We start from the raw sequence: 559,642 nt of genomic DNA, 5'->3' as shown, positions 1-559,642 counted from the left end.
AAATATTTATATAATTATTAATTACAAACTCTCTTATTTCGTGTTTCATGTTCATAAGATATTTTACCTCTATTTTGAATAAACTCATAAATTAACCCTTCCATAAACTCTTACATAATAGCTTTTTTTTGCAATGAACCTACTACTTCGACACAAAAATAATCAAAATATCATTCATTTATTTTTGTTTCAAGTATTCATAGACCTCCAGTGACGCCTTAGGTGAAGGAACAGGAAGTTATATATTATGTAACGTATGTACGTGTCATATATTATATATCATATATATCACTATAATATTATATCATATATCACTTCCTGTGTAATCCTCTTCCTTCATTGAAATTAGAAAGATTGGCCTGGAAAACAGACAGAAACAAGGAAACGAACAAGGCAATAAAACAGAGAGTCAGGCAAATAAAAACGGGTGTTTTTGTTATGCAATTGTTTGAATAATCCTATGAACTTGTTCCAAAATTCGCTGATTTTCAGGTTTCGAGGGCATATGAAGATTGACTTTCTCTCTTAAGAAAGTGATTAGAATAGCATAGAAGTAGCAGTCTAGGGCTAACTTGTAGGGGTAAAAATTGTGTGCGTGTAACCTTACGCGCGATTGAAGTAAAATAAAAAGTATAGTAATATAAAAAGTAATATAAAATTTAACACTTTTTTTACAGGTCAAGTTATTATCAGGTACCTACTTGATTTTTTATTTTATTATTTATTCCTTAAATGTTCCTGGGACTCCGCCATTTTATTTAATATTTACTATTTCATTTTATATTATATTTAACCTATTGACAGACCATTATGATATTTGCCACTTGCTTGCGTATAAGACAAGAAGCGTGGAGTACCTATATGCCATATACTTACGACCAATCCAAATTATTATTTTTAAATAGCGGAAACTACCGCTAAAATACCCTAAAATATTTACAGATTATTACAAATAGATACTTCCTTCTTTGTGCGTACCCCAGTGATTTGCATTCTTTGTGTAATTAACTGTCTCTTTCTATGTTGTTAAATTCTAAAACGTTAATCTGTGGGAAGAGCTACAGCTGAGATAAGTGAACTTGTTATAGTAACATATTAAGTGATTCTTGCAGTCTCGGCTTGTGGCGGATTCTTCTCACCTCTCAACGAACTTCTTGGAACGTGTCCGAGTCCCTACAAAAAAACAGGCTTCACTTTTAAAGATAAAGAGATATTGGTAGCCTGCTCGAACCTGCCACGGATGCCCGGCAGAAGTGAGTCAAAGTTTCAGACTGTAGGTACTCTGTGATTAAAGCTGAGAGTTTCTAAAGTTTTTAAATAAAAATAATAAATGTTAAGTTAAAATATCATTAAAATAAAAAAATAAAATAGAATTGCGTTAGTAAATTAAGTTATATTTTATATTTAATACATAGTGATAAACCACTTAGACATTGGTAGGTATTTTTGCATCGTTCAATTTCATGTGGGACTGAAGTGTATCGATAATGCAGTCGTATTTATATCAAAATAGCCCCCAACTCAATGTCATGAACATATAATTAAATAATTAATAATTATTTGCGTATTTCTATAAATCCTAATCAGAAGTTTAATTATACCACCCACTTTATAAAATAACTGTAACAATAGTAAAGTGTACCTATTGCTACAAAACAAGTAAATAATAAGCACTGGCAAACAATGCACAATAGTTTTTACTTTCTACACTGTTTGTGCGTCGTCAAACAGTGTCCTTGAAAAATGAGACCTCACTCACGCTTTGGGAACTTTTACTTGGCTAGTAAAAAACTAATATTTAATATGCTTATTGTCCTTAAACACTACAAATGTTTCGAATTATTGAATCTTAGTAAGGACCTACAGTAATGCGATCCCCAGCACGGACCTGTAACCTTTGGAACTTTGAAAAAATATGCGTTTTAAGCTATCAAATAACACTAGGTTCATGAAGGAAAACATCGTGACAAAACCTGCATGCGTTAGAATTCTTCTGCATAAAGTTCTCAATGGCGCGTGATTTTCATCGACGCGCGTGCTTGCGTGGTGGACTAAGATTGAACTAAGTAAGACTTCAAGCACTACTCATTCTGAAAGAAGTTTTGTGCTTTGGTCAGGGTTGATAATGTAAAGTAGGAACTTGTTACCAAATTACTACTAGCATACAGAGCTCTCATTCAGCCATTATTGCATGTATTGTGTCCAAAAACAGTGAAAACGCCCCGCGCACGTCTCACCTCACACCCGCGGAACGTTGCTAGTGCACAAACATTTCCCATTTTCCCCGTTTTATGTTAACCGTTTAGAACATTAGAGGTAAAATTTTTGCACTGTATTAGTTAAATAGATGGAGGGGCGACTTTTAATTCGAAGGAAAATTATTTCACGGGTGTCACGGACCAAAGCTTGTGACATTTTGTTTAAATTGTTATTTTTACACTTCTGTAATATATTTGTTAGAACCTTGAAGTAATTAAGGAACAACCTTAATACATTTATATATTATTAAATAAACCTTTTCCTTAGATTCCAATGGGAATCGAGTTTTATCTCACCAGCCCTGTGATGTACTACACAGGTAGGGGAAAAAATTATATCCCCTGACTATATCCCCGGGTCCACCTGCTAAAACACGGGAATATGGAATAGGAGAAGTTTACCCCCGTTTATTATTACACATATATTATTTAGATATTATTTCCATTTTGAGAGTTTATAAAGCCGTGGGAGAAGGTAAATTTTTATACTTTCCCGAGGATAAAATTATCTCCTTCCCAAGCTGGCCGTGCAGGAACAGATAAACCAAGTAATCTAAATACTTACTTTAATTTTGACTATCAAGATTGTTGTAATAAATTAATTAATATTTTATACTTCGTAATTAATTTTTCCATTTTATTCCTTATAACTAATAATACATTATACCTACTTAGATATCACTGTGCTTATTATCTAGTGCCGGTTTTTCATAGTTTTCAACCTTGATTGTATCCAGTTTGTTCTTCAAGGCAACGACTGCAACAGAATTTTTTTTTTTTTTAAATTTATTATATATATATTTTTGGAAAATGTCCTGTAGCCTTAGTACATAATTTGCTCGCTCGCAATCGAGGAGTCTTTTTATGGAATGAGAATACTTGAACATCGGAGTAAAGTAATAAATAAATAAATATACTACGACAGTACACACATCGCAATCTTGCCCCAAAGTAAGCGTTAGCTTGTGTTATGGGTACTAAGATGACTGATGAATGATATACATAAATACTTATAATATACATATAAACACCCAGACACTGAAAATCATTCATGTTCATCACACAAACATTATCCGGTTGTGGGAATCGAACCCACCGCCTTGGACTCAGAAAGAAGGGTCGCTACCCACTGCGCCATTCGCCAATCGGCCGTCAAAGCGGAAATCGGAAATACAGGATTTTCGACTCTAAAACGAGTGTCTAAGCAGTTCGTATTGCGTTTGGTCGGCGCTGTAGTACATCGATGCCCCAGAAAGTTCATCGAATCATAAGTAGGTAGTTGCGACGTAATTAATGGAACAATTGTCGACGCTGATTGAAACTACTTTACGAGCATTTCTGTGATCTTTCCTTTTAATGTATCCGCAGACAAAAACAGATCGCAACGATTTGATTTGGCTTTAGAGGGACATTATTTACTGTCTCTGAAATTTATCTGTGAAACCGGAACGCTAACGGTTTTTGAGTAATTTGCCATAGTTTTTACTGAAAATCAGATACAGCCAACTTTTTGACGACTTTCCCGGCGCAACGTTGAGCTGAGAATTTAATTAGGAGTTCACGCGTTCGATTCCCGGCAGAGGCATTTCTGAATATTCTCTGGTCTTGTCTGGTGGGAAGTTTTTGGCCGTGGCTAGTTACCACCCTACCGACAAAGACGTGCCGCTAAACGATAAGGTGTTCCGGTATGATGTCGCGCAAAAACCGATGGGGTAAGTCTACCGTACTCCCTGACAGGTTAGCCCGCTACCATCTTAGACTGCACCAAGCACGTAAAATGATTCTGGAAAAGAGCAATCTGCTGAGCTCCTTGCCGGGTCCTTCTGTTTTAAGAAGAAAACTTCTCAAGCAAATTGACTTGACGTTTCAAAAGTGCTTACTTATAAACAATGCCTATTTCAAATTAATTAATTTAGATTTTTTTTGTGTGATTTGTAGTTTTCACAGTTATTATACGGTACCTAAAAAAATAATAAACTAGCGCAACACTATCTTGTCATAAAGATGCCTTTACTAACTTTAAAATTGACTTTGGATAGAATTAATTATTACGTAGGTACTTATAACTTGTTCGATCCGAAACAGATCACCAGCTTCAGAAAGGTTATTACGTTTAAAGTTAGGTATATAGATATTATAACTATATAGATCTTACGTTAATACTATACTTACCATTCCACTTTATGACGCTTCCATTCTTCTCTGAGTAAAAACGTTTCCAGTATTTTAGAATCTCTATGACAGCCAGCGCAGCCAAAGTGACGAACAAACAATAAACTAACACGTCCAACATTGCGATTGTGCTTAATACGAGACGCGGCAGAAACCCGCTCGCCTTGATGACATTTGGGAATCGACTACATATGTACAATGTACATAGCGCTGAATAAAACATATTGTTTATAGTCCAAGAGTTAGTGGAAGATTTTTATTATGCCTGTGCAGTGGCTGAAGAAAGACACGGGTTTCCGTAGTAAATTTGGGAATGTAGTATCGAAGAATAGACAAACATAATACAAGGATTAATGTTATAGGATCTACGGTAGCCTGCTTTATACTATGGGCTTAGTGACATGTGGGCGTTTATAATTTCCTGATGGGACCGGCTTGGTTTAAGTAACATATCAGAGTTCATCTCGCCAACCAACTAGCTAAATGCGATTTATGTAGAGGTCTCTATGACAGCTTTTGCATTTCATTATCAAATGAGCAACTTTTTAATTTGATGGTCTTGTTATCACGTCATATAAAAGACCTGTGTCCAGCAGTGTATACCTATAGTCTGGGGTGGATGTGCCAGTTTCAAACAAAACTAACCCTCTTTTTCACTTCATAACATAAGTATATTAAATACTATTTCAAAAAGCATTAATTACAATTAAGTTTATTAATTATATTCCAAATTGAAAATAATATTGTCTTATTCTTCCAAACATGTTGCTTATTACAAAGGCGGCCGCACGAATAAAGACACTGCCGACGAGCCTTAATAAAATGCAATTGTAGCTGTGATTTGTAGGCTGTGTTGTTTGCCTTTTCCTAGCGTCAATGAAATTGGATATTTTGTCTTAGTTGCCACAAAGTATAGCGAATATAAAAATAAACAGATTATGGCTGTAAATCTTGATATTTACACTGAATGCAGCTAATGGTCAAGAACTGGTGCCTAGTCAACTATAGGGTCAACCAACCTACTTTTTAAAACAATCCAAATGATAAAAGTTCTTTCCAAATTGGTATATGAGATGGGCGTACAAAATAACAACCTTTCAACTGCCAAACTGGGACGTCAAAACGACCCACCAGCTCTCAGGCTTACGGTATGCGATCATACCGGTTTTGAGATTTTATTATCAAAAGAACAGTATTAATTTTATGTAATGAGTCCAGGCAAAATATATTTTTTGCAACTTAACAAGATCAGGTGTACTTATCGATTTATTACGAAACTTTTAAATGTTTATTTTGGAGGTAATTTATTCTTTGATTGCAAGAAATCATATAAGATTAATTCAGTTTTATTTATTATTATATATATGTATATAAAAACAAGATTTATTATAACCCACAAATACTTGAATACATTAAGGTAAAAAGTCCTAAATTGGCCATGGTGTATGTCAAATGTACATATTTTGTGATTATTCGAAATGTGAATGCAATTATTCATTCACATAAGTGTCATCACGATCATTATCATCCAATCACCGGCCTACTACAGGGCACAGGCACTTCGAAAACATTAAACCAAGAAGAACTTTCAGATATGCAGGACGCCTCAAGACGTTTTGCTTCACCGTTAAAGCGACCGATATTTTGTCCATATTAAAGTCGAAAATTGGTTTTTATTTTTATATATAAACGTATTATGTTCTAATGCGGTTATAAATAAACAAAATGAACGGCAGAGCAACGCTTTGGTGTCATCAGAATATGTGACTTATACCATGTAATTCGGTTTGATTGTCATATTCGTTCATTATAAGATACACGTGAATAAACAATGAGTAATAAATTGTTCTCGATAAAATAGCTGAAATAAAACTTAACGTAAACAACGAAACATTATTTTTCATAAAAACACGCAAAACTTAACTTGGTTTCTAGAGGCTTTCTGCTGCTATCTATACCAGTTAGACATTAGATTTGATTTGATTTAGTCGTTAAAATTATACCAAAAACAAGACAAGCCTGAGAGGGAATGCAATAAGGAGGATAAGGACAAGAAAGTGAAATAATAAGCTGGTCATCGATCTTTGCCTACTCCGAAGGGAAAAATTGAAGATAACATTTATTATCAGCTAAAAATATTGTGTGCTTGTATGGTCATCGATCTCTAGGTACCTTTCCAAAAGGCCAAATTGCAAAGACAATAATTCTCTGTTCATATATTTTTAGGTATGTCAAATGTGACAATGACAGTGACATGCTATGACTATTATAGTCGGAAAAATGTAATAGGCCCGTTTTGACATTTGTGCAAGACCATAGAATGTAACTTGGAACGAAACTGAAAGAAACAAAAAAATAAAAATCAATTACATACAGTGTTTTAAAAAATACGTAAATTTTTTTGGGACGTTAAATAATATGAAAGAATATATCGCGAGTATTCTTTTTGCGCTTACTTCATAGTAGCATGCAATTTATAATTGTTGCGAAACGTTCCGAAAACAGTTACGTTCTCAGTCTTTTTTTTTTTTATACTAGAGCTGTAACCATTTTTTTACTGAATATCGAAATTAAATATGGTGTAGTTATCTTTACTGCAAAGAATAAGCTTGGTTCTCAAAATGGGTTCTAAATAATGAGTCTGAGTTGATGTGTCTGACCAAGCGGCACATGACTGAAGCGTCCCCGCGCGCACTGCGCAGTTTTTCGTTCCTCATCTTGTAAAGTTGACTGTGCGCCCGTTTACTATTACGTTAACTATGGCTTTTCTATTTTGGACATTAATTTAAACATAGTGATTTGACTCGATTTTTGTGTTTGTTGTTATATAGTACTAACTCTGTTTCAACATGTTGAAAAGTCGACGTATAATCAACAGCCAGTCACGCGTATTGGTTGTGGAGTTAAAGGAATACTTTGAACGAACGAACACTTTACAATACATAATAATATCAATCAAGTACTGATACAAACTTGAATTGATTTATCGTGAGTATCGAGTACAGAGTCTTATGGTTCCATAACTAGTTACGTCGCGATGACAAATGTCAAAACGGGCCTATTATATTTTTACGACTATAGTATTTTGCTGACTGCTAACTGTTGTTTGTATTTTTCTTTTTGGTAAAAATCATATCTTACTTTTGCTAAAATATTCTTAACCGAAATGGAAAAGGAACTAGACAAAGTTGTGGAAGAAATCATGTCCACTCCCAACGTGGCCGGGTGCTTGGTAGCTGACCACCAAGGACTGTGCCTGGCGTCAAAAGGCACCGCTCACGTAGACTCCGCGGGACTTATCGTAGCTCTTTCAGAGCAGGCGTGTAAAATCGAGCCCAATTTAAAGCCGCCCACTGTATGTCTGGAGACTGACAATAAATTGTGCCTCATTCAAAGACACGGTACGATCACGGGTGCCGTATTTAAGCAGAAAGGTGTAGCGTAAGATATTTTCTCCGAGCGTTAAAGTACCTACTGTATATTAGTTATATTATAGTTTTATTGTTAACAACAGGTCAATCAAGAAGTTTTGAAGGCTTGCTTGAACTGAGCAATTTAAAATGTCCTCGAGTAAGACTAGAAAAGTTGTTTTGTGTGGCTATTTTTTACAGACGAAACGTATGTCTCAACAATTATTGTGTTACCTGACTATTTTAGTTGCCTGTGTAAAGGAGTTGTTTAAACTTTAGCTGCAAAATGAAGGCTCCAGTTGAATAATAAATGTGTTTACAGTGGCACTTTATTTGTGATATTAAGGCTTAGTTACAAAACAAATTGGTGATGCATTTGAAAAATCTGCCCTTTTGTCGCTTAAATGGACTGGACCAGTGGTTGTAGTAACCCTGGTTGGTCTTGTAGAAACATTCAGAATGAGGAAAAGTAATGTTTAGTTGATTTGTAATTTATTTAAGTGAACATTGTTATATTGTCTAGAATTTATTTCTTTGTTAGTATGTTAGCCTGCACCTTGGGGATTTCCCATTTGTATTGTGCATAGTTCTACTCTGTAGTCACAAAATGAACTACAGTGAGATATAATGTTGTTTTAGTCTGTCATTTGTTTACATACTAAATTTATGTGCTTTTTAACTATGAATAAATGTGTTGTCAGTGCAACAAAGTAACAATTAAATGAAGAACTTAACTTTATAAACAGACAGTTTATCCAAGATATTTGGAGAATAAGTTCCTATTCTTGGGGCGGAACATCAACTTCATAATTTACCGATCATCTCCATGCCTTCTCCATCTGAAAAACCTTTGCTGAGTACCTTGTGCCCAGTTGGCACACATACAACCATAAACAAGAATGAATTGGCTAAAATAGTCTAGGTTAAATACCTGTTTTAGTCCAACTTCTGGATTGTACAGTAAAATGTCAGATTTTTTAATGTGTTAATATATATATGGATACCTACTTCAACTTTCATGGAGAAGTATGTAGATCTGTAAAATTGGTTTAAGTTCCTCAGTTTAAAGCCATAAATCCTGTAACATTGCTTTTGCGGATATTGAATATAGTGGATGTAGAAAATAAATGTATTATAAGAACTTTTACACATTTTCTAAAGGTTAAAATGGACAGAAACAAGCACACTTAAGTTAAATACAGGCAACTCTTTAGGGTGATTATGTACCTATTCCTAGTTAAGTACCTTAATCATTAGTATATTAATCTTTTCTACTTAAAATATATCTCTTTTTGTTGCAATAAGTCTTTTTTTTACTTTCATTTTCTAAATAAAGGAAATATTTTTGTGACTTTTAAGACCTCTTATTATTATTATTGTATCAGTATCTCTACGTGATCAAATCAGAAACGAGGGGATCCGTAGAAGAAGCGGAGTTACCGACATAGCTCAGCGTGTTGCAAAGCTGAAGTGGAATTGGGCCGGGCACACCGATGGACATTGGGGTTCCAACTTCCAAGGTGTTCGAATGGCGATCCCGCAAAGGTAAACGTAGTGTTGGTTGGCCCCCAACGAGGTGGACAGAGGTCATCAAGCGAGTCACTGGGAGCCGCTGGAAACAAGCGGCCCAGGACCATGGATTTTGGAACTCTCTACAAAAGACCTATGACCAGCAGTGGACTTCAACCGGTTGAAGTGATGATGATGATGATGATGACGAAATATTACCAGCCCACTAGAGGGCACCAATCTCCTATCATAACGAGAAGGGTATGGGCGAAGTAGTAGCGTCAACCACTTTGTTAGCCATGTGCGGATTGGTGGACTTCATTCACTTCACACCTTTATGGAGAAGTCTCAGACATGCAAGGTTTCATATCAATGTGTACCTTCACTTATTGTTATATTAAACTCAGTGTGGACGTTTTTTTTACTTTAAACTATATATGTTAATATAAAGATTACATATTTGCGTACAAAGAAATAAAAATTCATAGTTTCAATATACACACATTTATTACAGATATGCTTTCCTAAACTTTTAACATTTATTGACAAGAAACAATGCACTAATTAATAGCTACCAACTATTTATAACCATAATATTATATAGACGCAAATTGAAGCTACCTGTAATATAATGATGAACAGTGTTTCCACTAAAAGTTAAAAATTATCGCAACTTTTAACCAAAGTGAGAAGTTATTATGTAACAATGTTCAAACACAATATAAAATAATTGGTCTGACAGTCTAAATCGGTATATAATCATGCAATGATATTGGTAAAAATTTAATTGTAAACAAAACTAAAGTAAACTAACGTCATTCATTTGTGTACAATCAAATTAACACCACTGGCAACCCTGTATATCTAAAATATATTTATTATATAATCAAAACGTTTCAATGATATGACAAATAACCAATCATTTCTACAATAATCATCTTCCAAAATTCAAAAGAATTGATACTTTAATTTAAAAAGGTACATTATTAATATGGTTAAGACCATGGTGAAACTTTATTTTAATAATATTAGGCACTTAAAAGTAACAAAATATGTATTGTAACAGCATAAAATATATACAGAAATTCATGTAAAAGGAATATCTTGATTATTCTTAAAATAATTTTAAATAGTAAAAATAACTATCAAACATAACTAGTACACAAACTAAAACATAAAAGGAAGCACTCAAAACCATTCACGACACAGTGTTACCAGGAAAAAAAATTCTCTATGATTCATAAATAAAGTGAGCGGAGAATGCCAATTCTAAAATGAAGAGAAGTATTATTGGCTGTATGAGCAAAGATTTTAACCTAATTAACATTTACCTAAAGACTAGCGTCTTTTAATAATACTTATTTATCCCTTTTATCATATCATTATGTTACAAAAATATATATAAGTAACAAGTGATATCTCAACAAACTGTTATAATTGGAACAATGTATTTTTAATAAAGGATTACAAATATACAATGACAAGACACAGACACTATTCTAAATATACTCATAAACATACTATAAAAGTTGCATCTTTCGGAAATATATAGCCCTGCAGTTTTACTAAGATTGCGCGCTAGATCTCGCAACGTGTCACAATTATTGCAACTAGAAATTGCCAAAAAGATTAATGGAGGATCTGAAGTTCAGTTTAACCTTTTAAAACGTAATTTATGTGTTCAGTGTTGCTAATGTACATATAATGTGCAGTATATGTGTGAGCGAATTCTTATAGTATATTCTGGGTTTTTTAAAATAGAAAACTGATATTAAATTTAAAGGAATCTTCTCATGGAATGTTTCAATATTATTTACATTTTAAACAAGGAATATAATTCTATTCAAATTAAAAGATTGGTCACATAGTTATTTTTATGTTAGTAATTGTACTAAAAATAATTTAATTGGTTAGAATTGATTTTAATAATAATAATAATAATAATAATAATAATCGAAATGAAAATAACATTTCAATACCCATTATTTAGAATTTAAAAGTCATAAATTGTGATATGAAACATTTTAACAATGATAACACTTTTAAAGATTTTGCGAATTATTTGGTAGCAAAAGTGCCTAAGCTGCTAAATATAGTTCTAAAACTTGCTCAAAATATAATTAAAAAAATAATTTACAATGTTACAAAGCTGTGTTTCTTACTTAACGTCCATTATGTCATTCTATAATTAACTATCTAAAACACTTCTATGCATAATAATATAATCGCATAATATAGGTTACAATAAATTCAAATATTTATAATATTAAATACTAAGCAAACGGTTTATATAAAATGTTGATACCGAATGATTACAAAGTGAGCAACGCAAAAAACATATGAATTTTAGACGCACATACAATTTTACATCGTGGTCAAATGGGGTAATAAAGTGGGCAATCTGAGCCTTATGGTATGTGGCATAAAGTAAATTATTCAAAAACATTTTGGCTGTACTATACCACAATCTGAGCTCGCGTCATCTTTAAACACCAGTTATTTGAATGCACTACAAGTTAGGCCTTGACTTAACTTTATCTGGTGGTAGTGCAGTCTAAGAGGAAAGCGGACAAACCTGTCAGGAATTTTGCAATTATATTAATCCCATACCCGGTTTCGGTATTATGTCGCCTAGAAACCGAGCAGGGGGCTCGGTTTCTAGGCGACATAATACCGAAACTCCTAATCGCTTAGCGACAGTTTTTTGTCAGAAACTAGCCATCGGACCATACCACTGAAAATTCAGAAATTATAGATTTCAAAATCACTCCTGCCCGGATTGACCCCTTATCAGTAAGCATTAGTACAATAATTTCTCGCTCGCATTCGTGGAGTCATTTTCGAGTAAGTAAGTTATTGAACATAGGAGTAAAATGGATCTTATTAGCTCGCGCTTTTGACAGAGCATTCGTTTTGCAAAAATCTGAAGTACGGGATTTGCGACTCAAAAACGTGTGACATTTAGTTAATTTTACTTTGACGGTATATAGTTTGATATGCGAAAACGACTTCTTTATTTCGAGCGAGCAAATCTTGCAGCAGGACCTCCATCTTTTAAGACCACTGCGCTCAGTGGCGTGCACATCATACATGCACAAAAGCATTGGTTAAACAAATGATTTTATATAGCTCGTATTAGAGGGGAATTTTTCTATTTTATGCTATATATTATGCATACCGTGGCCGAAGATCCTGTGCACGCCACTGACTCAAGTCGTTGAGTCGATATGGCGTGCGAAGGCCATGAGCCGGCAGCTTTACATTATCGGCATGTATTCGCTTATTGCGTGATTGAAAGTCACCGCAAGCCGACGACCATCTCGAATCCGAGAGTTTAAGCGAAATCTGTACTTATCGTCCTTCGAGCCGGGTACGTATATTTTAAATAAAAAAATAGCGTAATTTGACTCGCAAAGTGTTATATCTATCAAAATGTTTAGACAATATTGATTATATTACATAAAATGCGGTTTCAAATCTATATCTAGATTCATTGGTCCTACTTACGAGTATTGCTGCCACCTATAGAGTAACGGTAACATGCTACGAATAAAGTATTTCGTATGCACAGAAAGACAAGGGAAAATACCCGAGAACGTCAATATTACGTCGGGCGTTAGTAATATTTCAGATACGAAACATGAAAGATTTGATTTGAATCACCTTGCGTGGCGTCGTGTGGTTTAAGGCTTTCATTACACTTCGTAAACTATAAATTGTTATAGGTATGCTTCATTTTGCTTAAAAAAAATATGAAAATATCATTGGTTGAACAAACTTATGAAACAAAAATAATGCCTCGTTGTCACCGAGTGTATGGCGCCTTTTTAAGCCGGAACCACACTGAAAAAAAGAAACCCGACGCCACTAATGTTGATTAAAAATGCCCAGAAACAAAGACCAGCGCTATTATAAGATTGCCGCACCACGCTTCATATAAGCAGCGGCTTAAAAAAGGAACTAAACAATACCTACGCCTTTACTTAATAAACTTCGTATAGTGCCTGAATAGTTACTAAAGCGGTGATTGATAGCCTTCGTTTGCCTTCTTTTCGGGCGAACCGATCCGATCCCCGGCTGACGAGGGTACTTCAAACTTTTCGGAGTTATGTGCGTTTCTAAGCAATTGATCATTTTGATTTAACGGCGAAGCTTATATATAATTGCGGGAAAAACTGCATACCTGCGAGTTCTCCACTTTGATTTTAAAGGCATTTGAAATCTAGCAATCTGTATTAGGTTACTTTGATTGCCTATTAAAAACCCATGCCTTGTAGTTGATCGGTAATGGGTTAATAACGACGTTACACACAAACGCATCACTCACTGTCTTCAGTAATTGACTGATGAAAGAAGACGGAGCAATGTATACTAAACAACCGCTATACAACGTTTCTTACGATTAAAAGCGACGCCCCATAGTGCGTTCTGTTGCGGCGTCGCAACGCACTGTAGCCACACTTGAGTTGCAACGACGCAATGAGGAATGGAAGCCTTTCTAACATTATAAATGCAAAAATGTGTTTATTTGTTTTCTTCCTTCAAACAACCAATAAATATTTCTTTTTGTATTCCACTACAACAACAAGTTAGTCTTTGACTGCAATCTCACCTCGTGGTAAGTGATCATGCAGTCTAAGATGGTAGCGGGCTAACCTGTTAGGGAGTATGACAGCCATATACCTAATCGGTGAGATTGCAGTCAAGGGCTAGTAGAGGAATTAAAAAAAGTTTATGCAAGGCACTATGAGGCATCGAAGTAACGGAGTACTTTTCATTTAGTAAATGTGGAGGGGAGGTACATCAATAATTTAACATGCAGTTTTGGATCAACAACAAAATAAGTGGTAGGTACCTATTGATAGATATATAAATGTAACATTGAGTATATGTAATTCTAAAATCTACGTCTTACGCTATAGATAAGATACGAGCACAATCTACTGATAAAATAATGACTTTCTATTCAACCAATTATTTTTTAATGTTATCTATTATTTCTTACTTCTCTTATAATGTAATCTTTTTATTACTTAACTGATGATTATTATTTACAAAATAAGACAAGAAAGAAAATATACTACTGTTAAAATAAGTGACTCGATATTTCGATTGTAAGATACACATGTTTTTATATATATACATTTATATTATTACATGTATATATTTATATATGTATATGTATGTGTGTATGTGTATCTTTCAATGTAGCCGTAAAGTGGACATTGTATCTGGACCTTCTCAACTGATTACATTTGATTTGACTACAGAAAGTCTTCGCAGGATCCAAAAAGTCGGTATTGAAAAAAATTCTAATACAATTATTTTGCCATTCTAATCTAGCACGTGCCAGCCTGTCGACGCTGCGAACGGTTCCATGCAGTATGAATATTATTATCTATAACATGACTTAAAATTCGGTGCTATAAGAACAGCCTATAGCTAGTAGGAGCGAAGCGGTGCGACAATATATATAACTGGTTTGGCAAAGTTACTCTGGAGAGATATCTTCAATCGAACACAGCATTCTTAAAAGTTGCTATATACTTTTTTTTTTTGCTGGAGCAGTAAAAACATAACACATTTGGAAAAATCACATAGTACACACATGCGATTTTACATAAATGATTGGATATGTAACAACAACGCGTCCGATATATAATATGAATAATTCAGTACTATCATAAATTAATTAACTTTCTATTTTATAAAATAAATATGATCTTTCAACATTCACACAGGCAATAAAGTTTTGAGGGTACTGAGTCTTTTGAACACTGTTAAGCCGGATTTACATTAATGTCGTGTTGCATTCGTTTTATTGGTAACTAGCTGAATCCGGTCTCGTAACAATGAAATACGTTCTTTTAAACAATATAATATGATATTGTTTTTAACGTATAAAAATTTGCAGTTCTCTCAACGACGCTCTTAATGTGTATCCGGCGTGACGGGTATACATTAAAAATGTTATATTCAGTTTAAAACTAATTTAAACAGTTTCCAAAATGGGCACACAATGTTAAAAATAAACGGAAAAATTCAGCTGTTTTTGTTTAATAACAATTAATATGAAGGAATACTTCTCTATTTAAAAAAAGCAGTCAGCTTCGATCTGCCTTACAGTAAATTATGGAAGGAAAAATCATCATTTTGCAGAGATCATTTGCATGTGCAATAGAGATCAACCAGTATAACTAGATCCGCGAATAAACTAACCACAGAGCATATTCCAATTCCACATTTACATGGTGGAAGAGGATCCAGTGAAGCTGGACCGCTGCTGAATAATAAACCACTACAAGTAGGTCTCCGAAGCAACTCATTTACAAACATGAACCAATAAAACTAGGTCTCCGAACATACTAACCGCGACGCATTAGCGAGGTCTTTATCACTTGGTGACAGGGGGTCCGGTGAAGCTGAAAGGCTGTTCGTTTGTGACGAGGGTGGCGCGCGGCGCCGAGGTCGGCTGGCCCAACCCTGCCTCCAGGTTGGCAGCCGACGTCCTCATGTCATCTACTGACGCCCTGGGGAAGTCGAACATGCACAATAAATACACGAGGTGCTTATATGGCTGAAAGTCTCAAACAGGACATCAGATCTATCAAAATTTCCAATTAAAACTTTCAACATAATGCACGTTTGATAGTATTTTCTTTTTTATTATAGCGATATGATGGTGATATGAAACGATTCAAAAGCGCCGTCTACTAAGCCCACGACAAACTAATGTAGATAATATATTTGATCACCAGCTCAGTCTGACTAAAACAAAATAGCTAGGGCGATTCGCAACTAAAATTTTTCATTGTTTATGCTGCTTGGATTTCTGTAAACTCATATTTCAGAAAAACTTTTAATAGGAATCAACCAAAATGTCATGTCATTTCCGATAGTTCATTAAAAAAAGATATATAATTTCTAATTGAATGTAGCCAATTATTCTAACTTATAACTTTATTTTTGCTTTGTTTTGTTTCACTGATATGATTACGCGAGGAGACTGACTGACTTAGCGATTAAACGGCCACCTCACCCCTTTCAACCTAAAGGAATTCTTCCAAGATGAGGTAAATACTATGAACGCAAACCACGAGGCCTTTTTCAAGTTTGAAGAAGACATGTTGTGCCCTAATGTGGGATTAGTGCAACAATTCGGAGAAGAATGATTTACTTTGACGTGTAATTTAAAAAAAACGCGTTGCACTTATGTATACGCGTTAGAAGTTCTCATCTCTCGCCTTATTCTACATTTGTAGAAAAAACGACACTAACAATAGGAAAAAGGTATTTAATACAATGGAAGTTTTATTATAACTCATTTTCTAGTTTAAATCTCATTATCGTACAACCAAGTTTAACTCATCATTAAAATTTGAGATTTTTGTTTAACTCAATCAATTAAATCACTATGGCTAACTTCAGGGTGTCGGTATTTCGTGACGGTGTGCGCGGGCATCGTCAAAAATTGCTCTCATTCATTCATTCTCATTTATCCCTAACGCACCAAAAGAAGTATAACTTCAAAAAATATATATATAGGTATACAACGTGTAAATGAAAATCGAAATAAAACTTCACAGGCTTTACATGTACATTATGTACTGTCTTTGACACTTATCTGTGAAACCGTTAACCTAATAGTTTATGAGTAAGCCACTTGCATAAGTTTTAACTGAAATAAATCAGAAACGGCCCCTAACATCACATGCAAAATTGAAATCATGTGACTCCTGCCAGTTTATTAGGTACGCGTGGCGTAGCGGAGATGCTATGCGCGTGTCGTTCTTTATCTACATTAGGGTTGTCACTTAGAATGTTTTGAATTCGTTTGTATGGAAATATACATATGCTTCTTTTGATTTAATATTTTTTCTTTATGTAATATAATTAATTATGCATCCATCAATATTATTTGGTAATTCTGTGAGACGTTGTACATTTTCTTTAATCTCCTCCATCTTCATTTCACGTCTCTGATGGAGAAGCCATACTTTACTACGTAGCTGTAGAGTTTAAAGTCAGGAAACTAAACTGTTCTTGAATAATCTGTTGTAATCTTGGCGCACTACTCACAGCACATACTCGTACGAGTTAACAATAAGAGTTAATACTGCATAAGTCTAACATGGTAGCGGGCAAACCCGTCAGGGGTGTGGCAAACCCCACCAACACCCCTAATCGGTTTCAAGATAGCTTCTGTGATAATCAGAAGACTCTAAACTATAGGTAAATAAGTTGCTTAAAAAACCAGATCTAGCGAAATATAAGTAAAAGATAAAAGTTGTGCATTTAAAATAAAATGTGTGTTGCTAAAGAAGTATATAATACAAAATAATTGAGTAGGTACTAAATTATATACAAGCAGAGAAGTGCCCAAAGTTAAAATATAATGTCAAATGATAAACCCGCAATGATAGATTTTACTATTGGAACACTACTTAGCGGCAGAAATTTAAAAAATAGTTGGAAAATCCAAAAGAGCGCGTCTCATAATCTCATTCATTACAATAATATTGAGATTATTTGTAAATAATAATTAAATTACATCTAATTATACGGTGAAAAGTAATAGGCTTCTATTCCTCAAAATACAGAAGCCTATAAAAAAAAAACAACTCGATAAGTGAAGTATTTTGATCGTTATCGTGACCACAAGATACGGGATCCACACATACATACACACGGACGTCCAAGACAGAACTTTTTTAAACAATTTTTTAATTAGTTTAAATAATAAAAAGAGATTTAAAAATATTGTCTATTTATATTCACTTTTAAAAGCAATAAAGAATAAAAAAAGTGACATTTTAAGTCGGAGAATCACTAGGCGTAAACTGACAGTAATACCCACCTCAACGCTTCGCTTATGAGGCGTGCAAAAAGTCAGTTTTCGCAGTAGGATAGCCAAGCAATCCACAAAACACATTGACACAAAACACATACTTGTACTTTGTGGCCGCTGTACCGATTTCCGTGATTTGTTCTGAATCTGACGTTCCATTTTAATAGTACATTGAAATGCGCAGGCAAGAGAGCGAGTAGCGTTAAGTACCATAGCGTGCCAGCAGTGCATGGAAGTTCGCCAAACTACCTTCTAGAATATGATATGAAACAAAATTTTGTGTGTATCCACACGCCGCCGGTTACTCCCCGACATAGTTTGCGAGTAAGAAACTTTTAAGAAATACTCTCCATTTTTTTTCTAACTTGTCTTATAATGTAAACAATCTTTTCATAACTTTTAAAGAAAGAAAGAAAGAAAATACATTCGTGTTAAGTGTTACACTTAAACATAACAAAGAAAGTACCTAAATTTTTTAGTGTAGTATTATTTTATGTAATAAATAAAACAAGTGCGATAAAATAAATAAAAACAAACGAACAGTAGAATTAAATTTTCATCATGTAAGTGTGTTTTTATTACTTTCTTGACATGTTTATATTATAAGACAAGAAAATATAGATTTTATGTAATTTTGATTTTGTGCAATTTTCCGACAGTTGTTTTTGTATCTAGCTGTAAAAAAAAATAGCGACAGACAAGAAAAAAACATCATGCAATAAGCCAAGTCCCCGTGCTTGCGTCACGTATGCTAGTATTGCCTTAGTTGGGGCGCCACACGTCAGGGTCCTCCATGAGGGTGACGGTGTGGTCCTGCGGCGCCGCCATGGGAGCCCCGGGCGGCGTGGTGCCCCCGGCCGCCATCGCCGCCATGTCGTCCCGAGAGCCCCTAGCCCGCAAGCAGTATTATCTCAAACTTGATTAGTACACACAACATAAAGCGCGATATCACACTATGGGCTTTTTAAGTTTTTTAATGCGAATAATCTGATGTTAAAGATTTAAGTTAGGATTTAAGTGTTAAGTGATTACCACCGCCCACGTACATCTGCAGCACCAGATACGCCACCTGTGTTGCCCTCTTATCTCACAATTGAACTTTTTCCGTCTATACAGGATTAATTAAAAAATACCAGAAAGCTCTCGGCCTGTAGTTCTATACATTAAAACTAACAACTTTTGTTCTAATTTTTGTTTTATTCTCTATTTTGTGAAATTTTAAATATTCAATATTCAATATTTTACATAGATACTCTACTAGTTACTACTCTGTAATGTAACATCGGCAACAGCGCGCCAACCACGACTTTATCGTAAGGTCACTGACTCGACTACGCGACGCATGTATTTGGTTTCACAGTGTAATGTCACTGTACAGAAATAACATTTTTTTTTTGTATGAAATAAATTAATACTGAATTTTGAAAAGTCGTAGAACAAAAGTTGATAGTTTTTATGATAGGAACTACAAGCCCGAACGCTTTCTGGTATCTTTTTTTTAACTTTGTATATATGAGCTATGTCAATTTTACAAAAAAGAGAATCATTTATACAAAAAACGACGTACTGTTTCACATTTTGCACTAGTTTTAGAACATTTAAAATAAGCACATAGCCCACAATAACTCAATGTGATCGTAAGTTAGAAAATTTCAATACAGGAAAAACCGACTCCAGGTGTATTAAGAAATGTCAGAGTATAAATGTAATGTAAATACTCCAACATAGAATGTGTAAGTGAAACCAGGACAGCTGATGTTTCACGAAAGAGATACCAGCGAGCTTTCGCGCCCTCGCGTCGCGATCCCCGGCGACGCGGTTACAACCCTTATTTTCACAAAACCTAGGAATCGCCTTAAGAAAAACATCCGGTTTTTCTTTTCTCTTTGGCCAAAGCCTCCCACAAGACAAAGACTAGTGATTTAGGTAATTCCTAGAGAAACAAAACATTTCACGAACTCTTAAGTAAGAAATGACACATTACTGTGGTGTCTAATGTTACAAAACCGATTCGGCGGATCGCAAAGTTTAGGGAACTCGGGAACTGACACTTGACGGATGAAAAAAATATAATTTTTTTTTTTCATATCCTTAAATCCTTACGAAAAATAAAAAATATGACAATACAAACACAAAATACCAGACCTTTCGGCAGAACAATAGACAAGTTGGTTCACGTGAGTATCGATTGTTGAAAGGTATGTCTAGGAAACTTCTTTGATTAGGTGTTACCTTGTCCTTCTCGGTGGCGTGCATAGAGGGTATGCAGAGGTTATGCAGATTGTATAAAATGAAGAAAATCTGCGGTAAGAGTTATAAATACTTAAGGGTAGGCTTTTTATTTCTCTTACAATGCCTATCCTAAGTTTTTTATAACTCGTTCTTAATTTCATATTATCATAATTGACGGCCGACTGGCGCAGTGGGCAGTGACCCTGCTTTCTGAGTCCAAGGCCGTGGGGTCGATTCCCACAATTGGAAAATGTTTGTGTGATGATCATAAGTGTTTTTCAGTGTCTGGGTGTTTATCTGTATATTATAAGTATTTATGTATATTATTCATAAAAATATTCATCAGTCATCTTAGCACCCATAGCACAAGCTACGCTTACTCTGGGGCTAGATGGCGATGTGTGTGTTGTCGTAGTATATTTATTTATTTAGTATATTTATTTATCTGCATACCCCGTGCATACCCTCTATGCACGCCACTGGATTCCCTCGTTAGTGAAAAGTCCACGGTTCATGGTGTGAGCATCCATCAACAAAACACAATACCATGTTAGTAAAAACACAATAAAAGCCAAATTAGAATGAACACTTTCATAAATTCAGCAGGAAATAATGTTACGTACTTCTTTCCAAGCGCCATCATGCCGTATATGATGCCGGTGGCGAAGATCAGCCCGCTGCCGAACCACGTGCTCAGCGCGAAGAAGCATAAGAAGAATGGAGGCAGGGCCAGTCTGAAAATATGAAGATCTTTATAAAAAAGGAAACTTTCTATCCATGCAAGCAGATGTTACGAGTACTTTCCGGAAGTCCTTGATATACAACGTAATAATAAATGGAGTTTTTGAAGGAGAGGAGAAAATTTATTGTAAATGTTGATGTTGGAAAAGAGCAACTACTGAGTTTATTGCCGGCAAGACTCGGTAGAATCTGCTTTCCGAACCGGTGGTACAGACACTACAAACAGACATACCTACTTGTCGTTTCGAAGGTGCTTATAAGTGGACCTATTTTAAATAAATGAATTTTGAATTTCAATATGGATTTTTGCTTGAAAGAATCGGCACGCATCTCAACTTTTCGGAGTTATGTGCATTAATGGCGAAAACATGAGAGTTCTTTATAATATTTTCAAAGGCGTCTAAGTTTTCCAATCCGCACTAGGCTAGCGTGGTAGAATAGAGACTATTTTTTTTTTAAAGTTATTTAGAACACGTGTTTCGTAACAGTACAAGTAGTCGCTGACAACCGCAACAGTAATGTGCGCCATTATTGTTGCGGTTGTCACCTGAAAAACAATATTAAAAAACAACTTATGACCATAGAGAAATATAATAACTACTCTATTCTTACCAACATTTAGAGTGCCAAAAGAAAAATAAAGAAATTATGTCAATTGAATTTGCGTCACCGCCAATCACCGCCAGTCACCGCGATTACGAGTTTTACGATAGTTCGGATGTCGTTATTCAATTTTATCACGGTATGTTCAGTGTTTTTCGGTGCAAATTGAGTGCAACATGATTGAAATGGGCAGCAAATACTCATTTACAATAGTTATTTATCCAAATTATAGTATAATTCTAACCTAAGTAATTATTCCAAAATACTAAAAAAAAACTTGTTTTTGTACTCCTAAAAGTCTATCACAGTCCACTCAGTGGCGTGCACTTGGTTTCTTACCAGGGTATGCACACAGCAAGAAAATGGCATAAAACGGCAAAAATCCTGTCTTATAATAGTTATTTATAAATTGTAGGGTAGGCAGTGCTTTTGTGCATGTATGAAGTGCACGCCGCTGAGTCCATTGCTTTACCTAAGGCCTCTCCTTAAGGGACGGTTTGCCAATAATCACCACCCTGGGCAGACAGGGTGATCGCAGCAATATTGCTAGTAGTAGCCCAGAGATGCTTCAACGGTGTAGGAAATCCTGCATGCCCGACAGTTCTATACAATTTTCTCAAAGGTGTGTGGAGTCCACCAATCCGTCCAGTGGCCAGCGTTGTGGACTACGGCCTAAACTCCTTCTCATTGTAGGAGACCATCTGTAGCGGGCCGGGAATGGTATTTCATGTTTTAGTCATCAATATCAACCCATTACCGGGCACGGCGCACAGGTTTCCTGTCAGAATCAGTAAAGTCTAGGCCGTTATCCTCCACGCTGGCCAAGTGCGGATCTGTACACTTCACACGCCTTTTAAACTTCATGGAGAACCCTCAGCAGGGCACAGGCGGGATATAATAGTATATTGTGTGTGCTAAGTATAATTTGCGTGCGCCAAGTAAACTTGTCGCACTCAAATAACAGTTTAATTTACGAAAAAACTCACGCGTCATTTTAAAATGGGCAAACAGCTCTTTTTCAACCGCAACAGCGAGTACTAAGATACTACTTATCCCGCATGAGTAATAAAAAAATTATATCCCCCGATTATAACCCCTCACAAGGGATATAATTAACGTGTCCACCTGCTAAAGCTCTGGAACATCGAATAGGAGAACTTTACCCCCGTTTATTACTACACATACATTATTTGGATATTATTTCCACATGTGCGCCAGTGCTTTGAGAGTTGATAAAGCTGTGGGAGCAGACAAATCTATATCATCTAGCATCTCATGACCATGCTAGCCGTGCAGGCATGTAGGTAAAACTTGACGTTTCAAAAGTGCTTATAAAGTAGGCCTACTTGAAATAAATGAATATGAATTTTGAATTTGAATTTGAAAACGCATATAGCTCCGAAAACTAAGAATAGCGGTCCGGGTACCGATCTTGATCCCCCTGTTCCGTGGCCCTTACCACTTTGAATGCTGAATAAGAATTAAGGCTTACCCCATATAGAGCGCGGCCTTGTTCCAGTATGGGCGCGATTCCACCTTGTCCGACAGCACCTATAATAATAAAATAAATAAATAAAATAAAATTCATAAATATACTACGACAAAACACACATCGCCATCTGGCCCCAAAGTAAGCGTTGCTTGTGTTATGGGTACTAAGATAGCTGATGAATATTTTTATGAATATAATACTTATTATATACAGATAAACACCCAGACACCGAAGAACATCCATGTTCATCACCAAAACATTTTTCAGTTGTGGGAATCGAACCCACGGCTCAGAAAGCAGGGTCGCTCCCCGTTGAGCCAACCGGCTGTCTAAATGATACTTTACGACTCTACTTTACTTTGTTCCAAATCGTTCGATCGCTCATAGAAATCCAGCCGATTATATTGACCATATAGATGGCCTCCTTTTGTCTATGCAGCGCAACGCGTACGAAAAGGACAGATATATTATTTTTTGTTTATTCTGATTAGTTTCGTAATCGGTTTTCTGATTTAATGCAAATTTTAATAAAGTACCCTGATTCTAAACAAAAATTGGTTTAAAATGTTAAATCAATCGTTTAATACCTATACATAACACAAGCTACGCTTACTTTGGGGCTAGATGACGATGTGTACATTGTCGTAGTATATTAATTAATTTATTTATAAAAAAAAATGGAATAATTTGAGGTTCAACATCAGATCAGAATCCATTGTTAGGATTTAATAAGAGTTGTCAATAATGTGTGCGGATAGGTAGACTTCACACGCCGATGAGAACATTTGAAGAATTTTCAGGCATGCAGGTTTCCTCAAGATGTTTTCCTTCACCGTTCAAAGCATTTGATACTTAAATCGCTTAAGGTAAAACGCACATAACTCCGAAAAGTATGTGGTGCGTGTGCCGGGGCTCGAACTCGGAAAGAAAGCCGAAGCCTGACCCACTACGCCTTCACCGCTCTTTTTTATACACTACTGAGGAAAAGTTTAAACATAGTGTTTATTTTCACATTACTATCAATTATAAATTGCATATTGTAATAGTCGAACTGAGATATTCATTGTAAGGCAAGCAGTGGCGTGCATAGCCCTTGGACCCAGGGTATGCACAAGGTGTTCAGCACAAACATAAAGTAAAATTTATATTTTAGATATGTCGGTTTATATTCAAATTACTTTACGAAAGTTATATTTTTGATTGATTTAATACTATCGTCTATCTACTGCTAATTGAATAAAAGTACATACCCTGATTTACGTCACAAAATTATGACACACCATTCGGCAGCATTTTCTAAGCACACTGAAGATGATAATATTTTTTTCCAACATGTTTTTAGCGTCTTGATGAAAATTATTAATATCACAATATCCTTTATCATTTCAAACTTTACGTATATTGGACAATAAAACAAAAGGAAAGCAAAATAATCGATTGGTGTGTACAAAGCCGCTTAGTCAACAATACCTAGTTTTCGTAAAATTTATTATTACACATACGTTTTACTTTATCACCTATTTTTGTGGATATTTGTAACATTGGTACACACCTTCCTTTGCGAATGATTTCTAATTTTACGATAAAGGGATAGAAATTAAAGTTGTCTCTAAGTACTTTTTCCAGGCACACTGAACCCAAACAAAGACCGCACGAATATGCTTTCATTATAAAATGAATGAATAAACTATAAAATAACGTTAACACATTAAACTATCACTACTCAAACTTTTATAAGTTGCTGTATTTATGCACGTTAACCTTTTATTTATCACCAACGCCATAGAGCATTGTTCGAAGGTAAACAATAATGGCGATTGAATATGCTAATGATATATTGCAATCGAATTTAGTCAAAATATGTCTTTAATTTTTTTGTAAGTAAGGGTACGAACGCTATTTTATTTTGATATGTCAACAATAAATATAAACAATAATTATTGTTAACTTTCTCACTTTCCAATAATTCCTGGAATACTTTTCATAAAAAAATCAAACACGTAATTGATTATCCACTTCCGTAAGCAGTGCTTATAGACACCTATACATAGAGAATTTATGAATGAAACTGTTCACACAAGACCGATGCTAATCTTGTAAGTACAAGCGCACGATTATAACATTACACGACACACACTACTAACTTGCACGCACACATCTAGCAGAACGATTCTTTCTTTGGGCGTGCTTATTTTATTTGATATTTCTATGCAACAGTAGATGGCGTCATATGTCGAGTGATTCATAATAATTGATTTACCCTGCAATCGATAACATGAGATTTAAATGATAATATAGGTATTTTTACGTGTTTTAAAAGGTAAATGTTTAGCATTTACGGTTAAAAATTAAAATACGAAGTAGAAAATTTTATTTTATAAGCTATACCTACGCCTCGCGCGCGCTGGTTGCGCTGTCGCCTGTCTAGCGACAATTGACCTAGAAGTTTGGCCGCTCATTACTAGATGGCGCTTTCATATATTTTTTACTTAGTGTTTTTTTAATTACAAAACTTTAATGGTCCTATCTGAAGGTTCTTTAAGACCCTGAGGGTAGGGTATGCACTGCTTATTTGCATATATGCAATGCACGCCACTGAAGGCAAGCCCGGCATTTCGGCTGCTAACATTACCGCCATTGGGTGTTTTGTAGCAAGTTCCAAATAAGACGGTCTCGTTGCTCCGCTTGTGTCCAGCGGCTTCGTGCATTTCGCTTGATGTCATCCGTCCAGCTCGGCGGGGGTATGGCGTATGGTGGTATGGCGACGCCGCACCGGTAAACGCAGTGTTGCGCGTTGGTAGCAACGCTGCGTTTACCGGTGGGACGTAACCATCCCAGGGATTCTTGGGACCCCAACGTCTATCAGTTCTCGGTGCCACTTTAGCCTCGCGACTCTTTGCGCTATGTCGGTAATTTTGGTCTTCTACGGATCTCCTCATTTATTTTCAATTTAATATAAATTTATCTTCAATACTGTTTTCTTTATCATTATCATTGATGAAAAGATGCGCTAAATTAATTTTAAATTGGTTCAACCAAATACTTAGCTAAAATCTTGCGATTTTGTGTTAAAGTGGGGTTATATTATTGAACACTTCCTGATAGAAGGTTAGGCGTTACTTTGCTACAATAAAGTGGGAGGATGTTAAGACCGTAGTCCACCACGCTGGCCCAGTGCGGATTGGTGGACTTCACACACCTCTGGTAAAACTATGGAGGTTTCTCAGGCATGCATGTTTCCTTCACCGTTGAAGCAAGTGTGCAATACTGGTTGCGTGTGCGTGCGTGCGTGTGTGTGTGTACGTGTGTGTGCGTGAGGGTTTGTGTGTGTGAGTGTGTGTGCTTTAGTGTGTGTGTAAAAATAGTTTTAAATTGCAAGTATGCACCTGCACGTAGTCGATGAAGAAGCAGCAGCACGGCGCCTCGCACACGATCACCAGGAAGCCGGCGAGCATCTGCCAGATGCCGGCGATGAGGCAGCCCACGTTCAGGAAGATGATACCCGTGCAGTTCAGCAGCCCGAGGATTATGGCGACTGGAGGTTCCAAAACAACTACCATTTAGTACAAACTGAGATGGGGATATTTCTTTATAGACTTGATGACAAATTTTGAAAAACTGCCCTAAGATGTCCACAAGTAATAACCATATCGAAAAAATAATTTATTTATGCAGAAATTAAAGGTTTTGTTGATATTTTAGCAAATTTTATTTGCGAAAACGCTCGCTGGGTGTCACGGCCGTACTCGTGAAGCAATAGGTAAATTAGAGCTTTAGCAAGTCCATGTAGCCTTGCTAAACATTATTGTTTTTCGACATTGATAACAAAAAACTTTGAGCAGGTATAATATAAGGCAAGGTCATTTAAAATCATTAATACTCAATTCACAGAAAGCATTATAATTTCATGTAACATATTACATACATATATGTATTTTAGTTAACATAAACAAGTAATACAATAAAGAAAAAGTTTTCAACACTTAAAATAATTCCTACATATTTTACAAAATGTGAATATCTGTGTGAATTTTTGTTGTAGCACTCAGGATTTTGTTTTTCTTCATTTATTTTCAAAGATTTGAATACACCATCTGTATACTAACCGCCTTACAACCATCCTTGTAGATTATAGATATGGAAATTGATAAGAAATTTAGAATGGAATTATTTATCAATTATTTTTCTTTTTCTTCTGGGCATGTAATAAACAATGAAAACCGCGATCCCTTATCACTCATGTTTACATCAAAAGATAAGATTTTTCAGACAACTTTTATCTGTGACATTCATAATACATTAATTAAAAACAGATAAAATAGCACAGTTGTTACAATTTGTAAATAATGTCCTTAGTTCATTTTATTAACCTGGCAAATATTAAAACAAATATTAAACTAATGGGTTTGTATGTTTTTTATTCCACTACAAGTTTAAACCTTGTCTGCAATCTCACCTGGAAGTCAGTGTAGAAGATGGCTAACCTCTTATTAGTACTGCAGTGATATTAAGCTCATACCACCAATCTATGCAGCAGCAGTACACTCAAGGCTTAACTTACTTAAGTTGGTAGCCCCTAGCTAACTTTGAACTTTGATCGAAAATTCGTTAATACAACGAATGAATACACTTTAATAGTACAGCAAAGAAAAAAGAGGTTACGATATACACATAGAGCAAGAGAGTACAATTTGTTGAAACTTTCTTTCTACTAGAGAAAAGTAGCACCACAAAGCTCAAATTCAACTTCAAAATTTATCTTTTCATGTAGGCCCATCACAGGCACTTATGAAGCGTTCATACATATATGTTTACATAATTGTAAGGGGATGGTGATAACTTAAATCTAAAGCTTCGGGGGTTTCAAACGCACCCTGGTTTCAGAAGAGCCCACAACAAACTAAGCCAGGTAAATAGGACTGTACCTCATCTCCCATAATAAAGAGCTGGGATTCAGAGCAAAGAACCTGCTCCAACATGGATAACTTTGCTATTTGTCTACATATTAATCTGTAATGTGGGATCTAAACCTTTTATTGGGAGTAGATTACTATCATTACGGAAATTGAGTAATTAATAACTGAGGAAAGCATGTCTTGGCCAAAAGCAGAAGACCAATTCAAAGATTGAATATCCCATTGATGCCTTTGTTAAGGAATGGCATATTGATAACTTCCCTTCATCTTCACTGATATCAGAGGAGAGAGGTTTTTGTGTGACTTAAACATGCTCTACAGGAAATGTAATACAGATATTTAGTTACTTAAGTTTATATTCATTAATATTATATATTGTATTTTACAAAAGTTTTATTACTTTTACATTATTTATATTATTATTCCCTTTTGCGCCCACGACAAGTTCAAGGTTGACTGGTAGACAGTGCTAAGCATTAATTTTGCATTTTGAAAAGATCTAAACAAAATACCTAACAAATTTTAACCCATCTCGGAACCCAGGACTTAGCGAAAAACACGATCTAAACAAGGCCAGTAGACCAATTTATTTCTATACAAATTAATTAAAGGTTTACTGCAATGGCACCTGATTATGATATCAAAGACAAGGTCTAGTATGGAATATTGCCATTTTTGGATTCAGCCTAAAATACTTATTTTGATTTCTGCCTAAGTTTTATCATATAATATTTCCCATTGAATTGAAGTTATATTTAATATTTATGCATAATAACTTGCTAATTCATAAAGCAGGTGGGGCACTAGCTTCAAGCAATTGTTATTATATATATTAGTTTATTTTATATTTATTAATAATTATATGAATATGTACTTTGATGTATTTGTGTTTACTGTAAACTAGTTTAAGTATTAGTATGAAGTTATTTGCATGTATGTATTTTAATTTTTTTTAACACCAGCAGTCCTTTCTTCTTTTCTTTTTTCCTAATTCTAAGGTTGCCTGGCGAGATTGCTATTAAGCAATTGTGGTATACAAATAAAGAGTAATTTGAACTTAACTTTATACAATTATTTAAGGGTTTTGCCTTAAAATTCTGGCTAATGTCTACAAAAAAAAAATTTTTTTTAATAAAAACCTTAACCAGTCACTAGAAATATGTGATTAACATCTCAGATCCCATTGAGCTAAGTTATATTCTTTAGCAAAAGGTCATGAAAACATACGTCAATGAAAGCTTTAGCTAAGATAGAAGCTTTTTTTTGAGTTCATAACATTAGTTAACTTAACCTTTGAGGATTCCAAAAATGCCTAAGGATATCCTTTTTGATATGACATCTTAGTGTTATATAAAACTAATACTTATTTAAGCAATTCATGCCCTCACTTTTAATCTTAAATAAGCTTTTGTCTTATAATTTCTATTATGTATAAGCTATATTTATTATCAATAAAATTTTAAGTTTTGAGATACAATATGGTCAGCGAGAAAGGTATACAATTAAGAATAATTGATACAAATTACTATAAAATTTCCATTTTTAAAACAAAGTTCATTGTAGCATAACAGTGTGCATTAAAGTTTATTACACACATTTAATAGTTATTATAATGTGGGTTTGGTTCTTTAAGAAATTGTATACAGATTATTTTATTGAAAAGCTTTTTTTTCATAAGATTCCCAATATGTTTGGGTACCAGCTGACCTGATAAGATAAAGACATTTGATAACTATAGCCCATTAACTGCGATGTTTAATGTTACAGTCTAGGTCATTTACTCTTAGAGGGCGTTTGGTAAACAATGAAAAGATACTTACTGAAACTGCCAACTGTCCCCAGCCCTCGACCAGCGTAGCGCATCCACCAAGGGATGTCATCTTTTTGGGCATTCTCGCCCCCCGGGCGCGCCATTAACATCGTTATCTTGTCTGCCAACGACTGTTATAACAATACGCATTTTTATGTACAGTTATAATTAATTAAAAGGGTTTTAAAACCATTAAAAGTAATAAATATCTTACCATTTTCGAAAAATCAATTCACTTCCCTTGTCAGCTGTCAAACTGATAATCACAGACGAGAAACCAACAAGGATTCTTGACACAAATAAAACAGAGAAGGTACAATGACAAAAATTACGTAATTCAATGCGTGAAAACATGTAAATAGAATAAACTTACTTTCAGTTTAAATATTAGGTTTCCAAAATGAAAAGTATGTTTAAAATAATTATTCTGGCTCTAAATATTTATTTATTAATGAAAACAAAAAATCTCTAAAACGAAACGTTTAAACTTTGTAATTTGAAAGTTATTCACGTATCGTAAATCGGAACGCATTTTATGTCGAATGTCCGTCGGGTTTCCTGTCGCGTTCGCCGATTTTTTCTAATTATATGAATAATTACATTACAACTGTGGTGTTTAAATATTTTTTCATTATTAATGTGTGAAATTCTTGATTAGTTCCAAAATGCAACCCACTGCAATGCTTCCGAAACTCTCGGAGACAACTCAAACAATGTAAGAAACTTTGAATTTGAATTTTTTTAGCAATATTGTGATAGATAAACTAACTCATAAGCTCCGAGAAAGTGAAATATATGCAAATCTAATGCCTTTAAAATTTTGAATCATACAAATGATCATAGTAATTGATTATAACCTTCAAACAATTTAGATTGGTATTGTAAGAACTTTGACACATTATTTTTGTTTTATAACTTCAGCGCTAACCCGCTCTAGCTTTTTACGGGTCTCGCTACCAACACCCGGTTCAGATTACCGATTGCTATGGCCTGTAGGTTTTGTATCCTATAGTTCAAAGTTCTGGCTAGAACAAACTTGAAAAAGTTGTAAACAAATCTTTGTTAGCTTCTGAAAGACTAGTTACTAAGTGTAGTAAATAACGCAAGTGCTATATAAAGTCCTAAACTCAGTCACCAAATACTAAAAAACATATTATACCTAAAATTTGAATGCCATTTTTATTATATTGAGTTGAAATATTTTGATGATTTTTTAGTTATTGTATTAATGATTTTGGGTAAATTAAGATTTTTATGTAAACATGTGTGATTTTGAGTAAACATGTACCTACAATGTATGCTAATATAATAATTGTATTGAATTAAATTAAAAGTCAGTGTTGGTGAGAACTACAAAACTTTTTGAAATAAGTATTTTTTAACATATCGCATAACTTTATACTGTACTAGCATTCAATTGATTATATATTAGCCTATGAACTTTCTCAATAAACCGGCTGGATTGTTCTATTGTTAAATGAGTTCATAAATAAAATTATTAATATATATTTAATTTCAATCATTTGAAACATCTACAATGCTGCTTTAATCATGGGAAGTGTGGCAATAAAACTTGCTTTCATGCATGCACATGCTGTGCTCCATTGACATTAAAATGAGTTTTACTTCTTTCAGATCATTCTCGGAGGATGATGAAACATGCAGTTCTGAGGTGTACGCTTCTAATGTGGTTGTAACCACTAACCCCGGCAACCATAACCATGGTAGTTCTAAGATGAAGCTGAAGACAATGGTGGACTACCACTGGCAGCCAAAGTTCTATCCTGGACAACTTTTGGCAATACACATTAGTGGAAACTTTTTGGCTTACAGTATTATAGGTATTTTATGTAGTATAACACTTCAAAACTATAAAACACTTACTATTAGGTTCTGGCAAATATGTATCAAAGTAATTCCATACTCTACTTTCCTTTAATTTATGTATAATGTTTTTTTTTATTTATTTTACTTGCATCCATGCCTTAACATAGTCATGAGGCCCTATCAGGGCATAGCAATAAGAAACAGTTTGACCCTTATAATAAACACAAATACATTATAAGGATACTAATCAGTGTTAGTAGGAATATATATATATATAATATATATATATGTCAGAATTAGTCACTATTAAAGATCGTCAAGTGGATAAATCTATTATAATATTAAATAATTGCTCAGCCAATTGTTAATTCATTAAATTATGTGAGAATTACTGTGATATATCATGAAACTCAATGGAATGATGCGTACCTAGCCTAGCCTTTGAATTCTTGTAAATATCCTAGATTACTCCTGTACCTGCCTTCTAAGATCACACAAAGTCAGTTTACTCATTCTGAAGATCATAAATAAACTTGTGTTTTTCAAAATTTTCAACACATGTTTTATGCTACTCTCATTAAAATCTAGCTTTGTAAGAGGTGGAAATTTTGATTGAAGCTGTTTGGATTTTAATGAAACTTGGTACTAATTTTATTGCAGCCCCAATTGGTGCTAACTCTGGTACTTCTAAAACTCCCAATGGGATGGTGCGAGTGGTTTATAAGCCTAAGCCTGGTGTGGAGCAACGGGCTCTCATCAAGGGCATGAAAGGAGAGGTAACTATGAATAAAAATAATTTTTAATATATAAACAAATATACTAAATCAATCAAAACTAGCCCCAAAAAAAAGTTGCTTGTGTTATGGGTACTAAGATGAGTGATGAATATTTTAATGAATAATAAATATAAATACTTATAGAATAATATAATATAACTTAATATTTGACATTCGATTTAATTTTATGTGCAAAACATATTCTATTTTGTCCTAAACCAGTGATAAACTTAGTTGTAAAAAGTATCCATTTAAAATAGGCAAACTATTTTTGTTTGTTTGCTATTACTTCTTATTGAATATGACTTATTAATTGCTTTTGCGAAGAAACTGTGCGTAAAGCAATGCATTGCAAAAAATATTCTTTGGCAATTGTTGTTCAACAAATCATCATTATCAATCTTAATATAGGTTTAGGTAAGTGCAATTAGAAAACTCTCATACATGTTTCATTATAATGCTTCACTTCACAGTTATAACTGTAGGTGAAAGTTATCAAGTATAATAAAAATCATTTCACTATCATGTAAAAATAATATGTCTAGCAATGATTGATAATAAAAAATAAGTTTTGAGTTTAGATCAACCTTACCTACCTTTAATCAAGGAATTCTTAAAGTAAGGTCAGCGCATAGGTATATTATAATGTCTGCACTTCAAGAATGTTTGTATATTCATCAACAGGTGCAAGACCTCGCATTTGCTCACATTCAAAATCAAGTGGTACTGGCCAGCATAGATGAGATGGGAAACTTCTACATACATGAAATTGAAGTCAACGAAAGTGGTTTCTCGTAAGAACATTTATTATAATTTTTATTTTTTTAATATTTTTTATAATTAGTGTGGTGACCATAAAAATTATAGAGATTCTCATAGTAGCATTACTTACTTAAAAAGTTATCCTAGAGCATTGGCACACAAGTGTAAATAATATCCAAAAAATATATGTGTAATATGTGTGTGCTTTAGCAGGTGGATACGTTAATTATATCCCCTGTCAGGGGATACAATTTTTGTCTCCCACAGGCGCTAGCCCTGATGATAAAGTGTTGACATTGCAGGGTGACCGCGACGGCGGAGGTGCGCGAGGACACGGGCGTGGGGGGGAACACCCACCGCGTAGTGTGGTGCCCCTACATTCCTGACGAAGACGACGCCCCCGACGACGACGTTGCTCGACTTCTGCTCACAACACACGCCAACCAAGGTGACGATCTTCTGCTTGTCTAGGGCTTGATGTCCCAGTGTCCCGCAGACCGTTGCTCATCTCTTCTAACCCCTGGACTTGTCTCGATACTTGGTCGGGATTCCGTTGTACGTAGTGCGGAAGTTGTTTAGATTTCTCATGGTATACAATATGTTTTGCGGGATGGATGCTACTCTTATCCATTACTGCAGGGAAGTGGCAGATGATATGCAGTGGCGTTTCGGCTCTTTGACAGTCTTTATATATCTGTTATAAGCTTTAGCCGTCGAGATAGCCTTCTTGTTGAAGAAGGACTGCACTTTCCTTTAATAAGACTTCACAGACTACTCCAAAAACTTAACTTACCTTGATTGTCCTTGGCAAGGTTATTAAGGTCATTAATTTGATATTTGATTATTGTTATTTATTACTTTTTTTAATAACTTTTAATTTTTAAATGTATAACTTTGGGCTATGCCTGAAATAAAGAGATTGTTATTAATGTAAATACCACACATGTAAACACCAATTTTCATAACTGAAGCCATATTTGCTTAAAATCGTTTGAAATGTATTCGGCAGGGTAAATACGTATCTAACGCCAGGCTTGCAACAGGCGAAAATTCTGCAATAATTGCTGCCAAACGTCACTTTTGTATTTTTGATGTGAAATATAGGCGAGGGTTAGTGTGATTGTTGGCGTGGCGACGCACGCCCACGCTATATGTATTATACGTAGTCCATACGTATTAGTATGTATAGTGTATACACTATTACATATATACTGTATACAGTATCGTTTACTACTTTGCACACGTGAGGATAATCTGTGTTTTACTTAAAAAACAATTTTAAACCATATAATATATCCGTCAGCGATAATACAGGAAGTGAAAGTGTTGTGAAGTTAGCTATACTTAGTCGACATTTAGTAGTTTTTCAAAAAAAAGTTTGACAGTGCATTCCTCTTTCTATTGTCAAAGTCTGCGAGCTAATTCCGGTAATTAAATTGATTCAATTGTACAAAATCTCAGATTTTAATGTTCAGTGAAACTTTATAATGCCTTATAATAAAACTTTCAATGTATTAAGTACCTTTTTCCTATTGTCAGTTTCGTTTTTCTTACAAACGTAGATATAATAAGGGGTAAGATAAAATTTTTGAAAAGATTTTATATCTTGTTGCGCCAAAGAACTACAGCTTCTAACGCGTGTATTTAAGTACTAGCACATTTTTTTTGTATGCATATGCGACGTTTGACAGCAAATTAAAGATTATAAACTAAGATTTTCCTGGTTGATCAACACTCCTTAAATATAGTTCAAAGGTACATACAAAGATATCATCACAATCAGCCTATCTCAGTCTACTGCTGGACTAAGGCCTCTTCATTTGACCGCCATCTCGGTCTATTGCTGGTTAGCTGCATCCAGTTCTTCCCTGCCTTTACAATATCATCCCTCCATTGAGCTGGTGGTCAGCCTATGCTTCTGTGTGCAGTGCGCGGTTGCCAATCCAGAATCACTCAGCTCCACCGCCCGCCCTCCCGTCGACATATGTGGCCCGCCTAGTTCCATTTAAGGGCCGCTGCTCTTTGAAGGATGTCAGTCAATCAATCAATTTTGTATTTTGCTTGAACATGGTACATGCAACATGTTTACATCGGTGTTTATTAAATTTTATAAGTATCACATATCCTGCCAAGATTGGCGTGAAAAAATTATTCGTTTATTATAATATCAATTTTCTACATTAACAAATTACAAGTCACATTTAAATAATTAATTAAAAGTAAAAACACAAAAAAGGAAGGAATGAAAATATCGGATTAAATAAAAAATTAATACTTAATAAATAAAATGAATTCATGAATGTCTACAATTATAATAATTTTCCATTTAGGTAGTCATTGGAATGATAATAAAGTCTATCCAAAAGTTTATCAAATAAAACTGATTTGAAACGTGCAACAGGTAAAAGTTTCAGCAAGTGGTTGTAAATAAGTGCAGCCATACAGTGTGCACTTTTACTGGTCACGGTGAGCTTTTGCATCGGTACACATAACTTAAGTTTATTCCTGTTATTCGGATTTCTTATGTAACTAAAGCTTTTAAATAGATTTGGGTATTTTTTACAAAATAAACTCATTTCATATATATATAGGCTAGGTAAAGACAACACTTTCAGTGATTTTGATCTCTGCGTTGGGAATCCTATCTAATAGAGACAAACCATCATCGCTCTTTCCACTGCACGCTGAGCAACTTTGAGCCGGTGCCGGTGATCACCTTCTTTGTAAGGTTCTATGTCTCTGTTCCATATGTCACAACGATAATATTTTTGGATTTGTCGATATTTCGACTTCGAGTTGCATGGATCGTGGTCACGACTGAAACTATTATCGCGGTACCCGTTGAACAATATTTAAGGAATGTTTGTCGGCAAAGATCGCGAGATGTACGCTTGTCGCAAGGCCGGTAATGTTCGTTGTCGTGCTGCAGCGCGCATGTGGAACGTCCGCGCGGTGGAGGCCGCGTGCGGCGGCGGCGGCTGGGTGTCGGCCGGCGCCGCGCTGCACACGGGCGCGGGGCGCGGCGCGGGCACGCACGGCGGCGCCGTCATGGCGGCCGCCTTCTCGCCCGACGGCACCGCGCTCGCCACCGCCGCCGCCGACGGCTACGTCATGTTCGCGCAGGTACCGCCCGCAGCCTCGACACTGGCCCCGAACAGCGATGAAGCGGTGCGAAACGTCTATCATCATTTGACGGCCGATTGGCGCAGTTTGCAGCGACCTTACTTTCTGAGCCGAAGCAGAGTTCCCACAACTGGAAAATGTTTGTGTGATGAGCATCAATGTTTGCCAGTGTCTGGGTGTTTATATGTATATTCTAATTATTTATGTATATTATTCATAAAGATATTCATCAGTCATCTTAGTACCCATAACACAAGCTTCGCTTACTTTGGGGCTAGGTGGCGATGTGTGTATTGTCGTAGTATATAAATATTTATTTATTTATTATTTATTATCATCAATCCATTACCGGCGCACTACGGGGCACGGTTCTACTCTTACATTTTTTATTTTATTTTATTTATTTATTTCAAACAAGCACATAAAAAGTAAGCCAAAGAATACAGATAAAATCTGTGATTTCCACACCAGGGAATCCTGGTGTGGAAATCACAGATTTTATCGTCGTCGTGTCGGTCGTGGAAATCACCAGAATGAGAAGGCTTTGGGCCGTAGTCTACCACGCTGGCCAAGTGCGGATTGGTAGACTTCACACGCCCTTGAGATCTCAACCCTTCTAATTATGGAATCATAAACTTATTATAAAACGATATTTCTATAATATTTTCTATGTGCCTTTTAGTGGTACTTCTTGGGGCAAGGGGGTGAAACAACGACGATTGTAAAACCCCGCTGTTTTACAATCGTCGCGAAAATTAGTTGGCAAAAATAATAAAGACCGTGTGCTCCTTAATACGGCCAAGACAGTTTAGTAGGCTCAGAGATCCAAATATCCACTCGACCAACCAAACAGCTTAGTAGGCTCAAAGACCCGAATATCCACTCGACCAACAAGACAGTTTAGGCTCAGATACCCAATATCCACTCGACCAACAATACAGTTTAGGCTCCGATACCCAATATCCACTCGACCAACAAGACAGTTTAGGCTCAGATACCCAATATCCACTCGACCAACAAGACAGTTAAGGCTCAGATACCCAATATCCACTCGACCAACAAGACCGTTTAGTAGGCTCAGAGACCCGAATATCCACTCGACCAACAAGACAGTTTAGTAAGCTCAGAGACCGAACCCCTCGGTCTGCATATCCCGAGCACTAGTTGGGTGTAATAACAAGGTGCGCGTCCTGCAGGTGTACATGAACAACGAGAGCAGCCCGCGTTGCCTGCACAAGTGGCAGCCGCACGACGGCAAGCCGCTTAGCAGCTTGTTTTTCCTCGATAACCACAAGAACTACCTGACCGAGTGAGTATCGTTGCGCCACTAATGCCAGTTTTCACTATACTTAGGAAACTCTTAAATCGGATGCCTAATGATTTGGGTGATGCGAAGAGAAAACAAAAACGTTTCACCAACTCTTAGGTTAGGTTAGGTAGGTCTTTCTTTAATCTATAAAAATGAAAAATAAGATGAGACAAAATACCACCACGTGGCAAGAATCATAGTAAAATAGTGAGCAATAAGTACATTTGAATTAAATACTCATTCAATTTGCACATGCACGTTTTATAGTATTAATATATTTCTTATCCAAATCAATACCAAATCAATTCGTATTCAAATATTTGTGGGTTATAGTAAACCTTAAACCTTAACCTTCTGATATTTAAAGAACGTAAACTTTGTCTTTAACGCGAGGTAAATATAGTTTGAAAGTTATCAACCAAGATTTAACATTGACACGGCGGCATGCAGTGCAAAGCACGTTCCGACAAAAATACTTCCTACTTAAAATCAGAAATCTATCATCAGATTTCCATCGGAGAAAAAGTCGCGGGCATGCTCGAGTCGTTTTATAAAGGTTAACGTTTTATTTTACATATTGGATATAAGCAGGCGTTACTTTGCTTAATTCCATGATATATTGCGAAAATTTTGCTCAATTTGCTACACTACGCGAAAAGCAAGTGATTTATAATTCTTCAATCTTTATATTCCACACCAAACATATCTTCTGCAATGTACCCTCTACCTGCGTAGAGCAGGTTTCGCTCAGACACCGGAGCATCTTCAGATGTTGAATCTACAATGGGCAATTGTTAAGTTCATTTTCGTAAGAGGCTTTGTTTCCAATTATCCTGGCTAGGTCCTGGCTATGTATGACAGTATTAAGTATTCATTTATAATTTTACCCTCAAGTTTTTTTTTTTTACATAATTTCTGATCGTTTCGTCCGTGCCGTTGTTTGTAGTTTTAATATAACCTACATGAACTAAGTTGTAAATATTCTCATTGGCTGAAATTGTAATTTCTTTTGGGAAAAATAAACGTCTTTAACCACATTTAAATGACGAGTGTTCAGTTCCAGCGTGCAGTTCTGGAAGTTCGCGGTGACGGGCGCGGAGAACAACACCTCCATCAAGATCTGGTCGTGCAAGTCGTGGAGCTGCCTGCAGAGCGTGAGTTTCCAGGCCGCGCCGGGCGCCGCCTGCCTCGGCATGAACGCCATGCTGGACTCCAGCGCCAACTACCTGCTGCTGTCCGACTTCAGCGCCAGGTACGCACCTCATTCCGCAGAATTGGGAATCTACAGAAACCGTGTGCACGACTGGTATTGAAGCATCAAAAACCGCTCCACTTTAGTACAGTTTAAAATTCAAAAAATTCAAACGTCATTTATTTCAAGTAGGCCTAATACGAGCACTTCTGAAACGTCAAGTCTGTCCGTGTGACTCTACCACCGGTTCGGAAGGCAGATTCTACCGAGAAGAAGCCGGCAAGAAACTCGGCAGTTGCTCTTTTCCAACATCAAAAATTTACATTTTAACATTCATTTTTCTATCTTGTGAGAGATGAAAGCGGAGCCGGATGCTTCCAAGCAACCTTGTCATTAAGAAACTCATCAATTGTATAATAACCTCGCTGTAATAAATGTGTTTTAACACATTGTTTAAACTTATGCATTGGTAGGTCCAAAATTACCTTAGGAATCATATTATAAAAGCGTATACTCAATCCCACAAATGACTTCCGCACTTTTCGCAGACGATATGCAGATGTCACTAATTTATGACCATTTCTTGTAAGTCGTCTGTTTATACACAGTTTAGAGTTCGTCACTTCATACCATTTAGCAGTTGACAGCAATCATTTTACCTCTAATGTTCTAAACGCTTGCCACATTCTGCGGGTGTAGAGTCGCGCGCGCGTTTTCACTGTTTTTGGACCCAATGCACTGCATACAACTGCAAGATTCAGTATGTCTTAATTCTTAGCCTCATTTCTTATTGTCTTCATTTTAGGTAGTGACGTGAAGGCGCCATAATGATAACACTTTGAAAGCATATCGTTGAATAAAATGTAAAATAGTAAAATACACTATATCACATTTTTTTCAACGATATGATAGAAGTATATTTTAAAAATTACATTGTTTTTTGTACCTGATTATAATATTGCTAACTTTGGTCAAGACTATGAATTGAAATGAATTGGTATTCCGACAGCAGCGACTAATTAAATCAAGCGTTAACTTTTGGCTTCTTTGAAGATATAAATAAAAACTCTATATAAAATAAGATAAGAACATAACAATATAATAAAATAAGAACTCGGATGGGCAGCGTTTGGAAAACTTCGTGACATCTTTTCGTTCAATAATGTCCCTCAAGAACAACAAGCGTGTTGCCAGCGATGACTGACAGCTCTGAAACGTATTCGCTTACTATGGGCCTCAAAAAAAAGTCACAAAGCTTCTCCATTCTGTTTTCTGTAAGCTCATTTTCGCCAACTTCTGGAAACGATTTTGCAACTCTTCATGTCTTGTCAGAACATCTTCAAATCTGAGTAACTGACCGCCCTGTTTTCGCTTGCCGTCCTTGAATTCTGAATAGAAGATGCGTTTTTATAAATCTATTTAAAGTTCGACGGTATGGTGTCGTAAACCTATTGAAAACTTTGGACCTCGTGGGAGGTCACGGTATTTGGCATAACGCAAGCAGTTCGATAATATTTTCGGTTCCAGGAGCCTGTACGTACTGGGCATGGCTCGAGACGGCGAGGACTCGATGGCCTACTGCAAGAGTATATCGCAGTTCTTGCTGCGGTACCCCGTGCTGAGCTTCTGCATTGTCGATGCTGGTGAGTGCTCAAGCTGCCTCCTGACCTAACATTTATTACAACAATATTTCTTGCCAGCTTTATATAACACCCACCAAGCTGCATTGGAAGAGCGAGGTGGGTCTATGATCTAAATCCGTGTCCTTTAAAAGAAGAATAATTTGAATCAGGAGTGCTCTAAGATATTTTGGGCAAGTGTGCTCCTTAGGCTGCACCATAACTTATCATCGCCTGATTATAGCCGCCAAGCGTTGGTCTATAGTTAAAAAAATTGGTTGCCTGTAAAGTCGGTATACGGGCGAAAGTTTTACGTGACAACGACTTTGAGTGGTAAAATAATTTTAATGTGAATATTCATTCGTATAGTAGGAAGAAGGATGAAATAATAGTAACAATTTAAAACATTAATTTATACAAAGAATTATATTTAAAACATTAATTTATACAAAGAATCTCGCACTGAATTTCATATTAACAAAATTTTATTTTTACCTTTACACATACATACGTATTTATATACAAATATACGTACAATAACTTGCAATACATTTGCGTACAATGAAACAGCGTTGACTACAAAGGGACGCGTGCCTTTCACTTTTTATGTCTGTCTCTCTCGCTCTTAGGCGGGCTAACCATGCCCGAGTGGAAGGGACGCGTGCCTCTCACTCGCTCTCATTCTGAGCGCATAACGTGAGCGGAGCGTAACGCAGTTTCTTGAAGTGTCACCCGGCAAACCAATTTATAAGACGTTGTCACGTCAAAATAAAAGCAAAAGAGGACACATGCAGATTTGTCTTAATAAATTTCCGCTTGTTTGCTCACAGACTAGCAAGGTGTCGCAAATGACGGAAAAGTCGTCGAGGATATTATCATCATTAGAATGTACGAGTATATGTTAATTTTCATAATTCTGTCAACAGAAGAGCAACAGGGCAAGTGTGAGTCGAGCTGCAACGACCCCTTCCACAGGAACGGCTCTGGCGGAGAAGCGGACTCCCCCGATGACTTTGACCTAAACAATGTGAGCCGATGATATTTACTTCCTATTCTATAACTTATCAATCACCTTCGTTTTGTTATATTGTACATTGTATCCCTGTATACAACGTGTGACCGAATTACGAAATAATGTTGAAGGGTGCATAAGTATATTTCTTAAGAATTCAAACTATAAATATATTAAATCAAAAGAAGCATACAATTTTTTCCATACATTGTAATTTAAAACATTTTAAATGTTTACTTATGACAACACTATTGAGGATACAAGACCGACACGTGCTTAGTACCTACGCTACGCGTCGCGTACCTATTAAATTGACAGGAGTAATTTAATTCTTATTTAGCATGTGATGTTAGGGCTGTATCTGATTACTTTGAGTAAAAACTATGGCAATGGTTTACTCGAAAATTATCATCGTTTCGTTTACAACGTCGTAACAGGTAAGTCTTGGAGACAGTAGATAATGGACGTCTATAGCCTCTGAAGTATTATTTCGGTTTTCATTTACACGTTGTATTCCAATAAAAATATAAAAATCATCTAGAGTTTATAACGGGAAGCGTTCTTCACTTATTAGCTTTTCACGGGAAGCAAACCGTACAAATAAGAATAATGCCTTCTTTTTTATCACATAAACCAATGAAGTTTCCACAACTCAGTTATACATAAACGATAACTTTAACCAAGAATTGCTTAGGAATCAATCACGTAAGCTTAAATTAAATAAAAAAAAATAAAAAAAAACAAAACTTAAAGAGCTTATAATATTTATTTTGCCATAATTATTTTCCTAAAAGTGCAAATTTTGACGTGAAAAATGTCCGTCTCACTATATTTGTTATTGAAAGTATTGCACTCGCAAAAAAAATATATTTGCCGAATACCTCATCTTCCATCTAGCTCACGGAAAGGGAGGTTTACATCTAGCATTTAACATACGACATGCAAAATCAATAGAATTTAGGAGAAAAATTTAGTTCTGAATTTTTTTTCTCTTCACCCTATTTTCTCACCGTGTACGCCATACCAACAAATTTCATCTCCACCATCGATCTCCAACCGGCTCATTCCCGTTTCAATGCATTAAATACCTTTATTCTATCGTTAGTGTCGTTTTCTTTACAAACGAAGACAAATAAAATTTTTGAAAAGATTTTTATCTCGTTACGCCAAAGAAGTATAAATTCTAACGCGTGTACTTAAGTACGCACACGTTTGATAAACATTACAAAATGCGGCCCGGGCCAAGACGGCACGGCACAAAGGCGGCCGTATGTAAGTGAATGGATTCTGCCAACAGGAGGACGGCAACGGCTCGGCGGGCGGCGGCGGCGCTCGCGTGCGCGTGCGCCTGTACATCGTGCACCCCACCAACCTGCAGGAGGCCGAGCTGGTGTACGAGCCGCCCGCGCCGGCCGACCGCGTCCTGCCGCTGCACGGTAACAGTTCACCCGCAGACGTCCACTTGTTTCCAGCGGCTCCCAGCGACACGTCTTCTGTCCACCTCGTTGGGTTCTACCCACAGTTTGGATTTGTTTTTTTGAAGCCTCGAAGGTACTCAACTTATACGTGGCAGAAAACATAGTTGCCGGGCGGGCGTTCCACATCCTAGCAGTAGGCATCAGAAACGAAAATTGATGGTGATTCATCCCCGTGCCAAGTTAACATGCGCCAGAACTCTTTCCGGTCGTGTGGGATCTGTCCGTCCCATAGGACTATGAGAGTGAAGGGACGCAGGGGGATGATTACGTACACACTTGTGCACTCTAATTTCTCCCGCGTAGTTGGTAAATCTCTCTTAAGATTGACAATACTGGCCGAAATCTGTCGGGGAAAACAGACTGTTACTCCCGAGAAATTGTTTTTTTCCTTGAATAACAGGAATTCCTTGCGGAAGGAAACTGGTTGTATATAAAATAATAATTGGTCAGATCTCGAAGAGCTCACGCTGGAGGACGGCGAGGCGGAGGCGCCCGGCGCGCTGCCGTCCAGCATCATACAGCAACAGACTCAGCAGCTCAAGAATCTACTCATGAGATCGCAGGTGATTAAATAAAATACTTGTATTCAAGCTAATATAAAACTTTGGTTCCTTAACTAATTTCAGGGAACAGTAAATTTTCGGGGACCGTAACAATATAAAGATATTCCTTCGGTACATGTCGGAAGGAATCCCGAATAAATAAGTTAATTATTGTGAATATTTCGGTAGCGCGATGCATAATCTTTGTTGCGCCATCAAGTTGGTCGTGGAGGCTGCCACAAGAACTTTAGCAAAATAACAAAGCAAAATACATTATAAATTACGCGGTGACAACCACTCTAATAGTGGTAGAGCTAACCAAGAGTAGTAGAGCTTTGCGAGACAGCTCGGTCGTTGAAGTACTACCCACCTTATTTCTGCCGCCAAGGTTTAATTACAATCAGGGCATAATTACAGGCACATTGAGGCTTAAACATCACGCCTCAGGTAGGAACAATAGAAGAACAACAAATAATGTTTCATTGCTTGAATTGGCAGGTCCAAAATGACCTTCGGAACCATGAGATACAATGAACCAACCAAGAGCCAAACTCCCATCCGTTCTGTATCGTAAACCTTGAACGTTTCCTACTATTATTTATTTAGCTAAACAATTTTTACATAGGAGGCCCTTTCTTCTGGCCCTTATTCGTCACAATGTAGTGTTGGCACAAGCAGTCAACTCACTGTCCATTTCTTTCACACCCATATCCTCTTTCACACAATCCATCCATCTCTTCCTTGGTCTTCCTCTGTTTCTTTGTCCTGCCATATAACTATGTAACGTTCTTCTGGTAGCATGATTCCATTCGCATTACATGACCATACCATGCCAACATCAATAAGAGGCCATTGACTCAAGTTTTTAGTATACATTTCAACATATTACCTCAAGCCAAAGAACCTGTGTCAGACCAACAACAAAGTGATCTGTTTTTCTATTACAAGTTCTGTTACCCTAATATTATTGGTATGTTACCAATTCCTTGCAGACGCAACCAGGCAGTTTGATGGGTCCTCGACCGGAGTCACCCTCGTCATTACCACCGCCACTAAACCTGATGACTCCAGATGCTTTCAGGTATTTATAACTTACAAAGGACACCATCTTCACGGAAGCGTTGGATAACCAAGCGGTTAGAGCGTTGGTAATTACGATGACAACAAACAAAACATTAAGATTAAATTAAACCGCCTTTGTTTAAAAGCAAGGAAAAATGCATGCATTCATTTCAAACGTTTTAACTGTAAGTTTTTACTGTAAACCCTCATATCTTACCCCAATAATAACTTATCTATATAAAAGGGAGTAAGAAAAAGAAGAAGCTAGTAAGTGTGAGTCGCTGGCACAATTCTTCGTCTTCTTCTTTCAAATGTCTAATTACAAATGGCGGAAAGAGAAAGCAATGTTTAGTAAGGTAGTAAAAATTAAGTAATTGGGAAAGCTTGTAAGAAAATAAATAGATATTTATAAATAGATACACAAATGGTAAAAGGTGAAGTCAAGGTCAAACCCATGTTCTCGATGACGTGCAAATTTGCGCCCAATCACAAGCGGCGCCGATTGAAACAAGAGCTTCGTGATTGGTTGCAAGTAATACGCAATTTTGCCCGCTAGACTCGTTGCTTAGTCTTTAAATGTAAGGTGAATAAGTACTTACTCGTTTCCCAGTTCGCCGGGCAAGCGTGAAGACGACGACCCGCCTCTGTCTGCTACACCTGACATCTCAAACAAGTCTATACTGTCCGGAGGTAAACTTTTAACTATCTTTTAATCAATGTTTGCTTACAGCTTGTTTTACAACTGACCATATATTTTATACATACAACTTGTAAATGAAAACTTCTTACATTACTCTACGTGCTTTAGAGCTTCATTATTTAACTGTCTGTTTGAAACGCTACTAGTTTTTGAGTAAACCGCTGCCATGCTTTTTACTCAAATAAATCAGATACAGCCCTAACATCACATGCAAAACTAATATCAAGTGACTCCAGTAACTTTATTAGGTACGCGTCGCGTAGCGTGGGTACTATACACGTGTCGGTCTTTTATCTTCAATAGGATTCTCATAAGTAAACACTTAGAATGTTTTGAATTAATTTGTGTGGTAAAATATTTTTTTAATATTTTTACAGGGTGATTCCTTATGAAATATACTTATTCATCCTTAAATATCATTTGCTTGCAGCAATAAGGCCGCCTTTGCATGTCTACATTGTGTACTGTATACTCCTTACTGTTTCTTTTCCTGTATGTTATAAGTGCAATAAAGTGTTTCTTCTTCTTCTTCGCAATTCAGTTACATGTTGTATTATATATTTTAAATTAATATTTTTTGTTTTACTGATAGATAATAGTCATTGCGGTAGACTGGTGGTAGAGTCACTACAAACAGACAGACTTGACGTTACAAAAGTGCTTATATAGGCCTACTTGAAATAAATGAATTTTGTTTTGTTTTTGAATTGAGTAAATTGTCATGTATGCTAAAGAACGACTATATGAAATTCAGCATATATTTGCACGTTAAGTGCCTTTCGCAAATCGAAACACTATACCGTCATACCAAAATTGACCTTATGCCGCTCATGTTAGAATCAAATTATGTATGTCCAAACGTCATGTCTAATGTCTGAAGCATAAGATTTTTTTCGGCCAATTAACTCGTTCTAGCTTATTATACTTCAACGTTAGAGTGTATTAGGATCACAGTGTGGTATGGTTCAGGTTTAAATGAAGAGGTACCCCTTGGTCCGGAGAACAAAGCATCCGGCGGCTCCAGCCCGAGCCGCGAAGTTCAAGAGATCATGGGACACAACGACCAGCCCTTCTTCACAGACATGGTAAGAATGTTCACATCATATACTACACTTCGGGCCTTTATTGTTCTATAATTTCTACCTTATTCACTTAAAAGGCTATCTATAAACTCGTTCTTGACGCAACGCAGTTTATATTGGCTTTATCGAAGAATTTATACCCAATAAATATAAAATCTTATATCTTTAAACAAGCAATTCATGTATATATATAATTGGAATCTCGAAATCGGCTCTAACAGTTTTCATGAAATCTAGTATACCCCTGTATACTATATTTCATGAAAATCGTTTCGGGGGTGATAAATCGATCTAGCTAAGATTAATTTTTAGAAAATGTCATTTTATTTGTGTTTTCCGGTAATAACCGATATGGTGCAGACGAAGTTGCACGGGTCAGCTAGTGAATAAAAATTATAAAATAAATTGTTTGTTGCCAACTTAATACATTAGTTTTGAATTTAATCAGACCACTTTAAACTGCTACTACACTTGTTATCATTATCATCATATCAACCTATTACCATTGCAAACTTTTTTACTATATATAAGTGCTGATACAAGTTAGCTTGTATGAGAAGTAACTGACTTTCGATTCCCCGTACAGGGTACCTTTGCCTTTAATTTACTGCTATCCTTCCGACGTTAGGAAGTAGAAGACGCCACAAAACAGGACACCAGTCAAGAAACAGAGGCAGCGACAGAAACCGTCGCGCCCGTGACAGACAGTCTGGTGCCAACCGGACAATTCTTCAGCGCTGATTTGTTCAACTCACCGGAAAAACCGCCGCCACCCGCCAAACTCACACATGCAAGTCAGTATTCAAATACCGATTATAGTATTTGTGGCTAATGTACTCCGCCATTTTGATTTAGTGGTGACGTAATGGACTTTATTTATTGTTTTGTTTTGACGACTCTTACTACACGTTAGACAGAAACCATTACATTGTTTCATTTCTGAAGATCATAATGAACCGAACCGAAGGAAGTCAACTATTGATAAAGGTCTTAATTTGGCATTTATTTCGGCTATCCATCTTGGGTAGAATATGCAAGGTTTCCTTCTACTGGCCGAACCATCTTGTCGTTAGTAGAATACTTTTTTTTTTAAATATGGACTAGACTAGGACTCTAATCGCAACAGACGATAAGTGTTACTAAGCAGATTTTTCTTGATTTTAAGAATATCGTATTAAACTAAAACTTTTATATTTACAATCTGGATAGCATTCTTTGCTAAGAAAAGGAAGAAATTATAATATAAGACTATTTTATTTACTGGATATCAAATATCCAATAATTCCTTCTTTGACTACTACTTCCCCCATCTTCGTTTTCACCAAGATCTCATAACTCCATCTTTTTCAGACAGCGACACATCCTGGCCAGCAATATCGCTCGCGCAGATAACAGAAGCGAACCAGCGCAAAGCGTCAAGCGAGAAGTCGAGCACGCAGTCGCTTAGTGCGCCGCTGATACCGCTCGTCGTTCCAAGCGCTCCGCCAGTGAGCGATGTCGTCGTAAGCGTGCCCGAGCGATACGTCATAGATGAAGACACCAAGCTACGCTTGCAGTCGCTTGAAGAAAAACTGGATAATCTGACTGGTAAGTTGTTAACTTAGGAACTCTAAATATATCGGAATTAGGAAGAGAATATAGTTCATCTTACAGGTAATAGTCGTAAATATTGTTAATATTACCCGTAAGTGATGCAATTTTTTTAATTCAAGGTCATTTGAACTCTTAAATTGACACTTGATAGATAAGCAAAATATAAATTCGACTCTTTTTATTAACTTTAAAGGAAAATTGAAAAATATGAATTACAAATACCATTACCTTGTGACAAAAACCGTAGACAAGTTAGGTTGTAGCTGCCCCGTGAAAATCGATTTACCTGGTGAAATTAGACGTTACTCAGCCTTGTCCGTTATGAGTGAGAACGGGCGTTAGATATTTTTATTTATTTATTAGCTTTTGAAGGTACACAAATAGTACTATTACACGTAAGAGTAATAGAACTTAGTTATACATAAATGATAACATTAACCACAATTGCTTAGGAATTAAGTACCAAGCGTAATTTAGACAGTAAAATAAAATTTAAAAAAGACGAAAACAAGAAATGCTTATTTTATCATCATCATATAAACCCATTACCGGCCCACAATAGGGCACGAGTCTTCTCTTAGAATGGGATACATCCTGGCCGTAGTCCACCATGCTGAGGAGGGGTTAAAAGCGTAGTCCACCACGATATGGCCCAGCGCGGATTCACACGCCTTTGAGAACGTTATGGAGAACTTTTAGGCATGCAGGTTACCTCACGATGTTTTCCTTCACCTTTGAAGCAAGTGATATTTTAATTCCTTATAACGCACATAACTTAGAAAAGTTAGAGGTGCGTGCTGAGATTCGACCTCAGCCCCACGAAAGCGAAGTCAGACTCCTATCCACTAGGCTATCATCGCTCCAAATCTCCGTAATACTTATTTTGCCATGATTATTTTCCTAAAAGTGCCAATTTTGACGTTGGAAATGTCCGTCTCACTAAATTTGCTGTTGAGAGCATTGCACGCACGAAGGAAAGAGTTATTTGCCGAATACCTTGAACATTCAAGTATGAGTATGTAGTTATTAGAATGTATTTTTTTTTAATATGCACAACCTGCAGTATGTTATCCTTTTGTTTTCCTAATCCTAAAGCAGCCTGGAAGAGATCGCTAAGAAGCGATAAGGCCGCCTTTTGTATACTTCTTCTGTCTGTGTTTTTTTTTATCCTTCTTCTGTATATTTTTATTTGTGTGCAAATAAAGAGTATAAATAAATGAATAAATGGAGGTGACTTCGCCATTGCATATATTTTGCTTGTATTTTTTAAACATTGGCAAAAAGTGCACCCGATTTTAAACATTAAATGATATAAAATAGTTGAATTTCAATTGTAATTTAATTAATTCTAATTTTAATTCATTATTGTTTTTTTATTTATTTGTTTTTTTTTAATCTGAGTGCCTTTTATATAATTTTATTTATGTTAATCTCTCAATTTTGAATATGGGTCCCCGACCTGAAATAAAATAATTTTATTTTATTTTATTATTATTTTATTATTGCAGAGCTGATGACCGCGCAGGCCCGCTCGCTGGCGACAGTGCGCAGCGAGATGCAAGCACCGCGCTCGCTGCTGGACGAGTCGTTGCAGCGCACCGCGGACACCATCGACACCGCTCTCAGCGCCGGGTGCGTACACACCCTGCAACTCCCGAAAGTAGTTCCTTGGGTGTAAATAGTTGCTTTGGTGTAAATTATTGCTCTAACCAGGTTGCTTCTTTAATAGTTTTAAGTGACACTGTGAGATGGTGATAACAAAAAAAAACAACCGGCTAAGTTTTTTGTAGCTTCTTCGTAGACCAGGGTGCGTTGCAGTATCATCATCATCATTTCGACCCATTATCGGCCCACTACAGGGCATGGTCTCCTCCACCGTCGATGCCGGAATTAGTATATGCCTTTTGTAACAGTCTTATAGCGACTGTAGCGCCATCTAGTAGGAAGCATTGCAGTTTCGATCTACTTTTTCAAAGGTCCATATTACAATGAGACACGTTTGAAACAAGAAAAGCAATGTGTCATCTCTTGTTACATCATATTATCATTGGTGTGGAGTATAAGGATTGAAGAAATTATAAATTACACCACACAGATTCTCCTGCTTTTCGCGGAGTATAGCAAATTAAGCTTAATTTTGATAATAATTCATATACAGATAAACACCCAGACACTGAAAAACAATCATGCTCATCACACAAACATTTTCCAGTTGTGGGAATCGAACCCACGGCCATGGACTCAGAAAGCAGGGTCGCTGCCCACTGCGCCATTCGGCCGTCAATGAATTTGGATTTGATTAAAACTGTAGGTGGGAGCGCATCGCGCGCGTGGGCGAGGCTGCGAGCGCTGCGGCGGCGACGGCGGCCGGCAGCGGGGCGGCGCGCGCGCTCGAGCCGCTCGCGCATGCGCTGCAGCACGAGCTGGCCGCCAAGCTGTCCGCCACCGACCGCCTGCTGCGCGACAACATCGACAAGCTGGCCAGCAGCAAGGTGACGGACACGGGACTCCACGCATTTTAAACCGACTCGTCGGGCCATAAAGCTATAACGCGATAAGGATACAGTATAATAACGCTTTTCGCATCCCGATGTTGCTGCCTCGTTCCCTTACTATCCTTATACCATCCTTTGCACTTTAAATGAGGACCTTAAAAATCCGTTTGTCAAGTACTATCCGGTATTGCGTGCAACAATAATTTTAGGTTTTAAGTTAATTAATTTTTTTTACATCTGCATTAGGTTTATTATTATTGTACTTTAAAACTAATCTATTTTATGGGACTATTGCCTGAAAATATAGAATTATTGTTATTTATAATTGTCACAGACATGTGCACGCAATGCAACCCGTTATCGATACTAGCTAGTAGCTACGAACACGGGATCGATGCGTCATCAAACAATTCAAAATTAATTTATTATCATTATCATTATTATTATTAATACTACAATTTATTTATACACCTCAAAGAGAAAAAAAAAACAATGGACCCAACAAGAGGAAACCTAAAAAGTAGGATAAAATAGGCGGCCTTATCGCTTAGTAGCGATCTCTTTAGGATTAGTAAAACCAAGAGAAACCGATTGGTGAGGTGTATTATTATTATATACATACTTGCTAATAATTACACTAATAGTTATCTAGAAAACACACATCAAATAATAATAAAAATAATCATTTATTCATTTCTGTGAATGTCAATATAATATGAAATATTATTTTGTATGTAAAATCGCTGGTAGCCCAACAAATAAAAAGAAAAAAAAATCACAGGTCCTCTGCATTCTTTTACAGTTCATTTCTTAAAACAGTTCTTTTATTTACAGACGATAATGGAGCGTCTTAGTACAGCCATCGCGAAGTCTCTGTCGGAAATGGTGCGGGATTCATTCAGAGAGGCTTTGTTCGAAAGCGTTGTGCCCGTTATGGAAAAGGCGCACGCGCAGATATTCAGACAAATCAACCACGCCTTCCAGAACGGGACCAAAGAATGTGAGTCTCGGTAGAAAATCTCGTTTATTCTCGGGTATGTGTTGTATGTGGCACATGCGAATCTCATATCAAAAACGATTCGGATATCATCGGTCCATTTATTTATTTATTTATATGAGCCGCGCTGATATCGCTGGTGCCATTAATTTATAGACAAACTCCCATGACCATGGGCGTAGTCTAAAAAATGTATGAAATGAGAAACAGACAGACGTACAAAAATGAAAAAAAAATTGTTTTGGCTTGAGTATCGATTATAAAAAATTTTCACAAAACAGCCGCGGAAGATCTGGCCTAAAAAATCACACTGGCCCCTCATAACATTCTGAGATAGGTATATGGCTCTTATTTTATATCAATAAAAAAAATATAGAGTAACACCAAACTGTGACGTCAAAGAAATATAATTGTAATTTTTTTTGTAAGTCCTATTTTAGGCTACATGTAGGGGGACTAGAACTCAATTTTGTGCACTTGTGCATAAAGTATTAAGTTATAATTGCCTTTCTGGCTCTGGGTTCTAGTATTTTCGATCTTTAACTCCCCCTCGCCTTCGAGTCGGGTGACAATCCATCTCGGATAAAATGGATTGTTTAACTCCCTTGTAGCACAATCTACTTTTAAAAAGTTATTTGATTTGCCTTTCAACGATAAAAGTGCTGGGGTGTAAACTATTGCTCTAACAAGGTTGCTTCTTTAATAGTTTATAAGTGACAATGTGAGATTGTGGTAACAAAAAAAAATAGATGACATTTGACAGTGTTCGTTATAGTTCAGTTGCTGGAAATGAGTCAGTGTTTTTCGAGTCGGTTAAAGTTTTGAACATTAAGAACAATTCCGAGTGCAAAGACATTATTAATTTTTAACTTTACATTTTTCACGCAACTATAGTGCAGTATTCAACCGGCTAAGTTTGTTGTGGGCTTCTTCTTAGACCAGGGTGCGTTTGGAACCCTCGGAGCTTTAGTTTAAAGTTGACGAATGTATTTATCGCCTACAACTCACTTCTATGTATTAGAATTACTCCAGTCCAAATAAAAGACCAATCTCAGTATCATACACCAAACATATATTTCATCAATTACGGTAATAACATACTTCTTATATTTTCCATTTTAAACTCATAAGATAATTACTCTTTTACTGTTATAAGCTTCTCCCTATTTCCTTCTCCTCTTTCTTTTTAGAAATATCCCCAAAAAAATCCCAAACGCCCGATGACGCCCCGCGCCGTCTTTTATTTTCTATCATCTTCTTTCCCCGCGTCGCTTTAGTCGCCAGTCCTTCCAACTTTCGTGCCCGTACCGACTTATCCAAGAAGAATACTACTCAAATTTTGTCGAACATGGAAGGATTGATGACTAAGGTCTTTTATAATTTAGAGATACATTTTATGGATTTGCACATCATTTAGTATCGATAATCTAGCTAAGAATGGCATTTTACCTTGACGAAAATGCAAGTGACCTTACATGTGTTATATTTTACATGTAATGTACGCATCAAAAGTATGTGCCTATTTGAATAAAGAAATATTTGACTTTGACTTTGACTTTGACTTTGACTTTGCCTTGAGGAACTAAAATGAAAATGCAACGCAGTCGCGGCGAACACGGAGGCGGCGGCGCGCGCGGCGGCCGAGCGCGGCGGCGCGGCGGCCGCGGCGTCGCTGCGCAGCGCGCTGGAGCGCCACGCCGATGCGCTTGCGCAGGCCGCGCCGCACAACCCGCAGGTGTTCGCCGCTCAGATCAAGGACGTCGTGCACGGGTCAGTGGCCGCGAGGAGGCGCAGTGCCGTGCACTTTATACGAGCACTAAAGCACTGCCTATCCTACTTTTTAATATCTATACTAATACTATAAAGAGGTAACGTTTGTGAGTTCGTGACGTTGTAACGGGTAATCTCTGGATCTACTGAACCGATTTTAAAACTATTTCATCCATAGATAACTATGTTATTGTGGAGTGTCATAGGCTATATGACCCGAAAACTGAATAGAACTTTTTGTGGGAGTAGATTTACAAAGTAAGTCAGACAAAAAACGGTCGATAGAAATCGTTTCTTACGAACGCTGCCGTAACGCTGAGACATATATGATTGAGTTCTATAGAAAAGTTGTAGAGCTTGGTAATGCCTAAACAAAATCCGCGATAGCATATATATAACTATGTATTATATTTATAAATTTAAAATGCATATAAAAGTTTAACCGTAACCGACAGGATTTGAACCTGCGACTCTCGGGCAATAGCGGCCTGAGCGCTTTCACCAATTAACTTCGACGGTTAAAAAATCTTTTAATGAAATAGATTAGTGGTTCTAATATATTGTGAACAGTACCATCAATATAAGGTACAATAATCGCATGTGTCAAAAATAACCTTAATTCACGAACTTCATTTGCATGTAACTCTGAAATCCGGCGAACTAGAGTTTTAATGTTTTTGGTAATGTATTGTAATTATTAAACACTTCAAAATGAGATAAATTCCAAGAAGGCACCTTATAAGTACTATGTGAAACCAAATCCTGTAATACTACATCCGACATTCTCCCTATTATGTCTATGGACGGCCGGCTGGCGCAGTGGGCAGCGACCTTGCTTTCTGAGTCCTTGGCCGTGGGTTCGATTTCCACGACTGGAAAATTTGTGTGATTAACATGATTGTTTTTCAGTTTCTAGGTGTTTATTATAAGTATTTATTTCTATTATATTCATTAAAATATTCAATAGCTATCTTAGTACCCATAACACAAGCTACGCTTACTTTGGGGCTAGATGGCGATGTGTGTATTGTCGTAGTATATTTATTTATTTATCTTTTTCTATCATTTATTGATTTTCATATTTTTTTTTTCATTCTTAACAATGCTTACAAAAATTTAAAAAAAAACCTCCGCTTGCGGGGCTTTTGAATGCCCAAGCAACCGGCGGTCAGGGCTCCAGAGTGAGGAACCTCCTCACAATACGAGCCGTTTCAAGGACTACTGCCTTCTGTATCCGACCCTTGATCCAACAACCGAAATCGAAGCTTTTCGCGAGAAGACCATTGACTGAAACGACGACCGGAACAATAACGGTCGACTCAACATATCATTATTATTATATCATTAGAAATACAGTCCATTTATCAATCTCTAGCAATCTCTATCATTTATCAACACAGCACAATGGACTACACCCCACACATATAGTGTTAATAATATGTCGCTGATGATGCTCTGTAACACTGTCCCGGCTGTGACGCAGGGTGCTGGAGAAGGAGGTGTCGTGGTGGCGCGAGCAAACCCGCGCGGCAGTGCAGCAATCACGCGCGCAGTCGCCCGCACACAACGCGCCCTCCGTGGCAGACAGACAGGTACATCGAAAGTGTATTTTTTTTCTTCATCATCATCATATCAACCCTTACAGCCCCACTACAGGGTACGCGTCACCTCCCAGCGTGCTGGACCACGACCATAACCGCTTGTTAAGGCCGTGGTCCATTGCGGATTGGTGGACTCTCAGGCATGCAGGTTTCCTCACGGTGTGTTATTCAGTGATATTTTAATTACTCTCTTATAAATAATACTGTTTATAGTAATAATAATTCTTACAGCCATATACAAAAAATTATGAAATGGGAAAAAAATCTTAAATAATTATAAAAGAATTACGCGTCGTCATAGTGGTCAATAGGTCACCTCCTCAGCTCTGTGTTGCAGCACCATGACAGTCGGCACTTGCCAAGGGATTCTGCAAAGCAGATTTTCAGTAGGGACTTAAGGTCTAACGTAGTGCTTGTATACTCTTTGGGTGAGATATCGATAAATAACAAAGATAATACAAACACCGTGTATGTTCGGGCCACTGCGTGTACTGAACACTGCAGCGTCAGCAGTTAACGCAATCGTCGAGCCTTCTGGCCATAACTAGGACAGTGCACTTTTGGCTGCCATTCGACGCGTACTCATTATCAATTATTATCATAGGAAATACAGTCCACTTATCAATCTCTAGCAATCTCTATCATTTATCATCACTCCACAAAGGACTACACCCCACCGTGTCCTTTTAACTTAATTTAGCTAAAGAGTGAGAAGTTCTTTTAAGTAACTTCCGGCGGTCATAAGCGATGCTAATTCCGCTTCTGTGGTCGTGCGCAGATGCAGGTGAGCCAGATCCAGTCGCTGATGATGAGCGGCGACGTGAACGGCGCCTTCCAGCTGGCGCTGTCGGCGTCGGACCTCACGCTGGTGGTGGCGGCGTGCCGCGCAGCCGAGCCGGGCCGCGTGTTCGGGCCGCCGTGCCGCCTCAAGCAACACGTGCTGCTGTCGCTGGTGCAACAGCTGGCCGCCGACATGGCCAAGGACACGCACCTCAAGCACAGGTACGTGGCCCTGTACGTGCCGCTGTACGTGCCGCACGATATGGCTGTACGTGCCGCACGATGTGGCTGTACGTGCCGCACGATGTGGCTGTAGGTGATATTCGAAACTTCTGGGGTTACGGTAGGATTAATTTTTGGAGTTAAACTCCTAATTCAAAATTTCTTTATTCATGTAGGCACAGGCACTTATGAAGCGTTTATACATATTTGTTTACAAAATTGTACCGGGATGGTTATAACTTCGTTCGCCAACTTAAATCTAAAGCTACGAGGGTTCCAAACGCGCCCTGGTCTAAGAAGAGCCCACAACAAACTTAGCCGGGTAAATTTTTTTTTTTGTTATCGCCATCTTCCAGTAAATTTAAATTAAGCTATGAAGCTAGAGCAATTCACGCCCAAGCTTTTTTATCGTTTAAATAATCCTTAATATTATAATAGGATTTTTCTGTAAGTTTTACCCTCCTTTTGGCGAGCTATAAAAATCAGATGGAGGGTAAATTTTTTGAGTATGGATATGCGACCAAATTAATATCAACCAACCGAAAGACAGTGTGACAATATTGTATGACTTTTTAATTCGTATGACTTTATTTTTATGATTATTTTACCGCAACGTGTTAATATGTGCCATTAAAGATTAGATTTACAAATTTTTAATCAGGCGGCCGTACTTACTTTCGCTAAATATACTCTGCTTAGATAACAGGACAACGGACGGCTTTTATAAATACATTTTTTAGTGGCTTTTTTAGTAAGATGTAGAATTTTCGCTTATAAATATTTCCAAAACTTTGTAATTTTTTGAGTTATCTATTTTGATATATAAAAAATATACATAATATTTTCTCGTACAAGTTAATATAGTTGCAATTAAGGGGCCTAAACTTCAAGCTACAATAAAAATAAAACAAAAATAGCTCAAGTAAAATTGAATTGCTGCTATTTTCAAAACAGGATTGATACAAAGGTGAGGAGTATGTGATGCATTGTTTATCCGTATTATTTGCTGCCGTATGTTGTTTACAATTAATTTTTATACGTAAAAACACCTGTTTTGACAGACACACAAGTTTTTTTTATTAGTGCATTTGATCTGAATGATCTTTACACTAAATTTTTTCTGTCTTGCCTTGTAGTATAAACAATCTTTTAGTGTAAAGTATGATTTAATAATGTAAAAAATAATTAATATAAATAAAAACAAATCCAACAGCAAGAGATTTTCTTATACGCTATATAGTATTTTTACACTAAAAAGACACAAAAAGTTTGTTTAACACTTCGAAAAAAAATAATTCAAAACTCATTTATTTCAAGTAGGCCTAATATAAGCACTTTTGAAACGTCAAGTATGTCTGTTTGTAGTGACTCTACCACCGGTTCGAAGCAGATTGTACGGAGAAGAAGCCGGCAAGAAACTCAGCAGTTGCTCTTTTCCAACATCGTTTTACAATTCAACAATTTTTGTTCTATCTTGTGTGAGATGAAAGCGGAGCGGCGTGCTTCCAGGCAACCTTGTCATTAAGAAATTCGTCAATAGTATAGTAACCTCGATGTATTAAATGTGTTTTTATACATTCTTTAAACTTATGTAATGGTAAATCTAATATTACTTTCGGTAGGATGTTATCTATATATATAAACTACTTATTTTTTTTTTGTTAATCAAAAAAAAAAAAAAAGATCCGCGTTACGAAGTTCGCCGGGACAGCTAGTAGTGATATATAAGATAATTACTAAGAAAAATTATAATTTGGAGTATCCATATCCTCCGCAGATATTTAGAAGAAGCGATAATGAACCTGGACACGAGCAATCCGATGACCCGCGAGCACCTGCCCGGAGTCGTTCGGGAGCTGCAGAAGCAGATAGTGGCCTTCCTCGGCAACAACTCGGGCCACGCGCTCAGCCGCCAGTTCCGCATGCTGTTGATGGCCACCGAGGCGCTGGTGAAGAGCACCGCCTGACCGCGGCCATTGCCGCCCTGCTGCCGGTGTGCGTGCGCGCACATGGGCGCGTACGCCGACGCGCACGCGCACCTGTGATACAGTGACAGTGACCCTTTGTGACTCGTGATATAAAGAGCTAAGACTGTGTATAATGTAAAGTGACAAGACTGTGTTTTAATGTAAAGTGACTTTATGCCTTATTAACACTATGTTTAGAAGCGAGTGCAATGGTCCAGCGATTACTGTAAATCAATGTATGTTCATCTTCTGTTCCTGGGCCTTTTCCGCACTTGGTTGGTCTGGGACCGTCCGTTGTACGTATTCAATGTATGTTAACAGACACTCTGGTTTAATATGATTTACATTTGACAACCACCCTGGGGTTAGAAGCGGTGATAGCGCATTGGGTAGAAGCTCGACTTCGCTTTCGGGAGAGTCGAGTTCGAATCCCAGCGTACCAGCACGCACTTCTAGCTTTTCTAAGTTATGTACTTCTTCAACGAAAGCAAGAAAGGTGAAAGGTGGAGGGAAACATCGTATAAGGAAACCTGCATACCTGAGAGTTCTACGTAATGTTCTCAAAGGTGTGTGGAGTTCACCAATCGGCACTGGGTCAGCATGGTGGACTAAAACTCTTTTCTTCCATCACATTGGACTAGACCCATGCCCTTTAGTTATGGGTTGATGTGATGATGATGAAGAACCCCATCCCTGGGGGTGAGGTGTATAAGTGGGAGGTCATGGAGGTAATCCTCTGCAGGGGGAATTTTGGAATTTATATTTTCAGAATTTTCTCTGGTTGGTACTGGGCTAGGTAGGTACCACCCACCCTACCTATACAGACCTGCTACCATGCAATTAGGTATTCCATCGTAGTCATTAGAACTAGGGTTTTAATATAACAGGTTAGCCCGCTACCATGTTAGACTCTATCATCACTTACCACCAGATAATATTACAGTCAAGGGCTAACTGTTAGTAAAGTAAAATAAAAAATTTACCATAATTTTGTTACTTATCACTTGTCACATGCATCCGCACTAAACAAAGTGTAAATCAGGCCTTAGTGTAATAGGGACCTGACATTATTAAGCTGTATATACACTGGGGACCTTTTCAGTGAAAATGTTCCTGGACTCTTTGGGTATAATGTTCAAGTAGGAGCTCTTAAAGTCTGATATCCTCAATGTACCGTAACAGTATGATTATGGTGTCTATAGCGACTTCTCTGGTGCAGTGGGAGAGGCTTGCACTTCATGCATACATTAAAGCACTGTCTAACTATCATATTTTTTTGACTATCTCCGCGCTGCGGTGAGCACTGTGGTTTTAAATTGGAGGTCCCGAATTCGATTCCCGGCAGGGGAGGAGGCTGGAAGAGGTGGGAGGCTTCGGCCGCGGCTAGTTACCACCCTACCGACAAAGACGTGCCGCTAAGCCATTAAGCATTCCGGTATGGTGTCGCTTAGAAACCGATTAGGGGTATGGGTCAAAGTCAAAGTCAAAAATATCTTTATTCAAGTACAGGTGGCACTTTTGATGCGTACTTGAGAATTACACGGTAATGAGATGACGGCGATAACCACATTCGTAAACTTTAAACTAAAGCTACGAGGGTTCCAAACACGTCCTGGTCCAAGAAGAAGCCCACAACAAACTTAGCTGGGTGTTTTTCTTTTGTTATCACCATCTCACATTGTCATTTAAAATTATTAGAAGAGCAACCTGGTTAGGGCAATAATTCACACGCAAGCGTCTTTATCGATTACGTAGTCCTTTATACTATAATAGGACTTTTTTATAAGCTTACGTTTAATACAAACTTTGTTCTTTTTAAGAGACATCACATAAGAGGTTAAATAAAACTGCCATACTCCCTAACAGGTTAGCCCGCTACTATCTTAGACTGCATCGTCACTTACTACAGGTGGGATTGCAATCAAGGACTAACTTTTAGTGTAATAAAATAAAAATTAAAAAAATTTATTTGTCAAATGTCTGTGTTAGTGTGTCTGTAATGGATTGATGATGGTGATGAATCTTACACAAACTTTAAACCCCACTTTCCCGAGTGGACCCAAAGTTTCATTTACGACCTTCTATTTAAAGACTGCGCCAGTGAGGTTGCAGACACTTTGTAATTGTGGATATCTTGATTTGCAGAATGTTATAATATGACTAAGCAATTAAAAATGACAATGTACCAGTGACGTGTTTTGTTTTAGAGATACAAAGCGAATTGATATTAGTGATTAGGAGTGATACTGACCTACTAATCAAGCAAATGATGAAAAAAGAAATAAATAAATATACTACGACAATACACACATCGTCATCTAGCCCCAAAGTAAGCGTTAGCTTGAATTATGGGTACTGAGATGACTGATGAATATTTTTATGAATAATATACATAAATACTTGAATATACATATAATAACCCAGACACTGAAAGACATTCATGCTCATCACACAAACATTTTCCAGTTGTGGGAATCGAACCCACGGCCTTGGACTCAGAAATCAGGGTCGCTGCCCACTGCGCCAATCGGCCGACGTAGCCTTCAGTCCTGACAAATGGACATAGTTAAACAAAAACGATGCAAATTAAGTATTAGTATAGTTAGTATAGTTTTGATATAATTGACGGCCGATTGGCGCATTGGGCAGCGACCCTGCTTTCTGATCCAAGGCCGTGTGTTCGATTCCCACAACTGGAAAATGTATGTGTGATGAACATTAATGTTTTTCAGTGTCTGGGTGTTTATATGTATATTATAAGAATTTATGTATATTATTCATGAAAATATTCATCAGTCATCTTACTACCCATAACACAAACTACGCTTCCTTTTGGGCTAGTTTGCGATGTGTGTATTGTCGTCTATATTCATTTATTTATATAGAGCCTGACAAATAAATGTGGCAAAACGTTGCAATAGTTATGCACTTTTGTCGCACTGTCAACACAACCTTATAAGAGTGTTAAAGAAAACCCTAACTATTGCAACGTTATGCCAAATTTATTTGTAAGACCCTAAATAACTTGAGACTTCTTCTTCAATGAGGATCCTTTTTGATTAACTACGTCCAAATGTAATCAAGTATAAAGCAACCGAATGTATTTCCTTCTGTTGGTCTACAAATGTGGTGAGCCAGAGAAGTCAGTCTACAGATGAAAAGTTGTACTGCCTAGTCTATAATATTAAGCTTGTATAAAAACTTTTATATGAGAACTTTGGACCATCAGTGTTAAAAAATAAAGCACTGATACTTCTTTTATGTACCTAAACCATTAAGTAAACGACGTACTATATACTTGAACAATCTAGTTGTAGGAAATCTATGCAATATGGGCACGTGAGTAACAACGGAATCATAGTAAAGCTATAAAACCCAATAAAAAATTCTTAGGCTTATCACAGAGACGAGTGATTAATTTAGATACATTTTCTGATAATTTTTAGTTCTATTTAATAATTTTCATATTTTTTTAAATTCTTTACAATGCTTAATTAAAAAAAACACTATGTTTATAACAAAAAATTATAAAAAAATTACCATTCACCTTCTGCTTGCGGCAGTGGCGTGCATTAAGGGTATGCACAGGGTATGCAGATAATATTCAATGAAGAAAATCTCCAGCACGAGTTATAAAAAACCTAAGGATAGCATTGTAAGAGTTACAAAAAGCCTACCCTTAAGTATTTATAACTTGAAGAAAATGTCCAGCATTTTCTTCATTTTGTATCATTTGCATACCCTCTATGCACGCCACTGGCTTGCGGGGCTTTTGAATGTCCAAGCAACCGGCGGTCAGGGCTCCAGAGTGAGGAACCTCCTCACAATACGCGCTGTTTCTAGGACTACTATTTTTTGTATCCGACCCTTGATCAAACAACCAAGCGAAAGCTTCTTAAGATGTTGGTCGAAGCTTTGCGCGAGAAGACCATTGACTGAAAAGACGATCGGAATAATAAAGGTCGACTCAACACTCCACATGGCGGTAATCTCGTGAGCAAGGTCCAAGTATTTAGATACTTTTTCCTTTTCAGCTTTCACAAGATTATCGTCATGTGGAATAGTAATGTCAACAATTATTGCACGGCGCACTGATCGATCAACTAGCACTATATCAGGTCTATTAGCTGTAATATACCTGTCATTAATAATCGTTAGATCCCAGTAGAGCAATGCACTGATATTTTCAAGAACTGATGCCGGGTCATTATTTTATTATTATGAAAAAAACTATGATAGTTCAATAATGTTATGGTCTAAGAAAGCTCACATAAAATTTACCTGGGTATTATTTTTATTATCATTTGACAATGACATTATATCGTTTTTTTTCTACGATTTGTACAGCCGTTCACTACACTGAAAAAGATTTTAAGATTTATGTATTTCGACATGTACAAATACAGATTTAATTTAGTAGTGCTACCCTTGTCCCACTCTTCTACTTACTAGCAGCCGATGGGATCACTCCCCGGGAGGGGGTGTTCATAAAATACGTGAGATGTTTAAGGGGGGGAGGTGGTCGAGTCAAATCTCATCTAATCTTACGTTGGGGTTCTCGGCAAATATCACGCAATTCTTTTTTGATTAAAAAAAAAATATATATATACTATTTTGGTCTATTGGTCAATAACAATACAACGCGTTTACGTAAGAAACCTTCATTTTGAAAAATCTTATGTTAGATTGGATTGATTTTATTCAACCCGTCCCGGGTTCTCACGACATCTCACAGGGGGGGTCAAACAATTTAAAAATCACTTAATTTATAAAGCCAATCGCATCACCTTGCTTGGCGACATTTCTAGTACATAGTACATTATTGAGTAAACCGGAACTTGTGTTTATCATTCGCATGTGATTCGCGGAAATGATGGTAGTAGAAAATATTAAATTATGAGCATAGCTCGGTCAATTATTATTATTATAATTATTTTAGTTTTTTTTTTAAATTAATATAGCATTAAAAAACAACGACACTTAATTTTTATTTCTTTGACATTTTTATCAAAACTTGTATAGTGCTTTAATTAAAATTTAATACATTTATTTTTATTTATTAATTTACATACATAGGGACTTAGGGAGATTGCAGTTTCCCAATTAGTTTCCCCAGGCTACACGTATTAACAAAAAAAACAAAACTACAAACACAAATTACTTTTTGCAGCATTAATTCGATTTGCTTTGTGAGCTGAAGCGGTGATAATGAAGATATTTTAGACAGCGGACATTTTTGCTAAGGGTTACGAAAGACCCGGCGTGTGTTTCTTAACGAACAGTGACCAAATCCGAAGTGTTAATAATCGATAACGATACCTAGCTCACCAAGCAGCATTGAAGCATGGCGGGTCTTTATTCTATATCCTTCTTGAATGATCTTGTTCAGATATGTATTCAGTATTATGGGAGTGAACCTGCGTGCTGCTATGGGACGTTAGTAAATGAAGATTTTAGAGGATGTAGCCTAAGGCCCACTATGCTGTTTCAGTGATGGTTGGCGGGTGTAATATTCCGTCCTGAAGAAGCACTGACAGCCACTGACCATGATTTCTCTAGATAGATTATTAAGCCAGTTTAAAGTTTACAACGGAAAAATATAACGTATGTACAAAAAAGTCTTACTAATGTGCTGTAGGTATATATTATACCTCAGTGATTATAAGTGAAGTTTCATGTAATCATATGGGTCGGAAACCCGAATTTTGAAATAACCGAGACAAAATTTTGAGATATAATATGATTTAAAAAAAAAAAAAGTACATGGAGGTAGCAAGACAGCAGGTTTACGCTAGTTGACTAACAACTGCTGACAGCATAACGTGATATCCGAGCGCAAGTATACGCATAAAGCAATATTTTTACGATCGCTCCGTGACTGCAACATAACATTTCTTATCGTCCCAGGGCCATTATGATATCGTATGTAGCGACTCAAATTAAATTGCACTGAACGCATGAGGAAAATACTTATTACTTTTAATGTCGACTAAATAAATTTGTTACTTTCCAATGGAGCAATTTATCAATTTTGGTTTGTTTTTTTTTTTGCCAAAAAAACATAGATAGGTTTTTTAATTTATTCTAAATAATGCTGCGTAACCGTCCCATTGGGAAGGGAAGTACTATCGCCTTTAGTCTAGAACGGCTAACCTGGGCAGGACACAGAGAACATATCCCCCTATTATATCCACGGTCAAGGGATAAAATTTTACTATCCGCCTGCCAAAACACGGTAACTGAGAAAAGGAGAAGTTTTAATGTTACACTTATATTAATTTGGATGTGATTTCCACCCGGCGCCCATGCTAAAAACTGGGCGAAAATTAATATTTCGTACTTTCCTCGTGGACATAAAATGTCCCCTGCCCGTGCTAAGCTGTGAACTGTTATAATATATTGATTAATTGATTAATTAAAAACGCGTAAAAACTATACTAGGGTCCAAAACACTGATTTAGGTACCCTCTAACCAACCCTAGCAGATAAGCGCGCTGCCGTTTTAATCGTGAGACATGTGAGAATATTTCTCAATAAAAGAGATTAAAAAATAAAGACTAAGTATGTATAAATAATAGTTTTTTATTGACTATCTAATTACCTATAAATCGTTTACGTTACTACAGAAATATACGTACCTCTAATGTAAATAAAAGTATATTTGATTTGTAACTTGTTTTTTAATTCGTCAATACATCTTCGTCCCATTATTAGAGTAGTAGAGGTTTTTGTGACAGAGCTCGTCCGGGGAAGTACTATCGCCATGCTTATTTCTGCCGCTAAGCAGCATTGTTGCAATGCTGTGTTCCGGCCTGAAGGGCGTGGTTGCCGGTGTAATTACAGGCACATAAAGATAGAACAGATTAGAATAGAAAAGACTAGACCAGACCATAATAGAACAGAACAGAATAGAATATAATAGAATAGAACAGAATAGAAAAAACAAAAGGAAAGGACAGAACAGAAAAGAATAGAAAAGAACAAAATAGAACAGAATACAATAGAATAGTCTAGACCAGACCAGAATATAACAGAACCGAATAGAATGTAACGGAACAGAATAAAATAAAAATAACAGAATAGACTAGATCAGACCAGAACAAAATAAAATAAATCAGAAGAGAACATAACAGACCAGAATAGAATAGACTAGACCAGACATTAATAGAAAAGAACATAACATAACAGTCACGAAAAAAACACTGAATCCGTGTGTCACGTCTGCTCCGAAACATTTTTTTAACTAGTCAGAACCTCGAGATGATATAGAAGATGCTATTTTTTAACTAAGTAGTCATAACCTCAGAATAATTAGGAACATTTAAGTTAAGTATTAAAGTCACTTTAAACACATTAAAATTAAGTAAAATCCACAAACTACATAATAGTTAAGGAATTTAAGAATAAAACCTTGTAGCAATGAAAATTAACGCAGCTTTGAGGCATTTTAGACTGCCAATGTTAGTTGAATACGTTTAAGTATTGTTATCACATAATAAGGTAATTATGTAAAGACGTTCTTCATATCGCTATATTGAAAACTACAACGAATACGAAAATACCGGTTAGATTGACCGATAGTAAAAAAATCTGAGTAAGATAGCGTCAAAAATCAGATTTGGCCAAATGTTGATTAACGACGTTATAGCTTGAGGAGTGCAGAATAAATAAATAAAAATAAATATACTACGACAATACACACCTCGCCATCTAGCCCTAAAATAAGCATAGCTTGTGTTATGGGTACTAAGATGACTGATGAATAATCATATGAATAATATACATAAACACCCAGACACTGAAAATCATTAATGCTCATCACACAAACATTCTCCAGTTGTGGGAATCGAACCCACAGCCTTGGCTCAGAAAGCAGGGTCGCTGCCCACTGCGCCAATCGGCCGTCATAGATTCAGATTGTAGTATTATACAACTTTAGTAGTGGTGGTTCATTCCATTTAACAGATGACAGTAATTATTTTACCTCTGATGTTCTTAACATTTATCATAAAAGGGGGAAAATGAGAAAGAGTTTGCGAGCTAGGAACTTTCCGCGGGTTCAAAGACTGACGAACGCGGGGCATTTTCATTGATTCGGGCACAATTCTTGCAATAATGGTTAAATAAGGATTCTGTATGATTATAATTCATGAATTCTGTATGAATATTAAAGTATTCATGACAATCAAAGAATTTTCCTGAATTGGAACGCAGAGAGTTGATCGTGCGTTTCTAAATGAATTTTTTGATATTTATAGTCAATCAATTCGAGCTTTTTCAAGACACTATGGCATTGTTTAAGGTAAACCGATGGTAATTATATTATATATAGGATTAAAGCTTATTGAGGGTAGGCACGTAAAAACCTAAGTAGGAAATCACTCGATGACTTTTGGTCATAGCATTGGTTTATTCCATTTTGTAAAACTAGGAACAAAAAATGCATTTCTGTATATCAGAAACTAAATTGCGCAAATCCAAATCTACCGGAGATATAAGGAACGATTTAAAGTTTGTGAAATGTGCCGACGATGACGACTCGTGGACCGGATACGATACACTGCTGGACAGTTTGTATAAATCTCACAGGAACATCTTGGATTTGAAAGGAAATAATCATAAGTTAAGAGGTAAATTACTTTTGTTTACATGATAAGATATGAAACTGGACTGAACTGAACGACATGGTCAGATCCCGGGGCACAAAAAATATTGTTTCATACTACCTTTTTTTTAAAAAAAAATGCCTCAATATCCCAGGTATACTTACCCATCCAATTCAAATTCGAATTCATTTATTTGCTTAAAACATGACAAAATATTATACATGTTTAGTCGCAGACATGAAAAATCTTAATTTACTAAACATCACCACTCAATCTTTCTTCTATATATATATATATATAAAAGAGAAAGCTGGACCGATTTCAATGAAACTTTCAGGGAATCTCCGGATTGAGAGTAATCCTGTAAAGTTTGGTGACGATCGGAGCACTCCTATTTTTGAACTGTCAAATACAGCTTTTATTTACTATGATGATATTCTATTGTTGGGTGTAGATAATGATCTTCACCCGCTCGAGAAGAGAATGAATACGGAGAGAAATAAATGATTTAATATATTATGAGACTTAAATTAAAAATTTAATGATGTAAGTTTATTGTTTAAACAAAATAAAGCAAAATCTAGCCCGGCGAAGCGGGCTGGGTACGTTTGTTGTAAAATAAATATATTGAAAGTAATAAAAATTTTAATTATAAGAATGTCTTATGATAGAATTATAAGGTGTATTAGCTGTAAAGCGTGGAGGTAAAGTTAATTAGACCGGAAGTGAATAATTATTTATTATAATGATATCATTACACAGGTATCGTGAGACAGCAGCAGCGCATATTAAATAAAATCAAAGATGATACAAAAATATCTTACAGAAACATAATCGCAAGCGTCTTAGAGGAATCCGAGGAATTTATGAAAACGTAAGAATTATTCAGCAATACCCAATAGTTGGAATAAACGTATGATGTTAAATTTGGGGAAGTAGGTAAGTTACCTATTGCCAAAACTATCTGTCGGATCGCAGGGGAATGGTACACAGATGACTCCTTCATGATCACTGCCTAATTCTGATGGCCGTTTTCACTAAACCTATGAAACGCTTAAAACCGATGCCTAATGATTTTGGGTGATGCGTAGACAAAAAAAACGTTTTACCAACAATTACATGACAACTAACGGCGTTAGGCGCTATCTAAAGCTATGACACCTATTCGGCAGAGCGCAATATTTACGAACTCGTAAACTGACACTTGACAGATTAATATATTTTTTAATCTGTCTAGTGTCAGTTTGGTATTGGATTTTTTTTAATAACCATAATCCATACGAAAAATTAAGAATATGATTATACATAGTACAATGTGCCGATTTGGCACACCTAAAAGCCAAAAAAGCAAAAGAAGCAGAAGAAGAATGAAAATACATATTTACACAAAAAACCATACGCTGTGGCAAGAATCATAGGCAAGTTAGGTTACATGAGTTTCTTAGTGAAAATGGATTTGCAAATTCAAATTCAAAAATTCTTTATTCATGTAGGCCTACCACAGGCACTTATGAAGCGTTCATACATATATGTTTACTTAATTGTAAGGGGATGGTGATAACTTCGTTCGCCAACTTAAACCTAAAGCTACGAAATTTAAATGTACGCCTAGGATTCTTCTTTGACCCGTCAGTAATAAGCTCAATATAATAATGTGTGCCCAGTGCGAGATTTGTAAGGGCAATAATATGTCCTTGACGAGCGTCAATAGAAGCAGGCGTTACTTTGTGGAATTGCTTGATTTAATCTAAGAATAGAAAATTAGCAAGGGAGTTACCAATGCAGCCATTTACGCGTAACAATGCTGCTTGTATGGTATGGAGTATGAATGAATGAATGAATGAATACACTTTTATTGTACACCACATAAAGATATAGAAAAATTATAAATAAAAATTTAACAAAAAGTATACAATTTGGCGGCCTTATCGCTACATAGCGATCTCTTCCAGGCAGCCAAAGGCGTAAAACACAGCTCAAGAAGAGAGGTAGGTGGTGCATATAAATAAACATATATATTTGCATATATACCTATATGTACATATAGTAAATTTACAATTTAATGTATAGATACTAATAGTTAATATATACATATAGAATGAAAATCAATAATACATAAATATATACAATACTGTCAAACCCCAAACAAAACAGAAGAAAGTATAAAGATTGAACAAATTTTAAATTACACCATACAGATTTGCCTGCATTTCGCGGAATCCTATAGCAAATTCTGCTTAATTTTTTATGTACATGAGGATTTCTATACAAAATAAATAGGGTAGGTAGTTAGGTACAAGACGCGAACGTAAAATTACACTATATTCTATACGCGTAAATGTTTGTGTAAGTGTCGTGACTAATTTCCTCAAAAACAAATTGATACCTTTTTTCCAGCATGGATGAGACAGGAGATATATTTGAGGACACAGATAATTCCGAAGTTACCTCAAACAAACAAGCAAGAACCCTTCTCGCAGCCATTGAACCGAAACACTTGAAATCTGAGGACATGAGAGGAAAAAAAGCTCTTAAAAAGACAGCCAAGAGCTTTGACGTAAGTTGAGTAGGCGTGCAATTTGCATCCAAATTTCCTGGAAATCTGTCTCCGGTTTCCGACCAATATCACGAAAAGTTACAGACTGGTGATTGGTCTTACGCATGACGGAAACTTGCAAGCCGTAGCGGACGCAATTTAACCAAATGTTCGTTTTATATTTATTCATGTACAATCGGCACAGGACCGTCGCTTTCGGAATTCCCTACAAAAGTCTAGTAGTGGACGTCAATCTGTTAAAATGATGATGATGATAGATTCATGTAGGTACAATAGACCTAATAAGTTGGTAACGATGCTGTCCAAGATGGGAGCGCCCTAAGCCGAAAGGCTATAGCTTTTTATTAACCCCATTCATAAAAGGGTTTTTGAAGCAGAGTTATACCGAAATGTTTAATATCTTTGCTAGTAAACCCGCATTGGAGAGGAAAGGATGGACTATAATATGTAGAGGATGCTGATTATCTACGTAAACTATCAATTTCAGGAGCGTCAAGACAACATCAACGCAGACAAAGGTCCTGTCATAATTCTGAAGCGGCCGAACAAAACACTGCCACCCGATGTTACAGTACCGAGCTCAAAACGGGACATCGAAGAAAAAGAATTTCCTCAAGAATGGTGGAAAAGTTCTAACAGAGATGATCAGTCCAGAGATACTATGACGCCCAAGCTAAAGTATACTTCTTTACTTATATTTTTATTTGACTCTGCAGGGCTAGCATACAGTGGCGTGCATAGAGGGTATGCACAGGGTATGCAGACGATATAAAATCAAGAAAATCAACAGTCCGAGTTATGAAAAACTTAAGGATAGGCATTGTAAGTTATTAAAAGCCTACCCTTAAGTAGGCTAGGCTAGGCTAACTCATACTGAAGATTTTCTTCATTTTATATCATCTGCATACCCTGTGCATATCCTCTATGCACGCCACTGCTACCACAGGCAGAAGACAAAAATTATATCCTCCGACAAGGGATATAATTAACGTGTCCACCTGCTAAATCACGGGAACATGGAATAGGAGAAGTTTATACACATACATTATTTGGATATTATTTCCACTTGCGCGCCACTACTCTGAGAGTTGATAAAGCTGTGGAAGAAATTTTTATCCTATCCCGGGGAGATAATTGTCTCCTGCTGTTGTGCTGGAAGGATTGAAATACACTGGTAGGTAAACGTATACGTGTATTTATACACAGGTGTTGTATACATTGTACGTATGCTTGTACGTACGTCCAGCCTTTTTTAATAGTAGTAATCGATGGACCAAGCACATGGCCCACCTGATCATAGGTGGAAAACCATAACGTATAAACACACCAACGCTTCGGAGAGCATGCAAGGAACCCGCCCTTAAAGTTCCAGGTGTAGTAATACCGGCAGCCACGCCCGTCAGTCCGGAACACAGCCATGCTACTTTGCGGTGAAAAAAAAGAGTGACAGTAGTCCTTCCCCGGTCAAGCTGTGTCTCAAAAAGCTCTACTATTCATGCTTACTAGCCTAGTAACTTGTGGAGGATTCCGAAAAACGCACACGTGCCGTCGCTATGTGCGGCACGATGCCGAGCCACAGCCGCAGAAAGAGCAGTAACACAAAGACACGTACGTTTGCGTTACTCAATAGGAGACGCTAATGCTGCCACGCTAACGCATACCGTTAATGTTTACCAGTGTACCATATATCAATCCTGAAAAAAAAATACACAGTTCGTCGCAAAGTAGTGTTTCATTTAGGATCAACCCATCATATCCTAAAATCTTTTAAATGTATCATTGACGTAACGTGGAGTCGGTACTGCAGCAGCAAAAACTAGCCATCACGTCAAGGCTTAGATGGCAGCCAGACTAGTACATTGTGGGCAGAACTTCATTCAATTAACCCACCTTTTTCCTTTTTTTCTCTCCAGACCACGAAACTTTAGGTACAGCTTAACCTTATCAGCTCGACCAAGCAGATATGTGAGCCAAAATGAAAAAGTGAGATCCTATTTAATATACATGTTTCACATTTTTTCACTTTATCAACTTCATACAATTTCTACACAGGTCTTTTTTTAAAGAATTAAAGATATCTCGCGACCAATCTCCGAAGATTATACTGCCGCTGCTTCAAGTGGAGTCAAGTCTGTCTAGCAGCCAAGTAGGGCATCTTAGCCTAGATTTTTGCCAAGCAACGCCTATAAGTGGAGAAAAATTCGATCCATACGAAGAAGAACTGAAAGTACCTCCCAGTCCCCCGCAGCCAGTGGATCCCGAAGTATCCGTAATAGATCATCTCGTAAGAAGTTTTGTACTTTTATAAATAAATAAATAGTAAATCTCTGGTGACTTCTTGCTGAGACCTTTCAGATTTTAAAAGAAAATCAAAGGGTTTTGAACATATTGATTTACCCACGAAGTTGTCAGCAATTTTTTGTTTTTATTCCAAATTAGCATAAAACCCCCGGTTTGTTGGCACCCGTGATACCCGAACGTGCGGAGCAACTTCTCGCTTCAAACATATCGAGCGTGAAACACTGGCATCAGATAAAAAAGAAATCAAAATTCAAAGTTCATTTATTTCAATAGGCATTTATTTCAAATTTCATAGGCCAAGTTTATAAGCACTTTTGAAATTTTAAGTAAGTTAACGTAAAAAAATAAAGGATATTGTTAAATATTGCATCAATACAATATTTAACAATATCCTCTATAACGACTTCTTTTCTATTTATAAAAACTACGAAAAATTGTTTATCTTTATTTTGGCTGCCAATATTATTGTCAATAATATGCAAAATATTGTCAATAATATTTATGTGTGTACGCTTAGCCTAATTAAAAACACATCCAGTAGGTACAGTAACTCAAAAGATAAAACACCTCAAATCAGACTCTTCGATAAAAATAAAAACTGTAGGTATCTACCTACTATCTACTGATTTATAGTTGGTTTTATGTTGTTAGTGCGTAGATATATTTTATTTTTTATTTATATCTTGTTATAGATGCAGTCAGCAGTAATCAACAAAAAGATCTCCGAGGGGGACTTCAACGGGTCATTCGAGGAGGCATTATCCTACTGCAACTTGTCGCTGGTGATGGGGGCGTGCAGGGCCGTGGACCCGGCCGCGGTGTTCAACCCGTGCAGTCTGTCCCAGTCCGTGCTGCTGTCGCTGGTGCAGCAGCTGGCGACAGACATGGTGCACGAAACACAGCTTAAATGCAGGTAGGTCTCTAGAGTCCATATCTTGGCGGCTCGACTGTCCTCTCCACACGATTTTAAAGATCCACTAGACACATTTGTGGTCATCCACGATCTAAACTAAGCAATAAAGCATTTTCTTAACGTAGCAAAGGTTTTATTTAAATTCCGAAGCGGCTTAGGTACAAATGGAAAGTTGTTTATAGCAAAAATAAATAAAAACTTAAACGAGAGTAAAATTATAATATTTCTTCGTTCGTCATTGATTTTGAAAAGTATTTGCATTCGACAAAATGAGAATGAGTTCAAGTGAAGACTTGTTTGAGTAAAATACTGTACAGGCCTTCGCCACGACTTGGCATTCAAAACTTTCGCACTAGAAGCGAAATAAATTGCCTTTTCAGTTATCTTATATTTTGGTAAAGATCTTATATGAAAATATTTGGACAGTGGTGCTTTGACCGCAAGGTCGTAACTAGCCACAACTGAAGCCTCAGACCAGACTTTCGTTTTTTTTAATAGTTTCCAAATTGCCCCTGTCGCAAAGAGGAAAGAACTAAAATTAAAGCTTAATAATTACCTAAGCGTTCAGTACCACTGAAACCAATTTTAAAGAGTGCTCTCAAGGGCTTATGAATCCTATAAATCCGCGCATGGCCAGCGTGGTTGACTACGCTTTTCATTCTGAGAAGAGGCCCGGGTAAAGGTTTGTTTCAATGATCATACTTAACTAAAAATATTATTTACAGATATTTAGAAGAAGCTCTGATAAACTTGGACGTATCAGATCAAGTAACACGGGCGCATCTACCATTAGTTGTTGGGGAAGTCCGCAAGCACCTTTCAAAATTTGTTCGCGCCTACCCACACCATGTCGCAAATCGTCGGATATCGCTGATTATTATGGCTGCTGATAATTTGATTAAATAACTTGGTATAAATTTTGTTACTTTTGTTTAAAATGTTACTTACAATAGGTAATAAATAATTATTAAATATAATTAGACTGTATATTTTCAATCCCTTTACTAGCAAAATAAAAAAAAGAACGTCAAATCGAAAGAACGAACGTTCTCAATAATCAAATATAATCATCTAACAAATCTTCTTTTGCCATTGGCCGTAATATTTTATGAGACTACTATACACCAATAGGAAAACTTCTATCAAAACCTACCAAATGTTTCTAATCGAGAACAAACTGCGCAAATGTCAAATAATCATCTGTCAAATTCAGAAGTGTCTAGTCTGTAAAGCATCTGTCGTCATTTTATCCAAAAATACTTTATTTAGCATTGGTAGTTCTAAATTCAAAAGTAATGAATACGTAAGGCATAACAGATAAACGGAGCAGGAATTAAACAAACGTTGTGTTGAAAACGTGAAAGAATCGTGATGTCGATACAGCATTTGTTGACTTTCCTCTTGCTGCTTGCGCCGAATATTTTCCTGTGTGCCTCGGTCCACGGCCACAGGATAGATCACAACGAGCGGGAAGCCGACGGAGCTTACCGGCCGCGAGACAAAGACCATTATAGCGACGTTGAACACAACGTGGAGTTCGATCACGAAGCGATTTTAGGTACGTACTTAACTTATGTTGCGAGTACACGACTTGCCAGTTGCCGCGCTCAGCTTATTGCTGGCTCACGTACAAACTATCGGTCGCTTAGAGGTTTACTACCCGGTCCGCGTCTTAGTCGCAAGTGTTGAAAGGTGTATATTTGGTCACGTTGCTCCGGCGCAAAATGTTGCTTAGTTGTTGATAAGGAATGTGCCAGTGATGTCTATGAAATTCGCACTGCTAGCGCTCGCGCCGCTCTCTCTGGTTGTTACATACTATTTCTCGATAAGTGCGTAAGATATGTTCAAAAATTATTACATTTGTTTAGTATTCCAGTATGATGCGGCATAAGAACCAATTACTAATTTTATATAATCATTCTGTGTGCTTAAATTTCGATCATGTAAGGAGTTTTTAAATAAGTTTATTGCTTTTTATATTGTGACGTTTGATTCCTGTCTCCGATTAAACTGTATAGCAAGTAGCAGTATTTCTATTAATGAAGATATTTTTTATTTACTCATAACTCAATTGTTAAGTTAGTTCTAGTAATTATAAGCATTGTTTAGTTTTACTAGAACTTACTTAATAATTAAGTTATGAGTATATGTTTAGGTTTAATAATCGAATACAGCAACTTATGTTATGTTTAATACACTAAATTAATAATTAAAAAATAGGTAGTGTAAAAGAAGCTGAGGAGTATGACCAACTTAGTCCAGAAGAGTCCCGCAGAAGATTGGAAAAGCTCCTTCATAAAATGGACCTCAACGGAGACCAGTTTATTTGCCGAAAGGAGCTTAAACAGTGGATCTTGAACTCTCTCGTGTAAGTACTGGGCTAATAAAACATTTTTGATGATTTCCCTGGGTGTGTCCACAGCCAAATGCTACAATGAAGCTCCTATTATAGTTTTAAAGTGCATCCAATATTGCAGATCCGGTAGAAATAAGTATTGTTTGCTCTTTAGTTACTGGGCGTATGTTGAAGGTGGTTTTTTTTATTTTTTAAAACCACATTCTAATTATATGCAATAAATACAGTATCATATTATTAAGGAAATTCTTGACCTACCAATGCATACATTTAAAAAATGTGTAAAAAGGCATCTAGTACAGCGAGGTTACTATACATTTGATGAATTCCTCAATGACAAGGTAGAATGGAAACAGCCAGCCTCACTCTCATCTCCCGCAAGATAGCAAAATGATTGTAAATGTTGATGTTGGGAAAGAGCAACTACTGAGTTTCTTGCCGGCTCTTCTCGGTAGAATCTGCTTTCCGAACCGGTGGTTGAGCCATACTTGACGTTTCAAAAGTGCTTATAAAGTAGGCCTACTTGAAATAAATGAATTTGAATTATAATGTTCAACTTATACAACTTAATAATGAACAAAATATCTTTTAATGACTGATATAGTGTTTTTTATACAAACATATATCATTCTATTTCAGAGTATATACAGGAAGTCATCAAAATTCCAATGTTCCATAAAAGGTCTTTTGTGCTCAGATTTACATATCCAGTTGTTAAATGCTTTAATATTTCTTTGTTGCATTGGATAAAAGCAAGCTTAGTCTAGCTTATTTGCATTTGAACATGTGATTCATTCAGAAAGCATTTTCAAGTGTCTGTAGACACAGTGAGTAGCTTTAAATATTTATAGAGCCTAAACATACATGATACAGTGGGGACCTATTATTAGAGGAAAACTTTCTGGTAGATATAGTAATACAGGACTTCTTCCACCATTTTCTTAATACTCTATTATACTATATCTATATTTTCTATTATAAATGTTGTTAACTTGTGTTGATAACAAAATGTATGAGATTATAAATCTCTACTCAAAAGGAGATTGGTGCCTAATTCAAATTGGTATCAAAAATTAAGTTTTTGTTTTATAAAAAAAAAAACCTCTCAAATCCCAATCCTTAACTTCGATGGTTAAAAAATCTTTTAATGAAATAGATTAGTGGTTCTAATATATTGTGAACAGTTCCATCAATAGGTAGGTACAATAATCGCATGTGTCAGAAATAACCTCAATTCACGAACTTCATTTGCATGTAACTCTGAAATCCGGCGAACTCGATTTTTAATGTTTTTGGTAATGTATTGTTATTATTAAACTCTTCAAATTGAGATAAATTCCAAGAAGGCACCTTATAAGTACTATGTGAAACCAAATCCCGTACTACATCTGGCATTCTCTTTTCGTAATGAGTATACAAACACGTTTTCTTTTTATTCGGCTACAAGTTAGCCCTTGAATGCAATCCCATCTGCTGGTAAGTGATGATGCAGTCTAAAATGGTATCAAGCTAACTTGTTATGTGTTTGGCAGTTATAACGCTAAGTCGCTAAGGGGTAGCCAGACCAGACCAGACCAGACAAAGTTTTATATCATTCTTATAGTGACTGCAGCGCCATCTAATAACTACGTTAGTTTGTATAGTATTAACTTATCGTCAGCCGGTAGACCCGTTGAAATTTTATACTGTATTTTTTTACGCTCTGACATTTGAAAATTGCTGTCAGTTGAAGAGTGACAAAGCAATTTCATAATTATTCCGACGTTTTGGTACGTTTATTAATAAGGGCCACAATTAATGTAGCTGGTTGCTATAATAAAAATAACTTGTCATACGTTTCGTTCAGAAACCTTGCTAAGGAGGAAGCGAAGGAACGTATGTTAGAGGCGGACGAAGATCAGGACGGCATCGTGACGTGGGAGGAATACCTGCAGGACACGTTCGGCGTTGAGAACGAGGACTTGGGTGCCGAGGACACTCTCATGGTATGTGAATGACATTTACCATTAATTTTTTGACGACCTCCCTGGCGGTGTTCGCTGTGGTTGTAAATCTGTCTTCGGTTTTATCTCCGGCAGGGGAATTAATAGTTTCAGAATTTCCCTTGGTGTGGTCTGGTGGGAGGCTTGACAAAGACGTGCCGCTAAGTGCCGTAAGCCTTAGAAACCGATTAGTGGTATGGGTGTAAATGTAATATAGTTCAAAAATAGAAAAATCAATAGTAAAATGTAAATAGTTGAATTTGGAAAAGAACAACTGCTGAGTTTCTTGCCCGCGTCTTCTCAGTACAATCTGCCTTCCGGACCGGTGGTGGAAGTCACTACAAACAGACAGACTTGACGTTTCATAAGCGCTTATTTTACTACTTGAATTAAATGAATTTTTAATATCACTAACAGGTTAGCCCGTTACAATGTTAGACAGCATAATCATCGCTGGTGATGACAGGGAATAAAAAACAGGACCTCTTTAACGTTTTATATTTTTTTATTTTGTCTGATACATGATCGTTCATATTGATCCGTGATATCGGCCGTGTCGTTATAATATGAAACGAATCAATTGCTCTCCACTTAAATAAAACAATATTCGTGAATTTTGATAACCATCCTACAGTAGACGCTGCATCTTTAAACGTGAATGTGTGCGGATACGCAAACATCGCACATAGAATCTTGAATAAATAAGCCTTCTGTTCGGCCTAGTCTGGCAGGCGAGACGCTCCAATCGAGCAAAACCGCGCAATCTGATTGAACTTGTCCGTATTTATACGCATTTCAACTCCCATAATAACTGGCCTACTTATGTCAGTTAAGGTTTAAATAAAATCGGCTCGTGTCCATATTATTATTATCTCGATCTTATTTTATTCTTAGACGCTCTGCTCTACGTTAACGTAGATATTCCCAATGCAATTATAGACTTGAATAGAATAGGAAAAACTTTATTGCAACACAACAAGAAAAACACAAGTAAATCAATAATAGCACTTAGTGATAGCGTGCAAAGGCGGCCTTATCTCTTAAAGACAAATTTTAAAGGAAACCTAAGCGTGTGAAGCCGATGAAAAGGTGGAAAGTTAATGGTGCATTAAGGATATAAAAAAAACTTATATTAACGTATATACTATATATGTACAATATTTATGACGGTATAAACGTATATATACAAAAATAATAGGATATATATTTATGCTTTCATAAATTTACACAATACTAAATTACAAAGATAAGTAATAATTTTTTAAGCGATGTTTGAACAGGGGAATTACTCTGGATGACGTATTTTCCAAGGGAGCGAGTTCCACAGTGTTACAGCTTTTACAGTGAATGACTCGTTATAGCGCTGAGAGCCAGTTAAAACTATCTGAAGCTTGCTGTCATTCGTCGACCGGATCTTGACAAGTTAGAATAGGAAAACCGCTCTTTATTTTTACAGCTGGGTGCTGGGATTCGAACTCGGCCCCTCGAAAGTGTAGTCCTACCACTATCACGACTTTTTTTGACTAAACTAAATTACCTTCTGGTTGCCTCGTTGGTGTATTGGTTAGCATGTTTAACTACGGATCGGGTTCGAACCCCAGGTCGGGCCAATTAGTTTTATCTGAAAATTTGTTAGCTATTGCTGTTTTTTTGATCGACAATTTTCATTAGGTATTTTAATGACAATTTTCAGTCTCCATAATTAAAATATAAAAAACATCTTCATCGTCATCCGAAGGCTGATTGGCGCAGCAGTTTTTCAGTGTCTGGGTGTTTATCTGTATTTTATAAGTATTTATGCATATTATTCATAAAATTATAACCGATAGACGTGCATTCCATCCTTTCTCCGAACTATGTATATTAAAAACAAACTTATAATTAAAAACATACTTGTTTTTAATATTGTCATTTTGTTATATCTATAGATGCTGCAAGAGGAGATGATGTGGAAGGTGGCGGACGAGGATGGCGACGGAAAACTCAATTTTGTAGAATTTTCGGTAAGTTTTAGTAATAGTGGCTGATAGTGCGGGGAACCTAAGAACAGGGGTCGTAATTAAGCGAATATAAAGGTAAATAAAAGGTAACGTAATTACTGAATATGGCTTACTAAAATACTAAGTGAGCGAATGTATTGGGGTGACTACAAATCTTGGAAACGATCACTATTATAATTATAATTCTTTATTTGGTAACTATGACCCATCTACACTATTATATAACAGAATAATTAAAAATAGTTATAATCAAAAACCAAATCAAAAAATCAACTATTAAATCATGTTCTTGGTCATAGAAATCATAATTTCAATAGAAAAAATATTAAAATAATAGTTAACAGTTTAATTAACATTAAAACCAAATAAATTCTTTTAAAAAAATTATAATTTACTAACGGTTGCCCGCGACTTCGTCTGCGTTTGATTTTGTTTTTTGATGTGGGATTAAATTTAGTTGTAGATCTAAAATAAAATTTAAGTATTCAGTATCGCTAAGCCTTAAATGAGGGGTTTGCTGCTGTCCGCTGAGGAGTTCTGTCCTCTATCTCCAACCACAGTTTGGGCAAAATTTAACACATATCATAACCTCTATAGTACAAAAATAATTATTTAAATCGGTTATAATTTGCCGGAGTTATGCTGTAAAATCGTCAAACACCTTCATCCCCTATCTAATCTAAAGTATCCTATACTACTTCCAACTGCCAAGAATATGTGTACAAAGTTTCATGAGGATCCGTTAAGCAGGTTTTGACGTGTGTATTGTCGTAGGCTATAAATTTATTTACTTCGTCGATACTGAGTTTAACACTCGACAACGAGTCGATTGCGAGCAGGGCTTGTACTAAGGCTACAGGAGACGTGAGAGTGGTTACACGTGCGCGTGCTCGGCAGGTGTTCACGAACCCGGAGGAGCACGTGGCGATGCATCCCCTGCTCGTGAACCAGACCATGCGCGAGAAGGACTCCAACAACGACAGCGTGCTCGACTTCAGCGAGTACCTCGGCGACAGGGGTATGAACTAATACACTATTGGCTAGAAGCAGGCGTTACTTTGCGGAATTCCATGCTATATCTTGTAATCAAACTTAATTTGCTATAGGTACCTTTTTTATAAAAAAGTTAAAAAAAAAGGTATAAAAGACACATTTGGCGAATTTTTCACTTAACAATTATACATTGTAAAGTCAACATCTGAGGATGCTCAGGTTTCGGAGCGAAACGTGCGTGGAGGGAACATTGCCGAAGAAGAGAAGAGAATAAATTATAAATACACTACACTACACCATACAGATTCTCCTGCTTTCGCGGAGTATAGTAAATTAAGCTTGATTTTCATGAACTGATATACTTTTTATCAGGACATGTTTTCTCGAGATAAATCGAAATTTCTGTACTGGCCACTGGCCTTTCGACGACCTCCTTGTCGCAGCGGTGAGCGCAGTTGATTCATATGGGAGGTCCCGAGTTGGATCCCCGGCCGATTTGTCCGTACTAATTAATTGATAATAAATAAATAATGTTCTGAGAGCTTTGGCCAGTTCTGATTTTTTTTAGTTTAAGTTTAGTATACTATAATTATTGACAATGCTTACTCCGTGTACCAGGCGTGCAGCAGGACAAGGAGTGGGTGATGTCGGAGCGGGAGAAGTTCGAGCACGAGATGGACCTTAACAAAGATGGCGTGCTGGACTTGGATGAGGTGCATCGGTGGGTCATACCCGATAACGAGTGAGTTACGGATGATTGCCCTTATTATACCTTTTTATTTTGCAAACGTGCTCAGAAATTCGAGCATTATTTTAAAGATAAATCGTAATTGCTGTACAGGTCAAATACATGCCAGCAGCGACCGGCAAAAGTTGTATGCAAATCCATATCTGTAGCGGTTTAGCAGCCAAATACATTACATAGTAAACTTATATATGTGTCGCGTAATTTAAAAATGGAAACATCCTTTGAAACATGACTATGAAGGAGATTACTTATCAAAAATTTTATTTAAATTTCATCAAACCTGTCGTGTAATTTAAAAATGGAACGACCCATTATTCTGAAACATGAAAACCAAGGAGATTACTTATTAAAGGTTTTATTTAAATTTTATTCGTATCTGTCGTGTAATTTAAAAATGGAACGATCCTTTATTCCGAAACATGACAACCAAGGAGATTACTTATCAAAGGTTTCATTTAAGGCTCAACTCACACTGGCGCAGAGTCGAAGCGACGCGACGCGTCATGTTTTGCACGGTGACGCGCGCCTTCGCGAGGCGACGCGCGTCTTCGCGTTCTCCGCTTACTTTTTGCCAGGCATTTTTCCTACAATTTTTATCACTGTAGGTTTTCGCCTTGACGTTAAACAGACAATCATACTTCTGTACTAAATAAATTAATTTTTCATCTTCGTCCATTGTCGTCGTAGTTCAGCACTGTCGTCCGTCCGTTGTGGTCGGCGTCTGACGCGTCACTGCGCCTGAGTACGCGCGGCGACTCGCGAATCCGCTCGACTCCAGCCGAGCGTCGGAGCGCGAATGCGCGCGTCAACGCGCGTCGACGCGCGCTTCCATATTTACATAGCACAAATTTGTACTTAAATAGTAGAACAATAAAGGTGAATATGCTTTAGGCGGAGAAATATGACGCGTCGCGTCGCTTCGACTCTGCGCCAGTGTGAGTTGAGCCTTAATTTTATTCGTATCTGTCGTGTAATTTAAAAATGGAACGATCCTTTATTCCGAAACATGACAACCAAGGAGATTACTTATCAAAGGTTTTATTTAAATTTAGTCGTATCTGTCGTGTAATTTAAAAATGGAACGATCCTTTATTCCGAAACATGACAACCAAGGAGATTACTTATCAAAGTTTTTATTTAAATTTAGTCGTATCTGTCGTGTAATTTAAAAATGGAACGATCCTTTACTCCGTAACATGAAAACCAAGGAAATTACTTATCAAAGTTTTTATTAAAATTTCGAACTGACTTGCAAATAGGAAGCTGTTTATTGAAAAAAAGAACAAATTAACACTCGGCTTCGCGTCTGCCCGCACTAACACCTTCGTCCATCAATGCTTCTTTTGCTGGCCGCTGCACTTATTTTATTTATAATGATGATTTTATTTATATGTTTATTGTTAATTAAACTGTAAACTATTATTAGACCTTATGAGAAAACTAAAGTATTATACAAACAAAAGTAAGTCACATTACGGCCCACTTCATGAAGCGGTGATAGCCCAGTGGGTAGGACTTTGACTTCACTTACGGGGAGCCAAGTTCGAATCCCACGCACCTCTAACTTTTCTAAGTTATGTGCGTTTTAAGTAATTAAAATATCACTTGCCTCATCGGGGAAGGAAAACATCGTGACGAAACCTGCATGCCTGAGAGTTCTCCATAATGTACTCAGATAAATGACGACCTCCCTGGCTCAAAAGTGTGCGCTGTGAATTTAAGTAGGAGGTCCCAGGTTAGATTCCCAGCAGGGGCCATTTGGGAATTTATAATTTCTGACTTTTTCTGGTCTGGTCTTGTCTGGTGGCTAGTTAGTTTTACGGTGCAATGTCGCGCACAAACCGATTGGGGGTATGAGGTATGACTACCATAATTCCTAACAGGTTAGCCCGCTACCATCTTAGACTGCATACTAACTTACCACCTGGTGAGACTGCAGTGAAAGGCTAGCTTGTAGTGGAATAAAACAAATGTTACCAACAATATGTTTTCTCGCATTCAGTAATCGTGTGACTGTTGTTTCGTTTTATTTTAGTATTTAATAATTGCTTTTAATTCAGGCCAAATACCCATAAGGCAAAAATGACAAAAATTAAAACTTAAAATAATGTGAAGATAAGCAAATATGTACGGACTAGGATGTTAAATCATATAATACATCAACAATATTAAAAATTCAGATTTAAATAAATAACAAACTACAATTAACAATTTCATAAATGCGCAGAAACCTGACTAGTCGACAAGGCTAGAAGTGCCAAGAACCTATAAAATGTGTTATATTTTTGTTTCAACAAAGAGTTTTGTATGTTGTCTCCGCAGCGAGATAGCAGAGGAAGAGGTGGAGCACTTGTTCGCGCTGGCGGACGACGACCACGACGACTTGCTCTCGTACGAGGAGGTGCTCCGCCACCACGATGTGTTCGTGGGCAGCCAGGCCACCGACTACGGCCACGACTTCGTCCGCTTCAAGGACGAGCTGTGAGCGGCGCCCGGCGGACGAACCTGACATCTTTTTTCCCTCGTGGGGATCTCGGATCACGGGGAGATGCAGCTATGTCGGACTCTTACCGACTTAAACCCCATGTACCCAGTGGCGTGCACTTGGTTACTTACCAGGGTATGCATACAGCAGGAAAAATTGCATAAAACGGCAAAAATCCTATGCGAGACATAAATATCAATTTAAGGGTGTGCAGTGCTTTTGTGCATGTATGAAGTGCACGCCACTGCATGTACCCACTCGTCGGTACTGATTGGGTCACGGGACCACTTTGATACACAATCGCCACCCAGCCAGCAAAACCTGCCCCCTAACCCAATTAGAATAACAAATAAAGAAAGAAATTTTATATTTAACTAGCTGTCCCGGCGAATTTCGTACCGCGGATAATTTTTCTTTTTATGAATGTTATATTTTAATACTTATTCTTCTATTCCGGTCTAAGAGGAATCCAAAAAATCAAATATCATAAAAATTGGTCCAGCCGTTCTTGAGTTATAAATGGTGTAACTAACACAACTTGCTTTTATATATAAAGATAACAGACTTTGCTCTCTTACTCTCTTTCTCTTACACAAAAGTACTCTGTGTGAACTGACCCTAAAAGCTACCTAAACGTTAAATGCCTGTAAATCTATAAAAATTAATTTGGTTTCGCCACATTTTTCAGTACTCAAATCATTAGTCAATATCTGTTATAACTTTTGACATTAATCATTAATTTCAATCAATAAAGTAAGAAACTCTTCGGGTTTATAGTTTGTTTGCATGCAATTTGTATATCCATTCATTCTATATTATGAAAATTAAGCTTCATTGGCTATACTCCGCGAAAAACAGGAGAATTTGTATGGCGTAATTTGTCATTTCTTCAATCTTTATACTCCACACCAAACAGTTCTTCGGCAATGTACCCTCTACGCAGGTTTCCCTCCGAAACCGCAGCATCTTCAGGAGACTTTTACAAAGGACATGAATGAACATTTTCGACTTAACAATTATTCATTGTAAAGTCAACATGTACAAGAGGATGTATGGTGTGGAGTATAAGGATTGAAGAAATTATAAATTACGCCATACAGATTCTGCTTTACGCGGAGTATAGCAAATTAAGCTTAAATTTCATAATATAGAATAAGTGGATATACAAAATGCATGCAAACAACTATAAACCCCGAAGAGTTTCTTACCTAAACCACTTGTATGGATTGTTTTCTTAAAGTATGAGAACATTTTGGAATCTTGCAAAGTTGCATCAATTTAAAAAAAAACTATGAACACGTTCATAGTTTTTTTTACATCAATATGAGTGCAATTCGACTGAAGGTTATTATACCTAATGATTTCATTTTCATAATACCTAATGATTTAGGCGAATGTCTATAATAGACTTAAACGACTAAGACACCGGGAGGTATCTTTGCATCGTCCGAGTCCATGTAGGACTGCGGTGCATCGATAATGCAGTCGTATTTATATCAAAATACCCACCAACTCAATGTCTGTCAAAGTTTAATTGTTTACCCAGTTTATAAATTTACTGTAACAATAGGAAAAAAACGTTTCACCAACTCTTAGGTGATACTTGTGAACGGTCGATAGTGAAAACTGGCATGAGTAACACATTAACCTGTTCGGTTATAACACAAGTTACTTTGTCGTTATGCCCGATAAGTATCATATTATTGGTACTAAATAAATTCATAACGATTTAAGTTTCACGTCTCACGTTTATTTTATTTAATTATCACGATGTTTACATAAAATAAGAGTGAAGCTGTTATAGCGCAGTGGGAGCTCGACTTCACTTTCGAGGGGCTGAGTTCGAATCCCAGCACGCACCTTTAACTTTTCTGAGTTATGTGCGTTTTAAGTAATTGAAAATATCACTTGCTTGGATGATGAAGGAAAACATCCTGAGGAAACCTGCATGCCTGAGAGTTTGGAACGCCTTTGGGAACATTACATAATGTGTGTGAAGTCCACCAATCCGCACTGGGCCAGCGTGGTGGACTACGGCCTCAACCCCTTCTTCTCATTGTGATGGGCCGATATGATGATGATGACGATATTACCTATATGACTATAGAAACAAGATAATTTTTTTAACAAAACAAAACCGACTATTATTAATTCTAATACCAACAATTTTTTTTTTGTATGAATGAATATTGGAAACTATGTGCTGCAAGCTTTCAATCGCGAAAAAATGCAATTACGACTAACTTTGAGTATACGATACAACAATAGAAACTGTGGGTGAACCACGATATACCGAACACGTCTGCGTAATACGTCTTTATTTAGCTGTATTTTTGAAGAGTTCTGTAGTCGGAAACAAGAGTTTCCGACTACAGAACTCTTCAAAAATACATAATAATGATGAAGACATCAGATGTATATGGAATTGAAATGAAAAAATAAGTTCCTTTCGAATTAAAAAGCAATTTGCAAGGGGGTGTATATAAAGAAAAGTCGGTTAAAAACATTGCTTTAGATAGGTAAATAGAATAGTGCAAATCCACAATTTATTTTCATATACCGTTTACCAAATCCCATCTCCGAAAACTAGCGCCTATTATACGTATTTGTTCGAAATACTATGAGTTATCTAAAAAGATACCTGGCATCGATATCTCTCATCGATATATCTGGAAAAAACTCACCGAACACTCATCGGTGAGTTAAATTTTTTGCCAAATTAAGTTTACATGACGCTTATCAGTCCATGTTTGTGTGTGTGCTATATTTAAAAACGTGTAATATGCATGTTGTCAGTGCTCTTACTTAAGTTTTTATTGCAGATAAAGAAAAAAAATCAAAAGGTAAATAAATATATATGCGCAAAGGCAGCTCTGTCGCTTGAAGCTATCTCCTCCAGACAACCTTTGGTTGATGAAGTTTTTAGGTTTGAATGCAACAATGTTTTGGTCAGATTTTTCATTAAAACAAATGTTAGTCAAGCATACAATATTTTATTCTGATTCACCCAATTCTCGAGACAGGTTAGGCCTATTTAACATCATGCTACCACGTTTAGAAGGCGATCAAACACAGTAAAGCGCGAACGGGCGGGCGAAGCGACGCGGTTGGTCGGTCACAATTCGCTACGTTTAGTAGAAGTTCACAACAATTCACTAAACAAACAAAATATTTGTTTATTCATTCATTTGTGTGTACGAAATGTATTAGATAGATTAGCATTTGAAATAGAGTTATGATTTATGTAAGTGTTGTCTCCTATTATTTTTATTATTTATTAATTTTGTTACGTGTTCCTCTTACGGTAGTTAAAAATTATCCATAAATAATTATGGATAAAACAGTGCATTAAGAAACATCCTTCTGCGAGATACACCGCGGCGGTGCAATTATTAAATATTGTACTGAACTACTTGAGAGCGGCTATGTTAGACTGGTTAACTCGACGTGTGTAGGGTAACTCCTAAGTTTTTAACTTTAAAAAACCCCAGGCAAATTTATATCTAATATTAAGTTAGTGTTATTAGCTTTATCGGCATTTTAGTTTAATTTAGTGTAATATAATTATATAAATATTTTGAAAAATGGCCATTTACGCCCACCTGCAATGTCTTAAATATAAAGGTGGATTCACGTTACGCCACGCCACGAACGGTTATCTGTAGGTTTGTCTGTTGAACTTTATTTGTAACCTCATCAAAAACCTTGCAGTAATTAAGAACAGTGATGGTTGTACCAATGTGTGTAACAAACTTAGTCTTTAGGGTCCGAGTCTGTGCCTTGAGGCAAGAAGAGTCGAGGCGCATTGAAGTGCCAATCGAAAATTTGCAGGGCATATTGACATCTATTAAAATATACTTTGCCTAGCAGCGAAAACTACTAAGCGATATTAGATATTCCTTCTCTCTTCATGTTTCTATTTTTTCTTGTATACAGGATAATTTGATTTTCGGATTTTTTTTTTTTATTATGTCCGAGCATAAAATAAGCAAATCATGGCTACTCGTAATAGGTATCAACTTAATAAATAATAGCCCACTACCATCTTAGGCTCCATCATCACTTACCACCAGGTGAGATTGCAGTCATGGGCTAACTTGTAGTGGATTAAAAAAAAATACATCGCAATGTGTGGCATGCATAGGTAAGTAATGGGTTTTTTCAATTTTAATTGTTTAAGTTATTTTATGGAATTACCGCTGCGACGATAGGACCGAGTGCGAGAACGTTGAACGCAAGTTAACAGCTGAGAGCTATTGTAGGGTGCCCATAATTATCTTTTCCAGGAACTAATCTTTTGTAACTGTTAATTTCTGTATCGTTAAGTAAAACATAAAAATATAAGTTCATAAATTTGGTTCATGTACCTATGACATTAAAATATCCGCACTGAAAAAATAAATATCCTGTATATAAAATATACAAATAAAAGACTGATAATAATCTATATCTAGCAAAGAAAAAGAGCTTTGTGATGTCGATTTTTTGGTTAAATCTTCCGACTCTCAGCTATCCGCATGCCCCGACTCAAGTTGACTTCTACTCATGCATGTATGAAGTGGAATCACCTTTATTATTTGAATGAATGTTGAGATGGTATTTATTTATAAGATATCAAAAGTATTAAATGCAAAAATTCATGTTATACATGCAACTGAGAGAGTTTATTTTTAAATGACAAAAATAAACGCTATCGTTATGTGAGTATAAATGATTTTGTAACGTTATTGTGAAAAGAAACTCCTCCCGCATCCGTTGTTTATAAAATGAATGATTTACTATGAAATGTTATTTAACAAACAACATTGGATTTTCCTAGTCAAATAAAGCTATATTTACTATTGATGTTGTTTTTAATGCATTAATTGCCACCCTTAAAATAAACGCAAACAGCTAAAAAAAAATCGCAGCTATACCTATAACGTCCAAGTGTATAGGGGTGAAAAATTTATCATCATTTATCTTTTACTTAGTGTTTTACCTTTTCGTAAACGATGTTGTACCATCCTTTGGGAATGTTTCTTGTTAATAAATTTTATTATTATTATTATTATTCTGAGCATCGGACTTGTACAAGTGGAAATGATATCCAAATAATACATGGTTAAATGAAAAACCAGATATCTCTCGGCTAGTTCCTATCATTAAATAGCAACTTCTGTCCTACGACTTATCAAAATTATGTATTAATTTATTTCATACAAAAGAATTAATAAATCATGTTATTTCTGTAATGCGACATTACTCTGTGAAACCAAATACATGCGTCACTTAGGGGGGTCAGTGACCGCACGATAGTCGTGGTTGGCGCGCGGTTGCCGATTTTACATTACAGATTAGTAAAAAGTTAAGTAATCTCTGTAAAATTCGAAGAAAAATTGATGAACAAAAGTTGTTAGTTTTAATGTAAACAACTATAGGCCGAGAACTTCCTGTTATTTCTTATTTAACCCTGTGTACGTGTAATAATAAACTTCTCCTATTCTCTGTCAACGTGCTTTGGACACGTTAATATATATCCCTATAGGGTGATATCATTTATGCCTTTCAATTTGGCGGGCTTTTATTGGTTGTACTGCAAGTGTATATATTTGTGTGCAGTTTCTTTACGTTGTCTATTTAAACTAAGTTTAACGATTACTATTATTTGTTAAAAAATAGCTCGTTTAATCTAATCCAAAATTCTCTGTTATATTTAGTATTGCTATTCCCGCTAGTCCCTGTTTTTAATAAGAAAAGATGTACTATACAACGTGTAACGGAATCACGAAATACTGTTGAAGGGTGCATAATTATATTTCATAAGGAATCATCCGGAAAAAAATCATAATCAAAAGAAAAAGAAAGCACATTTATTTTCCATGCAACGTAATTTAAAAAATAGTTTTACTTATAACAACCGATGTTATTGACGATAATAGACAGACACGTGCATAGTACCTACGCCACGTGACTCGTACCTAACAAAGAGACCAGGAGTCACTTGATTTTAATTTTGCATGTGATGTTAGGGCTGTATATGATTCCTTTCAGCAAAAACTATGGCAATAGTTTACTCAAAAAATATTAGCGTTTCTTTTCACAGATAGCTTAATTTGCTATAATCCGCGAAAAGCAGGAGAATCTGTAATAATCTATAGTTTAAAATTGCATCAATCCTTATATTCGACGATTTTACAATGAAATATTGTAAAGTCAACATCTCCTCAGCATGCTCCAGTTTCGGAGTGAAACGTGCGTAGAGGGTACATTGCCAAAGGTCTGTTTGGTGTGGAGTATAATGAAAATTAAATTATAAATTACACCATAGATTCTCCTGCTTTTCGCGGAGTATAGAAAATTAAGCTTAATTTTCATGGTAAATAATGTGCCTCTGAAGTATTATATCGGTTTTCATTTAGACGTTGTACCTATATATTATTTGATCTGAAGATAACATTGATAGTACTAATTGTACTTTCAATAAGTAGTTTGCTAATGAGGTAGGACTATTCATCACAGTGAACTTCTCTTTCCTGGGTCGGTCACATCAATAGGCTATTAACGTCTCACTGCTGTGCTCAGGACCCTAATAGGAGAGATGGTTTTAAAGCATAGACACGCCAAGCTGCTCCAATGCAGATTTGCCAGCTACTATTGCATAAAATACGCAGTGACAGCCATATAATGAGCTGTGTTTATACTAAAGGCAAAATGTATTTGATGATATAAATATAATAATTTACATGAACAAACAAAATTTTTATATTTTTACAGAGAGACACGTGTCAAATCAAGTTATTATAATGATAGATTAATCAAGTTTGTTTTTTTTAGGTTTCTTTTAGACGGAAACTAAAATATGGGTAAATGGAAATTATAATCAATTCTCCAAATATAGTTTTCGTGACGCTGTGTCCCAGTTACCGCATTTCGAAATGTAAAAAAACCCTGTCACGAATATCTTGTTATTTTCTAATCTTTTAAGCAATTAAATATCACTTGCTTTAAAAGTGAAAGAAAACATCGTGAAGAAACAATGACTGAGTTCTCCACAATATTCCCAAAATAATTGTGAATACCAATCCATACGTGGCCTATGTGGTGGACTACTACGGCCTTAACCCTTGTCATGGCGACTCGTAATAAGACGGTAATGAGTTGATATTTTCCAATGCAAACTAGAAGGGGAGTCATAATGCTACTGTAGACAAATAAAAAAAAATCATCAACACAATATCATTTACAATATTTTTTTATTCAATATAATAATCTTAATAAATCCAAAATATTTACACAATACAAAAACATACTATATGACCTTTATCAATGCCCTCTCTTGCTGTTGAATGTTTTACTTTACTTCATGATTACAAGAACAGAGTCGGATTTAACTTCTACGCTATTCTATACTGCAAATCTAGATACTAACAGCTTCCATAAAAAAAAAACAGTACCCTATAGGCAATTTTTTCTTACTCCTCATAATCTAAACCTTTTGTTATTTGTAGAAAATAACGTTTTAGATAATAATAAAAATACACCTACTCCAATTAAATCTCTTTCTATTTATTATACTTTTATTATTGTTGACATTTTCTTTACAATAAAAAGTAAGAAAAAATTGAGTATAGAATGAAATTTGAACGCTTGCCGTCGTTATCGTCTCCGCATATCGAAGTACTGTGACGTTAAAGTAAAATGAACCTAATTAACCTTGTTTTGAAACTTAATTTCCTCAACCCCTTTACAGCCAGCGGTCTTAGCGGAACGATTTGCAAAACATCATCCATAGCTACTCCACTTAAGATTTAAACGATCATTAGGTGGATTTAACGTTGCTGTCAGTGTTTCGATTCTCGAAAACGACCGTGCGAACGCTGGACTTATCTCGTACTAAGGGGTACAGTATGGAAAACTGGCCGCCTTGTTGGGCAGTGGGCTAAAATGTACAATCAGCTTTATACAGCACAATGTCCATAGCACATAGCATCAAGCCATTAGACGATGAAAAGAATAAATGAAAAAAGAGCCCCAAGAATCCTGTCTTATACTCTCATTATGCACCAAGGAAACTTGTTAATTTTTAACCCTTAGCATGTGTCCAAATCGCTTTCGAGTTTCTAAAAACATTTCGAATAGTTTTTTTATAATGGAGCAGGTACGCGCTTTATTCATTTATTATCTTTAACAAATAGACATCCTTCAAAAGCTTAAATTTTATTGCACATTTTTAAAGATACATTTATCTCAGTAAAAAATTTGAAAAATACAACACCTTTATGCCAATAATTAATAACATAGCTACCATTACATATATACGATAAAGAAGACATCAAAACTGACAGTAAGTTTCGTATGTACAAAGTAGGGCAGGGAATTTCTGACATTAAACTATTATTAAATTGCGATACATGTCTTACAATCACTTACGCAATAGAGAAATTGTGTACCTACAACCAAATTAGCGAGCGTATGAAGTGTCAAAATGCACTTAAGAGCGTAGTAACAATTTCAGTGTCATAAAGAGTTAATAGGACCCCCCCGTCTTAAATTTTTGAAACAGTGAAACTTAACGTAAGCGTCCAAATATGACAGTTAGTGGCCGCCATATTGACTTTTGTATCCATACGGTTCTAATTAACAAACATTATAAAATGTAAATTCAAACAAATTTTTGGACACATATATTTTGGTGTTGACTCAATTGTACACGCAATAGTAGACTATGTGATTATTTATTATTGATAAAAAAAAACAGCACTGCTTGAATGCCGCCCTAATGTTGCCAGAAAAAAAAATACCACCTGATTTTAAAATATACTAATACTGCCACAAACAACTAGAAACAGAGACATAGAAATGAAAACTATGGTATTCAAAAAAATTAATACTTTAATTTTACTTTAAAAACCAGATAAATGTTGATAGCAAATTTTCACGAAATTGCAAATTGTGGTTACGTTTTAGAAAAAAGGGCCAAGATATAAATTTCTCATTACATTAAATACAACAGCTATCGACAATAAAGCCTGAGAGAAGAGCTTTTTCCGAAAAAAATACTTAGTAATTCTTGACACAGTAAAAAGCCTATGCCCATATTAAAGATGTTTGTTTTAGTTCTGTAATATATTATGTGAAGTATCAGAATCAAACTAACTGCAGCGTTTCTACTAGAGATATGAAGCCGAATCAAACGGTATTAACCTTACATCAAAATGTACTTACTAATAAAACGCACACAACATTAATCCCCACGTGACCAAACGATTGTACATTTTGCGAGACTAGAATCGTCCTGATTCTGTCATAGTAATAAAATGTGACATTTACCTGAATTTTGACACGTAATACATTTAAAAATGACATCGGGAATCCGGCATTTTTTCGTAAAACACTAAGTACATTGTTGATGTAGTTTGAAATAAAAGGGTCGAAGCAAAACCTTATTCGGAATGCATTTTCTACGAAACGTTTAAAAAAAATCTTATTAACTGCCAGATATATTTAACCGTAGACGGAGAAACCTATAACTTATTAAAATATAATTCTGCATTCCTATTACCATCCTATTAAAAAAAATTACAGGCTATATAACTCCTGTTGTTGTTTTTCCTGCACATGCTTGTTATAATATTGGGTCAATCTAAGCTGTAGAATAAATGGTCGCAAAGTTATACTCTAACTTATCACACTGCTTTACTTACAAGTCTCTAAATTGACAGTGGCCATGTTCGCGCAGAAAAGGCTATTATAAACTGCGATTCTAAACCTTCCATAATTTAGCAGTGGCTTGCATATCAATTTGGACCAGGGTAAGCATAACTAAACTATTGTAAAAAAACCCTGTCACGAATATCTTGTTATTTTCTAATCTTTTAAGCAATTAAATATCACTTGCTTTAAAAGTGAAAGAAAACATCGTGAAGAAACAATGACTGAGTTCTCCACAATATTCCCAAAATAATTGTGAATACCAATCCATACGTGGCCTATGTGGTGGACTACTACGGCCTTAACCCTTGTCATGGCGACTCGTAATAAGACGGTAATGAGTTGATATTTTCCAATGCAAACTAGAAGGGGAGTCATAATGCTACTGTAGACAAATAAAAAAAAATCATCAACACAATATCATTTACAATATTTTTTTATTCAATATAATAATCTTAATAAATCCAAAATATTTACACAATACAAAAACATACTATATGACCTTTATCAATGCCCTCTCTTGCTGTTGAATGTTTTACTTTACTTCATGATTACAAGAACAGAGTCGGATTTAACTTCTACGCTATTCTATACTGCAAATCTAGATACTAACAGCTTCCATAAAAAAAAAACAGTACCCTATAGGCAATTTTTTCTTACTCCTCATAATCTAAACCTTTTGTTATTTGTAGAAAATAACGTTTTAGATAATAATAAAAATACACCTACTCCAATTAAATCTCTTTCTATTTATTATACTTTTATTATTGTTGACATTTTCTTTACAATAAAAAGTAAGAAAAAATTGAGTATAGAATGAAATTTGAACGCTTGCCGTCGTTATCGTCTCCGCATATCGAAGTACTGTGACGTTAAAGTAAAATGAACCTAATTAACCTTGTTTTGAAACTTAATTTCCTCAACCCCTTTACAGCCAGCGGTCTTAGCGGAACGATTTGCAAAACATCATCCATAGCTACTCCACTTAAGATTTAAACGATCATTAGGTGGATTTAACGTTGCTGTCAGTGTTTCGATTCTCGAAAACGACCGTGCGAACGCTGGACTTATCTCGTACTAAGGGGTACAGTATGGAAAACTGGCCGCCTTGTTGGGCAGTGGGCTAAAATGTACAATCAGCTTTATACAGCACAATGTCCATAGCACATAGCATCAAGCCATTAGACGATGAAAAGAATAAATGAAAAAAGAGCCCCAAGAATCCTGTCTTATACTCTCATTATGCACCAAGGAAACTTGTTAATTTTTAACCCTTAGCATGTGTCCAAATCGCTTTCGAGTTTCTAAAAACATTTCGAATAGTTTTTTTATAATGGAGCAGGTACGCGCTTTATTCATTTATTATCTTTAACAAATAGACATCCTTCAAAAGCTTAAATTTTATTGCACATTTTTAAAGATACATTTATCTCAGTAAAAAATTTGAAAAATACAACACCTTTATGCCAATAATTAATAACATAGCTACCATTACATATATACGATAAAGAAGACATCAAAACTGACAGTAAGTTTCGTATGTACAAAGTAGGGCAGGGAATTTCTGACATTAAACTATTATTAAATTGCGATACATGTCTTACAATCACTTACGCAATAGAGAAATTGTGTACCTACAACCAAATTAGCGAGCGTATGAAGTGTCAAAATGCACTTAAGAGCGTAGTAACAATTTCAGTGTCATAAAGAGTTAATAGGACCCCCCCGTCTTAAATTTTTGAAACAGTGAAACTTAACGTAAGCGTCCAAATATGACAGTTAGTGGCCGCCATATTGACTTTTGTATCCATACGGTTCTAATTAACAAACATTATAAAATGTAAATTCAAACAAATTTTTGGACACATATATTTTGGTGTTGACTCAATTGTACACGCAATAGTAGACTATGTGATTATTTATTATTGATAAAAAAAAACAGCACTGCTTGAATGCCGCCCTAATGTTGCCAGAAAAAAAAATACCACCTGATTTTAAAATATACTAATACTGCCACAAACAACTAGAAACAGAGACATAGAAATGAAAACTATGGTATTCAAAAAAATTAATACTTTAATTTTACTTTAAAAACCAGATAAATGTTGATAGCAAATTTTCACGAAATTGCAAATTGTGGTTACGTTTTAGAAAAAAGGGCCAAGATATAAATTTCTCATTACATTAAATACAACAGCTATCGACAATAAAGCCTGAGAGAAGAGCTTTTTCCGAAAAAAATACTTAGTAATTCTTGACACAGTAAAAAGCCTATGCCCATATTAAAGATGTTTGTTTTAGTTCTGTAATATATTATGTGAAGTATCAGAATCAAACTAACTGCAGCGTTTCTACTAGAGATATGAAGCCGAATCAAACGGTATTAACCTTACATCAAAATGTACTTACTAATAAAACGCACACAACATTAATCCCCACGTGACCAAACGATTGTACATTTTGCGAGACTAGAATCGTCCTGATTCTGTCATAGTAATAAAATGTGACATTTACCTGAATTTTGACACGTAATACATTTAAAAATGACATCGGGAATCCGGCATTTTTTCGTAAAACACTAAGTACATTGTTGATGTAGTTTGAAATAAAAGGGTCGAAGCAAAACCTTATTCGGAATGCATTTTCTACGAAACGTTTAAAAAAAATCTTATTAACTGCCAGATATATTTAACCGTAGACGGAGAAACCTATAACTTATTAAAATATAATTCTGCATTCCTATTACCATCCTATTAAAAAAAATTACAGGCTATATAACTCCTGTTGTTGTTTTTCCTGCACATGCTTGTTATAATATTGGGTCAATCTAAGCTGTAGAATAAATGGTCGCAAAGTTATACTCTAACTTATCACACTGCTTTACTTACAAGTCTCTAAATTGACAGTGGCCATGTTCGCGCAGAAAAGGCTATTATAAACTGCGATTCTAAACCTTCCATAATTTAGCAGTGGCTTGCATATCAATTTGGACCAGGGTAAGCATAAAGCAGTAAAAAGGCATAAACTGGTTAGGCAGCGATTTTATGCATGTATGAAGTGAACGCCACTGTAGTTTAGTGCATAATTAGTATCGATTTGTTTATGTCTAAGGCAAGGCCAGCAATAAACGATAAACAATGTTTATGCAGAACAAAAATGCAGCATAAATCCGTTAAAACCCGTTGTTAACATTGTTTTATGTTACTTGGCGTGAAAGAAAGATACACTTTTCTTCGGTAGCTCTCTATAGCTATAGAATATAACGATGCAAATTCGATTTAAAAAGCTGCAATAGTTCGAAACTAAATTTGTGAAATCTAAAACATTATTTTTTGACCTATGAAGTTACTTTCGTTCAGAAACTAGTGTAAAGTCGTAATTTACGAGTTATGTTTTAGAGCAGTTATCTCATAGTTTTTAAGCTATAGGTTTTTCCGTCTACCTACGTTAACAAAACATACATACATGTAGATAATCTCTTCTATTGTATTTGTTTTTTTTTTATTTTAAATGAATTTATATAATTTACACAGATTATAAATATACATAATATTGATTATTTATTACTAAAAGTAGGATTTGTCCACTGAATTATTAAGCGTTATTTAAAACTGACTAAATGAGCAAGATTTTATGTAAAGTTTGTATGTAGGTATGTGCACAGATTAAAGTAAGATGATGGCTATGACGAGGCGCAAATAAACGAAACTCATTCAGTTTTCTTCCTTCAATGTTTAAGAATGTCGAAAGCGCGACCAAGTCCTGAGTTAGGAGTTTTTTTTTAAGAAATGGCATTACAAGCCATTCATAGAAATAGGACTGTGGTCAAAATCCAGTGAAGATTTTGTTCACTTTAAAACCTTAAGGTTCTTAATTTGCTGTAATGATTGTTCGCTTCTTAAATTTTCCACCTATATGTATGTTACATTTGAAGTAAATTTTGATACCTTCTGCTCCAACGTTACAAACGGACGGCAAACAATAAAATGGCGGCATCAGAACATTACTTTTAACTGTAATGATTTAAAGTACGGGGTACCCAAATTCGTTTAGGTACATCTAAATCCTAACTATATTGACAGCTGTCAAATCCATACTCTTCAACAGATAACAGTGGATCGAGGATACTTTAAAATCTCTCTGTTTTGTTAAGAATTAATGCAGAGTCGAATTTTCATTCATTATTTTGCAATGTGTAAAGTAGATTAGTAGCCCGTAGCTCACTAAAGCAGTGCCAATGAGTGAAGGATAAAGAATACAAACATTTTTCAACGTTAATTGCGTGAAAAGGAAAAGAACACCAGTATTCTTACACCAGCACGGCTAGAATGGGCAGGAGACAATTATCTCCCCGGGAAAATGATAAAAATGTATCTTCTCCCACAGCTTCATCAACTCTCAGAGCACTGGCACAAAAGTGGAAATAATATATATGTAATAATAAACGGGGGTAAAGTTCTCCTTAACCATGTGCCCGTGTTGTAGCAGGTGGACACGAGGGGATATAATTTTTGCCTCCTGCCCGTGGTAGCCCGCAGGGGGCAAATATGAAGATTTTACCGCGTGGAAGTTACCTACGGATTATATGGTATCAAAAAGCGGCATCTGGTGCCAAGCCCGTTTCCCAGTATTTTAACTAGATGGCGCTATTCGGGTACCATATAAATAGTAGGTAACATGGTACCCAGTACTCTGCACTCAACAGTTTGTTTATATTCTTGCCAAATTATCATCGAAACCTTTATATACAGTATCCGTTGAAAGTTGAAACTGTGCAGTACTAAGATGCGGCGTAAATTGCGTTTAATACGCATAGTGGTACTACCATAGTTCCCGCCAACTGTATCAACTCACTTGGCGTAAAACAACGGAACGATTCAACCTTATGGTCACACTTTCCTACAACGATTTCACGACTAAGGGTGCTATCTAGCTTTTATTTATTTCATACATCTGGATAAAAGTCCCTTACAGGAGATTTTACTTAGTTAAGTATATAAAGCACTGATGTATTGCATTTCTAAACATATTATCACAATTAATATTGTGTTTTTTTTACATTACATATTACCGATTTTTATTAGTCCTTACAAACTTTTAGTCCTTTTTTTACATTAGACAGCGATTTAATTTACCCAACCGTAAAAACTATATTATGTATAATAATTATGTTATATTAACAACTAAATATTACTTTACTACAATGTTAGAACAATATAATTATGTATTGATGATTTTTTCGTTTTTTTTTTTTTTTAATTTACATCTTGTACAAACAATTTTTAAATGCAATTTACACGAGTTCGAGTTGTAACATTCAAGAAAACTAGTACAGTTTGAAAGTATAGGTGTTTCTACAGAAAAAGTGGCACATTTTAATAAGCAACAGTGATCTATTAAATTATGCGATCGAATCAGAAGATCCATTGAACCAACGTAAGTGGCAAATGCCGGAGCATATAGAGAACCGATGGACGCGGAAGATGGAATAGACCCATTCATTCCCCAATATATGCTATCCAAGAGTTAAATGAAACCGCTGGAACCGTTTTAAAATAAAATGAAAAATATTATTATAATAAATATAATTTCTTTATATTACAACAAACAATTTGAATCGTACAATCTTAGTCATTCAGCTACAGAAGTTGCTGATTTCTTTATTGCAATACGTTTAGACAGAATTTAAACACAAGAATATTAATGAAATTATGTATTCTTTCTATGGTTAATTTTTCATACAACTCCATTCTTTTGAACAACCCTGGGTTATATAAGGTTGTTTTTCAATATCATTTGTTTTGCATATATTATATGTGTATATGATATTGTGATGTATATATCACTAACGTTTGTAGGTAAATTAAATAAAACGTATTCTTATTAATGATTTGCAGTATTATTTAATTTCACAGTTTATTTGATTTACCTTAAAAATGTTAACAATATTGAAACAATACTGCTTCAAGCGATGGTAATAAAATTTTTCTTACCACTAATCTGTCATCAATATGAGGTTATAGGAAGTTCTGCCCTCATACTACCTTAGCTTAATGTAGTGTTATTTTAAGGTTGCTGTTGTTTTGTTACATTAAATTTGACAGTTTATTGGACATACCATGACGTCCTAGAATAAAGATTATAATTCGGGAACAAAACCTCAACAATATTAGAATGATTACTGCTTGAAGCGACGCTAGTAAGGCCCACTAATCTGTCAACGGAACAATTTAACTCTTTTTTTTTTACCACTAGTTTCTCAACAGAATGAGGTTATAAAAAGAATAACTGCCGGATCACGAATCTGCCCCACTGTCGAAAACCCATATAAAACACGCCCAATAGACCGTTTCTTTACATAAAAAGCAATGCAATGCAATGGAAATTATAATCTGAAGTGTTCTTAAGCTAAGGAAAAAACAACGCCGATCGCCTATATAACTTGATACAAATAAAATTTTAAAAGTATACATATATTTAATATTTATATTCTTTACTCGTTACATAATGATACGGGCACATACGCATCACGCCACCCTACGCCACGCGTGTTGCACCTTTTGCAATCTTAGTATTTTTGTATGCCCAAAAACACATTAACGCTCATAAACACGTTAAATCGATAAAGTGTTATTGGGGAGACAAAGTTTCGATCGCGTGGCGTCGCATTGGTACGAGTGGCGTGCTGCGGATGTGTTACCGCCTTTACAGTTACAAATAGATTCATGTAATCCTAGGTATCGCATTATTATTAGCATGTATTTGTTTACACCTCGCCGGCGCGCCCCTCACTAATGGACACTACACTAAGTTTATAAGGGCGGAAACATACTTCTAACACGCCAATCTACCTAATGACGCGTTCAAATAAATCCTAGTATTCCCAAAAGAATCACACTTGGTATACCAGAGGCGACGTGTGCAGTATTTGTTAAATATTCTGGAATACAAATAGTTATGATTTGACTCAACACATGGCATTTTGACGCGTGGCGTGTTATAAATGTGCCGGGGTCTTGAGCGTAACATCACATTAGGGCTCTTTAATTTAACATTGACTTCATTAACAAGAAATATAGCTCAGTGGCGTGCATAGAGGTTATCCACAGAGTATGCAGATGATATAAAATCAAGAAAATCTCCAGTTCAAGTTATAAAAAACTTAAGGATAGGCATTGTAAGAGTTATTAAAAGCCTACCCGGAAGTATTTATAACTCTTACTGAAGATTTTCTTCATTTTATATCATCTGCATACCCTGAGCATACCCTCTATGCACGCCACTGATATAGCTCCCTTATGTGATGTTATGGTCAAAAATAACAATCACAAATTTTATATAAAACATTAATACAATTAAAAGATAAAGCTTCAATATATTACAAATAATATATTATAAAACGCAGGCCAAAATATAGAGCTATTTTTATCCGCAAAAATTATACAACAAAAAGAAGAAGTATTTAAAAATTTACGACGTCCAATTTAACTGATTATACGAAATATTTTAGTAAAATCATCACTTTAAACATATAGATTACCGTCCTATCCTCGTATTTTATACTAGAAATTGTAAAAAAATAAATAAAAAATATTTTATTGAAACAATATTTGATTATACAATCGAAATCTAACGATTTTCAACATTTATATTATAATTTAGATCCAATGTACAGCATTGGAACAATTGGCCAATATACCAACGCACTTATCGCATATTGGTTACACCAATATTGATATTACCGTGAGGCCACCTTAGGGTCTTATCACACTGGCGATATAAGAGTGCGTTTCGAGTTAGTTGACTTTTAAACATTCTTGCCTAGGGAAAAATACAAAAAGAAAACGACTATGCATTCGTGTCACTAGATAATTATCTTTACTCGTATTTTTTATACTATAACGATAGACGAGATAATGCGGAGACATAATTTTCTCGTGGTATGTATGCTAGCAACTACAGGACGAGTTAAACCCTTTTATCGTGCGTTTAAACTTAACGAATTTAGCTAACATCGTAATCTCATTGAGTGAATGCGATGGAATAAAAACTATAAACACGCACCATAATTACAGGGTTGTTATCTAATAGTTAAAACTTTGACTTTGAAATATTAATCACTCACTCGCTCATTACAATAGAGTTTTTATGGGTAATTTACACTTAGGTACAACTAGTTACATTTCTGTGGCGTAACTAGAGCACCAAGCAAGGTTTAAGGAGGTTTGGGTTACATAAATCTAAAAAAAAATTAAAGTTGTCAATCAATCAAGTCGATTATTACTAAACACTTGCACTACATTCACTGGAATGCTAAATATTAAGGCTCTTAAGCTTTAAATGGGCTACAACAAAATACTGAACTGGAATATTTGGGCACAAGAAACCTCTTAAATTTGTAAATGCATAAAGCACAATGCAAGCGTGGAACCTTTTTTAAGTATATTCCACGCAAACCAAAAAAATCTTGGCTTATTTGTTATAAAACTTAAGCATTTGATTTAGAATTTTTCAATATGCTTATAGTTATTATAATGTGTAGAACAAATTTAGTTAAAAAAAAATTTGGTTCACTTCTTTTCCTGCATAAAGAACGCGCGTTCATAAGGACACGCTCGCAAATCGCCAGTGTGTTATGACCCTTACAAACGAAAATTGGCGAAGTTATTTGAGCCAATGTACGTGTAGCAAATAGCAGCACCAACATTCGATTGTACATTGGTAAGCGACCGTGGGGCCAATGTCGGTGCGCCGGGAGAGGATGTCTGTGTTTGTATAGTATCTATTAGTAATAGGACGCGGTCGTCGTCGGCGATAATTCTTTATAAATAGCCTACCTCAGCCCCCGCGCGCTCCCTCGCCCTGTTGCGATATAATCTGGAAATTAAAAAAAAATCTGTTATAAATAAATGAAGTTTTTTTTTTTTAGCAGGAATGGCACAGGTCTCCTCTTGGAATGAGGTGGGTTATGGACACCACGCTGGCCAAGTGCAGATTGGTAGACGTTACGAACCCTTGACAGAACGTAACGTTATGGAGAACTCTCAGGCATGCAGTTTTCCTAACGATGTTTGACTGCACTAAATTCAAATTCAAAATTAAAAAATCTTTTATTCATGTAGACCTTGTCACAGGCACTTATAATAAATAATAATAATAAATATACTACGACAATAAACACACATCGCCATCTAGCCCCAAAGTAAGCGTAGCTTGTGTTATGGTTTTTTTTTTATGAATATAATACACATAAATACTTATAATATACAGATAAACACGCAGACATTGAAAAACATTCATGTTTATCACATAAACATTTTCCATTTGTGGGAATCTAACCCACGACCTTGGACTCAGAAAGCAGGGTGGCTGCCCACTGCGCCACTCGGCCGTCTAAACTTATGAAGCTGTTTTTGTGTTAAATTAACCCTAGAGTGGGCGAGCTATGAGCATTTTGCCGCCCTCACTAAAATAACATAAAACAATTGCCCGTTTTGCGCCGGAGTGCACGCATTTTGAAAGATGCCCTTACTTTCGTTCGAATCGCGTGGAAGCTATCAGATGCGAGTTGTCACTAGAAGAAAAGGTTTTTAGCATCAAGTGACATAAAATTTTCAATTTAAACATTGCAAATTATAAAATACACAATTTTTACTCCTGCGACCATTGTTAGGCCGTAGCACATCCTGTATGTGTTTTTAACAATACGTTAAAAGAGTTCAATTAAAATGTTTTCTAAAATCTTTTATTATATACATTAAAAAAAAAAAACTTTGTTGATTAATATGATATAACTATGCTTATTAGTATTTAACTGATTCTTGACAAAAACAATAAGCGCGTTCGAAGCGGCAAAATGCTCCCCACGACCACTCTAGGGTGAAGAACGCACAAATTCAGTTGCGTTTGTACAAGATTAGATCGCTCACTATCGAAGAGTTATCTTCGCATTTTACACTAAAAGTGGGCTAATGTCCACTCGTTTTAGATTCATAAACCCCTCACTTCCTTTACAAAGTTCTGCCAACGAATTTTATCAGAAGAACTGTATGCAAATTTGAAGTTTAAAACAATTAAAATAAGACCCATTTTACTATGATATTCAAGTATTTTGTAACTCGAAAACGGCTCCTCGATTGCGAGTAAATCTTGTACTAAAGGTATTGAAAAGTAAGAGCTGCCAGCACGGTTAGCATGGTCAGGAGACAATTATTTCCTCGGGGAAAGGATAAAAATTGATCTACTCCCACAGCAGTATCAACTCTCAGACCATTGGCGGACGAGTGGAAATAATATCCAAATAATATATGTGTTATAATCACCGAGGGTAAACTTCTCCTATTCCATGTTTCCGTGCTTTAGCAGGTGGACACGTTAATTATATACCTTGTGAGGGGATATAATTCTTGTCTTCTGCCTGTTCTAGCACCGCTTGGATCTAACTCGGTCACCCCGAAAGCTGTGGCGTGCATTGGGTTTCTTACCAGGGTATGAATACACACTTTTGCGAAGAAATTGGGTTTCTTACCAGGGTATGTATACACACTTTTGCGAAGAAGTTATCTCGCAGAAGGAGGCCGGAGCGGATGCGTGCTTGCCCTGGGAGGCGGCGGGTAGTTATTGGGCTAGCTACCCGTCCCTATGTGAGTCTCCCTACTGTCTGAGGGGGGTCAAGCTGTCCTGATCCCCTCCTCCTTAGCGTAGTAGCCCTGGCAATCGGTTGGGGTTGTTGGTCCAATATAGCCAACGAGAGGGACATACCGTGGTGAACGAGTCCCACATAACCTCTGTCTTGCCCAAAAGGACAGAGGTAGCCATAAAACTTTTCCACCACGACAAAAAAAAAGGTTATGCATACACCAGGAAAATTGCATAAAACGGCAAAAATTGTCCTCCTATTCGATTTATATGTGAATGTGAGGGCAGGCAGTGGTTTAGTGTACGGCGCGCACGCACCTGCTCGTATCACTTGCAGCAGGAGGAGCCGCGCGGCGCGTCCGCGTCGTTGAGGCGCCGCGCGCCCGCCGCCGCGCCGCCGCCCGCGCTCTCGCTCTTTGGTAACTTGTTCGCTGCGACACAGACAGACATGCATAACGCCACCACGTCTCTTTATCACTACACTACTACCCATAGATATCCAAATTATTTCAAAAGAAATTGCGAATATAATACGTATAAATTCGTCAGATATCCCAACAAGCTGCAAAACGATTCAATAGTAAATATATGAAATGCTATTTTGAAAACGTGAATCTTAATATGTTTAAGAATAAATTAAGTAAAATTCTTCTCGAAAAATGTTTTAAAAATTTAATTGAAATTAATTTACATCATAATAACATTTTTCGAGAAGCATTTTACGTAATTTATTCTTAAACATATTAAGGGTGCCTTTCCACCAGAGATGTGCTATGCAGCTATGCTCTGAAGATGTGAAATCTACGCTACGAAAATATGTGACTGTTTCCACCGATACTAAGCTATGTAGCTGTGCGAGGAAGATGCGCTATGAAAATGCGCCGCCGCAAAGTAGCTGCGCGAGAAAGAGGCGCAGCTCGAGCCATGAGATGTATCGATAGTAGAGAAGTGGCATGTCTACTTTCAGCGACAAACGCGGGCATACTGTAGGTACTCTGCTCTGCACATAGCTACACCACTCGCAACGGTCCATAGCAGGCATCCGTAGCACGCATCTTTCCATATAAAAACATATCTTAGTTGAATCCGTTTCCACCAGGGCTAAGCTATGTGCACCAATGAATATGATTGGTGGATATCAAACGCATCCATAGCAACGTAGCATAGCACATGTCTGGTAGAAAAGCAGCCTAAGATTCATGTTTTCAAAATCGGTTGGTATTATATTATATATTTTTACAGCCATACCGCAAGCACATTTCATATATGCACTATTGCTCCGTTTTGCAGCTTGAACTGAATAATTTTAAATATAAATTATGGAACACTTATTTATTTATTATTTATTTATTTATTTATAAAGGACAACCAACAGTAGATACATTAAGACTTGCTTTTTTTTTTGGAATGAGTCACAGTAAATGTTCAACTATTTACAGGTTATCACAGCATGCATTAAAATGTAAAAAAGTCATTCTTATAAATTATTTACAATTAATTATTAGTCAGTTAATATTTGGTTATTCATTTATTTATTTATTTTAAGCTATTATCGCAGTTTTTTCGTAGGACCATCCTGTTTGAACTCGATTGATTCTACAATGAAATTTTTTGTGAAGTAGTCTAGTCGACAAGTTGAAAATGGTACAAAATTGAGATACTGCTCTTAAAATTATGTGCGATAGCTCATTGGATCCGCAATGACGCCTGGAAAAATGTGCCGAAAGCGTTTATTATATTACATTACATTCTTTAAAATATATAAATTTGTACCATGGGCTTACAAACTAGTAAAGAATTATGAATGAAAAATAGCTGTAAATAGTTTTTTTTTGTTTTTTTTTTCTAATATGTTATTTCATAACGGGAATTCTTTCAACTCAGATACCAGCAACAGACAGAATACCAGCGTTGTGGGCACATTAGTATCCGGAACATTAAGCTGAGTCAGAACCTTTTTATTGGCACGACACATCATTGACTTAACCTATTAAAATTAGGTAAACAATTTAAAGTTACTCCGTAAGTCTGTTTGTGTTGTTCTGGTAAATAAACAAATTCTACTCTATTCTATTCTAAAATATTGACGTTAAAAAATAGCAAATGGTTTATCTCGATAACTTTTGCAGTGGCGGTAGATTCACTATTAAATATATTATCAAAAATGTATTTTCCTTCACTCATGCGTGTGTTGCTTGCGTGATGGAGTGCTTAACTACTCTCGCAGTGGTCCTTGCGTGTCTGCGATAAACTTAGGCCAATTCCCCGATAGCTAAGTAATGTTGTAGACTTTCATAGTTATTAACGCTAAGTTGGTTTAAAAAAGTGGCAAAATCTTTGCTATAGAATTCATTTATAGGAACTATTATTTAAGTACTTTAAAGTACACAATAATCCGGAAGGAAATAAATCTAACTATCATAGCTAAGCCACAATAAAAGCTTTATGATGTGGCCAATATATCTTTACAGCCCGTCAATATACCGTTAACGATCATAGGTCTTGACTACCCTAACTGCAGAGACCGACAGCTAGTAATACGTCGTTGACTATCATAGGTCTTGGCGGCCAAGTCGGGTACAACTAATCGATAGCTAGGAGCGTTGACGTCCAAGGTTATCTTGTCGACCGATAAGCAAGTATTTTGTTTATAAAAATAAATTGTAGGATCAAGCATGTAGCCTACCTGATGGTAAGTCGAAACAATTGCCTTTAAATAGCAACACTTCGCAGAGTATGCAAGAAATACGTTCTACGAAGTATCGCACTGTGTCCATGAATCTGAGCGACACCACGTTACTCAGGCCTGAACGTTACCACGTTTAGGTGTTAAAGATCATTGGTCTTGGCGACCAAGTTAAGTGATAACGACTTAAAGACACCGGGAGGTATCTTTGCATGGTTCGAGTCCATGTAGGACTGAAGTGTTTCGATAATGCAGTCGTATTTATATCAAAATACCCACCATCTCAATGTCATAAACATTAGTTAGTTTATTTAAAACTGTCTATCGACTAATTATTAATTACTACTACTAGATGTGCCCTGCGGCTTCGCCCGCGTAATATTTGGAGGCAGCGTACTGCTTCATAGTCTACACCTATAGTCATATATGAGATTTTGATTTTTTTTTATCTTACGTAATTTTTTTTTTTCAATAAAAAGTATGCTTTTTAATTTCTAATACCTCCAAGAATATGAATAAAGTTTCATGAAGATCGTTTCAGTAGTTTTCGCGTGAAAGCGTAACAAACAAACTTACATTCACATTTATAATATTAATTAGGTTAGGGTATTTGTAAAATCCTAATCATTTTGTTAAAATATCTGGCAAATATAATTTATAGTCATCAAAAGTTTGGCTATTTACCCACTTTATAAAATTACTGTAACATAAGTCACCGAGAGTATTATATAAAATATATAATACTTTTAAATTATATTATTTGATAGCATATCCATTGTTTTTAAGCGTCGCTCTGTCAGTGCCTACCGTCCAAACGTCACGTCTGGCTTCACGGAAGATCAGCGCTGTGTCTTTAACAGGCACTGCAAACATGCTGAGTGAAGACCATTTTGGGATCACACCGTTCCTATAATTGTTGTGTAGACCGTTCCTATTAAGTTGTATTTGAATTCTATTGTGTTTATATATATATTTTTTTTTTTTATTAACGATAGGCCAGCGTTTGACGACAATCATGCCCGTTAGAAAGCAATGATGAGGTCTAGGTTGGAGCACGCTTGCCTAGAAAAAGCCTATTCACTCTAGCCTTGAAGGTACTTAAATTATACGTGGCAGGAAACACAGTTACCGGGAGGGCGTTCCACATCTTAGCGGCACGTATCAGAAACGTGGATAAAAAACGTTTCGTGCGTGTTGATGGGATATCAACCACATAAGGATGCCACCGCTCTCGGTGTCTCGCTGTTCTGTGGTAAAACGGGGAAGGGGGAACAAGATTGTGAAGTTCCTGAGCACACTCACCGAAGTATATCCGGTAAAAAACCGATAAACAGGCAACATTGCGTCGGTGCTGGAGACTATGTATAGTTCTTGTGTGCGTGTGTATGTCACTAAACTCCTCCTAGACGGCTGGACCGATTTAAATTATTTTTTTGGTATACGTTTGGGTGGCAACCTGGATGGTTTAGATTCACAAATTAGCCCGACAGATGGCGCTGGGGTCCGCTAGTATCCGAATAAAGTTTTCTATCTTTCTTTCGATAACTTGGCGTACAAGTTGCTCCAACTCACCGATAGCTAGGAATATGTCGTTAACGTTCATTGCCGTTTTGGCGCTGGTCTCCATGAAGAGCAGGCCGTTTTCATCTGCGTACGCTTGCGCCTCCTCGAACTCGACCATGCGCTTGGCGGCCAAGTCGCTCTTGTTGCCCGCTAGGGCGATCACGATGGACGGGGATGCCTGCCTCTGGAGCTCCTTCACCCAGTTCTTTGCACGGCCGAATGTGTCCTGGAACATAATGGGACTCATAAGTGCCAGCCCTAAACAATTAATGCAACAAGAGCTGTTTAAAAAGGAATCGAAAATATGTATCCGTCGATGGCACCGTGGCTTAGTTGGCAAAGCATTCAGATCGCGATTGCCAGAGATCCGGCTTCAAAACTTGCTGGTAAAGAAATGGTAAAAGACAGTAGGTTAATAAAAATTGTCCCTCATTCCGGCCTTAGTTAGCAACCAATGAAATCGAATTTTGGCATACAATTAATTAATTGGACGGAAAGTAACAGAGGCTAATTATTACCCCACTAAAACAAACCGTTCGCACGCGATTTGTAAAAAACGCAGAAGAATAATTGCGGGCAACAGTTACCCATTCATAAATGGCAAATTCAAAAAGTATCAAAGGATTTTCGAGAAACTGCCAAACGTACGCAAGGTACATCTGCAATCTTGAGAAGAACGAAGTTGTGGGGCGCCCAAAACTGGGCGTTAGCTTTTTCTTTTTAATATAAATAATAATAAATAAATATACTATGACAATACACACATCGCCATCTAGCCCCAAAGTAAGCTTAGCTTGTGTTATGGGTACTGAGATAGCTGATGAATATTTTTTTATGAATATAATACACACAAATACTTATAATATTCAGATATACACCCAGACACTGAAAAACATTCATGTTCATCACACAAACATTTTCCAGTTGTGGGAATCGAACCCACGACCTTGGACTCAGAAAGCATTGTCGCTGCCCACTGCGCCACTCGGCCGTCAAGATTTGTATTACTTATTTTAAATTGATTGCACGGGATTTTTTATTTATTTTATTAAGGTTTTCTAGCGATAGGTCTTTGTAATGTTTATTACATTTTTGGAAACGCACAGTGTATTTTAAAATCATATAAAACTAGAACATAAATTTTCCGCATATAAGAACTATTTATCTTGTATAGCATGAACCCTGTGCCATAGCGGCCTGTTATGGCGTATCTAGCCTGTCTCCTTCTCAGTTTTGTTAACCTTTTTTGGAAAATCTGCCTCAATTGCCTTCAATAATAGGAGCTTTTTTTTTAATTACAGATACACATTATAACAACTCATAGAGATTAGGGGGAAATAAAAATAGAGTATCTTTCCGATACAGTAAGCGTTTGCGCAGCAGAAACGATAGGGAAAAAAAATAGATACAAGAGTTATTGATCTATAGAGCGGGCTTTACCCTTGCAAGAATGTATGAACTATCGGCGAATGTATTCAGTTGCAGATAACATATCAATGTCGGTCTGTCTGTTCAATATAAAAACAACGCAGTCATAATAGTAAACATTTAATAAGTTTTATTGCACTAATTTGCTGTCTCCAATGTATAATGGTTAACATGTTCAAGCATGGATCTGGTAGTCTCAGGTTCCATGCACGAGCTGCAATTTTGGGCAAGAAAGAAAGAAATAATGCTTCAAACCTGAACGCCGCTAAGCCCTTGGAAAAACCCTTGGCTTTAGAAAATTGTCGTTATACATTCGTTTATTTTTTTTAACCCCCCCCCTCAACTGAAATCTCTTGCTAGTATGTGATGATGCAGTCTAAGATGGTATCTGGCTAACCCTAATCAATTTCTACGCGAAATCGCACCGGAACGTTAAATCGCACAGCGTAACGTCTTTGTTTATAGGGTGGTAACTAGCCACGGCCGAAGCCTAGACAACACCAGACCAGAGAAAATTCAGAAGCAATATTTTGAACAGTCGCTTTTATTAGCAGGGCATTGGAGGTTTCACATGAAAAAAACCTATAAGACATTATTCCAGTTGAAATAGTGCCCAGTACATTAACGCGAATCGATGGCAGTTTACACCAGCGGCAGTCGTACGCGGTGTTTATTGCGGCCCAGTCGGTTCGCCGCCCTTGAACTCGCGAAGACTTATGCGTGTCGGTAATACGATTGTGCGGCTGCCGCCCGCCACCCGCGCCTGCCGGGGGCGGCGACCAAAATACTATCGCTTATCGCTTCAATTACACTGTTACTGGAAAAAGAGAAATACTTCGCCCGGATTTGTCTGGTGGCTTATTACCTAGGGGATGGGGTGTGCCTAGCGGTGCCGCGTAGAAACCGAGGTGTGGGGTCAATATAACTGCCATACCCCTAATATATTGGTTGCCGGCCTCATTTGATTTCCATGCAACTACAAGTTGGTTGTTTGCAATCTCCTCTGGTAAGTGCAGTCTAAGAAGGTAGCGGGCTAATATCAGGGGCGTGCACTTCATACATGCACAAAAGCACTGCCTACCCTAAAATTTATATATAACTCGTATAAGAGGAGGATTTTTGCCGTTTTATGAAATTTTTCTGCTGTATGCTTACCCTGGAAAGAAGCCCAGTACACGCCACTAGCTAATGTATATATTTTTTTTTTATTTGTACACCACAAAAAGAAAAGAAAAAACAATAAACACGGCAAGACGATTGGCGCAGTTTGCAGCGATCCTGCTTTCTGAGTCCAAGACCGTGGGTTCGATTCCCGCAACTGGAAAATGTTTGTGTGATGAACATGAATGTTTTTCAGTGTCTGGGTGTTTATATGTCAATTATAAGTATTTATGTATATTATTTATAAAATTATTCATCACTTATCGTAGTACTCATAACACAAGTTACGCTTACTTTAACTACTACTACATGGCGATGAGTGTATTATATTTGTTTATTATTAACCTTCCTCTTAGTTGTATCATTCTATCTATTTAAAAAAAAAACCGCATCTAAATCCGTAGCGTAGTTTTAAAGATTTAAGCATACAGGGACAGACAGACAGCGCACGGCGACTTTGTTTTTTACTATGCAGTGAAGATTCTATGGATTAACCATGAGCTAACAAGTAACCGAACCGTCGCGCATGACAGATCCAAGTGCCGCGGAGACCCCACAAATACTACACGGACAGAATGCGATGTAATGACAAATTGTACTGTAAATCAAATACCTCCAACAATTACCGACAAACGAGTGAAGGTCATGGGCGATGTACCTTAAGGGCCCATACACAAGACGATCTGTGCTTATATCATCATGATCCGCGGCCACTATATTAACTACAGACTGCTGGGCACTGGCCTCGTCTCTCACAGGAAAGACGAGTTTTAGAGCATAGACCCACAACGTTGTTCCAATGCGGGTTGGAGGGCTTTAACGACTAATACCACAATTAAGTGAAAATAATCGGGCTTAACGTGCTCTCCGAGGCACGGGGCCTGGTGCCGAAGATTCTTTAAAATAAAAAAACACATCACTATTACTTTATTCAAGAATGTAAGTTTCGTCCGATCTCCAATGAATTTTATTAGGAACACTGAAAATGGCAATGAATTTAATAAAATATTGAAAAAATACCTCATAGAGCAATGCTTTTATTCTATAAATGATTTTTTTTATTTTGAGCACCCCAATTAAAACGGTTGCCCTACTATACGATGTCTTACTTATGCTTTTAAAATTCAAACAAAATGGCTGCGCCCAAACTGGGTGTACGTTCGTTACATTATATAATTAGATTTATTTTAAATGTAACATTATGTATTGTGCTAAATAAATTTAAATTTAAATTTCTTTTAAGAAAAATCAATCTAGTCCAAAATCTTCAGATGACTTACTAAATCTATAATGCTGTTACTTATCCACAGAAAAGATTAGGGTAAAGATAGAAATAATTAATTTCGAGCGTACTGTCGAACAGACCATTGGCCGAGTGAAAAGATTGGATAGAAGCAGGCGTAACTTTGCGGAAATCCATGATGTATTATGAAAATTAAGCTTAATTTACTACGCGAAAAGCACGAGAATATGTATGGTGTAATTTATAATTTTTTCAATCCTTATAGATCTTCAGCAATGTACCCTATACGCACGTTTCGCTCCGAAACCGAGCATCCTCAGGAGGTGTAGACTTTACATTGTTAAGATTAATTGTAAATTCATTGAGCGAAAAGACGCGATCGAGCGTCTCGTGTATGGGGGCCTTTCCGCTTCCGAGCTCAATAGATAGCAACAGAGCGTATTTTACCTACACCAGCAAAATCTGTTGTAGTTTGCCAAAGCTAAACAGAGTTGTGAAGCTAGGGTGGTAAATTAGTGGGGCACATAGCTCCAATGGACATATTTTTGAACCCCGCTAGGTGGCGGGTTCGATTCCCGGCAAGGACAAATTTTTTCTGCTCTGGTCAGGTGGGAGGCTCTGGCTGTGGCTAGTTAAATAAATATAAATAAATAAATATACTACGACAATAGACACATCGCCAACTAGTCCCAAAGTAAGCGTAGCTTGTGTTATGGGTACTAAGATAACTGATCAAATAACTTTACGAATAATATACCAACATAAATACTTATATACATTCATGTTCATAACACAAAAAAAATCCAGTTGTGGGAACCTAATCCACGGCCTTGGACTCTGAAACCAGGGTCGCTGCCAACTCCTCCACCGTCAAAGTTATCACCCTACCGACAAAGACGTGCCAACCGATTAGGGGTATGGGTTTAATGTAACAAGCATACCCTCAACAGGTTAGCACGTTACCATTTTAGACCTCCACTTAGCAGCAGGTGAGATTGCAGTCAAGGGGTAAATTAAAAAAAAAAAAGATTGTAAGGATGTTACATGTTTGTCCTTGCCATAACAACTCTTAAGTCGATATCTCAGTAGTACAATTGACGTACTCGCTGTTTAAGTAGCGCGTGTAGTGACGTCACGTGGCATTACTGTCATAAGTAGGATTATTACGCAGCCGAGAATACTTATTGCTTTAGTTATAAGAATTCGCAGAAGCTGCGATAGCCTAGTGGTTACGGCTTCGGCTTCGCTTTCGGGGGAACACAGTTCGAATCGCGGCACGCACCACTAACTTTTCAGAGTTATGTCCGTATTTAGCAATTGAATATCACTTTTTATTTTTATAGGTATACTTGACGTAGCAAGCATATGTCCCACCGCAGAGCAAAACACTTGCAAAGAATATTGGATAGAAGCAGGCGTTACTTTGCGGAAATCCATGATATATTATCAAAATCAAGCTTAGATAGATAAGGTGGGGGTCAGAAAGGTATAAAAGGCGAAACATTTGGCGAATTTTTCACTTAACAATTATTCATTGTAAAGTCAACATCTCCTGAGGATGCTCCGGTTTCGGAGCGAAACGTGCGTAGAGGGTATATTGCCGAAGATCTGTTTGGTGTGGAGTATAAGGATTGAAGAAATTATAAATTACACCACACAAATTCTCCTGCTTTTCGCGGAGTATAGCAAATTAAGCTTAATTTTGATAACTTGCAAAGAAAGCAAGAACACGTCCTGCGATGTAGCGCCCTGTGTCCATCAACCTGAGACGTAAGGTGTACCAGGCTCTTCAGACACTCTCGCGGAAACCCTTTTTTATAATTCCAGTACAAATAAACTCTAGACTGCAATCTGACCTGGTGGTAAGTTATGATGCAGTCTAAAATGGTAGCGGGCTTACCTGTTAGGGAGCATAGCGGTTACATTTAGCTCTAATCGGTTTCTACGCGACACCGTACCGGAGCGCTAAATCGCTAAGCGGGCACGTCTTTGACGATGGGGTGGTAACTAGGCACTGCCGAAGCCTGCTCTCACCAGGGAGGCAAAAACTTAAACGCTGCTTAGCGGCAGAAATAAGTATGGCGATAGTAACTCCCCGGGCGAGCTCAGAAACAAAAAAAAAGAGTTTTTCGAGGTCAGGATGTGCACTCCCAATTAGGTACCTAACTCCAATCTGTTAGTGAAATTTTCTTTAGCAGAAAACCCCAATACCAAAAATTTTTGGGCCTGACATCAGAATCGAACTTAAGACCTCGTAATCCGCAGCCGAAAATTCTAGCGACGCCTTGAACTAGAAGCATTCATACATCCAGTTGTAATGTGCAACATACAACAGGCCGTTTGGTTTATCTTCCATTTGCTGACAGCTTGTTTAGACAGGTGTAAATAATAATGTTCAAATATTAAATTATAAGGTAATTTATTCGCTACATCTTTGCCTTGTTTTTTTTTGTATTGTCTTTCTCACTCGCACCCTATCTATATCTCTGTTCCGGTTTTTTTTGCGATGCTGCCATCATTGAAGGACGTAAAGAGTGCTCTGTTTAAACTTAATATTAGGTAAAAATAATTACTTGATTAGTGTTGTACCCTGAACTAAAACCTATGAAATTCCTTTCAAATTACGTATCGCTTATAGCAATATTGCTTTGGCCAGTGGTTGGCATGTTAAACTACGGATCACGAGGTTGTAGGTTCGAACCCCAGGTCGGCCAAACAGTCGTTAGTGATTGTGTTTTTTCTGTTTAAGTATTTTCAGTATAAGCTTGGAGTTATATAATTGCCGGTGTCAACGAGCTAGGATATTTGCGTCGTAGAACCCGCATTTGGAAATTGGCGTCGTAAGCGTCGAGTCGATGTCAACCACGAGTTAGGAAATTTGCGTCGTAAAACCCGCGTTTGGAAATTGGCGTCGTAAGAGTCGGTGTCAACCACGAGTCAAATCTCATCTAATCTTAAGTTGGAGAGAGGGGGATCTCGGCAAATATCACGCAATTTTTTTCTGATAGAAACAAAAAACTGATAGAAAAAAAACTATGCTATTTTTGTCCATTTAATCCAGATTGTACATGCTTAAGATTTGATCTTACTCGTCTTAACTAGTCGTAAATAAAAGCACGAACCTATTTTTTTTTTCTTTTTACAATAACAATCCAACGCGTTTACGTAAGAAACCCACATTTTGAAAAAAACACCTCACGTAATTTATGGACGCCCCCTTAGTGGAAACGGGCATAAATGTTCAATGAAAATCATTATAGATTCTTATACAAACATCAATGCAATAACACGTAACATTTGAATACCGTTTTGCCCTCGACCGCTAAACGTGTTGAAGCATGATGCACGAACGCGTTACACAAAGGGTTAGATAATCGAATTTTTGATTATCGAGTCAACTGCCGACCCTACGAGTGTACTCGAGTTAAGTGCAAACTTCTTATGGTAGAAAATCAGAACACAATTTATTTAAAAAATAAAAAAAACGTTCAAAATAATCTACTATAAAAAAAAAATACAAAATGAACATTAAGCGGTGATAGTCTAGTGGTTAAGGCTTCGGCTTTCCTTTCGTGAAGACAGAGTCCGAGCCCCGGCACGCACTAGTAACTTTTCGGAGTTACGTGCGTTTTTAATATAAGCTATTTCGTTCTCAAGGGCGTGTGAAGTCCACCAATCCGCATCTGGCCCGCTAGGTAAACTACAGCCAAAACCCTTCTCATTCTGAGAAGAGCCCCGTGCCACAGGAGCCACTACCGGGTTGTGGGCCTGTAATTTGGTTGTTGATGATATAAAAAGTAAAAGTAAAATATTTAAATGAACCTCCCATAGAAGCTAGATACACAGAACTGACGTTACATTAACTCTAGTTTCAACATCAGTCCATTCGTTTCAGAGCTACAATGCTACAGACAGACAAACAGATACACATGTTACAATAACACTTTGCGATAGTGGTTATAAAGAAAACTATAAATTCACAATGCAATAGGTTGCAGACAGGCAATAAAGCCGAATTTTTGGAATTCTTTTAGGAGATTCATATTATTTTCGCATTCGTTATAGACTCATTACCGGCCCACTACAGAGCACGGGTCTCATCTCAGAATTATATGAACTCTCATCTCAGATGTTTGAACTGCTGTCCACCACGCTGGCCCACCACCTAAGACCACTCAAGCACGCAGGTTCACTCACAATGACTTTCTTCAACGTCAAAGCAGGTGATATTTAATTGCTTAAAACGCACATAACTCCAAAGTTAGAAGCCGGTGGACTAAATCTTATCCAGGGCAATAACCGCTACTTTTTCGCTTTATAGTGTTTTTTTTTCGTTCGAATTTAACCAAGATAAATGGGTACAACGCAGTACATGTATGTTTAGGTCATAAAGTCTTTTATGAGCTTAACATATTTTCTGGCCCTAATTTATAAGCGACAGCAATTTCGCAATCAAATACAGATTGAGTTTTATGTCATAACATCAACTCACTACCGGGCACGGGTCTCCTCCCACAATGAGAAGGGGTTAAAGCCGTAGTCCACAACGCTGGCCCAGTGCGGATTGGTGGACTTCACATACCTTTTAGAACATTATATAGAACTCTCAGGCATGCAGGTTTCCTGGTGATATTTGAATTACTTAAAACGCACAGCACTTAGAAAAGTTAGACGTGCGTGCTGGGATTCGAACTGGGCCCCCCAAAAGTGAAGTCGGGCTCCCACCCACTGGGCTACCACCGCTTACAGCACTTGTAGTGAGTTTTATGTATCTGTATCTATTTATAGATATATAGATAAAAGCGGTTAATTCAGCTAACCCGCAGATAAGACACTACTCGCATAAATTGTATAATTTAAAATCAAAGGTCACAGAAATATCGGAGTCTAATGTACCGCTATAAATAAAATAATGGTCCGCAATAAAAAAAACGACTCGATTGAGATTTTACGGCTAAAATCGAAGTCCACTCCTCCACGCTGCGAAGAACTTAATTTGCGAGAAACTTGTTGTTCTCGCAACTCGTTGCCTGGAATCTTTTTTTTTTATTAACTATATGCCAGAGCTAAGCGACAATCATGCCGGTTAGAAAGCAATGATGAGGTCTAGATTGGAGCACGCTTGCCTAGAAAAAGCCTATTCAATCTTAATTTGAAGGTACTCAACTTATACGTGGCAGGAAACACAGTTGCCGGGAGGGCGTTCCACATCCTAGCGGTACGTATCAGAAACGTGGATAACAAAACGTTTCGTGCGATTTGATGGAATATCAACCACATAAGGATGCCACCGTTCACGGTGTCAAACGGTCGACTGGTCTAGTGGTTAGCACGCTTAGCTACAGATCACAAGGATCTGGGTTCAAATCCCGTGTCGAGTCAAAAATTGTTGGGTTTTCTAGTTTTACCAGCCCGCAGTTAGAAAATTGGCGGTGTAAACCCCCGTGCCACAAAGAGCACGTTAAGCCTTCGGGGCCCGGTTACTACTACTACTGCTACTTTTGGCTGGTGGGAGGCTTTGGCCGTGGTTAGTTACCACCCTACCGACAAAGACGGCACTCACTAACCGATTTGACGGCCGACTGGCCCAGTGGGCAGCGACCCTGCTTTCTGAGTCCACGCCGAGGGTTCAATTCCCACAACTGTTAAATGTTTGTGTGATGAGCATGAATGTTTTTCAGTGTCTGGGTATTTATATGTATATTATAAGTATTTATTTATATACATAAAATTATTCATAAAAAATATTCATCAGTCATCTTAGTTACCACACAAGTTACGCTTACTTTGGGGCGAGGTGGCGATGTGTGTATTGTCATAGTATATTTATCTATTTATTATTTATTTATTAAGTGTTCTAAGATGTCGCGTAGGAACCGATTAACGGTGTGACTACTATACTGCAATATAGTGGAGTTAAAAATATATATTGAATATTAAAACCTTGACTGAAAGCTCACCATATGTAATGAAATGATGATGCGGTCTAAAATATAGTCAAAGTCAAATTCAAATATTTCTTTATTTAAATAGGCACATGGATGGCACTTTTGATACGCTGATTACATACAAAATGTGAACATTGCAGTGAGTAGTGATGGCAATAACTACATTCGTAAACTTAAAACTAAAGCTACGAGGGTTCCAAACGCGCCCTGAGAAGAAGCCCGGAACAAACTTACCCGGGTGTTCTTTTTGTTATCACCATCTCACATTGTCCGTGTGAGTGCCCACTGATTATGAATTATTAAATTTTCCTGGCCGTACTGTAGTAACCAGGGTAAATCTATGTTTTTTTAAAGTTTTATTTTAAGGTGCCACGTTAGAATTTTCCCACCAGACCAGACCAGAGAACACATAGAAATTACTAATTCCCAAATTGCCTCCGTCGGCGATCAAACCAGAGACCTTCCAGTTATAAAAGCACCGCAATCATCACTGCGCCATGGAACTTGACCAATTCTTTTGGGAGTTGACGGGGTTTCTAACGACTGTTATCACGTATGGGTGTTAATAAGCCGACGACCATGGCGTTATACGTATTAGTGATAATAAAACGACGACCTGATGGAATTGTTCCTCTTTAAAAGTTCTGCGCGACAGAGCGGACGAAGTCGCGAGTTAATAAATTTATAAATTACTAGCGGTCCGCTAGTCTTAATATATATAAATCTCCTGTCACGATGTTTGTCCGCGATGGACTCCTAAACTACTTAACCGATTTAAAATTAAATTTGCTCACCGTGAGCGGTCTGGTCCAACTTAAGAGATAGGATAGCTTAGATCTTTAATTATAGTCACAATTTTATTTTATTGCAAAATTATTTGTCTATAATTAATTGGCAGTCACATGTTATATATATACTACTATACTCATTTAAAGCTTAGCGATACTAAATACTTTAAAAACAAAATCAAACGCAGACGAAGTCGCGGGCAACAGCTAGTAATTTATAAATTTATTAACACGGCTTCGATCGCTCAAGGGAATTGCACATATTAATGTAATGATATTAAAGAGAGGTTATCGGACACTAACATGAAACACGGTTTCGACCGGCGGCGTGGAGGCATCAACTTGCAAATCCATATTAGTTGTATATACCGTAAATGTCAATGAAAACCGAAATTATTCTTCACAGGCTTTAGAGTTACAGTATGTACTATCTCTGAGACTTATCTGTGAAACTGAAAACCTAATAGTTTTTGAGTAAACCACTGCCATAGTTTTTACGGAAATAAATCAGATACATCACATGCAAAGTTAAAATCATGTGACTCCACCATGGGCAGACAGCTTTGAAATTTAGTATAGATGTTAGACAAGTACTTTCTATACCGATCTCTCAAAAAGTTCCCGTGGTAGAGTTCAATATTGTTAACGAGCGAAGCTTTAGACCCAATTCTGTAGTCCACGAAGACGAAGTCGCGGGCAGAAGCTAGTTGTTTCACAATGAGATGTGTCTGTTTCTTACCTATGATCAGCCCAACCGCTGAATCAATCTTTAATCTCAAATCTAATTTTATCTCGTTAAGTCCGCTAATACGAAAGATTAACACTGAATTTTCTATAAAAACAAAAATAAAGCCGACTTAGTAGCGGGAAATATTTAGTTTCGCCAATTTTAAATTATATACTTTCTGTTTATATAATTTAAAATTAGCATGACTCATCTCGCGATAATGTCATTGTTTTTCTCAGGTTACAATGGATTTGTACGGCATGAACTCTGTCATTCATATCTGTAGCCTTAGTACCTTGCTCGCAATCGAAAAGTTCTTTTAGAATGTTTAACGCTGTATCGTCAAAGTAAAATGGACGTTATACCACTTTTTTAGAGTCGCAAATCCTGTACATCTGATTTTGGTTACAAACGGTTCAAAAACTAGACTAAACTAGACTAGACTAAACTAGTAGCTATAGAATTTGAGATTTAATCCTATGCAAATAAAATCCATTTTACTCCGATGTCCAAGTATTTCCATACTCGAAAACGACTCCTCTATTGCGAGTGAGCGAATCTTGTACTAAGGCAAATGAGCCTAGGTGATACTTTTAAGTTATCTCTCATGAACAATCGTCCAATATAGTGACTTTAATTTTTTTATATTCCACTACAAGTGAACCTCTAACTGCAATCTAACCACGTCGGAAGTGACGATGCAGTCTAAGAGGAAAGCGGGCTAACCGTTAGAATAAACACATTTGCTTACGGAAAAGTCCTATTATAGTATGAAGGACTACGTAATCGATAAAAAAGCTTGGGTGTGATTTATTGCTCGAACCTGGTTGCTTCAATAATTATAAACACAAGGTGAGATGTTGATAACAAAAAAGAAGAACCGGCTAAGTTTTTGTGGCCTTCTTAGATTAGGGCGCGTTTGGAACCCTCGTAGCTTTGGTTAAGTTCACGAATATGGTTATCGCCGTCATCTCACTACCGTGTACACATTTCTCTTAAAACGCACCATAAGTGACATCTATGGGCCTACTTGAATAAAGATATTTTGACTTTGACATTGACTCATATCCCTAAAGTTAGTAGGTGAATACCTATTTAGTTTAAAAAAAAAGGCAAAATTTACCTGATTAGTGATGTCGTAAACTACGATGGCTGCTTGCGCCCCTCTGTAGTACATGGGCGCTAAACTGTGATACCTGCAAACATACATTATTAAGTAACAAGCTGCGCCCTGCGGTTTTACCCGCGATAAATAAGTCCGTAAATGGTATTACAATTACGTGTGGTACAGACTAATCTGTCGTGTGTAAACACGAAAGCGTGGAAAGAAGGACGTGTTTTCGTGTAAAAATACAAATATTCCTGTGTTCAATAGGAATTTGCTGTTACCACTTTGGAAATGTTTGGCCACTTGGGAATTAGATGTTATTCCAGGACTAAAGTTACTCTAATTTTATTTTCTAGTTCAAAGGTTGCCTGGCAGAGATCACTTAAGCGATAAGGCCGCCTTTTGTATTCTACTTCTTTCTATATGATTCTGTTTTTATTATATTTTGTATATGTTAATGTTGTGGTATACAAATAAAGAGTTTAATAATAATAATAAAGTTAGTTATTATGTTTGACAACCCATTAAAGTTAAGCCTACGTAAGTCATGCAAATTAATGGGTACATATTGATAGATTGCCAAATACTCTATTTTTGTTAATAAAAAAATCTTAATTAAGCGTTATTATATATATAATATGATAAACAGTTTTTAACTATAGATAGAGATAACTCTCTAGAAAGTTTAGCGTACAAGATAATTCTGTCTACCATTTTGTCTTCCTATTTATATTAAATAAGACGAGATAATTGGTCGAGTAATTTCAACGTGGCTCGCGTTATAAACTGGATCTGTGGCTACGTTGCTGCGTAAAAGAACGACGTACCAACCGATACATAGTTGCTTTCATAATAATAAGTAAGGCTCAATAATAAAGAAGTAGAACCTATAGAAATATTATTTAAACACGTGACGTTCAAAGTCGCAGCACGAATAGTTTGACCGTGATTCACTTAGCACTGGTTCACACTGAATCGCACAATACATAACCGTTAGCTAAAGTACATCGGGGAGGTAAAGTTTGAAAGATTGTAAATAGCGGGTAATCTCCGGATCTAATGAATTGATTGTGAAATTTATTTTATCAATAGAATTCTAGCTTATTCAAATTCAAATTCAAATTCATTTATTTCAAGTAGGCCTACTTTATAAGCACTTTTGAAACGTCAAGTATGCATGTTTGTGTGACTCTACCACCGGTTCGGAAAGCAGATTCTACCGAGAAGAGCCGGTAAGAAACTCAGTAGTTGCTCTTTTCCAACATCAACATTTACAATCATTTTGCTATCTTGCGGGAGATGAGAGCGAGGCTGGCTGCTTCCATTCTACCTTGTCATTGAGGAATTCATCAAATGTATAGTAACCTCGCTGTACTAGATGCGTTTTTACACATTTTTTAAATGTATGCATTGGTAGGTCAAGAATTACTTAGGAATCATGTTGTAAAAGCGTATACTCAACCCCACAAAGGAGTTCTGCACCTTTTGCAGACGATATGCAGATATCACTAATTTATGACCGTTTCTTTCTATTGATTAGCTTGTTGTATTCACGACCAATGATTGTCGACGGCGCAGGGTGTAACGGTAAAACTCTTAAGAGTTTATGTTTTACACCTTTTAAATGTTATACTTTTTTTTTGTATTTTTCGATGAAATTAAAAAAAAAAAACTATATTTACTTAGGTTTATATTTTTACGCTCAGGTTGCCTTTAAAAGGATAGCTTTTAGTGATAAGGCCGCCTTTGCACCTTAGCACTAAGTACTATTACTTTTTTCTTATTGCGTTGTGCTGCAATAAAGTTTTTCTATTCTATTCTATTCTATATTATTTGCATCACCTACCTCTCGTCTTGAGCACTGTTTTACGACATCGGTTGCATCGAAAAAATCGCTATGTAGCGGCTGCCTAATTGTATACATCGTGTAAACTGTTTTTTTTTATAATTATTCCTGTATTTTTATGTGGTGAACAATAAAGTGTATTCAATCATTATTTGCGAGTACCCTGAGACACGGGTTTTATAAAACTTGGGTACTTGAGTCGACCTTGTACGCATCTAGAGATAGCACTAATGTGAACCAAGCTTTAGGCGACACGTACACGTACCACTAATAATCAAAGTGCAATAGCTATGTAAGCCACCGTAACCTACGCACGCCTTAGGATAGTAACATGACCGGATTCGTTTGATTGTAGTACATTGCAATTTGTATTTATTTACTTTTCTTTTTTCGATGACCGCTAGGAGTTGTCGGATTCAGTTTAAGTATATACAACGCGTAAATGAAGGCCGAAATAATACTTCGGAGGCTTCAGAGGTGCATTATGCACTGTCTCTGAGACATATCTGTGAAACCGAAAACCTAATTGTTTTTGAGTAAGCCACTGCCGTAGTTTTTACTGAAAGTAATCAGATACAGCCCTAAAGCCACATGCAAAATTAAAATCATGTCTCCTGTCACTCTATTAGTTACGCGTCGCGTAGCGTTGGTACTATGCCCGTGTCGGTCTTTTATCTTCTATAGGGTTGTCACAAGTAAACACTTAGATTGAATTCGTTTGTATGGAAAAATAAATATAATTCTTTGGATTTAATATTTTTACAGGGTGGTCCTTATAAAATATACTTATGCATCCTTAAATATTATTTCGCAATTCGGTTACACGTTGTATATTTTTTAAGCGCATATCTTCATTCGGAGAAAATATCAGAAAATCTTATACAAATATATACAGCTAAAGAGTTTGTTTATTATGAAAATAAAGCTAGTTTGGTGGTTGATTGTTTGTTAACTCAGGAATTACAGGTTTTTTTCATTGTTGCATAGCCCATTTATCGAACGAGGCTATAGGCTATATATCATAACACTAAGACCAAAAGGAGCATAACACCAATGGAGCATGTTTCAAAATCGGGGCTTTTTTTCCTTTTTTTTGAGGATCCGCTTCGTGCGCTGCGTAACCAATTAAAATTTCGATAAAATCATTTACGACAACGTTGCTACCCTTTAAAAGTTCTAAAAAAAGTCCGAGACAGCAATTGCAGCATAGCTTTTGACAAAGTTGCTTGGAAGCATCCGGCTCCGCTTTCATAGTTATGAAAGAGGTTCTTGCCGGTTTCTACTCCATAGAATCTGCCTTCCGGACCGGTAGAGTCACTACAAACCGAAATACTTGACGTTTCGAATGTACTTATATTAGGCCAACTTGGAATAAATTAATTTAGATTTTTTTTTAGGTTGACCTATACGCGTATGAACCGCTAGTTAAAAAATATAAAGACTCACCTTTCTTGCCCCGCCGTGTCCCATATTTCAAACTTTACAGTGGTGTCGTCGAGGCAGAGGGTCTGCGTGAGGAAGGCGGCCCCGATGGTGCTCTCCTGGTACTCGTGGAACTGGCCCTTGACGAAGCGCAGCACGAGTGACGACTTGCCCACCGCGGACTCGCCCAGCAGCACCAGCTTGAACTGGCACACTTTCGTCTGTGGGGCACCGTTCGGCCTCTGAGCCGCGGCATTTCTGTTTGTTGCCATGTCCTGCAAACAATATAACTGGTTAATCCAAGGGTGATTTTGATCCACATCTAATGCGACCTTACAGTACTACTACTCATTTTGTATGGCTATTCGAATATATAACAAGTTGCCAGAATCCATGAAAGGAATGAATCTTCCTATATTTAAGAGAAAATTGCATGAGAAGTGCTTTTACTCAATTAATGAATTTTTTGACTTTACTTAATGTTATTATTTTCGACAAATTTAGCATGCATGTATTATCAACAATATAATGGATAGATATTATTCAAGGATGACTTTTTTAATTTCATTAAAATATACTTGTATTTTGACTTAACGGCTTATTTCCATTTCATTAGATGATTTTTACTATCGATATTATAATTTATATATTTTTGCGTTCAAATTGTGGTTGTAATTTCTTTTTTAATGTTTTCTTTTTATGTTTTTATTTGATATAATAAGTAATATACAGTAAGTTGTACGCCAAATTAATAATACACTATTTCAACAACAAAAGCTAAATTTGTAACATCTGATTATCTACGTGTATTTATGCAATAAATCTAATTATTATTATCAGTCATGTGACTCCTAACACTTTATTAGATACGCGTAGCGTAGGTACTATGCACGTGTCGGTCTTGTGTCTTCAATAGGGTTGTTATAAGAAAACACTTAGAATTCGTTTGTATGGAAAAATAAATAGGTATGCTTCTTTTAATTTAATATTTTGATTTCTTATGAAATATACTAATACATCCTTCAATTTTATTTGGTAATTTGGTTACACGTTGTATATACTCTTCGGTTATCGCATCACGGGCTCTTGCAGCTGAACGAAACGCATTCATCGAAGCAAGATAGCAACATTCCAATTACGCTAGAAAGAGGGACGCCGTCAAAACGAGACAATATTTAAATTAACTGAATTTTCTTCGGAAATTTTCTCAATTCAAATCACATTACCACAGAGTGTGAGTTCAGTAAAATCCCTTCAGTGAAACATTACAAAGCCTTATGAACGTAATGACGTACTTTACCGATGTAGCATTTTTATTTCCAAAAAAAAAAATGTGTATAAGTTAATTTTTTTACGCCGAATATATAATACTTGACCATAACAACCAACTTGAGAATTTAAATGCAAAAAAATACTCTGCATCACAGGAAACTTATTTCTACAACAAAACATTTGAATACCACAAGGTGATGTCAAAAAAAAATATACCCGGCTATGTTTGTGGGCTCTTCTTAGAACAGAGAACTTTGGAAGATTTGGAACCCTTGTAGCTTTAGGTTTAAGTTGGTGAACGAAGTTATCACCATCCCATTAATTATGTTAACATATATGTATGAACATTACAAACAACAACAAAAAAGAAAATTTGAATTTTTGAATTTGAAGAATGAACAGTCAATCTAACATCTTTCAGCTAGTGGAAGAAAAACAGAACATTTCAATTGCTTAAATTAAAAAAAAATAACATTATTTGTTTATTTAACTTTCTAGCATAGTTTTTGTAGTAAATAATGTCACCCATTTATAACAATTAGCAGGCTCTGTCAAAGATTTCATGGCAATATATTAATGATAATACAAATGAATGTAGGTCAAGTTTAACCTTTTTAAAGGCATTTTAAGAAAGAAATGATATTTGAGACTAGTTTCACAGATAACAAGGTTTCCAAGCTGTTCATGAAATTATTAATATTACTAAGTTGGCAAGATTTTTCATCTGTTTCTGCCTCTAAAGTTTGTTAATTAAGGTACACGGGTACAGGTAGGTGCAATTAAGTGATCCACTGATGGGAATTCACCTCCTGTGTCATAACTTAGAGCCACAGCAAATAGTACCTATTAAATATATGCATAAATTTGATTCTTACCCATAGGTAGACTGGAACCATATATGAGATACCAAATCTCTTTTTCATAAGGATTACTAAAAATTTAATAGAAGAATTGATAAGAAATATCTGTATAGAAAATACTACTGTTTATACTACTGTTTATCTGTTTTCAGAGAACACCTTACAGTATACTGTAAGGTATTCTCTGAAAACAGTAGAGATTAACAAGTATATTATGGAGGTAATAAATTTTATCATTAAAATCTATTGTAGTTGTTATGCTAAACAAAGAAATCACATGACCTTGTTACTTGTATGATTTGTCTAAATTCCTTGCCACTGGAGTAGGTAACTTTGATTCTCATTATTACTAAAAAAAAACTTGATGGGAAACCTAACGTGCTACAAATTCACATTATATCAGTTTAATTTGGATAGCATACAATAAACAAAAAATGCATTGGTTTCATTTCATTAATCTGTTACATATCATGTTTCACAAGATTCTGGACTTGATTCCCTGGATGGGTCATAAATAGTAAAGACATTTTCATTAATAGTATAATATTAGTGTTGTCTCAGAGAGCATGTAAACTTTATTATATTATGTTAACATCGTAATAATAGTGTTATCTCTGTGGTACAAAAAAAAACCCTAACTAAATTAATCCACCCAATCCCACAATGTGTATTCACTTACATTTTGTCAACTGTCACATACAGTTAAACTCACAAAGTTGGAAATAGGATGGCCTTTTCTTTTGTTTCATTATAAATTCTAAGTCAAATATTCAAGGATACCTATGTCTGAATATAGAGGTTTATCACTACTATGTCTGTTTTGGTTTACCTACCCTTGTTTTAAGACAAATAAATGAATTTATCTGGTATTAAGTTGGGTACAACCTCTGCCTGAAATATTTTTGGAGTTATGATGTTTTATGTCAATGTGTGAAATATGAAAATGGTTGTTATTCCTACTATTTATTAATAATTTTGTGTATTTTGAGAGATACATAAGCAGGGAAAATTTAAACAATAAATCATTATTAGATTATAGCTGTCAAAGTTTAGCACCTAAGGTGACTCGTAAAATATGAAAATCATTGGTAGTTGACACAAATCTATTATCTAGGTTTCAAAAGAGTGCCATCCTCTATCTACCGTTTACTTTTCAAAGCTAACTATACTGGAAACTGGAACTATATTCTGAACTGTATATTTGATTTAGAGATTTGACTAGCACTAAATTATTACTAATGCCCACTTACCGATTTTCCTCTAGAATAGTTCAACCCACTTTTATTAATGATATGGAATTTATATTGTTTCCTACAAATTTCAAAAGCATTGACACAATACATTTGGTTTCAAATAGGTAGATTGGTCCATGATTTCAGGACACAATTGTCACAAATGTGTTTGTTATCCTATGATAATAGATTAAAAATGTTATTATGATAAAACTTACCATTTATCAGGCCACACAAATACAGTTAGACACCATAAATGACACGTAAGCCGTATATCCCGAAACGCCCATCAAAACATGACGATTTCAGGGTATTCAAAGTAAACAACACTGAACTCGCGTAACAAAACAAATGATAGAAAATAAAACTCCCAACAAAAACAAGGACTGTTATCTCTAATCGCGTATCTTAAGAATCACAAAGAAAGACGAACAATGGATTTCTATCGGTGATCATTTGACGCAGTTGCGGAACGGGGCAGTCAGTTTTCCACAAAACTGACGGACGTCGTCGAAATCGCTGTCTCCTGCTGATGACTAACCGTACCAGCCCGTATCAATCATTTCCTTCGACCTATCGCGACTCCACGAATCAGCTGTGCTTCTCAACACAGACACCCACAAACCAACCACACCAACTTTCTAGCAAACGAACTAGACCAACACAAATACTCGGCGTAATACTGCAGTATTCAGTAACTCGTTCATACTAAACATTATTTGATAAAATGACGCATTTACTAGATTAAAAGGACATGAAAGACGTACCCTCCCAGTTATTAAATCGCCGTTGTACACTTTTTAGTGGGCGACTGTTCCTCGCAAGGTCGCCGTGATTCCGATAATATCATTAATTACACACTTTCAAAGGATGAAATCATTAATTTAAATGCTAAGCTGGAAAATCTAGCACAGAAATGCGAAATGACCACGAACAAACATGGAAGCGAGAGAGCAAGCACGACAATTCACAAGAATGTTGTCTATGGTTAAACTTTCTTTACAGCTTTTATTTGTACATTTTAAATTATAATGTCAAATTAAAAATTAATTAATATCGTATTTCTAAAAAGTAAAAACTACTTTTTAATGTTTGATAATTTAAATACAAATTTAAAGTAAAGGCAAGTTTTAGCGTTCATCAATGTTTAACACATACACTATCAATATAATACAGTAAACCAAACAACTATTAGAATAAAAGAAACACTGAATGAACAGTAAAACATTTTAATTAAGAAAAATAATTTTATTCATGAAAACAATTATTAATGTTATTCTTGTAAATGTAATGGAACGTTTTTGTCTATGATTTGTTCTTCTATCATACCAATGTCAAATTGACGTTAACATTAGATGTCTATAAATTAAAAAAAAACGCAAATACGAGTTATACGATGAAGAAATGGCTCAAAGTTAAGCCAAATCTAAGGTGTAAAGGTACATATTCTTAGTTTATAACTTCACAGTTTCGTTAAAAAACATAAACATAAGGATTTTATATATGTGACAGTATAACTCTCTTTATGTAGTCTCAAAAAACTAGAATCCAGATCCACTAAATAATAAAAAATAGCATAACATCTGTGACTGACATATATTGTTTGACAAGCTGTGCCCTGTCAAGTGTTACAGTCATAGATAATAGATTTTGGTAATCTTACCCTATATGAGTATATTTGACTACAACTAGGTAGGGTAGTATATACCCTATATGAGAATGTTTACTCCTACTAATGTAACTTCCACCAAAACCTCCTACCGGCAAACAGTTTTCCGCTCTCCTCGTCCCCGAGCTCCTCTAGCAAAGGGCTACGATAAAAAAGCTGTTCAGACTATTGTCGGTGATTACTCCTCATCCCTTCCTAATGGATGCGCTCTCAACAACAATGTTGAGAACCCTCCCTCCCAAGGTAAAATGCTTGAGTTTATCTCCGAATTTCTACTTAGTATTGTCGCTCCATGTAGTGAAATTCCCTTACCGCCCAACGTTGCCAAAAACTTAAGCCAACTTTTTAAACTACTCCAAAATGGGCCCAATAACCCTGCTACAGTGGAACTGTAAAAGTTTACGTCCCAAGAAACATGAGTTAATCTCTCTGATTAACCTTCATAATCCCACCATTCTTGCCATCTCGGAGACATGGTTGAGGCCTGGTTCACGATTACGGGTGCCGGGCTTCTCCTGTTTGAGGGATGACAGGAGTGATGGGTATGCAGGCAGTGCTGTATTTCTACGGCACTCCCTCCCCTACACCCAAATCGCTCTTCCTTCCCACAGTCAACAGATCAATGCTGTTGCTGTCCGTACCCTAGACATATCTTTTGTATCTCTGTATATTCCTCATCCCTCATCTTCTATTATTCCCGAATTACAAGCAATCTTGTCGTCCCTTCCCAGCCCTATCATAGCCATGGGTGATTTTAACACCCACCACACGATGTGGGGGTGCCATGCTAGTGACGGGTTTTCTCCATTGCTGATTGATTTACTTGATGATGTCAGTCTTTGCATCCTCAATGACGGTTCTCCTACTCGAAGGGTATACCCCAATCAGAACCCTAAATCAGCGGTTGATCTCACCCTATGTTCGGCTAACCTAGCATCGCGCCTGACTTGGAACGTGCTACAGTCAACCTGTGGCAGTGATCATTTTCCTATAATTGTTACATTAAATAATAAATCCTTACCTACCCCTAACTATGATCCCCTTTTAAAGTATAAACTTAAAAAAGCAAATTGGGAAGATTATGCCCTATCCGTTGATTGCATTGTAGACACTCTGCCCGATTTGGAAAGTGATGGAAACATTCTGGTATGCTATGATCTCTTTTTAAAATCTCTTATATCTTCGGCCGATTCCCATATTCCAAAAAAACACCCTGTGAAAAATCCGCTGCTTTCCTCTCCTTGGTGGGATGATGAATGCAGCGATTTATTTGGTAAAAGATCTGCTGCAGAAGAATTATACTCAGCCTGCATGACTCAGGATAACTTTAATAGTTACCAAAAACTAGATGCTAAAATTAAAAGATTAGTCTTCAAAAAGAAAAGAGCAAGTTGGACGCAGTTCTGTGAATCGCTTAGCCCTCGTTCACCCTCCACCATTGTGTGGGAAAATATGAGGAGATTCCGTCGCTCCCTGAGCCACGTTGATCCTTCCTCAAATAATCCTTCTGACTGGCTTAACAACTTTGCAGACAAATTAGCTCCACCTTATGTTCCCTATGTGGACTCATTTCTAACTACTACGCCAGCTCCAGCTACGGATGAAATGGATGCCCCCTTTTCCTTTTCTGAGCTTCAAATTGCTCTCAATGGTCTAAAAGATACAGCTCCAGGGGAAGATGGCGTTCCATATTCTTTCCTGGCTAACTTAAATGACAAAGCTAAAATTTATTACCTCAAAATAATCAATAAATGTTTGGAAACTGGTTCTATCCCAAACTCCTGGAAATCTCAAATTGTTATTCCTATCCTTAAACCTTATAAAAATCCCCTTAATTCAAATTCATATAGACCCATAGCTTTGTCATCTACTTTAGCTAAAGTTACAGAACATCTCCTTAAAAACCGACTGGAATGGTTAATGGAAAGTAGAAATATTCTCCCCTCCTCCCAATTTGGATTTCGGAAGGGTATGAGTACAACAGACAGTCTCAGTGTATTAACAACAGATATTAGATTAGCCTTTACAAAAGGAGAGTACCTTGTGGGTGCTTTTCTTGATATTGCTTCTGCATATGATAATGTCCTACTTCCGGTGCTCAGGCAGAAACTACTTAAGCTGAGTGTTCCCTCGAGGATGGTTCATTTCATATGTAATCTGCTGTTTTGCAGATATGTTCTGGTAAAGCATCAGAATAATTCTCTTCCCCCCAGATTAATCTGGAAAGGCCTCCCTCAAGGCTCTGTTCTCAGTCCTCTGCTCTATAGCATATATACCCACGACCTGGAATTGTCTGTTTCTAGTTTTTGTACCATTTTACAATATGCTGATGATATTGTCCTCTATCACAGCTCAGGCAGTATAGAGGAAGTATCCTGTCGTATCAATTCTGCTTTGTATTATCTAGGCCAGTGGCTGTCTGACCATGGCTTGTCCCTATCAGTGGGCAAATGTCAGGCAGTGGTATTTACAAGGAAGAGATACCTCCCGAACCTCAACATCTCATTTGAAGGTCAAGCAATCAATCTTGCAGTTAAAGCTAAATTTTTAGGTGTTTATTTAGACACACGACTGAATGGAATTGCTCATTCTGAACACATTATCAAAAAATGTGAAAAAGGCATCAATGTACTACGAGCAATAGCGGGAGTTTGGTGGGGTGCTCACCCCTATACTTTAAAATTATTATATAATGCCTTAGTACGTAGCCACATGGATTACTGTATGTTTGTTTTAGAGCCTTTTAATAAATCAGCTGCTGAAAAGTTAAATAAAATTCAGTATAGATGCCTTAGAATTATTCTAGGTGCAATGAAATCCTCCCCCACTAATGCTTTGCAGGTAGAATGCGTTGACCCTCCTCTATCCATCCGTCGACAATATCTATGTGACCGCTTTATCAGCAAGATGTTACAGCTGTCATCCCATCCTCTTTGGCACCGACTAAGCCAACTATCACACGCACCTTGCTCCCGTAACTCGTCTTCCTACTTGCTAGATAGTTTCCTAAAGTATACCAGCCTTCCTAATCCCCTGACATCTTTCACAATCAACCCACTATATTCAACCCCATTTAAAGCATTAATATACAACCCTTCCATCATCACAGATCTAGGTCTGAGTAAAGGATCCCCAGATACCAATATCAAACTACAAAAGCATATTAGTCAAAATTGGTCAAATCATCTTATTATATATACTGATGCTTCAAAGCTGTCTCCAGAAGGTTGTGTCGGTGCTGCATGTTGGGTTCCTGTTTACAGAATTGTTTTAAAATTTAAATGCCCTCCCGAGTCTTCTGTGTTTACCGGAGAGGCCATTGCTCTTTTGGAAGCAATCCTGTTTGCACTGTCCCATAACGTACAACAGACGGTTATTCTGACTGACTCTTTAAGCTGTTTAATGTCTATTAAAGAAAACCCCTTTCGCAGCAAATCACGATTTCCCATTATCTTAAAAATCCGGAAGGCTCTGCTCTCTTGCAATCAAAAAGGACTATTCATCTTACTGGTTTGGATTCCAAGCCACTCAGGTATTCCAGGAAACGAGACTGCTGACTCATGTGCCAAAACAGCTGTTGAGTCAGGTTCTCTAGATCATTTTAAAAATTCATCGCAGGACCTATGTACTCTTGCCAAAACATATATGGAAACAGCCTGGAAAATTTTCTGGAATGATTCCAAATTGGTTAAGGGTAAGTTTTACGCTACCATCCAACAAAACATACCAAGACAACCCTGGTTTTGTCACTCTCGGAGTACAAATCGCTGGACTTCATCCACAATTTCCCGATTGCGTCTTGGTCATGCTAGCACACCTGTACATTTGGCCAAACTCCGGATAAGGGACAACTCCATCTGTGAGTGTGGCTTGGATGAGGGCACTATAACTCATATTATTTTTAACTGTCCCAAACTTACCTATCCCCTCTATGACGTTCTTCCTCCCAAAGTCCCCCGTCCTTTGAGTGTTAAATGTTTTTTAATGTTTGTTTTCAGTCCTTATTGTAGATTTTTATGTAAATATATAGTAAGTAATAAAATTAAAGTATAATGTACAAAAAATATCCGTGTTAGATATATATGCATGTGTTGTCTGTGCTGCCTTAGGTTAAAGAGCTAACTAGCTAATAACAACTATTTCTTGGTACAAATTCAAAATTAACTTTTCATTAGTTTCACCGATCAATCTCCTTCGTGCCTTCTTCATCTACAAGACATTGGCGAAATACCTTGTGCCCAGTTGGCACAGACAAAAGCCATAAACAAGAATTGAATTGAATGAGTATATTAATATTATCTATAATCTGCGCAGGTTGCAAGCAACAAACGTGTTTTTGAGTTGATTTTAATCACAATTTTATGAATTTAGTTCTGAAATCTCAATTGAAGACAAGCATTTAAGGTATCTAATTAGAAATGAAAATAACAAGATACAAGAAAGTACAGAAGTATCTCAAATTTTACTACAACAACTTTGGTTTCCACCAACCCTACCAAGTGTTGATTGACGGAACCTTCTGCTTTTCAGCTTTTAAAGTGAGTTTTTTTTTTTTACAGACACTTAGTTTGGGTTACTGCTCGTGTTCTTTCTGCAGGAAAATAAATAGTACATCTTTCAAATTGCTTCCAAATGGATAGCAAGTATCGCCGTAACGGACGTTTAATAGACATTGTGGATGAGGAATGGAAAGCCGAAAAGTTGCCTGATGAAGACATCCAGGTGCCATTGGAAGAGTTGCCAGACCCCGAGGCGGATAACGCCGATTCGCACTTGACTCTTAAAGAGCAGAGCATGCGCTGGCAGGAAAACTTCCCAGAACCAGCGAGCAGTAATCAAAACTAGGTACTTTTAGTGTAAGTTATTGACTTGCCCTATCAATGAAGAAGTTTTTTGTGAGACTGAGATAACAATAAGAGTACCTGGTGAAAATTGTTGTGGGCTTATTTTCAAACAAAGAAATAACATTTGCATTTCTTGTTATTATCTCTTGCTATGTTTTAGTTTTAAGTTATTACTATAGACCCAAAAAATATTTATACATGCCTGGGAGGTGTATTTAAAAAAAGATTCTCAATAAGTTCAAAGTTTATATAAAACGTAAGCTTACAGAAAATCCTATTATAATATTAAGGATTACTTAAACGATAAAAAAGCTTGGGTGTGAATTGCTCTAGCTTCATAGCTTAATATAAATTTACTCGAAGGTGGTGATGACAAAAAAAAAAATACCCGGCTAAGTTTGTTGTGGGCTCTTCTTAGACCAGGACGCGTATGGGACCCTCGTAGCTTTAGATTTAAGTTGGAACGAAATTATCACCGTCCCCTTACAATTATGTAAACAAATATGTATGAACGCTTCATAAGTGCCTGTGATAGGCCTACATGAACAAAGAAATTTTGTTTTTTTTTAAATACAATTCAAAAATTTCTGTAAGGGGGCTTCATACAAGTTAAAGAAGGGTTATCTCAAAACAGATTGGACTACCATTAATTTGCACACTTCTTAAAAACCTTAAGGCAGAACCTGCATGCCAGTTTGTTGAGAACGTACAATTTCATGATAATTTATTTTTACTTTCTTACAGGAACACATAGCAATTAGAGAGCAACTTACAAAGTATCTAACTGGAAATGTAAAACTACTTACAACAAGATGTATTATAAAGGAGACAGAAAAAATTGCAAAAAAGACCCATGGTGCTTTAACTATATTAAAACAATTTGGCATTCATGAATGTAACCATAAAGAACCTGTGTCTGGCTCCCAATGTATATTATCTATGGTAGGTAAGAAAAATGACAAACACTATATTCTGGCGACACAGGACAGGGATTTGCAAGATAAAATGCGCTCAAAACCTGGTGTTCCACTGCTTTACCTACATAATAAATCTCCTACCCTTGAAAAACCTTCAGAAACTAGTTACACTAAAGCTGGCCAAACATTAGAAGCAAATACATTCATGTTTATTAGTCAAAATCAGAATGAGGCTTTGAAAACCATGAAAAAAACACTTGGTGTTGAAGAAAAGGAAGAAGCTAATAAAGCATTACCCAAAAAGAGAAAACACAAAAACCCAAATCCCTTGTCCTGTAAAAAGAAAAAGAAAAAATCTGGCTTAAAACAAGATGAGAAAAGAGATAAAGTTATTGATGGTAGAGTGAGAAAAAGGAAAAAATCAAAACACAAAAATGGTGTGCCGCAAACTTTTATTCAGCTATAAATTTATTATGTAATTTAATGAAGTTTCATTTTAACAAAATAAATTTCTTAGGGAAAAATATCTACAGGTTCCCCTTTCCTAATTTGATGTTGGTAGCCTTAAATATATTGGTAGCTCAATTATTTATTTTTAAATGGCCATGATAGCTTAAGTCGATGTACACCAAACGTAAGGATATGCACAAGCGGTAAGTTCTTAATGTAATTTGTATGAAAGTGTGACAATATGTCATAGCACTCTTCAGGTTCAAATACCTCTTGGCCATCTAGTGAATCCTGAAAACATTTTTTTTAAACAACAACAGATATTTGTTATGCAAGGCTGCTGTTGTTATGGCGGGAGTGTTTTTGAGCATTAACCCACAACACTGCTTTAATGTAGGTTGGCAGGCTTTAACGATTATTATCATCATCATCATCATAATACCAAGCCATTGCCAGCCCACTACAGGGCACGGGTCTCCTCCCACAATGAGATGGGGTTAAGGCAGTAGTCCACGCTGGCCCAGTGTAGATTGTTTGACTCTACACACCTTTGAAAACATTATGGAGAACTCTCAGGCATGCAGTTTTCTTTCACCAATAAATACCTTAGAAAAGTTAGATGTGCTGGGATTCGAACTCTGCTCCCCGAAGTGAAGTCGAAGTCCTTACCACTGTGCTATCACCACTTTAAGGTATGACAACTTTAAGGTAAACAGACATACAAAAGTATGTAGTGATAATAAACTAGTGGTTAAGTCCGACCCCCTACATGCACCTGTTACTTTTTGGAGTTACGTGCGTTTTTTAATTTAAAAAATTTAATTTTCACTTGCTAAATCAGTGAAAGAAAATATCGTGAGGAAACCTGCATGCCTAAGAGTTCAACATAACATCCTCAAAGCAGTGGCGTGCACAGAGTTTTCGACCAGGATATGCAGGTAGCTGGCATAAAATGGAAAAATTCCCCTCCAATAAGTTTTTTAAAATTAATTTGGGTATGCAGTGCTTTTGTGCAAGTATGAAGTGCACGCCACTGCTTCAAAGGCGTGTGAAGTCTTCCAACCAGAACTTAGCCAGCGTGGTACTACAGCCTAACCATTCTTACGGTAATGGGTTGATGATTTTGAGACCGTACATCCCGATACTATATACGATTCTACAATAAACTACCCATTGACATCTTGGAGAATTCTCTTAAAAAGTTCAAAGTTTGTATTAAACGTAAGCTTATAGAGAAGTCCTATTATAGTATAAAGGACTACGTAATCGATAAAAAAGCTTGGGTGTGAGTTATTGCTCTAACCAGGTTGCTCTTCTAATAATTTTAAATGATTAAATTGACATTGTAAGATTGTGATAACGAAAAAAACCAGACCTCGTAAGAGCCTCGTAGCTTTAGTTTTAAGTTTATGAATGTGTTTATCGCCATCATCTCACTACCGTGTAATTCTTATGTAAGCAACAAAAGTGCCACCTATGGGCCTACTTGAATAAAGATATTTTTTACTTTGACTTTGATACCTTGAAATTTGTGACCCAACCAGGAAATCGCACCTCTGACTTTGTGATCTGACGTCGAATATTCTAGACTAACGAGACAGTAAGCTGACAAGTATTGAGGTTTAGAACTTAGTTTGAAAAGTTAAACCTACATAATATAGCTACATAACAACATATTACATAGTTTACAGAAACGATACCTCGATTGTATGTTTTATCATGAGACGTTTAAAGTAGTGCCAGAGAGCTGTGGGCGATATCCAATAGTACCACTTAAAGTGTAAGTGGGCACATAAATATATAGACAGCAGGCAAGCCAGTTTGAATTTATTAAATTCCCTCATCGCAGCATAGCCAATGGTTTCCATGAGAAGAATAATGAGGAAATGTTTTTCAGATAAATGATAATTCGCCACTATGTTCTTTCTCACAAGGATTTCAGCTGGGGAACAAGAAAGAATGCTGACTGGAATATTTTCCTTGATGCATAATTTGGTCGATGCCTATTCATGTGTATTGAACCTTGCCCTGATATTTATCCCTAGCTGTTGCCCGCGGCTTCGTCTGCCCTTTTTTGGTTTTTCATAAATTCCGCGGGAACCGTACCTACATTTTTTCTGGGATAAAAAGTTGCCTATATGTTTATCTAGGGTATAATAATTTATCTTCCAAATTGGTTCAGTACTTTTTGCATAAGAAAGTAACAAACATCCATCTATCCTTACAAACTTTCGCATTATAGTAGGATATGCCCGATTTGACCTTGTTGACGTCCTTCGCATCATATCATGATCGCGTATCAAGTTGATCGGACTGGACAAATTAAACATATTTGGACATGGCTTTACACGAAGACTATTAAATTATGTGGGAGAAGTTGTAAGTGGCGTAGTAATTTGAGAATAGTTATGATTGGACTCAATTTTTTCATATGGTGATATGCGTTATAGTGATATAGTAGCGTGCAAAAATTGCGTCCAATGTGTGAACATGACCAAAAAGTGCTTGACATGTTTTTTTTTGCCCGGTTAATGTAATTTGATTGATTGATTTGCGAACTACTTTGACGATTCTTGAGTTAGGGTACCTACTCTATTAAAGTATAAGGTACAACCTAGCTGTTTCTTAAATCCAATATAATCGTTTTCTTTGTCCAAAGCAGCGATCATTTTCACCACATCGTCCTCTTCTATCAAGGAGTCTAATAAGAGACGGGGTTTCTCCTCCTTTCCTGGCTTTTTGAAAGGAGGTGCTTCGTTCTCTTTCAGTGAGTGAAAATACGAGGGTGCGGATATCTGCTCTTTGAGTGTGGCCCCCGAAGGTTTCTGTAGTTGCACTATTGGCACGGATACCGCTTTTATATGACACATTACTATCTCCTCTTCGGAGCCATATTCAATACTCGTGTGGCTCATTTTAAAAATACGAAGATTATAAAGACAATTTAATGTAATATATAAGATCAATGAATAAATAAATTTTTGATTCCTTTCAATTAAAAGACGATTTCAGTCACTTTAATGTCATTTCGAAAAAGACAATCAACGTGTATCTCAAAAAATGACATATAATTATGACAGTGTCTTCCGAGATTACAAAATAAGTGCCTTGATCTCATTAAAGTCTGGTAAGCTTTTTCGCAAACCCCCATAACACAATCCCGACTATGCCCTTGTGCGATGTAATCACATATATTGTTCTGTATTTTGTAGATTCCCGTATTGCGATAATAAAAACAATAATTTTCTTCTGCACAATTCACCCATTATTGCAGGCAGTGCATTGTGTCCAAAAACTTAAAAACGGCCCGCGTCTCTCTTCGCATGAATGTTGCTAGCTCACAAACTTTTCCCATTTTCCCCATCTTATGGAAAGATTTTAGAACATTAGGGGTAAAAAAATTACAATCAACAGCTAAATGGTGTTACGACTAACCGCCTGTTCGAGAAACCATTCTAGAGTTGAGTGGTTTTTGATGCTTCAATATTAGTCTTGTACACGATTTCTGTATGTTTTTAATTCTGTGGTCGAATAAATTTGTTTTCATAAATCATCATTATTATTAAAAACAACTCGTATTTTTATTCTTATCCTACGTCGCGGATAATATTGAATCTTCTTTAAACTTGAAGACTAGTTGTTTTGGTTTTAGCATATTATTCATAACCGTCCGCCTGCATAAAGGAAATCCTTTAGGAATATTTTTTAAGTTAGCCTAGTAGCCGACACCTTCAGTTCAAATGGATAAAATTCTTACCCCGATTCTTCTAATCGCCAGTCAGTCTATCCCTGTCTAACCTAACTAAAATCTAATGAAGCAAATTAAAGACATGCGGATAAAAAAAACGTTGTGTAATTCAAAACATTTAGTCCTTATTTCAATTAAATCAGAATGTATTATTTGTACAACTTGAAAAAAACAAATCTTAGGTCTTACAAAAATAACTTGTTTCTACAAACATTGCCGTTTTCGTTCATAATATTTTTCATTTTTATCAGGTGTACCCTCAAAAATTACTTGAGAACTTTCTTTGCGTGCAATATCAAATGTGTCCCAGTAGCGTCCGCCCCTGTTTGCGGAATCTTCTGAACTGTCTGAAGATACAGATGTGTCTGAATCATCACTATCATCACTCAAGTTGTCTTTTTCTTTTCTTTCATCACGTTTATTTTTTTTTTCCTTCTTTAATGTACCTGATTTTGCTTTTTTGGAATTTTTCTCTTTAATTTTATCTTTCTTATATTCTACATGCTTCTGATAGCTAGAATCTTCGCTATCGGAACTACTATCCCTTTTATGGTCTTTTTTGTCTTTCTTTTTCTCTTTTTTCTTACCTTTATGATTCTGAACCTTGTCTTTCTTATTTGATTTTTTACTCTTTTGCCTATCACTTTGTTCATCGTCGCTACTGTCAGAATTTTCTGCATGTCGATCTTTTTTGACTGTCCTTTCGTATCTTTTTCTCTCCGTTCGTCTATTGTCGTCGTCAGAGCTATTTTTATTTCTGTCCCTAACAGCATCGCGTCTATTTTTACGATTATCTTCATCACGATTTGATCTATTGTCTTCCGTTTTAGAGGATTTGTTTCTGGAATCAATAGTATTATATCGGTCTAATGGTGTATCGTTGTTCTGATTTCTCGAACCTCTATTGTATCTGTCCTCATCATTGTTCCTCTTATCGGATTCTTGATATCTTTCATCGTTGTTTCGACTATCCCGATTATTTCTGATTTCTTCACGTTCATATTCTTTATTTCCACTTCTTTCTGTTCTAGAATCTCGATTTTCATACCTCTTGCTTCTTTCATCTTTATTATAACTGTCTTCGTTGTTGCGGCCTTCACGATTATTTTTAAGCTCCTCGCGTTCGTATCCTTTATTACGATCATTTCTTTCTTTCCTAGAATCTCTATTAGCATACCTTTCTGCTTGTTCATGTTCGCGGTCACGGCCGCTTTGTCGATCATCGTTGTCGTTCCTAACATCACTAGCATTGCTGGGTTCATCCCGTTCATATCCCTTATTATTTGCACTTCGTTCTTTCTTAGAATTTCGATCATCATTCTTTTCTGTTCGTTCCATTTCACTTTTACGGCCTTTTTGATGATTATTATTTTCATTTCGAGCAACACGAGAATTACTGGGTTCATCCCGTTCATACCCCTTTTTATTGCCACCTCGTTCTTTCCTAGAATCTCGATCATCATTTCTTCTTTCAGATTGATCAAGATCGCGTTCCCCTCGTTGATCTCTATCGTTAATATCCCTTTCATATCTGTTTCTCACATCGTTGCTGTTATATCTGTCCTCATTTTCGTGTCTCGCTTCACGATTTCTGGAAGGCTCTTCTTGGCGTTCATGTCCTCTGTTATTGCCATTTCTTTCTGTCCTTGAATCCCGATCATCATGCCTTCTGCCCGACTCTTCATTATTCTTTCTTCTATCGCTAGACGGTTGATTTCTGATATCCTTCTCTGTTTCTCTTCGATACTCTTGTGTGTCTTTCCTACGGTTATCTCTTCTGCCTCTATCTTTGTCATTACTATTACCTTCATTACACCTGTCTCTGTCTCCATTATTATTTCTTGTACCTTGCTTATCTCTTGAATAGTTATTGTCATTCCTTTCCCTGTTAGGCCTTGATTCATTTCTTCTCGCGTCTGCGCCATATGTATCATAAAATCCATCGTGTCCCCATCTTTCAACTTTGTCATTTTGCTTGGAAGATTCTTCTATTTCGGGAGTCTTGGTTGTTTTTTTGTCCTTTTTCTTTTTATCATTCTTTTCGTTTTTATCCTTTTCCCTGTTATCGTCTTCTGAATCTGGAAAAATTAAGAAACATGGGGGAAAATAATTATCGATACTTAAAAAATCTTAGTTATACTTATTGCTAGGTTTCCCCACATTTTGTGTTACTGTTATGTAACTAGAACTTTTTATAAGTGTAAGCATCAACATCAGCTGAGAATCTGAGAAATATCTATCTTTCAAAATATATATGCATATACATATATCTTAAAAAATGGCTTAAATGCACAGGTATACAAACTTAGTTTGAGGGGAAAGGAAAATAATCATGTTCAAGACATCTCAAATGTTAGAACTCACCACTAGAACTAGAATCACTAGATGAAGAGCTGTCTGAACTGGAGTCTGAACTTGAGTCACTATCCAATTTGATTTCTGTTATAGCTGCCGGAACATTCTAGAACAATAAAATATCTTTTTCCATATTCGAATTTAATAGGAACCTTACTTTGTAAACATGATAGGGAAGTACTTTACGACACTCTACGACTTGATGGTAGGGAAAAGTGTGAGATATTATATTTATATTTGAGAACTAGAACAACCTGATCATCTACACCAACTTTTTTATTTATAATGTTACCATAAAACGTATTTAAACGCTAATTACTCGTGATGCCCACATGGAATGGATCCAAGAATACTGGCTGCATTTCTACACTGAGCAGCCAGATTGTTTCTTTGCGAAAAAAATGAGCCAGCCCTTCTGCCACCATATGAGGTAACCAACCGCGGTGAAATGTCTAGCAAGACTATGGCCCCAGGGTTATATGGATTCAATTATCTCAGCAACGAAAATATCCAAAATTAAAATATTATTTGGAATCAATCTATAGTTAAATATTTTACTTTCAGTAAATCTTTATAAAAATAAAATAAAAATATTAAATTTTATTTTTTATTTTTATTTTAAATCTTTATAAGCAAATATTACTCTTATTTAAACGGATAATATCATTACAATTTTGAAGAATGAAAAATATTTTGCATTTGGCTCATACTATAGGGTAGATAGGTAAGTAAAACACAGTGCAATCAACTCAGTAAAATTAATTTTCTTTTGAACATATTTACATGCATCAATCTATGCTTTAAATTTTCTTGCAGTTGTGTTGATGTGATATGGAGTTATCTGATTAGTACTGTGGCATACCTTAGGCATTTGTTTTAAATGCTCCCGCAATTCATCAGTCAAACCTCCCAGACCAATTGAAGTGAAGAAATTGATTGAGAATCTAGTATTCTTAGGATTATCCCGTGGGAATATTCCAGAGAAGGCAGTCTGTAGTGTTCTGAAAAAAAAAAGGGTGAACATTAGATTTGCAACCTAAACAGACAGTAGCATATTCATTTGAACCAAAATATTATTAAGAGATGGCTCACGAATTTTATAGTTATTATGTCTTTATGGACAATTTATTACTTTGAAGAAAATCATATCTTTGGATAGAAGCATTACTTTTGTTCCTTATAATGTCTTTATTTTATTATCTCTGGCTTAATATTATCAGATTTACATATTACTAATTAATTTCAAATTTAATACAGGTTATACTAGTTTTACTTGGTCCAAAAGTCTACCGGAGGTGAGGAGACATTCATGAAATACAAGAATAGTCATTTTTCTGTGTATTGTATTAAAATTCTATTTACATTTTGTTTAAAGTACTAAGGTTAATCGCAAGTTTTGTGACATAGCTGTGGCTTTGTTGGACAAAATAACTGTGAACCATCTCCGATTAAAACTTACGGGTCCTGAAGGCGATCATTAAGTTTCTTCAATCCCATGTACTCAGCCAACTCTTGAAACAGTATCTTTATGTAAATTCTACTAGAACTTGTGGTGTCCTCTTCATTAAGCTTAACACATTCAAGTGATTCCCAGCTAATCGAATCAGTAAATAATAGATGAGCAAAAAATTTACTGACATTTCTCAATCTGTTGGTGTCTAGCCTGTGAGCAGTTGAGTATGAATCTTTAAATATTTCTTCAAATGGACTTATGTAAATACGATTGATATTGCAGAAGCGCTGTGCTAAAAGCCCATAGAACTTCTCATACGTCCTTTGTTCAGCGCAGCAATCTAAGAACATATGACATAACTCTATCTCTTGCCCAGGTTTAAGTTGCATCTTCATTAACTTGTGAGCACACTCCTCAAAGTCTAAACTTGAGTTTATAGTCAAGTAGATTGTTCGTCGTAAAGCAACTAAGTTAGTTTCCGTATTATCTATGATTGTAACAGCTTTCTCTTTACCATCTTCATCTTCATCAGATTCTTCACTACCAGAGTCCCCAGAGCCGTCTTCTTCTCCAGATTCAGCATCAGATCCAAGAATTTCATTGCACAAAGCTTTGTACTTTTGTTCATTCTCCTCATATTTATCATCAAATTTAAATACATCTGAAATAATTAATTAAAATGTTTTAGATTGCAGACAAATAATTAGGAATGGCCTATAGATAGTGCTACAATGTTCTACGCAGGATAAGATGGTAACAATTTTTTTACAATGAGTACGGAAGGTTAAGGAAAATGGAATCAAAAAGTTACTTTAGTATGGAATCTTTTACATTATTCTAGGTATTTTGAATCAAGCAAAAAATGTAAAAAGAATTGTCTTTTGTTTCAAATCCCTCAACAAGCACACATAATTTTGCTGTTAAAGAATCATAATTTTTTAATAATTCTTATGTTAAGGATGTCAAAGTATGTTATATAAACTTTATTTTGAAATAAAACTGCTTTAAGTGATGGTAGTCAGCTCCCTGAGTGGTAACCAATGTAATACTGCTTTATGATAGTGTATGAAAAGTTAATAAAATATTTAAAATACATTACACAGATTATTGTAAGTATAGATTGTTTTAAGGCAGAATTATGCTCATTGAGAAAACACTAGTACAACAATGTTAAGTTGATTATTTTATGTTTGTAATTATAAAACAAATAAATCAATTTTACAATTGTTCAGTGTTAATAATAGACCCAGGGCCCAGTTGTTGGGAGTTGCTGTATAGAAATGGCACAAATCCCTACAAAAGACTCATGACCAGCAGTGCACCACCCATGTTTTTGATAATGATAATGAAAATGAAATATAAAAATATTAATACTCAAAATTAAGCAACAATTTGTGGTCTTTCTTGAGTTTAGCAGTTGATATTTTTGAACTATTAAATTATAAATATAAATAGTTAAATACAAACTCAGAATATCCTGTGAGTCTGTAGCATCATCTAACATCAGCAAATGAGTGAACTGCTCCTCCTCCGGCACAAGCTCCAACTCCTCAATAACAGCTGGATGGTCCTTGAAACCATCTTTCCATACTTGAAACATCACTTCAATCATATACTGGACCCTTTTATCTAAGTGCCCTTCATGTAAAATATTCCTTAGCATCTCAAAAATTGCATTTACACCTTTGGAGGAAACCTCGGTCAGCTTCTGGCCACACTCCTTTAAAAAAGCTATAGCAACCTCCACTGAATCATCTGTCGGTGTTTCTACAAGTAATGTTAATAGTTCTAATGCAAGAATTTCATGAGCAACCCTCTGGTTAACTAAATGGGCAATAAAAGATGCAGATGATATACAAATAGGTTTATCATTTCTCTTAAAACCTCTTTTGAACTGTATTACTAGTCTTTTTAGTAACAACTCTCCAATGTTTGGAAATCGAGAGTTGACAGCTGCTACCAGGGCTGCATAAACGTTTGTAAATGTAGGTGATGCGGCCTGAGCCTGAATCACGGATCTACATAACAATCCACGACCTCTCACTATATTCTCTTTTAAAAGCTGTTTGATTATGATGCCAATGTTTCCCACGTTGATTTTGTTAATGTGTCCATGGATAGACTTTTTTAAAGCTTCCCAAGCGAGTCTCTGGTAGGCAGGTGATGATTTGTCAGTAATTTGTGCTTGCATCATTCGAAGTCGAGCTGGTGGAATGTATGCGCCACCGGTCCTTGTGTTAAGCATATCTGTTTCTTTTGGTTTTCTAACCGGAACTACAGACTTAGGTTCGGGATCTCTTGGCTCGCCATCACGTCGTCTACCTTGCTTAACTGGGAAAGGAGATTTTGATCTCGAATGTTTTCTCTTACGTCTAGAGTCCCTATCTCGTGCCTCGTTTGGAGATCGCGAGCTGCGTCGCTTTTTGGATCTTCTTTCTGACCTATAATCTTCATTATCACTGTATTTATCCTTTTTACGTTTACTTTCCTTGTTGGAATCCATTGTTGAACACAATCAAAGCAATGATATAGAAAAGCAAGTTTAGGAAGTAGGTATAACAATATTATTTAATACAGTTTTAGATTTAACTTTGAAATGGTAATTTTTTAATTTCACGTGAAGAAGTTTATGAAAACACTTAACGCATCCATCTTGGCTTAAAATGACAGATAAAAGATAAATGACAAGACAGACCAGTAAATAAATAAATGACATTAAATCTTAAGGTGGAACACAGACAAAGAACGCCACAGATTATATAAAACGTTACAAAAAACTTATTACTAAAATTAATATAACTTTTACGCAAATGTGATAATTTTGATAGCTCGCAAGTAGCGACGAGGTTGTGCTAATTTAGCAGGTAATAATGAATAATCTTTAATTAAATTAATTAAATCTTAAATCTAATCAATTGTTTATTATCGAAATTCAAACTACGTCAGCGAACGAAAAAAGCATAGAAGCATTTCTCGTACTCAAAAATAACGTAACGGAAACTATCCCGTGGTGGGAGGGGCTTATAAACTGTACCGCAAACGAATCTAGTTGACTCGCGACATTCGTGCGTAGTGGCGGCTAAACGAATTGCGTAAAACTAGATTTTAATAATTCAAAATGCCTTCATGTGTTGTGAAATGGTGTCGAAATCATACGGATCATCACCACAAGGATAGTGGAATAACTTTTCACGTGTAAGTACACCGATAACTATACTAAAATCTAAATAATTACAATTACGTATTATCCTTATGGATGGTGTTATGCCATATCTAGTTAACACGTTGGCTGCTGAAAACACAACGTTTGTGTTTTAAAACAACACAAACGTTGTGTTACGTAACGCGTGTGCGGCTCGAACACGCTAGGCGTGTTAAAATAAATGTACCTACAAGGATGCGGCCGAACACGCTGGGCGTGTTTTTCCGGCGTTCTGCGAGTGCGGCAAACACAAACGCTGTGTTGTTTTAAATATACTGCTAGAGCGGCATTAACGCAACAAGTGTGTTATACGTTACCGCAAGTATGTTTTATTAAATATTAGTTAAACATTAACGCAATAACGTTTTATTATATATTAGACAATATACCTACCTACTTAAAATTCGTTGTTTTGTGAGTTATCTACTCATTATACATGAGTGTAGATTTCATAATAAGTCTCATTATAACTATAATAATGTTATAATTACTATAATAAAATAAAACATGTTTTCGACCAAATATTTGAAACAATAGTATAATACCATCAATCACTATAGTCGTAAAAATGTAATAGGCCCGTTTTGACATTTGTGCAAGACCATAGAATGTAAATTGGAACGAAACTGAAAGAAACAAAAAAATAAAAATCAATTACATACAGTGTTTTAAAAAATACGTAAATTTTTTTGGGACGTTAAATAATACGAAAGAATATATCGCGAGTATTCTTTTTGCGCTTACTTCATAGTAGCATGCAATTTATAATTGTTGCGAAACGTTCCGAAAACAGTTACGTTCTCAAGTCTTTTTTTTTTTTATACTAGAGCTGTAACCATTTTTTTACTGAATATCGAAATTAAGTATTGTGTAGTTATTTTTACTGCAACGAATGAGCTTGGTTCTCAAAATGGGTTCTAAATAATGAGTCTGAGTTGATGTATCTGACCAAGCGGCACATGACTGAAGCGTCCCCGCGCGCACTGCGCAGTTTTTCGTTCCTCATCTTGTAAAGTTGACTGTGCGCTCGTTTAAGTTTGATATATATTGTTTACTATTACGTTAACTATGGCTCTTCTATTTTGGACATTAATTTAAACATAGTGATTTGACTCGATTTTTGTGTTTGTTGTTATATAGTACTAACTCTGTTTCAACATGTTGAAAAGTGGACGTATAATCAACAGCCAATCACGCGTATTGGTTGTGAAGTTAAAGGAATACTTTGAACGAACGAACACTTTACAATACATAATAATATCAATCCAGTACTGATACAAACTTGAATTGATTTATCGTGAGTATCGAGTACAGAGTCTTATGGTTCCATAACTAGTTACGTCGCGATGACAAATGTCAAAACGGGCCTATTACATTTTTACGACTATAATAATACCCACCTAGACAATTGCATTGTTTTAAAATATTTTATAGGGACGCGAAATAGATATTGATATCGATATAGGATTGTCGTCGTATATTTTAGCATACTCTTAAATGTTTTTCTGCAATAAAGGTTTCCGCAACATAAGTTTGATGTCTATTTGTATATTTTTTAATATTTGTACACCTGAGTTCGTCTGCACTATTTTCACTGGTATCGGTATCGTCGATAATTTATTTTTCAAATATTGGTTTGCATTCCATTATACCGACAGAAGTACAAAACGATGCATCCGCATCGCACCGCATCCCTATTTTTTTCTTATCGTCTTAATAAACCTTATCGGTGCGGCCAGCGGTACCAATAAACTACTTAGTAATGAGTTACTATTGTTTGGAATTTAAAGTAAATTTAACAATGGTTCTGTATATTTACTGGAGGGATTATTATATTTAAAATGGATATTATTTTAACTACGTAACGCGTGTGCGGCTCGAACACGCTAGGCGTGTTAAAATAAATGTACCTACAAGGATGCGGCCGAACACGCTGGGCGGGTTTTTTCGGGCGTTCTGCGAGTTTTGTAAATTTAAACGCGGCAACGTTTGATGAAAAGTGTATAATCTCCAGGGTACAAGCTATAAAGGCCTTCCTTCATTAAGATCGGTGCAGTAGTTGAGCCGAACATAGGTAACAAACAAACAGACACACTTTCACATTCATAATAATAGAATGTTGTTAATAGAGTGCATTTAGTTTGGAGTAAATCGGCGTTTATTATGACGCTATTTTAATCTAATTTATTTTGCTTTCCTTATTGCATAAAATCATCCAACGATTCCAGAGACTGCCGATTGGTCCTGCGCAGCCGCGGCACTACGTAACTACCGGCCAATCACGCTTGGTCCCGTGTCGTACGACAAATAGAAGAACCTATTAAGAGCTCTTTGCGACTCAAGTTCCTTCTTTTAAAGGGCGTGCGTTTATTGACTAATTGGTACTAGTTTCGAAAGACAATTTCTTAGAAACGCGTCTTCTATGCTTTTTTCGTTCGCTGAACTACGTATAATGGAGAAAGTTGCATTGATGTAAAAATTTTTTCATCGTCCCGGTTAACAGGGACAGTGGGATTTATAGACATATAATTTAAAAAAATAGTTCTCAGGGTGGCTTTCGGGTGTCCCCAGGGCTCAATTTTGGGTCCCTTTTATTTTTGAAAGCAAGTCAAGATTCTTTGCCGTTATTAAAGTCAAAGTCAAAGGTCAGCCACATTCTGCCAAAGGATTCCGAGATTCCGGTACCTAGCAACTTTTTGAAAAAGCACCGACTGAATCTGACAGCTTAGTGGAAGATATTTAACGTATTTTTTTTACAGTCTTAATTGACGGACCAAGCCGATGGCCCACCCGATGGTAAGCGGAAAACCATCGCCAATAAACAGAGCAACACCGCACAGAATATGCAATTTGCACGTCCCGCAACATGTCGCCCTGTGTCCTTCAATTTGTGGCGCAGGTTGTAAGCGTCATGTGCCTGTAACCACACCGGCAACAACCCGCTTCAGACCGGAATACATACCGGGATACTTCCCTGGACAAGCTCCGTCATTTTGTAACTACCAATATGTTGAGCTCTAATACTACTTTTCTTCTACTTGTTCGATCGCGTTAAGTTAATTAGATGGCACCCTTTTGATTTCATACACCTTAAAGTTTTATTATAAAAATCATCGCGGTAAAAATTTGTTTTTACATATCGCGTGGGAACTACGGATTAACTGGGTAAAATGTAGCCGGTTAAGGGTTAAATCTTGCTCCAACCAATCTCCAAATATCAGTCAGTATAATTTTTCAAATCCTACATAGGTACACATACAAACTTTCGCCTTTTATCAAACCCATATCCACTAATCGGTTTTTACGCGACATCGCACCGGAACGCTAAATCGCTTAGCGGTCCTAGCATGTCTTTGACGGTGGGGTGGTAACTAGTCACAGCCGAAGCCTCCACCCAGATTAAAATAGTAATAAAAACAGTTTATTAACTCTTAGTAGATGACAAATCAGAAATAATATCAAGAAAAAGGGGCATAATGTTGGAAATTCCGTTTTAGCTAAATTCCCAGACCTAGCTACCTTTTGGACTTAGTAACTTACCTTTTTTTACCACACGTCGCTATATAGCCCCAAACATTTTTTATACAATAATACATGCAACCTCCTAAATACTCATTTATTTGCAACGCCATCTAGCCAAAGTAAGCGTTAACTTGTGTTCTTACTTTACAGATACACTGCTGCTTTTTTTTTAATATACTATGACAATACACACATCGCCATCTAGCCCCAAAGTAAGCGAAGCTTGTGTTATGGTTACTAACACAGCTAATGAGGGTTTTTTTATGAATATAATACACATAAATACTTATAATATGCAGATAAACATCCAGACTCTGAAAAACATTCATGTTCATCATACAAACATGTTTTCCAGCTGTGGGAATCGAACGGCCTTGGACGTTTGAAGCAGGGTAGCTGCCCACTGCACAAACCGGCTTTGCGTGCCTTGTCGTATTATTATTTATAAATACTACAATTTATAAGCTCACTTGTAACTTAGGTTAGAGTTTGTGTACAACGGAATTAATGGCACCGTTTGGATGGATTGTTTCCTAACGTACGCAACGAGACTACACTAGGTTATTTAAACAAGATTAGAAGTTGCTGGAATGGTAACACCGATAAACGCAGCGTTGGTCGGCCTCCAACACCAGACGACATCCAACGAATTTTTGGGAGACGGTGATAATAGGAACGGTGATAGACGGTGATATGATAGGGCTATTGTTAGCAACACCGCTTTCCGAGTACGAAGAACGATTTCGGCTAGTTTGGCAGTTTGTCTTGAGTAAAAACTAATCGTCGCCTCATAGAAAAAAACAAAACATAAGAGCGGTCTTTTGGGGGCGAGTCTTTTTGCCTTTTAACATACCAAGTATCTCTTGGCACATTCTACACGTTTACGCTGGTCTTCTCCGCCTGGATTCCTAGCCGAACAGACCTTTTCAGACTCCGCTAAAACTATTGTACTAATAATTTTATTTTATAGGTACAACTGACTTTTCTAACAAAGCCAACAAGAGGGATACGCCGTGGCGGTTTTTATTTAGGTTGTACCCCCTTTAGAGGGGGGAGTCCCACATAACCTCCTTCCTGCCCAAGGGTTGGAGGTAGCAATAAAGCTTTTCCAACACGCCAAAAAAAAGGGTATAACGGACTTTGATTTAACACTTTGTTTTGGAACCCTCTACAAAAGTCCAACGTCCAGCACTGGACGTCAATCGGTTCAGGTGATTATGATGGAGATCAAAATAAAAGAAAACACACAACTTATTAGTATTTATGACTTTATTCAATACGACAATGAAACTACAAAAGTTGCCTGCACTTCAAACAGCAATTTCATATTAATATTAATTGATAATGTAATAGATACACAAACATAAAATTAACGTACATCTTAACACCGTAGAAGACAAAGAGTGACTAACATTATTAAAATAAAAGAACATAAAATAAAATTAAAACGTTAGTAATAGGTAATAATATTATCTCGAGACCAGAATGTATCTTTTTGAGAGAACTTATTTAGTTTTGCAATTGATATTAAATTTCTCCGCACTCTCCGTATTAAGATTCTATTAACCGCTGTTTTAGTATGTTATTGGGACTATTTCTTGTTCATTGATGCAGTCTAAGATGGCAACAATTCAACCTGGTAGTATGGCAGTTTATATTAATCCCATACTCCTAACAGATTTCTAAGGTAACTAGTCACAGCCCAAGCTTCCAACTATTAAATAGGTCGAGAAGGTGTGCCAGAAACTGTAATCTTTAGTTCTTAGTAGTTAGCTGAGTTTTCCCAAGACCCCTTTTTCTCACTAAAATTGAGCCATTGACTGCAATCTCACCTAATGGTAAGACAAGTTCTTAACATTTACTGAAATGATTTTGTTATCCAAAAAAGTTACATAACGAGGCTCGAAAAGAAAAAAATTGGCGTCGCTATACATGATTTGTCTCGATCTTTGCTACACAATACTACAATATCCAAGGCAAATTGGTCAGAGGTTTTCACGTCTTCACCGCTATAGTAACAAGCTAGTAACTTACAACTATTTTCCCTTATGTAGCGTTAGTAACATAGTGAAGCAGGCAAGCTCGCCAGTCGCCCCGCCAAGCTAGATGCTATCTCTTAAATATTTACGCCTTTTTAACATACAAGCATCTCTCGGCGCATTCTACACGTTTAAAATAGGTCTGCATTACTGCATTGCGTATCGAATGACGGTTATGTTTATTGACACTTCGAAATCGACTGACGAATCGAATGTGTTTGTAGATTCTTTAGAAAATCGATAAGAAACTACAGTGTACGATACCTATATATATTTACAATGCAAAACGTGCCAAGATATCTTTGATACGTTAAAAAGGCATTGAGTATATACAATTATTATCATAATATCATATCGTCGACGACAAAACAGACTGACATTATTAATTTTAATCGATTTTACGAAAAGAATGTACTATAAAAATTGAGAATTACTTTACCACCACTCGTCTAACCAATCCATTACCTTAAAACTCCTCTTACAAATCCACTAGCCAACCTAAAAAGACCCGCAATTCCGCGATTCTAAAAGATTTAATTGGAATCGATTACAAAATTAGAATAAAACACTTTCGCAGGATGATAATCGATTTTGATTATTAACCCGCTAGAATTGTATTATAATTTGAACCGCAGTATATGCGAGAGATTTTTTTACTCGAATTAACTATTATCACAGCTTAGCAATCGTACAGTTGGGAAACGTTCATACATGATAAACGCACTGTGTTCTGCTTGTACCGCCACCCATAAAATTAAAGTAATGTTTTTTTAAATGTTTATTTTTATTTAAATATTTCACTCCAAATGAAATGACAAGAGTGTAATCTAAAACAGTCACAATACTGTTTGCGTTTCCTTTATTCGCCTCTCGCACGCACTATCGCTGATGAACAAGAGGAAAACAGAAGCGACGCCATTTTATTGCGATTCTTTGTCTATGGTTAACATTGCGTTTGTAAACTGTACACTCGCTAAGCTATGCTACGTAAGTACGTATCGATACAATTTGTGCCTAACTGAATAATCGATACGATATCACTACAGCGAAACATCACAGAAGCAGTTTGTGTCCAACACCATCCCGCGGCCCGGTGCCCCACAGCCAACGCTGACCAAAGCCGAACTGTTAGCGCAAAACACACAGCTCGACATTCAAAGATGACTCCCTAAGTTGCCTGCAGCAATGTTACGTTCTTCAGAGAATTTTAATGATGTTTTATAAAAAAATAATTAAAAGTGAATCCAAAGTTATTCTTAAATCATTCTTAATACAGGGATAAATTTCTATAGTTGTTGGACGACCACAAGTTGTTTTTGAATAGTGTATCTACAATACAAGGTCTAAAGTTCACAATTGAATGCAAAGCTATGCGTCGTACGCCGGCGGTTCGGTCCTAGTCAGAAACGGCCATCATTTTCCTACGTTTAAAAAAATATAAAACGCTATAAAGGCAGTTTTATACGTTACATACATTTAGTGATATTGTCCATGCGCGATACACGAACTTCGAGGCACTTTTGCTACCGACCTAACTATTGTTGTGTGTTGCTTTTGAGATCATAATAAGTGACGTGTACGACTTAAAATTTAAACGTGGACTAGATCTGACCTTAGGCAAATGCATGGCTTTAGCACCACAACACCTTTATGTACTTAAGTCTTTTAATTGATTTTAATTAAGTGCCCCAATCTTTATGATTGCTCTAGTATCATAACTAGAGCAATCATACGGAAAATTAGTCTATTAGCCGCATAAAAGCATGAAGCTAAGCGTTGGCTTAGACGCAGGTTTCCGAAGCACAAAAGCTTAGATAGAGTTTGTAATCCTATAATCAAGGATCTGCATACGCTGCGATACGGGACCCAGCCATTTTTCAGCCCAGTTTTACGATACGTTTTAATAGTTGCCATCGACTGCCATTCTGTACTATACTGTGTTGCGTCGCCTGCGTCTTACCATCCGTTTAGTTTCAACCACGACAAAAACACTTCAGTAATCAAAACGGTCATATTACAACAACGTTGGTAATCATTGTTGCCACCATAAAAATACTGTTGCTATTTTAAACAACAGTGGTTTATCATTGCCACGACGTAACAACATTAGTTATCAATCTTGCCATGATAGAACCCTGTTAGTAATCATGGTTACGATACTACAACATTGGTAATATTTGTGGCCACGACAAAATGGTAATTAGTGGTCACTGAAGACCAGGTATTTGTAGTGCTAAGCTTGCTAAAAACCGAGCAAAGCATCCATCGACTGAACAATACCGAAGCAACCACAATCGACTCGTAAAGAACCTATTCTATCGAAATATTGAAAAGAAAACATTTAAAATTTATGTACTGACAGTCTATAGCGTGTGATGATACTATGAGAGAACTTAAATTTAGATTATACTTCCCTAAAATACTGTTGCGTTATGTTAAACATTAAAAATAATGATATTAGACTATAACTAACGATTAGGAATAATTAATTCCTTTAACCTTCCCTCCCGTAGTAAAAAAATACACTTCAAATGGGGTCCCGCCATGTTGGAAATGTTAGTTCAGCAGTTTTAATTTTAATTATTAATATGCAGCGCGGAACCCCCAAGCCTCAAACGACCTCTAATCTAACTCTTAGTATATTTACTAAAAGTCGGAATTCGCAACACCATATCTGAGACCAATTTCATTTCATCTCTTTTCAACTAATAATAGGCCATGATGTGTGACTTTTAGCGATGTTGCCATTAATTCAAGTGAAAAAAAATAATAAATGTAGATTTCGTAATTATTTTCAAGCTTGAGGGGGATATATCTTCTTTCTCACAAAACCCAAACGCGACATGTAACACTGACATAAGCGTTACCTAATTCTTTATTTAAAGATGTTGATATTTTTGTATCATCGGTGTTTTTTATTTGGCGTCACAACACCCCCTGTCAACCTGCGCCGCACATGGTACAGCCGAACTTAAACCGCCGCAATGTTATAGACGATCCGCAAAATCCTAAAACTATGACCCTACACATTGCAAAATATCAGCTATTGGCAATACTTAAATGCTGTTCTTTTGTTCTTTCAATAAAAACTCCTCCACGATTAGTTGCCTATAGTAAAAGACTACGTGTTTTATCTGAAGTCATTTCTAGAGCAAATCATTTCTCAATATTATTACCACGACATATCAAAATTCACACGGGTAATCACAACACCATCGATAACAATCACCGTTGCCATGATCTAACTATATGTCAGTAAGTATGCCACGTCGCAACAACATTGGTAATCACTGTTGACACTACACAACACAGGTAATTAGTACTGCAAAGACTCATCAACTTTGTTGTTTATTGTTTTATGTCAGTCATCATCGATGCGCCACGAAAAAATAACATTGGTTATTACTGATGCCACGAATATTCATTCGTTCTCATCGGTCGTCCCAACATACACACGCCGCCGTATAGGTAAAAACACTCGCTTTATTTACGCTCGATCATTGTTTATGGCATGGCGACTGTGCGTAGTGGGACATAGACAAGGAGACCTATAGATTTCTTTATGCACATAAAAAACTGAGACTGAGTAAGCTTATTTTCAATTCATCTGAAAATGGTTGGTTATATCGACATTTTAGTACAACTACGAAAATTTCCATCCTCATTCCCAAACATATCTCACATCGCTTCCCTTCGCACTGTTTCGTCTTGTTCCAACAATTTTATTGATGTATTCTGAAATTTGTTTGTGAATATGTGTATTTTACCCATTTTCACAAACAAATCTTCGGGGTTTCTAAACGTTTTTAAGGTGTGTATTTTTACTTGTTTTATTATCTATTTGACAGTAGTCCATAGGCTCCTTCCTCGGTGTAGTCGTGTTCGCTAGTGTTCGGGCGTGCTCGGGCGCGTTCGCTAGTGTTCGGCGGAGCGTGCGGCGCGGCCGGCGCGTGCGGGGGGTGGGGTCTAGCCGGAGGTTGGCGCCTCACTCTCGGCGCGTGCGCTCTTGTTCTGTCGCACCATCTCTGCGCGTCGCTCCTGGAACGTGAAGTTGTTTTATTTATTGATATACTAGCTTCTGCCCGCGACTTCGTCTGCGTGGACTTAAGAATTGGGTCTAAAGCATCGCTCGTTAACAACTTTTAATCTTACCGCGGGAACTATTTGAAAGATCGGTATAGAAAGTACGTGTCCTTTTCCATAGCATAGGTGACATGCATACCAAATTTCAAAGCTAACTGCCTGCGGTTAAGCTCGCAAAAAAATTTCACTTACTTACTAATATTAATAGGGATCAAAGATAGCCTATGTTCTTATCCTACGTTATGTTGACGTTCTCATAGTCGCAAAAAACTTTTTTTTTAACTTTGTACAGGTTCTGAATAGAGCTTATTTTGTAACAAACCTCTTTCTTAACAAAGTCCAACTTCTTTTGTATTTCCTTTTCCCTTTTTTGCTCCGCGGCTGTGAGCTTGGTCTCAATGCTCGTCGTGATCTCCTCCACCTTGGCCGACAACGTGGATCTCACCTCCAGGAGCTTATTGTTCTGTTATGTGATGGTAAACAAAAAAATTGATGCGGGATGATAACAAAAATAACAAAGAGGGTTTTGAGAAACGCATGCGGGGGTTTTACAGCAGGCAGGTCTGGAGCTCTTTTGCCAATAGCTTAATGCGATCCGTGATTACCAGCCCAATACAAGGATGCAGGCTTTACTCTGAAAGCTGGTTTGGAAAGTCAAGTATGTCTGTTGGTTTAATTAATCACCTTTCTAGAAAATTCTATCGAAAGGCGAAAGCCGGCGAGAAACTCAGCAGCTGCTGTTGCTGCTGCAACATATGACCCCTTTCACTTACAATCTTTCGGACGATGGCGCGCCCTTTGACTCCGCTTTTAGCAACATGTTAGGCTATATGCACTTTGGTATCGAGAGCAGTGCGGAAGGGTGATTCCGTATCTCGCGATAGCAATGCGACAGGCGTAAATCTTGCAATCACTGCTGTCGAACGTCACTTTTGTTTATTTATTGTATGGAAAAGTGACGTTTGACAGCAGGGATTGCTAGATTTACACCTGTCGCATTGCTGTCGCGAGATACGTAATCACCCTGCGGATTTGATCCGACTAAAGCAATCGTGCTACGACCTCGAGGTCTTTTTCCTTCCACTATGCCAGTGACCACTATCTTTTCGAGATTGTTTCCGAATGTGGTCGAAGTACTCGAGAATCCTCTGAAGACAGGTTGTAGTCTTTTAGTAATTAGAAAAACCCACACTATGCATTAATAAATTACAATTTAACATTAATGTAACGAGGGAACAACCCGATATGCACTACATATAAGACTATATGCAACGGATTAGTGTAGGATAGTGACAAAAGATGGCACCACTAGTCCTTTACCTCGCACTATTGTTTGTCTCTCGCTAAAAGTATAAGATCGAATACGCCCGGTGTATTCGATGTGTTTCGTTAAGAGCTTAGGTAGCAGGTGCAGTGACTTCTCCGGCACTCCTGAGGCTACACCGAGTATCAAAGCACTCCCAGGTGTTTGCGGCCGACTATCCGGCCGTGCCCCTTTGTGCCCTGATATCGTTTCTCTCATACGACTTTACCCTAGAACTACGGCGTCTCAGTTACTGCAGCAACTCCCCGCTCCTCCGTTACTTAATTTATCTTACGAGAGATGAAAGCGGAGCCGGCTATTTACAAACAACCTTTTTAATATTTAGTGCATCAATTTTATATCTAATTGTCACCTTCCCGTTAGTATGTAAATTTAAACTTTAACAAAATTATTTTCTTTTCTTAGATTTTTTTTTTGAAACTTTTATTATCACTATTACATTAAAAAAATCCTTGTATTGACAATGGCCAGTGCTCATTAGTATGACAGTAATTGGCTGTAGGGAAAAGTGGTTGTATTAACGCTTCTTAACTATCTGTTATAGGAATATATGAATAAAGAATATTTGAATTTAATATTTTGAATTGACTGATATTCAAAAACGACATCGATTGTATGCAATCCTAAACTAAGAGAAGAATTAGTTCTTGAATTTTTTAACGCAGGGTCAACATGCAAGGCGCGTAGAATAGTAAAAACAAATAAGTAACTATTGCTAAATACGAAAAAAATCTATGGGACAATAATAAAAGATATTTTAAGTAATTAATAATAATGATGAATGATATGCTGAATGTAACAACAAACCTTTTTCCGACGATCTCAGCGCAAAGACGTGATCCAGTAGAGACAATTTCACGAAACGAGTTCGTAAACCTTGGGCTTCTTACACGAGACAAAGTTTAAACCAACCAAACTAATTCCAGAAGTGATGATGAAAAACTAGAAGACCTGGCTTTAGTTAGGTAAATTTTAACAGACTTCTATACTATTTTTTACGTCAAAGTACCATCAAGAATCAAAGGTACGTTTTTAAAACCTTAAGGTTTTAAAAACAAGGGAGGCCTCTATGCCTTGCTGGTTATCCTAACTGAGATGATACGAACGACAAGGTAATTTTTGAGTTCATACTTCATTGACAAGATGAATTTACTTTTTATTCAGAATTGAGAGGGCTAAAGAGAGGTCGAGTAGAGGTGCAAACAAAGCCGGAGCGATGTTTTTTTAATCATTCAGCGAAGGGCGCAAGGGTTGTCACGTTTGACTTTTACGTGCGACGAGTGGGGAAAGTAGATTTACATTATATCGTCGTTGACAGCTTCATAAAGAATAACTGACATTGTTAAGCCCTGCGTTAGTACACTGTTACTAATTTTATGGAGGGCCAGTAAAAAAAATAATTTTCGACTATAGAACAAACTCGTGTTTACTACGGTAATTTTGGTCTCCTATGTCTAAAAGTAACTCACAACTAGGGACTCGAACTGTACTTGGTTTAACATTTTTTACTTAAACAGTGATATAAAGAAACACTTTTATAAATTTAAAAGAAACTTTTAAACTATAATTTAAAATTATTAATGATTAGCTTCTGCCCGCGACTTCGTCTGCGTAGACTTCAAAATTGGGTCTAAAGCTTCGCTCGTGCCAAATCCATTCAGCCGTTTTTGCGTAATTGAGTAACAAACATCCATACTTTCACATTTATAATATTAATAGGATAGTAGGATAATACAGTGTATCGTTGGTATATCTAAGAAAAAAAAATACTGTAACAGAATCAAAGTGTTACTATAAAACCTAAATATAACTTAAGAAAACCATATTACCTAGAACATAAAGGTTTACATAAAATGCTTGGATATGAATTGTTTAAACATAGTTATTAGTTTTAAGCGAAATTGTAAGAGGCGGTAACCAATAGTTCTTTTCGTTCTATCGCTTATTACAATTTATTTTTATTCAATTACTTAAAAAATAGTATAGAAGTTTGTTAAAGTTTACCTAACTAAAGCGAGGTCTTCTAGTTTTTCATCATCACTTCTGGATATAGTTATCAGGTACATGCACGTGAGCTTTCATTTTAATTTAACCAACGAAGCACTGAAGAATGCCAAAAGATATTTAGGAACGATTCTGACGATCCTGTGATAGGCCTTTTTTTGAATGAAGAAGTCTGAAGGAGTAGAAATCTAGAACTGCAAGCATAATAACTGGGATACGCTTCGAAGTTACCATATTTAGTGATAATGTGCTTCTGAATCCTGAATGTTGTCACCTAAATACCGGTTTCCCAGGAACCGTCTGCAGCCAATAAGTTTCCGTGATACTCACGTGGTTGCGCAACTTCTCCCTCTGCTCGGCCTCCAGCTGCAGGCGGCGGTCGGCTGCCTGCTGCAACTTATCCTGGATCGAGCTCTCCAGCTGTAAGAACTTCTCCTGGTTGCCCGCTCGCACTTTGCGTACTTGCTCCTCCTGTCAACAAATTAACATCATTGTTCCTATAACCACTGAATCATCATTGTCAGCAGCTGAAGTTTCATTTTTAAGCAAACATTTGTCAGCCATTTCGGAACCATCGTGGGTTCTGATGACTTGCCCAGAAGCGTGGCCTTAGCTCGAAAGGATCGTCTGAGGGTGACCTTTTGTGGACATATAACATAAGTGGACTTATAGAAGATCTATGCATCAATGTGCCAAGCGAAAATGCTTGCGCTGAGGGATATTTCTACACCTAAGAATAGTTCACCGAAGTCCAAAAGTGAGAAAATAGATTCCTGATAACAAAGTTAACGTTTTCAAAGTTAACAAATCTGAAACTAACAAAACCAAAGAAGTAACAAAGTAATCGATGTAGCTCGAAGTCATAGCATGGCTTCAGTTTAGGTCTTTTTCTTCTTGAAATACCTCTACATTATTGGAGGTCAGCAATCAGTATTTTAAATTTCTCTCTGTCCATGGCTGAGCGTAATAGTTTTTGGTCGGCTTTGATTAACAATAGCTACAAAAATGGTTAGGTTCAAAAGCGCAGGAATGAGTTTATAAAGACATAATATTATGCAAAGGAGTACTAACGTGTTCTCGGAGGCGCTCCAGCATCTTCTTGATGTTCTCGTCACGTTTGTCGGCCGCTGTGTTCATTTTGTCCTCGATCGCCTTGTATACTTCAGACGTCTGCTGCTCCAGGGTCAACCTAGTGCACAAGATTTCTTAGTGTTAAAAATTGGTCGTCTGAGTCAGTTAACGGACGATAGTTTTACGTGGGTAGAAGAGAGATAGATGCGTCTTCAGCCCGATAAGCCCTTATGCTTAGGCCAATCGAGCCTCTCTATCGCTTGCTCCGCGCTGTTTCTTCCACGCACGGCAGAACGTGACAATGAGTCATGCTTTTAAAAACCTTTATTTTGATCTACATACGCAAAATAATTTGATTTAGAAAGGATGGGCTTCAAAAGAAAGCTCAGAGTCAATCAGCGGGCGCGGATCCTTTGACGATCGTCCAACAGTAGACGTCAATCGGTTGATGTGATGATGACGACGATAAAAAAGCAGAAACATCTGCAAAATTACCAGAATTATAATTCTGCTGCTGCAAATGATTTGCTGTCTATTGATTCGTTACGCATTTACGCCCTTTATCTCTGGGGATGTTTACTTGATATTCATCATCATTATCAATAGCATATCACACTCCTCTGCTGAACTAAAGGCCTCTCGTAAAGGGAGGGTTTACCCATAATCAACACGCCTATGACGCCACGATGGACGGGTTGGTGATCGCAGTTGAAGGTAGTATTAGCACAGGGTACGATACTGTTCACTGTTATATTCTCTTAGTCGCCTCGTACGACTACCGCGGGAATAGTAAAGGTGGTCACAACTATATGATCTGCTTTCACCACACTAACAAATGGGACTAAACTTACAAAACATCAAAACTGAGAAAGTTTTTAAAATTCGCTATAGTTTAGAATTACCAGAATAAAAATCTGACCTGGTCTTTTCGACGCCTTCAAGATGGTCCTTCAGACGCGCACGCAGCTCATTGATGTACGCCTCACGCTTCTCCTCGTGGGAGTCCATCTTGGCATCGAGCGCCTCCTTTGTCGCCACGATGAAGTTGTTGGTCTGCTCGCTTCGGATGCGCGACGCCTCCTCAATTTTCTGCATTTTCTGCGCAATGGCCGCCATTCTACTAGCCTCAAGACTCTGCAACAGATGATATCTCTGTTACTATTAAAAGATTAAGAAAAAATTTCGCAAACTATATTTATTCGAGTGGGTCCCTGGTTCTAGGTATCGTTTTTTTTAACCAGACCAGCGTTGATAGACCTCTTACAAGGTGGATAGGCAACATCAAGCGCGGCAAAAAGGACAAAATCGTGGAACTCCCTGCTAAAGACCTATGTCGACTTCGGTTGATATAATGATGATGGTGATAAATTTAAGAGGCTAGAATCGCAGGAACTACCTGCCCATATTGTAAGTTTTTCACTAGATGGACGGCTTAACAAACCATTATATGCATAAAATGTACATTTAATGCAGGTGAAACCGCAGAAAACAATAAGTGTATAGTGCGAAGGATAAAGAGTAGAAAGCTGTCCCAAAACGGCAGGGAGTGGACTTTTCATTACACCTTATGTTAGGATGTAACTTTTTATAAGGCCCAAAGAATCCCTTTGTGGGCTTAAAGTAGAAGCATTAGTTTTACGAGCGGCCGCGCGGCCTTTATGAGCTGGGCCGGGATACGTGGCTCCCTCAGCAAGGTTGAAGCTACGCCAGTTGAAATAAAAATATATCGTGTCGTGAGCTCGACGGACGCAAAGCACATAAGTGTTTGTTATTTGGCCTAATTGAATATGTAAGGAGAACTTTGACATTGACCTTTCTTTAACGACCATATATTTGCGCTCCTTCTTCAAGTTCAATTTTGACTATAGTAACTAATACAATCTTATACTTATAGCTGAAGAGTGATTCTTCCAGTGTTGGATAGCCCATTTATCACGGTAGGCTATAATAGATATCATCATAGTTTCAAAATCGGGGGTTTTATTTCCTTTTGAGAGCTTCCGCTGCGTGCGCTGTCGTAAACGGTTAAAGTTTCGAAAAAATTATGCATGACAAAGGTGTTCCCCTTTATAAGTTCTAAAAAAAATCTGCGACAGGTTTGCAGGTTTCCTCACGATGTTTTCCTTTACCGTTGAAGCAAGTGAAATTTTTATTGCTTAGAAGTTCTTCCCACTAGGCTACAACCGCTTCCTCTTTTACCTACGGGATATCTATGAGAAACATTGTATAAGTTAACTTCCCTCAGCCACTGTGATCGTAGCATAATAGTATTTCCTCCTTTCTTCAGATGTTACAAGCTTCTACTGTATGATAGAAGTAGAGACTTTAAATATATTACCCCGATTACATTTCCCGACAAGTGATAAAATTAACATGTCATCCTGCCAAAGAACTGCAACAGGGAATAGAAGTTTACCCCTTCTATTATTAGGTACATGTATATTTAGACCTGTGCGAAAATGCTTAGATATTTTATAAAGCTATGGGAGAAGATAAAATGTTCCCGGGTGGAAAAATGCTACCTGTGCTGTAGTGGCACATTGAAACAGATGATGATTGTACAGTTGGGATGAAACTTACACGTCTCCTCTCCTCGGCTGCCTTCAGTTTTTCCTGGATCTCCTCAACGGACGGCGTCTTCTCGGGGGAGTCAGCGCGGCGGGGCGCCGGAAGTCCCACGGGTTCCGCCAGGATCACCTCGTACGCTAGCCCACCCTTCGACATCTCTTGGCAGCGGATTTCAGTAGCTGTTGACAAAATATTTTTTTATAAGCACAACTTCTTATTATCAACTGTCTATTTAGCAGAAATGTATCCATCGGTGCTACAATTGATTGAGCCAAACGAGGTGTTTGAGCCGAAGTAAAACAAGCGTCCAATCCGCGACCGCTGTGGCGGTCAAAACGACCAATCAAAAGTCTCGCCGGTTTGAGCAAGAGTCTGTGGTTGGTTGCAAGTACGACGCAGGACGCTGCCTGGACGCGTTTATTAGGGCTTGTCCTGGTTATTAAATAGCTTGCAGTCACCGTATTACCTCTTAATTGAGGAACCTAGTAAATTCACAAACATTATCCGCAATTATTATTATATTATAACAATATCAGCCACAAAATTAAATGATATGCGTAACTAAATGAACAATAACTTCGTATACCTACAATTTGTTAGAATGAAACTATTTCTGAGAGAATTTCAATCCCAATGTCATTGAAAGTAATCAGAAGTGGCTGTTCTTGTTTTACGCTTTAAATGTACCTCAGTTACCCTTACAGCGCGAGGTTTATATTAGGGCGAAAAAATGTAAAACTATACCTATCGAATTGAAACGAAAGTATCGCAGTTTTAAGTCGCGTTTAAATAATTGGTACTTTGATAAAAATCGACCCACTAGATGAAACCGATATATCTACACACTAAGTGATAACTAGTAATACATACTATTATTCTTTAACATCACATTTACTCTCCGATTTATTTGTGCAAAGAATGAATCACAAGAGGAGTTTCTCTCAAAGGTATCGTTTGTGACTCTACATTTACGAATAAGTAATTGAAAGCTCCGAATGAATGCTGCAAGTTTCTAGCGTTGGAGTTGCGTTAACTTGAAAACTTTCTATATTGCGGAATAATCCGGTACAATTTGTTAATGTTGAAATGCACAAATAAAATGATTTAAAAAACCATAAACAGATTCATTTAGGGTTGTCGACAGCGTAATTAATTGGAATGAAAATTGAATACATATTTTAACCTCACCAATACACATAAATGCCATTAAGGTACGCAAATGTGGTGCGACGCATTAAATTATGATTACATAGCAATTAACACCCTCGACGCCGCGCCGGGCGACATTAAAGGCCCAAAAACAACGCGACTGTATCACTAGACGGGGAGACGACATAATAATGTAGCCTCTACGAAAGTTATCTCTACGAAATTACCAGACCACTGGGTCCTATAGAAATTAATAAAAAATGTTAATGTGGGCATGAATATTAGATGAGACTACATTTTTCAATAACTTTTAAAATAAATAAATGCACTTTGTTGAAAATAATACGCTTGCGATGTATATTGATGACATTATGTCATCACAGGTATTTATGTGGCGGATTCGAAATGCGAATTCAGGAAGAAAATTAGCCGCGTGGGGGGCAGGCTTGTGTTCTAATGGGAGATTATTTTGAAGTGAGTGTAGCATTGCTGTGAACTCTTTATTTTTCAGGGTAGTCTACAAGTGTTAGTTAGGCATGTTGCTTGAATACCACGATGCACACGAACTTCGACGTTTAGCTACACTTCTTGCAGATATACTCAAGTAATTATTAGATGCTTTGATTGTTGTAATTTCAAAGAAAGATCCAATGCAGTTAATTCAATATTTTCCATTAGATTAGGCTTACTGTATTTAATTTACATTTATTACAAGGTCTACATTTTATTCTACAACTTTTTGTATCAGACAAAAGCGTCATATCCACTCCTAGGGGTGTTCGTTGATGACAAAAGCCATTTAATTAATCCCAGTCTACGTTGCGGAATGCAATTTTAAAAACGTTTGGTAATTACGTTAAAAGGCTCGTAGGAATTAGCATATAAACAAATATTACGATTTAACAAAAGGAAACAAGGACCTATTAATTCCTTTTAAAAGATAAATAAATAAGAAGATTAATCTTAAATGACTCGTTAGGCTAATAAAAAATAACGTCACACAAAACCTCTGACCTGGGGACAAGACGTCTTATTTTGAAAACTCCATACCAATATGCAAGATTAACAATAAGTCTTATGTACTTTAACATCATGATTGACCTGAGGTATTTTTGAACCTGCCAGTAAATAAACAATGCATTGTTTAAAAAATGTGTACAATTCATTTATCACAGCGACGTAACTATACAATTGAGGAATTTCAAAGTTTGCCAAAGTTTGCTTGGAAGCAGACCACTTCGCCTCTCGCAAGACAGAATGATAATGTTTTAAAAGAGCAACTGTTACGTATCTGTCTGTGTGTGTGTGTGTGTGTGTGTGTGTGTGTTCAGGAACTTTATATTCTTGTTCCTCCGGCACCACTATACCACAGAACAAGAAACGCCGTAAACGTAGGCATCCTTATGTTGTTGACATTCAGTCAACACGTACGAAGCGCTTTCCATCTACGTTTCTGATACGGACTGTAGAGTTTTGTACTATAGAGGTATATGTATTTAATTTTGCCCAAACTTTGTGTAGATCTAATGAATGTGGTTGGAGATAGAGGACAGAACTCCTCAGCGGACAGCAGCAAACCCCTCATTTAAGGCTTAGCGATACTGAATACTTTAATTTTTTTTAGAACTAACTAAACTAAATTGAATGCCAATTCAAAAACAAAATCAAACGCAGACGAAGTCGCGGGCAACAGCTAGTATTAAATGAAGACACTGCGTGAAGGGAAGCACTATCCGAAACATTGACAAAAACAAATGAAATTAAAGTTTGTAATAAGAACAGGTTTCTCAGTTTAACCGATTAAAAGAAACGTAACCGAAACCTTATACGAAATGATTCCAATACAATGGTCAATAACCGAACATGGTTTCCGGTTTCTGAACCCTGACCGCAGGTCACCACTCATCATACTGCCTGACTGAAAGAATCAATCTAAACGGGCTTCCACTTATGTTATTTTAAGTACGAACTAGCGGACCCGCGCGACTTCGTCCGCGAATGAGCCGACTTAATAAAAAAATATTCGTATGTTGTCACGGACTGTTTTATAGAACTTTAAGGAAACAACAATTCCGACAATTCCGATATACTTTCTACATACTTCCGTTGTTTGGCGTAACGTTTACCGTTTACGCATAGCACGCATCAGAATCTCTCAAAAAGGATATTTTTTGCCATTTTTTCCCGAGATTCCAATATAAATAAATCCTAGCTAGATCGATTTATCGCCCCCGAAACCCTATACAAAATTTTATGAAAATCGTTGGAGCCGATTCCGAGTATCCAATTTTATATCTATATCTATATTTATCGATAAAACACGAATAAAATGACATTTTCTAAAAATGAATCCTAGCTAGATCAATTTATCGCCCCCCGAAACCCCCTGTATACTAAATTTCATGAAAATCGTTGGAGCCTATTCCGAGATTCCATTTAAATATATACAAGAATTGCTCTTTTAAAGAAAAAAAGACTTAAGTACGAATAACTTACACTAATACTGGACTTCATCGACTTTAAATCGATATAAGTGCTAACTTCTTTGCTTTAGACTAGTATTTCCTCACATCCAGAATTAGTCAACTGGTTGGACAGTATAGGCACTTGTCGGCTTGTCTGCAGATAGATTACTCGACAAGGGGTTTAGGCGGGGTGAGTCTCCCTAAGGGAGTGACTCATGGTAACACTGCACTCGCTTGTACACCTATTCTTGTATATGCATATTGTATATACGTTTTTTATACACAATTGTACGCGAGTAATTTTCCCCGTGGATCGTATTGCTTTCGCGCACTCCACCTACAGTGTGATGAACCCAACCTTTTTCTTTTATTCGAAACAATGGCAGCGTGAACATAAAAGATTAAAAGCGCTTTTAAAAAATAATTTATATGAACAACAATGGTGTTTCCAATAATAATAAAAAAGTTTTAATTTGAAACAGTACACATCATTTGGATTATAAATGATGACTTTTTATAGTCTTACAACGCCCGAAGTGTAGTCTCTAAGCGATCTATCTATCTATATATATGAAAGAGAAAGTGTGTGGGTATGTTCCGTATAGGCTCCGAAACGGCTGGACCGATTTCAATGAAACTTTCCGGGAATCTCCGGATTGACCTGGCGAGTAATCCTAAAGTTTGGTGACGATCGGAGCACTCCTATTTTTGAACTGTCAAATACAACTTTTATTAAAATTTGAATGATGTTAGTTTATTGTTTAAATAAAATAAAGCAAAATCTAGCCCGGCTAAGCAGGCTGGGTACGCTAGTATATTATAAAATCTGTTTTCTAGGTTAACGGCAATGTAATGTTAAAGTATTGTAGCGTTAAATGTTGTATGTAGTGTTAAAATATTAATTACAGTTTTTGTTTTTATTCCACTACAAGTTAGCACATGAATGCAATCTCACCAGCACGGCTAGACTGGTCAGGTGGAGACTGGATAAAAATGTATCTTCTTCCACAGCTTTATCAACTCTCAGAGCATTGGCGCAAAAGTGGAAATGTATATGTGTAATAATAAATTCCCCTATTCCATGTTCTTTTGCTTTAACAGGTGGACACATTTATTACATCCCTTGTCAGGGTAAGGTGGTAAGTGATGATGCAGTCTAAGATGGTAGCGGGCTAACCTGTTATGGGGTATGGCAATCGGTTTCTACGCGACATCGTACCGGAATACTAAATAGCTTAGCGGCACGTCTTCGTCTTAGGCTGATCTTTTTATACAGGAATAATTGGCAGTCCAAGATGAACAATCTGATAGCGAGTTAGAGACGTAGGCTTGTAGAATAGTCCTATTATAGTATAAAGGACTACGTAATAATTATTAAATAGTAAATTATTGCTCTAACCAGGTTGCTCTTCTAATAATTTTAAGATGGTGATAACAAAAAAAAAACACCCGGCTAAGTTTGTTGTGGGCTTCTTCTTAGACCAGGACGCGTTTGAAAGCCTCGTAGCTTTAGTTTTAAGTTTACGAATGTGGTTATCGCCATCATCTCACTACCGTGTAATTCTTATGTACGCATCAAAAGTGCCACCTATGGGCCTACTTGATATTTTTGATTATGACTTTGAGTTAAAAAACATAGTTAAACTTCGTAGGGCAATGCAAGGAACAAGGTCCTACAGAGTGCCGCCCTGCGTACATCAACTTGTAGCGTTAGCGTTAAGCCTCTTTTTCTTCATCGTTTACTTCGTTACTGAAGGTCGTGTCCGGATTCGAGTTCCTTCGTAGCGATTTTTATCACAGCCTTCCATCCTGTTCTATCTTTCGTCTTTTTGATAGCTTCTGTGCAGTGGCGTGCACTTCATACAAGCACAAAAGCACTGCATACCCGAATTATTTTATATCACTCGTATTGGAGGAGAATTTTTCCATTCTATGCCATGTACCTGCTTTATGCATACCCTGGTCAAAAATCATATGCACGCCACTGCTTCTGTGATAGGGAGGCCTGTGAGCGACTTTACCTGGTCAGACCAGCGACTAGGTGAACGGCCACGTGGTCTTTCACCCTCTCTGGTTAAGCCTCACGTCCCTGTCAACCTGCAATGGCAGCAGAAATAAGCGTGGTTGCAGTACCTTTCCGGACGGACCCTGTCACAAATAGCCTTACAACTTATAAAAAAGTAATACTTACTGATAAATTTAACTTTCTTGGGCTGTTTAGTCCTCGGTTTCCCGACCGGTTTCTTGACTGGCGCAGACCTTCGGTGGGCTAAACAACAAATCGAATGAGAGGGGGCTCGCGCACCGGACGATACCGGCGCTCCCTAGAGGATAACACGCCCACTGGCTTGCTTGTAAATTGCGCGAAATGGTACCTCAAACTGCAGTTATTCTAAATTGAGCCGATAATACCGTATCCTAGTATCTATTCGGGAAGTTGTTACACCGAAATCACGGATATATAGCGGTTTTAGCTATCCAAAATTATATTTGAATACAAGAATTGTATAGATATAAAGTGCTTATAAGTATAGCTTTTCGATTAACAACGTTAGATATTGGTATAATACTCTCTTACATAATGTAACAGAAATGTCGCCTTTTTATACTGAATACTTATGAATTCAAATAATATTAAGAGTACCTAGTCTTATTCGAATGTCTTAAAACGTGTATAGACTTTTTCATCATTATCACATCAACCCATTACCGGCCCACGACAGGGCACGGGTCCCCTCCCACGATGAGAAGGCCGTAGTCCACCACGCTGGCCTAGTGCGGATTGGTGGACTCCACACACCTTTGAGAACATTATGTAGAATTCTCAGGCATGCAGGTTTCCTCACGATGTTGTCCTTCACCGTCGTAGCAAGTCATATTTTAATCACTTAAAACGCGTACAACTTAGAAAAGTTAGAGGTGCGTGCTGGGATTCGAACTCGTCCTCCCGAAAGAGAAGTCGAGCTCCTTCCCAATGTGCTATCACCGCTTTTCACTAGTAAATTAACAAAAATATGTCAAAAAAATACCAATATTTGAATGAGAAATCATTTATCACGGACTTTCTTTGCATTTGAAAACACATCGTAAACGCATTGGTCATGGCTGAATATCAGGTGCACTGACAGTAACTTTTTCATAGAGTATAATAGTATTAGCTCAAATATTAGGAACTAATAATATGTAAAGATATTCCAACAAATAATTTTCGTTGGTTTATTGAGAAAGGCTTATTGGACCCCTTTTAATTTATCGGGGGCAGAACCGCTAGCTTCTAGATTTATGCGGCTCTTGTAATCTAGACAATAGATAGTTAAACTGAGCGTGCAATGAACAATGGGAAGAAAAAAATAATGGGGCCGTCTTTCCACACTTGTACGAGAAATGAGGTGACCTTATGTCATTTTTTAAACGTTTTCTAGATATACCATGTGCTGATATAATGACGACTGTTAGCCTATTATTTGTACAAGTACACAATGCAATGCACGTGGTTATTGACCGGGCAGAATAACATAAAAAATGCCCTAACAAAAGCTGTAAAAACATTTTAGAGTAGTCATAGCGTCTATGGATGAAATAAATGATTCGAACGGACTTCCAAAAACAAAAACCAGAAACATCGATAAAAGTGGACGGGCGAGTGTAATAGGTATTAGAAACAAAACTCTCAATCACCATTATTCCCCCTTCAAGCCACGACAATCCAATAGCAATTACGGGCAATTCGGTCAGCTAATGTTTATTCGAGGAGCATTCGGTTTCGTATTAATGACGGAAATCGATACCACGGTTGCGTGACAAAACTGAAAAGTACCTAACAAGAACGCAATACTGAAATGACATACCTACTAATAAAAAAGCTACTGAGGCCAGCAGGAATTACACTGAAAATACCGATAAAATCAATATGAATACCAGTGTAATACCTCTTTGTATTGGCATTGCCAGTATGAAATTTGAGACGGTCTCCGCGTTACCATGATGGCATACTAGATGGCACCACAAATTTCTACATCGCTTTCTCGAAGTTTTCGCAAACTTCCAAAGATAAATGACTGGACCTAGGTCCCCGAGCACGACGTCAGCTGTGAAGAATAACTTCCTGTTACTAAGGTCAAGCAAATCAATATAGCACTCGTAAAACTAAACTGGTAGGCACAATTAGAGTTTAATATTTATTTCGAGTAGAACAATATCTGAACGGTCTAAATGCAGGGTGCAAGCCATGTCCTAGAACATATCATCAGAAGAACTAGAGGTACCGAAATAGTTCAGCGAGTCGCGAAGCTAAACTGGCAATGGGCAGGGCACATAGCTCAGAGAACCGATGGACGCTGCGTTTACACAGGTAAACGAAGCGTTGGTCGGCCCCCAAAGAGGTAGACAGATGACATCAGCTGAGTCGAGATGATGATGAGTCGCTGGGAGCCGCTGGAGGAAAGCGGTCCAGGACCGTTGATTGTGGAACTCCCTACAAAAGACCTATGTCCAGCTGTGGACGCCAATTGTTTAAAATGATGATGATGAGGATTTTCCAACACCGTCAACACATCATAACTTTAGCCTACAAACAGTTCTCCGCCGTTCCGAATGTAACGCCATGGTAATTCGCGGTGTTAAGTTATTATTATTAATTAAAAAGTATTGATAGATATTAATTACTTAAGCCTAAAAAGGACGATGTCTCGATTTATTGTGAAAGCTTTACTATCTATCAGAACTTTTTAACCACTACCACTACCACACCACACTACCACAGGTATACCGCTATTCATAGTAACTAAATCAATGAATCCAAATCCGAAACATAGCAAGTTTGCAAGTATTCTATGGATAGTGTTGGTTAAATCAGATCTAAGTAAACATGTTATTGCAGTATATTTTTGAAGGTACACAAGGTGATTCAATTTCGATTGCAAGAGCTATGCATGAACATCGACGCAATCTATCTGAATAGACAAGAAAAAGGTCAAGTAGATAATTTAACAAAAAGAAGTTATCCAATACGAAAAAACGACAGTTATTTCAGTAATAACGAAAAAACTTATTACAAATGTGTAAAGGTTCACGAGTCCGTAAAGCAATTCTTGGGAGGTAATACAAGGACAAGACGACAGCGCGAGATGAGAGACCTGTACGTGATCGGAATGTCGAATAACTAAAGAATGTTCGAGAAAATACGGATAAAGCCCTACCCTTAAGTAAGTAATATTCAAGACGACTAGCCCACCTAGTTTTGATCGTTGCTTCTAGAAAGTTTTTGGCATCTCAAAAGATTATATAGATTTTGCTGATGAACTATTGTTATTCACAAATATAATTCAGGGTCACATCATTACTATACAGAAAAGGCTGTAGAAAGGTATAAACACCTTTCTCGTAGTCAGCCAAATCGGTTAAGAATAATGGGCAGCGTGGTATAGCCTCTGCAGCATGCTAGTATAGAGATTATCATAGTTGTTTGGAGAATATTGAATGTAAAAATTGACGTAACTACTTTCTCGGTAATCGATAATTATATAATAAACTGTAATTGAATCCTTAGTAGCATATAGATCAAATGTGTTTTTAATAATACAGAAAAATATAGTGAGGGAGCAGGAACCAGAGAAGACGTGTTTATTATATTAAGTAAAGTTGGCTGACAAAAAAAAACTAATTCTGTTCGAATAACGAATGCAGCAGTTCAACCAACCTTACAGGCACACATCGCACAGTTGGTAAGACTAAGGGAGTGATAAAATTAGATATTGAAGTCAATGGCACGTGCGAAAGTGATTCGACAAATATAGAAAACGTGCCCCTACTTGGTAATAAAACAGATGAGACAGCATTCTACTTATGGTTGGGGTAATATTTGTTCATAGAAAGTTAAAAGGTCTCTTTTAGGAAAGCAGACTTATTGCAAGACATTTCGATTTCTTTAAAATCTTTATCTTAATTACGGAGACAGTCGTTTTGTCGATTTCCATGGTATTAGCTCTGAGTGCTTATAAATGTTCAGACAAACAGTGACATGTACTTTAAGCAATCTAAATAAAATAAGAAAGTAAATGATTTATTTATTACAATTAATATGGCAGCGAAATGATTATAAATCAAAGTATGAGAATGAAAGTACAAACTATTGAGAATGTATAACAAAACCCTACGTGATATGACTAACACTAAAATCGAAACACACGTACATGACAATGCAGCTGAAAACTTACGTCACACGGGCCACGACCTCACTAATGCGGACTGATGCTGCCATATTGCGGTTTTTCGCCAAAGGAATCACTAATCCTACTTTACATAACCGCCCGAACATCAGCGATCAATAAAAAGGCTTGAATTGTTATAACGAAATTTTGTATAAGCATTTTTCTGAAAATCTTACGCTCGCTTGCATAGGATATATGCAATAGCACCATACTTTCGATGAATAGAATTTGTTTTAATTGCACTATTTCCATTGCAGTATATAAAAATCTTGACGTTCTTTTCTTAAGAGTATTGGTAAGTCTATATTGGTAAAACTTTGTGCTACTGTAATTTAATTTTAAGTAACAAGTTTTTGTTGATGTTAGTAAAAATCAACTCCCTGCAGTAAGTTGGTTGAGGCTAATAGCAGTAACTACTATCTATTATACTTGAATAAAGAATAGTTAGTTCAACCTATAAAGAAATATTCTCGAATCTGTAGGCAGAAACGGTAGGAGTCATATGACTTCATCACATTTTGATCGTAACATAAAAATGAAAAAAACAAAGTAGAGTAAAAATATTCAGTCTGGGTAAAAACTTTATAAGAATAGGCAATATTGGAAAAGCAGTGATGTAAAATTTTTCGAAGAACTAAGTGAAACAATGTCGGCGACGTAAAAAATGGAGCGGATCGAACATAAATATTTAATGCAGTAGTTACAAATGAAAGGGCAGGCAACCAACCCCTCCGGCGCCACACGATAGGACATGAAAACTGATAATATATTTAAAACAGGCTTTAAAACCCGCGAGGGGGAAACGAAAAGCGAATTTACAACCTTTGGGATTACAAGTGTTACTTGGCGGAGGAGTGTGTTTGAAACTTTGAAGGGGCGCGAATGGAATTGCTTTATAGAAGCTAAGAGCTAAAAGATGATGGTATAAAAAATATTCTACTGAATAAATTTAGTTGGTATAATATTTCTTAAGTATACTAAACATTAATTAATTAAGGCAGAAAAATAATTAGGGACACTAAGTTTCCAACTTAACAAGTTTTAACACATTTGTCGTAGGCTTCTATACTTAGTCGTACGAGAGCACGTTTTGACCCTTGTACCTTTAGATTTAAGTTTATAAATGGATCCATGACTAACCAGAGAACAATGCTATAATCTTTGTTTTAAGGTATAATCTAAATGAGAAATTGGAAGGTTCTGTTGTAATTAATCATTAACAACTTACCGTACTTTTACTCGTACCATAGTGAATGTAACTAAATAAGAGAACGCGAAATTTCTTAATACGAGAATGATTTGCAAGATTATATCCATAAGTTCTAGGGTCAGAAAATGGGAATGTATGTAGTTAACAAAAAGAGACACAAGTTATTACATAGTTAATACAGATCACATAGTCTATGTAAAATAGGTTTCCCTACTATGCGATGCTTTACTTATGTTTTTAAATCCATAAATTATTTAATTTTAAAAAATAGCTGCGCCCAAACTGTGTATACGTTACGTTTACAATTAAATTTATTTCAAATATTGTATTATAAATGTAACATCATGTAATATGCTGAATACATTGAAATTAATATGGGACACTTCATAGTCATGACTAGTTCGTGATAAGCTTGACATGCTAGTCATTACAGTAAAAGTTTATATAAGTACACCACTTCGTTGTCATTCCGGAATCTCAGTTTGACTAACTCTTACAATTCAAGAACAAATTACATTATCGCGTGACACGCAATATATAAAGGCTGCAATGCATCATCGTAACGTATAAACTTACTAAAACAACTGGTTACTTGTTCTATTTTACTGTATTAGAAGGTACAATATAAAAAGCTTTACTAAGAATTAGAAAATGAACAACATGGCTGGCTTTCAACAACTTACATTGATAAAGCATGCATAAGTCACTTCCATGAAATTATGTTAATCATGCTACTTTAGTCGACCTAAAATCAGTAACTAAGTGTTGAACGGTTTCTAGGTCGAGTAAATCTCAAGCCACTAGTTATGACACAATTTCTGTAAATCAAAAAGTCATCAGGTTTAATTAAATAACACAAATAATTTAGGGTAAAAGCAGAAAAAGTAATGGTATAGCTGAACGAGAGCGTAACTAAAGTTATAACATTTAAAATAGGCATGTCTGGAAAGTGTCCTTTGCCAGAAAGCATTATATGACACCCCTAAACCACATACGCAAATTTAATTGGCAATTTGCGAAGGTGACTGTGACCCGTAACCTCGTGGCACATTAGCTGAACATCAGAAGGGGTGCCGAACTTGTTGAGTCAATTAAACTCAGCTCTAATAATCCCACCCTAAACAATTATGTCATCTCCAGCCCCGTAATGTCTCACAAAAGGGTACATGAGCAATTTGTGTACAAACACACTAACCTTTTATGTAAATGGAAATCATTAGTAGGCAATAGGTGTCCTTGAAGGGACGCCAATTAAGGCTTAGCAAATAAAGAATGCATTCATCAATAAATTACTGAAAGGGCTGAGTAACGATTATGCGACGTTTGCGTGTGCGGCACCACAAAGGTCCATTATTTGGGAGGACATAATCGTTTTAGCAAATCGTCGACTTTAGGGGGGCGCAAGTCAGATGTGGGGAAAGGTATCGGTGTCCAACCTGGTTTGTTTAAATTAATTAAGCAATTAATTTAACCACTTCGTAAACCAGTAAACATGACTGAGTTGATTTCAAAGGCTAGCCTATGAAATGGTCGAGTAACAAGAATAGAAAGATGAATTCTATTGCGCAAAATGGTGGACGCATGTAGCCGGTTTAGCAAACAGTACAAAATGGTTGACATTATGCAGTAATGTTTAATCAATATGTCTAGCGATGTCGATACGTAGACAGACGCATAGTCTGTATCTGTAACAAAATTACGAAAAAGTGAAAAATTTTGAAAGAACAACACCAACAATTTTATAAAACATGAGACGTATTTAAATTTACCTTAAAACATAAAATTTTCCTTCTATAAATAAGTAAAGCGATATTTACTAGTTCAACGGAGAATATGACAGATGAAAAATTTGGTTACCGGCATCGGCGCACGACGCAAAAACCGGCCGGTTTTCGCTAAGAGGTTAAGTTGGTTTTGAATTACAAACAGAAAATTGATGATATAAACGCAGATATTGCCTCCTTTATTTCAGTTTGCTACAGATGTTAGATTATGTAGATCTTAACGATATCATACCCAATTGACTGCAATGTAAATTAGGTTTGTAATTTCAATAGTATGTAAAATTTACGTAAGATTTTGGACGATTTTTCTGAATCATTGACAGTTTTATATTTTATATAGAAGGACAAAAGCAGTTAGGGTTACCTTACTTATCAACATATTTAGGATCCTGAAACTTTTTTCAACCAAATTATATCAAAAACCGGTACCATTTTGCTTGAATGAGATGAAAATCGTTATTATATCGTAATAATACACAAGCTTTCGTGGGCGTTTTATCCTCGCTATGAGCATGCCGGCATGGCCGGTAGCAGCGTAGTATCCAGTCAGAGAACTTCTTCGCAGCCGTTCCAACCTGCTGGCAATACTGGCGCGCGGCATGAGTGGCAGAAGCACTGCATCACCGAATCCCGAACTAGTCCTATCAGCATGGTGGTAGCTTGAAATTGACTATCTATCTAACGTGTGACGAAGTCGCTCCCGGCGCGGGCGGACTGCGCGACACTCGTCCGGAAACTGAACCACGCTGGGGGGAGGGTAGTCGGTCGATAGCGGCACTGCGCCCCGCACCCCCGTCCTGCGGACTCACCCCGACCCACCCCAGCCTGCCGTCCCTAACTTGATAACCCCGCGCAAGAAAATAAGCCTACCGAATGGAAAAATAATGTCATCCGCGACTGTATTAGCTTCTTTGAGATTTACGAGACAGCATATCAACTTAATATTCTGACATGTATTTTTTGCCACGATTACGTTATATCCAGATTTCTTGAACAAATACTACACGGTATAGAGCGTATTTTGTTATTTTGTGACTTGTCGGTATTTTGTGACTTGAACAAAGTCAAACTGGCTTTTAACTGAAGCTTCAAATTAAGTACGGGCGTACCTGTTATAAGCGGGGATGGAGATAACACAGTCACACCTACAAACGAAGGGTCCAGGGACAGGTGAGACGAACTAATTTAAGAGCTCAGACTCGTTCGGGTCTCGGTAGGCTTCTCGCTCATAAAAACTCCGAGTGAGGGAGGTCGGGTGGCCGTATAGAGTGAGCAAGGGGGCACCATGCGGCGGTTCCGCCGCCGTCTCGGCGCCGCCACCCGCAGCCAATTAACAGCCAGCAACGCAACGTTGAATTTGTTTCACCACTCGGGATTGCTTCCGATTGATTTCCCGTTACTTCAAATCTATTAGCACTGAATAATTAAGCACCTTCCTTGATCAAGCAAAACACTTGAAAATTACCAACAAACATATTATTCTATGTTCTATTATCGCATACACGCGTCCAACCTATCCTATATATAAGGGGATCAATGGAGATATTTTATTTCGAATCAATCTAAAACCCCATCCAGTCTGTGCCACAGCGATAAGTCGGCGGCGAATCCTGCACGCCTAGCAACAAACTTTTGCAGTTAGAATGTGATAATCGCATTCCTTCAGACTGGCTCAATCTGGCTGGCTAAATTATTATAAACCAACAAAAGAGTTTCAAATCTCAGCAGAATATTCACAATTCTAGTTTGATCGAATGACACAAGTTCGGACAGATTTTCACGTCCAAGAAAAAGTGTAGTTAATAAAGACTAAAACAACCACAGAACACCCGGCCCGATGCCACATCATGACGGGTGTTTATTATGCTATTGGCCTTACAAAGTGGGTTTTTATAGATTGATAAGCTTCGCGTGGATAGAGTTATAATTTAGATTCGTCAATGCAACTTTTCGGTGGGTACACGTGAAATTGAAGAGGTAAATTTACTTCAACTGCATCGGTCGCGATGTCGTAACCTCGTGCACCGGTAACACCGGCCGGCCGGCGCGGCGATCGATCACGGCCAACAACCCCTACGCCGCACCCCCTGCGGTAATAACTGGGAATTCCAGGAGTGAGCTCCACACTCCACTCGACCCTCGAATACACTAAGGAACTGTGGAAATACCACTGACGGCGCCCGACATTCGTGCGCCCCACGACATAATTGATACCTATCGTCGATAATTGTCTATTAGAACTTCACCTTTGCCTGTCCGACGGAAATTTAAGGATTTATCAAGTAGCGATTCTTTATGAGTATAGAAGTTCCAGTATAGCTAAGCTAAAAAAAAAAAACAAAAACGATCACGACCAGGACCAATAAAACTATTATAATTACAGACAAATATACTGTTTCCATTTCAGCTTTAATTAATTACTCGATATTGACGCCAAATATTTTTCAACAAAAAAAGGCAAGATTATTTAATGTTACAAACCACGGGCCGTTTGTATCATAATTCTTGAATTTCAATTTCAACGATATTAAATCAGCAGTCTTTAAAATTTTGGATCTGGAGTATTGGGTGGAATTACAGTTTCGATATCCAGTGAGTTAACTCAAGTAGACGGTGAAATAATTTGTACTTTTGAAATTGATGCTTATCGGAGTACTGAGTATATCTAGTTATGAGTAAGTGTTAATTTGCCATACACCGTGAAAAGCAGGATAATGTGTATGGTGTAATTTATTATTAACTAGCTGTCCCGGCGCACTTCGTACCGCGGATCTTTTTTTTTTTTTTTGATGAATGTTATATTTTAAAACTTATTATTATATTCCGGACTAAGAGAAATCCAAAAAATCAAATATCATAAAAATTGGTCCAGCCGTTCTTGAGTTATAAATGGTGTAACTAACACAACTTCCTTTTATGTATAAAGAAGGTGAGATGTTAACTTTACAATGAACAGTTGTTAAGACTCAGGAGATTTTGACTTAACAACTATTATTCATTGTAAAGTCAACATCTCCTGAGGATGCTTCGGAGGATGTTTCGGAGCGAAACGTGCGTACGTAGGGTACATTGCCAAAGATCTGTTTGGTGGAGTATAAAATTGAAGAAACTACTAATTACACCATACAGGTTCTCCTGTTTTTCGGGGAGTGTAGCAAATTAAGCTTAATTTTCATAAAATATCATGGAATTCCGCAAAGAAGCGCCTGCTTCTATTCAAAGAATGAAAACAATTTAACTGTCTTTCTGTCTCGAAATAACTTCATATTTAATTTTAAGATTTTGTGTACATATTATTTAAACAATAAAATAATTCATGTTTGTTTTCTAAATGTTGGATCCCATAAAATTATTCGAAAGCGTAAAGCAATTTTGACAAACAGGTTACTTTACCTTCACAGACAGGTTAAGAACTATTTTATGACGCGAATAACCGAAATGTTTTTGAGGAAATAGAATTCAAAAATAGTTACATTGGTGCTAAACAGGAAAACTTAAATTATGATACGATTTTAATAATTGAAACTTAAAAAGGTAAAAAGACAAATCTTTCTTTTAACAGATTTATAATACCAATAATTTCATTAAAGCAAAGGTATGGCGCCCAACGTGGGGCCACCAGGATTAATAATTCCTCCTTGCCTCGCTTATTATACTTCAGACTCGCAATATAAAGGCGTAATCATACTTGTAGGACAAAATATGTTGCCTTTTATTAAATCTAAAAATGTAGCACAGCAGCTTTAACTTATTTCTCTTAATACAGCTGTTAGATAATCTTTTGTTGGGGTTTACGCAATCAGCAATTGTTCAATGTTAATACAACAACTTCATAACTTATTATGTCGGGTCAGAACATGCACTATTAATGCAGTCAGTAGAAATCGTTCAAATCAGATCTATTTTTAGTTCTAGTCTGGCTATCATACGTGTACGTGATCAAATCAGAAATCTGGAGACTTTTAGAAGTGCCAGAGTTACAGATATATGCATCACGAATGACAAAGCTAGTGGCAACATTCGGAAAAGATAGCATTTTGGTAGACCCAACAATAACGTTCGATAACTATAGTCAATCTAAACAAAAATCCTCAGGTCAGAGAATAGTAAGTAGAGTCATCGTTATCGACAGAGAAGAGTAGGAAAACACTACTAAATTCAATATGCCATCTGAAGATTTTGGATTAGATTAATTATTGATTTCGGGTGTAAGTGGACAGGAAATGACAATCGCAGGTGGTTACTGAACACGAGCAGTAAAATACCGAAGCGTTGAGAAATTAATACAAAAGACGATGTTGAGCTGTGGACGTCCATCCCAGGTTTGAGATGATCGAGTGAAATAGGAAAGTCCAGATGAAAATAATGACTCATCCGCATGGATATTACCTAATGTATTACTGGTGGTGATAGAGACGTATTTAAGCTCTATCTGTTGTTAACATAAGCCGTAGCAGAACATGATATGTAATGGAGTTTAATTTCTTTATTATAATTGGATTATTGCAACGTTTGATGACCAGCAATTGTAGTGACAAGACTAAAGACGTCAAAGTATTCGAAATGCAAGGTGATGCGATTAGTAAGAATAGCTCATATGTATTAAACGAAGCGCACGGTAGATACAAGGTCATGTTTTTATCTTTTAAATGAATAGGTTCATTAATGAATTAAATAGTGGTAGTTGATACTTTCGTGACTTCATCACAGTGGCAAGTACCGACGCAATTTACCGACGTTTGAATGAAAGAATGAATATACTTTTATTGCACACCACAGAAAGTACATAAAAAAGAATAGTGTAACGATCAACGTATACAATTTTGCTGTTTTATCGTTTCAACGCGATTTCTTCCAGACAACCAATGGCGAAGAAAACACATACAGAAAATAGGTACGTACGTACGTACGGTACGTGGTGCATATATACATTGACCCATAAAAATATATATTTTATTACTTAAATATATATGTATAAATCAATACTGGTAAATAAATACAAATCAATAAATAAGTGACATCATAAATATAATGTATATAATGTAATATTTACTTAAAAATAATCTTATAAATTAAATATGAACCACTGCAAACGAGTAGGTAGTATTTTAAAATAAAAGTTTACTTAAAATACCTTAACATACTACAAATAAGGATTGTAATTCTACAACAAACCGCCAATGATTTTAAAACTATAGATAACTTTTTATTTGTACACCACATCAAGAATATATACAAGAAAAAGAAAGAAGTAGAATACAAAAGGCGTTCTTGTCGCTTAATGGCGATCTCATATAATAATAATATTAATAAAAATCCTTTATTGCCATACACTATTGTTAATACAAGTTTATTAACTAAATGTTTATAAATTAATATTAACAATATGCTTATGCTGTGCATTAGCAACAATGCTCAGCGCTGATTTTCAGTCTGCACCAGTATCAGACTGAGCAAACAACCGCGTCGCCCGTTGCGTTATTACTATAACTAGAGTAAATTTTAATAAAAAATTTAAATAAAAAAAAAAAACTGCTTTAAGCGTTGGACTGATGTCTGTACAATAATAATATGGTTGCAGCCTAAATCGAGTTGGTAACTGTATTCGTCTCCGAAGCGGCAACAAGTTGAGTCACGTGCTAGGCAGCTTCGGCAAAGAATATTAAGGAGCAGCGGCGCGCGTCCGCCTGCGAGACTGTATCGATTTTGCCTTGTTTCAGACATTTCAGGGTTTGTTTGAAGATCGCAATCCGACTACATATCACGATTATAATTCAATCGTTCCTTACGAATATGTTCGCTTTTTACATTCAGTGCGTATTTTTATCTTTGTATCAAGCTCATCCGAAAATTTCCCTGTCTGTATACTGGAATATTATTTAATATAGTCAAAGTTAATTTAGATATTTTTTTATTCGAATATATGGCATTTTTAATGCATGCAGTACATACAAAATGTGTATGTACTTCTATGGTAGTGACCAGTTAGAGGATGTCGATAACTACATTAATAAACTTGAAACTAAAGCAATGAGGGTTCCAAACACGCTCTGGTAGTTTTTCATCTTTTTATACGGTTGCTAGTTTCACTATTGTCGTTTGAGAAGTTCCGTGCTCTATCGCCGAAAATTCTCATAAAATTGGAATTGGGAAAGATAGAGAAATATCACCAAAATTCACGTAGAATTGGAACTCCTTGTGAAAATGATTATTAAATATAAAAGCTTTTTATTATAAGTGCTAGTAAAATAGAAACCTACTTTGGATATCTTATCGCATTCATATAATTACAGTTATGTGGCTTAATATTATATTAGGTACGTGACTTCCAGGTTCAGTATTAAATTTAAAAGATTTATTTAAGTCCCGTCTGGTTGCAGAGAATATGTCCTCGAAGAAACTAGAACGCCGAGCCAAGCGTTACCTTGAGATTAGTTTACCTTTGAAATTCTTTGAAAAATAGAAGGTTCAATAGTTTTAATAGAAACTTTGCAGAGACGTTATTTCATCTGGAGCTCTGGCTAAAGAAATCGGACATACTTAAAGGTTTCAAAAACGCAATTTAAAGTAATTTACCTTTTAAATAGGTAAATAATCAAATTAACTTTTGATTTTATTATTACCAGTTGAAATGAAATCGACGAAATCGACTAAATGCATGGAAATAAAAATGATAATTTTTGTGAAGCAGTTACGACTGTAGAACATTTACGAAAATGTAGAAAAAAAAATGGTTTTATACTCAATTGATACTGACAACAAAAATCGATGTAACAAAACTTTTTTTAAGTAAAACTTCTTAAGGCGCGACTTGGGAGTAACTCAGATTTTTTTCTGACGGAAGTAACGCTTACATCAGATGTCTGTGTAGTTTCCGCTATTTCAAATTAAAATTTGGATTGGTCGTAAATATATGTGATATACTCCACGCTTCTTGACTTATACGCCAGCTAGTGGCAAATGTCATAATCAAGTAGGATTATTTATTTAGGATTGTTTTTTGAAAAAATATACTCGTTTATTTATTACTTTGGTAACGAATAGACTGATCTACCTTCAATTTTTTACTCTCAATTATTCTATTTAACAAATGAAATAGTGAATATTAAATAAAATGGCAAGTCCCAGGAACATTTTACTCTTTCATCAATAAATAATAAAAAAAAAATTTACTTCAATCGCGCGTAAAGGTTACACGCACACATTTTTTTTTTCTTTTAATTATGATGGTAAATTCTCAAAGACCCTTTTTAAGGCGGAACCAATGTGTTTTATTATGACATAATTGCGAGGCAAAAATTACGCATGGATAACAGCAAGGGCTGAAAATTAAATAAGGTCAGAATTTAAATAATTTCAGAAATTCTTATTTCATAATGCCGGCGATTGGCGCAGTGGGCAGCGACCCTGCTTTCAGTGACTGGGTGTTTATCTGTATATTAATAAAAAAAAAAAAAAAAAAAAAGTTAAATAACTTATATAACATAGAAAAAGAGTTTTAACAAGATACTATTTTATGAAGTTAATGATTGAGATTGAGAGATTAACTTATATTTTGTTTTGTGACATTATACTCGTAGGAACAATCCAATGATATAATTTATAATTTTTTTTCATTTATTATGACTTATAAATGTCTTTGTTATAAATATATGTTTTTTTTTTTATTGTGAACAGATCGAAAGTGGAATAATGTTAAGGTTGCATTTTTTTTTTGCACACCTAGTAGGCAGAATGTGTTTGGTTACTATTTAATTATCTATATGAATGTACCACTTTCATGTAATATATTAATTTGAATTAGAAATATATATCAGTCATCTTAGTACCTACCCATAACAAAAGCTACGCTTACTTTGAGGCAAGATGGCGATGTGTGTAATATCGTAGTACATTTAATTATTTATTTATGTATATTAATATTCGTATTGCAGGACATTCTTTAATAACTAAGAGTTTTTAATATTTTCCATTGCTGGCTTTGTTGAAACAACAAGTCTCTCTGTTTGCGGTGAACCATCGGTTTTTTAAGGTGCTAAAAGCTTATAATAGTAACGTATTAAATAAATGCTCTAGTATGTTACGGATATATATAATAATATGACTAGGCAAGTAAAAAGATATAAATATTCTTGGCAAGAAACACAGATAATCTATAATTCAGTGCTATAAAATCTGTCTAATTCATCCACAATATGAGTCCGTAAATCTCGTTAAAGGAACTTTATTTGAAAACACTATAATTGTCAAAGTGTTAAAACACAACAGCATCGAAATACATCCTTTAATTGCAGGGAATTAAAGTCTCAAATTCCTCGTGCCGTGTGGAGAATTGATGGCAACTAGTACGCACAGCTCATGCCAAGTCCCGGGGGTTGTTAATTTATTACAATGATTCACATGTTGTGGAAATTCAGCGCCTTTTTAGTCTTTTTTGCGAATAGGTTCCGTTTCCAAAAGCAATTACCAAGTTAGAGCTTTCAGCTTTGGCGACTCTCTACGACTATGACGTCTAGACTGTGCGTAACTGAAACGGAGTATCGTTTTGTTTCATTCGTACTTTTGGGTGCGTTTCCAGTTTCCATACGGCTCTGCGGAGCATATCGGGTGTTGTGTAGTTGTTGTTGTGGATGTGTGGAGGTGGATCGGATGGCCTGTAGCTGATAATCACCACAAGGATTGTGACAGCGTCACCATTTGGGGAAATCGAGAGCGTCTTATGTCGTTTGTTCAGCTAGTTAGGTCTAAGGAATTCCTGCACTCCCATTGAGTGCTGGCCGTTAAAGAGCTGGCTTGCCGTGCATCGCGACGGAAACCGTAAATAGTAGGTTATACGGGTACGAACCCTCTTTTGGGGTAATTTATTATATTTTATTTGTATTTTTTTTTTAATGTTTTCATTTAATTTATTATTTTTTAGATCTTTTGAAATACTATGCTACTTTTCTTTACGTGTATATTGAGATGGGTTTTACCTGAATAAAACAATTATTATTATTATTATTATTGACTATAACCCACTCGACTGGCTGCTCCTATACAGATGTCAATTTAAATTTTGTACTCATTAGACCATTTTTTGTTCCACGTGTGCTTCTGGAACTAATGATATCGTGTTTTTAGTCTAATTTTAGAGCGTTGGACGCTTGTATTACAGCTTCACACTTTTAGCGCCAAAGTGGCGTAAATTAATTTGACACTAAAACAAAATGTCGGCAGCAAGTTGCGTTAATGGTGGAGTTCAGTTATGTCAGGTCACGGGGCTCGACATCGAAGAAACTTCCAACTAAAATACCTAGTGGATCTGTCTAAAGTCAAAGTCAAAAATATCTTTATTCAAGTAGGCCCATAGGTGGCACTTTTGATGCGTACATAAGAATTACACGGTAGTGAGATGATAACGATAACCACATTCGTAACCTAAAAACTAAAGCTACGAGGGTTCTAAACGCGTCCTGGTCTAAGAATAAGCCCACAACAAACTTAGCCGGGTGTTTTTTTTTTTGTTATCATCATCTCACAATGTCATTTTAAATTATTAGAAGAGCAAACTGGTTAGAGAGAGCAATAATTTACACCCAAGCTTTTTTATCGATTACGTAGTCCTTTATACTATAATAGAACTTTTATATAAGCTTACGTTTAATACAAACTTTGAACTTTGTAAGAGACATCTCCAAGATGTCAATTGGTAGTTTATTGTAGAATTGTATACAAGGTGTCGTCGGGTACTAAGAGTTACTCGGTCTTTACGTATGTTTTACTTAACGAGGTATTTTTGCATCGTTCGAGTCCATGTAGCACTGAAGTGTATCGATAATTTTGGTTGTTAATCAAATATAATTTGAATTACTTCTGGAAAACTATTTATTAATTAAATAATAATTATTAGCGTGTTTGTAAAAAACCTGATCAATTTAATAAAATATCTGGTTATACCCACTTCATAAAATTACTGTAACAATAACTTTTATGACAAGTTGCCTACCAGGTTTCAGTTTTACCATTTGGCTGCGGTTTGGAACACCCAGTTGCAAATAAAAAATATTGGTAGAACTTAGCACTCGTCGGACAAATTTTGTATTAAGCCGATAAATCACCACCGTTTAGTAGATAGTGTCGTTTCAATACAAAGAATTTTACTCGTCTAGTATGAGATATGGGAAAGACGAATATAGAATAACTTTTAAACACAAGTGATGTGTCAGATGGCAGCATACTGTGACGTCATAAATCAGATAACATCCAGACATCGCGGCCCATCTGTTCCGGGAAAAGTTTGCACAGTTTGGCAAAGGAAAGGAATTTCTCTGAACAAATTATTCTTAAGCTGTAATTTGCAAGACTTCTATAACAATGTTATTGTATTAGAGCACTTATTGAAACGGGCACCAAGCTTTGCTGCATGGTAACTGTTTATAAGTGTACCTATAGAAAGAAATGTCTTAAGGTATTTACTCATCTATATCATATCATATGAGATATTGTAAAAGGTAGTTGTGTTCGGAGTATTTCTACCGTGATGAAATAATACATAAGGAAATCCGAATTTAAAGGAACCTTGGCTACCTCGTAGAGGAAGATACAGTTATGGTAGAACATAGGTTCCAGACCACATAAAGTTAATTGCAAGGAGCCGAAACGAGACAGTGGAGTGCGCTCTGACTATAGTTACCACGCGACATGCGGTTGTCACTTTGTTTTTGTCTCCAATTCATTAACGCAATTTTGGTGCTGTAGGTTGTGAGGCTGTAAAAACGAGTGTCCTAAGGAACTAAAATTAGAATGACTTAAAATACTACCCACGTTAAACTTAAAAACGCTTAAATGAATCTGTTATTTGTTTAAGGACAGCCAAATCTGCTAGTAACATCAATCACTAATATAAAGGCTAGTAATAGACGTCAGTGAGAGTGCGGGAATCTCTTAGTGCTCACTAGATGGACAAACTACATTAGCGAGTCGCGGGCGTAAGATACCTTTGCCTGCTATGTTTGCCATGAGTTTCGTATGCACGCAAACTACTTACAACGAGGAGAAAAGTAATGATTTATCTTATTTTACTCTCAACAAAAAAAACTATTATAGTGTAAAAGAATATCTTAGTGACAGTAATACACCTACTTAGTTAACTTTTCTAACTGTATAACAACATTTGTAATTGTATTATTTGCCTAATTAATTTAAAATTACATTATTACTTATTTCTCATTATTGTATTTTTATTCTTTAAATTGTAATGTAATTTATTTTTGACGTGACAACGTCTTATAAATTGGTTTGCCGGGTGACACTTCAAGAAACTGCGTTACGCTCCGCTCACGTTATGCGCTCACAATGAGAGCGAGTGAGAGGCACGCGTCCCTTCCACTCGGGCATGGTTAGCCCGCCTAAGAGCGAGAGAGACAGACATAAAAAGTGAAAGGCACGCGTCCCTTTGTAGTAAACGCTGTTTCATTGTACGCAAATGTATTGCAAGTTATTGTATGTATATTTGTATATAAATACGTTTGTATGTGTAAAGGTAAAAATAAAATTTTGTTAATATGAAATTCAGTGCGAGATTCTTTGTATAAATTAATGTTTTAAATATAATTCTTTGTATAAATAAATGTTTTAAATTGTTACTATTATTTCATCCTTCTTCCTACTATACGAATGAATATTCACATTAAAATTATTTTACCACTCAAAGTCGTTGTCACGTAAAACTTTCGCCCGTATACCGACTTTACGGCAACCAATTTTTATTTTTATAAACATTTGCACACTGTCTGTGACAGTCGATTGTGAAGGGTCTGTTTAATGAAATGTGTTCTTGTTATGTACTACAATTTGGCAAATAAATAAATATTATTAAGCGCTTTTGAGAAGTCAAGTTTGTTTGTTTGTAGTGACTACCCCCGGTTCGTAGAAGCCGGCGAGAAACTCAGCAATTGTTCTTTTCCAAAATAATCTTTGTGACTGAGCTGACTGCTTCTAAGCTACGTAGTCGTAAAGAAATTCATAAATTTTATAGTAAAATGGCTGAAACAAATGTGTTTAACACCCAAACTGCCAAATTTAGGTCGGCTACGGTTTATGAATTAAAAGTCGTTAAAAATATCCTCTGTAGGATCATAATGGGTTTCCTTGAAGGGTTACTTTTGAATTTTTCGCTATAAATGTAAATTCGTGGCACCAATTCAAAATTACAATGGATTTATACGGCATGGCAGGCATGCAAATAATTTGTAAATGAAAATTCTGGAACATCACGTCTCGCTGCGGATGAACTTAACAAATGAATGAGTTTTAATATAAAAATTTACAAAGCTCCTTTCACTATCATAATTAGTGCCGTACATACAACGTATGTATTATTATCTCCCTCTCTTTCTATGGTCGTTTCTTCGTTACCTACTGCTATTACTGTAACTTGATGGTGATAACAAAAAAAACCTGGCTAAGTTTGTTGTGGGCTTTTCTTAGATCATTTCTAAACGAATGCAGTTATCACCATCACCTAACATTAGTGTAACATGTTAACAGTATGAACGCTTCATAAGTGCCTGTGATAAGTTCTACATGAATAGGTAAAACATTTTTGTATTTTAATTTTAATTTACCTTTTTATTAGTGATCGATGGAATTTACAGGTAAAATCCCGTCTGTCGGAGGCCACTTCGGCGATGTTAGAGCATCGCTCGGATTATTATCATTCAGAATAATGAATATACAGTCTCTGCAAAGATACTGTGCTCACACATACTTGTAACTTAATCGCTAACCCTGATACGAAGAAAGTAGGGACTATCGGTGGCGTGCACTTCATACAAGCGTAGAAGCACTGCCTACCTTAAAAAAATTGGTTGTCTGTAAATTCGGCTAACTGACGATAGTTGAACGTGACAACGTCGTAAGAAAATACTGATGTAATGGTTGCATTTTTCAAAAGAAAATTTTAATTTTATTTCTTTGATAGATATTATCGTTGCTATACACAATTGACACCACATTCACTTTTCACTGCACTTCATCTTTGTCGCTCGTTCCGCGCTCTCGCTTGCACTTCAAGCCTTGAATGGAACGCCTCAGAGCGAGGTAACGCCGCATATGTTTTTTCGTGCGTGCAGCCGGCTCCATCGAATTATAAGACGTTGTCACGTCAAAAAGTTCTACTACAACCAATTACGACAATACGATATTTTTCCTTCAGCTTCATAGCAAGTGATGTGATGACAAGACGTAATCTTATGAGCTTGTTTCCAAACAATAAGTTATTTATACTATTCTGTGAGCCGACGGAGCATCATTTCGATTCCGTCTCGATTGTGATATCGAGTGGGGTCGGCTGGGGCGACGTTATAATGACCCCCGCTTTGTACAACATCTTCATTTCCTTTCCATCTATCGTTCGCTTTATTTTACGGTTCACTTCATTGGCTTTGATTGATCGCTATTTCGCCATGTTATTTGTATTTCCCTTCATGATTTTTCGGGGTATCTGGAATTACTTTAGACAGCCGTATGGCGCAGTGGGCGGCAATTCTGCTTCCTGAGTACAAAGCCGTGGGTTAGATTCCCACAACTGGAAATAGTTTGTGTGATGAATATGAATGTTTTTCAGTGTCTGGGTGTTTATCTGTATATAATAAGTATTTATGTACATTATCCATGAAAAATATATACCAGCTCTCTAATTCTCCTAAACTTAGGCTTACTTTGGGGCTAGATGGCGATGTGTGTTTTGTCGCTGTACATTTCGTCTCTTTTTTTATTCCAATACAAGTGAACTCTTGACGTCTCACCGGCACGGCTAGTATGGGCAGGAGACAATTATATCCCCGGGAAAGGATACAACTGTATCTTCTCCCACAGCTTTATAAACCCTCAAAGCACTGGCGGACAAGTGGAAATAATTTCCATAACGGTGGTAAACTTCCACTATTCCATGTTCCCGTGCTTTAGCAGATGTACACGTTAGTAATATCCCTTGTCAGGAGATATAGTTTTTCTGTCCTGCCCTAGCACAGCTTTGCTGATGGTAAATGACGATGCAGTCTCAAGATGGCAGCGGCTTAACCTGTTAGGGACAGTGGCGTGCATAGAGGGTATGCACAGGGTATGCATGCAGACGCTATAAAAAGCATTGTAAGAGTTATAAAAAGCCTACCCTTAAGTATTTATAGCTCATACTAGGGATTTTCTTCATTTTATATCATCTGCATACCCTGTGCACACCCTCTATGCACGCCACTGGTTCGGGAGTATGGGTGTTATATAAAAACAATACCTCTAATCGGTTACAATGCGACCTCGTGAAAAAAACTAGTCACAAGCACCGTGGAATTTGGAATTCCCTGTCCTATGTCTAGCAGTGGAAGTCCATCGGTTGACATGATGATAATAATAGGAAAACTCAAACCAAGATGCGTTGGAAGTACCTACGTCATCAACGTACTTACAAAGGACGTACATTTCACACGTCAATAAATTCGAAACACATGGAACTGGTTCCCGATGCAGATGGTGAATGGTAAAAAAAAAAAACAGTGAGTGCTAGATAAGAGTTTTACACGAAGGGTTCCGTATTACGGTGCGATTGATACTGGAAAGGGTCCGGCCTGGTAAAGGCTTCGGCAGTAACTGCTATCCACTCTACCAACAAAAACTTGCCGCCAAGCGTTTAACCGTTCTCGCAAGAACCGATTACGAGTTTATTTGACCTATATATTATAGGTCAAATATAATAACCACAACCTTACTCATAACCGTGCAGTGAAGCCCAGTGAACTTAAAGCCGTGGTAGCCAGTGGGTAATACTTCGACTTCACTTTCGGGGTGTCGAGTTCAAATCCCAGCACGCACCTCGAACTTCTCCAAGTTATGTGCGAGAACTCTCAGGCATGTTCTTAAAAGTGTGTGGAGTCCACCAATCCGCACTGGGCCAGCATGGTGGACTACTACCTTAGCCCTTTATCATTATCGGACCCGTAGTTACCCTGTGGTGGACCGGTTAAGGGTTGATATATATGATGATGATGATGACGACTTTAGTAGGCATCATCAATGGCTGAGATTGCAATCAAGGGCTAACTTATAAACAAATGTAAATAAATATACTACGACAATACACACAACGCCGTCTAGTAAGCGAAGCTTGTGTTATGGGTACTAAGATAGCTGATGAATATTATACACATAAATACTTATCTCTATATAAAATAGAAAGTGTGTGGGTATGTTCTGTATAGGCTCCGAAACGGCTGGACCGATGTTAATGAAACTTTCAGGGAATCTCCGTATTGACCTGGCGAGTAATCCTGTAAAGTTTGGTGACGATCGGAGCACTCCTATTTTTGAACTGTCAAATACAAGCTTTTATTTACTATGATGATATTCTATTGTTGGGTGTACATGGGTGTGGATAATGATCTTCACCCGCTCGAGAAGAAAATAGAAGAGAATGAATACGGAGAGAAATAAATATTTTAATATATTATGAGACTTAAATTAAAAATTTAATGATGTAAGTTTATTGTTTAAATAAAATAAACCAAAATCTAGCCCGACGAAGCGGGCTGGGTACGCTACTAATATAGAGATGAAAACCCGGACACTGAAAAACTTACATGTTCATCACACAAACATTTTCCAGCTGTGGGAGTCGAACCCAACGCCTTCGACTCAGAAAGCAGGATTGCTGCCCACTGCGCCAACCGGCTGTCGACAACTTGTAATGGAATAATAAAAAAAATTATAATCGGACACCGGAGGCTTAGTGATAGAGTCGGATTGACACCCTTAGTGTACGGAACCCTGAAAACCAACCCTGTAAATGTGGCAACGTCTGGTTCGTGTCTTAACATTTCGTCGCATAGTAATCCATACTTAAGAGGTCGTGTAGCGAAACTACTCGTAATGCCATAAAGAGGGCTCGAACCATTGATATCGACGAGACTGGAGATACATACGAGGAAAAGAACAACTAAAGAGTACCTAGATGTTTTTTTTTAATAAATGAATATTCTTTTATAGCAAGTTTACTCTTTTGTTTCACCCCTATGTTGTCCCAAAAAATATCCTAACATAAAAACTTGCACGAAGCTATTTGTATCTTACTTTTCTATATTGGATAGAACAATTATTCATTGTAAAGTCAACATCTCCTGTGGATGCTCCGGTTTCGGAGCGAAATGTGCGTAGAGGGTATATTGCCAAAGATCTGTTTGGTGTGGAGTATATGGATTGAAGAAATTATAAATTACACCACACAGATTCTCCTGCTTTTCGCGGAGTATAGCAAATTAAGCTTAATTTTGATAATCTAACTTTTCTTATACGCATGGCTGAGGTTAGGTACACCCTTCCGAGTTCTGTGTTTCTTAATTCTTACAACCTGGGTATCTTTAAAACAAGAGTGAATATGCAGCTGCTAGGCAGCGCGTCGCATCTAAGGCCACATTTACACTTTTCATCAGGTGAGATTGCGGTTATTACAGTAAAAGAAGGACACCACATAGCAAGACTAGCATAGGCAGGATTCGAAAATTTTATCCCCCGATTATTTCCACTCACAAATAAACATGTGAAACGAGAAGTATACCAGCGTTTGCATCTGTGTTACTACGTCCTTTCAACTAACTCCTTGCCAAAAGTCAAGTCGATTGGTCAATTAATTACGGCCTAAAATAATGACAGCCACACTACAGCATTTACAATATTACTATGGATTAAAATAGAAATATACATATGTGGCATTAAATAATAACTATGTATTAAGGAGCCAGGCTTCATAGACACTTAAATTAAAAGCTGCTTCCATCAACCTTTCTAAGGTCGTATCTAAAGGCTTCATAATAATTTTAATGTTATCGTATGTGCGTAATACACTTAAAAATTAACTTTAAAGTTTTCTTGACAGCAGCAAAATCTAGTTCAGGGCATTTTGTTTTAGAAGCACAAAACTCAGTAAATGAAATCAAGAACGCAGATAATAAATGATATAGCGTGCATTAACATTGTGATTTTTCTGCGGTAAACTTCAACGCTTGTGTATATCTATCTAGGTTATGCCTAGTTCATATCATTGTTCCGGGGCACGGAAAGCCGTGGAGAATGATACACGCACGGACGGATCGATCAAGGCCAGACGCCTACGTTAGCGCGAATGTCTCCCCGACACACTATATATGCTCTTTCATTCCACTCCTGTAGCCTTAGTACAAGATTTGCTCGCTCGCAATCCAGGAGTCGATTTCGAGCATTTCACTCTGTACCGTCAAAGTAAAATGGACCTAATGTAACTCGGTTTAGAGTAGCACATCCTTTACGTCTGATTTTTAAATTTACAAATGTTCTGTCATCAGCCCGACCTAAAGAATTGTGGGCAAATTTGAGCTTTAACCAATGGAAATCAGAACCATTTTACTCCGAAGTTTAAGTTTTCCATACACAAAAACGACTACGATTTCGAGAATATCTTGTACTAAGGCTACAGACCAGCCCAGCTTAGCTTACTTCTTATTACAGTTTGGACGATTAGATAGTTTGCAGTGCATCCATATCATCTTCATTATCATTTCATTACCGGCCCACTTCAGGGCACGTTTCTCCAATCAGAATGAGAAGGGTTTAGGCCGCAGTCCACCACGCTGGCAAAGTGCGGGTTGGTAGACTGCACACGCCTTTGAGAACGTTATGAATTAACAGGCAAGCAAGTTGCGTAACGATGTTTTTACTAACCGGTAAAGCAAGTCATATTTAATTGCTTAAAACGCACGTAACTCAGGAAAGTTAGTGGTGCATGCTGGGGATCGAAATCGGTTCCCCTTAAAGAAAAGCTACAGTCTTACCGCTTATACGCAAATGAACTACTTTGGAAACTACACTATTTAATAATTCAGTTCTACACTTATTAATTTTTTTTTCAATTTCATTACAATGCAATTCTTTCAACAACAGTGAATCTAAATCCTCTGAATCGCGATGCAGTACAACACGTACAGAGTCTTAGAAGTAACCGATGCTCGCCATTCGGTATGACCAGACTACCGCTTCCAAAGCGCGTAACTATTTAAGAGAACGAGCTATACCGTATTCGAAACTTCTGATACGCAGACAAACTAACCTCTATCATACTAATTTTCTATAGATACTGTGCAAAAATCACGAATTCAGCTTTATGCTCGCATGTAGTATACTACAGCAATGCAACGCCAGTTTCTTTTTAAAAAGATAAGACACTTTGTGAATCCCACTTCTGATGTGAACATCTCTCTGTTGCCCACGTTCTTCGTCCGCATTTATTACCGTATTTTTAGAATTCTTGTGGGAACAGTTTGTTTTCAGCAGGGCTAGCCAAGGCAGGAGACAAAATTGATCCCCCGATTATATCTCCTGATAAGGGATATAAAAACCTGTCCACCTGCTAAAGCACGGGAATATGGAATAGGAGAATTTTACCCCGTTTATACACACCCCGTTTTTACACGTATATTATTTGGAGCGCCAGTGCTCTGAGAGTTGATAAAACTGTGGGAGAAGATATTTTTTTATTCTTTCCCCGGGGATATAGTTGTCTACTGCCCGTGTTAGCCGGATAAAAAGGAGCCCTTGCTTACTCTAAGTCGTTTCTACTAACTCCATACCACAAATCAAGTTTACTTGTTGCTTAGTTAGGGCGTGAATGAAGAACAAGCAAAAATGCACACTTGGGCATATTATAAGTCTGACTAACATAGGATAGTGGTTTATTTTGTTACTAACATTATTTAATATTTATTTTAATAGTTATTTTGTGATTATTTTATGATTGTATTTAATTTGTGGTTTTTTTTTTCATGTCTATTCTTTAATATGTATTAGTGTGATTGAATTGTATTTCTTTCAAATGGTAATTTCAATGCATATGGGCAAGGCATGAAATTAAAACTTATAATTATTAAAATTGTTATATTAATTAGTATTAAAGAGATTAAAATTAGATTCATACATTTACAAATCGGACTGGCCTTATGTATTAATATGTATAAAGGAACTATGCTTCATAAACACATAAATTATAAGATCCGACCTTCCTAAGGTTGTATCTATGATACGGGCACGCTGGAGGTCACGCTCACTGATCCATGGTTTCCTCTCCAAACACACCTTCCCAGCGACCACTGATATGACATGCCTACTGTCACTATATCTAGAGTTGGCATACGTCCCTTTTCGTCCGGGACTGTCCACGTAATTAAAGAAGCGCTGTGATTTAAGAAGAAGGTCCCGGGTTCGATTCCCAGCACAGGCAAATTGGCAATTTATAATTTCTGATTTTTTTCTAGTGGGAGGGTTTGGCCGTGGCTAGTTACCACCCTAACAACAAAGACGTGCTGCTAAGCGATTTAATGTTCCGGTGCGATGTCACCTAGAAAACGATAAGGGGTGTGACTACCACACAAAAAATCCCGTCCCGTATTACTACATGCCCCGGTTTTCTCCCGTATTTCGACAAATGCAACTTAAAAATACGAATGGGCGAAAATTAATTATCAACTATGAACAATGAATAGGTCAATAGCTTAGCATAAAAAAAAAAACAGACAAAACGTTGCATTTCCGTATTTAATCCAAGGCGAGCTGAAATCGATGAGTAACAGAAAGACCTCCGTCTCAAGGATGCAAAACCGAACAAGAGAACAGATATTTTATTGAGCGTTACATAAAAAAAAATGAGAACGAGGCAGTTCAATGACCCCGCGCACATGATACAATGGGATGACTTACTCATTGCGGACGCAAAAAGCGAAGCCTGAATAGACGTAAACATAATGATATGAAAAGTTTTGTGCTGCACACTACCAAACGCTTGCGACTTTCACGTCAGGAATACAGGCTCTTTTTTACACGCTTTTTATTAGCTTCACCTGTATGTTTGTATGTTTGTTTGTAACAGACTTCTTTGGGCGCGATTTTGACCCACTTTGAACGATCAGATTTGATTCAAACTTTGTAGACATATCGAGGACCGATGACAATACTTAGTGTATTGCAATCTGAGAAGATTATTCCAATTTTCAATATAAAAAATAAGATTTTTTAGTATTTTCGAACTATTAATTACAATTACTACAGCGCCATCTAGACCCAAATGTAAAAAAACCTATGGCGTTTCCAACAGACAACTAACAACTTATTACAACAAATTCCACAGAAAACATTAAACTACTAGATGGTAGAGGGCGTTAGCTGTTACATTTGAATGGGCTGTTTTAAATAAGTAATCACGGAATTGATAGTAGATTAGATCAAATAACAGTTTAAAATAAACCAAACTAAAAAGTAGAAAATAAATACTTAATAGTTTAAAAAAAACTAAAAAACACGCTTTTTATAGAAAACCGAACGAAAAAATAGAAAATAAATTTTAATAAATTTAAATGAATAATAGTGTGAATAAAAAAAAATATTTAAAAAAAGCGTGCGAATGCAGTTATCACCATCACCTAATATTAATGGTTACATGTTATGTGAATGAACGCTTCATAAGTGCCTGTGATAAGGTCTATATATGAAGAAATCATTTGCGTTTTTTTTTTTTTAATGTTTTATTGTCTTGGCTAGCTAGCCTTTTATGAGTGTAACAGTTATATTAGACCCATACCCTAATCGGTTGCTACGCGACATCGTACCGAAACGCGAAATCGTTTGGCGGCACGTCTCTGTCGGTAGGGGCGCAACTTGACACGGCAGTATAGCAGCCCACTAGACTGGACCAGAGAATAATAAACTCAAAATTTTCCCCTGCCGGAAATTGAAACCGGGACCTCCACTTCAATCCATAGAGCTTATCACTGCGCCAGTGAGTTCTTCAGTACTTATGTAAAGTTTAAATTTTAAGAGTAGAAAGAGTAGTGTATTAGAAACGTTTGTTTATTAAAATATGGTTTGGTTTTGTATAGCAATTTATGGGTACTTTTTGTGGGCCTTGTTACCAGATACAAATAAATAAAAAACAAACAACCAAATGTAAATAATATGGTTACCAAAAGCTATTACTGCTATTAGAATAAATCGTGATTCACTTCATATAATTAACCATAGTTCAACGTACCTGAAGCTGTGCTGAAATCATCACAAACAGAAAAGAGTATAAACGATGACGTGTCATTTGTTATTTTTATGATTGGTAGATTATGACAGCCACGACACGGCATACTGTATTCCAACTCACTAAACACGACTACAACTGACAGTCCAGTCACTTATTTCGATAGAATAGTTAAAGGAAATACAGAAAAACAACTGTTTTAAAAACCTCTCATTCTCCACATTGACCCATGCCGGCTTTGAACGTGTGCTATTTTAATATTACAAATAAGTATTTAAATTGCATCTGCCATGTTGAGTTATTAATAATAATATTTGGATCATGATTATTAACAAACAGACATTAACAATCTTTATCTTTTTTCTCTTTCTCTACTATAACATATCTTTTCTACAATCCTTTCAAATCACCCTATCTATTGCTGAGAACTGCATTAAAATCAGTTTTTCAGTTTAAAAGACTTAAGCGTAGAAACTACGGAAGCAATGCTATTACATGCGATAGTATTTAAAAATGTTTAAGTCACATTCGCATGTAATAAAAGCGTAATTAATACTTTTTTTGTTTTAAGACCGCCTTTCCACGCTCTATTTTATATTCTAAGTTTCTTACGTATATGTGTTTACTTTGTATAAAATGTGTGTGTGAACAAAAAACAAACAAAAGAAAATTTTACTTGAAGTAAATGATACAATAATTAAACAAAACTTATTCAAAGTCAAGTATATCTTGAAAACTTGAGAAAATATTTTACATTGACCTAAAGTTTTCTCTTCACAGTTGAGGGGTATTTTTATCTTTTTTACTCGCATCAGAAATCAAGCATCAGAACAAGATGGTGGTCGTTCACAAAAGTAATAAAGAGCTATACACACACAACAACAATTTAAAACTCTTATTAACGGACCTATTAGTTTCTTTTTATTTAAATATTTTTTTCGGTTCATTAAAACTACACATTTCTTAACATTTTCTGTAGGGCTAGCAAGTACCTAGCGCACCAAGAGAAAAAAAAGGCTACCAATTATCTCGACTATCGCTATAGAAATAATACCAAACGGGTGGAAATAGTTATCTCTTGGAATGCATCTAGTCCTACTAATCTTCCAATCAATGTATTCGCCGTATAAGTAAGTTCCACATTTTACTATTTGTTCAATTAACAAAAGGAGACAAATTAATAAATAACGATTTCGATAGAATGGTCGGAGAATTTACCGATTTCGATAGAAAAATTGGGTGACTCGCCCAATTTTTTTTCTGTATTTCCTTAGATGTCAATTTCTCAATACTATCCAAAAAAAACACTCACTTCAAGGAGAAGACTTTCTCCAGTTAAGAACATAGATGAACTGAATATGTTTCAATTAGTGCTTTAAATTAGATATGAAAACTAAATTGGATCATAGCCGACATTGAGTCGCCGAAAACCGCAGCGTGGGGTCAACCGGCGACTGAAACCCGATCCGGAAGCCCCAAGAAAGCGGCGCGGTAATACAGTAAGTTTCGCGACGCTTGTTTACACGATGTACATTGTACCGTTAAACCTATTCTTGTTAATTTGATTAATCATTAATGGTATCGCTTTCAACTTTTATGCGCATGCCAGTTTCACGCTCGATTAAGCGTTATGTGATATTCCAGTATAAGATGGAACGTTGAAACCATTAATATTAACGGGCCACAATTTACTCGTTCGCCCATCAATGTTTCTCTTGCTGTTCGCTGCAGTAATGCGAGATATTAAATCTGCGGGATATTAAGAAGCTTATTATACTGATAATGAAACTACATCGCCTAGTGAATTAAATAAATTGTATTGCTGCAATACAAATAAAACGAGTTTGCATGATGCCTGGTGGAACTTTGATAATGCGTAGAAGTCACCTACCTAAAGATAAAGTTGTCCTTAACACGTGTTATCAGGCTGCTTTTTTTTTTTTAGAAGATTACTCACAACCGATTAATAGGCAGATCTCTAAATCACAGACTCGTGATATGCGGCACTTCAATACAGAGCGTATTAAAAATGCCATCGAGCAAAACAGAGGCTCTAAAGTGTTCGCTAGAGATCTGTCTATCGGTCAGAGCCAGTTGATGCGACTGAAGACCAATAATGGTAGTCTTGTCTCTTCCAAACCTGAGATCTTGGGTGAGGTTGAGAACTTTTATGGACAGTTGTACACCACAGTACAGACGCCTGTTGAAGATTTGGCTAAGGATCCTAGAGCCAAATTAACTCGACACTATACCGAAGATATCCCAGACGTCAGCCTATACGAGATTAGTGTGGCTCTCAAGCAGCTTAAAAATGGCAAGGCGCCGGGTGATGACGGAATAACGGCAGAACTCCTGAAGGCAGGTGGAAAACCGATACTGAAAGTCCTTCAGCGATTGTTTGATTCCGTTATTCACCAAGGCACAACGCCAGAGGCATGGCACAGGAGTGTGGTGGTTCTGTTCTTCAAAAAAGGTGATAATACCTTGTTGAAGAATTACAGACCCATCTCGCTGCTGAGTCATATCTACAAGCTGTTTTCGAGAGTCATTACGAATCGTCTCGCTCGTAGGTTTGATGACTTCCAGCCTCCCGAACAAGCCGGTTTCCGTAAGGGCTTTAGTACCATAGACCACATTCATACGCTGCGGCAGGTTATACAGAAGACTGAAGAGTATAACCGGCCACTTTGCTTAGCGTTTGTGGACTATGAAAAAGCCTTTGATTCGGTGGAAACTTGGGCTGTGTTTAGGTCACTGCAGAGATGCCGAATTGACTACCGGTATATCCAAGTGTTGCAGTGTTTGTACAAAAACGCCACTATGTCAGTTCGTATACAGGATCAGACTACGAGACCAATCCAATTGCAGCGAGGCGTGCGACAGGGAGATGTTATCTCCCCGAAACTATTTACCGCTGCGTTGGAGGACGTCTTTAAGCTTCTGGAATGGAACGGACTTGGCATCAACATTAACGGCGAGTACATCACTTAACTTCGGTTTGCCGACGATGTAGTCATAATGGCAGAGACTCTGGGAGACCTAAATACGATGCTCGATGGCCTCAGCAGAGCTTCTCAACAGGTTGGCCTACGAATGAACATGAGCAAGACGAAGATTATGTCTAATGCTCATGTTCCGCTTCAACCAGTAATCGTTGAGAACACTGCACTCGAAATTGTTGACGAATACGTATACCTAGGACACACGATCCAGTTAGGTAGGTCCAATTTCGAGAAGGAGGTGAACCGCCGAATCCAACTCGGATGGGCAGCGTTCGGGAAACTCCGTGCCATCTTTTCGTCAGAAATCCCTCAGTGCCTGAAGACGAAAGTCTTCGAACAGTGCGTGTTGCCAGTGATGACCTATGGCTCTGAAACATGGTCGTTAACTATGGGCCTCATAAGAAGGCTTAGAGTCACTCAGCGGGCGATGGAGAGAGCTATGCTCGGAGTATCTCTACGCGATCGAATCAGAAATGTGGAGATTCGTAGAAGAACCAAAGTTACCGACATAGCTCAACGAGTCGCGAAGCTTAAGTGGCAATGGGCCGGGCACATAGTTCGGAGAAAGGATGGACGTTGGGGTCCCAAGGTGCTGGAATGGCAGCCCCGTACTGGTAAGCGCAGCGTTGGTCGACCCCCAACGAGGTGGACAGACGACATTAAGCGCGTCGCAGGTAGCCGTTGGATCCAAGCGGCTCAGAATCGTGGAACTTGGAACTCCCTACAAAAGACCTATGTCCAGCTGTGGACGTCTATCGGTTGATGTGATGACTCACAACCTATAAACATCGCATCCTCTCCAGAACCATACAATCATTACTTAAATGACTAAATCGAAAAAGGGACCTCTCATGAAACCGAGGAATGCTCGCAAAAACTAGTAATAAAATTGTGATGCAACATTCTATTTTGTTCCTGAATGTAATACGCTTTCAAAACGATCTCAATCATACAACATTATGAGTTGAATTGGGACATCGCCATCCATCATACAAGGCTACCGCGAATACTTCCGCTAAACTTAACCCCTTTCATATTTATAGACTACCCTCAATCGATTTAAACAGGATATTGCACATTTCAAGCATGCTCTTCGATGTAGACAACTTAGTAGCGGGAAGTTTAAGATACATTTCGGTTTGTGTGGAATGCTCTTGTAAAGATATTGCTAGTTCTGAAGTAACTAAAAAGAAGAGACATTTTTAATCTATTCCCAGAGTTCTCAGTGTTATTTTTTTACCTTTATGTAAAGTAGAGGTAGTTTTATAAGTGGATACGTCCCGAGTTTATAAATTGTTGCCTTCGAATAATCTGAATTCGAGCCGCAGATAAGAACAGGTAATTTAAAAAATATATATATCCTGGGCTCATAATGTACCTAATGATCGTCCGCTTCCGAACCTAGTGTGTAACCGAACCTAAATCTCGAGTGTGGAATGTTCAGTTTTACACGCAATTATGCAAATTGTGAAGAGTATAGATAATAAGAGTAAGAGATACATACGACTGGTTTGTATTTACTCTTCACAATTTGCATAATTCGTACAATTGCGAATACAGTAATGCACTTTCCAGTGACCCCAAGCCCATCGTTCCTCCAAGTTGAGAATCTTTGACCGCTAGTTTGATCATGTTAAAGATCTCTCATTATAGCTTTTTTATTGGGTATGTCAATAAATAATTAGTCATAGGTTTAAGACAATTGTGGCTTTTACTAGCTAGAACCATTATCTCTGCATCAAGGTAAACAGGGCCTGAATATGATAAATACTAGATAAAAAACAATCGACTACGATCACGATGATGGTTATCAATAATTATTTATTTATTACTTTAAACACTTAACCTCATAAAGAATAGTAGGATTTTGGATCATTTTTTAGGCGGCGGCTTAGTAATTTTTGGAAAACGTCAGAAGTTGAAAGAAAAATTATCGTATTTACCTAACGTAAGCCCTAGTATGGTGAGATAAAAAAAGAAGGCAACAAGGAATGAAATAAAACGAAGGTAGAGTCCGATGCCCCTAGTAGATTACGCGGCACATGTTCAAGACATGTCGAGTCCTTGGTTCTTGAAACATTCAAGAGACTTTCAGACTTTCGTAAGTGGTAGCCATATTTGAATAGGCCGGGGGCTATTCTAAAGTGCCAGTATACCAAGAGTACCTATCTAATGATTTCTTATAATGTTGATACTTGAAGGACTACAAAATTATATTTTTGATGTACAACTTCTTTAGGAGCGACTAGGGAGTAACTCAGAAATTTTCTGACGGAAGTAACGCTTTCGTCAGACGTCCGCTATTTAAAAATAATAATTTGGATTGGTCGTAAGTGTCAAATATCAAAATCAATTTGCATTCTTTGTTTCCAGATCAATTGTAAATAGCAAAATTTTTTTTTTGGAATATCTCTTAACATACTTGTTTATTTATTACTTTTGTAATAAATAAATTATTAATAAATTTTCTGACGATTGCGCATTCAATATTCAATGACAATGATATATTGACATGTGCTATCTAACCTTAAAATTTCTACCCTACATTATTCTATTTAACAAATGAAAATATTTATAAAATGTGAAAGTGGTATTAATGAATTTTAAATAGAATAGAAAATGAAATAGTGAATATTAAATGAAATGGCGGTGTCCCAGGAACATTTAACTCTTTCATCAATAAATAATAATAAAAGTTTAACTCCAATCGCGCGTAAAGGTTACACGCACATACTTTTTTTTTGCTTTTCTGATCATGATTGCCCGATTTTCTGACTTAAGGTCAGAAATAAGACGATGTAATGATTTTTTGTAAACGATTAATCCAAATATTTTAGAATTATCACAATGACCGGTTCATTTTATCTTATCTATACTAATATTAAAAAGTTGAGGAGTTTGTTTGATTGAACGAGCGAATCTCAGAAACTGGTTCGTATTGGAAAAATCGCTGTTTTAGAGAGTCAATTTATCGAGGAAGGCTATTGACTATAATATTATAACATCACGCTACATTTGATACCACCAACACGAGCAGCATCGATGAAAAATATTGTAAAAAGATGAAAAAGATATGCTTTTGTTCTTGCGATGTGTAAACGGTTAAAGTTACGTCAAAACAAAGAATGACGAAACTGATCCTGTTTAAAAATTTTTAAAGAAAGTCCTCTATTTTTAAGGTTGACTCATACGCGGACGAAGTCGCCCGCGAATTATATTTTATTTTAGGATTAGAAATCTCATCCCTAATAAATTCCACGGTATATTAGCTCGAGTTGATTCCCAATTCCCCCCTCCCCCCACAATTATAAAAACAACTTATTACACCGCATAATAAACAATGAAACCACTAAGCCCCCATTTCAAAGCGGCGTGTCTTGACAAATTGTCTGGCAATTTATCTCGAAAACAAATTATTTGTTCCCCCAGTTCGCAATTACCGTTAGCGGGCACCGCTAGACACTGCGTATTATACGAATCTCTGTACAATATTAATCTGCACTTCAGCTATCTATACTAATATTATAAAGAGGAAAGATTTGATTGTTTGTTTGTTTGCATCGAATAGGCTTCAAAACTACTGAACCGATTTGAAAAATTCTTTACCTGTTGGAAAGCTACACTATCCCCGGGTGGCATAGGCTATATCATATTTTCAAAAAAAATCGGGATACTTAATAAAACTGCGATAATATAACCCAAAATGTAAAAAAATTATCTAAAACTAGCAATAAATAAATAATAAATAAATAAATATATATATTATATTATTTATTAAACTAAATTATTTTTTTATTTACTAAATGAGACAGATTATAGAGTGTTCAAAAATATAAAAATGACATACGGAAACAGACAAAATATAGTAAATATTTTAAAAAGCAAAGTCACTCTGAAACTCTCGTGGAATTTAATCAGAGCAACAAGACTTTTTTGGCAAGACAATGCACAACTTTGCCTGACGGATAAGCGTAGAAGGAATTGGGCTGGAACATCGTATTAGAAAAGTGACGCTTGAGTAACTTTGCCTATTGTCTTATGTTAAAAATACGAAATATTTATGATTATTTTTCCGACCCAAATATCGGCCAATAGAATTGCACCATTCGACGTCACGTGGTACAACCTACATGGTATTATACTGATAATTTTTTGAAAATTTTCTCTGGTAGTTGCTATATATATTTTGCTATATTTATTCATTATGAAATTCTTATTTGTTAACTGTACATTTCGTCTCATGGTGCAATTCTATTGGCCGACATTTGGGACGGAAAAATAATCCCCCGAATACCACACGAGCTTCAAAATTATCGGGTATTTCCCGATAGGTTCGTTGCAAACAAATGAAGGATTCAAGTTTTTCAGGTTTCCTGAAAAACTTGACGACTCTTGTGGTATTATAAGTAAAAGTAATCAATCAGGAGAGATTAATAATTTAATGATTATCAATAATTTGATTATTCATCTTCATCGCATCAGCCCATTGCCGACCCGCTACAGGGCACGGGTCGCCTCCAACAACGAGAAGGGGTTAAAGCCGTAGTCCACCAGGCTGGTAAGGTGCAGATTGGTGGACTCAACACACCTTTGAGAACATTATGTAGGAATTTTAAGACATGCAGGCTTCCTCACGATGTTCCTCACTCATGTTTGTTAACATGTCAACATGTTTGTTTCCTCACTTCACCGTTGACGCAAGTGATATTTTAATCACTTAAAACGCACACTACTTAGAAAAGTTAGAGGTGCGTGCTGGGATTCGAACTCGGCCCCCCGAAAGTGAAGTCCAGCTCCTACCCAATGCGCTATCACCGCTTCACAACTATTCATCTTACAAAGTATAAAACTAACATCACACCTTAATATCAGACGGATCCAGCTAGAATACCTTTGGCGTAATTCTTAAGCATGACGTTTAGGACGAAAGTATTTTAGCAAGCTCCAGACTTCAGACGCCTTTACCTACAAATATTGGGCTTATTATGTTATGATATTATTTCATCGGATTTATGATTATGTACTAAAATTTATACAATTATGTTTTGTTGTTTTGCCGGGGTTTGACCCGAACATAGTAGTGAAGTTAAACAAGAGCTCGTTTTCGGACAGTAGATTTCCCTAGTTGGCCTACTTTAAAAGTTCTACATATAGATCATTTACTTTCTATCTAGGGCCTTTGCGATCATAAAATTCTCGGTTTCACGTTGTCATACAACGTGTTACCGATATGTATATTAATTACATCAGGAGTAACCCTGTAACAATATTAAATCAAAAGAAAAGCATATTTATTTTTCATAGAAACGAATTAAAAACATTCTGTGTTTACTTTTGACAACTCTATCGGGGATAAAAGACCGACACGCGCATAGTACCTACGCTACGCGACGCGTACCCAATCAAGTGGCATGAGTCACTTGATTTTTATTTTGCATATGATGCAAAATTAAAATCTGAGCTGGCTAATGGCTGGAGCCTTCTTTTAAGGGTAGTAGTACTACCCCTGTTTAAGAAGGCAACAAAAAAAGTAAATGATGTGCTTCTAAAGCTTGTGAAGTAATATTTCGGTTTTCATTTCCACGTTGTATAGAAGCAGATAAAGAAAACATGCATGATAGAATACAGCATATCAAATTCCGTGAGGAGGTTTTTGGGGAGTAATAAAATTAGCTCGTACCTATATTTGAAAGGAAAAGCCGAGTTGGTGGATAACCCTCCATAAGGTCGTAAATTCAGCATAGTGGGCAATTTAAGTAGATTTTTATTGTTCTGGGATCCTCGCAACCTAGTGATGTGGATCGTTAAATCCCAAAACAGCTAGAATATTACTTTCTACTTAGATAAATGAAGATTAATAAGGTTAGGCTGAGGGCGAAGTACGTTTTAAAAATATATCACACAAATAAATAAAATCGAAGTGTCTATCTGTTATTCATCTATCTTCTATATATATAAAAGGCAAAGGTGACTGACTGACTGATCTATCAATAGCTGTAACCACTTGACGAATCGGGCTGAAATTTTGCACACAGATAGTAATTATAATGTAGGAAGAATCCGCTAAGAAAGGATTTTTGAAAATTCAAACCCTAAGAGGGTTAAATGGATGACAAAAGTTTACATAAAGCTATTCGCCAGAGTTAAACTGAAACCGGAACTATCACAGGAATTTAGAGCACTCTGCTGATGGAAACCTCAAAATAATGTTAACCCGTATTTTTACCGTGTCATAAGTTTATGCATATTAATAAGCAAACTGTTGACGGAAACATGCAACTTATAAACAAAGAAACTTTTAAAGTAGATAACCTCTGACTAAGATTTAACAATAACTAAGTATTATTAACTTAAGGTATAAATAACAACCTGATAAGTAAGTTATCTGTCTCCCTACCATTATAATTTCCATTTTCATACAACCATTCTTCTTTATACAAAACACATAATTTAACAGCTACAGTTAAGTCTACGATAAGCTGTATAGGCTGCCCGCACACGGTCAATATTATTGTCAATATACAGAATATTGTATAAAGTGGCAGGCAGAAGAAGGCCTGGCCGAAGAAGAATATCATGGCTCAAAAACCTACGACAACGGTTTGGAAAGAGCACGAAATCATTATTTAGAGCAGCCGCGTCCAAAGTAGACCCTAATAATTGCCAACCTTCGTAAGGTGACGGCACCCTAAGACGAAGAAGAAGCAGAATATTGTCAATAACATTAACGTGTGTGAGGCGAGCCTATGGTATGGTTTCTGGAATACATTTGTCTCGCACTATCATAGTCATAGTAAATACAAAGGATAAATGACTTGCCGGATAAAAGCAATCTCATAACAACATCAAAGAGATCGGCGTCTATAAAAACAAATACTTATGTATGACTTATGAGTGACAGATGTACAAATACTTCACTATACTGAAATAAGTAATTGTATGTATCTCTTGAGGATAGAGGTGTTCTGTAGCCTTAGAACAAGATTTACGCTCGCAATCAAGGAGTCGATTTCGAGTATGAAAATACACGAACATTGGATTTAAAAAACACCTTATTTGCATTAATTAAGGCTTAAATTCGCCTACAATTCTTTAGCTCGGCGTTTTGACAGGTGCTTTGTAAAAAAAAATCAGAAAAACAGGATTTGCTACTCTAAAACGTGTGACATACAGATTTTGATATGCGAAAACGACTCGTCGATTGCGGGCGGGCAAATTTGTACTAAGCGGCAAAATTGTACTAAGCCTGTGGTGAAATGAAGGATGGCTCTTTGAACGTGACTATAATGAGGGGGGCGGACAATCATTGTCTAAAAACCTAGGCAGAGCCAGACGATCCCTTTGTTCGCGGCTGAGTATATCCCTTCATTGTTTTTTATTGCGGAAATGTAGTGTTTGCGGATATATATATATATACTAGATTGTACAAGGGACGAACAAAAGACGACCTCTTTCATCGGTGTACTGTTGGCAGGCCTCGTTCACTCCAAGCGTGGGCACGATTTGACTATGAGTACTTTCCCATTCAACGTCGGTCACGTTACGCTTCGTGCATTTTCTTTCAATAATATCAATGAAATTTAAAAACCCCGGACACCATTGCCGGCATTAGAAAAGTTAGAGATGCGTGCTGGGATTCCAACTCGGACCCCCGAAAGTGAAGGCGAGCTCCTACCTAATGCTCACACGGCACGGCGATATCGAATAAAGAATAGCATTTCTATTAATTACGCACCCTAATCGTATCATAAAACAGTTCTCCTTATTACATTAACTGTCTCATACAACGCAAGCCGTAATCAAATTACGAGCGAACTAGAGGGGACATACATCGACCGAAGTTACCTCCCCAGATGATTATTAGCTTCATGTTGTATATCCAATTTGTGGGCGAAATTACAGCTCGGGATTTGGAGTCGGAATATAGATTGTGGTAACTGTGCAGTTTGTGACGGGGTTCACGTTCAAAATAACTTCGCTGGCTCGGTAACCCAAAGAGGATCTTGGTTGCCGTCATCCTTACGACTTAAATACGTGACGTCAATTTGCTCTTTTAAGAAAACTTACTTTTGCTTAAAATAACAACTTCTTCGATTTCTTATTGGACTGGCTTCTGTGCGTGCGTGTTAGTTTTCAGCTTCGAACGCTTGTACGTAGTTTCCGTACTGCTTTAATATATTTACTGTGCTCTAAGTAAGCTTTTCCGACAGTGGCATTTGATTTAGGTTTGTTTTTAACAACTAGCGGAACCGATAGAAGACGTCTTGCCCGGTGTAAAGCAGCGCCACCTACCGGGTCCAATTTTATTTTCAATTCATCCATTGATTCTATTGACGGCCGATTGGCGCAGTTTGCAGCGACCCTGCTTTCTGAGTCCAAGGCCGTGGGTTCGAATCCCACAGCTGGAAAATGTTTGTATGATGAGCATGAATGTTTTTCAGTGTCTGGGTGATCATATGTATATTATAAGTATTTATGTATATTATTACCCATAATACAAGCTACGCTTACTTTGGGGCTGACGTAGTATATAAATTACGTAGTATATAAAATCCAGGAACCTATTGAAATACACACACAAAATTTCATCAAAATCGGTGCAGCTGCGTAAGAGGAATTAGGTGACATACAGAATATTGCTTCCCTGGACTTCTTTAAATATTTCAAGACCTCCATTAGCCAAATCGGTCCAGCCAATCTGGAGTTTAAGTGAGACTAACGAAGAGCATTTCATTTAATATTTATATATATACTAGCTGTTACCCGCGACTTCGTCTGCGTTTGATTTTGTTATTATCGTATTCAGTATCGCTAAGCCTTAAATGAGTACATGTGACTGTCAATTAATTATAGACAAATAATTTGCAATAAAATAAAATTGCGACTATAATGAAATATCTAAGCTATCCTATCTCTTAAGTTGGACCAGACTGCTCACGGTGTGCCAATTTAATTTAAAATCGGTTAAGTAGTTTAGGAGTCCATCGCGGACAAACATCGTGACAGGAGATTTATATATATTAAGATAGATAAGCCAGCGCTTGATGATAATCGTGCCCGTTAGAAAGCAATGATGAGGTCTAGGTTGGAGCACGTTTGCCTAGAAATAGCCTATTCACTCTTGCATTGAAGGTACTCAAGTTATACGTGGCAGGAAACACAGTGCCGGGAGGGCGTCCCACACCCTAGCGGTACGTAGCAGAAACGTGGATAAAGAAACTTTCGTGCGTGTTAGATGGAATATCGACCACATAAGGATGCCACCGCTCACGGTGTCTAGCTGTTACCAGTAGAAGGAATAAGATTGTAAAGTTCCAGAGCACACTCACCAGGTTCATGTTTGTGTCAACCCTAATGAAAGTAACTCAGGTTAGGTTTTATGATTTTTACAGCGTATGATTTTGATATTATTCAATTTATAATTATTGTATTTATATGTTATATATATATATACACACGGCAATACAATAATTATACCTATAATATACTAGCTGTTGCCCGCGACTTCGTCTGCGTTTGATTTTGTTTTTAAAGTATTCAGTATCGTTAAGCCTTAAATGAGTATAGTAGTATATATATGTATAACATGTGACTGTCAATTAATTAAAGACAAATAATTTGCAATAAAATAAAATTTCGACTATAATTAAAGATCTAAGCTATCCTATCTCTTAAGTTGGACCAGACTGCTCACGGTGTGCCAATTTAATTTAAAATCGGTTAAGTAGTTTAGGAGTCCATCGCGGACAAACATCGTGACAGGAGATTTATATATATATATATATAAGTAGTAGTATGTAGTCACATATATAAATAAATATACCTATATATATATATATATATATATAGGTATATTTATTTATATATGTTTTTTCCTTTTACGCATTGGTTGCCTGGAAGAAATCGCTATGTAGCGATAAGGCCACCAAATTGTACTCTCTTGCTATGTATTTATATCTCTGTAACTACTTTTTTTCTTCGGTGTACAATAAAAGTGTATTCATTCATTAATTCATTCCCAGGCCTTTTATATCACCTTAACGAGCAAGGTCATAGATTAAGCGGCGTGGACGGATATAAGTTATCCTGAAATGATACCCATGTAATAGAAACAGCTTGTAGTTTAATCAGCTCAGTAGCAGTCGTTTTGTTCAGGCCAATCAGTTTGAGCGTTGTCAAAGGATTTCTTTTTTTTTTAATTTGAATAGTTGCGTGAGCTCATAAATTTATAAGTACAAAATCCTTCTCGTTCCTACCCTTATAATCGGAATCCCATACATTAAAATTCTAAGTTTCTCAAATGAAAGACCAATAGCGATTTTCTTGTGTCGACCACGGTTGACGAGGATTTGATGCCGTGTGTTTTCAAGTGATTTCCCTCTCATGCTAAAACTAACGTAATATGTTATTAAGCCATTAGGGTCATCAAACTTACATCGTCGCGCCCAACGGTTCGCGAGATGCTGTTAAATTGAGCACTCGTTAACTATACTTTTCAACACGGCCGATGGCCTTGCAGCGATTTTAAACTTGACTGCCTCTACGCTCCAACTAATACAAATACATGTAGAAAATACTATTATTTTGCCTTTTAATGTTATTTTAGGATCCGAAAATTGTAACAAACAAAGCTATTTCTAAAATTAAATAATAACTTGTTAAATAAATATAGATACATTTGGTATATTTATGTATTTAGTTTTATGGCACCTATTTAAGGATTTCCCTATTGAATGGAAAAATAATCTCGTGAAATGCAAAGAAATTACTAAAACCAAAAAGTATGTGTATAGATACATCATTCTTTATTCCTTACTTAATATTTTAAATGCGAACGTGTGTTGTTTGTTTGTCTGTCCTTTCTTCAAACCCTAACTAATGAACCAATCAAAGTGAATATAGTTAGAGAGATAGTAGAAAGGACGCAGATATTTATCTAGTTTTAAGGCACCTATTTAAGGACCTATTACTGAAAATAAAAAGTATATTTAATATTATAAATGCGAACGTGTGTTTGTTGATCCTTCCTAAACCCCTATCTTGGCAACCTATCAACTTAATTTAAGGTATAGAGTAAGATGAAAGTACATAGGCAACTTTTTATCCGGCCGATTGGCGCAATTTGCAGCGACCATGCTTTCTGAATCCAAGGCCGTGGGTTAGATTCCCACTACTGGAAAATGTTTGTGTGATGAGCATGAATGTTTTTCAGTGTCTGGGTGTTTATATGTATATTCTAAGTATTTATACATATTATTCATAAAAATATTCAGTCATCTTAGTACCTATAACACAAGCTTCGCTTACTTTGGGGCTAGATGGCGATGTGAGTATTGTCGTAGTCTATTTATTATTAATTTATTTATCCCAAGAAAACAAACGGCTCCCACGGGATTTGTCAAAACCGTAATAAACGCGGACTATGGACGCAGCAACATCTAGTAATTCATAATTTCTTAGACGCAGTTTAAAAAGTTTAGGCCGTACAAAAAAAAACCTTTCGCGGTCCCAATACCTGCGACGGATTTGTGGGTGTTTGGTGGTACCCAAAGGTCCTCGAATTGTCCACCACTCTCTGTGACATGGGTAAGGGAGCCCGGGGTGCGACTACTTCGGCGGACATCCGCTGGCAAAATGGTGTTCGAATGCAAAAGCATTCCCATAACTTGTGAAATAGAATACTGTGGGGTTCGATACATCAAAATCCAGCATTGCCTGCGAAGGCGGGAGCTACCGCAAATCAACTGCTCTTATAAATAAATTAAAAATATACAATGTAAAGGAGCATTATCTATCGTTGTCATAGTATATTTATCACTGTTTACTTAATATAGATATATATTTATATTATATAAATATTTAATATATTATTTTTATGTATTTTGTATATATAGTATATTCAAATGTTATTGTATTAGTATGTAGAATTTTGTTATTATTTAGATATATTAAATATACTTAGTAGTTATGAAGTATATTGTACCTTTATTTGACCTATACCACAATTAAATCATCTCACTATAGTAGCTGGAAGAGATCTCTTATAGAGATAAGCTTTCCTTTGTACACTTCATGTATCTTATGTTCACAATCACAATTTATGGTACATAAATAATAAATAAATAAAAATAAAAAAAACTATTTGGAAGTCAACTAAGCAACGTGGAATTAAGGTAGAAATAACCGCATGAAATTCTTAAGTTTAAATATTATTTATTCTTAAGAATTTCATGCGGTTATTATACTTATGAGTAAATACTTTAAATTGATTATCAACTAGCAGTTCCTCGCGGCTTCGTCCGAGTAAAGCTTCTGATAATCTCTCTCTAGCTATTCTCAACAGCATCGTCTCACCTGCGTGCGCTATTGCTTCGTTTGCTACCTAATTTAGCTAGGTTATGTTTTTAAAATGTTTTAACATGAGAGTACCCTACTAATATTATAAATGTCAATGTAAGTTTATTTGTTACGCTTTCACGCAAAACTTAAATTACTTAACCGATCGTCATAAAACTTTGTACACATATTCTTGGAAGTGTTAGAAGTAATATAGGATACTTTTTATCCCGACATTAAGCTCGGTTCCTTTGGGAGAGGGTATGAAAGAGCTTGACGATTTTACACCATAACTCAGACAAATTATAACCGATTTTAAATAATTATTTTTGTACTATAGAGGTTAGAATATGTGTTTAATTTTGCCCAAACTGTGGTTGGAGACAGAGAACAGAACTCGTCAGCGCACAGCAGCAAACCCCTCATTTAAGGCTTAGCGATACTGAATATTTAAAATTTTTTTAGGAGACAGAGAACAGAACTCGTCAGCCCACAGCAGCAAACCCCTCATTTCAGGCTTAGCGATACTGAATATTTTAAATTTTTTTAGAACTACAACTAAATTGAATGCCACATCAAAAAACAAAATCAAACGCAGACGAGGTCGCGGGCAACAGTTAGTTTGTTATAAAATCCTGAAACATATAATTTGTAAATTTTCATACAAACATTCATCCCCTATTTGGCAATCAACAAGTGGTCATACAACAACACTACTTAGAATTTAAAAAAGTCTGCTACCTACTTAATATTTTTCTTTGTGTTTTTTTGCAATGCTATCTATCTATCATAAGAAGGTTCAAAGTCACCCAGCGGGCAATGCTATGCTATGGCTATGCTCGGAGTATCTCGGCTTGATCAAATCAGAAATGAGGAGATCCGTAGAAGAGAAGAGAGAGTTACCGACATAGCCCAACGAGTCGCAAAGCTGGAGCCAGCCAGAAGCTATTGCCACTTTAGTAGATGGACGTTGGGGTCCCAAGGTGCTGAAACTGCGGCCCCGCACTGGTCGACCCCCAACGACGTGGACAGACGACCTCAAGCGCGTCGCAGGTAGCCGCTGGACACAAGCGTCACAAAACCGTGGAATTTGGAACTTGCTTCAAAAGACCTTTTTATTTAATTACAAGTCCATTACAATGTCATATAGATAAAATTATTATTATATTTTTTCAAAAAGGAATGTCAATCTGATGTTTACATTTGAAATGGAACCCTGTGAGGGTGCTGCAACCAGATTGAGAGGCGGACTTATTATTGTCAATATTAATATGTCCAGCAGTGGACGTCTATCGGTTGATATAATGGTGATGATGATAAAGCTGATCCATCTATATATCTAAATTAAAGAATTAAATAGGCACGTCTGCCACACACACAGGTCCTATTGACAATGCTACGCATATTGATATTGTCAATAATATTGACTGTCTGCTGTGCGGGCAGCCTTAGAGCACTGTGATAGGAATATGATAAACCCCAGTATACCGCGTTCTGACTCATCGTGTAAGTACAACCTTTGTCTAATAACGCAACGTATCTTTGTTTAAGGTTACTTATTCTAGATAAGGTAGTTTGTAACTGACTACCTACTGTTTACGTGCTAACTTTATTTAGCTTATAATGTGCATTTTAGGAAATTATTCGCATGAGGAAACGACCTAGTATATGATCTTTGTTTAACACACTTCTGTTTTATTCTAAGTCAAGGTAAATTACTTACAACGAAAAAAAACCTTATAATCGTATCAAGTACCTCCTCATTGCTCTAATGCTTAACATCTGCTAAGGTTTAGTCGTTAGCAGTGTCGTGCACTTTATATATAGACAAAAGCACCGCCTACCCCTTTAATAATATTTTATCTCGTATTATGCCATATTCTTGCTTTGTGCCTACCCAGTTCAAAGACGCCAGATACCAGTTAAAATCCCGCCAATTACAGAATTAAGAACGTTAATTTTTTAAACAGGTTATTATAGCATTTATTAAACCTTTTTTGATTAATAAAGAAAAAAAAGCGAGCGATGTAACGCGGTAGGTCGGAGAATATTGTGTATGAATAGCTCAAAAGTTTTATTTGAAAAATGTACTTATCAAAAGTCGCAGGGAACCGCTACTCTAGCTAGTCCAAAGACAAACATGTTAAGCATATTACAGAAGGATTCTAAAAACTTCATATTTTACGTACATAGTTATATTATAGTGGAGTATGTACTAGAAAGGAATTTAAGACTTAAATAAGTAGTTCCTTATTCGGTAAGGAATTCCCTTCCAACTAATTTGCGGGTCGAGTACATTGGGTAAATATGGAAAGTGGGCGCCGATGTACCGCCCACGTCTCGCCTTACTGGGAGCAGCCAGACCAGCTTTCGATGCACTTAAAACCGGCGTGCATTAACACAGACAACACGCAAAAAATCAAGGTCAATCTATGGAGTCTTTGTTTCAGAACCTAAGAGGAACACTTTTTTTATTTTTGTTTTTTTTTCGATTGTTTTTTGTTACTTATATAACTTTTGCTTAGTTTATTATTAAATTAAAACACAAAAATGTGGTCAGTAGATGACTACGCATTTCCGTGGTGTCACCTGGTACAAGGTGCCAACTGATAATCAGCTCTGTATGCTTGGTACATGCAGCACAATGCTGAGGTGGCACCTTTTTTCTTTCTCTCTTTCTTTCTTAAATCACAGCAATAACAAATACTTGTTTTTATTGTTTTACCAGCTGTTCCCCGCGGTTTTGGGTTTTTCATGAATCCTGCGGGAACCGAAAATTTTCCCGGGATAAAAAGCAGCCTATGTGTTAATCCAGAATATAATCTATATCCATTACAAAATTCAGACAAATTGGTTCAGTAGTTTTTGCGTGGAAGAGTAACAAATATCCATCCATCTATCTCACGGTAGGTATTTTAAATACTGTTATTATATAATTCATGAATATCTTATCAGAAGGATTGATATTTTAAGTCACATAAATATGTATTAAAGATTTTCCAAAACCAGTAGCATTTTTTTTTATTCCACTACAAGTTAACCCTTGACTGCAATCTCACCTGGTTGTAAGTGATGATGCAGTCTAAGATGGTAGCGGGCTAACCGGTTAAGGATAATACTAAATCGCTTAGCGGCACGTCTTTGTCGGTAGGGTGGTAACTAGCCAGAATGCGAAGAAGCCGAATCCTCCCACCAGACCAGAGAAAATTCAAAAATTTTATTTTCCCAAATTGTCATTTCCGGGAATCGAACCCGGGACCTCCTACGTCATTTCACAGCGCTCACCGTTGCGCCAGGAAGGTCGTCAACCATTTTTACCACTTTGTTTATTTTGTCCTATCTCAAAGTGTTAAAAGATTATATTCCTAAGCACATACCTACATACATGTATACTTAATTGTCTGATTGTATGAGTGTTAAAAAAACGCTAACAGTATTATTGGTAAACCAAAAAAATGCAGTGTGGGAAGAACAGCACAGCTATTTCGATTGCACCTACTCCAATTTCTAGTTAACGTGTGATACATCTCATTTAATGGATTATTGTAGATAGTATATTGACATCCTACGCTAAGTAACGGCACCTCTCAAGATGTCTGCTTTCGTTTGTCCTTTTATGGAAGAGCTAATAAATAAAAATTAAAATTAATCACTCAAGTTTCACGGAAGAGAGTTCATGAATAAATTATTCCTGGTATAAGTGCCAAAAGCATTTGCTACTAGTCAAACCAATTCGTGTAATTTGTTAGCGACAGCTGTCGCATATTCGTCAAATTATTTTAATGGAGATGATTTTATGGAGTCATGTTGAGTTTTAGAGCAGGTAGTTAAAGGTTGAGGTAGAGGGGTAGTTAAAGAAATAAATAAAATTCTTTATTGGCAAAAAATTTTGCGCTATGTCGTTTGTCTCCACACTAGGTTTAGGCACCTTTATTGAAGAGACCATTGGTTGCATGAGAAAAACAATATCCGGATGACTAGGCGGGAAAAGAATCAAAAGATTATGTGCGGGTAGGCAGTTAAAAAAGTTTGAGGTTATACTTCTTTTGGCGCTTTAGGAAAAAATTATGAGAGTAAATTTTGACTATGCGCGCGCACACCGTCACAAAAAAACGACACCCTGAGCTCAATTCAATTCAATTCTTGTTTATGGCTGAAGTTAGCTATAGTCTATATTTTAGTTTGACTTTAAAAACGTTTTCTTCAGACCTTTAAACTTTGATTTTAAACTATTCAAGTCACGAGTCCATTTAGTGAGCTTTGCCTATTAAATAAAAAAATAATCACGCAATTTGGCCGAGACCGGGACGGACCCATCACAGTCCTCCTTTTACAAAAGCTTGTTCAAAATTGCCAAACGATCGTTCAGAACGGCTCGCATCTCGTTGCACGAGAGCAAAGATCCACTTCGGACCTTTAACACTTGAGACACGATTTTTCGAACCACTAATTATCTTCTCGCTCATTACTTAATCCTGTTAGTATTTCTTAGTAATATTGATAGAAATTAAAAAAAAAACAACGTCGAAACAAGTGGCCAGTAACTGTAAGTGTATACGCAACGAAACGAAAGATGCGCGTTTGTCGACTTGTTCCTCGATTTTTGTACGTTTTTGCACGTGACAAAGGGATCATATAAAGCAGACCCGTAATTTTACGTGTTTTGAACAGGCCTACTGCTAGAGGCAGTCACGAGAGACGTCACGAGAGATCATGTTGTGTAGTTTTAGCATCATCATCATATCAACCCATTACCGGGCCGCTGCAGGGCACGTGTCTCCTCCCTTATCGAAAAGGGGTTAAGGCCATAGTCCACCATGGGCCCAGTGTGGACAAATTTAATTGTTCTTAGGTAGTTTGTAATAGAAGTTAGTAGATCGGATTTGTGATTAGCGTGGACGTGAGGTAACTTTTTCGTCGATGGAATTCGGCAATTCCGGCAATTCCACGTTATTATTACTATATTTGAGAGTTATAATAATTGCACTGTTTCTATTTACTTACTTTAACACACTTTCGTGCCAAAACATTTAATTCCTGCGACACAGAAACTAACACGCGCAACATCTTAACCCAAAGAAATATGCATACTCTGTTTTACTGCAAGTCGTAATTTTTCCTCAGCTCTTAGTGTAGAACCAATGTTTTAAGAATTAATGTCATGAAGAGAGGAAATTTTGCAGCCGGAGTAAATCAGGTTTACTGCTGACTGCGACGACGGAGTCGACCCCTTTATTGAATCAATTACGCTTGGGATTGGAGAGAGAGACAAAAAGTTAAACCGTTAAAACGGTAGTTGCAAGACGTCTCGACCAAGGAAACCAGGTGACGTTGTGCTAATAGCAAAAATTGTATCTCCTAGCTGCACTAAACTGTATCTCCTAGCTAAATTAAAGTGTGATATTTAGCTTATGAACAGGTGTATTAGCGATACGTATTGGATTGGAGTGGTAATAAATAAATTAACTACGACAATACACACCGCTATCTAGCCCCAAAGTAAGCGTATCTTGTGTTATGGGTACGACTGATGAATATTTTTATGGATAATATACATACTTATACAACACCCAGACACTGAAAAACATTCATGCTCATCACACAAACAGTTTCCAGTTGTGGCAAATGAACCTACGGCCATGGACTCAGAAAGCAGGGTCGCTGCCTACTGCGCCAGTCGGCCGACAAGCCTAATAGCCTAGTGGTTAGGACTTCAGCCTATCTTTCGGAGGGACCAAGTTCTTAAGAAATTATAATCTGCGTTCCTTCTTTCGAAGCACAATGTCGTACATGAACGTGCATGCTTCAGAGTCTTCCATAATGTTCTCAAAGGCGTATGAGGTCTACCAATCTGCAATGGGCCAGCGTAGTTAACTACGGCCTGAACTTATCGCATTCGGAGAGGAGATCCGTGCCCTGTAGTGAGTCAATAATTAGTTGATAATGAAAAGTGATAACTACCGTGAATTTTACAGTCGTTTCGTTTCTTAATCTACTTGCCTAGTAGCCTGTGCTTACTTAACTTAATGCTCTAATTATAAAATTGGTGTGAATTTTTTATTTATCCCCGGACAAAAGGTGCTACAAATAAGTTTGACCGTTTTCATTATCTCTCGGTTCCATAGCTTAAAATATCAAAATCGAATCGATCGCGGTTTTTCATTCGTAGAAATATAAAATCGCTATAGTTTTATAAATACTGCAGTTAATGGATTATCAGATTTTCTGATTTACTTACAATAGTTGCACACCAAAAATGCAATATTACGCAATGCAATATTATATAGACGCTGCAACCAGCTCACCATACGTACTATGCAACTCTATAATGACTTATAGTTATGTTTTGTGTTTGAGCTCATAGTTTTGGTCTTGTTAGATTTGTTTTGAGATCATAATATTCCAAAACGCGCGCATTGAAAGTTTATTTTCGTTGTGTTTTTTAATTATATCAGGGACTCCATAAATCCATTATTAAACTTCAAGTAATTGAATAAGGGATGAAAGACAGAGAAAATGATTCGTTATTAATTAGAGGTAAAACAATTTTCTCCTCGTGGATTTTAACGATTTTGCAAACGAACAAAGTTCTGCCGCGAACGGCCCCATTAAACGCCGAGGAAATTGCATTGCCTCCTTTGATTGTATCACAATTATTTAAACTTGAGGGTAGTCTTGAAAGGAATACATTTAAAGTATCTCCCGGAGAAAAGTATTCCTTAAATTTACGACTGACGAAATTTATACCTACCTACATACAAATTAAAACTGTATTTCTATGTATATATATTAAATGGACTGTATAACTTGTTTAATATAATTTGACCATTAATATAACCATTTAATATAACTTGTCTCCTAAACATATAAGATAGGGGATAAGTTATAGTGAATGGACTGTATGAGTAAGTTTACTGACATATTGGAGATCCGAACCGAATTTGTTAACAAACTAGGTACTAGGAAGATTTAAACTTTCTAATAAGTGCATTAATTAAAATAGAAAAAAGAATTACGTATTTTCGCCACCAGTTCGTTTAAAGTTTGTTTTTCGTCTTCTGTTAAAAAATTAGGTTATAAACGAGTTATTTAATAATACAAGTGCTGATAAGTACTGTAACGTATACTGTGAAGTATCATTTTCGATTTCTCTATATTCTTGTTTCCTATTTGCCTACAAATATAAAGTATATAGATCGTTGGGAAGCTGAGACCTCGAGCCCTGCAAAGCATCTCCAAAAAGATGAAGTACGAAGAATAATTTAATTGTATTTGAAATTTGAATCACTTACTTAATTGAATCATAATATCAAAGCAACCTCGTTATTAACGGTCACATTATACTAAGAACGGAACAAACAAAAAAAAAAAGAATAAAGAGCGTTAAGTTGAATAGTGTGTGGGCGCGGATGAACTGCGGATGAGTCAAGCGTGAAACACACTTTAGCTTTGTTCAGATTACCGTACCGTTCTCTGTACACTTATTCCTTACTTATTAATATTTTCGTTTCGCAAAATAATATAATGGAATATTGCCGTGAGCAATGGAATGCTTAGATTCGTCGATTGACCCACCACAGACAATAACGTCAGCACGGCTAGCATGGGCAAGACTATTTTCTCCCCGTGGAAAGGATAGAAATATATATCTTCTCCCACAGCTTTATCAACTCACAGAGCATTGGCGCACAACTGGAAATAATATCCAAATAATATAAGTGCGTGTGTACGGGGTTAAACTTCCATGTACCCGTGCTTTAGTAGCTTTATCAACTCTCAGAGCGCACAAGTGAAAATAATATCCAAATAATATTAATAGCTAGTAATAAACGGGAGTTAACTTCTCCTATTCCTTGTTCCCGTCCATTAGCAGGTGGACACGTTAATTATATCCCCTGCCCTGTCAGGGGATATATCCCGGGGTTATAATTTTTGTCTCCTGCCTGTGCTATGGCCCTGCTGCTAAGTTTGTACTGTTTGTGGGCAAGTTTTCTGCTTAGTCCATCGTCAATTATTATTAATAAAAAAAATTTGCTTCACCTGCTTTAGTAGTCCGTTTGTTTGTTACATATTATGTTTGACTGGACTTACATCGACAAACAATGTCCCCTACCCAAGATAGCGAAAGCGCTATCATGGGCAGGGGACGTTGCTGTGCTTTGGTAGGTATACATAATTTTTTTTTCCCCATGTCAGGGGATATAATTTTTTCTCCAGCCTTATGCTAGCCGTTGTGGTTTGATGGTGGTCGATCGACCAATCGACTCGACCAATACTGCGTTTACCGGTGCGGGGTCGCCATGATCATATGCATTAGTATTATAAATAGTTATAAATGAAAACAAAAGCGAAGATAAACCGAACACTTTTTTCAAATTATTTTTTCCCAATTAATGTGAAAAAAGCTTTTTTATGCCACGAGTTACTTCGTTGGTTCAGTGGATTGCATGCTTGAGCAAGGATCACGGGGTCTCGGATTCGATTACTGGGAGAAATACTTAAATTGTTGAGTTAGGTTAAAGAAAAATTTTAAATAATTTATTAGCAAACAAAAGTACAGCGAGGTTAAAGTTGAACTTTCGACTCTAAATACGTGAATAATTTCTCAAACAAACAATTTCTCTCTATAAATAAAGTTATCTTCGCTCAATATTGGAAGTGTAGAGGTTGAAGTTCAACTTTCGACTTAGAAACTATTGAACAGTCAACAAATTAACGATAAGACCGTTGAAGATTCCACATTACATATATATTCTGAGAGATGACACACGCAAAAACAAACGTCGCGTCGCGACGAACTGATAAATCCAGTTTCATTTAACGGCCGCTCAGGTGACGAATGCGGTATACTTTGACAATACTTTTCTTTATTAGTTTTTTGTATCGAGGAAGGTTTCCGTGGCTAATTGCGACTCCACCGATGCTCGAGTAATTTAGCGCTCCGGTACGATGATGTAGTAGCAGTAGAGCATTTTTGACAGAGCTCGGGGAAGTACTACCCGCCAAGCAGTATTGCACTGTTCCGGTCTGAAGGGCGTGGTTGTACGTATAATTACAGGGACATGAGGCTTATTGTCGATGGTCATTTTTTTTTTTACTAACGATCGGCCAGCGCTTGACGACAATTGGTTCGAGCACGCTTGTCTAGAAGCCTATTCACTCTAGCCTTGAAGGTACTCAAATTATACGTGGCAGGAAACTCAGTTGCCGGGAGGGCGTTCCACATCTTAGCGGTACGTATCAGAAACGTGGTAGAATGGGGAAGCAGGCAGGAGACAATTACCTCCCCGGGAAAAGGATAAAAATGTATATTCTTCCACAGCTTTATCAACTCTCAGACTATTGGCGCACAACTGGAAATAATAGGTATCCAAAAAATTATCCAAATAATAATATATGTGTAATAATAAACGGGGGTAAACTTCTTCCATTCCCGTTCCCGTGCTTTAGCACGTGCATACGTTAATTATATCCCCTGTCAGGGGATATAATCCGGGGACATAATTTTTGTGTTCAGCCTGCTGGTAAGTTTTGCACCGTTTGTGGGCGATTGTTTTCTGCTTAGTCAGTCAATTATTAATCCGATAAACAGATTTAAGTTAACCGACAGAGGGATAATTTATCTATATCTCTACTTCTCTACTAATATTATAAATGTGAATGTAAGTTTGTTTGTTACGCTTTCACGCAAAAACTTCTAAACCGATCATCATGAAACTTTGTACACATATTCTAGAAAGTATTAAAAGTAACTTTTGGGAGAGGAAACGAAAGTGTTTGCCGATTTTACACCATAACGCCGTCAAATGATAACAGATTTAAATAATTACTTTTGTACTTTAGGAGGTTATAATATCTGTTTAATTATGCCCAAATTTCGTGTAGATCTGTGGAATGTGATTGGAGATAGAGGACAGAACTCCTCAGCGGACGGCAGCGAACCCGTCATTTAAGGCTTAGCTATCCTAAACACATAAAGTGATGCCACATTTATAAGGCCATTAGTGCTAGGACTTAATAAAAGTTGTCAGAAATGTTCTTCGTTACCTTTAGCATATGAATAATGCGATTTCGATTCTTCCTTTAACGATTACTATTCTTTGTAAGTGATAGGAGGAGCTGAGACTGATAAGAGAGTTCTTTTTAGATATTGTTTATTATATGAATTGAAAAATTTATTTTTAAAAACTACACCAGTTCTTTTAAACTTTTTTATATAAGAACACACAACTTAAAAATTTCAGTAGAATGATGTGCACCTAAATTGAATGCCACATGTCTTTCGAAAAACAAAAACAAACGCAGACGAAGTCGCGGGCAACAGCTCGTAATAAATAAAACTCCTGATGACCCTTTAAACTTTTCTGCTTTCGTTTTTTTTTGGCAAAGCAAGCTTTCTTCGATTGCGGGCAAGTTTCTGCCATTGGGAATGTACAGGATTACGTTGGTATACTGGTGGGGTTGTAGTAATATTTTTTACATAGGTACCTACATAGCTTAAGTTTACGTTAAGTAAATGCCTCTATCACTGACTAGACTTGAAATAAATATTATACCTAATGTAACCATTGAATTTCTTAAAACTTCCGTTATCAGTGCAGTCGCAAGTGACTATGATTAGGCCAACGTAGATAACGCTTTCACAGATTTATTGTTGTTATTAGCTACTCTCATTTAATCTATAAGATAGTAAAAGTTAACAGACTTGTAGGTACTATAGTTAATTTATTTAATGATAAGCCGGTTCCCAGTCTCAGTTTCTAAATCACGATTGCTTCATTCTAAAAATAGTTTTTTTTTTTTTTTTATGTTTAGGATTTGGTGTAGTCCGAATAAAACTTTATGACTTTTCAAACTTCGTGTGTTTCGATGCGCGGGATTCGATATTCGGTATCTACCTGCGCGAAACTACACTCGTAGCTAACTTCCGCGACGACACAAAGCTTTTCAAAGATTTATTTAGTTTTAAATATTTATAATTGGTGGGCACGTAACTGCCATAGGTACGTAATGAAGCTATGGTGTAGGTTTACCTAACATAGAAGCATTTGGATAGCATCTGGTCCGAAGGCAGACCGGGGAGGAATATATAGCGAGGTTCTATAGCTGGTATTACATGGCAGTAGTTGCATGCACTTCATACACTTACAAAAGCACTGCCTACCGTAATAACTCATGAGATGTGAATTTTTCTATTCGATGACATCTGTCTGCTTAAGCCCTGCTGCGTGCACCAAAGCGTGGCCACACCCTATCGCCCAAGTGTGTTTATTGCTTAGAAATCCCTTTCATTAAAATTGTAGGTAATTTTATATTATAAATACAAGTAGGGTAGGTTCTAAATGAAATAAAAAAATACACCGCGAATACAAATATTATTCTCTGGGGTTCCTAGAGCTCCCGGTGGTCCTACGTTATTTAAAAAAAAACTTATTCTAAAGAACATAACGTGTGATGGAAACAAAACATCAATGGAATTAAAAACAAAGTGCTACGTTCTTCTCGGCTTTTGAGTCTTACGGGATACAGCTGAAATTTATCCAAAAATCTACCGAGAAGTCCTACGAATGTAATAGAAAAATCCGCGTTGATATCACTCCAAGAGGTAGGTTCGGCTTAAAATAAGAGGGTGCGCCTGCGCACCGAAATTAACCGCCTATGGATAGAATTGAATTATTTTTCTTTGAATGCCGTAGGTACATAAATTTACTGAATAAATAATTTTAATAGTAACCGTAGACTGAATCTTTACTTTGAAGTCGTTGCGCGCAATAAACTCAGAATATAAAAATAAAAATAAAATCTACTCACATTTGTTTTCAACCTCCATTGTTGTTCACTTGGTCCTCCAACAAAGAAAATCTGAATTCAAGATGCAGTTGGATGCATTCACGGTCACCGTCCGTTTAGAACAAATGTCAGAAGGATTCTAAAGAGTATTTAATTCGCGCCCGCTTTTAACTTCACTAGTTTCACCGTTGAAACAGTTACAAATTGAATTTGAAATAAACAAACGCAGGTTACGAATCGCGGAAATGCATTGATCTTCAAAACAACAATGTTTATGGTTTTCAAACGGTAATGAACTTTCAGTGACACCGATTGACATACGTCAAAAGAGGGATTGCTATTGGTTAAACTTAAAATTGCCGCTTTGGAATCGATTTGATCGACCGAGGATTTAGCTGCGTTCAAAATATATGTATTGTTTTATATTGTACACATTCTATATTTATATAATTAGTTATTTTAACTGTAAAATGTATATTTCAACGTATAATAAAAGTTAATCACAATAATATTATTTCTGAGATGGAAGATGGGCAGACCAAAGAGAATACAACAACACATCGCCACCTCTCGGTTTAAGCGACAACGTTAAAATAAGCATTAACTTTTTCAGTTCGGAGATGCGATGATAATCAATATCTAAAATAAAAGTAGATACCTAAAATCGCATTAATTTTGCATATAAATAATTTGTAGTGCGTGTCCCTGAACTGCTGGACTTATTTATTTATTTTTTAGATCTATGGACGGTTTCATTGATCAGTGTATGGAGGGTAGAGGTAAGGAGAGTCATCTTATATGGGAGAAAAGTTGAAAAAGTGTCCAGTTGTTGCGCTAAATAACAGTTCAAAAATCCTCCACAATGGCGCTGGTGGATGCACAGGGTATGGTATGAATGTAGCAATCGTAGATGAATTGAAGTATGCCGAGTTAAAATATTTAATGTCATTATCGACTAAAGTAGTTAATTATTGAGAATTTCACCAACTTACGTTGTACAAAATATTGTGGTAAATATAACCTTACAGATTTATTATAACCAAACGTGCGTTTAGAGTGATTTTATTTCGTAAACAGTAAATAGTACGGTATTTATATTTGGCGCTTCTTTTAAGAGTTACCCTGATGCAAATGTGGCGCCTAATTTAATACATTTTGACGACACTTTTTCATATACACAGATGACTCTCCTTACCTCTACCCTCCATAGATCAGTGGTATAATAATTAGCATGCATAGGTGGCGCTGCGATCCCACAGCAGAATTCTGTGTTTTCAGGCTAAGACTTGAATCTTGACCTTATAGGCATGCTTCGTTACGATACTTCTGTGTATCGTAAGATATTTTACTTGGCTTTTTCAACACAAAAGATTTGTTGTTAGGTTGAAGATTGTTAATAAAACCGAAAGGAATTTCTTTCAATGTTTAATAAATTATTATCAATAATATGAATTGTAAACCTTTTTAATGTTAAACATTTATTTGGTAAATAGGCGTACCTAATATAAAACAACTACAGATGAAGAACAAGTACAATGACGATTATTAAAACACTTATTTCTCACCAATATTACAAGTAAGACTACGGTGACATAATTATCTGTATACTATGAAAAGAATGGTTAAGTCCAAAATCAAAGGTTTGAAGAAAACATGATTAATATATTAAGACTTGATCAGCAAAGCCCCCAATAATCTTTTTCAAACAAAGATTCTGGACTAACTTACACTTTACATTGTAGCACTTTACAATACAGTAATATATAAAATACCAGTCCAGTATCAGTAAATGCATATTTAAGTATTCCAATTACATAATAATTTGATTACATACTATTTTATTCATCTTGAATGCATTTAATGCAATTACAGTGGAATGCTCGATTCTGATTTTCCATAAAGCAAACTGGTGAAGGACATTATAAATGATGAATTATTTTTTTAAATAGGTAGGTATGTGTCTTTGATAAATATAGACTTATAAATTGTATAAAAGGGTAGATATATAATTAGTCTTCTCAGGGAATTTTCTAAAGCATGTCATAAAATACAGACAGAAAAATATATAACAATAAGTTAAAATTATACATAAGAAAGCCAAATGTACCTAAAAACTCTATTATACTTTTATAAAAAATACAACAAAATGCTAATGTTACAACTATAGTTTCTTGGCCGCTCAGTAGAAGTTTTCGTTGATTAATTCATTGAATATATTATTATACAATATTAAGTGTTTGTTAATTCCATTAATTTATAACTAAGGTGATGTTTTTAATTATAACTTATAGAATTACTAATGTAATGAAGTTGATACCAATTCAGTTGTATACAAATCCTAGAATTCACATTGTACAAAACAAAGAAAACCTTTTCTTAGGTTACACTGTCTTGCTGTGTTAGGATTTGTGTAGAACTTGATTAGCACCACTATATTTACTTTGTCTTACACAAATAACAATAGATTTTTTTGTCAACATCTAAAATTGTAATGGTTTTAAATTAATATAAATAAGCCTAAAATTAACTATGGGAGAATGTTTTGAGTATTTCAATAATTTAAAAAGGACAATATTTAGAAAATAATGACTATCTTGAAAATATCAAGTCACTGTGATCATTTATGAGAAAATGATAAACAAACTGGGCCTTCTTTTTGTCGATTACTTGCTTATTTATTCGAGACTGGGGTTCTTGAATTAAATTAGGATTGTCTCTTAAAAATATTGCTCCAAAAAGTGTTGATAATGTTTTTGCATCTAAGCCATTTTCTGCACTGTGCTGCAAGGCTTCTTGCAAAAATTCACATAAATAAAGAAAAACATTCTTTCGAAACTCTGGCAACTCCATAACTATTTGTTTGCATTGTAAATAATTAACTGATGCTCGAAGGCAGACTGATTGAAGATTATAAGGAATTATAGGATCAGCTGTACTCTCTAATAGGAGTAGCAATGCCTCAGCTACTGAATGTATACTTCCAGGAATTGGGTCAATAGACCCACTGTCCAACCAATCTCTTATTTGCAATACCTCAGAGTGCAATCCAGGCTGCTCAAACAAATTTGGCTCTTTAAGCCCATGTAGGTAAATGTGGTCAACCAAGAACCATATCTCCTTTGGTATAGAGTAAGTTGACTGATTAGAAATATACTGATCTCTCTTGCTTTCCAGCTCTATAAGTTTTCCTACAGGTACTTCCCTTATTGGCATATTTAAATTAACAAGAACTTCAATGGAACACCCAAAACAGCTTCTTTGGTATGACCCATTAACAGTGATAAATATATCTTTACCACCATATAAGTGTAGGACTAAAATATCGTATAATTTGTCAGTTCCAGCATTCATCTTGCAAGCAGAAGTCTTATTTATAAGCACTTTAAGTTGAATTTCGCATGATTCATCAGCACATATACATTTCTTGTAAGGTTCAACTATGAGCCAGTCTTTGCAGAAATTTGATTCATCAAGTTTCTTTATAAATTCAAATTCCACTGGTAACTTGCCAGTGTTTTTTATTGTTATGGTTCTTACTTGCAACTCCAAATACCTAACAGTTCCAAAATCTATTTCTGTAACATCTACCTTAACTTGCGGTATAAGTTCATTTTCAAGTTTATCCAATTGTTTTATAACTTCCTCATACACTTTCCTGTATTTTTCGTCATCAATTATTTTAATTTCAGAAATGAATGATGCAGACACCGGTTTATGGTCACTTATATTCAATGATGGATGGCTTCTGTATGCTAACTGAATAATGTTATTTCCCTTCCAAAATATTCGATCACACCAGGCTGGTGCACGGTTCTTCTCACTTGAATCCCAGTTATCCGTGCCTGGATCATATTTATAAGTTGGTTTGAAATTTATCTCACCTTCAATATAACCTGCAAATACATTGTTGTTTTTATGCTGTTGTTTTAACTGGTCCCATTCCAGGACAGGGGCAAAGTTATTTTCCTTGACTAAATTCTTAACACCCTGAGGATCCAACTCAGTTATTCGGTAGTTTAGATCACCAATCCAATATATGTGATCATGGTCTTTAATGCCTTTGGCTTGTTGATTTGGCTGCGCAAATCTTGTTCTGTTGCAAATATCTCTGAAATCCTGATTCCGCCTTTCATACTCTTCAACATGAGCAGCCAAATGAGAGTTGACAAAGCAAATGGAAGTGTTGTGCAAGTCAAACCTTATCGATACCCCACCTTTGTTGCCCATCTTCCCCATTATTCCAGTTCCAACTGTATCACAGATAATATTTCGTACATGAGAATAATGCTTTTCCTTAATAAGAATAATAAGCATCATGCCCACCAATCGTACTCTCTCTATTTTAACATACTTTGCCCTTTTATCCACATAATGGACAACAGCATTGTACCACTCTTCTTCTCTAAAAGTCTGGTCAAACAGAAATGTTTCCTTCGATAAGTCCAGCTCTTGGAAACCAACTGCATATATATCAGGGGGTTCTTTGTCCACACACAACCAGTCCTTGAGAGGAATCATAGGTGATTTATCATTGACATTCCATGTGCCACAGAATACTGTAAATTTCTTTGTAAATGTGTAGTCATACTCTTTGTCACACATCTTACGCTTAATTAGACTCTCTCTTATTGCCACAGGGGCTGAGTTTTGGTTGTGTGTCACCTCACTTCTAGGAACTACCAGGCTTTGAACTATAATATCATCTTCGCTTTTCCCATTGTATTTCTTAAGCCATAGAAACTCAGGTTGCATTTCTAATTTGTTTACAGCCTCAATTCCCCTGAACAAATCATCTACAAAATTGTCCACCCGAGTAGTCATTTGAATTTCAAATTTAAATTTATTACTACGAGATTGTAAATTCAGGTACAAAATTGCTTCGGGATCAGATGGTTTGTTGTCGATTTCGCATTTAAAACTATTGTCAATTGGCAGTACTATTTCTATGGATAAGTCGGTGAAGGACTTCGGTGGGTAGCACGATGTAAATAAACAAAAAACAGCTTTCTCATCTCCATACTCCACAATCGCTAAGAGCCTGTCCTTCTTGACCCAGTCTGGGTGGAGCACTTTGGCGTCACATAGGAACGCCGTAACTCTCTCACTCGACAGAAACTTTTCCTGTACCACTAGTTTTATCTCTTCATGATTCATTTTGCGGATATTATTAAATTAATTCGTTTTAATTACTAAAGTCTGACATAACTACATTGCATCGCGCAAATTCTTTTCGCAATTTATTTTGACAAATGTCATATAACTTGACATAAATTAGCTTGACGTTTCGTTTTATTGATTCTTAAACGAATTAATTACATCACAAAGGTTAATTATAAATTTTTGCCTTTACAATTATGGTGAAATATTTTTATAATTCAAAGTGCTGATTTAAATGAAAGCCAGTTTTGATGGTCGAACTCCGAATTTCGATTTCCGACCATTTTTAAACTGTGTAACTGTGAAGTTTGACTTTTCAATCAATGTCATTGTGTGTGACATTTGTCAATTTTTCAGGGAAAATAAATAAATGGTTTGGTTTTCATGTGAACCGTGAAGTGTATCAAAATATTCTTGAAGTTCCTTGAACGAGTAATTTTTTTTGGCTGAATTCACTTACATTTTGAAGCAAAATGGCAGCTACACCTACAGATTGGCAACTGGAATGCACAGAGCTGAAGCAAAGAGGTGCTTACCTGTTACAAACTGGCCAATGGTCTGACTGCAACTTTTTGGTGGGCACAGAACCTAACCAAGTGGTGTTAGCAGGTCATAAGCTAATCCTCGCCATGGCCTCGCCAGTATTCGAAGCTATGTTTTACGGTGGAATGGCGGAACGGAATGAACCGATACCTATTGTTGATGTACAGATAGATGCTTTCAAGGCTCTTTTGGAGTAAGATGCATTGTTTTCCTAATGTTTTGTAATTATATCGGCACTAGTACTGTTAAATCAGCTATAGTTTATAGTAGTTATGCCAATAGAGGATAGGTGTCTGTCATACCTAAGGCTATTGCGAGAATCAAGTTGTATTGAATTGTTTGCTGCTCCCTTGCAATATCATTGGTTCATTTAGAGGCCCTATCTAGTAGCTGTTTCAGAAGTGTTTTACCACAGTCTATTAGCCAAACATGTATATATTACCCAGATGGAAAACAAATATAAGTGTTCTTTACTTTTCAGTATAAATTTATGGCATCCTGCTGTTGTGTGCACTGATAAAATTAGATAAATTTTATTATTAATGGTTTTCTCGAAAATTAGGATAATTTTTTTCATGAAGCTTCCATTAGAAAAATGGCCCCATGAAAGCTTTAAAAGCTAGACTTTTAGTTATTACTAATACTGTATATTTTGTCATTTCTACACTTTATTTCTACACACACAATTACAATTTACATCCTTCTAATTGATACTCTTAAGAACCAAGAGGCATTTTCTTTATAGATTCCTATCAAATTGATTATTTATTGTTGGCAATGGTAATGAAAGTATTTGGAGCTATAAGCCCAAATACCTTTAGAGTCTATAAAACTTGAGAGCCTTGTATGCAGGTTTAAAGAGATTTGTGCATTATATAAAATGTTGGAGTTGCCTGCTGGCAAATAAACTACTGGGTATATGATATATGAATATTTCTACACATTTATGGCACATAAATGAACTGCATCAAAAAGCAATGCATAACAAAAAAAAAAAACCAATTAAAAAAAAATTTAGAACAATGTTTTCATCATCTCAATATATCCTTTTATTTTTCTCACATATTGTGTGGTGCATAATAAAAATTGGTCTGCCATCTTAGTTTTTGAATAGGTATTTGAAAAATTCAACTAATTGCTTTGGGTGTATAACTGGTTTAAATCAAATTATACTTTTTTATTTGACGGCCGATTGGCACAGTTTGCAGCAACCCTGCTTTCTGAGCCCAAGACTGTGGGTTCGATTCCCACTACTGGAAAATGTTTGTGTTACGAGCATGAATGTTTTTCAGTGTCTGGGTGTTTATATTTATATTCTAAGTATTTATGTATATCATTCATAAAAATATTCATCAGTCATCTTAGTAACCATAACACAAGCTATGCAAACTTTTGGGGCTGGATGGCAATGTCTGTATTTTCGTTGTATATTTATTTATTTTATAAAAAAAAAAAATATATAAAATATGACCCACATACAAAGTCAAAGTCACAGTCAAAAATATTTTATTCAAGTAGGCCCATAGGTGGCACTTTTGATGCGTACATAAGAATTACACGGTAGTGAGATGATGGCGATAACCACATTCGTAAACTTAAAACTAAAGCTAAGAGGGTTCCTAACGCGTCCTGGTCTAAGAAGAAGCCCACAACAAACTTAGCCAGGTGTTTTTTTTTTTTGTTATCACCATCTCACTTTGTCATTTTAAATTATTAGAAAAGCAACTTGGTTAGAGCAATAATTTACACCCAAGCTTTTTTATCGTTTACATAGTTCTTTATACTATAATAGGACTTTTCTATAAGCTTACGTTTAATACAAACTTTGAACTTTTTAAGAGACATCTCCAAGATGTCAATTGGTAGTTTATTGTAGAATTGTATGCAATTTCCTTTATTCGAATTATGAATTTTATGTAACCTAGTATATTGCAATGTAAGTTTATTCTTACTTCTAATGTTTAAATTATTGCAGTCACATTTTTTCTTAAATTTAGAAATGTTTTTATGATCGTACATTAAATTTTCAAATATGTACTGACTATACACTGTCATTATTTTTACTTACAAGCATGGCAAGTCAAATAAGAGCTGGTACTAATAAGTTACATGACATTCTCTTTTCAGATATATTTACACAGGCAACATTAACATAAGCTCATTTGATAAGGCCTGCGAACTGTGCTATGGTGCCAAGAAGTATATGTTGCCCCATCTTGTCAAGGAATGCACAAAATATCTCTGGTCAGATCTTTATCCAAGGAACGCTTGCAGGGCTTATGAATTTGCAAGGTTGTTTGAGGAAAATGTCTTGATGGAGAAATGCTTGCAGGTCATTATATTCTCTACTATATTCCTCTATTATTATTATCAGCTTTTAAGTAATCAGTATTAATGTTGACAGAAAGTGTACTATGAAGAAAATGTTGAGATCGAGCACAATTATAATTTTTTTTTTACGTTGTTTAATATATTTTGCATTAACAATATGTTATTAATAGAGATATGTCAAATTGTTGTACAGTTTTGTAAAAGATTTACAGTATTGTAAAAAAATTAAATTGTAATGTATGCACTAATAAATAATATGCTTTTTTCTTTCAGATTATAAGTATGAACACCAAAGAGGTATTAAATGACTGTAGTTTTGAGGATGTGGAAATAAATACAGTTATAACTGTCTTCTCTTTGGATCATCTGAACGTGGATAGTGAACTTGACTTATTTGAAGCAGCAGTAAGGTGAGATTGACTATTCCAAAGAAACAAAGTTTCAAATAGTGAGTCAAATTCTTAATGAAGTTATCATTGAGAGTACTGGAACTAGTTTGTGTGTTGTAACCTTGCTGATATGCTCCTAAGATTATGGCTGGACAGTATTCATTTAAGATCTTTTTTTTTTTTATCAAATAAAACAATCATATTAAAATGATAAGTATAAAAGCACCGAAAAAACCACAGAGGTTTGTCGTCGGTGCATATCTGCAACGATTACCTTAGGTGTTAATTAGATGAACAAACGAACGATAGGAACTAAGTAAGCGTGTACATTTTTAATAGTAGCAAGTACCAAAATAAATAAATGAAAACTATATGAGATACAAAAGAGACAGCTAACTTAACTAAAAAAGCTTCGCCAAAAAGTATCTTTTGAGTTTATGCTTAATGTTTTTAATATTTTACACACTTTACTATTTTTATTATTTCCTTTTGTTTCTTTTAAGTTACAATTAAAGCTACATAATAGATTTAAATTAATATAATTAATTTCAATCTGTTTATGTATGTTCCGGGGGCCAGGGGTTGGTTAACCTTAACACAGATAAAATCTAGCTAGGATAGCCAGTTCGTCAACTCATTATATGTGCAATTTAGATGAAACAAATTTATATTTACATTTTGGATCAACGTTGAAGGTATTGTTTCTTCTAGTCTCTTATAAATCTAACCGTTTGTATTTCTTGGATCAAAAGTAGCCTATGTCTCTGTCCGTCTTTTCATTAACTCTAGATTCAAATATCAAGTTGATTGGTTGCATAGTTAGGGTGTTCAGGAAGGACAGTCCAGAAATGAAGCGGTGATAGCCTTGTAGCTTGACAAGCTTGACTTCACTTGCGGGGTGCTGAGTTTGAATCCCAGCACTCACCTCTAACTTTACTAGGTTATGTGCGTTTTCAGCAATTAAAACACCACTTGTTTCGAGTTTGTTGTGAAGGAAAACATCGTGAGAAAACCTTCATGCCCGAGAGTTCTCCATTATGTTCTCAAAGCTGTGTGGAGTCCGACAAACCGCACTGGGCCAGCGTTGTGGACTACGTCCTTAACGGCTTATCATTGTGGGAGGAGACCGGTGCCCTGTAGTGGGCCATAGGCATTGGTTAGATTACAGTCTAGCACTATGGAATAATGGAATAAAAAATCTTCATTAGTATATTCCTCAACATTGAATTTTCCACAGATACGCAAATACTCTGGAGAGGAGAGCCTCCCTCCTTCCCAATACAGATGACCCATCTCCATTGGAGAAACGAAAAAGCCCAACTCCCTCCACATCGCATGAAAAAGAACAGGTAAATAAATTAATAAATATACTACGACAATACACACATCGCCATCTAGCCCCAAAGTAAGCGTAGCTTGTGTTATGGGTACTGAGATGACTGATGAATATTTTTATGAATAATATACATAAATATTTATAACTAGCTGTTGCCCTTCGTCTGCGTTTGTTTTTGTTTTTCGAAAGACATGTGGCATTCAATTTAGGTTAGGTTTTTAAATCGGTTATCATTTGGCGGCGTTATGGTGTAAAATCGTCAAACACTTTCGTCGCCTCTCCCAAAATAACTGAGCTTAATTTCGGGATAAAAAAAATCCTATATTACTTCTAATACCTTCAGGAATATGTGTACAAAGATTCATGATGATCGGTTTAGTAGTTTTTGCGTGAAAGCGTAACAAACAAACTTACATTCATATTTATAATTTTAGTAGGGATATACAAATAAACATTGAAAAACATTCATGAAAATCACTCAAACATTTTCCACGTGTGGGAGTCGATTCCCACACCTGAAAAAGGCTGTCGGTTCGAAACCACAGCCTCGACTCAGAATAGCAGGGTCGCTGCCCACTGCGCCAATCGGCCTTCATTAAATCGCTTAGCGGCACGTCTTTGTGGGTAGGGTTGTGACTAGCCACGGCCAAAGCCACCAGACCGTCCTAGAGAAAATTCGGATATTATAAATTCCCTCTTAGGTAAATTATCCCTAACTTTGTAGTTCTTTAGTAATTGCCATATTTCTTAAGAAACTTTGTTATATCGTTTGGTGTTCAAATAACTATTCAAAATGAATATCGCGAATCTGATCATCTTAGCTGATTTTATTACGATTTAAGTTGTTTTTTAATTTTATGCGAGGAACCGTAAGGATCTGCATCCCTACGTGGTTGATATACCGCGGACGCGTACGTAGTTTGCGCTTTGCATCCTCGTTTCTGATTCGCACCGCTAGGATCTGGAATGCCCTTCCAGCTTCCATTTTCCCCGGTACCTACGTTTTTTGTACCTTCAAATCAAAAGTGAATAGGCATCTTCTAGGCCTCTTCTCATTGTGGAAGGAAACCCGTGCCCTGTAGTGGGCCGGTAATGCTGATGATAATACCGCTGCTCACAACTATAATAAGTTGTTCAAAGAAGAAACCATTGTTATTAACTTTAGTTGTAAAAACTTTTGGGAACTGTCTGTCTGTCTGTTTAAGTTTAACAATCCTATTATAACGTTAAGGATTACTTCGATAAAAAAGCTTGGGTTTGAATTGCTATTACTTCATAGCGTAATATAAATTTACTGCGAGATGGTGATAACAAAAAAAAAAATTACCCGGTTAAGTTTGTTGTGGGCTTTGCTTAGACCAAGGCGCAAAATTCTACATTCAAATTTAAAATTCATTTATTTCAAGTAGGCTCATATATAAGCACTTTTGAAACGTCAAGTCTGTCTGTGTGTAGTGACTCTACCACCGGTTCGGAAGGCAGATTCTACCGAGAAGAAGCCGGCAAGAAACTCAGCAGTTGCTCTTTTCCAATATCAACAATTTACTTTTTACATTTTAAAATTCAATTTTCTATCTTGTGAGAGATGAAAGCGGAGCCGGGTGCTTTTAAGCAACCTTGTCATTAAGAAATTCATCAATTGTATAATAACCTCGCTGTAATAAATGCGCGTTTGGAAACCTCGTAGCTTTAGGTTTAAGTTGGCGAACGAAGGGGATGGCCTTACAATTATGTAAACATATTATATGTATGAACGCTTCATAAGTGCCTGTGATAGGCCTACATGAATAAAGAAGTTTTTAATTTGAATAAGAGGAACTCTCATAAAGAGATGAGCATCAAGAGAGCTCACGTGGCTCAAAATTCCATGGTCATGTCCGCAGGTGGTGAATGTGGAAAGTAGTGCGGAGAGCAGCCCCGAAGCCGTGATGGAGACCAGCCGGGAGCCCGAGCAAACCACGACCCCCAGCGAGCCTGCCAAGAAGCCTGCCAGCGACAGCAGGGGTAACTCTAACCCCTCATATACAACGTGTTACAGAATTACGAAATAGCATTAAAGGATTCATAAAAATATTTCAAAAGGAATCACCTGTAAAAATATTAAATAAAAAGAAGCATATTTATTATTCCAAATTAACGAATTCAAAACATTCTTAGTGTTTACTTATGACAACCCTATTGAAGATAAAAGACCGACACTCGCATAGTACCAACCCTATGAAATTGGAAAAGAGCAACTGCTGAGTTTCTTGCCGGCTTCTTCTCCGTCGAATCTGCCTTCCGAACTTGGCCTACTTGAAATAAATGAATTTTGAATTTTAAATTTGAATATGCGACGCATACCGTATAATATATTGCATGTGATGTTAGAGCTGTATCTAATTTCTTTGAGCAAAAAATATGGCAGTGGTTTACTCAAAAACTATAAGGTTTTCGGTTTCACAGATAAGTCTCAGAGACAGTGCATAATGTACCTCCCAAGCCTGTGAATTATAATTTCACACACACATCAGAAACCCTTAAAGAAGATAATTTTTGTAGTTTTCTCAATATTACTCATTGATGGTCGTAGCGTGGTCGTGGTAGCTATTTTTCGTAGCGTGATTTTACACAGCCTTAAGCCGATAGTACCAGCACAAAAAAAAAATCCACCCAGACAAACTATAAAGCATTATAATGTAACATATGACCCGTGCCCACTTCATTGGGTGTTAAACATTTTTACTGTATACATATATTGGTAGAATTCACACACACATCGTTTTAGAATAAAAAAAACTGAGGCTTGCAGGTTTTAGTTGTTGGCTTATCATCATCAAATTTAATATTAGAAAAATCGGCTAAAGATAATGGCTGGAAATTGAAATTAACATAATTCCTGCCTTATCGACTGTAGATTAAAAAAAAATTGGACAATCCAAAAGTGCACGACTCATAATGCTTATTTAATTATCAAATATTGAAAAAAAAAAAAAAAACCAAAGTCGTTCAAAATTAGTTGCCGAAAAAACAGCTGTACTAGGAAGGTACTGCACAAGCGCCCCTGGTGGAATAAATGTACATAATATCTATAGATATAGATATATCCACCATGTTAAGTTTACATGGATATATATAGATAGACAGTCTTGCAGTTTTCGTTTTTTATTAATTGCAATTAAACTACACTGAATTAATTAATCATTCGGATTCAGTGACCTACAATCGTCGATTACATTTTTTTTTTTAAATTTAACTCAAATAATGGATTTTTTCACAAGTGTTTTCGGGTTTCACACATGACGGACAAGAATTTTTTTTGACCTATTTTGGTGTTTTTTTCCAATTCTATTGCAGTAAATAAATTTTTTAAAAGTATGGAATTAATCTCCAATAAATTATCTCGACAATAGTATGCAAAATATCTTGATTCCGTGAACTAATAAGGCTATAATAATAAAAATAGCCGCCGAAATGAGGCGAAAAAAATTTTTCGATCGTGAAGCATCAGAGAGTGCTTGAGTCGTGCAATGATATAATAAACAAAAATTTTATTTTGCAAATAAAGAAATGAAATAATCTTATCAAATTAGAATAAAGAGAAAGAAGAGTTTAGGCCGTAGTCCACGCTGGCCAAGTGCGGATTGGTAGACTTCACACACTCTTGAGAACTCTCAGAGTTCTCCATAACGCATGCATGTTTCCTCACGATGTTTTCCTTCGCAAAAAACGCACATAACGGACTGGCGGCCGATTGGCGCAGTTTGCAGTGACCCTGCTTTCTGAGTCCAAGGCCGTGGGTTCGATTCCCACTACTGCATTTTTTTGTGTGATGAGTATGAATGTTTTCCAGTGTCTGGGTGTTTATATGTATGTTCTATGTATTTATGTATATTATTCATAAAAATATTTAACAGTCATCTTAGTAGCCACACAAGCTACGCTTACTTTGGGGCTAGACGGCGATGTGTGTATTGTCGTAGTATATTTATTTATTTATTTATAACTCCAAAAGTCTGTGATACGTGCCAGGGCTCGAACTCTGGCTCCACGAAAGGAAAGCCGAAGCTGTACCAACTGGGCTATGACAGCTTCATGGTTTTGACTCACCGTTATTTATTTCCGGTCCACAGATAACAAAGAAAAAGTGACAATACGCAAAGCGGTGGAGAAGATCCGATTCCTCACACTGTCACCGCAGCAGTTCGCAGCCGGGCCCGCGAGGTCGCCTCTACTGAGCGAGTCGGAAGCTTTCGCGGTTCTGATGAATATATTGTCCTCAGTGACTGATGTCGCGATGCCCGAGGGCTTCTCAATGTGCAGGGAACCGAGGAAACAGCTATTTGGAGGCGGCTCATCCAGTAATGTGAGTCATCGCCAACATTCTCAGTTTATCAGTACCCAAGTAAAACGGGACCGTATTACAATTAATCATCTATTTTATTTATTATTTACTAGCTGTTGCCCGCGACTTCGCCTGCGTTTGATTTTGTATTTTGATGTGGCATTCAATTTACTTGTAGTTCTTAAAAAAAAATTAAATTATTCAGTAAAGATAAGCCTTAAATGAGGGGTTTTCTGCTGTCCGCTGAAGAGTTCTGTTCTCTATCTCCAACCACATTCATCAGATCTACAGAAAGTTTGGTCAAAATTAAATACATATTATATCCTCTATAGTAAAAAATAATTATTTAAATCGGTTATAATTTGTCGGAGTTATAAATTTAGAGTAAAATCGTCAACTTTCATCCCCTCTCCCAAAGGAACCGAGCTTAATGTAGGAATATAAAGTATCCTATATTACTTCTAACACTTCCAAGAATATGTGTAAAAAGTTTCATGAGGATCGGTTAAGTAGTTTTTGCGTGAAAGCGTAACAAACAAACTTACATTGACAATTATAATATTAGTAGGGATAGGGATTAGTAGGGATTATTTAAATTCAAAATTCAAATTCAAAAATGTGTTATTCATGTAGACCTCATTACGGGCACTTATGAAGCGTTCATACATTTAACATGTTACACTAATGTTAGTGATGGTGATAACTGCATTCGTTAACTTAAAACTAAAGCTACGAGGGTTCCAAATGCGCCCTGGTCTAAGAAGAGCCCACAAAAAACTTTTTTTTTTTCGTTATCACCATCTTACAATCTAGTTAATGATGAGCTATGAAGGAAGAGCAATTCACACCCAAGATTTTTTATCCTACATGTAATCCTTAATATTATAATAGAATTTTTCTATAAGCTTACGTTTTATATAAACTAAAACATTAATTATCTTTTAGTTATTTAGAAATAATGTATTTTTAATAACAAAAATATGAGCCTTGATGCCTGAAATAAAAATTATTGTTATTATTATTACTAAAACTCCGCTCTACATCCGTGTCCGTCTGTCAGGATGTACCGTATTGTGTATATCTGTTGTGTGTGTGAAGTGAGACGTGCGCGGGACTTTTTACTGAAACCGCAAGGGGTTAATGGGTTTCTACGCGACATCGCACCGGAACACTAAATCGCTTAGCGGCACGTCATTGTCGGTAGGTTGGTAACGAGCCACGGCCAAAGCTTCCCAAATAAATTCCCAAATTGGTGGTGCCGGTAATCGAACCATTGCGCCAGACATTCGTCAAAAATCTTACTTAATCTTAAAATGTATCTTACTTCTATTGTTATTTCGCTGTGTAGCGATAAGGCCGCCTAATTCGTTAATACACCGTGTAAACTATTATTATTATTATTTAACTCTTTATTTGTACACCACAATGAAGTTAGGAAAATAAAAAAACAAAAGAAATACAAAGACACAAGTAGAATACAAAAGGCGGCCTTATCGCTAAGTAGCGATCTCTGCCAGGCAACCTTGGCAAACTAGTTTTTTTTTATAATTTTTCCTGTATTTTTATGTGGTGTACAATAAAAGTGTATTCATTCATTCATTCATTGTTACTGGAAAAAAAAAACAGTGGTGGCAGTGTTACCGGACGTAGCCGAAGCCTTCTATCAGATGGTTTTGTTTGTGTCTGCAGATGCCGACGTTCACGGTGGACACTCCCAGCCCGGTGACGGTGGACCAGTGCGAGGTGTCCCGCTTGCCGCAGCCCTGTGTGACCACCACCTACCCGCGCCCCACGAGGCAGGAGGGTGAGCTATTTAAATTCAAATTCAAATTCAATATTTCTTCATTCACGTAGTCCTATCACAGGCACTTATGAAGCGTTCATACCTATGTTTACATAATTGTAAGGGGATGGTGATCACTTCGTTCTCCAACTTAAATCAAAAGCTACGAGGGTTCTAAACGCGCCCTGTTCTAAGAAGAGCCCACAACAAATTTAGCCGGGTATTTTTTTTGTTAGCACCATCTGACAGTAAATTCATTTAGCTATGAAGCAAGAGCAATTCACACCCAAGCTTTTTTATCGTTTATCGTTTTTATTTATTTAGTACCAAAAATTAAAAAAAATAACATTAAAAGGACAGGACGTGCACAAGTGCACATTATCTGTAAAGAGATTTCTTCATTCTACAATGTTTCTTGCATATAAAATCTTATTAATTTTATTAATATTCCCGAGGCCCTCGAATGTGAGAAAAATTTAAAAGTAGAGCTGAGTACGTAATTATATAATACATAGACATGCAACGATAAATACCAAATGTTAAATTTGGTTTTTTTTATTATAATGTATAAATAAGTGATATTAAATTAATAATCCAAAATTTTATGAATCATTGTATAATATAATGAATAGTGTTGTGATTCCCGGCCGAGGCGATTTTGGAATTTATAATTGCTGAATTTTCTCTGGTCTGATCTGGAGGGAGGTTTCCGACAAAGACGTGCCGCTAAGCGATTTAGTGTTCCGGTGCGATGTCGCGTAGGAACCGATTAGGGGTATGATACTCCCTAACAGGTTAGCCCTCTACCATCTTAGACGGCATCATCACTTACCACCAGGTAAGATTGCAGTCAAGGGCTAACTTTTAGTGGAATAAAAAAAACAAATATGTTCTACAGTGTAGAACAGTTTGTTTACGGAATTAGCTCTCTTATTCTTAACGTAGTAATACCACAGAAATCTGCATATCGCCTGCGAAAGATACAGAAGTCATTTGTGGGAAAACATAGATTGTTGACACTGGAATCGAATTCATAACAGTTAATTCTATAAAATAGCTTAATTAATATGTCAAAGCATCAGATAATATTTACTAAAAGATAAAAAAGAAAATTATAAAAACATAAAAAAAAACGGCTCGTGAGGGATTTGAACCCCCGACCTCCTCTATTACATATTTAAATGGGTGCTCTAACCGCTAAGCTAACGAGCCGACGATATCGAAGGCCAAAATGTATTACGGTATGTAATCATGACGTCACGTTATGTGTTCGATCAAGGCCACAATAACACAGCTATGGCCCATGGTGTCTTGTTAAATGATATTTTGTATCTTAATATACCGTTCAGTAAATAAAAGTACTGAGAGTAAACAAAAATATGTATATAAGTATTTAGAAAATACAACAAAGCGAAAAATTAAAAAAAAACGAAAAATTTTTCAAAAACTTCAAATGAAAAAATTTAAAATAGAGAATCAAAAGCCGTTTGTGCTACAAGGACAGAAAATGGGTTTTATAACCGAATTAAACACTCTGCTTTCCTTTTTCGATTGCGAGGAACTTTGTTCGATGTCAAAGATTCGATTCCCGGCAGTGGAACCCTAAAGTTTATATATAACTGGTATGGGAGAAGGATTTTTGCTGTTTTATGCAATTTTCCTGCTGTATGCATACCCTGTTAAGAAACCCAGTGCACGCCGCTGATTCCCGGGTCAGAAAAGTTAGTATTTAAGTGAACAGACACACAATGTTTCTCATCAAAAGCCCATTATATTGTAGCTTGGCTTATGATGGGCTATATGATATGATAGTTGTGGAACAAATTTGTCTATTTGGCGTCCGGTGACGGCTCACACATTTTTTTTTTGTGACTGTAATTGAATCTACATAATATAGAACCTCAGATACAAATCGATTTTTTTAAATATATTTTACATAATAAAAAAAGCTATGTCACTCTCTGTCCTTTCACTAACTCTATGCCCAAAAATAAAGTTGTTTGGTTGTTTAGTTAAGGCGTAAAAGAAGAACAAACAAACTAACGAACACACTTAACTTCACACGCATTTTTAAATATTAATAAGGATTTATCTATACTTATAATAAAACTGTAACTGGAAGATTTCTGTACATTTAGTGTATACTATCAAGCATGTATGGTCTAATTTTAATGGAGATCTGATAAATATTGTCGGTGATAAAGGATAACTCTTCACTGATAACAGCAATTCGCAAGGCATATGGGACAACGATCGAATGCATGCGTACCATCCTACTTATATTGTAAATGCAACAGAAATAAAATAATATAAAAATTAAGTTTGATTAAGTATATACCTGCAAATTAATTTTTAAATTATTCAAATTGAACCTAGCTTAAAAGTTGCGACGGGTATAGAACAACACGTTCAGCGAATACGGGCCGCGAATAACATAGTTTGGAAATAAAACTGGATCTGGGATTAGTTACTAGGTTTTTTAAGATAATAAAACGATTTGATGCAGACGTATTCGGGACGGGTCTTGAATTAGAGCAAGCCCAGTTACATATAGGACTAATTTGAGTCATCATATGACTTTATAAGGTAGTTTTTGTTGTGCCGAATGACAAACATGAACTCGTCTTACATAAACTCAATTACACTACTGATTATGGTCTATAGGCAAATTATGATAAGGAATTTCGATTGATAATTAAAGCCGGGCTTTTCGGCTTCTATGGCAGTACCGCCACTGCGCGGGTCAGCTAGTTCTGAATAACACTTTTCAATGTCAAACAACACTTGTACAAAGCTGCATTTTTTTTTTAATTTCCCGTACGTTGGATTATGCAGTTCGTAGGTGACACAGCTAGGTCGGCTTGCAGGTGTCCGCCTGCCGTCGTCCATCCACAACCCCGTGTCGGGCGTGGGCGTGCTGGAGCACATGGAGCGACACGGCGACCAACACAAGATCTACTGCCAGCGCGCCATCGTACAGCACACCGACTGCCTCAACACCAGCGGGCTCGACTGCTCCGTCACCTTCATGGTGGACAAGAACATCTGCCTGCTGGGCGTGCAGGTCAATTCTAGTTCATTTATTTCAAGTAGGCCTACTTTATAAGCACTTTTGAAACGACAAGTATCTATGTTTGTAGTGACTCTACCACCGGTCCGGAAAGCGGATTCTACCGAGAAGAGCCGGCGAGGAACCCAGTTGCTCTTTTCCAACATCAACATTTACAATCGTTTTGCTATCTTGCGGGAGATGAGAGTGAGGCTGGCTGCTTCCATTCTACCTTGTCATTGAGGAATTCATCAAATGTATAGTAACCTCGCTGTAGTAGATGCGTTTTTACACATTTTTTTAATATATGCATTGGTAGGTCAAGAATTTCCTTAGGAATCATGTTGTAAAAGCGTATACTCAACCCCACAAAGGAGTTCTGTACCTTTCGCAGACGATATGCAATTATCACTAATTTATGTCCATTTCTGTTAAGTCGATTGTTAATTTACCTGGTACCTGGGCGACACCGGTGACTGGCGCGACCACAGAATCAAGACCCCTCAACATGCGGATCCCTCGTTCAGTCAATATCACATGCTAACTCACGCATAAGTAGAAAGTAGAAGGAGAAGGCAGTAAAAAAAAAAGCAATGTAGCATAACCGTATCACGACCATCGTGAGCTGGCGCTTATTCAGAGCAAAAGTCGCATAAAAAAAGTCTCTGACACCGTGTCAGACGATAACTGAGTGAGAAAAAAAAAAATTACATGCGGTGTCCAAAAGACAGTGAAAACACCCCGCCCACTTCTCACTTCGCACCCGCGGAATGTTGCTAGCTCTATAATCTTTTCCATTTTCTCTATTTTATGGTAAACGTTTAAAACATTGGTGGTAAAATAATTACTGTAATCTGCTAAATGGTATGGAGTCACTTACAGTCAATAACGTGAAAATTCAATTCATTTTTAAACATATCAAATGCCTTGAAGCGGAAATCCTTTTAATTTCCATATTATAAATAAATAAATGAATATACTACGACAATACACACATCGCCATCTAGCCCCAAAGTTAGCGTAGCTTTGTTTACTAAGATAGCTGTTGAATATTTTTGTGAATATAATACATGAGTATAAATACTTGTAATAAACAGATAAACACCCAGACACTAAAAAACAATAATGTTCACACAAACATTTTCCAGTTGTGGGAATCGAACCCACGGCCTAGAACTCAAAAAGCAGGGTGGCTGCCTACTGCGCCAGTCGGCCGTCATTATGAAATCAGATTAAAAAATCGGTTGTCTGTAAAGTCGTTTTACTGACGATAGTTGAACGTGACAACGTCATAAGAAAATACTAATGGAATGGTTGCATTCTTCAAAAAAAAAAATATTAATTTTTTTTGTTTGATAGATATTTTGTATTGATATAGAGATGAGGTAAATGGAAATCACAATTGAATTTATCAAGTTACATTTTTTGTACGCATAATTACAATTATGTAAATATTTTTTTTACAATGTACATAGTTTTTACAAGTATGAATGTGCGTTGAGCAATTGTTTTACAACTTTTAAACATGTGTGATAATTTCTTACAATTTGTGTTATTCAATATGTGTAATTGACACCACATTCACTTTCCACTGCACTTCATACTTGACGAAAACATGTAAATGTATTATTGTATAGCATCTGTCCACGCGGACGCATCGCTCACTCAAGTAAAAGAGAGACAGATGTCGAACGCTGCCGAACGCGGAGGCGGATTGTGCCTCTTTGTCGCTCGTTCCGCGCTCTCGCTAACCTTAAATGAAACGCCTCAGAGCGAGGTAACGCCGCATGAGTCGTGTTTTTTCGTGCGTGCAGCCGGCTCCATCGAATTAAAAGGCGTTGTCACGAAGTCGCGAAAACACGTGGTGCGTACGTGTTTACGACTTCGAGCGTTGTCGCGGTCCCCAGGTGCCGACGCAGGCGCCGAGCTTGGAGAACGGTGTCACCGCGATCGGCACGGGCTACTCCGAGCTGCTGTACGCACACCTGCTGGACGCGGACGGCGCGCGCCTCACCTACACGCACTACACAAACCGCGTGCCGTACCGCCACCTGCTCGACATCATGTTCAACCGGCCCGTGTACATCCAGCGGAACAAGGTACCGCCGCACGCACTACACCGTTCCGTACGCTATGCAGTGTTTTAACTCTCTCAAATTGAAATATGACGTCAGATGTAATGTGAAAAAACACTTCGTAGCCATGCCTAAGCTATTCCACGTTTATTAATATCGCCCTTATTTAGTACGCTAAGTGTCACACGGGTGCAACCGACGTTTTACATATTCGAAAATTGAACGAGCAGAATCATGAAATAAGTATAAAAGCTCGGAAACTGAAATCTCCTACGGAGAAATTTAATTTTGAGTTTTTTTTACAGATATCTCAAATCGACATTTATGTTAGCTGCAAACAAGATGATAAATGTTTAATAACCTTATATAGATCTTAATATATTTAACAAAAAGGTTTAGTCGGTGACCGCCATTGTATTTATTATACGGAGGTTTTTTAATACTGTCAAGTGAAAACCCCAAACGTCGTTTTATGCATACCGTCAATGCCGCTCAGTCAAAAAAATTTGCGTAAATAAAATCCATATTTTTTTTCTCAACTTACGACTAGTATTACAAACATTTTTGTTAACTGCTGTTAACTTAAAGCTAGAAGGGTTCCAAATTCGACCTGCCTAAGAACAGCCCTCGAATCGCTTAAATCGAAATATTGTTTTTCCATTTCTTAAATATAGTTCAACGGGAAGCGATTCGCCTTAACGACATAGCTGAACGGATCTGTTTTGTTGTACTTTGACTGAACTTACAAAGTTTCACACTCTGTGTTGTTTTATAATATTAAGGATTACATGTGTGATAAAAAAGCTTGGGTATGAATTGCTCTAACTTCATAGCTCAACATTAACTCGACTGTGAGATGGTGATAACAAAAAAAACTTGGTTAAGTTTGTTGTGGGCTCTTCTTAGACCAGGGCGCGTTTGGAACCCTATATTTAAGAAATGTTGATCAACCATGAAAATCTTAGTTTAAAATCTTTAATTGCTTGTCTAGGTGTACAAGGTGGGCATCGTGTTCAACAAGGTGGGCTGGTACCCCATGGGCTCGTGCGCGCAGCAAGTGGCCGCCGAGTCCGTGTTCTTCAACTTCGGCATCGGCCACAGCAGCGACTCCGTGCGCGACGGCCTCATACGCTCCATCATATTCACGTACTAGACAAGCACCAAAGAGACGCGGATCTACGTTCAAAAATTAAACGAAGATGTTTAACTTATTACCGTTTACTCTTTCGATTTAGGTGAGGGAACGTAACTAATTACCCATAGTAAATAACCTTTTTTTTTTTAATTTTTGTATCCCCCTCCACCCTGTGTCTGTGACCAAGACACCCAGTGTCGTGCACTGGGTTTCTTACCATGGTATGCTTACAGCAGGAAAATTGCATCAAATGGCAAAAATCCTCCTCCTATACGAGCTATGTATCAATTTTAGGGTAGGCAGGGATTTTGCGCATGTATGAAGTGCACGCCACTGAAGACACCACCCTCTCCCTCTTATCATAGTAGTAATATTTTTCACATAGTTATTCCCACACCTACTGCGTGACTGCGTGAAGTTTTTTGTATTCCCTCTCTTACTCTCCGGTCCTCCCCCACCTTCTCCGCCCCTTGATGCCCCCTCCGTCCTTCCACCGGTCCAACCGTAGTATACTATGACAAGACTATCCTCCACACTCCACACACCTTTGAAAAGATTATGGAGAACTCTCAGGCATGCAGGTTGCCTCACGACTGAAGCAAGTGATATTGTAATTGCTTAAAACACACATAACTTAGGAAAGTTGATGTGCGTTCTGGGATTCGAACTTGGCCCCCCGAAGGTGAAGTCGAAGCCTACCCACTGGGCTATCACTGCTTAGCGTAATTATTATGTTTTCAAATTATCTTTAGCAACCAGAAAGTTACAAAATAAAAATTGCTTGAAACCGCATGACATTAGATTTTAGCCCCTCCCTCCCCATTCCGAATATGCCCCGTAGTATGAGTGACTCTAAGTTACAAATCGGAAACAATATTGATATGTGTTTGATCTAAATATGCATCTATAACTACAATATTACACCATAGATATACGAATATCTATTTTCCGAACTTTGAGTCAAATTTACATCGATTCAAATTAATTTTGAGATTTTTTTAGATACATATTTTAATAATAAGACATCCCGAGGTTTGTATTAATTACCTAAACTGACAGATTGTTATGAATTGTAGTAATTTTGATATAAATTTTATAATAAATATTTGATATTAGTGGTAGGTCAAAATACTAAAAAGAATAGTTTCCTATTATAAAACTTAACAATGCTACATTAAGCTTGCTGTTTATTGGTTAGAAGTTTTTTTGAATTTTTTTTTAATCTTGCATAATATAAAATAAATATTGAGTTGAATATGCTATATATTTATACTATATATTTGTACGCCACATAAATTTAAGGATGTCAACAAGAGAAGTAGAAATTAAAAAAGAAGGATACTAAGGCGGCCTTATTGTTTAAGTTGTGATACCGCAAAGTAATATGTAAGGTGTATTTTACACCTCACAGATTTGTCTGTGCAGTTTTAATCTGAATTTTTTCTTTGAATTTTGTCTGGTTGTCTTAGATTACACCAAGTAAAGTGTAACGCTCATGTGTGGGATTGCTTGCAGCAATAAGGACGTCTGTGCATGCCATTTTTTTTAATGTATTTCTAATTCTTGTTATTTTGTGTTATCTGTATTGTTTTATGGTTTGCCTGCAATAAAGTGTTTCTCCTTCTTCTCATTTAAAATGAACATAAACTTTAAAAGTTTTTATCAAAGGAAGGGTGTATAGACATTATATAAGCAAGTGCATATCTACACCTTTTTCCAAAAAGAAAGAAATATTGATTTCCACAATGTAACACCTGCTTCTTTCTAATATAAAATAATTGCCTTAAATGATATTATTGAGTGATCATCATTCTTTCAATAATTTACTTAGTTTTAATATTTATCGCGTGAGGTCGAAATCCGATCTATGTTTTTGTGTTTGTAAAGTGACAAAAAAATCCGTTATTTTAACAACTAAAATTGGATGTCAAAAGTTTGCAGACATGTCAATTTAGAGATTTATGTACAAAAAATCAACACTTATATCGTGTTTTGTATCGGGTGTTAATTTTATCTAACCGGCCTTAATTAAAATAAATAAAATACATACATGATTTTTCGTACATATTTATGGCTAATTGTCTCCTCGAACGGTATAAGTTTTACCGAATTATGTAACTATTCCTAAACGAAACTCTATTATATTGATTAAACAAGACTGAACTGAAATACAAGTAAAAGTTCTTATTTATTGTGGTTATCGATTAAGTATCATGACTTCTTCTACAATAATGAGATGTAATTTCAGATAAAACTTTATTTTGTTCTTCAATAGAATTTTAGAGTAGATACGGTCATACAAATTACTGCTATACTACGCTCCCAAGTCTAGGTTACATTACGATTCAAACTTTATGACCTCTGGAACTTCGTGCGTTTCTAACTTCCGCGTATGGAGGGTAGAGGTAAGGAGAGTCATCTGTGTATATGAAAAAGTGTCGTCAAAATGTATTAAATTAGGATGACGCCACATTTGCATCAGGGTAACTCTTAAAAGAAGCGCCAAATATAAATATTGTTAGAGTAGAGGCTTGAAAAATAAACAAGGAAGTATGGAGATACAAGGAAGTAAGGTTATATTTACCACAATATTTTGTACAACGTAAGTTGTTGAAATTCTCAATAATTAACTACTTTAGTCGATAATGACATTAAATTTTTTAACTCCGCATACTTCAACTCATCTACGATTGCTACATTCATACCATACCCTGTGCATCCACCATCCATTGTGGAGGATTTTTGAACTGTTATTTAGCGCAACAACTGGACACTTTTTCAACTTTTCTCCCATATAAGACGACTCTCCTTACCTCTACCCTCCATACTTCCGCGACAACTTAAAGTTTGAAAGCCACTATAAAGGTATGACATTTGAATAGGGTACGTTTTGAGTTAGGTATTGCTGCCAGTAGTGTTGTACACAAATCTATCTCCGAATTAAACTAAATTGACAGGTCTTAGTATAGTGTCGTCTTTTTTATTATCTTCTTAGTTTATTGTTATTAGGTACACAAAACAGGTAATAACTAAAAGTAGATCTAAATATAAGTAATAACAAGTTTTGTTCTAAGCTACAACCCAAAGTATGTGTACACAACTTGGAATTAAATTAAACAAAAAGTAAAGATCAAATTAAAGTTGAAACAAAAAAGAAACACTTAAAAAATAATATAATATATGATTAAGTGGAAGATTATGTGGAATATTGCTTAATAATTTAATTTTTAAAAATATTTATCCTTTCGTTAAAAATGTCAATATTACGATTACTTGATACTAAATCATTATAAAGGCGGCACATGCGAACGATGGGATTGTAAAAGGAAGTATTGTTCTTGTAGACCCTTAGGACAAAGGGTTTAAAATATTTTAATCAGGTATTAACGCGAGTATTTATAGTAATGAGCGAGAATAAGACTGAAGAATCAATTTAGTGGAAATTACAGCTCTATTTTAAATTGGTTTTATTCAAAGCATCACATGTAAAACATTGATATATGATAATAGCCTGAGGTACTAGATACACATATGATTCAACTTATAGGTAGCTTGCGTTATTCAATTTTAATGTTACACCCCGTCAATTTAGTTTAATTTTGAGATTTGTGTGCAACAGAATTGGCGCCATTGTCGACTTTACTTAAAAGGATCACATAATTTTTATATATAATGTTTCAAAAATTATATCACTGCCGCCACATTTTCAAACGAATAGATATGTTGTATTTATCTTTAAATACCAATTTTATGTAATAAAGCACTAAACCGCGCTGGTCCAAAACCAAATAATTTCACCAAAGTTTGTATGAGATTGCTTTAGTTTTGTTTTAGCACCGCCTTTGCACATAGTCGCGTTTGCGTTAGTTTACTTCTTTTTCTTACTCGTGTAGGTGGAATAATCTAAACATTACATAACTTACGTCACGTAACAATGTAATTTTCTTACATTTTCTAGTTTTCCAAAACATTAATAATACTTATTGTTTATGGTCATCTTACTGCCTCTGAAGGAATCCATACGCCCAGATCGACGGAAGCCCTGAAACTCATATCACGAAATCTCGTTATCTGGTTCGCTGTATCTTGTTTTGCTCTGTAATGGTATTCTAGTGTTGATTTATTTTTAAGTGATTTTTAGGACAAGTAAAACTTATTGTATAAAATTGTTTTTGTTTCTTAATTGTACTCCCCTTCTTCATAATCAAAATATATTACTAGGTACCAGTTTCTTGGAAAATTTAATTGTTTTTCTGATTATAGCAAAACATTAACTTTCTTTTTTAATCGTAAAAACATTTTGTGGGTCAGTATTCTTGGTAATCTGTGCCCGGGATCCCTATTAGTCTATCAGTCTCTTTTTGAAATTATTTTGACAGAAAAGCTAACGTTTGCATTCTCATTTAGCAATAGGTAAAATATATTATATAGTCTTTGAAACTAACACTTCCTAAACGAAACTGTCAGTTTGACTTTTGTCATGTTGGAAGTCGGAAATTCTGAGAGGTCCAGTCAGTTGTTTAGATTTGTGTGATCTTTGTTTGCAACATATTTTTTTAATTATTTATGGTGTTTAATTAAGAAATGGACTAATGTAGTTATATTCAGCATCGAGGTAGCAATTCCCTATTTGTTTCGACGTGTAAAGTGCGAAAAATAGATGTTATAAGAGAAGATGTCTCCGAGTCGATGCGATGGGTTACTTGCGAAGGTCGATTTTCCTCTCTACACACTCCAAAACCTCACAAATCGACACGTCCTCGTAGCCGGAGGTGGAGGAGCATCGAACACGGGCGTAGCGAATGGATTCGTAAGTGTTGATATTGATTTTATTTGCAAAACATGAGTGCGTAAGTCAGCAATGTGTATTTCGACACGCGTCAGCAGTTCTGCAATAAACAACTTCCTCCAGTATACGTTTTTATTTACGTAATACTCTAATGTGTCAGCAATCGATTATTTGTTCAGAAAAAATCTATAAATGAACCAAAACAGATTGTGTGAAGGCACCTAATCTCAAAGCAAGAGGAGGCTTGTTATCTGAGACCTCTTACACTGTTCCACCAGGTAGCATAGGAAATTTGAGAATGTTATGGAGATCTCTCAGGCATGCAGATTTGCCTAACAATGTTTTCCTTAATCGTTTAAAGCAACTGATGTTTAAATTGCTTATAATTAAACCGCAAATAACTCTGATAAATTAGTGTGTTAAATTACAAAATGAATTTGGAATTTTGACTGAAATTTACAGAATTTACAAAAATCCACTATTGAACTTTGGCACAATGCCACTTTTGATATAGCTTATGGACCAAATGCCTCTAAAAAGGATTTAAAAAGGGCCTCTTTTAGTTGATTAATACCAAACAGAAATCCATTTGTTACTTCAAGCTTACTTTAGGTCATGCTAAATTATGTGTTGACCTTTTTTGTTTCATAAAAATCTATTTCCCAGTATAATAATCCTACACCCATTTTGCATGCTGTGCTTTTGCCAGTAGACACAGAAATTATAAAAAGCTATTTTTGAATTTCTGGGCCAGTAAAGGTCCCGATTGGCTTGATTTTTCTGACTTTTTTAACAATCATCACTATATTCCAGCCAATTCACAGAAAACCTTAATAATTTATTTACCTTAATTTCCCATGAATCACTCTGTCCATTAGTACATACAGTTAATACTACAAAGAATCCATTAGCTAATTTTTGAGTATATCCTATTCAGACAGCAGATGCAGTGAGGTAATTTGTTTTCATAATATGTAGCAGGTAATTTTGAGAACCTCTTAGCTATTCGCTGGGCTTAGTTTGAAATCTAATTATGTAAGTATATTAATTATTTCCAGGAAATATTTGAACTATCTCACAATGGAACCAGATTTGTTGCGGAAGAGGTTATGCGGTATGAAACAGGGCCTAATGTAGTTATGACATGTTCAATACAAAATGTGCAGAACCGTATATATTTAGCGGCAGGTCAGGAGAGCCATTGTCAGTTATATAAAGTCAATGTAAAGATGGTTGATGTTGCGGAGATGCGGAGAGGGAGTTTTAGAGCGGAGAATGGCTTAGTGCGCCGAAGGCGTACAGTGTCTGAGAATGACAACATATCGAAAATGGAAAAGGAAAAAAGAAATCATACGACAGATAAGAGGATGTCTTTTGAAATACGGCCATGTGATAGTGTGCAAACAGATTTTGCGTAAGTTTATTGTATTTATTGTTAAATTTTATTTTAATAACATACATCATATGTAAACAACATGTTACCGAATTACGAAATATTGTTGCAGGGTGCTTATATATTTCACCCTGAAAAAAAAAAAATTAAATCTAAAGATGCATATTTATTTTAACATACAAACTAATTCACAACATTCGTAACGTGATAAGTGTTTATTTGTAACAACCCTATTGAAGATAAAAGACCGACACGCGCATATTACCTACGCAACGCGACGCCTACCTTTTCAATAGATTAAATAAGTGAAGGTTTTTTTTCTGTGAAAACTATGGCAGTGGTTTACTGAAAAAGTATTAGTGTTTCGGTTTCTCAGATAAGTCTCAGAGACGTAAATACACATGTGCCTCTAAAGACTGAAGCATTATTAGGGTTTTTATTTACATGTTGGATTATCATCATATCAAATCATTTGTATGATGAATAAGTTTATAAGTAACCGTAGTAAAGTAACTAATTTGCGCTGTGATCTTATAAATGGGAGGTTGCCAGTTTTTTTCCTATTCAATTTGATATCTTATTTTTCAAGATCTAGTTTGCTAGGAGGTCTTGTCTGTGTCATATACTGCAGCATTAAAGTGTGTTTTTTTCTTTTTTTTTACCACACTACAAGTTAGCCCTTGACTGCAGTCTCACCTGGTGGTAAGTGACGATGATGTCTAAGATGGTAGCGAGCTAACTTGTTAAGGGCATGACAGTTATATTAAACGCACGTCTCTAATCGGTTTCTAAGCTGTTTTGTACTGGAATTCTTCATCCATTGATATGTAGCAGCTGGTAACCAGCCACGACCGAAGCGACGATTAGACTAACAAATAGTGATAAACACTGTTATCTTTTTCAGATACGATCCTCTGCAAAGGGTGGTAACAATTAGTCATGATGGTAAGCTAATGGCCACCGGTGGTATTGATGGCGTAGTCAGGATGTGGTCGTTCCCTCAAATGCAGCTCTTGTTCCAACTGTATGGACACATCAAAGAGGCAAGTTCTATTTCAAATTGAATATTATAACTATACTTTTTTAGAAAATGGTAAGTGATGATGCAGTCTTAGATGAAAGCGGGCTAGCCTGTTAGGTAGTATGGCAGTTATATTAAACCCATAACTCTAATCGGTTTTTACGCGTCAACGTACCGAAACGCTAAATCGCTTAGCGGCACGTCTTTGTCGGTAAACTCCTCCACTAGACCCGACCAGAGAAACTTCAGAAATTATAAATTCCTAAATTGCTTCTGCCGGGAATCGAACCCGGGACATTCAAATTAAAACCATAGCGCTCACCACTGCGCCAGAGATGGCGTCAAAAGATGTGTGGTTCTATAAAAAGTAAAAGCATTATACGTTATTCCTATTATAACATTAAGGATTATTTAAACGATAAAAAAGCTTAGGTGTGAATTGCTCTAGCTTCATAGCTTAATTTAAATTTACTGGAAGATGGTGATAACAAAAAAATACCCGGCTAAGTTTGTTGTGGGCTCTTCTTAGACCAGGGCGCGTTTGGAACCCTCGTAGCTTTAGATTTAAGTTGGCGAACGAAGTTATCAACATCCCGATAAAATTATGTAAACAAATATGTATGAACGCTTCATAAGTGCCTGTGATAGGCCTACATGAATAAAGAAATTTTGAATTTGAATTTTGAATTTATTGTCCTGATATCTTCTAAATAAAATGCCCGATTAAAATGTATTAAAAAGTATTTTACTGCTACATAAATTCCCTTCATGATAAAAGCTATTTAGTTCAAAATATTAGAGATAAAAAAAAATGCCATCCAATTATGTTATCAAACTAGCCTATAAAATTAATTACGTACGTAAGTTGAGAAAACTATTGGTCATAGGTACATAAAATTATTTACTAAATGATTAAAGCACGCATTATTACATCCAAGATAGTTAGCGAGAAGATATACCTAACTATTATTTTACGGCCGATTGGCGCAGTTTGCAGAAACCCTGCTTTCTGAGCCCAAGGCCGTGGGTTCGATTCCCACTACTGGAAAATGTTTGTGTGATGAGCATGAATGTTTGTCAGTGTCTGGGTGTTTATATGTATATTCTAAGTATTTATGTATATTATTCATAAAAATTAGTACCCATAACACAAGCTACGCTTACTTTGGGGCTAGATGGCGATGTGTGTATTGCCGTCATAAAAAAAAAAATAGATTGCTCTCTTAATCGTCAAGGGTATTTGTATAGCAGTAATATAGAAAATATCAAGAGTTTAAAAAATTCAAGGTTAACACCAAGTTATTTATAAAAACTACAACCGATATATAAAATATACAATAAAAAATACCTATAGAAAATACACCTGAATTGAATGGTTTTTTCTGAATATGTATTTTAGTATCTTCTCTTTTGGCTAATGCCACACATCTCTCAAACAAACTGTTCCTACGGGATGACTACAAACAAAAACAAACTCGGACGGAGTCGCGTACAACAGCTAGTTATTGAATAATGCTCTCAGGAAACGTAGCAGTTGCATTGAAAGCTGTGGTTTTATGTCGACCTTAGCCATGTCCTTACACATAGTATTATTTATTAAAGGTCGCTATTATATCAATACATCTTGTTTTATGGAAACAAATATAACAGGCATATATCAGGTATACTCGTAATATAAGAAATATATCATTATATATAGCAGAAAAATTTGCCTGGTGGGCTTTGGCCGTGGCTAGTTACCACCCTACCGACAAAGTCGTGCCGCTAAGCGATCAAGTGTTCCGGTGCGATGTCGCGTAGAAACAGATTAGGGAGTAATATGACTGCAAAAAAAGTAGAAATAACATTTTTAATGGAAGGAAAAGTGTTGCACCATTTTGAAATCTTGAGTAAATGGGCCATCTTTTGAAATAAGTTGCCAAGTGTAGTATCATACTTTTTTTTTTCAAAATGAAGTGTTAAAGTTAACTGATAAAATTTTTGTAAACCATAACTCAATGAAACTTAATTTATTATACTCAATAAACAGTGTTTTTTACTTTTGTTTGTAGTTTCGATTTATAGCACGGTTATTCTAGATGACGTCACTAAAAAAATCACTGCCCTATTGTGAAATTTGTAACCACGGTACTTAAAAATGCGATCAAGGGTGTCGCTTTTTAATTTTTTTGATAAATTTCTATTACTACTTAACTACAACATGGGTTTTTTTCCTTATTTTTCCCAGAACTGGTATGAGTTGGCCCCTCGGCTGGTACCATTTTATCGTCAAGTTTTGGGACACCCTGTGTATACTACAACAATACACACATCGCCATCTAGTCCCGAAGTACTCGTAACTTGAATTATGGGTAGTAAGATGACTGATGAATATTTTTACTGTAAATAATATACATAATATACTTAGAATAAACATATAAACACCCAGACACTGAAAAACATTCATGCTCATCACACAAACATTTTCCAGTTGTGGGAATCGAACCCACGGACTTAGACTCAGAAAGCAGGGTCGCTACCCAGTGCGCTAGTCGGCCGTCAAATCATTTGTCGTTAGATGAATACAATAGTTAAGCGATTCTTTGTTATTGTCTTGCTTATCGTGAAGGTTATATTGGTTTTAGCTGGACGACCTGGACTTTAGCCCGTGCGACCACGTGCTGGCCAGCATCGCCAAGGACGGCAAGGCGTTGCTGTGGGGCACCAGCGAGCAAGCGCCGCCCGTGCTCAGCCTCACGTGCCAGCCGCCCAACGGCACCAAGTACCTGTTCCGACGCTGCAAGTGAGCCACCTTCCGTCATCACATCCACCCATTACCGGCCCACAAGGCACGGGTCACGGGTCGAAGAGGAGGGGTTAAGGCCAGGTCCACCACGCTGCTTGCCTTAAATCGAGAGTGAATAGGCATCGTCTAGGCAAGCGCGCTCCACCTTAGGCTGCATCATCATTCAGCATCAGGTGTGATTGTAGTCAAGCGCTCGTCTGTAAATATGAAAAAAAAAAAGGTTGGCCCAGTGCGGATTAGTGGACTCCGCACACCTTTGAGAACATAATGTAGAACTCTCAGGCATGCAGGTTACCTCACGATGTTTACTTTCACCGTTGTAGCGAGTTATGTTTTGATTACTTTAAACGCATAAAACTTAGGAAGGTTATAGGTGCGTGCTAGGATTCGAACTCGGTCCCCCGAAAGTGAAGTAGAACTCCTACTTAATGCGCTATCACCGCTTCATTCTATATCTATTTTAGTAATAGTAGCCTTTTGTGACAGAGCTCGTTCGGGATACTATAGCCATGCTTATTTGTGCCGCTAAGCAGCATTGTTGCAATGCTGTGTTCCGGTCTTCAAACAAAGCAGTGCAAAAATGCTGCTTAGCGGCAGCAATAAGCAGGGCGGGATGCATATTGATTTAAGTGACTCCTACTGTACATTACTGTGTCCCGGTCTTAAAACACAGCAGTGCAACAATGCTGGTTAGCAGCAGCAATAAGCAGTGCGGGATGCCTATTGATTTAAGTGACTCCTACTGTACATTACTGTGTCCCGGTCTTAAAACACAGCAGTGCAACAATGCTGGTTAGCAGCAATAAGCAGTGCGGGATGCCTATTGATTTAAGTGACTCCTACTGTACATTACTGTGTCCCGGTCTTAAAACACAGCAGTGCAACAATGCTGGTTAGCAGCAGCAATAAGCAGTGCGGGATGCCTATTGATTTAAGTGACTCCTACTGTACATTACTGTGTCCCGGTCTTAAAACACAGCAGTGCAACAATGCTGCTTAGCGGCAGCAAAAAGCAGTGTGTTAGTACTTCCCCGGATGAGCTCTGTCGCAAAAATCTCTACTACTGATACTGATATTTAAATAGAAAAACATTGGATTTGCAGGTTCGGCGATATAGAAGACTCGGATGGTTTCCGCATGTTCACGATCGCGAACCCGCTTGCTCGCTCGGGCAAGCAGAAGGGGCTGTTGCAGCTGTGGGAGCCCCGCACCGGGCGGCTCGTGCGCTCCGTGCTCAGCGCGGAGTCGCTGTCCGCGCTCGCCGTGCGAGACGACGGCCGCTTCGTGGGCGTTGGCACCATGTTCAGCGGATCCGTCGACATCTACATCGCGTTCAGTTTGCAGGTGAGATCTGACTGCGGCGCCCAGTATTACTATTCTATCATTTATTTATTATACTTTTTTTTTTTTGATTTTCTAAAGATAAATTAAAAAGAAAAATAAAAAACACTATTAAAAATTTATAAAAAAAAAACCACTCCTCCGCTTGCGGTATGAGTTCCCAAGCAACCGGCGGTCAGGGCTTCAGAGTGACAGAGTCCTCACAATACGCGCCGTTTCAAGGACTACTACCCTCTGTATCCAAGCGAAAGCTTCTTAAGATGTTGGTCGAAGCTTTTTGCGAGAATACCATTGACTGAAACGACGCTCGGAACAATAACGGTCGACTCAACACTCCACATGGCGGTTTATCTATTATTATTAATAATGTGTTCCATTAGTTTCATTGGTGTTAAGTAAACAAATGGGCGTGTCCGCAGCGCGTGCTGCACGTGTCGCGCGCGCACGGCATGTTCGTGACGGGCCTGCAGTGGCTGGGCGCGCGAGGCGGCGCGGCGGGCCCGCGCGGGCGCAGCGAGGCCGCGCTGCTGTCCATCTCCGTGGACAACCGGCTCGTCGTGCACACGCTGCCCTACCCCAGTACGTATCCGCGCCGCTACCTGCACTTCATACATGCACAAAAGCTCTGCCTACGCTAAAATTGATATATAACTCGCATATGAGGAGGATTTATGCTATTTGATGCAATATGCCTGCTGTATGTATACCCTGGTAAATAACTCAGTGCACGCCACTGCTACCTGTATACTTTAAATTTGAAATGAGGAGATCCGTAGCAGAATCAGAGTTACCGACATAGCTCAACGAGTCGCGAAGCTCGAGTGGCAAATGAGAATGACACCAACAATACAACATGCACAATACAAACAACACCAATCCTCCCCAAAACGAGTTCACAATAAATGTAAAGAAAAAATCAGAAAAAAACCCGCGTTCGCCATGCACGAAGCCTCCCGCCTTTTTCTACATCATTACTTACTACATCGCGTGAAATTTAACCACTATTCATATTTTTCGACAGCGCCATCTATCGATAGTACCTTTTCTTGAGTACTGTAACTAGGTGGCGCTCTGTCGATTAAGTACCTACTATGGAGGGTAGAGGTAAGGAGAGTCATCTTATATGGGAGAAAAGTTGAAAAAGTGTCCAGTCGCATGCGCTAAATAACAGTTCAAAAATCCTCCACAATGGCGCTGGTGGATGCACAGGGTATGAATGATGATGAATTGAAGTATGCCGAGTTAAAAAATTTAATGTCATTATCGACTAAAGTAGTTAATTATTGAGAATTTCAACAACTTACGTTGTACAAAATATTGTGGTAAATATAACCTTACTTCCTTGTTTATTTTTCAAGCCTACTCTAACAATATTTGGTTTGGCGCTTCTTTTAAGAGTTACCTTGATGCAAATGTGGCGCCATCCTAATTTAATACATTTTGACGACACTTTTTCATATACACAGATGATCCTCCTTACCTCTACCCACCATAGTACCTACCCGCCTATCACGATGAAGCGCCATCTTTTTGCAATAGTGGGAAACCGTATTATTATATATTTATTTATTTATGTATTTGTGTAGTCTGGTTTATGTTAGTGTATGTATTATTCGAATGTATGTAAACAGTGAACCCAACCTTTTCGTTTTTATTTTTAGTTTCCCTAATCCTAAGGTTGCTTGGCAGAGATCGCTACCTAGCAATAAGGCCTCCTTTTGTATCCTACTACATTCTTGAAGTGTTTTTTTTTTTCTGAACTTGGCGTGGTGTACAAGTCAATAAATAAACTACGACGTAATTATTATGGTATTGCGACACGACAATACGGTTTCCTACTATTGCAACTAGATGGCGCAAATTTTTATTTGCTCCATCGAAAAAGTAAACGTAGGTAAAAATCTCACATTTGGCACGCCTCTCATAATAGAAGCATATAGTGTACCCAATTTATCCGCGGACTAAATTTGGTTGGATTTACGAAATCAAAGGCGCCTTTACTAAAACTATTAAAATTAGAAGTGGATAGAAAGTTTTGACATCAAGCGGTTTATTACGAAGTATTTAAAAAAAAACGTGTGTATTCTAATGCACACACTTTAGAAGTTTTATTTCTTTGGCGTAACAAGAAACAAATCTTTTTAAAAATTTCATTTTTCGCCTTATTTTACGTTCGTAGAAAAAACGACACTAACAATAAAAAAAAAGTATTTAATACATTGAAAGTTTTATTTAAATGCATTATCTAGTTAAATGAGGTTTATTTAAATATCACAAAAAAATACATATCGTCAATACAGTTGTCAGTTCTCACGCAAACATACGTAGATGTCCTTACTTTTGCTTTGTTGACTATACCTAACTTCAGGGTGTCGGGTTTTTTGTGACGGTGTGCGCATCGTAAAAATTTCCTCTCATCATTTTTCCCTAACGCGCCAATAGAGTATAACTTCAAATATTTTAATATAATTAGAACTTGTTCTGATGTGTAAAATATTCTTAATTCCAGGTACACTTCCCGCGTGGGTTGCCATCCTACTCATAATATTTGTATTATTCTGTACCTTTTGTTTATGTTCATTTCTTGGTATATAATGAATACATTGTATTTATATGCCGTAATTTAATTATATTATTATAAATGTCTATAAATATATTTACTTGTAAGAATGTCGGGGACGCTATAGGTTTAATAAAATAAAGAATTGGTGAACATCAAGTTAGGAAAATTGTTATACTGTATGTTTGTATAAATAGAATCAATTAAATGATGGATTTGAAGGTGCCTTTGGATCTTTTATTTTTAACTTAAAAGGGAGCTTAATGCCAGTGAGTCCTTTTTGGGCAGCCTCACTTACCTCTGGTGCACCCCGCTGTCTTATCGACGAGGCTTAGCGACCGCTGGTGCTTAGAGGTGGTCTAATGTGGTGGCCTTATCGCTACATAGAGATTTCTTCCAGGCAACCAATGGCGTAAAAGGAAAAAACATAGAAAAGAGGTAGGTAGGTGGTGCAATAAATAAAATTTAAAATTATACAAATATATAAATAAAATATATAACATCCTCAATTTATATGAAATACATAAATAATTAAAATTACACACTTAAAATGATCCGCTTCAGCGATGTTCGGCCGATAGAGACAAATAATGATCCTTCACTAGTTTCTTGAAGGTCCCAATCGATTGTGTCTCACGGATATCTAACGGCAGGGCGTTCCACATTTTAATAGCCTGAACCGTAAATGATCCGTTGAAGGAGGATTTGTGACCCGGCACTTGTGCATTAATTTATGGGGATAACTTTGTTAGGCTTTATTTATAAAACTTAATTGAATTTAATTAATCATTTATATTTTTTTTACATATATACATAACTGTTGACGGTGCACTGAAGACAGCGCCACTTGCGCATAAGGAGAAGGTGAAGTTAAATGGAAAAAAAAGACAAAATAGCATAACCATATCACGACAATCGTGAGCTGGCACTTATTCAGAGCAAAAGTCGCATAAATAACCCATGTCAGAGGAGAACTGAGTGAACAAAAATAAATAAAAATTGGTGAGGACGAAAAACATAAAAAAGCCATAGCCCCAAGTAGCTCAGTTATTCCTGGTGCGTGGCAAGGGAATTTAACACCCGTGACCATCGAGACAATTTTCGAGGTCCCAATTTTGTTTTTTCTTTTCACTCAGTGTCGTTTTAAGTATCACCATAAATAATCACGGTGGGACAATTTTAGGGGCCTGTTTTTTTTTTTAATATTAATAGCGGACAAACTAGCAAGTGGGTCACCTGATGATAAGAGATCACCGCCGCCCATAAACATCTGCAGCACCAGTGGAGCCACCGATGCGTTGCCAGCTTTTAAGGAATTTGTTTATCCGCCCCTTGAATAACAATAATATAATAACAATAAGTTATTATATTTACTTCATCATCATCATCATATCAACCTATTACCAGCCCACTACGGAGCACGGGTCTCCTCTTAAAATGAGAAGGGTTTAGGTCCACCACGCTGGCCCAGTGCGGATTGGTGGACTCCACACGCCTTTGAGAACTTATGCAGAACTCTCAGGCATACAGGTTTCCTCACCATGTTCTCCTTCACCGTTAAAGCAAGTGATATTTTAATTACTTAAAACGCACATGACTTAAAAAAAGGTAGAGGTGAGGATTCCAACTCGGGCCCCCAGAAAGGTAAGTCGAGCTCATTTGAGTAACAATAATTTAATTTTCCTGATACTAGTCTTTTTCTTCGTACACTCCATATCATTGAGATACAGACATTGCGGAAGGATAGGGATCGTTTAGTTCGGGAGAAGAAGCTGCGGTAATGAATAAATCATTGCGGTATTTGTAACAAGAAATATATTTTTGGGGGTAGTCGTAAGTGGGCGAATGAAAATTCCATTTTTTTTATAACATTTAATCAATTACATCAAAACAAATAACATATAGATGATTATCGTAACTCTCGGCAAGTTGCATTGAATCAAGACCGACTAGAGATCTATGCTACGCAGCACACAACAAAATATCTTTCGAAAATAGTCCATGCAATAGTAAGCTTTACTGTTTAGTTCGTGTAATATAAAATCGCTTGCACTTTTTTTTCCCACACACATTTTAGTCCGCTTGCACACTACACAATTTCATAGCAGCTATACATCTCGCTAAACATTTTACGCTGCAATAAGTGTCGTATTAAGGTCCACACTACACACTTCAGTTCTTCGTTATATCAAATGCATTTAAATTAATGCCTTATTTTTGCTTAAAAATTAAATATAAGAACAAAAAAAATGGAAGACTGATTGTACTGTGGTCACATAAGTTGAAATGTGACGGTTTTCTTTACTAATGGTGTAAAAATGTGATGCTTTTGACTTCAGCGGCTCGTGTGCGGCATACTTTCAATCTATTTTAATAAAATCGCCCTGCTTTGGCCACATGGGATTCGAAATTTTTATTCATAAGTATTCTAATAGAAAACAAACATTCTAATAAAATATAATACAATATATAATAAGAAACTCAATAGATTCAATTTCAATAACAATTTATAGTATAATATTATAATAACGAATAATATATTATAAATATAAATATTCGTTGTTTCCTCACACTTTTATTTTACCTTGTTCAATTCAACTTCACGTGTTTTACCTTTCAGCGCGATTGACGCGTTAGCGGAGTTTGTATATTTTGGATTTGAATCAACAACCGTTTATACAAATTTGACATTTAAACGTCAAGTTCAGTAAATTTTATATAATCTACATCTTATAAAGCTCAGGGCTCTCTTTGACATAAATCTTAAGTAGTAACAAGACGTATAGAGCATAGAGACCACAGTGACCATGTGTTTGTTTTAGTTTTTTAATAGCCGGTTTATTAATATAATGTGACAATCATTGACACCGATCGCCGCAGGACTCGAGAGAAAAGGAGATGAAATTTATTTTCTTACATGTAGACACGTACGTAAATAAAATATGTCATTCTATATTTTATTATTTTGGATAATGTTAAATATCTAGTTAAAATACAGTGTAAAACAGAAAATCGATTTGAACAAGTTACAGAAACCATATAGTAATAATAATTATTGAGCTTTAAAACTTTAATTTTAACAGCGAATTGACGCTTGAATATAGAAAATTTAAACATTCAAAATTCATAAAATTTTATATGAATTTGTATAAATATAAAATATTAATTTGTCTCCTTTGTACATTAATTATAGACCCGATTGAAGAGATTCAACGGTTAATGTATAAAAAAATCGATATATTTCTTTCTGGCAACCTAACCCACGTTTACGCACTAGTATACAAATATTCCATATAGGTACAAGTATTAATATACTTTTATATGGAATATTTCCCTTAAAAGATTCAAAAATAATAATTTCTGTATATGAAACACGTAGATCTGAAACTTTGTATATATACAAAGTGTACTTATGAATACATGGCGTTATTTTGCTTATTAGTTAAACTTTGTATACGGAAAACCTATGAAATGTTTGTATATAAAGTACCTTTTACATCTAAAAATTTTTGTAAAAGATTTTTTACGTTATGTGTACATTTTTGATATAACTGTTGTATATTTATTTACATATAATAATATTTTTGTGTTGATTGTAAAACATGGTATATTTTTGAGTGGTCCCTACCGCCTAAAATGCCAGCGTATAAGTATAAAATTACGAGAGTAATTCTCGAAAAAAAAAACCTTTCCAGAATCATTCCTGGGTCCGCAGAAACTAAATTGAAAAGACAAACATAATATAATCTTTTTTAATGTATGTATAAAGAAATAGCTTGAATTTTTGTCTTATCTATTTAGTTTAGTGTTTAGTGAGCTTCTGGGCCTTTATCGTAACCTCAAATTTATTTTATGCAATCTGTGGAAAAGTTAAGCATATTTTCATACAAGAAATGGACAAGTAAAAAGCGCGGTCAGATCCTATTATATTTTTTACCGCCAAAGCATTGGAAATATTTAATTTTTAATTTCTTTATTTATATAAGTTCTGAAACTGGACGTACTTTTCAAATAAGGATAAATCAGACGGAAATCCGATGGCGTCGGTATCCGCAAAATGCCTGAAACAGTTTAAAGTTCGTCATAAAAATCATTTTTCATTGTGATTAATAAAGGCTTCATGAGGAATTTCTCGTAATGAACACATTACAGCATATTTGGAAAAATCGTTGATATTTATGCAATTTTCAAAATTCATTATTCTTACGACGAATTTTCAAACTTTGAAACGAAGCGTATGTTTATGTATCATCGGCCGAAACTATTGATAACATCGAAATGGCTTACAGATTACACTACAGGTACACTAAGGTTACACATAAATGTAAATGGCACATTTAATATGTAGCATTCGATTGTATTTATAAAAAAAAAAATTACCTTCGTAATATTTAAACTAACTTATTGATAATTAACTAATAATAATAATATATAATCTTTGCTCTATTACATCAGTACTGTAGTCCTTAGGCTGAGGATACATTACATAACGATTTTCAGTGCAAACGAAAAAATATATCATCTATTAATATATTATGTAAGTTGTTTAAAACAAAATCCATTAATGTATATCCGGCTTTATTATTAGGAAAAATTCTATAAACCAAAATAAAGTTTTATTGATAACATATTTCTTGCCAAATCATATACTGAGTTTAGTTTTTAATTTTTGTATAGCGTGTACATGAAAACTGAAATATTGCTTCACAGGCTTTACTATTTACTGTCACATTATTTACTGTCTTGGAGACTTATCTCTGAAACCGAAACAGTAATAGTTTTGAGTAAAAAACTTTTTTACTGAAAAAAATCAGATACAGCCCTAAAACATCACATGCAAAATTAAAATCAAGTAACTCTTGTCACTTATTAAATCTATTAGAAGGGTACGCGTCGCGTAGCGTAGGTACTATGCGCGTGTCGGTATTTTATCTTAATAGGGCTGTCATAAGTAAGCACTTCAAATGTATTGAATGGAAAAAAGTTAGTATGGAAAAATAAAAATGGTCATTTAATATTTTTGTAGGGTGATTCCTTATGAAATATACTTATAGATCCCTCAACAGTATATATTAATTCGGTTACAAGTTATATATGCAAGGTCACAATATTATGTATGAAGTATGTAGTATATTTTTGGGCCTTGATACTTGCCATGTATGCCGTAGGTACGACACAAACTTAAATTACCATTCGTATAAACCACTTTTTTTTCCTTTAATTATTTTAAAGGTTACACAAACTTTTCAAACATCAATTCTTATTTCCGATACCTACACCAGTTTTATTCATCACACTACTGGTGCTAAAATATTAAATAAAAATAAAAATTGGTACTACCAAACTAAGAATTTCGTTTACCTAATGGATGGTAATACGATTAATTCTACAGATTTCTCGAAATATAAATATCGCCATGTAATGTCGCCTTGGTCTCACGAATAAACAATTATCTAATGTTAAAACTATAAATTTAGTTTTACTATCCACTGATATATGAACAATTTTAAATGCATATTTCAAAGTCAGCCTAGTATATGTGTACATTTAATTTATGTTACATGGAACATCATCGACACAATTATTTTGACGTTTTTACTTAAAAAAAAAAAATAAACCGATAAAATGTACTGAAAGTAATTTTTTTTTGTCATGGAAGTATAACATTTTCTGAAAGCCATGTTTTATAAAATCATTAAATTTTGGAAATCAACTCTTCAGTGGATACTAAAATTAAGATTTGTAAAACCTGTTATCTGCATCGCCATAATATATTTTATTTATATTTTTAAATTCTATTTTTCATTTGACACTACATTAACAGGTTGGACCAATTATGGACGTGTTCCTATATAAGTTTATATTATTAAAAATATTGTAAATATTCATAATATTTTATTCATAATTAAATTCTATTATGTATGACGTATACAGACAACAGGCATTCAGGTTACCTATTTAATACATTGGCGATGTTACGAACATCTTAAAAATCACTTTTTGTAGTATTTATTAGTTCATTAATTCATGATAAAAATTTAGCATGGTCAGTTTTAGAATGGACATTGCATTAAAATCTTTATTAAAATATATGTTTTCTTTAGGATTAAAGTTAGTTTGATTTTTAAGATGACCGTCTCATCTAACCTAAACAACGTAACAACATAAATACAAAGCTATCCATTATTTACATGATAATTCGAAAATAAAACCTTAAACAGTCATACACATCTCAACACCAATACGTTTTAAGTTTAAACTCACGAAAATTCATACAATTATCTTTTTTTTAGGACTCTACTACAACGTTTAACAAAGCACCAATGGAACTTTCTAGAAAGCGGAAACAATTAAAATAGCTGAACGTTAAATAATATATATGAGATTTACTATTTACTTACATGCAACAGTCTCCAAAATAATGTTCAAAGAAATGCATTTTTTTAAATCTCTGGGTCTTAGGTATAATATTCCGAGAGACCACAACACAAAATGTTTATCCAAAGATTATTCTTAGGGAATTCTTAAATGAAAATAAATAAATAAAATCAAAATAGGTTAAATTAAAAGATTTAAGAGCTGATGATAAAAATATTTAATGCTAGATTAAAAAAATATCGTTTAATTAAAACATAGCCTTTATAAATCATGATTTTAGTGTTCTTTTTGTTAACTACTCGTCTGGTTATAAAAAAAATATTAATTTCAAATTGATTTGCACTACTTCAGTTAATTAAATAATTGTATTTCATTTTATAGCGTAAAAATTTGAATCTTGTTTCGTGTCTAGGTCAATCGACATATAAGAAAAATCCGCTGGTGGTTTGCAGCGTTCGCCGTATAAATTCCTTTTATCATTTGCCCTGTAATACTGTCACATGTATGAATTGACCCACTCGTCACTACATAATGTTACGGGTGCCCGACAATCACGATTTTCTGTGGTGAACTCTTCAACTATTCATTTTGGGGTGTACCGAAATCTTCCTACCTTTTTACTATGATAATCGATAGTTCTACTTTAAGACTTGGACCCTGAAATTCCATTATAACTGTATCATAAGTTCAGACGCAAAATTTCACAGTTAATGTGAGACAGAAAAAATATTTCGGCACTTGACCACTTCTTGGAACCTTATCGGGCACCGCAACGTAAAGACAAACATATGCGGGCACACATAGAGATTATATTGGCTTAAGCACTAGGCACACGGGAGTCGGGGCGGCAGTGGATCAGGGAGAAATTTTATTTAGATTTGGTTGAAACACAATATCATCCTATTCAAGGCCGCGAGTAAATTTAATATAACACTGAATGCAATTTGTTGAAAGATCTTGTTAACTCAAAATATAAAAGGTCAAGTTAAGAGCAGAAGAGCTTCAAATTTAGCATCACAAGTTTATGTTTCGTCGCTTGTCAAACAATACCGCGCAATTGAAATAACCAAAGTTCTCAGGACGCACAAAAACACTCTAACCTTATTATGCAAAAAATTATATCGGTTATAAGCACATCCATATTGCTATAAAACCTTTATTTTAAAAATTATAGACAGATTTGTCATGCAATTACTGGCTGGATACGATAATAAGAGAGCTGTTTTATCTCCTAAGAACTATGACAATTTGATTTGTGTGGTATTGTTAGCTAAGCGATGATTTTTAGTTAAGATTTCAATGCCATTTTTTAAGTCATCCAATCGTTACTACACAGATTCATTATTGGCCATTTCTGCGCCGGAATACTCCCGCCCTGGCCCCAGTGTGTATCGTCCTCTGTACTACACTAGTGACACCTATTAATAAGTTATATCAAAACTGCTTTGAGCCCGGTACTCGCTAGAAATGCATCAGTGCGGCCGCCCCTTACACTGGAAAAAGATGCAAGACCGTTAAAATACAAGTTAGGTTACACATAGCGACGTTATAAATGAAAGTTAGATTACATGTCATATGGTAAAGGCTGGATTTAAAATGAATCAAGGTGGTATTTCAAGAAAATAAATAAAATGTAAGAAGCTGATTCTCATCTTTATAACAGTTAAATCAAATTATTGAATAGCTAAGTCAGGTCTAAGAAAATGAGTGATTTTTAAATACCTTTAATTTGTTTATAAAAAATTATGAAACTTTTAACCCAACCTTGAATTCGTAACGGTGTATGACTTAATTTACTGACTAGATAACAACGTGTAAAGAAATAAATCTTTGTATGAATTACTAAAATCGTTCTCTAGGTAGGAAGTAAGACGTATTAATAGCGAACAAGGAATTAACCTAAAGCGATATAATATCGCTGTATAAATCGAAATCACAGGTCGATCTGTCGATGCCTCTTTTAAGCGAGGCAAAGGTTTTGATCGCGCTAGCTACAAATACTTAAAATTATCAGATCTCAATCCTCGATATATTCAAAACAAAGTAAACAGTAGTCAGTTAGGGTGTCAGTGTGACAGTGGCGTGCACAATGGTTTCGACCAGGGTAAAGTAGAAAAATCCTTTTCCTATACCAGTTATATTCAAAATATATGGTAGGCACTGCTTTTGTGCACGTATGAAGTGCACGCCACTGCAGTGTGAGCTAGTAGTAGCGGTCCAAGTCGCACTCACCCTGGTCGAAGGTGCTGGGGTTGATGTAGGACAGCAGGTCCTGGTCGCTCATGCCCGTCAGGCCCTGCACCGGCGCCGCCATCTCCTGCGACACGGCCTGCGACACGGCGTGCGACACGGCCTGCGACACGGCCTGCGTCACGGCCGCCGACACGGCCTGCGACATGGCGGCCGGCTCGGCGGGCGGCGACGCGTCGGCCAGCCCGCAGCCGCCGCCGCTCTCGGTGGACAGGATGTTGGCCGTGTTGATGGCCGACGTGACCAGCGCGTTCATGGTGGAGTCGGACGTGAGGATCTCGGCCGCCGCGTTGAGGATCATGGACTTGACGGCGGCGGGCGGCGTCTTGACGGCCGACGGCATGTCGGGCAGCATGAGCAGCTCGTCGGGCGGCGGCGCGGCGGCGGGGCTGGGCAGCGGCGAGCCGGAGCCCGACAGGTGGTCCTCGGCGCGCGAGTTGACCAGCGCGTCCAGCTTGGCGGCGTCGGCGGGCAGCATGGCGGCCGTGGCCTTCATGGCGTCCTCCACCAGCGCCTCCATGTGAGCGCTCTGGCGCGCCAGGCGCTGCGAGATGTGCGCCGCCTCCATCTTGGTCATGGCGCCGAAGGGGTTGAAGCTGTCGGCCGGCGGCTCGTAGGCCAGCAGGCGCTGCGGGCTCAGCGCCTTCATGTCGGCGTCCATGGCCTTGGCCGCCATGAGGCGCATGGGGTCCAGCGGGCTCATGGGCGGCTCCGCGTACATCTGCGCCGCGGGGTCGCTGTTGAAGATGGCGGCGGTCACCGACTCCACCATCTTGTCGGTCTGCACCTGGTTCTGGATGGCCTGCAGCGTCTGCGTGAAGGACGCCAGCGGCGACGGCGACTCGCTTTGCGCCGGCGTGCCGGGCGACAGCTTCATGGCGTCGTAGCCGCCCACCAGTCCCACCTGAGGCCACCATGCAATAAATGATTGTAGTTTTGAGGATGTGGAGATAAATACAGTTATAACTGTCTTCTCTTTGGATCATCTGAATGTGGATAGTGATCTTGACTTTTTTGAAGCAGCAGTAAGGTGAGATTGACTATTCCAAAGAAACAAAGTTTCATATACTGAGTCAAATTCTTAATGAATAAATAAATAAATATACTACGACAATACACACATCGCCATCTAGCCCCAAAGTAAGCGCAGCTTGCGTTATGGGTACTAAGATAGCTGATGAATATTTTGATGAATAATATACATAAATACTTATAACACCCAGATAATGAAAACAGTCATTTCATCACACAAACATTTTCCAGTTGTGCGAATAGAACCCACGGCCTTGGATTCAGAAAGCTCCCGACGGCGACCGGATTTGGATGCCAAATTGAAATATAATGTCAGATCTATTTAAACGATTTTATCAAATGCATTTATTTAATTGTGCACACTGTTTAGACTCTGTAAAAATACCAAGAAAGCTTCTAGCATATTCTTTTTTGCGTTAAAAGGACCAAAAAATACAGCAGCATTATCAGATAAGTAAAGTTCAAATGACCTGCTGTGCATCCCTGGAGATGGCCTCCGATTTGAGTCGCAGGTCCATGACGCGGAGGTCGTCCGCCAGCGGCTTGTCTTCGCCGCAGCCCTCCGCGCCCTCGATCAGCGAGTGCTGACTCGATTCATCCGCCACCTTATCACATAATACAGTTGATTCATATCAAATTTTCATAATTCTTAATTCAGATAGAATTTTGCACTATTTTGAATTATAAAGCCTTCATTTGATCATCATTAAAGAAAAAAACTTGAGAGTGTAAACGTATTAATTTTGATGATTGTCTTCGAGAATTATTTTTCCAAAATTGCTAAGTTATGCGTTAAATAACGTCAGCAGTGTACCATCATGTTTGACCGGAACAAACACAATACTTACTTCATCTGTTAAAGCATACCAAACACACAAATTATTAAATAATCTATAAAACCTAAGCTAGATTATAAAACTCTCATCGTTTTCGATTCTTTAATCGTAAATTCTGTATAGATTTTGCTCTTATATTATGTAATTATTTGTTTACAAAAGAAATTAATAACAAACTACAAGAAATAAAAGCGGTCCAATGCCTTGTGCGACCCATCAAATACTACATTCTGCAGAAAATCTTAGCGACGTCTTTTCAATCTTCGCTATGCAAATTATTCAAACAAGTCCTAGAAACAGTTGGTTTTACGCTGCAATAATAATTTTAAGCATTGGAATACACAGTCAAAAGCTTTCGGAGAGTCAAAATTAAAAGTATATGTTCTATGTGCGTTATAACCATATTAATATTATATGGCATATTAAGTCTTTGTTTGATAAAATAGTATAGATTTTACTGAAATTGTCAGTGTAGAAGAAGAAGTACTTACCTCACTTTTAAGTCCGAGTGGCGAGTGAGGATCGGGAACGATAATGGAGGGCCGTCTGGTAGAAGTCTGTGGCGGTGGCATGAGGGTGCCCATGCCGCCCACGCCCCAGCACACGGGCAGGGTTCGCTCATCACCTGAACACACGCCAAGTTACTGGTATCCGCTATAGCAACTATGACCACCTAGCTGCGTGCCCGACTACTATATCCATTTCAATCGATACAAATCATACAAGTTATTTGTTCATTAGTTAACATTTTCATATCAATCATGAGAAGCAATTGTATAAAGAAACCTACTCATTATTTATTCCTATTTTGAAAGTACACATAAAGAATTAAAGGAACACTGCAACTGGTTTGTTCGGTTTAAATAATATTTTGAGTCTTAGTAAGGCACATTCTCTTGAACATTTGCGTTGATTTTGTTTGTTAGTTTTCATAATTGTATCCATCTTTGGTTGACCAAATTTTTTGATTGAGTTTTCAATGAAGGTCAGATTGCAATTACTTGGTATATATTACAAGTAGAAAAGTAGTAACTGAAGACGGACTTTTCCAGAACATTTAAACATCTCGCAAATGCTGTTTGCTATCTCCTTTGGTTATAGTAGTTTTTGATACACGCATGCATTTATATGAGGTATTGAACATGTTAGCATAAAACCCCGTTTAGTTTTAGTCAATTGAAATGGATGTAGGAGTAACATTTTCATATATATAATTTTTGGCACGGTAGACAACTAGCTACGTGTGGGGAGTGTGAACCTAGGTTGTATTACTGAATTATGAGTACTAAGTGCAGTGATGTAGAGTTCAAAATGCCTCGCATTTTCAAATAAATTATTTTAATAGTGTAACTGTACTGTGTCCACTTGATACGTGTTTTGTAGATGATCAAATTATGTGCCTTCCCTTAAAAATTACTTAAATTTAACTAATCTTGAAACTTCAATTCTTCTGGGTCCTGTCCCACAAAACTTAATGTGGCAAGTTAAAAAAAAAAAGTAAAAAAGGGAAACAGTATTACAAAAAAAAAAGGAAAAAGCACTTTTAAAGCAATTTTTTTTTCATGAAAATTACAAGTTACTCAAACTATTTTACAAAAAAGCGCGCTTTTCTTTCAATTACTGTTAGCTCTTAATATACAATTAATCTTAATATGGAACAGGGCCATGATGTCGTCTATTGATCGGAAGTCTTGATATATCTTTTTTATTCTAGTTATATTTCAACATATAACGCAAACTGTGGATCGGAACAAAACTAGAATCACCTAATTGCTGAAAACGAAATGTTCATTGTTGTTGGAGTGTCGGTCTGTTGAGTATGTATAACTGCGGAATGTTGTGATGGAAGTCAAGAATCGTACCCAAAATACTGGATAGACACCTGCGCTAATAAAGAAACGAATCTTAATAGGCGAAACATGCCCTCTCACTCGCACTCTATGCTTGTTTTTCTTACAAACGTCCGCACTGCATGCAAAAAAGAAGTTATCAATCAGGATAATATGATTATCTATTTACAATAAAACTTTTTTCCTAATGTCTCTAAATGCCTATTAAGGCTTAGATATATTTATTATGTTTGTATAGAAAAACGAATCGTGAGAATAAATTATAAATTAACTACATACCAAAATTAAACATTAAAAAAATCTTAAAAATTGAGAAGGCTCTATCCAAACAATGAGGTAGTTCTGTAATACGAATATTATGAACAATAAAAAAAGTTAAATCTTTTTCTCAATGAATATTTCTGTTGACCGTCCGACCTGTGACTGTCATTAAAATAACGAGACGCCGTTTTTAATTCGTTTCTCCATTCTCGCAGATTGTGTGGCAGAATTATTGTCACTCTACATTAAAATAAGTGCAATTCCATGTAAAGCAATATATAATAATGTAGTTTTTAAGTACACTAATGTAGGTAAGTATGCACGCATGTTTTTCTATTTCAATTGAATTTGGTATTTGTAAATGGGAACCTTATTGGGTGACATAAAATTTCATAAATAGTCATTGATGTTCGCGATATGATGACTTGACAGCTGACACTTGACTGTAAGATGTGTAGAATTTGACGTCACATTAATCATTTCGTGCGTTACTTTTTTAATAACACAGAAATGAAAGGCCCAGATTTCAGTTTAAGTAAAAAAAAAATGAGTGAAAAAAAACACCTGTTAGAACGTTGTTACATGGAGCGGCCGAACTTTAAAATTATTATAATTTAAATTTACTTTTTGTGTAGAGCAGTTAACATTCTGCACAAATTTGATTGAAACAGTCGCTGAAGTTTATTCGTGTCGGTGTAAAGCGTGCGAGCACGTAATATGTGTGTGTGGGTGTGTGCGCGTTGCGTGTCTGTAGTTCACACGTATGTGTGTGCGTGTGTGTTGGGTGTGGCAGTACCATAGACGCGGTTGCAGTGCGGCGGCGTCGCTGCAGCCGAGACCGAGCTCGCTAGACAGACCTAGACAGACCTAGCTTGAACAGAGGGGAAAGAAATTGTCGCATATACGCATCAGTCATTTCTTCCAAACTTACTAACAACTATACAATAAAAGTGACACAAAGTAACAAATATATTAAAGTACATTCACAACAAAGTCACCCGCATGCTACTGAAGCAAATTTCATCGCGTTAGAAGCTGATGGGTTTTTCCAGGAAAATAATATTTTACTGAATATCCGCACATATACGGAACATCTTGTATACTCGGTTTTTTTTTAATTCAGATAGGCTTATGCCAGATAGTTTATCATCCAACTAATAACAGGCCTGAGAAGGCGGCGTGCCGTGTGCCGGAATGCATTGGGGGGCCAAAACCTTGGCGAGAGTGCAGTGAATATGAATGAGTGAGATACACAGTTTTTAGTGGGTGCATTATCTCTGTTTAAAAAAAAACAAAAAAAGCTTATCCCAGATAGGTTTGAAGTTTTTATAAATATTTTTATTTGCATAATTGCGATTTAATAAAATTTAACTACTCTGAACTGTTTAACTGCAAGGACCTACTGAGTGAAATCTATATTCACAGCCTTCATTTTGTGTGATAATTATCGTTTTACTAGTTCTAGAGAAATGTGCAGTCATCTACCGGGCAAGTAAACAAGTGTAAGTGGGAAGAACTCATATCCAATAGGATGTTTTTTTTTCAATATATATTTTCTAATTTATATTGACTGAGTAATGTAGGGGAATACAACTAAGAATTTATTTCACTAATATACTAATTTATAAAATAATGTACTTATTATGGTATAGGGACAGTAACAGCTTTTAATAAATACATAAATTCCAAAAACGTAAATTACCGCAGTTACATTTATGTTCTCCTTAGAAAGCAATTATAACAACCGATGTGCTAAATATTTTTTTCCTTGGAAAAACACCCTGCAATGATATTCAAATCGTAAAATAAATTGAACAGAATTGTCATCCAATTCAACAAGTTTAGTTCTTACACCCTTTTTGATGTGAAACTAATTGAAAAATAGAGATTTCCTTTTATAAGATTTTTAAATATAATCTCTTGTCTTGTGGAGTGAATGAATGAATGAATGAATACACTTTTATTGTACACCACAGAGAAAATTTACAGAGATACAAATACAACAGCACAATAAGGTAGAACGTACAATTTGGAGTGTTTTTTTTATAAACGATATAATATGAGTTTGTATATTTGAAATATATGAAAAGTTATTTTTTACTGGTAACTTTTAAATGTTTCACATCCGCCAGGGGTCTTGACGCGACGTTAAAATTTGTTTTACGCGGGATACATATAATTTGTTCATTTACGATTTCAATCTCACAGAATCTGAGCCATTATTCTTTTTGACTTTCAAATCGTAACACATTAATAGTGTAATGTCAAACTTGTCAAAAAATGACGTCACAAAATCCATCTCAAGCGTTACGATTAGAATGTCATACAGAGTCAGGAGTATGACCAATAAATGCTCTTTTTTGCACGATTGACAATTCGTCGAAGTTTTACGAAAAATCGATTTTTATCCATAGGAATGTATAGGTTTTTTTTGCCATCCGTAAAAATTACGGGTGATAAAACAAGATTCACATTAGTGCGTTGTGTGATGCATCAGAAGGTCGAATGAAACCTACCGAGTAAAACGGAGATTGTACGTGCCATTAGCGTGGTGTAACAGAGATTATATTTGCCAGTGGCGTAGTGTACCGGAGTTTGTATATGCCAGTGGCTTAGTGTAGCGGAAGTTGTATAATATGCCATAGGCGTAATGTAACGGTAAATAATATAAAAAACCACTCAGACGCCCGCCAGTCTTATTTTTTCTAAGTTGCCTTCCTACCGTTCTGCTGATTCTGCTCACGTCTTGATTATATTTAGAGTCTAAGCAAATCTGCCCTTTTAAATAGCCTATTAGTTTGAAAAAAAAGGTATCTTTCTTCAGTGTTCATGTTCGTAGAAAAATTATGCATTTAATGAATTTATCACCAGAGAACGCTTGGTAATTTTGTGAAATTCGTAGGTATCTGTAAAATTATAATTTTTGATTGTTGCGATAAAATACACACACATTCTTTAATTATATACATAAAATGTTAAAAGAAAAGATTAAAACTGAAGACACTTAACAAAAGTTATATGAATATAATAAAATATTTGGTTAGTTATTAATAAATGTAAGGATATTATTGAAAGTGAAATAAGGTGAGATAGTAAGTTTTCGAGAAAATTATAATTGCGATCGGCTTTCTGATGCATCACGACATAACGCCTGAACATAGTCGACCCAAAACCTCCACTCAAGACTCTGTTTATTTGTTGTTAAACACAAATCAACTAATAATAAACAGTACTCAGAAGCTATACAATGTATTATCAAATTGTATAGTTTGTATTTAAAATATAATTTAATCATATTCAGTCATTTTCATATAGCATATTATAATTTGATATATTATTAAAGACAATTTGTGTAATGGTTTGATTACACAATTCACTCTCACAGTAAATTTTATTTTTCGACGACAATCTTATTAAAATTTTGAATTTTGAAAAAATATATTATTATCTTTATTTTCATCTAATTCAATGTCCGCTTGAATGCGAAATTACTTGTTAACAAAAACATTAATTGTAATAAAAACATCTCCAAGCGAATAAACAATCTAATGGCCCGTTTAATATGAGATGTTATGTTATAAAAGCAACATCATTCAAAGCTTTATAACCTATATGTTATGTTTATGTAAAGCGAACATTCAAAATAAAATCGTAATCTGTAGATATAGCTATTGTTGTCTTCAATTATTTTAAGTGTATTTCAAGCAACGTTCCGTTATATACAGGAACCTAATTATTTACACGTGAGTAGTTCTCGGGTTCTCAAAGACAATTTGGCACACAGTTGTAATAGGGTATATGCATGTATATACTTATTTTATTATTAAAGTACAAAGATAATAACATATAAGGGACATTTTTCATTGAAATTTACAACGGCAATAAAATTTGGACATTCCTGATGCCAAACATATTCTCTGACATGATTCTGATTGGCGAAAAGCCTTTCTGCACGTATTTACACATTTCATTCCAATCAGTGGTAAGCAGTTAATTTAGTTTAATTTTGTAATTATAAATTAATTAAATAGTAAATGGTTGGTTTAGAATTTATTTTCTCTCGATACAAAGATGGATAAAGGACAGAAAAAGTAATAAAATAACACGCATATTCCCTATTGTCACGTGTTATTTTAAAGTTATACTTCTTTATGCCTCTTAAATGAATCTCGCTCGACCATTTCTGGACTAAATTTTTACTCTTTGTACAACGATTTTTTTTAAAAAAATTCACGTTTGACTAAATTTTTTTATCTGTGACATTCACTAATAAATCTATCTAGATATAGGATATCACAAACAAATGATGACCAAGTTAAAGTAATAATAAATAGCAACTATTGACAATTTATGAAATGAAATAACGGAATAGGAACTATAATATATTAATCTTAAAATTAACATTATACGATATGAGATAATAGATTTAAAATAATATATTCCAACAGCATAAAATTTGAATAAATTTTAAAATGGGAAATCGTCTATATTGATTTTAGATTTAAATGAAATGCTAAAGGCAGCCATTTTGTTTCGATATAACAAAAGAAGTATAACCTCGAAAAGCGTGTACAAAAATCCACGCACCCACTTTATTTTGATACAGAAGCTACTATGTGTAGGTACTTTACATTGTTTTAGTATCCATGCAAACATTACATAACATTTATATGTTTTCATTCTGTATTATTGCACAAAATGTTCGCGCATATTATGTTTTATTCATGTTCTATTGACTTTGTGATAAACGTATCAAGGTCGGCGATATGTAAATATCTGTTTTGAAACGACAAATTATTCTTCTGAATAAGAAATTCCTCCGAATAGGTATATCGGAATATAGTTTTTTTTTTTTTTGATAAAATTAATTCTTACGCAATATATCACGGTACAACACAGTCTTACGTCTGTTCTGATGAATTATGCAATCAATTTTAGAGCAACTGTAAACTGGATGTTAATGCTATATTAAATCTTCTTTTGTCCGTCAGTTTGTTTTTACGACTGTTAATAAACGGTAAAAATATTGATTTAGACCAAAAAGTTAAAATTATTTGAAATTTTCAATAAGTACTTTCACGCGTATAAATAAAGGAAACTATCTTAAAACTTGTCCTCTTGTAATAAAATTTCAGAAATAAGTATTTTTATCAAAACGCGAAGTTGAAATGAACTGTCAAAAATATGATTACAGCACCTACAGTCCACGCAAGGTATCCTCGAATGTCGACGCGTCGTAACGAGTTAGAGTTGTGATTTAATCGTTATTACGTTATCGATAGTAGCACATAACGTCACGTCAAGGTCAGCACTGTTGCTGGGAGCGTGCGGGATTTATAATAATAATTGACGGACCGAGTTGATGGCCACCGGTATTGACGGTAAATGGAAAACTATCGCATAAACAAAGCAAGACTTCGAAGGCCTTGCAAGGTGCACGTCCTATAAAGTGCCACCCTGAAGGGTAACCTGCCTATAATGACACCGTCAACTACGCCAGTCAGACCGGAAAACAGAAATACTGTTGACGGCAGAAATAAGCATGGACATGGTACTTCAACGGACGAGCTCTGTCACAAACAGCTCTACTGCTACTACTGAGTATGGGAGGAGTCGGAAGTGGCGTAAACCCGCCAGCTCCCGATTTCACAAAGACCTTAAGAGACCTTAGACCGAAAATAATAAAGTTACTTAAAGTTACAATAATTCAAGGTCTATTATTATTTTTTTTTTTTATTAATACAATAACTCAAAACAATAACTAAAAAAAGAGCACTATTCAAATACCTTTTTTAATTTAACTATTGACTTAAAATATTCCATTTCTTTTAAAATAATATGGATCTTAACTGACACTCTATCGTTTGTCTTGATTTGTCTTGCGCAAAACGTTTACTCATATTAAGCCACAGAATGGAAATATGATTTAAGTTTACTATTAACATTATCACTGGTTATTTCTTTCTATCTGATGACGTTTATCACAAATAATAGTGGCAATGGAGCATGAACCAAACGTGTACTTATAGTGACGGTAGCAAGGTACGGTGTGCTGGCAAGGAGGGGTTACCTGTGTGGTGCGCGTGCGCAGGGTGCGTGGTGCAGTGTAGCGGGCCGGGCGCGGCGCCGGGCGTGTAGTAGAACAGGTGCGGCTCAGAGGCCTTGCCGCCCGACCGCACGAACAGCTGCACGCACACCGCCTCTGTGATATCGGCGCGCTGGTATGGCGGCACGCAGCACACCAGGTGCGTCTGTTTGAGAAAGGTACATTGAGTTGTGCTATCGCGTCAATAAAGTATGTGCTGGTACGGTGGCACGCAACACACTACATGCGTCTGTTTGAGAAAGGTACATTGAGTTGTGCTATCGCGTCAGTAAAGTATGTGCTGGTACGGGTCAATTCAGTATGTACATACTGGTACGGTGGCACGCAGCAGACTTGGTGGGTCTGTTTGAGGAAGGTACATTGAGTAGTGCTATCGCGTCAATAAAGTATGTGCTGGTACGGGTCAATTCAGTATGTACATACTGGTACGGTGGCACGCAGCAGACTTGGTGGGTCTGTTTGAGGAAGGTACATTGAGTAGTGCTATCGCGTCAATAAAGTATGTGCTGGTACGGGTCAATTCAGTATGTACATACTGGTACGGTGGCACGCAGCAGACTTGGTGGGTCTGTTTGAGGAAGGTACATTGAGTAGTGCTATCGCGTCAATAAAGTATGTGCTGGTACGGTGGCACGCAGCACACTAGATGCGGCTGTTTGAGGAAGGTACATTGAGTCATGCTATCGGGTCAATAAAGTTTGTACTGGTACGGTGGCACGCAGCACACTAGGGGCGTCTGTTTGAGGAAGGTATATTGAGTCGTACTGTCGGGTCAATTAATTATGTGCTGGTAAGGTGGCACGTAGCAGATTAGGTACGTTGAGTCGTTGGGGCACAAAACCGTAGCATGTAGAAATTCTTACAAAATACCTATGTCCAGCAGTTGACATCCTGTGGTTGAGATGCCGATGATAAAAGCAATGACAGACTTACTTGCTGTAAGAACTCCTTATCCGGGGCGACTTCCTCCTCCCATTTGCCACCGTCCTGCTGCAACCGGAACACCACCCTGGTCTCCTTGAGGAAATTCTTGCCCAACAGGTACAGCTCCAAGCCCCCCGTGGCGGGGCACGACACCAACGACTTCCGACACACTTCCGGCACGCCGGGCGGTTGTGCTGCAGACAAACCATTTGTCGTGACATACATAGCATTTCTTTTAATATTACATGCTTCAACGGTGAAGGAACTTCTATTCTGAGGGAATATGCGTAGTTTGGAGGTTTTCCAATGTTATATTAGTCTCTTCAGCTCAGATTATTACACCGTCTTTCTTCAAACAAGGAAAACATCATGAGGAAACCTGGATTCCTTAGAGTTCTCCACTTGATAGCCAGTTGGCGAGTGAGCAGCGACCCTGCTTTCTGAGTCCGAGGCCGTGTTTTCCGCAACTGGAGAATGTTTGCGTGATGAACATTAATGTTTTTCAGTGACTGGGTGTTTATCTGTATATTACAAGTATTTATGTGTGCTACATTCTTAAAAAAATATTCATCAGCTATCTTTGTAAACATAACACAAGCTACAGTTACTTTGGTGCAAGATGGCGATGGCATTGTCGTAGAATATATCTTATATCTTTAAACGAGCAATTCTTGTATATATAAATATATATAAATGGAATCTCGGAATCGGCTCCAACGATTTTCATGAAATTTTGTATACGGGGGGTTTCGGGGGCGATAAATTGATCAAGCTAGGATTCGTTTTTATTGGAATCTCGGGTTTATATTGGACATACGACTATTTTTTTAAGTCGACTCATTCGCGGACGAAGTCGCGCAGGTCCGCTAGTATTTATTTATTTGAGATTGCTGACAAGGGCTGTCTTTGAGTGGAATAAAACAAAGGAAAGCTTGTACTCACTGCATATGATCTGCGTGGAGCAGACCTGTAGCGTCTCCGGCTGGCCACTGGCGTCCATTATCTCCGTGCGGAACACCATGCGGCAGCGCGTGGACTTCTTCTTGCCGCGAGTGGCGTGCGCGGAGCCGCCCAGGGTTTCGCCGAAGCGGTGCTCTACGTCCACGTTGCGTTCCTGCGACACGTACACCAGCGGCCTTAGCTTAAGATACGTTCTTTGGCGTAACGAGATATTCTTTTAAAAAATTGTATCTTAAGCCTGGCTGAGTGGCCTGAGTGGCTTTTGAGGGTGTGCCCCACATTCGTTCGCTAGTCACAATGCTGTCAGATTACTTGCCGGCCAATCATGTATTTAATTCTTGGTGCGTATTAACGCGTATCAATGGTGTTATTTCGAATGACGATACGTTAGAAAGAGCGACTTCTATGTTATTTCGTTTACTGTAGTTTGCATGTATTTTCGCGACGAGAAGCTAGTTGTACATAGTATTAACCTTGATTTATACAATAATATTTCTGATATTTATAGATATACTATCAGTTGGAATAATATTTAATTCAGAAGCTAGTTTTTTCTTTATTTTACAATACCTACTATAAAAATAGGATCCATCTGATGTTTCTGTATTTTTATACTCGAAAACGACTCCTCGATTGCGAGCAAATATTGTACTAAGGGTTATCACCCCACATTTGTGTATGTTTTATGTAACTACTAGATGTGCCCTGCGGCGTCGCCCGCGTTATTTTGGAAGGCAGCGTACTGCTACATAGTCTACACCTATAGTCATATATGAGATTTTGAGATTTTTTCACAAAGCGTAACAAACAAACTTACATTTACATTTATAATATTAGTAGGGATTTTACTATTTCCTTTATTAATGTATCAAGTGTTTTGACGGACAACGACATAGGAGTTTTTCCGGCAAAGCAAACGGTTCCCACGCGATTTTCAAAAAACCGCTAAAAGGCACAAAATCGCAGGCAATATCTAGTTTTTTATATTTGTGTTAAAAGCCACATCCGTTTTATCTTTATCATTTCAGTTTATAAACACGTGTCAACATGAAACGTGAATTTAAAACATAAATTTGTTATGAATTATTATGCTTTAAAAATACCAACGTCAGTAAATAATAAATCTATTTTTATAACTGACCTTACACATTAGTTCATTTCATGCACATACATTCAGAAGTAAGTACGTGTGAGTATATAATAATTTATTTTATTCAATTTGCAGACTCAAGTGAAATATATTATAACTGCATCGCAATCAACACTAATTACAGGTCGTCTCGACCCATTATATCTATATACATTTAGATATGAATGTTGTATTTAAAGTGATAAATTGGGCAGTGCGTAGAATACCCACCGTCCTGTTTATTTTAAAATTTGCACTCCACAAGCAAACTCCATGCACAATGTCAATAAAAATGTTTAGATTTTATTAGGAAAACTAGAAAATGACAATTAATTTATTTAATAAAATATTTAAAAAAACACCTCACAGAGCAATCCTTTTATTCTGTAAATGATTTTTTTTATTTTGAGCATCCCACATAAAATCGGTTTCCCTACTATACGATGTTTTACTTATGTTTTATAAAATTCATAAAATTATTTAATTAAAGAAAAAAAATGGCTGCGCGCAAACTGGGTTTACATACGTTACTTAATATAATTAGATCGATTTTAAATATTGTACTTATTATAAATGTGACGTTATGTATTGTGCTGAATAAATTGAAATTGAAATTAAATAGCTTTCACACAATTCACACATCAGCATGCCAGTTGGGGTACCCAGTTCGATTGCCCGGCACGCACCCCTAAATTTTTCGAGTTATGTGCGTTTTTTATTTTGCGTTTTTTACATTGAAGCGATTAAATATAACTTGCTTTAACGGTGAAAGAAAATATAGTGAAGAAATTTGCATAAATATGTTTGGAAGAAATTCATTAATTGTACGCAAGCAATCTTTTATTTACAAAAAAACTGTTCCGAACCGCAGGGTGATTACGTATCCCGCGACGGGTTTGCGACACGTCACTTTTGTTTATTTATTGTATGAAAAAGTGACGTTAGACAGCAGTGATGGCAAGATTTACGCCTGTCGCAAACCTGTCGCGAAATACGTAATCACTTTGCCGGTCTCTCAACAACGTCTTCGTGTATTTGTCGTTATAACATCATTAATAGCCGCTGCCGCTGTCCAACCACGCTTGGCAGACGGGTTGGTGATCGCATAAGGACCTTCTCCGTTATATTCCCTTAGCCGCCGACAAGGGTTCGTCAGAGGAGCACTGGTGACGCCAAGTGTGTGCTTTTCGAACTTATTCGATCGTGTGTACGTTAACTACGATTTATATAGTAGTAAGAGCGCCATCTATTGAAAATACTGTTAACCCATAATATTTGACTAGATGGCGCTACTTCGATACGTTATAGTAAACTGAAGTAGACGGCACCACACGGCACGTAACATTTTGTAATAAATAAATAAAAAAGCCATTTATTTCTCATCACAGTATAGGTTTTAAGTTTACATTGGTTTACGAGATCTATTAATTACAAAATATGCAGTTATTTCTTTTTTGTTTTACATATCTATATTGACATATACTTATATTGTATACCTAAATATTGTCACAAAATATATATATACATTTTACAAAAAATATATATATATATATATATAATATATATATATTTTTGTAATATATACCACTTGTTTTTTTTTTATGAAATGCTAATATTTATTAATAATGCCCTTATTAACGAGTGGGCCGCAACATGTATGCGGTGTAGTGTGGCACGTTGACCCCAGATAGGAAGCCGGGGCAGACCGCCGGGTCAAAGAGCGGGTCTAAAATAGCCCCCTAGATAAACACGTGCTGGACTCGCACCGAATTGTGCTCATTTTATTTTATATACATACCCGAATTGTGTAATATATATTATAATTTGTCTTACATAATTATTAAGGAACGGGAAATATCTTAAAACGTAGATACCTCGTTCACGTTTGTTTTTGTTATTAAAGTATATTCTAAAGTTTTGTATTCTTGTAAAAATAACGGGTGTAGTTTTATAACTTCTTCAATTAAGTTATTTTTAGGTGTATTACACCTAAAAATAAGGGAGTTTAAGTGCTAAAAGTACATTCATTCATTCATTCATTCATTCGTACTTTTAGGCTATCATCGCTTCAAGCAAACATAGTTCCATAACCTGGCGAGATGCAGTACAACTGACCTTGAGTATGCCGACGCAGTCGCAGGTGACCTGCCAGTTCTTGCCTGGTTCCAGGTCTATCTCGATGACCACGGTACCGTCCTCCTTCCGCTCCTTGCAGGGGGTGGAGTTCTTGCCGGAGACGCGGCACGCCTGGTAAAACATATGTGGCGCCACGCGACCCGTGTCTGTGCCTATGAACACCTGAAATAGTAAAACATATATGAAACTAGCGGACCCCAGCGCCATCTGTCGGGCTGATTTGTGAATCTAAGCCATCCAGGGTGCCACCCAAACGCATACCAAAAAATTCAATCAAATCGGTCCAGCCGTCTAGGAGGAGTTCAGTGACATACACACGCACACAAGAAATATATATATAAAGATGTGGCATAAAAAAAAAGTGTGTGGGTGTAACCTTTACGCGCGATTAAAGTAAATCTTTTATTATTGTTTATTGATGAAAGAGTAAAATGTTCCTGGGACTCCGCCATTTCATTTAATATTCATTAATATCACTTTCATATTTTATAAATGTTTTCATTTGTTAAATAGAATAATTGAGAGTAGAATATGGAAGGTTAGATCAGCACATGTTAATATAACCTTGTCATTAAATATTATAGAATGTCGCAATCGTCAGAAAATTTATTAATAATTTATTTATTACAAAAGTTATTTTCACTTTGCTATTCACAATAGATCCGTTCGAAAATATTGGAAATAAGAAATCCTAATTGATTATGATATTTGCCACTAGCTGGCGTATAAGTCAAGAAACGTGGAGTATATTACATATACTTACGGCAATCAAAATTATTATTTTTAAATAACTACACAAACGTCTGACTGTAAGCGTAACTTCCGTCAGAAATAAAATCTGAGTTACTCCCTAGTCGCGCCTAAAGAAGTTTTACTTCAAAAACTTTGCGTACGAGGTGGATAAAAATTGTAGGTGCACGTATTAAGTGCACGCCACTGGTAGTTCCGGATCAATTAAACTGATTTATCATCATAAGATTGCCTTGATAATAAAACTGCCTTTTTTTAAGGAATAATATTTTGACAACCAGGACTTTTTTTCGTTTGATTACACTGTCTCGTGTGTTCCTGAGCAATATTACTACGTCAGTATTACCCGAGCCGCAGGCTAGAGTAGACTTGTGACAGTTGGTCGTGAGCATTGCCGAGCCAGTGACTAGGGGACGTTTTTAGCAGATCCTACAAGTGGCGACGAGGATGGGATCCTACAATACACCATACCATGACGGGTGGACAGCTTTGTTCCTTGAATTGTTGAGATACCCTTATAATATTGAATGACCTTGAATTCAATATTCAGACCTGACGGCCGATTGGTGCAGCGGGCAGCGACCCTGCTTTCTGAGTCCAAGGCTCGGGTTCGATTCCCACGACTGGAAAATTTTTGTGTGCAGAACATGAATGTTATTCAGTGTCTGGTTGTTTATATGTATATTATAAGCATTTATGTATCCTATTCTTAAAAATATTCGTCAGTCATCTTAGTACCATATACCCCATAACACAAGCTACTCTTACTTTGGGGCTAGATGGTGATGTGTGTATTGTATATTTATTTATTAAAAAAAAACATAATACACTATATTAATATCATGTCTTTTATAATGTTTAATGTCGTCTCTCTTTCATTCATTTGTCTTATAGTTATCCATAAATTATGTATGTAGTTTCATTTCGTTACTGTAAGTGGCCCTGCCGTACCTACTAACAAGATGTAAATAAATAAATAAATAAATGAATACCAAACTGATGGAAAATACAAATTTTAATTTATACAAAAATAAATTAAAAATTTAAAAAGCATTCTACATAAATGCATAGTGTAAATTATTCTACAAGTGAAGCCCATTCATTTGATACCTGTATCCAACGACCTTCAGAGTTGTGAAAAAAAATATGTCATCTGCTATTTTTGGGCGGCGGCCATCGTTCAGCCAACATTGCCCGATTATCATCAAACATAGCTTAGAACACTTCCAACTTATTCCCCTTTCATAAAAAAAAAAACAAAATCAAAATCGGTTCATCCTTTCGGGAAATGCGATGACACAAACACTTAGACACGTCAAACTTATACAATTATTATCATCGTGATTGAGAGTACATTGTGTAAGATCTATGTGGTCTGGTGTATAAAGATTGAAGAAATTATGAATAGTACCGTGCAGATTTGCCTGGTTTTCGCGGATTATAGCCAATTAAACTTATTTTTGTTTTAATACTATGAAAATGTAGAAAATAGCGCTCGCTTCTATCCAACAATAAAATTAGGTATACATGTCAAAAATATTGCATAACTACCTGTAATACAGCAGGTTTGTCATAACCAACTAGTTTGACAACCGGAAACCCGTTCCCTGAGTTGTCTTTGACTGCTCCACGACTGCCTTCTGTCTGGTATCTGGAAGGGAAATAAATTTCATTTAACACTTCATTCATTACTTTCATTTATTTAATACATAAGTTATAGGTTCCTAAGTTAGTAAGTAGAAAGTTTTCATATAAACAAGTAACAAGTGAGATTTCCGGAAGAATAGCAGGGTTTTTAGCTGGGGCTAGGGTTGCATCTTTTATTATTGGAAAACCTATTTAAAACACATAATTTTAATAAGATTTGTTAGACAGGATTTGGGTATTACTTTTAAACAGTTAACGTATATGAATAACGTTTTTTACATCGACTACAAGTTATCCTTTGACTGCAATTTCACCTGTTGGTACGTGATAATGCAGTCTTAGATGGTACCGGACTAACATGATACACTAACTAGTATGTAAATTATATTATACCCAAGTCGGTTTCTGCGTTGTATCAACTAGCCACGGTTGAAGCGTCTTACTAAACGGAATCATACTCTATTGGTTAGCATGTTTAATGACCAGAATTGTTGATCACGTGGTACTTGTTCGAAAACCTAGGTAGGTCTAAAACTTGGTTAGGTATTGTGGTTTTCTGTTAGAGCATTCTAAGTTAAGCTGTCGGTCCCAGTTATTATTACTAATTGGTGATAATCGTTATCGTTAAAGTCCACCAACCCGCATTGGAATGGCAGCATGGCGGGTCAATGCTCAAGAATCCTCGCTCCTGTGGGAGATGATGCTTGCGCCCAGCTCGGCTATTAAAGGCAGGAAACTAAAATTTCATTGCCCGATTATATCGACTGACTATCCAATACTTGGACGCTAGAAGGCTCCGACACGATTTATTTATTTAAACTCTTTATTTGTACTCCACATCAAGTCAATAAAAAATAAAAGAAATTTTAAGTATGTAGTACGATACAAAAGGCGGCCTTATCGCTTCACCATTCTGCGACAGGACAGCGAGACTCCGTGCACGGTGGCACCCTTTCGTGGTTGACATTCAGGCAAATCATACGAAGCGCTTATGATCCAAGTTTCTGATACGTACCGGTTTGGCAAGAGCGGTTTTAGACCTCACCATTGCTTTGCATCAGGCATGAAAGTCGTCAAGGTCAAGCCTTTGTAATGTAAAAAAAAGACTGAGGGTTAGTGTACCTTGCTCTGTGCTGCGTTTCCGGCTGGCACAGGATCTGCAGCTCAACGGCGCCATCTCTGGACTTGTAGGACAGTGGCGCCGAAAGTCCCGGCGGGCCAGGGTGTGTCATGGCCGCCAGTGCCCTTCGCCTCGCCAGCGCCTGCGCAAGTTTCCCTCCATACTTGCCGCCCAGCTTCCCACCCAACTTGCCGCCCAGTTTACCCCCCGCCGCGTACTTGTTGGCCAGTTTCCCACTGTTGCCGAACTTCCCGCAGGATCTGTACGCGGGGTCTTGGAGCCGCTTGCCCGGCGTCTCCGTTATACTTGGACTAGATATGCTGCAGCCCGCTCTGATTCTGCAGAAAGAGAAATGATTATATTAAAAAAAAAAACTGATTTCACAACCATATTTGTAATTACATTATTTTTTTTGCCCCAATTAAAATTAATTTGCTACAATCCGCCAAAACCAGGCAGATCTGCACGGTGCAAATTATAATAACTTTAATCTTTAGCTGTACAAAACGTTTCGCTCTAGTACCTACCGTAGAATCCAATAATCCAAGTTACCTTTAACATGAACAATTGCTAAGCTTGACATTGTTTAGTAATAGCTAAAATTATATATCATAAAGTTTCGTACGCCTGAATTCTATCCAATATTTATTTGCCGTATTCTGTTATCAGGCAAGTTTAGGCCCTTTTTAAAATCACATAAAATACAAACCAAAAAAGAAATCCTAAAAAATATGCGTACAAATGAATAACTAAAAAACATTTAACAAAATTTCGCTTGCCTATAGAGCAAGCTGATATAGGAGGTTCAAGGAGCAGTTAAGATTTTAATAAAGTTACGAATCAGTTCAGATTACAGTAAGTGGAATTTCAATTACAAATCTCAATTTTACAATTTTATTCAAAACTGAAAAACACCTCAAACATTAATAAATCTTCTATTTGATAATAGTTTAGGAATATGCGAAAGCTTTTCCATACATCACGATTTTATCACTCGCATGGCGGTTATTGTGATAATATCGCTATATCACGTAATGGTCTAAGCAAGGCGATGAATATATGATAAATGAATTTTGAATTCTGAATTTTGAATTTTGATGCGATGCAAAGAACGTGCCAATCTAGCATTAACAGTAGGGAAAAGGAAATAAATTAGTTATAAGGCCTATTAATAAACAGTGTTAGAAACGAATATTGGAAGAGCTATCATAATCCAACAGAAGATTGTGACTATGCATAATTTAGTAGGCGATAGTTTTCCAGATTTTGAGAGGTTATATTCATCATCGTCAACCCACTACAGGGCAAGGATCTCCTCCCACAATGAGATTTTAATTCTTTCCAGAATGAGGGTTAAGGCCGTAGTCAACCACACTGGCCTAGGGCGGTTTGGTAGCTCGTTGTGTTATATTATACTAGCTGTTGCCCGCGACTTCGTCTGCGTTTGATTTTGTTTTTTGATGTGGCAATAAATTAAGTTGTAGATCTAAAAAAAAATTAAAGTATTCAGTGTCGCTAAGCCTAAAATGAGGGGTTTGCTGCTGTCCGCTGAGGAGTTCTGTCCTATATCTCCAACCTTAGTTTGGGCAAAATAAAACAAATATTATAACCTCTATAGTACAAAAATAATTATTTTAATCGGTTATAATTTGTCGGAGTTGTGGTGTAAAAACGTCAAACAGTTTCACCCCTTCTCCCAAAGGAACCGAGCTTACTGTCGGGATAAAATGTATCCTATATTACTTCTAGCACTTTCAAGAATATGTGTACAATGTTTCATGAGGATCGGTTAAGTAGCTTTTGCGTGAAAGCGTAACAAACAAACTTACATTAACATTTATAATATTAGTAGGTATAGGGATAGGGATAGGGATTACAGACTGTTAATATTACTGCATATATATCATTATTATCATATGAACCCAGCACTGGCCCACTAAAGGGCACGGGTCTCCTCCCACAATGAGACGGGGTTAAGGCTGTATTTCACCAATGGCGGCCCAATGCAGTTTGGTCGACTCCACACACCTTTGAGATCATTATGGAGAACAGAAACATGCAGGTTTCCACGCGATGTTTCACTTCACCGTTGAAGCAAGTGCTAAAAACGAAAATGACTGCGTGCTGGGATTCGAACTCCTCTCTTGTTACCCGCATTCTTCGTCCGCGTTCATTACGGTTTATTACTAATCCCGTGGGAACCTTTTTATTTCCCGGGATAAAAGGTAACATATGTTACTCTCCAAAAAGTTACTCTATGTATCAAGTTGATTAGTAGCTTGGTTAGGGTGCGAAGGAAAGACAAACAAACACAATTTAGGATTTATAGTATAATTAACAGAAAGATTGCTCGCTTGCTGACTTGCTCTCTTGCTTGCATTTTGTCCGGGATAAAAATAAGCCCATGCCACTCTACGGCTCATAAACTATCTCTATGAACAAGGATTAACAGAAAGGGGCGTACCCAGCTCCTGGTCTAGGGCGGGTAAGTGAGATTATTTTTAGGGTCAAGTCGTCCGCGGCTGTTTTGTGAAAATACTGATAATCGAAACTGAAGCCAAAACTGTTTGCTTTTAATTTTTGTTTGCCTGTCAGCATCTTGGCCGCCATACATTTTTAAGAGTGTTCTGTTCTGCGAGATCCCCGATGAGGAAGGGTCTACAAGATTATCTTTTACCTTTAAGGTAGCCCTTGCCTGCTATCTGCCTTAGGGCAGATCGTACTTCGATCAGGTAAGCCCGATACCATCTTAGGATGGTAACGGGCTTACCTGATCGAAGCTCGATAGGTACATTTAATTATAATTGGAGTCTACTCGGTATGAATCGATTTTCATACATAGGGCGCCCGGTATGAGAAAAATGTGAGGAGTAAAATCTACTGATCAATTACCTCGTTACGTTTTCGCTTTGCGACGTTGCATGCCCGGCAACTGTGATGCGCAAACATGCAACGTCGCTTCCGTTTAATTAACTTATTTTTCCTATTTAAGTTACCAAGGAAACCGTATATTATTTAGGTAAAGAAACAAACACATAAATGTATGGGACAGAGTGAGATAGAAAACATTATATTTTTTTTTTTCCTATTCTAGTTACCATGGAAACTAGACAACACATTACATTTATCCTAATAGTTCTGATACTCTAAATCCACCTCAATCTCCCGTAGGCTACTTTTAAGGAGTTACAATTCCGCCGTGTGTGAATAAATTGCACAGGATTTCTAATTTACCCTTTCATATGGTATTAATCTTTATTCAGCTAAATAAACTCTTTTTGTGTATGTTTAGACAATCGTACTTAAGGAGTAAACTCCAGTCGTGCGTCGGAGCTGACACACACTTTTTTTATTTATTTGTCTTTAGTTACAAATGTTGTTTTTTTATATATTATATGTATATATTTAAGTAATGAAATTTGTATTTTATGGGTATATGTATATATGAACCACCAAACTTTTTTCTGTAACTGTTTTTTATCTTCGCCATTGGTTGCCTGGAAGAAATCGCTATGTAGCGATAAGGCCGCCAAATTGTATACGTTGTTTTGTTATACTTTTCTTTTTGTTCTATGTACTTTTTATGGTGTGCAATAAAAGTATATTCATTCATTCATTCATTTAACCCTTACCCCGTTTCTTTCTACCTCTTCTTATATTGATTTAATATGTTACGACAAGTTTCTACAGCGCATTCATATTCCTTGGCGGCACGTCTTTAAGGTAACTAGCCTACTAGCAGTTGTTGCTATGCTACAAGCCACACCTACTTAAGGCGTGGCATTTATAATAATAGACACTGAAAACTGCAAGAATGTCGATTGCTGAGATCTATTATTACGTTGCAGTATACGTCAATCACGTAGCGTTCATTGCGAGTCATTAGATAATAATCTATCAAATGCTGTATGAAAATTCCTTACTCAAGTAAACTTACGTAAAGAACCATACTTTAAAATCATTATAAACAAAAAACAAATCGGTTAATCCGTGCGGGAGCTGCGATGCCTCAGACAGACAGACACAACACAAACACGCACATCAAACTTATTGTCCTAAAATCATGCCAATCGACCGTCTAACTATAGTGACACGCTGAAAATGATGGTGCTGTATTGCTGTGATTATACCATTTACAAACAGGTGGACTATCTCATATCTACATAGTCCTTCAGTTAATACTATTAAAAAAACTAGGCTTAGTTAAGAAGGCTTAGAAGAGAAGCTAGGTGGCGATGTGTGTATTGTCGTAGTATATTTATTTATTTATTTATTACTATATATTGACTATATTTGACGGCTGATTGGCGCAGTTTGCAGTGACCCTGCTTTCTGTCAATCACGTAGCGTTCATTGCGAGTCATTAGATAATAATCTATCAAATGCTGTATGAAAATTCCTTACTCAAGTAAACTTACGTAAAGTACCATACTTTAAAATCATTATAAACAAAAAACAAATCGGTTAATCCGTGCGGGAGCTGCGATGCCTCAGACAGACAGACAGAACACAAACACGCACATCAAACTTATTGTCCTAAAATCTTGCATGAATGGTTTTCATTGCCGGGGTTATAATCTGTATATTATAAGTATTTATGTGTATTATATTCATAAAAAAATATTCATCAGCTCTCTTAGTACCCATTACACAAGCTACGCTTACTTTGGAGCTAGGTGGCGATGTGTGTATTGTCGTAGTATATTTATTTATTTATTTATTACTATATATTGACTATATTTGACGGCTGATTGGCGCAGTTTGCAGTGACCCTGCTTTCTGAGCCCAAGGCCGTGGGTTCGATTCCCACTGGAAACACCTGAAAATGTATGTGTGATGAGCATGAATGTTTTAGTGTCTGGGTGTTAATATGTTTATTCTAAGTATTTATGTATGTAATTCATAAAAATATTCATCAGTAGTACCCATAACACAAGCTACGCTTACTATGGGGCTAGATGGCGATGTGTGTATTGTCTTGTCGTTGTATATTTATTTATTACTATACGAGCTACAATCCTTCCTTCCTAATATTATATTTTATTACATTATAAATGTGAATGTAAGTTTGTTTGTTACGCTTTCGCGCGAAAACTACTAAACCAATCACCATGAAACTTAGTACACGTATTCTTAGAGGTATCAGAAGTAATATAGAATACTTTAAAAAAGATTTTTTATTTTTTTTACTAAAGATACTTAACAAAATATTTGTCGAAAATCTCATGTATGACTATAGGTGTAGACTATTTGCAATGATTCCCGAAATTTACGCGGGCGAAGCCGCAGGGAATATCTAGTATTAATATGGATTAATAGCACAGAAATCAGCCACTTGTAGTCGATTGGTATCCATGTATCTACCAGCTGGCGCACATCAAAAACGGAGTATACGACAAAAGTTAATCCTTCTTCAATAATCTTGGAATTATGCGATATGCCTAAAACCGCACTATTTTATCGATATTGTGTTGTTGGATTCTATAAATAACAGAATAATAAAACTGTATGTAGCTTATATGTTGCGCAAATAATATTATATCTATACTACGTATTATAAAGTAATATAATTTATTGATTCAAAAAACGGGCTTGTTGCATCGATCCAGTTTTAAGCATTTTCGACTAAGATCTCTATCTCATGCCTGAGAGTTCTCCGTAACGTTCTCAAAGGTGTGTGAAGTCAACCAGACAGCTGTGCAGTTTACTAGGCTACAAAAGTTGCTAATTAATTCAAGGGCAATTGTATATTATTTTATAACAAATTACCGAATAAAATCTATGAGATGTTTCTCAATAAGTAAGTTCAAAGTTTATATAAAACGTAAGCTTACAGAAAAATCCTATTTTAATATTAAGGATTACTTAAACGTAAAAAAAACTTAGATGTGAATTGCTCTACCTTCATAGCCTAAGATGAATTTACTGTGAGATGGTCATAATAAAAAAATTACCTCAATGTTAGGGATTACTTTAACATTAAAAAAAGATGATGCGAATTGCTCTAACTTCATAGCATAATATTAATTTACTGTGAGATGGTGATAACAAAAAAAATACCTGGCTTAGTTTGTTGTGGGCTCTTCTTAGACCAGCACGGCTACTATGGGCAGGAGACAATTATATCCCCGGGGAAAGGATAACAAATTATCTTCTCTCACAGCTTTATCAACTCTCAGAGCACTGGCGCATATCCAAATAATATATGTGTAATAATAAACAGGGGTTAACTTCTCCTATTCCCTGTTCTCGTGCTTTAGCAGATGTACACGTTAATTATATACCTTACCAGGGGATATAATCGGGGGATATAAATTGTTTGTCTCCTGTCCGTGCTAGCCCTGCAGGGCGCGTTTGGAACCCTCGTAGCTTTAAGTTTAAGTTGGCGAACGCAGTTATCTCCATCCGCTTACAATTATGTAAACATATATGTATGAACGCTTCATAAGTGCCTGTGATAGGCCTAAATGAATTAAGAATTTTTGAATTTGAATTTGTATTTACCATCATGGTGAACTACGGCCTAGACCCTCCTCATTCTTTGAGGAAACCCGTAGTATTTAGTGGGCCGGTAAGAGGTTTTACACTACCTATACAGTTTTTTTTTTAATTATACCTTGTATTATGAAACAGAAGTACGTCTCAGGCCCAGGCCTCGGGCACGCGAATTCACGTGACAACAGACATATCGATCAGCTTCTACTAATGTTTCCACGAGGCGGTCTGTTCTAAGGTCGAGGTTACATTAATCGGAGATACGCGACGGGACTCGGATAACGGAATAAATAATGATACAAAACTTTTATTACAAACCTGCCTCCCCAACTTCGTCCGCACTTTATTTGGATTTTCATAATCCTGAAACTATGTATCGTTTGTCCGTCTCTAGGAATGCATACTATTTCTGTGCAATCGATGACTAAGATCGTTTAGATGCGAAGCCGTGCATAAGTAACAAAGGCTGTATTTTTAATATTTAAAGAAAATACTCTGATTGTCCCGGGATAAAAAGGATATACGTAATAAAGAAAACTATGGAATTCCGTTACATTGCTTATAAGGACGATTAGTTAAGTAATTACCTTTATTTATACCGTAATCTCTGTAATTTAAATAATATCACTAGGTATAGCCCGAGAGCTGCTAACCACACTCATTCACATCAAAGTGACATATCTACATGAAGTCGGGAATCATAATCTTCCCGGGACGAGCTACAAGTTTTGTGCGAGGGAGGCACCGGTGCGTTCCTAGGAGATCCCGGAGCCTCCCTATATGTACTGAGCTGGCTACCGAGGGGGTTTTAGTGGGTAGAAATCCCACATAACCCAAATTCTCCCGCAGAGAATTGGGTATCTTTTCCCGCCGTCAACAAAAAAAGGTTTAGCGGTGAATGAAATTATCGTGAGGAAACCTGCATGCCTGGGAGTTCTCCATAATTTCATGGGCGCGTGAAGACCAATCCGCACTTGGCCAGCTTGGTTGACTATAGCTTGGCCTCCTTCTGAAAGGAGACCTCTCTCTAGTGATCCGGTAATGGTTGAAATGATGATGATACTGTTATCACTCAACGAAACAAGAAGCATTTATCATTTTGGTGCGCAGTGTAGCTTATATTTGGCTTAAACTACGACTAGATTATTAGTTTCCGTCGCCAGACATGGCGGATCGCGTAACCTTTATAAACAAGCATGGGCGTACACAGGGCCTATACATTTTTTTAAGAGAGTTTATACATTTTCTGCGTGATTTCTGCTGCTCTCCCCTGCCACATAACGGACTTGTTAAAACAAGTGCTATATTTTTATTTTTTATTTGTTTATATTCTTTTTCGTACACTACCATTACAGAATACTTAAACCTAATGCGAAAGTGTAGCTTTTTTTTTAAAATAATCTTAAAAATAAATATGTGGCAAAACATGGGTTCGTTTTGATCCCTGTCGCTTATCGCGCCCCGGTCTAATGAATCCTTGGCCTAAATGTCAACTGGTATCTGCACATGACTGGCTATTGCGAAATTCTGTTGCTGAGGCCTTATTGATTTAGTCTGCTACATCTATATTTAATGTAAACACATATGCAGTGGTGTAGTGTCAGGTATATACCCCTCGTATGGATTAAGACGGCAGAATTCAGGGGGCGGCATTTCCAGATGTAAGTCGCCGCTATTACAAATCATAACCGAAGAGAAGATAGCGGTTGTTATCCTGCACCGTTAAAACAAGTGATATCTAATTCCTTGAAACGCACATAACTCCGAAAAGTTAAGGGTAGGTAGAGGTACGTGCCGAGGATCCAACTCGGGCCAAGGAAAGCTAAATTTGAACCTTAATTTGTTGTTAACAAGTGCTATTTGACCTAGAAATATTCTAAATTAATTTATTTCAAAAACTTGAGAAGCATCTCGTTTATCACAGTTTCGTAAAGCAGATCCACAAGTAAAAGCCGGCTAGAGACATTTGCTATTCTGTAGCGTATAAAGACATACAGGATGCAATAACAATGTAAGTACCATTATGGAAATTAAAATAATCCTTATAACCCTCAGCAAACAGATCTTCGGCAATGTAACCTCTACCAACGTTTTGCTCTGAAACCCGAACATCCTCAGGAGATGTTGACTTTACAATGTACATTTGTTAAGAAAATCTGTTTGGTGTGGAGTATAAGGATTGAAGAAATTGTAAATTACACCATACAGATTCTCCTGCTTTTCGCGGAGTGTAGCAAATTTAGCTTAATTCTCATAATACATCATGGATTTCCGCAAAGTAACGTCTATCCAAATTCGTCAACCATTTTAGCGTATATAACATTTTTGAGCTTGTGTTGTTAATAATAATAACAATCTTTAGTTGGTAACTATGACCCAATTAGGTTTTCACACTATTATAGGAAAGAATAAATTTAAAAAAAAATATTTTAAATAAAATCTCTGTCTTGAAATCTAACATCAAATGCTCTAAAGTTTGGAGCACTTACACACACATATTTTATTCACAATCATTAGATACTTTTATTTTAAAGTTAACTTAGCTTCTTTCAAAATAAAACATTTCAGATGTGACCCCGCGATATGAAACCTGGTGACATCCAACAAGAAAATAAAGATATAGGTACTTGATTATAGAGGATTGTTATTATAATAATACCAACATATTCTTCAATTATACCAACATAGGAAGTTTTATAGAAAATCTTCATATTCTTCTTGCTCTTATCTCATGTTATGTGGGGTCGGAATAGCATGTCTTCTTTAAAATTTAGAAGACTTTTTTATAGTAATTAGTGCAAAGCAGAGCAGGGCATGCAAGAAGACACATTACTGTTTTGGATTTGGCATATTATTGCGACCGACCTGTCCGACGTCGGCCCTCCATGGGAACTTTATAGAAACTAGTGGGATAAAATTTTGAAAAAAAGCTTGCCAACATACGCGGGGAGGGGGAGTGCGGCGGGCGCGGCGGGCGGGGGCGCGGGCGGCGCGAATGTGTACGCGTCGTTGGCGTCGTCGCACTCACGCTTTACGTCGTCGGCCTCGCGCCGACGCTTGGCGCCCGGCGCGCGAGCCGTCTCCCACTCGTCGGCCGCGTCGGACAATCTGCGCATACGCGACACTCTGGTCAGATTTCCCACCTTTTGAGAAAAATATGGGAACATCATTGACATATTATATCGTGCATTCTTCATTATGTTAAGACTAGTAACACCGATGTTTTTTTAAAATGTAATAATTGACACAGCAAATAGCCCATCTGATGGGAATCAGAGACTGGAAACCCATCACCTATAAACTTAGCAACACTCCGCAGGGTATGCGTACTTGTCCTGCAAAGTGCCGCCATGTCCATCAATCTGAGGCGTAGGTGTGAGGCCTCATGTGCCTGTAATTTCACCCGCAACCACACCAGTCAGACCGGAACACAGCAATGCTGCTTAGCGGCAGAAATAAGCATCATCATCATCATCTCACTACCGTGTAATTCTTATGTACGCATCAAAAGTGCCACCTGTGGGCCTACTTGAATAAAGATATTTTTGACTTTGACTTTGACTTTGACATAGCGGTAGTACTTCCCCGGAAGAACTCTGACACCTGGAAAAGTCTGCTACGACTAAATGTAGGTTTTAGGTTTTACTGCCTCGTTCATCAAGTGGTTAGCATGTTCGACTGCAGACCACGCGGTCCTGGTTTCCCCGGGTTGGGCCAGTAAATAATATTGGGTTTGTCCATGAAGAAATTCTTAGTAACAGCCCTTAGTTTTAAAATTTGCGGTGATATCACCCCCGTGCCTCGATGATGCGCCTGATGTCTTTCCGATCGTGTCAGAGCTGCCGTCCCATCGGACTACGACAGTGAGGATACATCGGATAAAGAGACTGTCTGTTTGCGCACTCATGTGCTCATAATATCTCTCGCTCTCTCTCGGGAAAAGTAAGTGTCTGTCTCCACCCCCCCTCCCTTTACAGAACACGGGTCTCGTCCTAAAATGAGACGGGATTAAGGCCGTAGTCCGCTACGCTGGCCCAGTGCGGATTGGTGGACTCCACACACCTTTGAGAACATTATATAGAACCCTCAGGCAGGCAGGTTTCCTCGCGATGTTTTCCTTCACCGTTGAAGCAAGTGATATTTTAGTTACTTAAAGCGCACATAACGTGAGGTGTGTGCTGGGATTCGAACACGGCCCCCAAAAGTGAAGTCGAGCTCCTACCCACAGAGCTATCGCAGCTTGCGGTTACTAGGTAACGTAATGAATACTAAGCTAAGAAAAAATTATGAATTACGGATAGATCCCGCTATGTTTTTCTAGTAGAAATTTTGCATGTGTACCTATATCTCTGACCCCCGAACTACCACTAACCAAAAACATATCGATCTACTGCTGTATGAAAACAAAAAAACAAATCACACGGATATCTACATTTTTCGGTATAAAAAGTGGCCTAAATCTTTGTGCTAAATTTGACCCGGATCCGTTCAGCCGTTTTGGCGTGATTGAGTAACAAACATCCATCCTAACTTTCGCATGGTTTATAAAGCGTCACTAAGAAAATAGTTTCCCGCACCACCGCATATGTGGTATATAAGTATGAATGAATGAATGAATATACTTTTATTGCATACCACAAAAAGTACTATAAGTAGTGGTCACAATCTGATACTGATATTAGCAGTTCCAAAGCATAGAAAATAATAAATAATACAGCGTAGTCCTAACGCTGTATTATTTATTATTTTCCTGGGCACGTGGAAATGTCGTCTCTTAAAAAACGTAGTAACTAACAATGGAGTTCCAAATAGCTAGATGAGAGTTTATGGTTGTACAGTTAAGTTCAGAGCGCCTGTTTGTGATATAATCTCTTTTATTTTTATTTTTATTTTAGTTTGTAGTATCTTTTGTATTTTTTTTTTTAATTTATCTCTTTAGTTTTAGGTTCTGTGTATTGAAGAACGTCTATATTTCATGATGCATGCAGAGTTAGCCTGTAAGTGGTGTATACAATGTAAAATTCAGAATATTACTGTTATGTTTCTAATAATTTTAAGACATTGTATATAACGTTGGCTTCCTAAATAAATAAATAAATAAATAATCAATAGAGAAATATTTATCTTTTCACGTAATAAAAAATAAAAAGGTAACGTCGTTGTGTCATCGGACCAGCTACACTATAACAAAAGCCATGGTCATGAGTTTTATGAGAAAATACCTGTTTTTCTATTCAGTCAATTTGCTAACCGGTGCAACCTATCAACTCCATCTAAAATTTGCGATGAGCATACGATATACGATGCCAAACTATGCGTTTCGCTTGGAGACAACCAGCTGGCAAGTCTAGAGTTACTCAATACGCAGATTTTTTCTGGAGGTTGGTTAACTTTAGAAAACTTTCCGCAGAACACAAGTGATGGAAAATAAAACTCAGTAGTTGCTCTTTTCCAGCATCAACATTTAACAATTATCTTACTGCGATGCAGATTAAAGGAAAAGAAGATATAGTGTAGAAGTAGTTGGACAAACGAAGGGAATTGTGCCACATGAACATTGTGAAGGTGTTAGAAGCAGATGACATTATAAGTTTGCGAATTGATATTGATTATTTTTATAACGCCTTGCAGCAAGGCATCGGAAGGATTTCCTTTTTTATCTAATTTATATCTTGGACTGGTTACGAAATGCTTTGCTTCCTTGTTTCTGATTCGCACCGCGAATATCTGTAATGCCCTTCCGGCTTCTGTTGTCCTTGATATCTAAACGTGAATTCATATACAACTAGTGGTTACATGACTCAAATTCCAATCTAGCAAATCTCTAAACATTGGAATCTGCATCTTAATACTATCTGCGTATGAACACACGCCTGTCCCCGATGTGCGTTAACATTAAGACACTCGGGTGAAAATATCAAATATTCATATGAAGCGGTCAACCTCAATAAAGAGATCCAAACGCAATGACGCAAGTGGCAACGTGATAATTCCTCTATAAGTGGAGCTCGTTTATCTCGACGCACGCCGTCTCCGCACTTTACACTTCGTCGACACACGTCACGCGTCGGTTCCGTATTTTGGTCAAATAAATATTATTTAAATAGGGCGGCGAAAGCTAAATTCGTCCTTTCTACGGGATCAAATCAATGATGAAATCTTAAGAAGCACTAGAGCGTCACGAACGAAGCTAAAGTTGTAATTGGAGATGGTTACTAGTCGTTGGAGTGACGACCTCGTCCAAACAAGCGCAATGTTTAAGACCCCTCACTAGATCGACACCAGACACTTATCGGGCAACTGGGAGCCGTTGGACACTAGACGTGTATAAAATGAAGTGTATAAAATTCACTTTACCTAATGTTAAACACGTGAAAACCACTGTACTACTTAATAATGAGGAACTGAAACTGGAGGATACGACAGTTTTTCTAGGAATAACGTTAGATTCTAAACTTCAATGGGGCCCTCATGTAAATAATTTATCGAACAGGCTTAGTTCTGCTGCCTATGCGGTAAAGAAGATACGCCATATGACCGACGTAGAAACTGCTAGACTGGTATATTTTAGTTACTTTCACAGCATTATGTCATATGGAATTTTACTTTGGGGTAATGCTGCTGATATTAGCACTATTTTCGTGCTGCAGAAGAGGGCTGTTCGTTCTATCTACAAAATGGGTCCGAGAGAGTCATTGAGAGATAAATTTAAAGATTTTAAAATAATGACAGTGTATAGTCAGTACATATTTGAAAATTTAATGTACGTCCATAAAAACATTTCTAAATTTAAGAAAAAATGTGACTGCAATAATTTAAACATTAGAAGTAAGAATAAACTTACAGTGCAATATACTAGGTTACATAAAATTCATAATTCGTTTAAAGGAAATTGCATACAATTCTACAATAAACTACCAATTGACATCTTGGAGATGTCTCTTAAAAAGTTCAAAGTTTGTATTAAACGTAAGCTTATAGAAAAGTCCTATTATAGTATAAAGGACTACGTAAACGATAAAAAAGCTTGGGTGTAAATTATTGCTCTAACCAAGTTGCTTTTCTAATAATTTAAAATGACAAAGTTGTTAGAATATTATCAAATATAATGTTAATTAATACAAGTAGCGCCATCTATGGACATTGAGGTGAAAGTTTGTGTATTGTCTATGTATGAATGACTTGCATTAAATCAGTCTATATGAAACCAACAACCAACGACTTTTATTAGGTTATGGGCTACTCAGATTTTGTAAAGTAAATTAAAGTTATTGCGTTTTTAGAAGAGTTATTGTTAGTTTGTTAGTTTATTTTACGCGTGTGACATCAATCAAGATGAACTCAAGTCTTATTGCGAGTGTGCCAAAGCTCAAGGGTCGTGAAAATTATGATGACTGGGCGTTCGCCGTACAGAACTTGCTAGTTCTTGAGGACACGGACAAATACCTCAAGCAAGAAGCAGCGGCGACAGATGCAGCACAGGCAGTAGCAGATGCCAGAACACGCGCAAAATTGATCCTGACTATTGACACATCATTGTTTGTGCACATAAAGGAGACGAAGACAACAAAGGAGTTATGGTCAAAACTCAAAGCTCTATTTGATGACGCGGGATTTTTAAGAAGAATAACTTTATTACGTCATTTAATCTCCATCAGACTAGAAACATGTGAAGATATGACTAGTTACGTTACGCAGATTGTGGAAACTTCGCAACGATTAAGCGGTACTGGATTCATTATAAACGATGATTGGGTAGGGTCATTATTACTAGCTGGTTTACCAGATAAGTTTATGCCAATGATCATGGCAATAGAGCATTCCGGGATCCAGATCACGGCAGATTCCATAAAAACAAAATTGTTAGATATGGAAAATGGCGGCTCTGTTGAAGTGAATGGAAATGACAACTCAGCACTTATTGCTCGAAGTTGGCAGAAAAAGAAACTTGGTAAAGTTGGCAGCAATAGCAAAAATGGCGGACCGACTCCGAATATCTATGCACCGAGTACGTCAATGTCAAACTCAAATGACAGAAATAATAAAACAATAACATGCTACAAATGCAAACAATCAGGACATTTCATGTCTCAATGTCCATTTAGAAACGAAAAAAAAGAGAAGAAAAAGCAAACAAATGCATTTAGTGTTGTTTTTCTGAGCGGTAACTTTAATAAATGTGACTGGTATGTTGACTCGGGAGCCAGTACACATATAACTACAAACGAAAGTTGGTTGATAAATAGGACGAATTCGTCAAGTTTACCTGAAATCACAGTAGCAAACCACATGAAAGTGCCTGTATTATGTGCCGGCGACGTAGATGTCACGACGAGTTTCGGTTACAAGGTAACAGTGAAGAACGTGTTGTGCGTACCGACTCTTGCGACTAACCTGCTATCAGTTAGTGAATTGATAAGAAATGGAAATAGTGTTGTGTTTGAACCCAACCGATGCCTCATAAAAAACAGATTAGGCAATCTAGTTGCGGAAGCTGAACTTGTAAATAATGTATACAAGTTAATCTTGGTAAATGAAACTTGTTTGTTATCATCATCAACAGTAGATGGACAAACATGGCATAGAAGGCTTGGACACTTAAACAGTACAGCTATGATCAAGATGAAGCAAGGTTTAGTCAATGGAATGGATTACTCAGACAAATTTGTGACAAGTAAGTCTAGCTGTCAAATTTGCTGTGAAGGCAAACAATCAAGATTACCATTTACGAAAGGTACACGAGCTACAGAAATCTTGCAGATTGTGCACTCAGACATCTGTGGACCGATGGAGTGCAAATCCATTGGTGGTGCAAGATATTTTTTGCTATTTATTGACGACTTCACCAGAATGACCTTCATATACTTCTTAAAGTGTAAAAGTGAAACACTGACTTGTTTTAAAGAGTTTAAGTCAATGGTGGAGAACTTTCAAAACAGAAAAATAAAAATATTGCGCACAGACAATGGATGTGAGTATTGCAGCAATGATTTTAGAGATTTTTTGAAACATGAAGGGGTAATTCATCAAAAATCAAATGCTTACACACCAGAGCAGAATGGACTCAGTGAAAGAAGCAATCGCACCATTGTGGAGAGAGCTAGATGCCTACTCTTTGAAGCAGAATTAGATAAAAAAATTTGGGCAGAAGCTGCAAATACTGCAGTATATCTCAAAAACAGGTCTACAGCTTCAGGTATTGAAAAGACTCCATATGAGATGTGGTTTGCTAGGAAACCAGATTTACAAAAGAGCCAAGTGGGACAGGAAATCAAGAAAACATATACTTGTTGGTTATAGTGATAATGTCAAAAGTTACCGAATATATGACCCAGTAAAGAACAAAGTCACCACAAGTAGGGATGTTATAATACAAGAAAAACCCAAGCCACAAGAGACAGTAACAGTTTCTCTAGAAAGCACAGATTCAGTGGGGGAGTTGGTAGAGGAATCTGTGGTGAAACTTGAACCCCTAAACAAATCAAGTTCTTCAGAATCTGATTATTTGGATGTTGATGAAGAAAGTTTAGAGTCAGAAGCTTGTGGAGAAAACCTGAACACTGAACAGACTAGTTCAGCTCCACAGAGTACAGAAGAAGCTTCAGATATACCACATGCAGACTCTACTACACCATTTTTTTCAGAAGTAACAGAGAAGCGTCAGAGGAGAAAGCCAGATAGATACGGTATTGTCAACATGTGTGCTACAGCTACAGGAGAAGATGAACTGGTATATGCAGAGGCCATCAGTGGGCCAGAGCGACTGATGTGGTCGCAGGCCATGGCAGAGGAGCTGCAGTCATTCCAAGACAATCAAGCATGGGAAGTTGTTGATACTCCCAGCAACGCGAGTGTAGTGCAATGTAAGTGGGTGTTTAAAAAAAAGTTTGACTCGGACAATAAAGTGTCATATCGTGCGCGGCTTGTAGCCAAGGGTTTTACCCAGAAGGCTGGTATTGATTACCAAGAAACCTTCAGTCCAGTGATTAGACATTCAACCCTGCGTTTGTTGTTTGCCATAAGTGTCCAGTTAGGCATGGATATCACTCATCTAGATGTGAAAACAGCTTTCCTTAATGGTCATCTAAAAGAAAGCATATTTATGCATTTACCTGAAGGTTTTCCCATAAATAATTCAAATAAAGTTTTAAAGTTGAGAAAAGCTGTTTATGGATTAAAACAATCATCTCTAGCATGGTATAAAAGGGTTGAGGAGATACTATGTAAATCAGGATTTAGAAAATGTAAATTAGAACCCTGTGTATTTGTTAAAAATCATAGTGATAATAAGAAAACTATAGTTGGACTGTATGTCGATGATTTTCTAGTATATTCAAATTGTAAGTCTGAATCTGATAATTTAATAGAGATTTTAAGCCAAAAATTTAAAATAAAGAATTTAGGTCAAGTGAGAAATTATTTGGGCATGAGAGTTAACATTAACAAAAGCACCAATATAATTACTTTAGATCAAGAACAGTATATTAATCAGTTACTTGAAAAATTTCATATGTCTGAATGTCATGCAGTAGAAACTCCTATAGAATGTAAATTGAATGTTGATAAGTCTAATGTATGTGAACAAAAGCTACCTTATCAAAAATTAATAGGAAGTTTAATGTACTTAGCTGTCCTAACTCGTCCTGATATTTCCTATTCAATCAGTTATTTAAGCCAGTTTAACAACTGTTATTCTTATGTACACTGGAATTGTGCAAAAAGAATTCTGAAATATTTATCACAGACTAAAACCTATTGTTTAAAATATTCTAAAGAAAGTGCAGAGCTTGTAGGTTTTGTGGATGCTGATTGGGCAAGTGATGCCACTGACAGACGCTCATATACTGGTTTCTGTTTCACTAAATCAGGTGCTGTAATTTCTTGGGAGAGCAAGAAACAAAGAACTGTTGCTCTTAGTAGTTGTGAAGCAGAATATATGGCTTTGTCGGAAGCATGTCGAGAAGCAATATATTTACAGAAGTTAGAGTTTGAAATAATTGGTTCCTGTACTAAAATTATTATGTACAATGACAGTCAGAGTGCATTAAAGTTAGCAAATAATGATCAGTCACATAAACGGTCCAAACATATTGATGTCAGGTATCATTTCATTAGAGAAGTTTTAAGAAATGATATAATTGAAGCTAGATATTTGTCAACAGCTAACATGCCTGCTGACTTGCTAACCAAAGGTCTGCCAGCTGTTAAACATTATAAGTTCATGAAAGATTTTGGAATTGTTAATTTAGAATAGCCAAGGCAGGACTGTATACTGTATTTGTTATTGTATATTGAGTTTAAAAGTTTTTTTTTGTGTAGCTTTACCTCTCCACTGTATGTAATACTTTGAAAGTGTTGTTATTTTTGATAAAGTGGGGGTGTTAGAATATTATCAAATATAATGTTAATTAATACAAGTAGCGCCATCTATGGACATTGAGGTGAAAGTTTGTGTATTGTCTATGTATGAATGACTTGCATTAAATCAGTCTATATGAAACCAACAACCAACGACTTTTATTAAAAGTGAGATGGTGATAACAAAAAAAAAAAACACCCGGCTAAGTTTGTTGTGGGCTTCTTCTTAGACCGGGACGCGTTTGGAACCCTCGTAGCTTTAGTTTTAAGTTTACGAATGTGGTTATCGCCATCATCTCACTACCGTGTAATTCTTATGTACGCATCAAAAGTGCCACCTGTGGGCCTACTTGAATAAAGATATTTTTGACTTTGACTTTGACTTTAGACCGTGGAATTTGATATACATCTAAAAAGGATAAATTCTTTGTAAAGATACATCAAATTCCACGGCAAAGCCCATACTAGCGCAATCCCTGTATTAAACTTAATTTTTAATATGATAATGAGATGGCTGTAGTAACTTCATTCTGTGGTCTAAAGATTTTGGATTGGATTGTGAGACAAGGTCAGAAGTCAATAATCACCAAAAAAATATAAAAATATATACTTTAAATGTTAACATATTAATTTAACTGTGCAATATTTTAACGATCAATCTTCAAGTTTGTCTTTCTTTGATGTAGCTGAAACTCCATCCACTAAACTATCAAGAACTCATAGATATATTTTATACAATTATATGACAAACCATTTAATACCGAAACCAGAAGACATTATAAATTGCTCTACTCACATTATACTGTTATCGTGAGAGCGTTGATAATTTTTGAATGATATCTCTAACGCGAAGGTCGCGGGTGTTTATATTAAACTCAGCGAGTGTATAAATATAGCAGTAGCGCTGAAGCAGTTCAAACTAGACTATTTGAGAGAGTTAAATAAATGCCAAGAGCAGATTTCCTGAAATTTTAGCAATATCCATTTAATATTCCAGAAATAGATTGATTGATATTTGTCTATGTTTTATTATAATATCACTATCGCAATACATTGCCATTTCCGAACAAATTTGAAGTTAGTTAGAGTACTAAAAATGTATGCGTGGTCCTATTGGATAGAAGCACGCGTTACTTTGTGGAAATCTATAATCCTTATCCCTATCCCTACTAATATTATAAATGTCAATGTAAGTTTGTTTGTTACGCTTTCACGCAAAAACTACTTAACCGATCCTCATGAAATTATGTAACTCATGAAATTATTCATTGTATTCAATTGATTTGATTGTTGACTTAACAATTATTCATTGTAAAGTCAATATCTCCTGAGGATGCTCCGGTTTCGGAGCGAAACGTGCGTAGAGGGCACACTGCCGAGGATCTGTTTGGCGTGGAGTGTACGGATTGAAGAAATTAGAAATTACACCACACGGATTCACCTGCTGTTCGCGGAGAAAGGCAAATCAAGCTTAATTTTCATAATATATACGTGGTCCATTTTCACGTTAACCTGTATTTACCCGTATCCGTATCTTTTGTAAAAAGTAGGCTAGCATAAATCGTATTGCATCAAAGCAACGATAGGAATTACAGGATTGCTACATTGGCTTTTGGCTCAATTTACCACCATTACCACTCTTGCCAAAACTGTGAATGTTACAAATTGCGAAAGAATATTTTATATATATAATGCCCAATGATCCTCTTAACAAAAAAAAATTAATAAGGAAACAAAAATCTGCTAGTGCTCAAGAAAAGAAAAATAATTAGCCGCATAAATAACTAAATCGTTAATTGAATGAAGGGCAAAGAATAAACAAGGAAAATACAACACTTAAATAAAAGGTCAACAAAGTAGCGTTTATAACACAATTACAAAAGATGATAAGGAAATTATAAAGCGACATTAGAAAAAGAGTAAGAATACAAATCTAAAAAAAAGAAAATAGATCGTAAATTTAGCAGAGAAACAGCAAAAAGTCGTTTAATTAATTAAAACATTGTATAGATATTGTAAATATTAGGTTTAAGTCCACGAAAGAAGCTGACTTTGTTATTTTTTGCGATAACCGTATTGATCTGTATTTGTTGGATTAAGGCAACTTAAGGTTGGACTCAGTTGCACATTCATGGTAAAATAATGAATGCAGAAAACCTTAAATGCATTTACAATGGTCAGGTACGGACTATGATAATTGAATGTTAGCAGCCTCTATCACAAGATTGTATAGAGATTGCATCTGTAGCGACTGGCGTTGCGGATGATTCAGACGCTACGTGCCAAAAATAGGAATTAGCACGTGCGTCGGTACTACGCGCCCGCGCCATGTGCCGACCTAATGCCAACCTCGTCCTCTTGTAAACTAGACATTGAATGGATTCTAGTAGAGTTACTACCAGCAATAAATACATACATATAACATTAATTTTGAATCAACTTTCAAGAAGAGATTTTGAAAACTATCACTATCATAGCAGCTGAATTAAGGGAATATGTTTATTTGCATTTGAAAGTTAAGTTGGTGTCAGTTTTTAGAGATTTAAATGAAGATTTCGGGGCTTTTCTTTTCAACAAACAATAGCGATTTATTTGCGATGATTATCCTTAGATGTTTTTGGTCCTAAGGTACTGGAATGGCGACACCGCACCGATAATCGCAGCGTTGGTTGTCCCCAACGAGGTGGACAGGCGACATCAAGCGAGTCGCTGAGAGCCGCTGAAAACAAGCGGCCTAGGGCCGTGGATTGTGGAACTCCCTACAAAAGACCTATCTCCGGCAGTGGACTACAATCGGTTGAATTGATGATCCTAAGCTGGGATATTACAAATTTTTCAGCATTACCGTGGGGACCGTAGGGCTCACGAAATCAGCCTTCTTTCGTAACTTCTTTGTGCCGTGAAACAATACGAATACTGTTAGTTTTTTTTAAGAATCAATGTCACAGATGCTTGTAAATGATTCGATTACATAAAGCGTGTTTTAAACAGCTGAACATTTTCACACGTTCTAGCCGATTGTTAGCATCTTCCTCACTAAGGTGAACCAATATTGACTACCGTTTGCTTTTATATAAAAAACTTATATCATAAAACAACTCAAGCGTCCCAGATCTCATCATCTCTGCCTTTTTATTTTAACTCATTTAAATTAGGTTATCTTCAGTATATATTAATTAGCTCTTTTGGAACTTTTCTTCTATCAATCCGCGTAGTAAATATTCGTAGTAAAGACTTGCACCGCTGCTTAGCTGATATCCCGTGTACACTTCGCCGCATTGCTTAGTCGATCCAAATGAAATCACTTCCGTTTTGTCGTTCGACTATATTCAGTTCTTTTACGTTTCTATTCAGTCCGTCCTGCTTGTAGATAAGTTGTGTTAATTTTTTTTACTATGTATTTTGGTTGCAAGTTAGTGTTTTTTCAAGTTTAATTATAACTCATATTTTAGATTGATTGTTTTTACAGTATTTAATTTACAATTTACACAAATAGATAGGAATTTTAATTCGTTTTTCTTATAGCCCATGACGTTATCTTAATTTTGACCATCTTCCTCATATAGGAACATAAATACACATCAGATATCAGTAACCTTCTTCAAACACTGTACAGTCGTCTATTAGTTTGTCAAAGAACAATTGTTTATTATTCAGAATTTAATAATGTTTTTCAGTTTTTGTAACTCTATTAATCCTTGAATCACAATCATTGCGACCGATAACAACATCAAATAATGACTAATGTGCCAATAGCCCAAATGTGCGAGTTCCCAAAGTGGTTCAAATCGGTGATGTAACTTGTTTATATTAGCAGTTATGAGTTCAGTCAGTCTACAGTTTGTCGGACTGGTTAGTTCAACTTGTACAACTTTATCAACTACTTCCGTATTGCGTTTGTGACCTAAAGGCTCTGCTTAAATAAGGTTATATTGCGTTATTCATATGTGGTTTTATTTTTCTCTTTGATTTATGTCCGGATTTATGGCTCTTCAAAACTAGGACAGCGAAAAAATCCGCGAAAAAATATACTCCGCGAAAAGCAGGGGAATCTATCTGGTGTAATTTATAATTTCTCCAATCCGTATACTCCACACCAAACATATCCTCGTCAATGTACCCTCTACGCACGTTTCGCTTCGAAACCTGAGCATCCTCAGGAGATGTTGACTTTACAATGAATAATTGTTAAGACATTGATAATTGTTAAGATTTGCTGCTGTTGTTCGCGGAGTACAGCAAATTAAGCTTAATTATCATAACATATTATGGATTTCCGCAAAGTAACGCCTGCCTAAATAACTGCTGCTATCCAAAAAATCGATCGATCTTAGTCCCGATCATACACTTGTGGGCCGTTAATAAGTTGATGATGATGACAGATATAAGATTTGGTTATACTGAAGGTTAATTGTATGTATGATATCCAAAAAACAATACAATGCCTTTAATATATTTTTATACTAATATTATTGTAACTTTATTGTGTTCTACAACGAAATTCATTGCGTTATTTCCTTATAGTTTCTTACAATTTTATCTGAACCGTAACAGCTACTCCAATTTGTTATTTTCCTTATTGTCTTCATAGCTTCCGGTGTATTCGGATGGTTCTTTAACTCAATACCTACTAATATGTCAAACGACGAATATAATGATATAAACGTGTGTTTATATCGATTTTATGATATTCGTCTATAATGATTCAATCATCTGTTTTGAGTTACGTCTTCAACTATATCAGCTATTTATCTTTTAAAGTTTCTGTTTCATTATTACATCATCATCATCAACCCGTTACTAGCCCACTACAGGGCACGGGACTCCCTCCACAATGAGAAGGGGTTAAGGCAGAAGCCGTAAAGCACCACGCTGGCTCAGTGCAAATTGGTGGACTTGACACACTTTTGAGAACATTATATGGAGAACTCACAGGTATGCAGGTTTTCTCTCGATGCTTTCCTTCCCCGTTTTAAAACGCACATAACTTGCTGGGATTCGAAGTCACCCCCCCGAGAGTAAATTCGAAGCCCTACCCACTGGGCTATCACCGTTTATAATTTTCATTATTTACGGTGTTAATATACAATTCGGTCGGTGTACGTTTGTGTGTTTGAAACGACGCGGACGTCTAAAATTTGAAACCTCTACACATTTTAATTGAACATTCAATAAATGGGTATTTTTTAAACAATTGCATTTATTGTATTTTGTTATGTTTTGTCAACAAATTGCAAACTAATAAATAACTACAACCAAGTAAGTATTCGATGTTGTGCTCTCAATTGCGATAGACTAAAGAGATTATCATTCGATGATGATTTATTTAGGCAACGTTACAACTGAGAGTGGCACAAGCTATGGTTCATAATATGGGAAGGAAGTGATTTCCGTGATAAAGGAAAAGCTTGTGTGAAAATCACTGTTATTTATACAATTTTTTTGACTATTATTTCACTGTTTTAAACATTTTGTGTTAAACTAAGTAAACGTTCTCATTGTCAGTTTATATGAAGATATTTTAGGAAATAAAATAATGCCTACTAAGTGTTTCTTTCTTATTATCTATCTTTTATTTATATGCCTTATTTTTAAAATTTTCAACAGTGATATTTTAAAAGAAAAATAAAAAAAACTATTAAAAATTTATAAAAAAAAAATTACAATACGTTTGATTATTATTATTACTATTAACGGGCTATTTTGTTGACTTTCATTTCTGTTAAAACACCAATTTGGATCTGACTCAATTGGTAATTGGTATAATATAGCTACTAGGTTATTAATTGTAAATCAAATTCTTATTGGCGTTGTTTTAATAGATTTCGAATTAATTACCTGAAGCATAATACATTACTTTTTCTTTTCTTACAAAACAGCAACAAATATCGATTCCGGAGAAAGTTTAGGACATATTTTGTAATGGAATTTGCTTGTGTTAGTCGAAACTGTGTGTTGTGAAGTCTAATGCGTTTGTGATGGTAACGAATATGCGTTACAAAGCTCAATGACGAGAGCAACGCGTCAGAAATGATAAGATACTATATATACTCCTAGTATGGCAGTTATATTAAAACCATAACCCTAATCGGTTCCTATACGACATCGTACCAGAACCCTTAATCACTTATCGGCACGTCTTTTTCGGTAGGGCGGTAACTAACCACGGCCGCAGCATTCCACCAGACCAGACCAGAGAACATTCAGAAATTATAAATGTCTAAATTGTTGTGAGAGAAGCCAGATAGTCAGTGGCATGCATAGAGGGTATGCACAGGGTATGCAGACTACATAAAATGATAAAAATCTCCAGTACGTGTTATACAAACTTAAAGATAGGCTTTTATAACTCTTACAATGCCTACCCTTAAGTTTTATGTAACTCGTTCTGGAGATTTTTATCATTTTATGTAGTCTGCATAACCTGTGCATACCCTCTATGCACGCCACTGCAGATAGTGCTGCTTCAGGTTTGTCACACAGAAAATTGTGTGGAAGAGTTCCATGGACGCGCAGCAAGAACTGCAAATGACATTGCAGTTACTCTATACATATAAGATACGAAGAGTTCTCGTCAGCCTCACCTGGTGACGGGGTCCGGGCCGAGACCGCTGTCGTTGCTGTTCTCGCAGGTGTCCGGGGGGCGGACGTGTGTGTGCGTGTAGTGGCCCATCTTGCCGAACTTGCCAAGGTGAGCGTTTTTCCCGGGATGGACCAACTTGCCGGCGTGGAGCATTTTGCCGGGGTGGGCTCGCTTATGCGGCGCGCGCATGACCTTCCTGTGCACGCGGGCGCTCATCGTGGCTGATGTGGACATTGTCATTTTCATGCCTGCCGACAAACGTTTAGTATTAGATGGACTGTATTGGGACATGCTTTGATTGACTATTCAAGTGTTCGAAATTATGAACAAAGCACCTATTAAAATCTTACTACACTACTTCTTACTCCTTAACAATAAGGTTGACATCCCAGATGCACTTAGATCGTTAGCTGTGCGAGTGCCTGGTAAAACGGTACGAACTTGCGGGGGAAGATTTACCACTATTTTCACTGGATTCGTTACGTACGCACTATGCTCGAAATGATCCAACATTTCGCGCGCTCTCGTTTCTTAATAATATGATTGCTCAGCACCAACAAATTTACATATTTAATATAAGTTTAGCTAACTTCTTAAATTATATTCAGACAAATTAACTAATATTTTTATTATGTTCATTTGTAAATGACTTAGTATATGTTTTGGCTTGCTGTAAGTATACTAAGGATATAAAAAAATAAAATCATAAACCTACAGAAACCAGAACAATGAATTAATTAAAAATTTTAAGTTAGAATTTTGAATACCTTATGCTTTCTAAATGAACTAAGCAGTCGCTATAAGACTGAGGTATATACTTATTTCGGCATCGGCGGTAAGAGAGCCTTAGTTTAATGGGTGTCCGTTCCAATTTATTATTATTAGATATATAGATTAGCTAATTATCTTATTAACGATTTTATTAATTAAAATTGACCAAACATGTTTTCTAATTAAAGTGAGTATCCTCTCGAGCACTTGGTGTTTAAGTGTGTACCAACTCAGTGCTCCATAAAGGGATTTTCCTATTTATTGCTTAATATTTTCAAAAATCAAACGTTACTGGTCTAAGAAGAAGCCGACAAAAAACTTAGCCGGGTGTTTTTTTTTGTTGTCACCATCTCACATTGTCATTTAAAATTATTCAAAGTCAAAGTCAAAAATATCTTTATTTAAGTAGGCCCATAGGTGGCACTTTTGATGCGTACATTACATGAGTATTACACGGTAGTGAGATGATGGCGATAAAGCTACGAGGGTTCCAAACGCGTCCTGGTCTAAGAACAAGCCCACAACAAACTTAGCCGGGTGTTTTTTTTGTTATCACCATCTCACATTGTCATTTAAAATTATTAAAAGAGCAACCTGGTTTGAGCAATCATTCACACCCAAGCTTTTTTATCGATAACGTAGTCCTTTATACTATAATAGGACTATTCTATAAATAATGTTCTCACAGGTGTGTGGAGTCCACCAATCCGCCCATAGCCAGCTTGTTGGACTACGGCCTGAATGATGATGTTTAGTAAAAGTGTTTTCATTCATTTTTCATTTTTTTTTTTTTATTAAATAAATAAATAATAACATTAAATATACTACGAAAATACACACCCCGACATCTTGCTCTAAAGTAAGCGTACCTAGCTTGTGTTATGGGTACAAGATAACAGATAAATATTTTCATGGTTAATATCAATAAATACTTATAATGTTTATCTAAACATCTCACTGAAAAACATTCATGTTCATCACACAAACATGTTCCAGTTATGGGAATCGAGCCCACGGCTATGGACTCAGAAAGCCGGTCGCTGTCATTCATAATTTAGCTTATTGAAGAAATCTCTATGATCTTAAACATTCGGTTCCAATGATCTAAGCAGAAGTGGTAAAAAGTAAGAACCATGCCCGTTTTTGTGATGATATTAAAGTTAGCGTTACACTCCTAAAGATCGTGATAATGAGATTTTTTGTTATTAGTTATTAGGAGTAAATATATCGTGCTGTTCTCATTCGCGGATAACCACAAAAGCGCTTTGTACACTTAAGAGAGCAGGCTAAGAAGTGTCAAATAAAATTTATTTGTTTGAACTTAAAATATATGATATGGACACAGAATTGAGAACATACAGAAGCCGTGTACAAGACTAATATTGATAAAAAAAAAAATAAAAAAAAAAAATGTGTAAAAACGCATCTAGTACAGCGAGGTTACTATACATTTGATGAATTCCTCAATGACAAGGTAGAATGGAAGCAGCCAGCCTCGCTCTCATCTCCCGCAAGATAGCAAAATGATTGTAAATGTTGATGTTGGAAAAGAGCAACTACTGAGTTTCTTGCCGGCTCTTCTCGGTAGAATCTGCTTTCCGAACCGGTGGTAGAGTCACACAAACATACATACTTGACGTTTCAAAAGTGCTTATAAAGTAGGCCTACTTGAAATAAATGAATTTGAATACTAATTTAAATTTTTAATTTAATACTAATTTTTTAATATACTACGACAATACACACATCGCCACCTAGCCCCAAAGTAAGCGTAGTTTGTGTTATGGGTACTAAGATGACTGATGAATATTTTTATGAATTATATATACATAAATACTTAGAATATAACACCCAGACACTGCAAAACACTTATGCTCATCACACAAACATTTTCCAGTTGTAGGAATCGAACCCACGGCCTTGGACTCAGAAAGCAGGGTCACAAATATTGAAGCATCAAAAACTACTCCACTTTGTAATGTTCTCAAAGGTGTGTGGAGTCACCAATACGCACTGGGTCAGCTTGGTGGGCTACGGCCTTAACCCCTACTCATTGTGGGGAGAGTCCTTTGCCCTGCTCTGTAGTGGGTCGGTAATGGGTTGCTATGATGATGAGGATGATGATCACTTGAGCCACGATGGTCCATAAATCAATTATAAGTATAAAATAAACTGTACAGGAAAACTCAATAGCCAATAATTATTGGCCTGCGTCCAGAAGTGGGGCGTTAAAAGCCTGAATATGATTATGATTTATTTCCGACCCCATTAGGTTGAATCTAGTCGTTAAGGAGTTGTTTTATAATGAGTGCAAAGGCCAGTAAGCAGCCGAGCTATACTTAATTGGGCATAAAAGCGGCCGCCACTTATATCTTACCTACTGAAAAAACTTATGATGTCAGAACGAAATCGATCGCATCGGGGTCGTCAAAGAAATACGTATGGCCTTGAGCATTAGGAAGCGACGTTGCAAAAATATTATGATGTGTTTTGGCACGTCTCCAGAATCAATTTTTATACATTAAAAAAAAAATCATCTAGGGTTCCGAGCCGCATCGTGGAAAAACGGAACAAGAGCAAGGGTTGCCCGAATCTCTCCTCATTCTGAGAGGAGAGATTGAACAGCCAACAAAGCTGTCTAATTGCAGATTGGTAGACTTTTCACGCATTTAAGAACATTATGGAGAACTCTGAGGCGTGCCGGTTTTCCCACGATGTTGCCCGGAACGGAAAAGTAATTTTATTTTAATTCTCTTTATTCTTTGAACTACTTTAAAGTGTTATATCGTCACTATCATCAAATAAACCTTTTACCGGCCCACCAAATAGAGCACGGGTCTCCTTCCACAATGAGCACGGATTGGTAGACTCTACAAGCCTTTGTGACCATTATGTAGAACTCTCACGCATGCAGTTTTCCTCACGATGTTTTCCTTCAACGTAGAAATAGAAGTTGGAGGTGCGTGCGTGCGCTATCACCGCTTCAAAGTTTTATATAAAAGTTATAAAATACTAGCTGACCCCAACGCCATCTGTCGGGCTGATTTGTGAATCTAAACCATCCAGGGAGCCACCCAAACGCATTCCGGAAAATTCATTCAAATCGGTCCTGCCGTCTAGGAGGAGTTCAGTGACATATACACGCACACAAGAAATATATGTATAAAGATTACAGCTAAGAAAATGGAGTATATACAATTAATTATACATCATTAATTTGTATAAATATAGTCGTACATTATTTATTTATGGCCGCAGCCTTGAACTGGGTTTAACACTGAATAATTCTCTAGGTCGCACCGGGTGACTAACCAAAATTAAAGATAGCTATCAGCGATAAAGAGACAAAGTCGTAAATCTTAGCGTGGCGCTGAATAGTTAAACTATTAACTCTTCTTACAATTAATGTTTGTATGCTGCCGTGCCTAATAAAGGTAACCGAAGGTAAACGAAGCCTATATAAGAACAACAAATTTAAAGAACCTATCTCTTCTGGCGAGAGCGATAACAAAAAAATATCCCACCAAAAACATTTTCATTGAAATATAAATGTTGCCATGATTAGACCATAATATGACTTGCACTGTGAAAAAGTTTTAAGATCTCATGTATTTTATTAATTTATTTTATTCCACTACAAGTTAGCCTTTGACAGCAATCTCACCTGGTGGTGAGATTGCAGTGAGGATGCAGTCTAAGATGGTAGCAGGCTGACCTGTTGGGACATACTCCCATAGTTCATACCCCCAATAGTTTTCTACGCGACATCGCACCTGAACACTAAATCGCTTAACCGATTTAGAGTTCAATGCTGTAATTCTGTAAATATGAGGAGTTGACATTCGGCTATTATTACTTAGAAATGATTGCAATCCTTCCAACCATGTATGTTATGTAGAAATCAAGGAATAAAGTCAGTTTTTTGATTGTTAGTTATTATATTTAGTCGCGTGGATTCGACGACGACGAAGATAAGGGGTCTGGCTGTACCAGTTCTGCGCCGTTTAGCAGGCTATAATAATAATAATAATCATTTATTTGCAAGAACGTTTGTACAATATAAAGATGTTGGTAAACAATATAGTTATTTTAGAGAGCATAACATTCTAATAAATTAATAGTGTGCAAATTTGGTTCATTGGATATTAAAAAGATCAACCTTAATTAAATGTCAAATTAAATTAAAATAAACAATACCAACACATGATAAAATTAAAAATGACAGTAAATAAATAAATAAATAACCAAATCGAAATAAATGATCCGTAATTTATATTTAAAATTATTTCGTTTATAATAAATATTCTTTTACATCATAATAACATTTTTCGAGAAGCATTTTACTTAATTTATTTTTAAACATATTAAGATTCACGTTTTCGAAATCGGTTGGTAGTTTATATATTTTTACAGCCATACCGCAAGCACATTTCATATATTATGTACTATTGCATCGTTTTGCAGTACAGAGCTTGTTGGAATATCTGACGACTTTATACGTATTATATTCACAATTTATTTTGAAATAATTTGGTTTGGTTTAATATAGGTACCAGTGTTGATCCCAGGGCCCAGTATTTAGCCTAGGACGGCAGGCTGCGAGGGGCGGCAGCGTGTCCGACGAAATCTGTAGATCAAACGTGATCTTGTTTTAGTTACTTTAAAGAAAGTAACTTCTTCATTCAGTAGTTCCTGCAGTATGTTATCCTTTTGTTTTCCATATCCTAAGGTTGCCTGGAAGAGATCGCTACAAAGCGATAAGGCCGCCTTTTGTATACTTCTTCTGTATGTTTTTTTTTATTCTTCTTCTGTATTTTTTTTTGTGTGCAAATAAAGAGTATAAATGAATACATAAATAAATAAAAATAATTCAAATCAACAAGCTGCTGGATTAGATTTCATATTTTTTTTTTTTGCTTCTTTTCCATTAATTTATGGGCGGCCAATCTTACCAGCCCAGGACGGCAAATATTATACGCCAGTGCTATACCTACCGAGCCTAATTTTAAAAAAATGATGTAGATGCTACAATTGTACACCACATGTGTGACTATAAAGACGATTTTTTTGTAGATGTTACAATTTTACACCACACGATTTTTCTTTCTGTCTATCTTTCTTTAATATTAGTATTGTTATTGCATGATCGTGGCATAGACGATCTGGTTTTGGTTTGTGGATTCCTTTGTTTTTTGTTCCTTTTTTTTTTTTTTTTTGACGGCCGACTAGCGCAGTGGGCAGCGACCCTGCTTTCGAGTCCGAGGCATTGAGTTCGATTCCCACAACTGGAAAATGTTTGTGTGATGAGCATAAGTGTTTTTCAGTGTCTGGGTGTTTATATGTATTTTCTAAGTATTTATGTATATATAATTCATAAAAATATTCATCATACATCTTAGTACCCATAACACAAGCTTCGTTTACTTGGGGCTAGATGTCGATGTGTGTATTGTCGTAGTATATTTATTTTATTTATTTATTTGTGAATGATTATAATGTTGTTGACTGGCGACGCGACGACGTAGCGTTTAAATAAAACAAATAAAGTCAACAACCTGTTTAGCTTAGCGGTTACTGGCAGCAAATCAATGAAGATTCTTCCAATATCAGTTATCTTGCTCTATTATCTACCAACAAGCTGAGGTAGATATTAATGACCTTGGCCATTAAGCGGAATATTAACACCATTATGCACGAGGCGGCCGCGTGACACTGCGATCTGTGCCCTAAGTGGTGTAAGTTCTTATTCTTCTTCTTTTCCTTTTTTTTTCTTTTTTTCCATTTTGTCAACGTCACGTATACTTGGAAGATCCACAAAGGAGATGGAAAAAAAATAAACATTATTTAATTATAGCACTAGTTTACATTTTACAAATCTTAGTTTTCCAAAATAAAGTGTTCGTAATAGAGTGTGCTCTTTGGTTATATGTTGGAACTCAAATAATTTTTTTATTATAAATCATAATAGGATATCTAGAGCTTAATTTTCAAAGAGTAAGTTATCAATGAAATAAACGACACATCCGCGTCTATGTCAATCTGTCATTAATATGGGTGATCGAACGACATCTTTTTTTTCTGTGTTGTAGGTATAATAATATATATTTATTAAATCATTGATATATTTATTTTATGGGTATATGTATATGTGCACCACCAAACTATTTTTCTGTATTTGTTTTCTTCGCCATTGGTTGATGATACTTGCTTTAATGGTGACGTAAAATACTTGAGGAAACCGGCATGTGAGTTATCCATAATGCCCTCAAGGGTGTGTGAAGTCCACCAATCCGCACTTGGCCAGCGTGGTAGACTACGGCCTAAACTTTTCTCGTTCTGAGAGGAGACCCGTGCCCTGTAGTAGGACGCTAATGGGTTGATGATGAACTAAGCTATTCATCTTTATCTATTTTTTTTTATTTTTTTTTTAATTTTTTTTTTATTAGCGTTTTTACCTACACTTGGAGGCATTATCAATTTTATAAATATATATGAATTATCAATTTTATAATATATATAAATATATCAATTTTATATTTGTATGCATTTTAAATTTATAAAATATTCATCTTTATGACCATTAAGAAAGTACCGTCTGGATGTACGGTCCAATAACTAAATCCTTTTATAAAGTTAAGGATTACTTAAACGATAAAAAGCCTAGGTGTGAATTGCTCTAACTTCATAGCTTAATATAAATTTACTGTGAGATGGTGATAACAAAAATAAAATTACCCGGTTAAGTTTTTTGTGGGCTCTTTTAGATCAGGGCGCGTTTGGAACCCTCATAGATTTAGGTTTAAGTTAGCGAACGAAGTTAGCACCATCCCTCTACAATTATGTAAACATATTATACGTATGAACGCTTCATAAGTGCATGTGATAGGCCTACATGAATAAAGAAATTTTGAATTTGAATTTAACGTCTCAGTTCTCACTGTCCGAACACCTTCATCAATTTATTTTTTAATGGTCACCTTTTTTCTGCTATGTTCTCAACTTTTTGCGGATCTCATTAGCTGTACGCAAAACAGCTTTGACGTCAATGGTTTTCACGTTATTGTGCTTAATTTTTTACAAGTCCGCAATAACTATAATTCTTTCCTATGCGCTCATAATAATTCGACGATTTACCAATAATACCATCTATTTTTAGAACCTTATCCGTATTAAAAACAAGATTGGCTTTATTGGTTTGTTTTTTGACGCCGCGGTATAAAGTTCTGAAAGTCCGTTCTGGGCGTTAAACTATTCTATGTTTATTTATGTCTGTTTTTTAATTGAATCGTTCCATTGATGTTTTTTGTATATGTTTTATTAACTGCCTCGTTGGTCAACGGGTCGCGTGCATAATTATGGATTGCGAGGTCCTGGAATCCCGGTTCGGGCCAAAAATTGTGCCTATCGCGGTTCATGAGATACAGTTCGGTGACAGACGGACAGACAAGTAAATTACGAGAATACACGCATTGCGATCTAGCCTCATAGTAAGTGTAGCTTGTGTTATGGGTACTCAGATGACTGATGTTTATTTTTATGAATACCTAAAATACATAAATACTTATAATATACATATAAATATTGTTTTATATATATATAAAACAATAATTATTTATGGGTATATGCACATATGTGCCCCACCAAACTATTTTCTGTATTAGTTTTATTCGTCATTGGTTGCCTAGAAAAATCGCTATGAAGCGATAAGGCCGCCAAACTGTATACGTTGTTTTATTACACTTTTCTTCTTTTATGTACTTTTTGTGGTGTGCAATAAAAGTATATTCATTCATTCATTCATATAAACTACTGAAAAACGTTCATGTTCATCACACCAACATTTTAAAGATGTGGGAATCGAACCCCCGGCCTTGGACTCATTAAGCAGGGTCGCAGCCCAATGCGCCAATCGGCAGTCGTCAAGATTGACTCTTTGGATAGGGAACCCTAGAAAGGAGGTTATTCCGTCGCAAAAGCTCGGCCTCGGGACGTATTTACCCCTGTCTGCAATCACCCATGCATGTTTACAATAACTGCATACGCAATGAATCTGCGTATAAATATTTAGGGCTGTCGCAGCCCGTATCGTCGTCGCCAGCCCTGACCCAGTTAGCGTATACACTGCCTCAACGAATATGTTTACGTTTTATCGCCCCGTGCGGATTATGGCAGTTGTTTGCTTAGATAGATTTATCTTATCGGTTGCTATTTTCTAACAGTTGCGTACAGAATCATCATCATTAGTCTATTTCTTTTCATCGTAATTATTTTTTTGCGCGGGGTTTAGGCTCTGTAGGACGGGGTGGAGGTTACGTGGAACATCTACCAACCCAGTTTCAAGACTCCTTCGTTAAGGATATCGGCACCAAACAATCCCCCCCCCCCCAGGGAGAATTATGTGGTGTCGGGTAGCTATCACAGGACACAGGTCTTCTCTGTGAATGTGAAGGTTTTTTAATATTAATAAATATTCAACAAGAACTTATATTTGAAATTACCGAGGCACCACAAGAAAGTTATGTCTACCATTATCTCGTACATCTGAATAGATAAAATATGAACAACGGGTAGAGATAATTATATTGTGGCACGAGTTAAAACCCCCTTTGGGGTGGATATTACTAAACTGCTACAGTTATTGTCTTTCGACTGGAATAAGGAGGTACATGAGCACAAAAATACAGCAATAACGTAGTTAGAACTTTTTAATATTATACAAACGATTATATTCCGAAATAATACTTCACAGGCTTTAGAGGTACATTATGTACTGTCTCTGAGAGTTATCTGTGATACCGAAACACTATTAGTTTTGGGTAAACCACTGCTATAATTTTTGCTAAAAGAAATCTGATACAGCCCTAACATCACATGCAAAATTAAAACTCTGTAAGTCCACACACTTTATTAGATACGCGTCGCGTAGCGCAGGTGTTTGCGCGTGTCGGTCTTTTATCTTCATTAGGGTTGTGATAAGTTTTACTTAGATTATTTTGAATTCGATTGTATGGAAAAACAAATTTGCTTCTTTTGATTGAATATTGTTATACATATATATATTGAATATATATATATATATATTGAAATATACTTATGCATTATTTCGTAATTAGGTTACACGTTGTATATCCATACTTTCTTATAATCTCTGAACTCGCTGACTATATATTATATATTTTTTAACACATTAAAACTTAGCCCTTGTTCGCAATCTCACCTGATGGTCAGTGATGATGTAGTCTAAGATATCGGGCTGTAGGTATGTCAGTTTTATTTAAAACGGCCTTGCCGGCTTCTTTTCGGCGGAATCTGCCTTCCGAACTGCTGGTAGAGTTAATACAAACAGACATACGCACCCACCACTGCGCCAAAATAAAATTAAAAAAATATTTAAATAAACCCTAAAAATTAAAAACAAAAAACAGAAATTCTAAGGAGACGACGTCGCGGGCTATCGCTAGTTTCTTACATTTAAGCGACAGCAGTGGCCTAGATTCAAGCTAATAGCTAAAAGCTATGGGACTTTTCAATTAGCCGCCTCATGGCTATCTGGAACCGTTTTATCAAAGTGTTATCATGAGCATACCGAATATGTTACATTGAATGAATGAATGAATATACTTTTATTGCACACCACAAAAAGTACATAGAAAGAAAAGAAAAGTATTATATTATTTTTAAGTAAACATCATTATTATATATTATATATATAACTAGCTGTTGCCCGAGACTTCGTCTGTGTTTGATTTAGTTTTTTGATGTGGCATTAAATTTAGTTGTAGATCTAAAAAAAAAATAAAGTATTCAGTATCGCTAAGCCTTGAATGTGGGGTGCTGGTGTCCGCTGAGGAGTTCTGTCCTCTATCTCCATCACAGTTTGGACAAAATGAAACACATATTATAACATCTATAGTACAAAAATAATTATTTAAATCGGTTATAATTTGTCGGAGTTATGGTGTAAAATCGTCAAACACTTTCATCCCCTCTCCCACAGGAACCGAGCTTAATGTCGGGATAAAAGTATCCTATATTACTTCTAACACTTCCGAGAATATGTGTACAAAGTTTCATGAGGATCGGTTAAGTAGTTTTTGCGTGAAAGCGTAACAAACAAACTTACATTGACATTTATAATATTAAAGTAAAAGTAGGGAAGTAGGGATAGGGATTTATTCTGAGGCACTGGTCTTGCCGCAACCGATTACAAGTGAGATACTGATAATAACTGTCAAACAACAAGTCACGCCAGCTGATGCGGATTCACTCTATATTCATAATTTAATGCTATTCACTCTCTGACCCAATCTTACCGGAACGTTGGAACTTACATAATTCACGAGTTGCATTAGAAATGGAAACCTTTTTGTACAAATTATTTCTCAAAGCCATTTTCAGTCACAAGTCGGTTATTATATTGGTATATTATATTAACGTCATCGTCATATCAACACATTACCGGCCCACTACAGGGCACGGGTCCTCTACCACAATGGGAGGGTTTCGGTTGTAGTCCACCACGCTGGCCCAGTCTGGACTGGTGGTGACAAGAGAACTCTCAAATGTTGGTATCCTCACGATGTTTTCCTTTACTGTTAAAGCAAGTGGTAATTTAATTGCTTAAAAAAAAAATTCAAAATTCAAAATTCATTTATTTCAAGTAGGTCTAATTAATAAGCACTTATGAAACGTCAAGTCTGTTTGTAGTGACTCTACCACCGGTTCGGAAGGCAGATTCCACTGAGAAGAGCCGGCAAGAAACTCAGCAGATTGCTCTTCTCCGACATCATTTTAAAGTTTAACAATCTTTAGAATTTTTCTGTTTTGTGAGAGATGAGAGCGGAGTAGCCTGCTTCCAAGCAGCCTTGTCGTTTAGGAATTCATCAATCGTGTAGTAACCACGATATATTAAATTACTTAAAACGCACATATCTTAGAAAAGTTAAGAGGTGCGTGCTGGGATTCGAAGGCGGCCCCCGAAAGTGAAGTCGAGCTCATACCCACTGCGCTATCACAACTTTCTTTGAAAGCTGATGATGAATAGCACGAGTTATTTAGTTTGCCAGTGTCAAGCTATTTTCTATTCGTTATATAATAATAAAATTTAGTTCATGCATATGAAATAATAATAAGGTGAATAATGAATATATTATGACTACGCGTAGCGCGGAAACCGTGACTAAAATGTTTTCAAAGTCGTTTTGAAAATTTGGGTAACGACTGGACGACTGTGGTGGATGCTATTTTATTATTTCATTAGTAGCATGTGAATCACCGTATCTTAGAATGCGAATTGCTATAGATATGCTATTTGCTAAACACATGTAGGTACTAGGTACAGGTAGGTATTAATGGTTATATGATATTGTATATATTTAAACTTATGAGATTTTAGAGGAATGTGCAGCGTCCAAATAAACTCATGTGAGTTTCAGGATGCGAAGAATAATAATTTTAGTAGTTTGTGTAATAATAAAAAAATAAATAAATAAATTATAAGTAAATAATTATTTTAGTAGTTTGTGTAATAAAAAATAAATAAATAAATTATAAGTAAATAATAATTTTAGTAGTTTGTGTCATAAAAAATAAATAAATAAATTATAAGTAAATAATTATTTTAGTAGTTTGTGTAATAAAAAAAAATAAATAAAATAAATAAATAAATTATAAGTAAATAATTATTTTAGTAAGCTAAGCTCCCTTAATTCAACACCCCAATGCCTAAAGTGGGTTGTAGTATTGTGGGACGACGTGGACTGACAGTTGACCTCATGCACAAATTCAGTCGCTTCACAAACTATGGAGCGAGCAATGTCGGGAGTCTCTCTACGGGTCAAAATTCGCAACGAGGTAATCCGTAGGAGAACAAGAGTCACCGACATAGCTCAAAGGATGAGCAAGTTGAAGTGGCAGTGGGCGGGTCACGCATGTCAACAGATGTTCTAGAGTGGAGACCGCGAAAAAGCAGTGTGGAACGACCCTCAGCCCGCGAGATATAACCGCTAGACCTAAAGAAGGGGGGTGGAAGTGACTGGACGATAAAGATGTAACTATGTGGAGAATCTATGTGGTGGTGCGCTTTTGGAAAGCCTACGTTTAGCAGAGGACGCTTGTAGACTGTCGATGGCGATGAAGATCCCTGATGTAAAACAACGAAAATGGCACGCGCGATAACTTACGCTGTGATGAAAAATAGCATTCACGTTCCACAAATTCATTGAATTATATATCGCATGCTAAAGAAACATTTGCGCTGGTGTGTTTGCATGGTTATAATAGATTTTAAATTACACGTGCCGCGAAGAACCGTGACCAAATTTTCTGTTTTATACAATACTAGATTTTAATGTTTTGCCAAATTATATAATATTTTTCATCAGTATTTTGACTCTACCCTTGTCAGTTTGAAATGAAATAATGTAATTTTAACTTGTTAAATTAAATAAATTTACGTCTGAATAAATAACTAAAACTTCTGGCGAAATTAAATCAACACTTCTTTATTCAAAAAGGTGTACGTACCACAGGCATTCAGTTAAATTAATAGAGGGCACACCTCTCATTACTACCTTTGTTTTGACAAGTTGTACTCAGTTAAATTTACAATTTTTATAAAAAAAAATTTACGAGCGAAAATTATTTATTTATACTCTTTATTTGTACCACTCGAAAAACGAAAAAAAAAGAACAAACACTTGAAGCAGGATACTAAAGATGGCCTTAGCGCTAAAGAGAAATCTCTGCCAGGCAACCTTAGGATTAGGAAAACAAAAAAATTTCAAACTATTGTTTGTTAGAAACGAAAAAAAGGTTAAAATTCATTTAATTTTTGACGGCCGATTGGCGCAGTTTGCAGAGACACTGCTTTCTGAGCCCAAGGCCGTGGGTTCGATTCCCACTGCTGGAAAATGTTTGTGTGATGAGCATGAATGTTTTTCAGTGTCCGGGTGTTATATGTATTTTCTAAGTATTTATGTATATAATTCATAAAAATATTCATCAGCCATCTCTGTACCCATAACACAAGCTACGCTTACTTTGGGGCTAGATGGCGTTGTGTGTACTGTCGTAGTATATTTATTTATTTATGATATGACGTGGTTTTAATATTTCACCGATTTCGATAAGTTGTGGCCGTACAGATATATCGAGTGGCATTCACATACGTAATATTATATGCCCATTGCACTGTCTGCCCTTTTTTATGGCGTGGCACGTGTGGTAGAAGATTTATAACACATATTCTCAGAACGAGAAGGTTTTCGGTTGTAGTGCACCACGCAGGCCAAGTGCGGTTTGGTTGACATTGACTCCAGAGCATTATTGTAAACTTTCAGGCATGCAGGTTTCGTCACGATGCTTTCCTTAACCGTTAAAGCAAGTGATATTGCTCAATATAAAAAACGATTAAAACTCTTGAAAAGTTAGTGGTGTGCGGTAAGTCGGCTTCGGAGTCCTACCAACTAGGCTATCGTCGCTGATAGCCTATTGGGTAAGACTTGAACACACAACGGCCTGTATCTCTTGCTAGCTCTTTTAGAGGCTCAGGAGCCAGTTGTATAGTTACTGGATGAAGCCTTGCCTCCCTTTTTTTACACAACTCGTATAGGAGCAGGATTTTTCCATTTTATGCCAAATTCCTGCTAAATGCCTTTTCCTTGATGGCCGATTGGCGCAGTGGGTAGCGACCCTTCTTTCTGAGTGCAAGGCTGTGGGTTTGAATTCACAACTGAAAAATGTTTGTTTGTTAAACGTGAACGTTTTTCAGTGCCTGAGTGTTTATATTTTATAACTATTTATGTATATTATTCAAGCTATGCTTACTGTGGGACTAGATGGCGATGTTTGTATTGTCGTAGTATATTTATTTATTTATTACTAGCTTCTGTCCCCGAGTTCGTCTACGTGGAATTAAGTAAAGCATCGCTCGTTAACAATTTTTAATCTTATTACGTGAACTATTTGGAAGATCTGAATAGAAACTACATGTCCTTTTCCATAGAATAGGTGACATGGATGCAAAAATTTCGATGCTGTCTGCCCGCGGCTTAAATCGTACCCAGTTTTAATTTTCCCTCTGGAACTTCTTGAGGAATCGGGATAAAAGGTAGCCTATGTTCATTTCCATGTCAAAGGCTACATGCATGCCAAATTTCATCCAAATCACTTCAGTAATTTTTGCGTGATTGAGTAACAAACAACCACACTTTCACGTTTATAATATTCGTAGGATTTCCTGAGCAAAAGCATAGGTTACCTACCTACGCTTTTATCGCTTCACAAGAGAGATATTTTTTACCGCCAGAAAAAATAAAAAGGTTAGTATTTTTGTAATCGGTTTTCGTCTACTCACTGTTTACTGTTTATCTAGACTTTCCGCGTAAAAGCCGACGACCGATAAGTGTCCATACGACTCGGTCAAATAGAAAATTCCGTGTAAACAAATATGTAGCGAAGCGCCACGAACCGTTTCATTGCGTCTAAATTAATATTGTAGGTTGTTTGTTTTCTTTCATTTCATTCTTAAAATATTATTATAAATGAATGAATATATAATAACCTCGCTATCTAGGCCCATAATAAGCGTAGTTTGCGTACTGAGATGACTGATGAATATTCAGATGAACACCAAGACGCTGAAAAACATTCGTGTTCATCACACACATCTTCCAGCAGGGCTAGCACGGGCAGGAGATATAAATTATATCCCCCGATTATATCCTCTATCAAGGGATATAATTATCTTTTCCCCTTGCCAGAGCACGGCAACAGGGGAGAGGATAAATTTATCCCCGTTTGACATTTCTCGTGGATATATATCCCCCGCCCATAGCATGGGAAGAAATGAAAGGGGAAAGACTATCCTTTTTTGACATTTGAAAGAGACAATTTTATCCCCGTCCTTAGACGTGGGTTTAAAATTCTGTTAACGAATTAAAGTCGAAAAAAACATGTCTCGTGCTTTCTGGGGCTCTTATTATTCAAGTGAAATGGAGAAATCTGAACGAAAACTACACCGGCGATCTATTCGTGACGCCAGTAATCCGTTCGAATTTCCCGATGCAGAGTTCCAACACTTGTTTCGGATGGGTAAAAATTGTGTGCTGTACTCGTGCGAGGACCTTAAAGAGGCACTAACCACTAAATGCTGTCGATGGACTACCAGTGCACATAAAAGTAAGTTGTTATTAAGTACCTAAAATCACCTTGTGCAAAGACATCATCTATATATGAACGTAGGTTTAAAAAAAAGCATGGCTAATCACTTTTTGTCTAGGTTCTCACATCTTTAAGGCTATTAGCGGACGGTAGTTATCAGCGGGGACAGGTCAAGACCATGGCTGTTGCTCAAACAACAGTCAGCAAATAACTGACCCAAATTACTGGAGCTATTGTCAGTATGTGAGTATATATAGGTACTTACTTCCTAATAATTCTCATTAGTAAATATAAATCCCATCCTGTTCAAAGTGCAGTGATGTGATAACTAGTTTTCACTTTATAGCCGAGTGCCCCTTGTACGTGTTGGTAAGATGGGAACTACAAGGTAAGGATAGAATAAGTGAAGAAGACCTAGCAAACCTCACCTTAGGGGATATTGTTAGGTTCACCATAGAGACTGGTAGGTTTCAGGGGGGACCCTGCCGGGACACCAGTAAAACCTGTGTCTCAAACATGGGGAATAGGGTGGAATGGTCCTTACATAGGACTGATCACCCGTCTGGCAATGGCAGACATCCCCTCATCAAATATAGATATACTTACTTTAATAATAAAATTATTAGTCAGTACTTAGTACTTCAGTATAAGTACATAGCAAAGATATTCAATGCTAGGTACTTTAATTATTTTTCATTTCATTTTAGACTAATGCCAAAGTAGATATTATTCCCGGGAACAGACTCTGGAGATCCACGATAGATGTTCAACTGGTAAAGACAAATTATTTAGATCTAGAGTTTATCAAAAACTTAAACAATCAAGTAAGTTAATAATTTTAAAATATGTTTTACAGATTGTGGTGTGTGTCCATGACCAATTCATATTTATTAACTCTAAAGTAAAATATGAAAAGATACAGCTGTATGAAAGTAGAATCGGACAGTACTACATCTTATGTATGTTTTAAATAAAATGTGCAAACTTTCAAAACTTTACTTATTGTTGCCATTTACTAGTATAAAAGGGAAACAATGCAAATCAAAAAAAGTTACACACCTACCTATATCATTATATTATACTCCTCATAATTACCTAGAAATTACATGCCTAGGATTCTGCTGCATATGTTGTATACGACTAGTCTGGTAAATTATTTATATGAATATACAAAAAACCATGTCTCATTATAATAAAATTGTTTATTTGAGGAATTAGTACAAAAACTTGGCAGTAGATACTGTATTTAGTAATGAAATATAAGAAAATACAAAAAAAAATGTCTGATAAATTATTTAACATGGGCATGGGTTAATCATCACGTCCAAATTACAATGTAGGATTGTGCATATATTTCTATTCAACATTTTATTAAAATCTTGGAGAAAATCTGAAACAGCAAAACAAGTAGGAATTAATTTACATGTTTAAATAACAAAGTAGAATTTTATTGGGGACTCAAGCTATGCTCTAGAGCCTTGGATGATGACTCCGGATTTAGAAGCTGCACCAAATAGTTCTGCAGAGAAGTACACAAACTGGAACTGCCAAGTAAGAAACTGTGTGGAAAGGGCCAATAGGTACCTCAAAGACACATTTCGCAGCTTGGGGATTGACTGGGTGCTTCATTACAGCCCCGAAAAAGCATCTCCACTTATATATGCCTGCATAACACTTTATAATATTATGCATCATTATAGGCGTGTATTGTAAATATATACTTTAAATAATATTTAAGTTCCCATAACTTATTATTATTGAGCACATTAATGTTTGGTAATATTATAAGATTATATCTTATAATAATGGTTCCTTATAAATCATTGATCCTGCATTTTCACATACAATTTGCCCTACTAATTTGGGTCAACAGTATTGAGCATAATATAATTTGTATATTTCAGAACTCTAATGGAGCAAATGACAGTAAATTTTGTAAATACGAGCGAAGAACGACATCAGACATCAAATATGGATCAAACAAGATTGTTAACAGTTGCTCGACAAAAAAGAGAAAGATTTATAAATACATATTTTCATTATTAAAATTTCTAAATTAACCTTTTCATCCTTTTTAATTTATTTTTGTGTGATAAATGAGCATCCTGCATTCTTCCATCTATACCTACTCTGGAAAATAAATAAATTCTTCACTTGGTTGACTTTACAGCAACATGTATACTATGTATATGTTGCCTGTGGTGCTGCGTCCCCGTGCTTTTGCAGCTTTTTTAATGTCCTGCCACGTCTGCAAATAAAAGAAAAATTATGCAAGACTTGTTTGATGCCAACAACACTAATAAATAATTTAAATTTTTTGCACTTACTTACTTTACCGCAAAATTGACTTAACTGTTTCCACTGATTGACCGTCCCGTCTGGCCCATGCTCCTTCAGTAATGACTAAGATTTGCCACTGGGAGTCTGCCCTTTTGGCTCCTAAGAGTTCCTGTGAATTCCCCAGTGGCAAGGTGGTTGTGGGTTGGCATGAAATCTACCAACATTTGCAATTGTATTTTATTACTTCTTGATCTGAATAAACACAAATTTGTCAACTAATGGGCCATAGAAAAAGGCAAGCACAACTTTAAATAAAATAGTACAAGATCAATAATTTGATATGTAAACAGGATTGGATCTTGATGATTAACGTCTCTGTTTACTTTCACTGTAAAACATTCTTTCATTAGGTACGCTTCTAAATCAATAGGTAGTCACTTTTTCATACATTTTATAATAGAAGACTTACTTTTTAGCACTCATTTTATTTTCTCGAAAGGTAGGTTTTATACCACTTTGAAAAATCCAGAATAAATAATATAAACAAACAGCCGCAGACGAGGAACATTTATAGATAAAAAAAACAATAAAAAACTTAGACAACTAAAACAAAACAGAAAACGAAAAATTTATTTGTCAAACCATGAGCACAGATTAGAATAATTAATTTGTGACATTTACCGGGGGTTCGTCTTGCCCCTATTATATCCACCGTGGATATATTGTCCACCCGTGTGCCCATGCTCGGGGGGTGGATATAAATGCGTGAGGGGATAAACGTTATATCCTTTCCCCGTGGAGAAGTGTCCCCCGCCCATGCTAGCCCTGCAGTCGTGGGAATCGAACCCACAGCTTTTTATTGAGAGAGCATGGTCGCTGCCCGCTGTGCTAGTCGGCAGCCAATTATTTTCCATTGATTTAATATGTTACTATTAGTTATCACCTAACAGTTTAACGTTCATCAATCTGTAATATTTTATCATTTGTCATTTAAAACTATTTAAAAAGTAACCTTTATTATCACTATTACTGTTTAATTAATAAGTAGAAGTTTTCATTGAATGATTAATGAGTAAAATAACATGTTTGTAAACAGTAACGAGATATCCATAGCCGATAGTTTTGATAACCTAAATAACGTGTTATTTTATTAATGAGTTTATGAATGCAGAATATGATATGCAACCTTTTTATAAATAAGTGAAAGTTTTAATTATTGTAGATAACTAATTAGTGAGTGTCATAACGTATGTTTTATTATTATCAATTGTAAAACAATGGGTTGAAACACATTTATTATTGCGAGATAACTATACAATTCAGGTTGCTTGAGAGCATTCTGAAATTCATCAATAAAGAAGAAAAAACTTCTTCGTCTTTACAATGAATAATTGTTAGGAAATTATATATTATAATTAATAAAGTGTTGTAATGTCAATATCTCCTGAGGATGCTCCGGTTACGGAGCGAAACGTGCGTAGAGGGTACATAGCCGAAGATATTCTGTTTGGTGCGGAGTATAAGGATTAAAGTAATTATAAATTACACCATGCAGATTGTCCTGCTTTTCGCGGAACATAGCAAATTAAGCTTATACTTCATAATATATCATGGATTTCCGCAAAGTAACGCCTGCTTCTATCCAATATTTAATTTGCTTTACTTCGCGAAAAGCAGGAGAATCTGTATGGTGTAATGTATAATTTCTTTAATCCTTAAACTCCACACGAAGCAGATCTTCATCGCTTTATTAGTAGTAGAAAGTAGGTGCCATTATTGTTAATTATATATATACCTTAATGGTTACATATTGTCAATGGCACGGTGGTGTACGGTACGGTGGTAAAATTCATAAGAATGAATGAATACACTTTTAATTTACACCAAAGAAAAAAGAAATAGTTACAGAGATATAAATACATATCAAAAGAGTACAATTTGGTGGCCTTATACCAATGGCGTAAAAGGAAAAAACATAGAAAAGAGGTAGGTAGTGCAATAAATAAGATTTAATAACTAAAATAAATATATAAAATATAACATCCTCGATTTATATGAAATACATAAATAATAATTACACACTTAAAATGATCCGCTTCAGCGATGTTCGGCCGATAGAGACAAATAATGATCCTTCACTAGGTTCTTGAAGGTCCCAATCGATTGTGCCTCACGGATATCTAACCGCAGGGCAGCCTGAACCGTAAATAATCCATGAAGAATGTTTGATTAGGTACAGTAAGAATTTAGTATTAAGACGACTTGTAAATTTTGGTTAATAAATAAATTAAATAAATAAAATCTCATTCGACACATACCATTCGAATACGGAGGAACTGAGAGACTTTAATGAAAACTGAAATGACCTTAAAATCTTCCGAAAACACCAAATAACGAAGGCATTCCTCAGTTAATGTACCACTTTTGTTCTTAAATTGATGAACGTTAAACTGTTTGTCATTTCACATTTACTACTTGCTCACAGTACTCACTTAAGTGTTACTTAGGCTTAGACTACACGATCTGGAAATCCGGTTACCATCTTCGCCACGCACTTCTAACTTTTCTAAGTTATGTGCGTTTTGATTAATTAAAATATCACTTGCTTCCTTGCGTGCACTGGATTTCTTACCAGGGTATGTATACAGCAGGAAAATTGCATAAAGCGGCAAAAAATCTCCTCCTATACGAGTTCAGTGGCGTGCACTTCATACATGCAGAAAAGCACTGCATACCCAAATTATATTATATAACTCGATTTGGAGGGGAATTTTTTCCATTTTGTACCATTTACCTGCTTTATGCATACCCTGGTCAAAAACCCTGTGCAAGCCACTGTACGAGTTATATATATAAATTTTAGGGTAGGCAGTGCTTCTGTGCATGTATGAAGTGCACGCCACTGGGCTCAACACCTACACCTCAAATTGATGGACACAGGACGGCGTGTTCCAGGACGTGCTCCTTGCATGTGAAGTGTTGCTTTGTTTATAGGCGATGGTATTCACCTACCGTCAGGTGGTCCGCCTGCTTAGTCCGTCAATTATTACTATAAAAAAAACGGCCTTACCTTTTCCACTCTGAGGGGACACCCGTGTCCTGTAGTGTCGGTCCCCTAATGGGTGTAAAATGATGAAATTTTGTGAAAGTAATTTTTTTTATCGCGGACAAAACGTTAACTATATGTCGATGCTTGAGTGGCATTGAGAGTGTTTATATTTTCAAAATATGAATTGGGTGTAAAAAAATGCATTCTTATTCGTTGTATTCGACGGCCGATTGGCGCAGTGACCCTGCTTTCTGAGCCCAAGGTTGTGCGTTCGATTCCCACAACTGGAAAATTATTGTGTGATGAACATGAATGTTTTTCAGTGGCTGGGTGTTTATATGTATATTATAAGTATTTTGGGAAAAATTATAGTTACGGGCAACACCGAAGGCAAAAGACCTAGAGGCCGGTCCCCAACAAGATGGGCAGACCAGCTGAAAAAATCAAATTCAGACCGCTTCTATCAAATCGCAAAAATGGCCTCCAACAGAAGTAATCGGAACAAAAGTTAGCCTATGTTCTTTTCCATGTCAAAGGCTACATGCATAAAAAAATTTATCCAAATCCGTTCAGCCGTTTTTGGGGGATTTAGTAACAAACGATTATCCACAATTTCACATTGATAATATTAATAATTAGTATATATATAATACTAGATATGCCATGCGGTTTCGCCCGCGTAAATTTCGGGACCCAGCGTACATAGCTACATAGTCTATACCTATATAGGCATACATGAGATTTTTGACAAAAAAAATTGTATCTTTCGTGAAAATGCTATGTTACTTCTGTTACCTCCAAGAATACGTGTGCAAAGTTTAATGATGATCGGTTAAGTAGTTTTCGCGCGAAAGGGTAACAAAACAAACTAACAATACGTACATTTAAAAAATGTGTAAAAACACATAATATAGCTAGGTTACTATACATTTGATGAATTCCTTAATGACAAGGTACTCGTAGATTGGAAGCAGCCAGCGCTCTCATCTCCCGCAAGATAGAAAAATGATTGTAAATGTTGATGTTGGAAAAGAGCAACTACTGAGTTCTTCCCGGCTCTTCTCGGTAGAATCCGCTTTCCGAACCGGTGGTAGAGTCACACAAACATACGTACTTGACGTTTCAAAAGTGCTTATAAAGTAGGCCTACTTGAAATAAATGAATTTGAATTTGAATAACCTTCACATTTATAATATTAGGAGGAAGTTATTTATTCAAATGTTCTTTAATAAATCATCTTGTGATGGAAACTGTTGAATGCACCGGCCCACTCCCGAGTGTAAACCGCGCTCAAATGGTGCCTACTTATTGGAGCAATTTGTTATAATGGCCTTCAATTAAGACGCTTGACGCACATTACGAAGGACACATTGTAATATGTATTATGTATTGCATTGTTGTAATATGTATTATGTATTGTACGTGTTACATTGTAATATGTATACGAGAGAATTGTTGCCATTCTTTTAACCAATTTGAAAATTTGCGTTTAATGATAGCGACTTATGACATAAATTACAAAGTATCATAAAATTAAAGAGAGCAGAACTCACACAAACACTTGGAGTTTTATGATTACTTTTTTAATTTTGGCAAACAGCGCATAGAAACTTCTTTATCCAACCAATTATCAATCGAATTTTGCAATCATAATTCGCGTGCTGACCTTAATCGTAGCGTTTTTCAAAGATTTGTTGATATTGTTTGTCATTTAGCACAACAAGAATGGTGACTTAGAGATCATGACGAGTTAAATTTGTCCTTTAGGTTACTGGGCTTGCTCAAATTCAAAACCCTAGGAACGCCACTGATAGCGATCTGTATCCTTATCAACGATATGAAACAAATAACCCTAGTAGGTAGTAGACAGTGGCGTCAGGCGTGCACTTCATACATGCACAAAAGCTCTGCATACCCTAAAATGTTTGTAATACTCATGAATGCGAAGGATTATTCCATTTTATGGCATCTGCCTTCTTTATGCATACCCTGTTCAAAAACTCTGTGCACGCCACTGGTAGTAGAGCTTTGTGACAGAGCTCGTCCGGGAAAATACGCCATGATGGTCGTGGATTCGATTCCCTCAACTGGAACATGTCATGTCTTAGATGTTGGTTAAAAAGAGGCTTTAATAGGCAAGCCGCTAGCTGGCTGTCGGCGACAGGAAAATTTATGTCACTGCTTTAAAATTTTAACTTTAAAAATAACTTTACTATATAATACGTGATATGAATACAAAAACCCTTTACAAGGTATCATTCTAAGCAGACAGCGGAGTAAACGATGTGAATTTAACTTGGAACTCTGTAACTCCATACAAAATATAATAATAGTTGCGAACATTATACCTATTCACATACTCTGTTTAGAGTAATAAAAAATAAAAATATGCCAAAAAAAACAGTAATTTAAAAAATACGTGTGTGCACTTATGTACACGCGTTAGAAGTCGCCGTGTCTTTGCCGTAACAAGACAAAAATTTATTTTAAAAAATTGTATCTTTCGCCTTATTCTACGTTTGTAGAAAAAACGACACTAAAAAAAAAAATTGGTTGCCTGTAAAGTCGGTATACGGGCGAAAGTTTTACGTGACAACGACTTTGAGTGGTAAAATAATTTTAATGTGAATATTCATTCGTATAGTAGGAAGAAGGATGAAATAATAGTAACAATTTAAAACATTTATTTATACAAAGAATTATATTTAAAACATTAATTACAAAGAATCTCGCACTGAATTTCATATTAACAAAATTTTATTTTTACCTTTACACATACATACGTATTTATATACAAATATACATACAATAACTTGCAATACATTTGCGTACAATGAAACAGCGTTTACTACAAAGGGACGCGTGCCTTTCACTTTTTATGTCTGTCTCTCTCGCTCTTAGGCGGGCTAACCATGCCCGAGTGGAAGGGACGCGTGCCTCTCACTCGCTCTCATTGTGAGCGCATAACGTGAGCGGAGCGTAACGCAGTTTCTTGAAGTGTCACCCGGCAAACCAATTTATAAAACGTTGTCACGTCAAAATAGAAAAAAGGTAGTTAATACATTGAAAGTTTTAATGTAACGCATTATCTACTTAAATAAAGTTTATTTATATATATAATAAACATACTTAAATTTTGGGTACTAATAGACTAATCATCGGACAACAGTCGGAGTTTTACTCAACATAAAAATTTGAGATTTTTGTAAAAGTGAATCAATTAAATCACCGGCAGCCACAGCCCGCAGACTTTTGACAGAAAATTGAAAGTGTTCACTGTCAAATGAAATATAACTTCAATAACTCTGTGGAATCACACTTGTGCAAGGCACTAGTAGCATATAGCTGTAAAAAATTAGATGTGCTCCCTGCCTTGCTAAGTGCGAGATCGAACAAGAGCGGTCATTTACCCCGGTCGACTCCCATACAACAAAACCGTTAAATAAAAATAAACTAAAAATACACCCCTCTATTTGAATAGGGTGTTAAACAACTAGCATGTGATATACATGGCGGCTTAATCTACATAAAATCACTCAGTCACATCCTGCAGACATTTGATCGGTTATAAAGATAACAGCCGAATAAGTTTAACGCCTATGCGTAATGACTAAAAGCAATAAAACTGTCGTTAAATCGGCGGCCTTGCTTGTTTATGACTGTATCGTTATTGTTTTATGCCGACTGAAGATCAGGTTGTTGATCATTTGAATGTTTGGAGTTGCTTCAGGCATTTTTTACATACTAATAAATGTCATGAAGGTGAACCGTTTAAACGTTTAAATGATTTTGTGCCAGGAACGACCTGTTTTTTAAGTCAGCCGTTTATAAAGCTGAATTTCAGTAAAAGGAAACCCTAGTTTGTACTACAATGAGTTACATACTCGACATATAGCCGAGCCGCTGATATTAACTCTAATCCCCGTTTGTAACTTGGGGATAAAAGTATATATATAAATAATAATTATTTGCTAAAATTGTGGGTCACAATTAGTTGTTCAACAATAATTAAAATCACACAGATCTTTTCTGATTCTACGGAATAAAATTCGAACTCATTCGAAAAAGGAAAAATCTGTATCTATATATATATATAGATTTTTCCTTTTTCGAATGAGTTTGAATTTTATTCCGTATATATATATATATATATACTAGCGGACCCCAGCACCATCTGTCGGGCTGATTTGTAAATCTAAACTATTCAGAGTGCCACCCAAACGCATACAAAATTCATCCAAATCGGTCCAGCCGTTTAGGAGAAGTTCAGTGACATACACACGCACACAAGAAATATATATATAAAGATATATATAAAACAAAGTCGAGTGCTCCATCCGTTCTTAAGTTATAAATGGTATTAGTTACGCCATTTATTATCGACCGATTTTAAATTTTTTATGATTTGTTGGATTTTTATTAGTCCGCAATAGGATAATAAATATTAAATAAATATTATGCAATATTTATCAATAAAAAAAATGTTTCAAACAAAAGAATAATCTGGCCGTTCATTAGAAACACATCACAACTGACAGCGGACGTCATGTTATCTATGATCATAGAACGGTTTATGTGACCTATAGAGAGCTACATTAATCCGGAGTAAGATGAGCTGTACGTATTGTACTTCACAAAGACATTGATAAAGTAAAAAAAAAAAAATATTAGTCAAAGATATCAAGTCAAGTTTTAGATCGAATCAGCCCGTAATTAAATTTCAAATTTTACGAACGCTAACTTGCGGATTTTATGTTCATTTACGTGTGGGTGTGATCATGTTTGTAAATTAATATTTAATTATTATCTGGGACCTTTTTTTTCAGTTGTTTTAACCAACTGTGACCCAGTTCGACTTAAGCGCAGCTGATGTTGTGCTTTTATCTCCTTATTAAAAACATGTATCACAACTTTTTTATCTACATATGTTCAGGCATAACTAGAAAATCAACCGCAATTGCCAGTGTCGCGTAAATATGATTTTTTTTCTATGTCATACAACATAATGTCACGCCTGTACTCCAGAAAGGGTTACGCAGATTCAGTAGGTATATTGTGGTACACCCACATTTTCTATTAAAATGTAAGCACATAGTATTTTTAGTTAGAATATCATCAACCCATTACCAACCCACCACAGGGCACGGGTCTCCTCCCACAATGAGAAGGGGTTAAGGCCGTAGTCCACCACGCTGGCCCACTGCGGATTGGTGGACTGCACACATCTTCGAGAACATTATGAAAAACTCTCAGGTATGCAGGTTTCCACACGATGTTATCCTTCACCGTTGAAGCAAGTGACATTTTAAATGCTTAAAACGCACATAACTCATAAAAATTAGAGGTGCTGGGATTCGAACTCACCACCCCATGATAGTGAATGCGAAGTGCTACCCGTTGGGCTTTCACCGCACTTAGTGCGTACATGTGTTACATTTATTTCTCTGAAATTATTAGTCCCAGATGTTGAGCAATCCCTTCGGCATAGTCCAGCTAGCCTGGAATCAGTAGCGTGCACTTCATACATGTATAGAAGCACTGCCTAAAAACTTGTATCATTCGTAAAGTAGGAGCATTTCCATTTTCTGCCAAGTTATTGAATTACGCCTACCCCGGTCTAAAACCATGTGGTGACATACATTACCAGTTGTGATATTATTCAGTAATACAAAGGAGCGACATATTTTTTTCTTAACATACATTTTTTTTAAGCAGCCTTGTCTGGACGACGGCCTTCTACAAGAAAGCAAACACAGCTGAATCCACTTTGGCTACTAATCCTACACTGCTGTAGGCAGTGGCGTACACTGGGCTTCTTACCAGGGTTTGCACACAGCAGGGAAATTGCATAAATGGCAAAAAAAACCTCCTATAAGTTTAATATCAATGAAAGGGTAGGCAGTGTATTCGTGCATGTATGAAGTGCACGCCTGTACGTACAGGTAGTAGACCAGTTATAATTACTCATTAAACTGTAATTATAGGATGAAAAAGAATCGAATTATCATTTAATTTTTATTCATATTGCGCGACGAAAATTCATTCGCGTTACGAACAAAAAAAAATCAAATACGGTTAAGCCGTTTGGGAGCTACGCCACAAATCACAATTACACATATACACACATAATCACCCACACGCACACACACAAAAACACAGTCACTTCAAACTTATAAAACACTGATGTCGTTCAGACCGGAACACAGCAATGCTGTTTGGCTGCACAAATAAGCACAGTTGAAGTACTTCCTTGGAAGAGCTCCCCTAGACGACAAATAGAGCCTTGACCCACTTAGGTGCGTAGCGGCAAGGGTGACGAAAAGGTTAACACACGTAAAAATAATTACATAATTATTATAAGATTCTTGCACGTGTTTCTTGTCTTTGTACAGGTGATCTTGAAGAACTTGTAATCTGTAGAAAACTCCAGACGCTAGATACATCGCCGGTCCTTTGTTTTTAAAACACTTGAACCAACGTATGTTCAAATAAGTAAAGAAAGAATGTAACAGCGAATCGAATACCAGATAGGCTAAATTTCTAAACACATCTTCACACACACACACACACACACACACACACACACACACACACACACACACACACATTTCAATCTGTTTATGTATATTCCTAGGGAGAGGGCTGGTTATCCTTAACACAGATAAAATCTAGCTAGGATAGTCAGTTCGTCAACTCATGATATGTTTTTTATATTATCTTCGTCGAGGTGATACTGATAGTCAAATTTACATTGAAAACATTAAGAAGAACTCTCAGGCATGAAGGTTTCCTCATTATTTTGACGTTCACCGTTGAAGCAAGTGTTATTTTAATGCTTAAAACACACCTAACTTAAAACTTAGAGGTGGCAACTCAGTCCCCCGAAAGCGAAGCACGAGTCCTAACCACTGGGCTATCAGCGCTTCATATAGACGATAATACACATAATATATACTAGATGTGATTTCCTATGAATGAGCAATGTCGAATAATAGGTATAGCTCTACTAGGAGTACAGCAACAGATCGGAGCGTCACCGTCAATCAATTGCTAACAACTCGCAACAATCTTTTGACAACGCAACAAGTGTCCTATAATGACTGTGCATCCTGGACGATTAGGGTTGTCAGATGGAAGGGAGGTAAGAATTCTGGGAAACTCGGGGAACTCTCTCTCATAAATAAAAATACTACGACTACACACATCGCCATCTCGTCCCAAAGTAAGCGTAGCTTGTGTTATGGGTTCTGATGAATTTTATGAATAATATACCTACATAAATACTTATAACATATAGACAAACTGGGTGTTTATCTATATATTATATATAAAACGCAGAAGGGCCTTCTTCTAAACTCATTTCTGAACTCATTGTAAATAAACAACTATTATTTTAAAATAACAACTCAAGTCAGTATAAACACAAAATTATTATATTCCTCTAGTATGTATGTATATCACAATAATAATAATTCCAATCTATATTACTAATTATCAGTACTTCAATAAAGACTATCATAAAGTAATTTGTTTAAGTTAACAAACAGCGATTCGTCGCAAAAACGGCGCGCTGGTTCTTCCCGCCTCTCGAGAAAACCAAGATTGCGATCCTTTCCCCCGCTACCATAAACGCGACGCTCCGCTAGAGTGACTTTGACAGGCCGTATTCACTCTAAACTTTGACGCGCCGTCATATATATTACACTGAAAAACATTCTTGTTCATCACAAACATTTTCCAGTAGTGGGAATCGAACCCACGGCCTTGGACTCAGAAAGCAGGGTCGCTGCAAACTGCGTCATTCGGCCGTTGATTCAAACACTGTTAGTGCAACCGTACTGTATTGTATTTTATGTATAATTAGATTTAAAAGTGCATATAATTTATTTCATTACCTACTACTTATAAACCTGTTACACTATCCCGTTTTCCCGAGTAGATTGCTTAAAGCGATAAGACCGCCTTTGCGCATTATATATATATATTGTTTTTGTTATTTCATGTTTTCACTTTTAATTGGTGCAATAAAGACTTTATCTATCTATCTTTATCATTTAGAAATCAAATAACATTCTATGAAACCGAGAACTGAATACTCACTACATGCAGTGGCGTGCATAGAGGGTATGCACATTAAATAAAATAATAAAAATCTCCAGTACGAGTTATGTAAAACTTAAGGGTAGGCATTGTAAGAGTTATAAAAAGCCTATCCTTTAGTTTTTAAAACTCGTACTGGATTAATATACCTAGTTTTATATAATCTGCATACCCTGTTCATACCCTCTCGGCACGCCACTGACTGCATGTATTGCAATGGGTCATATTACCCCAGAACTATCTAGGAATTGGCAAAAGAATCTGACAACCCTAAGTGCGACAGACCAAATAGGTGGTGTAATAGACAAATTGTCTCAATCAGTTGCTTACATGAGGTTATTAGACGCATACATACATACATTTATTATAACTTGAGCGTACTATTGCACGTCCAATGCTGGAATCGTCATCAGCCATGCAAATTAGAGCGCTTGACAGGACAGGCATTGTAAGAGTTATAAAAAGCGTATCCTTAAGTATTTATAACTCGTACTGGAGATTTTCTTCATTTTATACCATCTGCATACTCTGTGCATACCCTCTATGCACGCCACTGGCTTCAGGGGATACAATTTTTTTTTCCGGCCTGTGCTAGCCCTGCACATTGATAAAAATACGTTTAAATTCACTCATGTGAACTCGGCTAGCATCACAAACTACCTCGGTGGGTATTACAAGAACCAACTGTTTGCTTAAGTCTAGGACGGTAGGTGTACGTATGTCAGAGGGTTCAACAGTCGCTAAACGGCAAAACTCGTGTCGCGCCGCTAACTGGGCGTGGCGGGCGACAGGTACGAGTAGGTACCGCACTCCAGTTTGATCAGCTCCCACATACTACTTCGCATCTGAAAAGGTCATACTGCATGTTTCACCCTCAATCCATTTCGGAAAGTGTGCTCGGGTACTTTCTTCACTAACCTACCCGCGGGACAGTGGGATGATGGAACTCTCTCTTTTAATCCAATAATTCATCGTTACGAAACGACTTACCTAGCGAGCTTACATTATATAATATACATATTAAGAGTAGATATCACACGAATATTATAAAGGCGAAAGTATGTATGCAAGTGTGAACCTACTGAACCAATTTAATAAAAGGAGACAATCGTTTTTGTATCGGGTGTAGGCCCACCATTAATTGTGACTTATATAAATAAATCGTATGTTGATTGAATCGTACGATCTATATGATTATCTCGTCTTACAGGAGTATTGAGAAATCGACACGAAACAATGTGAACCTAATAACTTCACTAGCGATTTTTTAGTAAGGTACCTACTTAGGTTCATCGGACGTTAGAATAGTGCATTTTTCGAAAACCGAAAGAACCGTAAGGTTTATATTATATACTTCGAATTCCTTCGAATTCTAAAATGCGCTGGGCCGCTTGTTCCAGCAACTTCCAGCGTCCCGCCTGATGTCGCCAGTTCACCTCGTTGGGGGCTGATCAAATTCAAATTCAAAATTCATTTATTTCAAGTAGGCCTACTTTATAAGCACTTTTGAAACGTCAAGTATGTATGTTTGTAGTGACTCTACCAACGGTTCGGAAAGCAGATTCTACCGAGAAGAGCCGGCAAGAAAATCAGTATTTGCACTTTTCCAACATCAACATTTACAATCATTTTTCTATCTTGCGATCTACTTTGCTTATACCGGTGCGGAGGAAACTTCGTGACATCTTTTCATCAAAAATACCTCAGTGCCTGAAAACCAAAGTCTTCGAACATTGCGTGTTGCCAGTGATGTCTTACGGATCTGAAAATGTGGTCGCTTACTATTGCCTCATAAGGCGGCTCAGAGTCACTCATCGGGCGATGGAAAGAGCTATGCTGGGAGTAGCTCTACGTGATCATATCAGAAATGAGGAGATTCGTAGAAGAACTAGAGTTATTGACATAGCTCGGCGAGTCGCGAAGCTGAAGTGGCAACGGGCACATAGCTCGAAGTACCGATCCATATACACCCAGTAGAAAACGGCAGAAAAAGGACTGCTACAGTTGGATCTGTCAGTTTAGTTTAAGATGACTACACAACGGAATTGGCACCATTAACTGTTACAAGTAATAATTAGAATTTAACGATTTGTGGATATTTAAATGAGGTACCCATATCTCGCCGAGGCAGTCTATTTTAAGGCCACTGAGCCACGACACGTGACAGCCGAACGCCAAACAAAATATTAAGGAATGCCGATCTCAGCGAGCCAGAAGTTATGCTTGTCCATAATATTCATGATTGCATAGATTTCACTGGACTTTCTGACTACCAAACGCTTTTACGGTCCCGCATGCGAGCGAGTCATCTTTAACCATGTTTATGTTATTGACCCCCGAGACGTTTAGAGTCCGCACTGCCCCGCATTAATGTGACATTATAAATCTTAATAACAAGTCAAAAATTATTCAATTACCGTTTCAAGTAGCCACCATCGGCTTAGCTGTGAAGCCTTGCATCAAGGCCATTTTTTAGCTTTATTTTTGGCTAGACTTATTAAAAATTAGTAGTATCTCAATTCTCAAAAGGTTGTATTTTTTTATGTTTCTTAGCTTAGAACTCAGTCATTTATAATCCGATTTGTAAAAAATATTTATTTGTTTAAGGCGGTATACTTCCCATGTGCAGTGCCGGGAGATCTTCTCAAGTATTAACGCCCTGGCTTTGGGAAGAGCAATATTTTGTAGGTTATGAGCAGTTGACATTCGGCTATTATTACTTACATATTATTGACCTACCCACTAAAAAGTAAAATAAAACGGCTTTGTAATACAACTTAAAGCACGAAATAAAAATTTTCTACAACATGTAAATGTAGAAAACTGCTGGTACTTTCCTCACTTCTTCATAAAAAGAAATACGAGGTATATGATCTATACATAGTAACTTTCTGCATTTTACTTGGCATCTACTTAAAAATATTCCAGAAAATATTTGTTACTTGCTTTTTAATTGTACCTATATTACAAAGTCGGTTTTTGTTTGACAAAAATATTTCTAAAGTACCCTGGCTTTTTTTTAGGCTAAAACGTATCCTATGTCCGGGATGCGAGTTATGTGTGTGCCCAATTTCATCAAGAGCGGTGCCGTCTTAAAGCCAAACATAGATAATGAAACAAACAGACACACGCATTTATAATGCGTTGGCGAGTTAAGATGTTACTTTTAAACAATTAAACCGTACATACCGTACTAAGACCTCAAATAATATCAAAAATAAAATAAAATAAAAACTGGTAGTACATACGTAACTGCGAACGTGAAGAATTGTGGACGGTTGTAAATTACTATGTTCCGAATTACTAATTTTTCCGACACATCTGCACGGTATTATGGCCTGTATTCCACGTATCTTAAGAGGTTATAATTGTCTGATGTCGTGTGACCGAGTTGATCGGTGTCGGTGAAAGGAGAATGAACATGTTGCATGATGGTATTCGATTGAAATCAGAAAACACGCATTGCGTTGACAAATTATATGTGGTCCTAAAATATGACATTGATATCGCTATTAAGAAAGTATCTCTAAACAAATGTATTCGTCAATTTCCTCGCTGGATATCGCCTTTAGAATAATCATTTTTATTTAGTAAAATCATAGTCTAGTGTAGACCTGGCACTATCGCTTCTTTTTCTTGAAAATCAAGTTAATAACCTTATTGGATAGAAGCAGGCTTTATTTTGCCGAAATCCATGATATATTATGAAAATTAAGCTTAATTTGCTATACTCCGCGAAAAGCAGGAGAATCTGTATGGTGTAATTTATAATTTCTTAAATCTCTATACTCCCCACCAAACGGATGACAACCAACAGGATGCTCCGATTTCGGAGAAAAACGTGCGTAGAGGGTTCATTGCCGAATATCTGTTTGGTGTGGAGTATAAAGATTGAAGAGATTATGAATTACACCATACAGATTCTCCTGCTTTTAGCGTGGTATAGCAAAATAAGCTTAACTTCATTAATAACCATAATATAGGACCCTTTCATGTGACCAAAAATTTACTTTTTTACCGGACACAAAACATGAAGAAAAATAATATGAAAGAGAGTAAAAGAAACCTAGAACGATTCTTTATTAATACTTTCATGCGAAAAATAAATGAATCGTCTCAGTTTTGGACTAGAAACCAAGGGCAATACGATATGTCAATCTCGCAAAATTTTTAAACACCTTTTAGAACTTTATGTAGAACTCTCAGGCAACCTCACAATGTTTTCCTTCGTCATTGAAGCAAGTGACATTTGAATTTCCTATAACGCACATAACTTAGAAAAGGGACCGGTGCGTGCTAAGATTCGAACTCGGCCCCCCGAAAGGGAAGTCGAGCTCCTGGATTATCATCGCTCAAATACTTATATCATCATCATCATCACATCAACCGATAGACGTCCACTGCTGGACATAGGTCTTTTGTAGGGAATTCCAAGTTCCACGGTTCTGAGCCGCTTGGATCCAGCGGCTACCTGCGACGCGCTTAATGTCGTCTGTCCACCTCGTTGGGGGCCGACCAACGCTGCGCTTACCAGCAAGCAGCAGCTGCCAATAGCATTATGATACTTATATATCATAATGTTATTGGCAGCTAGATCATCGTCTATAACACAGTAAAGCGAGTTCGATGCATTTTTGCTTTTTACGACTAAATATACTCTGGGACTAGGGATGGTCCAGACGATCGTTCGCGAAGAAAGAATACATACTTAAAGGCTTAAAGGCGACAGAACAAGTTATCAGGTGGCCAGACAATAAAAACGCAATTTTGTAAATAACAATCATTTGAAAGGATCTATTAAAAATATAATATACCTCGTGAGAGTACTCAGTCGAATGTTTTGTTCAGAAGTGGGGATGGAGGTGTTACCATTGCTTACAGCAACAGGGCGGGGCATAGAGCAACATGCCTACGAGACGACTTAGAGCTCGCCTGTCGATAGCTATAGTGGATTTGCCGGTCTACGATCTAAGAGCAATAAAAATAAGCCAATTAGATAATTTATTCCTATCTCAATTCAATACTTAGAGGCATGTAAAAGGCTCATGCATTTATTTGTAGCAAGGGTCAAAATCATATGACACCGTTAAATATTGCATCAGTAGTAACTAAATTTTACGGACAGGGTTACGACACTCGGTTTTCTTGACCAGTCTTTCTTAAAAGCGATAACCTAAACACGTGTTAACTCCTGCCTGCCTTTCTGCTTAGATACAAAATAATATTAATGCTACATTTAGCCCGTGGGAGAACGCAATTGAAAACATTGGTGATCGCGCTCAGATTCATTTAAATTCTGAGAGTATACAAGTAGTGAAAAATGCGTAAAAGGGACTGGTTTCTGACAGAGTATTAATCGTTATTAAACCATTGCCGGCCCAACAGAGCATGCAGGATAACTCACGATGATGTTTTCTTTCACCGTTAAAGCAATTGTTATTTAATTTCTCACAATACACATCACTGTTAAGTCGGAGTTGCGTGTCGTGATCTAACTTGTAAGGGCCTTTTATGATGTCTTAACTACTAGGCTGTCATAAGATAAAAATATAAACGTGCTCTACTTTAATCTCTTGCAAGGAAAGTTTCGTATTAATTGTCTCAGTATTGTTTGTGCCTTTGGTCCTGTAAATTTCAGAGCGGAACGTGGTATAGCGTCTGCCCTATAAGGGGGTGTCCGCGTGACTATAGGGAGGGGAGTAGCGGGGTGTTGGGGGTGAGAAGAAGGTCCAATAAGAACGTTTGTTTACCACCCAGTGGCGCACCTGTTGACTGGACGGCGAACTATAAATCTAATTTCCTTAAGGCTTTTCTAGATGGAAGGTCGTGAAATTGGAGAATTTCTCTTGGAAGTTTTCCCCCTTAATATCTAATGAGATGAATCATTCTTCTAACACGTGTAGAGTTAATGTAGAGTTTTTTCTTTATTATTGTTATTTAATCTGGAATTGGAACTTGAGTCTAATCAGATTAGGTATAAAGTCTTAGTGCTAGGCGCAAGCCCAATACGCTGATCTGATTCGGGTTGGCGGACTATTTTATTAAAAAAATAAGCCTAAACTCGAATTGGACCAGTTAGATGGGTCTATGCTCTAAAACCATCACATATAAGAAAGGAGATTTAAATAGTAATTTGACCCTTACACGGGCAGGAGACAAAAATTATATCCCCTGACAAGGAATATAATTAACGTGTCTACCAGCTAAAGCACGGGGACATGGAATAGTAGAAGCTTACCCCCGTTTATTGTTACATCTATAACATTTGGATATTATTTCCAATTGTGCGCCAATGCTCTGAGAGATAAGAAAGCCGATGCCGATGCCGATGCTAGCCGTGCAGGTGGAAATCACGACATCTCACGAGTCGCAGTGAGCCGCTGGATCTCAAAAGCCAGTATCGTAAGCAGTGGCGTGCATAGAGGGTATGCAAAGGGTATGCAGATGATATAAAATGAATATAATTATAGCTCCTACAATGCCTATCCTTAGATAGATAGATTATCCTTAGATAGATAGAGAGATTTTCTTCTTTTTATTTCATCTGCATACCCTGTGCATCAGTGGCGTGCATAGAGGGTGTGCACAGGGTATACAGATTATATAAAGTTAAGAAAATCTCCAGTACGAGTTATAAATGCTTAAGGGTAGGCTTTTTATAACTCATACAAAGAATATCCTCAGGTTTTTTAAAACTCCTACTGGGGGATTTTCTTCATTTTATATCATCTGCATACCCTGTGTATACCCTCTATGCACGTCACTGCCTACGCTACTGGCGTTTTAGATCCAACGGCTCACTGAGCGTAGGAAGTAGCAGTAATGATTATATTATGATGAGGATGATGTTGACGATGATTATAATTATGATAATGACGAATTGCTTGCGTTGAGGCCACGTACACTACGCCTAATCTTAAACCCTCTCTCCTATGAGAGTGGGCTTGCGCCCAGAATTGGCTCATTACAAAATTGAGGACGATATCCCTACTAATACTATAAATGTCAATGTAAGTTTGTGTGTTACGCTTTCACGCAAAAACTATTTAACCGATCCTCATGAAACTTTGTACACATATTCTTGGAAGTGTTAGAAGTAATATAGGATACTTTTTATCCCGACATTAAGCTCGGTTCCTTTGGGAGAGGGGATGAGTGTTTGACGATTTTACAGTGTAACTCCGACAAATTATAACCGATTTAAATAATTATTTTTGTACTAAAGAGGTTATAATATGTGTTTAATTTTGCCCAAGCTGTGGTCGGAGATAGAGGACAGCAGCAAACCCCTCATTTAATGCTTCGCAATACTGAATACTTTAATTTTTTTGAGATATACAACTAAATTTCATGCCACATTAAAAAACAAAATCAAACGCCGACGAAGTCGCGGGCAACAGCTAGTATGATATATTTTAATAAACAACCCGAGTCATTAAAGAGTAGATTCATTAACAGCGGCCGAAATCGTGCTACCTCTTTCGCACAATATACTAGTGTGCGATTATTATGCGAATGACATAGTAACATATCGGCCGCTTTTATTACTGGGTGTTTTAATTAAATATACCAATTTAACTGGTTAATCTCAATTCTACATCGATAAAGTATAAATAAGACAGACGCTACGCGAATGATACAAAACCACATTATACTGGTACGATAACACGTAAAAACCAATGGTCGCGCGTCGCAACATTACAGATCCGTACCCACGTATATGTTGATGCTACAGCGATTTAACTCAAAATTATAACATTTACATTGAATAAACTGCAAGCAGGGCTAGGACACTTTTAACCTTTTCCTGGGGATATTATTGTCTCCTGCCCATGCCGCAGCAGAGGTGGAAAAGCGACTTAGTTTTATTCTATGTAGAGATAGATAAGAGAGGCGATAACAAATGTTAAAATGAATGAATGAATACTTACAGATTTGGAGTCTTATTAATGAACGACTTCCCTGGCCGTAACGCTGAGCGCTGTGAATTTAAGCAATTTGCGAATTTATAAAATCTTAATTTCTGTCTTGTCTGGTCTGGTGGGACGCTTTGGCCGTGGCTAGTTACCACCCTACCGACAAAGACGTGCCGCTAAGCGATTTGGGGTATGACTACTATAGTCCCTAACAGGTTACCCCGCTACCATCTTAGACTGCAGAGTAGGTATCTTTTTTTTATGAATTCGCCGAATACTTAACAAAATTGATCGTTTAGCGACGTTACTATATATACCCGTGCAAAGCAGGGGCGAGACGCTAGTAACTCATAAGCAAAATGGCCGCAGAACGAGTCTCGCCGCATAAAGCGTTTCCATTTTCCAATCCGGTTCCTACCTGCTGCTGAGCAGCTTTTACCGGATCTGTACTATCTGCATGCATTTCCTACTTCCATATAAATATATACAAATAAATGGTATTGAAGTGTCTGTCTGTGGTTTCGTAAAAACATCCTCACATTTAACTAACAATATAATTACTTTCCTTAAGGACTTAAGTAACTATATTTTTACTCAGAAGTAAACTCAGCAGATTGCTCTTTTTAACATAATTTTGCAGTTTAACAATCTTTAAAAAAAATCGATTTTGTGAGAGATCAGAGCCAAGCGGAAATTTTTCAATCGTGTAGTAACTACAATTTCTTAAATGTATATACGTATTGTCAATGCTATAAATCGCTCTTTTACTCGTAGCTACAGCAATTATCAATACTGCTATCGTGCAAATAATTCATATTGTAATACAAAATCATTCACCCAGTACTGATCATTAGAAATGTATTAAAACCCTATCAACTACTTGAAGCGCACAACGATAGCGGGATTTATTCTACCTGTCTATCTGTGATTATTTTTCTGTCCAAGTTCGCCTATACTGCTAGTTATCATTATGGTCCTACTATTGACAGTTAGGTATGAAAAGGACTTTGCAAGGACTCGCGGAAAATAAAACTCTCCAATAAATAGAATAACACCTAGTACCTACTACGTGGCTAAAAGCCACTTAATAAAAATGGGATCATTCAAAGTGACTACAAAGTTGCCGCCACGTTCCTTAAGGGGGCTTTCTTGGAAGCGAAATATGATTTCCGAGAATGGGATGCCCATAAAAACCGATACCAAAAACGGACTTATAGAGCGGATTATCGAATGGGAAGCACTTCATATTTATACAAACGCACTGCCAACCTTGTATTGTTGTATAACTCGTTTATTACTATAGAAAAAAAAGTGATCAGGTCAAAGAAGAAGGCCAAACAATGTAGGTAGTGTTGTTGACTCAATCGATGAAGTAGGCACTCGAGCTGATGCAGTGTTTATTGAATCGATAGTCGATAACGGGTGCGATGACCCGGTGACGCGCGCCTCTGACCGCCTCAGATCGCAATTATTTCTGCTACTTATAAGAGTTCCGCGTGTGATGATTATTGAGGGTGCTGTGGCCTAGTTCAGAGAAACAACACCACAAAAATATTGCCGTAGATCACTAAGCTTGCCCAGTGGATTTGTGGACTCCACACAGCTTTGAGAACATAATGGACAACTCTCAGGCATGCAGGTTTCCTCACGATGTTTTCCTACGGCGCTGAAGCAAGTGATATTTAAATCACTAAAAAAAGCACATAACAGAAAAAAGTTAGAGGTACATGCTGGGATTCGAACTCGCCCTGAAAGTAAAGTCCTACCCACTGGGCTATCACCGCTTCTATAATTCTTAAATTTCCATAATATATCATGGAAATCCGCAAAGTAAAGCCTGCTTCTATCCAATATTTTATAAATTTTGGTATCAATCAAGCTGGAATACGTGTGCATACAATGTATGCACAGGGTATTCAGATGATATAAAATGTAGAAAATTTGCAGCACAGAATTTTTAAAAACTTAAGAGTGTGAATTGTGCGAGATATAAAAAGCCTACCCTTAAGTTTTATAACTCGTACTGTGGATTTCTCCTACTTTATTTCATCTGCGTACCATGTGCATACCCTGTTTGCACGCCACTGGCTGATGCAGGTTTCTTTATGATGCACTAAATGGCGCATACGCAAATTACTGAAAAAACGCACTTCTACGTTCCGTGGATCGAACTCCGCACCCCTAGAATAAGGCCGAGAGTTTTTAAATGATTATACAATCAGTTAAAAACTTCCAACTTAAGTTTAATATCTTCTCTCACTGGCAAATAAAACTATCTGTAAACTTTGTAGTTAGGCGTACTTGGCTTTTTATTAATTATTTTTGTGGGCTAATGGTTGGCAGATACTTGGTTACGAAACAATTAAATATAAAACTTTGCAGGAAGGCGGCTTTGCTTTTTATTAATTCTTTTTGTGGGTTAACAGTTGGTAGATACTTGGTTTCGAAATTAATAAATATCAACTCTATCTCAACCGGATACAGCTCATTATGATAGTATTCTTTGTATAAATTTCTAGTTAAGTGTAATTTTTAAACCGAAAAACCGCCTCTCGATTGCGTAGATTTCTGCGCTCTCGTAATATATGCAAAGTATACATTTTTTCTACAGCAAAGACGACTTTGTATCTTAAAAAATAAGACTCATATTGTTTTAGGTTCAGCCATTTATAGTGAAATTTTAATTTATCGTCTGTATAACATAGAAGCATAACTCTACGATTTGAACCCTTAGTGCGTAAGAACACTTCGCATGCGTTGATGGTTTTGTGTTTCGAAAATCTATACCAAGTGACAACTTTTTTAGTTATATAATTGATTTTAAGATATTAGGCCGCTTTTTAATAAAAGTTAAATAAAGTATGACCACTATTTCAAGGTCATCACGAGCTGCCACCTATTGATACCAAAACACACATTCAGAAGTGTAGAGTGTGAAGTGAAGAAATGACACTGACTGCTTTGTCTTACTGCAAAGTAGTGACGTCAGATCAGAACACAGTTGTCACCACCCCCCTCTTCCCTCAGGTGTCGTACGGGGCGACTGAGGGCAACAGAGAGGGGGCAGCAGCGTCCTCGGTGCTGCTACTATTACCATCTACTTCGAGGCAATCCCAAATTTTTTTTTCTTACATTTACATAAATACACAGAAGTCCATAAGAAAAAAAAATATTTAGATTGTACTTAAATCTGCATAGTGTAGCGGCGTCGAATCTGCCTTCAGAACCGGTGGTAGAGTCACTACAAACAGACAGACTTGACGTTTCAAAAGTGCTTATAGGCCTACTTGAAATAAATGAATTTTGAATTTGATATAAGACGATTTCTTTGCATTTACAAAAAAAATATATAATTTTTTTTTTGTAAGCGAAAAATAAATATTTGTTCTTTAAATTCGAGTTCATCCATACGCCGATACATTCCAGTATCATGGAAGAAACTTCTAAAATTGAAATAGTACTTTATTACAAGACACATGAGGTCCAATTCAGTCTGACACGAATTTATTCCACATTAAAACGATAAACGTATGCGAAACGTGTGCGCGATCACTCACTAAGGGACCGCCTAACAGACTTGAATTAAACAGCGTTGTGGAATTAAAAATAGAAATGCCTGAATGAAATTTCTGAAAAATGTAAACAGACAGGTTTCATTCTTGCAGATACGAGTAAATGTAAACATTCAACGAGTGGCTTCATGTATAGGGTAAGTTTACTACTAAGAAAATAACTATATTAACAAAACTTTTAACGAAATGTTAACGTTATAATTAAATTTTACCATTTGGTACCATTATCATACTCTGATCATCATATCAACCAATTACCGGCCCACTTCAGTGCAAGCGTCTCCTGACACAAAGAAAACGTGTTAGGCAGACAGGTTTGTGATCGCACTGTAGTATTAGCATAGAGGTCGATGCTGCCTCTCGTCGTACTACTTTCATTAAAAAGATATTGAAGTGGGGATGATAAAGTCTAATTACTCTGCAATATATCTCTCTCTGTATATTCATTAGAATGATAATCGTGAACTGACACGTAAACATCCGGCCACTGCCGATATTATAATGAAGGAGATTGAATATGACAAGCGTCGTCGTAGCAAGTCGTAATTAGCTTCTTATAAGCTGCATATCTACACAAGCATAGTGTATTCAACTATACATAAAGACATACCCTCACCTTCACCCACACCCACAGAGTGGCGTGTATAGGGGCTTTAAGCAGGGTAGGCATAAAGCAGGAAGATCGCATATAATTGAAAAAATCTCCTTCTATACAAGTTGTATGAAATTTATAGGGTAGGCACTGCATTTGTGCATCTAAGAAGTGCACGTCGCTGCACTCACACCCACATACACATCCGCGCGCGCACGCTTATGTAAACTTTTAAGTACAATCAATTATAATTTTTTTGACGTGACAACGTCTTATAATTCGATGGAGCCGGCTGCACGCACGAAAAAACATGACGTATGCGGCGTTTCCTTGCTCTGAGGCGTTCCATTCAAGGCTTGAAGTGCAAGCGAGAGCGCGGAACGAGCGACAAAGAGGCACAGTCGGCCTCCGCGTTCGACATCTGTCTCTCTCCTACTTGAGTGAGCGATGCGTCCGCGTGGACAGCTTCTATAAAGTCAAAGTCAAAGTCAAAAATATCTTTATTCAAGTAGGCCCATAGGTGGCACTTTTGATGCGTACATAAGAATTACACGGTAGTGAGATGATGGCGATAACCACATTCGTAAACTTAAAACTAAAGCTACGAGGGTTCCAAACGCGTCCTGGTCTAAGAAGAAGCCCACAACAAACTTAGCCGGGTGTTTTTTTATTGTTATCACCATCTCACAATGTCATTTTAAATCATTAGAAGAGCAACCTGGTTAGAGCAATAATTTACACCCAAGGTTTTTTATCGTTTACGTAGTCCTTTTTACTATAATAGGACTTTTCTATAAGCTTACGTTTAATACAAACTTTGAACTTTTTAAGATACATCTCCAAGATGACAATTGGTAGTTTATTGTAGAATTGTATGCAATTTCCTTTAAACGAATTATGAATTTTATGTAACCTAGTATATTGCACTGTAAGTTTATTCTTACTTCTAATGTTTAAATTATTGCAGTAACATTTTTTCTTAAATTTGGAAATGTTTTTATGAACGTACATTAAATTTTCAAATATGTACTGACTATCGCTGTCATATACAATAATACATTTACATGTTTTCGGCAAGGATGAAGTGCAGTGAAAAGTGAATGTGGTGTCAATTGTTTATAGCAACGATAATATCTATCAAACAAATAAAATTAAAATTTTCTTTTGAAAAATGCCAATGCCAATGCAACCATTCCATCAGTATTTTCTTACGACGTTGTCACGTTCAACTATCGTCAGTAAGGCGACTTTACAGACAACCAATTTTTTTTTTTTGCACTTCTGTTAATTATGTAAGAAAAAAAATAGAGTATATCCATCAAGGTTGATGGTACAGGGCGGCACGTTGCAGGACGTATTTCTTGCATGCCCTGCGAAGTATTGCTCTGATTAAAGGCAATGGTTGTCCATTTACCATTTGCTTGGTACGTCAACTATAAATAAAAAGGACAGCGATACGACTTTGCCAGCAGAGCAGTGAGTGGCCTAAAAAATGTCTTGCCAGAAACCTAATATTTCTTATTGAATAATCCGTCATAGGAATCAGTGCCTGATTAAACAAGCGCGGGGGGGGCCCGTAGCAAATTATTTAAAAGAACCCTTGATCTGCTTTGGGTTCTTTAGTATAAAGTGTTACGTATAAACGTATCTTAAATACAATACGTCTTTGCTATTTATAGGTTACAATTTTGTGGATAGTTAATAGTGTAGTAAATTACTATAGGAGATGTCTGTGTGCGTGGGCGTGTGCGTGGGTGTGTGCGTTTGCGTGTGCGTGGGTGTGTGCGTTTGCGTGTGTGTGTGCGTGTTTGTCAGTCAGTCAGGCAGAGATGAGTTGTATTAAATATGCGGGGCCCGTAGCAATTGCTACTTTTGCTTTTATGGGTTGTGTGCCAAATTTTGTGATGCCATAAAATGTATTTGGAAATCGAATCTGGAACCACTGGGTCTCGTCGCGCTCCGCTGAGTCGAAGAAGGCGTCTGTGTGCAGTCACACATGAAGTTCGAACCACCGATACATAAAAACAAAGCAGATTCACTTTTATGAACTTCAACGTATAAAAAGTTAAGCGCGTATATTTGTAGCGGGTAAATGAGAATGTCAGTGATATCATGAATATTCCAGGGAGAACATGTAATCCCGGAACAAAGCATGAATACGTCCATAATCTCTTTTAACTGGTTGAAGCCTGTAAGACTTTAAAGAATTTGAAACAGAACATTATATATATATAGCAAGGAAGGACAAACTGCGTACAACAGGCGAATACGCTTATGTAGCAAAAGAAGAAGAAATATAATTCTTATAAGCGAAATTTATATATATAAAAGAAAGTTGTGTTAGCTACACCATTTATAACTCCAGAACGGCTGGACCTTTTTTTATGATATTTGATTTTTTCGAATCCTCTTAGACGTAAATAGGATAATAAGTATTAAAATATAACAACCATAAAAAAAAAAAATCCGCGGTACGAAGTTGGCCGGGACAGCTAGTAATCTTATAAACTGCCAAACCATAACACACTGAACTTGGTCACCACGAAATGAAGAAACAAGATTTTTTGAATGGTTTAATAATCACGAACTCATTATCAAACCCAACTAGTTTATATTCGACAGCTCAAAGTTAGCTGTGAAGTTATTCGTTATTCCTTCGTGAACCATTGTTTTAAATGGTAACATATTCGTTGTCTTCTATACAATCGAAATACCATATTTTGTGGTATGCATACGAATTACGATAAGAACATATCACTGAAAATGTAGTAGTATTATGTCGTGTCACACCTTCATATTTTAAGGTATACACTGATAATGTCTGTCTTTACCTTTGCCTGTCAAAATACTACAATTTTGGCATGCCACACAATTTACGGTATCTCTATCGAAAAACACTCTTACCACTAAGTATTTTTTATTATAATGTCCCGGGCAAACGTCCAACCCAGGGATATTAAAAAATCCCCTGTAACCTCGTTTCCCTGCAACGTATACATTCCAGTTAATTTGGAATTCGTTCCGCAAAAATATTTTCATAGAGAAGTCGTCGCACCATTAATGTTGTTTTGCTCGTCACGGCCACGGATAAAGCTTTTTTTTCTCTAAAAAACCGCACAAACCACTCACTCTGAGTCGGATATTCAACGCGTATTAATAGAACGGACGCGGACGGCGCAAAAAATGCTATTTTGTTTATCATAGTTTTTCTGAAAACTACTCGTGGATACAATATGGATTTGAATCTCTCTGGCGCACCTACAATACTGATTCAAATATTAAATTGGCAGGCGTTACTTTGCGGAAATCCATGATATATCCGGAACTGGGAGTGCAGCGATCACCGCACCACAAGAGATGTCATTATAGACATACTTCATGCCAATGTACCTTACATTGGCATGACGTATGTTTATAATGAAAGAATTAGTCAAAAGAAAGGCTTGAATTTGCAAATGCTTACTGGTAGGTATTTTGATACTTTTTACTACTAAACTTTAGTGTCTTTTACAGTAAATTTATGAAGTGGGTAAATAGTTAAACTTTTGATAACTAAAAATTCATATTTGCCAGATATTTATGTTCATGACATTGAGTTGGTGGGTATTTTGATATAAATACTACTGCATTATCGGTGCTTAGTCGTTTATCATGTCACCAAATTCAAAATGTCGGCGAAATACCGCCATTGCCTAAGCCGTCCTCGAGACGAAGTTTTTGTTACTCAACAGCAATCTTTCAACAAAATCAGTAAGGATATTTTATATCTATAGGGTTAATAGAAGAATAAAGCTGATGGCCCACAAGTTAACAGCAACGCTTCGCAGGTGCCTACAAAGTGCAGTTCCATAGCCGTAGGTAACTACACCGACTACCACGTCTATCAGACCAAAAAACAATTTGAAATTAATGCTGCTTAGAGGCAGAAATAAGTATGACGGCAGTACTTCCCCGGACGAGCTCTGTCATAAAAAGCTCTACTATTCAAAGATTAATATTACTTCATCCTTGACATACGTCCTTACTTCTATGTGATTCATGGCTGTGAAAGGGTGGTTTGACGCAAGCAGCCCCGTTCACCTTCGCCGTTGTGTTGTGGAAAAACCGTTCTACGCCGCGCACGCGATAAAAGACCTTATTACAATAACTATTCATCCTTCATCACTGTGGCTAATTAATTCCTTTGCTCAATTATAACGAGTTAGTGTCGCGCTGGCGTCGGTGAGAGAATCACTGTCTCGATTAATAATTAATTTTAGACTGCATCATCACTTATCAGGTGAGATTACAGTCAAAGGGCTAACTTTTACTGGGATCAAAGAAACGAAATAACCACTTTTAAATGAAACATCTTATCAACCGCTGAAAGTCCACTGATGGACCAAGGTATATTTTTTAGGGATTTTAAAATGCCAGAGACACGTGTGCCGTATTAGTACAACTGGTGTTCGCTTTTAAAATGTATATGTGTCTTTAAATCACCTAAAAATAATTGATTAGCTCAAAGGAAACACTTTATTTTATTTATTTATTTAACTCTTTATTGGCACCACTATGAAGTTAGGGAAATAAAAGAATAATAGAAATACAAAGACGGAAGTAGAATACAAAGGTGGCCTTATCGCTTAGTAGCACTTAATATACTTAGATAACAAAAATTAAATATACTTAGTAATACTTAATATACTTATATTATTCAGTAGTATTTTAAAATGATAAAAGAGAAGACTTAAAGAAATTACTTAATATTATTTGAAAAATGACCGAAGGATCCTACTAATATTATAAACGTGAAAGTATGTGAGGATGTTTGGATGTATGGGTTTATGGATATTTTTTACTCTGACCCGAAAAACTACTAAAAGTGTTTGACAGAAATATTGACTTGGAATATAGATTCAATCCTGCATTAACAGATATGTCAATTTTTAACCCGACACTCAGGCAATTTTTTTTAAGCGGCAGTAAAGTCGAAATAAAGTCCAAAAGCTACTAGAGCTAACGCTTGAAACTATGTCATTAGTTTAAGCATTTAAACTAATGACAAAGTCGTCTCAGTCGGTAACTTACTGGATGGATGTGCTTTACACTTAACCTTTAGCTCGTATTTTAGATGCATAGCAGATAAACCTAAGGAACGCCTAGATCGGTGCCTAGTGTTTTAAGTGATTCCTAGAGGAAAAAAATATTTCACCAAATCTTATGTGATAGCTAACGACGTTAGGCGCCGTCTAAAGTTACGACACCGATTCGACGGATCGAAGAGTTTAGGGGAATCATAAAGTGACACTGGGTTGAAAAAAAAAAAATGTCTATGCAAGGACTGCTTTGGCGTTAAATATTTGGCTCGGTGTTTCTCGTTGGTGCTATGTGATCAAGTTCTAAATAATAAACATGCAAGATGGCCGCCAACGCCAAAACAAAGACAAAAGTCACAGTCAAAAATAAAATTTGACAACTTTGTCAAGTTAAGTAACTCATAGCTTCTTTAGCCTCGTGAAAATCGTTTGGTGAAACGTACCTTTATGGCTAGGAATCAAGGCCAACAATATCTAAGGCTAAGTTTAGCAAGCTCCTGTCATTGGAGACCGGGATATAAGGCATTGCTTTATCTCCAATAAAGGACTCCGGTGCCCATCAGTTGGACATTGTATAAGCTGATGATATTGTCGCGTGAAAGAAAAAAAAATGGTAGTCACTACAAAAAGACAGACTTGTCGTTTCAGAAGTGCCTATTTTTTTTTATTCCACTACCAGATAGGATAGACCTTGACTACATTCTCACCTGGTGGTAAGCGATGATGCAGATGAAGATGGTGGTCATACCTACTCCTAATCGGTTTCTGAGCGAGATCGCGTCGGAACACTAAATCGCTTAGCGGCACGTCTTTGTCGGTAGGGTGGTAACTAGCCACGGCCAAGGCCTCCCAACTCCTCCAAACTTTATTAGGCTTACTTGAAAAAATGAATTCTGAATTTGAATTTGAATAAAAATTACGTGCATAATCAAATACACCGAACTGTCCAACTATCGATATTCCTCAAGACTCACGAGGGAATCACTACTGATCTGAATAGAAAGCGGTTCTGATAACCACAAGTTATCAGCAAAAAAGGTATTATAATTTCTTGTTGGCCTAGGTTAGTAAAAATGGCAGTGTATCGATTACCTTACCTACTTACTACAAAAAAAAACGTTATCGTTTCCGTACGTACCTACTTATCGACATCGTACCGCTATTTAAACAAATTATCATCATCATCATACGGATCTCCTCCCACAATGAGAAAGGTTAAAGGCTGTAGTCCCCCTTGAAGGTATAATGGGAAATGTTTGTGAGTTAGCAGCATTCCGCGGGTGTGAAGTGACACGTGTTCGGTACGCTTTCCCGTTTGGACACAGTGCACTGAATGCAATGATTGCTGAATTAGGGTTCTGTATGTTCTTAATTCCGTGCGTAAAACATCTTTTTTTTATTATATAGCCTTTTCTCGCATAAGTAGTTCTGAAACAGGAATAATCATCGTAGTGCATGAAATCGAAATAGCAATGTTAGCGTTAATCATTGCAAGCTAATGTGAACGTATAGTTCTGCGCTGTATAATCTGATTGTATTTAATGACTTGATACTATAATGTTATAAAACAGTTGCAAACTATTCATTTCCAATGTAAACGGCGTGGGTTTCTAGTAATAGCGGATTATATTTTCTTAATATAAAGTTAGAGGTAAGTGCGTTTACTTTTTTACAACAGGATTATTTTATTGTTTTTTATTTGAGATTGAGTCTAGATAGAGATAGAGAAATTAAGGGGACTACCGCTTGCTGGCCCAGTGCGGATTGGTAGACTCCACACACCTTTGAGAATATAATGGAGAAATCTCTGGCATGCAGGTTTCCTCACGATGTTTACCTTTACCGTCGAAGCAAGTGATATTTTAATTATTAAAAATGCACATAACTTTGAAAAGTTAGAGGTGCGCACCGGAATCGACCTCGGTCACCCCAAAAGGGAAACCGAATCTACAACCACTAAGCTATCGTTGCTCATTTAATAAATTGTTATTACCTACCACTAATTAATGACACAGTACCCGTGACCCAAATAACAATGACAAATCTGTAAACCGCAAAACTCGGCGCTCCGCTGTACTTGGCGCACTGAGTGAACTAAAATGTAATATAAGTCATCAATAAACTTTTATTTCCGATATGCGTACATGCGGCGGCAGCGGTTTTGACTATTTTAAGAGGAAAAATAAACATCGTTACTGTTTTATTCAAAATTCAAAATTCATTTATTTCAAGCAGGCCTAATATAAGCACCTTTGAAACGTCAAGTCTGTCTGTGTGTAGTGACTCTACCACGGGCAGATTCTACCGAGAAGAAGCCGGCAAGAAACTCAGCAGTTGCTCTTTTCCAACATCAACAATTTACATTTTAACATTCACTTTTCAATCTTGTTAGAGATGAAAGCGGAGCCGGATGCTTCCAAGCAACCTTGTCATTAAGAAATTCATCAATTGTATATTCGGGCCGCAAGATGGCGCTGGAGTCGGTTAATGACTGGAGGTTTTAACACCTTACTAATATTATTCATTGTCTTTGTTTTATTTTCTGGCAGGTATTCGTCTATTTATTTTTGAAGTTATACTTCTTTTGGTGCGCTTGGGAAAAATTATGAGTGTAAATTTTTACGATGTGCGTGCACACTTTCACTAAAATCCACACCACACTGAAGTTAGCTATAGTCAACATTTTAGTTTTTTAAAAAAAAGGTTTGACTTGTTACGTTGTTGTTTTTCTTACTTATGTATGAAACCTACTTACAATTTTCTCAGCGTGTAATGAAATCAGTTTATTCCATTTATAATTTTAGCAGCTAGTTGACAGTAATTATTTACCTCTAATGTGCTAAACGTTTACCATAAAATGGGTATAATAGGAAAAGTTCGTGTGTTAGCAGCATTCCGCGGGTGTGAAGTGTCACGTGTTCGGGGCGTTTTCCCGTTTGGACACAATGCACTGCATGCAATGATTGCTGAATGAGGGTTCTGTACGTTCTTAATTCTGTGCGTAAAACTTTCTATTAAAGACTTTTCTCGCATGAGTAGTTCTGAAACAGAAATGATCATCGTAGTGCATGAAATCGAAATAGCAATGTTAGCGTTAATCATTGCAAGCTAATGTGAACGTAGTTCTGCGCTGTATAAACTGATTGTATTTAGTGACTTGATACTATAATGTTATAAAACAGTTGCAAACTATTCATTTCAGTAAACGGCGTGGGTTTCCAGTAAAAGCGGATTATATTTTCTTAGTTGGAGGTAAGCGTTTACTTTTTTCCAGCAGGACTAGTTTCTTGATTTTTTTCTAATTAGAGATTGAGACATTTAATTCATTTCGTGCGCAGTTAGCATTTCAATTTAGAGACCTATTGAAACCCAGCGATTCGGTTCTGTCCAATGTTTTTCACGAATTGCAAACGTCCAAACTTTCAAACATAAAAACAGCCTAATATTTTACAAACATTGAAATAAAACATTTAAGACTGACCAAAATTACATGGGCATGCATGAGTTCGTGGGGTCATACCTGAATATAAGCAGGTGCAAAAATAACAAGCCTCAAGAAATACACAAAAAAAATGTCTCATTATAATAAAACTAAGCCAGACCATTATCGTACACTATGATTAGTTTTCATAAAATTTGTTTAAAATAGAGATTATTTTATTGTGTAGTTTTGTTTTTGTAGATAATGTAAGGTAAGAAGACAAACAGCAAGCCTAGTTTTGGATCTGGACTAATGAATAGTAGAGAGATCCTGCGATTACGTTAGTATGGCGTTCGGGCAGTGCAACTTTAAGAGCGATTTGTATGATAAAAAAAAAAATATATATATATATATACTACGACTATACACACATCGCCATCTAGCCCCAAAGTAAGCGTAGCGTGTGTTATGGGTACTGAGATAGCTGATGAATATTTTTATACGAATATAATACACATAAATACTTATAATATACAGATAAACACCCAGACACTGAATTCATGTTCATCACACAAACATTTTTCCAGTTGTGGGAATCGAACCCACGGCCTTGGACTCAGAAAGCAGGGTCGCTGCCCACTGCGCCACTCAGCCGTCAAAAAAAAAAAAAGCTTGGGTATGAATTGCTCTAACTTCATTGCTCAACATTAACTCGACTGTGAGATGGTGATAACAAAAAAAAACCTTGCTAAGTTTGTTGTGGGCTCTTCTTAGACCAGGGCGCGTTTGGAACCCTCCTAGCTTTAGTTTTAAGTTAACGAATGCAGTTATCACCATCACTAACATTAGTGTTACACGTTAAATGTACGAACGCTTCATAAGTGCCTGTGAAAAGGTCTACATGAATAAACATTTTTGAATTTAAATTTGAATTTGATATTAACCCGCCGTCAGTGGCACCACACAAACACTCGTGATTCACCCGCGATTTGTTTACCGACGATACATTAATTGCCGGTCAATTAGGATCATTTTTGCATCGACGCCGAAGGCTGCGCGCGTCACAGTTCTTGCTACTCCATTTATACCTAAATGAATATCCCAGGATTCCAGTGACGTCATGTAATCTCTTTTTTTAGTATCAAACTAATTATTTCCATAAGATAATAAATAAGGATGACTTCTCCTACGAAGCCATAATCTGCGCGTAGGGTCGCTAACATTTTTGAAGTAAAACTTCTTTAGGCGCGACTAGGGAGTAACACAGATTTTTTTCTGACGGAAGAAACGCTTTTTTCTTAATTAATATTACTTTCACATTGCATAAATATTTTCATTTGTTTAATAGAATAATTGAGAGTAGAAAATTGTAAGTTAGATCAGCACATGTCAATATAATCTTCTTATTGAATATGTCGCAATCGTCAGAAAATTTATTATTAATAATATATTTATTACAAAAGTAATAAATAAACAAGTTTATTTAGAGATTTTCAAATAACTTTACATTTAAAATATTATTTTTTTAAACTGTTGTATTTCTATTCACTTTGCTATTCAAAATTGATCCGTTTCAAAATATTGGAAATAAATAATCCTAATTGATATTTGTGTGTTGCTTTTTATAGGCGATAGTTTTCCACTTACCACCAGGTGGGACATCAGCTTTGTCGTTCAATTATTACTATACAAAACAAATCTTAATAATACTTATGTAATGTTTTATATTGCTACTTAGTAGAGAACATACAACAGTAGGTATGCAGATGATATAATATTAAGAAACACTCCAGTACGAGTTTTAAAAAACATAAGAATAGGCATTGTAAGAGTTATAAGAAGCATATCCTTAAGTAATTATAACTCCTACTGGACATTTTCTTCATTTTCTATCATCTGCATACCCTGTGCATACCCTCTATGCACGCCACTGACTGTACTCGGACTATAAAACTATAATCGAAAATAATTCAAGATGATACAGTGTATAGTTAGTAATGAAATAAATAAATAAATGTTCAAACCCTACTGGCACTTTATATCTCACTACCGTGTAATTCTTATGTACGCATCGAAAGTGCCACCTATGGGCCTACGTGAATAAAGATATTTTTGACTTTGACTTTGACTTATATCATGATCATGGTCTGTTATACTTATACATCTTAGACTGTACATAACGTAAGCTTATATAACAAAAAAAAAATCTGGTATAAAAGCCGAACCTTTGAGGCTTTGTCCTGCGTCCTCGTGTGCCGACAAAAAACGCGTACGCTATATACCGTCACCCCCACGCGAAGAAATAATACTTATTTCCGAAATTCTAATTGCCAATTTGTACCGCCCATTATCGTGCAGTATTAAGTACGGTATATTTTGCCTACACAGTAGGTGACTATTGAGCTTTTAAGCCTATTGGTGTGGAGTACAACTCATCCCTTGTGCCATGAGTTCTTCTAAAAAGCACAAACATCATGGCGATACGAGTTTTTAACGAGCTGCCAGATAATATTAAATATCTCCCCCATCTTAAAATGTAACACAATTTTGAAAAATTGGTTGATTGCTAAAGCCCTATCATCAACATCATAAAAATTCATCCCTCTTGAAATGAATTTTTTCGATGACAGTTAACGTCACGGTGAGGTTTAAAAGGAAAAAAAAAAGGAAAAAATAATAATAATTTACAATGATGTTATCTGTTTTTGATTTTTTCACTTTTATTTTAATTATTAATAATCATATTCTTGTATATATTTTGACATTGATTTTACATTGTGATTATACTTAGATTTTTTTTTTTTTATACTTATTGCATACTATAATTTTACGCCCGGCTGTGGTTATACTGTTTTGAATACTTTTCTAGGCCTTGTCAACTGCATTTCTGTGTTAATTCTATGCATTATTCTTTCTATGATATGTGTTATCGTTATTTTGATATAATTAACCACTTACTAATATTATAAATGCGATTGTTTGTAAGTATGTATGGTTGTTGGTCATTCTTTAACAAGCTGTTCCCGCAGTATCAGCAGTAAATATTAGTAGAGCTATCATTTATTTATAATAGCTTTTCCAGGGAAAATAGCTTGGATGTGAATTATTGCTCTAACCGGGTTACTCTTCTAATAATTTTACATTGTGAGATGGTGATAACCAAAAAAAAACTTGGTTAAGTTTTTTGTGGGCTACTTCCCCGGTCTAAGTCTTCTTAGCCCACAAACAAACTTAGCCGGATAAATTTTTGTTATCACCACATCACGGTAAATTAATATTAAGCTACGTAGTAAGAGCAATTCAAAAAGCAGTTACAGCTTCGAGCAAAAAGTAATACTTATTTTTATAAAAGGATTTTTCTATAAGCTAGTCAGTCTTATTTGCTCAGCGAGCGTCAAACCCGTATCGAAGTCATTACTCAACTATGTGATCACCATAAATTATCATACACGTAATCATCAACGTACTCTACATATTTATGCACGTAAATATATTGCGTAGCTGTCGCCCGCGACTCTTAATCTCAGGCACATTAGGCTTGACACCTAGGCATCAGGTTGATTACAATTTAAAATTTAATTTATGTCCATAAAAATATCAAAAAAATTAAAAAGAAAATGGACTGGAACAATATAAATCTTAGAAGCAAAAATACACTCGCTGTGCAGTTTACTAGGCTACATAAAATTGCTAATTCATTCAAGCGCAATTCATTCAATCAATTCAATTGTATATTATTTTATAACAAATTACCGAATGAAATCTTTGAGATGTCTCTCAATAAGTTCAAAGTTTACATAAAACGTAAGCTATCATATTATAATGTTAAGGATTAATTAAACGATAAAAATCTTTGGATGTGAATTGCTCTGACTTCATGCTTAATATAAATTTACTGTGAGATGGTGATCACAAAAACAAACAATGATTTTATCTCACGCCGTATTCTAAGTTTGTAGAGAATACGACACTAACAATAGAAAAAGGGTATTTAACGCATTGAAAGTTTTATTATAATGCATTATCTAGTAATCTCATTATCGGACCATCACATTTCACTGAACATTAAAATTTGAGATTTAAGTACAATTGAATCAATTAAATCACCAGATTGAGCTCTGACACTCTTTTTTTCAAAAACTAAAATGCCCACTATAGCTAACTTCAGGGTGTCGGTTTTTTGTGACGGTGTGCGCGAGTATCGTAAAAAGTCAGCTGGCGGACGATGTATTCCCCTCTCACTCGGTTTCGCAACTACCTTCATCCTGTTAAAATCGTGTAACAATGTGCGCGCGCATTTCGTTACATCGTATAATTTCACTCCCATGATTTTTTCCTAACGCCGCTAAAGAAGTATAACTCCAAAAAGCTTTATTCGCGTAAAAGGTCAATTTTGTCTGTTTGTAGTGACTTTTACACCGGTTCGGAAGGCAGATCTTACCGAAAAGAAGCCGGCAAGTAACTCAGCAGTTGCTCTTTTCCAACAACAACTATACAAAAAATTATATAGGAATCACTTTAAAAAACGCTACTAAATTTAACAAAACATATCAAGTTATAGTTATCAAACGTGTTATTTTATTTACCCACTTTACAAAATCACTGTAACAAACTTGCAAAAAAAACGGTTTCATGCGTCGGGTCTCTTCCTCAAGGAAGAGGTCAGATTATGTAAGCAGATTCAGTGGCGTTCCTAGGGTTTTGAATTTGAGCAAGCCCAGTTACCTAAAGCACAAATTTAACTCGTCATGATCTCTAAGTCACTAAATGACAAACCATATCAATAAATCTTTGAAAAACACTTCGGTTAGGTCAGCACGCGAATTATGATAAAGAAGTTCTGTGCAATGTTTGCCAAAATTAAAAAGTAATCATAGTAATCCCAAGTGTTTCTTTGAGTTCGGCTCTCTTTAATTCTTATGATGCCTGGTAATTTATGTCGTAACTAGCCGCGTTCCAACCATTATTTTCATTAGAAAAAAATATGCAAAAATTTACCTGTTGTTCGCCAATTATTTTTTGATTTCGCCACAGAAACAATTTGCAAACAAATTGAGCTCATATTTAACAATATTTACTATAATTTTTAAGAAAACAAACCAGTAAAATGCTTTATTCAACTCTAAAAAATAATAATAAACTCCTAACTAAGTAGTTACTAATCAATAATAATGAATCTGTCAAGTGTCAACTAGTTGTAACGCAAACAATGACACGCGTGAAGTTGTTTCAATTCGTTCGCTAGTCATCTTCACTAACTTCAACTCGCAATCTGGCATTTGATCTCCATACTAAATTATTAAATAATCTAGATTGTCTCTGCTAAATACATTGAAATTTCTATGAGAGAGAGCAGTAAAATAAAAGCCCCATATAAGCAAATGCGTGTGAGCGAGACAAAGCGGGGCCTCCGATCGCGTACGAAGACACGCGAAGAGCGCGATAGTGATAGTTCGGCGCGGCGCCGCGCCGTTCGGCTGGTTGCTACCACAGAGACTACCTGCCAGAGTAACGTAGTGCTTGCAGTAAAGTAGACAAAGAGTATATACATTATTAAGCAAAAGTTAAAACATTGTATTTATATCCTCATTGCTATCAAGTTTTAATTATTTTGTTAATTTCATTTCGGAATAGTCGAGAAAAATTTAAAAGAGATATTTATTGTAACGCAAGCCCGGCTTTTCGGCTTGTATGGTAGTACCGCCACTGAGCATATTATGTAAGTATCTTTGAACATAACTTATATATGACGTTATAGGTGACAAACAGAACACATACACATACCCTCGTTATATTAAATAGTTGTAGAGTATGGATCTGATTTTGTATGGATAAAGGAATACGAAGAATAGTACTAACATTGAATCTACAATACATATATGTAATAAGTTACTGAGAAGTTAGAACGTTTAGCGGTTGAGATAATTGCTTTATTATATGTATTATATGTTTTATATTAGTTTGCGTAAAACAAACAGATTAATTGGATAATAATTGGCTTTTAACCTAGATTGAAAAATACAATCATCAGAGTAATGAAAAAAAAAACAATTTAGACATTTATTCTCCAACTTAAAGAAAGAAGAAATAAATTATTTATGCAAACCGCAAAATGTGGATGTAATTTTTAAAATGCGAAGCAAACCATATATATTTAAAAGCATTTAATGCGCTTATAATAAAACTTTAAACTCTAAAGACAAAAGCATCATTCAAAACGCAAATCTACAGGACAGTAAACTTGAAGTCCTCAAGTACATTACACTTTACTTAAATGTAGTACTTAATTTTTTTAGTTTAGCGGGCAGGTTATTGTGCGAAAGAAGTAGCGTGCGGAGTCGAGCGCACACGTATGGTCTATTAACGTCGTAAAAAAAATTGTAAAGTATTTTGATTAAATGGCGAAATTCCCAGCTAGTGGTCTTTATACGTTTTCGTATCTACCTTTGACTTTACCTTAATACATACTGAAAATAAGTAAAATAATTCGTACACCGCCCCTTTTAGGTGGTAGAATAAATAATCGAAATAATGTTGCTTAGACGATTCGATTAATACTAAAATAGTTAAATTTTTAATTTAATGTATGACGAGGTCTGGATCGATAGTCGCCGTATTGATAGTCGAAATATTTTTCTTGAATCAAGGTGAATTATATTTCGCATACCAACATCAAAACTCTTCAATAAAAAAAACCCATTCTATTAGAGAAAGCCTTATAATATAATAGTACGGTAGCCCTTATCCGATATCAATGGTATTACTTCCAAGTTTCAACTTCAGAACTTAATAAAGTTATAAGTATAACGAGGTCTGGATCGATAGTCGCCGTATTTTTGTGGAATCTTCACCAGACAAGGTCATCTAGGTGTATTATATTACGCACACCTACACCAAATCTGTTTAATTAAAAAAAAACATACTTTTGAGATAGCCTTATGATCGCTGATTTCTAAACGGATTTCAAACGGGAATATTTTTTTATTTTAAGTTACGAATTGGCTTTGACTGCAATCTCACCTGATGGTAACTGACGATGCAGTTAAGATCGGGCCAACCTGTTAGAGGTATGACAGTTATATCAAACCCATACCCCTGTGCTTTCTAGACAGCATCGTACTGATACGCTATATCACTTGGCGGCACACCTTTGTCAGTAGGGTGGTAACTAGCCACGGCTAAACCAGACCAGATTACAGAAATTCAGTAGTTACAAATCTCTTAATTGCCTACGTCAAGGATCGAACCTAGGTCCTCCCACTTAAAAGAACACAGCGCTCACCACTGCGCACAAACTATTATTGATACTTTAATCGTGTTTTTGGTCAAGCCAGTATTATTGATACTTTAATCGTGTCATTTGGGCGAGCCACTATTGATACTCTAATTGTGTTTTTGGTCGAGCCACTATTATTGGTACTTAATTCGTGTTTTTGGTCAAGCCAGTATTATTGATACTTTAATCGTGTCATTTGGGCGAGCCACTATTGATACTCTAATTGTGTTTTTGGTCGAGCCACTATTATTGGTACTTAATTCGTGTTTTTGGTCAAGCCAGTATTATTGATACTTTAATCGTGTCATTTGGGCGAGCCACTATTGATACTCTAATTGTGTTTTTGGTCGAGCCACTATTATTGGTACTTAATTCGTGTTTTTGGTCAAGCCAGTATTATTGATACTTTAATCGTGTCATTTGGGCGAGCCACTATTGATACTCTAATTGTGTTTTTGGTCGAGCCACTATTATTGGTACTTAATTCGTGTTTTTGGTCAAGCCAGTATTATTGATACTTTAATCGTGTCATTTGGGCGAGCCACTATTGATACTCTAATTGTGTTTTTGGTCGAGCCACTATTGATACTTTAATCGTGTTTTTTGTCAAGCAAGTATTATTGATACTTTAATCGTGTCATTTGGGCGAGCCACTATTGATACTTTAATCGTGTTTTTGGTCGAGCCACTATTGATACTTTAATCGTGTTTTTGGTCAAGCCAGTATTATTGATACTTTAATCGTGTCATTTGAGCGAGCCACTATTGATACTCTAATTGTGTTTTTGGTCGAGCCACTATTATTGGTACTTAATTCGTGTTTTTTGTCAAGCCAGTATTATTGATACTTTAATCGTGTCATTTGGGCGAGCCACTATTGATACTCTAATTGTGTTTTTGGTCGAGCCACTATTATTGGTACTTAATTCGTGTTTTTTGTCAAGCCAGTATTATTGATACTTTAATCGTGTCATTTGGGCGAGCCACTATTGATACTCTAATTGTGTTTTTGGTCGAGCCACTATTATTGGTACTTAATTCGTGTTTTTTGTCAAGCAAGTATTATTGATACTTTAATCGTGTCATTTGGGCGAGCCACTATTGATACTTTAATCGTGTTTTTGGTCGAGCCACTATTGATACTTTAATCGTGTTTTTGGTCAAGCCAGTATTATTGATACTTTAATCGTGTCATTTGGGCGAGCCACTATTGATACTCTAATTGTGTTTTTGGTCGAGCCACTATTATTGGTACTTAATTCGTGTTTTTTGTCAAGCAAGTATTATTGATACTTTAATCGTGTCATTTGGGCGAGCCACTATTGATACTTTAATCGTGTTTTTGGTCGAGCCACTATTGATACTTTAATCGTGTTTTTGGTCAAGCCAGTATTATTGATACTTTAATCGTGTCATTTGAGCGAGCCACTATTGATACTCTAATTGTGTTTTTGGTCGAGCCACTATTATTGGTACTTAATTCGTGTTTTTTGTCAAGCCAGTATTATTGATACTTTAATCGTGTCATTTGGGCGAGCCACTATTGATACTCTAATTGTGTTTTTGGTCGAGCCACTATTATTGGTACTTAATTCGTGTTTTTTGTCAAGCAAGTATTATTGATACTTTAATCGTGTCATTTGGGCGAGCCACTATTGATACTTTAATCGTGTTTTTGGTCGAGCCACTATTGATACTTTAATCGTGTTTTTGGTCAAGCCAGTATTATTGATACTTTAATCGTGTCATTTGAGCGAGCCACTATTGATACTCTAATTGTGTTTTTGGTCGAGCCACTATTATTGGTACTTAATTCGTGTTTTTTGTCAAGCCAGTATTATTGATACTTTAATCGTGTCATTTGGGCGAGCCACTATTGATACTTTAATCGTGTTTTTGGTCGAGCCACTATTGATACTTTAATCGTGTTTTTGGTCAAGCCAGTATTATTGATACTTTAATCGTGTCATTTGGGCGAGCCACTATTGATACTCTAATTGTGTTTTTGGTCGAGCCACTATTATTGGTACTTAATTCGTGTTTTTTGTCAAGCCAGTATTATTGATACTTTAATCGTGTCATTTGGGCGAGCCACTATTGATACTCTAATTGTGTTTTTGGTCGAGCCACTATTATTGGTACTTAATTCGTGTTTTTTGTCAAGCCAGTATTATTGATACTTTAATCGTGTCATTTGGGCGAGCCACTATTGATACTTTAATCGTGTTTTTGGTCGAGCCACTATTGATACTTTAATCGTGTTTTTGGTCAAGCCAGTATTATTGATACTTTAATCGTGTCATTTGGGCGAGCCACTATTGATACTCTAATTGTGTTTTTGGTCGAGCCACTATTATTGGTACTTAATTCGTGTTTTTTGTCAAGCCAGTATTATTGATACTTTAATCGTGTCATTTGGGCGAGCCACTATTGATACTCTAATTGTGTTTTTGGTCGAGCCACTATTATTGGTACTTAATTCGTGTTTTTTGTCAAGCCAGTATTATTGATACTTTAATCGTGTCATTTGGGCGAGCCACTATTGATACTCTAATTGTGTTTTTGGTCGAGCCACTATTATTGGTACTTAATTCGTGTTTTTTGTCAAGCAAGTATTATTGATACTTTAATCGTGTCATTTGGGCGAGCCACTATTGATACTTTAATCGTGTTTTTGGTCGAGCCACTATTGATACTTTAATCGTGTTTTTGGTCAAGCCAGTATTATTGATACTTTAATCGTGTCATTTGGGCGAGCCACTATTGATACTCTAATTGTGTTTTTGGTCGAGCCACTATTATTGGTACTTAATTCGTGTTTTTTGTCAAGCCAGTATTATTGATACTTTAATCGTGTCATTTGGGCGAGCCACTATTGATACTCTAATTGTGTTTTTGGTCGAGCCACTATTATTGGTACTTAATTCGTGTTTTTTGTCAAGCAAGTATTATTGATACTTTAATCGTGTCATTTGGGCGAGCCACTATTGATACTTTAATCGTGTTTTTGGTCGAGCCACTATTGATACTTTAATCGTGTTTTTGGTCAAGCCAGTATTATTGATACTTTAATCGTGTCATTTGGGCGAGCCACTATTGATACTCTAATTGTGTTTTTGGTCGAGCCACTATTATTGGTACTTAATTCGTGTTTTTGGTCAAGCCAGTATTATTGATACTTTAATCGTGTTTTTGGTCGAGCCAGTATTATTGATACTTTAATCGTGTCATTTGGGCGAGCCACTATTGATACTCTAATTGTGTTTTTGGTCGAGCCACTATTATTGGTACTTAATTCGTGTTTTTGGTCAAGCCAGTATTATTGATACTTTAATCGTGTCATTTGGGCGAGCCACTATTGATACTCTAATTGTGTTTTTGGTCGAGACACTATTATTGGTACTTAATTCGTGTTTTTTGTCAAGCAAGTATTATTGATACTTTAATCGTGTCATTTGGGCGAGCCACTATTGATACTTTAATCGTGTTTTTGGTCAAGCCAGTATTATTGATACTTTAATCGTGTCATTTGGGCGAGCCACTATTGATACTCTAATTGTGTTTTTGGTCGAGCCACTATTATTGGTACTTAATTCGTGTTTTTTGTCAAGCAAGTATTATTGATACTTTAATCGTGTCATTTGGGCGAGCCACTATTGATACTTTAATCGTGTTTTTGGTCGAGCCACTATTGATACTTTAATCGTGTTTTTGGTCAAGCCAGTATTATTGATACTTTAATCGTGTCATTTGGGCGAGCCACTATTGATACTCTAATTGTGTTTTTGGTCGAGCCACTATTATTGGTACTTAATTCGTGTTTTTTGTCAAGCCAGTATTATTGATACTTTAATCGTGTCATTTGGGCGAGCCACTATTGATACTCTAATTGTGTTTTTGGTCGAGCCACTATTATTGGTACTTAATTCGTGTTTTTTGTCAAGCAAGTATTATTGATACTTTAATCGTGTCATTTGGGCGAGCCACTATTGATACTCTAATCGTGTTTTTGGTCGAGCCACTATTGATACTTTAATCGTGTTTTTTGTCAAGCCAGTATTATTGATACTTTAATCGTGTCATTTGGGCGAGCCACTATTGATACTCTAATTGTGTTTTTGGTCGAGCCACTATTATTGGTACTTAATTCGTGTTTTTTGTCAAGCAAGTATTATTGATACTTTAATCGTGTCATTTGGGCGAGCCACTATTGATACTTTAATCGTGTTTTTGGTCGAGCCACTATTGATACTTTAATCGTGTTTTTGGTCAAGCCAGTATTATTGATACTTTAATCGTGTCATTTGGGCGAGCCACTATTGATACTCTAATTGTGTTTTTGGTCGAGCCACTATTATTGGTACTTAATTCGTGTTTTTTGTCAAGCAAGTATTATTGATACTTTAATCGTGTCATTTGGGCGAGCCACTATTGATACTTTAATCGTGTTTTTGGTCGAGCCACTATTGATACTTTAATCGTGTTTTTGGTCAAGCCAGTATTATTGATACTTTAATCGTGTCATTTGAGCGAGCCACTATTGATACTCTAATTGTGTTTTTGGTCGAGCCACTATTATTGGTACTTAATTCGTGTTTTTTGTCAAGCCAGTATTATTGATACTTTAATCGTGTCATTTGGGCGAGCCACTATTGATACTCTAATTGTGTTTTTGGTCGAGCCACTATTATTGGTACTTAATTCGTGTTTTTTGTCAAGCAAGTATTATTGATACTTTAATCGTGTCATTTGGGCGAGCCACTATTGATACTTTAATCGTGTTTTTGGTCGAGCCACTATTGATACTTTAATCGTGTTTTTGGTCAAGCCAGTATTATTGATACTTTAATCGTGTCATTTGAGCGAGCCACTATTGATACTCTAATTGTGTTTTTGGTCGAGCCACTATTATTGGTACTTAATTCGTGTTTTTTGTCAAGCCAGTATTATTGATACTTTAATCGTGTCATTTGGGCGAGCCACTATTGATACTTTAATCGTGTTTTTGGTCGAGCCACTATTGATACTTTAATCGTGTTTTTGGTCAAGCCAGTATTATTGATACTTTAATCGTGTCATTTGGGCGAGCCACTATTGATACTCTAATTGTGTTTTTGGTCGAGCCACTATTATTGGTACTTAATTCGTGTTTTTTGTCAAGCCAGTATTATTGATACTTTAATCGTGTCATTTGGGCGAGCCACTATTGATACTCTAATTGTGTTTTTGGTCGAGCCACTATTATTGGTACTTAATTCGTGTTTTTTGTCAAGCCAGTATTATTGATACTTTAATCGTGTCATTTGGGCGAGCCACTATTGATACTTTAATCGTGTTTTTGGTCGAGCCACTATTGATACTTTAATCGTGTTTTTGGTCAAGCCAGTATTATTGATACTTTAATCGTGTCATTTGGTCGAGCCACTATTGATACTCTAATTGTGTTTTTGGTCGAGCCACTATTATTGGTACTTAATTCGTGTTTTTTGTCAAGCCAGTATTATTGATACTTTAATCGTGTCATTTGGGCGAGCCACTATTGATACTCTAATTGTGTTTTTGGTCGAGCCACTATTATTGGTACTTAATTCGTGTTTTTTGTCAAGCCAGTATTATTGATACTTTAATCGTGTCATTTGGGCGAGCCACTATTGATACTCTAATTGTGTTTTTGGTCGAGCCACTATTATTGGTACTTAATTCGTGTTTTTTGTCAAGCAAGTATTATTGATACTTTAATCGTGTCATTTGGGCGAGCCACTATTGATACTTTAATCGTGTTTTTGGTCGAGCCACTATTGATACTTTAATCGTGTTTTTGGTCAAGCCAGTATTATTGATACTTTAATCGTGTCATTTGGGCGAGCCACTATTGATACTCTAATTGTGTTTTTGGTCGAGCCACTATTATTGGTACTTAATTCGTGTTTTTTGTCAAGCCAGTATTATTGATACTTTAATCGTGTCATTTGGGCGAGCCACTATTGATACTCTAATTGTGTTTTTGGTCGAGCCACTATTATTGGTACTTAATTCGTGTTTTTTGTCAAGCAAGTATTATTGATACTTTAATCGTGTCATTTGGGCGAGCCACTATTGATACTTTAATCGTGTTTTTGGTCGAGCCACTATTGATACTTTAATCGTGTTTTTGGTCAAGCCAGTATTATTGATACTTTAATCGTGTCATTTGGGCGAGCCACTATTGATACTCTAATTGTGTTTTTGGTCGAGCCACTATTATTGGTACTTAATTCGTGTTTTTGGTCAAGCCAGTATTATTGATACTTTAATCGTGTTTTTGGTCGAGCCAGTATTATTGATACTTTAATCGTGTCATTTGGGCGAGCCACTATTGATACTCTAATTGTGTTTTTGGTCGAGCCACTATTATTGGTACTTAATTCGTGTTTTTGGTCAAGCCAGTATTATTGATACTTTAATCGTGTCATTTGGGCGAGCCACTATTGATACTCTAATTGTGTTTTTGGTCGAGACACTATTATTGGTACTTAATTCGTGTTTTTTGTCAAGCAAGTATTATTGATACTTTAATCGTGTCATTTGGGCGAGCCACTATTGATACTTTAATCGTGTTTTTGGTCAAGCCAGTATTATTGATACTTTAATCGTGTCATTTGGGCGAGCCACTATTGATACTCTAATTGTGTTTTTGGTCGAGCCACTATTATTGGTACTTAATTCGTGTTTTTTGTCAAGCAAGTATTATTGATACTTTAATCGTGTCATTTGGGCGAGCCACTATTGATACTTTAATCGTGTTTTTGGTCGAGCCACTATTGATACTTTAATCGTGTTTTTGGTCAAGCCAGTATTATTGATACTTTAATCGTGTCATTTGGGCGAGCCACTATTGATACTCTAATTGTGTTTTTGGTCGAGCCACTATTATTGGTACTTAATTCGTGTTTTTTGTCAAGCCAGTATTATTGATACTTTAATCGTGTCATTTGGGCGAGCCACTATTGATACTCTAATTGTGTTTTTGGTCGAGCCACTATTATTGGTACTTAATTCGTGTTTTTTGTCAAGCAAGTATTATTGATACTTTAATCGTGTCATTTGGGCGAGCCACTATTGATACTTTAATCGTGTTTTTGGTCGAGCCACTATTGATACTTTAATCGTGTTTTTGGTCAAGCCAGTATTATTGATACTTTAATCGTGTCATTTGGGCGAGCCACTATTGATACTCTAATTGTGTTTTTGGTCGAGCCACTATTATTGGTACTTAATTCGTGTTTTTTGTCAAGCAAGTATTATTGATACTTTAATCGTGTCATTTGGGCGAGCCACTATTGATACTTTAATCGTGTCATTTGGGCGAGCCACTATTGATACTTTAATCGTGTTTTTGGTCGAGCCACTATTATTGGTACTTAATTCGTGTTTTTGGTCGAGCCACTATTATTGATACTTTAATCGTGTCATTTGGGCGAGCCACTATTGATACTCTAATTGTGTTTTTAATCGAGCCACTATTATTGGTACTTAATTCGTGTTTTTTGTCAAGCCAGTATTATTGATACTTTAATCGTGTCATTTGGGCGAGCCACTATTGATACTCTAATTGTGTTTTTGGTCGAGCCACTATTATTGGTACTTTAATCGTGTCATTTGGGCGAGCCACTATTGATACTCTAATTGTGTTTTTGGTCGAGCCACTATTGATACTTTAATCGATCATGTGTTTAGTCGCCAAGAGTTGTAGGTGATAAGTGTAGGTTGTTTTTTTTTTTAAACTTTCATTAGTTTTTGAGTTTGGTTTACTGCCGAAACAAACAGATACACAAATAGGACTATTATATTCCTTATATAGGAATAAAACATAACTTCCTACGTAGCATAAGATCGTCACTATATAGGTACATATACATATACTAATACATAATATATACAATTGAGCATTGGCGTGCTCTCTATTATTAGTGATACATAGTACTTGCCTATGTTCAATTACATACATATAGTATGCAATATGCAATTCATTGTTGGAAAAACTAGAAAATTTATTCTAATATTACAAACTGGCGACCCAGCGTGCAATGTATGTATATATATGTATGTTATATGAATTTGTGTTTCGGGAGTTTAAATTTTGCGCCTGCTACTCGCCATTTTAAATGTCTGATATCATCTAATATATTCAACTAAATGATGCTGTAAAGGATAATTTTGATCCACATGAAATGCACAACGTATCTAATAAATATAGTAAGACAATACTCATACCGCTATCTAGCCCCAAAGTAAGCCTTACTTGTGTTATGTTTATAGACGAGCGCTTCAATGTATTTTGTTTTTTTACCTAATTTTGTAGTCCTAAAACAGCTCAAAGTGAGTCTGATGGACAAACGCAATTTCACTCAAGCAAACTCTAACACGTTTCGCCTTTACAACTGTAATAAAATTAATAAAAAAAGAAAAACAAACCAGTTTGCAGAGAAGCACCAAAAAACGTTTCCGTACACATTCACTTCACTTCACTTCACTTTCAAACATGTAATCCAAAAAGTGCACAACACTTTGTCAATAAAAATAAAATAAATAAGTATCGCTCCGGCTACGCTGCGGCCGACGTCACGACGCGAACTGAATTAATGGGAATAAAGTAAACATTATTACGTGAATTTAATTGCAAATAATTCCTTGTACAGCGCGGCCGTGACGACGCCGCGGCCGGATAAGGGTGCGGCCGCACCTTGCCGCTCTACATTCACTTTGCCGCTTCAAACCTATTCTTATTTGTTGCCCGCGGTTTTTTCACCGCTTTCATTACGGTTTTTTGGAACAGTTTTTTTCCTGGGATAAAACGTAGCTCTTCGTCCTTTCAACTTTACACAACGTTTGAATGAAAACACAAATATTAATTCAGAGGGTTCAGAGGTACATTATGTACTGTCTCAGAGACTTATCTGTGAAACCGAAACGCAAATAGTTTTTGAGTAAACAACTGCCGTATTTTTTTCTAATATAATAGGATACAGCCCTAACATCACATGCTAAATTAAAGTCAAGTGAATAATGTCACGTATTAGGTACGTACCCATCGCGTAGCGTAGGAACTATGGGCGTGTCGGTCTTTTATCATCAATAGGGTTGCTACTAATAAACACTTAGAATGCTTTGATTTTCATTGTATGGAAAAATAAATATGCTTCTTTCGATTTAATATTTTTTACAGGGTGATTCATTATAAAATATACTTATGCACCCGTCAACAGTATTTCGTAATTCGGTTATACGTTATATATGACTAAAGTCAAGTTGATTGTTTGCTTATATAGGGTGTGAGGAAAAAAAAACAAACACGCATCAAATGCGAAAGTTTGTGTAGACGAATGGATGGATTGATGTTTGTTACTCTTTCACAAAAAAACTGCTAAACCAGTTTGATTGAATTTTGTAATGGAGATAGTTTATACCCTGGATACACATACGCTACTTTTTATCCCGGGAAAATGTACGGTTCCCGCGGGATTATGAAAAACCGTAAAACCGCGTACGAAGCCGCGGGCAACAGCTGGTTTATAATAATTGTAAGGATTAGGATTCTGTACAGTGCCTACTGTACCAAATTACAGTTCAATATTAATAGATATTTTTTTAAGGGTATCATCAATATCAACTGCTTACCGGCCCACTACTACTATAGCACGGGTCTTCTCTCAGAATGAGAAGGGTGTAGGCCACTGTCCAACGTCCACCGCGCTGGCCGAGTGCGGGTTGGTATACTTCACACGCCATTATGGAGTAATCTCAGGCATGCAGTTTCCCTTACGACTTTTTCATTCACCGTTAAAGCAAATAATGTTTTTTTTTTCTTAAATTCCGAAAAGTTAGAGCCTCTTGGAGGCTTTCTTAATATTCAATTAAATACAAGCTACACATATTTAATTATAGTAACGATTAACGGACAAAGATGACCCAGAAAAAAAAAACCGAATATCTTAACACTTTTCACCCCAGACCTACGAGGCAGACGCCTGTCAAATGAGATTTGATCACAATGAAACCTATTCTTAGAGCTAGTTAAAATAACAACAAAGTAAACTCAAATTTTAATAGGATCTATGTCCAATCTACGAAAACTGGTACATAATGCATAAGAATTAACACACAAGGCAAGTAAGAAAGCTACCCGAACTAGTGACTTTTTTTGGAATTTTTAATAAATAATTAAAAGTACGTTGGAAAATACCGTTTATTAACATTCCAAATACATAATCTTCTGTTTGGTCGATTCGGTCAACGTACCTTAAAAATATGCGAAAAGAGAAAGGTAAATAATTATAATAAAATAAGCATACAAAATTAACGACTTAGCATACTTTATTATTTTGTTTTGGTGTTCAGGAAATGGAGCGGTTTTATAAGATTATCATAGTTTCATATGTCTGAACTTATTAAGCCACTATTTAGAAATGTAACAAACTCCGACCATTACTTACGTTTTTATTAAGTTAATGAGCAAATAATTTTGTTTTTAACTTTACGGAAGAATGTTGCTGTAATCTTTTTCTCCTCTCTGCAGATATTATACTTAATAAGTGTAGCTAATATCTTTTTATATGGTATAGCCAATGTCGCAGCAAACTAATATGTAACACATAACATAAGCAAATGTTCGTAGAGAAAGCAAAATACGCAAGCAATCGAGACCGAAGGATTAACCGAATTGCACTTCCGATAATATATGCCAAAGGAACCATGCATTCTTTTGAGTATTTCCATGGCCTTTGCAAAACATTTACTACCTCTCTTACCTAACTTATCCTACAAGGAAGATTCAGGCCTAGTGTGGGTTCACTGTTTTGGACAATTGTGTCCACCATGCAATAAATTCTAATTTTAATTCAAAATTCAAAATTCATTTATTTCATGGCCTAATATAAGCACTTTTGAAACTTCAAGTCTATCTGTTTGTAGTGCTGTACTTTACCACTGGTTCGGAAGGCAGACTTTACCGAGAAGAAGCCGGCAAGAAACTCAACAGTAAGTAACAAAGCGTATCCCACAAATTACTTCTGTACCTTTCGGAGACGATATGCAGATGACACTAAATTTATGATCATTTCTTGTGAGTCGACTGTTTGTATCCTCCTTTTTACAATTAATAATGGCTGCATGTTGGATCCGTGTGCTGAGTGCGAGATTTTACATAGATGAAGACAGACCGTATGTGCTTAATTCTGTGGCCATCACCTTCTTTTGCGTCATAGCGGCTAGACGCTCGTTCGCGTTCGCGTACCATATCGCGCTGCAGTAAAATGTGTCAGTGGCCTAGTAAGGATTTCCTAGAAACGCTCGCAGTGGGCACGGCTTTCCTGCCGTTCATCTCAATTACCACAATGCGGTTCGATTACTCAGACGTCTGTACACCGCTCAGCTAGTATTACAAGTCTTACCTAGAGATTTTTTATTCTACGACTATACGCACATCGCCGTCTAGCCCCAAAGTAAGCGTAGCTTGTGTTATGGATACTAAGATGCCTGATTCATAAATACTTATTAAATACAGATAAACACCCAGACAACTAAATACATAACAAAAACATTTTACAGTTGGACAGACAGTTGAAAAATGGACGGATGCTACGATCGGCTAACTTAAAAATATTAAGTTAAATAGATAAGTAAGTTTGGTTTTTTTTTCTCAAGGTTAACTTACTTTTCAGTTTGAAATACATTCAGTAAAATATTACAGAAACAGGAGTTCTAAACGCCATACCATACATGGAAGTCTGCTAAAAACCGAATAAATCTGTCATAATATATAATAATCTGTAATATATGTATGCTATTCTATATTTTTTAAGTGAAAGTTTTGATCGCTTGCAAACTTAAATAATGCGTTCCTGTCAGGTCAAGTTTGAATGGACGACATAATTTGAATCGACGTTGTTTCGCGTCCGCTGTGCTAGCACCACAATCTACTGCGATCACCGCAGCAAACCGTTAAGGGCTTTTAATTAAGTATTCCATTACCACGAATAATAAGTCTGATATCCAGGAGCGTAGCTACCGCCGTGTTTAAGCAAGAACAAATAAAATTTTATCCAATGTCACTTAATCTCGTGCTTTCCGAAAGAATAACATATACAAAACTGTCATTCTTGCTAATGGAGTTTTCGCTTCAGAATTGACAAAAGTCAAAAAAGCAATCTTTTTCAACTGATAAATAATTGCCTAAGGACCTCGACTGGGCAGGAATGGCTATCAGACTTGTCTCTAATATCTATAAAAGCAGATATTTTAAATATAAAATATATATACTTAGACAATACATACATCGCCATCTAGCCCCAAAGTAAGCGCAGCTTGTGTTATGGGTACTAAGATGACTGAATATTTTTAGGAATAATATACATAAATACTTGTAATACACAGATAAACACCCAGGCACTGAAAAATATTCATGTTCATCACACAAACATTTTCTAGTTGTGGGAATGGAACCCACGGCCTTGGACTCTGAAAGCAGGGTCGCTGCCCACTGCGCTAGTTGGCCGTCAACATTTCAGTCTTTTGTGAGAATTTTTTACCCTTAATCTGGCCCCCCAAACTACTTTCATTACAGGGCCCCCTCTAAGTCACGTTACGCCGCTGAATTGAGGTTTGGATTATTGTGTGCCTCTCAGACTGACCCGATAGGTAACACACCTTTCCACACCCGTTACCTATCGGATCAGTCTGAGAAGCACACAATAATCCAAACCTCAATTGATAGGTCAATGGCATTCTCAATTGCGACGTAGACGTATTCAGGCTAGGCAATGCCAGCTGTTAGGTATTCGTACCTCCTCGATTATAATAATCCGGCAACTTGTCAACTCAAGGCCGACCCATGTCAACTGAGACAAGCCGAGCGTGACTCGCTTGCTACAATTTCAGTTATCAAAAAGTATAATAATGTTGCGAGCGTTGATAGCCTAGTGGGCAAGGCTTCGGTTTCCCTCTCGGGGGACCGATTTTGATTCCCGACACGCAGTGACGCACACTTCATACATGCACAAAAGCTCTGCCTACCCTTAAATTTTTGTATAACTCATAAATGCGAAGAGTGTTCCATTTTATGGCATCTTCCTTCTTTATTCATACTCTGTGCACGCCACGCAAGCAAGCTGGTGAATGCGTGACGAAAGCGTAACGAAAAGTGTGAACGGGCAAGACGAACGGAAGTTGTGAGGGAGTTAAAAGTTAGTGAAGATAGAAAGAGAGAGAGAGTTACGTTTCGTGTATTACTTGTTTATGTATTCTTTTAATTAAAGGAATTGAATAACACTTGCCTTAACGGTGTGAGGAAATATTGTGAGGAAACCAGCATATTTTTAACACTGTTGTAGCCCACCTTTTCGTTTTCTTTATATTTCTCCTAATCCTTAGGTTGCCTTGCAGAGATCGCTACTTAGCGATAAGGAAACCTTTTGTATCACACTATTTACCTACTTGAAGTGTCTGTTCCTTTTTTGATTTTCTGAACTTGATGTGGAGTCTAAATAAATAGTAAGTATAAATAGATACCTAAGGTTTCTCTGTAATGTTTTCAAGGGCTTGTAAAATCTACTAATCCGCCCTTGATCAGTGCTGGCCTTACCCCCCTTTTATTCTGAGAGGACAACCGTGCCGTATAGTGGGCCGTTAATGGGTTATTGACGATAATAATGTTGTTCTGAGTTCTGGACTGTAATTTATGACATACCTTTCAGTTATGGCTGACACATTGCTACTATAAATTAATGCCCGCGACTTCGTCTGCGTTTGATTTTGTTTTTGATGTAACATTAAATTTAGTTGTGTTCTAAAAAAAATTTAAAGTATTCAGTATCGTTAAGCCTCAAATGAGGGGGTTTGCTGCTGTCCACTGAGGAGTTCTGTCCTCTATATCTTCAACCACATTCATCAGATCTTCACAAAGTTTGGGCAAAATTAAACACATATTATAACCTCTATAGTACAAAAATAATTATTTAAATCGGTTATAATTTGTCGAAATTAAAACTAATTTAATGATAGATTGCTCGAGCGATAGCAGTGGCGTACACTTCATATTTTTATCTATGTAATGCGTGACACGACGCACTTAATGGCCGACTAATCGCAGCATCTTAGGATTGATTGTGCCAGCAAAGTTGAAATTTAGAAGGTAAGTTTCTTCTACTGACACAATGTAAATGCGATTTGGTAGGTCAGTGTTCATTCTAAAGAGATTAGAAACAACCATTTAATTGTTTACTAAACTTTCTTACGTAACTTACGTAAACTTAGGTGTTTGGTGGTTTGGATAATGTTCTACTATTATAATGTTATGACTACTTAAACGATAATAAAGCTTGGGGGTGAATCGCTTTAACTCCATAGTCTAATATTAATTTACTGTGAAATAGTGATAACAAAAAAAATACCTGGCTAATTATGTTGTAGACTCTTCTTGGACCAGGGCGCGTTTGAAACCCTCGTAGTTATAGGTTTAAGTTGGCGAAAGAAGTTATCACCATTCCAAATTAAAATTTTGTAAACATATTGATGAACATAAGTGCCTGTCATAGGCCTATATGAATAAAGATTTTTTTAATTTTGAATTCGAATTCGAATTTCTAGTGCATAATAACCATTAGCTAAGAAAGCGGTTTTATGTCCGCAAAATAGAGGTACGGAAGGTTCTCTAAAACACAAGACAACATATATTTTCTAGAAATAAACCACCATTACATTGTAGGTAGATAATTAATCGTTTATAACTCACAATACCTACATACCTGCAACAAATTGTAGTATAAAGAATGAAGATACAGCGATCGTTGAATAGTTGGAAGTCATTCAATATAATGGATGCGTTAGAGGTGAACTGAACGATCTGCGGGTCAATTATGTATATCATACACCGAATTTAGCCCGCACCGAATTTAGCACCGACCCTGTTTTCTGAGTACAAGGCCGTGGGTACGATTCCCACAAGTGGAAGATTGAAAGATGTTTGTGTGATGAACATGAATGATTTTCACCGTCTGGGTGTTTATATTATTTTTATGTGTATTATTCATCAGTCATCTCAGTACCCATAACACAAGCTACGCTTACTTTAGGGATATAGGCGATGCGTGTATTGTCGTAGTATTATTTATTATTATTATTGTGAAAAGTTTCCACCAAATAACCTGTGCGAAAGAAGTAGTAGAGCTATCAGCGATATCTGCCTACGGAGTTGAAATGAACTCAGTTGGAAACTTAGATTTCAGAATGCGAGATATGGATTTTGGAATTTGTTTTGCCTAACGTAAAAAAAATTGATAAAATCATCATAAAAAATGGAGAAACACTTAAAATAGAAAACTCCACTGTTTTTCTAGGAGTGACCTTAGATTGTAAGCTACAGTGGGGTACCCATATAGAAAGCCTAGCGAGTAAACTCAGCTCAGCTGCATATGCAATCAGGAAAATTAGACAGCTTACCGATGTTGAAACAGCTAGGCTTGTTTATTTCGCATACTTTCACAGTATTATGTCCTATGGGATCTTGCTGTGGGGAAAAGCTGCAGATATTGAAAGTATATTTATACTACAGAAAAGAGCCGTACGATCAATATATAAACTTGGATCACGCGAATCGCTTCGTGAAAAATTTAAACAAATAGGTATTCTTACAGTAGTTTCGCAATACATTTATAAAAATATAGTCTTTGTGAGGCAAAATATTACTCTTTATAAATCAAAAGCTGAAATTAACAATCGACTTACCAGAAACGGTCATAAATTAGTGATATCTGCATATCGTCTGCGAAAGGTGCAGAACTCCTTTGTGGGGTTGAGTATACGCTTTTACAACATGATTCCTAAGGAACTTCTTGACCTACCAATGCATACATTTAAAAAATGTGTAAAAACGCATATAGTACAGCGAGGCTACTATACATTTGATGAATTCCTCAATGACAAGGTAGAATGGAAGCAGCCAGCCTCGCTCTCATCTCCCGCAAGATAGCAAAATGATTGTAAATGTTGATGTTGGAAAAGAGCAACTACTGAGTTTCTTTCCGGCTCTTCTCGGTAGTATCTGCTTTCCGAACCGGTGGTAGAGTCACACAAACATGCATACTTGACGTTTCAAAAGTGCTTATAAAGTAGGCCTACTTGAAATAAATGAATTTGAATTTTTGAATTTGAATTTGAACAGGTTCATCATATCTACCCATTACCGGGACACTACAGGGCTCGGGTCTCCTCCCACAATGAGAAGAGGTTAAGGCCGTAGTCCACCCCGCTGGCCCAGTGCGGACTGGTGGTTTCCACACACCTTTGAGATCATTTTGGAGAGCTCCCAGGTAGGTTCCCTCACGATGTTTTCCTCCACCGTTGAAGCAAGTGATATTTTAATTGCTTAAAACACACATTACTAAGAAATGATAGAGGTGCGTGCTGGGATTTCTAATCCCTAGACTTTTTTACTGCCGCAGATGCTTAAAAGCCTCCTATGTTTACATCCAGGAGTTATCATTATGATGCAAAAGTTTGTGAATAGCCAGTTTCACTGCTAAGCCGTAGCCCGTAGGTACATGGGTAACGTAGTTTTTTCTTAATCCCGCAGGAAAAGTCCTCCGGAATAAAAAGTATGCTGAGGCAGTAAATTTTTTTGTTGTTTTTAAAATTGGTTCTCGCTTTAAACCATACACATTAAGTTACAATGTTTGTCGATTTAAGTAGCGCGTGTCCAGTCCCTGGGGGCTTTTTCCGAATAAAAAGTATCCTAGGTCCGTCTCCATCGTCCAAGCTTTCTCTGTGCCAAATTCGATAAAGGTTGGTTGAGCCGACTATGAGTAACAAACAAACAAAGTACACTTTTACTTTTATATTACTAAATATGGATCACTTAGAGTAGGCATTGTTAATTAGCTTATATGGAGTGCATGCTGTATGCCTCGTGTTCAGCTTAAGATAAGTTCCGTTAGACCCACTTTTTGCCGAACACTCGTTTATTTTTAAAATTCAAATACCTACTTTCAACGATTTAAATTTCAAATTTTTCACATAACCAGCAACTTTGTTTTTCAAATTAAATGCGATGAATTTGAAAAACAAAGGGGCTGCGTTGTTTTAATGTTTTTGTCTGGTGGGAAGCTTAAACCTACAATATCACTGTATCTATCATCACATCAACACATAAGTACTGATTAGCGGTTTTTTAAAATCCTACTTCTGTGACATCACTCGCCTCGTGCCGTGAGACCTGCTTCTTTATATAAACTTGCTTATTTAAAAGTCAACTGCTATCCTTAAATAATTTTAAATTTATTATGTAACATTCATTTGAATTTCAAATATTTCAAAATTAAATTGAAAAACGAATAGGTTATTTAAATCGCGTTGTTGTCTTTTTCCTTGAAATATGAGTTGCAGGTGTTTCTGTTTCCAAAAAAAAAAACATGTCCTAGATTACAATAGTAACATATTTAATCAACGCCTACAATACCTACATCGTACAAATGCGACTTACTCGTAGACTAGACTCCATTGCGCCTTTTGGGTACGGAACCCTCAAAACGCGACCGGGGTTTTTTTAAACACAAAACTATGCTTATCTGATCCTTAATTTAATGATGGACAGTTTATTAACTCATTGTGCAATGCAAACAAAAAAATTGAATAAAATTATTATCATTTAAAAACATTGACATATATAGGGGACCCGGCGAACAGCAGGTGCAGATGTCGCACTCGCATCTAAATTGGCTCAGAGGCATTTAAGTTAGATTTAAGTACAGCTTTTATAAGCGTTATTGTTTTATTCGCACTAAAGTTGTGTTGCTCATCGGGGACAGTATATTGTCTTAACTATTTAAATCCAACGTTAATTCATACGTAACTAGTGGTAAAAGATTGATCGATCTCAAAACCTATACCATTAAATTACTGTTGTTGGTTCCCGAGGTAGCGAAAAGTATTCATTACTGATTCAGTATGTGTTACGTCGGACTTACGTCAACGGTCCAGCCTTAGAAATCGAGTGGAACAACTAAAGCCAAGCACTTAGATAAACGACTGAGTTTTTCGACATAGATAAACATAAAAAGCAAATTTTTCAATTAAAACCCTTTCAACGTATTGGGGTGTAACAACGCCATCTAACAGAATTTTGATGAATTATATCCACAAGTAACAATACAAGTACCTCAGAGACTTAAAAGATGGCGCAAAAAGAAATCAGAAAAAGCTGTTGTTAGCGAACAACAATTTTTTTTTTATTGGTAAATCTATAAACTTAAATGATGAACTTAAGAATCACCACAATGGCAAGCGAAGCACGTACATCGACTTTGGTTTGGTCTGAGAATAGTCTGCGGCGAACGTTTTAGTCAAATCGATACGGAGCACCACATCTTTATATACATATATCTATGTTAAATATTTTTATCTACCACTAATTTATATTAACGTAAAACGTGTTTTATACACGTGGATTAAAAAAAAATAGAATACAGAAGTGAACATATAATAATAGTATTTGGCTAAGAAAAAACAAAACCCAACTTCCGGTTATAATAATGATGCCTACTTTTTGTGAAAACATACTTTTAAAAATTGGAAGCCGTCCAAAAGCGGAAGTCCGTGATGCACTATGATCTTCACCCAGCTTACTACCCTTGCTTAGGTCGATAAGTGGAAGTCAATGATACACTCACAGAATTAAGAACATACAGAATCCGCATTTAGCCATTATCGCATGCAGTGCATTGTGTCCAAAAACAGAGATAACGATTCGATCACGACGTACTTCACACCCGCGGAATGTTGCTCAAAAACGTTTCCCATTTTCCTCATTTTATGGTGATCATTAGAGGTTAACGTTATCGTCAACTGCTAAATCAGTAAACTGACTAAACGCCGTTCTAGAAACATTACTAAAGTGGAGTGGTTTTTGATGCTACAATATTAGTCGTTTACACGGATTCTGTATGTTCTTAACTCTGTACTTACACTATTAACTAAGCTAGCTTTTTTCGCTCATGCAATCCTCGTGCTCAAAAATTAATTTGGATAGAAACAAGGCGTTGCGGAATTTGCAAAAGAAAACTTTGCGGAATTCCATGGAATTAACGCCTGCTTATATGATATATCATGAAAATAAATTAATCAAATTAAATTAATTAATCTTAATTCGAAACCGGAGCATCCTTAGATACTTAACAATGAAATGTTACTTAACAATTATTCATTGTAAAAACAACATCATATTCCGAAAATTAAGCTTTAATTTGCTATAGTCCGTAATCTCTTCAATATTTATAATTCTTAAGAATTTTGACTTAACAATTATTCATTGTAGAGTCAACATCTGGATGCTCCGGTTTCGGAGCGAAACGTGCGTAGAGGGTACATCGTCGAAGATCTGTTTGGCGTGGAGTAAAAGGATTGAAGTAATTGTAAATTACGCCATACAGATACTCCTGCTTTTCGCCGAGTATAGAAAAATTAAGCTTAATTTTCATAAAAATCAATTCGGTTTTCAGTTATAGTACAGCTTTTTGTACGCTCGTCCGGGGAAGTGCCATGCTTATTTTGGCCAGTGCCTGATTAAACAAGCGCGGGGCCCGTAGCAAATTCTTTAAAAGAGCCCTTGATCTGCTATGGGTTCTCAAGTATATAGTGGTAAAAATACAATTCAATAACAATAACCCGTGCCTTGAAGTGGGCCATAAAAGGTTGATGATGAATGCTTACGTTATCGGTAACACGTTTTATCTATACATATTTAGTTAATTAATTTCAAATAGCACGGTCGACGTCAGACGCTGGGTTTTAGGTCCCTCGAACCGGACTTTGGATTATCTAATGAGATGTGTAATTAGACGCACATTAGTGGACTCTGTATCTGGAATCTTTACTTAATATTGTGAATGCGAAAGTGTGTTCTTTGTTCACGCCCTAACTAAGCAAAAGATCGACTTACTTGATTTTTGGCATAGATTCAATTGAAAGGTCAGAGAGTGCGATCTGTTACTTTTTATGTGTTTGTTGTGGGATTCTTCTTGGACCAGGGCGCGTTTGGAACCCTCGTAGCTTTAGTTTTAAGTTGACGAATTTAGTTATCGCCATCAACTCACTTCAATTAAAATTAAGCTTAATTTTCATAATATATCATGGATTTCCGCAAAGTAACGCCTGCTTATATCCAATATTTACGCATGTACGCATCAAAAGTGCCATCTATGTGCCTATTTGAATAAATAGACGCATCGCTCACTCAAGTAGGAGAGAGAGATGTCGAGCGCGTAGGCCGACTGTGCCTCTTTGTCGCTCGTTCCGCGCTCTCGCTTGCACTTCAAGCCTTGAATGGAACGCCTCAGAGCGAGGTAGCGCCGCATACGTCTTGTTTTTTCGTGCGTGCAGCCGGCTCCATCGAATTATAAGAAGTTGGCACGTCGTAAAAAAAAAAATTATATATACTACGACAATACACACATCGCCACCTTACACCTAGCCCCAAAGTAAGCAAAGCTTGTGTTATGGGTACTAAGATAACTGATGAATATTTTTATGAATAATATACATAAATATTTAAATAAATACTTAGAATATACATAATATAAACACCCAGACACTGAAAAACATTCATGCTCATCACACAACATTTTCCAATTGTGGGAATCGAACCCATGGGCTTGGACTCAGAAAGCAGGGTCGCTGCAAACTGCGCCAATCGGCCGTCAAAGTGAGGCATAGGTTTAAAGCCTCGTGTACTGTAGTATAAAGTTAAATTAAAACTAAATGCGTGGATAGGTCGTATTGCATACTATTTCATTTACCGTTACACACACAATTAAAGTGCAAAACTTTACCTGAAACAAAATAAAATAAATTTATTAATAAATCAATATATAAATATGTATTACAATACTATGCAGGCTTTTTTATAGCTAAATAAAGAACATTTTTAATAACATTGTTTACTCTATTTACTTCTACCACTATTCGTATTCTAGTATATATCCTGGGAAGGCAAATATTGGTATTAATCTATATATATAAAAGAGAAAGTGTGTGGGTATGTTCTCCGAAACGGCTGGACCGATTTCAATGAAACTTTCAGGGAATCTTCGGATTGACCTGGCGAGTAATCCTGTAAAAGTTTGGTGACGATCGGAGTACTCCTATTTTTGAACTGTCAAATACAGCTTTTATTTACTATGATGATATTCTATTGTTGGGTGTACATGGGTGTAGATAATGATCTTCACGGCGCGCGAGAAGAGAATAGAAGAGACTCAATACGCAGAGAAATAAATGATTTAATATATTATGAGACTTAAATTAAAAATTTAATGATATAAGTTTATTGTTTAAATAAAATAAAACAAAATCTAGCCCGGCGAAGCGGGCTGGGTACGCTAGTAACTCATAATAAGTAGTTATTTTGTGTAAATTACATATTCTTGGCTGTGTCTTGGCTGAGACACTATTGTGTGTTATGATGGCAACCGATAAATAAATAAATAAATAAATAAATAAATAAATAAATAAATATACTTCGACAATACACACATCGCCACCTAGCCCCAAAGTAAGCGTAGCTTGTGTTATGGGTACTAAGATGACTGATGAATATTTTTATGAATTATATATACATAAATACTTAGAAAATACATATAAACACCCAGACACTGAAAAACACTTAATGCTCATCACACAAACATTTTCCAGTTGTGGGAATCGAACCCACGACCTTGGACTCAGAAAGCAGGGTCGCTGCCCACTGCGCCAGTCGGCCGTCAATTTGCCGATAATTTGGTGTACAACTCTACGTTATCCTTCGTTATCTGTTTGTCTACACTCTGAGGCGTAGGTGCTAAGCCTCTTGTGCCGGTAATTACACCGGCAGCCACGCCCTTCAGCCCAGAATTCAGCTATGCTGCTCAGCGGCAGGAATAGCGGTGACACTTCCTCGGACGAGCTCTGTCACGAAAAGCTTAACAGCATCGTAATGTATCATTATCATTATTATTTTGGAAGTGTTTGTATTTCTCAGCTCTTGGCTGGTTGTAACTGCATTTACGGGCCTTAACCAAGTAAATGCAGCGTGTGGTGTGTTTTTATATTGTATTTTTATGTTAAACCTATGCTTTCGTCAACCTGCAAAAACGTTCTTACTATTCTACTATGTATTTAAAATGGCAGCTTTTTGCAAACCGATGTAGAGAGATTCTTCTAGACCTAATATTTTTAAACTATGTAGAAGGTTATTGGGAATAACCCCTGTAGTAGAGATAACGATAGGTACCACATACACTTTGGCTTGTTTCCAGATTCTTGTTCATTATTATTATTATTATCATTATTATTATATTATCATTTACTCTAACCTCCTCTTCGGATATTTTGCTCTCGAATCTATATATATACTAGCTAATGCCCGCGACCTCGTCTGCGTTTTATTTTGTTTTTTGATGTGGCATTCAATTTAGTTGTGGTTCTAAAAAAATTTAAAGTATTCAGTATTGCTAAGCCTTAAATGAGGGGTTTGCTGCTGTCCGCTGAGGAGTTCTGTCCTCTATCTCCAACCACATTCATCAGATCTACACAGTTAGGGCAAAATTAAACACATATTATAACCTCTATAGTACAAAAATAATTATTTAAATCGGTTATAATTGGTCGGAGTTACGGTGTGAAATCGTCAAACACTATCAACCAAGGAACTGAGCTTAATTTCGGGATAAAAAGTATCCTATATTACTTCTAACACTTCCAAGAATATGTGTACAAAGTTTCAAAAGGATCGGTTAAGTAGTTTTTGCGTGAAAGCGTAACAAACAAACTTACATTGACATTTATACTATTAGTAGGGAAGTAGGGATAGGGATAAAAGGCAAAGGTGACTGACTGACTGACTGATCTATCAACGCACAGCTCTAACCACATGACGGATCGGGCTGAAATTTTGTACAGAGATAGTTATTACAACGTAGGCATCCGCTGAGAAAAGATTTTTGAAAATTCCAACCCTAACAGAGTTAAATGTGTTCAAATTCAAATTCATTTATTGCATATTACAGGTCAGGTTGGATAGAATTATAAGTATGAAGTCCCAATGTATATTGCCTCTTTGGGCGTGCAACCATTACAGAGTAGGTATTTTACAGACTAAAGATATTTATTATTTAGAACTAGTACATTAAATGTCATATTTAAACTAATTATAAAATTCATTAATATTATAAAATGTATTGTTAACTTAAAAAATAAAACACTCATTTTTAAAATTAATTAAATTATTTTATGTTGAATAACGCACTCCAAAAGTTAGTTAGTGTGGCGGGGATTGAACTCAGACTTCCCGACCAGAGGCCGAAGCCCTAACCACTAGGCTACCACCGCTCATCTACCAGAGCGGGCGTTTTATGAGTCCACTACAAGTTAGCTCTTGACTGCAATCTAACCTGGTGGTAAGTGATGATGCAGTCTAAGATGGTAGCGGGCTAACCTGTTAGGGAGTATGGTAGTCAGACCCCTAATAGGTTTTCAGGCGACATCGCACTGGAAAACTAAATCGCTTAGCGCACGTCTTTGTCGGTAGGGTGGTAACTAGCCACGGCCAGACCAGAGAATAAACTGTAAATTCCCAAATTGCACATGCATTGGGAATCGAACCCGGGACTTCCTACTTAAATACTACTACTCCACTTTCAGCTCTCACAAGATAGAAAAATGAATGTTAAAATGCAAAATGTAAATTGTTTATGTTGGAAAAGAGCAACTGCTGAGTTTCTTGCCGGCTTCTTCTCGGTAGAATCTGCCTTCCGAACCGGTGGTAGAATCACTACAAACAGACAGACTTGACGTTTCAAAAGTGCTCATATTATTTATTTCAAGCAAGCCTGAAATTCACAGCGCTCACCGCTGCGCCACGGAGTTCGTCAAAACACTTAAATCACCGCCTGGAAATAACCGTCGAACTAAAAATCCCATCATACCGCAAGTAGAATAAAAATATTAGGCAACATGTAACATATAAAAGATAAGAGCAGGATTATCACATCCTCGCCTACAGAGCGTCGGGAGCCGCTATGAGATAACGTTAAGTAGGCAATAACAGAGTAACGACCCCGAGCTAACAGATAATGTCCCGCGGCCATATTACGTTGGACTTCTAACAGCTGACTCGAGGGAGTTGAATATATGTAAACATTTACCAATCGGTAATGTTTGGGAGTCCATATTTTGCTGGGTGGGAAGGAATGGGGAAATGATGAGTAATCGTATTGTGTCTACAACTCTTACAAGGTAAGGGCTCGTTCACATAGAACATCCGATTTTACAGAATCCATTTTAACTGATCCGTCGCTACTGAAGGATATTCGCACAGCATTTACGGGACCGATTTTAACAGATCCGACGTTCTTATAGATCGACTTTCGTTCTTCATTGTATCGTCTACTTTCTACGAGGATGGACGTTGTAAATGGCCCGTGACCCCCGTGCCACTGCCAAGCCTCGCGCGGTTTCGATCCAATAAAACAGAACAGTATTTCTGTTGTTACTGGATCCGGAATACTGTTATGAGTGTGAACTGGCTCATACAACTACATACGCTAGTAACATTTACGATTAAACGGACCTGTAAAACAGACGTTCTATGTGAACGCGCCCTAAGGCAACTTGGGAAAATGATACTGGAAAACTGGGTCAAACATACATATCAATTCGGAATAATAAGTATTCTCGTCCCACATTGAGAAGGGATAAGTGAGAGCTGAAGCGGTGATAGCGCATTTGGTAGGACTTTACTTTGGGAGGGCAGAGTTCGAATCCCAGCACGCACCTCTAACTTTACTAAGTTATGTGCGTTTTAAGTAATTAAATAATATAGATATATACACTTATAATATACAGATAAACACCGAGGCACTGAAAAACATTCATGTTCATCACACAAACATTTTCCAGTTGTGGCATTCGAACCCACGGCCTTGGACTCAGAAAGCAGGGTCGCTGCCCACTGCTCATCCCTGGCACTTCAGTTTAATCTAAAGTATTATGCTTTTAATTCCAGATCAAAATGACTACAACTGATGGCATATTATTTTAAGCTTTGGGTAAGATCGGTATTATATATGTATATATGTAAATATATGTTTATTTATATGCACTACCTACCTCCCTCCTTGAGCTGTATTTAACGCCTTTGGTTGCCTGGAAGAGATCGCTATGTAGCCATAAGGCCGCCAAATTGTATACTTTCTGTTAAATTTTTATTTCGATGGCCGACTGGCGCAGGATCGCTGCTGACCCTGCTTTCCGAGGCAAAGGCCGTCGGTATGCACACAAGCTATGCTTACTTTGGGGCTAGCTGGCGATGTGTGTATTGTCGTAGTATATTTATTTATTTATTTATTTACAATTTTTCTATATGTTTATGTGGTGTACAATAAAAGTGTATTCATTCATTCATTCATGGGTGCCTGACTTTGAAGTTTGAATGAGAATATCGCATCCATCAGTCTGAGCTCCTATCACTAACGACTAATAGTACCTATCTAATTAGAGATGGCTAGTGCCCAATAATAGAAACGAATGTCCGTTTTCACTTAACCTAGGAGTCGCCTAAGTCGGGTGCCTAGTGATTTAGGCGATTTTTAGAAAAAAAAAACGTTTCACGATCTCTTATGTGATGTCTTAAGACGTTATGCGCCGTCGATAGTAACTGCACTGATTCGGTGGATCATCAAGGCTAGGGGTCTTGTAAACTTACACCAGTGGCGTGCACAGGGTTTTTGACCACTGTATGCATACATAAAGAAGATGGCATACCTTTATGAGTAATACCAAAATTTAGGGTAGGCAGTGCTTTCGTGCGTGTATGAAGTGCACGCCACTGACTGACACTTGACGTATGAAAAAAAAAAACATATATTCGGTTTTCGGTATACCAACACAAAATACTACACCTTGTGAGAAGAACCATAGACAAGTTAGGTTATATTATGAGAAAATCAATTGCTGAAAATCTAGGAATCATCGTCGATTAGGAGTTACTTACTTAGGCATTGCCCTTACGGTCGTTAGTGTAAACGGGCATAAGAACCTTAAGTTTGAAGATGCTGAGTAATTTGAAGGTATACGCGTTATGCAAAGTAAAGGCACTCTGTCTCACGGACTGCTTGCTATAAATATTTCAGTAAAGGCTTATCAGGCCGTCGCAGGTCTTTGTCTGTTTATCTTATCTGTGGCAGATACTGCAGTATCTGGGACCTTGGGCCGTTTAGTTCTCCTAGTTACTAAGTGTTACGTAAAACTAATATTGAAAGAGTGATAACCCAGTGGTTCAACTTCCACTTTACTTTCGGGGGAGCGTGTTCGTATCCCGGCACGAAACTCTAACTTTTCTAAGTTATGTGCGTTTTAAGCAATTAAAATATCACTTGTAATGAGGCCCGCTTCAGCGGATGCAGTTCGACCCTCCGAGATCTTTTGTGCTCTCAAAATATAATTTGCTTCAACGGCGAAGAAAACACAATGTTCTCAAAGGCCTACGCACCCCCCTATTGAAATATTGAAGGAGTTGATGTGATTATGGTGAACGAAATAAACACTTTTTCTCCGTAGTTAAGTTTATTTAATAACTCCGCGCAATTACGTTTGCACCAAATTGTTTATTCCCTTTTTCAAAGGTCCATATTACAATGAGACACGTTTGAAACAAGAGATGACACATTGCTTTTTTATAAACTGCAACGTTTCCTACTAGTAGATCAATAGTAGATCGAAACTGCAACGTTTCCTGCTAGATGACGCTACACTCGCTATAAGACTGATGTGAAAGGCATATACTAATTTCGGCATCGACGGTAGGAGAGCCATAGCTTAATTGGAGAAAGCGCTCGGGCCGCGATTGCCAGAGAATCCGCGATCAAAGGTTCAAATCCTGTCGGTTCAGAAATTTTTTATATGCATTTAAAATTTATAGAATTGATAATTCCTCCAAGTGTAGGTAAAACACTAATAAAAATTATAAGGTTTATTTATACTTACAAAACAAACCCAACTCTAGTATAGTTTTTTGGATATTATCAGCGATAAACCTCTACGTATACAAAGTTCGTTTTGAGGATTATAAAGATTTTTTTTTCCGGAGTGCGAAACGCTCGGTGCACAAGGATGACGAGTATTAGACCGTTTTTTTAGCCCCCAATATAATATTATATTAATAGCGATTCAGTAGAGAATCTTATCTACATCGTAACTTCTTGCCGTAAAACCATCCCATCCGTACAAACAAAACCGCTAAGGCTGTCCACAGACTATTCAACCGTCAACTTTCTACATCGCTATGTTTGCTTCCGCATCGGCAGTTAGAGATAACAACTAGCAGGGTTGATGATTTCTACGACTTTCAGATGCTGGCGCTATTGCCCCTTTGATTTGCTAGACTTAGCCGTTGTGCTAAATAAGCGCCAGCTCTTGGGTCACCAGACGTCAATAACAAGTTTCGGGACACATTGTTAATAAAAATTTTCGTGTCCGAAGACCATGGGGCCAGAGTCTCAAACGTAAGCGATTTTTTTTGAAAATCGTTGTAAACAGCTGGGATTACCAAGTGCTGGAATGGCGACCCCGCACAGGTAAACGCAGCGTCGGTTGGTCCCCAACAAGGTGGACAGACGACGTGAAACGAGTCGCTGGGAGCCGCTGGAAACAAGCGGCCCTGGACCGTCGATTTTAACTCCCTACAAAGGAGGAGGACAGGTTGAGAATAGCCCAATCTCGGGATACAAAATAGCTACCTCTGTGAGCTGTAAACAGGTTGCGAATAGTGGAATCACGGGATACAAAGTAGCTACGTCTGTAAACTGTAAACAGGTTGCGAATAGCCGAATCTCGGGATACAAAGTAGCTACGTCTGTAAGCTGTAAACAAGTTGCGAATAGCGGAATCTCGGGATACAAAGTAGCTACGTCTGTAAGCTGTAAACAGGTTGCGAATAGCCGAATCCCGGGATACAAAGTAGCTACGTCTGTAAAGCGCCTACAGCTGACGTCAACCGAAGCACAAGACCAGCACGTGCCTCCCTTATCGAGTTATCACTTTCAGTATTTGGATTACGCGCGATAGTCTTTGCGAAGATAATAGTGTGCACCGTAAAAGATATTTTTGGCATTATGTTGTACATATTTAACATTGTTTTACTTGATGTAAGCGGTGATAGCCTAGTGATTAGGCTTTCGGCTTCGTTTTCGGGGGAGCCGAGTTGGGACCCGTGTCCTGTAGATAGCCGTTAAGGGGATAATGACGATGATAATTCGATCGAAATAATTTTATGTACAAAACTTATATTATGTAACGAATATAAGTGAGATTAACTCTCACTTATATTCGTTACAAGCAAGTGATATTTTCTAATTCGATAAATTTCAATTTTAATTTATTCAGAACAGTACATAATGTAACATTTATAATAAAATATTTTAAATAAATCTAATTATATAATGTAACGCATGTACAGCCAGTTTGGCGCAGCCATTTTTTTTTTTTAGTTAAATAATCTTATGAATTTTAAAAACATAAGTAAGACGAATAATTAATTTGAAACGCACATAGCTCTCGTTTGAGGTGGCATGGCGGGGATCGAACTCGGTCCCTCGGAAAGGGAAGCCGTAGCCGTAACCACTAGACTATAAACCCTTAAATAATAATATGCCCAAAGAAAGAAAAAGTTTCGAAATCACAGACAAACACTACTTTCCCGTAATTTTATACAGTATAGATCAAAAGATGTTTTCAATAGCAAACCTAGCAAAAAATAATGTTTCATTAATATAAATTACTTACATAACACTATAACTCGTACAAAGCTATTATTAATTATCATTATTTTTTGCTATACAAGTACCTACCGGTTACATAAGCTTCAAAGTTTAGATCAACATAAATCATTTAAATAGATTTTTGGGGTTCCGTGGTTAAACGAGGAATATTTATCGATTCGTCCATTCCGTGTCTATTCGTAAGACAGCCCCAAAGGCCGTTTGCATACTAAGAGAAACGGTGGAAGCTTTTAAGTTGTTAGCATACTTTTTTTTACCATTATAAAAAAAATATAAAAAATAGGGTTCACCTTATTGGGACCTTAATATAATTTTACCTTAATATACATACAGACATACATTTATTTTAATTGCATTTAATTTAATTTTGTAACTGATGTACTATGTTAAATTTGTATGAGTAAAGCTTTAAATAAATGATGATCATTATTATTATTATAGATAAGTATTAGTACGTTTGAATAAAGAATAGATAAAAGCAAAAGCTAGAAAAAAAAAAGTATCAAGTTTTAACAATTTCCAATGGGGTCCTAGACATCTACATCAATCGTGGACGAAACCCTCATAAGATGGCACTGTTGTCTGTTAGTCTGTTTGTTTGTTTGTAAAGCGAAAATCTGTTATACTTATTCAGAGTTGATAGCAGTTCATAATAATCGAGAAGCAATAAAACGATGTCACTTCAAAGTCAAAGTCAAATATTTCTTAATTCAAATAGGCACATAGATGGCACTTTTGATACGTACATTACATGTAAAATATGACATAGGAGTGAGTTGATGGCGATAAATAAATTCGTCAACTTAAAACTGAAGCTACGATGGTTCCAAACGCGCCCTGGTCTAACAAGCATAGTTTTTTTTATCAGAAATAACAAATTTACAAACAAACTTAGTTACGATGTCTAAAACAAAAAGTGGTCTTATGATTTATTGAATACAGTTACATAAATAAATAGTAAAATTAATTGAACTTTTCTGTCAATCTGCGGAACTCTTAACGCTCAAATACTACTCGCTCTTGCCAGATATTTTTTTTTAAAACACGATCAGGGCTATTGGCCTACGTATTAGTATTTATAATGCGACCTTCAATACAAACAAAATATATTTTAAACATTAGTAGTAAGCGTATAGACTTTACGTTTGTGACAGATCAGAATACATTTGTCATCACCCCTCATCTTCCCGCACAAATAGTATCATCATCATCACATCAACCCATCACCGGCCCACTACAGAGCACGGGTCTCCTCCCACTTTGAGAAGGGGTTAAGGCCGTAGTCCACCACGCTGGCCCAGTGCGGATTGGTGGACTACAAAACGGTAAAGATGCAGTGGCGTATATAAAAGGGTATGCACAGGGTATGCAGATGATAAAAAATTAAGAAAATTTCCAGTACAAGTTATAAAAAACTTAAGGATAGGCATTGCAAGAGTTATAAAAAGCCTATCCTTAAGTTTTTATAACTCGTCCTGGAGATTTTCTTCATTTTAAATCTTTTGCATAACCTGTGCATACCCTCAATGCACGCCACTGTATAGATGCATATTATAGTGGAAGAAAGCAAAGAAATTCTAATATTTGTAATGTGATGTCGTAACATACATTGGCCTGACCCGGGGATTGAACCCAGGAACTCGTGCCCTGCAGTCGAACATGCTCACCACTAGACTAACGAGGCAGTTTTGATCGCATCTTTATAATTAAAGATTTTAAACTAAGATTTTCGTGGTTAATCAAGATTTCTTGAATATAGTTCAACGGGTATATACCACGATAATATTATTGCCTGTGGTATGTACCCCTTGAACTATATTTAAGAAACATCTTTATAAATTGAGTACCTCCAGTATTCTGAGATTGTGTTTACCCAGGTTGTGATTTGTGGTGACATACATTAAAGTCGGTTTATAAATATGCAAATATCTAGCCCTCAAGACGTAACTGACCCGTCCAACAAGGTAGGTACAATAATAATTAAGACTTATAAATAAATAACTTCGACGTCTTGAGAAACCGTTTAAAAAAATTTCATATAGCAGCCTCGAATCTAGTTTGAACTGGTTTTAAAACAAGTCTGGTACTAGTAATGTTTTTTAGGGTTCTGTGCCGAAGTAGTATGTTTAAAACAAGCTTGTAGTGTCCCGCCACCTGCATATTCTTTGTAATTAATTCTTATACATTTTATACAGACTCGCTGTAAATAGTTGACGCCGGTGGACGCCACCCGCTAAATACCGTCGATGCTGCTCACTACAAATAATACGCCGGTGGCGAAGTTTTGTGGTAATGTTCAATGACCCGAGTGGGGGACATGCCGGCTCTATTGACAAACCGAAATTAAAGTAATTCACTACATAAGCAAGAATCTAATAAGCTAAAACACCATGGGTTCACGTGAGATCCGACGACCTAAGCTGTGTGATGTTATTTGAAGCTGTAAGCCGGCTAGATACCACTAAATGCTGACTAAATAAGTTTGCCTAAGTCTACTTATGTTTTTATCGTCATCATATCTAACCATTACCGGCCATTACAGAGCACGGGTCCTACAATGAGAAGGGTTTAAGGCTGCAGTCCAAACGCCCTTTAGAATTTAAAAAAGTGTATATATATGTGGTTATCACTAAAACTTAGCTATAAAGTAAAGATAAGCTAACTAACTTAGCTATACAGCTATAAAGATAGCTGCAACAGGCTACAGGATTCAAGCAAGCCCATTCTCAATGCAAAATTTAACGCAGACCCGTTTAGCTATGAAGCCGTGCTCGGTAACAAAGGCTTTTTTTTAATAACTCAGGAAAGTTACTCTAGGGCAGGTTAGATAGAGTACATATATATAGAGTACACATAAATCGGTGCAGTGGTTGCGACAAACGTAGGAGTAACCTCAACGCACTGCACTAATATTGATGAAATTTGGCAAACAAATAAACAAACAAATGCACGTACGAGTTACAAACATTGGTATGTATAAGTATGTTTAGAAATATTAGTATTGAAGTAGATATTTGTATTTAGAAAGGTGCGGAACCCGGGTTGCATGAATCTGTCGCGCAATGGCGTGTTTAAGTTTTTGCCGGCTGCTTTGAACAATTTTAGATACGTTTTTGCGTAAAGACCGCAGAGTGATTGTAATTTGTAGGCTTTAAATAAAAATGCAAGGTCAAAAATAACTTGTTTATTTTGGTTTCTATAGATATTTTTGTATAAGGAAAATCATTATTTTTTTTATACAGGATATGTTTTGAGAAGAGCACAGTATGGCAACCGTACCTTAATATAGAATAATTAGGTCATATGAATGTATCATCATCATCATATCAACCCAACTACAGGGCACGGGTCTCCTCCCACAATGAGAAGGGTTAAAGGCCGTAATCCACTACGCTGACCCAGTGCGGATTGGTGGACTTCACACACCTTTGAGAACATTATGGAGCACTTTCATTAGAAAAATACATAAATAATTAAATTTATAGTTATTTTATAGCATTTCGCAAAACAAGAATTATACTGTTCATTTGGCAACAATGCCAAGCGCTTTCAATATTTCCTAGCATCCGACTGGAACCGTGCCGCCCATCGCGTTGATCAGTGCTAATTGAAAATTCATCTACAATAGCCAGAACAGTCAGTGGCACTTCATACATGCACAAAAGCACTGCCTACACTGTATGAAGTGTATATATATATATATAACTCGTATAGGAGCAGTGGCGTGTACTGGGTTTCTTATCAGGGTATGCATACAGCACGGTATAGGGTATGCATCCTCTTATACGCGGTGTATATAAACTTTAGGGTAGGCAGTGCTTTTGTGCATGTATGACGTGCACGCCACTGTATGGGAGGAGGATTTTGGTCTTTTTATGCAATTTTCCTGCTGTATGCATGACCCTGGTAAGAAACCCAGTGCATGCCACTAAGAACAGTCGACTTCCAGTAAAGACTTAGCCTATAATCAGCACGCTGGGCAGGGTTTGTGATCGCAGTAGACGGTAGTAGTAGCACAGAGGATGCTGCTGGCCGTTCTCCGTTATATTTTCACTAAGATCTGCCGTCACCACACGGCACGACCCTATACTATTGCCCTACTAAATAAATAATTGATTGAATATTCATAAGATCTTCATTAATTTACGACTATTTTAATTATAGTAATAAATGGATAATATAAAATCTCAAAAAAAAAACTTAGTTTTATCGCTCTTAATAAGGCCTTGTGAAGGAATTTAGCATAGGTATGAGGCCTTATTCAACAGTATGCGCTATGGTTTCGAGGCAACAAGGTTAAATTTAAAATAAAACTATAAGCGAATTGAAATAATATGTTCGAGACCTCTAGCTATATTCAATCTCAGTGACAGAGATCGTAAAGGGAGGTACAACCGCATCCATCCATGTATATGTATATTCTAAGTATTTATGTTTATTATTTATAAAAATATTCATCAGTCATCTAAGTACCCATAACACAGGCTACGCTTACTTTGGGGCTAAAGTTTAATCATTTACCCACTTTATAAAATTACTGTAACACACTCGTATGTAAAGAGAAATAAACTTTTCAACTTAAGTTTGGTGCTAGGCAGATTGAAAAAAGGCTTTAATACCTAATACCTAGTAGAGTACAGCAGCACGCAAACTAATATCTCTTTGTAAACAACATTCCATCCCAAGAGATTCTACGTATCCTTGTTGCCAACGTACGCTTTACTACAAATCAGCTACGCGCTATATGATGTGGAACTAAAACAGGATTAGTTTCTTCAACAGAAAAAAAATTATCTACTAGCTATTGTACTATTCGAATACACCTAGTAAATCTAATACAAAGTTTGGCATTTATACTAATAGAATAAATGCCAAAGTTTGTATGGATGGATGGATGATTGTTACTCTTTCACTCAAAAACTACTTCGAGGATTTTGATTAAACTTTTGCCAAATATAGGTTACACAACAGAAAGTTGTACGTTAGTCTCGCTAAAACTCACAGAAAAAAATCAACGTCTAGGCTCGAAGTTCGTAATTGAACGAAGGATCCGTGATCCTGAGTCAAACATTCTAAACAGCAGAAGCTGTAAAATATAAAATCTTATATTCTAACTGTTCACAAGAGAACAGTATCACTATAGCAAATGAATACTTACGGAATACCAAACAGAACTACTCATCTCGATCTACAAGGTCAGGGCTAATAAGACTAGCACTGTCTATGCTGTGGCTGCGCCGGCGCATAAAATTACATCTTGTCAAAACAACAGCTGTCTCCACCGCACTTGTAGTAGACACATTGGTTCGAATGAGACAGATAATCGGTGGGTGTAAACACACTGTCTAGCGGGCGGCAGATCAATCACAAGACTTCAGTTTCGTCCGCATTCTCGGCTGAAAATAAATCATTATAGTTCGGCCGTTGTAAGAATTAGTTCCTGACAGGTCGAAATTGAATGCACAATGTAACGGTAAAAATATTGATAATTTTTATGTGTTGACCTTTCATCAAACGATTATCATCCTTAGCAAGTATATAATTGTATTTTTTTTATATACAATAATACGCTATATTTACTATACTGTACAATAATACAAAATATTACAAATGCGAAAATTTTGATGGATGGATGTTACTCAAATGCGCCAAAACAGTAGAAAGGTTCTTGATTTAATTTAGCACGGATATAGATCATAGTTTGTTTTAGAACAAAGGCTACATTTTATTCCGGAATAAGTTACGGTGGGATAGATTGGTTTTTTTTCACCGAGCACATTGTTTTTTTTCGTAACGGTAGTTAAGGGGTCAGAGAATATCATAGGCATACATCGAGATTGCAACGCGAAAGAAGTCCCATGCAACAACTAGTGTGGAAAAAAGGGAGAAAACAGAATATGTTTATTTCATACTGCGCTGTAACAAGTAATACCAACTGACTGTTATTGTATTTTATGACCAACTGTGAATGTCAGAAACGTCTTATTTCAACGGACGTATTATAACGAAATTTCGTACAGCGATGCATCTTTCTTGACAAGCCAATTATAACTTTACGATACATTCATTGACTAATTAGCAATCACCCTGAGAGTTATTGTAAGTTAACGTATTTAGCCAGTTATTAATCGTACTAATGAACAAGCAGAGATTAAATACCAACAAATTAGTAAAATCTCATTTGCTGTTACTAAGTATGTGGTTCAAAGTCAAGGAAGGAAGGAACCGGGCTCTGTTCCCCCCGCAGGGGCAATTCGAGAATTATATCAGCATATCGTCTTAGGAAAGTACAGAAAACCTTTGTTGAGCTGAGTACAAGCTTTTATAATATGATACCAAAGGTAATATTCGATTTACAGTTACATAAGTTTAAAGAATGTATTAAAACACATTTAGTACATCGAGTTTACTATACTATTGATGAATTTCGTAATGACAATGTTGCCTGGAAGCAAGCAAGAAAGAACAATGATTGTTAAATTGTTAAATGATCTTGGAAAAGAGCAACTGCTGAGTTTTTTGCTGGCTTCTTCTTGGTAGAATCTGCCTTCCGAACCGGTGGTAGAGTTACTATAACCAGACATACTTTTTATGCGGAGAATCAGTTAGATAAGGAGAGTTCTTTTCAAAATTCTAGACTGTTGTAATTCTGAAATTCTAAAATAACGAAGTTGCGGATAGTTTCCTATCACGAAGCTAAAAGAAAATTATATGTCTATACAATAAAGATAAAACATCAATGATAAGCGGCCGCATTTTTATGTTTATCAACACATAATTAGGTATAATATAATTATGTTACAGTGTGAAGTGTAAGAAATGTGTTACTATAACTTATAAGTATGTACTAACCGTGTACGACTTCCTTGTATCTGTGGCGTGACTGTATCTGTTTATCTTACTTATTAAAAAAATTGATGTGTGATGTTTGTAATGACAAAACAGCGCGAAGCTTTTTAATGTCAGTATATATATATGTATATTTTCGTGATTTGCAGCGCATCATCGAATTTTGACTGGCATATCACAGCTAAAGGTTTACACGGGGCATTAGGGGTAACAGGTTGGGTAACCTCCATGTGTTCTTCGGTGCTGTGGGTCCGTTTTAATGCGCCCGAGGGAGCAAGTTTAATTCGGACCGGTTTACTATGGAAATATATACATACTATGGTTAACAATTATTCATATTACGACCCCGACGAGGTAGGGGTTTTCCCGAGTCCCTTCGATCTCCATGGGTGCCTGACCCAAGGGTGGAAGGCCCGTCTCCGTGAGCCGGGAGTAAGTATCTAGGAGGATATCATCACGATAAAAAAGAATAAACCTATATTCGTCTAAAATTTCGAGTAGATGAATATAGTTAGTACATATTAGGTATAGACACAATTCAGTTAGGTTAGGTTAGGAACTATGCGTTGTTTTGTAAAAATTATAAGTTAAAAAAAATTGTTAACTTATAATTTTTACAAAATTGTCTTATAATTTTTCACAAAAATAATGTTAAATAAATGAAGAAAATTGTGTATTTTCTTATCATTACATCAACTCACATTTTCTTTATAATTTTGCGCTAAATTAAAAAAAAAAAAACTCTTTGTTTTAATTAATGCAGTCTTTTAGCGGTCGGATTATAAGTACGAAAAAAGTATATCAATTAGAAAATCCCTTTTCAATATTGTGTACATCATTCTATTAGTCGAGCTCTTTCATTTGATACCTATATTTAGGTAGTTGTGAATGTAAAATAGGAACTCGCCATTTTGTGGAGGCCATCTTTTTTATAGTGTATAATATTCCACTAGTCAAGCTCTTTCATTTGATACCCATATCGAGGAAACTGTGGAAAAATCAGTAATCCGTCCGTTCATCCGTTCGGGAAATTCGATGCCATAGACAGACACACACACAGACATGTCCAACTTATCACACCCCGTCGTATTTGCGTCGAAGGTTAAAAAATTATATTCGCCAGTGCCAACAAGATAAAGAAGTTACCACTAACTAGGTACACTGGTTACGGTTGGTACGTTATTATCAGAGACGTAAGAATGTTATCTCAACATCGGACTCTGTTACACTAAACATTATGTCACGTTCTATTCAATGCCGAACGCTCAACATAATGTAGAGTTAATTAGTTACGGCATTCCGTTTTTAAACCGAATTTCAAATTGATTTTTGGAAGCATTCCATTTTTAAAACACTCGTTGTGTTGTTTATGGTATTTGATGTAGTCTACACTCAAAGGAGCTTGGGCTGAACAAAAATTGTAGATTTTGATAATTGCTTATTTTTCCTACTTCTAAGAAAAAAAGTACCTAGAGCAGTGGATGTTTGAAATGAAATTATACAAATGTACAGGCTTTGAGATAAACCCCGAAACCAAACACCTATTTTGTTAACCTTTTATCATTGAACTAAGAACATACAGAATCCTCATTCAGCCATTATTGTATTCAGTGCATTGTGTCCAAAAACAGTGAAAACGCCCCGCCCGCGCACGTCTCACCGTCTCGTCACAATTTTTTTCCCATTTTCCCATTTTATGGCAAACTGTCAACTGCTGCATGAAGCAGGCAGGCAGGGTGGCATGTGACTACCCGTTTGTTCGAGAAACCAATCTAAAGTGGAGTGGTTTAAGATGCTTCAATATTAGTCGTGTACACCGTGTAAACTACTAATATTGAAGCCATATGCTTCTATATATTTCTTCTAGATTTTTTCTACAACTTGATATTCCGGATTCTGAATTATCAACGTCTCTATTTCAGAAATTATAATATATATATAGTATTCGAAATTCAAACAAGTAAATTCGTTGGCTGTTCCTGGCCTAGTTTGGTCCATCAAGATCTACGCGATGTATTTTATATGTTAAGTCACAGAATTAAGAACACACAGAGCCCCACCTGCAATGATTACACGCAGTGCATCGTGGCCAAAAACAATGCGCATGTTTAACTTCACACTCGCGGAATGTTGCCAGTTTAGAACATAAGAGGTAAAATAATTACTGTCAACTGCTAAATAATATGAAGCGACTAACCGCCTGTTCGCGAAACACTAACAAAGTGAAGTGGTTTTATATGCATGGTGTGTTTGTGTGGGTGTGTGTGCCTGTTTGTCTGTTGTGTGGTGACTTCCTACTCCAAATAAATCCATCCTTATCCAAATAAATAATTTTATAATTAAAATTGATTATGTACCTGCTAAATCCTCTTTAAATTTCATATAGATTTTGATGACGAGTTCCGGAGATAAACAAACGATCACAGCAAATCAACTGTCATTGCAGCTATCGCATATTATGCACGGTTTACTCAATCACATAATATCACTATCTTCGTAACCCTCTCGAGTGTACACTGCACTGGCGCGAATTGTTGTTGTGTGAGGGTTCCAAACGCGTCCTGGTCTAAGAAGAAGCCCAAAATTTCATTCATTATTTTTATTGTTATCACTATCTCACATTGTCAGTAGGATGTTAAATTTGTGATGAGTCTTGCAGTGTTATTATTAAATTTGTGTGCGCCGTTAGTTCCACGCTCGCTAATGATACCATCACAACCGTCCAACGGTCATCGACACATTTCATTCATGGCACCCAAATTGATTACAATCTTATCAGTTAACAGTGCGGTTCTGCGGCTTCCTCCGCGGGGTAATTAGATAAGGCCAATGTATACCGACGCTGCTGGAAACCTATGTAACTTAGTTTTTATAGCTGTTTACTTTTATATTGATAACGTATGCGGGTATGATTTCGAGGGACCGAGTCCTTCGTAATTATATTAGTTTTTAGCGAATAAACAATTAAATAAATAAATATACTACGACAATACACACATCGCCATCTAGCACCAAAGTAAGCGTAGCTTGTTATGGGTACTAAGATAGCTGATGATTCTTTTTATGAATAATAATACATAAATATTTATAATATAGATATAAACACCCAGCACTGAAAAACATTCATGTTCATAACACAAACATTTTCCAGTTTTAGGAATCAAACCCACTCGGAAAGCAGTGTTAAAGGTGAAGGAAAACATCGAAAGTTCTCCGTAATGTTCTCAAAGGCGTGTGAAGTTACAAATCAAAACTGGGCCAGCGTGGTGGACTATTATTCTAATTCTTATGAAAATTAAGCTTAATTTGTAAAGACAAACAACAATTATTCATTGAAAAGTTAACATTTCCTGAGGAAGCTCCGGTTTCGGAGCGAGACGTGCGTAGAGGGTACATTGCCGAGGATCTGTTTGGTGTGGAGTATACGGATTGAAGTAATTATAAATTACACCATACAGATTCTCCTGCTGTTCTGCTGCGGAGTATAGCAAATGAAGCTTAATTTTCATAATATATTATGGATTTCCGAAAGGTAACGCCTGCTTCTATCCAATATTCTAATTCTGTAATTTTGTAGACCCGTACTCTGGTATGCCGGTAATAAAATCGCTTGGCGGCACATATTTGTCGATAAGACAGTGGTAAGTAGACCGTTTTGTGACAGAACTTGTCCAAGCCAGTACCACCGCATTGGTGCAATCCTTTGTTCCGGTCTGAAGGTGTAATTCCCGGCTCAAGAGGCTCAACACTAGCGCCTCCGGTTGACAGACCCAGAACCTCACTTTATAGGACGTGTTCTTGCACGCCCTTCGAAGTGTAGCTCCGTTTATACTCGATGGTATTCCATTTACAATAAGGAGATTCTATAAGATTCACGTGTCCAGTATGCGTGCTTGCGTGCGTTTTAGTTTAATTTTTATTTTGTTCCAAAGACGGGAGTGCTCTAACTCTCATCATATCTACCCAGTACCGGCCCACTACAGGGCACGGGTATCCTCCCATACTGAGAAGGGGTTAATACCGTAGTCCACCACGCTGGCCCAGTGCGCATTGGTGGACTCATCATACCTTTTAGAACATATGTAGAACTCTAAGGCATAATATTTTTAAGTACTTAAAACGCACATTACTTAGGAAAGTTAGAGGTGCATGCTGAGATCCGAACTCTGCCCCCCGAAAGTGAAGTCGAGCTCCTACCCACTGCGCTATAACAGCTTATTCGAGTTCCTCCCCTTTTTTTTTTAAATTATTAATTTATTCAGTATACTAGTTAGAATTTGGAGACGAAAAACATAAATTGGTTAGAAGTGCTCTTACTCTTTGTTTGATGAAAATTGGTCAAGATGGCCGCCGCCACAAAATGGCGGATTACATTCCTTTTCACAACTCCCTCAATATAGATATGAAACGAAAGGGATTGACTAGTGTTCAGTTTTTTTTTAATTATTAATTAAATCAGATGTCTGATATAATTTGGAGACGGGAAAGGTTTTGCCGCGGAACTTTTGAGTTGTTACAAGAAGTTATTTGTGCAGCCAGTCCAGGCTGGCCGGCCTCGCGGGCGCTGCCGGCCGGCGCGATAAGTCTGTGTTATCGGCCCGAGCTATCGAGGGTCAGCACTCCGGCCTGTTTACTGACGATACGGCGGAGGCATGCGGCCATCATATGACTGGACTATTGGAACTGCTCGGCGACTCACCTGACTCATGTAATTTATTTACATGTATATGCAGTTATGAATGCCTTGTTGGTGCTGTTGCTAGCATATTCAAACACAGCTGCGTATAAGGTTATTACTGGCCCTCGATTACAGTCACATATTTCTTTATCACAAGATAGAAAAAAAACAGACTTCTGAAATAATTGTTATACCCACTAAAAATGAATTAAGTTCGTATTGTAAATCAATCTGGAATACTATGTGCTACAACTAGCTCCAAGTCGCGAACACTAGCACTAACTAGAGAATTTGGGTGTACCCCGATATATACTGAATACATCGGCGGAACCTTTTCGAGGGTACACGCGAGATGTTGTAAATAAATAAATAAATATACAATACACACATCGCCATCTAGCCCCAAAATAAGCGTAGCTTGTGTTATGGGTACTAAGATAGCCTATGAATATTTTTATGAATATAATGCTCATAAATACTTATAATATATCTACAGACCACCCAGGCCTGTAGGTATATTATATATCTCTCCTCCTCTCTCTTCTCTCCGATCTCTTCTCTCTCAGATCTCCTCCAGACAACCTTGTTGATGTTTAGTACGGAAAACGGGATAGTGCAACATTCAATTTAAAAATAAATAACATTACATGTACTTTACATACTAATCCCTACTAATATTATAAATGTCAATGTAAGTTTGTTGGTTACGCTTTCACGCAAAAACTACTTAACCGATCCTCATGAAACTTTGTGCGCATATTCTTGAAAGTGTTAGAAGTAATATAGGACACTTTTTATCCCGACATAAAGCTCGGTTCCTTTGGGACAGGGGATGAGTGTTTGACGATTTTACACCATAACTCTGACAAATTATAACCGATTTAAATAATTATTTTTGTACTATAGAGGTTATAATGAGTTTTATTTTGCCCAAATTGTTGTTGGAGATAGAGGACAGAACTCCTCAGCGGACAGCAGCAAACCCCTCAGGCTTAGCGATACTGAGTTCTTTATTTTTTTTTAGATCTACAACTAAATTTAATGCCACATCAAATAGCAAAATTAAACGCAGACGAAGTCGCGGGCAACAGCTACATAATTTATAGGTCAATCATATATATCATTACATATTTTACTATATGTTAGATAAGGAAATGATCTTTTAAGCGTGATTTAAAGATGTTTAAGGATTTAGACGGTCTTATTTCACTCGGTAGCTCATAGCATAGGAGGTGACCGCCGGGGATGGAACTCTGTCGGAACAGGCCGAAGTTTTAACAATCACATCACGGTTTGTATATCAGTTTATAATTCTTGCGTCATTGCCTCCTACCCCCAACTCGACCAAATCAAAGAGAATAAACGGCTACGCTAATTTTGCGGTAGCAGTATATACTTAACGATATCGCTAATTATAGATTTTATTACACATATAAATATGTGTTACGGTTTGTTTAGTTTATACATTAGCAAGGTTCTGCTGGGAGTCAATGTCACAGTAAACTCCTTGCACACACTCTCAAACTTGGGTTAAGCTATCTACAGACTCACCAACTTACGAATAATGTATAAAAATTTTATGTAACGCTTTGGCAGTCCATTTGAATACTTACAACAATGATACGCGTGAGCGTCATTTTTCATAATCAGCTGATGGGTTAACCACAGATATTTCACAGATCACGAATAATAACAAATTTGGCTAACGTGTTTAATGTTACCATCTTTCTAAGACACTCTGATTATTAAAAGTCGTTCTTCTGAACATTCAAGTTAAGTATTTTATTCTATTGTGCAAAAGTCTAAAGAGCAATAGTGCTGTTTTTTTTACAATGTTCCCTGCAAGAAAGGATAGCATTATTTTTAAACCTATCAATTTAGTAAAGCCTATAGATTTGTCCACAAAATAATTGGCACCATTATCAGCTAGTTATTTTTATTTTATTAAATTTTTGTATTTAAAACTTTATTTATTACGTTATTTCTGAATCTTATAAGTATCGTTGCTCTGACTGCATCATATTTGTCGATTACTTTCTAGGTTTCAGGTTCGATTCCCGGGTCAGGCCTTAGAATGTTGGGTTTCTGTTTTGGGTTACATTAGGAAAGAAATCGGCGTTATCAACTATCATATCCCCCACGCAGAAAGTGTGTTTTAAGTTGATAATATTACTAAGTAGTGATAATTATCATTTAAGGCTCACGAACCCGCAATGTAGGGTCTAAGTTTTAAATTCCTCACATAAGAGAGCAGTTGTAGGTTCCTTGTAGTAGGATATTGAAAGGGTTGAGGATGTTGCTATACAGACATGCCAACCGATTACGATCGACAGCCGATAAGTTGGCGTGTCTGTAAAAGACTTTCCAGTTCGAGCCGGAACTAACCAATCTGGAGCTCCTTTGATCTAAAAACCAATAATATTGACCGATACATAAACTCGCTGTACAAATAAATAAGCCTTTATATATTTTAAATGCGGCCATCGCTTATAATTAATCTGTTTGTTGGTTTACTGATGTGGATCGGGGCAAAGTTCTTATATTCATGTGATACCAGCAAATGCACGCGAGTACGCCTCCATATTATTAAATTTCCAGTATAATACAATTAAATAAATTACAAAATACATATGGAAGTGTTTGCCGTGCGGTGACGGCAGTTCAGAATAAAGTTATCACCACCCCTCATCTTTCCCCAAGTATCCTACGAGGCGACAAAGGGACTATTTCCGAGAACAGGCCGCAGCGTCCTCTGTTTTATCGTGAGGAAACCTGCATAACTCCACAATGTTTGGAAGAAATCATACAAGTACTTAGACCATTGCCGGCAGCTCAGTGGTCACCATCCCTCCTCTACCCTCGAGTGTCGTACGAGGCGACTAAGGAAATATATAGGAGGATGATTAGCAGCGTCTTCTGTGCTACTACTACCACCACTGCGATCGCCAATCCGTCTCCATAGCTTTGGAAAAGCCTTAGAAATATGCATATTAATTATTGAAATGTACTGAAACGATTACTTGTGAACTAAAACTGAGTAAACGTGGACTGATATAATTATACCATGTAAAATAATAGTAGGTACATAGCCACGATGATTATGATGTTAGCATCACATCTATTCTAGCTTCCCGATGGACTCATACGCGGACGAAGTCGCGGGTCAGAGGGTCCATAGAGAAGCTTGTTTCTTATACATAATGTTAAATTTACTTTATGCCATAACAATTAACTACCCCGCTCCTTTTCTTCGCCTGCTGTTCTTTTATAAATGTTATATAATTTTGAATCACTTCAACCAAAAACGACCCATCCCGCGGCGCAAAGAAAAAACCGTAAATTTAGCAAAATAAATCGAAGAAAGCGATACCTATCACCAAACTCGCGGTTTGCGGTGGGAATCCATTTAAATCCAAACTAATATATAGTTAAGGTTATTTTAAATCAACACGTTATCTTGACTCCTGTAATAGTCGAAAATGTTGTGATATAAATTGTTTACAAAAACAACTACCTTGGTCAGATAATACAACGAAATAAGCCAACCGAAGAATACGGCTGGGCTGGGCAGCATTTGGGAAACTTAATCAAGTCTTCACATTATAATGGCGCCTCTGGGAAAAACCTATGTACAACAGTGGACGTAGACATTCCTAAGAAGCGCCACCATACCCGGTCCTCTGCCTTCCTCGTCCACCCACTCTCCGTAACGCTCTATATGTCACCGGTCCATCGTGGTGGAGGGCGTTCACTACTAGGCTTGCTTGTTCATGATCTCCACTCAAGAACTTTCCTGATTCAACGGCCAACGCACCTACGTCTACTATGAAGCATGGCTTGCCCATTGCCAGTCCAACTGGCTGATAGTTATGTAAGTTACATTGCATCGACGGCCGATTGGCGCAGTGGGCAGCGACCCTGCTTTCTGAGTCCAAGGCCGTGGGTTCGATTCCCACAACTGGAAAATGTTTGTGTAATGAATATGAATGTTTTTCAGTGTCTGGGTGTTTATATGTATATTATAAGTATTTATGTATGTTATTCATAAAAATATTCATCAGTCACCTTAGTACCCATAACACAAGCTACGCTTACTTTGGGGCTAGATGGCGATGTGTGTATTGTCGTAATATATTTATATTTATTTATATTTATTGCGGATCTCTTCGTTTCTAATTCTATCCTTCAGGGAAACACCCAACATCCTCCTCCTCATAAACCTCATAGCTTGTTCAGTACTTATTTGTTTTATTTATTTATTTGATGGACAATCAACAGGTTACAAAAACTCTTATAAAACTAAACAAAAAATGGAAAAACATATTAATGTAATATTGTAGACCCACTTAGAGACTGCCACAACTTGCGAATGAAAAACTAGATTGTCAGTCAGAAGGCGAAAAAACGATTAAGAGATACATGATATATAGTATAAGCTGTAAGATCCATCAGGCGGTGACATAAACTTGACGTATCTAGCGCCGCGAACAAAAACATACATTTTAGAATAACTAAATAAAAAAAACAAATACTTAAATTATATATAAAATAAAATTTAAAATGTTGACAATATATACTATAGAAAAAACTAGCGAGCAAAGGAAAAAAATCGAAGTTTAAACAGTACCACAGTATTGCGATAGTAAGTGGTCCTTTAGTTTTTGCAGTTTACTCCGTAAGAATCGATTTTCATATATAAGGCGCCCGGTATGAGAAAAATGTGAGGAGTAAAATCTACTGATGTACGTTGCATGCCCGGCAACTGTGATGCGCAAACATGCAACGTCGCTTTCGTTTAATTAACCTATTTTTCCTATTTAAGTTACCAAGGAAACCGAATATCTAGATAAAGAAACAAACACATAAATGTATAGGACAGAGTGAGATAAAAAACATTATACATTTTTTTTCCTATTATAGTTACTATGGAAACTAAATAATAAACATTACATTTATCCTAATAGTTCTGATACTCTACATCCACCTCAATAACCCGTAGACTACTTTTAAGAAGTTACACTTCCGCCGTGTGTGAATAAATTGCACATGATTTTTAATTTACCCTTTTATATGGTATTAATCTTTATTCAGTTAAATAAACTCGTTTTGCGTATGTTTAGACAATCGTACTTAAGGAGTAAACTCCAGTCGTGCGTCGGAGCTGACACACACTTTTTTCTTTTAATGTAGGAAGACTATCCCCTATTATGTCTATGTAAAGCACTTTATTAATGCTGTTATACAAAGTCCTTGTGTCTGTGACTTTATATTTGTGGATTTGTGGATCTGTCCATTCGCAACTGCCCACCATACAGCGCCATAAGCCGCGGTGAATAATTCGTTGTTTGCTTAGGACGTGACGGAAGGACGGTAAAACCTTGGGAGTATAATGTTTCCAGGACCAAAAGTAGCGTATGTGACTCTTCGTTATTTCAACTCTATGCCAAAACTCGTAACTAAGTAGTAAGTACAGACACACTTTTCCATTGATAAAAATCATCATCATCATCGAGCCATAAGCAGCTCACTACAGGGCACGGGTCTCCTCCCACAATGAGGAGGGGTTAAGGCCGTAGTCCACCACGCTGGCCCAGTTGCAGATTCTTGGACTTCATACCTTTGGAGAACTTTCAGGTATGAAGGTTTCCTAACAATATCTTCCTACAAGTAATATTTGAATTGCTCTAAACGCACCTTACTTGGAAAAGTTAGAGGCGCGGGCCTCGGTGAGTATCCAACCTCGCCTCCCAGAAAGTGAAGTCGAAATCGTAAGCACAATCACCGCTTACATATATTCAACATACCCAGAAAAGTCAGTGGTGCGTGGATGGGATCGAATTCGGTCTCCACAGAACAAAAAGCCGAAGCCTTATCCACTAAGCCATCACCGCTTTATAAAATTAGTATTGTTTATTAATCGTACAGAAATAACAAAGGCAGGTGTAACGTGTGTTAAAGTTTGGAGCTTTAACACACGTAAACCCTAACACGTGAGAATTTGGTGCCATTACGTAATAGATAAACACAATAAACAAATATACCGGCAGGCTATTCGTTTTCAAGTAGATAACAGGTGTCAATGCACGCAGCGAAGAAAAATAAATAAACAGTAGCAATGTAAGTAGTTATTTACTATTAAATCATCCTTACTAATATTATTAAAACTGTGATAGCCTAGTAAGGCTTCTTTTTCGGCGGGACCGGATGTATCGGAACACACCACGTGATTTTTCGCAGATTTCATCATCATCATCACATCAACCCATTACGGGCCCAATACAGAGCAAGGGTCTCCTCCCACAATGGGGTTAAGGCCATAGTCCACCAGGCTGGCCCAGTGCGGATTGGTGGACTCCACACACCTTTGAGAACATTATGTTGTTCTTTACAGTTGAAGCAAGTGATATTTTGATTACTCAAAGCGCACATAACTTAGAAAAGTTAGTGAAGAAAGTGAAGTCGAGCTCATACCTAATGCGCTATTACCGCTTCAGGATATATTTTATTTCGTATATATTTAAGCAATTAATATCACATTACAAACACTATAAAAATTATAAAATTATAAAAAAATCAAGTGTCTTGTTTCAAAGTGTATTCCTTTGAAAAAGAGAACGAAACTAAAATGTTTCCTACTAGATGGCGCTACAGTCGCTATAAGACTGATATAAATGCATAAATACTAATGTCGGCATCGGCAGCTGGAGAGCCGTAGTATAGTGGACACAAGGTCGGCATGAAGTAATGCCCAGCGGTTCCGTGCATACCTGGCAAATAGGGGGGGGGGGTTGTTTTAGTCCGTGCAAGTCGGACATGCCCTGCCATAAGGCAGAAGTCCGAAGGGATTTTTTCCTCCTCGTCAAATCCTGTCGGTTCCGAAAATTTTATGTGTTTTAAATTTTATGAAGGAAAACATCGTGAGGAACCAAACATGTTTGAGAGTCCACCAATCCGCACTTGGCCAGTGTGGTGGACTAAGGCCCTAAGTGTCTTATGGTGGGCCGGAAATAGGTTGATGCAGACGACTAGTATTATGAATGCTATTACTATTACGACTATGCTATTACGACTAATGATACTTGTGTTAGTATGTTAAATCAGATACCAAGTAATAAAAAAACTCGATTTTTCGCATAGAGTTAGTTGAAAAAATTGGTTGCCTGTAAAGTCGGTATACGGGCGAAAGTTTTACGTGACAACGACTTTGAGTGGTAAAATAATTTTAATGTGAATATTCATTCGTATAGTAGGAAGAAGGATGAAATAATAGTAACAATTTAAAACATTTATTTATACAAAGAATTATATTTAAAACATTAATTTATACAAAGAATCTCGCACTGAATTTCATATTAACAAAATTTTATTTTTACCTTTACACATACATACGTATTTATATACAAATATACATACAATAACTTGCAATACATTTGCGTACAATGAAACAGCGTTTACTACAAAGGGACGCGTGCCTTTCACTTTTTATGTCTGTCTCTCTCGCTCTTAGGCGGGCTAACCATGCCCGAGTGGAAGGGACGCGTGCCTCTCACTCGCTCTCATTGTGAGCGCATAACGTGAGCGGAGCGTAACGCAGTTTCTTGAAGTGTCACCCGGCAAACCAAATTATAAGACGTTGTCACGTCAAAAATGGAGAGTAACATATTTTTATCGCAGGAGAACAATCGGTTCCTACAGGATTAGTAAAAAAAATGTTATAAACGCAGACCGAGAACACGAGCAGTAGCTGGTGACATATAATTTTTCTCACTGCTTTTATTTGTAAGGCCCATAAAGTTCATGTTATCTAGAGATGTTATACCTACATATCACTTTCTAAAGGAACGGAAAGGTCTACACAACTTCCCGCTTATACCTAGGGTTGTCAACTTTTAAAAATAAATAGACTATATCTCCTAGAATATAACAGAGAGTGTAAATAAAATTACCAACTTACAGAAAAGTTTCGTTTCAGCTATGTTTTTTTTAAATTGTTTTGCCTTTTACGACACATAAAAAAATTTCATCATTTAAAAAAAAAATTGTATGACTAAACTCATAATCAACATTTTGATGTGGCTGATGGTACCTGCGGTACACCAATATTAGGAGTAGACACTAGTAACTGTCTCGCTGGTCTAATGGTGAGCATATTCGACTGCAGAACACGAGGTCCTGCGCTCAATTCCCAAGTACTTAGAATAGTAATAGGTATTGGCATATTGGTAGAAGCCAATGAATAGTAATAGGTAATTGCAGTGGCGTGCCCTCAGTTATTTATCAGGGTATGCATACAGCACGAAGATTGCATAAAACGGCTCCTATATATAATATAATATAACAATTTTAGGGTAGGCAGTGCTTTTGGGCATGTATGAAGTGCACGCCGGGAGTAATTGGTATTTCTTATTTAAAGAAATTCTTAGTACCACTCCGGAGTTATTTAATTGTCGGTGATTCGCCCCCGTGCCTCGGAGGGCACGTTAAGTTGTCGGTCCTAAGGGTGATTCTCTTCGGTCTTATCGGATCTGCTGTCCAATCGGACTATAGGAGTGATACACCTGTGTTTGCGCACTTAATTTTGCACTATATTCCTGGTAAATCTCCCTGGAGGTTTACCACCGTGGCTGAAGTCGGTCAGGGAAACCCGTTAAAATTTAGTTTATTAAACGTTGTTTAAAAAGTTCTCTACGTATTATATTAGAGATTAATATACAAAGTAGACTTTCATGAAATAGAGCTCTACTTTAGAGCACGGTTGGCAGTCTGTACGATTAATATCTTTTTTTATATATATGGATAAGGTTAATCCTCATGGAAACCATTAACTGGTTTGCCTGCCTTCACCACTACATTAATTATGAAGCTGTGGACTAAAAACCTCCTCCATCCTCCACCGTACTTTCCGGTGGCAACCCTATTTAAACTTGCTCCACGGCAGTCTTCAAGGTGAACTCCGATTTCCCAAAGGACATCGTGCGGTTTATTTCTCGTAAACCTCTCCGACGGAAATAGCGGCAATTCGATTAATTTAAAAATGTGTTCAGCTTTGGCCTTTTAACTAAACGGTTACTAGATTTGTTTTTCCAAATAGATTCCAGTAGGACGAGATAATGATGTACAATATTATATACGATTTTCTCTTCCTACTTCTACGAGATATATATAGGACGACAAAAATAGTAGACATGATTATCTCGTAGGGTGCACCTTAGCCCTACAATTTTGGGGTTTTTTATTAAGAAACGGCACTGGAATAAAATGTTTGTAGAAACTTCATAGGTATCGCACCGTTCATAGGACCAAGAAATCGATGCGTACGCGATGGTTAAAAGGGTGCCAATAATATCAAAGAATAATGCGATTGTTGTATTTACATGAGTGATAGTCTTCGAATAGACAGGTAGGCATTGATCTATTGTTAAAAAAAAATCCATCTCCTGGAAAACACTGGCAACTACGCCCTCAGACCGGAACACAGCATTACTGCTTAGCGGCAGAAATAAGCATGTCAGTACTTCCCCGGGCGAGCTCAGTCCAGCCGTAACCAGAGACAACCACGGTTTCCTGATACAGATGGTGTCTCGTGCCATTGACAAACAGTCTACATTGGCGCATAATTTTATCTATCTACCACGCCTTTCACGAGTTATTGCCTACTTATCAATCATTTTGCGTAGGTACCTAATTATTATGCTCTGATAATAACGAAACGTGAATGTTTATGTTATAGGCAACTTTTAAACAAATAATTAACACATTGAAATTAGTTACTTATTAGTTTATTACTGTAATTATGCACGATAGTAACAAACAATTTTATTAAATAAAAAAAAATCAAATTCTAAATTGATTTATTTCCAGTAGGCCTTTTTCATAAGCACTCTTGAAACGTCAAGTAGTAGTTTGTAGTGACTCTACCACCGGTGCGTAAAGCAGATTCTACCGAAAAGAGCCGGCAAGAGACTCAGTAGTTGCTCTTTTCCAACATCAACATTTACAATCATTTTCCTATCTTGCGGGAGATGAGAGCGAGGCTGGCTGCTTCCAATCTACCTTGTCATTAAGAAAATCATCAAATGTATAGTAATCTAGCTGTATTAGATGTGGTTTTACACATTTTTTAAATGTATGCAATGTATGAATTTATTTTAAGTAGGCTCAATATAGGCACTTTTGAAACATCAAGTCTGTCTGTTTGATTCTACCGAGAAGAAGCCGGCAAGAAATTCCGCAGTTGCTCTTTTCCAACATCAACTATTTACATTTTACATTTTAACATTCGTTTTTCTATCTTGTGAGATATGAAAGCGGAGCCGGATGCTTCCGAGCAACCTTGCCATTAAGATATTCATCAATAGTTTATAATTTTTATTGGGTAGTGTTTTTACCTACACTTAAGAGGAAAACACAAATTTATAAGAGGGCACATTTTTATTAATTTCGTCATCGGTGCAATGAGAGCCGTAGCTTAGTCGTTAAGCGATCAGGTCGCGATTGACAGAGTCACAGGTTCAGAAATAAACTTGCAGTGCAATATACTAGACTACATAAAATAAGTAATTTATTCAAAGGAAACTGTACACAATTTCACAATAAACTACCAGTTGATATCTTGGAGATGTCTCTTAAAAAGTTCAAAGTTTGTATAAAACGTAAGCTTATAGAAAAGTTCCATTATAGTATTACGGACTACGTCAACGATAAAAATGCTTGTGAATGTGTGTAAATTATTGCTCTAACCAGTTTGCTTCTTAAATAGTTTTAAATGACAATGAAAGATGGTGATGACAAAAAAAAACAACCTGCTAAGTTTGTTTTGGGCTTCTTAGACCAAGGCGCGTTTGGAACCCTCGTAGCTTTAGTTTGAAGTTGACAAATTTAGTTATCAACACACTTCTATGTCATAATTTACATGTATACCTATGTGCCTATTTAAATAAAGAACTATTCGACTTTGGCTAATTATATTGGTTTTTCAGTAACTATCGACGTCACAATGCTGAGCACATGCCTCGTCTCTTGTAGGAGAGATGGTTTTGGAGCACGGACCCACCACGCTTCTCCGTTGTGGGTTGGTGGGTTTTAACATATTGGTAAACCTTATATGTTAAAATATAGATGGATTATATAATGCATATTGTTTTTATAGTAACCTTAAGAGTCGTTAATACGTTGGGTCCAGTGAGCCTTGTGGTGACGGCAGATCAGAATACAATTGTCACCGTTGCGTCCAGCGTGCCACCAATCAAATGAAGCGCGCGTTCGAGCAAGACTCGTGATTGGTCGCTTGTCGGACGTAAACTTGAACGCAGCTAAGAATCGTTCGTACGCATCGTTTTAATATCTAACCCGATTATAAAACTACTAGCGGTCCCTCGCGACGTCGTCCGCGTATAATTCAACATTACGCTTTCGAGGACTATTGTTTAGAACATTTAAAGGGGAACAACTCGTACATAAATTAATTGAAACTTTTAAAGTTTACGCAACGCACGCAACGGAAGCTTTAGAAGATTTTGATTCGTAACATTCTTCATTTGTGCTTTGCTCCTATTGGACTTATAAGTGTTGATATATAGCCTATAGCCTAATGGTTTATCCAACACTGAAAGGTTTATCTAACACTGAAAGATTTTATTAAATTGGACCAGTAGTTCCTGAGATCATTGTGTTCTAACAAATAAACTCTTCAGCTTTATATATTAAATATAAGATTATCATCTTTGGTAGCAATAGCAAAACGCATGTAAAATATAGACATGTATGATCTACCTAACTTCTTTTTTTTTTTTTAGTTGAAAAGCCTTATAGTTACCTCCGTTCTTTTGGCAGGACAGGATATTTGGGACCCCCCAATTCTGAACAGGGATACAGCCGAACTCAAAACCACCACGACGTGCCCCTATGGCTTTATTAGACGCCAAGAGAACCCCTTGTATACTACTCTGAAAAAATATGGCTTTACCTACCGTGATTTTAGTAGACACCATGAAATGCGTGTACAAAAATACACCCGGCTAAACAGATTTGGATTAAATTTCGCAAAAAAAAAATAGATAGGTAAGTGGCTTTAAAATATCGTTTTAATTGACGAAGTTGTTTATTTTATCAAGAGTAGATTTCACTTTATTACATAATAATTATTGATACGCTAACGGTCCTAATTAACATTTGTAACCTATAATATTATATGGGTATAGGGCAATGAAAAAAACTACCTACATATTTTATTTCGTTAGTTAAATAATCAACACAGTAATTTCGGTACAAATTGGTGTTTATTTTATCTGTACCTGTATATGATACTTGCGAGTCAAAACTCAAAAAGAAGGCGATAACTGCTTTATAGACACATGTTTTTTTTTGACAGTTTTGCGAACGGAGTCAAGGGCAACTTGTAGGCACAGCGCGAAACGTATTAATAAAAAGTTCGCATACCTCTCGCCACATTGCCCTGGCTGATCGGTGCCCCGTTGACTTTGATGCGTCTTCCATCGGCGGTACATTTTAAAAGCATAATTGTAGCTCACGTGGTCCCCATTCAACATCTGATTCCAGCAGCAGTTGTTTATAAAATTATAAACATCTGAATACGCATTTACTACATAATCCTCGGCGCCAAGCGATTGGTCGCCTCTAGTGACGTCAAAGTCAATTTGAAACCACTCAAATCGTCACAAAAACTTGTTATCTTGCAGTCTTTTAGCAATTAAACTCTATTTATTATGTACTATATTGTTCACTTAAACTTTCACAGGCACACTGAGATTTCTTTTCGTTGTTTGTTTTGATTGAAATGCACAATTACAATCGAAAATATGCGAATATGATTACGATTCACTTGTTAAACTTTAGTTCTACCGAAACACTGTGTGTTCAACTTCAGCAATCCACGACTGAGCAATCCTAATCAGTCAGTCAACAGACTGAAACTGTGTCGGTTTGCGGCTGACCAATTGTTGATTGTTTTGACAAGATATGTCAATTCAGGAGCCATAGATAGGAAACAAGCGATTCGACTTGAAACCAAAATATTAAAGATTTTGGATGACAAAAACTTATTGTTTATTAACATTCTCAAGCTAAGGTGTAGCTATGGTGTGTACCATATGCTGCTATTAAATAATTGACCATTTTATTACATTAATATCTAATCTGTGGTGTCAAACGCCGTCCGCCATAGACTAAAGTATGGAGGGTAGAGGTAAGGAGAGTCATCTTATATGGGAGAAAAGTTGAAAAAGTGTCCAGTTGTATGCGCTAAATAACATTTCAAAAATCCTCCACAATCGCGCTGGTGGATGCACAGGGTATGGTATGAATGTAGCAATCGTAGATGAATTGAAGTATGCCGAGTTAAAAACTTTAATGTCATTATCGACTATGGAGGGTAGAGGTATGGCGGGTAGAGGTAAGGAGAGTCGTCTGTGTATATAAAAAAGTGTCGTCAAAATGTATTAAATTAGGATGGCGCCACATTTGCATCAGGGTAACTCTTAAAAGAAGCGCCAAATATAAATATTGTTAGAGTAGGCTTGAAAAATAAACAAGGAAGTATGGAGATACAAGGAAGTAAGGTTATATTTACCACAATATTTTGTACAACGTAAGTTGATGAAATTCTCAATAATTAACTACTTTAGTCGATAATGACATTAAATTTTTAAACTCGGCATACTTCAATTCTATTCAATTCATCTACGATTGCTACATTCATACCATACACTGTGCGACCACCAGCGCCATTGTGGAGGATTTTTGAACTGTTATTTAGCGCAACAACTGGACACTTTTTCAACTTTTCTCCCATATAAGATGACTCTCCTTACCTCTACCCTCCATATTATCTACTATGTCGGAAAAATGTAATAGGCCCGTTTTGACATTTGTGCAAGACCATAGAATGTAACTTGGAACGAAACTGAAAGAAACAAAAAAATAAAAATCAATTACATACAGTGTTTTAAAAAATACGTAAATTTTTTTGGGACGTTAAAAAATATGAAAGAATATATCGCGAGTATTCTTTTTGCGCTTACTTCATAGTAGCATGCAATTTATAATTGTTGCGAAACGTTCCGAAAACAGTTACGTTCTCAGTCTTTTTTTTTTTATACTAGAGTTGTAACCATTTTTTTACTGTTTTTTACTGAATATCGAAATTAAATATTGTGTAGTTATCTTTACTGCAAAGAATGAGCTTGGTTCTCAAAATGGGTTCTAAATAATGAGTCTGAGATGATGTATCTGACCAAGCGGCACATGACTGAAGCGTCCCCGCGCGCACTGCGCAGTTTTTCGTTCCTCATCTTGTAAAGTTGACTGTGCGCTCGTTTAAGTTTGATATATATTGTTTACTATTACGATAACTATGACTCTTCTATTTTGGACATTAATTTAAACATAGTGATTTGATAAGATTTTTGTGTTTGTTGTTATATAGAACTAACTCTGTTTCAACATGTTGAAAAGTGGACGTATAATCAACAGCCAGTCACGCGTATTGGTTGTGAAGTTAAAGGAATACTTTGAACGAACGAACACTTTACAATACAAAATAATATCAATCAAGTACTGATACAAACTTGAATTGATTTATCGTGAGTATCGAGTACAGAGTCTTATGGTTCCATAACTAGTTACGTCGCGATGACAAATGTCAAAACGGGCCTATTACATTTTTACGACTATAAAGAATTGAATTGAATTGAGAATTTCAACAACTTACGTTGTACAAAATATTGTGGTAAATATAACCTTACAGATTTATTATAACAATAAATAAATAAATAAATAAATAACCAAACGTGATTTTATTTCGTAAACAGTAAATAGTACGGTTATTGATATATAAACATTTAATTTTATGAAAAAGTGAGTGAATAACAGAACAGTTATGGGTAAAATTTGTGTTGTGAAAAGTTGTCCAAGTGGACGTAAATCCCAAAACAAAAAAAATAGTTCACCTCAGCCTCTTTCGTATTTCCAACCAACGGTATGTAAATCAATTTTTTATAAATTATGAAATTATAAATTATGAAAATTAAATTAGAAAATAATCAAAATTGTCAAATGTCTGCTAATTTTAGTGTCGTGAAAAACTTACATTATAAACCTTTGCTCTTTTCTATAATTTTTTTGGTAAAAGAAAGCAATATTCATTTTTTATTTATCTAATTTCACAGACACCGGCAAGATTACAAAATTGGAAAATTTCGCTGGGTATTGAATTAAAAGCTACTGATTACATCTGTCATCTCCATTTTAAAGAGGAGCAAATAAAAATGTATGAGAAACTGTACATAAAAGGAGAGCTCATAATTATGCCTTTAGGAAAAAAAATACTAAAAGAAGAAGCTTTACCAACGATCCAGCATCAGTTTATTCCGGTAGAGTTTTTGACAAGTACTGTAGATGAACTGAAAATACCAAGCTTACATTCGAATAACAATGGAGACGAAGAGCTATTGCTAGTGCAAGAAAATAACATCGATCCCCAGACAATATTAGAGCAAGACTTGATAGAACCACCTTTCAGTCAACACGCCTGTAAGGATTCAAAGAATCTACAAGAAATCGAAGCTCCAAAATTGCCACCGTTTTGGTTGTATATACCCGAGCCCAATGGATTTGTATTTATGCGAATGGATCCAACAACTCAGCAGATCAAAATTCGGTTACGCTTAAACAAGGATACATCTATTACTGTATGTATCAATGAATGTCCGAGCAGATACATCTATTTTTTTTTAACAATCATTGATTATTATTTTTTTTCAGGTTCTTTTTCCTAACAATGACGAACTGCCTCTAAACGAAAAAATTAATTCATTAAGTTGTATCTATGACTACTTGAAATTAGTGGAAAGATGGCCTTTATGTGTTGGTACTCAGATTGACAGTATAAAGTAAGGATTGCTTGTTTCTGCTTAAGTGATTCATACAAGAAAAGGATTCATACAAATTGAATTAATATAATTACATTAATTTTCAGGTATTCAAAACTTTGTAAAAATGTGATTGTTGGTGATGACACTTATAAAAGGAACCAAGCTAATCCAAGATGTAAACCTTGTAGAATATTACAGAATCGATTGCAGAGTCGAAATTCGACTTCAATTAATTTGGAAACAACAATTGCTAAAAAAAGATTTCCTTCAAATATAGTTAGGCAATGCAAACGTTTAAAAAAAATGGTAAGTTTTATAAAATACAATTGTTTGTGACTTGGAGCAGCATTTCATTTCGTTTTCGATTTTATGTTTTTTGGACAGTATTTAATAAGACTCAAGATCAAATAATTTTATATACCTCCCGATATTTTTGTTTCATCTAGAGTGGTTTGTACATATAAATTTGTACATATATTTGTACATAATATTTAATAATTTCTTTGATTTCGGAAAAATAAGAATTGTATATTAAATTAAATAACTTCTGTCATTCAAATTATAACATAATACAACTACATAAAATTTTTTAATCTATTATTTATAAAATGATAATAAAATTCTCTTTCTTTACTTACATAAATTAAATAGCTGAATCTAACAATTTTTTATAATGAAAAAACTCTTTTATAATTTTAATGTATTCTTGAGTACAGAATACCTATTATTAGTAGAATCACTGAATCAGTTTAAGAATAGACTGGATAAACATCAAAAAGACAAAGAGCGCAAGAAATGATATAGACGCATCAGCGAAAGCTGCTTAGTCTATTATATAATAATAATAATAATAATAATAATAATAGTTAATATTAGTATCGCACTATTATTAAGTCGCATAATTATAATATACCTTCAATAATTTTTATAAGGTAATTGTGTCAAACCTTTCTATTTCATAAATTTTACTGTGTCACCTAAATTTATGTGTGTACCATTTAACTGTTTTTTTATTTGGTAACTGATAAATTACTGTTAATTAGCAATACATCATTACTTATACAGTGTAATATAACTTAAGTACCTAGTATATGTTATATTAAATAAATTGGAATTGAACTTCAACGTTAATCATATTTTAATATTTAATTTATTATTGATAATGTTTGTATGACATTATATCTTTTATTGCTGTTAATTTATATTGTTCATTATGTGTTCAGTTCATGTTACATGACTGCTTTTTTTTAGCGAATAATATTGTTTTAATACGTTCAATGATTAAAGGTATCTATGTTTTTTTCTAAAAATTTTTTAGATGCAGAAATTGATTGCTTACAGGAGAAAATTTTTATATTTTCGTTTTGCTCCTGATGAACTTTTGTACTCTAATTTTAAACACATTCGTTTGTTTATTTTATTATATTAAGTACATATTTATTTTGTATAACAGTTATTTCTTCTTATTAATATATTAATTTATTTTTTGATATTTACACATAAGCGTTAAATCGTTAAATGATACGTAAAAAAATAATCATATATTGTTTCCCACTTTATGCGGATTTTTAAAAGCGCGCCATAACTTAGCGGAAGTTTCTCTTTCCTTGTTTATTTTTCAAGCCTACTCTAACAATATTTGGCGCTTCTTTTAAGATATGGAGGGTAGAGGTAAGGAGGATCATCTGTGTATATGAAAAAGTGTCCGTCAAAATGTATTAAATTAGGATGGTGCCACATTTGCATCAAGGTAACTCTTAAAAGAAGCGCCACATATTGTTAGAGTAGGCTTGAAAAATAAACAAGGAAGTAAGGTTATATTTACCACAATTTTTTGTACAACGTAAGTTGTTGAAATTCTCAATAATTAACTACTTTAGTCGATAATGACATAAAATTTTTTAACTCGGCATACTTCAATTCATCTACGATTGCTACATTCATACCATACCCTGTGCATCCACCAGCGCCATTGTGGAGGATTTTTGAACTGTTATTTAGCGCATACAACTAGACACTTTTTCAACTTTTCTCCCATATAAGATGACTCCTTACCTCTATCCTCCATATTTTAAGTGTTACCTTGATGCAAATGTGGCGCCATCCTAATTTAATACATTTTGACGGACACTTTTTCATATACACAGATGATCCTCCTTACCTCTACCCTCCATAGACTAAAGTAATAACATGTCGTACGCGCCATTTTGTTACTCGAGAAATTGACAAAGCGGGTTAGCGGTGAAATATTGATTTCTGTGTGCTTGTTTTGAAACAATTTGAAACAAAACAGCGTAAAAATAATAAAAACAATGGGGAAAGAGAAGAAAAATGAAACCGATGCATCTAGCGAGGAGGAATATGTTGTGGAAAAAGTGTTGAATAAGAGGATAGTCAAAGGAAAGGTTGGTTTGACTATTGATTTTCTAATTGAACTGTTCATTGCTTTGCTGTAAAACTGGAGACGCTTAAACATCTATACAGTCGCAATACGTCAATTATAATAAATTTCAGTATATTTCCGTAAGGATTAATTAAATGTATATATTTAACATAACTCGCTGGCTTGTGTTGGCTACAAAGTACCGGTTAAACCTTATTTACTTATTTACGTCGTGTCACTTGATATTGTTTACTACTGTAATTATATTGTATTCATTTTGTTAGGGACAAGGGAGCAACGAGATGACAAATGTATTCAATTAAAAATAGCATTGGTTCAGATTAGTAGATACAAAGTTTCATTGCCGAGAAAATTTAAGAGAAGTAACCTCAACTGAAGTTAGTTTTAGAGCAGACTTTAAAAATTGTACTTTGGTTGTGTGTGTTAATGAGCAATGGCGCGTTTATTATGCTATGTTGTAAGAGTAGAGCTTTCGTCTAGGGAATCTAGCTCTACCACCATGCTTATGTTTGCCTCCAAGCAGCTCCTGTCTAAATGAAAGGTTGCCAGTGTAATTACAGGCCCATTAGGCTTAACACCTTTTAAGATTTGTTCCTTGCATGCCCTGCAAAGTGTTGCTCTGCAGGGCTAGCATGGGCAGGAGATATAAATTATATCCCCCGATTATATCCTCTATCAAGGGATATAATTATCTTTTCCCCTTGCCAGAGCACGGCAACAGGGGAGAGGATAAATTTATCCCCGTTTGACATTTCTCGTGGATATATATCCCCCGCCCATAGCAAAGAAATGAAAGGGGAAAGACTATCCTTTTTTGACATTTGAAAGAGACAATTTTATCCCCGTCCTTAGACGTGGGTTTAAAATTCTGTTAACGAATTAAAGTCGAAAAAAACATGTCTCGTGCTTTCTGGGGCTCTTATTATTCAAGTGAAATGGAGAAATCTGAACGAAAATTACACCGGCGATCTATACGTGACGCCAGTAATCCGTTCGAATTTCCCGATGCAGAGTTCCAACACTTGTTTCGGATGGGTAAAAATTGTGTGCTGTACTCGTGCGAGGACCTTAAAGAGGCACTGACCACTAAATGCTGTCGATGGACTACCAGTGCACATAAAAGTAAGTTGTTATTAAGTACCTAAAATCACCTTGTGCAAAGACATCATCTATATATGAACGTAGGTTTAAAAAAAAGCATGGCTAATCACTTTTTGTCTAGGTTCTCACATCTTTAAGGCTATTAGCGGATGGTAGTTATCAGCGGGGACAGGTCAAGACCATGGCTGTTGCTCAAACAACAGTCAGCAAATAACTGACCCAAATTACTGGAGCTATTGTCAGTATGTGAGTATATATAGGTACTTACTTCCTAATAATTCTCATAAGTAAATATAAATCCCATCCTGTTCAAAGTGCAGTGATGTGATAACTAGTTTTCACTTTATAGCTGAGTGCCCCTTGTACGTGTTGGTAAGATGGGAACTACAAGGTAAGGATAGAATAAGTGAAGAAGACCTAGCAAACCTCACCTTAGGGGATATTGTTAGGTTCACCACAGAGACTGGTAGGTTTCAGGGGGGACCCTGCCGGGACACCAGTAAAACCTGTGTCTCAAACATGGGGAATAGGGTGGAATGGTCCTTACATAGGACTGATCACACGTCTGGCAATGGCAGACATCCCCTCATCAAATATAGATATACTTACTTTAATAATAAAATTATTAGTCAGTACTTAGTACTTCAGTATAAGTACATAGCAAAGATATTCAATGCTAGGTACTTTAATTATTTTTCATTTCATTTTAGACTAATGCCAAAGTAGATATTATTCCCGGGAACAGACTCTGGAGATCCACGATAGATGTTCAAGTGGTAAAGACAAATTATTTAGATCTAGAGTTTATCAAAAACTTAAACAATCAAGTAAGTTAATAATTTTAAAATATGTTTTACAGATTGTGGTGTGTGTCCATGACCAATTCATATTTATTAACTCTAAAGTAAAATATGAAAAGATACAGCTGTATGAAAGTAGAATCGGACAGTACTACATCTTATGTATGTTTTAAATAAAATGTGCAAACTTTCAAAACTTTACTTATTGTTGCCATTTACTAGTATAAAAGGGAAACAATGCGAATCAAAAAAAGTTACACACCTACCTATATCATTATATTATACTCCTCATAATTACCTAGAAATTACATGCCTAGGATTCGGCTGCATATGTTGTATACGACTAGTCTGGTATATTATTTATATGAATATACAAAAAACAATATCTCATTATAATAAAATTGTTTATTTGAGGAATTAGTACAAAAACTTGGCAGTAGATACTGTATTTAGTAATGAAATATAAGAAAATACAAAAAAAAATGTCTGATAAATTATTTAACATGGGCATGGGTTAATCATCACGTCCAAATTACAATGTAGGATTGTGCATATATTTCTATTCAACATTTTATTAAAATCTTGGAGAAAATCTGAAAAAGCAAAACAAGTAGGAATTAATTTACATGTTTAAATAACAAAGTAGAATTTTATTGGGGACTCAGGCTATGCTCTAGAGCCTTGGATGATGACTCCGGATTTAGAAGCTGCACCAAATAGTTCTGCAGAGAAGTACACAAACTGGCACTGCCAAGTAAGAAACTGTGTGGAAAGGGCCAATAGGTACCTCAAAGACACATTTCGCAGCTTGGGGATTGACTGGGTGTTTCATTACAGTCCCGAAAAAGCATCTCCACTTATATATGCCTGCATAACACTTTATAATATTATGCATCATTATAGGCGTGTATTGTAAATATATACTTTAAATAATATTTAAGTTCCCATAACTTATTATTATTGGGCACATTAATGTTTGGTAATATTATAAAATTATATCTTATGATAATGGTTCCTTATAAATCATTGATCCTGCATTTTCACATACAATTTGCCCTACTAATTTGGGTCAACAGTATTGAGCATAATATAATTTGTATATTTCAGAACTCTAATGGAGCAAAAGACAGTAAATTTTGTAAATACGAGCGAAGAACGACATCAGACATCAAATATGGATCAAACAAGATTGTTAACAGTTGCTCGACAAAAAAGAGAAAGATTTATAAATACATATTTTAATTAATAAAATTTCTAAATTAACCTTTTCATCGTTTTTAATTTATTTTTGTGTGATAAATGAGCATCCTGCATTCTTCCATCTATACCTACTCTGGAAAATAAATAAATTCTTCACTTGGTTGACTTTACAGCAACATGTATACTATGTATATGTTGCCTGTGGTGCTGCGTCCACGTTCTGTTGCAGCTTTTTTAATGTCCTGCCACGTCTGCAAATAAAAGAAAAATTATGCAATACTTGTTTGATGCCAACAACACTAATAAATAATTTAAATTTTTTGCACTTGCTTACTTTACCGCAAAATTTATTTAACTGTTTCCACTGATTGACCGTCCCGTCTGGCCCATGCTCCTTCAGTAATGACTAAGATTTGCCACTGGGAGTCTGCCCTTTTGGCTCCTAAGAGTTCCTGTGAATTCCCCAGTGGCAAGGTGGTTGTGGGTTGGCATGAAATCTACCAACATTTGCAATTGTATTTTATTACTTCTTGATCTGAATAAACACAAATTTGTCAACTAATGGGCCATAGAAAAAGGCAAGCACAACTTTAAATAAAATAGTACAAGATCAATAATTTGATATGTAAACAGGATTGGATCTTGATGATTAACGTCTCTGTTTACTTTCACTGTAAAACATTAATTCATTAGGTACGCTTCTAAATCAATAGGTAGTCACTTTTTCAAACATTTTATAATAGAAGACTTACTTTTTAGCACTCATTTTATTTTCTCGAAAGGTAGGTTTTATACCACTTTGAAAAATCCAGAATAAATAATATAAACAAACAGCCGCAGACGAGGAACATTTATAGATAAAAAAAACAATAAAAAACTTAGACAACTAAAACAAAACAGGAAACGAAAAATTTATTTGTCAAAACCATGAGCACAGATTAGAATAATTAATTTGTGACATTTACCGGGGGTTCGTCTTTCCCCTATTATATCCACCGTGGATATATTGTCCACCCGTGTGCCCATGCTCGGGGGGTGGATATAAATGCGTGAGGGGATAAACGTTATATCCTTTCCCCGTGGAGAAGTGTCCCCCGCCCATGCTAGCCCTGCTGGTGATAGGTGATGATTTTCCACATACCATCAGACAAACAGTCTGCTTGTTCCCTCAATTTTGTCAATTAGTACTATAAAAAACAAATGTTTCTTAATTATATCAGCGATATATTGGCCTTCTCTCTAATACTGGTTGAAAGCCAACTGGTAGACTTTTTAAAGATGTATGTATTTTATTTACACCAGTATAATTCAATATTAACTTTGAATTGAAAATTACAAGCAAAAGTAACTTGAATAGAACAGTAAACTTTGAATTTCCAGAAATGTTACTAACATGGTAGTAACTTTCAAACTATTGGGCGCAGGTGCAATCAACTGCAGGGTAAAGCATCAGCTTTCAACCTGCTCTGTGTTCAATACCCATAAGTGTATTTTGTAAAAGTTAAACCTAACATCAGACTTTAAAGAAAGAAAGCCTAAGGAATCTACATGAAAAACCAATTGCAAGTTTCAGAAATGTGTGTAAATAAACTAACAGGCTGAAAAGAGAAGAAATAATAAAATTGCTGGATTATTACTACCTTTCTGTTTTTATCACTTTTCTACAATTTACAGATAGGATTATACTGTTTTGTTATAATTGCACATACAGATAATATAATAATGACAAAATATATATTGACTTTTTATCATAAGTTGCATCACTTGCAGCACGCACAGAAACACTGCATCTCTGAAGTTTAAACTAAAATTTTGCAGGTCCAATACCTTCTGAAATGGAAAGGATACAAGGAAGAGGAGAGTACTTGGGAGCCAGAAGAGAACCTTGACTGTGAGGAGTTGATCAGGACGTTTGAAGACAATCGGAAGGAAAAGGAGGTAACACACTACAAAAGACTGAAATAAAATTTATATAAACTTTTACACAGACTAAAATTTTGTTAACTGCTTCAATATTACATACATATACATCCCCAAAAGAGGGCTGCAATTTTGCATCAACGCGGGGCAGGAACAGATTAAGTGCAGCAGCGTCTCCACAGAGTCTGCATAGATCTGTGTAAGAAAGTGTTACTCCGGTAACAGTTTTGCACATGAAAAGCACACTGTCTCTGGACACCTGTCATTTGGACTCAAATAAGAAAAGCTTGGAGGACCTTAATTGTGCCTTAATCTTCAGCGTGTTGTTATTTTTTCTTTTTGTTATCATTTTCATTATCAATATATTTATTTCGTTTTAATACTATCAGTGTTTGTGCTTCCACCACTCTCCGATTTCATTGAATAAACATTTTGACAGGCCAAAGCAAAGAAGGCTGAAGAGCAAAACCGCAGCAAAAAACGCAGGCGTGATTCAAGTGAGGACACCAGTGTCACTGGACGCAAGGGACGCGGCACCAGCGTATCCTCTTTAGAAGACCACAAAGAGCCAAAGTCTAAGCGGGAGAGGGAGGATAAAGGGAAATCTGGCTTCGACAAGGGCCTCAAAGCAGAAAAGATTATAGGTAAGGATTAATTATATAGAGCTGCTCTTTCATGAACATGCTCACTCTCCATATGTGTCCTGCTAGTTGGCCTAGTGGTTAGCCTGTGCTGTAGATTACATTGTCCAAGGTTTAGCCAACTTTGCCCAGCAAAAGTTGTATGAAAATCCATATCTGTCATAGTTTAGCGGCCAAATAAACTACATAGGAAACTCATATCAGTTGTGTAATTTAAAAATGGAACAATCTGTTACTCCTAAACATTGCTACCAAAGAGGTATCGTATCATAGGTTTTATTCGAATTTCGAAATGACTTGGGAATAGAAAGCTGTTTATTGAAAATAAACAGTAGTTTTAATTTCTGTACAATATTTTAGTAGTATTATTTTAGTGGTACTATATAGTAGTAGCCCTGGCCATAACTACACAACTAGGGATTGGTGGATTTACACACATTTTTTTCTAAAAGTTTATCCTGTTATATTTACAGGGGCTTCCGACGCGACCGGCGAGCTGATGTTCCTCGTCAAGTGGGCGGACTCCGATGAGGCAGAGCTGGTTCCAGCTAAAATTGCTAATGTCAAGTGTCCGCAGCAGGTGAGCAGTTAAAACATTCCAATCAAAAGTGTTAAAAGAAGAAGGTATCGCAATACAATGGCGACAATCCAAAGCATACACTATATAGTAACTTTCTTAAAAAAAGAAACAGGCTTTTGAAATCAATAGTATTTTTTTTTTTTTATAAATCAAGCTTTCAAGCTTTTATACTATGTGCTTTGGACGGCCGATTGGCGCAGTATGCAGCGACCCTGCTTAATGAGTCCAAGGCTGTGGGTTCGATTCCCACGACTGGAAAATGTTTGCTAAAAAAATTTATAACAAAAATTAATACATAATATTTTATAAATAAATAAATTAATTACTAGGACAATACACACAACGCCGTATAGCCCCAAAGTAAGCGTAGCTTGTGTTATGGGTACTAAGATGACTGATAAATATTTTTATGAATAGGGTACATAAATACTTATAATATACATATAAACAACCAGGAACTGAAAAACATTCATGTTCATCACACAAACATTTTCCAGTTGTGGGAATCGAACCCACGGCCTTGGACTCAGAAAGCAGGGTCGCTGCCGACTGAGCCAATCGACCGCCAATGTATATATAATTATATACTGAATATATCTGCCTAACTATTTAGAGTGTTAAGGTGTGATGTAATATTGTGCGATTGCGTAAACTATGCATATTTATGTGCAACCGCGGATGCCTTTTTCTGTAATTTATTGAAGAGTCTGTTGTGTCTCGGAAGCTCTTCATCACAATGATATGAAATTTAATACAATTTTGCTCAGAAGCACGGGGAGGTAAACAATGGGCGTGTACACGGAGGGGTATACAACGTTTAACCGAATTACGAAATAATGTTTAAGGATGCATAAGTATATTTCATAAGGAATCACCCTTTAAAAATATTAAATCAAAATAAGCATATTTATTTTCCATACAAACTAATTCGAAACATTCTAAGAGTTACTTATGACAACCCTATTGAGGATAAAAGACCGACTCGCGCATATTGTACCTGGGCCTAATAAAGTGACAGGCGTCAAGTTAGGTTATCGGTTAAAACTATTAGGGTTTCGGTTACACAGATAAGTCTGAGAAAGTAAATAATGTTCCTAAAGCCTGTTAAGTAGTATTTCGGTCCTCATTTAAGCTGTATTTGCGGGAGTAGTTAATACTTATGTTTTCTTTTAATTTCAGGTTATCGCATTCTACGAGGAGAGGTTAACTTGGCATACCCCGGTAGAGTCTGAGTGAATTTGCCATTTTACAAGTACAAAGTTACTAGTTCTATTAACATTCTGTGACAAATTGTGTCCCAAGTTTATTACTCGATGTTTGGCAGCGTGCGGGAAAAGATGCAAGTATTTGTATCATATCATTAATGTATAATGCGTTTAAAAGGAGATTGGGAGACCCATAGATGTAAATTTTAAGATACAGCACTCTAAACATGGCTAGCGTTAAACACACTAACTAGAGTCAAGGTTTTGGGGTAGGACGAATGAATGAATGAAAAAAAATATAAAAAGAAAACTAGTTTACACGATGTATACAATTCTACGGCCTTATCGCTAAATAGCGATCCCTTCCAGGCAACCGAAGGCGTAAAACTCTGCTCAAGACGAGAGGTAGGTGGTGTATAAACATATTTATAAATATATACATAAATACTATATATATATATATATATATATATATATAATAAACTATGGTATTATAATTCTTGGCATAGTTCTCGAAGCCATTAATTTTATATATATTAGGCTTTTGATATCCCACTGCTGGGGTTAAACCTTCTCCTAGTAGAGCGGTTCATTCCCCTTTTCCACTATACCTAGGCATCGCTTAATCGAATAACTTATGATTTAGGCGACGTCTAAAGAAAAAAAACGTTTCACCAACGTTTCATTCTTAGATGATAAGGGGGCGTCCATGAATTACGTGAAGTGTTTGCTAAATTTTCTGTTTGATGTATGCCTAGGAATCTCCTTAGATTAGGCGTTACTTATTTAAAAAATTGCGTTGTTTGTCGTTAGTGATAACGGACATGAGCAGCAGACTCCATACTGACTGCTTCAATTCAATACAACTTGGTATTTTTGTTAAGGAATAAATCACCTCTCACTCTCCTCTGATGCAGTAGCGTGCACTAGGTTATTTCGACCAGGTTCGGCATAAAGCAGTAACGTGGCTATATTATATTATATAAAAAAAAACAAGTTAAGTTCCTAAAATAATTAGGGTAGGCAGTGCTTTTGTGCATGCACAAGGCGCGTGATGACAAACCAGACTTCACAAGTCAATACTTGTGTATTAATGAAATGTTGTAAATAGACTTTCTTTATGCCTTTCTATTCAGTGCCAATGAAATATTAATAGTTTTGTCGTGAAAAAACCTTCCAAAAAATCGCAATCGCATTATTTTAGTTTTTATGTAGATTGCTTAGCTTAGTAGCTTCTATAAATATCACTTTCATAAAGATACATTATTCAGTTTGCAGAACTATTTTTTTTTTGTTACAACTAGCTTCCTATAAAAATATGAAATCAAAAGAACCATATTTATTTTTCCATGCAAAACTAATCCGGAACATTTTAAGTGTTTCCTTGTGACAACCCTATTGAAGATAAAACACCGACAGGCGCATAGCACCTACGCTACGCAACGCGTACCTAATAAAGTGACAGCAGACACTTGATTTTAGTATTGCATGTGATGAGGGCTGTATTTGATTTATTGCAGTGAAAACTATGGCAGTGGTTTACACAACAAAATATTAGGGTTTTGGTTTCACAGATAAGTCTCTGAGAAAATAAATAATATACCTAAAAACCTGTGAAGCAATATTTCTGTTATCATTCACACGTTGTATATGAGTGGGGTTGTCTATTTCACTGGAAAGTGACTTTAACCTACTTAGACGAGAGTTGCACACGGTATACATAAACGCACAATAAGCAAACAGAATATCTGCAATTATGAACATATTGGGCCCAATCTCCTTTTAGTTAGTTAAAATTTTACTTTCGACAGTGGCAGCGTTTTTTAAAGAACTTTTTCCAACATTTTTAATGTAAAACTCGCAGATTGCTGACCACTGACTCTGGGGGTCACTGAAGAAATGTAACCGGCGACACGAAAGTAGAAAAGAGCTTACGTCTGACCAAGGTCTGAACTGATGCCAGTTCCTTGGAGAATGTAGGTATCAGTTCTATATACCAAGGTCTTGCGCTGGTTTCGCCTTATTACTAGGAGGTAGCTGTACCTAGGAACCTCAGCATCCTCTCATCTGACTGGTGGCAGAAGCCGTGGCTAGTTAACATCAAGCAACTAAGGCTTCAGGTTAGGCAGTGCTTTTGTACATTCACGTGATGACAAACCAGACTTCACAAGTTTTTAAAGTCAATACTTGAACTAAGGCTTCACCATCACTAACTAGTCAAGGTCTAACTAGTACTATACTGAGGTTCTTTTTCTCGCTAGAATCTGCCTGAACCGCCAACGGTAGAATCACTACAAACAGACAGACTGGACAATTCAAAAGTGCTTATATAAACTTGAAATAAATGAATTTGAGTTTAAATAAAAAATATAAATAACTATAATTAATAACTATGTCCCGCCCTACGCCACTTTAGCATTGACGAGGGTTTGTTTTGAATAAATGTGTTTTAGTATGTTTAACAATACGTTCGACGACTAAAGTTCTGCGAATTTCTAAATTCTTGATCTTATATGCATTGCACACTTATTTCTTAGATATAACTCGCTAAAGAGTTCTTATAATGTCGCTTTAATTTTCTTAAACATGTATTATTATGTAAACAAAGAGCGCGGATATTCTTTTCAACTTCCGTGTCGCTGCAAGTGCTTACGTATTTTAATTGTTATTAGTTTTTACTCGTGAGTTCTTTTGAATATTATCTAAAAGGATACAAATTATCTGAATATATTGATGCAATATCTTGAATGTGTCTCGTCTTTTTTTTTCTCGATGTTAGACTGTATAGATATACAATATTTTAAAATATTAGTCATTAAAAAACTTTGCAAAACTTAAATAATTTTATTTGCTACTTTCATGGCCAGAAATGTTATGACTAATTTTTTTTCCCACTTTCGGGAATAAGTGAAGTAAAAAACCTAACACAATGCCATTATCGGGCCTATTGATAATCATTTTGCTGTTATCGCAATTATTTTTACTGTCTGGTGTATCATAATTATCCTTTTTACATGTTCTAGGCAGTGAAATAGTGTCATTCGATCACAAAGCATTGCGATCGTCAAATTTTCGTATATAAATTTATGTCGTTCATTATAGATTAAATAAATATATATGTTTATTTAAATTTTTTATAATATTAATTTAAAATATTAATTAATTATTCGTCCTACATATACATAATATATTTCTAATTTGTAATGTTAAGTCACTGACGTAACATGAATGGACTTCAGGTCAGCCCTCAGAACGAAAAGGGCATGAAAACGCAAAAACGGTATGAATTTCGCGCCAGTGATCCAGTCCTTTTCGTACTTGTTGCGCTGCATAGAAGAAAAAGAGACCAACTATACATTAACCATATTCGGCTGGATTTCTAAGCGTGATCGAACAATTTGGAACACATTTGTAGGGTCGCTTATATTAAAAAAAAAGTTGATGTGATTTTTATAGTTCTTTTATCGCATGTTAATCTTAATTTATTTCACTTTTCCTCGAGATCTTGTGGAAAATCATTGTATAATCGCGACGAGTAGAATATTTTGATCCGAAAGAATCCTAAAGTATTTTTTTTGGATCATTTTTTTCATATATATATTGTAATAGGTAATATGTTGTAAGCATGAGATTTAAAAGATTGGTTGCTCTGAGTTTCTTGCTCCACTTTTTCTTTATGACTCCTTAAAAAGTGGTAGTAGATTAAAAAGAGAACATTAAACAAGGTATTATTATGAAATACATGACCAATAAATCTTTAGTAGTATAGTAATAATAAAATTTGGGTTTTATTATTACCGTTACCACAAGGAATATCGTCTATAAGCTTAAAGATTGACAATTTAAAAAAAACTTTAAATACCCGCAAGCCTCATAAAACTTCAAGTCCGCGTTTGTTTCGTTTTAAAAAAAAAGTAGGATACTCATTATAACATCAGCTTTTTGCCAGTGAGAGCCTTGCCAAAATAATTCCAGCCATTTTGGAGCCGGAACAAGCAGACAGACAAATTAAAAAAAAATGTGATTTTATATGACCTGTTTATAATAAACAACACTTTTAATAACTTTCATAAGCATTTAGTAAAAGCTGTTATTTTGACAAACAAACACTTTTATTTATATAGATTAAACCAACCATACTTATAACCATAAGGCAATCACATAAAATTTATGTGGTGAGTTCTTCATGAAATTATACAATTAATAAATATTTATATACATATACAAAAAAATAACAAAATAATAGCTATTACATTACTCTTAATAATTTTCGCTCTTAGCTTGAAATGGTTGAAGCTGCGTATGGTGATTTTATAGAACTCCTGGTCGAAGCTCCATAAGGTGATAGATTGTTGCAAAAAAAATTACAAGTAATGGTATGTCGATATGATTCAAATTAAATGTTTTTATTTATTTGAGTTTCTATACATGTATAGGTTAACTCGAGACACTTTTTCGTAAACTTTGTATGAGATCTGACGTCCCATTCATATTACGTCAGTGTAAAGTTCTAATTATTATTACCTCTTCGACAAGTAATGACGACAATCGTTAGTGCTGAAAGGAGTTATCTGACTGACTGAATGTTATAAAATATATATTTAATTAAATTGATTGTGAACACTAATACGATATAGGCCTTGTCTTACGATTCTACCACCTCCCAACACCGTATAGCGACCATAGAGTATGAAGATGTTAATGCGGAGATATGATTTACTAAAATTTTATTGTGCCAAAGACAAAAGCATTGTTAACTATATCGTATAAATATAGCTATGTAAAGTAAATAAACCGTTCCTGATGTTCATAAAGAGTAGGGAGGCACTATTTGTAAATTTTCTTGATCGTAGTCGCATATCAAAGAGGATATAAACACTGGCCTAAATGAGCTGTCAATAATTTCTGTGGCATAGGCATCGCAATCTCGTTCCTTGGGCTTGGCCTAACTGACCAGTGAAGCTGGCGTAGGCAGGGGACTAATAATCCCATGACAAGGGATACAATCTATGTGGCCACCTATCAAAGTAAGGCAACAGAGAACGTTTACTTCCGTTAGTTTATTTTGATATTATTTTAATCTGTGCGCCCACGCAGCACGCTTAGAAAGTTGATAAAGCTGTAGGAGAACAACATTTAGTCCTTTCCCCAGGGAGAAAAAATATCTCAAGTACATACTGGACCGGGGATAAAAGTGCGGTAAATAAATTTTGATTATTATAATGTTATTACACAGGGTACTGATTCCTTATGGTATGTTATATTAACGTTGATATGTAAATGTTTTTCTACATTGGCAGGACAATGTTCGTCAAAATTTTGAAGTTAAGATTAGATAATTTTTTTTGTTGGATTTATAAAGTTATTTGCGTGGCCGCTATTTAGAAAACAGTGAAAATGTCCATGTCTGTCTATACACATTATTCAAACACGTTTGTAACAATATCAGTGTCCCTAGAGTAACTGTCAAATTAGGAAACGTGACAGCGACGCTAAGTTGAATTTGCCTTTGTATGGGAATATCAGTTAGGTCAGCCAATTAGCAGTAAAATTAGGTTTTAACGTTAACGCCGATTAACTTTGCTGATTAGATTGTAAATAAATGAATAAACAATGACTGAAATGAAAATATTTCATATTAGAACTTAAATTTCGAAATTAAGCAAGCTGTTTATTTTTGTGTAACAAGACATTACTGTGTTATAACTTGTGTAAGTGTTGTACTTTCTAGTTAAGCCGGTACACGTTCGGAATAGGCCACTTCAATCTAAGTATTATAAATGCTGACATTTGATAGGACTCAACACGCGTTTTGTTGCGTCTGAATAAGTGGCCAGTTTCATAGGTCCGGGCCATTATCTATTTTCAAATAAATATAATATACTTACTATTACTACTTGTATAAATTGTTGTTTTATTTTCATTCCTTTGATTTGCGCGTTGTGTGCGCTGCTATCTTATAAGTTGGAGCTACCGTGTTCGATTCGCGGCAGGGACAATTGAAAAAAAATCTAATTGTCTTGTCTCTCTGTGTCGGAAGCCAGACTAGTAGAGTCTGGCTTCCGACACAGAAAATTATTGAGAATTTCAACAACTTATGTTGTACAAAATATTGTGGTAAATATAACCTTACTTCCTTGTATCTCCATACTTCCTTGTTTATTTTTCAAGCCTACTCTAACAATATTTATATTTGGCGCTTCTTTTAAGAGTTACCCTGATGCAAATGTGGCGCCATCCTATTTTAATACATTTTGACGACACTTTTTCATATACACAGATGACTCTCCTTACCTTTACCCTCCATACTTCCGACACAGACGTGCCGCTAAGCTGTTTAATGTAGGATATATTTCGGAGTGTGCTCAAGAACTATTTGATCTAGTTCCCCCCTCGCCTTTTTACCATCGAACCGCGAGGCACCGTAAGGATCTGCGTCCCTACGTGGTCGATATACCGCGAACGCGTACGAAGCGCTTCGTATATTCCTTTCTGATCCGCACCGCTAGGATCTGGAATGATCTTCCAGCTTCCATTTTCCCCAGTTCTTACAATATGTCAATATATACCTTCAAATGAAGAGTGAATAGGCATCTTCTAGGCATGCGCGATCCACCTTAGGCTGTATCATCGCTTACCATCAGGTGTGATTGCAGTCAAGCGCTCGTCTATAAACAAAAAAAAAAGAATGAAAACAAGCTGACGTCACACGATGTCGCATAGAAACCGACGCTTTAGGTTAAGAATAACTGCTATATCCTTAACAGTTTAGCCCGTTACCATTTTAGACCACTAGGTGAGATTGCAGTTAAGGGCTGCTAACTTACAGTTTGAAAGAAAAAAAATACAATATAAATCTTAACAGCGCGGCAAAACGTTGACATTTGCTTGCACTGCTTTTGCTGAAACGTTCCAACTTCCATCGCATGTTTTACTTAGAGGTGTGTCGTCTCAATGATAGGATGGTAATAAAAAAAACCTTTTGTAGATATTACTTTATTGGAACTAGGTGGGTATAAAAGGATTATTTAATTACATAATATTATACTATTAATCGTTTTGAAATTGTCTATATTAGGTTCAACTTTGGTCAATAGGAATTGCTTGCTAATTTATGAATGGGTACAATAAATATTGAGACCGCAAAAAGGGGTAGTGTTATTTCCTTTTAAGACCTTACCTTATTATTAAAGAACAGGTAAAGCCAGACCACCGAAACGAGATAAAAAATTTAAAGAAAAATGAAACATTAAAGGACCGTCTTCGAACGAAATCTACGTCTATTTGTTCTTTATCTCCACTCTCTGGTTTAACTTTAGAGCTAATTCGATTATATACAAATTTCGAAACGGCAGTAATACGATTCAATTAGTCGAAATTCATAATTCATTTATTTCAAGTAGGTCGAGTTTATTAGCTCTTGAAACTTCAACGTCAGTCTGTTCGTAGTGACTCAACCACCTATCCGGGCTAAAACGTCGACGAGACGTCTAAAACTTAGAGCTATCCTTTTCCACAATGAATGTTACCAAAAGGATGGAACTACTTTAATACCAGTTAAATGACTTTATATTTGTATGCAACCGAATTTGCATGAATACCTAACAGTGCGATCATTATTTACGTAAGTTCAAAAGGGGTGGTCTAGCAAAATCCCACTAAAAGGGAGTGGAGGAAGCAATAAATGTTAATAAACATTAGATACTAATAATATTTACTAGTAAAAGTTGTTACAGTAAATTTATGTGGGTAAAAATTTAAGCTATTGATAACTATAAATTCATATTTGCCAGATTTATTAAATAGTTAATAGATAGTTTTCAAGAAACAATTAAAATTATTTTTGATTAACAACCAATGTTCATGACATTGAGTTGGTGGGTATTTGGGTATAAATACGACTGCATTATCGATGCACCGCAGTCCTACATGGACTCGAACAATGCAAAGATGCCTTCCGGTGTCTTAGTCGTTTATCACAGAACATCAAATTAGCAAATATTTTCGTGGGTTACCCTACGGTACGATTTGAGGCAGGCGGACTAAATTAAAACAAAAAAAAACCTAACGTAATCAATGAACGCCTCAAAAAAACCAGAGGCGTGCACTGGGCTTCTTACCAGGGTTTGCATACAGTGGGAGAATTGCATGAAACGGCAAAAATTCCCCTCCAATACGACTTATGTAAAATGATTTTGGTATGCAGTGCTTTTGTGCATGCATGAAGTGCACGCCACTGCAAAAAACCTAAATAAATTCTACGAATTAAAACATTACACAATATATTTTGTATTCTTAATACTAAGTGCTACAGAATAAATGCAATAATAAATTCTGATAATACATTAAAAATACGAAATGTACAAATAAAAGTTGTCAATCTAATTTAATCAATACTTTTTTGTTTTCTTTTTGTCATGGAGTTTCGCAGTCATAGTCTTTACCGTAGCTGAGTATTAAGCTTGCAATTTGTAGTCCACTTTGCTCATGCCGTTTCTGTAAGAAAGTATAATTTAATGGACATTTTGTGCAATGACTGACGATACATTGGAATAAACGAGCGGTGTAAAGTAATATATAAATTGCTCTTACTTCCTAGCTAACCTATATTGAGTGTGAGATGGTGATAATAAAAAGAGCCGGGCAAGTGTGTTGTGGGTTTCTTAGACCAGGGCGCGTTTGGAACCCTTCTAGATTCAGTTTAAATTTAACAACAATGGAGGCGATAATGTATTTGGAATTATAAATTAAAATTTGCTTATACGGATATTAAAAACGTGCCTCTTAAGTTGATATCCTGATCGTTTTCTTTTTGATAATTCCGTCAATAAATCCTCAGTATCAGACCGGTGTTAGATTGTAATAATAGGAAAATATAAGAAAATGTATATATTTTTTATTACATCTCAGATTTAATTAAGTAAATTTAATTGAATAAGAAGTCTATACTAATTTTGTTGGTTTCTTTGTGCTGGATAGGCATAGAAAGTACTGGACTATTTTTATCCATTACTTCACCAAAAGATAGCTATATTATCACCAAGCAACCTAAAATTTTATTAGATCGTCGGTAGAAAGAAACGTGGTTCCATTTGTATCACATTTATTCTTATTCAAATAAATAGTTTTCTCATCAAGGATGTTTTTCATTCAAATAATACCAATTTTCAATTTCAAGTTAAAAAAAAAAAAAACAACCGACTGCACCTAAACAAATTTTGTTTGAGCTACTACGCTTAAATGTAAGTTATCTCGAAGAACTAAGGAGTCTGCTCACGTGAGGTGCGCCACGTGCGACGGCGTGGCGTGGATGAGCGGCGCCAGTCTGTCCGTGAACCGCTGGAAGTTGCGCTCCAGCTCGCGCTGGTACTCGCGCTGCTCGCTGCTGATCAGGTTCTTGTTCTTGCGCAGCGCGTCGTGGCACCTGCGCCGGCGCACCGTCAGCACTGCCGGCCAGCAGGCCTCGGCCGACCAGAGGGTTTGCCCAGACTCACCAGACTTGGTGATAGCAGTCAGTGGCTCGCACACAGGGAAAGAAAATCTCCAGTACGGGTTATGAGAAACTTAAGGGTGGGCATTGTACGAGCTATAAAAAGCCTACTCTTAAGTTGGAGACTTTCTCCATTTTATATCAACTGCATACTGAGTGCATACCCTGTATACACGCCACTGATCGCAGTAGTAACCCGTCGGCCCAGCGTGGTGATTATGTATTGGATTATGGGCAAACCCTCCCGTAGGATAGAGGCTCTTAGTCCAACAGTGCTAAGATTATAGGCTATTATAGTTTAGTTAAGAACTTCAAAAGATTCTTTCATGATCAATAGTCGATCTCGGAAACCTGTTGCACATAACTCTGGAATTAAAACTTCACTTGCATTAAAAATGAAGCAGAACTTCGTGAGGACACCCGCATGTCTGAGTCGATATATACGTCACATAGTAATTAATAAATTATATCATGCAATTGTATATGAATTCATAAATTCATTATAATATTATTCTCTAATTACAAATAAGTGAAGTCAATCTTCACAATATTTTACTTTCCAAGAATACATTATAACTGTAGAAAGCCTTCTCGACATCGTCGAAGTCTTCAGTTTTTTCCTAAATAAATTATTATTTGGTGCATCTCTTATACTACCTGGTATCGTATTAAAAACTTCTGAGCCCATGCCGGCTACAGTCTTTGTTGCCTTTTTAAGGCTGTGATATTTGGATAGAAGTCTATGAGGATACCGTAAGTAACAATGACTCCTTTTGGCAAACTCGTTTCTGTGCTGCGCTACGTATACTGCTACATTATAAATGAGTAAGCAAGGTAGCGTTAAAATACATGAGCGGCGTCAACAATGTTCTCAAAGTAATAGTTAGCAAAAATAAGTTGAATTTGGTCCAAATTCTGTTGAACACAAAATTAATAAACGAAGTAATTTCCACAGGTTTCACTGTAGCCATCTTTTTACTTTGTTCTTTCTTGTGAAGTATATCACTTTCTTTTAGAGTTTAGTTCAGTTTAGAGTGTGTAAAACAGAATCTGTACAATACACTTACTTTTTGGAGAAGTCTTTAAACGCTAGCCTGAGCTTGTTCGTGAGTCTGGTGGGCGGCTGCGCGCCCTCCACTACCGGAGCCAGGAATACCTACGAACGAAGCAAACATGTAGGAGTACTTTATAAAAAAAATGGAATATATAAATAAATAAATATACTACGACAATACACACAGCGCCATCTAGCCCCAAAGTAAGCGTAGCTTGTGTTATGGGTACTAAGATGACTGATGAATATTTTTATGAATTATATATACATAAATACTTAGAAAATACTTATAAACACCCAGACACTGCAAAATATTGATGCTCTTCACACAAACATTTTCCAGTAGTGGGAATCGAACCCACTGCCTTGGACTCAGAAAGCAGGGTCGCTGCCCACTGCGCCAGTCGGCCGTCATATATAATAGTGGGAGCGGGCGGGGCACATAGTTCAGAGAACCGATGGACGTTGGGATTCCAAGGTGCTAGAACGAGTCAACGAGAACGAGTCGCTGGGAGCCGCTGCCCAGGACCGTGAATTTTTGAACTCCGCACAATTTTTTTTTTTCTTTTTTTTTATGTTTATAGACGAGCGCTTGACTGTTATCACACCTGATGGTAAGCGATGATGCAGCCTAAGGTGGAGCGCGCTTGCCTAGAAGATGCCCATTCACTCTTGATTTGAAGGTACTCATATTATAGGCACTAGGGAAAATGGAATCCTAGCGGTGCGGATCAGAAACGAGGATGTGAAGTGCTTCGTACGCATCCCCGGTTTATCGACCACGTAGGAACGCAGATCCTTACGGTGCCTCGTGGTTCGATGGTTAAAAGACGAGGGGGGAACTAGATCAAATAGTAATGATATTTGTCACTAGCTGGCGTTTAAGTACAGAAGAGTGTATGACATATACTTACGAACAATCCAAATTATTACTATTAAATAGCGGAAACTACACAGACGTCTGACGTAAGCGTTACTTCCGTCAGAAAAAAATCCGAGTTACTCCCTAGTAGCGCCTGAAGAAGTTTTACTTCAAAAAAACACGCAGAGCACACGGGTTGGTGATCGCAGTAGAGAGTACTAGTAGCATAGATTACGCTGCGTCCCGTCCTCTGTTATATTCCCTTAGTCACCTCGTACGACAGCCGCGGGGAGAAAAATTAAGCTGTCATTTCTATATCCAGTGCAATGTATCAATAATAGATACCAGTATTGAAGGACTTCACAACACCCTTTTGTTTTACTTGGACACATTGCCGTGTATATAAAAATTGCAAATAATACCTGTGCCAATTCCAGCGGACCCTGGTTGACTGTAGTGCCGATGCAACCTTGTAGTACCATCTGGAGCATTTTAGGATCCGGCGGCTCTTGACTGGTCGCCGCTGCTAATTCATGGATCTAAAATATATTCAAAATTTATAAAGTACAATAGCCATTAAACTCAACAGATATGGGATCTCTTGGAAACAATGAAATAATTTTTAGCTATTATTTATCACCTTTTATTTACTTTCTATGAGGAATAAATACTTTTGTAATATTTAACATCAGAAGTGGGATAAAAGTGTTGGTCCTCAGTTGTAGTCTAATCTAAGCTACCTTTTCCAATAAGTCCTGAGTTCGGTATGGGCTTCTTAGGCCTGGACGCGTTTAGAGTTACCGTAGCAAGAGCTTTATTAAGTTAACGAATAAGGAATATAATAAAAAGGACCACAATTAAGGAAATGAATATAAAACTAAGTTGTATTTGAGTAAGGTAAGTTTGAATTATAATAGATAATGGTGCGAAAAGGATTTTTTACTTAAACATCTGTCAGTTTCATTAAGGATTTGTTGCTAACTGAATTAGGAACAGCAAGTGTGTAATACGTACCTTCTTTTGTATGTCTTCAATGGCTACCTCGATAGGTGTCAATATGATTTGTGTGCGTTGCACTACCTGCGAAATTAATTCATTAATTATTTGGATGCTCCGAGAACGCACAATCGCCTCATACACGATTACCAATAGACTTATTATATTAATGCGTAGGGACTGCATCATCAAACAAACAAAATGGCACTGACTTATGAAGCTTGAAAGTGCTCGAGGCGGGCAACGATGACACGTGATAACCTTGAATCGCCGACTTGACTGGAGGATTTAACGCTGTGTTATTTAATAAATGGGATGGGCATCCTTTACTTTATTTCCTTTTTATTACATGACATCAACTCAGCCAATGTTAATTAAAACAGCCAATCTGAGCCAAGCTAAGCCAGCCAATCCTTGCCAAGCCACCACTCCAGCCCCTGATCGCTTTCGGTAGAAGGGGTAAAGCAATAAAATGCTCTGCGAGCACATTTTTGGGGCTTTTGGACTAAAGTGAACATTGTGAGCCGAAACTCTGCCCAACTATGTACAATACAATATAAAATAGTGTGATTATCATGTTTTGCTTTATTTTATGCCCACTGTTTCATTTTATTTATTCTTGGTTAGTAGTAGTTCAAGTAGCAAAGGATAGAGAAAAATGGTCATCGTTGGAGGAGGCCCTTGCCCAATCTGGGGTTCTTGTAATAAACTAACATTTATAACAATAAATATTAAAACGAAAAATAAAAATACTAACTTTAAACTATCTATAAATGTAAAGTTACAGGAAATAAAAGGCTTTTTTATTTTTTTTATTAGTAGTAGTTCATAAGTACCTATTCTACGAGATGAATGAGTAGAAAAGCTTTTGTGAGCCTGTAAAGTACGACAGAAAACTGCTTTTTTGGGGGTCATCTCACCTGTATCCTGGTCTTGACGTAGGGGAAATGATGAGCAGTGGTGAGCAGCGTCTTCCGCTTACACTGCTCGCCTAGTTCACCGTGCGCGCGGCCGCCGGCCGTGAACGGCGTCGCGTACATAAAACGCTCTGTTCAAAAATAAAAGTTGTGTTAATCAAGGTTATCATTAAACGCATTCGACCAAAACTATTGTAAGTACTTTCGGTTGACATAAAATTGGTGTAGTCGTACGATCCCTGAATTTATCAATTCGGCTATTAGGGAAACCTTGTCGGTGATTCCCCGAAGCGATCCGACGATCACGTCCGCAAGAATCACTGTCTACTTCTCCAAACTACGCTTTCGGCAAGGATTGCGTCCTGAGTATTATCGTGCCTCTGTTTTCAAAACTACATTTAGGGCAGATTTTCACCTAAACTGAGAAGAGGGGATATGCGGTGGCGTAGGTTAATTCCACCTTAGCGGAGCGAGCTACCTGGCGAGAGGCAATGTTCTCGAGTTTAGATAAATTACAGTATAGCGTACAATTTCTATATCTTTCCGGTTTAATGTTGTCCATGTTGAAACCGGGCCTCAGTGAAAGTATCCGGAGGAAGAGGTGTGAGGGCGAATACAATAAATCCAGAAGGTCAATGTACATTCCTGAAGGTGGGTTCTTGAGCCCCACGCGATAAAAAGTTCTGGGATGCACTCACTGATGTTGTAGTTCCGCTCGTAGTGCGTGAGGCGCGTGCGCAGCTCGTGCGGCTCGAAATACGGCTCCACGTACGTGATCTGTATGTACGCCTTGTCCGGCTCCAGCGAGCTCACGTCCACCACGTTGGAGTCCTTGATTATCACGACGTTCTCCGCGCCGAAACGCTGCCCGTAGAAGTTCTACGCAAAATTATAAACGTGTTGAAGATAACATGCAGTGTGGTGGCCGCAGATCAAAATACAGAGTACATATTGGATAAAAACAGGCGTTACTTTGCGTAACAGATCTTCGGCAATGTGCACGGTTCGGTCGGAACATAGCGAAGAAGAGCGTCCCTTGTCCTACTATTCCCATCTACTGCGATCACTAACCCTTTCATGTTATTGATGACTTAAGGTTAACCGAGAGTAGATAGCTCAGTGGTTCTCGAGATCCAGCACGCACCTCTAACTTTTTTGAGTTATGTGCGTTTTAAGCAATCAAATATCACTTGCCTTAACGGTGAAGGAGAAAGGAAGGAGAGAAAAATTTCCAGTAATGGGTTGATGATGATGATGGACAATGGAACAAGAATATTCATGTTCATCACACAAACATTTTCCAGTTGTTGGAATCGAGCCCAAAGCCTTGGACTTAGAAAGAAGGGTCGCTGTCCAGTGCGCCAATTGCCCTTCATTAATGGTAGTTGAGGACAGTAGGTTACCTCGAGGCGGCTGAATATTTCCGGCAGCTTAGTGAGCGCGTGCTCCTTGTACACGAACTCCTCGCCGTCGAGGTCGCCGAAGCGCGCGCCGTAAAACGACACGCGGAAGTACGTGCCGAATATGCGCTTGCCGTGCAGTTGTTCTATACGGGTGAACGCCTCGTTCAGTTTGCTGGAAACATTGGATAGATGTTTTATTAAGATCTATTGGAATCACCTATCTTGAGTGACAGAATGGCAGAATATAATACGGGTTTAGGCAGACGCGTCGACAAGAACTTAAAACCTTATTTAAATAAAGAAAGTTGTAATGTGATTAGCTACATGCAAACCTTTCCATTGTCGTCATAGTACATTCGTCAACTAAAAACTAAATCTACAAGGGGTCGATACGCATACTGATCTAACTTCGTTTCTTGTACCAAAGTAGATAATATTTACTTTAGAGCCAAAATTACCGACAACGCACAAGTTATTTCAAAGTTATAGAAGTAAGTCAAGCCGCATTACGCGTTACGGCTCTGAGGACCCCAACGTCAATCGGACGGTGGAGTCTTAAGTGCTTGAATAGCGACCCTGGTTAAACTTCACTGGGTTAGATAATACCAAGCGAGTCGCCGGCTGACTAACGCGGTACAAGACCGCAGAAATATAGAAATCTCATCTAAAATACCTAAAGATGTAGTTGAAATGTCCTTGAATCTCTAAAGTGCAAATTGAAGGAATCGCAGATGTCAAGGTCATTGTGGTAATATTGGGTATATATTCCTTGGTGCGTGCTGCTAGCGTACTCACCCGTGTATGTTGGCGAGCTTCTTATAGTCGCGGTTGTCCTCCGCAATGGGTATGAGCACCTTGTACACCTCGTTGACGGTCTCGTACATGCCCGCCGTCATCAGCTCGCCGGCAGCGTGTTCCAGGAGAGCCTGGGCGGCAACGGACCCACATATATCAAAACATTCTCATCATCGTAACCCCCTTTTAACCCATTTTTTTAGCCCTTTTTTTAATCATTTCGGGTATCTTTGGCAAGCTCTTTTTAGGCAGAAAAGTTGTTATTTGAAATAAACATAATAACTTACAAAATCGTTATTTTTAGTGGTATTTTATCGCAGGGTCTATTTCTAACTTGAGATTGTTATCGATTCTGTTGTACTCTTAAAATTCTTAATTAAATGGGAAGTCTTAAAGTAGGCCTGTTCTTCTCATAACGTTCTTTAGTTAAAAAGGACTGCACCATTATTTCGTATGTTAATGCTCTTCCTATCAATGTCAAAATATCAGACAGCTTCATCATTTCATTTTTAATTATTTATTACTCATTTTTTTTGACGAGCAATACGAGTCGCGCCGCTAAGAATGTAGGTTGGACGCAGCAGTTTGGCCTTCGCTTAATAGTTTCATTAATAATGTTCATTAATATCGCTTAATAAGTTGATAGTTATAAATTGAGTACAGATAATTGAATTTTATTTTTTCTCTTTTCTGTTAGCTTTCAACCGGTACCGACCTTTTTAGACCAAGTTATTAAAAGATGTAATCATCAACCCATTGCCAGCCCACTACAGGGCATGGTCTCCTCTCAGAATGAGAAGGGTGCAGGCCGTAGTCTACCACCCCGGCCAAGTGCGGATTGGTAGACTTCACACGCCCTTGAGAACGTTATGGAAAACTCTCAGGCATGCAAGTTTCCTCATGATGTTTTCTGTTTTCAACTAAAAACGCACATAACTTCGAAAAGTTAGTGGTGCGTTCCGGGGCTCGAATAACTCCGAAAAGTTAGTGGTGCGTTCCGGGGTTCGAATAACTCCGAAAAGTTAGTGGTGCGTTCCGGGGCTCGCACTCGGTCTCCTCGATAGGAAAGCCGAAAGAAAAGCCACTAGGCCGACCGCTTCACCAACAAGATGTCGAAAAGATGTCACGCAGTCACAAATCCGTAAAGTGAGGTTACCTGCAACTCGTTGGCGGTGAGGTGGTGGTGCAGCGGGTCCGCGCAGCTCTCGTCGAGAGCGTTATGCGTTACCCTCTGCAGCAGGGCGGCGCCTCGGCCGCCGGACCGCAACTGTTCCGCCACGAGCGCGGCGCCGTGCACCAAGCACATGCCGGCCTCCAAGTGGTTCGACCGCTGGAATTAACAGCCCATGTTACTGCGATATACAACGTGGGAATGAAAACCGAAATATCACTTCACAGGCTCTAGAGGTACATTATTTACTGTCTCTGTGAAACCGAAACGCTAATACTATTTGAGTAAACGACTGCCATAGTATTTACTGAAAGGAATTAGATACAGCCCTACCATAACATGCAAAATTAAAATCATGTGACTCCTACACATGTCCTAATTATGTCGCGTAGCGTAGTTACTATGCGCGTGTCGGTCATTTATTTTCAATAGGGATGTCAAAGTACACGCTTAGAATCTTTTTTAATTAGTTTATATGGAAAAATAAATATTTAGCTTTTGTGATTTAATATTTTTACAGGATTTCATAAGGATTTCATAAGGAATACCTTATGAAATCTACTTATGCACCCTTTAACAGTATTTCGTAATTTGTAAAACGTGTCACACGTTGCATGCGTGTACACCGCAGCCCGGTAGACAATAATAATCTAGCTTTAGTACTAGACGGTTGTTTCTTTTGTCCACCATTTACCTACAGACATACATTCTGGCGACGAGGACTTTCCGAAGAGACCGATTATATCTTAATGCGACGAACTTCTAAGGCATATTTGGGTGTTTCGGACCAAAGTCGATTGGAGACTTCCTCAAAATCGATATAATCAAACATTATTTAAATTAATCCTTATCAAACCTATTACATACGACATTTAATGTTTTATTTCTGTCGAGTGGCATACGACACTTAGAAAGGAGTTCTAAATTGGGGCAGGTTTTGGTTTCGGTTACCACCAACCAGAAAAGAGTAACGTAACTATCTAACGTTCGGTACGACGTTTCGGGGATACTAATTCGGAGTTTTGGTTCAAGAGACTTCATGCGTTAACTTGTTCTAGAAAAAAAATGGGTTTTAAAGTACTCAAGTACCTCCATGTGTTTTTGAGCCATGTTACTGAGCCAAGTCAGTCTCAGGTCGGGACTGTGTTGGTAGCCGCGCGCTATGCGGTGCATGAGGTCTAGCAACATTTCGGGATCTTCCTGGAATTCCTTCATCTTGACTGTATCGCTCAGGATCATGTGGAGGTTGAACACGAGGTCTTTTACCTGCAGAGAGACGGTCTGTTCAGATGTGGAACTGAGAGCACAATAAATAGTTATAAGAACTAGTGCACATAAGAAGGATCGGTTGAATTAGTTTTATAGTCACATACTTGATTCAGGCTTTTCGAATGGGGAAATTTCAAATAATAGTCACGGTTAGCTAATTAGCTCCAAGAGCCATGTGATGACCCATCCAGTGTAAAGATAAATTGAATACGACTCATAAAAGTAAATAAATAGAATACATGGCGAATTTGGAATGGATTTTTAACGATGTAGAGAGAAAATTATATTTGGATGACCTTGAGCAAAGTTTTGAGGTTCATTCATAAAAAGACAGGGTAAATGAGAGATATCAATTAAAGATAAAAATTAGATGACCCTGCATCATTCGGACAATATTTATTTCCTTTCTAGATTACTCAATGAATTAGAATTCAAATCAAGAATAGATTAGCTACATCACCTGCTCAGGAAAGTTGGTGTCCTGCAAATCTTGGTCATGTTCGGCGTACATCAGGACTGTCTTTAGCGCCCGCCGAAGTGACTCTTCGCTGAAAGTGGTTGAGGTGCCAACCAGTGATGACAGTGACATGGTCACTTGCATCTTTACGCGGCTGAAGTTCTGCAAATGAAATATTTTATAAGATAACTAGATCGCTTATAAACTTCCTTACAGCGAGAAAAGATTTCTAAGCTCCTCAGTTATTATACAATACGATGATTTATGAATATTGATTTATATTAAAAAATAGAAATCAATTTGAAGAACTTTATTCGTTTGTTTATGAATAATTTAATCACGACATTTACACGTATAAATAAAATAATAGACGTTAATGTAATGGGCGGGGCTCATTGCTCGGTGAAACGATGGACGTTAGGGTCGCGAAAGTGCTAGAATGGCGACCTTGCACCAATCAACGCAGCGTTGGTCTTTGGGGGAAAGAGGTGGCAGATCAAACGAATCGTTAAGTGCACGATACAAGCCGCAAAGGACCGTGGACTTTGAAACCCTAAGAAAGTCCTTGTCCAGCAGTGGACATCGTTCGTAAATAGATTTTAAGATTACTCACGTTGCCAAGATGGTAATGGTGACGCATGAGTGCGTACAGTGCGGCGGCCGCGTGCGCGCGCGTGCTCGCACACAGCGCGGCGCAGTGCCGCAATAGCACCCGGCACGTACCAGGACCGGCCTCTTCTGAGCACCACGACCAACCCAGCTGCGAAATTATGCTCTTTGCTTATCACTATTGATTATTTACTTTTAAGTTTCTCGAAACTTATGAACGCAGATAAAATCGACTTAATTTTGTGTTCAAGGTCGGACCCAAAAGGTATGTTAAATTCAGGAAACGTAAGTCGTTTTGATTAAACTCAATGATCAATTACAAAATTCCCTGAAGTTGTTTTACGTAAGCATGTTCAAATCCGTGATTCGTAAGCAATTGTTATTCAAAATATGGTTATCATAAAAGTAAACGTAGACCATTGTTCTTTTTTTAATTCCGCTACAAGTTAAAGCTAGCAGTCGCCTACAATCAAATGAAACCTGCATACCTGAGTTCTCCATAATATTTATTAAAGGCGTGTGAATTCCGCAATTGGTCAGCATGGTTGACTACAACCGATATACCCTTTCTCATTCTGAGAATTTTCGAAGATTCTGCTCACCCATGCCCTTTAGTTTGTTGTTAGCGACAATGATGATCAGAATTTTTTTGGCACATACCTTGAGGATCAACGCACGAACTGAAGCGAACATGTGTTGCAGCACAGTAGCGCTTTGGTTCCGTTGCAGTGCACGCAACAAAACGGCCAGGGCTCCGCTACAGGCTTGTTGCCCTCCTTCTAATCCACTGCACGACTGTAAGTTTAACAGTTTATAAAAAAACACCACATCTTTAGATGTTAAAATAATGTCAATATAATTAGTTTAAGATACAAATCTTTATATTATATTGAACCTAGTGCTTAAAAATAGAAGCATTCGTATAAGCTATGTGTTGATTATTTATGCAAATTCTTCAAAGTCAATTTAGAAAAAAAAGATGCAAAACGAGTGACTCGCATTTAACCAAGCATCATGCATAAACCAAGCTAGGTAGGTTTTGATTGCGAGGAAATGAAAAATAAAGTTTTTGTGAGTAAATATCTATTAAATGTAAATGGAAGAAATGAAGTTCGATCGATTTTTAATTTTTGATCGATCGATTTTTAACACTTGTTTATTTTGTATTAATAATTAGAGCATATTTGATAAAAATTATTTTTCGCAATATAGAATTAATATAATTTGTTAATATCAGATTCTCTTGCGCAAATGCCTGAAAAACAGTTTTAGACAGTGCACTGTCCAAGATGTACAATTTAGATCATAATCACTTAAAGCTTTCCATCCAGTAGTGGAATAGTAAAAAAATAAAAATTTGGCGGTGATATCGTACCTGTACGATAGTCTCAATAGCGTGCAGCAACGTAAGAGCGACTTCGGCCGCCAGTGCGGCGGACAGAGCGGGTTGCGGCCGTGCGGGCGACGCGGGCCGCGACCGCGACGCGCCGCGCACCCATTCCTTGCGCCACCGATCGCGCCCCGCGCCTCCGCGACCGCTTGACCCGCCTAGAAATAGTAATGTCTCGAACACCACGACCTCGACCCGTCAGGATCTATTTAGGGTTTTTTCCTGGCACAATCCTCAAATTATCCACAAATGTCAAAGTATCAATTCTAGGAAGGTGCTGGATTGCTGTGAATCCGACATACAGGACCAACGCATCGATATTGAGACAGCTTGAAATTACTAAAAGGCTATCAACTTGTCTTCAGAGAATTCTCAAGTACTTCTTCCAGAAGAGATGGAGACAATCTTGAAAGGATAATGATCGCTGGCAAAGTGGAAGGAAAGAGACCTCGAGAACGTAGCCCGATGCGTTGGTCGGATCAAATTCGCACTGCTCTCGATACCAAAGTGCATATAGCTTTACATCTTGCTAAAAGCAGAGTAAAATGGCGCGACTTCGTCCGAAAGCTTGTAAGTGGAAGGGTTCACGACCCACAGCAATAACGAACACGACTTAGAGAGAGATCAATTCTAAGAGCTTGATTGTAGCCTTTAGGTTGGAGTAACAAGATTAATCTGATCGTGGATAGCCCACTGCTAAAAGATACATTGGCTTTCTAGCTAATCCGTCGCATTCACAAAGCAAATAATCCAAATAAATTTGAAACGAAATAACCTTTTAGTGTTTTTGTACTTCTTCAAGTTTTATATACTTTTAACTGTATATGCAAAAAGCTTAGTTACTGTGTAAATAGCGTTACGTGTATGTTTACCTTTGCGTCGCATAATAAAGTCAGAACGGGCGGAACCCTGTCCCAAGATGACGTCCTCTAATTTTGCTTTGATATCTGTTGTTTTGCGGACATTTTGTTGTGCGCACTTCAGTATTTCTTTGCGGCCCTGAAAATATCCCAAAGTTAAGGCCTAATTCGCTTGAATATCTACTAAACTTAACCAAAAACGACAACACTGCATCTATGTGTGAAAACTAAACAAAGGGAATGTTGTGGATAAGATTTCTGTACATCCTATCCACAACATTTCCCTCGTTTATTTTATTATATTTGAATGAGAAATATATAAATATTGCCAATATTTGCCAAAATTTATCAGATTCTAAATTACACTTCGCACTACATTTTGTTATAAATTTGTGAATGAGATAAACATATACAAATAAATAATGGTGAATAAAAGCCAATTTTTTTTTTTATTTGTCAAAATATAAGTTTTAGAGGGTAATCAAGGAAATGAGATAAAAGCCATATTTTCTTTCTCAGTGTGTTAAGTGAGTTACAGTTAAACAAAATGAAGTTTGTTGTTTCTCGATCTCGATACAACGGCTGAATAAAATTTTGCAAACCTGTAAATTCTGGACAAAGATTTATAACATAAAAGGTACGTCAAATTTATCCACGTAAATTTTTTCAGAACCATGGTAAAGCAGAAATCGTATGCGGATGTAGTTTACTCACCTTATACTCCTGACATTTGAAGCAAAGGTCGATCAGTGCTAGCAAACAATGCAACCTTGCTGGCGGCAGTTCCGCCACGGCGGCGGCCAACGCACCGCGGTCGCTCCATTTCAGCAGCCAGACCAAACACATTAGCAGGTTCCGACTCGTTTCACTATTGAATGGGGGTCGGCCGTTCTATCGACAAATGGTCAAGTTTAACCTTGAGATCATAAAAGTAACATAAAACGAGACTTTATTAATCCATACTAACAGCGTGCATGGGGCGTTTGACGTTGGTAGGCACTAATTAAGCAGGCAGATCATATAAAAGCATCAGGTAACCTATTCACGGTTTTACAGTTTATCCGATCCTGTCAAAATTTTGGATAGAAATAACTTAAATCGTAGATTCGGAATAGATGTAGAGTACTTTTAGCTCGGGGAAACTTACAGTTCCCGCAAGATTTAAGAATAATTTAAAACAACGCGTTCTGCGTTGCTGGCCATAGCAATATTCTTAACTGGAGTTCCACTAAGCCTTATACCATGTCTTCTAGTAGTGTATTTTTTTCTATTTCTCTTTGGGTTAATCTACGTTGATGGAAACCACTCGCTAAGCTGGTCTTAGTAAACCAAGCATTCAGATATGACACTCATGAGTAATAGAAATAGTCTTAACCTTAACCATAATAATTTCAGACACTAACCTGTTTAAAGTCTTCGGGTGAAGGTGGCGCGTACATACTTCCAAATTGACTCATTTCGCCATCTAGTTGGAGTGTTTCTGTAAAATTACTTACTTAGAAATAATAATAATTTTGATACATCAGTCTTGGAAATTTCTAAGAGACCATTTAACAAGGAGCGCAATAATAGCTTTCACGAATTAGAAATGCCCGTGTGCTGGACAAGTCATTGAGCCAATCCTTTGAAGGGCCACCTTTTAGTCAGACATCATTTTTTTACGACAATACACACATCGCCATCTAGCCCCAAAGTAAGCGTAGCGTGTGTAATGGGTACCAAGCTGACTGTTGAATATTTTTATGAATAATATACATAAATACTTATAATATACAGGTAAACAACCAGACACTAAACAACATTCATGTTCATCACACAAACATTACCCACTGCGCCACTCGGCCATCCAAATGAATGTACTAAAGATTTAACTTAAAACAACGAATAGGTAAATAAATAAATAAATAATAAATATACTACGACAAGACACACATCGCCATCTAGCCCCAAAGTAAGCGTAGCTTGTGTTATGGGTACTAAGATGACTGATGAATATTTTTATGAATAATATACATAAATACTTAGAATATACATATAAACACCTAGACGCTGAAACAATGCATGCTCATCACACAAACATTTTCCAGTAGTGGGAATCGAACCCACGGCCTTGGACTCAGAAACCAGGGTCGCTGCAAACTGCGCCAATCGGCCGTCACATACATTTTCAATTTAATAGTCAAATACCTTTTCCACTATCAAATCCTCGATACAGCTGTGGCTGAGCGTCCATAACGATTCCAAGAAGGGGCATGTAAAGGGCGGCCACCCTCGCTTTTACATCCGGTTGGGAGAGACGAGGGTCTGCGTCGTGAGCGGTGAGTAAAGACAGTACTGCGTTAACCGCTGCGCATTGCAGCACTGGGCTCCTAGACAAGAAAGGGAAATCGTAGGAGTCGTCTGATCCGCACCGTAAAGGCCCGCAGGATGATTACGTATCCCGCGACAGGCATGCGACAGGCGTAAATCTTGCAATCACTGCTGTCAAACGTCACTTTTGTTTATTTATTGTATGGAAACGTGACGTTTGACAGTAGTGATTGCAAGATTTACGCCTGCCGCATTGCTGTCGCGAGATACGTAATCACCCTGTCGTAATGCCCTCCCATCTTCCGTCTTTCCCGATACCTATAATCTGGGTACCTTCAAATCAAGAGTGAATACGTGTGATTGCAGTCAAGCACTTGACTTTATAATTAAAAAGAACGTGTACCGTACTACTATCGTTATACAATGTGTAAAAAAAACCGAAATTTTACTTCGCATGCTCAGAGGTACATTATTTACTTTCTGAGACTTATCTGTGAAACCGATACGCTGATAGTTTTTTGAGTAAACAACTGCCATAGTTTTTACCGACAGAAATCAGATACAACCCTAACATCACATGCAAAATTAAAAACAAGTGATTGAACTATGCGTGTGTCGGTCTTTTATCTACAATAGGGTTGTCGTAAATAAAAACTTAGAATGTTCTGAATCATGTTGTATGGAAAAATAAATATGCTTCTTTTGATTTACATGGTGATTTCATATGAAATACCTTTATGCATCCTTCAATAGTATTTCGTGATTCGGTTACACGTTGTATATCGTAAAACAGCATTATTTTGGTATTGTTGTTATTTTTTTTCACAATTATAATCTTTTTTTATAGGACGGCAAAATAGGCCATTACGATAAGTCCGGTTTGTCTCGTCGCACAAGAATCTGCGCGCCAGCGAAAAAAAAAACAGTACAATTGAAGGGACCTTGTATTGGACCTAATGCGAAGAAAATAAACTCAAGGTCCTTTATAGTCTATAATTTTGGGAAATTAAAAGCTGATATTTAGAAATGTACGAATGTGAATTTTAAAAACGATTTATTTGATGCTTCAATATTAGTCGTGTACATTTTTCTTTTTGTCTTTACATACTGCAGTTCGAGAGCAGCGGTGAGATCGGCCAGCAGTAGCCCGGCCAGGTAATGTCGGGAGCGGTACTCCCCGGACAGCGACACGGCCTTGCGTCGGCCGTCTTCGGAGCCCCCGGACCTCGCCGATGGGGCCGGGGACACCGCCCCGGGAGCCCCGCCCGGCAGGCACAGCGAGACATAGTGTTCGTGAGAACATATGATACGGAGAAACGATAGCTGCAAATAGATATCAATTTTAAATTCTATCGACAATGTCAAGTCTAATTTTAGTCGCCATATGTCCGACTAGTATATAATATAGTATAATATAGTAGAAACCCTTCCGAGGTTTGCCAAATGTTTTCTATATATTGGATAGAAGCAGGCGTTACTTTGCCGCATTCCATGACATACTATGAATTTCGATTCGACACCATACAGATTCTTCTGATTTTCGCGGACTAAAGCAACTTAAGCTTAATTTTCATAGTATAAAATTGTGCTGTTTTGTCTTTTACGGTTGTACAGTTCTGAGGCCCCAACGTCTATCAGTTTTCTAAGCAGTTTGTGTCGTATCTTGGCGAATTTATATCGCAATTCTGGCTATCGATTACTCTAGTTATTCTACGGATTTCCTCATTAATGATTACGTACATAAACTACAATCTTAGCTCTCTACATCACACGATAAGTGGTTTCGATGTTTCTTATACTACGCAATACAGTTATAAACTACGTTTCAGAACTATATACAACGTGTAACGGAATTACGAAATAATATTGAAGTATGCATATATATACTTCATAAGGAATCAATCACCCTGTAAGGATATTAAATTAAAAGGAGCACATTTATGTTTCCATACAAACGAATACAAAATATTTTAAGTGTTTACTTATGACAACCCTATTGAAGATAAGAGACCGACACGCGCATAGTACCTACGCTCCGCGACGCGTACCTAATAAAGTGAAAGTCACTTGATTTTAATTTTGCACGTGATGTTAGGGCTGTGTCTGATTTCTTTCAGTAAAACCTATGTCAGTGGTTTACTCAAAAACTCTTAGGTTTTCAGCTTTACAGATAAGTCTCAGAGACAGTACATAATATACCTCTTAAGCCTGTGAAGTATTATTTCGGTTCTCATTTACACGTTGTGTATCCTTGGCATCACGGACTGATTGAAAACTTTGGTGTTCAGTTACGGCGAAGGTTATGGTTTTCAATATACCTCACATTTGGAGTGAGTTAAAATGTAAAACGTAAATTGTTGATGTTGGAAAAAAGCAACTGCTGAGTTTCTTGCCGGCTTCTTCTCGGTAGAATCTGCCTTCCGAACCGGTGGTAGAGTCACTACAAACAGACAGGGTTGACGTTTCAAAAGTGCTTATATTAGGCCTACTTGAAATAAATGTTTTTTTTTTTTTTTGAACCTACCTTATAATGTACGAGGGGTACGGCGTCCGGTAGGGAGGCAATCTTGGCGCACATCTGCTTGTGGTAGCCGCGGACGAGGTTGAAGACATATCCACGGTCCACAATACTCAGCAAGTCGAATAGGAAGAAGGCTAGGCTGTTGTTCAAACTTTGGGTTAGGCGACTGTTCTTGCCGTATCTGAATAAAATACGAATATTAATTATTAACTAATCTTTATTGTTTGAATGGTCCTTATAAAGCTGTCATGTATCTATGTATTAAATTTATAATTAACTCGTACTATTCAGACAGCTTCTGAAGCGGTGATAGTACAGAGGGTAGAGCACGCGCACCTCTAACTTTTCTAAGTTATGTTCGTTTCAAGCAATTAACTTTGCTACAACGCTTAAGGAAAACATCACGAGGAAACCTGCATGCCTGAGAGTTCTCCATAATGTTCTCAAAGGTGTGTGGAGTCCACCAATCCGCACTGGGCCAGCGTGGTGGACTACAGCCTTAACCTCTTTTCATTGTGGGAGGAGAACCGTGCCCTGTAGTGATGGTGATGATTATTTAGAAAAAGGGCGATGGAATTAAATAGCGTGGAGGCAAGAGAAATTCTATTATCATTGTCATAAGTCATATTGTATCAACATATGTATTCGACTCATATCCTTCTGCGCTGTTTTAAATTTGTGAATTTGGACACACTTTGAAAAATTAATAATGACTGTTTAAAAGTTACTTTGTAATTTTTAAGCGCAATCTGCTGCTATTTTTGAAGTGGGACAAAACTAACAAAAAGTGAAACTAGCGAGCGGGTACACAAATCAATCCTATATCATAAATCACTAGAATGTGCGGTGACAAAGACAAATGTTGAGACACAGAACTTTATTCAATTGATTTCGAGATGGGGACAAAACTAACAAAGAGTGAAACAAGCAAGCGGCTATACAAAGTAAATAAATAAATAAATATATTGAATGCGCGGTGACAAAGACAAATGTTGAGGCACAGAAATTTATTTCATTGATTTCGAGGTGGGGGCCAAACCTAACAAAAAGTGAAACAAGCGAGCAGGTACACAAATCAATCTTTTATTATAAATTACTAGAATGTGCGGTGACAAATTAAAATGTTGAGCCATAGAACTTTATTTCATTGATTTCGAGGTGGGGACAATACTAACAAAAAGTGAAACAAGCGGGCGGCTATACAAAGTAGCCCAATAACATAACTTCCTAGAATGTGTTGAGGCACAGAACTTTATTTCATTGATTTGAAATGGGGACAAAACTAACAAAAAGTGAAACAAGCGAGCGGCTATACAAAGTAACTCTATTTCATAAATAATAAGAATGTGCGGTGACATTTGAGGCACAGAACTTTATTTAATCTATGAGGCCTTTAATAGATTTTTCTGATTTTCTGTTAATATGTCCCAGATAATTTTACTTGTTCGAAGTTGTGCAATGGCGATACGGATACAGGTACGTTATTATAAATTTTCGGAGTCGCTCCTCATACATTGAGGGTGAACATCAAGGAGGTTTTATGTGTAGGAATCTATTAAAAATCTAGATTTCGGAATAACAATGTTTTTCATAAACAAAACATAAGGTATACTATACTTGGAAATTATTTCTGCCGTGACGTTGTTAACAAGGGTGCTGAGGTCATCCGTAAACTGGTCGGGGAAGCGAGCTTTGCGAGGCGCTTCGTGTGCCCCGCTCCAGTATAGGTACTCCACCATAGATTTGATCATTAATTCGAATAAGGCCCTGGAAACAAAATCGATCTTTTCTTATAACAGCTTGCGAAGGGTGTTGTAAACAGCGGGCGTTCGAGGAAATGTTCTCACTCTCTCATAACTTTTATAATGTTTTGTGTAATTTTTTTTATTCATTTGTATTTGCCCTGTCGTATTAACAAGATGTAAAAGTAATGTTAGTTTTACTGCCAATTATTTAGACTCTGCCTTCTCTTACGAGTATGTTATACATTGAAAATAATGCATGAGACACTTTCCTTCACCACGATACCATGTTACGGTGGGTTTAAGAAATATTTCGAAAGTCACCTTATACGGTAGATTTTAGGTTTATCAAATAGTTTTTTCGCGATATGGAGTAGGCTGGAACATTCCTTGAAAGCTTCTAGGAATGTTGGGTCGAAATCTGTTCAGTCTTTCCCGCGTTAAAAAATTGTAGGTTAAATATCTCCATGCAAAATCTTCTAAGTGTCTTAGAAAGTCTTTTTGAAATTGGTTCAATCATTTTTGTTTTTATTTTTTGCTATGATTGTAGCGGGCTAATCTGTTACGAGGCTAGCGATAAGGGTAAACTTTTACCCGTAAGGTTTCTATACGGCACCGTATGGGAATGCTAAATTGGCGGTCACGTAGGGTGATATCTAGGCGGGGCCGAAGCCTTTACAAGACCGGACCAGAGAAAATTCAGAAATTATAAATTTCAAAATTGCCCCAATTCAGAAATTATAAATTACAAAATTGGCCCGCCCGGTATAAAACTCCGGACCCGACTTATAAGATGAGATCTCACAAGTGCGTCATTCCGCAAACCTATTCTGTAGGATTGTGGAGGCGGTAAGTTCTGTATACCTTTTTTTAAGCTCCTAAAAGTTGATCTTTGACTGCAATAACACTCTTTTAGTAAATGAGTGGCAATACCGTATCGCAAAATTCGTCGAAATATTCCATCTTTCACGTCTAAACTTAATAAAAAAATTAATAGAGATAAAAATAGAATGTTGGTCATTCTTTAAAAGAAGAACCTCGAAAGAATCATGTGAAAAAAGTTTCACTCAAAAGTTTCACACCATGTAGGTTTTATTTCATTTCAAAATATCAACTAATATAACAATGATAATGATAATGCTTTAACTCTAAAATATTAAATTCATACTCCTAATCGGTTTCTAGTATGCATCGAACGCTAAATCGTGAGGTAGACAAATGGCTGATAGATATTATATGTTACCAAGAATTCTGCATGGCCAAGTCTCTGGTGGCGCCGCTTGCTACGACCCACTGCAGCGCCAATTCTTCGTGTAGGATCTTGCATGAGCCGTCCATCAGAACTGTGACAAGCATTACCCTAATTTATTTCCTACATTAACTGAAATTTATCAAAACAGGAAGGGCAGGCCATACCCTCAGTATAAACTTTGGGTACCAGCAAAAAGGTTAGCTGTCTTTTCAAACAATTCATTTTGTTTGGCTATTACTTTGTACAAAATACTTTCGGACTGTTAAAAAAAATCTACCACTAATAAAATTCAAGCGAGCAATTTTTGAAACTCTCAACAAAAACAACTATTATAGTGTTAAAAATACCGTAGTGACAGTAATATACGTACTTAGTTGCATAACAACATTTGTAATTATATTAATTGTCTAATTAATATAAAATGACATTATTACTTATTTCTGATTATTGTATTTTTATTTTTTAAATCTTTAAATTGTGATGTAAATTTTATTTTATTTGTTATTTTTAAACATTTTCACTGTCTGTGACGTCCGATTGTGAAGGGACCGTTTTATTAAATGTTTACTTGTTATGTACCCACAATTTGGCAAATAAATAAATATTATTAAGAATAAATAAATACACTATGACAGTACACACATCGCCATCTAGCCCCAAAGTAAGCGTTGCTTGTGTTATGGGTACTAAGATGACTGATGAATATTTTTATGAATAACTAGCTGTTCCGGCGAACTTCGCACCGCAGATTTTTTTTTTCGATTAATTTTATATTTTAATACTTATTATTCTTCTATTCCGGTCTAAGAGGAATCCAAAAAATCAAATATCATAAAAATTGGTCCACCCGTTCTTGAGTTATAAATGGTGTAACTAACACAACTTTCTTTTATATATATAAGATATACATAAATACTTATAAAGTATAGATGAACACTCAGACACTGAAATGGAAGCTGGAACGGCATTCCAGATCCTAGCGGTGCGAATCAGAAACTAGGATGCAAAGCGCACGTAGGGGATGCAGATCCTTACGGTGATCCTCGTGGTTCGATGGTAAAAAGGATGACACAAATTAAGCTCGGCATAACTTACCAGAAGGTGGAAGTGGTAGGCCAATATCTCTATCAGAGAGCGAGGGTCTTGGGATGCGGCACTGGTATTGAATGTAGCTGGTGATGAGCCCGCTACGTCCGTGCGCGTCGCAAGTGGCACCGTCGTTCATATTCTACGGAACATATCATTAGCGAGTTATGTATTGCTCATCATCTTTCACGCAGCAACATTTATTAATTTATCATCATCATTTCAACCCATTTCCGGCCCACAACAGGGCACGGGACACCTTCCACCACGCTGGCCCAGTGCGGATTGGTGGACTTCACACACCGCGTTACAGATTACCTGAAAATGTTTTCCTTTCGTTCATTTTCTATAGTGCTCTCATAGGTTGTTAGGTGATGGTGATAACTGCATTCGTTAACTTAAAACTAAAGTTAGGAGGGTTCCAAACCTGGTCTAACAAGTGCTCGCAACAAACTTAGCCAGGTTTTTTTTGTTATCACCATCCCCCAGTCGAGTTAATGTTTAGTTATGAAGTTAAATCAATTCATACCAAAGCTTTTTTATCATACATGTAAGCTTACGTTTTATATAAACTTTGAACTTATTGAGAGACATCTATATTTGATCCTCCCTTTTTTTATGCAGCCTAGTAACTACACTACAAGTTTATTTTTACTTCTAATATTTGTTACAGTCATATTTTTATGAACATAAATAAAATTTTCATACATCTATTGATTCCGCGTTACTGATAGCTGAGTGACGCAGTGGCGTGCACTTCATACATACACAAAAGCACTGGCTACCCTGGAATATTTATAAAGCTCGTATAGGAGGAGGATTTATCATTTTGATGCCATATTCCTACTTTGTGCCTACCCCAGTCGAAAACCTTGTGGACGCCACTGAAGCGATGACATTCCGTAACAACTTACAGTGATATCAGTGAAGAGATGCGCAAGGCACGTGAACACGTCCTGCGCGATGTTGAGCGTGACGCCGGCGAGTGCGGGCGGCGCCACCAGTAGCTGGAGCAACTTGTCCGCAACCACGGGCAGGTAACGCGCCAAAGCTTCCACGTTCGCGGTCGGCAGTTCCGATATACTGGTGACAAGGGGGCAGAACTTGACTAACCGCACCATTTTAAGAAGTAATCATTGAAACACCAAACACATGGTCTACATACACAGCTAGCATTTTCATCAAACATAAAGACAGACAGACAGACACACACACACACACACACGGCAGGCGGCAGAACTAAGCCTGTTCGATAAATTATTAACATGAGGGCTCCATTGAAGTTTAGCATCTAACGTTATTCCTATAAAAACTGCCGTATCCACCAGATTCAATTCCCCATTATTAAGTAGTAAAGTGGTTTTTACATGTTTAACATTTGGTAATGTGAATTCTATGCATTTGGTTTTTTTTTCCATTTAGAACCAAATTATTGGCTTCGAACCACTGTACTACTGAAGCGAGAGAGTTGTTTATCTCGTCAAAATGTAATTCACGTCTATTAATTTTAAACATAAGTGATGTATTATCAGCAAACAACACCATCCCGTGATTATCCTTAGCAAGGTTACGAAGGTCATTAATATAAATAAGGAATAGAAAAGGTCCTAAAATAGACCCATGTGGAACACCAATTTTCTCAACCGACCCATTTGACCGCTTTCCATTCACGTCAAGTCATGCAGGTAAAAATATAATGAGTTACAAAATACATACCTAGCTCTCAGTTCAGTTTCCATGTTGGCGAGGCCGATTCTCGGCGGAATGTTCCCCTCTTGCACCGCCTCGCATGCCATCACGAATCTCTCGATATAACCATCCTGGATAATTATAAAACATGCGGAATTCGTTTAATTTAGGGTTCCGTGCCTCATAATGAAGAAACAGAATCCTAAGACTGAGAAGCTATAATAATATTGAAAAGGATAAGCGACATAAATTGTATTTTGTTTTGTTACATAACTTCATCCAAAGTGCATAACTTCCTTAATATTTACTACAGAGTGTAAAACTTTTTCTCGTGCCATGTGCGAGTAACATACATATAATTCCACTACAAGTTAACCCTTGCCTGCGAACTCATGTGACGATAAGTGATGATGCAGTCTAAGATGCTAACAGGCTAATCGCCTAATTGGTTTTTTTCGGGTCGTAAGGTGGTAGCAACCCGTCTGGCAAGGGCGGGCGTCCCTCATTAAATATATATAAATATATATTATATGTCGGCCGTGGCTACCACCACTTTATATATTTATGTAAATAAAATCAAATCCCACATAATTTGTCCAGGGAAGTGATAAAAAAAAGCTGACTGTAATTGCTTACTTGGGGATGCACGGTAGTGTAGGCGTCCAGGGTGATGTTAAATATCGGTTTGTGGTTGTCTATCCACCTCGTCCCGGGTAACAGCACCTCCGGGAAGATGTAGGAGTAGTTCGCCGGCGGCTCTTCCTGCATAACGGGCAGGTTGAACTCGCCGCAGGTCAGCTTGCCGTTACGGCACAGAGGGAGCCACTGGGGACAAAGAGTTAGCCTTCTAGTAGAAGAAGAAGTAGTTCTTCTTAAGAAGTATGCCTTCAGTATAGATATTTCAGATAAAACCGATAATATCCGATTTGATGCAGACGAAGTTGCGCGGGTCAGCTAGCATTTCATATAGGTGTCTTTATGCAGTGTGTATGAAAAAAATAGCCAACTTATAAAAATCTCACTTGCCAAATTCTTTAATAATTAAGAATAGAAAAGAATAGATAAACTTGATTGCAACACAATAGGAAAAACACAGGGCAAACAGCAATAGTACTTAGTGCTAGGGTGCAAAGACGGCCTTATCACTAAAAGTGGTAAAAAGGTCGAACGTGGATGGTGCAAGGAATAAAATAAACTTATACATACTAAATTAACATAATAACTACAAAACAAGAAAAAAATTAGGTTCGCTTTACCGAGTATCCCAGCGTAGTCTCGACACTTTTCTCCTGCTCGGGAGCCACGGGCTTGCGTTGGCACGACACGTGGAGGAATGTGAACAGCAGGTGGTGCTGGTCGCCGAGATCCGCTGGCAGCTTCAGTTTGATCTCATCGTATAAAGATGGATTTCTGCAATAAACCAAATACAATTAACAGCGAAAAAGCCTCTAAACGTAATTGCTATTAATTGATTGATTTTTAAGGGCTACAAGTAGCCTTTATAAATCTCTGTCGTTTTACCTATAACTATTCCAAAAATTAAGTGGATTAGTTTCGTGGTTAGGGTGCGAAGGAAGGACACAAAAACAAACAGACTTTCGAATTTATAATGTTAAGTTCGGAATACAGATGTTTTCTGTAATCCGAACAGTTATATATATCAGTTTAATAATAAGTTTGATATAAGTTTCTCAAAAGTTTAATTTTAAAAAATATCTAAAGGCTATCAACGTTTCCGCAACGCAAAAGTAAATATATCAACTCTACGAAACAATTTGAAATGCACCTAGCTGCAGAGAGTAACAAAAAGTTTAAACCACAGCCTCACTTATTATGATACAGCACAGTAGTGTAAGCCTCCGTACTGAACTCTGGACAAGAGCTTCGTCCAAATATCGCGGGCAGAGCTGCGGATTGCTCTTCACCGGCCATCAGTTGAACTCTCACCTAGACAAACAGAAAGATGCTGTACAGAACAAACTATCAGGCAGAAAAATAAATCTCTATATAAAAGTAGGGTACTTCAGTATAAGATTTGTAAACTTAATTCTGCTTATAATTTTTGACTTGTAGAATTATGGCTGTTAAACTCTTGCATGTCTTACATTGATTACACATTTATGATACTTTTAACTATCAAATGCAATTCAGTTCAGACATTACCGAAAAATGCTCGAGTAATTTATCAGCTTCATTCAAAATAGCACCGCATTCGAGTTTTATTTATACAACTTTATACTTTAGGAGATAAGAATACGGTCCTATTTTCAATGGAGCGTGTAAATGCTCCGTAATTTTTTGAAATGTCTATACTGATCCTTATTTACATCTATATATACTTACAGTAATGTTCCTAGCTGAGGCGGTACGGGACGCATACGCCGATAGGTTGAGTTCGCGCACGTTCAGGAACAACAGGTTTCGATACTGTACGTGCGGCAGTGCGGGCGCTACTAGAGGAAATGGCAGAATTTCCTTACACGGACGCACGTTCTCTTCTATAACAGACCAAAGACACAAATATTGCACACATTTTTCTTTTTGCAGATATTATATATATATATATATAGGGAAGATTTAATATATAATTTTATATTAAATCTAAAGGCCTGATTATATTTATTTAAAAACAAACAACAAAGTTTATTTTGAAATACGCAGGTTTTCAAAATAAACTTTGTTGTTCATCGACGTAGACTTTTTGAAGCATTTAAGTTTGACCAAAATTTTGCTACAACTCATTATGATAGGAACGCATTACGAAGTCATATATAATGATATATTCTATGAAAAAAGAAATAGATAATAAACCAACATATAGGTAAATGGCGATTTTAGTACAAAAGCAAAATACATTAGGCTAGCTAGCAGAGGCCATGATAAGGAGTAGTAATTATATAAAAAAGAAGGAATAGGAACAAGAAATCCTCAAACGGTGTATGTGTCAATATAACTCAGAGTGTGTTTCGCTATATTTGTGAGAGAAAGAGAAAAATCATTTTACCACTAAAAGGCGCAAGCTTAGCCAGCTCCGGTGTGAGTCCGTTCTTGATCTCATCGGGACAAGGCGAGACTTCGATCTTCAGTGTTCCAGGAATGCATTTAAGTTTTTTGGGCGCTGAACTAGGTCGTTTGATCTCAGCGAGGAATTTGTAGAGGTCTTCATCTCGGAGTTTGTCTGTCTCCTGTTTTTATGTAAATCACCGAAACATTTAGTGATATTATATATATAGATTACAAATATTTAAATTAACTTCTAGATGATCTGACACATAAAACTTAATTATTTTAACCTTTTAAATTTTCGTGAAATCGTCAAAGGTCTGATCATTTAACAATAAAATTAACATAATAAAAGGTCGACCTTTCCTTACGCTTTAGGAGTCCTTTTTAACAGCTATTTGCAGTAAGTGTGAGTGATGATAAAACGAAGGAGACTTAATAAATAAATGTCATAACTGAGACGCCGCTGAGTTTTCAGAACGCCTTAAATGTTAAGTGACTGTTTTACCTGTTTGTCCCAAAACCACCAGTTAAACTTTAAGATGCCCTCAAGTAAAGGCTAAAACTTTTTCCAGAATTCAAGGGTACTTACTTGCTTAAAGAAGCTGGTAACAGTGATAACGATAGGTTTAAAGTTGTCCAGATGGGTCACCACATCGTCCGCATGAGGCGTGGCCGTGGCCCGCCTCTCTATGGAACCTTTGCGTGTCAAAGAACCGCCTACTTCTCCCGCACGACGGCGTAATTGTTCTAGACTACTGGATGACGCTTTGCGATCTAGGAAAACGATTAAAGTGATTCTTTTAAATGATTATTGAGCGCAACAAATAAGCTATATAAAAAGTTAAGTTTTGTTTTATTAGGCTCACGGGTTATAAAAACTATTCAGAATTTTAAGAATTGCTAAATTAAATTTATCTTTAAAACAAGCTTGAAAAATTACTACTAACATAAAGAACCCATAAACTATAATAATGTATTGAAACGCCGAAGATTCTTTTTGTAATTTGAGTCCAAGAGCATTGGAATTGCTCCATCTAAAATAGGTATTCGAAATAGGTGTGGTACATTGTTTATAATTGTTATGGACGTTGTTTCGTGTTCAAATTTCAAAGGTTGTTCAGTGGGTTTTGAAAATTTTCTTTTTTATTTACTTTTGTAACTTTTTCAACTCACTTCATATACTGGAAAATATCAATAAAGATATACAGCTTAAGAGTTGTAATGCTTGCGTTAACTAGTCGGTTTATAATTTCTAAGGAAGGTCAAAGTTTGTTTTGAATTTTCACGCTGGTGAAACAGCAGAGTCACCTAGATACAATAGTGTTACGTATATATGTAAAAGTCTCACCAAGACTGTTAGTATTAGATGTGGATGCAGGCGGGTCCTGCGGTTGCGCGTCGCGCTCCAGACTATTGGAGCCGCTGAGGATGTTCAGCAGCGACACGGCACTCCACGCTAGAGGCATCCGGTACCGACCCAGGCGAGAACAAGCCGCCTGAGCACCCGCACGCACTTTTTCGCGATTCTAGATACAAAATTATTATTGAACTATTGAAACTTTTTAATTGTTCTGTTTGTTTGATATATAGTAAGGTGAGCGGTCTCTATAAAGTTGGGGAAGGTCGTCGGATATTAAAAACAGTTTCTCTGAGAGACTTCGGCCAAGTTGGTCAATTCCCAGAGAGATTTTTCAACTACACGGGAGATATTGTATTGCACAAGTATGTGCGCAAACACAGGTGCACTCGACAGCAGCTTCGACACGACCGAAAAGAGATCGGGCACCAAAACGACAGCTTTGCGTGCTTTCTGAGGCTCGTACTAAGAATTTCTTAAAAGCAAAACCGAAAACAGGACGATTTGGGTGTTTCTTATGATTTGCAGCCGAAGAAAATAATAATGATAATATAAATATACTACGACAATACACACATCGCCATCTAGTCCCAAAGTAAGCGAAGCTTGTGTTATGGGTACTAAGATAACTGACGAATAATTTTATGAATAATATACATAAATAATCTTAATATATATAAATCTCCTGTCACGATGTTTGTCCGCGATGGACTCCTAAACTACTTAACCGTATTTAAATTAAATTGGCACACTGTGAGTAGTCTGGTCCAACTTAAGAGATAGGATAACTTAGATCTTTAATTATAGTCGCAATTTTATTTTATTGCAAATTATTTGGCTATAATTAATTGACAGTCACATGTTATATATATATATATATATATATAAATACTACTATATATATCATTTAAGGCTTAGCGATACTGAATACTTTAAAAACAAAATCAAACGCAGACGAAGTCGCGGGCAACAGCTAGTTATAATATATAGACACACCCAGACACTGAAAAACATTCATATTCATCACACAAACATTGTCCAGTTGTGGGAATCGAACCCACGGCTTTGGACTCGGAAAGCAGGATGCGCCCCACTGCACCAATCGGCCGACAAATATGCTCACCACTATACCGAAGAAGCAGATAAACTACCGGATATCAAAAAGACACAAGAAAAACTCACAATCAATATTATTTTCTAGATTTTTTTTAAAATAATAGCGACCAGTTATTATGCATCAGTGTGCGAAGCGAAAAGAGTGCAATGGTCTTAAACACGCCATTCCATACCGCACATTCGGCGCGAAATCATCAAGCTGGGGAAACTAACTTATAACTAATATACATATCCGATACATGCCCCGAGCACGTCTACGGATGTTATATGTATAGCTGAAGAACACTTACCTTGTCATCCTTAATGTAAGGCTCGACGCACTCATTGACGTCACCCTGCAGAACCTTCTCGACCCTGACCACCAGAAATACGTCCGGGGAAGGGTTCAGTATATCGAACACGGCACTCCGACTCAACGTGGACAGATCGGCATGGGGAATGTGAGTCGAGAGCATCTGTCTCGTACATTCCGAGTTCAGGTTGAAATAGAAGTTTTCCGAGAGCTTTTTCTTTTCTTTAGCATCGTAAAGGGCCATCGAGGCGAAGAGTGGCTCGACATCCAGTTCTAATCTGTGAAGGGCATTGTAATCTTTTTTGTTTTATTCCAATTGTCGAATGGTTATTATGAGCGCAATCGTAGACACGCTTTCGAGCATCAAAATAGTAACTCTGTAACGATATACGGTTCTAATCTTGCAAAAATTTGGGCATTTAAACAAAGATGATAAATTCTATTATACGAGTACATAACGTTGTGCGCATCACTCATGAACGCAGACTAACATATGGTCTCAAGATGCTGGAGTGGCGACCCCGCACCGAAAAATGTAGCGTTGGTAAACCCCCCATTTACTAGGTGGACATTAAGCAAGACGCAGGAGGTCGCTAGATGTAAACTCAAAAAAACTGTGGAGTGTGGATAGAAGAAATCCATCTGATTGATTTTTGGGTAAAAAATTAGTTTAACACTTACTTGACCTGATGACATTGGACCATAATTCTGTGGCCCATGAGTTCGCATGGCATTTCGGCTGCCAAGCGCCGCTCAACCGCTTCTTCCTCGTCCAAGTACGGTGCATAGAGCCCTAACAAATCTGCTTGACGATTCTCCAGGCTGCAAACGATTTCTTATTTAAGACAGAATTCCAAGCCGAAAAGAAAGACTGAGGTTTTAAATTGTTTTGGCTTATGTGTTACTGAATCCTCGAAGTTTCTGGGTCAGAGAGATTTAACAGAAATATGTAGTAACATCAACAACTGAAACAAAAGTGGAATTAATTGTCTCCTTCTTTTGGCGGCAGGTAAAATGCAAACATGGTCAAATAGACAGGACAGACAGGCGGACATACAGATAAACAACAAACCTATGACGAACCTCCAAATGTATAGATATAATAACAATAACATAATGAAAAAATCGTAAGGAATCCTAAGTGTTCTCCATAACGTTCTCAAAAGTGTGTGAAGTTTACCATTCCGAACATGTCCTGCGCGTTGGCCTCAAACCCTTTTCATTCTGAGAGGAGATTCATGCTCTTTAGTGGGCCCATAATAGGTTTATAATGATGATCCAACCGCTTGATCAGGCACGAATTCATTTTAAAGGGGAAAAAGAGTGAAAATTTATAGTTAAATGTTTTATTGAATTTCTAAAGATCATCACCAAAAAATAGGACCAAAACATACATTTTTTGTTGTTGAAAAATAATTATCAAAACCAGTTTAAATATGGAGCAACATAGACAAAACATGTCACGCGTCGAATGACCTTGAAACATAGACAACAACAGGAGACAGGCAGTACAAAGACGCAATAACACAGTGAACTCTCAAAATAGGTTTATCCTGGAACTTAACTAATAAAGGGTGTTAGAGGGATCGACAAAGACAAATGCTATGAGGTAAGAAATTTAGTATCTTACGCAAAATTTGCATCACTTGCTCCAAATAAACAGAAATCTTTTCTGAAAAAAAAAGAAACACGATTTTAAATGCCTGTCTTTCAAGCAACGTGAACCATAGTGAGCAAGACAATTTTCATTCTTCAATCCAGGTCTTGTGACTTAACTGTGTTAGCACAAATCAGTGGTAACTTATAATGCAGCCAAAGATGGTAGCAGGTTGAGCTGTTACCTGTCAATCCCCCAGTATGACAGGTTTCTACGCTGCATCATACTAAAACGACGTGCCACAATAACTTGGAGGCACGTCGAATTTCTAATTGACGTCATTCGCATTTTTATGACTGCAAAATTTGAAAGCAACTTTACTGGCAGAACAATACCGTTTAGCTTCATTAGTAGCGTCGACCTGGTCGGGAGGTTTCTTCTCGAAAACATCGGGAAGCAGAGGATCAGATGAAGAACTTCGAAGGTCCAGGCTGGCCCAGGATCCTCGCGGGGTGAGAGTCTCGTTACATGATGACGATGAGGATATAGACGCCACTGACTGACGACCGCTTGACGGTTGAGATTCACTGAACTGAATAGAAAATTATGATTTTATAAAAACTTAGTAAACCTAAGTTTATTTTATTAGAAAAAAGGAGATTGTCTGTACCAGATTTAGTTTTGGTCTCGTTAAAAATTGGTCTGGTTAGGCCCGTAATAATAAGTTAATCTATGTAATCTCTATAATCAGTTAATCTATGCTTGCTGTCATATCTCGCAAAACAATAACGATTGTAAAATTAATGTTGTTAAAGAGCAATTACTGAGGGTCCTACCAACTGCTTCTCAGCCACGTGCGTTTCGAACCGGTCGTTGAGCCATTACTAACAGCCAGATTTGACGTTTCACAAGTTTCAAAGTTATATTAGGAATATTTGAAATAAATAAATTGAATGAATTTGAAATGGTTAGCAAACTCAAATTTTAGTAGTAGTCTAAACTTTTTGTGACAGAATTCGTCAGAGGAAGTCATACCGCCATACTTATTGCTGGCAACGGCGCCAAGCAACGTTGCTGCTACGGGAAGGCGCAGTAGCTGGTGTAATTACATGCTTAACACCAACGCCTCAGGTTGAAGGAACACAGGACGGTACTTTGTAGAATGTTATCATTGCGTGTCCAGCGAAGTGTCGCAATATTTATAGGCGTTTTTTCCACATACCACATGCTTAGACCGCGTCAATTATTGCGTTTAAAAAAATCTTATCGAAGATTCAATTTTTTTTTTGTTAACGAGGGCGAAAACACACACCCGACTTCTAAACATCTTTCAAGATTCTATTAGGGCGCGGACGGGTTATGTGGGATCTATACCCACTAAAATCCACTTGCAAGCCAGTACATATTAGGAGGCTCCAGGATCTTCTAGCAACGCGCCGCGGCAATGAAGACTCACCTGAGCCTGTGAAGCCAGCTCCTCCATAGAAGTGGAATGTTCCGCGTCAATCTCATAGTGCTGTAGCGGAGCAGCGAGCAGCTTCTCGAGCCGTTCGGCGAGCCGCTCGCGACCGCTCGCCGAGCCAGAGTGCGTGCGGTATTTGTACTCCACTACAGTATAATCTGACGTGTAGCAACTTATGCAGTCGCGGACGAACATCGGTGCTTTCATCCTAATGAAAACAAGAGTACTATCGTAAAAAAAACTGCTATCTTTTTTTTGTATTCATTCAATCAATCTCCATTCATTCATAAACAAAAAGTGTGTAATGTACACTACAAAAGAACATAGAACTGAAAATTAATTACAACACAAGGTATACAACAAAGTAACAAATCGCTACATAGCGATCTCGTCTAGGCAACTAATGGCGTAAAATTGAGAAATATCTTTTTTTGATTTTCTGAAAATTATGAACGTCAACTAAACAAATTTAGGCATTTAGGCATCCCCAAGAGATAATAGTAAAGGAGTTTTAAAAAGATTAAAGGAGTTCTTGGCCTTGCTGTAGGATACAGCTATAGTCTTGCCAGACTAGATTTTTTTTATAATATCTTGCAATCTTTCCTCCTATGAGCAGATGTATTGTATGATATATAATTTGTTTTATAGCAATTTCTTTTTAGAATTAGTCATATCAAGAATAGACTGGATTACTATTTAATAAATTAAACTGATGCTGGGCTTGTTGCTGTGTTGGCAATTAAATTAAGTGTTGTGAGGATTGAATCCACACAATGCATTTAAAGAGGTAAATGTACATCACATGAGCATGGGACGTGTTTAGAATGCACTCTAAACTCTGCACTAATCAATCAGGGTCAAAAGACAAAAGAAAGTAGGAGAGAATGTATGTTCTGGTCCTTCCTTCCCCTTTCTATATCGATTGCGTGATTAACTTCTTCTCCTTCTTTGTCTTGACCCAAAGTATCAGAGGCTCGACCATCTATTACGAGGTGTACAATCATATTGCATTTTATATTTATCTTAAGACATTTTTTTACATTATAAAACAGTGTGACACCTTAAGAGTGTAATCATCAACATTGAAGTTACAAGAGAGAGATTTATAGATAGGGATTATTTTTGTTTTATTTTCTGCCTAGTCTGTAGGCATGGTCGTATTCGTCTTTCTTTGACGTGACCTTGAGACAAACAGTATGGACCCTTTAGGAAGAGCGGCATAAACATTGTGGATACTGTGTCTTACCCGGCTAAGTTTGTTGTGGGCTCTTCTTAGACCAGGGCGCGTTTGGAACCCTCGTAGCTTTTAAGTTGGAGAACGAAGTGATCACCATCCCCTTACAATTATGTAAACATAGGTATGAACGCTTCATAAGTGCCTGTGATAGGCCTACATGAATAAAGAAATTTTGAATTCGAATTTGATATCTGAAGTATAATCTTACAGATCCTCCTGGGGCAGCACGTGTCCCCGGGTGCGGATGCGGCGCGGCACAGTCAGCAGCTCGATGTCGCTGGCGGGGTACGCGAGCGGGTCCCGCTCCCCCATCAGACGGTCGCATACCTCCTCGTAGTCTGGCGGCTCGATCATATCGGAGAGTGATATCTACGAACAAAATTAAATTACACTAATTGAACTTATCATACCTTCCTCAGCCTATTTGCATTGCAACAATGCTGCTTTGTGGCACAAATAAGCAAGAGTGGATAATTTTTCTTGGCAGAGTGGTCGTGGTCATCATGAAGCGTCTTTGACGGCAGATGTCACACGCCCCACACTTCTCTCGGCTGGCCGAAAGCCTGGTGCTAGGGCCACCCACAGCAGACTTAATCTGATCGGTCCATCGCATGGGTGACCTTCCTCGACCTCTAGTGCCCTCCACATTGCCCTGCACGACAAGACGCTCTATGGAGTCACTCTCACGCCGGGAGCCCATAACCAAATATCTAATAACTTTTCGAAGCTCATAATTTGTGGAACGTGGCAGATATAGATCTATATAACCTTAACATTTTTAAAAGATGGCAAAGAGCAAAAAGAAAAAAAAGAAGGCGTATTTTGCGCTATCTCTTTGCTTATAATTATTATGATAATAATTTATTCACAAGAATGTAGGTACATAGAGTTTTTATAATATTAAATAGAATCCAGTACATTCTACCAGTTGCTGTATTAATATTTCACAATATCAAAAATGTACTGTCTTAATATTAACAAACAAACAAATTAACGAAAAATAATAACAATATGTAATTATAATTTGCATGCCATATATTCGCAGTACCAGCCTGGATTAAGTAAATTGCATTGTCGATTTTTATGCTTGTCTGTGGAATATCGAAATTACTGCTACTTATTTAGCTCACTTGGCAACCTGAGCGGCCTGCTAAGCTTCCAGAGTGAACTTGGCTGTGTGGCCAGTGGAACTACCTACAATGGAAGGTTCTGGCCGACCCGGTACGGAGACAAACCCCAACAAGGGGAAAGAAGAAGAAGCTAATTTGAGTATTTTTGTTATTTAACAAGATGTAATAATAAATAAATAATTATATAAACAGACAGCAGGGTCACTTACACTAATGAGATGGAACTACATCATTTATGGATAACTTTAGCACAAATGAATGAAAGATGACATTAAACATTATAAAAGATATGATATAGAGGAGAGAGAGGTTCTGATATTAAAGATGCATAAACTAAGCCTTACAGGCAAGAAGTAAGAATCTTTTAAACATGCATTTATAAGGAAAACAACATAAGACAAATATCAGTTCTACATAGTGAAGTTAGTCATAATACTTATAAATATTAATAAGCGAGAAGTAATGTGTAAAAATATTCCACTCATTTGAAAAGTTGTCTAAAAAATTTAATGGAATAAATTATATATAATAAATAACATCACACTTTAGGCAGTGTGGTTCAACTCATGTTTAATTCTTCAGCTTAAACAGCCTCAAAAGTATGCAGTTTAATAGCAGTTAGCACATTGTGCTTATTAACTTTTGTTAAAAGTAGGGCAATAAGGAATCACATATCATGTTTTGTTGTACTCCTCATGTTAAACTTGCAGTGTCTCTTATTTTTTGTGTCAATAAAAGTTAATAACAAGGAGGGAGTGACACTTATCTTATTCGAAAGGTACCATACTATTGCAGTGTATCAATAATATATATTTGTGGCATGGAAAATAGAGTAAAACGTAACTTGCAAGTGATTTTGCCATACAACAAAACTATAACCAATTTAATGGAAGCACTATTAACATTACTTAACAGACACAAGAATTATTGGTCTTTCGACTATCCGTAATACCGAAATTTATATTAATATTCATGCAAAGCTGTTAACAGTCACCACTTACAGAAGAAGAGCACCCAGACAGAGTCCCAGCCTTCGACTGGCTAGCATACACTTTACGAGCATCCCCCGCATTCCTATAAATAGTTAAAAATCAATCTTCCAGCTTATTTATACGTCCACCCATCGATCATGCATGAATAAACAGCAAATGAGTGAACTTATAAACCCAACTCCCAAGATGGATTAAATATTCATTTACCCGGAACAATTGAGGTATTTTCGTCCGAGAGTCATCTAATATTAGATCAAAGGTTCACCGCTTTGCGTTAAAGGTTAACAATTGTATAGTTTTTCTCAGATTATTTTAGAAAAACGTCCAATTTGTTTACGCAAAACACAAACAGCCACAAGCGATCGTTTGACGAATGACAAATCGTTGACACAGACAAATAGACCACTTCATTCTTAACTTTGACAATGACATTAACAGCTGTCACCAGTTTTTTTCTGTTTCCTCGGAGGCAAAGGAAAACGGTATTCAGCATTGAATACAAAGACGATACAAAATTACAAACACTAACTAAAATCACCAGTTATTATAAATTTTCGGAATCCGTCACAGCGGATTCCGAAAATTTATAATAACTGGTTAAGAGCTAGCTGTTTTAAAATCCTGAGATACAATTAAATCTTAAAAAACTCTAAAACAATTTAACATTGGTTTTAATGTTAAGAAAAAAATATACGGAGATACGGTCTCGTGTGGAGGAAGCCTCTGCCACGCGACACCGGTAACAATCCAATTATACCGAACGTCCTACTGTTTATTAACAATAATCTATAGGAACATAGTCTTTATTGCATTGAAAATAGGAGCCACGATTAAACAGATTAATACAATCTAAATAGAAACGGATTATCGCTATACGCAGGCTTGTCCCGTGATTCGTATAGCACGGTTCGGCATATAATTATAAGGATTACACGTGACTACTTTAACAGCCATGACCGTCAAATATTTAATCCAGTTTCAGTTGACATTTGTTTCGCTAATTAAAATCGATTTGTTGTTTTAACAGCAGAAGGAGATGGTTTACCTGCTTTGTTTGATTCGTTATATTATAGGTCGATTATAATGCGGTTTTTGCACAATGCATAATTTCAGTTGACAAGTATATACTTACCTCAGCACTGTAACCGAGTTTTTATTTTTTAAGACCTCACTTCTGCAAATACATAACCACTAAAAAAAAATAGTTTGGTGTACTTATATAAAGCATCCTATATCGGAGCAGTGCGGCGGCGGCAGCGGTATGAATAAAATAGATTGCGGTCTTGTCATGTAGCATAAAAATATATAAATACCTAGGTATTTTGATCAGCTGCTGTCAAATTTCTATGATATTTGGCTCTGGTGCAGTAAGATCCAATTGTTTTGAATATTGGTTAGAGTTACTGCAGATCGGATAGGTTATAGGGGCTGGGATGCCCCTTTTTATTCGTTTTCGTCACAAGGGAAGAGCAGCAATTCGGACCGGTGCACCCTAGAGATATCGGTTAACAATTTCTCATAGGGGATATTGCTAGATGATGGCCACTGGTCCGACGAGGTGGGGGTCTGCGCTCGTCCCTCTATCTCCAGCAGAGGGTGCAGTGGATAGACCCGGGGGGTGGAAGCAGTGGTCAGTCCAGGTATAGGACTGGTGGGCGTCTTGCTCCTAGTGCTCCTTGGGGGGACTTGCGGGCGATGGAAACGGGATGTCCAGCACGCCTGCATGTAGTGCCCGAGGCGGGTCTGCCTCGATAGACAACCGTTGGCAGAGTCTCAAAGGGTAACTAGGCCCAGTGTGGGATTTTAGTCAGTAAGAGTCTGACGACATCTCCGCCTCCCTTTATGCAGGGGTTGTCAATATTTGAAAATAAAAAAAATTACTCTGTTTAGAATCGAAGTCAATAGCTTAGCTTTTAAGCACAAGGTACATAAATTTATGAAAATAGACAAGCATAGCTATTTGAACGTTGTAGACTGTAATTTATAGTTTACCATCAACCAAAACTTTAGACAAACTTAACTTCGGTTTGCTGACGATGTGGTCATAATGGCAGAGAGTCTGGGAGACCTTTATACGATGCTCAATGACCTTAGCAGAGTTTCTCAACAGGTGGGCCTACGTATGAACATGAGCAAGGCGAAAATTATATCTAACGTTCATGTTCCGCTCCACCCAGTGATAGACTTATACCTAGGACACAAAATCCAGTTAGGTAGGTCCAATTTCGAAAAAGAGGTGAATCGCTGAATCCAGCTCGGATGGGCAGCGTTCGGGAAACTCCGTGACTTGTTTGCATACATTTAAATTCCTATTCGTTACTTCTTTTCATTCTCAGTGCCTGAAGACCCAAAGTGTCTAGAACAGTGCGTGTTGCCAGTGATGACTCATAAGTCATCACTCAGTCAGTCGTGGTCGCTTACTTTTGGCCTCATAAGAAGGCTCACAGTCACTCAGCGAGCGATGGAGAGAGCTATGTTAGGAGTATCTCTGATCAAATCAGAAATAAGGTCATCCGTACTAAAATTACAGGTGAAGAGTAATGTTGTGCTGTTAACGTTTAGCCGAATGTAAGCATGGTTAAAAATTTTAAAATGTGTTATAGTTGTGTAGTTTTTTATTGTTATGTTTTTCGAATTGGTTTTGAGCCTTGTAGGTTCGGCCGAGACCAGTTAAAAGCTGCGGAAAAACCGGCTAACGGCGTTTATTATAACTGTCATATCGTCCCCGAACAAGTTATCCCGGTATCATATTAGACTGTTATTTGCCTCTAGGTTAGATTGCAGTCTAAAAAAATTATAACGTTTAGAAAGCTGGTATATTAAGCAGACCTAAGTCGAATGAATATGTGAGGGCACGTCATGGAGACTATTGTGCTGAGTGCTAACTGAATTAAAATCATCGCGCCAGCCGCCCGACCGTCGGTCACCTAGACTAGCCACCCACCCTAGATATCACCCTTAGCGTGCTCCCCCTTAGTATCTATCGCACACTGACTGAATGCACCCGCTCCGAATGGTGCACGAATTCGGTACATTTTCATTTGAGTCAAAATATTTTAGGGCGAAATATTTTTTGCGTCACCTACTCATGTAAAATCGAGGTGTTTTTTATGGAATTTCATTTGTCAATTTGAACGTAGTTTTTAATTTTTCCCGAGTTCTTTGATCTTAAAACTTAAAATAAATTAAATAAGACTATAATTAACAAAAAAATTACTTTGACTATACTAAAATCTTTTATAATTAAATTAATATTTAGGCAAGTGGTATAGATAATTTCGCGGCGAGCCATTTGTTAAGGAGAAAGCAACAAGTTTCACCGACGCACAACATGATTTTATATGATGTAAGTAATGTAGCTATATTTCCAGTTTGTTCTAAATAGCAGGTAACTATAAAATTAGATTATTAATTTTCAATTTAAGTTTTTCTATAGATATAATTTTAATTAGCATTTCTAATTTGTCATCATCATCATCATCTCAACCAATTGACGTCCACTGCTGGACATAGGTCTTTTGTAGGGAGTTCCACAATGCACGGTCCTGGGCCGCTTGCCTCCAACGGCTCCCAGCTACTCGCCTGATGTCATCTGTCCACCTTGTTTGGGGCCGACCTACGCTGCGTTTACCGGTGCGGGGTTGCTGCGTTTAGCGGTTATGGTAACGGCGGGGCAAGGGGTGTCAAGAATCTCCGGAAGAGATTCCGCTGCCAAACCCGACGACTGGACCTGGCAACGTATAACGCACGCACGTTGAGGACCGATGAGAAGTTCTAATTTGTAATAGGCACTTAATAAACTGAACATATTTCTGTGAACAACATAATTTTCCTACGGTGCCGTGTTCGTAAAAATAAAAACATTAGATTTAAAATAACTTTTCAAAATTTTTAAAACCGTTAGAAGACTAACATATGTATAAGCGAAGTTCTATAAACATCACTCTTAACTTTTAACGGGATGTTAAAGTTCCCGTAAAAATAAAAGGCTGTTCTAAGAAGAATATCTGGCCTAGATGCCAGACAAAAAAATTTAAACAGGTTAGTTATTTGAATGATTACTAAACTATTATTTATTTGAGTAATTATATTATTAAAGTAAGATAGTAACTCTGAAATCACCACCACAAATTAAATTTTACTTTCTTGACGTTTTTGCCCACAATATCTACTAATTGAAAAACAAACCCTTGCAAATAAGAATAATTCGCTGGTGTAGGTAGGCTCGTAAATCTTTGTGGAATCAAGTATTTACAGACAAACAAATAATAAATACTTTAGGTTGTTAAACTATTGAGGAAAAAAGTTTTATCTTAACGTTTCAACGTGCCGGTTTCTTTTTGGTGGAATTTACCTTCCAAACCGGCACGGTGGTAGGTCTATTCTAATATAAAATAAAAGTATATAAATATACTACCACTATACAAACATCGTAATCTAGCCCCAAGCTAAGCGAAGCTTGTATTATGGGTACTAAGATGACTGATTAATGTTTGTGTAAATAATATACATAAATACTTATACTATGCATAGAAATACCCAGTAACTGAAAAATATTTATGTTCATCACACAAACATTTTCCAGTTGTGGTAAACGAACCCACGGCCTTGGACTCAGAAAGCAGGGTCGCTGCCCACTGCGCCAATTGGCCGTCAAAATATTTGTATTTATATTTGATGATATTTCGGCAATATCTATACAAGCCTGTGTTATTGCATTATTTAGCTGTAAGTCTATAATCTAAGCTAAATTTACAATATTATGACTGTGTTTCAATCTAAAGCCAATCAAACAGTATTGCTGTCGTCAAATTGTCGCTGACATTTTACGACTATCGATCTAATGCTTATATAGCTCCATTGACATTTCACATACGATTCTAAAAATAGATGAATATGATACTTGTATTTATAAACGAGAACATCCCCTTCTTATTATTAAAGTTATTTTAATCATGCCTCGCCTCGTCGCGTCGTAGTAAATTTCCGTAGAACTGCTACGAATAATTCTAAACTTTGTAGCAACTCTTGAAATATTGTTTCTGCAGACTTTATAGTAACAATTTTACCTCGTAATATTAAGTTCTTTGTGATCTCACGTATTGACATAAATCTCTCTCACTCACTCACACAAAACGTTATGATGATCGTGTGAAGTGGGGTTCAAAGAGTGTTGAGAGGAATTAAATTTCCAGTCCAACATGCGATTGAGCTGATATCATCTGTTCACCTAGTGCAAGGTGTACATAGACTACTTTCCAGCATTGGGTGTGTCCACGAATCAGCATCTTGAGACGTGGACACACCCAATCTTAATCTTCATCAGAAGACAACCTGTGTGCTTCTTGATATAATAGAACATGTGTTTCGCAAATATGAAGCTATGTTTGTTACTCTGATTCTTCATACAAGACTTTATACTACGCTCCAGTATACGTAATTTCTGATAACATTTCCAAGATACTCAGAGCATCCGAAATGGTGATAGCTCAAACTTTGACTTTACATTCGGGGGGGCGAGTTCGAAACTTCGAATGCCAGGACGCACCTCTAACTTTTTTAAGTTATGAGCATTTTAAGCAATTAAAGTATAACTTGCTTCAACGGTGAATGAAAACATCATGAGGAAACCTGCATACCTGAGAGTACCAGTCCACCAATCCGCACTGGGCCAGCGTAGTGGACTTACGGCCTTAAACCCTTCTCATGGTGAGAGGAGACCCGCGCCCTGTAGTTGGTTACCTTGTATATGGGGTTATATAATGATGATGATGAGGAAACGTGGAAATGAAATAGCCTTTTAGCTTTACATCAAGTGTTGCCGACTTAGGTTATTAGCCTCCATTTTGGCGGTGAGGTTACCAATCAAGAAGGAGATTCTATTGTTATGACAGCTTAAAACATGATTTCATTACTAAATAAAAGGAACATTGCTTTCTTCATCGTTACATTTTCATAATATGAAGCACCACCTACCCAAAGTTTCTTCTAACTAGCCTGTTACACTCTCCCGTTTTCCGTAACATATTCCTTCAACCTAAAGTTGTCTGGAGAAGATTGCTTCAAGCGATAAAGCCGCCTTTGCGCGTATATTTTTACCACATATGTTTGGCAATTTCCGAATGTGTTCGGATTCATAATACATTACTGGAAACAAGCACTGCACGAAGATTCTTGTCTTCGGTTACTTACTTAGCTGTAATTGTCTTACCGAGCAATATCTAACTTCTCCACTAATGCAATTAACAGAAATTACAGCTTTAATCGTGTTACTTAACACATTCGCCTGAACATACTACTGAACTATGCGCCATGATATATAAAAGTAAAGAGTTGAAAAACGATATGACGTCTATGTATTTATTGAGTTGCTGTATACAACGTGTAACCAAATCACGAAATACTGTTGAATAAGTATATTTCATAAGGAAAAATATTGAATCAAAAGAAGCATATTTATTTTTCCATCAAAACGATTTTTATTACTAAATACTTATAATATACAGATAAAAAACCAGATACCAACAAACAACAACAATTCAAAACATTCGAAGTGTTTACTTTTGACAACCCTACTGAAGATAAAAGACCGACACGCGCAAAGTATCGCTCTGCTACGCGAAGCGTACCAAATAAAGTGACATGAGTCAATTGATTTTAATTTTGCATGTGATGTTAGAGCTGTATCTGATTTCTCTCAGTAAAAATAATGGCAGTGGTTTACTCAAAAACTATTAGTTATCGGTATTATCGGTTTCACAGATAAATCTCAGAGACCATAATGTACCTCTAAAGCCTGTAAAGAATTATTTCGGTTTTCATTTACACTTTGTTTATCTATAGCATTTTCTTTTATGCCTTTGGTTGCCTGGAAGAAATTGCTATATAGCGATGAGGAAACCAAATTGAATTTTCTACCTTTGCGCTCCATTGTATTAGTTAATTAAATCATATATTCAGTTGCAAAATTTAAAATTGCGTAAAGTTACCAAAATAGTTGTGATTGACTGAATATATGGAACTCTCTTTATCTACAAAATGTTTTAAGCATGTAAAAACTCTAAAGTATTAAAGTTGGTAAAGAGCACCTCCTGAATATCTTGATGTCTTCTTCTCGGTATCTGCCTTCCAAAGCGGTAGTTGATACACTACAGACACACAGACGTGATGTATTAAAATTGCTTATAAAATAACATAATGTTGATCTAATGAAATAAATATAAGTGTTGCACATAGTAGTTTTGCTAACAGTGGTTTGCTGTAGTATCTTATTAAATCCAGCTAAATTAGTTATTTTGTTACCTATAAGCATTTTTATAACGTTATCAATAAAAAAACTAAACCTTAAAATAAAAAAAAAACAGCTATGTACTAAATACTAATGAATAATGACGCAGGTCGTAGGTTCTATACAATCGGCACTAATTCGTGGTAGGTACGAGGTACTTACTGAAACTTCGTAAGGTTTCAGCATCAACGTGATTCAATGCCACAGCCCACACTGGTACTGAGGCCAAGTTCAGTGGATTACCTCATTATCTTGTAAGCATATCACTTGGCTAGTGTTCGCAGTGACTGAATTGTCAGTAGTTTACTAAAATATGAAAGGTTTGTTAAAGGCCAATTCGAACAAAGACAATGTTGTTTACTACTGATCACATAACAAATGGACGTTGGGGTCCCAAGGTGCTGGAATCGCTAGAACGCCCCGGTAATTCCAGCGTGGAAAACCGCAAGGTACTATTGTGTTGGTATAGATAGGTTGCAGTGGAGTGGACAGGGTCCTCGACCAGGGTGTGCATTAAGCAGGTACATGGAAAACTTTATTGGAAACAATTCCCTTTCAGTAAGAGTTATATAAAATAATCTAGGTAGACAGCTCTTTTGTGAATGTATGAAGTGCACCACCACTTGGTAGGTACTTGTTTTCTAAGTTATGAGCGTTTTTTACAAATAAATATCACTTGCCTGAAAAACAAGAAACTGCAAGAAAAACATCGTGAGAAAACCTGCGCGCCTAAAAGTTTTCCAGAATCTTCTCAGAGGCATGTCGAGTCCAACAATCCGCACTGGGCCTGCGTGATGGTATACGAACTTCGTTCTCTCTGTAGACCTGTGCATTGATGATGATGTTGAGGTAGGTACTACCCATTGAGGCCGTGGTTTTGCATTTCATTATGTCAAAAATTAGGATATTGTAATCAAAGTCGTAAAATCGATGCACTCGAAATGTGGTGCTGGCGGCGACTGTTGCGGATTCCATGGACAGCTTAACTTGTCGATCCTGGAGGAACAAAAGGTCAAAGAGATTATCGTCTACTGTACAGATACGAATCCTTTGGACATATTGTTAGGCACAAACACCTACTGGAACGACTCGTTGTCCAGGGTAAAATGGAAGGCATAATAGAAGCTGAAACACAAACCTCTATAGGCCAATGTACCCGAAACGATGAAGACTGCATTATCCAGAAAAAAATAGATTATCGTCAACCTCGAGGCCATGTCAAGAGTGAACGACTAAGGAGTAGGAATCAAAACTGACGTAGTGGACAGACGACATCAGACGTGTCTCAGTGAGCCACTGGACCCGGGCGGCACAAGGGCGTGGTGTTCGGAGCTCCCTTCAAAAACAAATATAGCATATACATCATTGTATGATACAGACAAATCAAGAGAGACAGAGTCAGAACTACCACGCTGTCTTAGTTTGGGCTCCATAGCTTTGATGCAAATAAAGGCTGCTTAGTGATAAAGCCAATTAATTGCATAAACCTGGGCTGGTACTAATAATTTCATAAAAAACAAATCCAACATCGAACAATTGGAATTTGAAACAAACTGGGAATTGAACCACTCGACCAACTAGGTAAATCCAATGGTTTGCCTCGAAAAATCCTATATATTTCTGGTCTATCTTTAAACAGTTTCCAAAGAATCTACTTTCTAAAGCCTACTCTCATTTTACCGCTCGTCTAGCCGTAAAAAATAGACAGCGAGTAGAGAGTTGATCCCTGACGAATGTCAGTGACGTCACCACTTGACGTCCCGCCATTATATAAGCATAACCATGGCACAGCTATTAGTGCTTATGTACGGGAATGTTATCACCCCTCACTACACCGCCCTCGAGTGTTCAAGTGACGGGCGATTTGCCTTCCGAGAATCGCTGCGCTTCTAACCTGTACTCCGAGCGTAGCTCGTACTCTTATAGTTAGATTCAATAGGATTTTTTATTTTTATTTATTAACTTTAAGCTTAAAACAATAATGAAACAGGAAAAAAATTACAACCAAAAAATCGGTGAATATCACAAAATTATTTGTGCTCAAATGAAATGCAAGACATGCAAAACGTCAACATAATTGATACATCATTTACTCAATCAGCAGAATTAGCCAAGTTGAAGGTGAAAATCACGTTGCATCCTCCAGTTCTAACGTTCATTTTTCTTTCCATTCAGTTTTCTAAAGATTATCAATTATTTATAGATAGCTTAGATAAGAATAGATCTATAGCATTTAGCTTCAAGAGCCATTACTTATGGCTTTCGAAACTAAATACAAGGCTAGCCTTACTACTAACTAATTTCAATGACTTTATCATCCTCCAGAAACAATGTGTGAACAATTTTCGGTGAGTAACTAATGTCATGTATTACTAAACATAATATTTTAGACATTTTCTAAGTTAATATTCAAAATATTATTAAAAAAATTTATAATCTATAGATTCTCATAAAGGATCCCATAGAGTATCGGTCCCTAGTTAGCACACATGACACTCACATATTAATTAACAGCGCACATCGAAAGAAGCCACCCAGACGCCGCCCAGAAGCCTAGAGGCAAATAAAGGTGACCTTTAAAAAAACATGACATTTATAACGAAGCATGGACCTAGTCGGCGTCTGTGACTTGGGCCATACGCCCGAAATGAAGGGCAAACTGTGTAGTAAGTATTTCGTACCCTATAACAAAGAAGTTAAGATCGTAAATGCATTGCGTTGGCGGGATAAAGGTGTGAGGCTGTGCGGAGCTGTGGCGGCGCGCGCAGTTGTAGTGATGTCGAAAAACATACTGATTTATCGATTAACTATAAGTTTACGTGTATGATACCAAAAGGACGACGTGCCGCTAAGCCATTAAGCGTTCCGGTACGACGTCACGTAGAAACCAATAATCAGTTATATTAAATCCGGTATGGCCCTAATAGGTTCACCTGTTACTATCTTAGAATGCATTAAAATTTACCTTTAGGTGAGATAGCAGTCAAGGCCTAAAACTTGTTGTGGAAAAAGAAAAATAAAGTAACTGCCTCAATTATAATACGTAGACCTTCATGCATTTAAACATTGTGGTAAGGCCTCGCTGTAAAACCCTCACCGATTGGGACATTCATAGGTGGATAATGGTGACAATATTGTGATAGCCCAGAGTTTAGGACTTCGTTGTCTCTTCCGGGGAACCAAGTTGATCCGGAATCCGGTAATTTCTGCAAATTTTAATTAGACACTTGTCTACACCGGAAACAGTTGTCGGTCCAGGTTTAAATAACTGACATGGGTTGTTAATCCTTAAGTCCCCATCCCACACTAGAAAACTTTGAGGAGTTTCACTGAGAATGCTAAAGAATTAATGAATAAACTTTAATATTAGCATCCCAAAGGTACACAAATTAAAAAAGACCAAACATAGAAGTGATTCAATTTGTATTTGTTTTCAATTGTAAGTTTTGAAGCTGTAATATGAGTCTCCAAGGAACTAGTTAGTTCCGGCAACATTTAGCGCTTGAAATGGGAACAAAATTTAAGCTGTAATTTGTATAGAGCAGCCAGTCCAGTATATATCAGTCAGAGATCACGTTCATCGAGACGAAAACTATCGACACACCCGCATCACTACCGCAGTTTCAGCATTCAGTAACCCTAGGATGGCTGCTACCGGGCGGCCGCAGAATCGCGGCTCAAATTAAAAAACACAATATCTCAAGCACCCGTGACTGAACCAGTGTATAATGTAATGTGAACAGTGCCCAGTGCTTACTCGTGCTTGGAACCATGGGCGTGGACACAGCACCGCCGCCGAGGCCTGCCGTGAGTGCAATGCGCTACTTTCCAAGACGTTTTAATTTTTAACACTGTGACAGATAGGACACAGTCAACATACATAATGCACGAATCGATAAAAAAAAGAATGAGTTTAAAACTTACGAGCACGAGTAGCGTGCATTTCATATAATGATCAAATTCAATAGAAATAGAGTAGAAAAGAAGTACTTATTTCTATTTCTATTTGTCGAATTAAAATCTAAAATTTATTTACTTCTAGTGAACCTAATAAAAGCACCTTTGTAACTTCATGTCTGTCTGTTTGTAGTGACTCTACAATCGCCATGGAAGGCAGATATTACAGAGATGAAGTCTGCAAAAAAACTCAGCAGTTGTTCTTTTCTAGCATCATCATTTTTAAAATTCTGTCTTGGGAGGGTTGAAAACGGAGCAGAGTGGAAGCCGCTCCGCTTTCATCTCTTGTAGCAAATTTGTTAGGCTAAATATACGAACTTATAATTTTTTTTTAATTATTAAAATAATAGAGCTGAAACAGCTTATTTGTAATTTTACGTTTGTTATTTTTAATCGCAAATAATAAACTAACAAAACTTTACTTCAGTTTAACTAAATTACTAAAAAAAAATCCCCACTATGACAAAAATATCTTTGAATATTTAACTTTATGAGAATATAGTGGTTGCTAGGAAGAAGTCGGCGTTGTTTTCGTCTCACACATAATGATTGTAACATGCCGATGTGTGAAAAGGGCGACTACAGAGTTTCTAGGTCATCTTCTTCGTACAATCTGCCTTTTGAACCGATGGAAGACTCACAGCAAATAGACTTAAAGATACCTACATTTGTACAACAAATGATTTTATCATGTTAGAGAATGTGATCATTGCGTTATATTTGTTTCTCGACAACCTCGCTGGTCTCTGGCTCACTTTGCATGGTTACAACACGCTCTTGTGAACGTAAAAAATTCTATAATCTGCGCATAAATGATAACTATATAATATAGAAAAAACACATCACAAATTGGTGCAAAAGTTTTGTGTAATTGTTGTAAAGAAACTTTAAAGAAGATTACAGTCTACAGAACTCTGTATTCTGAGATGTCAGCATATCCTTGTGGCCTGAAACTATAAAACATATTCAAGAACCTGCACCACATAATGCAGAAACGTTAAATGAACAAATGGGCTTAGTTTAGTTAGCTTACAGGAAAAATCAACATGGATGGAATGCTTGAGCACAAATTCTTACCTAGACCAGTCTGTCTTAAAATAAAAAACCTTCGTTCATGAACCGTCAATCCTACTAGCTATTGAATTAGTTACAAAAATTACTATATTCTTTCGATTTATTTATTGTTATTTAATAAGTACGGTGATAGCCCGGTGGGCATGACTTCGACTTCATTTATCACTTTTTTAAGTTACGAGTATGACCGTTTAAGCATTAAAATATCTCCTGCTTCAATGGTGAAGGAAAACATCGTGAGAATACCTACTGCATACCTGAGAGTTCTCCAAAATGTTCTCAAAGATGTGTAGTGATGTCGAATAACAAAAGTAAAAGCTAAGATTACACGTATTAAAGTAATAGACTACAATACTATTTAAAATAAAATAAATAAGAAAAGGTACGAGACCAAATACTATTATAATTAATACTCTAAAATATATAATGAATTCTTCAAAAAATAACTTCGTTTCATGTTCCGATACAGCTTAATTTTTAAACAGCATAGGTTTCACCCATTATGGACAGTGGCGTGCAAATCATACATGTACAAAAGCACTGCCTACCCAGAATTGTTTATATAACTGGTATAAGAGGAGGATTTTTGTCTTTTTATGCCCTCTGCTGTATGCATACCCTGGTAAGAAACCAAGTGCACGCCACTGATTATGGATGATGAAAACACCATACCCTTTATAACTGAAATCCTGAAATAAATAGAGATAGCTACGTGAATACTTTGGTATTTATGTATATATATATATATATATATATATATACATATATACCTCACTCTTGACACTATTCCGTTCTGCTGCTGACAGCAAGAGAACGGGATAATGCCAAGACAGTACTTATTCTGTCTACAAAGGTTGTAAGAGATTGCTTGCAGCAATAAGGCCGTCTTCAATGTCTACACTGTTTACTGTATACTCCTTACTGTTTCTTTTCCTGTATGTTATACGTGCAATAAAGTGTTTCTTCTTCTTCTAAATATTTCACGAAAAATAATTGCTTCTTCGATGCGGACTCGACAATGGTACGAATCAAGAACAGTCAAGTTTCACCCTTAGAAGAAAATGTTTATTGTTTTGTCTCTTAACTAATATATTCTTTTTTATTCATTATTAGCATCGTAATCAATTTGTAAGTGTTGAAGAGATTGACCCAAGCCTTCTGACTTAAACACACATGGCTGCACACACACACGTTTATTTGTGTATGTGCTAGGTACACTAAAGCTGTATTAAATAAAATTGCTATATTTATTTATTTATTCAAGACAGCTAATAATTTTTTTCTTGTTCAAATTTCTACGTTGTGACCTAATGTTCAGCTTATTACAGGTTTTCACAACGTTTGCAAATAATTTCAAAATTTAAAATTTTAAATACAGCTGCATTACAAAATAAATTTTTAAAATATTTTACTAATTAATAAGGTTATAATGTTAATAAATAAAATATAATTAATAAAATAACAATAAAATGAAATAAACCTACTGGTCTTGTGTTGTCTTTTTGATCAGACAGCAAATTAATTTCGTTACTAAATATTCCTCATTCCATTTCAATATAGTGCACATTATTTGACTAGTCAAGCCCAATTCAGGGGGGAAAAATATATAATTTGCGATTTTGTGGCGGCGGCCATCTCGGACCGATTTTCATCAAACATAGCAAAGAACACTACGGACTAATTGAAAAACAATTTCAATATCGGTTCGGGTGCTACGATGCCACAGACCCTCACTCACTCACACAGACAGGTCAAACTTATCATCATCATCATCATCATCACATCATCCCATTACTGGCCCACTACAGAGTGCGGGTTTCCTTCCACAATGAGAAGGGGTTGAGGCCGTAGTCCACCTCGCTGGCCCAGTGCGGATTGGTGGACTCCACACACCTTTGAGAACATTATGTAGAACTCTCAGGCAAGCAGGTTTCCTCACGATGTTTTCCTTCACCGTTGAAACAAGTGATATTTTAATTACTTAAATCGCACATAACTTAGAAAAGTTAAAGGTGCTGGGATTCGAACTTAGCCCCCCGAATGTGAAGTCGAGCTCCTCCTCCATCCAAAGCGCTATCACCGCTTCCGCACCGGTCAAACATAGCACCTGATAAATTTTGCGTCAGCGGTTCAAAATAACTACTTTCTTTATTGAAATTGACGTTATAGAACCCACTTTTGATTCATACATAGATATTCTCTTATCGCAGTCTAAACTATATTTGTTAACCTTATATATCCCCTCTACTTTTAAAATCTCAATCTCGCATGTCGCTGTTGAGCCCCTGCATTGCTTGACGGACAGCCTTTATTTCAAGTAACTACTTAAATACCCCACACAGACCTACAAAATTAATTCTTTACTTATAGTTTAATTTTTATACATAGGTTAAACATAGGTTTCAAATAATCAAGCGCACTTTGTAACATCAGGAAGGACCTAGCCTCTGTAACACAGGTTTTCCTTCCGCAGAGGTTAGGGCATTCTTGTAATTATTATATCCATCATTTTTAGCCTGAATAAATGTCAAAGTCAAAGTCAAAAATATCTTTATTCAAGTAGGCCCACAGGTGGCACTTTTGATGCGTACATAAGAATTACACGGTAGTGAGATGATGGCGATAACCACATTCGTAAACTTAAAACTAAAGCTACGAGGGTTCCAAACGCGTCCCGGTCTAAGAAGAAGCCCACAACAAACTTAGCCGGGTGTTTTTTTTTTTTTTTTTTGTTATCGCCATCTCACAATGTAATTTTAAATTATTAGAAGAGCAACCTGGTTAGAGCAATAATTTACACCCAAGCTTTTTTATCGTTTACGTAGTCCTTTATACTATAATAGGACTTTTCTATAAGCTTACGTTTAATACAAACTTTGAACTTTTTAAGAGACATCTCCAAGATGTCAATTGGTAGTTTATTGTAGAATTGTATGCAATTTCCTTTAAACGAATTATGAATTTTATGTAACCTAGTATATTGCACTGTAAGTTTATTCTTACTTCTAATGTTTAAATTATTACAGTCACATTTTTTCTTAAATTTAGAAATGTTTTTATGGACGTACATTAAATTTTCAAATATGTACTGACACTGTCATTATTTTAAAATCTTTAAATTTATCAAAATGATTATTATTATTATTATTATTTGGAAGTGTTTTTATTTCTCAGCTCTTGGCTGGTTTTAACTGCATTTACGGGCCTTAACCAAGTAAATGCAGTGGTGTGTTTTTATGTTAAACCAATGCTTTCGTCAACCTGCAAAAACTTTCTTACTATTCTACATGTATTTAAAATGGCAGCTTTTTGCAAACCGATGTAGAGAGATTCTTCCAGACCTATTATTTTTAAGCTATGTAGAAGACTATTGGGAATAACTCCTGTAGTATTATTATTATTATTATTATTACTTAGCCCTAACTTTTCAAAGAACCGGACGAAAGGCTTTGTACACAAAGAGAGAGTTTTGTTTCTTTAATTTTTTGGAGATTCTTTCCGTTTTATGTCTTTCTTTGAATAATTGTTTTAACAATATAAATATGTACTGGTTGATTCGTGGTGATAGCTCAGGGTTAAGGGATTCGGCCTTCCTTACGGGGGATCTTGAGTTCGATATCCGGCACGCACCTCTAAATTTTCTAAGTAATGCGCGTTTTAAGCAATTAAAATATCAATTGCTTCCCGGTGTGAGGAACCGTGAGGAAATCGGCATACATGAGATGGGTCGCTAGTTTATAATATAACTAGCTGTTGACCGCGACTTCATCTGCGTTTGAAAAATTTAAAGTATTCAGTATTGCTAAACCAGTGGCGTGCATAAAGGGTATGCACAGTGTATGCAGATGATACAAAATGAAGAAAATCCCCAGTACGAGTTATAAATACTTAAGGGTAGGCTTTTTACAACTCTTACAATGCCTATCCCTAAGTTTTTAATAACTCGTACTAAAGAATTTCTTCATTTTACATCATCTGCATTCCCTGTGCATACCCTCTATGCACGCCACTGTGCTAAACCTTATATGAGGAGTTTGCTGCTGTCCGCTGAGGAGTTCTGTCCTCTATCTCCAACCACATTCATCAGATCTACACACAATTTAGGCAAAATTAAACACATATTATAACCTCTATATTACAAAAGTAATTATTTGTATCGGTTATAATTTGTCGGAGTTAAGGTGTAAAATCTTCAAACACTTTCATCGACACTCCCAAAGGAACGGAGCTTAATGTCGGGTAAGTATTCTATATAACTTCTAACACTTCCAAAAATATGTGTACAAAGTTTCATGAGGATTGGTTAAGCAGTTTTTGCGTGAAAGCGTAACAATATATATAATATCTTTATATATGTATTTCTTGTGTGCATGTGGATGTCACTGAACTCCTCCTAAACGGCTGGACCGATTTAAATGAATTTTATGGTATGCGTTTGGGTGGCACCCTGGATTGTTAAAATTCACAAATCAGCCCCACAGATGCCGCTGGGGTCCGTTAGTATTTATATATTTGTGTAATGTTTACATTTTATTTATTGCACCACCTACCTCTTTTCTATGTTTTGTCTGCCCTGAACGAAATCGCTAAGGCCACTAAATTGTACTCACTTGCTCTATGTTTATATCTCTGTAACTAGTGTTTTCTTTGTTGTACAATAAAAGTGTATTCATTCATTTATTCATTCAACACCGGTATAAAATACAAAATCTCCACCTAAGGCTACGCTGTTAAAATATTCGTTACTACTAAAGATTGCTACGTTTATGCCTAATAAGTACTGTTCTAAGTAGACGCTAGATTAGCCACACTTTATGTTAGCCGATAAAGCTCGTGAGTTATTTGATCGCGGATTGTCGTGCTAATTTTGTTTATAACTTCGTATTGTTTTATACGCTACTTGATTAAACTGTTCAGAGTTTTCAAAATCTATGTTTCTAAGCCATTTGTTTCCAGCGGCCCCCAGAACCTTGTTTAATGTGGTCTGTCCACCTCGTTGGGGGCCGAACGACACTGCGTTTAACGGTTAAAGTTAAAGTCCATCAGTTTTCCGACCTTTATGCTCCGCCTATAGCGACTCGTTGAGCTATGTCGGTAACTCTTATTCTTCTGCGCAACTCCTCATTTCTGATTTGGTCATGTAGAGCTTTCTCCATCGCCCGCCCGTGACCCATTACAGGGCCACAATAAGAAGGGGTTTAGGCCGTAGTTTACCACGCTAGCCCAGTGCGGATTGGTGGACTCCACACACCTTTGAGAACATTATGAAGAACTCTCAGGTACGCAGGTATCCTTGCGATCTTTTCCTTCACGGTTTAAGCAAGTTATACTTTAATTGCTTAAAACGCACAACTTGGAAAAAAGTTGGAGGTGCGTGCTTTAGGTATTCGTAGCAATGATATGTCCCTCCTACCGGCAGTGGCGTGCATTTCATACATGCACGAAAGCACTGCATACCCTAAAATTGAAATATAGCCCGGATTTTTGCCATTTTGTGCAATTTTCCTGCTGTATGCATACCCTGGTAAGAAACCCAGTGCCCGCCACTGCCTACCGGTGTAAAAATTCGTAGTACTTCGGTTCCTCATACACCTTAGTAGTACGATGATCATTGTTTGTGAACACAATGGTTGTTCGGTAACGCAACGGTACAACGCTTTACTGTTACTACTTAAGAACTAAAAAATAAACGATTTTGTTGAGCTGTCTCTAGGTACGTCTTGACGTCCCAATAACATCCGTTATTAAATTTGAGATCATAAACGAATTGCAGCGCTACCTACCACGTCCAGTTGTATTTCCAAACTATGTTATTCGCGACCCGCTGCATTCTTCTTGCTTTTTGCATGATACCCGTCGCAACTTCTAAGCGATAGGTTCAATTTGAATAATTTAAAAAGGAATTTGCATAATCAAAATGAATATTTATATAACTAATTATTTGGATAAGGATTAATATAGGAATGTCAACATCTTACGAATTTTCATACTTAATTATAATTTATGGATCAAGCAGATTACCCATCCGATGATAAGTATAAAACCATCGCCTGTAAACCTATAGCCTATACGGCATGCAAGGAACACGTCCTGAAATGTCCGCTCTTGTCCATCAATATGAGACGTACCGCGTAGGTGCATGCAAGGAACACGTCCTGAAATGTCCGCTGTTGTCCATCAATCTGAGGCGTACCGCGTAGGTGCATGCAAGGAACACGTCCTGAAATGTCCGCTCTTGTCCATCAATATGAGACGTACCGCGTAGGTGCATGCAAGGAACACGTCCTGAAATGTCCGCTCTTGTCCATCAATATGAGACGTACCGCGTAGGTGCATGCAAGGAACACGTCCTGAAATGTCCGCTGTTGTCCATCAATCTGAGGCGTACCGCGTAGGTGCATGCAAGGAACACGTCCTGAAATGTCCGCTCTTGTCCATCAATATGAGACGTACCGCGTAGGTGCATGCAAGGAACACGTCCTGAAATGTCCGCTCTTGTCCATCAATCTGAGATGTACCGCGTAGGTGCATGCAAGGAACACGTCTTGAAATGTCCGCTTTTGTCCATCAATCTGTGACGTGTTACGACTCATGTGCCTGGATAATACCGTTCAGGTCGACGTCTGCCGAGTCCCCGAGTATGTATTAAAATATAACACGTTTATCACAAATGTATGGTCTTATTTTTTTTTATATTATTCATATATTTCTATAAGGCCTACTTTTATGCACTTTTACAACGTCACGTCAGTCTGTTTGTAGTAACTATACCTACCTGTTCGGAAAGCAGATTCTATGGAGTTGAAGCCAGCAAATTATACATATGCGATTGGCGCAGTGGGAAGCTGGAAATCAGAAATAAGCATGGCTGTATACCTGCCACGGATGAACAATATTTATTTAACACTTTATTTGTACACCACTACAAAGTTAGGAAAATAAAAGAACAATAGAAATACAAAGACGGAAGTAGAATACAAAAGGCGGCCTTATCGCTTAGTAGCGATCTCTGCCAGGCAACCTTTGGCAGGAAAACTATGTCACAAAAGGATCAGTAGTACTGTTAGATATTATACTAGATTTAACAAAATATATTTGTAGAAGGACGTGTGCAGTAAAAGCGAATAAACACGCGGGAGAAACTGTGAGCAGATTTAAGCATCTCAAAATAATATCGCCCGTAGGCGTTACGCCCTTCTCTTATACCTCTGACGTCACGAGTAAAAGGCCAGTCTTTACACAATATGAACATGTACTCTCGAGTCCTTAACAAGGGTCGTCAGTTATAAATAGATTTAACCGCTTGATCTAGACCTTTATAATAGCGAGTGAAGTCTCTGGGTAAAGGTATTGTACACAGGGTAGGGAGATATGATTTTCTTGATTACACTGCAAGAACTAAAAACTTCCACGATTCTTCGTATAGCACGGTGGTCCCTATCTAGGTTACCGGAGATTAAATAAGGCTACAACAGTGATTTAAATATTTAATATTTTTACAATTAAACCAACGTTCAAAGTGGACTAGTGTGAGCGGCGGGCGAGGGACAACTGACTAACGCCGGTAACAAACGTTCCTACAAGCCTTTCGGCGAAACCGCTGACGCCAGCAGTCCCGCTACACTTCCAAGTTACCTGAAATTCGTCAATTGTATCGTAACCTATCCCTATCCCTATCCCTTCCCTACTAATATTATAAATATCAATATAAGTTTGTTTGTTACGCTTTCACGCAAAAACTACTTAACCAATCCTCTTTGTACACATAATCTTGGAAGTGTAAGAAGTAATGTAGAATACTTTTTATCCCGACATTAAGCTCGGTTCCTTTGGGAGAGGGGACGAAAGTGTCTGACGATTTTACACCATAACTCCGACAAATTATAACCGATTTAAATATTTATTTTTGTACTATAGAGATTAAAATATGTGTTTAATTTTGGCCATACTTTGTGTAGATCTGATGAATGTGGTTGGAGATAGAGGACAAAAATCCTCAGCGGACAGCAGCAAACCCCTCATTTAAGGCTTAGCGATACTGAATACTTAAAATATTTTTAGAACACATCAAAAAACAAAATCAAACGCGGACAAAGTCGCGGGGGCAACAGCTTGTCTGTAATAAATGTGTTGTAACACATTGTTTAAATGTATGCATTGGTAGGTCCAGAATTGTCTTAGGAATCATATTATAAAAGCTGATACTCAACCCAACAAAGGAGTTTTGCACCTCTCGCAGCCGATATGCAGATATCACTAACACATCTAAGATCTAACATAGTATTCAAACCCCCTCTCTGACATAAACGGTAACATTATCAAAAGTAAGGTTACAGATAGCGAGACCCGGAGACCTTTCCCGGATTTCCCGGCTATTTGCAAACCCTCATTTGCAAACTATTACGGGACAACGTAGTTTATTTGTACTGATGGGTATTAAATGCATGGCCATTGTTTAATTTGTATAATTCGAATGGCACAGTTCTTCTCCCACAATGAGATGGGTTTAAATCATAGTAAACCTTCTGACCCAGTGGGGATTCCAAAGGTGTGTGGAGTCTACGCCTCTGAAAACATGGAAAACTCGCAACAGGGCTAGCATGGGCAGAAGACAGTTATCTCCCAGAGGAAAGGATACAAATGATATGCGACTTCAGTACAATAATGTGCTGAGGGCGGTTTTGAAGAAGCCACGACGCTGCAGCGCGTCAGAGATGTTTGCGGATGCGTGGGTAGATGATTTCTACGCGATCATCCGCAAACGTGCTGCGTCAATGATGAGCAGGCTCGTGAGCAGCACCAACACCCTCCTCAGTACACTGGCATGCAGGCTGGACAGCTCTCTCTGGGAGTGCTGGGATGGTGTGCACACGCGCTATAGGGGTGTTATAAGTAGACTATAAGGAATTTTGTGTATAGAATAAGGTTTTTTTTTCTTAGTTGTTAAGTACTAACATAGGTTTGTTTAACTACATTGTTTTACTAACACGATATGGACAAATGTCCGAAATAAAGATTATTATTATTATTATATATTCTCCCATAGCCTTAGCAAAATCGCTTGATATGTTTAAAATGCACTTAAATCTTAATCGTCGCAATAAGACGACTGGTTTTTATTTTTTTTCCATCTATTCATTAATATAATATAGCTTATCATAATATATATTAGTTTATTATTTTTATATTTATTTTATAAATATATACTTATAAATATATACATATATGTATATATTTTATTTGTGTACATTTTGTTTGTGTATTCGTATGTAGTTATTTGAGTGTAGGTTTATAATAATTGTACACCACCTATTTGTTCTCGCTCTTGTTGTCCTAATCTTAAGGTTGCCTGGCAGAGGTCGCTTTTAAGCAATAAGGCCGCCTTTTGTATTCTAGGCAGTCTTTGTGTTTCTCTCTATTCCTCCTTTATTTTCCGAACTGTGTAGTGGTATACAAATAAAGAGTTTAAATAAATAAAATATTAACTCCCAGAACATTGACACATAAGTTGTGTGTATATATAAATATATATCTTATATCTTTAAACGAGCAATTCTTGTATATATATAATTGGAATCTCGGAATCGGCTCCAACGATTTTCATGAAATTTAGTATACAGGGGGTTTCGGGGCGATAAATCGATCTAGCTAGGATTCATTTTTAGAAAATGTCATTTTATTTGTGTTTCCGGTGATAACCGATAGCTAGCTAGCTAATAATAAACGGGGGTAAACTTCTCCGGTTCTATGTTCCCGTGCTTTAGCAGGTGCCAGATAGATAAGTTAATTATATCCCTTATCAGGGGATACAATCAGGGGATACAATCAGGGGATAAGGGGACTTTTGTCTCCTGCCTGTGCTAGCTCTGCAGTCGTGCAGGTTTCCTCAGGATTTTAACCTGGAAAAGTTAGAGGTGCGTGCTGGCATTCGAACTCGGAAGCCGAAGTCCTAAACTAGTCCCACTGAACTATGGGTACGTAAATCAAAGAGTATCCTTTAGATCACAGTTTCTTATGAATCTTTCAATTATTTTTATTTAAGATTGTGTGCAGTCTTATTTTTAGGGGTATGTCGTGGCATGTTTGATTTTATAATATAACTGCCATGCCCCTAATAGGTAAGCCCGTTACCATCTTAGACTGCACAATCACTAACTACTTAACTAGCTAACTTTTATTGGTAGAATTTCTTTTTTTATAAATCATATACTAATCTTATTTTCAAAGTAGTATACAAGATCCCAAATTGAACGAATTCTTAATTAGATGACTGATGAATATTCTTACGAATAATATACATAAATGCTTATAATAAACATATATATATATAAACACTGAAATGGAGTTGTGGGAATCGAACCCACAGCCTTGGACTCAGAAAGCAGGGTCGCTGCCAACTGCACCAGTCGGCCGTCGAAGTGCAGTAAAATACTTCTTTAGCAATATTTTATGCTGATTTCATTTGACTTTTTCCTTTCCCGCGTCGACTTCTTCAGTCATTCTCGGGCAAGACTCGTTAGGAAGGGGACTTTATTTCCGCCGCAATCGTAAACCAACTTTATGGTAAATTCGGGGCCTATTATTTGGACGCTCCCCCATTCGCGTTCAGGTAATTAGGACTTTAGGGAGGCATTACATGACTGATGCAACCTTTACAATGCAATTTGTGTCCATTATGAGGAAACGAATATATAAAACCGAGTATGCACCTCTAACTTTTTTATGGTTTTGTGCGTTTTGCAATTAAAATATCACTTGCTTCAATGGTGAAGGAAAATTTTCTTGCCTGAGAGTTCTATATAATGTTTTCAAAGGTGTGTGGAGTCCACCAATCCGCGTGGTAGTCCACTACGGCCTTAACCCTTTCCAGTGGCGTTCCTAGGGTTTTGAAGGTTTATTTATTTATATTCTTATTCTAACATTATCATTACAGAATACTTAAACCTAATGCGATAGTTTAGCTTTTTTTTAAAAAATAATCGTACTTTTATAATATTTAATTACCTTTTCCTGTAACAACCCTGCAAGCCTTAAAAAAATATATTAAAGTGTGTCCGACGTACGACTTTCAGACACATTAATGAAAGCCAGGAAACGATCATGAATGTCGTTATCTGAATAATACCTAAGAATTGAGCATAACTGTTCTCTGTTGTTCACATCGGGAGTTACATCGATAATTACCGAAACAAATGATGTCAAATTAATTTCAAAACCGAGGCGAGACTTAATTACATCAGCAGTTCATGATGGTGATGATGAGGAAACGTGGAAATGAAATAGCCTTTTAGCTTTACATCAAGTGTTGCCAACTTAGGTTATAAGCCTCCATTTTGGCGGTGAGGTTACTAATCAAGAGGGAGGTCCTATTCATATGACAGCTTAAAACACGATTTCATTACTAAATAAAAGGCACATAATACCTACTAATTTCGGCACCGGCGCGGCGGTAGGAGAGCTGTAGTACATATAATATAATATTCATCTATACAGAGTAGCGTAACGTCCTGCGTTGTTGGGCTGGACATTGTCCTCCACTTTCGTAGAAGAAGCCACAGAATTAAGAACATACAGAAGCCGTGTACACGACTAATATTGAAGCATCAGAAACCACTCCACTTTAGAATGGTTTCTCGAGCAAACGGTTAGCCACTTCATACCATTTAGCAGATGACAGTAATTATTTTACCTCTAATGTTCTAAGAGTTGTGAAAATGGGAAAAAGTATGTGAGCTGGCAACATTCCGCAGGTGTAAAGTGAGATGTGCGCGGGGCGTTTTCACTGTTTTTGGCCACAATGCAGTGCATACAATAATGGCTGAATGAATCTGTATTTTATGAAATGTGATCAGTCTTATAATTACTGTAGCACTATAAGGTTACAATGACACAGTCGCTATAAGACGGATGTAAAAGGCATATACAAATTTCGGCATCGACGGTAGGAGAGCCGTAGCCTAGTTGATTATAGCGCTCAGGCCGCAATTGCCAGAGAGTCGCAGGTTCAAAATCTGTCGGTTCCGAAAATTTTTAAATGAATTTTAAAATTAAAAAAAAATGATATTTCCTCAAAGTGTTTATAATAATATCTAGTACTTAGTAGCTATTTGTGACTAAATTCATACTCAACATTCAAATTCAAAATTCATTTATTTCAAATAGGCCTAATATAAGCACTTTTGAAAGGTCAAGTCTGTAGTTTGTAGTGACACTACCACCGGTTTGGAAGGCAGATTCTACCGAGAAGATGCCGGCAAGAAACTCAACATCAACAATTTACATTTTACATTTTAACATTCATTTTTCTATCTTGTTAGAGCTGAAAGCGGAGCCGGATTCTTCCAAGCAACCTTGTCATTAACTGTGTGACTAAGTTCGACTTACCGCCATGTTTATTTCTGCCGACTGGCGCAGTGGGCAGCGACCCTGCTTTCTGAGTCCTAGGCCGTGGGTTCGATTCCCACAACTGGAAAATGTTTGTGTGATGAATATGATTGTTTTTCAGTGTCCATTAACTGTGTGACTAAGTTCGACTTATCGCCATGTTTATTTCTGCCGACGGGCGCAATGGGCAGCGACCCTGCTTTCTGAGTGGCCGTGGGTTCGATTCCCACAACTGGAAAATGTTTGTGTGATGAACATTATAACAAACTGTTTATGTGTTTATCTGTATATTATAAGTATTTATGGGTATCACATTCATAAAAATATTCATCAGCTATCTTGGTACCCATAACACAAGCTACGCTTACATGGCGATGTGTGTATTGTCATAGTATATTTATTTGTGTTCTGGTTTAAAGGGCGTGGTTACCGAAGTAATAAAAAGCGCATGAGGCTTATGATATACACCTCAGGATAATATACACAGGGCGGCCCTTTATAGGAGGCGTTCTTAGCATGCCCTGAGAAGTGTTGCTCTGTTGTAGGCGATGGTTTAAGTAGTTTAAAAAATACGCGGTATAAACATAACATATACTGTTAATTAAAGGTCAAATGCGGTCACGAATTACCTGCTAAGGCAACAGAGATAAGATAGAGGTCCTTCCTTGATAATATAAAAATAATTATGCGCACACACGTTCACACCAATAACACACTGGCACGTGTCGATGTAATATAAGTAGAAAGGATCGCCACTGTAGCACCTTGGGACCCCAACGATCTCTTTATATATCTATTGAATGTCAGCAACTTCGTCTGCATTGAATTTGTAATATCCCGTGAGGTTAAGAAATATTCCCGTCTCCAGTAAACGTGCTACAGGCAACAAAAATATTGAAACACGTGATTTTTTTTGGTTTTTTAAACACTTTATTGTACACCAAATACAAAGAATAAGAACTAAAAAAAACACAAAATCAAAAAATTAAAAGTACAATAGGCCTTATCGCTTCAAATTATCGTGATTCATATATTTTCAACCAATGGATGGCTCAATTACTGAGTTCCAAGGACGTATAGCTTTCATTCCCCGTTTCAGTATTTCATACAAAAATTTTTTCCCTATTCAGGGGTAGAAAAAAAAACAAAAATAAAGACAAACTCTCACTCATGTAGGTTTCCTTATGGTTGAGGTGATGTTTTCCTTCACCGTTGAAGCAAGTGATATTTTAATTACTTAAAACGCCACATAACTTAGAAAAGTAAGAGGTGCGTTCTTGGATTCGTGCTGTGCGCAATGCGCTATCACCGTTTCACACACAATATACCGAGTTATTAATAATACCGCACTAGTCCACCAACTGGGCCAGCGTGGTGGACTACGCCCTAAACCCTTCTCATTCTGGGAGAAGACCCGTGCCGTGTAGTGGGCCGGTAGTGGGTTAGAACCATGAGGATGAATATCATTAATAATTCGGCCAGACTTACTCTGCGTTGGGAAATATTGGTAAAAATTCTGATAACATTTCTTAAATATAGTTTAACGGGTACATACCGCGATAATATTTTTGGATTTGTCGTTATTTCGACCCAGTTGAATGGATCGTGGTCACGACGGGACTGCGTAGGTACGAGATACAAAGTAGGATGTCACGGGAAGTGTTGTTTTTGTCGGTATTGCACGAAATTCAAAAAATTCAATATTTAAAATTCATTTATTTCAAGTAAGCACTTTAGAAAAGTCAAGTCTATCTGTGTGAGGTGACTCTACCACCGGTTCGGAAGGCAGATTCTACCGAGAAGAAGCCGGCAAGAAACTCAGCAGTTGCTCTTTTCCAATATAAACAATTTACATTTTATAATTCATTTTTCTATCTTTTGAGAGATGAAAGCGGAGCCGGATGCTTCCAAGCTACCTTGTCATTAAGAAATTCATCAATTGTATAATAACCTCGCTGTAATAAATGTATATTACACATTCTTTATACTTAAGCATTGGTAGGTCCAAAATTATCCACGACCATGCTTTCTTGGTTTGCATAATCTCATAATCTTACCACTGGATTCCACACACTTGCTAAATTAAAACCATCCTCACGATTGAAGATAAAGGTATTAAGGTGTGTTATCGTGGTATGTACCCGTTGAACTATATTTAAGAAACATTTCTTAAATATAGTTTATTTATGCCGACTGGCGCAGTGGGCAGCGACCCTGCTTTCTGAGTGGCCGTGGGTTCGATTCCCACAACTGGAAAATGTTTGTGTGATGAGCATGAATGTTTTTCAGTGTCTGGGTGTTTATCTGTATATTATAAGTATTTATGGGTATCACATTAATAAAACTATTCATCAGCTATCCTGGTACCCATAACACAAGCTACGCTTACTTTGGGCCTAGAGGCTAGATGGCGATGTGTGTATTGTCATAGTATATTTATTTGTGTTCTGGTTTAAAGGGCGTGGTTACCGAAGTAATAAAAAGCGCATGAGGCTTATGATATACACCTCAGGTTAATATACACAGGGCGGCCCTTTATAGGAGGCGTTCTTAGCATGCCCTGAGAAGTGTTGCTCTGTTTTAGGCGATGGTTTAGTTTAAAAAATACGCGGTATAAACATAACATATACTGTAAATTAAAGGTCAAAAATCTTAGTTTAAAATTCTGATCACTGTTCGATAACGCTTTAATATTACTCAGTTGAAAGTGTATTAAGATGAAACGAACCTACGCTCGGGGGAAATAAAGCGTAATGTTATACTTTTATTGATTTGTCGCAATGAGACTGCAGTGTTTTTCTCATGTTTCAAAAATTCAAACTATGTTTTATTCATGTTTACCTCATCACAGGCAGTTATGGAGTGTACATACATTTAACATGTTAACACTAATGTTAGGTGATAGTGATAACTGCATTCGTTAACTTAAAACTAAAGCTAGGAGGGTTACAAACGCGCTCTGGTCTAAGAAGAGCCCACAACAAACTTAGCCAGGTTTTTTTTTGTTACCACTATCTCACAGTCCAGTTAATGTTTAGCTGTGAAGTTAGTTCCAATACTAAAGCAATATTTTTTTGATTGTTCTGGCGAAGTGGTGAGAGCTGTTATAAGCGGGAGGTCCCGGGTTCGAACCGAGTTCTAAGCGGAAGAAATAAGCAAGGCGTTAGTTCTTTCCCCGACGAGTTACAAAAAGCTCCACTATTACTCCTGTCCGTACAAAGGGTCCTTACGTAAAGAACCCTAAAACCCCTAGAAGTTTTGCATTATCTATCTATTACAACGTTATATTATAAGAGAGCCTAAAGTTTGACGGATTGTTTGTAAAATATTTTACTGTAGGAATAGTAACTGAAAAAAAACGCGTGAGCCGTCACGGGAGTCGGGACGTCTGGCAGATGTGAAACATCTAAAATTGTTTTCTGTAAGTTATTGCAGATATTGCATAATGAAAAGATAAAGCATTACAAATTTGTCCCACAAATAAAAAAAAAATACAACCAAATGGATAACCACTCCTTTTTGTAAGTCGGTTAATAATGACAGTTTTATTACAAAATTAAGCGAAAGGTGCAGAACTCATTTGTGGGACCAAGAATACGCTTTTATAATATGATTCCTAAGGTAATTTTGGACCTACCAATGCATAAGTTTAAAGAATGTGTTAAAACACATTTATTACAGCGAGGTTATTATACAATTGATGAATTTCTTAATGACAAGGTTGCTTGGAAGCATCCGGCTCCGCTTTCATCTCTCACAAGATAGAAAAATGAATTTTGAAATGTAAAATGTAAATTGTTAATGTTGGAAAAGAGCAACTGCTGAGTTTCTTGCCGGCTTCTTCTCGGTAGAATCTGCCTTCCGAACCGGTGGTAGAGTCACCTCACACAGATAGACTTGACTTTTCTAAAGTGCTTACTTGAAATAAATGAATTTTAAATATTGAATTTTGAATATTCATTTTAATTGTTACGTACGAAATACAAAAATTCAATCATTAGCGTGGTGAAGCGTCGCCACTGCCTGTGTCGCCACGCCAAAAATCAGGTTTACCCTCCGCCTATAGACGTTTCACATCAAAAAAATGCCTGATGGAGTCCGTATCTGTTACAGCTGCAAATAGAAGCTGGCTCCGGCGAGGGTCCCGGGCCCCCGAGCAACAACAACACTGAGGGCGCGGTAGCCAGTCCCCCGCGAGACGACAATCACAACAATCAACTCGCCCCCCCGCGAGTAACGGCGCTTACTCCCTCAGGTAAGTGCAGTAATTTTAAAGTTGGTAAAATAATAAATTAATATTGGCCAGATTTTTTATTAAATTGATTTGGTTTGTTACAAATACGCTTATAATTGTTATTTAAGTAACAAAATATATATAAAACTAGCGGATTCGTGCGACTTCGTGCGCGTGTGAGTCGACTTAAAAAAATAGTCATATGTTGTCGCAGACTGTTTCATAGAACTTAAGGCAACAACAATTCCGATAATTCTGATATAGAACGAGAATCTCTGTCTGTCAAATGTAACATGTTCGCTCTATGTAGCAAGAAAGTGAAAGTAACTTTGTTTAAAGCCTACTGTCAAATCTTCTACACGGGAGGCCTGTAGGTTAACTATACCCAAAGGGCACTGAACACATTACGTGTACAATATAATAATGGGTCGACGATACTGTTGGGTTTGCCGAGGTAAAAGAAGTGGGGGAACAGAACTCGGACCTCAAATGTTCGCTCAGGAGCGAATCGATGATTTTTACGCCATTATAAGGAAAAAGACGGCATCCCTCCTAACAAGGTTGCGGTCGAGCTCGAACAGTATCTTAAATATGTTAGCGGGAAAGTTTAATTCACCTATGTGCTTGTACGGTGAACCGTCTTGTGTTTTTTTTAATTCTTAATAATGCTTAAAAAAAATAAAAACTATTAAAAATTTATAAAAAAACATCCACCCTTCGCTTGCGGGGCTTTTGAATGCCCAAGCAACCGGCGGTCAGGGCTCCAGAGTGAGGAACCTCCTCACAATACGAGCCGTTTCAAGGACTACTGCCTTCTGTATCCGACCCTTGATCCAACAACCAAGCGAAACCATTAACTGAAACGACGATCGGAACAATAGCGGTCGACTCAACATTCCACATAGCGGTAATCTCGTGAGCAAAGTCTAAGTATTTAGATACTTTTTCCTTTTCAGCTTTCACCAGATTATCGTCATGTGGAATAGTAATGTCAACAATTATTGCACGGCGCACTGATCGATCGACTAGCACTATATCAGGTTTATTAGCTGTAATATACCTGTCAGTGATAATCGTTCGATCCCAGTAGAGCAATGCACTGCTATTTTCAAGAACTGACGCCAGGTCGTACGCATTAAGGCATCTCAAAATCGATAAGGCTAAGTTGTTGATGAAGTATCCTGGCTACTTGATTATGTCTGTGCAAGTATTCGTCGTTAGCAGGATGAGAACACCCGGAACATCTATGCCTGAGGGACTCCCCAGAACGATGACACGCTCGACATGTTATTATTATTAGTATGTGTAGTAGTACCTACTGTTTGTTTCCCTTGAAAAGCTTGTAAATAAATAAATAGTTTTCAAGCAACAATTAAAATTATATTTGATCAACAACCTATGTTCATGCCTTAGCTTGGCTAACGCTAGGCCGCGTAAAATCAATGAAATTTCTTAATAAATTGTCCCTTTCCATTATAACACTTTAATTAGTTTACTTTTGTGCTTTGTTCGATAAGTGAGGTCTTTATTGCGAAGCTGCTTGGAGGCTGTATTTGTATTGTGCCTAAGCCAGACGTTTATATTATAAACAACTTTGCCAACTTCGAACACTTCGAAAGACTAATAATGGAATTTAATTTAGTTAATATTAATTACTGCGAGATGCCCGCGACTTAGATCCTATAGCTTAAGATTTAGTTTACCGTTTCCACAAAATTTATTTTGAAAGTTCCTGTATTTATGGTTCTAGATCGAAAAATGACTAGAATATATTAAAATGTAGGCCTATTTATCTTTCCATCTTTCCATTCTCTAGTACTCTTATCAAACCTAGTATGAAATATAATCTAATATTAAAACTGATCTGAGATTTCAACAGTACCAAGATCTTCGAAGAGTAATGAAGGAACGCCCATAAAGAGAGAGATTCAAACTGAAGGTCTTGTTACTTTGTTTGCACCCGCTATTCTTTCGAACTACCAGTCGGATTCAAAAACCTTTTTTTAAATATTGGATAGAAGCAAGCGTTACTTTGCGGAATTTCATGATATATTATAAAAATTAAGCTTAATTTGCTATACTCCTCGAGAGAATCTGTACGGTGTAATTTAAAATTTCTCCAATCCCTGTACTCCACATTAAACAGATCTTCGGCAATGAACGCAAGGGTTAGCTCCGAAATCATCCTCAGGAGATTTTGACTTTTCAACAAATAATTGTTACCTTTTTATACATTAGATGGCTTAACTCTTGAAAAGGTTATAGACTACTATAATGTGACGCTATGCTTTTAGGAGCTGAAGAACGGGCAGGCTATGCAACGGGGTGGTTTATAGTCTGAATGTTTATTGGCCGAAGTCACTGCGAACTCGCTATAAGACAATTTTTTATATTTTGTTGCATGAGTTCTCTATAATGTTCCCAAGGATGTGTGAAGTCTACCAATCCGCTCTAGGCCAGCAATAAAAGCCGGCATGGTTGACGGCTTAAACCCTCAGTCTGTGAGGAGACCCGTGCTCTGTAGTCTGTAGCGTACCGGTAAAGGATTTATGATGATGGCGTCTGTGTCATCGATTCTCATAAAAAGAGTTTTCTAGAATTCAGGACAAATAAAGGAAATGTGTATTGAACAGTTCTTTCGCAGCCGCGTGAATAGATCGCACTTAACGGCAGTCTTTTATAAGGATTCGCAAGTCGCAGGTCAGGGGCGGGTCGGCCGGACACTCCATCACTCGTCGAAGGCTATTTGTAAGAGGAACCCTCTTCCGAACACATTGAGAGTTGATTTCATTACTTGGAACGTAACTGGGAAAGGGGTCATGCCGTATCTACGAGAATCTTATGATACCTTACAAATATTATTTTCGCTTCTCATGCTCTTATAGTTCTTATTATTTCTAGGTATAACAGCTCTGTGATAGCTTTTTTTATGTGCATAAACCTTTATGCAAAAGTTGAATAGAAAATATGGAAGCAAAAAAATTCTTGGAGTTCTGCAGTGACAGTAATATTTTCCATAAAAAATGTACTCATGGGTAGGTCAACGAGATTACAACTTCTTTTGGATGTTTTATTCTGTGGACACCTAAGACTTGGACTCGTCCCCAGCCCTGAAAAATAATGTTTTTTAACCAATGGCGAGAAGAAACTTCAACTTTCTTAATCTTTTTAAATTTTTGGTAATTTAAATTAATTTTTTTACAGATTATTAAATATGTCCTAGAGCTGCGATGAAATGATACACTTTATCGGTTAGCACTTGGTAACTAGCCATGACCGAAGCCGGTGGTGGAAGCATAAAACCAGAAATAATTCGGAACTGTAAACCAAAGAGATAACAAACCCTTTGCATTAGGCAGCAGCCAAAGAGGACACAAATACCTACTAGATTTTATTCTGTGGACACCCTGGACTAGTTCCCCGTCACCAGCGCTTTTGGACTGTAAAATTTGGGAATTACCCCTGCCGGTTATCGTACCCGGAACCTCCACGTATAAGCCCCCAGCAGTCACAAATGTGGCAAAGAGGTCGAAATGATCATAATTATTCGTTTTGCTAAAAAATCGGCACTGTATAAAGTCCCTGACCTGACGTATCCAAAGAGGTTAAACACGTTCTGTTTACTTTGAATAAATTTGCACTACATTCAGTGCGGCAATTCGGTGGGTGGTACTTTAATTTCGTGCACTAGTTTTTATCATAGCCCTATCCACGTCAAAGCCGCTTTAAAACAACTTTCTGTAGGTAAGCTAACGAAAAATCTTAATGAAATAATAAATGAAAATTCCCTTTCATTTTTAGTCTATTCAATTTGAATTCATTCAGCACAATACATAATGTTACATTTTTAATATTTGTAATATAATTTAATTATTTAATGTAGCGTATGTATAACTACCTAGTTTGGGCGAAGCCATTTTTTTTTAATTAATTAATTCTAGCAATTTCAAAAACATAAATAAGACATCAGGTATTCCGATTTTATTGGGGATACTCAAAATCTTAAATCATTTACGTAAAGGAGATTGCCGGACGTAGTATGGGATTTGGTTTCACATAATACTTTTAAGGTGCCTTCTTGGGATTTATCTCATTTTGAAGTGTTTAATAATTACAATACATTACCAAAAACATAAAAACTCGAGTTTTTACTTTTTATTTAGTAAGGTTATTTTGACACATGCGATTATTGTATTTTGATTGAAGGTACTGTTCACAATATGTAATTTCGTTTTGTTTTGCTTTGCTTTCGTACACAAGTGACGTACCTCTTTTGATTTTTTTGTGTAGATTTAGAAAAAGATGACGGAAATAATAGAACCACTAATTTATATCATTAAAAGATTTTTTAACGGTCGAAGTTGAGGCTTGGGATTTTAGAGGTTTTTCTTTAAAAATAAAAACATAATTTTTTGTTTTTCTTTAAAAATAAAATCACCAAACGAAACTGTGTGCCGGCATCCTCCTTTATTTATTTTCAAATTAAGGAACTTACAAGATAGTTCAGTTCACCGTCCAAGCACCGGCATGAATATATAATAGGTGAGACAATTTTCTCCCCGGGAAAGGATAAAATTTGATCTACTCTAATTTGAGTACTTTCAAGGCTAGAGAGTGAATAGGCTTTTTCTAGGCAAGCGTGCTCCAACCTAGACCTCAACATTCCTTTCTAACGGGCATGATTGTCGTCGAACGCTGGCCTATCGTTAATAAAAAAAAAAAAAAAAAACTACTACCTCAGCTTTATCAACTCCCAGAGCATTGGCGCACAAGTGAAAAATATCCAAATAATATTTGTGTAATAATAAACGGGGGTAGTCTTCTCCTATTCCATGTTCCCGTGCTTTAGCAGGTGAACACGCTTATTATATCACTTGTAAGGAGATATAATAGGGGGACATTACTTTTGTCTCCTGCCTTTGCTCGGCCTGCTGGAGCGATGTCTTTTTCCTTATAATAGCGTAAAAATCCACTCCATCAACACAAACACCACATCCCTTAGGCCGAACAGAACCACAAAATATATGGATTGAATATATTGTTTGTTTAACATAACCTTTCTACTTTAGCGGATATCTCTAATTTTATACATATACAAACAAACATATAACTTAAACTAAGGTTGTTAATTTGATATGTTACATAGTAACACTTTTGGGATGAGAACTTTCACACGGATTAATTAACTGAGCGTTACATATTACCTGCAACGCGCTCGATCCCCTCGATTTGGGTCAACCTCGGATTAATTGGCACAAGATGAACGGATATTTTTAAACTTTTACAATTTATGTGTAAGCACTCGAAACATTCTAAAGCGATAAAGGTATATTTGTTAACCTACAATCTTTCATTTTACCTTCAAAACAGTACCATAACTGACTCGATGACTGAGTAAAAATATTCTATTCGCTAAAATATTCTATTCATCTAAAGATATACGATTAATTTATTGTATAAATGTATTTTTATTTATATTCTAAGTGAGATTGGTATTTATTTTCTATAAATAAAACTGCATAATCTACCGATCTGCCATGACAGAAACCCGAATGACGTTACTTATACAAATAACAACGTGTAAATGAAAACCGAAATAATACTTCACAGGCTTTAGAGGTAAATTATTTACTGCCTCTGAAATTTGTCTGTGAAACTGAAAACCTTTTTGAGTAAACCACTGCAATAGTTTTTTCTGAAAGAAATCAGATCCAGCCCTAACATCACATGCCAAAGTAAAATCAAGTGACTCCTGTCACTGTATTTATGCGTCGCGTAGCGTCGGCACTATGCGCGTGTCGGTCTTTTATCTTCAATAGGGTTGCCATAAGGAAACACTTTGTATGCAACGCAAAATAGCTTTTGCGGCACGTCTCTGGCGGCAGCCTGCGGTTACAACGGTTAAAACCTCCCACAAGAGAAAATCAACAGTTTTGTCAGATTAATTAATAACCTCTAAGCTTTCAGATTAACCCAGTAACAATGCTTTAACAACGCTGTTAAACATTAACGAGTGTGAGAGTCATTAACATCTGGAATTGACTTCATGACCCGGGGGAGAGATCGGGCTCGGCGCGGGTCAAGGACGCGGTCGCATCATTAATCCAGAATCATATATCCACATACATAAATCCTACCAGATTCTGCCTAAAACTGCGTGTACTCCATGAGCGGGTCTACAGATAAATCTAGTAGACGAGCTTTTGTGACAGCTCGTCCGGGCAAGAACTACCGCCTAACCTATTTCTGTGGCCAAGCGGCGCTGCTGTGTTCTGTTCTGAAGGATGTGTTTGCCGGTGTAATCGGGTAGTTTGCTTCAAATCTTTGAATAAAAGCAGCTGCAGGCAGGAGTTACCTTGCGGAATTCCATTACATATTATGAAAATAAAGCTCAATTTGCTATACTCCGCGAAAAACAGGAGAATCTGTATGGTGTAATTATAATTATAATTATTATGAAATGTGGGTGCAAGGTACATTGCCGTAGATCTGTGTGGCGTATAAAGATTGAGGTAATTATAAATTACAACTACAGTTTCTACTGCTTTTCGGGGAATAGGTATAGCATACTAAGCTTCATTTTAGTAATATCTTAACTTAAGGTTGATATACACATGGCGGCATTTTGTAGGTCGTATTTTACGAAGAGTATAGCCGATGGATTCCGCTTACGATCACGTGGGCTTGGTCCGTCGATTTTCTCAAAAAAAGTTATTGGTAATAGTTTATTAATAACGAATACCGTATCGTTTGGGCTAGTTTTATTTGTCGTGAAAAGCCGGGCTCTGGTTCTACGGGCTAAATTTTATAAATGGGTAAAAATAAATAATTAGGTATCTGCTTATATATGATCCATATGAAAAAAGTAAGCTTTTTAGCATCAGATACTAAGTTTACTTCAACAAAAGCAAAGTAATTGTTTTTTAATATTTAAAGTGCCAGTACTTTAAATATTAAAAAACAATGTTTTAATGATATTTAAGTACTTGGGTAGGTACCATTTTTTTGTATGGAATTTGTATGAACTCCAGACCATTGATAAATTTGGACAATCTCTGTTAGTAAATAAATATGTAGTATATTTATTTACAAAAAATTAATAAATATACTACGACAATACTCACATCGCAATCTAGCCCCAAAGTAAGCGTAGCTTGTGCTATGGGTACTAAGATATCTGATGAATATAATACACATAAATACTTATAATATACAGATACACACCCAGCACTGAAAAACATTCATGTTCATCACACAAATATTTTTCCAGTTGTGGGAATCGAACCCACGGCCAGAAAGCAGGGTCGCTGCCCACTGCGTCAATCGGCGGTCAAAATATATAAATCCATATAATACTGGCAGAACTCAACCTTAGTAAGATGTTTTTCGTCTGCATAAATATGCTGGGAACGAAATGTTACGCATGCTTGGAGCCGCCTTAGTAATTATAATAGCAAGGCTGTGAAATCGTTGCTTTGCTCTGCCAGGATAGCTACAATACTACTCGACTAGTCCATTCATTGGTTCGCATTAATACCAGGTAGGAACTCCTCTCTCCTGAGTAATTATAATAGAAAGTCTATGAGATCGTTGCTTTGCTCTGCCATTATTGCTCCAATATTAATTGAATAATTCATTAATTCGTTCTCATTTATACCCAGGTATTAGGTAATGCTACGTCTTCTATCTCATAGGAGGGGGACCTTGCACTAGAGAGAGCTGGCTTAGCAAATAAGCTGTCATTACTTATTATTGTAGGTATTTGAAACCGTATTGGAGCAGCGTGGGAGTATTCCCTCTCTATTTATAGGAAGGATCTCCCGATAAACTATTCGACTGAACAGGGCTGATTCAAGCACAATCAGCGTTGGGGCGCGATAGTGAGCCAGCTTTCCTATATTTTTGCCAATTGAAACCTCGGAACACTGCGAATACCTTATCTTTATGCATTTGTATCACTTATGCGACCAATAAAAATTTTCGGGCTTGGCAAAATTTTGTTTGTGTCGTTTATTTTAATATAACTTTGTAAATCTATCTTTGGTCATATTCGACCAATAAATGCAACTAATAAGCTTCTTTGATAACTTATTCAAAATAAAGCAAAACATTGATACACGTTTTTATATCTGTCCTACTGAGTGTTTAGGCTAAAATCGTTTTATACGATACTTTTCTAGGCGTTTGTATAATATGTGATTATATTTTAGGACTAGGCTGTTTTGTACCGACCGCAGGGCTAGCACAGGCAGGAGTCAAAAAATGTATCTACTTGCTAGTATGTAAAGTTCCATTGTAACTTTTCCAAAAAAAAAAGTAAAGGTGATCACCAGCTTCCACTACTAGGAGTATACAAACATAAATGTTGCTACTGACATAACCATTTAGATTTTATAACTCGTACTGGAGATTTCCTTTACTTTATACCCTCTATGCAAGCCACTGAAGCCGGGTGTCCTTTATATTACCACTATCTCACCAATTAAAACTATTTGAAAAGCAACCTGGTTACAGTAAAAATTTATACCCAAGTTTAATTAAATAAAAAATTAAAAACATACAACAGAAAATTCAGAAATAATAAATTGCTAAATTGACTCTGCTGTAGATTGAACCCGGAAATTCCTACTTATAGGATTAAAAATTAAAATACTCACTAATGCTGACGGCTGAATGGGCAGGAGACAAAAATTATATATCTCCGGATTATATATCTCCTGACAGGGGATATAATAAAAGTATCCACCTGCTAAAGCACGGGAACATGGGATGAGATAAGTTTATCCCGGTTAACTTTATATATTTAATAATTTTCAAAGGTCGAGAGCAAGGTCCAAGTATTTAGATACTTTTTCCTTTCCAGCTTTCACCAGATTATCGTCATGTGGAATAATAATGTCAACAATTATTGACTAGCACTATATCAGGTCTATATTACACATATATTATTTGGATATTATTTCAATTTGTGCTCATGTGTTTGATGCTAATGCTCTTACAGTTGATAAAGCTGTGGAAAAAGTTAAATTTTTATCCTTTCCCCGGGGAGATAATTGTCTCCTGCCCAATCTAGCCGTGCTAAAGTGAGAAAATATAAACAGTTCATAGAAAAAGTGTGAGACAGCTGGAAACTTCATAATATTTTTTCAACAAAATTAACAATGGATGTTTAAATAAAGCTTGAGATCGCTGGGTGTGCACGGGGAGGGCCCAATCTCGGCCGGGTCAAGGCCGTGCCGCGTCACGGCAACGTGCTGTCAGATCTCTTTTGTAAATCGAGAGTAGCTAAAGAACACGGAAACGGCGAAGAAAAATATATTTGTACTTCGGAGTTAATAAAACTTGAGAACTTTATTTATTGACGGCCGACTGGCGCAGTGGGCAGCGACCCTTTCTGAGTCAAAGGCCGTGGTTTCGATTCCCACAGCTGGGAAATGTTGGTGTGTCTTTTAAGTATTTATGTATCTATTATTCATAAAAATCTTCATCAGTCATCTTAGTACTAGCTTACTTTGGGGCTAGTTGGCGATGTGTGTAATGTAGTATATTTATTTATATTAAAAGATTATGATATTCTTAGTCTAAGTCATAATTCATTATTGAGAAATACCCATTAATGGCACTTTTGATGAACCGACAGTATGCAAACAATTGTACATCGTGATGAAGATAATTACATTGGTTAATTAAAAACTAAAGCTACAGCGTACATACGGGCATGCACGAAGCCCTAAACTGGCAGATGATATAAAAAAAAAATCTCCAGTAAAAAATTTAAAATACCTAAGGAAGCATTATAAGAGTTTTAAAAATGTTAGAAGGTACATCCTTCTAACATTTTTAAAACTAAGCTACCTATAGGTTGAATCATGTGTTTCTAATAACTTAGGCTATTATCAATGTTAAAGTATTACAGTGATTCGGTAAATGTTGCTTTAAATAATTAAATGACTAAGCTGTAGCTGTTTAGTAATTAAACCCATAATAGTTTTATATTCCCTTTAAAGTGTATGTGTGTGTACATGCAGCACAGTTTTTACTATTGCAGTGCCACCCTTGCTAGTATTTTAAATGCCATTATAACTGTTCCAAAAAAAAAAGAATAAAGGTTATCACCTGCTTCCACTACTAGGAGAATACAAACATAAATGTTGCTACCGACATAACCATTTAGATTTTATAGCTCGTACTGGAGATTTCCTTCACTTTATGTCATCTGCGTACCCTGTGCATACCCTCTATTCACGCCACTGAAGATTACCACTATCTCACCAATTAAAACTATTTAAAAAGCAACCTGGTTAGAGTAAAAATTTATACCCAAGTTTTTTAAAAAAATAAAAAAAACCAGAAAATAGAAAATTCAGAAATAATAAATTGCTAAATTGACTCTGCTGTAGATTGAACCCGGAAATTCCTACTTATAGGATTAAAAATTAAAATACTCACTAATGCTGACGGCTGAATGGGCAGGAGACAAAAATTATATATCCCGACATCGATCCCTAATAAAAAGTCTCCCGATTATGATTATTTAGCTGCCGAAGCATTGTAACAGGAAATAGGAAAAGTTTACTATTACAGAACCAACATTGTACGAAGTGCATTGTGCCCAAAAACGGTGAAAACGCCCCGCGCACATCTGATTTCACACCTGCGGAATTGTGCGAGCTTACAATCTATTTCTCATTTTCATATTTCATGGTAAACATTAAATTGAAAATAAAGAAAAAAAGGTACAATAGGCGGCCTTATCGTTTAAAAGCGATCTCTATCAAAATTTAGTACATGAAGTTAATAAGGGATAGGGTGTACAGTGTACACAAAATAATACTTAGATAAATTACAAATTAATTAAATTATACACATATAATATAAAAAAATTCTCTCCGTTCAACTAAATTGATATTTCTTTTTTTTTTCAGAAATCCTCAAGTTATACAGCGAGCGGATGTCGGAGTGGGAGCGGTCGGAGGTTCGCAGGTACCCTGAGGTTTGGTTCCTCGGATTGGAAGCCAACAAGGTGCAGGCGCGGTCTAACCTTCCCAACAACTGCGGGTTTGATGACGAGAACGGCAGCTATAACAAAGTAAACCAACTATTGAATTACCTTCTGCATTCTAAAAAACTTTAATCTAGATTCGGAAAAGATAGAATTAGCATTCCTAGACACTCACCTCACTTTATAAACCACTTTTGTCCCTCACCTTTCTCACCTCGCTTTTGTAAACCTCACTTTATATAAAAGAAATGTTTATTTTATGTCTGGCAATAACAATTTATAACAAATTACCAAATAATTTAATTGACTTATCTCTGCCTAAAATTAAGATTTAAATTATTGAATGGCTTATGCTTCATCAGTTTTATTCAGCTGACGAATATCTAAAATTGAAATTCCAAATTATTGTGTGTTTATTTTGGTTTAATTTATATTATTAAATTCTAAGTGGACATTGTTATTTAATTTTACAGGTTTGATACCTTAATTTTCGGAAATCTATATCTATAAAAATGTTATGTTAGTTTGTGTACGCTTCAAAAACTCAAAACGTTCTGCACTGATCGAGCTGAAATTTTAGCACGATCATCGCGCACGCATCAAGGATTGTTTTTATCTATTTTTCTCAACCATTCAATCACAATGTGCCACAGCAAAGCGTGGCACGGTAAATCAAGTTTTGTATAAAATTGAAAAATACATTTATTATTATTAAAGTGTTATTATAATTCGCATGCCATAGAATGGCAGATTGTAATTTATAGCACGGAACTTGTTTTGCTTTATTATAACATCAAATTTTTAAACCTGCAATCACACGAATAAAGATGTGAATTTAATTTAGATTCCCACAACTGAGAATAAAAATAAGCTTTATTGAGTTTATAAATTTAAAATGCATATAAACATTTTTTGCAACTCTCTGGCAAACGCGGCCTGAGCGCTTTAACCAATTAGGCTACGGCACTCCTACCGTCGATGCCGAAACTATATGCCTTTTTCAGTTTTATAGTCAGTCTTATAGCGACTGTGGCACAATACGGACCTTTATTGACCTTATGGTGCTACAGTCATTATAAGACTGGTAATATTACATAACATACAGATTCCTGATTCAGTCATCAAAGTATGCAGTGCATTGTGGCCAAAAACAGTGAAAACTTACGCGCACTTTACACCCGCAGAATGTTGCCAGCTCACAAACTTTTTCCCATTTCCACATTTTATGGTGATCTCTTAGAACATTAGAGGTAACATAATTACTGTCATCTGCTAAATGGTATGAAGTGACTAACCGTTTGTTCGAGAAACCATTTTAAAGTGGAGTGGTTTATGATGCTCCAATATTAGTGGTGTACGCGGCTTCTGTATGTTCTTAATTCTGTGGCTTCTTCTATGAAGGAGGAGGCTAATGCCCCGCCCAAAACGTAGGACGTTACGTCTATATAGATGAATATTAAATGTAAAGCTTTTATTGTATGTAAGATATGTCATGTGGGTGCATGTAATATTTGTAACACCTACATGGTGTCTATCTTCTTTTAAGACTTTTTGCTGTCTGGAAGGGATCGCTATGTAGCGATTGTATCTTAGAGCAATAGCTCTATTGTTTGTAGGAAATGAATGAATGATTACAATTTTTAAACATACAGCTAAATCCTACTCCTACTAGTATTATAAATGTGTGGATGTTTGTTACTCAATCACGCAAAAATGGCTGAACGGGATTTGAATAAAATTTGGCATGCATGTAGCCTTTGACATGGCATACCTTTTATCCCGACTTTCTAAGTAATTCCCGAAAGAAAATTGAAAATTATTCACGAGATAAGCCGCGGACAGACATCTTTGAAATTGCATGTGCATTCAAAATTCAAAAAATTCAAAATTCAAAATTCATTTATTTCAAGTAGGCCTAATACAAGCACTTTTGAAACGTCAAGTGTGTCCGTGTGTAGTGACTCTACCACCGGTTCGGAAGGCAGATTCTACCGAGAAGAAGCCGGCAAGAAACTCAGCAGTTGCTCTTTTCCAACATCAAAAATTTACATTTTATATTTTAACATTCATTTTTCTATCTTGTGAGAGATGAAAGCGGAGCCGGATGCTTCCAAGCAACCTTGTCATTAAGAAACTCATCAATTGTATAATAACCTCGCTGTAATAAATGTGTTTTAACACATTCTTTAAACTTATGCATTGGTAGGTCCAAAATTACCTTAGGAATCATATTATAAAAGCGTATACTCAATCCCACAAATGACTTCTGCACCTTTCGCAGACGATATGCAGATGTCACTAATTTATGACCATTTCTAGTAAGTCGACTGTTTATATCCACTGTTTGTTTATAAAGACTAATATGTTGTCTTACAAATACTATATTGTTATAAATGTATTGTGAGGCTACCGTAAGTATACCAATTTCTTTAAATTTTTCACGGAGGGATTCACGTGATTTAAGTTTATATATTGACCGTACAGCTCTTTTCTGCAATATGAATATAGTTTCAATATCAGCAGCTTTGCCCCATAATAAGATCCCGTAAGACATCACACTATGAAAGTACGCGAAGTAAACAAGTCTTGCTGTTTCTACGTCAGTAATCTGTCTAATTTTCCTGACGGCGTAGGCAGCCGAGCTTAGTTTACCTGCTAGTGTATCTATATGGGTACCCCACTGAAGCTTACAATCCAAGGTCATGCCCAGAAAAACTGTGGAATCTTCCATTTTTAGTGATTCTCCATTTATTATTATATTTTTATTAACTTTCTTTACATTTGGTAAAATAAATCCACACACTTAGTTTTTTTTGCATTTAAAAGTAAATTATTGACAGTAAACCAGTGCGACACATGCGACATAGCACGGCTTACATCGTCAGAGTTGTCTCTACCTCTATCAGTTTTAAAAATTAGAGATGTATCATCAGCAAACAGTACAATGTCACAGGTTTCACTGACATAGTGTGGTAGATCATTTATATACACCAAAAATAGAAAGGGACCCAAGATTGAACCCTGTGGGACACCCATTGACGTAGCCGACCCCTGCGACTTAATGTCTTTTATGCAAACCCTTTGGGTTCTGTCACTGAGATAAGAGGCAACCAAATTTAGTGCAACGTTTTTGATACCATAATGGGCTAGTTTAAGAAGCAAGGTTTTATGATCAACACAATCGAATGCTTTGGATAGATCACAAAAAACACCAATGGCATTCTGCGAACGTTCCCAGGCATCGTACACATGTTTTAAAAGTTTAGCGCCTGCATCCGTGGTGCTACGACCTTTAGTAAAACCCTACTGCTCCGGATGTAGTAAGTTATTTACATTGAAGTGATTCAAAAGTTGATTTAATATAATTTTTTCAAAGACCTTACTAAGAGCTGGTAAGATTGAAATGGGTCTGTAATTGTTAATGTCGTTTTTATTGCCAGATTTAAATAGAGGTATAAGTTTACTATGTTTCATTAAATTTGGAAAAGTACCTCTATCAACACATTCATTAAAAAGTATGGCTAAGTAAGGGGCAATAACGTCTATAATGTTAGATATTACCATTACAGACATACCCCATAAATCACCGGTTTTTTTCTGTTTCAACAACTTAAAATTCTTTATTATATCATATGCAGATATATGTTTAAAATTAAATAAAACGTTGCACTCATTAACGTTGTTCCTCAATAAACTCTGAGCTGCAGTAGGTGAAGAATTAAGTGAATCAGTCAACAAAATAGGAACACTCTGAAAAAAGTTTTCAAAGGTACTTGCAACCTCACTGTCAGCGGTAACTTTATTATCATTAATAATTAATTCAAAGTTTACGTTGCGAGATTTAGCTTTCCCAGTTTCATTATTAACAATTTTCCAGGTTGTTTGTACTTTGTTATCCGATTTTATGATTTGATCCTTAAAGTATAGCGACTTAGCATGAAAGCAAACGTTCTTAAACGTTTTAGACTACATTTTTACGTGTTGTAGGAAAGCTGGAGTATGGTTATATTGTTTTTCACTATAGAGCTCATACAAATTATCTCTACTTTTGTATATGCCAATAGTTGCCCAATCGCTAAACTTTATTTTTTTATTGAAATCTATATGTTTGAAATTGAATATTTTGTTAAATTCATTTTCTATAATATTAAAGAGCGTACCATAAATGCTGTCAGGATGACCGTTCTTAAAGACAAGGGCAGGAATTTTGGATGATATTTCACCTTTGAATCGCGTCAATTTGCTCTTAGTTATCGGCCTACACTTGACGATATGTTCATCTTTGTTTATATTATTCAAAACAGTAATTTGTTGGCCACAATGATCTGATCTTAAGTTGGTTATTATCGATTTACCTAAGATATCACAGTTGAGAAAAATATTATCTAAACATGATGCTGAGGTTGCTGTGATTCTATAGCAAGCTCTCAAATAGTTACCCTGGTAGGATTAAAAATTGTTAACGAACGAAGCTTTGGACCCAATTCCGAATTCAACGCAGACGACGTCGCGGGCAGAAGCCAGTTGTAAAGAAATAATTAACACAAAGTATTCAATTTGGCGGCTTTATTGCTACGTAGCGATCTCTTCCAGGGAACCAATGGCTTAAAACACAGCTCAAGAGAAGAAGTTAGAGTATACATTTAACAGCTTTATCGGCAATAGAGCTATGCACCTATGGAATGTCTTTATTTATTTTATTTATTGGAGTTTACTCCTTAAGAATCGATTTTCATAAATAAGGCGCCCGGTATGAGAAAAATGTGAGGAGTAAAATCTACTAATGAATGACTTCGTTGCGTTTTCGCTTTGCGACGTTGCATGCCCGGCAACCGTGATGCGCAAACATGCAACGTCGCTTTCGCTTAATTAACTTATTTTTCCTATTTAAGTTACCAAGGAAACCGAATAACATCTAGATAAAGAAACAAACACATAAATGTATAAGTCAGAGTGAGATAGAAAACATAATACATTTTTTTACCTATTCTAGTTACTATGGAAACTAAATAATAAACATTACATTTATCTTCATAGTCCAGATACTCTACATCCACCTCAATATCTCGTAGGCTACTTTTAAGAAGTTACACATCCGCCGTGTGTGAATAAATTGCACAGGATTTTTAATTTACCCTTTCATATGGTATTGATCTTTATTCAGTTTAATAAACTCTTTTTGTGTATGTTTCGACAATCGTACTTAAGGAGTAAACTCCAGTTGTGCGTCGGAGCTGACACACACTTTTTATTTTTTTTATTGTTAGTGTCGCCTTTTTCATCAGTCTTATACAGAGTCTTGATTGAGTATGTAGTGAAACAGTTTAAAAATAGAAAGGACGACCATCAAAAAAACAAAAAGCACAAGAAAAGATATCAGCGCACCAGCTGAAGCCTAAGCCGCCTTGTCTATAATATATAATAACTAGCTGACCCGGATATAAATATCGGATTTTATATCTTTTAGCATTTCTATACCCGTCGTAACGTCTAAACGATAGGTCCCATTTGAATAATTTAAAGAGGAATTTGCAGGTATACAATCAATTTTAACTATAAAACTATTTCATTAGATAAGGATCTAATAGGAACGTCACTATCTTAAGATTGTACCCGTGTTTTGATTGACAAATTATAACAAAAAGCGGCTATTGTGTAACATTTAGACATTTAGCTTCCCGGACTTTTTTGTCGGTAATAATGATTACTTTAAACATTGCATCCATCCATATATACATACATCCATCCATCCATACATCCATCCATCCATACTAACTTTCGCATTTATATTATAAGAAGGATGGTACGCGTGCATTCGATCGTTTTCTCATATGCCTTGCTACTCGCTGTTATCTGTGAAGAGTTAGGTCCTTTGTCTCCGACAATATTTATCAGATCTTCGTTAAAATTACATAATACATGCGTGATAGTATATACTTTCAAATAAAAAAAGAAATATTAAAATCGGTTCAAATTTAACGGAGCTATGATATGATATAAATTGATAAAAATTTTCATCTAATTTCCTGGGAGAAGGTCATTGTTTATGGGGATAAAAAGTAGCCTATATTTTGACCCGAAATATCAGCTACCACTATACCGAATTTTATTTAAATCCGTTCAGTAGTTTTCACGTGATGACCCGACAGACAAACACACAAAAATTAAATAAAAATCTGTTTTGGACTCAGTATCGATTACAAAGCATCCCCCAGTCAAAATTTTCAAAATATATTAAATATACAGAAATCTTCCAGTTACAGTTTTATTATAAGTAAAGATAATTAGTACATCCAATTATTCATTCGCGGAAATGACCTCCGTCCCGTCACACCGTTTTCAAAATAGTGCTACCCAATCGCAATACAAACTGAACTGAACCCAAATCTGACATGCAATCTCATCATTTCCTTCAATTTGTCAATGCGGCAATTCCGTGAATCTCTTCCATTGATAACAAACGTAACTAGCATGGTAAAGTCAAAACAATAAGACATCTTTGACGCTATTCCAGTGCCTTAAATTCTTTTAATTTGAACTACAGTTTTATAAACAGGAATTTTGGCGATTGTTTCCACTACGTAGTACGTACATATATTATGTATTTTATATATTTATAAATATTATGTATATTTTATATTTATATATTTAGTGTATTTATTTAAATTGTGTATGTATTTGTATCTATACATTTTGGTTTTTATCCGCCTAATCCGGGTCAGGAACCACCTGAATCACTAGGAATCCGATTAAAGCAATTCTTAGGTTTTATCTATTAGACTAACCAAGAAAAAAATCGTCAACGGCTGGTTGTACGGAAATTAAGACCTAGATGTATGTTTTGTGTGATGAGTTAATATATAAATAAATAAATAAAAAAGAAAACGGGCAATGTTTATTGTTATTAGGTACACAAAACAGGTAATAACTAAAAGTAGATCTAAATATAAGTAATAACAACCCAAAGTATGTGTACACAACTTGGAATGAAATTAAATAAAAAGTAAAGATAAAATTAAAGTTGAAACAAAAAAGAAACACTTAAAAAATAATATATATATATGATTTCCCTAAAGATTATGTGGAATAGTGCTTAATAATTTCATTTTTAAAAATATTTATTCTAAGGCATTAGACATTAAGATGTTGTGGAAGAAATATAATAAATTTTTGGTTATATCTTCCTGACGCTTGCTTTACAAAACCCTTGTTCTTTCCACTTGCAGCAAATCCACGACCACATAGCCTACCGGTACGAGATCCTAGAAGTGATCGGCAAAGGTTCCTTCGGCCAGGTGATACGGGCCTTGGACCACCGCTCCGGAAACCAAGTGGCCATCAAGATCATCAGGAACAAGAAGCGGTTCCATCACCAGGCCCTGGTGGAAGTGAGGGTGCTAGACCACCTGAGGTTGAAGGACAAAGACCAAGCGCACAACGTCATCCACATGCTGGACTATTTTTACTTTAGAAACCATTTGTGTATCAGTTTCGAGCTTATGAGGTAAGGAATTTACTTTTCTTCTCATTGTTTTGTTTATTATGAATATCCAATAGTGTTTTGTTTCACAATGATAAAAGCGAACTGTTATGCAGCCCTACTGTGTTTCCACATAAACTAACGCCGCATCCACAGAACTCCATACAGATTTCACAGATTTAAAGATTTTAAACTAAGATTTTCGTGGTTAATCGACATTTCTTAAATATAGTTCAACGGGTACATACCACTATAATATTTTTGGATTTGTCGATATTTCGACCCAGTTGCATGGATCGTGGTCACGACGGGACTGCGTAGTTACGAGATGTCAAGTTGGATGACAAGGGCAGAATCTGACTACCCGTTTTCGTGTTCTTTTTGTCGGTATTTCACGAACTGTTCGACACACTACTCTGACAACGTCACTTTTAAATTGAGAAGCTGTACGATGCTTTCTTGGTCTGCATAATTCTACCACTGGGGTCCACACACTTGCTAACTTAAAACCGTCCTCACGATTGAAGTTTGTGTGCTTCCGAATTTCACAGATACCTAAAGTTTATAACATCTTTCGATTGTCAGTGGGTTACGAATAAATACATCTGTTATTTTTGTTTAATTCTATGCATTTGAAAGAGTTAGGAAAGTACGAGAACATCATGAGGAAATGCCCATTCTTGAGAGTTCGACATCTCTGAAAGGCGTGTGAAGTCTATTAATCCGCAATCATTAGTTATTCAAAGAGGAGACTCGTAGTAGACTGGTAGAATGATATATGATAAAACTAGATCTAATTTAGTGGTAATAAAAAAAATATCCTACTAACTAATATTGTAAATGTCAAAGTGTGGATGTTTGCTACTCAATGACGCAAAAACGGCTGAACGAATTTGAATGAAAATTGGCATGCATGTAGCTTTTGACATGGAAAAGAACATAAGCTACCTTTTATCCGATTCTTTAAGTAGTTCCCGGGGAAAATAAAAAAATATTTACGAGCTAAACCGCGGGAAAACTTGTAATTTGGTATACATTCACTAATGCTATGGAAAAGGACATGTACATTTTATTCCGATCTCTCATAGTTCCCTTGGTAAGATTAAAAATTGTTAACGAGCGAAGCTTTAGATCCAATTCTGAAGTCCACGCTAGTATGACATAAAGCTGTGAAAGATAGTTGGCCGCAGGGCACCCGTAAGAAGTAATGTACCCAACAAATTTAATGACTTGTCAACATTTTTTACACTATTCATGATTATTATAAAAAGCTGTGATAGCCTAGTAGATCAGGCTACGTCTTTCCTTCCGTGGAGACCGAGTTCGAGCCCCGGCACGCGCCACTGACTCTTCGGAGTTAAACGCGTTTGAATTTAAGCAATTTAAATATCACGTGATTTAAACGGTGAAGAAAAACATCGTGAGGTAACCTGCATGCCTGAGAGTTCTCCATAATGTTCTCAACGGCGTGTGAAGTCTACCAATCCGCACTTGGCCAGACTTGGCAGACGGTCTAAACCCTTCTCATTCTGAGAGGAAACCCGTGCCGGTAATGTGTTGATGATGATGATGACGATGAGTGATTATAATAATGTATGAATAATGGATTCGAACCCACCACCAAAACCGCAAATAGCAAAATTGCAAGCATTGACCCGCAACGTCGTTCGCGTGATACCCCAAAATCCTCGCCAAATTGCACATCAATCAAGTTAACCGCAGAAAACTTCCTTAAATTCGAAAGAATTATAGGAATTTCTTCGAAAGCAAACTTCCCTTCAAACATGCAGAACTTTGCAAAATTGCAATTGCAAAAAAGCGAAGGATCTTAAGACGTATCGATTCGAGCTCCACGCGCAGAGGCTAATGAAAGGCACCGTTGCGGCTGTGTCATGCCGTACCAGGAAGAAGTTAAAAGCTATCTATTATGATTAATTTGGGTAGCTGCATTAGCCGTTTCCATTAACCTTTAATACAACATTAATTCAATGTTATTAAAGATCTTGGGGATGATAATGCTGAAGGTCGTAATGGCATTGTGTATTATGATGTTTTAAAATGAAGTTATGTGATTGTAAGTTATGGGCGGTCTTATTGGAGATCAATCCAAAGAAAAGATTCCGAACTGAATGAATTAAGCTGGTACTTACTTCTGGTACTTTCTTATTGCCTGCTTACTGTCTCAACATTTAGGAGCCATTCCTTTATTACATTTTTTAATTTTTTGTCGCGGTGGAAGATGAGGCTACCATTGTGCTTTGGTCAGGACATAGGTTATGTGGCATTCCCTCCATTTGAGGCGGGGGGGGTTTCACCGAACTAAAAACCGCAATTGTATGCCCCTCTTGTTGGCCTAACTAGACGCCCGGGGAACTAAGACCTTAGGCCTTAGGTCCTAGGTTCAACAATATAATTCACTAAATATCTAAAAACGTAGAGTAATCACACACTACATACCAGTCATACCAGTGGCGTGAATAGAGGGTATGCACAGTATATGCAGATGATATAACATGAAAAAATCTCCAGTATGAGTTATAAATACTTGAGGGTAGGCTTTTTATAACTCTCAAAATGCCTATCATTAAGTTTTTTTATAACTGGTACTGCTGAAGATTTTCTTCATTTTGTATCGTTTGCATACCCTGTGTATACCCTCTATGCACGCCACTGCTACATACTTTTGGTTGTATAGGAGGGCCAGAAAACTTATTATGTTCCTAAATAATAATTTGTGACTATAATAAGAAATATTAATTGTATAACATATTAAATCAATGGTTATAATTTTACAATAACGGATGCTTTTATTTTAATTTTATAAAATATCTTTATAAATTTTCAAAATGCATATAAACATTTCGGAACCGACGGGACTTGAAACTGCGACTCTCTGACAAAGAATTACAAAAAAGAGTGTAAATTGGAAAGTGCGCGAAACGGAAACCTAACATTTTAGGTCCCGTTTTAGTTTGCGAGGTTCTACAATCGAATCACAATAACTAGTGTAACGAACGTTTCTTTTGTCCGACAGTATCAACCTGTACGAGCTAATCAAGAAGAACAATTACCAGGGCTTCAGCCTCAGTCTCATCAGAAGGTTTGCGAGCTCACTGCTGCGCTGTCTGAGGCTACTGGAGAGCGAGAACATAATACATTGCGATCTTAAACCAGTAAGTATACAAATATACAATAGTACATTTCGATTACCCTTTCTGAAGAACCTGGTTTGGTACCCGGTAGGCTAAATTTTCGGCGTTATAAATGAATGATTGATTGAATGAATGAATGAATACACTTTTATTGTACACTAAAGAAAAAAAGTAGTTACAGAGATATAAATACATATCAAGAGAGTACAATTTGGTGGAGTTATGTCCGTTTTAAGCAATTAAATATCAATGATTTCACCGGTAAAGAAAAAAAAGAAATGTTATGAAAATTAAGCGAAACTCTACACTCAGCGAAAAGCGGGAGAATCTGTATGGTGTAATTTATAATTTCCTCAATCTTTATACCTACTCCACACACCAAACAGATCTTCGGTAATGTACCTACTCTTTACGCACGTTTTGCCCCGATACCGGATCATTCTCGGGAGATGTTAACTTTACTCTGAATAATTCTTAAGATTGATGAGGAATATTTTTTATGAATAATATACAAAAATACTTATAATATACACATAAACACTCAGACACTGGAACACACACATGTTCATTACATAAACCTTTCCCAGTTGTGGAAAACGAACCCAAGGCTTTGGACTGCGAAAGCAAGGTCGCTGCCCACTGCACCAATCGGCCGTCAGATAACCGCCATGTGGAGTGTTGAGTCAACCGGTGATGTCCCGATAGTTATTTTACACTTCAGTCAATGGTCTTCTCGCGAAAAGCTTTGACCAACATCTTAAGAAGCTTTTGCTTGGTGTGTTGGATCAAGGGTCTACAGAAGGCAGTAGGTCTTGAAACGGCGCTTACTGTGAGGAGGTTCCTCACTCTGGAGCCCTGACCGCCGGTTGCTTGGGTACTCAAAAGCCTCGCAAGCGGAGGAGTGGTGGAGTGTTATTTTTTTATAATTTTTTAAGTAAAAAGTACCTATATAAATAAATGATAGATAAAATTGGTTTTTAAAATATATCTCTATACTTAATTTATTTTAAAACAATTCTCAAAAGAGTGGATATTGGGATTAATGTTAGTACTTATGGGAAAATTTTACGCATAACTTATTGTACGCGAATGAAATAATTACGACGAACGGCAATCTGTGTGAGTAAAGTTATTGGCAAGATCGGTGCCTACCTACTTTCGAATAGAATTCGTTTATTTTTGCGTACCTACCTGCTAATCGAATTTCGTACAAAATTCGATTAGCAGCTACGCAACAATGAGCCAATGAGATAATCTACGAGATTTCAAAATGTTATCTAGTACTGCACAATTTCTCTTCGGTTTCGTGTCCCACAATATCCCAGTTTTTGGTCGAATTTTATACAACTAGGTTATCATTACCACGTAGTACTTTATATTGTTGGGAAAACACTGTATTTACATAGTATAATAATCTATTAGGACTTCCCAAATCCTAACAAAAGGCTGAAACGATTTTTTTTTATTGAATGAACGGTAGATTGCTTTGGAGTGTTCTTCGCTGTGTTTGATGAAAATCAGTCCAAGATAGCCGAAGCCACAATATGACGAGTTGCACAACTTTACTTACCTCCCTCAATATGGGTATCAAATGTTTGACTAGTAGAATACTATACACTATGACAAATTTCAAATACAAGACAACAACACATCCGACAAGATATCCGACACGACTAAATGGTGGAAAAAACCTTGTTAAATAAATAAATAATAATAAATAAATATACAACAACAATAAACACAGCGCCATCTAGCCCCAAAGTAAGCGTAGCTTGTGTTATGGGTACTAAGATAACTGATGAATATTTTTATGAATAATATACATAAGTACTTAGAATTTACATATAAACACCCAGCCACTGAGAAACATTCATGCTCATCACACAAACATTTTCCAGTAGTGGGAATCGAAATAAATAAATAATAATAAATAAATATACAACAACAATAAACACAGCGCCATCTAGCCCCAAAGTAAGCGTAGCTTGTGTTATGGGTACTAAGATAACTGATGAATATTTTTATGAATAATATACATAAGTACTTAGAATTTACATATAAACACCCAGCCACTGAGAAACATTCATGCTCATCACACAAACATTTTCCAGTAGTGGGAATCGAACCCACGGCCTTTGGCTCGGAAAGCAAGGTCACTGCAAACTGCGCCAATCGGCCGTCAAAATGACCTCAATCAACTTATTTTGATTACTTTGTTAAAAACTGAAATAAACATTTGAAAATCATTCGTCTAAAGTATAAGGTATATTTTGTATGGTTGAACACCTAGTAAAAACGTTTCCCGTAAATTCCCATCTTTGGAATAGCAAGCTCGTCTCGTCAGTTTAAACTTACACCATACGTCGCGAATATAAATTTTGCACGGGGCGATCAAATTCCATAATCTGGCTTAAAGTAAGTGAAAGTAAAGTTCGTCCCATAAGTGAACAGTTAGACGGCTTATATGTTTTGTAAATATTAATGTTAGTTTAGAAAAATAGTAGTTAGTATGTTAGAAATAGAAAAAGAAAATATTTATAAGAAAAACTCAGTACGACCAATCTTTGGAATTCTGACCCTTAAACCAGGAAATCCTGTATCTTAGGGGAATGTGTTTTCTAATTTAATTTATATTTAGTACTTGAAATAAACGAATGAATGAATACACTTTTATTGTACACCACATAAACATATAGTAAAATTATAAATAAAAATTTAACAAAAAGTATACAATTGGCGGCCTTATCGCTACATGGCGATCTCTTCCGACAACCAAAGGCAAAAACACACAACACAGCAAAGAGTTAAAAATCTGGCTTAACAAATTGTCTAGGCTCTAGATATCTTTATGTGTGTTCCAGGAAAACATCCTGCTCAAAGCTCGCGGCAGTTCTTCAATCAAGGTCATAGACTTCGGCAGCTCTTGTTACACGCACGCGAGGGTCTACACCTACATCCAGTCGCGGTTCTACAGAAGCCCAGAGGTGATACTGGGCCTGCAGTACGGCACACCGATTGACATGTGGAGTATGGGTGAGCATTCATTTAATTTATTTATTGAAGCTATACTTTTTTACGCAATACACACATCGCCATCTAGCCCCAAAGTAAGTTATGGGTACTAAGAAAGCTGATGAATATACTTCTGACGAGGCGAAATCGTTTAAATAAGAAAATAATAAATATAGAAAACTTGGTTTGATTTGATGAACTTTGACGAGAAAAAATAAGCTTGCATAAAAAGAAGCAGATTCCCTTCGAAGCACTTATGATAAGGACCTACCCAAAAAAAGTTTCTTTTACAATAACAATATATTGTAACATTCGGGTATGAAGTTAGCAGCTTTTATGGGTAAACTGAGCCATAACCAACAAACCTGTTGGCGAATCTTTGACCTCTATAACAGTGGTGTCCAAAAAGTTGTGAATAGTACACGGAATTGATAAACACTATTATGATCTTACGCAAACTGTAATAGAGGTTGTAGTCGCGTGAACAGTTTCGTAATTTTTAAGGCATTTGAGCGGTAGCGGGTATTACGTAAGCGACAGGTTTGTAGAAAGCCGAGAGAAAGGCGCCACGTGCGATCCGCAAACACCAAGAATCGACATACCTAAAAGTCTGCCTCGTTTACGCAATACAAGACGGATTCACGTATTTTGCATATATTATTGTTAAGGGGCTACCTTCGAAGCGATATAAGGCTATGAAGGCTAGCGATAAATTAATTAGCGAGAAAAATTTGAAGATAGCAAGATTAATAACTTGAAGCAAAACAGTTAAGTAACTGTTTTTGTAAAAAAAAACTTTATTTTTTTAAATTCCGGATAACGTAAAGCCTCACGAGCCTCCTCGTGATTGATAATCCAAACACATATCTACACTCACGAGTCGTTTATGTTCAAAAATAGAAATTCTTCAGCTTTACATTATATACCTGAATTAAAAAGTACAGAAAGATTGGTTAATGCGAAGCGGCGATAGCCTAATGGTTATGGCCCTAGCTTCCCTTTCGTAGGCATCGAGTCAGATTCGGAGTTTTGTGCGTTTTTAATTTAAGCATTTAAAATATCTCTTACTGTAAAGTAGAGGAGAGTTCTTTTCATTCTTAAAGGTGTGTAAAGTTTACCAATTCTCACTTTGCCAGCGCGGTGGACTACGGCATAAACATTCTGAGAGGAAACCTCTGATTTGTGTCCTATACTGGGCCGCTAATTTTTTGATGACAATGATGATGATTTCGTATATACACATAAAACGTAACGTATATTCGAAGGAGTATTTGTAATTTTACCCACATTATGTTTTTAGCTCAAAATAATTAACATTAAAAGCCTATAAATATAACAATAAAATCGGAAGCAAAAAAAATATCTCACATAAATATGCTTGGGAGGGCCCTTAACTGTTAAGTGATGAGTATGACATAAAATATGCCATATATTACATAATACAGCGTCTCTAGATTAAGAGCACTGAACTGGGGTACGAAACATAGGAAACGATTAAAGCTTCGTTGGTTTGGCACTAACTGGTTACAAATTGCTTGTAAATAACATATATTTCATAAAGAATTCAGTAAATTGTTGCCGTAAATAAGCGATGTATAATTAAGGTGGTAAAATAGTGGCGTTATAACCACCATAGATAAGTACCATAGACATAATAGTGAGTCAAAAGAAATATCTATTAAAATAACTTAAAAAAAATTAAGAAACGATAGAAGTAAGTAGGTTAGTTGTATGGTAAGGATAGGTATTGTAGGTACGCAGGACGCAAAATGGTGGGATGCTATAATTAAATATATGTCTGTGGCATCATAGCGCTCTAACAGGTGAACTGATTTCGTTTTTGTTTTTTTGTTTGAAAGGTTAATTAGTCGAGAATGTTCTTAGGTATGTTTGATGAAAATCTGTTCAAGATGGCCGCCACCACAAAATGGCGCCTTACTTATTTTTTCACAATTAACTTAATATTAGTATCAAATGAAAGGGCATCCCAATAACGGCTGCTCCCTTGCTGCATGCCACAGTACAGTAGAAACAATAAAGTACGGTGCGATTCAATTCATGGTGCGTGCGCAAGAATAAAAGTTTGTTCGAAGGGGCAACTTCTATGTTTTTTCGTTCGCTGGGTACGGAGAGTTTTGTTTACAGAAAAACCCAAAAATTCTGTATGGTCTGGAAATAGAACCCAGGGCTCGTAAACCACAATCTGTCTGTTTTGTCTGGTGTCGGGTCGACGTTGGCCGTGGCTAGTTACCACACTATCAGCAAAAACGTGCTGCTAGGCGATTTAGTGTTCCGGTGCGATGTCGCGTAGAGACCGATTAGGGGTATGACTACCACACTCCCTATATTAGATTACCCCACTATAATCTTAGACTGCACCATCACTTACCACCAGGTGAGATTGCAGTCAAGGGCTTAACTTGTAGTGGAATAAAATAAAAAAATACCAGTATCAATCATACTGATTATACCAGATCCATTATGATGAAGGTTTAATAATCTGACTCCAGGATGCATCCTTGCGGAACTCCACACGGGTTACCCGCTGTTCCCGGGGGAGCACGAGTCGGAACAGCTCGCCTGCATCATGGAGCTGCTGGGGCCACCACCACCAGACCTGCTGCTGCACGCTACGAGGAAACGGCTGTTCTTTGGTAAGAGCATATTAGAAGTAAGAATTTTTTACTCGTAATTACGCATACTAACTGAGCAACTCTACATTCATCTAATCAAACGATTTTTTCGCTACAGACTCAAAAGGATCACCACGCACGGTTACAAACTCCAAGGGTCGGAAACGAAGACCGGGTTCAAGGACTCTCTCGACAGCCGTCCGAAGCGATGATCCCGCCTTCCTGCATTTTCTACATCGATGTTTAGAGTAAGTCTTTTTTTTATTGATCTTGTGACTGATTTCCAGAATTAGACTAAATTGCGTTTCAAGTTAGAGTGGTGATATCCTAGCGGTTATAACATCGGCTTTACTTTCGGTAGGGCCAGGTTCAAACTCCGGCATGCACATATACGTCGTACTTTTTTTTTGTATTTAATTATTTGTCAATCGTGAGTTCGGATACTTATTCATTTATGTTAGGATGTGTACCGATAACGTAATGTAGATTAAACTTTACAAAGTTCAAAAAGGTATTTCACATAACAGTTATCATGTAAACCATCTTCAAACACTATTGTCTATTAATATGACGGGTACTTGACCGAAATTTTGACACTATTGTGTACAATTACAATAGAGGCTAGTTGTGCCTTCCTATGAATTACATTAGTATCGTAGTCAGTAATATTCACAGGTTATGATATGAGGTTAGCAGTGGCGGGCACTTCATACATGCTCAAAAGCACTGCCTAACCTAAAATTTATATTTAACTCGTATAGGAGGAGGATTTTAATAATAATAATAATCAATTTTATTTCAGGCGTAGCCCTCATACAGTGCAATTAACATTAAAAAAAAACTAAAAAATAAACCATTATATGAAATTCTAACATTTACCATTACTATTATATAAAATTAATTAATTTTACCAATATATGAAATTTTTCCGCTGTATGCATACCCTGGTAAGAAACTGATTGCACGCCACTGGAGGTTAGATCTTCCGGTGTTTAGCCAAAAGCTAATTCTCAAAACGTGTCAAACTGTTATGTATTCATTCACTTATGTAGTGAATGAATACATAACAGTTACAGTACTATTAAGTATTTAGAACTGGTCATACAAAAGCCAAAGGAAGAAAAAGAACTGGTTAATCGTATCTGCGTGGCTAAGATGCTGCTTGGATTATATAATGGAGTCAGCAAATTGAGCAAATTATAACTTGATGACGGCTCTTGGAGCGTATTTAACTTCGCTACAAACAACCCCCCCCCCCCCCATTTTGTTGCCCCCTTGTTTCTCCCTGAAACATTTTTCTTTAAATACTTGAACAAGTTAGCCCTTGACACTAGCTATGCAGCACGTCTTTGTCGGCAGGGTGTTAACTAGCCTCGGCCGAAGACTGCCGTCAGACCAGATCAGAGAAAAATTGCATATATACATTATTCTCAAATCGCGTAAAATTGTCGTATATTCGTTTTACGTTTAGCTATACAAGTTACAACGTGTAGCCGAATAACGAAATAATGTGAAGGTTGCATAAGTATATCTTATAAGGAATTACCCTGTAAAAATATTAAATTAAAAGAAGCATATTGTTTTTCCCATATAAACTAAATCAAAACATTTTGAGTGTTTACTTATCTAATATCTTTAAACGAGCATTCTTGTATATATATATATACAAGAATTGCTCGTTAATAATTGGAATGTCGGAATCGGCTCCAACGATTTTCATGAATTTTAGTATACAGGAGGTTTTTGGGGCTATAAATCGATTTAGGATTAATTTTTAGAAAATGTAATTTTATTTGTGTTTTCCGGTAATGTTGCACGGGTCAGCTAGTGACAACCCTATTGAAGATAAACACCGACACGCACATAGTACCTTTGCTACGCGACGCATACCTTTATAGTAGATTAAATAAATGACAGGAGTCACTTGATTTTAATTTTGCATGTGATGTTTTGGCTGAATCAGATTTTTTTTTTCAGTAAAAACTACGGCAGTGGTTTACTCAAAAACTATTAGCGTTTCGGTTTCACATATAAATCTCAGAGATAGTAAATAATGTGTCTCTAAAGCCTGTGAAGCAATATTTCGGTTTTCATTAACACGTTGTATATAGAACTGAACATCCAAAAAGCAAAAGAAGAAATAAAACTAGCGTAAGATAGGTTTAAATTTTTGATGAAGCAGTGCGTAAGTTGGCAAAGAACGTTCATACGTGCTGTATATCACTTCGCTTGCCTTTTGTTTTCTGTAATACCACCCTACCACACTAATCTGCCGATACTATGTCTATAAATTGACATTCGTATGGGTTCCTTGCTTAACCGCGGAACCTAAAAATGAACATATAACGGAATTCACACGTTCTTTTTTATTTCGTTGAATAATTAGTCCAATATAATGGACACATTATTCATGAGCTGGTAATGTTGATAGTTCTCCGAGATACTTAACATTATCTAATCAGTGCAGGTTGCGTATAATTCGCATAAAATACACAATGATGGAGTACATATAGAAAAAAAAAGAAAAACATGTTTTAGCTTTAAACCTGCTCTATGTAGAATCAGTCTAACTTTTGAATTTCACTTGAAGCTTTGTATTTCTTTTATATTTTACAATGAACTATAGATGTCCCTTAAAAAGTTCAAAAGTTTGTATTTAACGTAAGCTCGGACTTAATATCCTATTACAGTATAAACGACTAACCTAACGATAAAAAAGCTTGGTTATAAATTATTGCTCTAACCAGGTTATAGTTTTAAATGACAATGGGAGATAGTGGCTAAGTTTGTTGTGGGTTTCGTCTTAGACCAGGTCGCGTTTGGAACCCTCCTAGCTTTAGTTTTAAGTCGACGAATTTAGTTATCGCCATCAACTCACTTCCACATAAAAAGCAGGCCTAAATTTATACATATGAATTCGTTGAATATGTACATACATATTTTACATGAAATGTATGCATAAAAAATGCCGTCTGTGTGCCCTATTTAAATAAAGGAATATTTGACTTAGACTTTGACTTTTGAATTTTGACTTTAAATTTACAACTATTTATATAATAAGTATGGTAGATACCTAAGACTACCACGGCAGTAAAAATTTCATCAAGCAAGCAAAAGCATTCTAGTACCGGCAAAGAAAATAATAATGTTTGTTTATGTAAGCAATAGAGTAAAACTTTCACGCAAGTTCACACTTTTTTGTGAAGCCGGAGGACGGAAGATGTTTGTGATGATAGGGATGTGAAGTTTTCAAATGCAAAAATCTGCTACTAGTAATGTTATATACTTACGGATCGGAAACGAGGTCGCTATCTCATAAGAAGGCTTGGAGTCACTCAGCCAGCGATGGAAAGAGCTATGCTCGGAGTATCTCCACATGATCAAGCAGATCGGAAAAGAGGAGATCCATAGCAGAACAAGAGTTACCGACATAGCGCGCAGCTCGGAGAACAGATGGACGTTGGGTACCAAGGTGTTGGAATGCCAACCCCGCACCGGATAACGCGGCGTTGGTCGACCCCCAGGTGCACAGACGACATCAGACGAATCGCGGGAAGCCGCTGGAAACAAGCGGAAAAGAATCGTGGAGTTTGGAAAGCCCTACAAAAGACCTATGTCCAGCGGTGGACGTCAAATGCTATTGCAAAATGATTGAACTCAATTAAATTATTTCGCAAAACTTACCTACTTCTTATTGCTATAACCTTTTAGCAGAATTGCGTCTCTAATGATGACCGCAAATTACCTTTCAGTTAGAAGTCATTTATGGTTTTGTTGTAGTAAAAATATTATTTTACTAGCTATTTTTTTCACCCGGGTTTTCCTTCCTCGTTTTTTAACAAATCCCTGGAGAACAGTTTGTTTTCCTGGGATAAAATGAAGCCTATGTTACTCTCCGTCTCTTTAAATAACTGAATGCCAAAAATCAATTTGATTAGTTCCTTAGCTAATACGTGAAGGAACGACAAAGAAACAAAAACACTTTCGATTTTTTTTTTAACTATAATAGCTTGACCACTATCTTACCTGATGGATATTGTAGATCTGGGCTACGATACGACGCGATTGCCTAGAAGATGCCTATTCCCTCTGGTTTTAAAGATACCCAGGTTGTAAGAATTAAGAAAAACAAAACTCGGACGGGTGTTCCAAACCCCAGCCACGCGTATTAGAAAAGAGGATGCAAATCGCTTCGTGCGAGTTTTTGGGATATAAACAACAGAGGGGTGAAAAACCGCCCGGTGCCTTGCAGTTCGATGGTAGAATGGTGAGGAGGGGATGAGATCGAATAGTTTCTGAGCACACTCTCCAAAGTGTATCCCATAGAACACCGAGAGACTGGCTACCTTACAGCGAGCTTTCGAGTTTAGCTAAGAGTGGTGAATCCTCGCCTTCAAGTCTTCTGGCTCGGCGATCCACAGCACCAAGCATACGTCAAGTCTGTCTATTGCAGTGACTCACCCAACAGTTTTGAAATCACGTCAACAAATGCTGACATAAAAATAGTCGCGCTTTTCATAAATCATTTATTTTTGATTTATCTTATGTTAAACTAGAACTGGAACTGGGCGCGTCACATATGTCGAAGGGAGGACGGGCGGTGGAGCCGAGTGATTCTGGATTGGCAACCGCGTACTGGACACAGAAGCATTGGCCGACCACCAGCTCGATGGAGAGATGATATTGTAATGGCAGTAGGGAAGAACTGAATGCAGCTAACCAGCAATAGACCGAGATGGCGTGCAAATGAAGAGGCCTTAGTCCAGCAGTGGACTGAGATAGGCTGATGATGATGATGATGATGATGATGAAACTAGAACTGAATATATACGATAAGGCTATATTCTTATATATACATTGATAAATATACCACCTTTTTATCGCGGTACATACCTTAACTATATCATCATCATATTAACCCATTACCATCCCACTACAGGGCACGGGTCTCCTCTTATAATGAGGAGGAGTTAAGACCGTAGTCCACCACACTGGCCCACTGCGGATTGGTGGACTCCACACGCTTTTGAGAACAGTATGGAGAACTCTCAGGCAGGTTTCCTCACGTTTTCCTGCACCGTTGAAGCAAGTGTTTAAAACGCAAATAAATTAGAAAAATAAGAGGTCTGGTATTTGAACTCGGCCCCCCGAAACTGAAGTCGAAGTCCTGTCCGAAACTGTATACCTAAAATTAATAAGCAAGGAAATTTCAAGAAATTCTTTCTAAAAACCGCATATCGAAATGGGATCTGACTTTGAAGAGCTTTTCTAAATGTTCTAAACGCGTTTGTCGCATCAGCCACATGGTTACATCACTAGCGGTGAGTTAATGAATGAATTAAAACCGGTCGGATACTGTGTACGATAATAAAAGTAAAAGTTCTTTCTCACGATAATAAAGATAATTAAAAAATTCCACTTCATTTCTTTCGCACTATTTGGTAAAAAGCTGTCTACCGTTTGATGAATGTTCTTTCTAAACCTCTTTTACCAACGCACCTATCGCAACAATCATTGAATTAAAATTATGAAAATTAAGCCGCTACGCACGTTTCGCTCGGAAACCGGAGCGTCCTCTTCACTTTACAATGAACTTAACAATTATTCATTGTAAAGTCAACATCTCCTGAGGATGCTCCGGTTTCGTAGCGACACGTGCATAGAGGGTACATTGCCGAAGATCTGTTTGGTGTGGGATAAGGATTGAAGAAATTATAAGATAACACTATACAGATTCTACGCTTTGCGCGGAATATAGCAAATTAAGCTTAATTTTCATAATATATCATGGAATTCCGCAAAGTACGCCACGCCTGCTTCTATCCAGTATTCAAATTCAAATTCAAATTTTCTTTATTCATGTAGGCCTATCACAGGCACTTATGAAGCGTTCATACATATTTGTTTACATAATTGCAAGGGGATGGTGATAAATTCGTTCGCCAACTTAAATCTAAAGCTGCTAGTTAAATTACAATTGAAAAAATGTTTCTTACAAAACATGTTCATAGCAGTAAGATGATGCCGATGACTACAACCGTAGCCTTAAAACTAAAGCTACGAGGGTTACAAGAAGCCCACAACAAAGTTAGCCAGTTTTCTTTTTGTTGTCACCATCTAACATAGTCATTAGAAACTATTTGAGAAACAACCTCATTAGCATTATATACCATTATTTTATTTGTAGCACAAGTCATGTTGGTGCAAACAAAAGTGAAAATAGAATGAATATGCACATTGCAGCCTGTAGGTTAAACAATCTTGACCCACTCAGAATATACCATATCATTACGATACATAATAACTCGGGTTGATCTACCAAACAGTTCACGTGCTTCAAAACTTGCACTGCAATTAGACCATAGTGTCACCATTTATTATACTACTAGCTGACCCACGCAACTTCGTCTGCAACAGATCGGTTTAATATATAGAAAAACCTAGAAACTAATTGCAGCGCTAACTACCAGGTCCAGTTTTATTTCCCAAACTATGTTATTCGCGGCTCGTCTTGTGTACTGTCTTAAATATCAAGTGAAACAGTATTTTCTAGGCTAAATAGGTTAACCATAAATATTACCTTCTGACGACAAAGCGTTGAGATTCAATCACTAGATGTCATGAGTAATAGTAGTAGCTTGTGTTATGAGTCCTAAGATAACTCATGAATAATTTTATCAATATATTATTGATAAAATTATTCATGAGTTATCATTTTTTTTTTTTTTTTTTTTTTGTCGTGGTGGAAAAGCTTTATGGCTACCTCTGTCCTTTTGGGCAGGACAGAGGTTATGTGTTACTCGTTTACCCGAACTAAAAACCACCACCACCATCGTTGGATTTATTGGACGTCCGGGGAACCCGTTGTACACTTCCCAGACGTCTACCAACAACCCCAGCTGATTGCCAGGGCTACTAAGCAAAGGAGGAGGTGATCAGGACAGCTTGACCCCCCCCTCAGACAGCAGGGAGACTCATATAGGGACGGGTAGCTAGCCCAATAACTACCCGCCGCCTCCCAGGGCAACCAGACGATCAATGATATACCTACATAAATATTTATAACATATAGATAAACACCCTGTCACTGAAAAACATTCATGTTCATCACACAAACATTGTCCAGTTGTGGGAATCGAACCCGCGGCCTTGGGCTCAGAAAGCAGGGTCGCTGCCCACTGCGCCAATCGGCCGTCAATTAAGAAGTAACATCGCCATAAAAATCCATCAATTACAAATGATGACACCTCAATATCTGTAGAACGGGCTAAGTTTTGTAAAATTCCACGGATATATCGTTTACGCACAGCTCCCTCCGCCCAGGAACAACGAAGATCACTCCTGACACAACAAAGGATTATTGCAGACTAGACTACTAACTGAAACCCTGTTATTCATAATGCACAATGTTTTTTCTTCTAAATTCATTCAAATATCTAATATTATGTAGTTCATAGAATCATGACTACCCTTTAAATTCATGCAATATATAATGCTGCACAGTATATAATATTATATTGTCAAAGTCAAAGTCAAAGTCAAATATTTCTTTATTCAAATAGGCACTTAGATGGCACTTTTGATGCGTTATTATATACAAAATGTACATAGTGTAGTGATGGCGATAACTACAATCGTAAACATAAAACTAAAGCTACGAGGGTTCCAATCGCGCCCTGGTCTAAGAAGAAGCCCACAACAAACTTAGCCGGGTGTTCTTTTTGTTATCACCATCTCAAATTGTCATTAGAAAATATTTAAGAAGCAACCTGGTTAGAGCAATTGTTTACACCCAAGCTTTTTTATCGTTTACGTAATCCTTTATACTATAATAGGACTTTTCTATAAGCTTTCGCTTAATACAAACTTTGAACTTCTTTAGTGACATCCCCAAGATATCAACCGGTAATTTATTGTAAAATTGTATACAATTTCCTTTAAATGAATTGCTTATTTTGTGTAGTCTAGTGTACTGCACTGCAAGTTTATTTTTGCTTCTAACGTTCAAATTATTGCAGTCACATTTTCTTTTAAATGTTGATATATTTTTATGAACATACATTAAATTTTCAAATATGTATTGGCTATAGAGTGTCATTATTTTAACATCTTTAAAATTATCTTTCAATGACTCTCTCGGACCCATTTTATAGATCGCACGCTTCTGCAGCACGAAAATAGTGCCAATATCAGCAGCATTACCCCATAGTAAAATTCCATATGACATAATGCTGTGAAAGTAACTAAAATAGACTAGCCTAGCAGTTTCTATGTCTGTCAGGTGGCGTATCTTCTTTACTGCATAGGCAGCAGAACTAAGCCTGTTCGATAAATTATTTACATACATTGTTCATGGTGACCCTATTGCAAGCGAGTACAGTGTCGTAGTTTCACAAATTCACATGCCTTACTTGACCTTTAGTCGCGAGAGTGGTGAAAGTATTAGGGATAGAAGGAGTTCGTGATCTGCGTGCAATTACACTTTATCTTGCGTCTATTAGCTGTTATCGTTGACAATCTGCGACACGGTTTCCTGATTGTGACAGACAACAATTTATTGATCGAGAAACCGTCTAAATCTAAAATCGAAGAGCCCCGAACAAGACCTAAAATTCCTAGTAGGTACATTTCTACTCGTTCTTACGGAGTCAACTCAGTTTTCTCCAACTTGTTGCAATGTCTCGTATAAATAACTTGCATGGCTGAATATATTTCTTTACTTACTTTTAAGTTGTTTTTTAAACCCCGACGCAAAAGCGATGGAGTGGGTAGGTTTATGCCCAGCTGTGGGGCATTACTGGCTTAATGATGAAACATTTATTTTATATCCAACAAATAGTAGCATCAGATTTTTTGAGAGTTCGGCCTTAAATAGACTCATTGACCGAGTTCAATACGATTTACGACAGTACGCGTAGTATGAGTAGCGGACAAGCATTTTTTCCCACCATTTTTCACCGTGTAAAGAATGATGCGCACACGCAGTGAAAGGCTACCGCAAGCCGTGACGCAAAGTATCACTGCGCGGAATTATCAACTCCAGACGTATGATAAATTGTATGCAATAGTTTAATTTGAGATGTACTACTGTGTTGATTGTTTATTTTGTATGCAGTGAGACGCGGTTTCCCGCGACTTCGCCCGCAAAAAACTCCTGATAAGACCTATTTTTTTCCATTCAAACTTTTGGTCGCTTTTTTGTACAATATACCTATGCCATCAGGCGATACAATCCATCTCATAACATCTACTGCGGAAGCGGTGATAGCCCAGGGGTTAGGACTTTGGCTTCACTTTCGGGGGGTCGAGTTCGAGTCCCAGCACGCACCTCCAAGTTGTTTGCGTTTTGAGTAATGAGAATATCACCTGCTTCAACAGTGAAGGAAATTATCGTTAGGAAATCTGCATGACTGAGATCATAATGTTCTCAAAAGTTATGTGAAGTCCACCAATCCACACTGGGCCAGCGTGGTGGACTACGGCCTAAACCCTTGTCATGGTGGAGATGACCAGTGCCCTGTAATGGGCCGATAATGGATGGATTCCTAAAATATTATGATATTGTTATTTTAATGTTTTATAAAAGCAGAAATAGGAACAAACAGTTTGTGAAAATTTCAGCTATCTACTATTTGAGATGTCAGAAGGTCGGACGCACAAACGGTTTCACAGACGGACGGCAGAGGCCCAGTAATGGCGGAGGTTTAGCTTTTATAACGTACGTCCCGTTGGTACCTACCCTTCAGGAGTTGCATGTACAGTACTTGGTACAAGTAAATCTTCTTCAAACTTTCATTGTCTTCTTTTTTCCATCTCCGAGCTCTATCTTTCTTCTCTTTCATGTAACGAGATGTGCCTAAAAGTGACGCGACCTTGATATTTTTAAATTTATCAAAACTATATTCCTTTCACCTCCAACGTTTAACTTCAAAACTTTGTTCAAAATTTTTGAAGTTTATATACAACTAGTTGCTGCAGCAAACGGGTATAGTAGACAAGTATTTCTTTAAGGTCAATTAAGCCGTACTTCGCAATACTAATAATATTAAAACAAAACAAGTGCAAATAAAATTTTTGCGTAAGTAGCCAAGAACTTACTTACTTAATTATTTAATAAGGCTCTCTGGTTCCCATAGTTAAATTTTCCTTAATTCTCATATTGAGGTTTGATGAAACGTTTCATCATAGCTCCCAAAATAACTTCGCAACATTAGTTGTTAATCTGCCACCATTTCTCAGGGTCAACGGTGGATACGTAAAACAAGACGTTTGACGTTTAAAAAGTGCTTATATTGGGCCTACTTGAAATAAATGAATTTTGAATTTGAAAAAGTTACGATGAATTTGCAAAAATGAAATACCTAGGGGGCTCTAACCAAAACAAGATAACTGGTTTACGGGAAAAAAAATTTGCTATGATAGATAAAGCTCATATTACTTAATTCTTATATTTGAGGGTTATCAAAATTCAATATTCATTTATTTTCTATTTTACAAGCTATTTTAAAACGTCAAGTCAGTTTGTAGAGACTCTACCACCGGTTCGCGAGGCAGATTCTACCGAGAATAGCCGGCAAGAAACTCAGCATATTGCTCTTTTTCAACATTACTTTACAGTTTACAATCTTTAGAATCACCTATGTTGTGAGAGATGAGAGCAATGAAATTCATTAATCGTTTAGTAACCAAGATTTATTAAATATGTTTTAACACATTGTTTTAACTTATGCACCTGTAGATCCAGTGTTACCTTGGGAATCCCACAAATGACTTCTGCAGTTTTCGCAAACGATATGCAGAAGTCACTAAGTTGTGTCCACTTCTAGTTTATCAACTCATTAGACATTTGAGAGTATTTAAACTTTATTTAAAGTGCGCATGCATATTATAAAACACAGAGAAAAGGCGACGATTTTTCCAGATGTATTTATCGCTAATTAGAATCGAGGTACAACAGAACAGTTTATGTAACATAACTTATAGTTATATATATACCTATGAAGGGTGTCGGGTCTCCTCCTACAATGAAAATTGGTTAAAGCCATAGTCCACCACGCTGGCCCAGTGCGGTTTGCTGGGCTCCACATACCTTTGATAACATTATGTAGAACTCACAGGCATGCAGGTTTCCTCAAGATACCGTTGAAGCAAGCGATATTTTAATTACTTAAAACGCACATAACTTAGAAAAGTTAGAGGTGCGATCTGGAATTCGAACTGGGCCACCCGAAAGTGAAATCGAGCTTTTTCCCAATGCGCTATCACCGCTTATATGCCTATTACGCTTAATTAATTACGCTTTCAAGTCGCATACCTAAGATGCAAACATAATTACGAGGGCAAGAATTTACATAGGAAGGTAAAAGTTAATGTTAACGTCGCGAAAGTTTGTTTAACGGTTATGAGATGTACCTCTGTTGCATTAAGTGATGCCTTCCTAACTAGCATGCATTTGACAATACGTGTTAAAACTCTATTATAGAGTAGCAGTTGCACAAGTATTTGTCCGCCCTGAATTTGGAATCTTTGTTCGTTTCCCGCGTAGTAATCGTAGATTGATCGAACTTACGGACGCCGGGTATAATTAAAAGCCTCTCGAGATATATTAGAGTAAGGGTTGCATCTAAAATCCTGAGTGTTTCGACGGGTTTAGGGGCGCCCGAGGCGAAAGAGTCATTACAATGTGATTAAATATTTACAACAGTTCGCAAGACAATAATATCAAGGCTAGTTTAAAAACAATAAGTTAATTACATTTTGAGTATCTCATTTTATAGTTACCGGAGTTAAAATACTGCGACTATCGTCCTCTTAAATTAATCTCAATAACAACACAATATAACGTTCCAGAGATAAGATATGGACGGAGTTTTCGAATATATTTATTCTATGGTTTGCACTTCACGCGCTTCTGCAAGTAAGAGGGACTTTGTAAAAACAACAGCAATTAGTCATCCATACTAGGTAATATTACAAATTCGAAACAGTGTTTGTGCTTACTTTATGCCCTAATTAAGCAAAGTATATTGATTGCTTATACTTTGAAATTACTTATACTTAAAAATCAAGTATATTGATTGCTTAAATCAATATACTTGATTTTTGGAGTGTAACATTGGCTACTTTGTATCCCAGGAAAGCAAACAGGTCCTACGGGATTTGTAAACAACCGTAAAAACTTACTTTTTTTTGTTGTAGGGGTAATAGATTGCAACCTTGGTTGGTTGTAAACATTATAACCCCACTCAGCACCAGGTTAAGCACCCAATATGGGATTGTCGAATGAGGGAAGGGATGTGCGGACGGTAAAACAATTTTTTTGCGTCCTGTAAGAAATCCTTACCTATATGTCTATTGTCTGTTTTCAGTGTTAATCGTCATTATCACATCAACCCATCCCGGCCCTCTACAGAACACGGGTCTCCTCTCACAATGAGAAGGGGTTAACGCCGTAGTCCACCACGCTGGCCTAGTGCGGGTTGGTGGACTCCTTTGAGACTATTATCGAGAAATCACAGACATGCAGGTTTCCTCACGATGTTTCACGATGTTTCAGTGTTCAATCGATTTGTAACTTGCCTATATATAATTATAAATTAAAATCCCAGACAAGGTCATCAATTTTTATAAAACAAAAACCATCTGCGATAATCGTCAATTAAAAACAAATGGCGCTAAATTTATTTTTTTATGTAAAAGACCCATACTTACTTGTAAGCATTCAAGCTATTTGTAATAACGCACGAGCCGACGGCTGAGAAAAATCTTAATAGCTCGAAATGCGTATAAGAAGTAATGACAATAAAATTGTACAGCTATGAACTAGCCAATCTAAGCTTTTAATAAACCTCAATATAATGCCATATAAATGTCTGTTCGAATACCAAATCATTCTTGCGGAATAGTACAAATATTTGCTCTGAATAACTTATCAACTATACAAGTTTTAAAAGCTGCAAAATTAAGGGCTATACACACAAGGTATTTAATATCTGTTTTATATTATATTATAAGTATTTATGTGTATTATATTCATAAAAAAATATTCATCAGCTATCTCAGTACCCATAACACAAGCTACGCTTACTTTGGGGCTAGATGGCGATGTGTGTATTGTCGTAGTATATTTATTTATTTATTTATTTATCATAAAACTCCACTTAATAACATTCACTTCCGGAGTCGCTTCGTCATTGCTGAGGATCGTTGATCCTAATCTATAATAATAATAATAATTTGATTTTGAGATGCCTTACTATAGGTACGACCCGGCGTCAGTTCTTGATAATAGCAGTGCATTGCTCTTCTGGGATCGAACGATTATCACTGACAGGTATATTACAGCTAATAGACCTGATGTAGTGCTAGTCGATCGATCAGTGCGCCGTGCAATAATTGTTGACATTACCATTCCACATGACGATAATCTGGTGAAAGCTGAAAAGGAAAAAGTATCTAAATACTTGGACCTTGCTCACGAGATTACCACCATGTGAAATGTTGAGTCAACCGTTGTTGTTCCATTGTCGTTTCAGTCAACGGTTTTCTCGTGAAAAGCTTCGACCAACATATTAAGAAGCTTTCGCTTGGTTGTTGGATCAAGGGTCGGATACAGAAGGCAGTAATCCTTGTAACGGCGCGTATTGTGCGGAGGTTCCTCACTCTGGAGACCTGACCGCCGGTTGCTTGGGCATTCAAAAGCCCCGCAAGCGGAGGGTCGATGTTTTTTAAAAAAAATTTAATAGTGTTTTTTATTTTATTTAAGCATTGTCAAGATTTAAAAAAAAATTAAAAAGAATAAATGATAGAAAAAATAAATAATAATAATCATTTATTTCTCTAAAAATAATAAATCTTAGAATTCCAACCACTAAACTAGGAAATCCCGTATTTTGGGGCCAGTGCCTTCCCAAATATCGATTGAACCATCGAAATAATATCTACTGCACTTTAACAAAAGTGTGTTTAGTTGTATGTATGTGTCTTTGCGTCCATCTATGTGTGAATTTAGTGAGTGTATGTCCATATGTTCGTGTTCATGTGTGTGTTTGTGCGCACAAACTTCCGGTTATTAGGCTATATGAGGTTGGAATGTAAATATGTATTTATAATTTTTGAAGTTATACTTCTTTTGGCGCGTTAGGGAAAAATTATGCTCATTCCGGTGATTTCAATTGAAAAATTGAAAATCTCAAATTTTAATGATGTAACTTGGTTTTCCGATAATGAGATAATTAGATGATGTTAAAATAAATCTTTCAATGTATTAAATACCTTTATCTTTTTTTAGTGTCGTTTTCTCTACAAACGTAGAATAAGGCCTTTATCTTGTTACCAACGATCACTAATTAGTGATTGATTATTGTTACGCGAAAGCAGTATACATAAGCGTGTACATAAGTACACACACGTTTTATTTTTCTGTTTTTCCTCGTAGTTATATGTTATGAAGAGGTTTTTAAATACTTTTTAAGTCTATGCGTAGTGAAATGAGATTTTTTTAATCTAAGTATCTGTACAGAAACGGGTTTAAGTAATTGAACTGTCTTCTAGAAAAGGCATCTCCTCCAAATATCTGCCGATACGCGCTATAGGCGAGATAGTCGAGTGCTTCCTTCTCCAGCTGTAGCCTTACACAGAACTAAGAACTTACAGAACCCTCATTGAGCCATTATTGCATGCTGCATTGTTCCAATAACAGTGAAAACGCCCCGCGCACGTCTTGCAACGAATCTACCCTAAACGCTCAATAAACAATTATTTTAAATAACGTAATATCGAGAGGAAATCGGATCTCATAGTTTTAGTTCTGAACCAAATCTGATCAATCCTTGCTCAATAGTTAAGTTTTGATACGTACTAAAACTAAAACATGGCATTATAAAATAAATACATTGATGCGATAATGTGATCATGTGCCAGTATTATTTAAGAAATAATGAAACTTATTACACGGAATTCGCTAATAGGGACTGTTGAGTTTAGTCAAAGACTTCACGGCCGCGGAATGTTGCTAGCTCACGAACTCTTTGAATGGTCCAGCCATTCAAAGAGTTCGTGAGCTTTGAATGGCTGGACCATTCAAAGAGTCTGGAATTTTCTATTACTCGAAAAGCCTCGATTCAATTGTAGGCGATTTAGTTGTTATTTTATAGTTCAATCCACGGTTTATTTCAAATTCGTGATATTTGCTTGGCAAGGCTGTGTATTTATGAATGTGCATTAAATGAGCTTAGCTTCGGAATATAGATTAGTGTGGGGAGAAACAGTACCACCTTGATCCAGATATGAACTGGCCAGCGGTCGGCGAACCCCCTGTTACTTTTGGACCATGGCGCTTTGCGGTTTTAGACAGGGCAAATATATGTGCTCGCTGGAACGATAACGGTATAATTAAATATAATGTTATATTTTACACTGTTTGGGAGCTGTGGTGATGCGTTCAACCGTAGGGGGAGAGGATTCAATAGCGTGAGGTAGGACCTTGTGGCGCCATTTTTTATTATCAACGTGGAGTCGCAACACAAATAAAAACACCAATAGTACACAAATGACATGCACACAGTATACGTAGACAATACGTAGAGGCAATCTTTTACGGAAGTATATGCAATTTATTAATAATGAAGTTTAGTTGCTTAATTCTATGAGAAACATTAAAAAGAACATTCAAAATCTGCTCTCTACGCACATTTGTATTTTTAATCACAAGAACATCGACCAGAAATGTTGACTGTACAATTCACAATTGCAAAAGCATTTTTCAATTCTTTGGTACATACTAAAAAGATACATATCTCTCAGAACCACATAGGTATATAGAAAAATTTAAAATAAAAATTTAACGCAAAGTATACAATATGGTGCATATAAATTTACAGATATATAATAATGGTATGCATTTTGCGTGTATTAGTTAGTTGGATACCCAGCTTCGGGTGAAGGCCTCCTCCTCTGGCGAGCCTCGTCCAAGTGGGCCCTGCGACAGCTTCAATCAATCAATCATCCCAACTAACTAATACATGTTTATTACTTTGATTCTCTTTATTTTGTTTATTTCTTTATTTTTTTGTAATTCAATGTTTAATATGTTACTTGGGATTAAATGGCTTATTTATTTTAATATTATGCGTTTATGTTTTGCGTTAGCAAATTTTTACTGTAGGTTTTTAAATTATATTTATTTGATTTACTTTTCCTATTCTGAGAGTTTGCAAAACTCTATAACACAGCCAAAGCTCAGTCCTGTATATGGAAACGCATATGTTACACTCTTGGTAGACGATATGGACGCAAAAAGACAAGTAGGTTGATACAAAGATATAATTTTACAAATTAATAACTGCTCTAAAAAGAACCTTCGCGTACAGGTAACAACAGCGTTCTAATATTTCACAATTAATTGAATTTGCGTCAACATGAACTTTCTTTGCTAGATCTGGAAACTATTTGAATTCTAATTAAGATTTAACTAAATGTCGGTATTAAATTCCATATCTACATTTGGTCCAGTTTTATGGCGGTATTTTCTGATATATTTCCTGCATGAATTCATTTAAAAGAAGAACTTGATGAAAATAATATGATGATGTCTAATGTGTTTAGCATTGTGGTCCTATAAACAATATCATCAACCCATTAAAGGCCCACAACCAGGGCACGGGTCTCCTCTGAGAATGAGAAAGGTTTAGGCCGAAGTCTACCAAGCCAAGTGCGGATCGCTAGACTTCACACGCCGTTGAGAACATTATGGAGAACTCTCAGGCATGCAGGTTTCCTCACGACGTTTTCCTTTAGCGTTTAAAGCAAGTGATATTTAAATTGGTTAAATCGCACATAACTTAGAAAAGTTAAAGGTGCGAGTGAAGTTCGAACCACTGGGCTATATATACCGCTTCGGAACGTAACAACTTAAGCAACTGTAAATTAATACAGAAACTCTTTTTCAGATGGGACCCCAAACGACGCATAACACCGACGGAGGCGACACGCCACGAATTCGTTATTGGTTGTGCACTGGGATCAACGCCATCAGGAGTGCTCGCGCTACCTCGACTCCCTGCTTCAAGGCCGACGAGAAGTGCGTTACTCCACTCCCAATCTGCTGGAGACGTCGCCGCGATGCTTGGCCGAGCGTGACCTAAGGACAGCTGAGTTCGGGTCGGTTCTAGTGGCCTTCTATAGTCGTTCGTCTGAGTTTTGGTCACCCATTAGTTCTTCCATGACTTTAAGGCCATTTAAATAATTGCAAAATCCTGGCCAGAATTTTCTAGACCATTCCGATGTTATGAAACCTTGGTGTGATTAAATAAGCGGATTTTCTGACAATCTTACATAAACTTTCCAACTAAGTTTGGATTAGGCTGTAAGATGTTTTTGGTCGATATTCCGACCGGGGTGACGCTCCTGTATGCCATTTATTCTCTATTGTATATCAGTAGTACGAAGTGAAATTTGCAGTTGTAGTTGTATTAATACTGTCGTTTCTAAATATAGCTTGCAATCATTATAATTGCTTCTTATGCAATCTGTTGGCGAGAGGCGCTCGATTTTGAAACAGCGCAGGACCAAAATGCATTTTTCATGTCATCACAGCTTCACCATCCATTTTTATTTAAGATACTCCGAAAACGGTCTGAGGAAGATTATCGTAGACCACTTTAACATTTATTACATACATTTGAATTGAAATATTCGTGCGTTTAGTTTTGTCTATTATTGCTAATGGAATGGTAAATCTGATTGAATTGACAGTGCAAAACAAAGAGTTAACTTAGTTCAGTAACTCGGACTGAAATCAGATCGTGTTGCTGCATCTATGTTTTTAGAAATAGATGAAAAAATTTAAATCAACGACGCTGCGTGTTACATAAGGGCATATTGACTTCAAACATGGATTTGGCATGTACTTGCGATGTTGCGGGCACTTGAAACATTGAGCAATGCATCTGCAGTTTTGCTTTCTCTTCCCACTGATATCATCAGATACCATGTTCTATGAGCTATTAGATAGGCCATCAGTTCTGTCCTACTTATTACCATCGTGTTTCCAACAGTTAGGGTTACCAGACGCAAGAAGTTTTACTTCGAAACGTTCGATAACTTTAACTTTCTTTAAAATCATTGTTGATCGTTTGGAGCTCCGTAGGGTTGTTCTTGTGGTAACAAAATCACTAATAAAAAAAGGGCTGACGAATCGACTGACGGAAAACTCACGGAAAAATAGTTTTTGGTCAAACCACAGTTTGTTGAAATTCATTTTACGTGAGTTTTATGACCACTAAGTCAGCATATTACTATAAAGCTATTCAATATAAACATTATCCTGTTTACAATTTTTTATTCATAACATTTAGCGGCTAGTAAACAACAACATTAGCGATTCACAAAAAGTAGATAAAATGATACGCAACGATTTATATTTGCCTATTTATATAAATATATTTTTCCCGACATCCAGGAAAACATAACGTATCAGTGGCCAGATTTTAAATATTTGTATTGATGTCCGAAATTGGTCTTCGTTTTGGGTTTCTAAATTGTGTAGAAATTTCTAGATTAAAATTCTCACCAATGTCCCGTTAGCTTACTTAGGAGAAGCTCTGGTAACCCTACCGACAGTAGGTAATGTTGTATAATGTAACAGACCAGTTTTGAAATTATCGACCTAAATTGTGGTTATACCAGTGAAGTCCAATTTTATTGGAATTACTGCTAAGTGCTATTTTGTGAGTGGGGGAAATCTTGTTTTAATATAATATGTGCCAAATTTTGTGTCTTACATTTTATTTTTTCTTTCGTTTGTGTTCGAAGAGCAATTTAAGCCAGATTACACCATATATCTTGTTATATCAGGAAGTAAGTGGTAGAAAGAAATTCAAGTTTGTATTTTTATTTCTACATTGATTTTTACTGAGTAACTTATCTTTATAGGTCTTGGCTCTGAACAGTTGAGTGTGAAAGTAACAATTAGTTTTAAAGCAAAGCACTTGAATGGCAACGAATTAAAACAACAAAGAAAAGAGGCTTCGAGAATCTCTCAAAGAAGTTAAAGTAAAAGTAAGCTTACAGAACGCATTCTAACCGATATTCACTTTGAGAGGCTTTGTATTTATAAATTTCGCAGCCTGAGTTATCAAGTAACCTTACATACAACTTGCGTTTATATAAATCTGTAATTTTCTATAATTTCGGACGAAAAGTGGACGACAAATAGTAGGTATTTAGTAAATCTACACTAAATTAACTACACGAATAACAGTGAATCAAGTAATATAAATTGAAACTAAATTTGAAGATCTAGAAGTCAATGCCGCAACGAGTTTATGTCTGACCCTCAGATAAAGGACCTAGTCTGACCAATACTTTAAGAGTAGGTATCTGTAATTTTATCAATCTTATCGACGTGTATCAAGTCAATCAATACACTCTATGAAAATGATGACATCGAACGATACAATACGCCTAACGATATCCAAAGGTTACTTTGGGTGTCTAAAATTTAATTAAATGTTATGAAACTTTTAGATTAGACACGGCCATTGGTATTTGCAGATAACTTCTATTTAAGCACTATGGACCGTTATATTCGTTACGCAGTGGGGAGTTAAGACGCTAAATAAAAATGAGAAACATCTTCAGCAAAGGTCAAAAGGTCCCAACTCGTCACTTGTTATCAAGAGAATTTCAATGTTTGTCTTGTAGGCGTAGTCCATGAACTTTGTCTTTTATTTATTTGCTTGATGTGTTAGCACATTTTTGTCTACCCCCAAAATAATTTTACAAATGTGATTCCACAATTCGTTGATTCTGAATTAGGTTCAATAACTTTAAATTTTAGTGGAAGGGTTAAACCTAACCCTATTAATGTTTTTGAATCTGAGGAAGCTCTTCTGAAATAAAGACACGTTACAGCAGCTGTGGCGTTGAATATGCGTTTCTAGTTTCTTCTAGAATATATTTCGCTCCCGTGCCTACGCATTGTATGGGTACAAACACTGTCATATCTATCTTGAATCATTATCAAGAAATCGACTGAATTGTAGTACAATATTGGTATACGTCATTTATTCATATCACATTCATCGGTCTGTAAGTAAATGGTCTAAAGTTTTATTTTATTCGGCTGATGTTTTGGCCTTTTGTTAGCAGAACTAAGGACAAATCAATACGTAAAATCTAGATTTTAGTAAGTTTAGAACATAAAGAATGTTCTCTGTACAATATTAATGTGGCTTTTAAATGTCTGTATCTTTGCAAGCTTCCCTCATAAGATCACATAGCTGTCCATCTCTCAAGGTAGCAAGGGTATTGTAAAAGATTGAGGTATCAACTAGTTCGTTTCAAATATTGAGTAAAGTACTCGTATATCGTGTCCTTATACATATGTAAAATTCAAAGTCCCAGTGCCACGCAATAAAAGCCTTTTAAAGCGTAATTTCATAATACCTACGGAATTCTTCCCGGTGAATTTTGAACTTAATTGAATTTATTGACGTAACGTAAACATATATATTGACATGATGGTATTTAATTACTCAAAAATTACTTGCATTTAAATCAAAAATTATATTTAGTGTTAATTTCATACACACTGTATGAAAATAGCATAAAATAGTTTGGAAATTAAATTTTTAACCGGATTTCTTCTGAAATATGAGATCAGGCAAGATTGAAAAGGTTTTTTAGTTGTAATTAAAAAAACATTTTTTTCTTCTGCCTATGCTAATGCTGACTGTTTGTTTAACTATCAAATATCTTCTGTAACTGTATTAATTAAGCTTCACGTTCACTAGTTCACAAAAAAGACGGTAGACGTATAGCTCTTAAGGTGTTTACAATATCATTCTAGTCATTTCAGTAGTAGTTATACTATAATAGGTATTGGATTTGTAAATGTTACGGGCGAAGTTCGCTAGGTGTGCTAAGTTGAAAAAGCCTGTATAGGTGCCTTGGCTCAGAGCGTTTGAAGCATGTGTTTTATTACTAATTACGTATCTACGTATATTGAAGGGTTTGGCAGGTACAAAACCTTTCCCAGAGGTTCAGCTCAGAGAAATTGTGAAACACCTCATCCTAAGGGGCTGGCCTAAACTCTGGACACAGCTTAGAGTAACGATAACATAAACTATGATTTCACTGACTATTTGACTGAGATAAGTCCGCTAGGTTCTGTCACCGTGGATACCAAGACCATTCGACGTAAGACCGCGGTCTCGTCTGAAAAGACAAAGATGCTTAGCACATAAGCTGTGCATTGGTTTATCCAGCCTAATCCTGTCATAAATCGTGGTCGGTGTTGCTTTAGAAGACATATAATGACAGACATGATGAACAGCATAATGGCTCTGAGATTTATTGCTCTCTCACCTCTCTTGCATTTATCAGTTTTAAGAGGTGCCAAGTTTAACTTCAGATTTGATTTCGTAACCGTAATTCCGGTGACCGGTTTTGTGACCGTAATGTCATAAAGAATACAAACCCAGATGACGCCGCGTAATTAAATAATTTAAATGGTTCTGCTTGTTTGGCCTGGGCATTCTAAACTTTACACTCGTCTTGTGCTTCGACCGTAACATTCATACATAAATATTTTGGAGATGTGATTGTGTAGGTTTTTTAATCATAGGTTATTAGATAGACAATACTAAACCAGATTACTAAAGTGTCATTATAAGTGTCTCAAAGTGTAGATTTGATAATATGTGTAAGATGTACCTAAATATCTTGAAATAGGTGCAATTATAATTAATTATACTCAGTTGCCAAAGTTTCGTAAGTCCGTACTAATTATTCTTAAGAAATAGGTAACAGTTTTGTAGTACATACGTGAGATGTTTTGTAAGAATTTATTGTTTTAAAGATTCGGCGAATTCACCGTTCGCTTTGGGAACCATAAACCGTTTTGCTATAAGTTCAAATGTTCAAACTGCAATACTGAACTCAGGGTAACGCGTAAACTGAGTTTAGCTTGCTTCATTGCTTTTAGTTTGAACGGTGAAATCGGGCCTAGTTTAGACTTATCTTATGAACCGGTGCAGTGCAATTGCTTTTTAAGCAAGAAGTCTCAGGTTCAATTCCCAGTGGTACTGGAAAGGCGTTTGTTAGTTCTAAGCTACCTTGTTATTATTTTGTAAGTCCACCATGTTCTTGTCAACTTTGTGAATTATTTTCTTCTGGGACATAACATCTCACTGTCGTTCCTCCCACACTAGAAAAAATACTCACGTAGACAAGAATAACTCTGTAGTCGTTTTTTTACTTCAGGAGCTCGTAAATTGGTACTAATATTTAAGTATAGGTATCTAGTTTGTTTTAACTAATTTAGAAATTCCGCTTGTTAACTTTGATATCAAAAGTTTAAAACAGCTGTATCTCAAAATATGAAGACTAAATAATAACTTTATTTATATTTTAATATAAATAGTTTTCTCGCTAGTTATGTTCGCGTAAATATATCTACCATCAGCATTTGTAATAATCATAATATTTTATTATATCGTATCGACCGAATGCATTATTCAACTCTTTTAATTAGTAGTAACGTCATTGAACCACTATGTAATATGTATTATTTATTTATTATTTACTAGCTGTTGCCCGCGACTTCGTCTGCGTTTGATTATGTGTTTAAAGTGTTCAGTATCGCTAAGCCTTAAATGAGGGGTTTGCTGCTCTCAGCTGATGAGTTCTGTCCTCTATCTCCAACCACATTCATCAGATCTACACAAAGTTTGGGCAAAATTAAACACATATTATAACCACATCTATAGTACAAAAATAATTATTTAAATAGGTTATAATTTGTCGGAGTTATGGTGTAAAATCGTTAAACACTTTCATCCCCATCTCCCAAATGATGCGAGCTTAATGACGGCATAAAAACCTGTATACCTGAAGTATACAAAGGAATTTGCTTGCGTATTACTTTGTACACAAGATATAAAATAATACATATAAAAAACCCATGATGGAATTTTAGAACCAATCTTTCGCAGTTTTTCGAATCAATTTGCTATTAACAAACAATTTGATTATTTGATCTCGAGTCTTTAAGATCCTGTATAGTGACGGTTCTAGAGGATTAACCCACCACGGTGCTCCTATGGGTGATAGCGTGTTGGCAGCATTTTAAAACATACAAATATTTCGTATCTATTAATCACTTCAATCGATTGAAGTCCGTTGATGAAGATAGGTCTTTGTAGGGACTTCCAAAGTATACGGTTCTGGGCCGCTTGTTTCCAGCTGCTCCCAGAGACTAGTTTGAGGTCTTCTGGTCATCTCAGGATTTGTAACGGTTTGACAACCACTGCGCTTATCGGTGCGATTTCATCATTCCAGCAGCTAGGGACTCCGACTTACATCGGTTCTCCGAGCTATGACACCTATTGCCTCTGCAACTTTCCGACCTGTAGGTCGGTAACTCCATTTCTTCTACGGATCTCCTTCTCCTATCTATTATATACTTTATCTTCTTCTTTTAAAGTTCCATCTTCTTTTGAAGCTCTGCGATCATAAGGGCAACTTCTTGTATCTTTGTTGCCGCGGCTCTGAGTAAAGAACGAGTGCATTTTCCAATGCATTGGCGTAGATTTTTCAGCCAGGTGTTTTTCTTCGCCCAGCGCTTTATTTTTCTTGAATCTTGCCATATGATGGGTTTTTGTTGGTATTTTCGGTTTCTTTTTATATATGGCCGAGATGTTCAAGCTTTCTTTTCTTTACTAAATATACAACTTCTGTTTTTTTTGTGTACTTTATATAATTGTTCAATGACGGCAACATTAAGTATAGCACTATAATTTCAGTTGCACCAATATTGATTACAGATCAAGCTTTTTACACTTTCATAAGTATTGCCAAATCAATAAGTATCTACCTACTGAGTAAGCCTTGCGTAGTGTTTATTATATAGGTGTCTATAATTCCTTAGACGTGTAAATATTCTGAGCGTGGTAGATTGTATCTAGGCGAAGTCAAACTGTAATAGATATTAAAACTTTTATGTTGTAGTGTCGGTTTTCACTAGAGCATTAAGACTAAAAATACGCATCAGTAAAATTCTCATAAAAAATTTGAGGATCAGCATTGATTACGTTGTACATTAGACCTTTCGCTACTTAAACTTTCTGATCGGGAAGGGAACCTATTTACCTAACGATTTGTGATACTTTAGTAAATTCTCATTTTATTTACTCATGAAACACCAATATAGTATCGCTGTATTTATAAGCCTATCTAGCATGTGACCTTGGACTAGATTCCGATATTTTGTAAGACCTCGATTAAAACCCGTAAATGTTACATTTAGATCTGTAGATTTCCTAATACTATATAGGGAGCGGCATTTAAGTCTATACAGTTAAGAGTCAGGGTATTCCGAGTTTCAAACCTCGAAAGCGTTGAATCTGTGAGGGACCTTTGATCAGTTACCCGTTGCACATAAATATGTTGGCATTATTGCTAGGTTTCATTGTAAACACAATATCGTATTAAGTGGAGTCAGGTATGCTTTGCAATATCGAATTTCCAGATACCAATGATGAATGCAATCATTTATCTTTTATTAAAGAACCATTGGCCCTGACATGTTTGGATAGATTACTTTTAATATGAAGTTTTTCGAATATGTTTAAATATTATACGAACTCTATGATATTGAAGTAATCACTAGTCTTGTATAATTATTATTGCATTTGTTTTAATGCTGAACCACTAAGCTTATATTGTTTAAAAGTCTTAATACGAATCTGTTGTAGTGAAAACGGACCTAAGGCGAGTTCTAAACATTACTGAAACTGGACAGGGTACTTTCAATTTGCGGTTTCGACTTAAAATGTACACACACCCACTCATTTTCCTAGCTCTTATTCCTATAAACATAGAGTTCAATAAGTTAAATGAACTACTGTACTAGAAGTCTGCTTTTTGTGAAAGGACATGATTTGTTTCTTAACCTTTTACATAGGGTCGTATGAAGAAACGTCTCATTTCTTCATTCGCGAGTTGTTTGTTGCTTTTATTAGCAAAGTACAGTACAGACTATCGCAATTTTATGTGGCCCTAGTAGGAATTTGCAAGTTACCGTTAAATTAACGTCAATCCGTTATTTTTTAAGGAAATGCCAAATGTGGGAGGTCCGTATAAGCTTGTCACGTTAAAGTAACTCTTTCGATCCAGGATCGATTTAGGCAATGCCTAGGTTTGAAACGGGCATTGGATTGTGAAGATCGCATTTCTAATTGGCTTGGATTATTTAATTTTTAGTTAATAGTGCAAATTGGCCTGAACTATTCGTTATAATACGTGATGTGAGTGAAAGTAACATGAATATCTTTTTTCCTTCCTTTTTTCCTTCGACATTTTTTTCTCCTTTCTTTTTGAGATAGAAGACTGTTCTTGGTCGGTACTCAGATATGTTGCTTTCTTTTTGCTTTATTTTTTTGAAGCTTATACATTGTGCAGAGTCTACGATCGTTATATAACC

General features: G+C 36.6%; 17 protein-coding genes across 38 annotated transcripts; 9 read left to right on the top strand and 8 right to left on the bottom strand.

Annotated features, from left to right (window-relative positions):
- Positions 1–7,509: 7,509 nt before the first annotated feature.
- Positions 7,510–9,144, top strand: LOC120637386 (ragulator complex protein LAMTOR5). The gene has a single exon (XM_039909210.1). It carries the CDS (start codon positions 7,597–7,599, stop codon positions 7,873–7,875), a length of 279 nt encoding a protein of 92 aa, XP_039765144.1. The 5' UTR covers positions 7,510–7,596; the 3' UTR covers positions 7,876–9,144.
- A 4,881-nt stretch (positions 9,145–14,025) lies between these two features.
- LOC120637360 (calcium channel flower) lies at positions 14,026–30,268 on the bottom strand. 2 transcript variants are annotated; one of them, XM_039909173.1, is made up of 7 exons: positions 30,206–30,268; positions 30,002–30,122; positions 26,652–26,800; positions 23,266–23,324; positions 21,053–21,163; positions 18,959–19,086; positions 15,821–15,879 (listed from the first exon to the last, which is right to left on the bottom strand). In XM_039909173.1, exons 1-6 carry the CDS (start codon positions 30,206–30,208, stop codon positions 18,960–18,962), a joined length of 570 nt encoding a protein of 189 aa, XP_039765107.1. In that variant the 5' UTR covers positions 30,209–30,268; the 3' UTR covers positions 15,821–15,879; position 18,959. The 2 variants fall into 2 exon arrangements, with proteins under 2 accessions (XP_039765106.1, XP_039765107.1); XM_039909172.1 differs by lacking the exon at positions 18,959–19,086 and having other exon boundaries at positions 14,026–15,879.
- Positions 30,269–30,547: 279 nt separating this feature from the next.
- LOC120637317 (enhancer of mRNA-decapping protein 4) lies at positions 30,548–58,184 on the top strand. Of its 2 annotated transcripts, none has more exons than XM_039909103.1 (24): positions 30,548–30,706; positions 31,627–31,832; positions 32,479–32,594; positions 33,279–33,388; positions 33,659–33,804; positions 36,286–36,479; positions 37,676–37,788; positions 38,852–39,040; positions 40,508–40,623; positions 41,526–41,626; positions 42,909–43,047; positions 43,540–43,652; positions 44,624–44,712; positions 45,304–45,383; positions 46,363–46,478; positions 47,104–47,269; positions 47,826–48,062; positions 49,577–49,700; positions 50,380–50,560; positions 51,398–51,563; positions 53,165–53,330; positions 54,814–54,922; positions 55,710–55,933; positions 57,711–58,184. In XM_039909103.1, the coding sequence occupies exons 1-24, from the start codon at positions 30,657–30,659 to the stop codon at positions 57,898–57,900; spliced, it is 3,441 nt and encodes a 1,146-aa protein (XP_039765037.1). In that variant the 5' UTR covers positions 30,548–30,656; the 3' UTR covers positions 57,901–58,184. The 2 variants fall into 2 exon arrangements, with proteins under 2 accessions (XP_039765037.1, XP_039765036.1); XM_039909102.1 differs by having other exon boundaries at positions 38,846–39,040.
- An 8,091-nt stretch (positions 58,185–66,275) lies between these two features.
- Positions 66,276–73,257, top strand: LOC120637427 (enhancer of mRNA-decapping protein 4-like). The gene is made up of 7 exons (XM_039909270.1): positions 66,276–66,530; positions 67,269–67,380; positions 68,904–69,063; positions 69,551–69,741; positions 71,116–71,347; positions 72,057–72,277; positions 73,003–73,257. Exons 1-7 carry the CDS (start codon positions 66,341–66,343, stop codon positions 73,181–73,183), a joined length of 1,287 nt encoding a protein of 428 aa, XP_039765204.1. The 5' UTR covers positions 66,276–66,340; the 3' UTR covers positions 73,184–73,257.
- A 246-nt stretch (positions 73,258–73,503) lies between these two features.
- On the top strand, positions 73,504–83,615 carry LOC120637023 (calumenin-B). 2 transcript variants are annotated; one of them, XM_039908607.1, is made up of 7 exons: positions 73,504–73,835; positions 74,498–74,645; positions 76,480–76,618; positions 78,544–78,618; positions 79,513–79,633; positions 80,227–80,350; positions 82,679–83,615. In XM_039908607.1, exons 1-7 carry the CDS (start codon positions 73,649–73,651, stop codon positions 82,839–82,841), a joined length of 957 nt encoding a protein of 318 aa, XP_039764541.1. In that variant the 5' UTR covers positions 73,504–73,648; the 3' UTR covers positions 82,842–83,615. The 2 variants fall into 2 exon arrangements, with proteins under 2 accessions (XP_039764541.1, XP_039764542.1); XM_039908608.1 differs by lacking the exon at positions 73,504–73,835 and adding an exon at positions 73,879–74,106.
- Positions 83,616–100,421: 16,806 nt separating this feature from the next.
- Positions 100,422–127,410, bottom strand: LOC120637116 (ras-related protein Rab-5B). 2 transcript variants are annotated; one of them, XM_039908771.1, is made up of 6 exons: positions 127,224–127,410; positions 123,117–123,367; positions 119,840–119,912; positions 107,431–107,647; positions 103,491–103,603; positions 100,422–101,411 (listed from the first exon to the last, which is right to left on the bottom strand). In XM_039908771.1, the coding sequence occupies exons 2-5, from the start codon at positions 123,362–123,364 to the stop codon at positions 103,500–103,502; spliced, it is 642 nt and encodes a 213-aa protein (XP_039764705.1). In that variant the 5' UTR covers positions 123,365–123,367; positions 127,224–127,410; the 3' UTR covers positions 100,422–101,411; positions 103,491–103,499. The 2 variants fall into 2 exon arrangements, with proteins under 2 accessions (XP_039764705.1, XP_039764704.1); XM_039908770.1 differs by lacking the exon at positions 127,224–127,410 and adding an exon at positions 126,675–127,142.
- Positions 127,411–132,390: 4,980 nt separating this feature from the next.
- On the top strand, positions 132,391–134,370 carry LOC120637314 (anaphase-promoting complex subunit 13-like). Of its 4 annotated transcripts, XM_039909098.1 has the most exons (4): positions 132,391–132,529; positions 132,685–132,956; positions 133,012–133,013; positions 133,798–134,370. In XM_039909098.1, exons 2-4 carry the CDS (start codon positions 132,758–132,760, stop codon positions 134,350–134,352), a joined length of 756 nt encoding a protein of 251 aa, XP_039765032.1. In that variant the 5' UTR covers positions 132,391–132,529; positions 132,685–132,757; the 3' UTR covers positions 134,353–134,370. The 4 variants fall into 4 exon arrangements, with proteins under 4 accessions (XP_039765032.1, XP_039765031.1, XP_039765030.1 ...); XM_039909097.1 differs by lacking the exon at positions 133,012–133,013 and having other exon boundaries at positions 132,685–132,970; positions 133,714–133,846; XM_039909096.1 differs by lacking the exon at positions 133,012–133,013 and having other exon boundaries at positions 132,685–132,981; positions 133,714–133,846.
- Positions 134,371–134,412: 42 nt separating this feature from the next.
- On the bottom strand, positions 134,413–137,733 carry LOC120637315. 2 transcript variants are annotated; one of them, XM_039909100.1, is made up of 3 exons: positions 136,951–137,733; positions 136,037–136,278; positions 134,413–134,627 (listed from the first exon to the last, which is right to left on the bottom strand). In XM_039909100.1, the coding sequence occupies exons 1-3, from the start codon at positions 137,249–137,251 to the stop codon at positions 134,472–134,474; spliced, it is 699 nt and encodes a 232-aa protein (XP_039765034.1). In that variant the 5' UTR covers positions 137,252–137,733; the 3' UTR covers positions 134,413–134,471. The 2 variants fall into 2 exon arrangements, with proteins under 2 accessions (XP_039765034.1, XP_039765033.1); XM_039909099.1 differs by lacking the exon at positions 134,413–134,627 and having other exon boundaries at positions 136,217–136,278; positions 136,928–137,733.
- Positions 137,734–138,171: 438 nt separating this feature from the next.
- Positions 138,172–144,550, bottom strand: LOC120636926 (pre-mRNA-splicing factor CWC22 homolog). The gene is made up of 5 exons (XM_039908495.1): positions 143,360–144,550; positions 141,899–142,553; positions 141,302–141,440; positions 140,449–140,545; positions 138,172–140,162 (listed from the first exon to the last, which is right to left on the bottom strand). Exons 1-5 carry the CDS (start codon positions 144,393–144,395, stop codon positions 138,289–138,291), a joined length of 3,801 nt encoding a protein of 1,266 aa, XP_039764429.1. The 5' UTR covers positions 144,396–144,550; the 3' UTR covers positions 138,172–138,288.
- A 5,317-nt stretch (positions 144,551–149,867) lies between these two features.
- Positions 149,868–223,004, bottom strand: LOC120636848 (stathmin-2-B). Of its 4 annotated transcripts, none has more exons than XM_039908413.1 (8): positions 175,098–175,237; positions 167,511–167,588; positions 161,718–161,884; positions 160,057–160,271; positions 159,138–159,255; positions 158,397–158,537; positions 155,061–155,201; positions 149,868–154,693 (listed from the first exon to the last, which is right to left on the bottom strand). In XM_039908413.1, exons 1-8 carry the CDS (start codon positions 175,171–175,173, stop codon positions 154,622–154,624), a joined length of 1,008 nt encoding a protein of 335 aa, XP_039764347.1. In that variant the 5' UTR covers positions 175,174–175,237; the 3' UTR covers positions 149,868–154,621. The 4 variants fall into 4 exon arrangements, with proteins under 4 accessions (XP_039764347.1, XP_039764349.1, XP_039764354.1 ...); XM_039908415.1 differs by lacking the exon at positions 175,098–175,237 and adding an exon at positions 168,349–168,396; XM_039908420.1 differs by lacking the exons at positions 167,511–167,588; positions 175,098–175,237 and adding an exon at positions 222,751–223,004.
- LOC120636832 lies at positions 222,410–245,481 on the top strand. Of its 2 annotated transcripts, none has more exons than XM_039908404.1 (10): positions 222,410–222,508; positions 230,557–230,761; positions 231,034–231,170; positions 232,387–232,498; positions 234,369–234,489; positions 236,598–236,830; positions 238,499–238,613; positions 241,460–241,656; positions 243,549–243,740; positions 244,708–244,869. In XM_039908404.1, exons 2-10 carry the CDS (start codon positions 230,633–230,635, stop codon positions 244,867–244,869), a joined length of 1,398 nt encoding a protein of 465 aa, XP_039764338.1. In that variant the 5' UTR covers positions 222,410–222,508; positions 230,557–230,632. The 2 variants fall into 2 exon arrangements, with proteins under 2 accessions (XP_039764338.1, XP_039764332.1); XM_039908398.1 differs by lacking the exon at positions 222,410–222,508 and adding an exon at positions 228,360–228,622 and having other exon boundaries at positions 244,708–245,481.
- LOC120636823 (type II inositol 1,4,5-trisphosphate 5-phosphatase) lies at positions 224,192–227,957 on the bottom strand. The gene has a single exon (XM_039908390.1). The coding sequence runs from the start codon at positions 227,881–227,883 to the stop codon at positions 225,319–225,321; it is 2,565 nt and encodes an 854-aa protein (XP_039764324.1). The 5' UTR covers positions 227,884–227,957; the 3' UTR covers positions 224,192–225,318.
- Positions 245,482–249,341: 3,860 nt separating the features above from the next.
- LOC120637375 (prolactin regulatory element-binding protein) lies at positions 249,342–258,966 on the top strand. Its single transcript, XM_039909193.1, has 7 exons — positions 249,342–249,661; positions 250,699–251,054; positions 251,938–252,076; positions 254,679–254,836; positions 255,943–256,183; positions 256,600–256,759; positions 258,690–258,966. The coding sequence occupies exons 1-7, from the start codon at positions 249,527–249,529 to the stop codon at positions 258,773–258,775; spliced, it is 1,275 nt and encodes a 424-aa protein (XP_039765127.1). The 5' UTR covers positions 249,342–249,526; the 3' UTR covers positions 258,776–258,966.
- Positions 258,967–265,322: 6,356 nt separating this feature from the next.
- LOC120637170 lies at positions 265,323–421,042 on the bottom strand. 4 transcript variants are annotated; one of them, XM_039908842.1, is made up of 13 exons: positions 420,576–421,042; positions 310,557–310,803; positions 295,558–295,722; positions 286,122–286,457; positions 284,904–285,003; positions 282,582–282,764; positions 279,320–279,491; positions 278,387–278,571; positions 277,418–277,598; positions 269,728–269,861; positions 268,871–269,005; positions 267,351–268,272; positions 265,323–266,611 (listed from the first exon to the last, which is right to left on the bottom strand). In XM_039908842.1, the coding sequence occupies exons 1-13, from the start codon at positions 420,652–420,654 to the stop codon at positions 266,607–266,609; spliced, it is 2,844 nt and encodes a 947-aa protein (XP_039764776.1). In that variant the 5' UTR covers positions 420,655–421,042; the 3' UTR covers positions 265,323–266,606. The 4 variants fall into 4 exon arrangements, with proteins under 4 accessions (XP_039764776.1, XP_039764777.1, XP_039764778.1 ...); XM_039908843.1 differs by lacking the exon at positions 420,576–421,042 and adding an exon at positions 376,227–376,279; XM_039908844.1 differs by lacking the exon at positions 295,558–295,722.
- Positions 421,043–422,856: 1,814 nt separating this feature from the next.
- On the top strand, positions 422,857–434,243 carry LOC120635920 (chromobox protein homolog 5-like). Of its 5 annotated transcripts, none has more exons than XM_039907140.1 (8): positions 422,857–422,883; positions 423,323–423,844; positions 423,918–424,045; positions 424,132–424,333; positions 431,351–431,470; positions 431,892–432,096; positions 432,567–432,673; positions 433,853–434,243. In XM_039907140.1, exons 2-8 carry the CDS (start codon positions 423,422–423,424, stop codon positions 433,907–433,909), a joined length of 1,242 nt encoding a protein of 413 aa, XP_039763074.1. In that variant the 5' UTR covers positions 422,857–422,883; positions 423,323–423,421; the 3' UTR covers positions 433,910–434,243. The 5 variants fall into 5 exon arrangements, with proteins under 5 accessions (XP_039763074.1, XP_039763082.1, XP_039763068.1 ...); XM_039907148.1 differs by lacking the exon at positions 422,857–422,883 and adding an exon at positions 422,956–423,132 and having other exon boundaries at positions 423,323–423,526; XM_039907134.1 differs by lacking the exon at positions 422,857–422,883 and adding an exon at positions 422,956–423,132.
- Positions 434,244–441,761: 7,518 nt separating this feature from the next.
- LOC120636928 (dedicator of cytokinesis protein 7) lies at positions 441,762–478,312 on the bottom strand. Of its 3 annotated transcripts, XM_039908497.1 has the most exons (41): positions 478,148–478,312; positions 477,950–478,022; positions 476,027–476,187; positions 474,576–474,789; positions 473,515–473,711; positions 473,153–473,194; positions 472,204–472,344; positions 471,521–471,800; positions 470,106–470,283; positions 469,347–469,531; positions 468,756–468,936; positions 468,095–468,249; positions 467,580–467,698; positions 467,008–467,161; positions 466,388–466,576; positions 465,779–465,882; positions 464,977–465,145; positions 464,072–464,204; positions 462,968–463,067; positions 461,600–461,749; positions 459,986–460,163; positions 458,570–458,784; positions 457,339–457,520; positions 456,555–456,631; positions 455,866–456,042; positions 455,164–455,290; positions 454,277–454,449; positions 453,562–453,696; positions 452,906–453,052; positions 452,296–452,454; positions 451,656–451,832; positions 450,552–450,725; positions 449,396–449,526; positions 448,601–448,772; positions 447,896–448,076; positions 447,201–447,328; positions 446,299–446,364; positions 445,707–445,823; positions 444,436–444,524; positions 443,156–443,302; positions 441,762–442,374 (listed from the first exon to the last, which is right to left on the bottom strand). In XM_039908497.1, the coding sequence occupies exons 1-41, from the start codon at positions 478,180–478,182 to the stop codon at positions 442,335–442,337; spliced, it is 5,952 nt and encodes a 1,983-aa protein (XP_039764431.1). In that variant the 5' UTR covers positions 478,183–478,312; the 3' UTR covers positions 441,762–442,334. The 3 variants fall into 3 exon arrangements, with proteins under 3 accessions (XP_039764431.1, XP_039764432.1, XP_039764433.1); XM_039908498.1 differs by lacking the exon at positions 473,153–473,194; XM_039908499.1 differs by lacking the exon at positions 477,950–478,022.
- Positions 478,313–481,242: 2,930 nt separating this feature from the next.
- Positions 481,243–552,917, top strand: LOC120637450 (dual specificity tyrosine-phosphorylation-regulated kinase 2). Its single transcript, XM_039909299.1, has 9 exons — positions 481,243–481,286; positions 506,757–506,898; positions 517,803–517,966; positions 525,106–525,383; positions 528,394–528,532; positions 531,373–531,544; positions 534,034–534,177; positions 534,275–534,404; positions 551,106–552,917. The coding sequence occupies exons 1-9, from the start codon at positions 481,272–481,274 to the stop codon at positions 551,293–551,295; spliced, it is 1,374 nt and encodes a 457-aa protein (XP_039765233.1). The 5' UTR covers positions 481,243–481,271; the 3' UTR covers positions 551,296–552,917.
- Positions 552,918–559,642: the final 6,725 nt, after the last annotated feature.

This window comes from Pararge aegeria, chromosome 3 (genome assembly GCF_905163445.1).
Source record: "Pararge aegeria chromosome 3, ilParAegt1.1, whole genome shotgun sequence".
NCBI classification, from domain to species: domain Eukaryota; kingdom Metazoa; phylum Arthropoda; class Insecta; order Lepidoptera; family Nymphalidae; genus Pararge; species Pararge aegeria.
The sequence above is the reverse complement of the archived record's forward strand: the minus strand, read 5'-3'. Positions and strand labels throughout refer to the sequence as shown.

Coding starts and splice junctions, on each gene's coding strand:
- LOC120636848 (XM_039908413.1), bottom strand. CDS start 175,173: ATGCTGATAGGACTAGTTCGGGATTCGGTGATGCAGTGCTTCTGCCAC. Junction 159,256..160,056: donor GAAGGCGTCGAAAAGACCAG/GTCAGATTTTTA, acceptor CTTGTGCACTAG/GTTGACCCTGGAGCAGCAGA. Junction 158,538..159,137: donor TGGAGCGCCTCCGAGAACAC/GTTAGTACTCCT, acceptor ATTTGTTGACAG/GAGGAGCAAGTACGCAAAGT.
- LOC120636823 (XM_039908390.1), bottom strand. CDS start 227,883: ATGAATCATGAAGAGATAAAACTAGTGGTACAGGAAAAGTTTCTGTCG.
- LOC120637116 (XM_039908770.1), bottom strand. Junction 119,913..123,116: donor GACACGGCGGGGCAAGAAAG/GTGAGTCTTTAT, acceptor GTATGTTTGCAG/GTATCACAGTTTAGCGCCCA. Junction 107,648..119,839: donor TTTACGACATCACTAATCAG/GTAAATTTTGCC, acceptor ATTATGTTCCAG/GACACATTCGGCCGTGCAAA.
- LOC120637427 (XM_039909270.1), top strand. CDS start 66,341: ATGCATTTCTGTATATCAGAAACTAAATTGCGCAAATCCAAATCTACC. Junction 66,531..67,268: donor AAATAATCATAAGTTAAGAG/GTAAATTACTTT, acceptor ATCATTACACAG/GTATCGTGAGACAGCAGCAG. Junction 69,064..69,550: donor AGACAGCCAAGAGCTTTGAC/GTAAGTTGAGTA, acceptor TATCAATTTCAG/GAGCGTCAAGACAACATCAA.
- LOC120636928 (XM_039908497.1), bottom strand. CDS start 478,182: ATGACTCTCGGACGAAAATACCTCAATTGTTCCGG. Junction 478,023..478,147: donor AAATACCTCAATTGTTCCGG/GTAAATGAATAT, acceptor AACTATTTATAG/GAATGCGGGGGATGCTCGTA. Junction 456,632..457,338: donor AGGATTTGATAGTGGAAAAG/GTATTTGACTAT, acceptor GTAATTTTACAG/AAACACTCCAACTAGATGGC.
- LOC120637315 (XM_039909100.1), bottom strand. CDS start 137,251: ATGAGCCACACGAGTATTGAATATGGCTCCGAAGAGGAGATAGTAATG. Junction 136,279..136,950: donor TGGATTTAAGAAACAGCTAG/GTTGTACCTTAT, acceptor CTTGTTCCCCAG/CTGAAATCCTTGTGAGAAAG. Junction 134,628..136,036: donor TGATAAAACATACAATCGAG/GTATCGTTTCTG, acceptor AAATGTTTTCAG/GATTCACTAGATGGCCAAGA.
- LOC120635920 (XM_039907134.1), top strand. CDS start 423,034: ATGGGTAAAATTTGTGTTGTGAAAAGTTGTCCAAGTGGACGTAAATCC. Junction 423,133..423,322: donor TTTCGTATTTCCAACCAACG/GTATGTAAATCA, acceptor CTAATTTCACAG/ACACCGGCAAGATTACAAAA. Junction 424,046..424,131: donor ACTCAGATTGACAGTATAAA/GTAAGGATTGCT, acceptor ATTAATTTTCAG/GTATTCAAAACTTTGTAAAA.
- LOC120636832 (XM_039908398.1), top strand. CDS start 228,360: ATGGCAGCTACACCTACAGATTGGCAACTGGAATGCACAGAGCTGAAG. Junction 232,499..234,368: donor CATCGCATGAAAAAGAACAG/GTAAATAAATTA, acceptor TCATGTCCGCAG/GTGGTGAATGTGGAAAGTAG. Junction 238,614..241,459: donor GCGCCCCACGAGGCAGGAGG/GTGAGCTATTTA, acceptor GTCGGCTTGCAG/GTGTCCGCCTGCCGTCGTCC.
- LOC120637170 (XM_039908842.1), bottom strand. CDS start 420,654: ATGCTTTTAAAATGTACCGCCGATGGAAGACGCATCAAAGTCAACGGG. Junction 278,572..279,319: donor CTCCACGCAGATCATATGCA/GTGAGTACAAGC, acceptor GTTTGTCTGCAG/CACAACCGCCCGGCGTGCCG. Junction 269,862..277,417: donor TGCGCACGCGCACCACACAG/GTAACCCCTCCT, acceptor GCGTGTGTTCAG/GTGATGAGCGAACCCTGCCC.
- LOC120637317 (XM_039909102.1), top strand. CDS start 30,657: ATGCAACCCACTGCAATGCTTCCGAAACTCTCGGAGACAACTCAAACA. Junction 46,479..47,103: donor AGCCCTTCTTCACAGACATG/GTAAGAATGTTC, acceptor TTCCGACGTTAG/GAAGTAGAAGACGCCACAAA. Junction 51,564..53,164: donor CCAGAACGGGACCAAAGAAT/GTGAGTCTCGGT, acceptor AATGCAACGCAG/TCGCGGCGAACACGGAGGCG.
- LOC120637450 (XM_039909299.1), top strand. Junction 506,899..517,802: donor AACGGCGCTTACTCCCTCAG/GTAAGTGCAGTA, acceptor TTTTTTTTTCAG/AAATCCTCAAGTTATACAGC. Junction 534,405..551,105: donor TTTCTACATCGATGTTTAGA/GTAAGTCTTTTT, acceptor ACTCTTTTTCAG/ATGGGACCCCAAACGACGCA.
- LOC120637386 (XM_039909210.1), top strand. CDS start 7,597: ATGGAAAAGGAACTAGACAAAGTTGTGGAAGAAATCATGTCCACTCCC.
- LOC120637360 (XM_039909172.1), bottom strand. Junction 21,164..23,265: donor AAGGCCGCGCTCTATATGGG/GTAAGCCTTAAT, acceptor TCATATTTTCAG/ACTGGCCCTGCCTCCATTCT. Junction 15,880..21,052: donor ATGATGGCGCTTGGAAAGAA/GTACGTAACATT, acceptor CGACTTCCCCAG/GGCGTCAGTAGATGACATGA.
- LOC120637314 (XM_039909095.1), top strand. CDS start 132,544: ATGAAAATAACAAGATACAAGAAAGTACAGAAGTATCTCAAATTTTAC. Junction 132,664..133,713: donor TCTGCTTTTCAGCTTTTAAA/GTGAGTTTTTTT, acceptor ACTTTCTTACAG/GAACACATAGCAATTAGAGA.
- LOC120637023 (XM_039908607.1), top strand. CDS start 73,649: ATGTCGATACAGCATTTGTTGACTTTCCTCTTGCTGCTTGCGCCGAAT. Junction 76,619..78,543: donor GTGCCGAGGACACTCTCATG/GTATGTGAATGA, acceptor TTATATCTATAG/ATGCTGCAAGAGGAGATGAT. Junction 78,619..79,512: donor TCAATTTTGTAGAATTTTCG/GTAAGTTTTAGT, acceptor CGTGCTCGGCAG/GTGTTCACGAACCCGGAGGA.
- LOC120636926 (XM_039908495.1), bottom strand. CDS start 144,395: ATGGATTCCAACAAGGAAAGTAAACGTAAAAAGGATAAATACAGTGAT. Junction 142,554..143,359: donor AGACTCACAGGATATTCTGA/GTTTGTATTTAA, acceptor TAATTATTTCAG/ATGTATTTAAATTTGATGAT. Junction 140,163..140,448: donor TAGTGATTCTAGTTCTAGTG/GTGAGTTCTAAC, acceptor TAATTTTTCCAG/ATTCAGAAGACGATAACAGG.
- LOC120637375 (XM_039909193.1), top strand. CDS start 249,527: ATGTCTCCGAGTCGATGCGATGGGTTACTTGCGAAGGTCGATTTTCCT. Junction 251,055..251,937: donor AGTGTGCAAACAGATTTTGC/GTAAGTTTATTG, acceptor TATCTTTTTCAG/ATACGATCCTCTGCAAAGGG. Junction 256,760..258,689: donor GCACACGCTGCCCTACCCCA/GTACGTATCCGC, acceptor TCTTAATTCCAG/GTACACTTCCCGCGTGGGTT.